This window comes from Podarcis filfolensis (assembly GCF_964270895.1).
Source record: "Podarcis filfolensis genome assembly, chromosome: Z".
NCBI classification, from domain to species: Eukaryota; Metazoa; Chordata; class Lepidosauria; order Squamata; family Lacertidae; genus Podarcis; species Podarcis filfolensis.
Window position 1 is genome coordinate 22,710,024 of NC_139617.1, and position 450,172 is coordinate 23,160,195.

Sequence of the window (450,172 nt, forward strand, 5' to 3'; positions counted from 1 at the left end):
CAGAGACCCTGAATGTACTTTTGTTACTTATGGAAAGTCTTTTAATAAAAAATGTCAAGTATTGACTGGCTGGATGAAGAGGAGTGGTGGGAGGCTGGGGAACCCCAAGGGAACCCCCAGAGAAGGAAGGCTCAGATCCAGGGGACTGGTAGAGGGATACCTAGGGGAGGTCAGAGCGAGTGGCCTGGGAGGAAGGGTTGAATGCTGAAGGGGCAACAGAGTTGAGTGAGCGGGAAGAGCAGGTGATGGGAGCAGTTCAGACTCTGAGGCTGAAGCAGGGGGTGGGGGGTGGGGGTGGCAGGCAAGAGCTGCAGAAGAATGCCAGGAGTTTGCCTCTCCTACAGCAACAAGCTTGGGATACATCTGGCAGGGAAGAAGCGGTAGTGGAGGTAGAAGAAGGGGGCCCGTCAGTCCTGGCAACTGCTCTACAGGGCAAGACCTGCCAATTGTATGCCATTTTCTTGAATAAAGAATTAACTACAATGACAGATTCTGCATCTTGTGCGCTGACCTGCATCTGAACTCAGCTTTGACAAGTATACATTCAAAGCAACGTAATTAACAGGAAACTAATACAGACATTTCGAACGAAGGTAGTACTAAAGGAAGTCAGATGTAAAATGCACATTTAAAACAACATAATTAGCAAGGGGATAAAATATTATCATAAGCATAGAACAGATCAGCTGCTGTTGCTGCCAGTCTTGCTGCCAGTGGTTCATGGTGGAAGCTCAGGCTGGATGACCCGGGTCTGCCATAAGAGACAGCCCAGATGGTCCCTGGCCTCTTCAGCAGCCTCAGATTTTGTATTATACTGCATTCCATTAAAAAAACAACACACCCCAAAGTTTTAATCGTATCTCATGTCCACCACATGTATGTTAAATGTATCGCTTCGACACCTACAACATGCAGTCATTGAAACATGAAACTGAATTTTCTTGAAGTAAAGTACCAACAATTAAGATTGCCATGTGTCCTCTTTTTCTAGGACACATCCTCTTTTTCAGGGGTAAAATTTGAGACAAATTGCATTTATGTTGTTGGGTCCCCTCCAAGCCTATAGTCTACTACAGTGGTACCTCGGTTTAAGAACTTAATTAATTCGTTCCGGAGGTCTGTTCTTAACCTGAAACTGTTTTTAACCTGAAGCACAACTTTAGCTAATGGGGCCTCCCGCTGCCGCAGCACTGCCGCGGCGCAATTTCTGTTCTCATCCTGAAGCAAAATTCTTAAGCCGAGGTACTATTTCTGGGTTAGCGGAGTCTGTAACCTGAAGTGTCTGTAACCTGAGGTACCACTATATCTGCCAGATTGGAGTCTATACGCTGCTGAAGTGGTCAAACCAATTCCTTGGTTAAATCCAAGGCTTAGCCAAGCCTGTAAAGCATTGTTTTTTACATGTCTAAAGAGTTGGTGAAGTATAGGTGTATTGTCCCTTCTGGGCTTGGCACATGTATACCCAGTCACAAGAATATTGAACATTTGTATATGGGGCGTTGCCAGTAGTATTCTCCTTATTTTTTGCCAATGCCAATTTGTTTCCATACATCTTCCCAATTATTATAACCTAAGAACTTCCCCATGATTATTTCAGCTCTGACAAATTATCTGTGCATGCTTTTTGCATAAGAGTCTGATGTAACACCTTTGACATGACTTTTGTATTGTGACATGTCACCCCAGCCTCCAGGTGGTGAGAGACTCCAGGGTTTGTGTGCTTACTCGGTATTCTGTTCTCTTGGATGGAAGGTGAACAGACACTGTTGCGTCTGTAACATATAATGTCGTATTTAAACATATATGCATCCTGAGCATAGGATAGAGGGGCTCACAGTGCATTGCTCCTCCATTAGCCACAGCTTTAGGTCCAGCACAAAGCAAGGCACATCTGTCCAGCTATCACAGCATCTCTCCTAAAAGGTTTCCCAAGGTCCTATCTTGCCCACTCCCCCTTGTTGCCCCTTTTGGTTCCTTCCCACCTGGATGCAGATAATTGCAACTCAGCTCCTCTCTTTCAAGTTCCCAGCAGGGCTTCAAAGGAACTAATTGGTTACTAATCTTCCCCCAAACTCATATCACTCCCACCTCCAGGTTCCTAACAAATGGCCAATCAGTCTGCATGTTTAGCAGTGGCCTTGTAGTGAAGGTTTTGGTGACTAGTATATAATTAATGCTCATCGCTTCTCGGCCTTTTGGCTATGATCAAGTGTATAATTAATGCTGAACTTCTTGTAGCTGACCAGTATTTAGTTGCAATCTTCCATGCAGATCTTTAATACAATATATATACAAACTAATTATGCTTGTCTGAGGGGTAAAGAAGTGTATGATAAATTATTGGCGTTAAGGGAGAATTATCTATAGCCCCAAGCTTTGCTCTGTTTAACCAAATAGTCAGTAAGTTCTTTTAAAAAAGGATTGTTTATCTTAGCCAAGTGCTGCACTCTAGTGGTTACAAAGGAATACGCTCAAACTCTACAATCAACTACTGTACAGTATAACTACACTAAATGGAATGACAGGAAACTGTCCCTGTTTCCTGTCTTTCCATTTAGTGTAGTTATACTGTAGTTGATTATAGAAATAATCTGCCTAGTTTAGAATGCTTCATAATATAATACGTTTGGAATACACAAGCCACCTTCATTTCCTTAAATAAAAACAAAAACCCAAATGCTTAGTGTTTAGTCTAGATTTTTCCCTTGCTGCATAAATAGGCTAAATAAATTCTGCTTAATTTGTCTTTGAGAATGTCTACAGGTAATTCTTGAAATAAAAAAAAATGGGGGGGGGGGTAGCATGAAATTTAATAACAGCTATTCTTCCCAAACAGGACAAATTTAATTTTTTCAAACTCAGCCTTAACTTTTCATAATGGCAAATTAAAGTTAAATTTTAAAGGTTGTTTAAATTCTTAGAGAACTTTATTTTCCAAATATGTTAACCAATGGTTCAATAGAAAACACACGCAGAAAAGGTGGTAGGGCTACATCATTTTGTGCCCGTCCCCACGTTGGAAAAACCATATTGTTTATTATTGACCCTAGCCCTAGTTTTGCTATTTGCATATAATTGTTTTAAAACCCCTCCTTCAAAATCTCACCTTCAATATTGTGATATTGTATAATTTCCACCAAGAATTTACTTGCAAGTTTATCAGATCTTTGGATGCATCCAATGAGAGGAGCAATAATGGAACTGCATATTTCTTAGCACAGTGTACCAGGCTAGGGGTTTTACAAACTGGGTCAGCAATGTGCCTGTACTTAATGAATCCTGTTTTGTCCAAATTAACATATTGGGGAGCTATATTGCTTAGACTATTAGTATGCTGGCAATAATGTAGTGTTCTGATATAGAAGGCTTATAAGAATAAACAGACTCAGCACTTTTCCCTGGCGTATTTTTTTAACAATTGCCATGTCTCAGGAATTTGATTATTGTCCAATATATTATTAAAAAAACATAAGGGGAGCGAACCTCTGCAGAAAGGGTTTTTTGGGGGGGCAGAGGAGATGGTGGGTTCTCTCCCCCACCCCTTTTGGATGTGTATAAAGGTAAAGGGACCCCTGACCATTAGGTCCAGTCGTGACCGACTCTGGGGTTGCGGCGCTCATCTCGCTTTATTGGCCGAGGGAGCCGGTGTACAGCTTCCAGGTCATGTGGCCAGCATGACTAAGCTGCTTCTGGTGAAACCAGAGCAGCACATGGAAATGCCGTTTCCCTTCCCGCCGGAGCTGTACCTATTTATCTACTTGCACTTTGACGTGCTTTCGAACTGCTAGGTTGGCAAGTTGGATGTGTATGCTACTGTTTTATTTCTGTGTTACATATTATTCTCTCTCCTGTGTAGTTTAATGCTGTCAAAATGATTTGTATTGTTTAATATATTGTATAACTTATTATTATTATTTACTTGTTGACATTGACCCTGTGTGGGAGAGGTGTGGCATCTAGAGAGATAATGGCATTGTAACCCTGCGAGATGTATGCTACAAGATAAATGTAAAGGCACTGACACTAGTGCATCCCTCCTGAGTAACACCAGGGCATTTTCCAGGTTGGCAGTTCTTGTCCATGTATAACTGCCTTATCCTAAACGTGTTATGTGGCTCCTCTGATGTGTGGTTAGGCCTAGTAACTTTCTGCTAGGCCTTTAATGCTTTGGTTAGTCCACTTACCTCTTGATGGGAAAAACAACTGTTGGGTTTTTTGACTACGTGCTATTCCGTGCAGCTTCACACAGAGTCAATTAAGAGTTGGCCAAAAGCCAAAGATGACTGAGCAGAGAGGCATTATCTGCCTGGAGATATGGGACCCTGGATACAGCTTTACCATTGGTTGAAGTCTCACACAGGCATAATGACTTTTGACCCTTACCGACTGGAGTGTGTGTTGATTAGTGTGGTGTTCTGAGAGTCGTTTGGAGTTTGTTAAGAGAGAGCTAGTTAAGATCTGTGTTTCTGTTCTTGTATATAGTAACTTGTAGAGTCATATAGTAACTGCTGTAAATAATAAACACATCCAAGTAACCAAGTTACTAGTAGCAGCGTTTTGTTCCTGCTTCGTCCATCCTGCCTGCAACTGATTGCTTTCTGGAACTCAGCGTATGCTATGCTAAGGTCTGGCTAAGGTCCTGCAACAGGTCAAAATTGCAAAACACCACCACCACCAACAGAAATTAAACATGAATTTATTGGGTGGGTGGGTGTACCACCTATGGCCGTGTTTTGTGACTAGCGCAGTCAGATCATCCATTTTGCAGCAGTTTCTTCAGATTCCCAAATGTGCTCACAGGCACCAGAAGGGTGGTTTCTTTCAAGTATAGAAGTTAGGTGAGAGGTCAAAGGAGCTGGGAATACTTTTTTTGTGACTAGCCAGGAAATTGCCTCTATTTCATTGAGATTAACTGAGTTATTGGTACCAATTTATTTCAAAAAGGTGTAAAGTGGCCCAGTCTGCTTATCACGTGTGAAGCATCCCAGTGCAGTTGTAATGTTGGGGTTGTAGCAAGCAGACTACTAAAACAAGAGTGTGGTAATTTGAGGGGCAGGCAAGGAAGTCAGGGAGAGTAGGGGTAGGTTTCAAGATGAGTGTGAAAGGAAAATGGGCGAAGGAAATATTACTGGATATCATGACAGAATGCCAGCATGCATGTTTGAGATTTATGTTTTGTGTGTTGCAGCCTTCTGCCAATTCAGTTTTGTGTAAGCTAGTATGAGAGGTTGCCCTGTTTATAACCTATTTAAGAGAGCAACCATTCTCCTGGCAGCTTTTGTGAGGCATGGTTAAGACACATACATAGGACTGTGTGAGTGGTAGATGGACATGGGACCCATTTAAGAATATTACGCAGTGCCACTGACATCCCTGCACAGTGGTTATGGCACAAATATAGTCTCTGGGGAATCTGGTGCTTCAGGGCAACACTGTCAACAACTGGAGAAAGTGGAAGCATGGGTTAAAAGTATTCAGCGTTGCTTGAGGTTCACATACAAAGGATGACATGCTCCAAAATGCCTGATTTCTGCACATGCCTAGAGAAAAGACTAGGGAGGTTTTCATATCCATTCACTTCACTGTTGAGGCTAATAAGCAAAAGGTATCAGCTGTTGCCAGCAAATTTGAGGCTTGCTGCACTCCAGAAGATAATGTGACTTATGAGAGACAAATTATTCACCAGAGCTCAGATGGAAAGGAAACACATTGATCCCTGTTGGTATCCGTGTGTCACGGGAGACAATGGGTGCACCTCCAGGATTTAAAGAAGCTTGCACAAACATGTACGTTTGGAGACTTGTGTGACTCTCACGTAACAGATCTTGTGTGTTTGTGGAGTAAATTCAGACTGGGAGAAGGTTAGGTTGCTAAGAGACACTGATTTTCATTTTCAGGTAAAAAAACTTATGTTTATTAAAGGAAGTACATTCTTGATAGGAAATAACTTCTGTAGTTCTAGCTATCTAGTTGGGGAAACAAAGAAGCCATGCTTGCCCCTTGGTTGTCAGAAGATAAATCCAAAATGACCTCTTGACCCAAGGTTCAGAGAAACTGTGTGAGGAGAAGCAGGAAGTTGTAAGCAGGATCCAACCCAAGACATAGCTGTCTGAACATCAAAGAGAGAGATGCCAGCATAGGGATAAAATTACAGGGGTAGTATGGGAAGCTGCAGGTCTCTCTATCTGCCTTAAACCCAGCTAAGAGGCCCCTGACGCATACTGTAGACATTTGCAGAGCTGAAGCAGCAGCAGCAGCAGTGCAGCACTTGCAACAGCTCACAACTGCAGAAGGGCAAGTGAAGCAATAGCAAAGCCCCAAGAGGACAGAGAAAAAACAGTGTCCTGTAAAACCCTCTGCACAATGTGTGTCTCCACCCCCCCCCCCTCATTTGCAGATTGGGTTGCAAGGATTTGTCAATACTGAATTCAGTCCTCCATATTTCTGTGGCAGTTTCTGCATTTTATTTTGTTTAAATCCTCATGAAAACACTTCAGCATTTTTGTGTGCATATCTCCTAATAAACACATTTTTGCAAACCAATTCCCCATATATAATTCATTCTTGCAGGCTATGTGCACTAATATGTTTATTTCTATGAACACTTTCCTCTAATATAGGCATTTTTGTAAGCATTGTATGGTTGGCTGGCATAGTAAATTTTGGATAAGTGTAGATTTTGAATAGTACACATGTTTTGGTTAGCATATTGTTTCAGAATGTGTGAATTTGCTAGATTCAGCTTTAAATGCACACTGAATCAAATTCCTCCCCCATCCTTAGGCTTGATCTACCTTACCAGGGCTGGCCCACCGATGAGGCAAGGCAAAGTGACCACCAGATCTGGCCTCCAAGGAATCAATTGCCCACTGTTGCCACCACCATGGTTGTTGTCAGGGACTGGGCAGAGGAGGAATGGTGGAGATTGCCTCCCCATCCTGACCCTTCCAGGGAGGAGGAAGAGGAAGACAGTATAGCTTTACAACAGGGGTTTGAGGGAGGTAGCAGCTCAGAGGCAGATGAGGGGGAAATCCAGGAAATCATGGGAGGGCCAGAACAAAACCCAGCTGACACATTGTCATTAGAAAGCCTTCCAGATCCTCCATCTCCCAGAACCCGGTAAGTCTTAAAAGTAGGAGAGCAAAGAGCTCAAAGACAGAGGGCATGTAGCTGCACCCACAGAAGTGCCGAATGAGAAAGTGGGAGAGACAAGGGGTAGAGATTCACTCGGGACAACGTCATTATCCAGGAGGCTGGGTTCTATAGCCTCTCTCTGTAAAGACTGAAATAAAAAAGGATGGTAAGAAACTTTCCCCTGTATTTATACTTCTCTGGGCAACCAGCCGGAAGCCGCTGACAGCATCCTGACAGTGGTAGTGACAGCTGCAGAGGTCAGCAGCCCCACCCCATGCTGCCTCTATAGTGACAAATAGGAGGTGCTGTTGGTCTTCTCCTACCTCTAGGGAGGAAATGGCAGGGGTTTCTCTCTGGGGTCTCCTGGTCTCTGCACGTGCCCAGGTGATTCAGAGCAAGCCCATTCCTGCACCCCCAGCAACAGCCTTTGATTCCCAAGTCATGTATTGGGTGAGGTTGGTTTGATTCCCCCTCTTGTTCCCAGTGTTGATCTTTATTCCCCCCTTGTTCCTGATGTAGATCTTCACTCACCCCTTCTTCCATGGCAGAGGTGCCATTTTGTGATTCACTTCAGGTGGCGAAATGTATTGGGCTGGTTCCGTCTCTCTCTCTCTCTCTCTCTCTCTCTCTCTCTCTCTCTCTCTCATATACACACCCACACCCACACCCACACTCACACTCCCACACCCATACCCACCCCACCCCAGAGGAGTATCCAGTATTTTCTACTTGCCTCTGCAATGCCCTTTGAGGGACCATAGGTTTACAGCATAAGGAGAAATAGAGAGGAATCTCTATGAAGGTCAACAAAGAAAACTTCTGCTAACCTATAAGCAGATAGACACAGGACTGTGATGTAAATCATTTGGCCAGTCAAGAACAAGAAAAGACATTCTGGTTAATTGTTTGCAATTTTATGTCTTAAAAATGAAATATTCAAAGTACTTTGTCTTTCAAATGTCAACACATTATATAGTAACTTTCACTATTTACAGCAGGGTTGTTGTAATGGTCTTGTAGAAAATACATGCTTCTGGTCTGAAAACCAGAGCAAAATGCAACAAACCATCTCACTGCAGCCATTGAACATAAAACCTGTACAGTTATCCAGCCAGTGTTCAGAGCAGGAATACAAAAAAAGGAAATCTATTGTTCCCTAGCAACAAAGTTCAAGCCGTTATACTACAATTTCAGTAAGTTTAGAAGTGTTGTTGTTAGATAGGAATGGAAAATCTTGGCATACATTGTAAACATCATTACAATTCATGAGAAAGCAAAAACAAAGGAAAAAGACTAGTAATTGACAAAACACTGTATGCTAGGCTTCTCTTTTTGTTTATAGACACCTTGTTTATGAAAGTTTCAATGTTCTGTCATGGTTCATCATCATACATGTGAAATATTGTCAAAGACCTACAGATATACTAATGTTTATTAAGAGGCTAAAGTTCACCACTAAATCTAAGAAAAGATTGTAACTGGCAAACACATTCTCTTGGACAGATAATGTAAAATGGCAAAGGCCAAGAAAATCCCACAACAAAATTGAACTTGAGGACACCCAGTTTTTGTTAAGGTCTCTATAAGCCAGCATTTGGAAGGGCAATGAGTAGGACTGCGGACCACAGAACACGTAAAATCTAACACATTTTGTCATTGTGTGCTAAAAATTGGCTCCAGCTCTTTTGTTTCTCTCTGATTCTGGTGATTTTGCTATTTCTCCATTACAATCTTCCTTCATACAGCAGCCAGCATTATACCTTGAGCATAACTGATGGAAAAAGTGGGATACATTTTTTCAAAAAAACCTACCCTTTTCAAATGTTGCCCTCTTTCGTTTGAAGGGCAGCAGATTACTGCCAGCATGATCATATTCTTCTTCTTTAAACAAAAAATAGCCTTGCTCACCAAAGCCCTAGGTTTCAGTCATATCTTAATATGATATGATGGGAAACACACTGCACTTTCTAGTAAGGTTGGAACCATCAACAGGAGATGAACACAAGGCTGTATGTTCTTTAGATTGTATTACCAATGTTTTGTGTTTGCATATAACTTTGCAGACTGACCAAAGTGTTCTAATTTGCCGAATGGTGACAGATTTACTGTACTAGTTTTCACTGTCATTAAGAGACAGAATATAGTTCTGCTGGTAGTGACATTGCTTTGGTGGAATGGTTTAGAAATGTCCAGAGGACCGTGTTCCAGATGAAATACAGTAGCATGAAAAGGAGGCAAGTCAAGGGTTTCAGCTAGATCACCAGGGTTCTTCCTTACATTGCTAGTCTCTTGTGATGTTGAGGTGACCCCTGTGTGTCTCAAAGGGCAGGGCTGCTGCTGACATAGGTGTGCAGAGAGGAAGATGATTCATGCTCAGCTCAATCTACTAGGGCATAGCTCAGCCTAGAGTTTTCTTGGCTTGCCTCCTGCAAGCCTGTGGAACACTGAACACACACCTAGAGGACACTCGCCCTGCAGCAGCACAGAGGTAACTAACCTGTGGCCCTTCAGCTTTTGCTAGGCTCCATCATCCCTTATCATTGGGCATGCTGCTGGCTTTGGCTGGCAGGCAACATCTGGAGGGCTGCAGGCTCTCTCTACTCCTCATCTACGTACTAAGAATAGCATGCCAGTTGTCTTAAATCCAGATCATTGGCCAGCTTGGCCAATGGTCAAGGATGCTGAGAACTGTAGTCCTAAAAGTTGTGTGGACCCGAGATTGAAGAACACTGATCTAGTCTACAACCTCCAGACTCTACCGCCTTATAACCATCCTCATTCTGCTGAAGGCATCAACCAGATCTGGGAGCCAACAGGCTGCAATGTAATAGAAGATGTTCTCTCTCTTTCTCCACCCACCCCAACTCCTTTATCATGGCTGTTTTATATTTCTATGCAAACTTTTAAAAGCACAGGCATCTTATCAGAAAAAGGGACAACGACAACGTATGAATTTGGTTGCTAGTTGAACTCCTCCCAACTAATCTTTGCTGCTTCCAATCTCATGTCTCCTCCACTGACCATTGTTTCCTCAAGGCTCTAATTCCACCCACTTCCCCCACTGCCTGCGCTCTCATGTCCTTCAGCTGCCCTGAAGGACTATGAATCACCGCTGAGCACTCTTGTTTCTCTGCCCTTACTGGCTTCAAGCCCATATCAACCTTCTGCTCTTTCAACCCAGTATGAGGTTTACATCCCACCCCTAGGGTTGGTGTGATTTCAGGTTCACTCTGCATTTGGGAGTGAGCTTTCTCATCTCATCATCTTAATAGTCATATATGGTGTTATGTTTTTAAATTATTTGTGTATATGGTTAATTAATACTTTGCAAATTAAAAAAGTAGATTAAGGTGAGGTAAGGGAGTGGAAAGGAGCAGGATCTAGCACTCTGTGCCCCCATTTCCCTGTTCTATAGTAACCCCATTATACTTTATATATGACCATTCATAAGTGCACATGGCTGCCGTCATCTTCTCTAATTAAACTTTAGACTTCATTCCATTGCTGATTTGCCACACTTTACACACTGGGGGTCTCAGGGGCCCACTCCTCATTCAGGGCTCGTCCATACATCCACTTGTTCCATGCTTTCTAGGCATGGATCAGAGATGTCTCCCATTTGCCCCTCTGCTTTCCCCAGGGGGGGAAATGCTCTTTAGTGCTGAACTGGAGCAAATATCAGTCTGCAGAAAACTCTCCCAGGCCCATGTCTAGAAAGCTCAGGACAAGTGGAAATGTGGACAAGACCTCTGTTTCATTCTCTTGCCGACTACTACCTGAGAGCTAGTGTTCCATTTCAGTGACGCCCTAGCTGCCCTCTCCAGGGTTTCAGATTGGAACGGGAGCTTCTGCATGCAAAGCATGCAGCTCTACCACTGAGCTACAGCTTTCCCTTAAAACAATTAAGTCTCAGTTACAACTACAGGAGTGCATTGTTAAGCTCTTGCTCTCCAAGTACCTGCCTCTGCAGCCACATACTGGGGTCAGTTCAAGATGATCTATTTATTGGGCGTTCATCCTCGTTTGCACAAAGTTTGCAAGGAGGTTATACAATGTCTGATGTTTACTGAGAGCTTGTGAGGTTATACGATGTTGCATCAAGCAAATGTCATCACACACATTTCAACTGCTCCCCCTCAGAAAGATAAAGATGATGATGATGATGATGATGATGATTTTGTAGGGAGCAGGTTTCTTGGGCCTGAGTGCTAAATCTACTTTAATTGTGCAACCTGAATTTGCTGGTTGATGCCACCTGCAAAACAGTGACTGCCTGGAAGCTGCCTCTGCTTTTCAGTGTGAGTTGCCTCCCCCTACTTTTATTTCACTTCCTTTTGTTATGATGTCAGGCAGCCTCCCTACAGCATTTCCAACTCTCTGCCCTACTTCCTATACATTCTGTTGCCCTGAGGCCCTTTGTAGTTTTCCCACAATTGTCACCCCTTTCCAGTTTCTTCTGCCCTCTTTGTTTCCCCTGTCCTCTGTTTCACACCCCAGTCCCTATTTCAGTGTATTCCCTCCCCTTCTCTGCAGCCATTCTTCTCTTCAAGATTCCAATTTCTGAGGTGGTGTTTCTTCAACTAGTTCTCATCTCACTCTCTTTTGTTCTGCCCACTATGCTTTTCCAGTCCTTAAGATGATGTGAGGACAGACAAAACTGGAGGGATGTGAATATTTCATACCTGAGAACTCCCTTCAGCAGACTGAATGTTTGCTAATATTCCAAGGCATCACAATAGTTCAGCCAATAGTAGTCAGAGGCTTTGCCACCACTGCAAGAACACAAAATCTCCTAGCACATCCCATTGTAGACTATTTATTTAATTGCTCATTAGAAAGTCATTTGTGAATTCTCCCCCCTACTTTGTAAAAAAATAATAATATGAGGGGTGGGAGTAGGGAGATAAAATTGGCCAAGTGACTGAATATCCTACTCTGATATCCAACTTGCCTTCACTGAAGCATGCCTAAAAGGGGCAGTAGGTCTGCTTTTAGCAAGGTTATGTGAGATGGCATAATAACAGAATGTGTTTGTAAGGAGAATGTGGTTTAAAGTAGAATGTAAGTCAGGAGAAGCAACACATTCTGTACATTTTATTCTATGTATATCCTCAACCCATTTCTCCCAGAAATGGCTTGTATGTGCTTTCTGGCAATTGCACTTTCTTTACAAAGGCTGCTCACCACTTGCAGAATGGCAAAATGTCAGTAACTCATCAACATTTCCTTTTGCGCCACATTTTTAGGCACAGGCACAGGCTTCCCAGGTCTGTATCTGAGCAGGTTGTCTTTTTTGTCCCACCACTTTCCCATGGAAAACCCATGTTTTACTGCTGAATCACAGCAAACGGCAATGGGATTTTCCACAGATTGCCATTTGCTCCGGTCCAGCAGTAAAGTGTGGGTTTTCTGGGGGGAAGCAGTGGGACAAAAACCAAAACAAAAAACCGCTGAGACACAGAGCTGGAAAGCCTAGTAAGTGTGGATGAGCCTTACGCCAGAATGATTCTTTGGATCAGGGTTTCCCAAACTTGGGTCTCCATCTGTTTTTGGAGTACAACTCCCATCATCCCTAGCTAATAGGACCAGTGGTCAGAGATGATGAGAATTGTAGTCCAAAATCAACAGCAGACCCAAGTTTGGCATTATCTAGGCCAGGGATGGGGACATTTTTCAGTGTAAGGACCTCACTTAATTCTGAGCAACCTTTCAGGGACCATATGTCAATGGTGGGTTAGGCCGGAGGCAAAAAAAATAAGTGGACAGGGAAATTAATACAAATTTGTATCTTTGTAGGGCAGTAGTTTCTGCACACTCCTCTCTATCCAGGTGAGCAAGAGATATTACCAGTTTTCAAGGCTACATCCCAGCCAGGCAAAAACACTCAAGGAGGGTGTGAAGTAAGGTTGGTGAGGATGATAATCTGGGGTTATAAGGGTTCAAGGGCTATAAGAGAGATGCTTGGAGGTCTGCATTTGGCCACTTGAGCCTGAGGTTCACCACTGCTGGTCTGCATTCTATACAACTACATCCTTCTTAAGATTTCAAAAAAGCTACAGTCTGGAAGCACCCAAAACATGTTGCTTTAAAGTGAAATCTATTCAGATGTTCTGCACAATCACCATTCATTCCTATGTACAGGATTTGCACAGAAGCTGAGCTTGGAGGGCTGCGTCCTTGACCTCAAAGTGGAAAAATAACAGGGTTTTTTTTCCTGAATTTCAGAAGCAAACATGATAAAAACATTTCTATATACCACCACCCTCTGGTGGCATGATTATTTAATTATTTTTTTTCTAATCCACATTTTATATCAAACAATACCTATAAACACACCTAGGAAATTCTGTTCATTCATTGGTAAACGCCAAAGAGGGAAAAGAAAAGTATTCCATTTCATTTTATGAGCTTTTGGCATAATAACAAAAATGACAACATTCAAGGCAGCATTAAAACCCATCCATGGTTGGTAATATAAAGTGCATTTCCTGCATATAATACAAATATATCTATATGGAACTCAAGGCACACACTAACGTCATACGTATTACATACTAGAAATGCACAATTTCAAGCTAATAACTATTTAAGAAGAGTTTCAAAACATTTTCTTCCCTTCTGGGTATTTTAAAGCATTTTGTTTTAAAAGGTACATCAATTCACGAGCCTCAAATGATAGAACTGCTTAAAACATTGCTAGTGTTGACATCTTAGATCAGTGCTAAAATATATCACCATGAGTGCACTTCTTACATAAAGCCCAGAAATTATTTCTGTGAATTGAAAAGTGCTTGTCCATTTTAGCCTGGTGTGTGGAGGTACTAAAATTCTCCACAATTTCATGGGGAATGTCCCCCAGGTCAGAGCTAGCAATACAAGAACAAGGTACAATACTAATTATTTTGTCTGATCTCATTAATTGGATCCAATGGTGTACAGTATTTTATACCATAAAAGAACCTAAAGGAGAGTGAATTTTCCTCTGAGGCACCCTCCCCCTCCCCCTTTCCCTCCCTCCCTCCCTCCCAGATTCCTACCTCCAGTGGTCAAAGATGAAGAACATCCAGAATCTGGACCACTGACGAGCAACAAGTAGGGAGAACTCAAATGTCAATGTTATTTGGTGGATTTATATCTGATGTTCATAATCAAGCCCATCCCTAACAGCTAGTTGTCATATATACCCAATATAAACCAGCTTGGGAATATAGGAGCAATGAATATTAGGATATCAACTCTCATGATCAGGCATTGTGATTAGTACTTGCTTAGTGAGGACAAATTATTAAGCACCTGCTTTTCCTTGCTAAAAAAATTACATCCACTCATCTGGGCCCATTTGTATGACCAAGTTGACATTCCTGCGGTTTATTGCTGATTTTTTTGCTTTTGATATTAACTGTGTATTTTACTTCTTGTGGTTACCTTATGTTTTCTAAACTGCTTTGGGTGGCAGTGAAAGTGGATTCTAAATGCCATCATAAAGAATTAAAGAAATAAAATGAATGAGAAGTTGAAAGAAAAATGGGCAAATATTGGTGAACTCAAAAAACTGGTTGAGTTGGACTGTACATCTGAGGGAGCAAGTGCATGGTCACTTCATCATGATGTGCCAGACTCTCCACAGTCAGGCTTTCCCATCTTTCAGCATTTCCATTTGTCATATGAAGAGGCCCTGAAGTCTACACTAAGACTGTCCTTCATTCTTTTATTTCAGAAGAGTGCCAGGGTGTTTGTATTCACTTTGATGAAACTTCTCACTTAAATTGAAAATCACTACCTTCTACCATTGATGCTGATGGGAATCGCTAATGGCCAAGCCTGCAATCCTAAGCATGTCTACTCAGAAGTAAACACCGCTGAATTTAGTGGCGCTTGCTCCCACCAGGTATGTGTGATTAGGATTGTAGACCAAATGTGCTTATAATGCATGGCCTAAATCTAAACTTGTGAAAGACACAAAAACATAAGGTCCAGGGTGATAAACCAGCCACCAGTAACCTGGATGTCACTCAACGGACTTCTTCATTCAGCTGGAAGGATCCTTTCCTCATCCTCCCCACCCTCAGCACAATTTTTAGCTGGAAAAAGCCTCCTATCGGAGCGAATAGGAAGCATTTTTTCTAGCCTAATTGTGGCCCAGGGAATTGCAAGTGAGAATGGATGCTATGAATGGTATCTCCCTTGCTAAAAGCACCCCTCCCACACTGCTTGAGAACTGGTGTCAGTGGTAGACTTTTCAAGTCCAATTGATGCATGGAGGACCAGGATTTTCATGAAAAATATAGCTACTAGGATGTTGCAGGAGAACAAAATCTCCTCCTCTCCAGCTGCAATCTCCATGAAGATCACCATCCCCACCTGGCAATTTATCTTGAGAAAAGATAAAATGCTTTATATTCAAGACGAATTGCTGGGGGTGGGGGCAGGAGAGAGAGAGTCTGCACGTGTGCGTGTGCGTGTGTGTGCTCTGTGTGTGAGAGAGTGAGCTCAGGGTGGCCACACACACTCTTCTTTTGGCCCCTACTTCATAGCTGGCAAATTTGCAATAGGAATGTTAGATGAAGTGGCATCTCTATCCGTGCTTCACCATTTAGTATCCTTTGAGTTGGCAAGCAAAAGGGCATCTTCCCTCAGGTCTGTGAACACGACTGTTATCACTGCTGAGATTCCTGAAATCTGGCTTGCCACTTTTTAACTGCCCACAGAGTGAAACAATTTGTCCTATAAGGCAATGACTAACAATGGTTTATCTGCAATTTATTAAGAAGGTCATGGCGTGACAACACCCTACCTATGAGGTGTGAAGTATAGAGGGCCGGTTTTCTACTTGGCTCAAAGTATTTTGGGGTGTTTCTTATACCCTGGAGTTATGCCTGAAGGCCCCTTAAAAGCATAGCTTGTGCAGACTACTTGGTGGATGAGTTGTCAGTTAGACCAAGGAACAAAGGGTGTTGGCCAGACCACAAACATATTGTATGCAAGTTATTAAAATTAACAAAACTGTGTCCTGAAGAGGGAAAGAGAGAACACACTCAATATTTTGCCCATGTGAACCATTTCCAAATGAAATTCAACACCAAGAACGCCGCTTCCAAATGTTGAAGGCAGCCACCCTAGAACTAACAATCATTGCCATCTCCCAAAGAGTTTTAAACAAACGATATTAAAATACCATCTTCTGTCACATTTAAAGGCAGTTGGATATGTTTTCCCCCTCTATATTTATATATACACAGAGTTCTGATCTAGAAAAACCAATACAATAAACCTTTACTTTAATGTTTTTTTAAAAACAGGCAGTCTTTGGTGATGCAAAGGCAGAGATCGATGTCTTTTGTTTGTTTGTTACCTCCTGCCTATTTCACTCTGTCTCATAAAGTGAATATTGTTGGCACTGTCAGAAAGTTCTAGATACTGCTCCACAGACAAAACAAAATATCCATCATAGCCCTGTACTTTCCCTGTGCTTAAAAGCTGCTGTTTCTCCCCCTCTGTCCAAGCCCGAATACCTTCTTCACCATCTTGGAGTCGCCTTTGTTCCTTAGTCCAAGCTTGAGCCACAGCTCTCTGCCTGGCTACCTCCAAGACATGGTTCTTCTCTTCTTCCACAGTAGTCCCGTACCGAACATTAAAGCACAGAGAGCCGTGCTGGAGCTGGATATCAGCAAACCGTCTAGTCCTGCCATTGATGATGGAAGTCATTTGTGATACTGTGACGTTGACACCGTTCTCCAAAATCCGACGTCCCCCAGTGTTGCCTATCACTGCAAGGTCTTCTTCCAGAGACCCAAGCTTGATGAAGTAGTGAGTGTCTCGCCCATCTATTGTAAAGTGCAGGTCCTCAAGATAGTGAGCATTGTTGAGGATGGCAGCGATGCGGCGGCTGTCTTCATTTGCCACCCCAATCACATCAGCTGTTACCACGCCATCCTTGATGGCAAATTTGATACCTTTCCCAAAAACTGAGGGAACTGCAGCAAATCTGGGCAGCTTTGCTTTCTCCACACATCTTCCATTGCTGTATTTGGGGGTCATGGGAAGCTGGTCCAAGGAAATGAAGTTTCTGAGCTGCTTCTGTAGTTCACACTGAATGCCAAGTATAGTCTGGAAAAGAGAAGATGCATAGCATATGAAGGTAAGGTTTTTGGAGTTGTTAGAGAAACATGCAATACGTTTCTATTGCAACAATGTAACCTGGTTCACACTTCACTTTAAACCATAGTTATCTAATGATTAAAGGTTAATTTGCAAGGTACTGGTGCACATGATGGGATGCGGGTGGCGCTGTGGTCTAAACCACAGAGCCTAGGGCTTGCCAATCAGAAGGTTAGCGGTTTGAATCCCTGTGACGGGGTGAGCTCCTGTTGCTTGGTCCCTGCTCCTGCCAACCTAGCAGTTCAAAAGCACATCAAAGTGCAAGTAGATAAATAGGTACCGCTCCGGCGGGAAGATAAACGGCGTCTCCGTGTGTTGCTCTGGTTCGCCAGAAGCGGCTTAGTCATGCTGGCCACATGACCCGGAAGCTGTACGCTGGCTCCCTCAGCCAATAAAGCGAGATGAGCGCTGCAACCCCAGAGTCATTCGCGACTGGACCTAATAGTCAGGGGCCCCTTTACCTTTACAGTGGTACCTCGGGTTAGGAACTTAATTTGTTCTGGAGGTCTGTTCTTAACCTGAAACTGTTCTTAACCTGAAGCACCACTTTAGGTAATGGGGGCCTCCTGCTGCCGCTGCGCCGCTGCTGCGTGATTTTTGTTCTCATCCTGAAGCGAAGTTCTTAACCCGAGGTAATATTTCTGGGTTAGCGGAGTCTGTAACCTGAAGCGTATGTAACCCAAGGTACCACTGTACTGGTGCACATGGCTAAAGTTGTGGGTCCTTCACAATCCTCCCTGCATGTGCTGCCACACTTCCAGGAAGTGTTGCAGAATTCCAGCAATACTCCAGGGTATGCACTTCATGAGAAAATAGCATAATGGGATAAATCAGGGTTTGAAGCTGCACTGTAAGAACAGACCTCTTCTTATGTGGCAGCTGAGGACTCATCCACACCATGTGTCCTGCACTTTCTAGGCGCAACTTTGTGTGTTCTAGGCACAACCGCTGTGTTCATGCGGTTTCTGTTTGCCCCAGTGCTTTCCTTGAGAAACCCACTCTTCAACACTGAACCAGAACAAACCACAATTCGGGTTTTCCGCTGATCACTGTTTGCTCAGATTCAGCGGCAAAGAGTGTGTTTTTGCAGGGAAAATGCCACAGGGCAAAACAAAAAAGTGCTCAGACATCACAAAACAAAAACATCACACTTTAAAGTGGGGACTTGTGCCTAGCAATGCAGCACAAAATGAAATCTGATTCTACTTCTCTTTACCTCTCAGGTACCCTCTTGTGCATGGAAAGGCTAAGGCCCGGGGGCCGGATCAAGACCAATCACCTTCTAAAACCGGCCCGCGGACAGTCTGGGAATCAGCGTGTTTTTACATGAGTAGAATGTGTCCTTTTATATAAAATGCATCTCTGGGTTTTTTGTGGGACCTGCATGGTTTTTTTACATGAGTAGAATGTTTGCTTTTATTTAAAATGCACCTCTGGGTTATTTGTGGGGCATAGGAATTTGTTCATCCCCCCCCCCAAAAAAATAGTCCAGCCCCCCACAAGGTCTGAGGGACAGTGGACCGGCCCCCTGCTGAAAAAGTTTGCTGACCCCTGCTCTAGTGGTTGTCTTACAAGATCATGATTCACATGTGGACATTTACAGATCTGTGCAGCAATACCTTATCTTACGTGCAATTGACGTGCACATTTTCAACTATACGTGGTTGAAGATGGGCTGGTTGAAATTGTGTAAGTCAAATGCCAAGCAAGGTGCTCTTTGTGCCAGGTCCACTTAGGGGGCACCTGGCATGAGAATAGCTTTGTTATTGTTGTTATTTGCATTTGTTAGCCGCTTTATCTTGCCCAGGGAAACCCAAAGCGACTTACAACCAAATAACCAAACAGGCACCCACCCACCCTGCTCACAAAGCAACATTGAAAACAAGAGAAAAAACAGAAGAAATGCATGAAAAAATACCCCACCCACTTCTAAAAGGCCACAGGGAGTTAAAGGCCAAAGGCCTGATTATGGAGTAAAGTTTTTGTCTGGCTCTCCACCTTGCTTGCCAGGCAAGACCCACTCAGTGCACCAGCTCTGAACGGTTCTCACGAGATCTTGTGAGGCAGCTGAGTTCCAGCAAGATCATCCCTAGTTTTCCAGAGCTGGTGTGCTGAGCACCATGCCTTGTGCCCCAAGCAAGGCAGAAAGCTCAAAAGTTCTTTTCACACTGGGTTTGCTTGGGTTACCCATCATGAAAAGAACTTTTAAGCTCTCTACCTTACTTGGGGGATGGGAGGGGAAGGGGCAGGCCCGCTCAGCATGCTGGCTTTGAGATGCTGCTGCAAGATTTCACAAGACAACCCAAGTCCCCCCCCCCACTCTGAGATCTCATGAGAGCATTCCAGGGCCTCCTGGAGCTCAAATCAGAATGAATGCTCAATAAACAGTGGAAATCAAATAACATCCATACTATTTTGTGCAAACAAATCAGGATGGATGCTTAATAGAAAAGGCTGTCAGCAGAGGTCCTTGTCTTCTCTTCCCCCTGTATGGAGAATAAAGTGGTCCCATAGGTTACAGAACTAGTATATCTCTGTTTTAGAGTAAGTGACATAATAAAGTCACTATGAGATTGTGGAGCTTAAGGGAGGAAAACGTTTTGCACCGATGGTTGGGGCATCTTGGACCATGGGGAGCCTGCACCCCTGCCCTCCAACATAAACACCAAGCGTGGGGTGAAGAAAGAGGAAAATAAATATGTATCCTGTTTTCCCCCTAGAAGTCACATAATGCAGGAATGTGTCTTTTTGCTAACCTTTCCAGGGTCCCACTCTTGGGTCTTTGTTTGAAGCTGTACAAGTTCATACGTTGTCTCCATAGCATCCACTTCTGGCTTTGGGAATCCCGGGAGTACATTGTGAAGCTGAAACCCAAACAACTCAAGCCAACTTCCAATGTCTACAAATAAAACCAAACAGAATACAATTAACATGCCGAAGACAAGAAGTACTGTATGACAATTATAGAAAAAACAAATAGGGCTGCCATACATCTGGGATTTCCTGGACACAGCTGGGATTTGGCCCTCGTAAACAGCACGTTACATGTCTGGGAAAATCCGGATGTATGACAACCCACGCTGGCAGTGTAAATTTGGGTGAATTTCCTTTAAAAAGGCTAAGTTGAGATTTTTGCAATTTTGCTAAACAATTTGGCTACAAAAAAGTTCAACCACTTTTGTGTCCGGATTTTCACTTTTTGAAACCCTACAACTATAGAAAAAAGAGATTCAAGTCTTAAAGAAAAATATTTCAAGCCTCTCCCTTCTTTGGCTGCTCAGATATGAATCAAAATGTGCTGTAGACAAGGTGACAGGGTGGAATATTCAGAATTGTTGCATTTCTCATAGCTGAGTGATATCTGGAATTATATTCCAACTTGTGGCCGTGTACCTATAAGGTCATATGTGTTTTAAATGCCTGCTGAAAACTTTTCTATTCCACTACGTCTATGTAGGCATATGTATATTTCCACAATGGTTAATTGACGTCTGTTTTTAACTTTTCTATATGTTTTTCTGTATGGTTTTATGCATTTATATTTTAAATTGTTTTGCTATATTTTCATGAAATAGCAGTCTATAAATATTTTTTTATAAACAAACAACCCAAAAGAGAGTAATTTTGAATGGAAAAATAACAGTGGAGAGAAGAGGTGCTTAACCCTTTTCTACATACATGGCTTGCAAGGATAAGCATGTATCTGGAAGCTTGGGGGAGAGGGAGGGAGGCAGCTTGTTAGCAGCAATCTGAAGTGGGAAAATTGGTGGCAAGGAATGGTCAGGCACACTCTTCCACTGCTGATTCTCCACGTCAAATCACCTGCTCCTGAAGTTGCTTTCATTTAATTCTTGAAAAGTGGCTGTTGAAAGATGTGTTACATTTTCATGTAACTTTCATGTTAGGTCACATAGAGCTGTATCATGGGAGAAGTGGAGTGACAGGTACAGGATAAAAAATGTAGGCAGCAACCTGCATTTGGCGGAAGCAATTCTGTTTCTATCGCACTGCCCAGCTCTGACCAAAACTACCTTATTCATCTCCCTGTCTGCTGTTCTGGAATTTTATGTAATATATTACACAATAATTCTGTTATTCCACACCATTCATTTCATTGCAAATGGGGGCCAGAAATGTAATCGATTACGTATCACTTGCAGATTGAAAGCAACAGCAGCAAACAAGGGTGAAACTTAAAAAAAAAAATTGTGGGGTCCAGGTAAGCACCACCCTGCATAATCAATTACATGATGCACTGCATACGCACCATTTGAAAGGGAATGTCCATTAATATTGTGGGGGCCCAGCCCCCTCAAATGTTTACTGTGGGGGGCTAAAACCCCCTGGCCCCTAGGAGCTGGAAAATACGAATTGTATTAACTGGATTGATTTTTCTGCCTGCTGTAGCAACTGTAATTCCATAAAATTCAAATTGCAATACAGTAAAACCTGATTTAAGAAAGAAAAGAAGCAATTTGATCAATATGAGTATTTAATGCACTGGATTTCCCATTTCCCATCCTGAACCACAAACCACCTGAATGAAGATTGTGGACCACAGTTTGGGAACCCCTAGTCTACCCCCAGGTAGGCAATAACATGGGGAAGAACATGCCTGCATACTGCCTTAAATACCTGGGATATTCAGTGAAATATGACATTTGTTTGGTATACTGGTTTGCTGTTGGTATTTCATTCTGCAACTCTGCATTGCTTTTTTCCATTTTTTGTTAATGATTTCTAGTTTTAAAACTTTTATGCAGCAGTTTTTTGTGCTGTAATCTTTTATAGTTTGTGGTGTGTGATTTCAGAGGACAGCCTTGCTCTTGCCCCCTGCTGTTCATTGTTAAAGGCCTCTGGCTATACAAAATAAATTGACTGATTTCTTAATTCATTTTGTTTCAAAATTAATCAGAGATTCAATGAAACTGTTTGCAGAAATTGTCTGAACATATTCACAAGATCCACTGTCATAAAAGCATTGGGGGAGCCTTTTCTAGCCTGAGGGAAGTGTTCCATTCCAGGGACCACATGTCAGGCCTGGACAGGGCCAGAGGCAAAAGTGGGCGGAGCAACAGAGGTAACATTTACATCTTTGTACACTGATGTTGGGAGACCCTGATGTTGGGAAAGATGGAGGGCACAAGGAGAAGGGGACGACAGAGGATGAGATGGTTGGATGGTGTTCTTGAAGCTACCAGCATGACTTTGATCAAACTGCGGGAGGCAGTGGAGGACAGAAGTGCTCTGGTCCATGGGGTTACGAAGAGTCGGACACGACTAAACGACTAAACAACAACAACAACACACTAAGATAGTTTTCACACTCTCTCTCTCTCTCACCCCTTTCTTAGCTATATCCAGGCAGACTAGAGACTTTGTAAGAGTTCAAGGACATAAGCATCTGGACAGGCTTGCAAGAATGTTTTTAGCAGGTGCCAAAAAGAGTAAAGTAAGGCAAAAAGACTTTCATTATTTATTATTTATTTCATAAAATTTAAAGAAAACCGTTTGATTGTAAGAAGCCGTTTACAAAAAAAGACAGCAAATAATAATAATAATAATAAATTACAGCCCTACTTTAAAACATGCAAAAGGAAAAACAAACAAACCTAAAACTAAAGCAGATTATAAAATGACCTCAACTTTCTAAGCATCTGGACAGGCTAGCAAGAATGTTTTTAGCAGGCACCGAAAAGAGTAAAGTGGAGGTGCCTGCTTGATTTCAAGAGGCAGGGAGTTCCAAAGTACAGGTGGCGCCGCACAAAACAACTGAGTTCTTACAAATGCGGAATGAGCATTAAGTGGCACTTGCAGCAGTGCCAATTCCACCGATCCAGGTGGTTGAGTGGATACATGTGGGGTATAGTGATTTTGCAGGTAAAGTGGTCCCAAGTTGTCATATACTAAAAGTAACACCTTGAACTTCTGTACATGAAACAGGCTCAGTGGTTTGCGTGTTCTGCAGAGAGTTCCAAAGGCCATACAGAGAGGTTAGGAGGATCCCCTTTAGCTCCTGGGCCTTAGGTTACGCACTTCTGTCATTAAAATTCAAACCAGAAACTACTCTCCCCCACAACCCAATTAAATAAATGCTTTACCTGTTGTGTATTTAGCCACATCTTGGATTCTGCCAGCTGGATAATTATTTTCAAATGCATACAGATTAAATGGCTTGGGGTTGTTCTTCAGTTCTTCCCAGATATGGTGGTTTGGTGTTGTCCAGCGCCCAGCGATGACGTCATAATCTCTTTGCCCCAAGTGCACCAGTTTAGTGAGTGAATCATACAGCCCTCCATGGAAACCTATAATGAGCTCAAAATCTGAATTTGTGTCCTGATAGATCTCTCCGTAAGGGGTGTAAAGAATTTCTTTTATCACTTGACCTCGACTGCTGAAGATAGCTAAAGGTGTGCCAGTGTTGTCACAGGCAACGTAATATTCTTCTCCACTGCTTAATTCCATGGCTATTAGGTGACCCTGAAGGTCGTAATACAAGGAAGTTATTTCTGAACTGCTGTGATTGTATAAGTGAGTAACTCTTACTGGATTGGAAAGGTCCGCGTAGAAGAATTGGAGGTGTTGTCCTGAACTTGATTTGCTGGCCACCCTTCGCCCCAGCCCATCGTAGCAATACTGGATTGTCCACCCAGAAACCCTGTTGTAGGCTCTGTTCAGAAAGCCATTAGAGGTGTACTCAAAGATGTCATTTCCTCTTTGTTTGAGGAAACCATCCTCGTCCATTTTGTACTGAATGTCCCCCAGCCTTGTGATACGATCTCTGAGATCGTACCTGAGAGGAGTAAGCCGAGCGCTGTTTCCGTGGCTAAGTAAATTGATATTTCCATTGAGGTCATAGCTGTAACGCCACTGGGTTTTGTCGTTCACAGACACAGTTTGAAGTTGGCTATCAGCATCATATTCATAAGAGTATCTTGTTATGTTTGCATCGACTCCAACTCGGATGTCGCAAATCACCATGCGGCCCATGTTATCATACTGAACGGTCATCCAGTAGGCAATGGATTTAAGGATTTCGTATTGCACTTCAATCACTTGGCCATTGGCACTAAAAAATTTGGTATGCTTCATAGCGGTGGTAGTTATAACTTGGTTTAAGTCATAATTGATTACGCTGAACTTTCCGAATTGTTCAGTTTTACCAGACACATCAACGTAGCGATACAGATCAATAGGGAGAGGGGTTTCATTTATCATGGCCTGCATGCTGGTTACTCTAAAGTTGTTGTAGCTGTAGTCAAATCTGGCGTTCACAAGACCTTCTTCACTAAATCTGAATATCTGGCGGCCAATAAGTGGACCTACATATAAAACATTGGACAAATGTTTAAGGAGAAGGAAAACAGCACAAAAGTAAATAATAGTAATAATAAAACAAGACTGCCTGAAGGACTAGCTATACAGGGGTCATCAGTATGATGTCCACAAGCCACAGTGTGGCTGCCAGGAGCTCCTATGGCACCTGTGAAATTACCTCAGTCAATATCCTGTCAAAAATCTACCACAGGTGAGAGGCCAGCTCTTTCTGCTCAGTTCTTATTTATGCTGGCTTGGCCTTTTCTACAATGAACAACCCCCTCGGTCTTAATATACCCACATTCCACTGGAATGCAGGGCTGGATATCCACCCTCCAATCTATTAACAGAGGCAAAAGCAGCTTCTCTCTGTCACTAAACATGGTGGTGACTACTGTAGGTTCCTTTTCCCCATGATGGAGTGGCTGCTACCATTTTGTGGTCCCATTTTTCTTCTTCTCTTTCAGTTGTGGCAGCCATTATGCCATACCAGATGGGCTAAAGGTAATCGTAATAGTATTATTTTTTTTTAAAAAAACTTATGGTATTGCATTTTTAACTGTGCAGTGAAATGACTAATAAATAACCACAAATATATGACACAAGCACAGCCCAAATAATAATATACAGTTTCAACCTACCTGTTTGCCTGTATCTGATGGTGCAAATAAATCCATCATGCATCAAGTGTATTGTTTTAATAACACCTGATGACTCTTCATAAGTAAAGGAGACTTGCGTGGTGTCATAAAGAATCTCTGACAGTCTGGACTGCTTGGTGTATTTGTAAAGAACCCTGCGCCCTGTACCCGGGTAGAGGGTCTGCAGAAGTCGTCCGTCTCTGGTGAAGTCCTGGATGAAAGATGCACTGCTGTCTGGTGGGGAATAGAGATTGCGGAAGTATCCAACGGACAGCATTGTCTGAAAGCTGTGGCGTACCATACTTGGCATGGTGACAGATAGTAGGTAGTCTGACTGGTCATACTCAAAGATGTAACGACGCTGACTATGCAGGAGAAGCATCACAGACTGAAAGAAAAAACACAGAAACAACAAGCACAATGACTTGCAAGCATTGGTGGCAAATCTGTTGATTTTGGTCACTCTCAGTTTCCCATTTTTCTGATACTGGGCTCAGTTCTCCAAAAAACCTCTCTCTCTCTCTCTCTCTCACACACACACACACACACACACACACACACAATCGTAATGAAAATTTATCAGTGTTTTAGTGCACACCTTTTTGAAGGGCTATTTCTCCCAATATTATGTATTTTTGTATGTCATTTTCAATAATATATATATATTTACCACAGTCTACACATTTTTGTATGCATTACTCGGCTGTAGAAGGTGCATTGCAAAATTCAGAGAAGTATGAACTTTGAAGGCTGGTTGTGCTTTGGCTTGTGAATGTGGAGAAGTGTGAATTAGGGAGATTCACCGTTAAATGTGAACGGAATTGAATTTCTCCCCTATCCCTACTTGCAAACGAGTTATAACTTTTTTCTTTTTTAAAAATCTAATTAGGGAATCCCATGATTAGTTATGTGTACCAATGAAAGCAACATAAAACCACTCAGGTTTCAGAAAGTCATCAAAAGGTGAGTTTGTATCATGAGCACAGAGCAGGAAAATAGGTATCGATCCTCCTCTTCATTTCATTTGAACAAGCTCTAGTGGCTTCTTGATCCTGTAAGACACTGAGCATTCCTAATTCATTCCCTTTCTAAGTAAAACTGGCTGGTTTAAGAGGCTTCAAAGTGACTCTTAGTACACCACAGCTGCAACATCTGTTAATGAATCGGGTGCAGCAGGAATGTACAAGCTTTGCATGTGCGGAAAGCTTTTGCAAACACTATCCATGGAGCTTCCTTTTCAGACATTGAGGCAGAAGGTGGTGTGTATCAAGGGTGTTGTATCCCCTATCTCTGAAATGCCTGAAGCTGCTCCCAGACACAGACTAAACTAGAGGCCTGTTTTCTGCTCCCAAATGTTTACATGTTTGCTCCTTTTGCTGCACAGACCAAACAAGCAACAAAAGATGACATTGGTTCCCAACCTGGGGCCCGTGAAGGCCTTCCCTGGTGCCTTCCCACCCCTTTCGTTTAAAGTAAGTCTCCAGCCCTTGTAGAAAGTTATGAAACAAAGAGCGCCATCAAAAGGCAACATTCACAGCATACATTTAAAGCATACATTTAAAACAGTACGGTACCACTCTATAAACAGCCACGGCTTCCCCCAAAGATTTCTGGGAGCTGTAGTTTGTTAAAGATGCTGATAATTCTTAGGGGGCCCCTATTGCCCTCCCAGAGCTACAATTCCTATATTCCCCGTGAAGGATTGGCTTTTAAACTGCTCTGGGAATTGTAAGACTGTGAAAGGAACTGGAGTCTCCTAATAACTCACAGCACCCTTAACAAAATATAACTTCCAGAATTATTTGAAATGGAGCGATGATTGCTTGAAGTGGTGCTCTCTCCAATCCAGACCAAAATATCTAGAGTTGAAGCTCTGCGGCTGGCTGAAAGCAAGGTGTTGCTGCTGCGCCACCCTACACGTCAGTTGTTGGGCTGGGAGGTTGAGCAGCCTAAATGAAGTCCCGCTGTGCCTTAGGTCTCTTTGGGGCTTCCTCAGCCATCATCGACATCCTCTTTGGGCTCTGGGGAGGATCTCCTCGCAAGCCACACGAACTCTCTAGTTCTTTCCTGCCATTTCCTGGTATGATTCTATTTATTTATTTCCCAGAGTCGCATATATATACATGGTCGCACATGAGTAGAACACACGTACTGTAAGCATGTGGGTGGGTGTGCCTGTAATTGAGAGGCCTCTGATGAGATGTCCTGACATATTGTGATTCTCTTCAAACAAGATAGGAGTAGTAGATAAGGGTGATGGCACTGGAGGTTTAGACAGTGTTTGCCCGTGTCGATTTTCCAGTGCAGATTACGCGCCTCCCTGGAGCTGCTATTGGCTGAGGAGAGGAAATATGTGGGTCCCTTTATAGTACCTGTATGCTTACCACTCTGCAACTAATAGCAGCTCCAGTCTGTGTGTCTAGACTTAACCCTCTTCTTTTGGCTCATCCAAACCTCATGTGGATGTTTATAGGGCGGCAGTGGTGGTGGGGAGATTACAGGAGATCATAGATCTCTCATTATAACAATTAGTTTGTCCCTGTTAAGTCCCTTCCAGGCACTGGAGGGAGTTGGGATGACTGAATTGAGCCTTCCTGTCCACATTCCTGAAACACACACAAATATATGAACAATTGTTAGAAATGTCTTTTCAGCTCAACAAAATGCACGCAAACGTACTGAGACAGAATACAGATAGAATACAAGTTGGCTCAAGTCAGACACCATCCCAAACCATAGTTTGTACCAACTATAGTTTGGAACCCAAACCATGGTTTGAGTTTTCAAACATACCACAGGCAGACCCTGGTTTAGGGCTGCTTGTCTGCCTTCTTTTTTCATCCTCTCAGCACTCAGCTTCATAAGTTTACTCCCGTCTCTGTTGTGCAGCAGTCTCTGGAGGTAGAGGTGACCATTAACTACAGTTAGTTAATTCAGACATCGTCTCATATCATAGTCAGCACAAACCATGGTATTTACCTATGTCAAACCATTGTTTCTAATTCTGTCTTTTCCAGCCAGTCACAAACCATGGTTCTCAATTTGGAAATCACACCAAACCATAGTTTTACTTTATCCACATTTAGATGTGATGTCCGAACTGAGCCTATATGTAGTTTTGGGTGTGGTGGGATCTCTTTATCAAGACTTATTTTTACCAGGAAAGGGAATACAGAATCTACTCAGGTGCTTACGTATTTTAAAAGGGGTTCTGGAAATCCATGTTTGAGAGAAGGATATGTTCACATATGCATTTTTTTTGTTTGATAATTATTAAATGCAAAGCAGACATTTGGAAATATTTTTTACAGGGAATGCTTTTTTAAAAAAATCTGTTTCAGGAAGGAAGATTGTTAAGAACCTTTTAAATAAGACTAGGTTTATTATCATTGTCCTTGTGTAAATATGAGAAGTTCATAACTGAAATGTGTATTAGGCTCAGGGATCCACAAATTCACACACCAGCTTACCATTAGGTAAGTGCCTCTACCCCTTAGTGACCAGGACCCCAGGCACCAACCAATTTTATAATTAGCAGTTTTTAAGAAGTGAGTAGTAGCAGGAATACCCTCTGAGTAGCACAAGAAAGGCTCTTATTTTGTACTTTCTACATGTCACTGCATTGTCCTGTCCCCTGCAGCCCTCTGTGTATGCCAGAGGACCCAAGTGAGGGGAGGTGATTGGTAGTGGCCACAAATAATGGATGGCCAATAAGCCAAACCAACACTTTTTGAACCATGATTAATTTTATAAGGATTCTATCTGCCTTGCCCTTAAAAACAGATTGTACAGCCTGAAATAAGTTGTCTAAGTAAATCTTTATTGCATCACTGCTTGATGCTATTTGTAATTTCGTTTTAGGTTGCTACAGCTATTTGCTTTCATGTACAGGCAGAGAAATTTTAGGTGTTTCCAGCTGATGTGCGACTGCCAACATGCGGGTCCTTTTGGACCTGGAAGAAGGAAGAACAGATACGTCACAGGACGGAGCAGGCTTATATATGCTCCACCAACATGTGAGGGGGCAGGCAGGAACAAAACCCCCGCGCAAAATGTTTGCCGCCTGTATTAACGTGTGTATTTTTTTAATTCTCGATGTGGAAATTGACAAGTCATTTGCACAGCAGTATTTGGTGGTATACCTGTGCATATTGCTCTGGGAAGGTGACCAGAAATCCCTTTCTCTTTCCTGCTTTTTAGCAAGCTAGTAGCCATGCCAGTGTTTGTCTCATAAATTTCATTATGCTCTTACTTCATGCATAAAGTGAGTACAAGCTTTCTCCAACACTGTGATTAAACCATTGGGTTGGGAGGGGGGAAACACCATGAAGCAACACTCAGGAGCTCAGAAGAACGTTGGGGTGGATCCCAAACCACCCTTTTGTATGCAGAACTTATTCTGCATTCGCAGAAAATTCTCGCTTTGTGCTAGAGCACCAAGTGAGGCAACAAGTTGTACTAAAAAAGGATCCCCCTTCCCTTGCACAAGGGAAGTGTGAAAACGATTGAGCTACCTGTTAAACCGCTTCACAAACTCTTGCAGAAAAATGCCAGCAGCTATTTTCTTTCTGCTATTTGGCTCTTTAGATCCAACCCCCAATGCATTGAAAAAGCCTAAAAATTAAGATGATGTGTATTGCGAAAAGAACTAAGGAGTTTGTAGCATCTTAAAGGCTAACTTATTATAGCATACACGTTCCTGGACTACAGCTTACTTCATCAGATACATAAAGTGTCATCTTGCCAGCAGGTGTATTGTGATTCTTTCCTTTGTAGAATACAGTACCACTCCAGCAAGGAAGATGCATAAATGGAAGTGAGGAATATATATTTTGCTGACGCTCCCTTTCTTCTGAAGCCTCTTGTGCCTGTGAAAGTTGGGTCCATGCAGTGCTTCCCCTCCCCCTTTTTAAAGAAAAAAAGTGCTGGTACTCACCATGATGTTGTTACAGTAAGCGCCACACTTTTAACATTTTTTGGGGGGGGGAAGTGCTGGTACTGTGTACCCTTGAGTACCTCCAGAAAAAAGCACTGTCTCCATGGGTTTGGGAGCCTTTTGGTGCTAGAGGTGGTATGGGGTTGCTGAAAATTCACACACCCCTGCTTTTCCTTTTGCAGAAATGTATTTTTTTGTTGAAATCTCACCATGTCAGTCTTCTGGGATGTGTTAACAAGCATGTCCCCCTCCCCCCGCCCCTTAAGAGGCAGCTTGCCATATTGAAAAGTTAATGCTCACAAAGCCACCTTAAGAATTGTAAAACTGAGCATTAACACTTGGAATGTGGAATGTAACCCCCCCCCCTCCGAGTTTAAAGTGCATGCTGTAGAGATGACTTGGATAACACAGATACGGAGATGAAATGCCACATTTCATCTTTGCATCACTCATAACTATGTCACCCAAGGCCCATTTAAATCCAATAGGCAACTCTTTCAGTGGCTCTCTGTCATTTAGCTGTTAGCAGACATTTAGGCCTTTCTGCTCATTAGTGGTTTCTGCAAAAGGAGGGGGATCCTGACCTTAGCAGGAAACCTCTCCATTTCACTTGTATTCCTAAGTTCAAACCATCTCTAAACCCGAGAGCTCCACGTTAATATAGAAAGGAACACAGAAAGCTGCCTTTTACCTGGGCAGACTGTTTCTCCATCTGGCCCAGTAATGCCTACTCTATAATGGACAGAGGCTTTCTGAGAGAGAAGAGTCTTTCCCATCCCTTGTCACCCAATCCTTTTAATTGGAGATCTCAGGGAATGAATCTGGGACCTTCTGCCTGCAAAAGCTCATGCTCCACCACTGTGTTACAACCTCTCCAAGACAGTATGGCATAGTGGTTAGTGTGTTGGAATAACACACAGAAGACTCTGGTTCTTGTCCTCACTTAGCTGCAAAGCTCACCGGGTGACCTTGGGATAGTCGCTGGCTCTCAGCCTACTGTACCTCTCTGGTTGTGAGGATAAAATAGAAAGGGGAAGAGAACCACATATGCCACCTTGTGCTCCTTCGAGGAAATGTAAACAAACAAACAAATGTAAGTAATAGTAATTCCTTGCTCCCAGAGGAGGCACTGATGACCACTAACGTAGACAGCTTTGATTTGAAAGAGAATTAAGACAAATTCATGGAGGAGAGGGTTGCTCGCCGTAATATACTCTGACAACACACTGTGAGAACAGGATGCTGGACTAGATGGGCCATTGGCCTGATCCAGCAGGGCCTTCTTATCTTCTTATGTCTAATAATGAGGATGATGAGGATGTTTGAGTTGTGTAAGAACCAATGACACCTCACAGGTTCAGCATATTCTGTTTGGGCCCCTCAGTTTGGGCTAGAGATGGACAGTTACATGCTAGTCTCACATGTGCTCATTCAAAGGTCCATCCCATCCAATCTATGCACCAATTTTTAGATTAAAAATTTCCCTGAAAAACTGCATGTACTGTAAAGCATTGTTTTATCTCAGTGCGTATGCATTTCTAAAGTATCTTACTCTAAAACACACACATTACTGTATTTGGGTAAGATTTATCAGTTGACAACTGTTTTGCAAGAACTAGAGAAATATGAAATCTCAAAGATATTTAATGTCGTGAGCAGCTCTATAAGTCTGAGAGATCAATTCCCACTGGATTTCATAGAAACTGAATTCCTCAATTATTGCTAATTTAGATCCTTCATCTAAAATAAAAATTATTTAGTCTAGAATAAGGATGGGGAAGCTGTGGCCCTCCAGGTGTTGCTGGACTACAACCTCCATCATCTCTGAGCATTGGCAATGCTGGCTGGGAGCTGGAGTCCAGCAACATCTGGAAGACACCAGATTCCCCATCTCTGGGTTGCATCAGTGTTCAATGCTCTCTCTGCTGAAATATGAGAGGCCCTATATTTGTACAGACATTCTGCTGGATATTGAAGACACGCCTGTTTAGATCTCCTGATCTGATAGTTTTAATTGCTGTTTTAATTGTTTTGCTGTTTTAATGGGCTTGTTTTATCATGCATTTTTATTTATGGATGTATTTATTGTTTTGATGAGATTGTTTTGGGTGTATTTTAACATGTGTGTATATATTTTTATATTTGGTTTTACACTTTAAAGCACTATTTCCCAAACTTGGGACTCCAGCTGTTTTTGGACTACAATTCTCATCATCCCTAGCTAGCAAGACCAGTGGTATGGGATGATGGGAACTGTAGTCTGAAATCAGCTGGAGACCCAAGTTTGGGAAACAGTGCTTTAAATAGTTCAGAAGCCATTTTTGCAAGTAATTATTATTAATAATAATCTAATTGAATACAATTATTTTCTCCCCAGTGGGGGCTTCTCTGAGTTTCTAAATGTGGATAATCAAATTTACACTGCAATCTTCACAAACCATTTACAAAAATAAATCACCTTTTCTAGGTATGTGTAGCTCCATATTTTTCCATCTGCCCATGTTCTGGAAATGATCTTCCCACCTGGATCGTACTCCATCTTTTCGGTCCATGTCCCTCTCTGGATAAAGGTCACTAATCCAGAATGTGAGTAAGTGATGTTGACTTCATTGTATTTGTTGAGGGGAGACCAAAGGATTGGGCGGCCTGCCTGGTCGTAAAGAATCCGAAGAGTGAACTTCCGATGGTCGTCATAGATCTTCCCTGTTCTTGTGATGTGGTCAAAATCAATTGAGAGCAGGTTTCTGTTGTGGGCCTAATTTATAAAGCAAGAACAGCATCACAAATTCAACTGAAGCAATTCTGTAGATGAAGATATGCATTTTATGTATTTTGCATTTTTTAAAACCATGCCTTCATTCAAAATAAGGACTCCAAGGAGGCAGACTTCAAGATCAAATATAACTTTATATATATTTATATATAAATATATAAATATATATATAAAATGAATAGTTAAACCACATAATAAAATATGATAAATGAATTATCTAACCACTTAAGATAGTACAATCACTTTGAAAACTCTGGGAAAAGAAAAACGTGTTACTCCAGAACCAAAAGCAATATAATAGTAGCACCGGTCTTACTCCCTCCAGGAGGGTGTATCAAAGCTGGACTGCCACCAAAAAGCCCCTCTTCCCTATCAACACACACATATTGGAAAGAACATTAAGTGGTGTAGAGCATTAAAACAATAAACAATATCATTAAAACAAAACTAAAACACAAAACTAGTAAAATGGTAATAGAAGAAATAGAGGAATTCTGGGAACTGAAGCCAATAAAATAGGGGCAAATCTTGAATCCTGTGCTAAAAGGTATGTCTTTACAATATGTCTGGAGTAACTGATGGCAGAGGAAAGGGCATTTCACAGTTTGGGGGCAATAGCAGAATTGTGTGTGTTTGTTTCTGGTCTATTAAATTCTATAGCAGGCACCCCCAAACTCGGCCCTCCAGATGTTTTGGGACTACAATTTCCATCACCTCTGTTAGCTAGGGATGGTGGGAGTTGTAGTCCCAAAACATCTGGAGGGCCGAGTTTGGGAATGCCTGTTCTATAGGGTGCAGCACGATGAGTAGAATTTTCCCAGTTGATCTAAGTGATCATTCAGGTCTGCTCAGGGGCAGGTCTTCTTTCTGGAATCTTGCCTCATTCTTACAGAAGAAACTCAGGTAAGGGCCTCAAATGAATATTTCAATTTACTGGCAGATTGGCAAACAGATACTTCTGGTTTCATTCTCATGGTAACAAGCCTGATTATTTAATGATTCCCAGTAGCCTCATCCCTCCCATCTCTGGCCACACCCTTCCTTTCATGAAGCAGGCCACTGAAGTCCACTGTAACATAACTTTAGTTTCTTAGAACCTGACACTGCCATATACTCTCATTTTCATTCTGATTCAGGATGATATAAGTTTTCTCAAGGCTGTTATGTGCCAAAGCTCACCAGAGGTCTGGTGTCTAGGAAAATATGAAGGCTTGAGGCATGTGCTTTCCCCTCACTGGATTACTGCTACTTCTACATCTTTGCAGCGAAAGAATGGTGTGATCCTGAGCATGAGTCACACCACTTTCAATATATTTTATTTATGCATCTGGCAGTTCACACTGCCAGAAGGTGTACCAAAGCGATTTACAGGGGCAATACCACACAAAATATACATTCACAATCCATTAAAAACATATACCCAAACCTATAAAAACCATCCAACCATGTAAAACAGCAGTGGGGAACCTGCTGAAGTGCTCCAGATGTTGGACTACAACTCCCATCAGCCCCAGCCAGCATGGCCAAAGCCAATGAAAGCTGCAGCCTACCAATATATGGAGGGCCACAGGTGCCCCAACCCAACATTAAATAACCACCCCACCTGCATAAAGGTGAACACTAAAAATATAAATGATCAAAAGCCAGACCTTTAGCCCTGTCCAAATTGCCTGGGAGAATAAATATATATTTGCCCAGTGCTGGAAGGGCAGCCCACAGAAAGCATGGGTCACTGCACAAGAGGAGGCTTGTTCTCTTGTTGCAATCTTCCAAACTTCTCCTGGTGTGGGGTGTATGCACAGAGCCTTAGATGCTGATCTCAGGTTCCAGGTAGGTTCATACAGGGCTCGTTGGTCCTTGAGGTATTGGAGACTTGAGCTATTAAAGCTTTATAGGTCGAAAACATAAACGCTCTCTTTTCTAATATACACACATCACTTAATCCCTATGCAGAGATCAGTTCCCCTCCCCACACATACAAGATCCACCCCAGTTCCTCCTTGCCTCTCTCTACTACCTAGTAATTTCCTCTAAGGCCAACCAGGACTCAGCCTAGCAAATTCTTTTTGTAAACAAGCATCCCCACCACAATCCATTTCTTTGCCATAGGCAAATGGACCATTCTTTCCTGTCTTACCCAGGCTTCAGGTTTTGGGTTTTTTTTGCCAAGACATACTGGTGCTCAACTGAGGGCTCATGCAGACTTCCTTTTGTGGTTTGTTTCTAGGCACAGTTCCATGTCTTAAAGCACTGTTTCTGAGCGCTTTCTTCTCTTGCCCTGGTGCTTTCCCCACTCTTTACCACTGAAATGGAGCAAATGGCAAAATGGCAATTCCCTGAAAACCCAAAGTGTTGTTTGTTCCAATTCAGCATTAAAGAGCAGAATTTCACAAAGAAAGCACCAGGGCAAAAACAAAAAGAAACCCCACTTTAAAGTGCAGACCTGTGCCTAGAAAACATGGGGCCAATAGTGTGGATGAGCCGTGAATGATTGTTTTCCGTAACAGTACTGAATCCTAGAATATATGATGAAGAGTTCCTCCATGCCTGTCTAGAGCTGTTTCCTCTCTCCACTATGCTACTGCAGCTTGTTTCCTTCCCACTCAGTATTAAGTAGGCGGGCACTTCTGAGCATGCACAAAGGGGTCTGCTCTCACTGCTAAGGAAATTTCCCCTGTCCCTTTCTTCACCAGCCTGCTGTGCACACAGAGAACACAATAGGCAACTGTCTCAACAAATACTGGGGGACAAAATAAATGCAACAAATGGAATAAACAAATATGTACTGTATTTTTCGCTCTATAAGACGCACATTTTCCCCTCCAGAAATTAAGGGGAAATGTGTGTGCGTCTTATGGAGTGAATGCAGGCTCCTTGGCTTCAGCGATAGCAACGCGAAGCCACCGAAGCGCAGTGGGAGCGCTCCCACCGTGCTCCAGAGGCTTCGCGTTGCTTTCGCTGAAGCCTGGAGAGTGAGACTCTCCTGGCTTCAGTGAAAGGAACCCTAAGCCTCCAGAGCACAGCAGGAACTCCCGCTGCACTCCGGAGGCTTCGGGTAGCCTTCTACTGAAGCCTGGAGAGTGAGAGGGGTCGGGGCGCCCCGACCCCTCTCGCTCTCCAGATAGCTGAGGCGCAGAGCCCCTTCAGCTAAGCGGGAGGAGAAATGGAAGGGGTTCCTTTTCTCCTGCCGCTTCGCTGAAGGGGTGCTGCGCAGAGAGGGGGAGATTTTTTTTCTTCTTGTTCTCCCCCTCTAAAACAAGGTGCATCCTATGGTCGGGTGCGTCCCGAGTGAAAAATACGGTATCTGGAATCCCTAGCTAGATGAGAAACCGCATGTGTAATCAGGAGACATAAGTGCAGTTGTTGTGGACTACAACTCCAGTCAGAGCTACTCTTAACACTTGCAGCTGCAATGGAATGACAATATGCTTTTCTTTACAGATCGCTGTACTTAATGCATTTTGCTCTTGCTGATCCTCAACTTGCCTTTGAAGAAGGCCACAGTAATCCTACGAGTTCTTGCAATATGCAAAGGGTAGTCAACATGCAGCTATTATGGACTCCAACTCCCATCAGCCCCAGCCAGCATAGCCAATAGTCAGGGATGATTGAAGCTGTAGTCTAACAACAACAAATGGAGGGCACAACATTTGACTAATCCTACATATGGCATCTCCTACCTGCAAGTTAAGGCCACAGTATGAGTTGTGTCAGAATGACATTCCACCAGGCACCAGCAGGAACAGGATAGGATGCACCATCCCTATCACCAACCTTGCAGTTAGCAAACCTTAAATTACTACCTACCACGTGGGACCTCTGAAAGCAGCTAAAATTGCTTGTTCCTACCAAATTTCATGTTTCAGCATGCTGGGACCAGTTTGATGGATAGCTCTGCATTCACAGGCAGCTGCGCAAGAGGGATTAATGACAGGAGCACACTGAATGATGTGAAGGGAAAGTGTAAGCTGAAAAATTCAGAAGGGAATGTCTGTGATGGGAGGAACAGAGATGGGAGGATCACAGCGCAATCCAAATCTGCCCTACCAAAGCTGGTATTTGTCCTTCCAGGAGAGGAGATAAAGCAGGGCTTGGGAACCTTTTCCAGGCAAAGGGCCACAATCCCTTCTGGGCAGCCTTCTAGGGGCCACATGGCAGTAATTGACAGAGCCAGAGACAAACGTTCATGGATAAATGGGATGTGAATTTCACTTATGAATAATAGGCTAATTTTTACACACAGTCACCCCCACCTGTCTATCCTCTCTCCAAGGAAGCAAGAAGCAATACTAGAGTTCAAGGACATATTCCAGCCAGGCAAATGCTATTGGAGCAGGAACCAGGAACCATGAGTATGCCAAGGGGCAGGGGGAGAGAGATCAAAAGGGCTGCATTTGGCCTCCAGGCCTCAGGTTCTCCACACTGAAAGTCTTCTTGGTCTAAAAATGCAGCTAAGAGAGGTGAAGGAAGAGCCCTTTATAACTAAACACAGCAAGGAAATTGTTCCACCTGAAATCACAGTTTGCATAGTAATGGCAAAGTTAAAAAGTTCTGGGCACAGATAATAAATTTAAGCTTGCTTAAAAGTCTCAGGATGTGGGTAGGAAAACCAGTGCGAGTTAACAACCTGTTAATCGAGTTAAAAGACCATCTGATAACAACGGGAGACAGGCTCATATACCTCTGGATTGCACTCATTTTGTGTGTTTAACAGTGCCATTAGTCAAAGTGAGTGTCTATCGTCAGGCAGTGGATTGGGATGAGTAGTCCCTTCAGATGTCTGCCAATGAACTGAAATGTGAACTGAAACTGGTTCATTCTGTGAAGGGATGGATAGCAAGCAGTGGGTGGCCTCCCATCATTTTCCTCATTCACCACCACCTATGATTCTGTGTGTATCACTGCCATTTTGCTGCTCCAGAAAAGTAGAGTTGAGACTCTTGCAGAGTATTTCAAGTAACCTGTGCCTCATTCTAAGGAAGTGTCCTTTTCAGAGCAAAGTACTGTTGGTGAGGCAGCCCCAGAGAGCAGCACTAATTTGGTTTGCGCTCAGTTCACAGCTCTAACTCAAGTTCATCCAAATGATTCTTGGCAATATTTTTCAGCCCTCAGAATATTACAAGCTGCTGTGCTGAAGTATTAAAAATACAGAGGTACCTCAGTTTTCGAACGTCTCTGTTGATGAATGTTTCGGAACTTGAATGCCGTAAACCCAGAAGTAAATCCTTCAGTTTTTGATTGCGCATTGGAAGTTGAACAGGAAACATGGCTTCCATATTGAGTTTTCCATTTTGAGGCTTCTGTTTTGAGTTTTCGGTTTTCGAACGTTTCAGAACTTGAATGGTCTTCCGGACCGGATTACGTTTGAAAACCGAGGTACCACTGTACTTAAGTAACACGAAAACACACTCAAAACTGGAATGTGAATTGTGTAGTCTATTTTACCCAAAAATTATGATCTTTAAGCTTAGAAGGCCAAAGAGTCTAAAGAGGAAAAAACACATGAACTTAAACTAGAAACGAGCAAATTTCTACACCAACACAATTTTAATCCATGTTTACTTTACTCAGCAATTATGGGAATTACGTTTAGGTATAATTCAGAGATATTGAACTAATTGAGTTAAATTCATTAAACTGAACTGGTTTATTCCAAGCACTGAGATAAGTATGTGTACACACACATGCATCTATTCGCTGGTACATTTTTCATAATCACTCTTTTCCCTTGCTGTAAGAAAAAATGGAATCCTGCTGGATTGGACCAAAGTTCTATCTAGTCCAATATACTGTTCCTCATAGTTGCCAATCAGATAGATAACTCTGAGATGCCTCAAACATGAACCTAGGTGGAATCTACGCACATGTGAAAAACGCTGTGAAAATGCTTTTTTAAAAAAAGGTTTTGAAAAATACATTGAATTTGGCATAGCTCACTGTTGCCATTTAGTGTCACATTTGTATATTACAGTTTACAACACATTTAAAACGTTTTATTTGCAGCTGTATAGCTGAGTCCCTAGATTTAGTTGGAAGGTGGAAGGAGAAAGACTGTGATGTCTTCTCTCTCACCAACATTCCAAACACAATTTCTGGTAGTGGAGAAGCAATGTTCCTTGCCTCCTCTTCAGAGCATGGAAGCTGTGTTCAATTTGGGGAATGAGAAAGAAGGCCTAGATTTGCAAAGAGGATGGTTAATGTTTCAAACCACCCTGTAATCTTCAGATGAAGAGTGGTGTATAAATTTAATAAATAATAAGGTGAGGAGTTGGGAAGAATAAATGAGTGAGACTGGGAAGGGGGAAGGACTGGAACATCCCATGCTTTCCTCCTCCCTTCGGATTTGACAGATCTATCATAATCACTATGTACGTGGATCGTTGTCATTAGACCATTAGCTTGAATGCTAACTATTCACTGTACTCATCAAGGCTTCCCAAAGGAGTAATTCTGTCAAATGGAAAACAGATTTCCTAAAGCATTTTTCCTGCACATTATTGATGTCTTTGGGTCTTAAACTTAAGTCCGTTAATTAAACAGAAAAATATTGACCACCTGCCATAGGGAACTGTTAATACTCTGGTTAAAATACAAGCCATAAAGGCAAACTGGGTGTGATGGCAGCAGCTCTGTGTAAACACAGAACAGGAGATGCCAACACAATTAATCAGAGATGGGCTTGGAAAAGAACTTCGGGGGTCTGTCATAAAAGGGCAGCTCAAATGTGAGGCAAGCTTTTTATGTCCCCTAATTCTTATCTAGTTCCAAAAATGGTTTCAAAAAATGACACTTCCCATTCCTTCCCTTTATTTCCAATGAATTATGTCCATTCTTCCCTGCCCTTACTCCTGGGCATACTGTTATGTCAGAGCTGAGGAACCCTTTTCAGTCTGAGGGCCGCATTCCCTTGATGTCAGTCTTCCAAGGGCCATATGTCATTAGTAAGCGAAGCGGGAGACAAAAGTGGGTAGCACAATGGATATACCTTTGTAAAGTAGGCTACCTTCCAGTCACACAGAGGCAGAGCTAGCTGCTCTGGCACCTAGAGAAGCGTACATGCTGTGCACCCGGGGGCAGGAGGAGCATCCCAGGGGGGCACGGCAGCGATGTCACCCCCCTCAGGGATGACACCTGGGGCAGACTGCACCCACCATACCCCCTTCCTCCGCCAGTGAGCAGAGGTTTCTACACACAGTCCTCCCAGTATCACAGTTCAAGAACACATTCCAGCCAGCGAAAACACTCATGGATCCTTAACAGTGAGGGGTGTGGCCTGCGAGGAGGGTGTAATCCAGGGAAGGGACATGGGCCTTAATTTCGGTCCACTTCCCCCAGGTCCACTTTTACTTCTGTAATTTACACATAAGTAGATCTACATGATAGTCATCCTAGGACATTTTCACACTGCCACCTGTACAATGTCTACAAATTTCAGTCAGCTGCCACTTGTCATTTTCCTTCTGGAAACAAACAAACAAACAAACAAACAAACAAACAAACAAAAACAAACACCTACCCTGGGACATAAAATATCTCTCGATGCATATAATTTTCTAATGAGGCATGCTTATTACCTCAGTCCATGTTAGCAGATCGGGGTGTTACAATACGGCATCATTCTTCAACATACAAACAGTCAGGGAAAGGTCATGAAATTGCATATGGCGTGTCAGTAGGTTGGAAGAAACCATATAATGTGCTTGGGGACCCAGGACAGTTGTATTGCATGTTTGTTAATGGGATGAGAAACATGCCCTGCCCCCAACTCACTGAGAGGAATAGGGATCTCCTAATAACTCTTAGCCTTCTTAACTAACAACGTGTCTCTGGAGCCTAAGGGGAAGCCATGATTGTTTAATGTGGTATGATGACACTGCTTTGAATTTATATTGCATATTGGCCTTAAATGAACCATATATACTTGAATCCCTCCCACAAAATAATGACAGACTGCACTAACCCCAGATGCACTAACACGTTCATATAAATACAGGGAATCCTTCATACTGTCTCAAACTATTTAGGGCTTGAAAGATCAGCACCGACACCATGTATTGGACACAAAAACAAATAGTCAGACAGCGCAGACAGGAGAGCACAGGCATATTTACAATAACAGCAGCTTAACGTGATTCTCAGATGCGATTGCCTTCCCAAAGAATGCTTCATTTGACACATGAGATGAAAACCTTACCCGTAACCTTCTCTCAAATGCAGAGATATTGCCTTTGGTCTGTTCCTTCCTTTGTCTCCACTCAATAAGGTTGGAGTTATGCTCTCCGGGTAAAGAGATATTGCATTTTCCTAAAGTAGGATTGACAACGCCAGCTAGGATGTGAGGTTCTGTGTTCAGAGTGATCTCCATTCCGCTGGCAAAAGTGACTCTCAGTGACCCATCTGGACTGACCCGATATATATTCTGAATGTTGTCTGTCAGCAACAAAACAAGGAAGGGGAAAGAGTTCAGTTTTTTCAGCTTCATGAAGCAACTGCTATGTGTGCAAATATTATATTTATACATAGTCAGATAGCAGCAGGCATTGCCAACATCTGTAAGTCTTTGTAATGGGGGGGTGATCTCCCAGACTTTTAAGGCATACAGCTTATTGTTACTACTTCCAGACCTTAGTAAATTTACATATTAGCAACACCCTTCATCTTGATTAAAGGTATTTTGCTTTCAGAGACCTTTCAACTTAAGATACCTTAAGTTAGCCTTTGGTGTACTTCATTATTTACTACCTTTGGGCTGCTACTGAAAAACCTGTTGCCTGGGGAATTTAATATGCAGCTAAAGTCAAAACTGGTGATTGTATAATTAAACAGCTAAAATGCAGCTGTGGAAATTGTACTAATGTTGTAACAACTGAGAGCATTGTAAGAAAGATGAAGATAATCTGAGTTAAAATGAAATGCCTGCATGTGCTATGAAATATTGCAAAATGTATGTATGTATGTATGCATGTATGTATGTATTGTGGCATTATTGTTATTTATTGAATTTATATATTGCCCTATACCCTGAGGTCTCAGGGCAGTTCACAGAACAAAATTGAAGTATAAAACCACGAAATATATAATCAAAATAAAAACAAGCCAATAACCCCCACCCCAAACCCACATTTTAAAAAGACACAGAATGTCAATCAAATCAACCGAAGGCCTGGTTAAAAAGGAACGTTTTTGCCTAGCACCTAAAGGTGTATAATATTATATTCCACCTTTCCTCCAAGGAACTCAAAGTGATTCTCTCTCTCTCCATTTTGGCCTAAAAAAACAACAACAAACAAAGGCCAAACCCTCAAAACTCCACATGGTATTTTGGCCTAACAACAACAACAACAACCCCACATGAAGTAGGTTGGCTGAGAGACTGTGATGGGGACAAAGGCCACACAGTGAGTTTCGTGGCTGAGGGGGGAGTGGAACCCTGGTCCCCCAGGTCCTTGTCTGACACTCAAACCCAGAGGTTGAGAACAGAGGGCCTGAGAGCCAAAGGTGTCCCCCCCCCCAGCCCTTTGGATTCTCCCCTACCACATCCTTTCTCCCCAGGCCACACTCCTCCTCACTGGTATTGCTTCACATTCTCTCTGATTGTTTTTGTCTGTCTGGGATGTGTCTTTGAATACTGACAATGTCCCTAGCTTGCCTAGATGGAGGACAGAGAGAGGTGTGCAAGTGTGTGTAGAAACCAGCCCATGAAACAAATGTAAAAATTCACATTCATTGCCTTAGCCACTTGTGCCACCAGCCCCACTCACCACTGGCACGTGGCCTCTGGAAAGCTGCCCAAATGGCAATGTGACCCTTGGGTCGAAAAAAATCAAAACCCTAGCTTCTGCTGTAGCTACTATACCACATTGGCTCCCCCCCCCTTTTTAGCATAAGAAAATGTCCACAATTTTTCATGCCCTCAAAAATAAAAACAAGATTTTCACGACCACATGAAATTGAACACAGGTCCTTTTGCATGCAAAGCAGGTTCTCTACACATGGACTTCCCTCTCTGATGGCAGCCTTCCTGCACATCAAGAGCTGAACTCCTAGGCATACAGAATGTCCCCTTGAGATTTAGGGCATGGAAAACCCAGTCTGATTTGTTATCACTGGATAAAGCAAGAACCTGCAGCCTTCCAGCTACTGCTGAACTACAATTCCCATTGTCCCTGCAAGTGGTCATGGTGACTAAAAAGCTACAGCAGGGGTAAGGAATCTTTTTTGGTCAGATGGCAAAAGCCCATTCACTACTCAGAAGAACTCTGCTAAATGGCTACTTGTGGACGCAATGGCGGCAGAGCAGTAGGCTTTCTTCATATGGCAATGCTACCTCACATGTGTTTCCACAGGTTCTGACTAAGATTTATGCCACCTGCACTCTAGCTATTGACTGTCCTGTTTCATCACATGCGGGTCACTAGAGTAACACAGTGACCTACGTGCTCCATAGCTACAATGAAGGCACCCAGGAGCATTGTGTCAATGGCTCTAGACATTTAAACATTCCACACTGTGACAGGAGCCTTGACAGGAGCACCAGCCATATCAGCTGGGAAATCCCCCAGAGCATCCAGGAACCCTTCTGACTCCATAAGTATCTTAGGGCAGACCATCTCAATAGTTCCTTCACCCCTGCAGCATGAAGTTGCTGTGAAATAAAGCTTGGATTTGTTCTTTAATAGAAAGAGTGATGGAGGGAGAGTCAACTTGGAAATGCCACCCCAATTCTTGAATATCCCAGCATCTAAAGTTTGGGCCGATGCTAGCAATTACCGTATTTTCTGCACCATAACACTCACTTTTTTCCTCCTAGAAAGTAAAGGGAAATGTCTGTGCGTGTTATGGGGGAAATGCCTGTGCGTGTTATAGAGCAAAAAATACGCTAAGTTATGGGTGGCATGGGGAAGCTGTGGCCCTCCAGAGGTTGTTGGACTCGCATCATCCCCATCCAGCATAGCTAATGGCTAGGGATGAAGGGAGTTGTAATCTAACACATCTGAAGGGCAGATTTGCAATGAAAGGAAGTGTAACGATAGCCCTACTGCAAGTGTCCCAAGATGTGGCATTCAGTAGCACTGTAAGTTGATCCTAGGGTGCTGAAGATGAAGATGCCACACTTTATCAAAATTTAACTGGGACATATGGTAGGCTGATGGGTCTGTAATTTCATTTATTTATTTATTTATTTATTTATTTGATGTGTTACACTGGTCACCTTCCAACCTTGTGGGGTAAAGAAGCCAAGATTAGTGACAAGCTGTGTGCTGACATCTCACTAAGATCAATGAGATGTATAAATGCTGCTCTGTCATTTTAAACGTGTTTATCAGTTTCTTTTTACTAACTTGTTACAATAATCTAGTAACCTGGTCTTCAACTGGTAGGTCAGGACCCACTAGCGGATCGTGGACTGATCCAAGGAGGATCACAACAGAAGCATGACCCCCATGCAAACACATGGTAAAAGATTAAGAAATGGGTTTGCAAATGCATGTTTGGGTTAAAAGTGGGTATTGGGTCTGAAAAGGTTGAAGATAACTTGATGTAGAAGGAACTAGAATATCAGGCCACAATAAACTAATGAGCAGAGTTTTCCTAAATGCATTCAGGAAGCAGAAACTGCCAGAGTTCACGCAAGTGTGGTGAGGGGGAACTAAATGTACCTTGTTTTAATGTGTAGATAGTTGAGGTAGCTGAAAAATTTGTAGCTGTGATCACATTCTCCCTGTTTGAAGTGTCGATTTCAACTCTCATCAGTTTTTCTACGTCACTATGGAAGCTGCTGACCTCACCCGTCGGAAATGTTGCATTGGTTAAATGTCCATCAGAATCATACCTGGGAAGAGAAAGAATTAAAGAAAGATAAATATAAATATAAAATGTACTGCACAGACTTCTGGAGGAGGAGCCATTGCACGTCGGCCGCATCTCTCAGGAGCTCCTGAAAGATGTAATTAAGTGGTGACTAATGGCAGAGATTATCTGCTGTTTTTGTCTCTGTTGAACAGAGATAATATTGGGATTAACTCCTAGATGCTCTAGATGAATTACTGATGTGGAATTAAGAAATCCTATCAGACAGGTGAGTGACCAGGAGTGGGAGTTACGATGTTGAAGGAGATGGAATTCATGGAAGGAGGACTTTGTGTACAGCAAGGAATCAACTCAGAAGAAAACGTGACCATGCCTCCTGCAATATTTTTTGGAAAAAAAGAATGGAAATACAGGAAATGGGGGGGGGGACCCTAAATGACAAGGATGGAAGACCATGGCAACAGGCAATGGAACTGGAAGATATGGATACTTTTTTGAGAATGTGAGTTAATGTCTACATAATTCATAATCATTTAGGAATATTGTCTTATTATATAACAGCAAAGAAACTCATGAGGAATGAAGAATAAGGACTGATTGTCTTTTTAAATTTGGAGGTAAAGTTGTGAGGTTGGACCGGAGGAAGATTAAGGCTGACTCTTACATATACCAATAATTGGAGAACCTCTTTTGGACTTCTTGGATGGGAAGGGAAAGGAATGAACCTGAGATGCCTGAATTTAACTTAACATCAGCTAGCAGAGGGAGGAATAACTGGATATTACTCTGGATTGAATATTGGATTATTATGAGGAACTTTTGCAGGCACAACTGACAGATGGATAGTTGCAAGTCACTTTTATTTCTCCCTCCCTCCCTCCCTCTTTCTCTCTTTCTGTTATTATTCTTATCTCTCTATCTGCTTGCTTTTATCTTATTTCTTGTTTTGTTTCTGTTTTTTATTGCATGTTGAAAAGTCTTAATAAAATTATATTATTTTTGTATATAAAGGCTTTTTTCAGACTTTTTAAAAGGCTTTTTTGTACACACACACACAAACACTTTTTTCTTAATTTTTTATCCTAACATATCAGAGATATGTATGTAATTTGCTTTATTTAATCCACATCTCCAACATTTATTCAATCTGATTATATATATATATATATATATATATATATATATATGGGACGCGGGTGGCGCTGTGGGTAAAACCTCAGCACCTAGGACTTGCCGATCGTCAGGTCGGCGGTTCGAATCCCCGCGGCGGGGTGCACTCCATTGCTCGGTCCCAGTGCCTGCCAACCTAGCAGTTTGAAAGCACCCCCGGGTGCAAGTAGATAAATAGGGACCGCTTACCAGTGGGAAGGTAAACGGCGTTCCGTGTGCTACGCTGGCTCGCCAGATGCAGCTTGTCACGCTGGCCACGTGACCCGGAAGTGTCTTCGGACAGCGCTGGCCCCCGGCCTCTTAAGCGAGAAGGGCGCGCAACCCCAGAGTCGGACACAACTGGCCCGTATGGGCAGGGGTACCTTTACCTATATATATATAATTTATAAAGTATTTACTATTGATAGAGGGTTTTAAAATAGTTCTCCTTGTGTTCTGCTGAAATTATATTAGAATGGACGTTGTCTCAAATCCAGTTCCAATATTTCCTGGTTATTTATTTTTTTAAATCCAAATGTTGCACCCACGAACAGGCTGTGGATCCTGCCCCAGGAGCAGCAGAGTCTTCATGTTCTCAGTTGAAGCTAGATATCCAGAGAGGTGATTGGGTGAGGTTTATGACGATTAAAAAGTCCCTGCTTTGTCACTCCCCATTCCTCAAAACATGCACACATGTTGAATGTTGGCTGGCTGACATTTCTGACAATCACAAGCCCTCTTCCTCATTGATTCCCCTTCCTGAAAAATATATGTGCAGAATGCTGATGGGCTGACCCTTGCGACAATCATGGAGCTACTCCAAAAGTTGGCTTTTTGAAATGGAATAGAACTTTTAAGCAGGTAAAAATGTAAAGTGCATTTTTTAAAAAAATAGTCCACGCGCACCTAAATGGGTGCTGAATATAGCATCTATGGGTCAGTATTGGAGCAAAGGTGGTAGGAAGGTTCTATACCACACCTTAGGCTTCTCCACACTTTCGTTTTTCTGGCTGTATTTCTGATGTTTTATTATGTTGTAGCATGTAATTACTATTCATTGTTTGTAAATTAATAAATAAAGCCGCTTTCCCCCCAGGAAAACTTGTTCTTTAGTGATGAATCAGAGCAAACAACAACTGGGTTTTCTGCAGATGGAAGTTCTGCTCTGCTTCAGCACAAAAGAGGGGATTTTCCTGGGGAAAGTGGCAGGGAAAGCACAGGACAAGCAGGTACCCACTTGAACCCGTGCTTTCTAGGCATGGGACAACTGGAAGTGCGGACAAGCCCTTCGCTGTGGTTTTTCAGCCCTTCTGGAATTGGTTATATGTTAAAGGTAATCTGAGTCTATCTCAATCTTAAATAAATTTACAGTCTTCCTTAAACTTTCCCTCTATTGTTAGTTAATCTGCAGCTGTCCCTTTTAAGTAAAAATTACTTAAAAGTGAAAACTCTGCGGGGGGCACAAGGAAAGTGTGAGAAGTTCTAGGACCACTATATCCTTTTAAGGCATCCTTTTAGGGAAGGAAGAGTTTTTTTCTGGGGAGGGGAAGACAGACTTCCTTGTTGGAAGTGCTTCATATGCATTTCAAATTTGCCATTTTGGGGGGCAAGGTGACTGAGTGGATAGCTGAGTAGGCCAAGAATTCTTGGGCACTTTGGCTTTCTGGATAAGTGTTATGTCCTCCCTGGTGACCAGGGATGGATATGACCTAGGACATTTCCCTTTTGGATAGCTGGTCTGTTGGAACAAGGGTTCTCTGCAGATACCCTGTTGTTGTAGAAGTTCCACCTTTGTGCCTTGCTGCCCACCATGATTTAGAGAAGACTTTTAGTTCACTAACAGCTCAATCCTACGTGTGCCTACTCAGAAAGAAGACCCACTGAGTTCAATGGACATTATTATGAGTAACTGTGTTTATCAGGATTGCAAGTCTAATGCTTTAAGCTGGTTTATTTCCCGATGGGCTGCTATTCCATTTTTTATTTATTTAGCAAGGTTTATGTATCTCTTTATAAAAATAAAAACAATAAAACCTTTCAAAAGTTTGGATAAAATAGTATACTCATTTTTTTAAAAAAAAAGATGACAAAAACAGTATCCAGATTTAATGGTTTTAAAATACTGATGCAGATGTTCAAATATGGATTTTGTATTTCTTATCCTTTGCTTTATATACGTCATCCTGGGCAACTTGTTGCAAAGACAGCATATAAATAATGCAATAATAATAATAAAATGAACAATTATCGTGCAAATTAATTGGACAAGGCTGCTCACTTATATTAAGTAAATATTATTATTATTTTTTGCTACGATCCTCAGTCTACTCAGAATTTTTGCAAGGTTTAGTGCAAAATGTAACATGATGCAGATGTACCACAAGAGGTCACTCTGCATCCAGGAAAAATAAAGTAAAACAAAGTTGAACTACCAAATAACATCCACTTTAGAATTTCCTTATCTTGAACATCTGCAAATGTTCAAAAGGCAACTGGGAATTCCCTTTTGGTCCAGTCCTCTCCACCTCCAGGGATGAAAATTTCCAGGCGTGCATCAAGAGCTGTGTACACAATTGCATCTGGCCCCAGGGGCTGCCATCTGCATGGATTATTTCTCCCAGCCAAGGTTGTGCAGAGGGAATGAAGCACAGCAGGTCAGTGGGAAATGATGGCAGCTCCTCTGTGCCTCCTAGCAGAAAATCCAGCTGCTGAGCACAAGCTGTGCAGGTTTTTCCCCTGTTCAGTCAGGGTGTGTGATGGCTCTGATTAGGGCCAAGTTGCCAAAGGTGAAGGCTTGCAGTCTTTTCTAGGGATCAGTCTTAGGTGCCAGTAGCTGATATTCAGCTGGGATAGTCTGGCTAGGCTGGAGGGCTGGAAACCATGCAATTCTGCGTGATTTCTTTCCAGACTCTTAGATGCTGCCTGAAATATGAGGTTATACCCAGGAAATGCTGTAACCTTTTGTCCTTTTGTATCCTGACTGGAATAAAGACACACCTATATTCCTACATTTCATCATGGGGAAGGGCTGGAAGATACAGGGGTACCTCGGGTTAAGTACTTAATTTGTTCTGGAGGTCCGTACTTAACCTGAAACTGTTCTTAACCTGAAGTACCACTTTAGCTAATGGGGCCTCCTGCTGCTGCCGCGCCGCCTGAGCACAATTTCTGTTCTCATCCTGAAGCAAAGTTCTTAACCTGAAGCACTATTTCTGGGTTAGCGGAGTCTGTAACCTGAAGCGTATGTAACCCAAGGTACCACTGTACCACATTACCATTTATGTTGGCTCCTGTTGTCTTTTCCCCTTTGATTTGACCTTGATCATCCCCTGCTTCACCAACTCTTTTGGGCATATTATAGTGGTACCTTGGGTTACATACGCTTCAGGTTACATACACTTCAGGTTACAGACTCTGCTAACCCAGAAATAGTACCTCGGGTTAAGAACTTTGCTTCAGGATGAGAACAGAAATTGTGCTCCAGCGGTGCGGCAGCAGCAGGAGGCCCCATTAGCTAAAGTGGTGCTTCAGGTTAAGAACAGTTTCAGGTTAAGAACAGACCTCCGGAACGAATTAAGTACTTAACCTGAGGTACCACTGTATTTGCAAACCAGAAAAACTGTAACAGGCAACACACACACACAGCAATCAAGCATGCACCACAGTCTAAATCTACTGTCTACAATAGAATGCTGCTTCCAAGCCTAGTTTCAGTGGAGCAGTCTCTCTAAGTAAGCCCAGAGCTGGTTTTCGGTTTTGCATGGCTCCTGAGCAAGATGTTATAGGCAGGCTCCCATCTTGGTCACCATGTCCCTCTGCAACAAGCATAAGAACATAAGAAGAACCTATTGGATCAGGCCAACGGCCCATCTAGTCCAGCATCCTGTTCTTATGGTCAACCAGATGCCTGTAGGAAGCCTGCAAGCATTACCTGAGCACAAGAGCATTCCTGCCGCTCCCCAAGGATTCCTGCAACCAGTATTCAGAAGCACTACTGCCTCCAGAGACAATGCCTTCTAGGCCAGTCTGCGCTGCTGCACAGGGGGAGACGGGATTGCAACTGGCAGTTTCATGGCCAGAGGTAGGGTCCTTGCTAGGTCATAGACTTACAGCAGGTGCCCAGTCCTGGTCCTGAATGGGCCCACCTCCTTGCACCATTGCCCTCTTGCACTCCCTCTGAACCAAAGGAAAGGCAAGTGGAGGCTGCTGACTCTTCTCCTTTCTTTTCTTGGTGAGGGCAGCTGAGCACATCTCAACAGAGAGGAAGAGTAGGAGGAGGAAGAGCTGTACTGGGAGCAGGGAGAGAGGTGTTGGCAGCGAACAGCCACTGCTGGGGTGTAGACCTTAGCAAGTCTCTAATGCTGCCAACCTCTGATAACCTTGAATACGGCAGATTTACAAACTGCTAAGGTACTCTGCTCTCTTCTACTCAGTACATCTTATAAGTTTGCAATAGGGCCCCATTTTATTTATTTACATTCATATCCAGCCCTTATTTCAAGGAGATCAAGGTGGTGTATGGACTTCATCCCCATCTCATTTAATGTTTACAACATCCCTGTGAGGTAGGCTAGGCTGAGGGTGACTAGCCTGAAGTCACCCAGTGAGCTCTGTGGCTGAGTGGGGATTTGAACCCTGGTCTCCCAGATTTGGGTCCTATGTACCACACATTGTCAGGAGATAACAGAGGGCAGGTTAAAATGACGTGTGTGTTGAGGGGGGCAGGGACGAACCAGGTACAGAGGCATCCTGGTGCTCCTTGAAGGGAGGGCAGTATACAAATGTAATAAATCCAAAATAAATGAGCAGTATTTCAGGAGTTACCACAGCTGTGTCTGCTCAAATATTGGCTCCTCTAAAAAAAGAAAGAAAAAAAAAAAGCATAAGGAAGAATGTTTGTCCTCTAATGCATCTGGTCACCTTATACATTGGGAATAACAGTAAAAAGCTGTGGACCACAAACCATAAATTGACCAGATGAAACCAACCTGACATCTCCCATTGATTTTGCTGCTTCAGCTCAATCCTACTTCTCATTGGAAGCTTAGAACAGGACAGGCTGTGAGCAATTGCAGAAATGGACAGGGCAGAAAAGGGAGATTTGCAAGCATGTGGAAGAGCAAGACAGGGAGTCAAAAGGTTGCTTGCCTCTCCCCCAGCCCTCCCAGAGGACTTCTGCACCTTTAAGGAACATAAACAATAATCTCATCCTCTATATACCTAGTGGATCACTGTACTCTTCAGGACAAGGCATCCTGCACATACCATCTCACCAGGAGGTCTGTTCCTTATGATGTAGGAACCAGGTCTTTAATGTGGCAGCACCTACTCTTCGGAACATCCCCTCCCCCATTACATATCAGGCAAACACTGTCTCAGTAAGCCTTTTTAATGCATATTGAAGAATTTCCTTTTTCAACAAGTCTTTTCAATGAATATTTCTATACCAGTCTGCAGCTGTATTGGATTTCAAATCTGTCTTTTTTAAAAAGAATAATGAAATTGTTGTATATATGTTTTTCTTTTCTTATTATTTAATCACTTGGAGATGTTTGCTAGGGAGCAATTCAAAAACCAAAGGAAATAGGCAAATAACACTGGTCAACAACAAATTTGTTGTCTGCATTTTTTCACTTGATTTAGGATGAATCTGATGCGCTGAATCCAAAAATCACATTGGTTTTGCTCAATCAGGTCAAATTTTTGAGCTATGGCCACATGTCATTTTTTTTTACGTTTTTGTTCACATGTACACTTGTGTGGAGCATTTTAGAAGAAGTTGGTGGGGCTAAAATGGCATGTCGAATAATTGTTTTGATTGTAAATTGTTATTTTAATGACAGTAAGTATTCAGGTCCAATAGTTCTGGGTGATTATGTCGAAAAGGGATCAGTTTGAAGTCATAAAACCTCAAAATCTTCCATAAATTGGTGCGGTAAAGCATAAAGTAGGGGGATCAAAACTAAGTTAATCTTGATCTTCAGTCAGCACATCGTCCTGTAGCTCATTGTGATGAAATTCCAGTGCCTATATTCGGAGAACTTCCTGACATTAGTGACAAAGATGCCTCCAGTGTTGAAGGACATGAAGAAGAAGTGGTTCTTGAAGATGATGCTCCACATCCATTTTCCCAAAAGGAGTTGAATGATCTAGTTCGCGACCTCAGCTTGTCAAAGGACTCTGCCAAACTGTTGGCATCCAGATTGAAGGAAAAAAAACCTCCTCTCTGACAGTGCTCGCATCAGCTTCTTCCGCAACAGGCATCAAGAGTACCTTCGTTTTTTCTCGGAAGAGAAGGACTTGGTGTATTGTGCAGATATTGCGCAGCTTCTGCTCAAGCTTGGAGTGCCACAGTACGAACCCAAAGATTGGAGACTGTTCATTGACAGCAGCAAGCGATCACTGAAATGTGTTCTGCTACACAACGGCAACCAGTTTGCCTCTATACCCCTGGCTCACTCAAGTACACTGAAGGAGAACTATGAAGCGGTGAAGTATGTGCTGGAGAAAATTGGTTATGATCAGCATAAGTGGTTTATTTGTGTTGACCTGAAGATGGTGAACTTTTTGTTGGGACAACAGTCTGGCTTCACCAAGTACCCATGTTTTCTGTGCATGTAGGATAGTAGGGACCGTGCTCCGCATTACACGAAGAAGGACTGGCCTGTGCAGGAGGAATTGGTGCCTTGCAAAGAAAGGAACGTCATCAACGACCCTCTGGTGGACGGAGACAGAATACTCTTCCCACCGCTGCACATCAAGCTCGGCTTAATCAAGCAGTTCACCAAGGCTCTGGAAAAGGATGGTGACTGCTTCACTTACTTGTGCCAGGCTTTTCCAAGATTGACCATGGAGAAGTTGAAAGCTGGCATCTTTGACGGTCCTCAGATCCATCAGCTCATCAGAGATCCAGAGTTCGGAAACTCAATGAACGAAGTGGAACTGGAAGCGTGGAAGGCATTTGTTCCGGTAGTGAAGAACTTTCTTGGCAACAATAAGGCCAGAAACTACGCAGAACTTGTCAACAACATGCTGACTGCTTTCAGAAACCTGGGCTGCAACATGAGCATCAAGATGCACTACCTATTTTCACATATGGACCGGTTTCCTGAGAACCTGGGTTCAATGAGTGATGAGCAGGGGGAGAGATTCCATCAGGACATGAAAGAGATGGAGACCAGGTATCAGGGTCGCTGGAATGCAGTCATGATGGCTGACTACTGTTGGACTCTGAAGAGAGACCTCCCTGCCACTGAGCATTCCAGGAGTTCCAAGAAATGGAAGTTCAAGCCCTGAAGTTTGAAAAATGGTGAAGCAACATGCAATTTACGTGTACTTACCTTTATCAATGCCCACCATTCAGTTTACAGTAAACCTGACCTGATGGAGAGAAACGGATGCCATTTCCTGATTCAGCAGTGCAAAAATACCCTAAATCAGTTGTAGAAATCTAGACAACATTCAAAAAGTAAAAAATTGTTGCCCAGTGTAATTAATGCCAGAGCAGACTATTCATCCAGTACTCTCAAGCGCCGTGGCAGTCCAAAGTTTTCCCCATCACCCTGCTACTCAAAAGGTAGCATCTGTCTCCCCCATTATTGACTTTCAGGAGAAATGTAAATACATTTCTCTTTTACCCTGCCTTGAAATTAGTAACTGGTTGGCTTTAAATGTTTTTAGATGGTTTAAAATTGTTTTTAAATCTTTTAAATATCTTTTTAGTTAATTTTAAATTGCATTAAAATGTTAAGAAGCATACCACCACACTTGCAGGCGGGATGCTTCTAAACACCAATTGTTGGAGATCACAAGTGGGGAGAGCGCTCTGGTGCTCATGTCCTGCTTAAGGGTTTTCCTGGGGCACCTAGTTGGTGACCATGAAAACAGGAAGCTGGAAAAGCTGAGCCACTGGACTAACCCAGCAGGGCTTTTCTTATGTTATTCACAAAGGGAATCCACATGATCTGATAACAGAATCCACGGCACGTCTAGTCAGAAATAAGATCTGCTGAGCTCTGTGGGACTTTGTTTTTTGTCAGGTGAAAAGGACAGGATCGCAGCCTCAGCTAATGGTTCTTAGATGCACAGTTCTATGCTAGCATACCCAGGCAAACAAAATTAGGTAACTTCCCCCGATCCCAACCCTGCAAATTCTCAACACTGTGAAACATTTAGGACTGCACCCAATGTTTCCCTATTTGCTACCTAGTGTGAAAGTTCTGCAGTGGAAGAGTTTAAAGGCAGCGAAACAAATTAGTCCAAAGCAACAGCTGCATTAGGGGAGGCTTGTAGTGCAATAGCTCATTTAGTTTGCGCAATTAGTTGTGCAACCATCTTTGGTAATGTGTTTGTGATTTCCCCTGTGCAATAATGTTCCACCAGTACAACATTTATACACCACTAAATGTCTTTAACTAAGCACTACATTGGATATAACCCTTATCTTGCAAATTTTACTATTTTGCGTAACATGTTTTCGTTTAGTTAGTCATGGGGGATGGGCATAAGCTACACTCGGCACAAAAGCTATGCCTTCGAACACTGGAAGTTTGGAAGTTATCTGTGGAAATTTGATTCTGCCTCCAGGCACAATTCAAAGTGTTGGTGCTGACCTGTAAAGCCCTAAACGGCTTAGGCCCTGCATACCTGAAGGAGCATCTCCACCCCCATCATTCAGCCTGGACACTGAGATCCAGCTGTGAAGGCCTTCTGGCAGTTCCCTCATTGCAAGAAGTGAAGTTACAGGGAACCAGGCAGAGGGCTTTCTCGGTCGTTGCGCCTGCCCTGTGGAATGCCCTCCTGTCAGATGGAGATAAACAACTATCTGACTTTTAGAAGGCAGCCCTGCATAGGGAAATTTTTACTGTGTTTTAAATTGTTGGAAACTGCCCAGAATGGCTGGGGTAACCCAGTCAGATGGGCAGCATATAAATAAAATAATAATAATAATAATAATAATAATAATAATAATAATAATAATGCTCTTCTGGTAGTTCAGCCACCATTTCCCATCTATATCCAAGAATAGCTTCCAAGAGATAAGGGCCCCAAACTCTGGCTTGGATCCAACACACTGTGATTGGAAAGAAAAAAAATGTGAATTCTTACTAAATGCTAAACGACTTATCATGGTGCAGTGCCACAACTAAGATGCTTGGGGAAAATGATCTCTGAAAATTCTAGTATAACCTATCCTGCACTACTCAATGTGTGAATCAGAACTTATTAATTCACTAGCTTCAGTCATTCCTGAATTTAATGCGTGACTGAAAAAAATTACATCGAAGTACATTTAGGAATGTATCTTTGAGAGAAAATATCATTCTAAATGTGTATGTTGAGAGAAAATGTGTTTAAGAATTTATATTTAAATGCAAATGTTTATGTGGATTTAGTTATAAACACAGATTAGTACAGAAGTGTGATGTTTATCATGGGTAAACACATGCAAAAGTGACATGGGATTATATTTCTTATGTATATTCTATGATAAAGCACCTATGTGAAAAGTACTGGACTTCAATTCCCATCAGCCTCAGTCAGCATGGCCAATCCCCAGGGATGATGGGAAATGTAGTTCAATAGCATATAGAGGGTAACAGCTTCCCCATTGCTAAGTTACATAGTTCTTATGTGTAGACTGATCTAATGCATGCAAGCAAGCCACACCCAATCTTTCCTCCAAGCAGTTCAAGGTGTTGTACATGGCTCTTCTCTCCCATTCTATCTTTGTGAGATTGGATAAGCTGAGATATAGTGACTGGCCCAAAGTCACCCAGCGGCTGGGTGGGGATTTGAACCAGGGACACTCTAATCAATAAACCATAATGCCTCTCCATATGCCAATCCCTGTGGACAATTTCCAGCCTTTATTAACTATAGACTGATTTGCCCAACCCTGGTCACAACAGGGATTGCATTATAGTATGAAAAAAGGTGGTGAGGAAGATACAGGCACATAGGCTCCAGAGGGCCACTGAAGTATCTTAATTACCTTGAACAGCTCAAGATCACAATACATCAAGGACTGCCTCTCCTCATACAAACAGACTCAGATCCTGTGATTATCGTCTGAGGCCCTTCTTTGAGTGTCTCCCCCACAAGAGCTCTGGAGAGTGACAATATGAGAATGGCCTTTTTTGTGGTGGCTCCCCATTTGTTGAATGCTCTCCCCAGGTAGGCACTCCTCGCACCCTTATTACAGATGTGGTGTTTTTGGGGGGCAGGTTTATTGGCAGGTTGTTTTTGTTTTGATTATGTATTTTGTGGCTTTATATTTTGATTTTATTCTGTGAACCACCCTGAGACCTCTGGGTAAAGGTGTCAAGCAAAAAAGTTTATCTTCAACTTATAGTTTGGCTGAATCTATGGCCTGTGGGAGGAGGGTTATTGGCTTGCTTTGCTTTTGTTTTATTATGTATTTTGTGCTTTCATTTTGAATTTTTATGTTATGTACCAGCCTGTGATCTTTGGAAGAAGGGTGTTATACAAACGTAATTTAAAAAATAAGTCTCTCAAAAAGAGCTTTTGCAAAGTTTCATAAAGTCGTGAGAGTTGTTAAGAGACCTATTCCCCACACAGAGCTATACTTCCCAATGTCAATCCTTTTTCCCAGGGATCTCTGGGAATTGTAGCTCTGTGATAGTACCCTAACAACTCTCAGCACCCTTCATGAATTAAAGCTCCTAGGATTCTGTTTTTAGGGGGAGACATCATCACAGGGGGTTAGATTCAGGGTCCCCTCCAACTTTACAATTCTACGATTCCATGACTGTTTAAAGTGGCATGATATGGCTTTAAATGTATTGTGCAGATGATGCATTAAAAATATTTGAAGGTCACTTACTCATAAACTGTTGTCCATCCATACTCATTGCTTTTGGTGGCTAGAAGACCTGTGGTGCCAGGATAAGTCATGAGAGCTAGATTGTAGCCCTGGGCATAAACTCTTTTGAGAATCCCATTGCTACTTATGGTCAGCCAGTATACTTGACCTCCAGGCATCACTAGCCAGAGAGGCAAACCACTGGCATCTCTACGAATATGAACTGAATTCCCATTGCTGTTGGTAATGGTGCCAAGATCGCCTTCCCCGTTGTATGTGAAATTGTACATGAAGTCCCTTGTAATCAGATTGAGTGTGTGCAAGTGAGTCCCGTTGCTGGTGAACTGATACAGTTCCTGGTCTGCTGGGGATGCAACCTCATAAATATTCATGTCATTGAGATGAGCCTTATTCCGACTGACTGCACGGATACGGATGTTGCCAAGGTCAGCTACATACAAGGTGCCATCAGGAGATACAGCCAGGGAAGAGGGAGCTTTCAGTTTTGCATCTTTGGCGAACCCACCATCACCTGCAAAACAACAGGGAGCAACTTTATTAAATCTGCACCTGATATGATTAACCAAACAAAAATAAGAACTCTCCAGACTTAATATTTTTAAAACTGTAAACCAATATTTTGCTCCAACAGATTTGTTTCTCATTATCTAAAGCAAGTACAATTCTTAATCGGCACAGTTGAAGAACGGACACAGGAGATATAGATGCTTCAGTTACCCTAATAGTTGTAAATCTACAGTGCTGTTGCCTGGGCAGAGCTACTACATTTCAAGTTCCCAGGGCACAAAGAAGGTCACAGACAAATATGCTCTCCTCTGCAAAATTCATGCCTTCTTGAATCAAAATCCATTCGTGAAGTAAGCAATGGGAATACAGTCAAAAGCTAAAAAACTGAGTTTGTTGCATTTCATAAAGTCCAGTAGAGTATATGTAAAATGGTTTTAAATACGAGCTCATGGAGATAGATACAGACTTATCAGAGCTTATAGCAGGCTCACTGAAATCAAAGGGACTTAAATTAGTCATCACTAACTGAAGTCCCATTGATTTCAATTGGTCTATTAAGTTTAGATCCGACCCATTGTGTTTAGGTTTGCTGTACCAGAACTGAATTATTTTGTCACTGATGAACATTTAAGACTTGCTTGGCCATTTAGCAGCTGCCTCCCAGGCAGTTTCTTCCATCAATGCAGGAATGTAATGAAAGAAAAGACCCAGAACTTTCCAATGCCATCAAGATTATAAAGGTGCAGTAACTTCTGTGTCAAGAATGGCTTGCCCTAGGTTCTGAACCACTGAGGAAGCTCATGGAAGATGAAAGTCTATGTCTTCAGGCAGACCTATCTTCCCATGAGTTCATAGGCTATTTTATGTGTTTATGATAGCCTGTCTTCTAGGGGTATGAACTGGGTTCAGCCACATCCTGAATCCTGAGCTGGAGGAATATGCCTTGGAGGTTGTTAGAGGTGAAGTGGGATTGATGTTTCTTCAACTTGCAGACAAATTGCCCACAAACTATAATGGGAGACTAGAATATTCCTTATTTACATACTCCAAAACTGTTCAAGATACTCGTGGGAAAATACTTCATTTATTCTTCTGAAATTTGGCAGTATTCATTTTACACCCCCACTCATGCAAGGAGGGGAAAGCTAGCCTGAAAATGGCATCTTATTCTGCCCCAAAATAAATAAGCCAGGGATATGTCATTAAAACAAAAAAAGGGAGAAAATATTTAAAGGTGCCCAGCACACACAAAAATACTGGACCTATCTGACTGAAACTTTGTGGACTTTATCCAACATGCAGGGGCCACCAAGTCTGCAGATTAACAAAGCGGACTCAGAAGGAAGTCAAGTCAAATTGGCCAGCCTATAAAGCATTTCAAACTGAGAGTTCTTTCCAAAGCACCAAGTCAAGGTTTGAATCTAATAATGTGGTTGTTGCCCACACCTGCTATCTTCTGCTAGCATAAGAGAAGAACGTTTTATTTCAAGTAGGAAGTAGAAGTTTTATTTCAGTGTTTGCAGTACTCTCAAGTCCAACCACCCATTACTACCGATTAGCAAGCACAAAGATCCCATACACATGCATGTTGAGATCTTCAGCTGAGGCCCTCCTGGCTAGCTGCAACCAGTTGAAATCCATTCTGTGACAACCTTTCTGTTGTGGCACCCAGTTTTATGGAATCACTCCCCTCCCCTGTAATAAGAAAAGCACTGAGTCTGAGAAGCTTTTAATGCTTGCTAAAGATCTGTTTGTTCACCCAGGCATTTGCTGACTGTTAATGCTAAGCATTTAGAGGAAATGAGCTAATGCACTGTTGTTGTTGTTGTTTTGGGCCCCCCCTTCATTTTAATCAGTTACATTTCTTAGAAACTTGTTCGCAATGTTATGAACTGTCCTGTAATCAGTCATGAAGGGCAGTGCAGAAATGTTTTAAATAAAATAAATAAAATAAAAGGTCCAGAAGAGGATAATCAGAAAAGGGGAGCCCTGTATCATCATGCTTCCTCAGGGTACAAGGTGTCTTATATATGCCTCCAAACATGCATGTTGTCAACTATTTTTTCTTTGTCCCACCCATCAGCCTCCTGTGGCATCATTTAGCAATTTGATTCTCTTACAATTCTCTGCATGCTTAACAAAAAGCATGTGAAAGTTGTTCTGAATCACTATGCATCCCACCCCATCTCCAGGCAGACCTTGTAAAACATACACGCTACAAATTATGGTGATGCTAGGCAAGATTAGTCACCCAATATCTTATGCTGGTTAATCTTCCTCATTTTGATATAAAGCCTAAAATGACATGAGATACATCATTTGCCATTCACCAGGTGATGCTCAAGGATGAACAGCTTCTGTTACATGAATGCTTATGTACTTCATCATTTGGAATAAGGAACTGGAAGAGGAAAAACCAGTTGGGGACCCAGGAAACATGAAGACTGGACACTTGTGCAGAAACACTAAAAAGGTAGAAATTTGCACGTGGAACAAGGATGGAGGAGAATTTTGTTTGACCTGAATTTTTAAGCAGATCAACTGGATTTACACTTCCTGCATTAATATGTAAACATTTGCACTGTGCACTTCTCTGAATTTTGCAATGCACTTTTGGTTCCAAAATATGTGTACAAATGATGTTTATTTTATGGGGTGAGAAGGGTACAAAGATTACTATTTTATGGGGGAATGTATATAAAAATATTCAGGAATCCATATTTTAGTGGAGGGGTTTGGTAAGTGAATTTTTCAAGTTTTTTTTTAAACAACCCAGGGAATAAGGGGTGGAATAGACTTGTGTTTACATGCATGTAAAACTGGCACAGTATGGGAGTAGATAGATCCATACATCCATTGTGTGTGTATGTGGGGATAGAAATCATACTTGCACTGATTTTGAATGGGTGCCCTTCCATTTTTGCAGGACAGATTGTGCATTCAGATCCTTACCAGTGTTGGAGTCTATGCATGTTAAGTGCAGAAGTAATGATCAATGCAGGGAGATCAAACAGGGATATGAATATCTGTCAATTTAATTTTCTCACAGTTCCTTATCTTTCCAATCTTAAAAGTGAGCACATTTCCATATCAGCTTGCAATTTATTTATTTAATTAATTCCTCAGGTAATCTGTCAGCATTTTAGTGTTAATATGCACATTTAATATGTGGCTTTGACTAAAATACACATTTTAGCAAAGCAGTTTTTCTTCATGCATTTTATATGTTATTCTCATCAATATATGCATTAGTTATGCATACTTTGCCCTAGTATAAGCATTTTATTCAAACATTACTTGGCTGAAGATCTGCAAAATTCAGAGAAGTGTAAATTTCAAAGGGTGGCTGTGTTTCAGTTCACACACTGTTTTAGAAAATGTGAATTAGGTATAATTCACATATAAATGTGAATTGAATCAATTTCCCCCTCATCCTTTGATGTAATGCCAAAAAGCATGATCCTAATCCCTCTCTGTACATTTCTATCCAGCATGACCATCAACATAGGACTCAGGATTTCTTGTGACGTTAATCTCACAGTCCTAATTTCATTACCACTTCCATTAGCAGACACATCATTTTGTAGATGACAAGGGATTTGTCATGGTCCTTTTTGCAGGTGATTTTGCAGTCCTGAAAAATGAGTAAAATCACAGAAACAAAGAACTGGAAGGGACCTTGTAGGTCACGTAATCTACACCACCTTACATGCATGATCTGAAAAGCAGGATGAAACTACAGCATCCTTAACAGACATTTATCCAGCTTCTGGTTAAATATCTCTGGCAAAGGAGAACCTATTACCTTCCAAGGTAGACAGTTTCACTGTCAAACAGTTTGCACTGATAGGGCCCCTCTCCTCACATTTACCCAAAATCTGCTTCCCCAAACTCTCTACCCATTGGTTTTAATTACAGAGAACAAGTTTAATTTATGTTATAAATAATGTTACAATAATGGAACTCCCTGTTTATTAATTCAACATGTAGGAAAGAAGCAGCACAACTAATTATTGAATCTTCATATCTCTGAATTTCTCTTAAGAATGACCAGTAGGATCTGAAATGTGTTGGATTAATACACATCTCTTTTGTCTACCCTGTTGCCTATTGCTCCTGCTTCCAGTTCTTTTATCTTCTATATGACAGGTTTTTAGATAGCACTAGCTGTCAATTGGGGACGCAGGTGGTGCTGTGGGTTAAACCACAGAGCCTAGGACTTGCTGATCAGAAGGTCGGCGGTTTGAATCCCCGTGACGGGGTGAGCTCCCGTTGCTCTGTCCCTGCTCCTGCCAAACTAGCAGTTACAGAACACCTCAAAGTGCAAGTAGATGCACTTTGGTACATAGGTACCGCTCTGGCGGGAAGGTAAACAGCGTTTCCGTGCGCTGCTCTGGTTTGCCAGAAGCGGCTTAGTCATGCTGGCCACATGATCCGGAATCTGTACGCCGGCTCTCTTGGCCAATAAAGCGAGATGAGTGCCGCAACCCCAGAGTCGGTCACGACTGGACCGAATGGTCAGGGGTCCTTTTACCTTTAGCTGTCAATTAGCTACTGGGCTAAGCTCAAGGCTCTGGTTTTGGTGGGACTAGACTGCCTATAAAATCATCTCACTAGCTACATAGACAAGTAATCACTGTGTTCTGCAGGAGAGAGCATTCTGCAAATGCTGTACTATCACGAGGTGCATTCTACATAGTATTTAGTGTGGCACCTTCTCTATCACCATTTGATTCTATAAAAGCATTTAAAAAAACTGTTTCTAGATATGCAACTGTTCTATATATGTTATATTGTAAATGCTTTGGGATGCCTAATGGGAAGCGATTACCGTATTTTTCCATCTATAACATGTCCCCATGTATCAGATGCCCCCTATTTTGGGGGAGTCAGATTTAACAAAATGGCCTTGGCACTATCCATGTATAAGACGCCCCCTAATTTTTGACATAATTTATTAGGGGAAAAACCTAGTCTTACACATGGAAAAATACAGTAATTAGTGAGCCAGTGTGGCATAATGGTTAGTGTTAGACTAGAACCTGGGAGAGCAGGAGGTTCACAATCCCCACTCAGCCATGAAGTTCACTGGGTGACCTTGGACTAGTCACCATCTCTTAGCCTCACCTACCTCACAGGGTTGTTGTGAGGATGAAATGGGGAGGAGGAGAACCATGTACACCACCCTGAGATCCTTGGAAGATAAAAGTGGTACATAAATTAAATAAATAAATAATATTAATACTACTACTACTACTACTACTATTACTAATAATTGAATGGTACTATGATGTCTCTTCTTAGTCTTCTTTAGGCTAAACACATCCAGATAATTAAACCATTTCCCACAGAAATTTGTTTACATGCCCTTTATTACTCTCTTTCCCCTCCTTCGGACACACAGTGGTTTGCAGCTCCCCATTCTAAACTATGTCCTCTCTCTCCTGCTGCTGTTGGATTAGTTCAGGGGTAAGCAAACTTACCACGCCTTGGGCTGGTGTCTCCAGCGCTGATCGCACGGTGGGCCGGAGGGCGGGGGAAGCGCGTGCCCATACGCTATTTCTGGTGCACTTCCAGGTTGGAGGAGCACTGGAAATAGCTTGTGTGAATGTGCATGGGCCTCCTTCGACCCAGATGTGCACCGGAAATAACACTTGCGAATGGGCAAATAACGCTTGTGCAGGCGCACAAGCTATTTCCGGTGCTGCTCTGATCTGGAAGTGGGCAGCTGTGCAGTGCAGCGCCGGTAAGAGCAGACAGCGGCAGCGGGCGTTGCCGCAGGCCGGATAAATGAGTCCCTCGGGCCTCACCCGGCCCGTGGGCCTTAGTTTGGGGACCCCTGGATTAGTTGACTAAACCACCATAAAATGAATAAACTGCCCTTTCTTCATCCCCATTTCCTAATGATGTTTTTTGAGCATGAACATTAGACTGACATACGGGAGGCATATTCGTTTCAGCATGAGGGTAATATCCACGCTGGCTAATTGTTTCATTTTGCACACAGCTCAATCCAATCCTATGGATATGATAATGTGGCTCATACTGACCTGAAACCTGTTTTGAGACACGTCAACAGTGCCCTGTGCAAGAAGTATTGCATTGCACAGCAGAGATTATGACTGCACTACTATTGCATGAATCTGTCCTCACAGTACCACAGGATCATGGTATCCAACCATCTGAATATTCAAACTGCGAACAGTGGATGCCAGAATGAAGATTGAAGGGAAAATGTGGAAATGTAAAATGCACAGACATGATAGCTTGAAATAGGATTTTTACATACTTTTATGAATTCTTTGGGATTTCCTCTGCTTCAGAAATTCAGATTTCAAAGCTTTTGAGGGCACTGTTTTCTTTGTGGAGATCAGAGGGACGAACTGTTACATCAAACTAAAAGTCTTCAGCTCAGTGGCAGAGCATAAGCTCTGCATGCAGAAGGTCCCAGGTTCAATCCCCAGCAACTCCAGGTTGCAATAGGAAAGACCCACGTGTTGTTTTTAAAAAAAAAACACATTTAAAAAAAACTTGAAATGTAGGTCCATTTCTACAGACAGTGTAGACAACAATGAGCTAGATAGACCAAGGGTCTGACTCTGTATTATAGAATTAGGTAATTTATATACCACTTCTTACTTCAAAGAAGTCTCTATGTCAAGGATGGTGACCTTTTTGGTTCTGTGGGCCACATCCATATCAGGATCTAGCCTTGTGGGCGACATCTGACATGTGGGAAGGCTGCCTACCTGCAATCACCTGATGTCCCAATGACATCAAGCAATTGGGTGCTTTGAGGTCCTGAAGTTGAGTACCTGAGTATTTTTGTCTGGCTGGACTATTATTATTATTAATTGAATTTATATACAGAACTATGTCATTGAACTATGATAATGCTTCATGTTTGCCTGGATGGAGGACAGAGAGGAGTTAGTATGTAGAATCTAGCGTATTGTACAAAGTTAACATTTACATTCCCTGCTCTATCAACTTTTGCCTCTGGCTCCATCTACCACTGATGTGTCTCTTGGAAGGCTGCCCAGAAGGGAAAACAGCCATTGTACCAAAAGATTCTGTACCCTCGTTTAATACGTACCAGAGAAACAGTCACAATTGGGGTCAATCTTACAGTCACAATCCGATGGAGCTCCAGCTATGATGGAGATTTCACCATTAGTTGTAACCTGTTGGATGCGGTTGATCTTCCTTTCATCAGTCTCGGCAATGTACAGCACTCCGCTGTGAGATACGCCTATGGCTCTTGCCGACTCAAGTGTGGAATGGATTGCCACTTTGCTGACCAAAACGTGATCTATGCCTGGCACCTGGCAGTGAATAGGTCGGCCTGCAATAATGCGCACTTGCTGATTTTGAGAAATTTGCAGCACAATGTTATTGTCCAGAACATATAACGAATTGTCAAGTGGGTTGACAGCAAGGTCTGTTGGCCATTCCAAGCGGACCTGCAAAAAAGAAGGAATAAAGCAAGAGTCAAAGAAGTAGTTTCTCCATGGTTTCCACTTTTGGCCAAGTAGGATGCTTGTGTGCCTGTGGGTGAAATCAGGTCAGTGAAGCACAAGCCAAAGTTGTGGACAGTCAGTATGGCGTACTGGTTAGAAAGCTGTACTAGGACGTGGGAGACCCAGGTTCAAATTCCCACTCAGCCATGGAAATTACCGAGAGGAAAAATTGTATGCCATCTGGACGAAAGATGAGGGGGAAATGTAATAATAACATAAATAAACTCTCTTCCAGTTGACACTCTTTTGACCCCTTGATCTTGACTCAAATTTGTCCAATGCCCAGGCCCAGACTTTGGGGATGAAGTCCAAGGTACCACTAAGCAGTGTGAGCTAGAGGGCCCTCAACACAGCAGGATGTTTTACAAAGCCAGCCCTCTCATTAGGATGAGTGAGGCAGTTGCCTCAGGCAGCAGTTGCTGAGGGACAGGGAGTGATGGTAAAGTGATGAAGGACAAAGCTGTGCATGCCCTGTCCCACCTAAGTGAGCTGAATACTCTCAGGTGTGGAAGAGGATGCTATCCCATTGCTGGTACTAAAGTAAGATTCACTTGCCAGCCTGGTTGGAGCCATCTCATCCTTTGCCTCAGGAAGAAAAATGTCTTGGGCTAACTCTGCTAACTTGCCATATTTTGAAATAAATGAAGACAGAATACATTACTCTTAGTTATGCCTTTTCTGGACTTATTTTCTGGGTTCTGAGGTACTGTACAAAAGGGGCAGATCTGCTTATTGCATGAGCCAAACTTTGATTTCAGGAACCAAGGGTGGTCGTTATGATTACAGAGATTATTCCTCCTCCCAAACTTTGATATAAACACCACAATGGGCCCCAATGGGCCCATGAAAATGGGCATCTGGATGGTTGACAGCTCTCTGACAGCAGGACCAAAGGAACCCTCTAGGCAAGAGAAATCTGGTTACTTCCTCTTCTCATTAAAAGCAGGAAAAAGAGAATTTATCCCCATGACCCACTGAAGCCTGTGCTGGAACAACACAGAAGTTTTGGTTAATTGGGAATGAAAGCTTATTATCTTGGTCCATTGATATCTTTGGGTAACTTCTGAATATACGTGTTCCCTGATCAGAGTTCAGAGCTACCTATGTTTCTCTTTGATTAAAATGAGGAGCAGCTGTTCATGGAAAAGTGTTCCAATTATAAACTAGGAAAGACTGAGTGAAAGTGTGTGTGGGGGGGGGATCTAAAATATGAACTGGGCACTTCAAGGTTGAGCATAATGATGTCTTTCCCTGATGTCCAGTACTCAAGTGTGTGCCTTTGCGTTAAAACTCAAATGTGAACATGAATCTCTTAGTGTGAAAGGACACCACTTTTAATCAACGTATAATTTCAGAGTTAAGCAAGTAGGTCCGGATATATTTTTGGCTGTTTTAAGTTAAAATACAACACTTCTCTCTATTTCCCCCCTTTTTATTCTCTTGTGAGTTTGTTGCTGAAAGGTTGACATTGCATGGTCCCACTGTGAGAGCTTTGACTTCAAGAGAGAGAGGGCTGGGTGGTCCATTTTTTTGAATGTCCCAAAAGTATGTTTGCGAAATTAGAATATAATGTTTCCTTTAAATAATATATTTTCCCCATTGTAGGATTTTACTTTGCAGCATTAGAGAAACTGAGAAAGGAGGAAAGTTAATTTGCAACCTATCTAAGCCAAAAACCAAATGGTTTCAAGGTGGCCCTTCCTGGCTTGGGTATAATTTTTGACCTAGTTTTGATAAGGGATGCAGAAGGATTCAATAAGAAAATTAAAGGAAAAGGAACAAAGAAGGCTCAGAATTGTTATGCAAGTCATAATTAATAAAGGCCTAATTTTTAATGAGGAGTAATGTGATTCAGCATAGATATCAGAGAAAACCAAGCAGTGTGGTTGGAGATTTGAAATGAGGAAGGTTTTATGTTAGGGAAACACACAAAGAAGTAGAATTGTGTTTTTTTGGGGGGGGGGTGAGGCTTCTGTCTGTCTGTCTGTCTTTCTCTGGATGCTTCCTTACAGCTTTCCTCCCCCTATACCAAAGCACGTTTCCTGAAAGCGTGCAGATCTAAGGAGACAGGAAGAGCTCCCTTTTTTATTTTTATTTTCCATAATCCACATGGATCATTTTTGCTTCATCATTAAGTGGGGATTTGAACCTTGGGCTCCTCAGCCCTAGGCCTTGTCTGCACTATGCATTTAAAGAAGTATCATACCTCAAAAAGCCCCAGGAACTGTAGTTTGTTAAGGGCCCTGGGAGGTGTTAAGAGATCCCTATTCGTCTCACAGAGCTACAATTCCCAGAGTTCCTTGGGAAGGGGGATCAACTCTTAAAGCACTCTGAAAAAGCTGTAGCTTTGTGACAGGAATATGGGGCTTCCTAATAACTCTAAGGATGCGGGTGGTGCTGTGGGTTAAACCACAGAGCCTAGGACTTGCCGATCAGAAGGTCGGCGGTTCGAATCCCTGCAACGGGGTGAGCTCCCGTTGCTGGGTCCCTGCTCCTGCCAACCTAGCAGTTCGAAAGCACGTCAAAGTGCAAGTAGATAAATAGGTACCGCTCCAGCGGGAAGGTATTGTATTGATCTTTATTACGGCCATTGGCCCATCACACGACAGTTTCCCATACCAACATAATGTACTTAAACCTCCAAATTTAAAACCGCCAAAACTTACAAACAACAGACAAAAACCAAGGCAAAACAAAAACAAAAAAACCAACATCATACATTACAATAAGTCTGTAACATAAACATCGCCCTCTGCTCATAAATTAGTAGAAGACATCAATGGTGATATCACCTAATTACAACCTAAAATATAGATCATAGTTTAAAGGGATTATCCGAGCCGCACAGGAGTCCGTTTCTCTTCTTTAGGGATAGGACGCTGATCAAGAATCTGGCAACCATGAGTGATCTTAGGGGGTCATCATCATTTAATAGATATCTCAGTTTGGCTTCATTCGTATCATCGGCAATTCCCTTTAGATATTGAGCAAGAAACTTGCTCCTGGCCGATGAGTGAAAAGCACAGTCAAGAATTATGTGATGCAACGATTCCGGTGCCCCACAATTACAATCACATAAGAGCGATATCTGTCCATTGGAGAATCTATTTCTCAGCACGTTCGATGGGAAGGTGTTGAATCTTGCCTTTACAAAGGCATATCTATGAGCCGAAGAAGTCAAGGAATTCAAATAGTTTGGGAGCCTTAAGAGGGGTAATAAACCAAGGTTTAGAGGTGAGCAGGTACCATTGCCCAAAACCATTTTCTGCTGCAAGTCCATCTCCTCTAGTTTACAGGTTACTGTTCTTTTAGCTGGGACTACATCCTGCTCTAGTAATTTGGATGGGGAGATTCCCATTGCCGTAATTTTCAGTTGTAAATTTTTTACCCATGGGCTCTGGAAATCGTCTCTCCACATACACTGTATCAAGTACAAGTTTGGGAGACTGTGCCATAGAGATAACCAGTGACAAAGTATGTGCTTCCACAGAGCGTTTTCCAGGGATACAATATTAAGTTCTATGCGTAGCGCTGAATTACTTACACAGTTGGGCAGTTTCAATATCCCTCTTAAAAACTGATTTTGAATAACCTCTAAGTGAGATAAGTTGACAAAAGTCCCCCAAATTGAGATGGCATAAGCAATTGTCGGGATCACCTTGGCCTTGAAGACTTTCAGCGCCGATGGGATATGAAGGGCCCCATCGGTGAAGAAAAATCGCAAGATCGCCAAGGAGATAGCTTTATTTTTTTTTTTTATTAAATATTTATTGGTATTTTCGAAAAACACACAACAAACAAAAACAAAAAATAAACAAAATAAAAACAACACAAAAAAGCATATTCGAAACTAAACAGAAAAATAGAAAAAACACATACAGTTTCTAATACTTATTTTCTTCAACCTTGTTTCTCAGACCTCCTCACACCTCCCCTTCTTGTATTCCAATTTAAATTGTCAATTCAGCAAGTCCTTAACTTATTTCTTCACCTTAACTTAAACATTTATTCTAACATACTGTTATTTTACTTTACTTCTTTTTTCCATTTCCTCCATTTATTTTTAACAGCCTTATTTTCACTTAATTTAAAAAAAAAGAGAAAAAAAACCAATTTCACCTTATTAAAATTACACATCAATACTTATACCTCATTAATTTATTCTTAAACCTTTTTCCTAAGGTCGACCAAAATTTCCCTTCCACGGTTTACCCAATTTCCTTACCACTAACAAAATATAAAACAAACAAAGCAATGCAAATTATCCTTATGTACCCTTTGGATTCCCAACCTCCACCCATCCTTCTCCCGGTTCCAGTCCCCAACCAATATCCATCAGTCTTTATATTATTTATTTAGCCTGGAGATCTCAGGTCCGAGGCCCTTATGTCTCTCTCAGTTCCTTTCTGCCGGTCTCTTTGATAGACCTTGATGTTAAGCCCCAGGTCTTGGAGGGGCTCCGGCCCAACAGAATCGGTGTTGCTTCTAGCCAGTCCTCCATACTTAAAAGCAAAAGCAAAGCCTATGGGGTATTCCAACTCTTGTTTCAAATTTCTTTCAAATCCAAATGTCCCCACAGCTCCAGCTTCCACCTTCAACAAATTTATAATCCTCAGGTCTTCAGATCTCCTCAAAAGAGGATCTCTCCATTTTCCAAACTCCCAATCAAACCAGGCTTTCCGCATCCAGTTTTTATTGTCCTTTTTTATCATCATGTCAGGCCTCATATTGTAGCTCTCCTTTGACTCCTGCAAACCTCCATCTCCTCCTTCGTTTTCTTCAAAAAGAACATATTGCTCCATCGTGTCTACGCTTTCGGTTTCATTTATTTGTTCAGTTGAATAAGCTTCCTGCTTCAAATCCTTATCAGACTCCAAGCTGTTGTTTACTGTCCAGTGTAATAGCGATACCTCTGTAGACAAAGCATCGTACTCATCTTGTAAGTTTCCCAAGAGAACAAGTGCTCTGTCCAATTCTGCTTGGAATTTAGACACTCCAGCCATTTTTGTAATGTAGTATCCTTGTTACCCCTCTAGGGGGATTTAATTCCTTGATCTTCCTTTCAGCTCAAAAACCAAAAGTCCAGTTATTTTGTATCAACCTTATTTTCAACAAGTTATCCCGAATAAACCAGCAAAAACAGCAGAAACAATGTTCTCTTTTTCCAGCTGACAACTAGCTGACTAGCAGCTCACTTGACAGCTGTCAAAATCTTCCATGCAACAGGCTTTCTCATCGGACGTTCCCGGGTCTAGGGGGGGGGGTGTAGTTTCAGCTCCCAAAATTCTTTTTATCCTCCAGAATATCTTCTTATAATGTCCAGACCGTGAGGTCAGGATCTTTTGTTAAAAAAGCAAGAAACAAATTCTCTCGACCTTAGCTGCCCAGTCCTTTGCTTTAAGTTGTTTACAAAGAGGGGGGGGGTGGACTTCCTTTTTAGCCCCTTCCCGCTCGTTCCAAATCCAAGATAAGAAATTTTTTAAAGTTCCAATCTCCGTATTACTCACGGGTTGATGTTTTAGAATCCAATCAATCTTAGAAGAAGTTGGCGCTCTCTGTCAATGGCTTGCGGCTTCACTCCGTAGACGAGGGAGTACTCTCAGCACCACGCCTTACCCTGCCTCCGTTCCGAAGCCTTTAAAAAGGCTCCGTCGCGGATTGGGGGGGCGCAAATGGTGCCCGCCGAGTCTCTATGTTCACAGGCATCCGCGCCTGTGATTTTAAGGGTCCCCGCTTCGCCGCAGCGGCCAGACCCAGACGCTACGGAGCCGATTCCCTCCGGAGCTCGGAGGGAATCCGCCATTAAACAATGGCACCAACCCGGAAGTCCGAGATAGCTTTAGCTCTGTTTGTAGCATAGGCTACATGGGCCTTCCATCTAAGGTTATGTTGTAACCAGACTCCCAAGTATTGGAATCTATAGACTTGTCCGATGACTCTCCCGTCAATTCTCCAATTGTGAAGTTTCCGGCTCTTTGAGAAAACTAGGACTTTAGATTTTCCATAATTAATTGTAAGGGAATTTGCGTTACAATATGATCCAAAATTTTTTAAGGCCCTCATAAGACCTACTCTAGAAAAAGAAAGGATGACTGCGTCATCCGCATATAGTAACAAAGGGCAGCGATAAAGTGCTAGGCGTGGTGCGTGAATCTTTTCTTGAGCCTCTATTAGGGGAGTCCTCATGTCGCTTATGAACAAATTAAACAGGAATGGAGCCAATATACATCCCTGTCGAACACCTCTGTTAATGGGAATTGAGTTGGTGAGATCACCCTCAGGGGTGAGTCTCACTCTAGCCGCTGAGTTCTCATGGAGTTTGATTATTAGCCAGAGAAGCCTTCTGTCGATGCCCCAGCGGGTGAGTTTTTCCCAGAGGATGCTCCTGGAGATACTATCGAATGCTGCCTTTAGGTCAATGAATGCCACACAGAGTTGGCCACCCTTTGGGGTGGAATATTTCCAGGCAAGATGCTGTAAAATTAGAATATGATTAATTGTTGACTGTTTTGGGCGGAATCCAGCTTGTTCGGGCCCAATTATTTTTTTCTCTTCGGCCCATTGAATAAGTCTGTTCAACAGGAAGCGGGCATACAGTTTCCCCACTATTGAGAGCAGACTGATATTTCTGTAATTCCCCGGGTCATCTGGTGAGCCCTTTTTGTGGATTGGAACGATAACAGCGTCCTTCCATACTTCCGGGATCATTCCAGAGTTGTTAACGGCATCGAAGATGGTTGCCAGGACTTTGGCCCACCAGTCCACGTGGTATTTTATAGCTTCTGCCGGGATTAGGTCTGGTCCAGGCGCTTTCCCTGTTTTGAGTTTAACGATCAAGTCATGGATGTCTTCCGGATCGGTGGGGGGCCAGAGGGGAAGCTGGTCTTGAGATTCATCTCTTGTGTTAGCAATACAGTCGGTTGTGGCAAAGTAGTTTTTTAAGTAAGATTCCCAAACCGGGGCAGGAATAATAGTTAAAGGGTATCTTTTAGTTCTTTTATTTACCAGGAGCCAAAATTGTCTGGAATTCCGTGATGATGAGGCTTCTATGATTGCCCGCCATTGATTCACTTGCCATTCCTGTCTGGCTCTCTTTTGAATTTGCTTGTAGGCCGATTTTGCTTGGAAATATTCTTTTGGCAGGACCGTTGCCCCGGAGGCTTTATACTCTTTGTAGATGTTACCAAGAAGTTGTCTAGCCTGTTTACAAGCACTATTGAACCACAATGCACCTATCTTCCTTTGTGTTCGATTTATTTTATGCATCGGGACAGAGAAAAAAGACGTTAAATCTTCCGACAGATTCGAGAATAGTCTTAGAGTTTGGTCATAGTCATAATGGTCCTCAATTAAGCCTGAGTATGCTTGTTTTAGTCCTTGTTGGAAATATGCTGAGTATTTTTGGGCCTGTTGTTTGGACCATTTCATACTTTTAATTTGCAATGCTGAGTTCGTAATCAAATGTGATGGGTGTCTGTCTCCATCTGGGGTCCAGTCTATAGTCATTGTGGCGACCAACGGTAGGTGATCGCTCAGTTGAATATTTTCAACTTTAAAGTGGGAAAATTTGGGGAATATGTCATGAGATACTAACATATACCGTATTTTTCGCTCGATAACACGCACCTGACCATAACACGCACATCGTTTTTAGAGGAGGAAAACAAGGGAAAAAACATTCTGAATGAAACAGTGGATGTATCATTTTTGTGCTTCATGCTGTGGCCACAGACATGTGATCTGATGGTGAATTTGGGGTGACCCAATGCAAAAATCCTGAGAATCCCTGTGGATCCATGCTTTGTAACCACATTTTTGCACCATTGCAGCCCCAGGCAACAGTGGGTGTGTGATTTTGGGGGGGGCAGGCTGTAGCCATGGACATGCTATGTGCTCTGATGGTGAATTTGGGGTGACCCAATGCAAAGATCCTGAGGATCCATGTTTTGTAACCACGTTTTTGCACCATTGCAGCCCCAGGCAACAGTGGGTGCGTGATTTGGGGGGGGGCAGGCTGTAGCCATGGACATGCTATGTGATCTGATGGTGAATTTGGGGTGACCCAATGCAAAGATCCTGAGGATCCATGTGGATCCATGCTTTTTAACCACATTTTAAGTGGGGAAGGAAGGAAAAATACAGAATGGACAAGGAGCACGAGAGGGGTGTGCAGAGAAGCAGCTGGCTAAGAATGCAGGAGAGGGGTATAACGGGAGGGAGGAAAGGAAGGCAAAAGTTTTCCCTCACCTACCCACCCAAGCCAGCCAGCGCTCTCGCTCTCTCTCTCTCTCTCTCTCTCTCTCTCTCTCTCTCTCTCTCTCCTGCTTGCCTGGAGGGGAGGGGCTTTCCCTGCTCTTTGTTCCGTTTGAGCAAACACAGCAAGGAAACAGAGGAGGGTGGGCAGTAAGACCCTGAGGCAGAATGCAGGAAAGCAGCCACTTCCTCTTTTCAGGTTTCCCTTCTCCGAGACGCGCGATTTGATTTTTGCCTGATTTTTTTTGCCATTTGGCTCCAGGGACCACACATTCGCTCAATAACACGCACAGACATTTCCCCTTCCTTTTTAGGAGAAAAAATCTGCGTGTTATAGAGGGAAAAATACGGTAATCCAGGACACTGTTTGCAGAGGAGCTTATGTGTGTAAACTCACCCGGTACATCAGGCGGGCAGTTCCCGTTTAGAATCACTAAGTTTAGATGTAGTACCAATTGGTAAAGAAGGGTTCCTGCTTCATTTACCCTTTTGTCTTTGGAAAGTCTTTGATTATGGAGGGAGAGGTCATCAATGAATTCCAGCGGGAAGGTAAACGGCGTTTCCGTGCGCTGTTCTGGTTCGCCAGAAGCGGCTTAGTCATGCTGGCCACATGACCCAGAAGCTGTACGCTGGCTCCCTTGGCCAATAAAGCGAGATGAGCGCCGCAACCCCAGAGTCGTCCACGACTGGACCTAATGGTCAGGGGTCCCTTTACCTTTAATAACTCTAAGCATCCTTAATAAACTAGAGTTCCCAGGATTCTTTGGGGAAGTCATGACTGTTTAAAGACGTGTGATACTGCTTTAAATATATAGAGCAGGTGAGGCCTAAGTATGAAGCTTTGAAAACTTAACACAATGGAATAACTGCTTGCTTATATCCATCAAGCAATTTAGCAGCTTCTTACTCATGCCTGTTGTGTGATCTGTGACAGCAAACAGGGTGGCTACAGAAATGAACCAAAGTGCTTAAGGGTCATTATTTTCCTGCTGTAATTAAGGCTTTTTTGAGGGGGAATAATTATTTGAGTGCAAAAAGAACACCATTAGTGCAACATGGATACATTTTCCCATTGTGTTCGTATGAAAACACTGATAGCAAACAGAATTTATTTTCCTCTGACATTCAAGCATGTTAGTTCCACAGCATCCCCTATTAAGGTGGGCAAATTATTATCCTTCAAGCAACTCAAGCAAATAAGCAAAAACAAATCCTGTCAGGCAGCATCAGTCACAATTTTTCCATAACATGCTTGCTGCTGTTCAAGTTGTCATAAGCAGTGTGGGCAAGCTGAAAATGCTGGTCAAGAGGCACCAGCAGTATAATATATTATTATTTCCACAAGAATAAAAATGTTTGGAACAGAATATATTCTGACATAAGACGAATGTTGCTGGTCCCATATGAAAACATCAAATATGGGTGATCCCTCCAGGGTGACATTTGGGTAATAATGAGCCCCCTCTCTGGGCATTTGGACAGAATCTTTCCCCTTGGACTTCTTTACCTTGATATTTTGATTGTGAATGGAGGGGTCGGGCTCCTTCCCACTCTCTCTTTGTTTAGACTAAGGATCCAGCCTAATAGAATTTTCCTCTGGCAACTTGTGACAGTAGCTGTGAGGTAGGCAGAACCTCCAAGCTGGTCCAATTTGTCTGCAGGCAAATTCTTCCATGGCTCCAAATACGGTGACAAAGTAACCCCACAGCAAGGTCATGTACATGCACTAAGGTAAAGGGACGCGGGTGGTGCTGTGGTCTAAACCACTGAGCCTCTTGGGCTTGCTGATTGGAAGGTTGGCAGTTCAAATCCGTGCAATGGGGTGAGCTCCCATTGCTCTGTCCCAGCTTCTGCCAACCTGGCAGTTTGAAAGCATACGAGTACAAGTAGATAAACAGGTACCACTGTGGCGGGAAGGTAAATGTGCGCTCTGGTTTCCGTCACAGTGTTCCATTGTGCCAGAAGTGGTTTAGTCATGCTGGCCACATGATCCAGAACGCTACCTGTGATCAAATGTTGGCTCCCTTGGCCTGAAAGCGAGATGAGTGCCACAACCCCATAGTCGCCTTTGACAGGACTTAACCATTCAGGGGTCTTTTACCTTTTACATGCACTGTCCACTTTCTGTTGGGCAGGGCCAAAACATGCAGGGTGAATGAGTGGGACATCTGTTGACAATTGCAAGCTGACCTGAGTCAGCTCAGACCTCAGTTAGGTCTGTCAAACACTACAGTCCCCCAGCTTGACTGTGACTGGCCAGTTCAAATTTTGAAGTCCTGATGTTCCCTGTGGCCAGCCAAGGCTGATGTTGCCACCAGCTGGTTGTGCGGGAAGTCTTTGCCCCACCCCTTGCCCCACCTACAGCCACACTGGGCTGCAACTGCTGCCATCTTTCCTGCAGAGAGACATTTGAAGAAACCTGCTATACTGTACTTAGATAATTGATGTTTTAACAAAGTGAGGTTAATGAGATTATTATGCCTTAACCTGCTTGGTTACAATGGGTGCACAACAAAATTTAGAGTACTCATTAAGTGATTAAATTTGTCCTTTTTATCCAGGGGATTTTCTTTAAAAATATTTCTATCTGGCATTAAGATGAATGTGGCTGAGCTCACCATTCTGGCAGGTGGTGGTGATATTTTGAGAGGAAGATGAATGGGGCGAGCCAGCTGGAAACAGATTCTAGTCCTTAAAGACACCTGTTTCATTTCCCCACACACACTATACATATTTTAAGGAAACTATGCAGGGCTAGTACATCACAAAATCCCAGGCTTTTCAAAACTGTTGAGAAGTGAGCAGCTCAGTGTTTTGAGAGCAAAAGGTTCCAGGTTTGATCTGTGGCTTTTCTTGATAGGGCAGGGAAATATTCTTGCCTGGAACCCCTGGAGAGCTGTTGCCAGTTAGTGAAGGCAATGCTGAGCTAAGTACCGTATTTTTCGCTCTATAGGATACACTGGAACATAGGACGCACCTTGTTTTAGAGGGGGAGAACAAGAAAAAAAAATTCTCTCCCTCTCTGCGCAGCGCCCCTTCAGTGAAGTGGCAAGAGAAATGGAGCCCCTTCCATTTCTCCTCCCGCTTCGCTGAAGGGGCGCTGCGCAGAGAGGGAAAGCTGCGCAGCGCCTCTCCAGCGAAGCAAAGCCAGGAGAGCAAGAGGGATCGGTGTGCACCGATCCCTCTGGCTCTCCTGGCTTCAGTGAAGGCAACCCGAAGCCTCCGGAGCGTGGCCGGAGCGCTCCCGCTGCGCTTCGGAGGCTTCGCGTTGCTATCGCTGAAGCCATGGAGCCTGCATTCACTCCATAAGACGCACACACATTTCCCCTTAATTTTTGGAGGGGGAAAAGTGTGTCTTATAGAGCAAAAAATATGGTAGTTCAATAGTCTGACTTGGTGTTAAGGCAGCTCCCTGTGTTCCTATGGCATACACAGTCTGAATGGACAAGGTCAAATGGATGAAATATGCTCTTCCTCTAATAGAAGACATTAACATATGCAAAAAAAATGTTCAGTATATATTCAGCAACCCCGGGCTAATTTTATTCATGATGTTCATATAACCAATGAAAAATATATGGTTAACTCATGGATGTGGCACCAATGGCCCTTTCTATGTTGCTGGATTCCAACTGCCATCATCATTGGCTATGCTAGCTGGGGCTGATAGGAGTTGGAGTCGAACAACACACAGAAGGCCTCAAATTCCCCATCCCTTGGTTATTTGCTCAATGAAGAAACAATAATCCTTACTCTAAATCCTTACTCTAGAAGCAAAACAAAATTAAAAAAGGCCAAATCTATGTTTAATTATAATGTCAGGAGGCAACAAACACAATGTATTTTCTTGGCATCACATTAACAACAAACAAGGATCTATTGCAGCACGCATTATGATAATTTATTCCATAAGATCAACTGGAGATAAGAGGAAGGGGGGAAACTGGCTGATGCACAGTCAATATTTTTTCCAGGCAAAATGTCAACTAAGCTAAGTACTTCTTCACCAAAGTAAACTTTCTTTTACATAGGATTAACTCATTTTTTAAAAAAAGCAATGGAGAAATATTATAAAGAAATGAATATGGTATCATAAAAGTGCTCATACTACCATTAAGACTCTCCAGGCAAATCAGGAAGGCGAAGGCAGGCAGAAGCACATGATATCAATTACTATTATGCAAATTGTTTGAACAAGATTCCCGATGTCTCCTTGGTGCTTAAATCTGTGAGACTACTGCTGTGCTGAAATCTGTCCTCCAATTTTTAAAGGCTCCCCCCCTTTTAACTCTGTAAAAAAGCTTCCATTTATCTGTCTCATCCTCACATCACTCGAGAAGTTCTTTAGAATTTCAGTGGGTGTGGGCTTTTGAGCTCACACCCCTGTTGAGAGGTGGTCAAAGGTGATATTTCCATTTTTCTTTCTGGCTAATATTTCTTCAGCACTCTGCAGCCTTCCCAGCTATCCACGCTTCCTGCTCTGAAGATAGCTCCATGGGAGAGGTCACCTCACGATGTCTCCCCCTGGCTTTTAGTTGAAGTGTGGGAATGCAGGAATTCTAAAGACTGCAGACCCACCGGTGAAATAATTTGTAGAATCAAGAAAGGACACTCACAAATATCCACAGCTACCTCAAAAGTAAATAACCATGGCATAAACTCTGCACTCCACCCACAATAATTTCACACATCTGTCTCTTTAGTAAGATTCAAATACAATATCTTTTATCATTAATTAATGCAGAATTGTAAAACAACAACAACCTGAGGTGAGTGGGTGGATTTTCAGTACAGTACTACATGAGACAGATCAATACGAGTGAAAAACAAAATCACAGTTTTTAATTACCTGAAGAGTTTAAGTAGTGAGTTTACCTAGGTCAGTTTCTTCTACTAATATAGCAATAAGTGGGAACAACTATTTCTTCCTAGGAGGTTCATAAGCCTGGCAACACAAAAGCTAATAACAAATTTCCCCAGGTAGCTGTCACCTACATATTTTACACAGATTAAATAAATTATGATAAAAAGCAAGTCTAGAGTGGCAGACTAGGGTGATGTCTGCTGTTTGCAGGAATTCTTCTTGTTGTGAGACTTTTGTGTGTGAACTGAGAGTGTGTTTGAACCCTGGGTGAGAACTCAGAGGCTGAAAGGGGGGATATATCAGAAGGAAAATGGACTGATATTTATTTATATATATTAGTAACACTGTGTCAATGCAACATTTTTTATATGTAACTGTGTATTTTTTGTAATATTTTGTTTAAGTTGTCTGCTGCTTCAGTTTCCTGCACACCACTTCACAATATTTTTTAATATATTAAGTGGTACAGAAATCAATCAATCAATCAATCAATCAATCACAAGCATCCATAATTCAGACCCATACATAAAAGCAAGGAATGTTTTCAGATGTAGAAATAATTAAGGATGGGAGCACTGAGTTCCCCCTCTTCCCCCTGAACAAAACAGCCTTTTGAAAGTTTTTAGCACTGTAAGTTTTGTTCTGGCAGCATATGGAGAGCTTAAAACCTCCCCTTGGCTTACCATAAAGCAATTGGAAGGCTTGAACAACAGTAGCATGTGTTTGTTTGTTTTTTGAAAATGGCTTTAGAGGAATCGATCAGCAACTGGTGTAGCATGTTCCCATTTTAGGAACCGTGTTCCAGCTTTATTTCCTGCTCTCTTACAACGGCGACCCTTTATTTAGACAACCATGAAAATGATTTCTGTTGATTATTACACTAATGGTCTGATAATAAAAGCTGTGCTGGCAAGTGAGCTTTTAGGTTGGGGCAAAGAACTAAGACTGCAAATTCAACGGAGCATTGGGAACTGTCATATACCAGGTCAGAACAATTGCTCTACATCTGTACTGACAACAGTGACTTACAGTAGCACTCCACGGTTGCAGGCAGGAGCCTTTCTGAAACCCTGCCTAGAGAGGCCTGGGATTGAACCTGGGATTTTTATTTATTTTTTTGTATACAGAGCATCCACTTTAGTGTAGAGCTGTGGCTCGTCTCCATTGCCACAGTGAAGTCTAGAAGGAAACATTACTCCAGATGTGTGGTTGTCACTAAAAATAACAGCCTCATGTACTGTCCTCCCCAATGCCATTTTTATAGAAAAAGAGGTGCCGCAACTCACCACAAATGCTTCCCTTGTTCTCTTAGAATGGTCCACCCGAGAGATGCTGGAACTGAGTTCCGGCAAGTTCTGGCTGGAAAAAGTCATCCTTTTCCTAACAACATTTAATGAAGAAGTAGGAAACCTCAACCTTCTGGGAACTCCAGAGGCTAGCCTGCCAGGCAGTTTGGGGCAAAACACACTTACTTTTCCTGCACCTGAGTTCATATTTAACATCACGTACAGGAACCTTCAAGCCTCGGCTAAAATGAAGAAGAATTGGGAATGTACTCCCAAATGCATTCCTGCTTCTTCCTTTGAGTAATAAACACACACAACATCTCTTGACTTTGGTTATTTCTTCTGTTGCACTGCATGGTAAAAAATCTGTAATTATAGCAAGACCTTGCAGACTAGATCCTTTGCAATGCTGACCCGAATTCAAGCTGGCAACACTTGAGCGACTCCTGCAAAGGAAAAATGTCTATGCACATCTTCCTTTGTAGGGGCTTGATGCAAGCAACAATTAGTAGTGCAGCTGATATCTACCAAAACTGGGGCTTGACACTCAAAGCACAGCTTGCCTTGCCACTTGACACCATAGTGAGATAAGTGATTGACAGCTGGGTGGCCCCACCCAGCTGTCAAAATATGTATATAACCTATGTACAACCTATGTACAACATGCTCTGAACACACTCGAGGCTTCCCTAATGTAGGGGTACCTCTATCAATGAACCCCCACCTTAGTATTAATGTAAATGTACCCAAATATACTGGTTGGGTAGAAGGAGAATGGGAAGGGGGCATTACTGGGTGTTATGTACTGAAGTTCTCACCCTGGGCCAGCAGGGGGATACTGTAGATAGTTATGCAAATGAAGGATCGAAAGTGACGTTCAGTGATTGGATAGTTTGTATGCAAATGAAGGATCGAAAGTGGCGTTCAGTGATTGGATAGTTTTAGAAAATGGCAACAGTTACATTGTTCTGGAGCTCTATATAAGCAGGCTGACTGAGCTCCTCAGTGAGTTCTGTTCCAGCTTACAAATAAAGAGCTGCTTTGGAAGAATCGCTGTGTCGTCTGATATGTTCGCCCACAACTTAACACTGGGAATGGTTTATCTGTGTGGAATCCAAATAACATTTGACCTGCCAGGCAGGTAGTGGCATTGGCTCACCTTTAGGTGGCTTTCATCTGCCTGCAAACTTATTTAAGAAACAGAAATTTTAGTTTATTTCTATTGCACCTTTCCCCCAGAACCAGGACCTAAGGCAGCGCACAAAAATTACAGCTAAAACACACCTAGCTAAAGCCATATAAAAATAACAATCAAACTATCTATGGAATTAGTGCAATATAAAAACATATCTATTAAAATGCAGATAGTTTTTAAAAACACAAAACACTATTAAGGGCCCTCTGCTTTTAAAAAAAGCCTGCTAGAATACAAAATTCTTCACCTGCTGGTGGAAGGACAGCAAGGAAATGCAACTTAGGAGGCTGAGCTCACTGCGCTTGTTGCTTGAGACGCAGAGGATACAGCTTTATCTTTTGCAATTGATTACACACTGTGTCACAGCTAGGGATACCTAAAGGATTGGGTGATAAGATCTGCTTCACTGTTCCATCAGGATAAATCCTCTACTAAGTTTTATTCTTTATTGACACAAATGTCATGTGTTAAATAATTTTCCTTCCAGGAGGAAAAAAATGTCAATAGATTTTGGGATGGTGGGTGGGCAAAATTGTTGCTGTGATTAAAAAAAAATTAATCCTGTTTTTTTAATCATTCTCTATCATGGAAACCTCTGCCATAGTAAAGCTATTAGACTTTATGGCGGCTCGAGCCTGCTCTCTGAAAAAAGACAATTTTATTTATAAATAAATAAATATCCTTGTCCTAAAACTGATTGTTTTGTAACAGCACCAGATAAAAAAACTGCAATAATTGTTTGCAAGTCAAATGTAAGAGCTTAAGGAGCATTTGAAATTGCCAGGGCTTTGTGGAAGGGAAGAGGGAGGTGGGACCCAGCTGGGGAAGCAAATGGAAATGAAAAATATTCTTCTGACAATTTGTTTAAAACCAATGTTCTTAGTTGAAGGGTACACACTAAACATTATAACATGAACATTAAAGATGGAGCAAGGCTAACAGTTTATCAGCAGCTCATTATTTAGTGCAGAAATGAATCAATTTATTTGACAGGCAGGTAAGAGTCTGGTTCTCTTGGGGAAAGTAACAGAGATCAGAACAATAAATCACAGATGGGAAAGCTGTGGTCCTCCAGATGTTGCTAGACTCCCATTTCCCATTTGCCCGAGCCAGCATGACCAGTGATCAGGGATGACGGCGTTGTTGTCCAGCAACCCTGGGAGAGCCACAGGTTCCCCATCCAAGCTATAAAAGAACAAAAATCTGTTGAATGTTACCATTTCCAAACAACCTGTAGCCTAGGCCACACACCTCTTTGATCAGAGCTTCCCACTGGGTGACAGAATAATTTGACTGGATTGCAAATTAACACTGATTAAACTTTTCTTCTCGTACATCAGCATGTCAGATATTTTTAAATCATACACAAGCAAAATGTGAGTCTGATTGCATGCATTCCATAGCAATTAAAGTTGCTTCAGTAAGTTTGAAAAGTTATGACAACAACTAGCACCTGCTGGACTAATGCCAAGGCAAAAGTCTCCATTAAAAACGCAGTTCATGTGGAAAAGGATATAGGTGTCCCAGAGGATAGAAAGCTGAACATGAATCAGTAGTGTGCTGTGACTATTTAAAAAGTGAACACATTCTTAAGCTATATTATCAGAAACATCATCTCCAAACAGTTCTATTTTTCAAGTTCCTGCTGAAAAAAGGCCCTGTTACCAGACCATATGAAGCAACAATTCAATTCTGTTCTGTGCTAGTAGGCCACAGTGGAAGCGCTTTGTCCAATACTGGGCATTCCATTTAAAGAAGGACGTTGACCCACTAGAGGCAACCAGGGCAGTGAATGGCTTGGAAACTGCACTATGGGGGTGGGGTCTGTCAGAAAAGAATCCCCCACCCCAGAACCTTTGTTATGTCTGCCAATGAAGCACAAAGCATCAAGATATGTTTCACACACAATAAAGAAAGTCATTACAGTAACTAGTATGGCCCATGTTCTCTTCTTTCACTAGTTGGTAGTTGCTGAATTGGTGTGTGTTGGAATTTGCAAATGCCCACTTTATAGGGCCATCTGAGTCATTGCTGGAAATAACAGAGCTTGAGCTCTATTGACAGGAGCAAGCCAGCAGTGAATCACATTGTGCATGTTGGAGTTAACTCTTTTTTTCAGCAAGAACAGGATCTGCACGAGCTTGGCAGTGTGTCAGGCCTAATAAGTACAGGGACCCTTGTCCCATGGATCAGTTGCTGAGACTGAAGGCCCTTGCCCCTCTACAGTTGTTTCCATGTCCCATATTTTGTCTAGCCATTCTTTCAGATTGTAATTCGTTTTATCTAATTTTAATATCTCATTTTTTAATTGTTGTACCTCTTCCTGGGATGAAATGCGGGTAAGAAATCTTAATCATCATAATCTCCAGGGACTATCCTGATGAGCTCCCTGCACTTCAAAATCTGGCACTACGCCATTGTGAACTGGTTTAAATTCAGCCCATGTCAATTTCACATGGAACGGATGGCAAATGAGATGGAACATTTTAACATTTCAAGCTGCTTATGATGTCAGTGATTCAACGTCAAAGGAAGAATCAGGAGCAAGCATTAAGTGTTGTATTCAAGCCATGACGGCAAATACCCCTGCCAAAAGATGGGCTTGCAGTCAGCGCTGAATTTAAATGAAAGCATTGCTTTCAACAGAGACCAGCTACTCAGCAGCTCAGCTCAGGAGCTCCTGAGTGGAACCAATACCAGGGGGACTTGCATCTGGTGCCAAATATAAAAGGTGCCAAATGTAAGTCTCGCTTGCACAACAATAACTGGGAGTGTGTTCTAAGGCTTCTGATTGTTCCTTTGCAGCTGTAGCTTTACTGCCACACACAAATTAAGCCCACTAGGAATCCTAATTTGGCCTACAAAAACGGTGTAGGCAGATTGTTTTGGCTGAGGAAAGAAGTCTTGTGGGCCCAATTAAGACTCCTGGTGGGCCTATTTTGGCCCAATGGTTGGAGGTGCCCCATCCTCGGTGTAACCATGCTAAAAATATAAGGTAAAGGTACTAGATGGACTAAGTCGAGGGGGCTGCACTGTCTGCCATGATGCTCCTGGGTGCTGTTCAATGTCTTATTTTTAGCATTTAAAGCCCATAGCAAGCTGGGACCAGATTACCTAAAGGACCACCTCACTCCACATGTCCTTGCCCAGCAACTGCACTCCTTATATGTGTCACTCCTGAAATAACTGCTTACCCTATTGATGTGCTTAATTTGTCCTAAAAACTGGGCTTTTAGTGTTGCAGCTGCAGCCATCTGGAATTAATTGCGAGTTGAAATAATTAATAAATAATGGCTTGACTTGCTTTAAGGCAGTTCCCTATACTCCTACCTCTTCTTTCTCTGCTTGGATCCCGCTCCCTTCCCTGCCAATTTATAGCTGCTGGGCGTAAACTGCGTTCCAAAGTGTGGGCTGCCGCTGTAACGTTTAGTTTGGCTTTTCGGCACAGTTAGCTGGGCTGCAAACCTGAGCTGACTATTTGTCTTAAAATAAAAAGGCCATTTTAATGCCACACGAGGGTCTCATTAACTTTGCTAGTTTAAATACTTCATAGCTACCATGCAATAGCATGGCTCTAGCCATTCCTTTTATTCAATGGCGCAACAGCTGACTGACCATTATGCTTTCTGTAATGTTTCTATAAAGTTTCATTTATTAAGAGGCTGTTTAGTGCGCCTGAGTTTATTTGGTTTTTAAACATAAACGGGGGGGGGGGCGGTGGATGCATTTTGGATCTCTCAAAGCCCAAGAGGAAATGAACAGCTCCAAAGGGCTACAACTCTTGAGATTTAAGAGTTATTTCCCTCCATCTAATAGCAAGGCAGTATCCTTCATTAAGAATATTATCTCTATGTGTGCATGCCAGATGTTCTGAGACAGCGGATAGCAGCATCACACTAGAGGCAATCTTGAAACAGATTTTTGCAAATACAGCATTTTTAACACAGCATTGTATTCTATGAGCCATAAGTAAATAAATACATAAACAATTGCAGACACATACAAAAGCAAAATCTTATTTGCTCAGCTTAGGTTTTGTCCACACTTGCCCCGCTTGCCCTGTGCCTAGAAAGCATGGGTCTAAGTAGTTTTCCATTTGCCCCACTGCTTTCCTTGGGGAAACAAACTCTTTAGCACTGAATCGGAACATATGTCAATCCATGGAAAACCCAATTGACGTTTGCTGCGATTCAGCAGTAAAGATTGAGTTTTCTCAGGGGAAAGCGGCAAGACAGGCAGAAGGTCGGATGAGCCCACAATTCCATTATACTGATGATCTCAAGGTAAGTTTTACAGGCTGCTGCTGCACAACCTAGAGAAAGTTGATTAAAACCACCATGCTTATTCAAATGCTGTCCTTAACACATGTAATTTCAGCAGACCAAAGGAAATTTGTTTCCATGTGGAACAGCTGCAACATATAAAAACGATTAGTGTCTACCTGAGTGATGTCCATTCCAGCATCACAGCTCAGTGGCTGGGTTGACGTGAGACCATTTGAGCCTATTAATGTTGTGATCACATCATTTCCATCAATCTTCCGAATCATGGTGCCATCAACAAAGTAGATGAAGCCGTGCTTATCTACAGTAATACCTATTGGGGAAGAGGAAAAGAGATTAAGCAGGAAAACTACCAGGGACCAGAACTATAAATCAGTGGTCAGGGAGCCAGTGGCTCTCCAGCTGCTGTTGGACTCTCATTAGCCCCAGCCAATATGGCCAATGGCCAGGGATTATGGGAGTTGTGGTTCAACAAAAAACACCTGGAGAGCATAGGTTTCCCCAGTTCTGCTATAAATGCTGACTTTGTTTCATTCTATTGGCTTTTTCTGGGTTGATTTGATAATATCCCCCCATTTTATTTGTCTTTTTATGTGTGTTCAAATTCATGAAACCATCTGGAAAAAACCCCTCTGAAAGCACAGTGATTATTCTGCGCTTTTGTGAACATGCTTTACTCTCATAAAGAATGAAGAAACCGTGGCTGAAAGCAATGAGGTTTATGAAAACACAAACTGCAGCCTGAAAATCAGTAGTTGGATTTAAACTGAATTTGCCAGATGATGATAATAAACAATATTTCATATATCAATCTAGCTATCTACTTAAATATTTCTATCTTGCCTCTCTTACAGCTTGAACTAGCTTACAAATACAGCTACAAACTATTTTAAGAACTGTAAAAACCTGTTTATTATTTGTATATGAAAAAAAAGATACAGTGGTGGTGAGCAGTATGTTTAAGACAGGGCAGAAAGATTAAGCCAGCAAACATCAAACTACCTTAGCCAGATGGGTAGGAACAGAGGAGCAAAGGAAACTGACTTATACTGAGTTAGACCATTAGCCCATCTCATTCAGTGCTGTATATACTGACCCATAACAGCTTTCCAGGATTTCTGATAAGAGGTTTTCCCCAGCTCTACCTGGTGTTGTCAGTGACTGAACATAGAACCTTCTGCATGCAGCAATGGCTCTTTTCACATGTAGAAGCATAATTATCACTATAGTTCCTTATAATCTCTATATTCTAAATTTTATTTAGTTCCTTTGATGCAGAAATCTACTACCAAAACCTGTAGTTATAGTAGAAGAATTCAGGTTCTACAAGCAGGTCCACCTTGATAGCATGTTTCTTCAGTGACTGCAATGTTTTTTATAGAATAAAATACATGCACACACACACACACACACACACACACAGCTTTTGGAATGTGACTTTAAGCTATATTCTGGAAATGGGGGAACCTGTGGCCCTCCAGATATTGTGAGACTACAGCTCCTATCATCCCTTGCCACCAACCATGTTCGCTAGGGCAGATGGGAGCTGAAGTCCAGCACCATCTAGATAGCCATTGGTTCCACATATTTGCTCTGCACACTTTCATTTAAGTTCCGAGCAAACATGCACAGGATTGCATTGCACAGATTGGGTTAACAATGCACAAACAGACAAAAAAATGTGGATGTGGACTTCACAGTGAAAAGTATATGGAAGACACTTCAAAACTGGAGGAAGCCCCCCTTCCATAATGCAAAAAAATGGAATGACAATTAATAGAGACTGCAGCAAGGGATGTAGTGGAAGGCCAAAGGAGGGCTAGAAAAGAAACAATAATGCACACAAGTTCTGCAGAAAAATGATAAGCCACTCAGGATGTGAAAAAGGATTCCTGCCTTCCTGAGAGCTGGTTTAAAGATTGATGTTTCAGTGGGTGCAATAAAAAGTGGTATATTCAAGGTGGTGTTAGTCGGTAAGAAATCAGAAAGGTCCAAACCTTGGCAAAGGACCTGTTGAACTCCATCTCGCATAATCTCTCACCATCGGCCATGTTAGCTAGGGTTTATAGGAACTGAAGTTCAACAATATCTGGAGTACCATGGGTTCCCTGTTCCTGACACAGATATTATACCATAGAAAGATAACTCCCAATGTTTGTTTCCTTGATGGATAGTAGTAATTCAGACCATAGAAACAGAGTAGGAATCCTAGAAATATGTATCAGGAGCAGAAACGAAATGGGCACTGGGCCTGCTTTGTCTGTCATCTCATGCATAGAGTACAAAGAAAATTTTTCATATATCAAAACAGAGGAAGTCATCACACAAAAAAATGTACATAGGAGAAAAGATAGTGGTGCCCGTGGGAGTGATTCAAGCAAATGTGGAGTATAACAAGCAACAACTGATGGATTGACATTTTATTGAGAAATGGGGAGTGGCATTATGGGGATGGCGAATGGATCAATAAACTTCTCATGGCTGGAAATCTATAAAAGATCTGGCAATCATTTTCTCCAAACTCCATTAAAATAGACAATGAAAGGATATTGAATCAGACATCAGAAGTGTTTAAAGAGGGCAGAGGAACTTTAAAACACATAAAGGCACAAATGACATTATGTTTATGACATTCTGTTTATGGCATGACGGTTTTAAAAAAAAGACTATGACAGCAAGGTAGGGAGACATGTAACTACCAAGCAACTTTCTCACAGACAAAGAAGTTGATAGCACCATATGATAGAATCCATTATTGCCCATCTAAGGTGACAATTGATAGGTGTATGAACAGAACTCTAGATTTGCCTTATATCTTTGTATTGTATTGTATTTTGAGTTGATGTTTTATTCTGAATCACTCTGTGCATGCTCTACTTTAATCTGTGTTTGTGGTGTTCTTTACACTCCTCTTTAAGAAACCCATGCTGGGTCTTAGTAAACACACACACACCCCTTTATTGTGGTCCAAAATTAGTAATCACAGCATCTTTTTCTAAGCACTCACAGATTGATTGTTTAACTATACTGAAAATACTATAAAATTGTATATAAAACTGTAAATGAAAGGCAGAATCAAAGATAAAGGTTAAACAATGGAACAAGGGGCAAGAAAAACAAGTGATAAAAATTGAATGATTAATAAAATTATAATGAAATCAGGGTATCGCCATGACAATTTATAGCTATCCTTGAAAGCACCTTTGCATGGATCTTTGCAACCGTGCAAAAGGAGACAACTTATAAGTCACACACACACCCGGCCACAAAAGGCACTATCTAACAATAGATAACAGTATCTCTTAGCTTATACCTTTTGGAGTATAACCACAATAAAAAGATATCCAGAAACTTAAAGTGGGGTTCCAAGTACAAAGAAAAAACAGTATGTAACCTATCTCAGCAGTTCCACAAAGGCATCTATACTGAGTCTGAGGATATTGGCAATCAATCATGCCAATAGCATAGTCTGAAAGGAGATAGCCATAAAGGCTTGTCTGAGCTTAGGTAAGGTAAGATTAACTCAATATGAAGATCTACACTGGCCATTTTTATATAGCCAAAAGTATATGAAAAGGATGATCTTAAAATTATTGCTCTATTAGATAGTACTCTTTGTTCAAAATCCTTTTCCTTGAGTATTAGAAGTACTCAATGCCCAAAGGTAGTAAAAACAAGTGAGATCTGCAGCAAAATGTTGGCAGTGTGGAGGATTTCTGTTCAGACTCTGGCCAGACAGTCATGCCCATTTACTAATTGATGGATCGATTTCACTTCCCATGAAACACCCCAAAGTGATTTAACAATATAAACTATCTTGTTCCGCAGTTGTGCCTTGCAAAAGCCCAATCTTATCCACAGAATTGAAGCTCAGTTAAGGAAAATCCGCATATCTGACAAGATCCAGTTCAGTGGGTAAGATCTGATCTTCACAAGGCACAGTCGCAGAACAACTAAACAAGGTATTGGACCCAGGGAAATTAATCAGTACATACTACAATCAAAATATGGGTCAAGTGAAACTGTGGCTGAGCCCTGGAAGCCTGATGCCTGCACTGTATGGAACAGACCTCCTGATGAGATGATATTTCCAGGAGGTCCTCTTCTGCAGAGCTCAGTAATCAGCCGAGTACAGAAAGGTTCAGGGGTCAGCAGACTTTTTCAGTAGGGGACCGGTCCACTGTCCCTCAGACCTTTTTTGGGGGTGGGGGAGGGGGAGGGAAATGGACGAATTCCTATGCCCCACAAATAACCCAGAGATGCATTTTAAATAAAAGGACACATTCCACTCATGTAAAAACACGCTGATTCCCAAACCGCGGGCCGGATTTAGAAGGCGATTGGGCTGGATCCGGCCCCCGGGCCTTAGTTTGCCAACCCATGGTTTAGATGATCTTTTAGGAATCCTGGTCCCAAGCCAAATAAGGCTTTTTACACCAGTATCTGTACCTTGAACGTAGCCTGGTAGCTAACTGGTAGGCAGTGTAATTCTTTCAGCAGCAGCATAGCATGATGACAATATTCTGCCCCAGTGAGCAATAAAGCTGCTACCTTTTGCACTAGCTGCAACTTCTGGACCAATGCCCACACAGAGGGCATTGCAGTCATTCAGTCTGTTGTAATTCAGGATACTATGTTCCACCCCCCCCCCATTAGTTTCCTGCCCTCTGGCAGTCAGTTAGCATTTCATTGGCACTAAGCATGCTCAAGTCATCATTTACCTACTTTGGGGGTTCCCCTGTAGTTTCCCCACCCTTAATTATGTTTTCTAGTTCTGTCTGTTGATTGAGCTTGGATTTGGCTACATAGTGTATGTTGACATTGGCAGCTTCATGACATGCTAGTGGTCTCAAGTTCAATCTTTAGCATCTCCAGGTAGAAGTGGGAAAGGCTCTTGCCAGAAACCATGGCTATCCAGTGCCTGTCAACAGGGCTTTTTTTCCAGCTGGAACTCACTCGAACTCAGTCCCATCACCTCTTAGGAGGGTGCCATTTCCATTATAAGAGAATGAGGGGGGTGTTCATGGTGAGTTCCAGCACCTCTTTGGGGAGCATATTCACCCAGTGCTTTTCCAGCAACACTGGCTCCCGGTGGAGTACAGGGTCGGATTTAAGGTGCTGGTTTTGACCTTTAAAGCCCTTCCTGGCCTAGGACCCTCGTACCTACGGGACCACCTCTCCTGGTATGCCCCACGGAGAGTCTCAAGGTCCATAAATAGCAACACCCTAGTGGTCCCGGGCCCTAAGGAAGTTAGATTGGCTTCAACCAGAGCCAGGGCCTTTTCAACTCTGGCTCTAGCCTGGTGGAATGCTCTGCCTCATGACACCAGGGCCCTGCAGGATCTGATTTCTTTCCGCAGGGCCTGTAAGACAGAGTTGTTCCACCTGGCCTTTGGCTTGGAGCCAATTTGATTGCCTCCCCTCTTTCTTTTTTCTTTTCCTTTCTCCTCCTGCGATGAGACTACATTTTAATATTTTAATGTTTCAATATTTTAATGTTGTATTTAATTTTGTTTTTAAGTTGTATTCATTCAACTTGTTTTTATTATTGCTTGTTAGCCGCCCTGAGCCCAGCCTTGGCTGGGGAGGGCGGGGTACAAATAAAAATAATTATTATTATTATTATTATTATTATTATTATTATTATTATTATTTAAAAGCAGCACTGCCTGTCACAGTAGATAGTCCAGAACCAGATGAACTAATGGTCTGACCCAACATAAGGCAGCTCTCTACGTTATCCTTTCAGACTCAGTTAATGCCTGCATGTGATGGGTTATAAACAAAAGTTTAAACTAGCTTTACTCATTTGCTTAGCAGATCTGGGACTCGTTCTCAACCAGAGGGCCTCAAAGTAGCTTGGAATAAGCAATTACAGTCAAGTGATTTAAAAAGAAGAAATTAATGGATCCATGAGAAGGAAACAAGCGATTAAACATATTTTTGAAATACTGAACTCTTAAACAAAAGTAAACACCTACCCACAGATGGAGAATGTTTCTCTGGACATATTGGTGTAGTGATTTTGGGGGGTTGGGGTAGGGGAAGAAGTCTGTCCACTTGAGATGCTATGTTGCTTTTGCTAACCTGGTGCCCTCCAAATGTTTTTGCACTTCAACCCCATCCAGTACTCAAAACATCCGGAGGAAGCTGTTTTATATTGAGTTAGCCTATATATTCAATGTGTTGTCTACACTGGTTGGCAATCGCTCAGCAGGGTTTCAGACAGAGGACATTTCCAGTTCTACCTCGAGATGCCAGGAATTTAATATAGAGACCTGCCACATGTATAACAGATGCTCTGTGACTGAGCTACAGCCTTTCCCTCTAGGGTTGGTGAAGGTTGTGCTATGGTGTCTTCCCTACCTCCCTCTCTACCCAAGCTTGCAAACTCTTCGCATCTGCCGTATGTAAGCATCTAATGGTTTACTTACGGCAAAACTGCTGCCAGCTTCATATTAACATAAGGAAAATGTGGAAGGAAAGCACATATTGGTGTTATGTCTGGTGGTATTTTAAGGTTTAGAAATGTGGCTACAATCTATAAGCTACTTAACGTAGCACGGTTGCCTAAAGCTAAAATTGCACCATTCGAGTCAATAGAACAGACCCAACTGTTCAATTGTTTTATAGATTGCAGCCTAAAGCTATCTACAGTGTTGTCCCCCCCCCTTTTGTGTTCTCATGCACTAGTGGAACTGTTACAATTTATACCATTGACATGGTAATCAATATTGCTCCTCCCCTATTATGAGGGTTAAACGAGGCAAGATGGTAATTGTGAGTAAGCCCACCCGGAAGTAAAACAGTGTGGTGTAGCAATTAGACTCTTGGGTCCAAATCACCATTCAGACATGAAGCTCAGTGGGTGAGTTTTCTGCATCACTATCTCTTAGCCTAACCTACCTCTCCAGGTTGTTGTGAAGATAAAGGGGGGGGGACAAACCATGTATGCTTCCTTGACCTCATTGGGGGAAAGGTGAAATATAAGTGTAATCATAATTAAATGAATGAATTTCAAGTTCCAGGTGTGAGCATCATTAGGGCCATGGTGGAAGAAGAGAAAGGATTAACCCGTATCCTGGCATGCCACAGTCTTAATCCTGTTTCCTCTTTTCCATGGTAGCTATTTTAATTAAAAACAAAAATCTTAAATCACTTAAAACCCCATCAATGTTACATCTAGTTTGGTTCTAATCCTTGGCATTTCCAGGCAGGGCTGGGAGAGACTCCTGTCTGAAACCCCAGAGAGCTGCAATCAGCGATCATAAACTAGGGGTACCCAAAATGGTGCCCTCTAGATTTATTTATTTTGTACTACAATTCCTATCAGTCCGACCAGTATGGTTAATGGCCAAGAATCATGGGAGTTGCAGTCCAACTATGGGTATATATGAAGAGCACTACATTTGCTACCCCTTGGAGCAGACAAGGCTAAGCTAGATGGACCAATGGTCTGATAAGTTATGAAGAACATAGAGCAAGAGCTGTTCTCAGTCTTCTTTTTCTTTTTGAACACATTCTTCTTAGAATGCGAAGAGGGATTTATTCTTAAATCATTGGGGGAATTGTAGTTCTGGGAGGGAAATAGGAGTATATAAATTATATGGAATAAATAAACAAATCACAATGTTATAGCTGTGCCCAGATCTGTACCTGGGATCTTCTTAGAGAAAAAAGCAACAACTCCATTAGCACTCCAAGCCTTCTTGAATCATACTGCCCTGTTGTTTGACCCCAACAACTGGTATTTATTTATTATTGTCTTTATATCCCTCCTTTTTCCCAAGGTGGCACACATGGTTCTCCACATTCTGTCTTCACAACAATCCTGTGAGGTAGGTTAGGCTGAGAAAGAGTGATTGGCACAAAGGTACCCAATAAACTTCACAGCTGAGTGGGGATTCCCAGCACTAACCACTACATCACACCAGTTTTTAGTGGAAGATCCTGTCCCTTATCACATATAGAAAAAGCCTCAGGGGGCATCTATGTGCCTCTTAGACAAAGACATCACATTTTCTGCATGAGAGAAACTAGCTTAGGTTTGTAATCCTGTACACACTTATGTGGGAGTAAGCCTCACTGAGCTTACCTCTGCAAAGACTATCTATAGAACTGTCAATCATGCAATAAGGAAGCCATAAACCTCCAATACATCTTGAAAACAGATATGTAAATGGAAGAATTCATACATATGCAGTTGATGGGCATAATCTGTAGCTAGAGAATTTGCATTCATTTTTTCCTGATGTCTTTTCCCTCTTGGAAAGTTCCCTTTCAGAAGGAGGGGGTTCTTTTGTACTATTTTAGTAATATGACATTTCTGATTCAACTGTAGCTGAATTAACTTTAGCTATTTTGCTTGAAATAACTTTAGTTATTTTACATTTCTAATTCAACTTGCAAAAAAATAAAATCCCCCAAGAAAACTTCATAAACTCCCAGAGACGTCTGATAAAAAGAAAACATGCCAATTGTATTCAGAAAGAATTTGCAGTTTCTCATAAAACTTTTAAATAGGAAAAAAGTGGATCCAATTGGTTAATTTTATGGTTCTAACACATAACAATTTCTAACAATTTGCATGTCACCCATTCTAAATATCTTTGACTCTTTCAATTAAAGCTACCATTGAGGAATTACTAAAGCAATTTTATGCAATTACTTATTTATAGGCCGCCATGGTACAGAATTAAAATAAGAGGTAACTGATTTAGAGTTTAAAGGTGTGCAATCTCTTACTTTTTTAAAAAATAAAAAGTTACTATTGCTCTAAGAACACAAGAAGCATAAGACCAAACAGAACTAATATGACTTTGCATGCACTTGAATTACCTAGGCAGAACATGAAAATATGCCATTTAAAACCTGTTTGGTGGAAATACATATGCTTAGTGAGAAACTGAAATTACAAGGTTCACAAACAATATGCAATTATGATGTCTGGCTTGATCCTCTAAATACTTTTGTAAATGTTAACCTTTGCCAATGTGTTCATGGATCACCTGGGTGGGGAAACCAATCGATAACAACATTCTATATAGTTTTGAGGAACCAGCACTTTGAATTCTGTCCCAAAATGAACTGGCAGCCAGTGCAACAACTAAGAATTGGATGATATACGCTAATGTTGGACTACTCCTGTTAAAAGGAGGGAGGCTGTCTCGTTCTGCACTAGTGGAATCTACCAGATTATTTTCAAAGACAGCCCCATGCACACTGCATTAAAATCATCTACGAAGCATGGATGACAGTGGCAAGGTATCTGTCCTCCATTAGCAGGCATTGACAGTGTTAGATGAAGTGGCTTGTTGTGTAGAGCAGGAACATAGCAGGACAGCTGAGTAATGCACCTGGTCCCTACAAGGGTGTGTATCTCTGTTGAGAACAGGGCAGTAATCCCACCTATTCCTTTGTGAACAACTCCATGTAGTCTGGATTTTATCAAGACCTTTTCTTAAGGGTTTTGTTTTTAGTAAAGGATTTTATTACACAGTCTACTTAGATGAGCAAAGGTTATTGGTTGTCACTGTTTCATGGAGAGTTTTTTGAACCGTATCCCATTCAAATAGTAAATAGGCCCACATATTTATTTTTCCATTACTGAAATATTGCAAATGTCCAAGGCTACTTGGGGGAAATCATTATAACTATCTGAATTGTTGCTCAGGGTTACAAGGTAACTTAGATGATGACAGTATTGTTTTTGGAAATTGCACAGGCAATTCTGAAACCTCCATGTTAGAAACTTCCACCAAGCAAGTAAATAAGTCGGAGCAGATAATTGTCTTTTAATTAGATATAATCAATTTCAGTCAGCAGTGATACATTGATTCTTATTTTCTTGAAAAAAGTATCTACATCCATATATTTTACCTTCCTTTAGAGTTGATTTCCTGCATTAATTGCTGGCCTGAATATTAACACTTATTTGTGCTTATTTCACACTTATTTTCCATCATTAGAAATGTATTAAAGTGACTATAATTGCAATCTCTTACTAGCTGGTTTTCAAATGAGGGTTCTTATGTGTCATGGACATTATACTGCCTCTCAGTTAATTTCAAATTTCTACTGATGTACAGTTTTCCTTTATTACTTCAGAGCTGGATGGCGGGACCAAACCTTCCCTCACAGCTATTAATTAGGCATTTGCTGTACACTAGAAGGCTAATAAGCCAGAAGCAAATACATTAGACCTCAGTCTTGCAAGGTTTTAAGGACCTTCCCATGAGTTGCTGGGTACTTTCTATTCCAAATTACCCACACTGTGCATTAATGAGCTCCACCATCCTATACAATTGAACACCTTTATAATGCCTGTTAAAATGATTGGCTAGGTTTTACTCATAAAAAATCCAGTATGTCTTTGATGCATCAAGCATATGGGTACATAATTGAATGACGGGCACCTGGGAAGACTGCAGAGTGCAGGCCATTGATGAGATTATTTGTAGAAACACTTACAAACACTTCCCAGAGACCTTATCAAAAACAAGATTAAGCACAACAACCTCCCAGCCAGAGGCGGAGCTAGCTGCCCATGGGGGCAGGGCGAGTGTCCCAGGGGGGCGGGGCGGCGATCTCACCCCACCTCAGGATGACACCCAGGGTGAGCTGCACCTACTGCACCCCCCTTCCTCTGCCAGTGCTCCTAACATGCCATCCACAGAAATTTCACAGAAAAAATTACATTCCTTTTGATTATTTTCAAATGCCATTTCTTTTCTCATTAATTGATGGAGAATAGTTGAAATTAATGTGGGACAAATCTGTGGCCCTCCAGATGTTGCTGGACTCTAACTCCTCTAACTCCTAGCCAGCACAACCAATGGTAATGGGAAATGGAAACTGGGGGAGGGATTCTTCAAGGACCACTTCTCCCCATATGAACCTACCCTGATATCAACTTCTGAGGCCCTTCTTCATGTGGCTCTTCCATGAGAGGACCGGAAGGTGGCAACATGAGAACGAGACTTTTCTGTAGTGGCTCCATCTTTATACACCTTTAGGCGCCAAGCAAAAACCAGGCCTTTGGCTGATTGACATCCACTGCCCTTTTAAAATGTGTTGGGGATTATTGGGGAGGGGATTATTGAGTTTTTCCTGTTTTTGTTTTTATGATGTGTTTTGTCTTTTTATATTGTGATTTTATGTTGTGAACCACCCCGAGACCTGCAGGTATAGGGCAGAATACAAATTTCATAAGTAATAATAATAAATTATAATTTCCCATCCTTGCTGCACACTTAGAAGTCTCACTATCTTTTGAGGGAATGTGCACAGAGCAAAACAAAACTCAGTAGTCTAACTTGGCAATGGTTGTAACAGACAAGTTGAAACACATGAAATATATTATTCTTTGCATTGAAGGTGCTGAGATATGAAAAAAAAGTTTAACGTAACTTCTTGCACTCAGCTGTCGAGGGCTCATTTCATTCAAGAGCTTCACATAATGAAATGAAGTTTCTCAGGGATGAGGAACCTACAGGTTGGCTGGGGCTTATGGGAGGTAGAGCCCAACAATAACCCTGTTTTAAATGCTGCAGTCAAGGACAACTCTTTCAGCTTCTGGCATTCACCTACCTCGGGGGCTGTGAAGTGATGCTTCGGAAGCCCGTCCTCCATCTCCACAGTGACTTTGGTCAAATGGAAGGCACTGGTCACCTTTTCCTGCCACTACCTCATAGTTTTTGGTCAAATCCTTGGTTTCACTGAGAGATTTCACCTTGTAAACTCTTCTGGTATTTGTATCTGACAAGTAAAGGGATTCTGACACTGGGTCCATGGCTAGGTAGTACTTGTGAGCTGGACTTGTGCTATTGAGAAAAGGAAGGAGAAACACAAAACAATAATTAGTTACTGTAAGAACAAACGCTCCACCTTCTGGGATGTCTTTTCACACCAAATCATCTCTCCTCCCCGCCCCCCTTTAAGTCATCATTTTTATATCAAGGGCTGCAATTCAAAATAAAACCCACATATTATATGGAAGTGAAAAGTTGCTACACTGTAGGGCACTGTATGGCAACTGGCGTGGAAGGATTCCTGCAGGAAGGATAGAAAGCATGTGGTACTCCTCTGTATATAACTGACATTGCTGGACTTCATATCCCATCAGTCCTACAAACTATGACCAGTGGTGAGGGATGATGCATGCTGCAGTTCAACAACATCTGGAAGGCTACAGATTGCCCATCCCTGCACCAAGATATGGTTATTCTTCAAGACATTCTCAATGATCTCAAACTCAATGCATTGCCAGCTGGAAAATAATAATAATAATAATAATAATAATAATAATAATAATAATAATAAACCCCAACCCACTTTCTAAAAATTCACCACAACTTCAGAAGAATTTCTGATACCTCAGTAACAGTCTTCAAAATATATTTTCCTTTCTGGCAAATCTAAATTAATAAATAAAAATATTATGTACTAAGCTTGGATCCTAGAACAATAGGCAAATAGGATCCTAGAATGCAACAACTGATTGGCCTGCAGGAAAAGACCAATCAGGCTCCAAGAGGGAAGCAGAATCAGCCAATCAGACGGGACTCATTGTGTAAATAATGTATATAAAAGCCTGAGGTTTGGGGGTCAATTCAAATCACTGTTTTACAAGCTGCAATAAAGAGCATGAAATCACTACAGGACTCCGGGTATATTTCAAAGAATGCCTGGGAGAAGGAAAAAATATCTTGACCAGGTGAACTTTCTTGCTGAGGGAACTCCACAGTTGTTGCACCAATAATGAAATAAAACCACATCCTTCTTATGAATTTATATCTCACCCTTTAATATAAATGTTTTCCAGGGCTGCTTGATGCATTATGATAAGGGAAACCATCAAATTATTGGCTGGTAGGCTATATTTTACCCATCCAAAAGTCAAAGGTTTTTGACACCCACCCATATTTCTGAAATCTCCACCCCCACAAGCAAGAGGCATTATGAAATATACTCAGAGTCGCAAAGTGATTTCATGCTCTTTATTCCGCTCATAGTGGTGAGGAGGAATGAATGAATGTCCCCTCAAAGTATCTGCTTTATATACATTATTTACACAATGGGCTGCACATGATTGGCTCATTCTGGAATTCTACTGTAAGCCAATCAGGTTGTGGATTCACTTATATCTGGAGCATGATTGGGTGGTTCCTGCCAACCAATCAAACTGCTGCATTGTTCTAGGACCAATCAGACTGCTGCATTCTGAATCCTATTGTTCTAGGACCAATCAGACTGCTGCAGTTTGGATCCTATTCAACTCAGTACATAACACATTATTATCACAGTTCAATGACATATTCCAGTCAGAACAAAGCACTCAATGAGGGCACAGAGCAGAAGCAGTAAGAGATACGGCCTGGTGAGGTGTGTGGTGCCTGAACAGAGTCCCAAGAGTCATACAGAGAGGTCTAGAAGCCCACATTTGGCCCTTTGGTCTGAAGTTCCCTACTCCTGACTTTAAGGGACACACTATTATAACTTCTCCAATATTTTGAATAAGAACCATTGCAGCTTCTTACTCCTGTTTATGTTTTTATTATATGCAAAATAAAAAATAATATTTATTTTTTAGAGCGCCAAGTTTCAGACTTAATCTGGGAATTCTACTAATACATTTCTTTGTTTATCCAGTTATCAGCTGCTATTGGGAATGGCCCCCTGTTTCTTTAATGCACTTGCAACAAGTAGAATTATGACCATTAACCACTTTATGAAGTTTATTTGGGGTTATGTACTGTCATGCAATGTTAGGGTCCTTTAGGCTGGCTGATGTAATCACTGGGCTCCCTCCTTGTGGATGGGCACACAAGCAAGCAAGCAAGCATAATGACAGTGATTTGTGGTGGTTCAGATAAAGCTGGATCGGCTTGATTCAAAAGTTTTCAATTGCAGGGGAATGAGAGTGTGAGAAATAAGCAATCAACTCAAAGAACAATCATTAACAAATAACAAATAAGAAATAAGAAGCATGTACTCAAGCATGGTGCTTGAATGATGCTTTCTGCTGATTAGCAGCTTTATATATTATCTCAGGAAGATAGTAGGATTGCTCTCAAGTCTTTGAATAGCTTGGGGGAGTGGAATCGTCCAGTTCCAGCTGTTTTTCCTCAAAAAAATATTTGATTAGTGCATGACCTAAGGAAAGCTTCTTGGCTTTTTTTCTTCTCAGCAAGAGCTTCCAACAAGAACAGCTGGAACAAGTTCTTTTGCAACAGTATTCCCAACTAAGAATGACGTCAATTATATAGAGAACATATTTATGTGTTCCTGCTAAATCCCAGTGTCAGCAGACTGTAATCCTTTCCATGCAGCCATGTGCAAGCACTCAAGTGAAGGTGTTGCAAAGGACTTAAATATCAAGTATAATACAAATTTTGCTAACGTAGTGCCTTCCAAGTGATCCCATCAGTGGTTCATGATCTAAGGGAGATTAGTTCATCTCAGGCAAACATGCTTACAAGTTCCATTCAGCCCTTGATACTCAATGTGGCAATGTCAGCTTACAACTTAACAACTTCTTAACATCTGAAGAGGACTCATGTTCCCACATTTATGAAATAATCAATATAAGTGTTTACCTATAGGTTTTGTGCCCAGTTCACCACTTAATTTGCTACTTGTTACACTCACATTCACACTTTAGTCATGTCTTGTACATTGGGGTTGCCACCCTTGGCCCTCCACATGTTGCTGGACTCCAACTCCCATCATCCCTGACCACCAGTCATGCTGGCTGGGGGTGACTGGAGCTTTCCAATAACATCTGGAGGTCCACAGGTTCCTTATCTTTGTTATAGATTTTGTTAATATATAATTTGCTTCATCTCATCTTGTCTGAATGGGATTTCATTTGTAAGAACTCAAAACTTGGTGGAATATGGTCTCTATAATTGAATGGTATAATGGGGTGGGGGTACTAAACAGACCTCCAGTTGGTCATGTTGCTACTGCTTACTGGGAGGCAGAAGGAAAGGGGCAAGGAACTGGTGAGGTTAGCATGGTGGAAACGCACAGGCAGAATCCATTTGGTGCTTCCACAGGTGCATTTGCATCATACTAACCTTGGCACCACCTTGTCTCTCCCCCTTTACCGCCTGGTAACAGCAGCAACACAACTTACCAGAGGTTAGGTTAGCACCACCACCTCATCCCACAATCTACTATTGCTGTTCTCCCATCTGCATTTTAAATTTCTCCATAATTCAAGGATTTGTTCTCCTGAAAAAAGTTACACCTGTACAAATACAATTTCCTCCACAATATCCATGTTTTGTGCTGTTGACTGGGGTGAGCATTTCAATTACTTGTATCTATAATCACCACAATCCAGATGTGGACCCAACACTCAGATGCAGGTGGAAGTTGATAGGTGGTGACTTTCACCAATATATGTTGGCAAAATATATTACAGATATGAGCTCTCTGATGCAATTCTGCACTACACACATTATCTCAATAATGAGACAACAATATTACACAGGAGCAGACAAATAAACTGCTCATGTTTTTAAAACACTTAAAGTAACCAGTCATATGAAATCAGCACAGTAAACGAGATCACACTGAGTATACACCTCTGGTTAAACATGAATCTGGTTAATATTGCCATCTCTATTGCTAGCTCCATTCTCACCACCTTTACACAATAGACTATATTCCAGCAACACAAAAGTCAGAGGTCATCCACCCCCTCATGTTTCTTCCTCCATTGAGGCAAGCAAGAGGCATAATCATAGTTCAGTGACTCAAAAGCACTAAAGGACGAAGGCATGGAGCTGGGTCAGTAAATGTTTCTGCCTTGAGCAAAGGCATGATACAGAGACAGGCCATAAGAGCAACCTTTGACCCTCGGGCTTGAGGTCCCCCATACCAGATCTAGTCTTTAATTTTATGCTTCTAATCACCAACATTCAGTATAAGGGTATAAGGAGACAGTGACTTCCATCCCAACCTGTTTCTGTTCTGCTGCAATTCAGCTTTGCTAAAACCTGTGTTATTCTTGCTATCCTCTATGGCTGAAATGAACCTCATTGCATTTCAATGAAAGGGAAAAATTACAAATGCAGAAAATTAAATGGCTCAATTACTTATGTAATATTGTCAGACTAAAAACAACAACATTGAATGATGGTGTATGTTCATAGTATTTCCATTTCTGACCTCAAACATGAGAATTCTGGAAATGTATTGTGGAACTGAGGTCGGAATTCCATTTCTGATCTTGAATATGTAAACTATGGCATCTTCCACACCCACTTCCATTTCTGATGGAATTCGCTTACACCCCCAATTCTATATCAGTTCTATTGTTATGCTTTTCAGCTTTCATTCCAGAGAGCAATGAAAGCAATTAAATTGCTTTTAATAAAATGAAGCCTGGTGTGGCAATTGCCACAGTGTGAAACCTTTGGCAATTTGCTGTTGTATATCAGTTTTTATGTCTCTCTGCCAAGTGGGCAACTCCAGTTCAATACCTGTATCAAATCTATGTAATACCTGTCTATATTACTGATTAATTCTAGAGCCAAAAAGGAAAGTTAAGAGTGATAACTTTTACGAGCTTAGATTGATGCTTAACTTCTTCAATGATATCACCTGCATTTTTGCCAATATGTAAGTTTATATTGTTGTCAAGAGAGTTCTAATAGAGGGTCAGGTAGAATATTGAACTTCCATAATGAAGAATTATTAGAAGAAGCATGTGGAATTAAGAATTTACTAATTAGAGATGGCTGCTACAATGTATCTATTATCATCCATTGACAACACAGTTTCCTCATAGTTGTTGACTACAAGTTAGTTTGGTTCAGGGCAGACATTGGTCACATTATTTGACCAAGAAGACAAAACTGAGCAATGCAATAAGAGAGTAATTCTGAAGGAAAAGGGGCAGAAATAAAATGAGGGATCAAGAGAAGTCACAGGATTCCACTCTGAATCATGCAAAAATAGGTAGCTGTTGTTGGTAGAGGAATTAGCTCCTCTCATTAGGGTGGTAGCCAAGAAGTATGATTAGGTCTTTTAAACGGAGAATTGTGTGCCCTATACGTGACATTAAATATTTTTTGGGGGGGAGGGAGAAAACTTATAAAACTAATTCATTGAAATGCACTCATTTAGATTCCATGTACTTGTAGCCCCTGCTCCCAGCATCACTAATGACCTTAGAAGTTACTAGCTTGATTCCATCAGATTAATCCTATCAGAAAGCCAATTAAGACAGCCAGGTATGGCTGCATTGGTTGTCCAAAAATTCTACACTCCTCCCACTCCGCCTGTGTGGTGGGGGAGTGTCAGATATAGGGATGTCATAGACTTTCAGTGGGAATTACCGATGTTCGCTTATTCATCCCATATCCAGAACAGAAATAAGATAATAAAGCATAATAATATAATTAATTACATACACTTCTGACACAATAGACAGCTAAGACGAATAACGTAGTTTTTGCCCAAAGCCGAACTGCAGCGGAACAGAAATAACACTGCATGTGATGTACTTGGGGTGGAACAGAGACTGATGCCTTCTTCTATCCCTAGTCAAAGAGCTGCCACACCTGAGACAGGTGTTGCTGCAGCTTACCTGGACGGGGCAGGAGTGAGGGCAGAATTTACCAGACTCCAAAATACATATGTAGCCTTCTAATTTAGGTATGAATTCAGAAGCTACAGTAACACTATGCATATAGCATTTTTTAATAGCTTTCCCTCATAATTACCTCAGAGAGGTTATCTCCAGTTCACCATGCATCTCTTTATTTAAGCCAGTTGTGACAAATCGGGTCCTCCCTTAAAGAGGCCACATATTGCGGTGAGACCTGGAAACTGACACCCTGTGTTGTGGGTGGGTATGATTGATCAGCCACAACATCCGATTGGTAGGTCCCTCGTAGCTGGGTATAATCTGGCCAATGGGACACAGTCCAAACGGTTCGAGGGACCTATTTATACCCATGCACGTGACCCAGAGCTTCCTCTTTCAGTGTGTGCATTCGGAACACCCGCCAACCTCTCCCTACTTTTAGGGTGTTGCACTTGCTATGCCGTCGTGTGTCGTCTGTCATTGGGACAGGGGCAAGGCAGGAATTTTCTCCACTTGGCTGATTGGCTGTTGCCATCTGGGTTTCGCCTGCTGCGTAGCAAATTGTCACAATTTGTTAGGTTGCGGATAGGCTCTGGTTCAGGTGATAGGGATGGGAGAACGCTCTCGCCATCCCTATGTGAAGGGTATTCTGTTAAAGGAATCCAGGGACTCAATGGTTTGGTCAACCCAAGAGGAGGTTATGCCCGTGCCTGAGTCCAGGGGGACATTTGGGTGGCGGAGGTAACCTGTTCCCGGCTTTCCGCTTATCCAGGTGTTCACCCTTGGCTGACCTATGCTGGAATCCTGGGTCAGCGCTACCTGCATGGCAGGGAGCTACTCACTTTCTGTAATCAATAAAGTTGTGGCCTAAATTCTGCCAAAAACCAAAACCAAAATTTGAGTCAAGTGTGAATTTATTTAAGGGGGAGGTTTCTGGGTCTGAACACACAATGCAGTTTGGCAAATAAGTACGGTAATTATTGCTTATACACAGCATCACTTTTGGGGGCAGCAATTTGACAAGCAACTTAACTGTGAATTGGACAGAAGCAATTTTTTAAAATAATGACCACACTTTGGAAATTCTGTTGCAGAAGAGAATTAAACATTTTGTTAACAAATAGCACAAGGGAAAAAAAATGTACTCTCCCCCTTTCAATTTCAGGCTTAATGCACTTTTGAAAACCAAAAAGGCAAATGGAAAATATTATTATAGCAAATTGTATGCATGCAGGACCTTTTAATGTTAAGCCTTGGTTGCAAAAGGCAACAAAGATAATTTGATACAAAAGAGTATTTACTTGTCTATTAAATTTCTACCTTGCCTCATCATTTACATAAGCCCCTAGAATGAGGTTCAATTAAAAATACGCACTTAAACCACAAACAAAAATAAGGCAATAGTAACCCTTTAGATTATTATCTTTTCCAAAAACAAAGCTGTAATCTTACCAACAAATTAGAGGGGTAGCCATGATCCTCTGGGCACCTTCCTACAATCCTATGCATGTCTACCCAGAAGTAGGTACATGTAAAAGGTAAAGGACAACTAGACTATTGGGTGCGGAGCTCATCTCGCTTCAGGCTGAGGGACCTGGTGTTTGTCCACAGACAGCTTTCCGGGTCATGTGGCCAGCATGACTAAATCACTTCTGGCATAATGGGACACTGTGACGAGTGTCAGTGTGCATGGAAACGCTGTTTACCTTCCCGCCACAGTGGGACCTATTTATCTACTCATGCTTGTATGCTTTTGAACTGCTAGGTTGGCAGGAGTAAGTCACACTTGATGGAGCTTACCCCCAAGTAAGTGTGACTGCTGTCCTAAACACACTTGGGAGCAAGTTTCATTGAACTCAGTGGAGCTTACTTCTGAGTAGTCATAGGACTGCGGTGAAACAGATTTTCTTTCCATACCACAAACTTTCAAGGCTGAGAAGCTTTGAGAACATATCTTCACATGGTGAACTATATAGAGACCTTTTCACATTTTTTCATATGTAGTTTATATCTGTGATGGCAGCAGAGTGGGGCCATGTTTTTAGCGTTACCTCCACTTTTGCATCTTCTTCCTGCAACAACCACATGTTGAAAAATTTTAATTTGCAAGCAGCTGCTGGTATTTGGGGGGGGGGGAGGGGATCCATGCAACTGAGGCACCCAGTTGCACAGCTGCCTCTATACACAGCCTCTATACACAGGCAGGTAGATACTTATGTGTTGAAATTTATCTGCAGCCAAACTGGTACAACAATTGAAAATGCCATTCCTCCCCAATTGCCTTCTGAAATAAAAAGTGTCTGGCCAGTTTCCAAACTCTGGAATGTTGAGCTTCCTTGAGAAGAGCTTCCTTTCTCACGCTCAGGAGAAGCCTGCCTTTGATGCTGCACAGAGCTGGGCCAGGCCACCTCCCGAAACCTGCGCTGCACCACTGGTCCCACACAATCTTTGGTCCAAGGCGGTGCTTCTGCTAGTAGCCTACACATGCACGTTCCTCTATTTCCTACCACGTGCTGCATAAAATGTATACAGGAATATAAACACCTTCCCCTTTCTTTGATAAAGTTGCCTCAAGTACTCCTGATGTCTGGATCACTTAAGAAAGGAAGACCTCAGGACATGTCAAAAATTCAACACAAGGATCATTTGTCCAGCTATTGTCCATGTAAAGTTAAAGGTAAAGGTACCCCTGCCCATACGGGCCAGTCGTGTCCGACTCTGGGGTTGCGTGCTCATCTTGCTGAAGAGGCCGGGAGCCAGCGCTGTCCGAAGACACTTCCGGGTCACGTGGCCAGTGTGACAAAGCTGCTCTGGCGAGCCAGCACCAGCGCAGCGCACGAAAACGCCGTTACCTTCCTGCTGTAAAGCGGTACCTATTTATCTACTTGCACTTTGACGTGCTTTCGAACTGCTAGGTGGGCAGGAGCTGGGACCGAACGATGGGAGCTCACCCCGCCGCGGGGATTCGAACCGCCGACCATGCGATCGGCAAGTCCTAGGCACTGAGGTTTTACCCACAACGCCACCCGCGTCCCTATTATTGTCCATGTAGATAACACATAATGTACATTTAGCTATTATTAACAGGCAGTGTCCTTCCTCAGGACCCCGCATGCTATGGCCTTAAGCCCCAGGCCACATCTCTCATGGGCCAAGCCCAAAGCCTTATTGAGTGCTAATGCCTGGCTGGAATGTCTTCTTGAATTGGAGTAATGTCTCTTGCTTGTTGGGATAGAGCGATGTGTGTGTGTGTATAGAGAACTGGCTTTTGTGTGATAATCATATTCCATTGCCCTGCCTACTTCTTGCCTCCAGCTCTGACCACTACTGGCATGCGGCTTCCACAAGTCTACCCCCAAGAAAATGTGGCTGTCAGCTTGAAAGGCTTCTCCACTTCTGCTGTAACATTTAGGTATTATTATAGTGTAGATCACTCATGTGGAGAAAGTGTCCAGGTAAAGTCTTGTGTATCAGGGGTGCCCCATTAAAAGCTGTATTTTTCATGCATTTATTTATATCCTATCTTTTGGCCATATAAGCCCCTGAACTGGAACCATTATGAAGGGGAATGCCCGGATACTAAACTTGCAACGTTTCTATAAATATTCTGTACAAAGCTAACCACATACAAAGAGCTATGTGTTAATTCAGAATCTGGAAACCAAATTCCTATCAAAGACCCTATCGCTCCTCCCCAGTTTTCTTACCTGTGTCTTGTGTCTCTGTTCCTTCAACGGCATATTCGTGCGGGTACCACACAAAAAAGAAAATAGAACAGAAATTATTAGTGTGGATTAGAAAAGTAAACAAATTTTTAGTAAGTAGCAAAAGGTGCTGATTAATGTTTATTTAGATCAAGTTGTATGCTAACTACCATACAGACCATAGAAGCCATATGACATATATGACATGATGAGACAATATGTGTTTGGGCAGTGGGAGATGGAGGGGAGGAAGTAAAGGATGCTGTTTTATGAGGGTGTAGATTTGGGGTGGGGGGTGAGTCTCAGGCCTGAGGGGCCAAATGTGGTCCTTTGTTTGCTCCTCAAAACTGGCTCCAGATCACATCCTCTTTCCTCACTAGTCCTGCTTCAAAGCCTGAGTGTTTTCATCTCGCTGCAGCATGTCCTGGAATTCGAATAATGCCCCATTCTGGATAGCAGAGAGGGGCTTGTGAATGTTTGTTTTAAAACCAGACTACTATACAAAAGGTAAAATTTACATTTGTTGTTCCACCCAGTTTTGCTTCTGGCCCTGCCCATCACAGGCATGTGGCCCTAAGAAAGGTTGTTGTTTAGTCATTTAGTCATGTCCGACTCTTCATGACCCCATGGACCAGAGCACGCCAGGCACTCCTATCTTCCACTGCCTCCCGCAGTTTGGTCAAACTCATGTTAGTAGCTTCGTGGGAATTATTTTTAGGGCATTTTAGGGCAATTATTATTAGGGCATGTCCACACTTCAGCTTGCCCCATTGCTTTCCTCCAGGAAAACCTGATCCTTACCACTGAATCAGAATGAACATAAATTGAGTTTTACATGGACTGACGTTTGCTCTGCTTCTAGTTGCAGGAAAAGCAAAGGGCAGACAAGCCCATATCTGATGCAACATGGTAACATAACATTGCAACACAGGTGCAAGCGTTTGCCTATGCTATAGTCTGGGGTAGCCTTTAGTATAGCTTTTGATGGATGATGATGATGATTGCTAATTCAGGGACTTGGGTCCAATTCTCAGCACGCTTTCCTGAACTATCCTATTATGTTTTCTCGGCAGATAAATTAGAATGCATTATTACAGCAGTTGGGCAACTATACTTTGCTAAACTGATTGCTCTCTAATAGTCAGGGATTATAGGGTTATGTTTCCTGAGTGGGAGCTAATGATTCAAACTCCCCCCCCCCCCCGAATGGGCATTTAGCCTACAAGGTAGGATCTGTGGTGGGTGGAAAAGGAGTTTTGAAGTTTGAACTGAGAAAGAACTGATGGTTTGAGTTTGTGGCATCTAAGGTTGGGCTGCAATAGCCTTTTTGGAGCTATTCAGAAATGTAAAATGTGGAAGGAATGAACTATGGGTACTCCATGTGCCTTTTTCTTTTCTTTAAATACAAAGGTAAAGGGACCCCTGACCATTAGGTCCAGTCGTGACTCACTCTGGGGTTGCGGTGCTCATCTCGCTTTATTGACCGAGGGAGCCGGCGTACAGCTTCCGGATCATGTGGCCAGCATGACTAAGCCACTTCTGGCGAACCAGAGCAGCGCACGGAAACACCGTTTACCTTCCCGCTGGAGCAGTACCTATTTATCTACTTGCACTTTGATGTGCTTTTGAACTGCTAGGTTGGCAGGAGCAGGGACCGAGCAACGGGAGCTCACCCCGTCACGGGGATTCGAACCTCCGACCTTCTGATAGGCAAGTCCTAAGCTCTGTGGTTTAACCCACAGCGCCACCTGCGTCCCTTCCTTTCTTTAAATATATGATTTATTTATTACACTCATTTTACACACATACATTAAGTTCCTGAATGGAACAAAAATTACTATAAGAACATAAGAAGAGCCTGCTGGATCAGGCCAATGGCCCATCTAGCCCAGCATTCTGTTTTCACAGGAGCCAACGAGACGCCTTTGGGAAGCCTGAACAGGACCAGAGCACTCTCCCTCCTGTGGTTTCAAATACCTGGTGTTCAGAAGTAAACTGACTCTGCCAACAGATACATTTGCATTGTAAGAGAAAGCTGTGCTAACGTTACATGACAGTCTATCCCCATTTCTTCATTCCCAAGTTATCTTTTAATATATTGCATTACTGGTCTCCAGCTTCCCACTCTTTTCTTTGTAATTTCTATATTTTTAAAACATTATTGTCAATTTCACAATTTGCCATCTGTTCCTATAAGCTTGCAACGCATTCTCTCTTCCTTGCCTTCTGGCTACTTTTCCATGTTTTTGAGAGCATGATTCTCACTAGTGTTAAATTATGCAGCATTTGAATACTATGATTTCTTGGCGTCGCTGAATTATCCACATTGATCAATGATTCACACTGTTTAAACAGTCGCAAATCATTTATTTCATTTGTGAGTGATATTACTGAATTCAAAAAAAAAACAAAACAAAAAAACCTCTGGGCTTCCACCATATATGTATAAAGTCCCTTTTTATTTTTTTGCAAAATGTACATTTACCGTTATCTGTCCCTCCTACCCACCCTACTTTTCTAAGGTGACCCATGTCATTTCCCTTGAAATTCCTGTTTGTTGAGAAATTAGAACCCAACCACTCCCTGTAAGGGAACACACACACACACACACACACCAAAATACATTCTCATACCTTCCTACGTTATTTCCATTTTATCATCCACTTATGTTTTATTTCTCCATGAGGCTTTTTGAAGTGTTAATATTGAACATTCAAACAAAAAGGCTTCAGCACTTTCAGGGCATGTAGGGAAAGGGGAAGTGCTCAGCGCTACCTGCATACACAGCATGCACACTAAGCAATGTCACCGTCTCATAAATGCGGGAGCTGCTAACATCTAACAGTATGTGTGATCTGAAAAACAGGAGGGGCAAAGCAAACCCCATCTATTCCTTAGTGGCACCCATGAAGCAAATATTGTACATATTACTAGCAGTAGTGGACAGTGTGGTGGGTCGGATGCACTTACCTGACCTCCTAGCTGGTGAGTTGCTGTCGCTTACTTGGAGGGGGAGAGGCTGTGGAGAGGTCAGTGTGGTGCAAACGCACCAGCAGTCAACCCATTTCATCTGTACCACATCCCCTCCCCCCCCCCCACAACCTCATTCTACCCGGCAGCAACTCACCAGCTAGGTCAGCTATGCACCTCTGCCCATCACACTGTCTGCCGCTGATTGATATTAGTCTAGCACATTTTTTGGGGTGGTGGTGGTGGTTTCTCTATAACTTTGCTTTCCAATATGAATTAATTCTTTTTAAGCACTCCGAAGTTTCCTACCTTAGTTCAAGGATGCTAATAGAGTTTCCTGAAGGAAGGAGCCGCCGAACAAAATTGAAGTCTCCAATGTATATGCTGCCATCAGTACCAGAGGCCAAGGCGACAGGTGCAAAGAGTTTACTGCTATGAGATGGACCATTGCAGTTGGCACAGGAAACACTCCTCTGGTGCCCATTGCCCATGACAGTTGAGATTACTGGGGGCTGCTGGGAGATGAATATATTCTCTCCATTTCCTTTATGGACAATACCTGGTTTAAAAACACAAGCATATAATAAGCACATGCCATTACACACAGTATTTTGTCCAGTTCTGTTCACATTGAACACAATGTAAGCTTTTTATTTGCAGTATATTAATATGATCCTACCTATAAAATTTGTTAAAATAGCTTTCACTGGTAAATATTTCTAAAATGAGACATATGCAAAATCTTGGGAGATCCTAATGATCTTGTTGCTCAAAATTCTTTAAACTTTGAATAGCTGTGCTTCACATTTCTCCATCTCATTATAATAACCTTTACAACAACATGAATCATGCCTTCTTAAGAACTGCACCATGATGTAATTAAACAATGTAAGGCCACATATATGTTTATTTTCACCCTTAGATACTACTTCTGAAAAATGTTCTAAAGTTCTCTAGAAGGTACAAGTGGCCCTGAATCAAAAGGATAAGAAACAACCCGCTTATTTTAGTGCTTGTTGAGCTTGATAAATAATGTGAAAAGATACTGTGATGGATTTCAGAAGGAGTGTATTAATTTTGTTTTTTCAAGGATGAGCAATGTGTCCCTCATAGAATAACATCATTCCAAGGAAGAGACCAATCTAGCCTCATCAGTCAACCAGAGAAGCGCCTGCTTCCACTCTCCCTGCCAGATTTTTTAAAACTAAGAAATGATTTTTGTAACTAATAGCCAGTGCCAAAGTTTCCTTTCTTCCTCCCCCCCATCCCCTTTCATTCTGTGTTTTTTCTTTCAAATTCTGAGGACAAGGACCATTTTATTATTGGTTGTTCTCTATTGGTCTGGGGAACCTTTTTTGCAATTAAAGAGAGGGTGCTCAAATATTGAACAGACTGCCTCCTTCCCTATAGAACCTCTTGGGTGCTGAGATTGGTGGAGGGGACCCTCTTGGTACTTCGTCGTCCCTTAGAGCTTTTGGGGGGGGGGGAAGGGGGCAGTGGCAGCCCCCAGAGGTGTGTCTTGCACCTTCATTACACAACTTCCAGAGAATGCTGAAGACACACTTCTGTTTTCTGGCTTTTGACATGTATATTTTTAAGGACCGACCTGCTTTTTATGATTGTGCTTTAATCTGTTTTTAATATTGTGTTTTATGCTGTTACCCACCCTAGGACATTAGGGTGAAGGGCAGGTTAATAATAATAATAATAATAATAATAATAATAATACCTCCTCATTTTGGCTAACATCTCTAAGAACACTAACCAGAAGCAAGCTAGGAAAGTAAACTCCTCACAGGAACAGATCTTGAGGGAGGAGGAAATGGAGAAGGAAATTTCCCCTGCAAACCCATGATGTCTTAACCCTCCTATATTAGAAACCAAGGGCTCACCAGGACCTCTTTGAAGGAAATATGAGGTTTGGGGGTCTCTGAGAGTACTCATAAATTGACTGCTCTGATCCGTGGGAGATTTGAGAACAAGGAGGATACTACAAATAAATGAAGAGCCTTAACTGAAAATGGTGAGAAGAGCTTCTAAAATTCTTTGTAAAGCACACTAGAGTTCTTTAGGATGTTCAACTCCACATTCTGGATGTTGTTTTATCAGTTTATAAATATATATGAAAATAAATGAAAAACAAGACACAAAAACCTCCCCCAGATTTCTCTTGAAGATAACTAGCTGTAGTTCTTAAACTTGAATCCAGAGATTTCAAGAAAGAAAGAAAGAAAGAAAGAAAGAAAGAAAGAAAGAAAGAAAGAAGCAATATTTTATGAACAACAAGGGACAAGCTTGCTTTATTTCTCTTTGGAATTTTGGGTGCATTTGGAAGAGCAAATTGGCAATGCGCCAGGATTCTTAATGCACACAAACGCCTTCTCCCTTGGCAGTTAAAATCCACTGAAATGACAGGAGCAGTTGGCCTCTGTCTATGGCTAAATATGTAAAGGCAATCCTTCATCTTTCTCCCACAAGTAACAATATATAATTAGGACCCCAGAGACCCTGCTTCTCTTGAAATAATGTCTACGTGCAAATATTTTGTTTATGGCTAACAATAAGAGAAAGGAGCTTTGGTTTAATAGTGTGTCATAAAGACAAGCAAGGTACAATAACCCCCCAAACACCTTTGTGCTTTAAAGCACAAATCAAAATAGTTATTTTTGACATGCTCAAATAATAGTCAATGCTTTCACTAAACAGGTTCCCTAGGATGAAGCCAGTGTTTTACTGTATTTGTAAATTCAAAAAATGACAACTTAGAAAGGATTGTACTTGTTCCATTAAGATTCATAGCCTAACCCATCTCAAAGGTCTCAGGCAGGTAATGAAGAGGTGGGCGGGTGCGCACGTGATCTAACACCATCAGAAAATGCAACAAAATCTCATTATATTAAAAATTATAGTTGAAAAATTCCCAGCCCTTGCCACCTTATCTGTGAAATCTGAATTCCAGCTCAAAAAGTAGGCTTTCCAGTGCTTTTTTCTGGAGGGACGTAGGGGTACGCATACCCCTAAACATTTTGTGAATCTTTGTACTTTTGTCCATTTACTGTATTTATTTTCCCCAATCTGAACTATAAAATGGTGATTTTCTTGAGTCAAAATGAGAGTATCTGTCAGGGAACTGTCATCGGAAGAACCGGTGGTGCAAGGGCTCCCAGAGGTTGAGAGAGACTTATCAGCGGAGGAGGGAACCAGCAGGGGGCGAGAAAGAGCTCCAAGGGAAAGCGAGTCAGAAGAATGGCTCAGAGACAATTCCAGCGAGAACAGCGAGGAGGTTTCAGGACCTCCTATAGGGACACCCACTCCTCGCCGGAAATTGTCACGTAGAGAGTCCAGAAGACGTGTTTCCGTTAAGGAGCTGTTATGCTGGAAGAAATTCCGTAAACACCCACTGTCGGATTCTGCCAGCGACTGACGGGGCCATGCTTATGGAGCTCCGTTACAGACAGTGGTTTGTGGACTTAGCCAAACACTGAGGGACTAGGAACTTTACACACAAGCAGCTCAACATCCCATAACAGTATCCTTAAACTTTTTTTTTATAGAAAAAAACACTGAGACCTCCCATTTCTAAAGGACTCAGCTACTAAACTCTTTCCATGAATAAAACTGGGGCCAGCCCTATCATTGGGAAGGGCAAGGTGTTTGTCTCAGGCAGTTGAGGTGTGGGTGCCACGATATGGCAACAAAGTGTTATTTATTTAATTTACTATTATTGCAGTTTTACTGACAGGAAAGGGGTCGAGGTACTTGGGAAATTTTCTGCCTCAGGTGCCAAAATAAGTTTTGCAGGCCATGGTTATTATTTTGCTCAACTGCACAGGAAGGGACGCCACCTGCTGATCCATCTCAGGCAGCAAAATGTCTGGTGTCTGCCTTGGAGATAATAGTCCAGTTCAGGCAATCATTACAGTTTTCTTTCTGAAGCTGTGAATCCAGGGTAGTTTGTGCTCACTGAGACTGGTAGGGTAGAAGGCAAGAAGCCCAACAGTAATGGGGATAGGTCATGATTTTATAAATGGTATTAAAGTGATGGTATTAAAGTATGGTATTAAAGCGCCAGATGAACTGCATCCAAGAGTATTAAAAGAACTGGCAGATGTGATCTCAGAACCACTGGCAGTCATCTTTGAGAATTCCTGGAGAACAGGCGAAGTCCTGGCAGACTGGAGGAGGGCAAATGTTGTCCCTATTTTCAAAAAGGGGAAAAGAGAGAACCCAAATAATTACCGCCCAGTCAGTCTGACATCAATACCAGGGAAGATTCTGGAGCAGATCATTGAGCAAACAGTCTGTGAGCACCTAGAAAGGAATGCTGTGATCACCAATAGTCAGCATGGATTTCTGAAAAATAAGTCATGTCAGACGAACCTGATCTCGTTTTTTGACAGAATTACAAGCCTGGTAGATGAAGGGAACGCAGTGGATGTAGCCTACCTTGATTTCAGCAAGGCATTTGACAAGGTGCCCCATTATATTCTTGTAAAGAAGCTGGTAAAATGCGGTCTTGACTATGCTACCACTCAGTGGATTTGTAACTGGCTGACTGACCGAACCCAAAGGGTGCTCATCAATGGTTCCTCTTCATCTTGGAGAAGAGTGACTAGTGGGGTGCCACAGGGTTCTGTCTTGGGCCCGGTCTTATTCAACATCTTTATCAACGACTTGGATGATGGACTCAAGGGCATCCTGATCAAATTTGCAGATGACACCAAACTGGGAGGGGTGGCTAACACCCCAGAGGACAGGATCACACTTCAAAACGACCTTGACAGATTAGAGAACTGGGCCAAAACAAACAAGATGAATTTTAACAGGGAGAAATGTAAAGTATTGCACTTGGGCAAAAAAAATGAGAGGCACAAATACAAGATGGGGGACACCTGGCTTGAGAGCAGTACATGTGAAAAGGATCTAGGAGTCTTGGTTGACCACAAACTTGACATGAGCCAACAGTGTGATGCGGCAGCTAAAAAAGCCAATGCAATTCTGGGCTGCATCAATAGGAGTATAGCATCTAGATCAAGGGAAGTAATAGTGCCACTGTATTCTGCTCTGGTCAGACCTCACCTGGAGTACTGTGTCCAGTTCTGGGCACCACAGTTCAAGAAGGACACTGACAAACTGGAACGTGTCCAGAGGAGGGCAACCAAAATGGTCAAAGGCCTGGAAACGATGCCTTATGAGGAACAGCTAAGGGAGCTGGGCATGTTTAGCCTGGAGAAGAGGAGGTTAAGGGGTGATATGATAGCCATGTTCAAATATATAAAAGGATGTCACATAGAGGAGGGAGAAAGGTTGTTTTCTGCTGCTCCAGAGAAGCGGACACGGAGCAATGGTTCCAAACTACAAGAAAGAAGATTCCACCTAAACATTAGGAAGAACTTCCTGACAGTAAGAGCTGTTCGACAGTGGAATTTGCTGCCAAGGAGTGTGGTGGAGTCTCCTTCTTTGGAGGTCTTTAAGCAGAGGCTTGACAACCATATGTCAGGAGTGCTCTGATGGTGTTTCCTGCTTGGCAGGGGGTTGGACTCGATGGCCCTTGTGGTCTCTTCCAACTCTATGATTCTATGATCTATCGAGAACAAAAAGCTAAAATTATTGTAAATAATGTGGTTTCAGAGGAAATTAGAATTGAGAAGGGAACCAGGCAAGGGGGTCCACTGTCTCCTCTGCTGTTTATCTCAGTTCTGGAGGTCTTGCTAAGTATGATTAGAAAAGATGAACAAGTTAAAGGTATTACAGTAGGTTCGAAACAATACAAATTAAAAGCCTTTGCTGATGATTTAGTTCTGACATTACAAGATCCAGACTCCAGTGCAGTTAAAGCACTGGAGCTAATACATGAGTTTGGTCAGGTAGCAGGATTTAAATTAAACAAGAGCAAGACCAAAGTAATAGAGAAAAATCTGGATAATGAAGAAAGGAAAATATTACAAGAAAAAACGGGCCTAGATTTTGTGAAAAAAGTTAAATATCTGGGGGTGAACCTGTCTGGGAAAAATTTGAATTTGTATAAGGATAACTATGAGAAAATATGGAATGAAATTAAAAGAGATTTAGAGGTGTGGTCTAACTTAAAATTGTCATTAATGGGCCGGATTTCTGTGATTAAGATGAATGTGCTGCCAAAGATGTTTTTTTTTGTTTCAAGCCCTCCCAATTATAGACAATGTGAAATGTTTTAAAGAATGGCAAAAAGCTCTTTCTAGATTTATCTGGCAGGGGAGGAAACCCAGAATTAAATACAAATTACGGATTCCAAAGAAAGAGGGGGATTCTCTCTGCCAGACTTAAAAATCTATTTTGAAGCTGCCGCACTTTGTTGGATTAAAGAATGGATGAAATTAGAAGATACAGATTTACTAGATTTGGAGGGATTTGATAATGTGTTTGGTTGGCATGCATATTTGTGGTATGATAAAGTAAAAGCCCATAAAGCATTTAAAAATCATATAATTAGGAAATCGTTGTATAATGGTTGGATAAAATACAAAGACCTTTTAGAAAGAAAGACGCCCAGATGGCTTTCACCAATGGAGGCAAAGGCCCAGAAAAAATTAAATATGGATACCAAATGGTTGAGATATTATGACTTATTAATAGAGGAAGAGGAAGGCTATAAATTAAGACCATTTGAGCAAATTAAAGTTAAGCTAAATTGGCTACAGTACCACCAGATTAACGAATTGTATAAACTGGATAAGAAAAATGGTTTTGCCTTGGAAAAATCTAAGTTGGAGATGGAGTTGTTAGATACTGAAGGTAAAAACTTATCTAAAATGTACAAGCTTTTGCTGGACTGGCATACGAAAGATGAACAAGTTAAATCGATGATGATAGATTGGGCAAGAGATTTAGGACATAACATAATGTTTGAGGACTGGGAAAGATTGTGGAAGAAAGGGGTGAAGTTCACCGAATGTACTTTGTTAAAGGAAAATATTATGAAAATTATGTATAGATGGTATTTGACACCTGTAAAATTAGCAAAGATGTATCATAACTGTGATAATACATGTTGGAAATGTAAAGAAAAGGAAGGAACATTCTTTCATATGTGGTGGACCTGCTCCAAGGTGAAAGACTTCTGGGAAAAGATATATAATGAATTGAAAAAAATGTTGAAATATACATTTATAAAGAAACCAGAGGCCTTTCTTCTTGGAATAACAGGTTCGGAATTGCCCAAGAAAGATGTTAATATATTTCTGTATGCCACAACTGCGGCTCGTATTTTGTTAGCTAAAAAGTGGAAAACTCAAGAATTACCAACAGTAGAAGAATGGCAGATGAAGATGATGGATTGTATGGAGCTAGCCGATCTAACCGGAAGAGTCCGCGACCAGAAGGAGGAGGAACATCACAAAGAATGGAAGAAATTTAATGATTATTTAGTTAAATTTGTTAAGCTAAAATAACTGGAAATAGCGTCCAGATACTTAAAGGGCTTAGGATTGTATCTATGTTAACTGATAAAATAATATGTTTAATACAAGAAGGAGAAGATTTAAAGATGTTAATGTTTAATTTAAAGGGTATTAAAAGTGGGATTTGGAAAACCGTTATAAGGATATGCAATGAAATTCAACTAAGGGGAAACGAGGAAGTCGTTTTACAAAGTAAATAACCTTATTTTCAATAAGGTTATGATTTATGTTTGTTATGTTTTGTTTGTTTTATGTTTTTGTTTGTCATTGATATTGTAAAAACTAATAAAATTTTTGCAAAAAAAAAGAAGAAGAAAAGAAGCCCAACAGTAGCTGAAGCCTGAGTCAGGGCAGGGTGGCACTTCCTGTTTCACCTCAAGTGGTGAAATAGGATGTGTTGCCCCTAGAAAGCAGACTGAGGTAGGTGCAGCAGTGCATCTTTCATAATAATGCCCCAGCCTCCACTGACGTGAATGCGTGCTCTTCCTCTAGTTCCTCCTCTCCCCACTCCTGCCACATGCTGACTTCACTGTTGAGACCCTGGCTAGTATTATCAGGATCCCCCATTACGTATAAGCCAGGGAACTTAATTGACCAGGACAGCAACCCAGAATGTGATCTATGAGACAATACAAATGTATCACAGAAGTTCCATTTTTGTATTCTACAATGGAAGGGGATTAAGCAGCTGATTTTAGTCAGAACAGCAGGACTAGGGAAGGGTGGTGTTTAACCTTGAACCTTTCCCTCCCTATTTAGTTCCCCCAATCAAAATCCCACTCCCCCAACCCTGAAGCTGATATTAGCCCTGCTAGGGAACCAAATACAGGGACAATAAAAGTAACACGTATTTTTCTCCCCAGCAGGGATAATAGGAGATTTACATTCTGAAAACAGTGCTGGGGAAAAGGTTTAAACATCTTGTCTCCCAGCACTGCTGCTTCAATCAAATATTGGTGCCCCCCACGCAGCGGCTTTCTGCTAAAAATAGATGTTTTGGGAGATCTGATCTTCTCTGTCTTGGTAGTTTGGTATTAAAGCCCTGCCTGGACAATGCTTTGCACAGAAAACCCTTAGATCCACTAGATTATCCTTAAAATGGTATTAATTCTTTTATCATGCCCACCAAAAGGGAGAATTTTGAACCTCTGCAGCCAGATCACGTTGAATTTCTTAGCTGAAAAGCTGCTTTTTGATCTGAGACTTAGCCCGAGTTGGGCACACAGAACATCACAGAAAATCCACATTGTTGCGTGAGGGTATTCATTTTACTTCTCAGCCCAAATTTAAGCTTTTACAAACTTGCTCCAACAATAGGGATGCGAGGAGCCTTCCTGTAATATATTGACAGATATGCTAGCCTTGCCAGAACACTTAACAGAAAAGTTAGCTATGTGATTATTGGAATGGTAAGATTTTCTGATTCACTAGCTACTCACAGTTCTTTAAAAGGTTTCTTCAACTATTATCTGATGACTTTGCAAAACTGTATTTTTGTCCTTGCATTTGGCCAATAAATTGTGATCTACTTCTAACCGTGATTTCCTACCTACGGTCTGCAAGCTGCCTTGAGTCCCCTCCCCCCCCCCCCCAGTCGTGAATATAAATACACAACCAACTTACTAATTCACTTGTCTTGTAGAATTTGTATTCTGACCTAGATGGATTTTTTAATTAAAAAATATATACAAATGCTTCTTGTAATAAGCAGATAACAACAGCTATTATAGATGCACACCAACCACAAGATTCACTTCAGATCTCAAATCTGTGCTTTGGAAAGTGGTCTGCCTCTGTCTGAGGTGTTTCACAGGCTGCTCAATTCAGTTCAGGGTCTGTTTAACCTACTTCATTTCCCTTTCCATCCACTATATGTAAGTATTTTAAGTGGCCTTATACCAGCTTTGGCTGGTAGCTCAACAGGATAGGGATAGCCTAGCTTCAGTTGTGCATGCTTGGGTAACCTCCAGGTCCAACTACTACAATTTAATTTACGTTGGACTGAGTTTGAAGATGATTCAGAAGCTACAGCTAGTATAGAATGCAGCTGATAGATTGTTAATTCACTCCAAGGAGTGAGTATAGACCATTGATTCTGGCCTGATTCGTTTCTCGGCATGATTCAAAGTGCTGGTTTTGACTTTTAAAAAACCTTTTGTGGCTCAGACCCTGGTTCTGAGACCCTGGGCATCTCATTCAGGGTCCTTCTTTGAGTGCAACCTTCAAGACAGGTCCAGAGGATGGTGATGAGAGAACAGGTCTTCCCTGTAGCAGCCTCGTGCTTTTGGATTGTTCTTCCCAAGGAGGCCTGCCTAGCACCAACTCTGTCATCGTTTTTGCACTGGGCAAAAATGTTTTTGGTTTCCCCAGAATTGGGCAGAATCAATAATATGATTGCACTGTGAAGTCTGTTTTTAACATGTTTATGTAGCTGCATTTTTTATTTGGCTGTATATTACTTGGAAACTTTTTTTATCAGGAAAAGATACATAAATTCAATAAACCTAGCTGAACCCACCCAACGCCTGCACATGAGAATCAACAGAATTTAAATTTGATTTTAATAAAAAGTGGTTTGCATGTGTGTGGACAGAGATGCATTAATAAATAAATGAATGATAATCATCATAGGGAATGTTGGGAAAGGATTGATGGGATCATAACTGCCAGGAATATGCAGCTAAGAAGCTGAGAGAACTGTGTTTGGATAGGGATGAAGGGAAAGGCTTGTGTCCCTGTTATAGTATTTCTGATGCTATTATTATTATCATCATTGCAGTGCAGAATGATATTTCTTACCATCTTGCCCTAGCAAATGCATCCCAGCAGAACAAATTCTCTAGTATAATTAATAGCTGCAAACTTTTGAAGAAGTTTATGAATGAAAAGTCACTCAAATCTGCATGCCTTTCAATTCCTCACACATCACATTGTGGCCTGAACTGCAGATGTTTTTTGGTTTTTTTTTAAAGGTTGAACACTCACCATATATATATATATGTATATATATATATATATATATGTGTATATATATATATATATATATATATATATATATATATATATATATATTCATATTCAGTGGCTCAAACTGATGAGAACCTGCTCTTGAGAGTTTAGCTGAGATCAAGTGGTACATTATTTTTTGACCTTTCAGCTAATGAAGTTTGAGAGTACACGCTTTGCTTCATCCTACTAGTGCTCAGATTATTGGAGGAAGGTGAGGAGAAGTCCCTTAATAAAATCCACTAGCCTTATCTCATGACAATTCTGAATTTCAAGCACGGCTCCCCCGTAGTCTATAAAATCAGTAGAGGCGGGTAGGCATGGGTGATGTTGCAAGAAAATAGGGAAAATCCGCTCCTTAATTACCCCTGTAATTAAAGTGATACTTTATTTGGAACAATTTATGACCATAGTAGATGCACATATTCTATTATCCTATAAAGGTCTTCCTCACTTCATCTGCTGTGACCTTGGAATAGTTGCTTACAGTGACTGGCTCAGCAAACTGCTAGTCACTTCCAGCAATGAGACATTCAGATAAATAGGGCTACTCTGTTGGTATTCCACATGTTACCTAGTTGTACTGCGTATTAGAAGGACGGTGAGAGCCTTAACTGTATCTAGAAGAACACAAGAATGTTAAGAACAGTCCAACAGTGCAACCCTCTGTATCAGGAAGAAGTGGTGTGCACTCCTTTGCTGGAGGTATTTAATCAGAGTCTGGATGGCCATCTATCAGTGATGCAGTAGTCAATGCCTGAACTAAATAGCATCTATTATGCAAAGGGCGGGAAAAGTTGGTTCCCTTCCAACTCTATACATCTATGATTCTGCAGGTGAGCTGGAAAACCACAGGATTCAGCAGACTTTTCTGACCAGACATAATACCCTCTGAAGTTAGGAATGTTATTATCATTAGTAATTTTCTATTTTGCAGGGAGGCGAGGTGGAATAACCTTTCCATGCTGCTTAATTCATAGCCAACTGACTTACCACTTTGTGTATTCAAAATGTGGTGTTTGTCCAAGGACCAGCCTCCAAGATTTGAAGCATCCAACTCAAATCCTTGCAGCGTTACAGTCCTTTTCTCCCACAGAATCAGATTTGGACAAGTTTCATACTCATAACCCACTGACACTGAAAAGAGATAAAGAACAATACATTATAGACTGGTTTTCTTCCCATTTTCCATGGTAACTGTTAAGATTAAATCATCAGTAATTAATCCTGCGCTGTTTAAGGGATGGGGCACCTGTGGCCCTCCAGATGTTGTTGGCCTACAATTCCCATCGTTCCCATTGTCTTGGAGCTGCTATTTTAATTTCCCATAATGTCGCAGAGCGAGGCTATGTTGGAAGCTGAATGGTGAAATGGCAGCTTCCAAGGCAGTCCCCTGGAGCTACCTGGGACTACTGCCACCTGATGCTACCACAAGGCAAGACAAAGGAGTTCCACTCATTCAGCAGGGGTTCCATCAAAATGCATTTTGCCAACCACCCCTGTCCCCACCCCCAAACCTGGACCAAGCCTGCCGGTGGGGACTGCTGCACTTCAGACAACAGGATGTTCCCATGTCACCAACAACCAGTCTTGCATTTGGATTACTAGCTGAACAGGGCCTTTTCCTGCCATCTACTTTTCCATGTGCAAGGGTTTATTTATTTTTTATGTAGAGAATTCCGTTATACAAAGCCTTGGCTGGCTTGGAACCATATTACTTAAGGGATTGCCCCATCCCACACATGCACATTCAGTCACTCTGATCTGTGGAACTTGTACTTTTACAAGTGCCACGCAATGTTCATCCTGCCTTTGAAAGTCATTCCTTTAATGTGGTGTTACCTGTGCTCTGGAACTCCTTGCCTATTGACATTACGCTGGCACCTTCACTATATTGTTTTAGCTGCCTACATAAACATTTCTGTTTCAGCAGCCCTATTCAGACACATTGTATAATTACATTTGTTTTAAATGAGCTATTGGTTTTATCTTTGCTTTTGCTTATGGTTTTATGTATTTATGTATTCAATTGCTTTTTGTATTTTTGTCAATATAATTTTTGATATATAACTGAATCTCTATACTGTGTGGAGATTCTTTTTTTTCTAAGCATTTTGGAACCTAAAAAAATAAAAATACATACATACATACATACATACATACATACATACATACACATGCCCCCCTGACCTACAGTTGAAAGCAGTGCAGTCCAGATACTGGAGAGTTCCATCTCATCTGCTATTTGTAAAAAACAGGACCTTAGGAGGGTCTTGATGACATGATTACCTGGACTAGATTTACTAATTTACTAGATTTACTAATTAATGAAACTGTGACAACTAGAGGCCTTTTGGCACCTCCAATCTTCAAAAATATAAGCAATGGTCACCCTTCCTTCTGTTTGAGAATGCCTGGCTGCAGCAGGAATGGAGGATAAGAGACTGACACTGAGACAAAGTTCAAGCACAGGTTTATTCTGCTGTTGACAGTGAACTAAAAGCAACAGCCATGAACCAGGCAGTCCTATTACACCTGTTAGCTTCCTTTTCCTTAGGTGACACTCACACTATACATTTAAAGAGCTATGATAGCACCTTAGACATCGATGGCTCTTCCTCCAAAGCATTCTGGGAGCTGTAGTTCGTTAAGGTTGCTGACTGTTATTAGGAAAGTCCCTATTCCACTTGCAGAGGGTAGTCTAAGAATTTGTGTGATGGTGGCCTGTGTCTCATTGCTGCCCTTGTAGAACTGAGCAAAACAAAACTAGAATGGATTGTCCGCTCATTGTCTGCTCTGGGTAACAGCCACCACTTCTGTTCTCCACAATGGAGCAACTCCCTCCTATCCCTCCCTCAAAGCAATCCCGAAATCTTAATCAAAGGTCGCCATGGGTGGGCAACTGCAATGCACCTGCTAAGATGAGTCCCCTTGACCCTGCTCCTCTTCATATTGCACCCTGCTTGTTCATCCACCTCTCACTCTGGCTCATGCCATGGTGGTGGTGGAGGAGGAGAAGGAGCAGCTGATGCCACCACCGCCTGCTTGCTGATGGGCTCTCTGCCTAGCAGGCATAAGTAGGCGGTAGCAATGATGTGGTAGAGGAGGAGGAGCAGATGTACAAATATTATGCATATACTGTACAAAAAAATTAGATCAGTTGACTTTTCTATAAGTACATTTATGCACAACATAAATTAGAAAACGACAGGCATGTGATTCAGGTTCAGTTGGGGTAACATTTATGCTGTGGTTCTTGAGCATAATATACAGTAATTTGCACATATAGTTAAGCTCTAATGGGAATAGGGAGGCAGACTGAGGATGGGGAATATTTTCTAGCCTATAGGCCACACTCACTTCCAGGGGCACATGCCAGCAGTGGGTGGGGACAGAGGCAAAAGCTAATGGGGCAACAAACATTAATTGTACAATAGGGTAGTTTCTACACACATTCACCCACTCCTCTCCTCCATCCAAATAAGCAAGAGGAAATAATCAGAGGTCAAGGTTATATTCTAGGCAGGCAAAAAACTTTCCAGGAAGATGTCACTGCGGGGTATGTGGTCTGGAGACAGTTCCAAGGGTCTGACAGACAGGCCTGAAGGACCTGAGGTAATTCATCCTTGAGGTAGACCGACAGAGGGAAGGGGCTCTGGGATGGGTGTGTGTGTCTTGATCAAGCACCCTTCAAAATCTACAGCCAATAGTGAACTTCCATCTCCATGGGTCATGCCCACCCACCAATGAAATACAGTGGTACCTCGGTTCTCAAACGCAATCCGTTCCAGAAGACCATTCAACTTCCAAGGCGTTTGAAAACCGAGACACAAAGGGCTGGCTGCAAGTTCAATGGAGAAAATGGAAAAACATGCAATGGAAGCCATTTGACTTCTGAGGTACATTCGAAAATGGAAGCATTTACTTCTGGGTTTTTGGTGTTCGGCTTCTGAGATGCTCGAAAACCGAGGTACCACTGTATAGGCTTTTCTGTAGACAAAGAGCAGAATTCTAAAGACCATTGCTATAAATTATATCCAGGTTTTCTAGAAGTACATCAGCAAATATGTATCAACAGCAAAGGTGCAGTGGGGGAAAGCATGTATTATGCTTATATTATTATTATTATTATTATTATTATTATTATTATTATTATTAGAATTTATATACCACCCTATACTTGGAGGTCTCAGGGCGGTTCACAGAATAAAATCAAAATATAAAACCACAAAATAAAAACAGCAACCCAATAACACCCCCTATATAAACAGCACAAGCAGTTTGTTTTACATCCACTGAGCTTAAAAAAGCTTAATAAGCATATCTCGTGTGTGACTATTTCTTAATGACCAGGAAAATCGAGGCTGCGGTAGTTAGCAGCTAATACAATGGCATCAGTATTTATAACATCCTTTGGAAGCAATGGGAAAATCCACTCCACCTTACGGGGGGGGGGGGGAGCGGGCAACTCTTCTGAAAACCTCATCAGTGAATAGGAGCAACAGAAACCACAAAACTTGTCTTAGTAACAGAAAGTCGCTTTCGGCTTGCCAGAATTCTTTCCTATGCCATTATCATGAAGAAATGCAGAGTAAATTGCTGCTGCTGGAGCCGAAATAATCGCAGATCCCAAGACTACCACTGCGTATCTGCTGTTAATGTGGCACCTGCAGAGATTCAGGAGCACATGTGCAAGGAAGAACACATTCCTGAAAATGAAAGGACATAATTGCTCTCTGCTCCTGGAGGGAACCACTCAGGTTGCAAATAAGCACTCTGCTTCTTTCAGGGGCATGTACGTGAAAGCTATAACTCATGAGATGGTGAAAAAGAAAAGAAAAATTGTATTGCATATCTAGGAAGGAATAAAAATGCTGAAATCAACTAGATTTATGAAAGATGAGAAAATGCCTTAATGGGTCAGTCTCCTCCTCCTCCTCCTCCTCCTTCTTCTTCTTCCTGTTATTACTATTATTAACCTGCTCTTTGCCCTAAGGTCTCAGGGTGGATTACAACTCTAAAACAAAATACTAAAAACAGCGTAAAACTATCACCAAAATTAAGGTGGGTTTGAAAAATATACAACTCAAGTGTCAAAAGTCAGGGTAAAATGGTGCATCTTCAGCATTCACCAAAGGTGATACAAGGTGCCACAACTTAGGAGCCGCCAAAGAGAAAGTTCCCTCTCCCAGACCAGCCCCCATAAGCTTCTGAGGATGATATAGCAATCGAGAGATCCCCCTCCGCTGATCTTAGCACCTGAGAGAGTCTGTATGGGAAGTTTTCAGGTACTTGAATATTGCATTTCTGCATAATGTCTTTTGGGCTATATTAAATGTTAGAAATTATGCTAATAGTCGACTCTGAGGCTTGCCTCTGAAAATGGTTGCTGGGGAGCAACTGGAGGAAAGGGCTATTGCCCCCATGCCCTTTTTGTGGGTTTCCCATAAGCATCTGGCCACTGTGGGGCAGAGGACACTGGACCAGACAGTATTTTGTCTGATGTTGCAGCAAAGCTCATTTCATTTCTTTTTAATGAAAGATGGTCTCCCTTGTAGATACCAGGTTATACCTATGCCACTAAAATTATTTTAGATATACTTGCTTTTAAAACAGGTATTTCTTATTTCACCTGTACTTTATCAATAATTAGATCACAGACACCACTTGAGACAGCAGGCTTGGAAAAGAATTGGCAAGTGTTGCAGCTGTTTTAAAACAGGGGTTATACGAGATCTAAAAGAAACTCCAGGCAGAAATCTGGTAGCTGCTGCATTTTGGACCAATTAAGGTTTCTGGGTCGTCTTCAAGGGCAGCACCACATAGTGTACATTGCAATAATCAATGAAAGCAGTGGCTTTCCAGGGTCTTAAACAGAAATCTGGAAGAAAACAAAATGAAAAACAGAAATCTTTTAAACTAGATATGCCAATGATAAAATCTGGGTCTTTTTGCATGCCAAACAGGTGCTGTATGCCACTGAGCTTGGCTCCCCCCCCCCACATTGATTTCTATCAGCCCTGAAATTGTCACAGCAGAGTGCTGTTTCCTAGGGACAATGTTCTTGTGACACTGCTCTGAGAGATGGCAGGAGGGTATGCCTGGTCTGAGCCCAGATGCTCACCCTGCTGTCCCTCCAGTGATTCATCAGTGCTGCAAAAATGCTGCTTCCACGGGCAGCACTGTCACAACTGCTGTCTGTTGGGCATAGGAATGGATGCACAGGCTCACTCCATCATACCTGGGGCAAGCAGACCTCTTGTTTCATTTATTTCAGGGAGCCACTATCCCCTCTGCCCTCTCACCTTGCTCTCTCTAATCCATCACTTTGAAAGAATATATCTTGCTGGAAGGCACAAAAAAAAAAGATGTCAAGATTTCTCCATTGCACTTGAGTGGGGGGGGGGTGTTTTGTATGAAATTTGCTATTTCAATCTGCTCCAATGCCATTTGCTATTATATTGGCATCATGGTATAATTATTGCACACAACTCATCAGTTTTACTGGAACTTAATGATGAATCTTTCTTTGAATAATAAAAAAGAGAATGATTAAGTATGATGAGGTGTCAATTATGGGGGTAGGGAAGATAATACCCTGGACTTTTTCAGAAGTGCTGTGAAAGGCAGATGGGTATACGATGGATATCCTATAGAACCTGACTTTTTGTCATGAAGCAGGGATTGTTATTGTTATTATTTATTAAATTTTTATACTGTCCTTCATCCGAAGATCACAGGGCAGTTTGCAACATCGAAGCACAAAAATCTGTACCATAATAACAAACAAAAACAATACCTTGCAAACTCATGATGCTTTTGGGAAACAAATACGCCTGACAAATATATGAATGAGGTACTTTAAAGAAAAGGTAGGAAAATGTACACAAATTTTACCATGCCACAGACATACATGACAGTCATCAAATGGAAGATGCTCCAATCTACTTTCCAAAATAAATGATGGTACCAGATTGAACCTTAGCAGGGTAAGAACTCTAAATATGTCGTACGGTGGAGAATATTTTTCAGCCCAAGGGCCACATTTTATTTATTTATAAAAATATGTACAGTGGTACCTCTGGTTACATACGCTTCAGGTTACATACGCTTCAGGTTACAGACTCCGCTAACCCAGAAATAGTACCTCGGGTTAAGAACTTTGCTTCAGGATGAGAACAGAAATTGTGCAGCGGCGGCGCAGTGGCAGCAGGAGGCCCCATTAGCTAAAGTGGTGCTTCAGGTTAAGAACAGTTTCAGGTTAAGAACAGACCTCCAGAACGAATTAAGTTCTTAACCCGAGGTACCACTGTATTATATACCACTGTACCATAAAGATATATCACAGCACTTTACAACAATATAAAAAACATAAAATCAAACAATAAAATAATAAAGACTTTAAAACAAGTTAAAAGTAAAAAGAAATTAAAAAGCATCAGTAAACTACTACTATGTCGGGTGTACTCTTTATTGCCTGACAGAATAGAAAAGTTTTCAGAAAGCATTTATAAGTTGTCACAGAAGGTGCCTGCTAAATCTCCACTGGCAGGGTGTTCCACAGGACTAGGCCCTTGGCACTAAAGGCTTAATTTATTGACATGCCCTTCTGGGCAACTTTCTGAGGGCCACATGACAGTGGTGGTTAGAGCCAGAGACAAAAAGTGTGGGGCAACTGATGTAATGTTTACTCATCCTTGCTCCTCTCTAGTCTCCATCCAGGCACTAGTATTGTACAAGGAATGCAAACTTTGCCAATGTACAATAGGTTGCTTTCTACTCACCTGTTCAACACACCCCTCTCTATCCTCTGTTCAGTCAAGCAAGAGGCCTTGTCAGACCTCGAGAACACATCCCAACCAGACAAAACCACACAGTGTGTGAAACAGGGTCAGCAGGGTGTGCAGTTTGGGAAGAATTCCAAGGGCCAGAACGAAAGGCAAGAAGGGCCAAAGGCGAGGAGGGCATGAGGTTCCACATCCCCGCTCTAAAGCAAGAGGGGATGGTCACTCAAGCCAGGACAGGATGAGGAATGACTCCTCTTGGCAGGAATTAAGATAGAATGGTGAAGTACAGGGCTTCCATCCTCCCTGGTGTCCTGTCTTCCCTTTATATTTAGGCAGCCAGAGATTTTTCCTCATAAACCAGAAAACAAACGGAACCAAGCTCCCCCCCCCTTTCCAAAGGTTTCCCAAAGGGCACAAACAGACATACTTGCAGTGCAGGAAAACAGGAAGCGTTGGCCAGGATGTGATTCATAATGTGCATACAAATAGATATATTTTCTATGCACATTATATCGTTCTCAATGGGAATCATGTAATGCGCACACCAGTGCACATTTTGGCAAAATTACAACTGTGTCAATGCTTAAGAGTGAGAGTAATTTGTGCTTCCTTTGTGCTCACTGATGGGCACCATGTAGCCAGTTCTAATAGGCTTTCATGACATCATCACATCCCATTAGACCCTATTTTCTCTAAGCTCAACTACTGTTAGCATTTTGTAAGGCTGGAAACTCAAAGATCTTTGCCAGGCCATTTAAAAAACCTTTAAAACAAAATTACAACCCTATAAATCTCTGCATAATTTGGAGGTCCTCAAGGATGCAGAAACCACTGCTTGTTTTGGATGGCTCTGTTTTCTTTCCCGATGGCTAGGTGCTTAATGCTCTTGAGTTTGCTATTAGAGAAAACAAGGACCTGCAACAAAATGTTGAGGTGTATCTAGCACAAGCGTCAGGGAATGGATGTGGCAGTGAAAGCTCCTTCCAACTCTACAATTCTCTGATTCCGCCTCCCACCTTGCAGTCTCAATTTGAGACTACCAGTGCCTACCAGTCAATTTCCTAATGTCACAATTGAGAACAGGTGACCTGCTGGTTTGACATCAAATCATGCAAGCAAAACAGTCTGTGAAGCACCAACAACTAACTGATCGTCAGTGCTCACAAAGTTCTGTCCTTAGCACTTCCCAACTACTTTTCATCCGCTGATTATCTACTCTCGAAAAGCCTTATGCAAGGGTCTTGCAGGCAGCGGTGGTGCCTGCAAAGCCCTTTCATCCAAGCCCCACCTTTCCCTCCTCTCACCAGACATCATATGTGTAAGGCAGGTGGGTGTAATTTGGATGGAACAACCTAATTATGACAGGCATAATTAAGGCTTGCAGACCAGAAGTCCCCTGTCCATGGTTCCTGCCAGACAACCATATTCTCCTTGAGGATTGTGTAACCTGCATTTTACTCCGCCCACACACTGAGCTTTCCGTTTTATTTTCAGAATGACATTGGGAACATAGGTTTTGTTCCATGTAGTATCAGAGAGGGGATATTCCCAGGCCTAGGTGGAGATGCCAAGGATTGTACCTGGGAGACACAAAGCAGATGCACTATGAATGAGTTACAGCCATTCCCTTGACGTTCCACATGGCCTGGCACTTGAACATGCTCAGTCCTTACAAGGTTGTTTGGAGGGGTCAGCTTGTCTTGTTAGTTATTTTCAACAACTATGTTTGTACGTCTGCAAACTTCAGGGTTCTCGTAATAATGCCAAGACCTCCCTCTCTCATGTTCAGTGGTCGTATTTTGGCTCCAATATTCAAGGCACTCACAAACCACCTGAATTTGCTTTTAGAAGGTGTGTTGCTGAAACTGACCAGGAAATATACATCTTTAATTGTGCATCTGCTCACAAGAACAGGAAAACAGACACACACCATTTGATTTGGATTAAGTAGCAACATTTTTAAATGACTACTGCTGAGACTTGAAGCACATTGGATGTCTATGAGCCAGTCATTATCTCTCAGCCTAACCCTACCGCACAGGATTGTTGTGAGGATAAAATGGATGGGCAAAAGAACCATATACACTGCCTTGAGTTCCTTAGAGGAATGCATTTTAAGGTTAATAATAATAATAATAATATCTAAAACATAAAAACTTAAGAACATTTCTGTTGCAGATGCAGCCAGGGAAAGATGATCATTTAAAAGGCTTCTTGGAATTCATACATAATAAATAAAATGGCTGATGCCCATGCAATAAATCAATAGTTAATTAATTGTCATTGTTGTTAAAAGGCATACCCATTGCTTCTGCCAAGCCAGAGACTTTTTGGCCGTAGATATCTGTCTTATTCCAAGCAAAGGTATAGACCAAGTTGGTGACAGCAGGGAACCATTTCTGAGCCAGCCGCCCTTCAATTGTAACAGTAAGATGCACTTTTGTCATTCCGGGAGGGATGGTAGAATGTGTCATCACAATGCGTAGCAAGGTTTTGTATCCTGAAGTTCGGCTGCTCAGGTAGCTGAGCTTTGTAAAGCTGGAAGGGATGGGGATTTCCTCCTGGACCACCTGAAAAACAGTTGGGTGTGTTAATGTCACAGAAAATCACATCAGAGAAAACTCTAAGAAACTTGAAATCATCCTTCTGTTGTTTCCCAATGTGTGGATCTGCAGTTCCTATGCTTCCATTCACAAATGAAACCATCAATTCTTTCTGTAGCTCCCTTCACTCCTTAATTAATTGCACTGCTGCAATAATCAGCTCCACAAGCTTTTCTCCTTAACCCTCATCATTTCCCTAAAAATCCAATACACAGGATAGCAAGACTGGACTACACACTCGAGGGTTGTCATACACTACTCTGGTTGCTCACCCTCAGGAAAATGGGTATAACAATACTGGGTTATGCTAGGCTGGCATAATCCACACTTACTCACCAGCAACAGGGGAATAATAATGGCATATTTTAATTTAATTTAGTGTTATGTTATTTTGTGACTGCCATTTAGGTCAGTTTCTCAGAACTGAAAAAGTTGGGAACCACTGACTTACATAAAAAAGCAAAATAATCAGTTCTTTATTTTAGCAAATAAAATCTAACATAGCTGAAGGGCAATTAAATTATCCATGCTTTAACACAAACAGGGGTCCCCATCCTAATAGATAACCAACTATTTATTGTCATTCCAGCAGTGATATTACACCATCAGCATTTGTTCTTACCTGTAGTTCTGGTATAATTGTCCCCCTTTCTGGACACGATCCTCCAAACGATGTGAGAGGAAAAGGGAGGACAATGGGATTGGGGCTCACAAAGTTACTGATGTCACAGGATGGTGGGTCCACTTCTGCTCTTTGCATGACTACTTTGTCTATCACAATAAACCGATTCCAGGACAACCAAAGTGTCCTTTTCACAGAAAGAAAAGGAGATCTCTCAAAGACCAAGGTGACTGAGATGCCCCCAACAGCCACTAGGTCAAAACTGAAAAGACAAAAGAAGCCTATTTTAAAAATCTGATTCTAGTCCAATATAGCTTCAACAATACCCTTTTGAAAATCCATCTTTCCAACATTTGGGTTAAGCACTTTCTGTGTTAACCACTCTTCATAGGGCAAAGTGGGCATATTAATATTACCAATCTTTTTAAATTTTGAACCATCAAGTGATACAGCTGCTGCTCTCATACTACTGCCTAAGTGTATGTATGCATTTAGTTATTTTATTATACTACATTAAAAAGCCACGTTATACTGAAGCTCTTAGTGCAGCTTACAAGAAATAAAAACAAATTAAAATTCATTAACGAAGCACAAATGCAATGTGAAAAAAACCTGAAGAGTCAAAACAGCATTGCAATGCGTCTGTTGTTCAAACCCTTACTATTGTTACAATCATACCTCAGGTTACAGATGCTTCGGGTTGCGTGATTTTGGGTTACACACTGCACTGAACCCAGAAGTACTGGAACGGTTACTTCCGAGTTTTGGCACTTGCGCATAAGTGCTAAATCGTGCTTTGCGCATGCGCAGAAGCACCAAATCGCGTGTGCAGATGCGTGGATCACGGGTTGCAAATGCTGCAGGTTGTGAACGTGCCTCCTGCACGAATCATGTTCGCAACCCGAGCATCCACTGTATTAAGCTTTTTGTGGGAGGTAGGTTGAATGCCTGGGCCCCCTTCAAATTCTTAGAACAGCCATGCTAGCTTCCTGATGAGGTGACAGCCTGGGTGATGGACCATAAAGTGGAACAAAGGAAGGGGCTCTGTGCAAGATGGCAGTTGGGTGGGGAACCCTCCATCAACATGCGGGCAGTTAGAAGGATGGAGGCTAGAGAGCTGAGTGATGTGATCTAGAAGCTAGATGAAGCAAACCTGCAGACAGGTAAGCTAGAGAGAGCCAGAGAGATATTTGATTTCAGTTTGAATCCAAGGCTGCAGCTATGGGGGAAACAAGGCCATCTTGGGGTGTTAATGCTGCGAGCCCCTCCGTTGTAGGCTCAAGTTGTATATATGTATAAATAAACCATATCTCATAAAGACACCACAGTCTCTGCTGAACTTCACTCCAAAGGAAACATGAATGCTGGTTAAGTGCCTAGAATCCATTTGGAGACTGAGTGTGTGTGCAACATTTTTGTTATGTTGGAAGCTGCCCAGAGTGGCTGGGGCAACCCAGTCAGATGGGAGGGAAAATGAATGAATAAATGAATGAATGAATGAATGATGAAACAGCTGACCTGCCACTTACGCTTCACTCTTTGCCAACATGGCTGTTTGAGTACTGATATCCTACAATGTCCTACAATACTGATATCCTACAATGGGACTCTTGAGAGTCCCATGGACTGCAAGAAGATCAAACGTATCCATTCTTAAGGAAATCAGCCCTGAGTGCTCACTGGAAGGACAGATCCTGAAGCTGAGGCTCCAATACTTTGGCCACCTCATGAGAAGAGAAGACTCCCTGGAAAAGACCCTGATGCTGGGAAAGATGGAGGGCACAAGGAGAAGGGGACGACAGAGGATGGGATGGTTGGACAGTATTCTCGAAGCTACAAACATGCGTCTGACCAAACTGCGGGAGGCAGTGGAAGACAGGAGTGCCTGGTGTGCTCTGGTCCATGGGGTCAAGAAGAGTCGGACACAACTAAACGACTAAACAACAACAACATCCTACAATGTGAAGAAGCAGGTAAACAGTCAGTTGCTTACCCACATCCTAAGCCAACCAGCTTTGGGAGTTACTAGGTTGACCTGGCTGCATTAATGGCTGAGTACCTCACCTTGCCAACAAAGGTCCGTATAGTTAAAGCCATGGTTTTCCCAGTAGTGATGTATGGAAGTGAGAGCTGGACCATCAAGAAGGCTGATCGCCGAAGAATTGATGCTTTTGAATTATGGTGCTGGAGGAGACTCTTGAGAGTCCCATGGACTGCAAGAAGATAAAACCTCTCCATTCTTAAGGAAATCAGCCCTGAGTGCTCACTGGAAGGACAGATCCTGAAGCTGAGACTCCAATACTTTGGCCACCTCATGAGAAGAGAAGACTCCCTGGAAAAGACCCTGATATTGGGAAAGATGGAGGGCACAAGGAGAAGGGGACGACAGAGGATGATGTGTTCTCGAAGCTACCAGCATGAGTTTGACTAAACTGCGGGACGCAGCGGAAGACAGGAGTGCCTGGCGTGCTCTGGTCCATGGGGTCACAAAGAGTCAGACATGACTAAACGACTAAACAACAACAACAACAACCTGTGCAAGATGGTTTGCTGGACACTGGTTGCAGAAGTTACTTGGAATGGTTATCCACTGACCTGCCTGCATCACATACCATGAAGAGTTTTCACATATTTATTATCACTGTGTGTTGAGCTGACAGACTGTGATAGAAAAGAGCTCTCTGTATCCCAGAAGAGGTATGGGGCATAAAATGGTATTAGACAGAGGAAATGATACAGTTTCTTATTATCATATGACTTTAACATCGATAGTCATGTAACGTAAGGCAGTGTAAATAGTTACTTCACTCTATTACTGGATGCATCTCTTATGGAAACCTTTGATGGTAACAAACTGTGATAGGAAGTCAGGCTTAATTATGCATATTCCATCACATTTCCCAAATGTTACACAGAAAGAAAGAAACAAAACTAGAGAGAGCACATTTGCATGCTACAGCTCTGTCAAGAGATAGGTAAATCAGAAATAATAATTAGGTGACTTGCTACCCTGGCATTTTAAAATCACAAAAAATATGGAATGGATATCAGCTCCGTTACTTACAAGGCTTGACACTGCAATAGATTATTTACTCACAGTTTTAAAGTATTTATGCTGCTGTTGCAGTAAAAGGAAATCATACCATGAAATTGTGAACATAAGCTTTTTCTGCATTTGCAAGCTTTAACTGGTTCAGTTGATTAATCCATAAGGCCCTATTTTAATCAGTACATCAAAATGTCAATCCACGAACTGTGTGTTAAGGGTGCACTTTTTTAAAAAAGCAGCAACTGATTTTTGCACAGATGTGCTATTGCATTAGGGAAGGGGAAATTAATTATTATTAAGTGAGTTTGTGGTGTTCGTGTGTCAGCGTGAATAATGCCCTGAGTCCCTTCTGATTCTTGGGTTTCTGTATCTGTGGGGGTAGAAGGTATGACAATCAGCTCGCCTAACCAGTTCCTCTGTCTAGGTGATTTCATTTCATTTCATTTCATTTATTTATTTATTTATGATTTTCAATTAAATACATTTCAATAGTTTTACAATCATTCTAACATTTCAAAACTCGACTGACTTCCTCCTCTTTCTGTGGTTCCTTAAATTTATTTTTTACATTTCCTGCATATTCTGAATTAACTTAACTTATTCTTTTATTCATCTACTTTAAATGTATGCTCTTAAGAAACTGTAGGTTATCACAATGATCCTGCCAATGTCCTTATCTGTTTACAGTTTGTTTGTCATCTTGATTTCTTATTTTTTCTGGTAAGTTTCTCCATTTCTGCATACAGTGGTACCTCAGTTTTCGAATGCCTGTGTAGTCGAACATTTCGGAACTCAAATACTGAAAACTCGGAAGTAAATGCCTCAGTTTTCGAATGCGCCTCAGAAGTCGAACAGGTGACATGGTTTCCATTTTGAGTTTTCCATACTAAGGCTTCCATTTTGAGGCTTCTGCTTTCAGTTTTCGAACGTTTCAGAACTTGAACGAATTTCCAGAATGGATTACATTTGAAAATCGAGGTACCACTGTATTCCGCAAGTTTTGTATCCATATTCTTTCATTAGGACTTCTTCTTTCCATTTCTGGGCAAATAACATTCTTGCCACTGTTGTCGCATACATGAATACATTTCTATACTGTTTAGGTAGTTCTTCCCCTATAATTCCCAAAAGTAAAGCTTTTGGGTGTGTATGTTTTTACAAATATTATTTTAAACATATTTTTCAATTTATAATAATCATTTCTCAGTAAGCTTTAATCTTACTACAAGACCACCACATATGATAAAAAATACCTTCTTTCTCTTTGTATTTCCAACACTTATTTGATTTTGTTTTATACATTTTTGACAATTTAGTCAATGTTTGATACCATCTATATAACAGTAGTTTTCTCTTAAACTATAGCATGCTGTAAATTTTATATCTGTATTCCACAAGCAATATAACCAATATCTACTGCCCAGTGTATCATTGAAGATTTTACTTGCTCATCCTTTGTCTCCCATGCCAATAATATCTTATAGATTTCAGACAGCACTTTAACATTACAACAGATCTCTCTCCAATTGTGATATTTGTTCCCCAAACCCTTGTATCCTATATTTCTTAAACACTTCATTTAAATGATGATATTGTATCCATGTTGTTAGCTTTCCTGATAAATCCTTAAATCCTTTTAATTTATACTCTCCTCCCCCTTGTTTTAATAAATTTCTATAAGTTGTCCAACCTTCTATTATATTCTTTTTCATTACCACTATGGCTTCCAAAGGTGAGAATCAAAGTGGTATTTTTGTCTCCAACCAACTTTTATATTTATCCCATTCTCTATTAAAAAATTCCCTAATTATGTGATTTGTAAATCCTTTATGTACTTTCACCTTTTCATACCACAAATAGGCGTGCCAACCAAAAATATTACCATGACCTTCTAAATCTAAGATATGTGGATTCTCCAATGTCATCCATTCCTTCAACCATCAAGGGCAAAATGCTTCATAATATAAATTCATACCCAGCAGGGAGAAACCTCCTCTGTCTTTTACATCTTTCAATAATTTATATTTTATTCTTGCCCCCCCCCCAGATATATTTAGAAATATCTTTTTGCCATACATTGAAACAATCGTTTTGTTGATCACCAGAATTGATTGAAACAAAAACAACATTACTGGCAACACATTCATTTTTATAGATTAACTATAGCCTGTCTAGGTGATTTTAAGACAATAGCCTTAGCTGGCCATTTAAGGACCATGAGTAGCATAACCAAAAAAGTTGCTGTGCGCCATATGGCAAATGGGTGGGCCTTTTTCCTTCCTGGCTGTCTGGTAGTTAGAAGGACAACAACCAAGGTAGTGGTGCGTGAACTCATCAGAAAAACAAGCCGAGAAGCTGGACTTGCTTGATTTGTGCTGGATCCAAAGCTGTGACTAATGGAGAAGCGATATATGTTGGGTTGTTAATGCTGTGAGCCCCTCCACCTTAGGTTCAGGTTGCATATTGGTGTCAATAAACCACATATCCCAAAGATACAACAGGCTCCACTGTCTCTCATTCCAACAAAGCCGAACACTGAGTAAGTGTCTGAAACTCCTAGAATCTCTTGTTGCTCAGATATTGGGGTGGCATATTACAATTACTGTTATTTCAATTTATTAGTTGCTTGCCACGTAAGAAATCTCCAAGTGACTTACAAAAATGTAAAAGTCCAAAGCATGATGTAAAATCAGAAAAAAGTAAAAGTGGTACAATGAATACAACAAAAGCCATACAGTCACCTATAAAACAATAGCAAAAATAAAGCATTGAAGGTATATTTTATTTTCTAACGAGGACTTTTGTTCATTTATGTTTGTTATAGTGCATGTAGTATGTCTCAGAATGGTATATTTTGTACTGGAGAAAATTATATGTAATTTGAAATTTAGATAAGGACTAGAACCTTGGGATTTTTTATTACTTATAGAGCAACATCAATATTTTCAAGAAAACTACCATCACAAGACTCGGTAATTTGGAATTATACAAAAACTACCAATGTGCCTTATTCAAATACGTACAAATTTCACCTTTCTACTCAACCCACAGACTGCATTTACCATGCATGTCTATATATTTATTTTGTTTTGTATTAATGTTCTCTATTTCTGATCTTTTGTTATAGCTGCTTTACTTGTCTTTTATCGACTGAAGAATGAACTAAAAATATTTACCAAAAATTGTATATTATGCTAATTTGCATTAAAGTAAAATCAAGTAACTTATCAGTTTAAAAGACAGATGAGTCTCCAGACTTAATTATTTAATTAGTTGACAGCCAAGTTATTTTCAACAACTGAATTAACCAATTGCTTCTCAAAAATGAAGTAAAATAATATCAGAAGACACAAACTATCTCACCTTCCATCCTGTCGACTGATGGTGTATCCATAATCATTGTGGTTTTGGAAACTCACATTCACGCCAACCAGGGGGGTTCCATCTATCGCTACCACCTGACCTCGAACAACACAAGCACGTCTGCATTAAGACAGGGTGAAATAAGCATAAATATAGGAAGATACAATGATAGTTGCACAGGTTGTACAGTGAAGTACAGCGTTATGACAAACCTCTGAGAACTGCTTCACCATCACAGCAGTGATGGACCCTGAGGGAAAGGGAAGCGGAGGAGGGAGATAAGAGACAAAAGCATAGATTGAGACAGAGGTGGGTGGTCCAGGCAAGCTGTGGAGGAATTGTTAGGAAAGGCCTAGACAGGTCCACAGCAACCATCCTGCTCTACCATTGTCCACCATTCCCTTGGCCACTGAGGCTGAAATGGCATTGCCAGCGTGAGCTAGAGAGGCAGGAGGAGGAACACACAGTGCACACAGTCAAAGTAAGGATAATTTACTGGTAACCCCCCACTCACCAGCTGATGAGCAAGGTTTAATCCTCCCCAGTTTTGCAGGATTCCATACAAACTCCACCCTGATTCAGGAAGGGGCTTGCATTGCAATCCCCTAACAAAATAGGGTCCCTTGCATGGATTTTGCAGAGGACTCCACCATAACCAGCAACCTTTCCATTGACACTGAACTGGATAAGCATATTGGCAAGGCAGTCATGGCAATGGCTTGCCTCTCCCTCTCGCAAAATGGTATGGGAGAATGCGAAGCTAACAACTGATCCTAAGATGAAGGTCTACAAGTCTTGCGTGTTGAGAATGCTGCTTTATGGAAGTGACTTACAACCACCAGGAGCGATGCCTCAACACCTTCCACATGTACTGTTGTCAGGAAGATTTGGGGCATCACATGACAGGGCAGAGTCTCAAAGAACGATGTGCTCACCTAATACCACAGTCCTACCACATTCACACTCCTGTCTCAGTGACATCTGCACTGGTTTGGGCATGTCCACAAAACAGCAGGATTCGCAGGGACATGTTCTACAGGGGAGCTGTCTTCAGGCACCAGGCCCCTTGGCAGATCAATATCTGTTACAAAGATGACTGCAAGTGAGACATGAAGGCTAGCAACATCAACCCTGCCATGTGGGAATCCCTTGCAGAAGACTGTAGTGCCTGGAGACAGACAGGTCATTCATCAACAAGAGTGAACAAAGGAGGGGTGGCCACTGGATAGAGCGCAGAGAGAACAAACACCATGATGCATCTGCATCACAAAACCAGATGCCTTCATCTCCCCGAGCTGCAACAAACTATGTCTCTCTCATATGGGTCTCTACAGCCGTAGCAGGCGCTACAACTCTCCAAATGTTTGACTTCACCCCTCAAAGTACACCCTCCATTGTCTCCCAAGACAGACAGATGCCAACAGCAACAACAATAAAAGCCTGCTGAATCTAGCCAATGGCCCATCTAGTCCAGCACCCTGTTGCTCTAGTAGCCAACCAGATGCCTATGTGAAGCCCACAAGCAGGACCTGAGTACTACTACAGCCTCTCCACTTATGCTTTATAGTAACTCATATTCACTGGCATACTGCCTCTGATAGTGGTGGTAGAACATAGCCATCATGGCTAGTAGTTATGGATAGCCTTAGGCTCAATGATTTCTTTCTCTAGCTGTATGTCTTGCATTTTCAATTGCTTGTACATTATCTTACATATAATGTTAGAAGTCTTTTCTGACCAACAGAAGAGGCATTTACTGCTGAAGTGTATGTCTGATAGACAAACTGACAAATGGCAATTTTACTCAAAGAAATTTATAATTTATTGCATCAAATGTTGCAGTGAAATGTATTAAGGAAAAAAGGTCTAGTAAGGTTTATTCATTTCCTTCCTACTGACAACACTGGTCTAAGCAGCCTCGGGAGGGCAATTAACTCAAGGCCTAGAATAATTTTAGTCACATGTATGAAGGCAAATCAAGCAAATTGCTAGCAATAGGTGGCTAAAAATGGGTAAACTATTTTAATATGCACTCCCTCAATCCATGGCCACAGTATGAACATCAGACTGTCAAGTCTTTTCACGCTTTAAGTAGGTCAATATATTTGGCTCATTTAGAAGTGCTAAGGGTTCCATCATGAAAGGTAAGTGACTGAAGGGCAATCTGAACACTGGTGTTATATTGTGACTATATTGTGACTAGTAAGCGCCAGTCAAAATTTTCTCTCAGCCATGAACTAAGCCATGTCAACTCCCCTAGCTCAGTGTTTGCAATACAGAGATAAAACAATGGTCACCTTTACAGGGTTGTATCAAGGATTACTGAGATAATGTATGTGATATGCTCTGAATACTTGATACATTGCACCAGTGCTTAGTATTGATATTGATTTTTGCCAAGTGTCACAGGAAATGTCCATGCAAAGGTAAGAAGAGACACATAGGGATCCTCTCCAGGGGTGAATGACATGAAATCCTTTGTTGTGACCTTGGGTGGTGGTGGTTGTTTCAACTGCAGCATCTCCTCCTCCTACCTTTGCTCCTCCTTCTTTTGATGGAGACACTCCATCAACATTGTGCTTCCTGCTGTTCCTGATTAAGTGCTAAAAGTGCTTAGCAACAGTATAGCCTGAAACTTATAATGCTGCTTCCACTTTTTGTTTTCTAACTTTAGAAATATCCACTTGACTTACTTTTTTTTAAAAAAAAAATAAAGCTAAGAGAGAAAGGGAGTGAACTTGAAGATGAATTAGGAATCATTCAAAGTTCTACCCCCCCCCCAATGAACTTAATTTGTCTTTAATTATGGAAACTACTTTCAGGTTTAGTTTAGAGATTTTTGAATTAATTCAGTGAACTTGGTTTAACTGAAAGAGATAATTCCTAGAACTGAAAGAGTTCACTACGCGTGTGAATAGCCATAGGTTTGTAAACATGGGTACACAAACTGTCCTGAAACCTGGCTTACATTGAGGTAAGTCCCAATAGTGCACACAGAAACCAGTGCAGTGTAAGCAGAAAGTGCTACTGACAACAGTCCCAAGGGCAACACTAGAGAGGAGTCAATGATCAAATACAGGTTCAAGTCCAATGCAAAGAGAAAGGTTCAATCTGTACAGACAGGCTCCTGTCTCTGAAGAAGATTCAGGGATGGAATCCTAGGGTCAGTCCTGATATCACAGTCCAGTACAGTTCCCAAAACAGTCAAGCCATGGTCTATCAATTATGAAAGTCTCTGCCTTGCTTCTCTTTTTATTCCTCTCAAACAAATCAGCCAAACCAACTCCGCCTTTTTAAAAAACGTCACTGCTGTCACTCTGTGGATATCTTTCCCCCGTCTCTGGCTGCTCACACCAAACAGCGCTTCTGAACTTAGAATCATAGAATTGTAGAGTTAAAAAGGACCCCAAGGGGCATCTAGTCCAACCCCTCTGCAATGCAGGAATCTCAACTAAAATCTCCCATGAAAGAGAGTCCACCACCTTCTGAGGAAGTCTGTTCCACTGTCAAACAGTTCTTACCTCTAGAAAATTATTTGTGGTGTTTAGTTGGAATCTCCTTTATTGTAACTTGAATATATTGGTTTGGGTCCTACTCTCTGAAGCAGGAGAAAACAAGCTTGCTCCATCTTCCATGTGACGGCCCTTTAGATATTTGAAGATGGGCATCATATCTCCTCTCAGTGTCTTCTTTTCTTCCAGTATTAGATAAAGTGGTACAGCATTCAGACACAGGGTGAATAATAATGTTTCAGACCATATTATGATTTTACTTAAGAATTTAGCAAAATGAAAAGTTAAGCAGGTTGAAGAAAAAAATTTCGGGGCAAAAGACTCTAATTTTAAAGTTTGCGTAGTTATCCATTAGAGTTTAAGAGATAAAAACATCCAGCTATACCTATTCTAGAATGTTGCCTGAATCAAGCCAATACTTAACAATTTTCACCCCACAGTTCAGCTCGTGGATCCCTTTGTGGTCCTCTCTTGGTTTCTTCCTCCTGCAGCATCCAACTGGAAACGCCAACACTTTCCAGTGTTCATGCAGTCTTAAAAACTGTTTATCCCTCTTATTCTCTTGCAGCTCTTAAACTCCAGCTCTTCACAACAAAGTCCTTATGTTTAGCTAACTTCCAGCACTTTAATTAATCAGTAGATGAGTAGTATCTTAGTTAAGTTTCTACTTCCCTTGAATTGCCATGTTCTTAGGAACAACTTTTGAATCTCCTGCGCAAAACATATCCTCTTAAACTTTTGACCCTCCTGTGAACAGCATTCTGAGCAAAACATTCCCTTGAACTTTTAACATTTGTGTGAGTTGTTTTTTTAACCTTCTTATGCATGAGAGCCTTTAGAGCAAAACCATTCTATAACCCATTACTTGCATACAAAAACACAAACACAAAATGCTGAAAGCCCCATTCCTTCACAGGGGCATTTTAATACCTGCCTCTTATTGTTTCCACATCATACAAGCCTCCCAGCTTCCTTTAAAAGCATGTTCGGCATCCAATTTTGACATTCAGCACAAAGAACAATTCAGATCCATATCCTGTGTTAATTGCAGCACATAGGAAATGAATCCAAATGTTGCCTTTTTTGTTTTCAAAGGTAGAATGGTTGTTTTTTCCTTCTTCCTATTAACCTTTGGTGCAACCTCGAATCTGTTTTGCACCTAGCATGGTCTAACCTAATATTTTTTATTTAATTACATTCATATCCTGCTTATCTTTCATGATGGATCTTAGAGCGGTGTGTGTGGAGTCCTCAGGTGGCTGCCAATCCAGGCACTGATCTAATAAAGATATTATCCTATCCTTATTTTGGGATTTCTCCCTCTCTAGTACATCAGCACAACTAGCTATATTTTCTCCTTCAGTACAACAATGTTTAAGAACCAAGAAATCTAATTTACAGGCCAAGGTACATGAGAAACTGTTAGGTATTATGGATGATCTGTGGCTGTCGACACCAGTACATAAATTATAGTTGCCTAGGGTGGGCTGCTGTATAAAACCTTATGAGCTGCATATTTCAAATGTTACTCCCTTTTCGGAGGAAAATATCAGTAACCTTGCCTTCAGAGCATTAAACTACTTCTCTATAGTCACACAGAAACACACATATGTATTATAGACTCAAAGGTATATCATTCACTCACACAACCACCATTATTTCCCAGCAAACTGAATCTAAGGCACATTGATGGTAATTCCCTGTTTGAATAAGAACTGATGAGAATTTCCTGGCAGAAACTCCTGGTTGGATGAGGAATTACATCATACTATTCCCTGACAGAGAAGGAGTGATCAGCTGGTTCAGGAGGACCAGTGGCGCAAGCCATGGAGGGAGTGAACCTAGGCCTTGCCACCAGGCCTGAGCCAGTCAGCCAGCAGCCCCTTTGACCAGAGAACCAAAACAGGCCCCCAAGAGGCAGCACCTCTTGAACCAGATTCACCCTGAGGAAATGTCCCTTCTGTACCCCAGAGGCCTCATGCTGACTGTGCTGGCATTTGGAGTTAAAACGCTAACCAGAAGTTGAACTTAATACTTTGCATTCCTACTGAAGAGGCACGCTTAACTTGGATAGAATCACCATGAGACTCTGAGTTTAGGAAAATAAGAAAGCTACATTCCTTCTGGAAAGTATATTCTGGCTAAGAAAGATCCTAGCTAAGGTGACGTTGCCTTGAGCCATGCTTGCTCTTGTACCTCAGTAAGCAGGACTGTAAAGATGTATCCTCTCCTAAGGTGAGGATGAAGAAGCAGGAAGCAGGTAATGAGGTCAAAAAGCCTATCAGTCTAGCACCTGAGGAAAGGTCACCACAGGTTAGGTCAGAAAGGACAGTTGAGGAAACTTGGGAGGTTCCTCCCTCTATCTACTTTTTCCTATGCAGGCACATCAGCCTCCAAGGAGAGTTGCACCCCAATGCTTCCAATAGACTGTGACAGAGTGCAAGGCTCAAAGATAAAGGGCTACTCTTTAAAGTCACTCTACTTTTTGTGAAAGAGGGAGAGATCAAGATGTATAGAAGGGCTCAGTTGAACTCCAGACCTTGTTTGGAGGATAAGACTAATAGCCATAATGGCAGTATGTTGCCTCCAGGATAAAAAAGCAGCATTGCTTCTCAATACAGTTACTTTGGAACTACAGGAGATGACTATTGCCCTCATGTCATGATGTTGAACCTTTCAAGAGACATCAGGGCTAGCCACTTTGGGAAACTGGATACTGGACTAGATCGGCCTTTGCTCTGATCCAGGAGAGTCTTTTCTGCTTAGACTTACCCAAGCTCATGCAACTGCAGCCTGATACTACTGCTTAAGCAAGCCACCTTCAGAGGTTTGTTGTGGCTCAAAGGATCCTGCTCATTTTTAGTTCAGCAACAGAACAAACTGGTTTAAATGTCTTTACTGACGTAAGGTACACAGAGCTATTTCTTAGATCAGGAAGATCTTTCTGTTCTTCTCTACTATGCTGGTTTCTGTCCACAGATTACCCCCTCCATGCCATTCTAAACAAACTGATACAGATCATGTACATCATTCAAGAGTCTCCCAACTGGCTCTTCCTTCACAAACTGCACCAGCTTAGCCCCACATATGAAGCGCCACTTTGCCGTTAGAAATTTCTCCCCAACTTAAGAACAACCAATGAAGAAGCCCAGATTTCAACTTTTTCACAGGAATATAAGTATTTGTACATCTAGCCCAGTGTTAAATATTGACTAGCTTTCCAGTGTCTCATCGGCCACCTGGATCTCCCCTCTCCCCAAATGGAGATGTCAAGGATTGAACTTGGGACCTTCTGCATCCAAACTATGAACTTACCATTGAGCTACAGTTCCTTCCACAGCAGTCAGAGCCTATTCTGTTATAGCCCCTGAATTCTTTGGGCAAGGGAATAGGAAGCTGCCTTTTACTGGGTCAGGCCATTAGTTCACCCAGCTTAGTATCATTGACATTGATTGCCAGAGGCTCTTCAGGGTTTCAGGCAAGACCTTCCTATCTGGAGATGCTGGAGACTGAAATGTTGTTCTACCACTAAGCTGCTATGGCTCTTCCATAAATTATGGTCCTATGCCTGAAAACACTCCAAAGACACACAGCCTTTCCTGCATGTAGCAAACTAGTGCATCAGCATACATCATCCTGTATGTGGTGTGCTCATTTACCACATGTGGGGAGTCCTTATGGCATGGTAAGTTTCATTTATATACAACTTTTTAGCCCAAAGGTTCCCAAAGCAGTGAACAAGATTAACACATATGAACTCAGAAGAAACATACAATAAAAGTACAAGATATACATCAATCAAAACAACATAAAATAGCATCAGAATTCAACCAAAAATACAGAAATATCATAGAATGTGACCATGGGCTCCTGAGATGATTCTACATGGGGCCATTTATCTTTCAAAAGGAAGTATCCTTCTTGGTCAGAGCTTCCCAAAAAAGCTTTAAAAGGACTGCAGCATTCTTCCTGTTGTTTTAAATGTAAACAAATGTAAACTATTTTTTATTAAGTTATTGGACATTTTTGCATGCCAGCGCTACTTCATGACTGAAAACAGTATATATGTGTAAAAGACCTATGCAGCAAAACTAAAATATCTGTTTATGGCCTTATTTTAAGCGTGGAGAAGAGCAGGCAATATTCCCCAAAGAAGTTATAAAGGATCATTTAATTCCACACACACACACACCAACCATTCCTACCCGTGTAGTGGTTGAGTACCTTCAATTTGGAAAGCAGCTTTCAGTAGTAAAGAAAACACACAAAACACTTACCTGCTCTCAAATGAGACATCTCCTCGGATTACATGAGTGCTTTCCTTGCCAATAAGAAACTTGATTCTATCATAAAAGAGCCTTGGAGGATGCTGAGAGAAAGGAGGCTGGCTCTGCTGAATGAGGTCAAGGGGATCAGGGGACCCTTGACAGAGCGGGCTTGAATAGCAATTGCTTTGCTGGCAGCAGTCAGGGTCTATACAGTCTGTCAAACCATCTGAAATGGATAATACAGGAAAAAATGTTGCAATACAGCAGCTAAAGGATCAACGGCTGGGAAGAATGCATTATTTATTTATTTACCTGCATTTACGATCTCTTCCTAGGAACATCTCAGAGAGACTTAACAATAGAAACACCATGGATATTATATATATATATATATATATATATATATATATATATATATATATGTATGTATGAGAGACAATTTCAGCATTCCTCGCTTACCATCCATACGTCTATGCCCTACTTTTTCTCCACACAGTGAAGTACCTGTGCAAGAAGGGGAAGGGTGAATCTCCAATGGGGGGTGATAAAAGGCTAGGTGACCCATAGTTGGAGATAAAACCCCATGGACTGGTGGTAAGTAAAGAGCTAGGCAGGTGGGAGCCAGCTGAGGGGAGAGTTTAGACTGAAGTTGGTGGTGCAACAGCCAACAGAAGAATGGAGAATGAGCACTCACACTTTACATTGTGGGTGCCCTTTGAGGGATCGCGCGTGGTGCTACGGTTCCCAGGGAGCTTACTGGCAAACAGGGGCTGGCTTGCCTCTCAGTGTTAATTTTTGGAGGTTCACACCCAGCCTCAGTAATCAAGTATTTTGCTGGGAGGTGGGGCCAGCCACATTTATAAATAGGGGTGGAGCCAACAATAGCCAGGCAGTCGGCTCTGGAGATTCACCCTCCCTATCCTCCCTTTGTTTAATGTTTCTTGTTTGCAGATTAACTTTTTCTTCCTGTTTGGAGGGCGCTGCTGCGGTCTTTGAGAGTTGCTGTTGAAGGAACGGGAAGAAATTTTCCTGCATTGGCAGGTTTTGTCTTCCCCATAGCAATTTGTCACAACTTGGGTGGTTTATGGACTTGGGTGGAATCCTTTAGTCTTTTCTTCCCTATATGGGGGGGGGGGAGAAGTGGTGACTCACCCCGCTGCAGCGGCGATTCCAGGGTCCCCCTCTTAAAGGGGTTATATATATATGGGTGTCACTGGGCATACACCAAAAGGTCGTCAGTGAACTACCCTGCGTGCAGGGATATGGGCTTGGCTGCCTGCTACACTTATGTCTCACAGAGCACCCCCATATCCCATTTACGCTGATGAGCCCCAGTTCTCCCCCGGCTGAGGGGCTGGGAGGTATACACGCCCAAGGCCTAAGCCAAGGTCTTCCTACATTCAGAAGTTTAATAAAATTTGGCCTAATTTTAATTCCATATCCCTGGGGGCTGGGGCTGTCGCCACCTGGTCACACAATGCAAGAAGGTAAATAAATTGAAAGCAGAGTAGCGATGTAAGGAAAGCAAGGTGCGGCACCTCCTATTCAATATGAAATGAGGAAGAGAGAAGAAAAAAGGAGATACATGTTGGACTGCTGTGCAAGATCAGTAAGCAGAAGAATTAAGGACAGAGATAAGCAGCTTACAATGTGAGATAGGAAGATCAGAAAATAATACTGTGCAATAATCTATATGTGAAAGAATGATAAGCTGAGTTAGTTTTATCTACATCAGTAAGGAAAAAAACAATGGGGAAGGAAGGAAGGAAGGAAAATAAAAGTAGGAAAGCTAGGTTCAAGTTTGGCTAGAGTATTTGCGATGGAATGACAGCAAGTTCCTATATATTTTTTGCTCTGTGTTGTAAAGGTAAAGGTAAGGTAAAGGACACCTGGACGGTTAAGTCCAGTCAAAGGCGACTATCGGGTGCAGTGCTCATCTTGCTTTTCAGGCCAAGGGAGCCGGTGCTTGTCCACAGACAGCTTTCCGTGGCCAGCATGACTAAACCACTTCTGGTGCAACAGGACACCTTGACGAGTGTCAGAGCACACAGAAATGCCATTTACCTTCCCGCCACAGCAGTACCTATTAATCTACTTGCACTGGTATGCTTTCAAACCACTTAGTTGGCAGAAGCTGGGACAGAGCAATGGGAGATCACGCCGTTGCATGGATTCGAACCACCAATCTTCCGACCGGCAAGCCCAAGTGGCTCAGTGGTTTAAACCACAGCGCCAACAGCGTCCTGTGTTGTATACATAATAAACAACTAATATACAACACAGTGCTATTTTTCTAATAAAAGAGGTGCCTGAACTCTCCATGAACACCTCTCTTGTTCTCTTATAATGGCAATGCACCCACCTGAGAGGTGCGGGAACTGAGTTCCAGCTGAAAAAAAGCCCTGCTGCCATCTTATAAAATACCAGGACAGTTTACAGCAACATATGATAAAACAATAAAATACAAAACAACATTAAAAAACCTTGCAAAACAATTGTTTAAAAATGGTTAAACAAAAGTTATTCAAAACTGCTGTGTAGGCCTGTTGGCATAAAAAAATCTTGAAGAGACACTTAAAAGTCAAAAGTGAAGATGTCTGATGTATCTCTGCTTAAAGAATATTCCCCAGCATGGAGATGGGCAACACTAAATACCTAACTTTTGGTTGAGGGAAGTTGGGCCTTTGTGGCATGATGGGCAACTAACATTGCTTCTCTGGATTATCTCAGCTAGAATATAAGGGCTCAGGCAGTCTGTAAAGGATCCAAGTGGTTCAGGGCTTTGTATGTTAACATAAGAGTGTTCTACCTGGACTGGTAGCAGATGAGCAGCCAATGGAGATGTTTTAGCAGAGGTGTCACATCAGCTGGAGTTTCAGGGCCAAGGGCAGCCTCACACTGCAGTAATCTAGTCTCAAGGTTACCAGTGCTTGGACTCTAGTAGTCAGATCCTCCTGATCCAGATATGGCTACAGCTGGTGTACAAAATGAAGTCACAGAGGGCACTTTGGCCTCTAACAGCATAGATGTGTCCACAAGCTACATACTTGCTAGGATTGTACCCTTTGTTAGTCCAACCCACTGACATTAACGGACACTGCTTTTAGGATGCTTCCTATAATATTTTATAGTACAGATATGTTTGCCAATCAGGGCTCCTCCAGAAGGAAAGGCAGGATATAAAAGCAATACATAACAACATTAAAATTGTTTCAACTTCTGCTGCTGGGATTGTTTTTTGATGCCTTGGTTTTGGAGATCTTATTTTGTATGCAAAAACACCAATAAAAACTACCATTGTCTGTTGCTCTTTTTAAAGGGGGGGACTTAGCAAGATGGGGGTCAAAGGAGGGCTGCAATTGTGGATTGTAGGACGGCAAGATTGGGGCCTGGATCAAATTTGGAACGCTTCCGCCTTTACTCAATACCAGCTGCACAGCCTAAGTAAGAATGTCTGGTAATCAGAGTGAATATCTGCTTGGAGGCTTGGACACATCTCTGTAGAGCCACAGCATGCTCTATGCTCTACAGAAAGCTTAGAAGTGATGTGATCCTCACCCAGACTGCTTGCAATCTGCAGTCTTGTTGGTTCTGGTTTTAGGTAGTGCCATTATTCTGGAGCCTGAGGCTCTAATGTGAGAATGTCACACTCAAAGATTTCAGCATAGGCTTTCCAGGCAGTTTATATGGAACCATCCCTGCTGCTTTTTGAACAATAGCTGGACATACAAAAGCATGTGTGCGTGTGTGTGTGTGAACCTTTTCAGCAAATCTGAAATATCATCTTAGATCATCCTTTGCCAGCCTGGTGCCCTCCAGATATTTTAGGCCACTCCCAGTCAGGAAACTTGTGGCTGCTGTGCCAAAGGAGCAAAGTGGGAGAGGCAAACAGGAATAAAATGAAAGAAGTAGTAAAATGTGGCAATTTCTCAGAAAAGTCAGAAATTTTTGCCACGGCGGGCATCAGCTGAACACGGCTGCTATCATTAAGTCTTGCCAGCATGGCACAGATGTACGCCACAAGCTCAAATCAGCACTCCACAGTTGTGCATCTGTTGCACTGTTTCAGATTGAGAGAGGTGCCTTTAATGTTATGTGCATATTTGAAGATGAAGAGTTTGGAGGTGGGGCAAAATGGTTGGGAGGACACATTATTATCCCACTTCAGAGAAACATGTCTGAATTGTGCACTCTGCAGTGTGGTCCTTCACTTTGTTTATTTGCCAGTTTAAATATTCATGTGATATACTTGCTTTTAGCCCCAAATAGGCTCACAAATAACAGAAAATTAAAAGAGTGAAATTAGTTTAAAAATGAGCAAGCAACAAGCTTGCTAGTCAAAACAGGATCAGTACTAAAAACTTAAATGGTAAGTTACTTTTGATAACAGATGGCCCTCGGCGGGGTGGGAAGGCAAATAAAAGGCAATAAAAGGTAAAGGTAAAGGGACCCCTGACCATTAGGTCCAGTCGTGGCCGACTCTGGGGTTGCAGCGCTCATCTTGCTTTATTGGCCGAGGGAGCCGGCGTACAGCTTCCGGGTCATGTGGCCAGCATGACTAAGCTGCTTCTGGCGAACCAGAGCAGCACACGGAAACGCCGTTTACCTTCCCACTGGAGCGGTACCTATTTATCTACTTGCACTTTGACATGCTTTTGAACTGCTAGGTTGGCAGGAGCAGGGACCCAGCAACGGGAGCTCACCCCGTCGCAGGGATTCAAACATCCGACCTTCTGATCGGCAGGTCCTAAGCTCTGTGTTTAACCCACAGCGCCACCTGTATCCCTCAAAAAGGCAATACATAGGATCTAACTGTACAATACTTGGGGGTCATAAAGCATGCCCATACCTCCATCATTATCGATGCTGTCTCCACACATCATTTCCATGACAACATTGCATCCCATTCCGCTCCAGCCCACCTGGCAGACACAGTGCCATCCATTCTGATCAAGGGTGCATCTTCCATTTCCATAACACAGACCTGGGCAACCATCTAGGAAGAGAACAATTAAACAAAACTTTATGTATTATCATTGTCCATGATAATTTTTATCAATCAATCAATTTTATTATCAATGTGACATATTACCACTCTCCTTGCTATACAACCATTCTGTCATAGCTGAATACTGTTTGTGCAAATGGTCAACAGAGATTATTTTCAGCTGAAGAAAAAGTTGTTTTAGAGCTTCTTGAATGGAAGCTTGAAACAAGCACTTAGTAAGGGTGGGTGAATCTCTATTTTAGACAGATTCTCCCAGTTTCTCATTTTCCCAATCTTAAGTTCAGTCCTTCACATTACCTCATCAGTTTCTGGCTATATATATATATATATATATATATACATATTTATGTATACGGTCCTCTTGAAAATTCATCTGCATTATGGAGCAAATTTCTCCTTTCAGTCTAGTATATACATTTTTTCACAAGCAGGTTTTCCCTATTACAACACATTTTGTATGTTATTTTCACTATATACAAAACTTTTTATATACATTTTTGTACACATTGCCTGGTTGGATAACTGCCCTGTAAAATTTGGAGAAGTCCGCATTTTAAAGGATGGTTGTGTTTCAAATCTTATACTGTTTTGAAAAATGTGAGTTAGGTAGGTTTAAATGTGAACTGCATCAAATTTCTCCTGTATCCCTAATAACATGCGGCCTGATTCTATGCAGCTTTATCCCATAGTGAGTCCCACTGTACTAAATGAAGCTTGCTCCCAAATAAGTGTGCTCTGACCAGCTTATGGATCACACCCTGGACCACATGTAGGGATGAAGAATAGTTTTGTCTGGTTTACATTTATAGGCAAACTAACTTGATTCTCACCTCCTGGACTAATGCATGGAAAGGAACATAATCTTTGGATTTCGCACTTCTCTGACTTTGCAATACAGCTCTCAGCATTATAGGATAAAAACATTTAGAAATGCATACACTGAACAAAAATATTATATAAATATGTATTTTCTTATGAAGTACATATATTAAAGTATTTAAATACAAATTCATGTACGAATTTTCATACAGATTTAAAAAACAAAACATGCAGATTAATATGGAAATAAGACTGAAAGGACTAATGAATAAACATTTGTGAAATTAACACAGACTGGAATAGACCGATCCATTATATTAAAAAAAATCTGCAGAGAATAACTGCTTTTACTCAACAGCTTATCAAAATTCAAACTTGGTTCAGTGAATTAGATATAACCCTGTGGTTTAGTACACTTAAGAACCCCAGTTCACTCATGATTGGCTTAACCCTCTCAGGTATCTTTTTATATTTATACCTATACCTATAATCTCCTTAGTATATTGATTGCACAAACTAACAAACTGAAACATCATATTCTACTTGCATTTTAGATGGTTTGTAACCCTTGTCTTTTGTAACATTCTTTTGGAATTCTCTATTTTTAAGCGGGGTGCAGAAACCTCAGGCCCAGGGGGTAAATGTGGCCAACCAGGTCTCTGTTTGGCCTGCAGGGCTCTCTCCACACCACACACCCTCCCCAGCCACAGCTGCACTCTCTCTCTTTCTCCACACACACACACACGTCATGCTGCACAAACTCCTATAGCATGTTGCCTTATTAATATGTCAGTGAACTCTGATAATGCCTTTTGCTTTCCTGGGTAGAAGAGAGGAGGGGATGTTCAGAAACTAGCATACTGTACAAAACTAAAATTTGCATTTGTTGCTCTGCCTTTTTTGTCTCTGGCTCTACCCACCATTGGCAGAAAGGAATCATAGAACTGTAGAGTTGGAAGGGACCACAAGAGTCATCATGTCCCAACCCAATGCTTTTTTTCTAGAAAAATAGGTGCTGGTCCTCACCATAAAGTTGTTACAGTAAGTGCCACACTTTTTAACAACAACAACAACAAGGTACCGGTACTACATACCCCTGAGTACCTCCTAAAAAACAGCATTGTCCCAACTCATGCAATGTATGAATATTTTGCTCAATGTTGGGTTCAAAACCACGTCCCTCAGAATAGGAGTCTCCTGCTCTGCTGAGTTATCCCAGCACATACGTATGCAGCCCTCACGCTGAAAAAGCTTCTCTGTCCCTGCTTTTAAGAATGCCAAAAGAACTGCAACCTTGCAGTCCAGTCCTTTGTGTGTTTACACTGAAGTAAGTCCCGCTATGTTCAATGAGGTGTGAGCATGTTTTAAGACTGCAGCCTTAATACCCATAAATGGTTTGGATTCACTCTCTTTCTATGACATGCTCATCACAGCTTGAGTTTCAGCCAGCAGATGTGTTCAACAGAGCTTGCCTGCAGCATTCTGAAGCTGCTTAATTATGTTCTATTGATTGGTGAGCCTGAGTATTGGCAATAAGCTCTGAGCCAGCAGCTGTGTCTGGGGGCGGGCGGGGGCACACCAAGTTCTCAGCATTCATACTGCACTCCTAACATCCCTTAGCAAGGCAGACAGAATTATCTGTAGCTGTAGAAATTCAAACAACTGGCTAAAGAAGAACTCTGTCAAATAAGAATCAATAGGTCCACCACAAGACTCCTGCCAGAAGACTATGAAACTATGAAATTAGAGACTAGCAATGGACTGGGTGTGGGGAAGGCAAATATCAAAAAGGCTGTCTTCATCCCTACCAAGCTTCTTGAATACTAAGATCAGCAGAAGGGGCTTTCTTGATACTTAGGTCACCCACATATGTGTGTGGGAATGTTCTTCAAGAGATAACTTTCTCTCTGACAGCTGGGGATGCAAGAAGACAGTGATTTCCATTCCAATGCTCACTTGTCACCATCAACACTGTTTCTATTCTGCTACGGTTCACTTTCCAACAAATACTCTCATTTGTCTTGCACTATTTAACTATTTATGTAACTTACATTCATTTCAGTGTAAACGTCAAAGCAATGTGGAAAAAAGACATTCACAACACACTGTAAAACAATGATATGAACAAATGCAAATTGCATTCACTTAACTGATTTCTGTTCCTGACCACAGACAAACATGTGAACTGCAGCAATTTCTGCCACCTTTTCTGTTTTGTTAGAAGTCACCAACATCCATAGAGGCAGCCCTTAAGCTGTATAAGTCCTTCTCCACTGATATGCCTGTTTCACCTTCATTGTACAGCACTTGCCGTAAACTGAATTTACTTCTTTATCCTGGCCTTTGTCAATTAAGATCTTTTGTTTTGTGGTACCCACCTTTTATTGGATCTATACTGCTGTGTTCCATTTGGAATGATTGACTTATTTTTATTATTGTTAACAGTTTTATGTTTTATAACTTTATACTCCTTTGCTGTAAGTCACCCTGGGACCTTATATGGTGAAGGGGGGGAAAGTAAGCTTATAAATAAAAAGAAATGAGTGGGGAATGGAGCCATTGACATTTTTTGAATCACATGCTTTTAACTATCCTAAACCTTGCCCCTTCAACAGAGCTATACCTCAGGCTTTGCAGACTTGAGTCACAGGGAGACCCAGGCAAAAGAAGGAGGCGGACTACAAACATATGTTTCCCTCAAATGGTTTGCATTTTCTCCTTTCCCCCCCCAAGCTCGCTCCTTAACAGCTTCCCTCCAACAAGTCACGAGCATAACATAGAAGAAAACAGAACCAGCATTTGTGTACCTAAATGAAAATACATAAACCTTTCAGTATTAATTTGCCATCTGTTGATTAAGATGAAGTGCCTCCACTTACTGAAAATAGGTCGTTTTGCTACCTTTGTGAATGGAAGATATCATTAATCTCATCTTGTTATCTCAATGACCATTAAAAAAAAGGTTTCCAGCGGTAACATCGTGTGAAATAAATACACTGCAGTTATTTTTAATAGTTATTGTTCTCTATCCAGGAGTGTTTCATCGTCTTTTGCAACATGGACTGTTCTAATGAACTGAATAGCAAAATATGATGGCTTTGATCCAACTATATATGTGGCATAGCAGCTGGCCGCTACGTGTGCAGTCCCATCTACTTGGAATCAGTACTGAGCTGCAGCATGGCCTTGGTGACATGCTGGAGTTAAATAAGGTTGATGCCTCCAACCCCTTAAGTATGAATGTCAGTTAGTTTTTTTTTGTGGATGTTTGGAAGCATCAAAGACACAGTGGATGCAAGTTGTAATAAAATGCGGGATGGAATTATCTGCAAATCCTGATGTCGATCTTAACCACATGAATTTTTCTAATCCCTGTCTTGCTTCTTAATCTCTGCAAGAAGCAGTACCCTTTTGCTTAATATATATATACAAAATTAAAGTATAGTATATGCATCAATATATGCATTATTGTACAAATGATTTTACATACATGCTATATGCTTATACATTCCGAGTTTCCTAAACTAGCATTTCAAACATGTACATGCAAACATGTATATAATTGTATAATGATATGTATGTTTTAATTCGTTTCTAAAATTGTGCCGTGGAAATATAGTACAGCATGGAGTTGGCCTCTTTTATACATATTCTGCATGTAACATACACATATAAGTTTACATGTAATTAGCTACGCCTGGGATAAGGTAGCCTCTCAATGCCCCCAACACAATGTCCCCACATTCTACTCATGAAATGACTGAGCGCATGAAGGTGGAGTGGGATCATGCCTCCTTGCTCGATCCATGAAGTTTCCATATCTACTGGCATCCAATTCCTACAGGCATCTCCTTATCTCTGTTCTGCATTCAATCCAGAGAAGTGAGATCCTTCTCTCCCTCATCAGTCAGGCTTTCTCTGGTTGTTGAAAAGTCCCCCCACCTCCAGCAACTGCTCAGTGCTTTGATTTAATATTTTGCTGCACTTTTTTTTCATTTCTTTAAATTTTAGCTTTGTGTTTTATAGTTGCATTCTTTCCTGCAAAGTGCTTAGAGATTTTTCTTGCAAGGCGTTTAAGATTTTTCAGTTACACAGTCTGTACACTGCATAAATGAATGATGAAATAAATTATTTAATCAATGCATGTGAACACAGGAGCCAGCTCCTAGGGGCTGAGTTCCCTTTGCCCCCCCCATAAAATATTTGAGGGGGCTTGTCCCCCCAAAACTGATGGGCATTGCCATTTAAATAGTGTGCATGTGCCACATCTTATGATCAGTTTATGTGGGGTGGGGCCAGTGGCGTAGTGTGGGGGGTGCAGGGGGGGCCGGCCACACCGGGCGCAACATCTGGGGGGGGCGCGCTCGCACTTGCAGCTCTCTGCCCCTACTGGATGAGGGGGCGCAAATTACTTGCCTTGCCCCGGGTGCTGACAACCCACGCTACGCCACTGGGTGGGGCTTACCTACCCACCCACCCCAATATTTTATTCAAGTTGGCACCCCTGCATGCGGACATAAAAAGAGCTCATACCAGAAAGAAGTCCTTTTAGTCCAGCATCCTGCTGTTGCCAACCAGATGCCTGGATTAATTATAACTGGATTTTTATTTAAAATGTAACCAAGAGCACAAGAAAGAGACGTTTAAGGTTTTGGTTTTTGCTGGTGTTCAAAGGAAATTCAGTAATCAAACAGAAAATATGCCTGCAAGTGAATTAAGAAGAAACCAGTGTATTTAAAAAGAGCTGGTATCTGGCCAACCTGTTTCTATAAATGCAGGCACCCAAGTCTCCTGCATGCAATTAAAACCTTTATGGATTTAAAACAACAACAACAACTTTGGGAACATCTAGATGACATTTTGCCAAGGCTACACTATTAAATGACTTGGAGAAAATGTATCATTTTTCATTAAAATTGAAAAGTTACATTTCCACAGCTGAGCAATGACTTCTGAACAGAGCTGTGAGTTCTAGATTCTTATTAGGAATATCATTAGAAATTAGCCTTGGGGTAGAGGGGAAGGAAAGAAAGGGACGTCTTTAATAACTAGCACAATATTTAAATCCTGTAAAGTGAAGGGACAGAATATAGGAATTATTTAAACTGTCTGATGGTTTTGGTCTCACAGAGCTTCTATTAAATGAAATCGAAATGGGATGTATGTTTTCTAATGGTTATGTCAGTATTATTTCACACAGAATCCGCGAAAAGGAACTCAATTTGGGCGAGCAGAAACAAAATAGAATAGTGCTCTTGTGTTTTTGGTAGTTTTGTAGAAGGGAAAATTCCAGTAGATGACTTTTCCAGCCCTATTAATTAGGGTGGCCACTTAGCAATGGAGTCTCCAATGTTTTTCGGTCAGTGGGCGCATTTGGAATTTGGAGAGAGTACCATGGGTGCCTGTCACAAAATGGCTGCCACTTTGAGAAGAGTAGAAAAAGAGACAAGTGCCAGCATCAGCCACCGAAGCACTTGCTCTCAAGAGCAAGTCCAGAATGGAAGGGAGGGGGGGACTCCAACCTTAGCAGCCAACAAAATGTGGGAATGTTTAAGGAAGAATAGGGAAAGCCCAAATTTAGCAAGGAGCAGTGTTTTTTCAACAAAGACTTACTGAAACATTTGTGGGCACCACACGATGTAGTGCTGGGCACCCTGGTTTCCATAGACACTATGTCCCTTGGCTTTGTATCATTAAAAAAGGGACTATGTGCCACTGAAAATGTAATTTGCTAAAAGAAAAAAATGTACCTCAATTTGCATAAATTTGCATATATTGATTTATCTGAATTGCATAGACTGATCTCTTTGTAGATACAAATTTAGAAATAATTAAATTTCACAGGAGGAAAGCTAATTAATTCCCCACTCAAAATACAGTAAGCCCACAATTTACATGCATTTAATTTGTGCGGATTTAGTTTTATGCGTTTGGCAGAAATAAAAAAAGAGGGCAAGGTTCTGGGAGAAATAACTTTGAGAATCCTACTCATCATTTAACCCAATGTGTCTGACTATATGTGATTTTGGCTTTAGGCACAATCCCTGGAACATAACCCCCGCATAAGCTGCAGGCTTACTGTACTGCTAATAAATAAACTATTCAATGAATTGGTAATTCATCCACAAATCAGCAGGTCCACTTCTGATTTCTCACCCAGATCTTGCATCAAAATCAATACCACTTAAATGAATTACACCCCATTCACTGGTTATCACCTCTCCTAATGAATTAAATAAATAATATGCATATTTCCTTCCAAGAAATATATTCAAGGCATAGAATCATAGAATTGTAGTTGGAAAGGACTCCAAGAGGCATCTAGTCCTTCTGCAACGCAGGAATCTCAACTAAAGCATCCACAGCCTATGGCCATCCAACCTTGACTTAAAAACTTCCAATGATGGAAAATCCGCCACCTTCCAAGGGAGTCTACTTCAAACAGCTCTTACCATCAAAAGGTTCTTCCTGATGTTTAGTCGGAATGTCATTTCTTGTAACTTGAAGCCACTGGTTCTGGTCCTACTCTCTGAAGCAGGAGAAAACAAGCTTGATCCTTCTTCCACGTGACAGCTTTTTAGATATTTGAAGATGTCTGTCATATCTCCTCTCTGTCTATCATATCTTTTCTAAACATACCCAATTCCCTCAACCATTCCTCATAAGGCTTGGTTTCCAGACTCTTATCATCTTGGTTGATCTCATCGGCACACATCCCCACTTGTCAATATCCTTCTTAAATTGTAGTGCCCAGAACTGGACACAGTATTCCAGGTGTGGTCTGACCAAGGCAGAATAGAGTGGTACTATTACTGCCCTTAATCTGCACACTATACTTCTGTTTATGCAGCCTAAGTAGTATTAGCTTTTTTTTTTGCTGCTTGCATCATGCTGTTGACTTACGTTAACCTTTTCACTTGTACTACTGGCAAGCTAGGTGCCCCCCCCCCCAATCTTATATTTGTGCGGTTGGTTCTTCCTGCCGAAGTGCATTCCTACCTTGCATTTGTCCCTATCAAAATTCATTTTGTTATAGTTTTGGCCCAGATCTCCAATCTGTTAAGGTCATCTAGAATCCCAATTCCATCTTCTGTGGCAGCTACCAATGCTTAAAATTCTTCATGCATCATAAAACTCAACAATATGTCATAAACTCAAAACCCTAAAAATCTATAGAAAAGGCAAAATGGCTGACCTAAACTAGGCAACTGTAGAAAATTAATTCTAATTCAATCTGGGTCAGGGTTCTTACTAGGAGATGAGGTGGCTTTACTTCATTAATTGGTAGGACAGCAAGTTAGAGTTGTCACTGCCACGAGTCATATATTGATTCCTGAAATGTCCTTGGAAAGTGGTTTATAATGATGTCCTGTTCTGTTCCCTTCAGGGAAGTTGTAGGGCGCCAGGGCAGTATGGATGCCCCATGAACCCACTGAGAGAGATGTTTCCTTTTCTTTCCCAGGGGCATTTGATGATTCAATTCACGGTGCACAGCAGTGATGACCGGTGAGCTTACTGATTTGTTATGAAAAAGGAAGTCTACCACCCACCACACAATTTACACTTCTGGACAAACAATGCAAGAGTACAACAGCTCAGACAGTGCTGGGAAAACTGGGCTGCCTGGTATGAAAAAGGGCACCTGGCCTACTTCCCATAATAAGCTTCATCTGGCCAAAACCCTCTTCTACACAATGCAGCTCAGTCTAAACTTCTTCCAGACACCTAACAAGTTTGACTTACTGACTTTCAAGGAAAGAGATTCCACAGGCTCCTCCCCCAAATTCTCCCATAGTTGACCTGGTGCTAGAGCTGAGTTCTAGTAATGTTTAATTTGGGCACCTCCCCTGGATTGTACTGGGGAAGGAAATACTACCCTACCTTGTATTCTGACACTCTCCTAAAAGGGAAAAGTAGCTCATTCTATCTTCAGGCAGTATTTCATCTATAATGCAGCTGCTGGAGTCACTGCAGAGCTGGCTGGATCTGCAAGGGAGTTTCCCTCCCCAAGGGGAATATATAAGGGGTGGGAGAGGCAAATAACATGTATTTCCAAGAGGAATTGATTTAGTAGGACATTGCTTGAGGGACTTTTGCCTCTTCCTAACACCATCTCCCTGTCAGGTGGATTACCAGCAACTGGACTAGGTTACAGCTCTGCAATTATCTTTCCTGGTCTCTTCTGTGGAGCAGAAAAACTCTTCCAAGGTTTAATTTCAACAAATATGTTGCCTTTATTGCTCCTGGCTATGATGTTTCATCCTCTTTGTGCCAGGCACAACCTAGACCTACTTGTAGCGTAACAAGGCTCTGTTCAGTCATGGCTCAGTAGTCAACTTCATCTGGTCTTTCATTTGCTTCCAATGACACAATTTTCAGACATTTTCTTTCACCAGTTCTAAAATGTTTGGACTAGTGACACTATCAACATGCAGAACACAATCTATCATTGTGTACATTCAGTATAAGCTACTGAACTTTATTTTGATTGGTTTTGTATATGTTCGTAGAATATTTTATTATACAACTGTACACCACCTTGAAATGCATGCATACAGACATAAATATCATAATAAAAAATAAACTAAAACCAGTATGAGCTAAAGGTATCATGTTTGCAGGGATGTGTGTTGTCTTATTGCTACCTGTCAAATGTTATTCTGAATTATCCAGTTGTCTGTTTAATCCCAACCTGAACTGGAATGTGTGTGTGTGTGTACCAAAAGTCCAAAAGCAGTTTCCAGCAATAAAAATATAGATGGAAACCAGATACAATTTAAAAATAAAAAAGCAAGCAGTACGAACAAAGGCAACCTAACACCCAAGAGTAGGCTGAGCAAGTCATCAAAAAGCCAGGGAGTTGACTAGGAGTTGACTAGGTGACAGAAGACCAACAACAGCATTGCTGTCCATGAATCTAGGGGGAGAGATTTCCAAAGTCAGTGTGCACAGCACAATTTCCCGCAGCCCAACATAGTGTGTCATACAAGGTGAGACAGTTTAAGCGTGCACATAATTGCCGTAACCTATTTATTTTTTTAATAAAAAAATATACTGCTTGATTGTAGAAAAAACCTCAGTGGTACGCACCCAACTCACCAATGGTGCAATGGTCCCCTTCCCATCCAGGGCTGCATTCACACTTTCCATCTTTGCACTGCCCATGTTCAGTGCAGTGAGAAGTACATGTGCGCTCCTCGCATGTCGGGCCTACCCAGCCTTCTTCACACTGGCAGGTTCCTCTTGCACAAATACCATGGCTGCCACAATCCAGTACACAGAGTTCTTTGAAAACAGAAAGTAGCAGACCCAGTTAATTTAAGAAAGTAATAACAATGAAAGATTAATATTCACATCTGCATTTTCCTGAACGCGAGGCCAAGTTTGTTCAATGGGGTGGGTGTCTTGGTTCCCGAACCACGGATACTCTTACAGGGGAGCAATAAAGTTTTATTTAAGGCCCGCAATGGCCAGGCTACAGGTTCAGAACACCAAAGGGTCAACTAGAGAACAACAACCAGGGGGTCTGAGACCAGACAAAAGCTACAAAGATGTCTTGACCTACAAAGATGTCTTCCACCTGCTGTCAAAAGAGAGGCATTTCATGCTCACTTGTGAGACCCTCCATTTGAGACAGGTGTGCTTGGAAGCAGACATTACTGCAAAAAGGAATGCAGTATGGGTCAGTTCCCAGTAGTGGAGGTGGTGCTCGTTCCTTGGTGACAGGATGGAGGTTGGCCCTTCTGGCTCTACCTTTTGCTATCCCGTCTCCCCTCCTGGCAGGTTGAAACCCCCCACTGCTAATGAATCCCCCTGCAACATGGATGGGGCACAATCGGGAGCCAGTGAGATATATCCCCTTCCTCCAGCCTTACCCTCCCTCTCAGGCCTCACCCTGCAGGGAGTGTCCTCCTCCTCCTGTTCCTCACCTGACAGCAATTGCCACTGCAGCCCCAAGCCAGTTAGGAGATCAGGGCTCATTAAATTGGGAAAGAGATTCTCAAACATACACACATACATGATTGCACAATATACCATATATAATTCCACAATCCTTTGGACCACACTTCTGATATAGCACCCAGCTCATTGGACCTAGGAAGCACATAGGGAAGGTTCGGGAGGGATTACTTTGAAGCAATAATAAATCCAAAGGATAAAAGCTTTATTGCCTGACAGTTTTGAATCCACTAGGAGGTTATTTTCAGAAGGGTTGCGAAGGTGAGCTTGTAAAGATCCCTGGGTCCCAGTGCAACTCTGGATTTCTCTTCGGAATCCCTAAATAGGTCTGAGCCTAGAAAATAATAACTCAAAACTAAAGCTACCAGCCAAATCCTCTTTATTCCGTCACTCAGAAAAGAAATGCATGACAATATGGGCTTCCACATTCTTGAATCTGAAAGGATGAGTACAAGGCAATTTGGTTATCAGGAAACTGGCTGTTCCGATTGTCATACCAGGGAGTGCAAACATCATTATCTTCCATGATGTGAATTATTGTTCTTATGGTCCTAGCATTTAGCTGTGTTCCAGAGATGAAAAGAAGTCTCTTTTTTTCTTGCACCTACCTAGGTTTTGGTTTTATAGTTATTATTAGTAGTAGTAGTATTGGGAGGTGTTTTTTTTAACTTAGTCACAAACGATCTCATTAGGAATGAGTAGTGAGGTAGCCAAGAGTGTTGGCAATGCTAAATTGTTCATGGACGTTAAAATAAAATAGGTTGTGAAGAGCTCCAGAAAGGATGTTTCCAAACTGAGTGAATGGGTGGTAAAATGGGAAATGCAGTTCAATGTAAACAAATGTAAACTGACAAAAACTATATTTTAATCTCACATATGCACTTAGCGGGTCTGAACTAGAGGTGATGGGCCAGGAATGAGACCTTGGGGCCATAGTAGATAGTTCAATGAAGATGTGTGGTAGTTGTGAAAAAGGCAAATTCTATTTCAGTGATCATTAGGGGGGTGAGGAACTGAAAATAAAACTGCTATCATAATTCTGTTATACAAATCTAAGGTGTGACTGCATTTGGAATACTGTGTGTAGTTTTGGACACTTCAACTCAAAAAGTATATTGTAGAGTTGGAAAAGGTTCATAAAAGGGCAACCAAGATGATCAAGGGGGTGGAGTGACTGCCCCATGAAGAATGGTTGCAATGCATGGGACTTTCTAGATTAGAAAAGGCGAGTAAAAGGTTAAATGACAGAATCTTTTAAAATTATGCATGGTCGGGATACAGAAAAGTTTTTCCTCCCACTTTCATAAAACTAGAATCAAATCAAGCTGAATGTTGAAAGATGCAGGACAGATAAAATGAAGTACTTCAATAATAATTAAATTTTATTATTTGCTTTTTTTTGCCAACCCAAAGCAATTTACAATATTTTAAGCAAACACACACACACAAACCAGCATAAAAAAATCTAAAAGACAATTCTATTTAAACATGCCACCCATGCAAATTAAAACATGCCACCCATGCAAAAATGCCCATGGGCTAACCAAAAAGTACTGTTTTTGCCTGGAATCTCAAGATATATAACAATGGTGCCAGGCGAGTCTCCCTGGGGAGGGCATTCCACAAGCAGGGAGCCACCACTGAAAAAGCCTGTTCTCATGTTGCCACCCTCATGACCACCCACAGTGGGAACATATGAAAATGGGCCTCCATTTACGATGGCAGGGTCCAGTTGGGTTCATATGGTGAGAGATGGTCATAAGGTAGTTTAATTGATTAACAGAACATAAATCAATGTATTAAATCCTATGCACTTGTTTGAGAGTAAGCCTGGTTGAACTCTATGGTACTTACTTTTCAGCAGGCATGCATAGGACCACACTATTATAAGTATTATTTATTAAAATTCTATACCACCCTTCATCCAAGGATCACAGGGCAATTTGCAATATAAAATCTATCTTACTGACTTAAAAGGCTGTTGCATAGTATTTCCTGTGGCAAAGTCTCACTGAGGATCCAGAGGGCAGTACACCAAGACAGAAGGAGCAATACAACTGCTGTCTCTAACCAAGGGCCAGAGGGAAAAGAGAAACCCTTGACAGCCTGTAACTTTGATTTCCCTGTTGTTGTTGAGCAGCTGCATCAGGGACAAATATAAAAATAGCTACCATCGACATCATCACACCCCACCTTTCACTTCTCACTGGAAGAAGTCTCTGACATACCACTATTATATGTGGATAATTTGCATTATTTCCCCTATATAAAAAAGGAGGTGAGAAGATCCAAGTAATTTTTGCTCAATTAATTTCTTGGATGTTGGATCTAATCATATTCCATAAATTTATTAAACAAATTAGAAAACTGAGTTATCAAAGGTCTCAGAAATTACGTATGCCATATTTTGTAGATTAAAAGGCAGCCTTAAATTCAAATTATGGCTGAACTGAGCCCCCATCTGCAATATACATTTAAAGCAACATCATACAATTTTAATAGTCCCAAATAATTATGGGAAGTGTAGTTAGTAAATGGTAATTGAGAGGTGTAAGGAGACCCCTATTCCTCTCACACAGTTACAATTTCCAGAGTTCCGCAGGAAGAGGGATTGACTGTTGAACTGCTCTGAGAACTGGAGTTTTGTGAGGGGCACAGGGGGCTCCTAACAACCCTCAGCACACTTAACAAACTACAGCTCCCAGGATTCTTTGGGGGATGCGATGGCTGTTTAATGTGGTATGATACTTATTTAAATGTGCAGTGCAGGTGGGTCTCACACTACAAAGCCTTCAGAAGTAATTCTGCAGTGGCCAGAAGATCAAGATCTCTGAGAATAATTTTAGACTGATATTTTGAAATTTATTTATTTGGAGGAAAATATAGACTTCTTAATCAAAAGCACCTGTCTCAAGTGGGATATACGATGCTCAATAAAATACAGATAAAATAAAGAAAAACTATTGTAAAAGTATGCCTAAAATAATCTTAGATATGCAGGTATAACATGGCATGGTATGAGGAAGATAATCTGACATAAAACAGAAGACATGTCTTGCTGCAGCATCAGGCCAAAGACTTATCTAGTCCAGCAATCTTTTTCGACAAATGCTGAAGATATAACTCTTTACCCTGGCTGTTGACACTTCTGGTGTATATTTTTAGGGCTCATCTTATTTTTGGTTATTCTAAGTTGTTTTAAACTATCTAATGTTGTGTTTTAATGGTTGTAGCCCACCCTAGAACCTTACGGTGAAGAGCAGGTAATAAATTGCAATAATACAAAGGAGGAGGGAGATTTGGTGTGAGCAAGCAAGCTTTGAGTTGAAGGGTGATTGACTGAAATGTGAAGATTGCTTTTACTCAATGGAGGATTCCCACACAATGTAGAATCTGATTTCCCAAGGTTCTGCATCATATAAGGAGATTCTATGAGTACAGAATCCCACTGCTTCAGAATGTTGCTCTTGAAATCATGGAGAGCAATGAGGATGCAGCTAGCAAGCTCATATTGCTTCTTCACAATGACTGTGCTGTATTTCTGAATTTGGACAATGCCTGCATAGGGGTTTTGTATGCAAATAATATTACAATGAAATTACAAGAAATTCATTGTTTCTGTCCTAGGCTGCAAATTATATGACTGCTGTAGTGTTACTCCATAAGTCATAGGATTACACGAAGCTGCCATATGCTGAGTCAGATTACTGTCTACACTGACTGGCAGCAACTCTCCAGGGTTTCAGACAGGAGTCTGTCCCTGCTGTCCCTGGAGATGCCGAGGATTGACCCAGTGACCTTATGCAGAACCAGGGAACCAGGCAGAGGGCCTTCTCGGTAGTGGCACCCACCCTGCGGAACACCCTCCCACCAGATGTCAAAGAGAAAAACAACTACAGTGGTACCTCAGGTTAAGTACTTAATTCATTCTGGAGGTCCGTTATTAACCTGGAACTGTTCTTAACCTGAAGCACCACTTTAGCTAATGGGGCCTCCTGCTGCCACCGCGCCGCTGGAGCCCGATTTCTGTTCTTATCCTGAAGCAAAGTTCTTAACCTGAAGCACTATTTCTGGGTTAGCGGAGTCTGTAACCTGAAGCATATGTAACCCGAGGTACCACTGTACCAGACTTTTAGAAGACATCTGAAGGCACCCTTGTTTAGGGAAGCTTTTAATGTTTAATAGGTTTTTGTATTTTAATATTCTGTTGGAAGCCGCCCAGAAACCCAGCCAGATGGGCGGGGTATGTATAAATAAATAAATAAATAAATAAATAAATAAATAATGCAAAGCATACGCTGTACCACTAAGCTATGGTAAAAAGGTAAAGGTACCCCTGCCCGTACGGGCCAGTCGTGTCCGACTCTAGGGTTGTGCACCCATCTCACTTAAGAGGCCGGGGGCCAGCGCTGTCCGCAGACACTTCCGGGTCACGTGGCCAGCGTGACGAAGCTGCTCTGGCGAGCTGGCACCAGAGCAGCACACGGAAATGCCGTTTACCTTCCCGCTATAAAGCGGTACCTATTTATCTACTTGCACTTAAGGGTGCTTTCGAACTGCTAGGTGGGCAGGAGCTGGGACCGAAAGATGGGAGCTCACCCCGCCGCGGGGATTCAAACCGCTGACCATGCGATCGGCAAGCTCTAGGCGCTGAGGTTTTACTAAGCTATGGCCCTTCCCCTAAAAAGGGATTGCGAAGTCCACCTATTAGCTCACCCTCAATCTTTGCAAACTTTGCATACTACCTGTGCACACAGGTAGTATGCAAATACTCCTGAGCATATGCATCCATGTGCTACATATATAGAAAGAATGGAGCACACATATAGGAAGTGTCATATATCCATGTATGTGGGCTTATTCCAACATAGGGACCTTGAGTACATGGAAGTCAAGGGCAGGACCAGCAGCAGGCATGACTCTAGCCCACCATTCAAACATTGATTTCTACATGGATGAAAGTGAGAAGATGGTGCAAACAGGAAAGTTATTGCCTTGCCTCAAAGGACCGATGCCTCGTGAATTATTGACTGTGAAAGCCTGTGAGAAACATTTTATATTTGCACACTATATTTTGGGGCTTCAGAGCAAGTGTAGCTGCAATAGACAGATATGGATAGAGAGAGTTATTTAGTTCTCAAGCTGCACCCCAGTCTCAAAGTCATGAGCCCAAGAAAGATAATGAAACTAAGACAGGAACATAGAGGGGGTGTGAAAAGCCACGTCTTTTTGCACCAGTCCTAATCTCCCAAGAGTGGCAAGAAACGATGAACCTGAAATAATGAAAGGAGTGGCTTCAAGCTTTTAAAATGCCCAAGACTGGCCTTTCCCAAGCTATGTTTCCTGCAAAAAGAGACTTAATTTGGAATGGAGATCACGGTTGCAATTTGAAAGATAAAAGGCAATATAAAAGGGGGCGGGGAAATAGCCTATGTCTGCAGAGAATCATCAGTCTGTTTCTTAGCTCCCTTAATGCTACAGGTCTAGTCAGTGATACTGGAACTGAAATTATTTTGCCTCTGGCAAGTCTAATGGGTCACTATATACAATTTCTGCCTGTGTCATTAGCATGACAGGAAGATTTAATTGATTGAATGATAGATTAATTCCTTAAAGCTTTAAATTGAGTAATTAATAGAGGCAATTTGAATTGATTAGGGCTCTGAGTAAAGGGCAAACTTGTTTATTTCTTGAGACTATTTTGGTCTTTGTGTTTCACTTAACAGTGAATAAGACAGGATATATTAAAGATAGCCTTTGCTTCTAAAAGTGGTACCTTTTGTTGATTAAACTGTCAGTGATAGTGACTGAAAGGTGCTATTGAAGTTTTGGTAATTCACATATTTATTTCAATTTAATTGATCAAACTGAAGATGGTGATTCAACTGAAGCTTTAGTTGAGGGGTCAGTGGGCACAGCTCATCTAATGATTAAAACTCAAACTCCTTAAATGCTATAAACACACTATGTAAATAAAATATGTCCAAGAAAGCTTTTTTGTGCAATTCAAGTTCATTTCCAATACTTCTTTTTTTAAAAAAGTTACACTGCACTTAACCTGACAGACAATTTTCATGACACTTCTGTAAGTGCAATCTAAAATAATGAAGTCTGTTTTGATTTAAAATGTCAGTTTTGAGGGCTGGTAGAAGAAAATTCCCTGCCTTGACAGCAACAGATGATTGTTTATTAACTGAAAAATAGTTGTACAGGCAAAATAGCAATTTCATGTACAAACAATATTATTTTTTAAATGTTTGAACAAACCCCGTTATCATAAGCAATTTTTTTTCAGCACAGACGACACAACTATAATAAATATATAAATGAAGGCATGATATAAAAGGCGCTGACAGCTATGTAATTTTATACCAGGATTCTTTCTGTTTTTAGGTGTCATAAATAGCAATACTTCTTTCCTTATTGCTCTCTATTTATCTCTGTGGAAAATGTATTAATGTAACAGACTGTAATCAAACAACAGAAGTGTGTCATAGCACAAACCACCACCCTTAGGGGTCTGGACTATACAAACGAAAAGCAGGTATACAGACAAGACTGACATTCTCAGTAAATTCTAAATAAATATATTCGTGACTCTATCAGCATGGCACACTGTTGTTGTAACATCAACATTTTTGAGATTTGGCACTTATATTTTGTTGCCTGGGAAAAATCACCTTTATTAAGAAGTAGATTTCTATGGTTGTTAGGGAGGCTGCCCAATGCATTTTGGCACCTGAGGTGGACTCCAAAATGGTTCCTCCCCCACCACTAGGGGAAAAGGGGTGAGGAAATATCTACATCACGAACAAGAAGGGAAGAAAGATTGACATCAGGATCTGCTGTCCTGGTGGCTCCTGCCACCTGAGGCAGCCACCTCACCTTGCCTCATGTGTGGGCTGGCCTGGGAACTGTGATGCTCAGTTTGTATGTTCTGCCATCTCCCTTGCTGTGCTGATATAATGTAGTGCTTTGACATGCTAATTATCGAGCAGTTCAGCCATTATTTAGAGATATTTAGGCCTGCCGCATTGAGGGTGAGGCCCAGGAGTGTAAGGCAGAAATGAAGATGGCAGAGGCACTTCTATCAGCCCCAGGTCCTATTTAAAAAAATGTAAAAGTTACAGGGATGCTAGAGTCAGCAGTGGGGCAGCCTCTGGGACCCTAGCATTTGCCTGACCATGACACTGGGCCTGTTTCAAAGAATAATGATCCTATCTCTTGCTGAATAATAATTGTACTCTTGTCTTTTCACAATATGTCTGTGCTGTATCCTTAGGGAAATTTACTTCATTTTATATCTTTAAAAATTCATTATAAATTATATTTTCAAAGAACGGGGGCGGAGGGGGGGGGAGAGAATCTTCTCAAAGTTGATTTCTGTTCCAACATGTTTGTACAAGAAGTACACATTTAAGTCATGCTGTTCCAGAATTCTTTCACAAACATTCTGAATGACAATAAATTCTATATCAATAGGACAAAAACTGACTTTGAATAATTTTTGGTTCGGTATCTCCCCGCCCCCCAGAAGTTAAATAAGTTGGTCATCCATACATTCATTTAAGGAGCCTTGAAATTCACTTTGGATTATTATTTTAAATACTTAAGTCACCAAAAGACCTAAGAAGCATTTTTCTCATTAAGCGTGTTCTCTTTCATGGAGAGCACGTGTTGCAGTGGGGTCTGACAGGCCACCCCTCTGTTGCTGGGCAGGATCGTTTAGATGGCCATTGGCAGTGATTGGGCTGTTTGGGTTACTGGGGAAATTTTGATGTTGCCAATTTGTGGGATGGACCAAGGGTTTTATATACTGAGCACGCAGCATTGAGCATTCTATTTTGCTGCGGGCACCGGATCACCCGCCTACCCGCCCTAATTTAGGGCTTTTGCTATGCCTGTCATGGGGTTGTATGCTTTGGGGGCAGGGGCCTGGTAAGAATTTTGTCCATTTGGCTGATTGGCTGGTGCCATTTGGTTTTTGCCTACTGCATAGCAAATCGTCACAACTTGTAATGCTGTGGTTAGGCATTGGTTAATTTTTGGTTGGTGGAGGGGATGTGGTTGGCAGTGCCTGCCCCTCCAATGCTGCTGCTGCAAGGGAATTCCGTTAAAGGAATCCAGGGGCTCTCCATGCTTTCGTCCGAATCCCTGGTGTGGGGCTTGGGCCATGCAAGCCCCTGGGAGCATTTGGGGAGAGGTGAAGGTCTGGTGCCCAGCTCCATTTCCCCCCCAATATTGTTTTCCCTTACTGGCTTTCGCTGGAATCCGGAAGTCAGTTCTGTCCCTGGGCGGGGACAGATTATCATAACCAATGCCTAAGCAACCACTCACATTTATGTATTTTAATAAAGTTGTGACCAAAATTATGCCAAAAACCTTAAACAAAAATTCTGTGTGAATTGTGATTTATTTGGGGGTGGCTTGGGTACCTCGACACGTTCACTAAGTTTTTACATTTATAATATATAAAACTAAAGCCAAAGCTAAACACTTCATCATTCTGATTGATATAATTCCCACACTGAAGGAGGATACATCAACCAGAATATGCGTTAAGTTACAGATCTTCATTTTATGTATGAAGAAAATCATAAAATTATCTTCACAGGCATTTTATAAATGTTTACGTTCAAATACAAAACCGTGGGCCATAACTCTACATTTTTAAACGGTATCTTCATAATTTTTTTGTATCTTTCGAACAGATTATTTTGAATGAAGATCGGCAATTTATAAAGCCCAATCTTCTCCAAACATCAGTCATTAGCAATTTTTCTAGCCAATGCCAATTATTGAACAAAGGCTACATAAACAGAATAATTCATCCAGGAGGCTTGCCTGGCACCATCATTATACACCTTCAGGCACCAGACAAAAACGTTCGAAACTAGGCCTTTGGCCTTTAATTATATGAGGCCTTTTAGAAGTGGGTGGGATTTTTTAATGTATTTCTCTTTCTTCCTGGTTTTAATGCATCTATGTAGGGTTACTGCCTGTTTGTTTGTAAATCACTTTGGGTTACCCTGTGCAAGCGGTTGACAAATTTAATAAATAAAAATAAAATGAAAAATTAAAATAAATTTTCAGAAATGAAAATTATCAAAACTTAAAATGTAAAGTTCCCTGTGTCATTTAAAGTTAACAGTCCCCTTGGCAGTCAACAAGGTTTTGCGTCAAAAAGCGTCAACTTTCTCAAAGCTACCGTGTATGTCGGTAACAAGCTTCATTGGCCAGCAGCTCTTCAATTTTAAAATTGTCTGACTGTACTTCTAGAATATTCTGAAAAGAGGAAAGGAATCCACCCCTAGGGGTGTTAATAAAGGACAATACAGAATATAGTGCATGATATCTTCAGCCCAGCTTGATCTGCATACAGACAGACAATCTGTAGAGGCAGGCCTTAAATTACTGGTCAGATACTCTGAGGGCATATTTGGAAATCTAATCTAGGTAAATATGGGGGTGGGAGAGAGAGTTAATTCTCCCAGTGTGCTTAAATGATGTAGCCTGGGGAAATCACACCGATCTAGGCATAATAATATCTCAATAAAATATATTTCCAAATTAATTGCATTTTCAGGGTGATTTAAATAACAGACTTTCCTGCTTGTCCCACAGGAAACCACTAGCAGTCTCCCATATAGCTACTTGTTACCCTACAAACATCTCAAGTAAAAGTTGAGTTTGTTTGGATTTAAATACGTTTTAGACCTTATTCCTACACTGTGCCTAATTGCCTTATCACTTCATTTGGTTTAGAAAGTTTGTTGAGACTGTCTTTTAAAAAAAATGTTCTGGAGGTTAAAGGACTGGATGATTGCTAGGGTGGGGCTGAAGAGATCCATTTGGTGGTAATGGTGAAGTTTAACTGGTTTTTAACTGGTTTGCTTGCCTTCCTCCCCTCTCATGGTGCAGGCCCTTACAATGCCATCACAGTGCACAATTGTGGAAAACAAAAATGCTGCCTTTCAGCTACGTGGTATTGATCAGAACACTGTTGCTACCTGCCCCAGCTGCCAGCTAAACTAGCCAAGGTTTCTCCTGCACAGGAGGGGCTACACTGATGTAGACAGGGTTGCCATATGTACACTTTTTCCAGGACATGTCCTCTTTTTCATGGGTATGTAAAATGAGAGTTGTCATAGCAATCCATAGTTAAAAGTAAAAGGTAAAGGGACCCTTGACCATTAGGTCCAGCCGTGACAGACTCTGGGGTTGTGTGCTCATCTTGCTCTATAGGCCGAGGGAGCCGGTGTTTGTCCGCAGACAGCTTCCGGGTCATGTGGCTAGCATGACTAAGCCACTTCACACGGAGCAGCACACAGAAACACCGTTTACCTTCCCGCCAGAGCGGTACCTATTTATCTACTTGCACTTTGATGTGCTTTCGAACTGCTAGGTTGGCAGGAGCAGGGACTGAGCAACGGGTGCTCACCCCGTCATGTAGAAATCGGCAAATGTGTCTTCTTTTTTGTTCTTTGAAATATGGCAACCCTAATGCTGTAGGAGGTGGTTCACTTGTGGATGGCCTCATCCAACCTTGCTATGTGCCAACATATGAATACCCTAGAGGAGGGAGATGAGACAATTTAGAGTGCCATAGGACTGGTCCAAGACATTTTGGCACCTGAGGCGAACCGCAAAATGGCATCTTGCCGCCAGGGAAGAAGGAGTGAGTGAAGATCTACATCGGGAGCAAGGGGAGGGGGGTCAAATCAACCTTATCTGATGGTTGAACTGGGAGTCAAAGGTCATCATGGGGTGAAAGTTGCCTGCTTTGAATCACAATGGGTGGGTGGGTGGAGAGCCCAGGATATCCCACCGGGCAATCCCCACCATTTCCTTCTGGTGGAAGGAGACCAGCAGTGTCTCCTATTCACCAAGAGGCCACTGTGGAGGTGACAATGGGGTGCAAGTGGGCTGCTGAGGAAGTAGCAGATCCAACCTCCCAGTAACATGCTGCCATTGCAGCAGGCAATGCAATCCTTGTAGGCCAGATCTACTGCCCCTGTGAATCCCGCTGCCCAAGGCAGTTCCCTCACTTTGCGTCATGGGTGGGCCGGCCCTGATGTGAATACTTTTGCATGCTGCTCTCCACATGCAGAGAGAAGAAGAACTGTGCCTTTGATTTTTTAGAAGTTTAGAAAGGGAAAAGCCATCAGTGGATAAACCACTGTAAGTTTGGCCACATATTTTCTTTGTATAGCTTGAGTAAAAATAATGCTGCATTTCAGGGTGAAAGGTAAGATGCATTACTTGGTTTTGGAACACTCAGTTTGCTATTACACTGTTCAGTCAATGTTGCCATTGTGGAACAACAACATCAAGTTCTCAAAAAAAAGGGGGGCATTGAATAAAGCCTATAATCCAGCATAGCAATCACAGACCGCCCCTCCGCCCCCCGCTTTAGAAATCAATATAAAGTGCAGACAAGTTGATTAGAGAGGTGCGGAAGTTTACAAGCAAAAGTACAACTCAAATCAGCAAGGAAACAGGCTTCAAAAACTTTTTTAAAATGCAGTTTGCTTGCATATAGGTAATTAGTTTTAGGTTTTACTCTCATGACTTCCTTAATGAAATCAAAAGCAGCAGAGAAGAGTCTTTTCTAATTAAAAGCAGTCAATATTATAATTATTTCCCATTCTTATTTCCTATTCTAGGGGAAGGGAACACTCTTCAAGCTAGCAGATGCTCTGTAAAATGGAGGACTCTCAGGGATTAACTAAATATTATGAAAGGTGTGGCATGCAATGGTGACAGCCGTTTCATAAGTTAAAATGGTAACACTCTGCCACTTTCATAGCAAACACATCTTCTGCAGAATGTCCAGCAGCCAATGTCTGACTGATCAAAGCACCAGGCGATTTTTTGAAAAAGAAGAAGCTCCTCTTTTTCAAAGGGAGTGTGGTATTCCAAAGAGCATTTGAAAATTGAATTTGGAAATAGTGCCCTATCCCTAGTTGTGAGGATAAAAAGCAGCTCTGGATTGCTTGGGAAACCATCTACATTATCCTCATTCTATCATGCTCTGCACCTTCTCTTGTCTTCTGTTTTTTCCTGGAAATATTTGCTTCCTCTAGCTTGAAGATACGGTTAAGTCTTTTCTCACAAAGCCCATTGACAAAACAAAAAAATTTTTTTCCTTCCAGTAGCACCTTAAAGACCAACTAAGTTAGTTCTTGGTATGAGCTTTCGTGTGCATGCACACTTCTTCAGATACACTGAAACAGAAGTTGCCAGATCCTTCTATATAGTGAGAAGGTGGGGAGGGGTATTACAACACGGCTACCTATCTGTAACTAAAGCCCATTGAGTTTTAGTTCATATCGTATTCTGCAGCACCCCAAACTTTAGTGGAGACAAAATTTGACATACACACACCCTCCACACACCAAGCCTTTATTCTTTTCTGAAACCAAATCAAATCATTAGAAGGATATTTTGTCTACCTACCTGTTGAGCAGTCAGAACCTGTCCACTTTGGGTCACAGTTGCATACTCCAGTATCCAAAAGAAAACTGCCATGGCCTGAACACTGTTCTTGGCAGATAGGGAGTGATGTTTCACAGCTGACTCCTCCCCAACCCATGGAACAGTGACATTCCCCTTGAACACAGACTCCATGGCCAGAACACATAGGATCTAAACAGTCCTCTGAGGAGTAAAGGAAGGAGATTAACAGCATTCAACACCGAAAGCAGAAAACTATTAAGAACATAAATCAGTGTAAACATTTTTTTAAACTGAGGGCTACATTTCCTACTGGGAAACCTTCCAGGGGCCACTCGACAGTGGTAGGTGGGGTCAGAGGAAAAGGTGGGTGGAGCAACAGAGGTAAATTTACCCCTGAAAAGCAGTAAAGTTTCTGCATACTCTCACATACCCCTCCTAGCCTCTATACAGTGAACCAAGAGGCATTATCAGAGTTTAAGGACACATTCCAGCCAGGCAAAAACTCAAGAGAGTGCAAAACAGGGCCAGTGAGGGATGAGGCCAGGGGAGAAGGAATGTGGCTAGGCAAAGGGTGTGTTGTGGGAAGATTCCCTAGGGCCAGATAGAGAATCTTAGAGGACCACATTTGGCCCCTGGGCCTGAGGCTCCTTGCTTCTAACATGTATAAACAAAAGGTATGTTTTAGTGCAGATTTCACATCTTATTTCTCTTAATGGGATTAGCTTTATTAGGTGAAGGGTCAATTCACACTTTACATCAACCCATGCTTATTGTGCTGTCTTGACTATGAGAAGTCCAAACAGCACAATGGATGCCTGCAGACAACTTAGTCAAGTAGCAAGTTAGCAGGCAGGGTTAGAGTGGAATTCCAGCATCAAGGATCGTTCCAAACAACTGGCACCCCAAAACCTAACTGGTGCCTTTTACCTTAAGGTCAGTTTACCCTTTCCCAATGCCTTTCTCCCTTCCTGAAGAGTGGAGAGCCTTAAGGGGATCATTTTCTGGCCTAGAGTCTACCAATGCACTGCTTAATCAGTCAGCTCTTGTCGTATGTACTGCCAAGATTGCAGAGCAGCCATTGGGAAGCTTGAGGCTTTAAGCATGGAGAGAGCCATGCCCCACAGGAAATGTTACTTGGGGCTCCTGGCACCTCTACTACTTGTGCTGCTAGTCCTATTGATCTAGTTGGGTCTTCAGGTTGGTGCCACAACAGACCTGCGGCAGCTATAGATCAGAACCCAAATTATGATGAGAGCTTCCAAATGCAGTTAAGAGCTGCTCATCTGCTTTCATTTCCTATCCATTGAGAATTCTTGTTTCTGTGGTGCACAGACCTCTGGAACAATGGTCATAATTATGTGTCAGGGCCATACAGGGTCAATTTGGAGGGCCAGGGGTCAGCTCAGGTAGAGGTCAAGGCCCAGAAAAGCATTTTGAGCCTAGAAGGATAAGAAGCTAATGTGTAGTCAGGGTCAGGAGCATTCCTATGGGGAAGGAAGTGAAGCAAGGTGTAGGTGGTTAGGGAAAGATCATAGCAGGGCTGTCTTAAGCATATCCGATGCCGTGGTGCAAAGATTCCCCCCTCCCATTTCCCAGAGTTGTCAACCTTTTTTAAGGGGGGGGGAACCCCCAAAGTTGTTGACCTTTTTTAGGAAAGGTTCCCCAGAGTTGTTGACCTTTTTAAAGTTTAGTTTAGTTGGTTTGCTGACCATTATTTACCATATAAATAAACTCTAGTGGAGAGTTCTAGAAGGAGAGAAAGAAGCAGAAGAGATAAATTCATTTCTACAAACTGAGGTTTGAATGGGAAATTTAAAGCAGAAGAACGCTCTTTTGCAGAGGTGAGGGGCTAGGAGGCAGAATCGGAAGAGGAAGAAGCTTCAGCCGCCAAACAAAATCTCCAGTGGATCTGTGTTGGGAGGCAAGCTTTGCCTCCCTCCTCCAGGTCATTTTCACCAAACACATTATCAAATTCACCTGCAAAAGAGCATTCTTCTGCTTTAAATGTCCCGTTCAAACCTCAGTTTGCAGAAATTTATCTCTTCTGCTTCTTTCTCTCCTAGATCTCTCTGCTAGCGGGAAGTTGGGGTGGGGTGGGGGAGAGAAGGCTGAAAGATTCTCCAGATCCAAAGGCGATCAGCTAGGATCACAAACTTTGTTCTGTCCCCCACCTCTTCCTCTCCAAGAGACAGTCGGTTCTATGCATTCATATTATTCATGATTTTTATTCTTTCTAAAAACCAGCCATCCAGCATAGCCACCCCAAATATTCCCAGTAAAAAAACAGAACATCGCCTTTGACGGACTTTGAGCTGGTGTAGAAAGGCGATGCTTGGGTAGGGGGCTGGGTGTTTGGTGGAGAAGAGGCGGATCCTCTGTGTGTCTTACTCGAAGGAAGCCCCCCGGGACTCCAGGGAGGCTCACTCTCAGGCAGGCATGCAGAGGCGTTGCAGCCCTGGACAGGCTCCCTAAATAAAGACCTACCATTAAAATGTGATTACCTCCTTGGCGGTGCCCCGTTATTTTATTTTTATTTCTGAGAAGGGAGGCAGCTCCTGGGCATACCCATCTTCACAAGCTCCCTCTTCCGCGTTCCCTTTGTGTGTGCCTGGGCCCGCCTGCCGGGGCTGCTGATTGGTGTAGCCGCGCCTGGGCCCGCCCACTGGCGTCGGCTCCACTAATGAAATGCAGCGCCTGGTGCCCTCCACAGCTTGGCACCCTGGCTCACCACGCCACTATGCCAAATGGTAAAGATGGCCCTGGATCATAGTTCAATAGCAGAACATGCCCCTAGACCTATCTGTCTGAACTTTGGCAGCTTTCTTACTCTGGGTGCCTCTGCCATTTCCTGGTTTTTAAATTGATTTCCTAGAAAAAGAAAACAGTGGAGGGGATATGATTTTTACTTTCCTAACCTCAGTTTGCCCTTGTGGGAGAATCGCTGAATCCATCTTCCTGAAATTCAGCAGGTGTTATCCACTCCAGAAGGGCAACTTTTCATGATAATTTAATCCACTTGTGTGAAAAGGGGGGGGGGGAGTTATAGCTTTTCAAAATAGATTCCCTATTGTGATCAATAGAGGCAAAAAAAGAGCTTCAGATTTAACAGATCAAATTTGGAACCAAATAATAAATTGAACTAGAATGACACACAGCAGATCTGAAACTTATCAGGCTGCTTCCAAATGCTAGATACACAACAAATCTTGTGATTGTGCACATCCTGGTATCTACCAACTTAAGGACATGACTGCCGTATGCACAAAATCAGTATCTATCAATTCACACTTCCAACAACTGAGTTTACTTTGTAGATTCCATTCAGCTTTTGAGGGGCCATATACCATCTGCACATCAGTTTATATTGAGCTTCCTTTAGGGTTAAGGCATAAAGAGAATTTATCAGCCATTTCTAATATCCTTCTCCAAGCTTCTGTTGTTAAGACATGTCCAATTGATCTATGTCAGTACCACTACTGTAATCTCTCTGTAACAGAAAAATAGGCTTTGACATTACAAATAAGGTTCTGCCATTCCTCTGAAAGATAAAGTATTATTGGTGGAGGTGGTAGAGGAAACAGGATTTTTTGTGGGCATTGGATTTGCAGAGTGATGTGTTCTTAACTTTAAGCTGTTGGCACTGCCTTTTGCTTAGTTGGACCAATGGACTACACAGTATTGCTTGCAATGGCTGGCAGTGGCTTTCCAGGATTCCAGATGAGGGTACTCACAACCCCACTTAGACATGCTTGGGATTGAACCTGGGACCATCTGCATGCCAAGCATGTGTGGTCTACCTCTCAGCTACAGCTCCATTGAAAAGAAAGCAAGTAAGAGAAAGAAGAGGCACAAACCTTCTTCACATATCTCTCCTTTATATCCTGGGTCACAAATGCAGATTCCCATGATACACTTTCCATGGCCAAAGCAAGTGGGGTCAATGCACTGCTCTTCTGGAACGTCACACTCAGGGCCTTTCCACCCATTGCGACACAAGCAGTGGCCCTTTTCGTATTCTCCATTTCCACTACATAATACTGGGCAGGAGTCTGTAGAGAAGAAACATATTTGAGTGTTAATGATCTATATAGGATTTGGTACCGCAGTAAAAGTGGTGGCACATTTACAAAGCTAAGCAGGGTCCAGTATGGTTTCAAATTGGATGAGTGTTGAGATTCCCGCACTGCAAGGGGTTTAGACTAGATAAACCCCTTCCAATTCTACAATTCTATTAGCCTATGATACTCCCCCCACCCCACACTTTGTGGTACCAACACTTGGTCTTCTTGAGCAGCAGCAGGAGCCCCAAGAGGGCTCACCTCAGTTGGTGTCCCTGCTCCTTACTCCTATGGCAGGCTGATAGGTCTGAGAGCCACCTGCCGCTGAAAATTGCCCTCAATGTTCCGGAACAACACTATTTGGAGCTGAGAGCCCATCTTGTTGAAGACCCCCTCAAACCTTTTATCATCTGTTTTTCCTCTCAAATTTACTATCCATTTAGTGTACCTGCTTCAGCTTTTCACATTCTATTTCCTACCCAATCTTTTCATTTTATTCTCATTTCTGTTATTCCATAAGCTGGAATAATTTTTCTCTCTGTTAACAGTCTGGTCATGATGCGTCTGTATCAGATACTTAGCTTGGCTTTGGGGAGTGCTCCTTATATTTATTATTTGGAGGTATCCTTTGCATGTGAAAGATCAGCCCACCATTTTTGGTATGCAGTCACTACTGTCTCAATGTCTGTTTGATAAAGATCTGATGCTGATGAGTGGAAGTTGAAGTGTCCGCTATTTGCTTCAAAATCATGAAGGGTATATTATGAAAGATTTCTGCCTCCATATCCCCTAGAGCCAGGGTCAGCAAACTTTTTCAGCAGGGGGCCAGTCCACTGCCCCTCAGACCTTGTGGGGGGGCGGACTATATTTTTTGGGGGGGAATGAACCCACAAATAACCCAGAGATGCATTTTAAATAAAAGGACACATTCCGCTCATGTAAAAACACACTGATTCCCAGACCGTCTGCGGGCTGAATTTAGAAGGTGATTGGGCCGGATCCGGCCCCTGGACCTTAATTTGCCTACCCACGCCCTAGAGCTACAGGAACAGAGGAAACAGCAAGTCAGGCAAGAAGTACAGAGCTGCTGCCAATGAGTCCAGCTAGTTGCATGTGACGCAACATGGGAGGAGGAGAAAATGCATAGAAACACCTGCATGGATCTAGGCTTGATTGAGAGTCAGGAAGAAGTGGAGCCTCCAGCACCTAAGCTTGAGCTGCTTCATTGCTGAAGCTCCAAGCTGAGAAAATTGATATTTATTTATTTATTTATTTATTTATTTATTTATTTGTCTTTTCTTCTACTTCAAATATATAAATGAGAAATCCCTACCTCTTGCACAATCTGGACCAAGGAATCCTGGAAAACAGTGGCAGTGCCCAGAAATGCATTCTCCATTCCCATTGCAGTTAGTGGAGCAGTCATCCATGACTTCTGTTCATACAAAGAGAAAAGAAAAGCATAACAGCAAAGTGAACAAACCACTTCTGAAACGAGAAGCAACCATGCAGCACAACCATTCAAGTGGTATTACTCAACCTTCAGATGAGTGGGGAACCAATTACATTCACTGTATTCATACACAACCTGAAATAAAACATCTGTTCAAACAACTTATTATGTATTAGGTTTGGCCTTGACAGTTTAGAACAACAGGTATTTCATTCTGCAATACAATGTGAAGTTTTTATACTGAGAATTCATATTTATTTCCCTACTGTGTAAAGCATCTGAAGATTCTAAGTATTTATTGAGTAACCCCCATTGCACTTCAAATCTGTCTCTTCTTTATTTCATGGTTTTGTTTAAAATAAGAGATTATTTTCGTTGAACATTCCAATGCCTGTCATTTGTATATTTCAGATAAACATCCTACTTCTGTAAGATTTAGCCCCTCCCCCCAAAAAACCTCATTTTGGGGCAATCACTGATGGAATTTGACCTGGAAAAGCAAATGTGTTCAAGATCATCAAACACACCACTCTGGTGCAATATTGTAAACATGAGTTAAATTTTTTAGGGGATTTACAGATTTGTGCTACAATGCAAACAGCTTTCTTCAAAAGTGCCAGTCACATAAATGAATCCTGTAAAGCAACCAATTGATTCTTGATGGAGAATATTCTTGAAGAATACCCCTGATTTATAACATTTAACAGAAGGAATATCGTTTTTAAGGATTTTATTTTCCTTTAAAAAAATTGAAACTAGAATGAGTTTTAGATGTTACTCTGTTTTAGTTTTATGCTGGTTTTAATCTATGTGTTATAGCTTGTAAATAAAAAAGCAATCAGTAAGTGTAATATATAATAATAATTAATAATTTTCACCATTCATTTCAACAAGAAAAATCAGAATGTGGCTTTTAATGAGAATCCCCTCACCACCAATTTAGTTCAGCTTGTATTGTTTATGCTTCAGAACTGAACCACCCCAAAACAGCCCATGCTTCCTAGAATCCAGGAACCTATTTAATAATTATCATCATATATGTCAGATACAAGAAATGGCTCAATAATCTATGAAAGCCTTCATTAGAAAGAGGAGGAAGACAAAACCAAGTGGTCTTACCAATTGCCGTTGTCAACACTTGCACCTGCTCCATTTTCTTGCCATCATTGTAAAATGCCAAGTGCCAAGTTCCCTGGTCCATATATTCTATGAAACCAGTTTCTTGAAAGGACATTAAGATCAGATTCCTAGGAGCATGCTGAGATTCCTCAGAATGTCTTGATTCTGGCTTAATTAACTGTTTCCCATCCATCAGTTTCACAAAATCAAACTGAAACAGCAACAATAAAAAACATGATTAGATAGAAGCCTGTCTTTATATGCATGGTTGTGTGTGTGTTTTAACTGCTTTCTAAAACCAACATAGTTTTTCTAAAACCAACATAGTTTTTTGTTCTGAATTTGGTTCCAAAACCATTATGTCCCCACTGCCCCTGATCAGTTTCCCCACAACTAGGTGCCTTCCAGACAGTGCTTTTTTTCTAGAAAAATAGGTGCTGGTACTCACCATGAAGTAGTTACAGTAAGTGTCACACTTTTTAACAACCAACAAAAGAGGTGTGGGTACTGCGTACCCTTGAGTGCCGCCTGGAAAAAGCACAGCTTCCAGGAATGGTTGGACTACAGCTCCCATCATTCCTGACCATTGGGCATGCTGGAAATGGCTGGTGAGAGTTGCAATCCAAAGTATTTTGTGGGCAACAGATTGGGGGAGTGTTCACTAGGTAATTAAAAAGCTATTTTAGTGTTCTCTGTAAATGCGACACCAATGATCTAACTGGAATCAAAGCATGGATGTAATTACAAGAACCTGAACAAGTGCTTTAACTGGCTGTCAGGTTTGTGCTCAAACTGTAGGTAATTGCACTTAGCAAATAAGCAACACTCTTTCGGGTGAGCTTCTCAGCTTGCCATCAAACACAGAGATCTGAGTAAAGTAACACATTCCCATCTTTAGGGGGCAGCTACAGCTCAGCAACAGAGCTCATGCTTTCCATGCAGAAGGTCCCAGGTTCAATCCCAGGCATCACCAATCTCAAACAACCACCATGGTAAGATTCTTACCTGAGATCTTGAAGAGTAGACAGTGCTAGGCTGGCAATTCCCCCTTCTCTCCCCCCACATACATAACACACCATGGCCAAGCAAAGATTCCAAGAAAAAGGCAAATAAGTGGAGGGACATATTAGAAGTTATGCATGCTGTGGAAAAGTATGTAGGGAGAGTATTTTCCCCTTTCCCATTAGACCGTCTCTCCTGATGTAAACCATCTTGGACGCTGCACTCACCAGCTGAGGTTGTTCTTCGTGTGCCTCCTCCACAAGAAGTCTGGAGGGTGGGAACACAAGAACAGGCTTTTTTTGCGGTGGCTCCCAGTTTGTGAGTGCTCTCGCCAGGGAGGCTCGCCTGGCACCCTCATTACATATATTTAGGTGCCAGGCAAAAACTTTCCTCTTTCCCCAGGCCTTTGTTTAATTAGCCTATCTATGGCCTCTTAAACTGGTGGTTATTGTTTTTGTTTGTTACAGCAATCTGTGTATGTATCACACCAATCTCAACATTAAAACTTTTGGAAAGAATTCTTCTGCAAGTTCCTGTTCTTCTGCAACCTGGGAACAAGGACTCTGTGTGGGACCAGAATGGTAGCATGCAGTGCCCAGTTTCCTTTCAGTCCCACAGTCCTATTATTATGTACAAATAATGCCATTATGCATGGAACAGAGTTTGCAAAGTGGGGTCCATGACCTCATTAAGGATGAAAGAACACGCTCAGTAGACTGGACAATTCATGCATGAGGTAATTTTTTCTACGAGCAACTGGAAAACTGAGTAAATGTTGCAATAAGAGGCAAAGCCAAATCTTGTTCTTTCTGGAAGGACTTCCTCTAGCTATCAAAATGTGGCTGTTCAGTGGTTAGAGCATGTACTTATGGCAGTACACCTCTGGGGAGAATATTCCATGTTCCTAAATGTAGAATCATAGAACTGTAGAGTTGGAAGGGACCATGAGAGTAATCTAGTCCAACACCCTGAAGTGCAGGATGTCTGTATTTCAGTGCTGTGCAGCTGGTGCACTACACGCAGCCCTCATAGGTCTTTACAGCTCGCTCCCCCCAAATTTACCCCACTGCTGCTGCTACCATTGGTTTTACTGCCACTGATTTTGCTTCTGTTGAATGTTTTCATTTCTATCACTCCTGCCTGTCAACAAACAGAGTAGTTCCTTTGTCACCTCTGTACCTTGTTTCTTGCAAGGGTTGGCAAATCAGGTTGCTGACATAAAAAACAAACAAACAAACATTGTGGGACATCATCTATATGCTTGGTGACCTTTTGTGCTTTGTACAAAAATAACAAAAAACTGAGAACTTTCTTCTCTTTGCCTAAATTGATAAAGGAATGTATTTGTCAAGGGAGGTTAAGAAGGAAAGTTAACAGCAGTCAACTTAATAGTGAACACCATATATTTCTGAAATAGCTAACTTTTAAAGTACGTAAGTAAGTAAGTAAGTAAGTAAGTAAATAAATACCTGTGTGTGAGTAGGGGGAATATTGCGTCTCCCATATATCCCGAAAAGTGAGTCCTTTGCCAGAGAAACATTAAATTTCAGGTACATTGGGTGATGGATCATAATCTGGAAACGCCAGAAGAGGCCTGGAAGAATGGCTTGAATCACTTGAACTCCAATTTCAATTTCCCCCGTGTCTATTGCCTGTCCTTTCTGAAACACTATTTCTCCAGAAACAAAGAAGAAGAAGAAAGAGTTTGCTGTCATTTAAAAAGAATGAGAAGAACAGTTTGAGGAACATGCTCAACTCTGTCCAAAAAAGTTTGAGGAACGTGCTCAACTATGCCCATCCCTTTAAGAATTTCTCAGAGGCATTCAGTGTATGCTGGGGAGAAGAGGACCAGAATCCCAAGTCCTCTCCAACTGCTTTTCCTATCACGCTTTCAACATTTGTCTGCGGACGGCCAAGCGAACCTAACAAAGTGGACAGTGTGGATCTAACAGAGAAGTCAAGAGTATGCTCTGTTGCTCCCAACCTCATTTTTTCATCAAATCTAAAATAACTCATATTCCTAAGCAGCTGAGCCTGTCAAGTGCCTGAAAGAGATGGATAAATATCTGGCTTAAATTAGCGTCAATTTGTGAACAGCTCCAAACAAGTCGTGGTTAAATTATTCCATCATCATCATTTATCATTAAAATGTCCAAGCCTTTAAATATACACTGCTCTGTTATTTTTATATCTTGAGTGGTACAGAAATTCTACGCCACTCCAATCTCTGAGCGCAGTGAAATTCCAGGGGTTCCAGGCTCTCACCAAGAATCCTTGTTTCCTTTTGGAAATGTGGCAAGCGGAGACTGTTGTGTCTTTAGGATATATGGTTTATTGACACATATATACAACCTGAGCCTACGAAGCTGAGCTTTGCAGAATTAACGCCCCAATAGGACCTTGCTTCTCCCATAGGTGCAGCCTTGGATTCAAACAGACATCAAACATTGTGCTCTGCCTGCTGCTTTGGTTCTCTGTCACATAACTCCTAAGTCTACTCTAAGCTTCTAACTCACATTGCTCTATCTGTTGAGGGAGGGGCCCTACCCATTTGCCATCTAGTACTGATCCTCCTTTGATCATTGCTTTCTTAATAGCCCATTGCCTTTGTTTTCTTAATACCTTATCACCCCAGGTAAATACCTCATCAGAAAACTAGCCTGGCTTATATTTTAAAACTAGCACTCATTTTAGCACACCAAGCCTTAATTAAATTCTAACACATGCTGAATCCAAGGATTATAGTGTTCTGGCACCCACAAACTCATAACACTATAATTAAGTAATGTCTATGGGCTGCCTACAGACTTGCAACCTAATAGACTTTGGACTGCAATTAAACCATAAGAAAAGCAGTAGCATTCATCATTTTTCAGCTTTAAAGACCTTTCAGATTTATTTCCTTGGTTTGTTTATTTTAGAGCATTTGTAACCCAGTGCTCAGCCAAGAAGGCTTGCAGAATGGCTGGGATAAAATCAGTTTAAACAGGACAGTCCCTACTTACAGAATCATAATCTAAAAGACATTACTCAAAGGGAGATACTGACTTGAAGCAAACTTTTTACAAGCCATTATCCATAACGTTAAGCAAAATGCAAAAACATATTTTCTTATGCTATTGCCATTAAGTATAAAGAGTCAATTGCATTGTTTTAGTACAATAACTCTAAGGTCAAGGACAAAACAATGTGTTTAACAGTAATGGAAATGTTGGTCAGTGTTGACGGCCTTTAAATGAGATTGTAACTACCTTACTTTCTAAAATGAAAGTTTAAAGATCTGCTGTTCTGATGGGAGATGAAGCAATATATTGTAGTATCAGGTGATATTATTCAGGCATGACATGATGCTGTTATGGAAATGGTTCCTTCTTAGCAGAACTGTCCATCATTCACCCACTTGCGGCAAGCCTTTCTACTCTATAATTTTAAAGTAAAATGCATAAATCTATGAGCTGGTTTACAGTATGTAATCAAAAGTCGCTTTATCCTCTTTACCATTTTACACACACTGCCCTATAGTAGGGCTAGCCCTGCTTGAGTTCAAAGAAGCCCCCATGAACCTCAGCATAAAGACACTCTGCACATCAGTTGCTACTGGTTGGGCTGATGGGTGCTCTTTACCACATGCTACCTACTTCTCCCTCCTCAGGTCAAGCTCCCCCCACCAAAGCTCAGAAAGTTCCAACTCATTTCAAAGCAAGCCGTCCCCCTGCTCTGTTCTTCTTTATTGATTTACATTGCTGAGGCCCAGAATGAGGAAAAACTAAGTAAAGAACTGACCACCCATTACTGCTATCTCAGAAAAGGAGTTGGTGCTGCTGTGGTCTAAACCACAGAGCTTCTTGGGCTTGCTGATCGGAAAGTCGGTGGTTCGAATCCCCATGACGGGGTGAGCTCCTGTTGCTCTGTCCTAGCTCTTGCCAAGCTAGCAGTTCGAAAGCATACTAGTGCAAGAAGATAAACAGGTACCGCTGTGGTGGGAAGGTAAACAGGGTTTCTGTGTGCTCTGGCTTTTGTCATTGTGTTTTGTTGCACCAGAAGCAGTTTAGTCATGCTGGCCACATGACGCGGAAAGCTGTCTGTGGACAAACGTCAGCTCCCTGAGCCTGAAAGCGGAGATGAGTGCCACACCCTGTAGTCAAGTTTGACTGGAATTAACTGTCCAGGGGTCCTTTACCTTTACCTGCTATCTCAGAGCTACTCAAATTTCAACCTCAAGCTGTTATTCACAGCTCACATTCATTCTCTCATTTGATAACCAGAGATTTTTATATTTTACAGCATCCAGAGGATGCCTATCAAGGAGAGCTGAGAAACCCGTGGCATTCCATATGTCACCAGACTCCAACTTCTATCAACCCCACCTAGCTTGGGCAATGGTCAGGTGTAGTAGGGGTGGAGTCCAGCAACCATCTGAGGTCTACAGGTTTCCCAGTCCTGCTGTAAATGGATGGATTTTGGAAGGCAACACAACACCTTGAATAATTTAGCTTTAACTTCCCAAAGGCAAAAGAGTGGGAAGCTCTTTTTTTATCACAATGGATAGAATTCAGGATGTTTACACACAATAAGCTTCTCAAGCCCCTGGTTTAATGCTTAGCATTAATTAGTTGTTTGTTTTTGTTTTGTTTTTTGCCATGGGTATTACTGTGGGAGATGGAACAGCATGGTTAGTAGGTTTATCAGACATGGATCCCAATCTTATGCAAGTTTATTTAGAAGGAAGCCCCACTGAGTTAAATTAGACATATTGTCAAATAGATGCTCATAGGATCGCAGCCATAGTATAAAACCATAACTACACTGACATGGGAGTAAGCCTCAATGAACTCAGTCGGATTTACTTCAAAGTAAACTTAGGTACGTAGAAAGTTGCCTTATGCCTTATGTCAGATTATTTCACTATCTAGCTCAGCATGGTCTACACTAGCCAATGTGGTATCCTCCACATATTGCTTGACTACAGTTCCCATCATTGCTAGCCGTTGGCTGTGCTGGTTAGGCCTGATGTGAGCTGTAGCCCAACAACATCTGGAAGGTGCCACAACATACTAAGGATTAAACCTGGGACCTTCTGTATGCAGAGCAGGTGGTCTTCCATGCTTGCATAAAATTGGGTTCTGTGTCTGGTATTTCAAGAAGCTTCTCTTTTGTCAAGTGATGAGCTTTCCAAAACAGCAATGCTTATTATTCTCTTGACATTTTCCTGTTCACTTCAATGCACCTTATATAAAATAAAGTTTTAAAATGTATTCCTACTATAAATGCGTTATCCTGCTTTTTACATCATTTTTGAGCATACTGACAGCAAAGACAGACTCCTAATCACTGATTGCTCATGGCTTCAAGAAATTGAAAATCTGAGCAGCAAAGCACCAATTATCCTCCCAGTGAAGTGCCTGTGTGCAGATCATCACTGATTCCTGAAACAATCAATCTCATTATGCTTCCCTGCTAAGCACCAGCCATCAATAGGATGTCTCGATTTTTTAATCATAGTGCAACCTATTAAAATACTAACATAACCACATGCCAGAGTGTTCAGAAATGCCACCTTAAAGGAACCAGCCTCTGTCAATGTGCAAAATTTGATTGCCATCATAATTTCTCATTAATGAGTACTTATTCCTCCCATGATGGGGGACCATTCAAACATGTCAATTCCCTTTCCACCATCACCAGTCTGATTTGATAGCATCCAGAAAAAAGCTTCTCTGCTCTATTCAGCTAAATGTGTAAACTAGCACATAATGATAAATGATGCTCAAGACTTGGTGCAAGATACAAGTACTACCAAGCTCCTTTGAAAGACCGATCAAATTGTCTGAGTCCCTGGGAAGAGAATTTGGCAACCACTGTGCTTTCCAGAAATAGAGTTAGAGTTCCACAACTATGATACCTCTCCAGTAACAGAGTTTGGGTTAATTAAGCAAAACAGCAAAAAATACTCTATGATCATTCCCCTCTGATACCCTTTCTGTGCTATGAAGGAACACAAGCTGTCAAGTTATTTCCTAGAAGAGTCAATGTCAAAACAGATGCCTCAGTTCGGTAATAGTATCATGTAGAACTGGAAAAGCAATGTCAACAGCTTAAACAAGGAGTCAACAAACTCTTTAGGCCAATGGGTATATTTGAATTTTTCATGTTGTGAGTGCCACTTCCCCTGGTTCTTTCTCTCTCCTTTTCCCCAATCAGGCCCTCTGCCACCCTGCCCAAAAGACAGAAAGCAACAAAGCGAGCAGACATGCAAGTAGCTTTTCCAAGGAATCTGGGTAAAAGTGGGATATAGTAGAATTAATCTGAGCTTTTAAAAGCTCATAGAGCTGAAATGGAAAATTGGAAAGTATCACTTTTCCAATTTCCTCCTTCAGCTCTATGCATTCAAGGGAGAAAGAAGTACGGTAACCATCCTCACCGCCTCATGACCAAGGGGGGCAGTGAAGGGAGAAGATGCAGAGGCTTCGTGGGGACGAGGGGAAGACTTCAATGTCATCATGTTTGTGACCTCTGACTTAAGCATTTGAAAGAGAAAGGGATGTACCTTTTCTTTCTGTTTTATCAGAACCTTTCCCTCCGATGGGTGAGTAGGTTGTGTCCAGGAACTCTGTGCCTTTGCTTCCTTTACTGACTCCATTTTCATAAAGGTGCCCTCCAACAGGCTGTAGCTGCCAAGTTAGGCCAAATAAATGTACTGCTGTTAAAGGAGAGGGTGAGAGGAGAAGAAGAAAAAAGACGCACGATTAATTTATGCCCACCTTTATTACATGAAGAAAAAAGGTAGTGGGGAAGCTACTGCAGAAGTCAATTATTGTGTTTGGAATAAATTGGAATTCTAAGTATGCTAATTTCACCTTAAACTAAATGTTTAATTAGTTTCCGCACTTTTCTTTTGGAGATCAGCCAATACTAGATGATGAATTTCCTCGGCAATTAACAAAAATGCTTGCAATTCAAGGGACAAAGGCTTTGTAAGTTATATATATTGCATGGAAAGTTGTAACGCTGAATGTGTGGGTGAAATTACACACTCTACTGCAACCTTTTCAAACCTGGAGGCTGTTTCGCCTATGCAAATTGAAGCTAGAAGGGCACAGTATGCAGTAAAATGGTTTGGGGAGGGAGTGCAAGAAGGCTGCTTAACCCTCCCATCACCCACTGCTTCTCTCCTCACTACCACTCCCTTGTACAAGTAACTCTCCTGCCAACATCTAAAACATAGGTTTGGAATCAGGGCTGGTAAGAGCCAAGAAAAGGATTAAGCAGTGTTCTCTTTTCTAAAGCTTCTGAGTTTCCAATCCCGGCCCTGGTTTAAACAGTAGTAGCAGAATCTGCGTTTTCATCCTGCGTTAAACTGATTAAAATGTTCAGAATTAGAGTGGGAAATGTAACCCCCTTTTAAAAAATGCATGCAGATAGGCTAATCGGTAAGGTAAAGGGACCCCTGACCATTAAGTTTTCCAGCCTGCGGTTCTCCATTTCCATGTCAGTTTGGCATTTATTAAAACAATAAATAAGTCCTCATGAGAATTCATCGCTATTTCAGTGCAAATTTCTCCTAATATGCACGTGTTTATATTAAATTCTGCCCAATACACATTTTTGCAAATCAGTTTATCCCTAAAACAATGTAAGTTATTTGTATGTTATTTTCACAAATATGTGCATTTTGGTACACACTACTTGGTTGGAAAATTGCATAACTCAGAAATGTTTGAATTTCAAAGGATGGCTGTGTTTCAGGTCTCTTATACTTTCAGAATGTGAATTAGGTAGGTTTACCTTTAAATGCAAACTGATGCAATTTATCCCTTATCCTTGGGTAAAGGTCGAAACAAACAAACAAACAAAAATTCCTTCCATTAGCACCTTAGAGACCAACTAAGCTTGTTATTGGTATGAGCTTTTGTGTGCATGCACACTTCTTCAGATACACCTTGGGTAAAGGTATTATTTTGGCTTCTTTTTGCAGAATACAGAACCCTGAAAGCTGTTTTCCTAAGGCTATTAATTTCAGATGATTCTGGGTATACTGGCACACAACAAACCCATTTATCCAAAGGCTGCCTGGTTCCAAGCTGAATGCTGCTGCTACTTCTCCATGTCAATATGTCTGGAAAATGTGAGATGGAGAGGAGTGTGTTTGTGTAATTCCCACAAGAAATCTCACCAAAATTAACAGTTCTTGAGTCCAAGAGGCTCTGAGAGAAAGCAGTGACTGAAATCTCCTGGCTTCAAGAATTGCAATTCTGGCAGTGTGTTTTTTTCCTGGGGGGGGGGGGTACGCAGGGGTACGCATACCCTTAAACATTTTGTGAATCTAAGTTTGGCCTCATTGAGGGGCAGTATTTTAATATGAGTAGGAAAATGAGGGTACCCATAAACGTTTTTAAAGAAAAAAGTAGATCATCCAGAATGATCCTCAAGTCCAGCCAGATGCAAAGTTGTTCATTATGATGAATTTATTTAGTTCCATTACTGACACAGAATCACAGTCCATGCTTCTCTGATTTGTCCTTGAAGAAGAAATATGACTAGCTGGTTGAAGCCAGCAAATGAAAAACAACAAAAGAATGAATGTTGCCATGGCAAGCTAACCCAGGAGACGACTTGTTCTGCAAACTATTTCATTTTACAATACAGACAGACTGATAGGTTTGTTTACTGCAATAAGCTGAGAGGGAATGGAATGGAGAATCCTGGAATAGGGCTGCAGGTGTTTAGAACACTGAACAGGAACTTCCACGGCAACTTTCTGTTGCATGTTCCACATCTAAAATAGTAGGCCACTCCCCTTCCCAGGGGGGCGGGGTTGCAGGCAGGCCATGTGCTCTCCCCGTGTGCAGCGGGGGGCGGGGCATGGTGATGCCACCTGCGTCACTGGGAGTCCTGGCCATGTCACGCCCCACGCCCAACAAATCCAATCAACCAGGGGTGTGGCTTACCCAATTTAAACCTAAGCACGACCAAGAGCTCCCTCTTCTTCAGAGGTGGCCAGAGTGAGGCAACCACCTCAGGCAGTAGGTTGTGTCATTTTAGGGGGTGAAACTAAAATGACACAACTTACTTGCCTGAGGTTTTTCGACATGAGAAATTAAAATCTGCTATTATTTTTCACGAAGAGTCGGACACGACTAAACGACTAAACGACAACAACATTATTTTTGTGTATTGGGCAACATTTAACATGGCAAGTCTACGTCTGATGAAGAAGCACATAAACTGTTCTCAGAAAACCAAATAATTTTAATTGCACCTTCTGAAAATGTCAGGTAATGCTTAATAATAATAGTAATAACAACAACTACAAATACTTGGCAATCATTTTAATTATTTCTTTGCAAAATTTAAGTAAAATGCACATTTTACTTACCAAGCAGAACTAAATTATACTAATTTAACCAAAGTATCTTTTAAATTCCCCTCATTTTTTGGATTTCGGAAGCTGAAAAATTCAGCACACCCTAATGAGGAAGAATCTTGTTTTAAAGGCACCCCATTCTTGAGAGCAATGGATGACAGTGCTAAGCTACCTAAGCTAATACTAGCAACATTCTCAGTGCCAAGTGGAAAATATACTAAATTGTCTCAGAAACTAAAGTCAATTCATAGGTAAATTTATGGCAAAGATGTTACCCAAACTTTATTGCTTTATTAAAAGTCATTATCTGAGACTGCAGAGGAAGGCACTGATACAATGCTAGCATCTGGCACAGGCTTAGCTACTGGAAGATAGGAAGATACCTTATAAAGCAGGAGGGCAAAACCTTTGGCCCTTCAGATGTTGCTGGAATACAGCTCCCATCACCCTTAGCTATTGGCCATGTTGGCTGAGGATGATGGGAGACATAGTTCATCTGGAAGACCACCCCCACCCCCACTACAAAGGATCAGATCACTGGCCCATCTAGATAAAACACTGCTCACACCAAGGACATGGTACTTCCTGTTGCACCTACAAAGGTCTCAGCATATATCTTCTCAATTACCCACAATATTCCTGCTCAGTTCCTGTTTAAACTGCCTTAGCCTCTCCGACATTGAACATGCCCCCTTAAACCTCTTCATATTTCATGGATGGCAGAACTGAGCTCCATCCCTCCATTTGGTTCAGAATAGATGAGTGGTACAAACAGCTTCTCTCTGTAAGTGAGGATGTTAGTGGCTGATGCGGGTACTGTTTTAGATGTTGCAGCTGTTTTATTTTGCCAGGCTCACACGACAGCAATTTTGTGTAATGCTATGCCCCCCACGACAGGGCCCTTTCCTTCTAACTAATAAGCTTCTTACCAATTCCTTTGAAGTTAAGTCCCTGCCTCCATCAATGAAATGTACTGAAGTGGAATGGGCAATGTGGAAGCGGTTTAAACCAAAGGGTAGGATAGTAAATATTTTAAATGAATGAATGAATGAATGAATACATTATCAGACACTGCTTCATTTTTATGGATTATTTTTCCAACCGCTCCCGCCCCCCGCATGAATGAAATTTGGATGGTGAATTGCAATGTTTGGTTTTGCACCCGAACCAATCCGTACTGGTGATAATCATTTTATTTGTGCATTGGCAAAGCACGCATAAGTGAGATGTGATGAGTCCCATTCTCTGTTCTGCCCCATTATTCCCTCTTCCAGGTCAAGAAGGACCGGTGTGTCAGCAATTGTGTGTCATTTTTACACACCTAAAATGGTCGCTGCTTGTAATTATAAATCTATCTGTAGGTGTCACTAGTTTGTGGGAGATTCAAACACATGCCAGACATCTAGGTTTGCACAATTAAAGTAGATTAAATTGCTCTGCCCCTCTAGTAAAACAAATATACCTACTTTTGTGGCTAGGAATGTGATAGGGAAATGCACTAAAAACTGCAAGATGAATGGATTGTTAATAGGAAAACATATAAACACCCTGGAAACAAATAAGGATGAATGCTCACTAAAAAGTAGACATTATCTGACCTCTGTGTAAGCTTTGTGCAAGCAAAGCAGGATGAATGCTCAAGAAACAGGTTACCTGGAAAAGCTCTGTTTCCATCCATATCTATTTTCTTCAATAAACTCACCCTTCCCTTCCCTGAAGTATGAGTGTATTGCCTACACATAGTTTTTTCACACCATAAGGACCAGGCCTTTACATAAATGAGAATGGGAAAAGGAAGTAGGCAAAGTCATTCTTCCCTTAACAGAAGAGCTCTCAGCTTCATAGGAGATGACAGAGGCCAATGCAACCCTGTGGATGAAGCTGTAGAATCTGCTTGGGGTGTCTCCATCTTCCATAATGCCTTCACTACTCATATAATTGAAGTGTTGCATAGGTAATGCCTTTATTAGTAACCCCTAAATTTGCCTATAATGGAAGCGATTTTTTAAAAAAGTAATACTTTAAGCCGTAGTTCAATTTCCCAGCAGCTCCCCTTGCCCCGGAGAACACTTCTAGCATTTAATCTCCTCTACCTGTGGCATTGTTCAGCAGTGGGGAAAGTGACCTCTTCACACCAGATGTCCATTTGGTATGGCCCTTTCCAGGTTTTTGCCTGCCCATTGTGTTTGTCTTTCATTTGTTCTCCTATGTGTGTTGCCAGTAGAAGCCACAATTCTGTGGGTACTCTAGGTGGTGCACAAAGCACCTAGAAGCTCCCTAGAGGTTGATGTGCCAATCAAACTTCAGTTTTGCGCTCTATAAATTTCAATTAGCAGTACTGGGGGTGGTTCAGATTCTGGGGCAGTGCTTTTGTCCAGCAGAGGGTGTCACAGGGCCGGCCTACTTTCCCTTTAAAGCAAACTTGGGTCTCCAGCTGTTTTTGGACTACAACTACTATCACCCCTAGCTAGCAGGACCAATGGGGAGGGATGATGGAAACAGTAGTCCGTGAGCAGCTGGGGACCCAACCCCTAAATTTTACCTGTCATCTTAAGATCTGAGTGGGTTGCTGTGCTGTTACTCTTAATGTGGTGATTAAGGTAGCCAGACACATAGAAACATAAGAAGCTGCCTAAAACTGAGTCAGACCACTGATTTAACTAGCTCAGCATCGCTTGGCAGGGGTGCTCTAGGATGTCAGGCAGGATTCTCTCCCAGCCCCACCAGGATTGAACCTGGAGCCTTCTGCATGCAAAGCAGATGCTCTACCACTGAGCTATGGCCCTTTCTCTACAAGGTACGAGAGCTCAGCAACTGAAGTATGTAACTGCATTATGCTGCTTTTTATTGTTTAATGAAAAGAAAACCTTGGCATGTGTAGATAACATATTATTTATCTTTCAAATGGTGTCATATATTTGGGAAAGAGACCTGCAGAACTGCACATGGGTTATGGTTCTCTCCGTAGTAGTAGTAGTGCATTTTTATTTTTTTATTTTTGCAGATTACATTTTGTAAACTGGATTAACCCACCATCTGCTACAAAGCCAATGATTAAATTGAATTTATTCTTATCTACCTTCTGTGTAAGCACAGCTTGTCAACTTGTGTTCTGCAAAGTTTGGCAGCGAACAAAATATGAAGCTTGGCTGAAACACAAGAGACTCCCTACAGTGGATCCATGAATTAAAAATAAAACATAAATCAGTGCAGTATGTATTTATCAAGCCAACGTGACTTATCTTCCAGGTGAGTGGAGGAGATGGAACTGGTAAGAAGAGTTTCCAGATGAACAGCCTGGGCCAAGTTGTCCAAATGAGTTCTCCTGGCAAACCATATTACATTTCCCTTAAACTAGGAATTATAATTGGGAAATATCATGGAAAGGCTGGATTCTTGCAAACTAAGTCTGCTTGTTATTGCATGAGACGAAACTTTACCCAGATCTCCTCAAACCTGGGAGCCAGCCCTGCATAAGATGAGCCCTGTCGCATCAGGCCAAAGACTATCTAGTTCACTACTGTAATCTTACCGTGGCCAACTAGATGACACTGGGAAGGCCAGAAGCAGGACCTGAGCACAACAGTACTCTCTTCCCTTGAAAATCCCTTGAAAATCCGAGCAACTGGTATTCAAAGGCAAATTGCTGCCTTCAACCGAGGTAAGAAGTTAAAGGTAAAGGGACCCCTGACCATTAGGTCCAGTCGTGACCAACTCTGGGGTTGTGGCGCTCATCTCGTTTTATCAGCCGAGGGAGCTGGCGTTCTGGGTCATGTGGCCAGCATGACAAAGCCGCTTCTGGCGAACCAGAGCAGCGCACGGAAACGCCGTTTACCTTCCCGCCGGAGCGGTACCACAGAGCCTAGGGCTTGCCGATCAGAAGGCCAGGAATTCGAATCCCCGTGACGGGGTGAGCTCCCGTTGCTTGGTCTCTGCTCCTGCCAACTAGCAGTTTGAAAGCACGTCAAAGTGCAAGTAGATAAATAGGTACTGCTCCGGCGTGAAGGAAAAATGGCGTTTCTGTGCACTGCTCTGGTTCGCCAGAAGCAGCTTAGTCATGCTGGCCACATGATGCCGGCTCCCTGGCCAATAAAGCGAGATGAGTGTCACAACCCCAGAGGCGGTCACAACTGGACCTAAGGGTCAGGGGTCCCTTTACCTCGGGTTAAGAACTTAATTCGTTTTGGAGGTCCATTCTTAACATGAAACTGTTCTTAACCTGAGGTACCACTTTAGCTAATGGAGCCTCCCGCTGTCGCTGCGCAATTTCTGTTTTCATCCTGAAGCAAAGTTCTTAACCTGAGGTACTATTTCTGGATTAGCAGAGTCTGTAACCTGAAGCGTCTGTAACCCAAGGTACCACTGTATTAGGAAATTTTTCAGATGTCCAGCTTGCAAGATTCCCACAGGCATCTGGTTGTCAAGTCTGAGAACAGGACACTAGACTATTTAAGATGAGAGGTGGAATGAGACAGGCTTGCGAAGAACCATGGATGTCTGCCTTTCCTGCTGTGACAAGCTCCTCTTCCCCCTGGTCTCCCAGGACAAGGAGAGGCATGAAGTAGGAGGAGCAAAGGCAGGCACACAGGCACACTCTCAGATTGCTTGGGGGAAACCCCAGAGAGGAGGGGACTCTACTAAAGAATTAACTTCACTTACTCCATGTGATTTACTGCTGGCTTGCTCCTGACAGTAGGACCTAAACCAATGACCTCAAGTTACAAGAAAGCAGATTCCAACTAAATATCAGGAAGAATTTTCTGAATGCAGGAGCTGATCAACAGTGGAACTAACTCCCACGAGAGATTGTGGACTGAAGGTATTTAAACAGAGGTTGGATGTTCATCTATCATGGAAGTTTTAGTCGAGGTTCTCATATTGTAGGGAGTTGGGCTAGATGACCCTCGGGGTCCCTTCCAATTCTGCAGTTCTTTGATTCTGTGACTAGATAGGTCATTGGCCAGATCTAGCAGACTCTTCCTATGTTGCCAGTTTTGCATTTTCCTTTCCTTCATTCCCTTTTTATTTTATTTGCCATCACTACAAGTTGTAACGAAGCTCCTCTTTGCCCCTGCCACCCTCCACTACAAATGCCCCCTCCAAATAATGCTAGGCCATGGTGTAGCAATTTCCCAAGGAGACATGGGGCGGGGGGAGGCACTAGCAGGAGTTCCACAGCAACCACTAGTGGAAACAGAAGAGGTAACAAAGGAAACACCACTGATTAATGCCCCTCCAATAATTATACATAATGCTCCCCCTTGATAAATCAGAAAAATGATTTTCCCCAAATTCATGGTATGCATTGGGGGTAGGCAATTTTCAGGAGAGGAGAATGATTTTTTCCTTAGTCTCTCAGATAACCTGCTGGAAAAGAGTACATGGCAGGATATATATTAGCTGTCATTTAGCCCATTATAAGTACAAAAGGCATTTTCTTGACCAAACTTTCTGAACCTCAGAAGCACATTAATATTTGTGTATTTTTATTCTACATTAACTTGAGGACTTTTTTGTGTGAAGAGAAGATTCATAAATACAATTAGTGGGCACTAGCTGTAGGATGTTGCTCTAGTTTGCAGAGCACATTTTCCCTTGCATAGCTCAGCTGCTATGGTCCCTTGTGATATTCCATTATTACAAGGTTATATTGCCGTTATTGACCTTTATTGAGATGAACTGGGAAGATGATCTTTCATCTAATTGTTGTGCAACTAATTGAATTAAAAACTGGCAGCCTATTCAACTCAGTGTGGTAGACTGGGTGCTGACGTTGGACAGGAAGAGCAACATTCATCGGAAGACCTTGGGCCAATAATTATCTTATTAGGCAAGTGTGGGCCAATAACAATCCCCCAATGTAAGCCATATCACAGGATGGTTATCAGACTAAAAAAGGAAAAGCTATGTATTTGTTTAAACATATATATTGCTCTCAGCTTTCGGGATAAATCAGATGTAGGAAACCTTTGGCCTTCCAGATATTGTTGAACTACAACTCTGGAGAGCCCCAGCACACATGACCAATGGTCAGGGATATTGAGAGTTGCACTGCAACATATGGTGTGCCAAAGATTCCCCATGTTTTGGATAAATGTGATCATGTATGTTCTAAACCAGATTTCCCCAATGTGATGGCCTTCAGATGTTTTGCAACTCCCTCCAAACCCAGCCAGCGTAGTAGCCAGCAGTCACAGATTGTGAGAATTGCAGTTCAAAACTTTAGGAGAGCATCAAGGTGAGGAAGACCCTTGCAAACATATGCACTGACCTTTTCTCCAAGTGTGCCATTCCTTCAATATCCCAACATAAAGATCACTTTTGTGGTGTACTCAGGTACATCAGCAAATGCAGCCGCCTCAGCACTTAACTGTCAATTGCACCTCCACCCACATACATTTCCCAGGAAGTAAACTCTGTGGATATATCCACAGGGCTTTCCTCCAAATTAAATGCAATGACGGCCTTGTAGCCTATGCTATTTGCTGTGATGATGGAATATTTGCTGTGGTGCTGGGCTTAAGGCTCAAAGGCCTAAGACCAGTCATGGATCAAGCACCAAGTGATGATTTGTTAGGAGCTGACAGATCTGTGTGGAGCTCCCTTGCGTGGTGTTACAAATGAAAGGCAACTGCCTTTCGTTTGTAGTTTAGGCAGCTTCTCAGTGGAGCACATTCATGCCCTGGACAGACTCTACCTACTGGTCACTGGATTCTCTATGGACGGGTAGGAGTATAAGAGTGCTTCCTGCCTCAGTTGTGTCTTGTCTGAACGACAAGGTCTTCCTGAACTCTGATGTGGTTGTATTATTTTTATGGTTATTTTTAGGCCCTGCCTCCTGGTTTCCATTCCAGACTTGCTCTTTGGTTCTCTTTGGCTTGTCCCATGGCTACTGGTTCTCAGCGCATGGTTCACCCATGATCCAGCCTTGAAGTGACTATCCACACTGCAGCAGTATCCAGGGACTCCTGGTGCAAAAGTTAAGTGCCAAACAACTAGGGATGAAGGAGAAATTCAATTCAGTTCACATTTAAGGGTGATCCTATCTAAGTTGCACTTCCCAAAACAATATGAGAACTGAAACAGCCATTGCTTGAAATCCACACTTCTCTGAATTCTGCGATGCACCTCTAGCCAAGTAACTAGCAGTTACTAATGCTTGCATAAAAACCACACATTTTAGTGAAAATAACCTACACAATTGCATTGTTTTAAGGGGGATAGCTTTGCAAATATGTGTTTAATGGGCTAAATTGCTTACAAACGTGTGTATTAGGAGAAATCAGCAATAAGATCCTGATGAATTTTCATGAGGACTTAATGGAAAAATATTGCAAGTTGATGTGGAAATGCGGAAAATTGAACTTTGGACTGGAAAGAATGAGTAACTGGGAGAAAATGAAATTGACAGATTTGCCTATCCCTACACCATCTTTGGCATTCCCTAACCCTATCCTGACAATGAGGCAATGAGGCACCACCATTTCAAAGGTCCTACAGTAGAATCCATAGAATGTTTGAGCTCTGTGATTCATTTCCAGCTCCACTTAAAAGTTATGTGGAGGATAAACACTGAGGTCTGGTGGTTATTTTGCCAAGCGTAGGATATGGTGTGTAAAGTACAATCCTTATGCAGGTGTACTCAGAAATAAGTTCCACCCTGTTCAATGAAGCATTTCCCCAAGGAAGGGTACACTGGATTGCAACTGCTTAGTGCAATCCTGTGCATGTTTATGTGTGTGGGGGGGGGAGTCCCACTGCAATCAATTAGGGTAACATCTCAGTAACTGTGTTTATGATTGCAGTTTTGGATGATTAAACCAGTCAGATTTATTGACTGAAAATCTTCTGATTGGTTAAAGCGTTACTGGTTGATTGGATAGCAGTGGATCATGTTGTTTTTTTAAAAAATGAATTATTTAAAATTACAAGTATTTACAAAAACAGAAGTTTTTAGGTGCCTTGCCATACAAGATGGAAAAACTGCTTCTTCTAAGGTAACCTTTGCTCTGAAATGGGTGTACAGCATCTAAATATTATGGGTTGGATCCAGACTTAGTCATACTTAAGGACATAGGAATCCCACTGGATCAGGCCAAAGGGAAACCTAGTCCAGCATCCTGTTCTCACAATAGCCAACTGCTTAGTAGAAATCAATGACTAATTCAGTGGGTTTACTCTAAGTAGAATTAAGTGTCAATCCAGCTCAAATAAAGCCTGTCTTTTAGTTTAGAATGATTGTTTTATTCTTATGAAAATTTATCCTGATACAATCAATCAAACAAAAGCCAGATGATCAATTGACTAAGATAAGGTGATGGCTTTAACAGAATGGCTTCTCCTTCCTTTTCTTTTTCGCTGTAGCAGGGCATACTCCTACTTGTGTTACCAGCCAAGGCAAATTTTTAAGATTGTGTTAGATCCACAGCATTAAAATGCTTAAAAGATTTCCACAGGAGAGATAAATTTCTTTCAGCCACAAGACAGACACATGAAAGGGATTTAAACCACAGGAAAGTAATTTGAGATCAGATAAAACATCTTAACCAAATGAGGAGTTAGCCAAATAGAGTAAGGTTGCCCAGGGAAGATGGAGAATTACTTTTCCTGGATCCTTTTCATGAAGAGCTTGGATAAAGATTTAGTTTAGGCACAGCAAATCCCGCCTCAGTTACGGGATTGGATTGAACTAGATTATCTTCAGGGTTCCTTTGCAGCTCTTCAATTCTATGTCCTGACTGACTCTTAAATATTTGACTCTGAGAAATTACACATACTTGTAGCTTCTTTCCCATCCTCCCTCACTCAGCAGCTCTTCTAACTAGTAAATGGAAAAGCTTATGCAAGTGAATGGTGGATTTCAAATACTACATCAGTGGTGGGGAACCTCTGACACATGGGTCAAATGTGGGTCTCCAGTGCCAACTGCTCCTTGCGACCATAGCTGTCAACTTTCAGATTTGAAAATAAGGGATCAGCAGCCTCAAAAATAAGGGATCAACAGCTTCCCCTGTCCCGGGGACAGTCTACGGGATATCTAACAATCCGGGATAGCAGCGGGAAACGGCGCTGGAATAAGGGAATTCCCCTCCAAAAAAGGGAAGGTTGACAGCTATGCTTGGGACTCTCTTCAGGCCATGCATCTATCCAGACAAGATATTTTACCAGAGTTGAAGGACACAACGCAGCCCACAAACATGCTCAGGGTGTGAAGCAGAGGAAAGTTCTGAGGGTCAGAAATTGGGTCCCTCAGGCTTTCCAACTCTGATGTAAAATATCAGCCACAGTGGAATGACAAGGACTCCAGGGGTAGAAAAATCTCCTCCCCCCCCCAAATGCAATTTGTACTGAGAGGGAAGAACAGCGTCCACCGATACAAATGGAGGCTTCCATCCTGGTGCAAAGAGAACTTTGGAGGAGGAGATTTTTGGTTGGACCACAGAAGGCTTAACCTCCCCCCTGCAAGGTAATAATTCTGCGAGCCCCATGAATTCTATTTAATTAGAAAATTCACTGCTTCATCAGGCATAATTTGAAAGATTACACCATCCGAAATACAAATGAGAGTTTGACCTTTCAGGACGAGCTGGTCAGTGTTAGGGACTAGATAACCATTAGGAAGCAACAGGGCGTTTTGCTTGCCCTTTCAGAGTGGCAAAGAGGCTTTGTTAAGCACCTGGTAGCATCTAGCATACAAAACAGCATCTTCTTCCCACACCTATCAATCAGTTCTGAGGACAAGAGAGGAAAAGAAGACCAAACATATACTGCCTAGGACAGTGGAGAAACGTGCTTGCAGACAGAAGTGTAAAGGTTAGGCAAATGGATCCCCATGGGTGTGAGTACAACAGAAGACATTTCACTCCACAAATACTGCTTTGCTTTCCGTAAGGCGTCTGCCCTTTTAATCCTCCTGGCATTATTCTATTTCTATGAGTTGAGTTAACATTTATTTATTCTCCTCTATTCTAGCATGAGGATTTCCGAAAGGTGTGAGCAAATGATTAATTACGGATCAATTCATAATGACCAACCATTTGATACTCTCCTTTGAAGCCTATGAACAAAGCAAAGATGATGAAGAACAGCAGTGCAATAACAATAATATAATCATCATCAACAACAATGGGAACCTAATTAATCGTGCATATTCAAACTTGTTTTTTCAGACTCTGTTGTGACCTACCATGGCTTGCTGTACGAGTGAACCCAACAAAAGCTGATTTCTGATCCAGCCGAAAAGTTTTCAGAAACTCCTTTGTTTTGTCTTAAAGCAGCCCTTGCTAACCCAGTGCCCTCCAGACCTTCTGGACTATGTTCAGGCCCAGCCAGCATTATGCTGTGGAGGTGGGGACAATCACAATTTTGGATTAAATGACTTTGGTTGATTACTACAAACAAGGTTCTTGCTTTAAACATCTGCAGAAAGAGGCAATGCAGTTCTGTCCTATAAAGCATGAAGGTGTATTTATGCATTACTGAAATAATGGTAACACTTACTGCAATAAAACATGCTACGTTTAGTCCAATATATAATTTACACTGCTGTTATGTTTAACACATAGTAAGTTAACGAAACACAGACAGCAGAAAGGACCCCTATGATTTGTTGCTGGAAAAACTATGCTTTTGCCTCCAGATGTTTAAAGGTAAAGGACCCCTGACAGTTAAGTCCAGTCGTGAATGACTCTGGGGTTGCGGCGCTCATCTCACTTTACTGGCCGAGGGAGCTGGCGTTTGTCCGCAGACAGTTTTTCCGGGTCATGTGGCTAGTATGACTAAGCCGCTTCTGGCGAAACCAGAGCAGCACATGGAAAGGCCGTTTACCTTCCTGCCGGAGCGATACCTATTTATCTACTTGCACTTTGATGTGCTTTCGAACTGCTAGGTTAGCAGGAGCAGGGACCGAGCAACGGGAGCTCACCCCATCATGGGGATTCAAACCACCAACCTTCCAATCGGCAAGCCCTAGGCTCAGTGGTTTAGACCACAGCGCCACCTGCGTCCCATCTCCAGATGTTTACATTTCTGCAAAAGTCCTGTTCATTTGCCTGAATAGTAGGGATGGCAGGGGCATGCACACAATGTTGCAATGAATGTGGTCTGTTCAGACCATCACATGTCAAGCATGAAAATCTGAAGGTTATAAGGTTGTTTGATTGAATGCATTTATAAGTGTCCCTTCGATTAGAAGCCTTGCCATATCTCTCCTGAAGAGGAAGCCCCACCTGCAGGTACACTGCAGGCAAATCTTCAGTGCACCCCTCCATCACGATTTTAAGCTCTGGAACCTGAAGCTAAGTGGCAACCAAAGTTAGGACCATTCCTGCAGCCAGTTCCTTATGCACAAATGTAACTTTAAAAAGGAGGAATGCAGACTGACTCTTGTTGTCAAATAAAAATCCAGTTGACAGAACTTAATATCAGCTCAAGCAACAGAAGAATGGTTCCCTTAACTAGGGAAGGTTGGTGAATTTGGCGGAAACTGGAGAACTGCAGCAATGAAAACCAGGGAAAGGGTTTGTCTAAAGCAGACATAGACTTTATCTACAATGATGAATGATTCTGCACTTGCTGTTTCCCCATGTTTCCTACATTGCATACTGCAGGCGGTGAAATTTCCTAAGTCCAAGGATCATATTCACAATACATTTATTATGGAAAACCCTGATACTGTTTTATGACCTCCATTGTTTTCCCCAATCCCATCCACGCATCACAATGCTACCCTCCCTGCGGCCAGGGAAAGGTGGCAAATATTGTTCATGATGCACACTGGAATTGCATCTTATGTGGATTTTAGGGTCCAAAACCAGAATATAAAGCAAAAATTGCATATAGCCTAAATTACCTTAAATTACCTCTCCAGTCTGGTTGCAAGGTGCTGCCACTTGTTGCAGAAATACTTCATTGCATTGAGCTTGATTCCTTTATATGCAATTTTTATGCATAATTTTGCATATAATTAGTTTTATTGGAAGAAACAATACCTATCCAACAGTGGACGAGAAGCTTCAATGTAACCAGGTGCTTGATGGATGAGGATGCCCAGTGTGGGCAAAGCTCTATCAGGTTGGAATTGTGAAATCTCATGTATAAATTCCTCCATCTCTAACCACCATGAAAACACCTGATTTGGTCCCAATTTCTTGTTTGTTTGTTTGTTTGTTTTGCTTCCTTTAACTCCCCACTCCCATTCCTCCTCTTGCCCCGTATCTGCCATTTTTATTTTGTGGGTCTACTCTAGTAACTGCTAGTCTGGACCATGGGCATAAATTCTCAGCCATGGAAAGTGAGAATAATGACAAAGTTTTGGGAGAAGATGAACTGCAGATAATAAAACAATGCTGCACATGACAAATACTGGGCAGAATGGAAAATGATGCTGTCTTACACTAGCTGTAATCTTACACAAACTTACTTGTGAGTAAACCTCACTGAACTCAATGGGACTAAATACAGATAGGATTGTGCTGTTAATTGCCCTGCATAATACTCATACAAGCAGATTAAGTGGAAAAAAATATAAGAACACCAAAATGAAACACAAAGCTTACCAATGACATATGCAAGCAGCAAAGCCAGTGTGACTGTAATAGCTGTTGCACTCAAGGCAGTACACTTCCAGTTGCAGCATCTGTAAGGTTTGTTAAAAGAGAAAGCTGGTCTAGAAAAAGTACTTCTAGGAAGTGGCCTGGGAGGCGGCGAATAAACAGTATTGGAAGTTAAAGGGTAATTCTGACTGGCGGCACTGAAGATAGCTGACGAGCCAGATCCATGCTTAAATAGGAAATGCCTAGGGAAAGAAGACAGAGAAGCATGTTGTAAAAGCAAAATTAATGTCTGCACAAGAAAGAACACACCCTGTGGTTTAAATACCTTTTGCCTACATGAAATACATGTGCACTAGAGCAGCTTTCACAAGCTTGGTGCCTTCTACATGTTGTTGAACTACAACTCCCATCAGCTCCAGTCAGCATGACCAATGGGCAGGGATGGTGGGTATTGTAGTCCTACAATATCTGAGGACACCAGATTGAAAAAGACTGATCTAGAGTAGGTGCCATTGTAAACAACACAATCCTAGACATGCATACTCAGAAGTAAGTCCTGCTGTGTTCCTAGGTAAATATGTTTAGGATAGCAGTATAAAATGTTCCTTTTGGCCTCAGCATGCAGTTTTCAATAAACATAAGCTGGAATCCATGCAATATTAGTGTGTCTTTTCCAGACTCTATCTGACCACAACACAGCACATGCATGATCTCAAGCTGTGCAGGATTCATCATTGTAGGAATTTTGAAAAGGCAGTATCAGAGTTCATTCCTAGATATACACAAACAGAAGGGACAAAATGTCACAAAGACCTTTGATGATAAGAATCTAAAGAGTGCTGTTTATTCTGCCCATGCCACCGTTTCTCAATGATGTGTTTTAAAACATAGGAATGAATTTTCACAAATAACAGATTTGGGGGCAAGTAGCATTTAAGAAGCAGATGCCCCCAGCCTTCCCAGGTATGAAAAGGGGCAAAACATTAAGTGTTCCAATTGCATATGAAATTTTGTTGTGTTTTCCTGCAAAATTCTATTCAACACAGTTACAGCCTGACCCTAATCCTCTGGATGGTAAATGAACACATTCTCAGAGTGGGTTTGGACTTTTCACCAAAGTTCCTCCAGCTGCTAGCTTGGCATCTTCCACAGTTGGCTGCCAGGTCACTTGTTTGCAATGTCTTAAAGCCCTCTTAGAATGAAACACAGAGACCACAGCACATATGGTAAACTAATTTAATTTTAGACGCATGTATTTCACAATATATTGTAAGGAGTTACACAACGATTGCTATATATGTGTGTATGCATCTATTTCTCTGACACATTACATGCACATACACATCCTACACATGCACACATACACAGGTACAGTTAACAGGATAATGGAATCTTGAATGTCTAACCATGTGGAGATGCACTGATTGAAACAATTCATTCTTCCTTGGCCCAGATAAAACTCTGCTGTGGGTAATTCTAGAAACATGTGGGCAGATCCACATGAGGTGAAGCAGAGCCACAGAGCAATGTTCCCAACACTGGTGTCAATGCTGCTTACTTGGACAGGATGGGGGCAAGGCTGGGGGCCATATGGATGCATCAACAGGGGTGCTAACACATATCCGGCACCTATATTCGCACACAACCTTGCCACCCCCTGCTGTGATGTGGGTGCCTCAGAGGGTGCCTCTGTGGCTCCACCACCCATTATCCATGCTGCTACTGACAGCCATTTGTCACTACTCATTTGCCTAGATTTTGGAGCATGCCAGAATAACCTGATGCAATCAATGTTCATTTATAAAACATGTATACTATTAGCGCTGCCGCCACCACCACTCCCCAACAACCCTGCCTTTGACTGAGGAATCCACAAATGCAGTCAACCAGACTAGCAATGGCAAACGTGTCTTTGGAGAATCTGGTGAATGGTTGTCCCAGAACAAATCAAGAGATGGGACCTTATCTCTGACCTTGTGCTGTGCACTAAAGGTATTAAGAAGCAGTAGGAAGTCTCAGGGCAACATCACAAATGAAATCTGCTCCCCTGCTCCCCTCATCTTCAAATTTGTGCTGAGCTTCAGAGATTCTTGGAAGCAGCAAGAGGCTTCAGTGGTTCCAAGTAAAACTGAAGCTGAGGCTTAATGTGACCTCAAGTTAGACTCTGTCCCAAGACCTCTGTACATGAGATGTGGAGGGTTGTTGGGAGACCACCAAAAAAAAATTTAAAAATGGCTCTCTCAAAAGTGTTGACAGAATTTATGGATTCATGCCAACGAGGGAAATACTTGAAGCTTCTCCCAGCACTTTATTTCTCTGCTAGGAAAAGCTTCACATATGCAATCTAATTGTGTCATGCTGCACTTAAAAGTCAAGAGCAGTGGGAGAAAAAGGTGTATAAAATTAAAAATATGTGTGTGTACACATAAACACACACATGTTTTATATACAAATAATATAACAAATTAATTTATCAGTATTTTTAAGCCCTAGGCAACAGCTATATATTATTTATGCTTATTGGTGTGTCCTTGGGATAATGGGATAATGGGGATAGCAATGGCAGGGGATCACACCCAAAAGTGCAACCTAGAGCATAATTTTCCCTTAGAATTTTAAAGGAGCAATAGTAAGAACCATAGCTCAGTGATAGAGCATCTGCTTTGCATCCAAAAGGTCCCAGGTTCAATCTTCGGCACCTCCATGTAAAGCTAGGTGAGACTCCCATCTGAAATCCAAGAGAGCCATTACCAGTCAGTGTAGACGAGGTGTGAGAAATCTCTGGCCCTCAGGATGCTGCTGAACCACAACTCCCCACAATCCCTGGTAATTGGCCATGCTTACTGTGGCAGATGGGGACTGCAGTTCAAAAACATCTGGAGGGCCAAGGGTTCCCCCTACCTAGTATATACTGGGCTAGACTGATCAAAGGTCTGGTTTGGCACAAGGCTACTTAATAGCTCTAGCCCTGGGTTTCTTATATCTGAAGAGACTAGCATGTTCAGTATGCTTAACAGTAATAATTATATTCTGCTAGAAGTATCTGACCTGATCTGTTCTGTTGCTTAGCCAAAAGGAGTCTGTCCATAAACTGTTATTTACAACAGTCTTGCTGTTAAAGTTTTCTTCAGCTTATCTGTTTATGATTTAGTGAAGCTTGCCAAAGCATTTGCTTTCTGGAGTTAGCCTGTTTATTCAGCTGCTTCGGCTACCAATAAAAATCAAAAAATCACTATACACATGTATATAGATAATCATAAGAGACTATATAGTGCTATCTCCTGGGGCTAAGAGCATTAACCAAATTATATTACTATTTGATGAGCAGCAGATTAAAATGAAAAACTGTAACCAAAACATTTGAATATGCAATGGTGCCCAAAGCTTCCTGGCATATTTGTGTGTATCTCCTGATTTGGACAACACATTACACATTTTAATAACTAATAAAATAACTAATTTTAATAACTCAGTAACTGGCTAAAAACAAGGCAGTGAACGGACTGGTTTTAGGCTGACTTGACAGCCCAAATGAGTTAATGATGACAAAGTACAATGCGCTTTCTAAGTAAGAAGGGTTGATCTTACCCTTCATTCTGCATATATTTATCTTTCTTTCATGTGGTGCCAAATTTGACATGTGGTGATGATGTGCCTATATTAATAAAGGAAATATTAAATGGGGGGCAGTGTGTGATGCATCTGTTGGAGGTCAGCAACCTTTCTAGGCCCATGAGCATTTGGAGTCTTAAGTGAGTCTTATGAGTATCACCAGTTCTAGGCACTTCAGAAGAATAAACATTGAAAGCCACAGAAAGCTGAAAGAGGAAGTGGGGAAGAGAGACACTTTTGCAGGTTCCTTCTTTAGCTCAATTTATTTTTCAAGGGGGGGGGGGGAGGAGAGAGAATGTATTTACCTACCTCATTGCCAAATGAGGTAGTGGTGGGAGGTTCAAAGGTTTCATGGGCACAGGACGATAGCCTCAAGGGTACCATTGCACCCATAGGTGCTACACTGGTGACCAGTGATCTAGGTGCATCCGTGTTTGGTTGGAGACCATGAGTTCATACTTCAGGTGTTTAGATTTGGGGGACAGGGGTGAATGGCGTTAATATTGCAAAAGATTCATTTATCCATATTTTTATCAATTGGTTCATAAGGCCAGGATAAGATAAAGATACGGCTGGGGCAGGAAAAAAACTGACATAGACATTGCATCAAATTTGTTTTCTGTTTCTCTTGAACATGGTAGCTAATCTGTGGGCCTCTAGTCTAGCCCCCTGCAGGAATCTCAGCTAAAGCATCCATCACAGATGACCATCCAACCTCTCCTTAAAAACTTTCAAAAGAGTCCATCACCTCTCAATGGAGCCCATTCCACTGTCCAACATGCCAAGCCAAACCATGGGAGTTCACATGCTCATGCTAAGTACTGGGGCTTATGGAAGTTGGGAGTCTAACAACATCTGGGGGCCACATGTTCCATGTTCCTGAGTTAATGTGACAAGTCATGTTTTTTAGAATGTGGCACCAAGACAGTGGCTGCAGTTCATCAGATCATCACATCTTACATTGGAGCTTCCCTTATTCCCTTATTACTCAGTGGAATAGGGGAAAGAACCATCATATAGCTTAGGGCCTCCGTAACAGTAAATGAGAAACATGTATTTGTAAGTTGCATTATTGTCCAATATTCCCAGATTGCACATCTAGATCTAGACCACCTTGCTGGTTTTTCAGAGCCCTTAGACTTCCAAAATCGGTCTATGTGTATTAGGCACATACAATCCAGAATTCTAGCCTAGAATAATCTTGAATATAGTTTGGGGTTCTTAACACAGTCCTATTGGTTTCTCCCTTTGTAAAAATAAATATCTAAGGGATACATAGATGTTGATGGAAAGATTTATGATGGCTTCAGGGTTGGATAAAGAAAATTCTTAAGCATTGTGGCTCATTTACCTAAGATTTCCATCCCTACTGTTCAGGAATGGATGGGAGTGTCAACTTTATTTTGTCATTTTTCCAATGTTCACTTCAATTTGTTGCATTTCCATATCAGTTTCAGATTATTATTAAAGTCCTCATGAAAATTCATCAGCATTTAAGTGTGTATTTTTATAAGCAATTGTTTCTAATAGCATGCATTTTTGTAAATTAATCTTTACTAATATATGCATTTTTACAGACACTTTTGCCTATTATATACATTTCTGTGTATCTTTTTTGGTTGGAGAACTGCTTCACAAAATTTGATCAAGTACAAATTTTGAAGGATAATTAAGGATATTTTTACAAACTACTGTTTCTGATATAATGCATTTTTGTAGGTTAATCTTTACTAATATATATATTTTGAAGGATAATTAAGCTTTAGTTTGCATGTTGTTTCAAGAAGTGCAAATTATGTAGTTTCCATTTTAAAATGCAAAGCAAACTTCTTTCCCCTCCCCTACAATAGTTGAAAGTTGATTACAAAATCACACAAAGTAGTCAGTGAGACCATGTGGTGAACTTTATCCCCAAACATGTTGCTAACAAACTGTAAATCTTTCCCCTCTGATTTGAATGCTCTTTCCTTTATCTTGTGGGCAGAAGTCCTAGGCACTTTATGTATAAAGTAGCAAAATGCTATAGAGGGAAGGCTTTTGCAAAAAGAGGGTCTTACATTTCACTTGGCACGAGGGAAGAGACATGGTCCTCCTGATTTCTGGTGGAAGGCAATTCCACAGCCGAGGGCCAGCAAATCCCCCACTGACTTCTGTGGGATCAGGATCAGGACCACAATGTGGAATAAGGAAAAAGGATATAATAAATTCTTGTTGGTCTTTTTTTCCCATTCACATTATTCTTTTTTATTAAAAAATGCTTTAACAGTTTCTGGATAGAAAATGGCAAAACTGTTTTAATTCCCCATTTTCCTTTTAAACAGAAAACCTATTGGATTGTTGAACATTAACATGAATGGCTTGACATGCACAACACAGATTACTTTCTGCGATGCACAGCTCAGAGAGATCATTAGAGTACAAAAGAGGCAACAAAATGGTAAACTCAAATCTGTTATTAAGGCTATCACAATAAATACCTTGCAATAATTATGTTGATTCATTGCTGAATGGTAGTTCAAACACAAAAAAGAATAGTACTAAAATGACTTGAGAAAGCATGTCGATCTAGAATTAATTTTGATGGGTATCTGTTAAAATATAGATTGTCAATGTGCAGTTAAGAAATTAAATATTTCTGATTTCATATGTATTCTTTTTTAAGGAACTCTAAGATGACTATGAAACTGCATCTCCTAATTAATGGAAATAACCTATTAGAGAGCTCCTGGTTTATTATAGTGCAGATATTCTATTGTAAAGAAAATGTAAGCTATTCTCAAAATTTCTTAAACATATTGGTGTTGTAAGTTCTTTTGCTAGACCAGCCATGGCAAATGAAAGATGTTAGGGCTTATCCACACTTCCTCTTGTCCTGCTGCTTTTCCCCGAGGAAAACCACTCTTTAGCACTCAATCGGAGCAAATGGCAAGAGCGGGTTTTCCCTGGGAAGGAGTGGGGCAAGGGGGAAACCGCTTGGACCTGTACCTAGAAAGCATGGGTCCAGCAAAAGAATTGCTCAGACCCATGTTTTCTAGGCACAGGACAAGTGGAAGTGTAGACAAGCCCTTGGAGCCCACCCATGGCAGGCAAAGATGACAACAGAATCCAGGAAAAGAGAAATAACACATTGTCACACATACAAACCTTTTAACAAAACATAATTGATATAAAAACTACATTAGGGAACAAGTACCATGTCAACATATTGGTCTGTCGGGTTCAGTATTGTCCACATGGACCAGCAGCAACTTTCCAGGACTTTCAGACAAGGGATATTCCCAACCCAACCTAGAGATTTCAGGGATTGAACCTCGGGTCTTCTGCATTCAAAGCAGAGGCTCTACCGCTGAGCTAAAGCCCTTCCCACAGATGTCTGCCAACAAAATCTCATGCAACTGATTAATTTCTAACAGCAGCCTAAAACATAGAACTGATCTGGTCCCATTGGTTCTCATGAATGTGCCTTTCTGACTAAACAGAAATTCTGAAATCTACGCATATAGCGACAAGCCTGTGGTTTAATAGCACAGTGAAATGGTGCTTCCATTTTTATTCCGTTTAAGCCTGATAACAGCCCTGTTTACTTGGAAGGTAGTGGTTTTGCTTCTAGACATGCCTTTGTGCTGGATTACAACAAGGCGGAAACACATCTAAAATCACCCAATGCATCTAAAAAAGTGTCAGAAAACTTTTTATAACTTCCCACCCAAAAAAGAAAGGAAAAGTGGATTATGGATGCATAAGAAACACACAAAGTTACAAATGGACTCTTACATAGTATTGGCTAGCAGCATTAAAACAATGACAGTGTGGTGCAATGAGCAAAGATGCAGTGTGGTGTAGCAGTTAGAGTGTCAGACTATGTTCTTAGAGACAAGGGTTCAAATACCCACTCTTCCATAAAGCTCAGTGTGTATACACACAACGAGCCAAACCTGGAAGTGACCTGGAAAGATCATAAGGACATCACTGAAACATCACTAAAAGGGTGGAACAGGGGGCAGAATGGGAGCGGAGTGGAGCAGGGTGTTTGCAGGTTTTTTCAATGGGTTTCAGTTATACGTGATTTCACCAAACTACATGGTGCCTCGGATTATAACCCCCACGTAAATGGGGCCTGCCTGTATATGTGATAAATAACTGAAGAAATAAATTTATGTGAAGTGACTGACAAATACATATAACTTTTACTTCATCCTGTTTTGTAGTCAAGACATTTGAATCTTTTTTTATATAAAAAAAACCCACCACCATTTGGCAGTGAAAAACCAGTAGAGGGGCTGTCAAACTGCGTTTCTATTCCTCAGTGTGCCTTTTCAAAATGTGATGTGCCACAAGTGAGGTTAGAATTACTATTTAATTAGACAGAAAATGGCATGTATAAGAGGCATGCCAGAAAAACAGATATCAAGCCAAAAGGATTTGAAAAATGAAACAGCATTTCATTATTATTTTTTGGGTTGTTGTTTCATTGTAATAAAGAAGATAAAAAAGAACACTGGAGAAACGACTCATTAACCAAGTGTCACGTTGGTCTGATAAGTGTCTTCAAATCTTCCGGTTCAGGAAATCTTTTCAAGTCTTCTGACTTATGCAGTTGTGTAGGTTGCCACATTTTCTACAGAGAGTAAGATGTACCCCCCCACTCCACTCCACAGGTGGGGAGCCTGTGGCCCTCCAAATTCCATTGGACTCCAGCTCCCATCGGTCAGCATAGCCACTGGCCCAGGACTTAGAGTCCAACAATATCAGGAACACTGCAAGTTCCCCATCACCAACCGGGGTATAATCTTTCAACAAGCTAAACACGCTTCAGGTGTTTTGAATTACAACTTTCAGAAGCCCCATCAAGCATAGACAAATATCAGGAATGATGGTAGTTGTAATCCACACGACCTGGAGGCACCAGGTTCACTCATATGAACTTGAATGCTCTTGAGTGCTTTTCGCATTATCAAAGACAATCCTGGGTACCAAGACAAACAACAAAACTCAAAACAAAAAATTTTTTTTTCTTCCAGTAGCACCTTAAAGACCAACTAAGTTAGTTCTTGGTATGAGCTTTCGTGTGCATGCACACTTCTTCAGATACACTTCTTCAGAAGAAGTGTGCATGCACACGAAAGCTCATACCAAGAACTAACTTAGTTGGTCTTTAAGGTGCTACTGGAAGAAAAAAAAATTTTTTGTTTTGACTATGGCAGACCAACACGGCTACCTATCTGTAAACAAAACTCAAAAGTTGCATTGATGAAGTTTTATTGTATGTTGGATTTGAATGCTGCTATTCTGCTCTGCTGTTTTCCTAAGTGTGATTGTACATAATTTTATATAATTATATTGATTCATGTTGGACGTCACCCTAATAGCTTTGCTGAAGGGCAGCCTATTGAAATAAGAAAACCTTTTTAAAAAAATCAACAGTCCAAAAAGGTACTGCTCAAGACACTAAACAATAAAAGGAGGTGCACACCCACAAAAAGTGATCTGTTGGGGTCAGACCACAACACTATAATGCTGTGTCCCTATGATTAAGCATGGAAGCAATATCACACACACAAAATCAACACACAAATGGAAACCACATAGACAGAAAACATATTCGCTTCCCCCCAAAATTCTATAAATACTGGAAGAATGCCAAACAAATCCAAGACACTTAAATCACATGATTCCACTCACACAGAAACAATGAGATGGTGTCTACATTGTGATGGTGGCTGAATACATACAAGATTACACCTTTGTACTTCATATTAATTAAATGCTCCCCCTCCCCTGTTCTGTAGTCACAGTCATTAATGCCAGTTAGCATCCCCACTTCACCAATAAAGCCTGAGGAAAATCCATAGTTTAACTGCTCTAATTATAGGTACAGCAGGTTAATTAAGAAAGAAGGAAGTTTACTCTGTGCATGTGAAAAAAATAATCAGAATCCCCCATTGGTAAGGATAGCAGCACCCTGGCAAAAATATGAGAAATCCACTCTACAGCAATTTGGAGCACGACTGTCCATGTGGCTGTCTCTGCTTTGTGGAACATCATCCATGTTGAGATACAGCAGGCACCCACAATTCATACTTTCAGAAACAAATGAAGCCATTTTGTTCATTTTGTTCTGAAAAGTGTTACCAACTGGATGGTTTTTTAAAGGTCTCGGCCTTGGATGTTTATTTGTAAAAAATACATTGAGTTGTTGGTGTTGTAGTTGTTGTTGTTCGTATTATTTTACAACCAATTTTAATTCATTTTATTGCATGATTCCTAATCACATGAAGACCTGTGCGAAAGGCATTCCAGTAACAAGAACAGCAGACGAAGGAATAACAAGGACTATAGCTGACAGATGTGATCCAGAATCCCCTTGGCCTACTATGCCAGATGGATCTCCATAAAGACATGGGCTTATTATAATTCTCAATGGAGAAAGCCTTGTTATGTGTTAGAATTTAGAGGAGCCTGTGGGAGGCAGGGGGAACCCAACCTAGCTAGGATGGGCCCAGCTTATCTAGCTATTATCTTGGGGGTCTCAGTACTCAGTCTTTTACTTATGATAGTTCCTTACTATTTAAGTTTTTTTAGTTGTGTTAGCATAACAGAAAACAATGGAAGTATTCCACTCCATGTGGAGAAAACTTCCTTCTCTGACTTTGCCTGTGGCAGCTCATCTGAAATGGCGTGGAAACAAAGTGATACAGCTGGCCACCTGAAACTGATAGTGTTGAACTGTTAGCCAACATCTAGCCAGTAGCTTGAGGCACTCCTCCCCAGGGGCATAGTCATGAAGAGTTTTAAGTATGGAGGAGGGACCTCAGGCCCAAACTCCCTCTGTGAGTCTCCTAGTCTCTCCATCTTGCTCATAGGCCTCTTCCTAGGCCGCAACTGATTTCCTGGTCATGCTTCTCACAGGCCTTGCTCTGCATCACATGCCTATCTGGAATGTATCCTTGAAATGGAATGTGCCTCTTGCTTGTGTAAAGGTGTACAGAAATGTCTGCCTTTCGTGTAGCCTGAAATGTAGCCTACTACATTAAGTTTAGAGCGGCATTAATTTTATCAACCATATTCTCTTGCCTCTGGCCCTGCCCACCATTAGCATGTCCTCCCGGAAGATTCCTCATGAGGCAATGTGGCTCAAAAGGTTTCCACACCCTTGGTTCAAAGTATCCTTGTTTTAAAGGCAGAACATTACTTTCTATGAACCTGGATGACTCCCAGGTTGAGCTGAGCTGGGTGGGAATCTGATCCAACAGATACAGTGGTACCTCGGGTTACAAACGCTTCAAGTTACAGATGCTTCGGGTTACAAACTCCACTAACCCAAAAATATTACCTCGGGTTAAGAACTTTGCTTCAGGATGAGAACAGAAATCATGCGCTGGTGGCGCGGCAGCAGCGGGAGGCCCCATTAGCTAAAGTGGTGTCTCGGGTTAAGAACAGTTTCAGGTTAAGAACGGACCTCAAAAACGAATTAAGTACGTAACCAGAGGTACCACTGTAATTGGTTGAATAGTTCCTGTTCGTTAAGTCTTGCTCATTTAGAGAACAATTATATGTATATCTACTCAGAAAAAAGGCCCATTCCGTTCAAAGGGCTTACTCCCTGCTAAGTGCATTTAAGACTGCAGCCTTAATCGTGACACAAATACAGTGTAGGAGACAATAAACTTGTAGACTTGAAAACTGCTGCCAAGCGTCTGTTGTGAGACAGTGAGGTAGCAAATATATCTTTGAGAGAAAGAAATGTTTATTTTGAGAGGCAGCAATATTAGAAGGCTTGCATTGGAGACCTCTGTCTGTTAGTAATAAAAAAATAAACAAAATTGTCACTGGGGTGTGGACAAAGTAGAATATCTCCCTTCCCCAAATCCCAGCACAAACAAAAATGAAAGCCTTCCCTGCACAAAGCACATGTCAGGTAGAAGAGTGCACTCTTTCTCCTGGGATACTAGTTTTCTGTGTGGATGGATATTTTTAGATGGAAGAACATTTAAATTGTTGAAGTCCAAGAAAAGGACTGCTGCTTGACAGTGCTGTAAAGCTGACCTTTGGTCGCTTTTGGGATGGGTTGCAGCCTGATTAGGATGGCAAGACGAAAAAGGGACTGGGCTCCTGTACCTTTAATAGCAAGCTATACCTGATGAAATTCCAGTTCTACAAAACTCTTAAAGGTGTAGAAGACCTGTTCTCTTTTCATCTGACCACCATAGGCTTGACCTGTCTGTTTACTCAGACTAAACTCCTACTGAGTTGTGAACAGGCTTAAACTGCCTGCCCCATTCCACTCCATTTATTTGTCTACTGAAACTTTTTGGTCTAATTTTGTAGTCAGAAGTAACTCTTGCCATCTTTACTAGGAATTGTGCCCTTGAAAAAATGTTTAGGACTGCAACCTTACATTGCAGCCTTAGTTACATAAAAGAAAGAATTTCATCAGGTGTTGTTTCCCATGCTACATCAGTAATTAAGTAATTAAGGCTGCAATCCTAACCTCATTTACCTAGGAATTAAATTCGACTGACTTCTGAATTGACACGGCTAGGATTCTGCTGTAATGCACCTATGGCTTATTCCCAAGTAAATTCACATAGGATTATAGCCTCAAATATTTTAACAAACTATTTGGGTGTAGGTTAATTGAACAGGAACTGATTTACAGTGATATGGATTTGTGGTGAAAATTAATTAAAACATTTTTATTTGAGGTGATTTGGAAATGGAATTAATTGGCTTGCCTTTTTGAAATTTACATGTTAGTAATTATTTCTAAATTTGAATATATACTTATAAATTAGCATGTGGCATTTTTAATGAAAATTGTGTTCTCGTTTATCTTCTTTTTCAGCGGTGCATGTCCCCTATTTCCGGGGATGCATAAGTGGCAACGCTGTTTCTTAAATAAACTTTTCTACTCCTGCGACTTTCTGGATCATGACTTGAAAGTACATTATTCTATAACATGTTATATAACCTGCTGTCGCCTCTCAGTCCTGGCTGAGCTGCAGAAATACTCTGTATTCAATAAACAAAGCAAAACAAAGATAACCAGTGTGTATTTAAGCGACTTAAACAAACTAGAAATGAACAGAGAACAGGAAAGCATGCTCTGTTGAGTCGTTGAAGTTTTAAGGATCCTATAAAAACAATAAGCACATAGAGCTATGGCTGTCAAAGATAATGACAGTACATGACCCTGCAAATCATCAGTCCTGAACAATTAGAGCAAAGTGTCCATAAAAGCTGAGAATCATAATTATTTTTAGTGAGAGAAAAGGGAACAAGCCATGGGTTGGCAACATGTGTGAGTGCTTTATCATGATGGAGAGGGAGACATAATAAATTCATCTAAGGTGAAAATAAGAAATTGCCTCTAAAAGGGGCCTCTTAACCTTTTTAATGTTATCCTAGCTCTGCTGTCCTTTCCCACAAATTGCTGCCTCTCTTTCACCACTCTGAAAGCACTAGTTTTTAATAATAGGGTGCTGTTAGATTGTGCATGTAAACTAGGAATTTACCCTACTTTAAACTAGAGGTTACAATCCTAGACCCATTTTGGCTGGAAGAGTGGTATGATACTGCTTTAAATGTATAGCGCAGATGGGGCCTGAGCGAAATTTTGTGTAACTAAAAAAGCTTTGTAATTTTCCTTTGTCCCCCCACACCATTATTCAGTTATTTTTCTGTATCTATTCTTAGATAGGGCACACAAATAAAACAGGATAGCCACTTTTACTCTGGCTGTTCCTGACTAAAAACATCTCTGTACAGAGTCAGATGCAGACTTTGGCTTCTCTGCTTGTCTTGGCCAGCAAAGGACTCTAAAAACTCTCTGGCAACTACAGTTCTCCTCTGCCGTTGAGCGCCTTCTTGCTCAGCAGTTCACCCCTAGTTCTGCTAAGTTCTTACAGTGGTGATTCACTGTTGGTTCCTTCTCAGTTTAGAAGAATATCACAGGACAAGCCCCAACTCTTTCTTCAGGGCCTACAGGTTCCTTCCCCTTCCTTCAGGTAAATGGTGAGAGTAGCACTCATCCAAGAAAGGAACACGAGCAAACCCCAAACTATTTCCATTGGGGAACAACTTTGTTGAGGCCTTACTTACTTACTTACTTACTTACTTACTTACTTACTTATTTTAGCATTTCTGCACTGCTGCAGAAGTAGTCTAAAAGGTTAGCAAAACCAAATTGCCAATACAACCTAACAACACAGAACATAATCAATACAATATTTACTGCATTTGCCTTAATATACATAAAGGCAGAATACCTTCTTTTGAATTCAACCTTGTGAAATTGGGTGCACCTCCAACATAATGAATTCAAAAGAAGATATTCTGCCTTTATGTGGTAATTTGAGTGCATGTTGCCCCTGACATTGCCTGCAAGTGAGTAATAAAAGTATACTCGTTGTAAGGCATCTAATCCCTCCACTCATTTTTCAAGCTGCACACTACCAGCTTTCCAACTACTTCCCCTCCCTTCAAAGCCACAAAAACAAAAATGTATTGGGCATGGTGGGAAATTAAGAAAGTGGCTAGACTCACTTTGCCTGTGGCCACTGCAGCCAAGTAAGGCCACTAACAGGGGAAATGACACATCAGAGGACACTTTGCCCAGCTCCACCCCCCAACCCCCACAATCCTGCAGCTGGTCCTGCTTAGATTGTAAGCACTTCAGAATAGGAACATGACCTTGGTCCAACCACTGTCCCTCAGCCTAACCTACCTAAGAGAGCTTTTTCCTGGACAAAAAACAAAGGGAGGGGGACTATACATGAGCTCCTTGCAAGATACATCTACAGTATATATTTACATATCATGTACAGATAGGGCTATTGATAATGATGACTGCGACAACGGTTTGATTTTCTTGTTAGGATCCTCAGAACTGAAGCATGAGGTAGAAATATAGGAAATAGGAATAAATATAACCATTTGTAGGAAGAATTGTCCAGTCCTGAAAGCTGTTACAAACCGCTGTGGTTTTAAGAATTAGAATGAGATTTTGAAGGATATAAGCACTCAACATGTGCATTCTGAATTATCTCTGGTTATTATAGGGGGAGATGAATTAATGCCTCTAAATCTACTTTGAGATTACAAATGTTCCAAATAAAATAAAATAAAAGAATCGGCTTAAACCTATTAGATAGATTTCAGTATTATTATACAAGAAAGATTTAGCACAGTGATACATCTGCCATCAAAATGCGTCTGGTTTGATTGTAAAAGAATTTTGTTCCCTTTCATGTAACTTTGAGAAAAGCGGGGGGGGGGGCGAGCAATGCACTGGTGTTTCCTCTTCTGCCATCAGATCATTTTCTGGAAATAAACTGAGAAATAAGGCTGTTTTCTCTACAGTGGCGAAGAAAAAATGCCATATATAAAGTAGCCCCAGGCTACAGTGCTGTTTAAGCAGAGTCTGCACTGCCGTTCTTTGGAATAATACGATAGGTCATTTAGGGTAACTGTTATGGACAAATAACTGGTATCCACCAATATACCACTTTCCTCTGTAGTGTTCATAGTTCATTGGCTGGCCCAGGACCAGTTACCCCACAGGATTGTGGTGGTGAAGACAAACAGGTGGGGGCAGAGACAGAGATACAACTCTGTATGCTTAATCTCCTGGAAGAAAAGGTGTTACAGGAAAGAATGATTTTCCAGTGTATGAATTTCCCTTCCCTCTTCTCTTTGTCATTGCCAGAAGATGAGATTAAACACTTCTCTCTGTGTTTTTAAGCATCCCTGTGACATCTTAACTCAAGTAACTGTGGTTGGTTTAAACTATGGTTTGATAACAAGCTAGGATCTAAAACCATGGTTTGATCCTGGATTCTTCTCAGTAACAACCTCAGTTCCCAGAGTTTGGAAACTATGGTTTGTCAAAAAGTGACACTGGAAGCTTTGACGTTTTTCCTCTGGCATGCAAAAAAAGCGGGAGGGGATGCAAGAGCCTAAGGCTTATGTGGGTTCATTCATGATGCATTTCCCATTAAACCCAAATTGGTTGATGACTAGATGACAAAAAATTACACGTCAGTATATAAGAAAACCTACATTTAATACCTGATCCCCAATATTAAGCTACTTTTTCTTTGCTTTATTTATTTAGTACATTTGAATTCTGTTCCACTACTTTTATTCAATAATGTTTGATTTATTTTTAGCATTTCTAACAAATATTTGATATTATTTTCTGCAAACTGCTTAGAGTTCTTTTCTGATTAAATGGCTTATCAATCCTGTTAAATGAATAGTTTCACATACACTTTATTTTTAGGTCATAGATATGTGCATTGTAGGTTTGTACCTACCTGGTTTCTAGTGGTATATTACTATTCAGGACCCAACTGTTATGGAGATGCACTGCGTCCTGCGTACTGGTTGGAGGGGGCGGAGCAGCTGGGCTAGGTTGGCTGCGGGTCGTCATTGACCTTCCCTGGAAAGAGTCAGCTGTTGAAAGCGGCTTCCTGCTGCAGGTACATGTGTGGGGTGGTGGTGGAGGTGGCGGCAGTGGTCTGAACGTGAACTGGTTTCGTGGGCTTCCTGGCATTTCTAAATGTGGAGAGACATCAAGGGGAGGGGGGAAGAGAGAGAAACAAGAGAGCCAGTTATTATTTTGAGCAACAACAGAAGAATAAAGAGTTTCCATGCCTAATAGGATTACAGCATTTATCATAGAGGACGTTGCGATCAATCTGTCTTGGAAATGCAATTTTAACTTATGAGTTCACGAAATGCATGCATACAACATGGAGAACATCCACTGATTTGAATCTGTATGAAATGTAGTCAATATAAAAGTTAGTGAAGTGACTTATGCAATTTCTCCTAGGCTTTCTATTTGGTTTTTTTGGGGGGAGGTGTTTTTTAATAAAGACAAAGAGTCGTAGGCTGAGAGTGTGTTACAGCTCGGATGCCACGTGATTTCATCAGCTACATTTCTGAACATAGCGATGAAAGGAACCGTAATGTTTTAGAAATAAACGTCTTTCATGCAAAATCGAAACCGGAGAAACCATCCAATTCATCTATCACATTCATATAATATAAACCATGGGTAGGCAAACTAAGGCCCGAGGGCCAGATCCAGCCCAATCGCCTTCTAAATCCAGCCTGCGGAACGGTCCGGGAATCAGCGTGTTTTTACAAGAGTAGTATGTGTCCTTTTATTTAAACTGCATCTCTGGGTTATTTGTGGGCCAAATAAATTCGTTCATTTCGCCCCCAAAAATATAGTCTAGATCTGAGGGACAGTGGACCAGCCCGTTGCTTAAAAAGTTTGCTGACCCCTGACTTATAAACTCTTTCAGTAACTAGTAGTCTGTTCCATGGAATAAGGTCATAAACAGTTCTGAAATTGTGTTAGTCCAACTGTGGTGTCTAGCAAACATGCCTGCAAAAGAATCAATGGCTAAGAGAATGGGATTGAGAAGGATCTTCACTGAAAAGGAAGTGAGTAACAAGGTAATAGTTTCTTGTGCTAAACTACTGTGAATGGATTTCTGTTAAATAAGCCGTGAATATTAATACATATATTTGGCCATGGGGTCACGAAGAGTCGGACATGACTAAACAACTAAACAACAACAACAAAATATTAGCAAAGCTCAGTAATTAGTTTAACTTGAAGCATCCACAGCTACCTCAAAAGAAGAAGTGTTGTTTTTATTTTTTATCATTATTCACTTCATTTCTATACCGCTTTATATTTTTAAGAAAAAAAAATCTCAAAATGGTTTACAACCTACATTAAAACATCAAAGCAAGCAAGAACAAAGCATCACAGAAGAAAGTCAAACTTAAAATATACATTCAAGGCAACTAACAGAAAATTTAAATCTTATCTCAAAGATTTCAAAACAAAACATTACAAAGGAGGTCAACTACAAAATCTATATAACATTTCAAAAGAAGACATTACTAAAGGAAGTCAAATATAAAATGCACATTTAAAACAGCATAATTAGCAAGAGACTAAAGTATTCACAAGCGCAGAACATATCAGCTGCTGTTGCTGCCAATCCTGCCAATGGTGGTTCATGGCAGGCAGCAGCTATGGAAGCTCAGGCTCAATGCCCTGGGTCTGCAATAAGGGACACCCAATATGGATCTCTGGCCTCTTCAACAACCCCAGCTTCTGTAGCTGGAGTCAATCATTGCCCCCACTCCCAGGCCAGCCAGGTGGGGAAAGGTCTGTGAAGTCTTCAAGGACTCACAGCCAAGAAAATAAAAAAAAAAATATTTAAGATACAAGTCTGAAAATCAAGGTGGGAGTTCACAAACTGATCTGTCTAAGAAGACTCCTAGAATGCTTCATGGGTCCACCACTTGCTACCAAGGTCCACCACTGAGCTTTCCTCAGTTTATCAGGTCTTTTCCATTTATATTTTGTGAGACCAAAAGCTAAATGAAATGGGGCAAGGGAAGGATAGTTAGTGCATAGCCCCAGGAAGTTGCTCAGAAGGAACGTGGTCCTCTGGTTGGGAAAGAGATGCTTTTCCTTAAATCTCTACATTAGCTTCCTGAATCAAGCACAAATTCTTTGCACTTACCCTCAAAGTCTTCTATGGCCACTTCTCCCTTATGTCTCTGTTGATACATCCTGATACACCACTACCTGTGATCTGTGCTTCTCCTTTTCCAACATCCATCCTTAATCATCCAAAGCTCTTCTGATCCCTGAAATTACTCCACCTTCTCTCACCTGCTGGTCAGCTTGCTTGGAACTGCCTCCCAGAAGACTTAAGTGATTCCACCACTTTATTTTCTCTAAATTCCCCCCTAAACAGAAATACCCTTTCAGTGAAGTTTTTGGCACAATACCTATGCCTCACTAAAACCGAGTCCCCATCTGCACTATACATTTAAAGCAGCACCATACCACTTTAATAATACTGGGAACTGTTATGGTGCTGAGAGTTGTTGAGATACCTGTATCCCCCACAAAGAGCAACATTTCCCAGAGTATCCTGGGAAGAGAGGTTAATTCTTAAACTAATCTGAGAACTGTAGCTCTCTGAGGGGAGTGACTAATTGTCATTGCAAGAATCACAGCCAAAATGTCATTGATGACTTGCAAGGCAAATATCAATACTATCAAATCCAATTATTTATTATCATCGATGTGCAACATAAATAGATGCAGCATGCTTTAATTCTGTTTTACTATCATGTATGGAGATGGTGTCAATACAAAATATGCAAGCAAGATCCATCCAACTTTCATGACCAATCTATGGCAGGATTAAAGCAATACATTATTGCCATATGACAATTAGGAAGTAACTCTTTTTCTTCTCAATTTGATGTTCAGTTTCACTTTCACCCATCTCAATTACGTATCAAAAGCATTAGGTGGAGAAACAGGGAATGGGTACAGCTCAGAAGAAAACTCTTTTGCCAAGTTAAAACCACTCATCCATCTAATTTGGATATAGGGGTTATGATATATTGGAGAGAAGGGTCATATTTTAGCTGTACAACATAGTAGGGTGAATCCCTGGTTCCTCCAGGTAGGGTTAGGAAACACGGCTATTTGAGACCCTGCTACACTATTGACATTTCAGCTACAATCCTGAGTCTGTGGTTTTAAACTCTGGTTATGTTTTGCTCCCTTACTCACCAGATTGCTAATTCAACTCTGATTAGAGGACCCAATTAACACTGGCACATTGACTAGAAACTGACTAAGAAAACATGACGGTTGATTGGATGCCCAAATTAAGAACATACAAAATCTTGAATACCAACAAACACTTTCTGCATGGGAAACGGGCCATTATATTCACTCTCCTATTACTCCCAAGCTCATCTATGTGAATCATCCAGAATGTGAAGTAAGGAATTTTACAGATGTCATTAAATATATATAGTTCTCTATAGTTAAAAAAAAAAGACAAAAAGAAGAGGCTCTAATTAAAACATGTCTTAAAGATAAAAAGCCCTCAAAAGAATCAAAGTGGATATACTGTGTGCATCTCTGTAAGTGCATTCACCACATTCAAATTTTCAAATAAAATCAAATAGCTAGATTTATCTCCAGTGATTATGCTGGATGCAGGCACACATTACAATATACTATGGTTTACTGTGACAAAAATAAGGCTAGACCCTCCCATTCCCATTCTTCCTCTGGTTTGAATGTGAGAAAATTAACCACATTTTAAAGTTACAGCTGACCCCTAAAAATGGTTAATCTTAACTATGTTTGGTTGACACCAAAGATGGAAGTAAAAGCTTCCAAATTCTTCCTTGAAGGATGTGATTGTGGGAGTAAAGAAGGAGTACATGAATCTTACAAATGTACTTAGAGGAAACTAGGCTTGTTGCCATCACAATAATCTATGGCTTAGTGCAATGTCCAAATACAGGCATGATTTAGAACAGAGATGGGAGACTTGCGGCCCTCCAGATATTGTTGGACTCCCAACGCCCATTAGCCTCAGACAGCACAGCCAAGGGTCAGAGATGATGGGAGTTGTAGCCCAATATCATCTGGAGCGCTAGAGGTTCCCCATCCCTTAAGCACATTACTTTCTCTCAGCTATAATTAACAAGGGTCCTTTTCCCACACATATATTCCTAACCATGTCAGTGAAAATAAAAATAGTAGTCTCAAGGTTAAATGCTGTTTTTGTTGGTTTTTACTGGCAAATGGATTCAGATTAATTCCATCTCAGATAAATTGGGAGGCGAGACATCTCAACATCTCACTCTAAATTAATTAGTATGGGCTTTCAAAACATAAGCAGATATTTGATGGGAGGGAAAGCAATATAAAAATAAAGTTTTCAATGCTACAGAAAGTTTTGTCTTTTCAATTATCTATTAAAGATGGGGTTTTTTGTTTTTGTTTTTTTAAAGACAACTACACAAGTGTGAAATGCAATTTGATTTTTGTTGTAAAAGCTTAATAAAATACTATGGCATTCCCTAGCCACTGCTAATTGCAATTACGTAACAATTTCAAATGCTGTCCATGAACTGATTCCTGCTTTGCCTTAACTGCTTTGAGTTTGCACAACCGAATTCTGGACTTGACCTTTGTTGACATTGCTTGACTGGATTACACTGGATTTGAGGCTGCTTGTGTTGACCTGCCCTGAATAGCCTAGGCCTAACTATGCTTACTCCTCTTGTTAGCCTTAGATGTTTGCTGAACATAATGAAGCCCAATGTTATGGCAATCTGCATACCCTCCAATATTTTCCAGGGATAATACTACAATACCCCTGTTTTCAACACCTCAGATCACTGCTTGGGCCTCCACCAACGCCATGCAAAAATTGAGTCTGGAGGAGCTTCTTACTAGAGCAGTTGGAGAAAGAAGCTCAATCAAGAACCACGTGTTTGAAAATACTACGCACTGCATCTAATTCAATATCATACAAAATTGTCGCAGTTACAAATACATAAAGGAATTTCCCAGGGAAACATACTTTTGTCATATAAAGCCAGCCAAGAAAATATTTCTAACGAGTGCACATCTATTAAAAAGAATTCTCAAGGTGCTGTAATTATTATTCATTTCTAGAATTGTTTCACCATGAAGCTTTACGATTCTATGGGGATTTAATGTTTATGTATTGCGATGGTTGCGTTGACTATTAAAAAGCAATTTGGCTGACATTTTAGGTCTTTTGTTGCCAGTTTTAATTGGATTGTTCATCAAGCGTCAACTCCCCCGTTAACTGCAAAAACTACAGGCCAACATCAGTTTATAGTAATGTCTGTTTAATGATTTTATCTTGTCGGAATGCCAACTTCAAAGGAATATATTTATGCTTTGTTTCATATGAAGATCTATAATTAGATAATTGAAGACCAAATGCAATCATATAGTCAGAAGGGACCAAAGAGGTCTTTAGGTCCAACTCCCCACCCACAACTAAGTGCAGGTTCTACAATGCAAGATGCATCTGCAGCATCTGTTACAGCACTCCAGCTTCACCCTAGGCCATGCACCAGGTTGGGAAGGTAGAGATATGGCCAAAACAAATTTTCCCATTTGCCTGCCCACCCTTCCTGTTAGATCTCTTACTGCCACCAGGTAAAAGTGTTTGTTTTTCTACCAACCAGCCTTTCACCAACCAGTCTAGATTAAAGGTTTACAGCAAAGAAATAGTTGTTTTTAGGGAAAGGGTTTAAGCATAAGAATAGCTGCATGCACACAGAGGCAATCCTCTGAATGGAGCAAAAGTACAGTAAAATAAAAGTAAGTTAAACACAAAGCTTTCCCTCTCTAGACACAATCCAAAAGGTAATGATTCCACATCAGACTTGCCATACCCTCTAACTCAGTACATGAGATCACGCCTTCATCTGCACATCTTCTGGTTCCCTAAAATACCCTCTGGTGTGTACAAGTCCACAAATGCAAGGAAGGTAGATGGCCTTACAGTGGTACCTCGGGTTACATACACTTCAGGTTACATACGCTTCAGGTTACAGACTCCGCTAACCCAGAAATAGTGCTTCAGGTTAAGAACTTTGTTTCAGGATGAAAACAGAAATCATGCTCCGGCGGCGCGGCAGCAGCAGGAGGCCCCATTAGCTAAAGTGGTGCTTCAGGTTAAGAACAGTTTCAGGTTAAGAACGGACCTCCAGAACAAATTAAGTACTTAACCCGAGGTACCACTGTATTTTTCTCCTCTTCAGTAGCAGACATTGTCTGCGTGCAACCTGAACTTTTCTCAATGAATTTTACTTTCTAATTTGATGTATGGACCTCTAATGTTTAACAAGTTAACCCCATAATCCCCAAATAAACCTATGAGCAAGATTTACTGATAACAGTCCCTGTCCCTCACAGCATCCCGGGCAGATAGCTACTACTTAAATACATCCAGTGAAGCAGCCTCTTCCACTGTCAAACCACAACTGAACTCACTTTTAATAGAATCTGCTTCCCTGGAATTTCTGCCCATTGGTTCTAGTCTTCCTCTTTAGAGCAACAGAGAACAAAGTTGCTTCATTTTCTGCATGGGAGCCATCTAGCTATTTGAAGACCGTTCCCATCAGGGCCCACGAGGAGCAGCCACCTCAGGCGGTGGGAGCAGAAGATGGTGCTCTGTGGGCATCCCAACACCTCCGGCACTGGCGGAGAAGTGGCACTGATTTCCAGTGCGCCTCTTCAGCTTTCTAGGTAAGGGCAGTACAGTGCAAATTCTCATTTCACCTCAGGTGGGACACTCCATGCCTGATTCCCATGCCTTTCCCTAACCTTTTATCCACACCCAGATCATCCAAATATTTCCCACAGGACTTGGCTTGCAGACCTCTCACCGTAGTGATTCCTCTTCTTGTCTTGTATTTGTCAGACTTCCAAAGCCATATATTCAGAGCTGCCTCAAGTTAATAATTATGTGTAGTGATAACTGCAACAGTGATGTTGCTTTTTAAATTTAGAAGCTGAAGCAGTACCTCTTAGGAGGTGTGGTACATTATTATAAAGATGGTGATACTTCTATCGAACAAGACCAGGCAGAAAGAACAAGAAGAGCTGTCTGGAAACCAAAGAACTCTCTTTCCATGGAGACCTATCAAAATCCTTACTTCTTTCAGACATGCTATAAAGATGACATTCAGATTGAAGTTTAGCAAGCTGGGTTACTGTAAAATATTATCAGGCTTTTAGTATGTTTTACTTTCTTTAAATCTATATTTTTTCTGTATTTCTTTTTTAAATGGTAATCCTTTGAATCTGTATTCTACTTTAAAAAAAAATCTATTTTTAATAATCCAAAATATGCACATAACTTTGTCTTGCCATTAACTTTATCCATAACTTTATCCATATATATGCATATATAAGGTGCTAACCATTTAAATTTGTATAACCTTTGTATGCTAATCTGGACTAGCACCTAAAGCAGAGCTAACACTCACAGTCAAACGCACAGTCTTATGGCACACTCAACAACCTGTTTGTTGAGCAGTAATCCTGATTTGGTTGCACAAAGCTTTTGTGGATGTTACAACAACACAGTCTTTATTGAGCATCCAATCTGATTTGCTTGTGTGGTGTTTATACATCTTCCTATTAAATATTCATTCACCCCACTTTTCAGAGTATTTCCCTGTTACATTCCTAACTGCAAAAAGTCAGGTGGTTTTTTTAAGTGGTTTTGTTGTGCTAGACTAACAGAGCACTTTAATAAAATTTAATTGTGAAAACCTAAAGTTCTGGTAAAATTCTGACAATCGAGAGGTGCCCTTAGACGTTGGAGAAGTGCCACAGCAGTGCAAATGAGGTCAGGATGCATCCATTTCTTTCCCTTAAGTGGAGAGCCAGAGTTCCAGCTGTCCCTTGTCACATATCTTGGCTTTTAGTCTCTTTAAAGATCCATTGAGCCAGTTATACTTTATGAATTATTTTTATGTGACATGCTGTTTCAGAATATAACGTGAAAGTGTCTTGAAAGAACTAAGTAATTGAAAATTGATAAAACTTCTAAGATGAAAGCTTTCCCTGTGTTATTCATCAGGAAATCAATTTTAATGACTTTCATCTCTCCCTATAAACCACATCTCCAAGATGTCCTGTTCTTCACCTGATGCTACAGTCTAGTCACTTAGGAAATTTCAACTGGGTAAGTATTTTGTTTTGTTCTATAGAAGATTTCTACTTAATAGATCACTATCACAGTGCAGCATAAATACAAACAGACATTGTCTTCACTAGTGATTTTTCTCCCGTTAGCAAAAAGACAAACAACTTGTTTTTACAGCACAGTGCATAGTTCTTTTTTAAAGCTTCAATTATATTATCTTTTCATATGAATTATAAATCTACAAAGCTGCTATACATGGAACACGCTTGGAAGGGAATACATGCAAACAGATTTTTTTTGTCCAATCAGTAAGAGGGTTGGGGCAAAGAGCTTCCATAGAGCTCCGTTGGTTAGAGCATGCTGCCGATAACACCAACGTAGCAGGTTCAATCCTCTTATGGGATGGTTACATATTCTTGCATTGCAGGGGGTTGGACTAAATGACCCTCAGGGACCCTTCCAGCTTTATGATTCTATAAAGTAGCATGGCTATTTTTATTTTTTAAAACCCAAATATATCTACATAATTATTTAAGCAGTTCCTTCTGTGGTATGCATCAACAAAATAAATGGAGTACAGTGTGTTTGCTAACAACCCAGACAGTTCCACAAGAATGGATTTGGCATGAATAACTGTCAGAGCCCAGCAGGGTCAGAGGCAATGAAATAGTCCACAAAAGCTGGTCGCCAGGTTCTGGAGAGGGCAAACAAGGACCTGAAAGGCCAGAGATGAGTGGCTCAAACTAATGACAGTTCTTAAATAAAACCATAAGGGCCACTATTAGTCCCAATGTGGCAGCTAGACTGGTGACTGGGAGCAGCTGCCGAGACCACATAACACCGGTCTTGAAAGACCTACACTGGTTCCCAGTACGTTTCCGAGCACAATTCAAAGTGTTGGTGCTTACCTTTAAAGCCCTAAACGGCCTCGGTCCAGTATACCTGAAGGAGCGTCTCCACCTCCATTGTTCTGCCCGGACACTGAGGTCCAGCACCGGGGCCTTCTGGCGGTTCCCTCGCTGTGAGAAGCCAAGTTACAGGGAACCAGGCAGAGGGCCTTCTCGGGTGTGGCACTCGCCCTGTGGAACGCCCTCCCACCAGATGTCAAAAAGATAACAACTACAGTGGTACCTCAGGTTAAGTACTTAATTCGTTCCGGAAGTCCGTTCTTAACCTGAAACTGTTGTTAACCTGAAGCACCACTTTAGCTAATGGGGCCTCCTGCTGCCACCGCGCCGCCGGAGCACGATTTCTGTTCTCATCCTGAAGCAAAGTTCTTAACCTGAAGCACTATTTCTGGGTTAGCGGAGTGTGTAACCTGAAGCGTATGTAACCTGAGGTACCACTGTACCAGACTTTTAGAAGACATATGAAGGGAAGCTTATAATGTTTAATAGGTTATTGTATTTTAATATTCCGTTGGAAGCCGCCCAGAGTGGCTGGAGAAACCCAGCCAGATGGGCGAGGTATAAATAATAAATTATTATTATTGTATTATTATTATTATTATTATTATTATTATTATTATTATTATCTGAATCCTTCTAGGCTTTCTGGCTACAAATATCCTGCCTGCCACTCAAGCCAACTAGTCCCTCTACCAATAAACCGGCTCAGTGGTAGAGGGTGGGGTGACAGAGTGAAGGGCATCAAGGCCCTGTGGCCAAGTTTCCTGTTTCAAGCCCCCCAGGACCTTACAGGAACAGGATCAGTTTTTCTGGGTGCAGAATCATGTATTTATTTATTTATTTAAAATGTGTTATTATTTTATTTATTGCATTTGTACCCCATCTTTTTCTCCAAGGAGCTCAAGGTGATGTAGCTGGTTCTACCATTTCTCATATAATCCTCACAACAATTTTGTGAGGTAGGTTCAGGGCTGGCACAAGACATTTTGGCACCTAAAGCAGACCTCAAAATGGCATTCCTCTCCCTGCCACGGAACAAGGGCTGAGAAATTGTATGCATCAGGAACAAGGGTGGTGGGTAGGAAGATTGACATCAGAATCTGCTGCCCCAGGGGATCCTCCCACCTAGGGAAGTTGCCTCATCTTGCCTCGTGGGTGGGCTGGCCCTGGGTAGGTTAGGTTGAGAGGCAGTGACTAGCCCATAGATTCATGACTGAGTAGGAATTTGAACCCTGGTCTCCTAGGTCCTAACTTGACATTCTAGTCATTACTAGTCATTAACTAGGTCCTAACTTGACATTCTAGTCATTACAGCATACAGAAGCTAAGCATCACATTGTACTGCCTTCCCAATACATAGGCATTTTTGGAGTGCCTCATTGGTCCTATTTTTAGTCCTTTTTATTTCTCTGATGTCACATCTAGCATTTACGTTAGAAAAGATGCTAAATTATGACCATTAAGAAATTATAGCAACTATTGTAAGGGGAAGTCATGCAAAACTGTTTGATTGGCAACATAATTTGGGTAATAATAATAATAATAATACATATTTATTTGTACCCCACTCTCCACGGCTGGAGCCAGGCTGAGGGCAGCTAACATCATAAAACGAACACAGTGTACAAAGAACATAAAAACAGGCAATATATATATCTATATATATAGATAGATATAGATATAGATATAGATATAGATATATACATACACACACACACCAGTTTTGCTCTGAGATCCTTCTGTACTGTATGCTTTTTATTTTTTGCCCATTGACTGTAATAAATTGAATGACTGATAATAAATCTGATAGTCTTTTAAATAAACAAATGATATTAAGAACAGATCCAAGAAACAGCAGATAAGCTGCTGTAGCAGATTATCACAGCTACCCATTTAGAAACTACCTGTGTATTGTTCATTTAAAGATCAACCTGGTTTTGGTTAGTTTTAATGATAATGATCACATGCCTACAGATGTCTATTTTAACCAGGTATTATTATTTTTTGCTATGTTGCACCTTAAATGAACAAGTTAAGATGGCCTTTGCAAATACTTTTTCAGCTGCACAAATATTCACCCTCCCACTCCCCTGGTACAACATACAGAAGCTGATTGAGGCTACAAATAAAGTTTTATGGGACATGAATCACACAGGGTTTGAATATCCTACATGGTGGTGTAGCTATATTTCTTATGGAAGGCTACAGTACTTAATCATATTTTTTCCTCTGGAAATTTACTGTTTGGGGTATATAAGTATGTTTTATCCCTCAGAGGAAATAACTTTATCTGGAAATATTTCAGTCTAAAATAATAAAAGTGGAAAATCCACAATTTAAACCACAATATACGTAGTAAAGTTTTGGGGTTTTTCCTCCTTAAACATTCAGGGAAAGGCTTTTTCAAGACCAAGTAAGAAAACTGAACAAATTTGTATTTCAGAAAATGGGGTCAAAGTCTTAGGCAGCCCTAATGTAGGGCAGATAGAAGCGCAAGCACGCAGCCAAAGGCATTTCAAAATGGTTTGTTGCAGATGCTCACACAATGGAACAGGGATGCTATCTGTAAGTCAGAAAAAACATGGCTCAGTGGTAGGGCATCTGCCTTGCATGCAGAAGGTCCCAGGTTTGATCCCAGCATCTTCAAGTAGAGGTGGGAGAGACCCCTGTCTGACATCTTGGAGAGATGCTGCCACTCAGTGTTGCCAATACTGAGCTAAATGGACCAATGCTATAAGGCAATTTTTTATGTGGCCTGGAGGAAATCCTGGAGCCAGACAAAGAGGCCTGAAGGACTCCTTTTGGCCCCTTATAAGATTAGCAATACACGTAATTATAACGTATTGCTTTATGTAGAACCTTATACCCATATCTGACAAATGGTTGAGGAAATACAGCAAAAACAAGATTTCAATACTGAAATGAGATAATAAGTGTCCTAGAGCCAAGTAAAAGGCCTTGTAAGAGTCTTGGAACAATGGACATTTTTGTGATCCAAGAATATTATTTGTTACCATGGCATGAAACATTTTGGCAGGCATCAAACATGAAATGTCATAAGCTGTCAATTTTCAAATACTAAATACCATTGAATATTATCTATCAGATGCTGTCAGAAACTAAACACTATTAAATGTCAGCTATCAGACACAGTTAGAAAGCCCTACATAACAAATATCAAATACCATTGGTCATATGTGGACTGAGAAGATTTTTTTTGGGGGGGAGGCAAATATTTGGACATACAGAAAATAGCTCAATAATTGTGGGCTGAAATTTGCAGAGGTGAATTGTAGATCTGGTGAAAATTAGCAAACTCTAAATCTGAAGTGGGGAGCTCTGGCCCACAGGCCAATATTGGACTGTGACATCATTATCTCCAAACCATGCCCAGCTGATGCCACTGGGTGATGTTCGATGAGGGGCAAGGTGTGGGGTTCAATTCTGCTAGTGGCTGCTTCACCAGAACATTCCCTACAGGAAACATGCTTGCAAAGCAGACCCAAGCAGAGAGCAAGAAGGAGCCTTCAGCTGGTGAGCAGAGAATTCAGTATTGCTGGGCACAGGCGCTGGGTTCTGCCCAACCTTGGGGGTGCCCAATGCAAACTTGTGATGTCATGCAGCAGGACGGGACTACAAGGCCCATTGAGGTGGCGGGAACACCTTTTACACCGCAGCCATAGGTAGGCCTGGTGAGGCCCCACACAGCAAGGTCCAATGAGGTCCAGCCCCTCAAGATTGCAGGGACTCAGCCCCATCCCAATATATTGAGTGGGGGAGCTAAGGGTGTCTTCAGCCCCATGTTGGTGCCTATGCTGCAGGGTGTTGCTTTGCTAGCACATTTCCTGTGGTGAACAAGCAGACTCTCCCCACACCCCCATAGGTAAAATTTGAAGAATTATAGTTGACAAAGAAGTGGGGCTTACCCTACACTCTTACTACCTGGTACTAAGTGCATTTAAACCCAATGGACCTTACTTCCAGCTGGACATGTCTAGATTGCACTGCCAGCAAAACTTTGGTAGGTTAGCAGCCTTGGATTGAGCAGTCCGGAAGCCTCCAGCTCCCATAAGCCCTATTCAACACAGCCAATAGTCAGGGATCATGGGAATTGCAGTTCAAAACATCTAGAGAGCACTTGGTCAAGGGAAGGCTTGGCTAGAGTATAAAGCATTAGAGCCTTTATGCTTGAAGGGCAAATTGGACATTGCCCTTGTAGTATGGTCTCATTCTGTCTCAGCCTTGAAGTTCTCCCTCATAAAGCTAGAATAGTTATAGCTTTCTGATCACTCAAGAGGAAGCATTTAAGATGGAGGAAATGTTCTAACATCCAAACTGAGCTAAATCATGACTAATAACCACCCATGAATATTATTCTCTTATTCTATGCTGTGATAAAGAAGGAGGATGGGGAAATCAAAAGGAAAAAGAGAGTACTTGGGGGAATAAAAACATTTGGTTTTGGTTTTTGAATATTTAAATGAGGCCTCCTAGAAAAAACTTATCTGGGTTTTGTTTTAATGATATATAGAGAATGTTTCTGCAGCCCTAGCACCAGCCCACAAAAGTAGAAGAGCATTCTTTGGTTAGTTCCCTGAGGACCACAACATCTCCTCACACCCTCCACAATGTGTCTGAAACAATAATATTTTTGACCACTACCCCAGTGTTTTGCTCACTATTCCAGCGGTTCCTGGTGCCTACTTAGGGTTCATGTTTCCTTTGGAATGAGGGCAGCGGAGATGGTGGTGTCTTTCTGACAGATGGTTAATTTACACATGTAAACAACCTGAGCCTACAGTGGAGGGGTTCGCCACATTAACACCCCAAGAGGGCCTTGTTTCCCCCCATAGTCGCAGCCTTGGATTCAAACAGAAAATCATACATCATTCTGTTTCTCTTGGTTCCCAGTTTGCTGCTTTCTGGCTTTCTGCTGCTTTCTAGCCCACATAATTCAACTCTCAACTCCAGCCTTTTGTCTTTCTAAGTATCCACAAGTTGAAGGAGGGAGCCCCACCCATTTGTGATTTCACAGAGCCACTTCCTTTGTCCTCCTTAATGGCTTACCACCTCACCAAGAAGCTAGCTTGGCTATTCCCAAATCAAAACAATATGTCATGGAGTAACAACATTCCAAATGTAGCATTTGGGAAGAACATGGTGGCCTGGTTGGCTGCCAGTGCTGGTGCAAATCGTGGTGCCACCTGAGCCAATTACCTAATTTTGTCCTGCGGGTGGGCTGGCCCTGGTAACTGCCAACTGTATCTATTCCCAGCTGCAATTTTTCTGTAAAAATTAAAAATGAATGCTGTCATACCCCACCTTTACTGGAAATTCCCTTGCCACTGTTTTTTAAACCTTTCTTTAGCAAACAAAACCAACAAGGGAACATTTTTCTGAATCCACTTTTTGGCCCCCTCCCCATACCTCCTGAAATCACTGCGGGGGCGGGGGGGGGGGACTGATAGAAAGCTTTGGAACAGCACTATTTAATTGAAAGCTAGCATAAAAAGAAAACGTCCTGCTGATTCTGGGCACAGTAATCTGCCTCATTTTGTTATATGATTCTACTTGTCAGGAAACTTTTAAAACAACAACAACCCTGAAACACTCTCTTCTTAAAACATAAATATAATATTGCCTACAAAAAGTGACTTAGCCTGGATTTTCTTAACATTTGTAGGCAAATATTGTTGCCCATTACTTTTCCCTAGCTGTTATTGTAAATCATATCCTCGGTTGCACTCATGCAGTTACTGGTACTGGGCCTCATTCAAAGATGACAAGAGCAAAACAGCAGATAATGCCTCCAATTATAAAACATTTTTAAAAATGGTAGATTAAAGTAAATTCCCTTTACTCCAATCTGCACTGTTATCTCCCAGCTTTATGGCTGTCCTCTGATGGCTTTGGCAGGATATATTTGTATCACTATCAGGGCAACTAGAACAGCAACCTTTGCCAACCAGGTGCCATCCATATGCTTTCGAACTGCAACTCCTGTCTTGGCTGGGATGATGGAAATTGTAGTCCAACACATCTGGAGGGCACTTGGTTAGTTGAAGCTGAATAAGAGTGACAAATCATGGCAAACACAAATGCTCTTTTATTTCCTCTGATTCAGCAAGGAAGATCTGTGTCTTGAATTCGCTATTTATGCATTCAGGTTTGCAGATTCTGGGAAAGGCTTCATGCATACAACCATAGGCACAGAGACAACCTTGCTACAGGCGTTCACACTGTATGTAAAGATATCGAGGAAGGTGCTCACAACATCTGGAGTGTAGCTACCTGGCATGGCCTGATACAGGACTTGGTCCTGTATTGTTGGACTTGGGAGCAAATAACTCTTGAATAGGGTTTTTCCCATTTTAAGACCATTTTGCACCCCTGCTAACATGTCTTCTATCTTTCCTGGTTTTAAAAATATGTGGTGTATTCAGAAAAGCAAGAGGTGTGCCCATTCCCACTGAATGCAATAATTAAGGGGAAATGCATTGCAACACGTGGTCAGTGCTAGAATGATGCTTCCTACATGAAGCATCTTCCAAAAATCAAGATGTCTGCCACTAACATGAGCAGGACGGCAAGTTATTAGGGAGGAAACAACATCATAATGAGTGTGAGTGTGTTGTGTTGGAGAGAAGGTTAGGAGACTGATTTTGTTGAGTGACTAAAGTTTATGAGTTTGTGTGAACTGCTTATGTGTTTGTGTGAAGCGATGGGAGGGGTACAGTTTAAGTGCTGTTCCGTCAACCTGCAAAGTTTGGGCTGATAAATGAAGGGAAAGTGTAGGTGAAGAGTGTCTATGTTGAAAGCCACAATACATACGACCGTGAAAAGTGTTTATGTGGGAAGCACTGTAACTTAAAATTGCCATCCTTTTGGTGCATGATTAAATTTGCAAGTGCTTTAACCTTTCTCTTCAGCTTTAGGTCTTTTGATCCTAAGACACATGTAACACATGCCACACTGAGAGACAGGAAGGAAGGAAGGAGCAATGAAACCAAAGGTTCATAGAGATACCCTGTGATATTCCTGTGCAAACCTCAAATGCTGTATACAGTGGTACCTTGGTTCTCAAATGTAATCCGTTCTGGAAGTCCATTCAACTTCCGAAACATTCGAAAACCAAGGTGTGGCTTCTGATTGGCGCAGGCGACCCGAGAACAATAGCCGACAGCTGCAATGGATGTTCGGCTTCTGAAAAACGTTCGAAAACTGGAACACTTACTTCCGGGATTTCTGTGTTCAGGAGCCGATTTCTTTGTCAACTAAGTCATTTAAGAACCAAGGTTCCACTGTACATTGACAGCAGTAGTAATTGCTGATCCCAACTTTGCTATGCTAACTTTAATACCTCCATTGGGGAATAAGACCTTGCTCTCAGTTGAGTCCCAAACAAATTGAACCAAACTTACTAACACATTTTAGTTCATTAATTACATACTCTTTTTTCGGGGGTGGGAATAGTTACTTTCAAATCCAAATCCAAACTCTTCTTTCAGGTGATCAGCAGCATGTCCTGAGAAACTGAATCCTCCCCACTGAATGTTGGGAGCTCAGGACAAGTTTGGCTTTATCTCAAGGTTCTCAAGGTTAATTGTCCACATAAAGGAGGAATGCTACTTAGGAATACAAAATCCAGGACTTCCGGGTTGGCGCCATCGCCGAATGGCGGACTCCCTCCGAGCTCCGGAGGGAGCCGGCTCGGCAGGGGCTGGGTTTTACCGCACCGGCGATGCGGGGACCCTTAGAAACCACGGCCACGGGGGCCGTGGACTTGGAGACTCGGCTAGCACCGCTAGCGCCCTCCCGACTCGTGAAGGAGCCTTTTTAAAGGCTACGGATCGGGTGCCGGGGAGAAGCGTGGTGCTTTGAGTCCTCTGCCATCCCTGCCGAGCGAAGCCGCATGCCATCCGGCGGAGAGCGCTGACTTCTTCCATTGAGAATTTGGACTTTTAACAACAACCCGTGAGTAAATTGGAAATCGGGTTTAAAAGAAGAAAAATTTTTGGGATTTGAGACGAGCGGGGGGGGATCTAAAAAGGAAGTCAGTCCCCCTCCCTATTGTAGACATTTTAAAACAAGGATTGGGAAGCCAAGGCCCAAAAAGAACGGTATCTTTGCTAAAATCAAGAATTCCATGATGGGAAAGTACAAGAATTGTGCTGGAGGAAGAATTGAAGGAGAAGGAAAATGCACCCCCCTCCCTGGGAACCGGGGCGATTGAGGAGTGAGCCTGGTGAAAAGAGCCGGTGATTTTGACAGCTGTCAAAGTAGCTGTCAAAGTCGGAATTTTAAAGAGGATTTTATTACAAGGACCTTGCTGGTCAAATTTGTTACAACTTGATATAATTTGTTAAGACTTGAATACAAAATGGCGAAAATACGGAGAACAATCGGATTTTTGGAAACAAAGTTACAACAACCCCCCTAGAGGAGCTTCGGGACATTACAAAGATGGGCGTAAGCCGGGAAAAATACAACACTTCGGAATTTCACAGAACTGGTTATCTCCTGGGAAAGCTGCAAAACTGAAACTGAATCTCGTCTACAGGGTGTTTAGACTAAAAGGAGACAACAGAATACCTTACTGAAGAAGGAAGGGACTGAACGCAAGTTTTTGTTCCTGAATAACAACAACCCATGTAGAGTTACTAAACTTCTGAATAAGAAAGTTTTAGCAGCGGAACAAGAGGAAGCTGGACTATAACCTTGAAAGAACAATGGGGGGAATTTTATAATTTGACATTTTTAAAGATTTAGGAATTAATTTTTAAAAAAAAGTAATCCTAAAAATGGGAAATAATTCTGCAAGGAGTTGGGGGAAAAATGGGATTGATGGACTTAAGATTTCCAGGCTGGAAACATAGATTGGAGGATAAGGGAAATTAAACCGGGGAAGGGGAGGGAGAATTAGAATCCAAAGGCTTGCAACTATTTTCTGAATTGGTTTTCTTTTTTCTAATATATTTTTTATTTTTTTATACTTTTATTCTGTGTGCTTTTACTTTAATGGGAAAAAAGGGGGACATTGTGGAAAGAAAAGGGGGTGGGCTATGGGGAGAGATCTTTTGCTTTTTTTTTTATCAAGGGTGTTGCATAAGGTTTGTATAAATTTAAATTTGAACAATGGGGTATATAAATTGTGCTTTAAATCAGAAATAGAACTTGTGGAAACAACAATATGAAAGGGGAATACGGTAGGGGTGGGGGAAGGGGGGAGTCCCAGAAAGTGGATGTTTGAAAATAAGGTTCTGAATGTATCTTCATAATTTCTTTTCTTCTCTTTCTGTATTTTGGAAACTTCAATAAATATTATTTAAAAAAAAAAAAAAAAAGGAATACAAAATCCACCCAAATTTTAGTTGCCACAGAAATAGTGCACAGGAAATATTATACAGCACTTCAAATCATGAAGGTCCTGTATAAATGATTGATGATAACAACTGGATTTCCCAGCAGAAGATAATTAAAACGTACAGGAAACAAAGCCCAATTCCCTTCAATAATCAATCTATCTTAACAGAATATGCAAACTTTAATCAACTTTACATGTTCTTACTGTAGTTTCCCTGTAGGCAAATGAATGCTTTCTGGAATGAGTTTATTTGAATAATTTGCTAAGGGTATCAAGCACACACTGGCAGAGCAACCCTATGCTTGTCTGCATGGAAGAAAGTGTCACCAAGTTCAATGGCTTGGATATGTGAATGAACCCTGTGCTCAGCTTAATGTGGGGAAAATGTGTGGATTCTGTCAGAAGCTGTGCTGTAGCATTCAACACTAACTGCAGTTTCTTATCAAGTGCAAGGGAAGCCCCACAGTGAGTGCATTGCAGTAATCCAATCTTGAAGTCACCAGTGCCTGAACTACTGTTGTCAAATTCTTCCGGTTTAAGAATGACTGAAGATGTTGCACCACTTGCAGTTGTTTAAAGGCACATCTTCCCTCTGAGGCTACCTGGGCCTTCAGTGGCAGAACTGGATCCAGAAGCAGCCTCAAATTGCATACCTGCTCCTTCTAGGGAAATACAACCCTATCTGGGGCAAGTAACCAACCAATTTCTCAGACGGGGAGCCACTTACTGACAGTGCTTCTGTATTGCCAGGATTCAAGCTCATCCTATAGATATTTACACTATGAATCAGTGCCAATGTGCAGGAAGGCACCTTACTCAAAACATCTGGGCATTGAGAGTGCTGGGGGAGGTATTGTGTTGCTTCTCTTAAATCTGGAGTTTGTATGCCACCTTGGAAAGCATTTATAACGTGAAAAGTAGCATAGAAGTATATTAAATTAATTAAATAAAAAAATAAATATTCCTGTTAAGAGCTATTTTCCCATATTGAGCTAGTCAGCAATCAAGTTGTGATACTCCCCAAGGCAATGAGTTCATGAAAGGGCCAACCAAAACGCACACCTCCCCTATTAGCAATGATTGCCATGTTCTGGTCTTTTCAGGTCAGAAAAAGGGTTAAGGAGGGGGCATGATACTAGTCTATAAAATTATACATGGTGTTGAGAAAGTAGATAGCTAATTGCTTTTCTCCCTCTTATATAACATTAGAACTCAAAGACATCCAATGAAGCTGGACAGACAAAATAAAGTATTTCTTCATACAGGATATACTTAAACTATGGAATTATCTTACACAGGAGGCAGTGATGGCCACTAACTTAGATGGCTTTAAAAGAGGACTTGACAAATTCATGAAGGACAAGGCTATCAATGGCTATTAGAATCATGCTACGTCTCAATGAAAGACCTCAGTAATATCCCCTCAACAGGCTTTGCTCTTCTTGCTCCATTAGTCTTTGCACAGGGTCAGTCTCTCCTACATCAAACCCTGAAATATGCCCACATCTCATTCTGGACAGAAGAGAGGTGTCGAGAGCATCTCTCTGTGAGTGAGCATGTCACTGTCTGATGTTGGGGTCTCCCCCCCCCCCAATTGACAGGGGGGCAGGTGGGGTGGTGCATATAATGGTAGATTGTTTCTTCTTCTGCCTGTGCATATGTGGCAGCCATTTTTGTATTATGCCATACCTCCAAAAGGTTGGCAACATGTGGGCATGAGCCCCTCCTGGTCCCCTAGGATCTTTTCTCCATTTGGGCCACTGTAATGTTTGTTTCCCTTAATTCTGTCCATTTTTAGGGCAGGATGAACCAACCTGGACACAAACAAAACTAATGTTCTGAAAATAATAGTTAGTTAGTTAGTTAGTTAGTTAGTTAGTTAGTTAGTTAGTATACGTCTCCTTGTCCGAAGATCACAGGATGGCTCACCTCATAAAAATAGAAATGAGAACACAAAATATATAATAAAAGCAAGAATAAGAACAAAAACAAACCAATAGCCCACCTCCCACACAACTCTGGGGTTGTCCCTTTCTCATTAGGTGGCATATTAGACACATGTAGAAACAGAAAAACGGTTGTGATCCTCTGGAGGACATAAATTCTCACAGTTCCATATTACACTCTGCAGCCGTGAGAGTGTGCTGTGGTGGAGAGTGAATCCATTATCTTAGGTTTAGGAAATGGTTAGTGAAGTTGTACACTAACCTCTAGCCTAGATCACAACCCATAATATGATGAGCTTAACAAGCTTCTATTTCTTGTTTCCATTTTAAATGCTTAAAGAACACAGGAGTATGTATGTTTTGCCCCTGGGCTTTGCCTTTGCTACCTAAACAATACAATGTTTAAGTCACTATGTATAATAAAAGATGCAACGAGTTAGCATGAATTTTTAAAACTGTTTTCTTTAGCAGAATAATTATGGTTTACAGATTAGCGGAATCAGTAGGTGATTTAAACCATGCAAACAATGTATTGTTGTTTGGTTTAATTACAAGGAAAGGGGAAAAAAAGGAAAGGTTTCAATGTCAACTTTATGAGGGCTATTGCCTGTTTCCATGATATATACCACTGCCATGCACTAGAAGGTGAGGGATTAACCACAGGGAAAAACACAACCACATGGTAACTTTGGAGTTAAAAAGCAAGAGAGGACACAGAGGACAGTCCAGTCCTCAACCAATGGAAGCCTCCTAAGCTTTCAAAGATAGTCACAACTAGGGATGGATGGACTCTTCAAAGTTGGACCTATGCCAGTTCTGAATGAAAGGGCCATAGCTCAGTGGTAGATGGGAGACTATGCCAATTCTGGTTGCTCTTAGTTTCTCATATTTTCTAGTCTTAAATTCAGTTCTCCACATTTCCACACATTCTTGAATCAGGAGATTTTCCTCTGGAATCCAAATTTGGCAGATTTAACACATGAAAAATGAAAATAATATTTGGTGTGCTTTGAACATTTTAATGAACTAGGGACTGTGACCCTGCTCGTGCGCTACTTGTCAACAATGCCAACCTGCCAGCTCCCCTTGTTAACCTCACTCCCTAGCCCAAACCCCTCCCTTTATGTTACCTAATCCCCACCACAAGTCCCCTTCTGTTTACAGCTTGCCCAGTTCCCACTTCCCCTCACAACTCACCAAAACCACACCTCATCTCACTTTACACAGCTCACCAAGCCCGCTCCATTTACACCAAGGGGGGAGGGAAATATTCTCCCCTTTGCACCCCACCTCACACCAGTGTGGGAGGCAGCTGCTGTGGGAAGGAGAGAGAAAAAACCTACACATCAAAACACAGGTTTCCTTCTCTCTCTCTTTCTTTTCAGTGATGGTGGGGAGATGAATGAATGAAAAAACTCATTCCTCTGCTTTGCCTCCTCCCCTAATGTTGGAAGCCATAGAGAAGAAGGGTTGTTGTTTTTTCCTTCCATCCTACAGGAGCACCAGCAACAAGGGAGTGCAGGAAGGCTTGAAAAACCACTCCACTGATCCTTTGCACCCCATGCACCTGCCTGCTTCCCTGCCTCCTCCTCCTAACTTGCCAGCCCACTCAGCCAAAATGCACCCACCATTCCCTTATAGCTCTGCCAGACCGCAGCCCAGGGAAGCCACAGAGGAGCAGGCTGGGGCAGCTCCCCAGCAGCCATCATACTCTGCTGCCACTTCCTTCCTCCTCCTCGACCTCCAACACTGCTGAAACTGAAATGGCATCATCAGTGTGAGGGCAAAGCAGGATGAAGACAGGAGGGCTCTCCTGCATGTTCCTCTGCACCTCACCTGTGCTGCTTACTACCCACCTTGGTCACCTGGGCCACCCACCCGCTTGCTCAAGTGACATCCCTCCAATCTTATTATATACCAAGAAATAGTGACATGTTCATAACACATCCTTCTCCCACCCCACCACTGAAAAGTTGCTAAAGGCTCTACTGTACACCGCTTGCTGAGACATTTGAGGCAACTGAGTTAGTAACCCCCTTTCCCAAGAAACTTTTATCAATACTTGGACTTATTAATTGCATAAGAATGCACACTGGGGGAGGAAGGCTCCACAAAGCTACTGCTCAACCATTTTCAGCCTGCCCTTGGTTCAGTAATTAGAATGATAGTGCAAGGCCAGCGAACCAATACATTTACAGCCAATTCTCCACATTCTTCACAGTCCGAAATCCTATTCCAAGGATTGCACATGCAAAATACAGCCTCAGTGAGAATAAGATTGGCTTTGGTGAGTGACAGAGGGCTCTTTCCATAAAAAACAGATAAAAGCAGTGGAAAATATGCTAAAAAATCCATTTTCAGCTGGAGGTATTAAATGTGCTGGACTGTTAGCCTGCTCTGCTTTAATGGTAAAAAAAAAACCCTTCTAAGATTCCTGCCGCCGGCTCACACTCTGCACAACAGGCCATTTCAAGCACTTATTTCAAGGGTTAGAGAGTCATTCTGGGATTATTGGTCATGCTTACTTACATAAATAATTCAAGCTAATGGCATGTATTAATGCAAAAGACATTATTAGCAAAGGGCCCACTCCTTATGTATGGAGAACAATCCACTGTGCAGAACTATCATCTCTCATAGGAAAACGACACTTCTACCCAATGCATTTCCACTCTTTCAAGGGAAAAAGGGAAGTCACATAAATCAAAGTATTTTTTATGCTTAAGCAATGAAAAATAATCCTGGATGAAAAAGACAGGCTGTTAATTCAGTGCACTTTTGTTTCAGTTAAGGCGACTGTACGTGTAATCCTATACACACTTACAAAGGAGTAAGTCCCCCTGAAAAGCAGAGAGCCTCACTTCCAAATAAATTCACCTGGTTTGGGACGTAGTTGCAGTTCCATGTCCCAAAAGTAATGCTTGTGTGGTCAGAGCTTTTGGAGAACTAGGTCTGGTGGGGGGGGGTGTCAATCACCCAAATAAGGTAGATGAGGCACAGAGGAAGATCATCCTTACAATTAAAACTTTTCTTTTGGGTATGCATACAGTTATATTAAGTTTGACATCACCAATGTCATATAGGGATGATGGTGTTCATCTGTCTGTAGAAGGTAACACTCTCTTTTGGAGGATCTGCAAAGAGCTCTTTTCGAGCTTTTGTGTGTTTGTGGGTGAAGGCAAACTAGCAGAAGCTGATCGCTTCCTGTGGCCTTTGGTCCAGGTGGATGAGTGGGATTTTGGGAAATATCAGACTAATATCGGTGCCAGAGTGGTGTTTAGGCCTGTCAGGTGCATCGGGGTGAATGTTGGAATGGAGCGCACCATGCGCATGTTAGGTTCATATACCCAAGGAGCACACAGTGAGGGGTTTCCTTGGACCCTGCTGCATGATCACAGTGTGTGGCTGCAGCTGGCTCAGGAGATTGGAAAGTTGAAATGCTCCCATAAATCCACCTCACTGCCTGGACCTCACTGATTTTGGTTAATTTGGTTGACGTATTCTGATTGGAGATTCTATAGTTATATTTTAATAAATATAACCTGTTACCTGCAAAGTCCTCTTTTTTTCAGGCAATTTGTTGCCTGAAAAATTAATCAACTTTAATTGCATAAACCTAATTTTTCAGGATGCAACTAAATCCTTCTTGCAAAGTGTGGGAGTATGTAGGTCATCATTAAATGGCTGGAAAGCATACTAGGGAAAGCCATCTTGCTTCATGGCTCCCTTGCAATATAGAGAACTCAAACTCGGTGAAATTGTGATGCAAAACAAGACCCTAAGCTGCAATGCTGAGTGGCTCAACATCCTTGCTGTATTGTGTCATGGACAACTTCGTTTTGATATCCTGGTTTGTTCTCATTGAACCTTGTTGTCGGTTGCCCCAGATGTCTCACCAAAGTTACAAGAAAGCAAACAGCAGACAGGTCAAAGAGATAAAAGAGCAGGAGCCTGATGATGTATTCTAGTCACTTGTGTAAACTCAGTTAAACATTAATATGCTGCAGCACAGTTAAAATGCCATTTTACTTTCACATTTCAGCTCCACTTCTTCAGTCTGCAGTGAACAAAGACTGCATCTGATTTGCTGTGCTGATTTCAAGGTGATTTAAATTTATCCACTGGCAGATCATAGAGATGACAGACTGGAACATGGACAAGAAAGATCAGCATTTGATTTTTCTTTCCTACCACAAGGTATTGGGAAAGTAAAGATAGCCCTTTTACATGAAATGTACGTCAAAAGGAACAGCTGAAGAATTATTGTCGAGGCAGATGGACAAAGGCAGAAATACATCATGCCAATGTGGCAGCTGAAAGAGGCTTTTGACAGTGGAGGATCTCCAAAGGCACCATCCCATTGCATTGGCTCCAACCTTGTAAATGAGATAGATTAGGAATATAGACTTAGATCAGGTCAGATCACTGATCCCTTTAGGTCACATTATTATCAATGACTGGCATTAGCTCTCAGAGGTTTCAGGCAAGAGTCTTTCCCAACTCTAACTGGAGATGCTGGGGATTGAACCTGAAATCTTCTGGATGTGAAGCAGCTGTTCTACCACTGAGCTACGGCTTTTGGTTTCTGTCATGAGTGACTGAAATATATAGTGATAGATTTGTCTGAATATTTGTACTGTTTGCCACAGTAAATGTTTAAAGCTCATGCCACAGTGTAGTTTTTTGCTCTATTAGAGGCAGAACTTTTTCTTCCTATGTAAATGAAAGTTGGAGAAATGTTTAGTATTTAGGAGTCTGAGGCTGTACGAACTGCCTTGTATTTGGCCTGCAAACAAATTAGAAGCAGCCCAGTCAATAAAATTCAGGGTGCAGGGGGACAATTTTCATCAGAATCGCAGCTGGGTAGAAAAGCATTAAACCTCACCTCCCTGCGTGTTGCTGTTCGGGTGAAAATTGACCACCTCTGTGCCTGAAATTGAAGGACAGAAGAAAAGTGCAAGGCCCCCTCAGACTGGTCATTTTCTAGTGGGCATATTCTGCAACATGTCTTTGACATAATAGTGCATTAGTAGTGGGTTTATAGTGGACAGTCCACACACTTTATTAGTTGTTCTGTGATGCTTCCCCAATGTTACTTCATTATTGCTGTCTCAAGGTGAACTCTTGCACTATAGCACAACAAAAGCAAGGCAAACCCTACGCCCTCCCCACAGCTCCAAAAAAAATGAGGTATAAAAAGTTACAGGATTTCAGTGGGAATTTACAGGGCATGCACTGACTGAAAATGAAACACTGCATCCACCCTGAAGTTTTTTGCAGGTGCCAACAGTATTGGAAGCAGGATCGCATATAACTACTGCAACACCATCATGAGCACAACTAATCACGAAAGCACAATAAAATTGACATGTGGAGGGGCCTATATCTGCATGCTGTGCATTTTGCATAATGTGTACTTTCACCATGAGAGGCAGTAAAAGAAAACAAGAGGTCTGTGTGAAACATTTCTGCTAGCAAGGAAAACCTGCACATTTGACAAATGCAAGGTAATTAATTCTCTATATGGAATTTTCCAACACAGAAACATATATGGGTGCAGATCACAGAAAATTTGGCTTTTTTAAAGCATAAATAGGGATAATGTGAGAGTGCGAGATAGCAGACTCTGAAGTGACAGCTATTGCTTCTTTTCGGCTCTCTTTTTTTTCCTTTTCCAGATGACTGCAAATTTCAACAACAGTTATCGGTTTTATCATTCTGGTGAAGGTGACCCAAGAGCACATTTGAAGCTAATCCCCAGAGGAATCCTCAGATTAGCAGAGATAAGGCATACTCTGGTATCAGAGATAAAAGTCAAGACATTAACTCAAGGGTGTAGATTTATCAAATGTCATCATATTTGGCATGCATTTAATATTAAATGTTAATCAAATTACCCTTAGTAAGCTATGGCTGCTGGTTATCTTTAACTTGTCAGGCACTACAATAGTGTGATATGAAATACAGACAGGAACATTAAAAACAAACTTTAAAAAAATGCTTTGCCGCCATCTGTCAACTTCTAACTACTGAAGGATATCCATCTATTAGTGTTGCAATTGATGCTTTAATGAAATGTCAGTGTTTTAAAAGCTTGCCCTCCCTGCTGCTAAACTGTTCACATTCATCTAGGTTGGCAACTATTTGACGCAGGGATTTTATGGAAGATTGTGCAATATTTACTGAATACCGCATAGCTCAGAGGTAGATGAGGGCCATAGCAGTGGGGTTGTAACTCAAATGTAGAGTATGGGCTTTGCATGCAGAAGGTCCCAAATTCAACCCCTGGCATCTCCAGGCAGGGCGTGGAGAGATCTTTGTATGAAGCCCTGGAGAGCTCCTGCCAGTCAGTGTAGACATTACTGAGGTAGATGGAACCAATGGTTTGACTTAGTATAAGGAGTCTACAGTGATGTTTGTGGTTTGCCTAGAGAAAGTTAAATAAGGAGTTTGGGTTAGGATGGCACAATAAGCCAGGAATAGCCAACATGGCGACTTCCTTCTTGGAGTCAAATGTCCATCAGCCCCTGCCAGTGTGGCCAAGGGTCAGGGATGATGGGAGTTGAAATCCAGCAACATCTGGAAGGCAACACATTGACAGCCATTGCACTAAGACAAACCACAGTTTATCCCAGCACAGCAGTGGGAGGAGAAAACCAGAAGAAATCTCATTGCAGGGAACCGGCTCATTTCCTAATTTGCAACAAGCCAATGTTTGGCAAAGCATTAAAAGTGAGCTGCTTCATGGAAAGATAGCTAAAACCTCTGTATTTCCCAAAGATGTTTGGTAAATGGCATTTTGTGCCTCCTTAGGCAGAAAGCTGAGATGAAATTTTAATTGTTTAGTGTTGTTTTCTTTTAATTGCTGCAGTCCCCCAATTAACTTGTTAAAAATTAAATTCCTGGTAGGATTGCAGAATTCAAAAAGAATGTTGCCCTCCAGAACTGAAGAGCAAAGTGGATAACTGGATCATCCTACCCACATCTTACTTTCCTTTCTGTGGGTGTACCTAGAGCTAGTCTAGATAGCCTGCAATGTTGGTCAAGCCCTGCTATCATTCCACTCTCCAGTGAGACCCCTTGAAGCTAATGGACAAAATTTTAATGTTCACAAACCTTAATGCAAATAGCTGATAGAGACAGGAAGAAGTGTGGCTACAAGTGGGAATTGCCGAATAGCCAAGAAATTGCCTTTCCAGATTGCTTCCAATCCATCAACTGTAATATTGACCATTCTCTGCAGCGACTTAGGAACCCCAGGAGCTGGTTTTGGTGGGACACCCTGCTAATGATCAGTTTTCTGTTTCCTCCCCTATAACTGAAGATTTTGCTGCTATTACTCCTAGGATATCAAGGTAGTGTACATGGTTCTCCTTCTCTCCAGTTAGGCTAAGAGATAGTGACTAACCCAAGGACTCCCTGAGAGCTTCCTGATTGTGTAGGATTTGAACTCAATTCCCAAAAGTCCTTGTCCAACACTCTAAGCACTATACAACACTAGCACCCAACACTGTGCTGAGCTGTGCCTCAAATGATTACCAAAGTGCAATCCTAAAGTGTGCCATTGAAATAACATTTTAGGGAGGACCAGCATATATTTTCTGTCCTAAATGGTTTTTTGGTTTTTTAAAGCAATAGAAATAATTATATAAAAGGAAGATTTTAAGGATGTACTGGAAAATGCAGTGGAAGGGAAAGTTCTGTTGCTCAATCAGAGGTTGTTGCATGACCAAAACTGCAGCCTTCAGTACAACTAGCAACAATGGGTTAAATTTAATGGTATACATTAAATAAAAATAATGTTTGTTTCTGAAAAAAATATAAAGAAAATGTGAATACGTTGCAGGAAACACACATTACCAGTAACAACAAACATTTAGCAGGAAACATGCAGTAAAGGAAGGTTATACGCAGCACCAACTCCCTCAAAATCTGAAGTGAAAAATAAAATGAATTAATGTTGTAGGTATCAGAGAAGAAGTTGTGGGTGGTGGGAGGAAGATGGAAGATAGAATCTATTGAAACAAGCATCGAGATCTGAGAAAATAACTTTAGACTGAATGTATGCTGTGAATACAGAACAAAGAATCTATATAGAAAAGGTTGATTGCATTTCCTGAAGGTGAAATTCTATTAGATGGAGATATGAGTGTAGTTATAGGAGGTGAATGGGATAGAACAGATTCACTGCAAATCCTTAGAATCTTTATTCAAAACATAGCTAGGACATTGTGAGTTAATAGATGCCTGGAGAGACAAGCACCTGGATGAAATATATTATACACATGCTGTTGTAAGATGACAAACACTACCCTAAAACGGATCCATTCTTTGTCTCTCCTTCATTTATCAATAAAGTACCCCCCCAAAAAAACAACTATTGATGAAGATCACAACCCAATTAGGTTGCAGTGGCAACTCCTCACCCCCACCCTCCTAAGAAGAAAAGACGGCAACGAAACAATCAGCAGTGATTTCCTTCTCGCAACAACATTGACCAACAACTGAAGGAAGCTTTTTCATTATTATTATTTTTAAAAACTTGGATTAATACTTGTATTTATAACTGTCAAAATATTAAAGAATCCCTGACTAAAATTGGTCAATAATCTACTGTATATTTTGGAAAGTTGTTTGTTCATTATGAATTTGGACACCTCTTAAGCTATTGTAACCAAATTTCCATGACACCTCTTGAGATAAAGGACCAGGATCTTGTCTGTGTTTGAACATAATTAAATGACACCTTGAATCAAGATGGCAGATTGAATCTTTGAAATCTGCACTGATTTGAATCACTGATTCAAATGCTGGTGATTTGGGGGGGGGGTTGGCTTTCCTATAATTTCTGAGCACCACCAGGCACAAGGTTGCTAGCCCATTATGTTTCTACAGAATAGCATCAATAAGCATTGATATCAATAAGCATTGGAGAAATGGCTGTCAACTTTTGACCATTTAATGCTTCTTTTACAAGTACTAAGAATGAAGGATCCATGTCAGCATGGGGAAGACTAGGTTTGGGGAATCTACTTTGGTATTTTATTTTTTAAATATATTAAAGCCCCTAGATCTAACAGCTGTCATTATGTTAAAGGCATACATACAGAATTGAAGAATTCCAAGCCCAGGAGTTTGTTGTGACTACCAGATCTGAATGTAACTCACAGCTGTTCCACACACAAATCCAGTGCTCGCATCCACACCAGTTTGCCACTCTTGGTCACCTACTTTCTTCACTTCAACAATATGTATCTTTATATTGTGAGGAAGTCATTTTTGCTGTTTCCATTAGAGAGTCGAAATCCTTGCTGATCTATTTCAGATTGCCCAGTAGTTCTACTAGTAGATCTAGATCTACTTTCCTGGCTGCAGTCATAAAACCATTTAGCTTTGTGTAGTAGATCAATAGTACAATCCCATCCATGTCTACTTAGACGTATCACCCAATGTGTTCAGTGGGGCTTGCCCCCACACTATTGCTCCCATTTAGAGTAACATGGGAGTAGGGATAGAGGCTATGCTCTCAGTGTTGCATGAACTTTTGGGATCCTCCCTGCAGTTGTTCTCAAGGTACAAGCCCAACTTCTTTCTCAACATGGAAGCTGGAATGACTGAACAGAGTTCCTGCTAAGTGTGCATAGATCAGAAGTTTGGATTGCTGTAATGTGTACACCATTTTTCTATATATCAGGGATAGGGACCATTTCCCCCTCCCAAAAAAACAACAAACCTTGTCAAACCTACAATTCAAATCTGCTGCAGCCAACACAGCCAGCAGTCAGAAATGATGGGAGCTGTAATTCAACAATATCTAGAGGGCCACAGGTTAACCACTCTTACAAATGGACTACCATACATAGCATATTCCTATAGCATATTCCTAAACATGCATAGCAGTATGATTTCCTACTAGGGTTGTGTGTAAAGATTTTTGTGGGATTCTCACTTTCCTCTGCATGGAAAGCTTTGTGTGTGAGCATGCAATGGCACGCCACGAATGGAGAAAATAAGAAGCAGCATTTTAAATCATGGATTCTGCTTGAAAATGCGGAGAAATAGGCTGAGAAAGCAGCATTCAACAGAGATTAGAAAAACAGAAAGATCAAAAAGGAAAACAATCCCTGAATGCGCTTCAAAGACTCGCAGAAGCCAAAAAGAGGTTAAATTTAATGGACACTCAGAGAAATGTGCAGCACATCAGATGATCCTTCTTTGAAATGGGGAGAAATTGTGGGGAGAGGGATGTCATTAGCTCACACCTTAGTAAAACAATAGAAGGAAACATTAATTTCCCATGTTTGAAAAAGTGATAGTTCTTCTCTTTATACAAACACAGAAGAAAGTATTCAAATACTCTCTTCATTTCATAAGCAATTATGTGACACAATATCCAGATAAGAAGTAATAGTAGCTTTTCTTCCCCACCTGAACACAACCTCTCGTGGCATATTTTAACAATATATTTATTGCAGCGTAAACTTTTATGGTCTAGAGATCCATAGAAGTGTATGTCACAAGAAAGGTAGCCTTAAAATGCCTGGAATATTCCCAGACTGGTTTAACAACGAACCCTTCTGCACACAGAACTCTGGTAATTGTAGCTCCGTGAGGGGAATAGGGGTTTCCTAACAACTCCCAGCACCCTTAATAAAGAAATGTCCATAGTTCTTTGGGGAAAACCATAACTGTTTAAAGTGATATCATAGTGTTTAAATGCATGGCATGAATGTGGCCTAACACAAGTAACCCTCCAAAAGTTTTTACCTATTAACTAAGTTATGGATGCACCAATATTGGTAGAGGTTGACTGAATGGGTCAGTTTAAGTGGTTTTAAATTGTTTTTAATGCTGTAACCTGCCCTGGGACCTTAGGGTGAAGGGTGGGTAATCAATAAATTGATAACTAATCACATTAATTTGGAGATGTTCAAATTTAAAATCAGATCCATTCTGAGATATTGTGATACCACAGCTTCATCACATGCTTGCATTCTGGATTACCGGCAGCTCTCCCCACAATCCTTCTCCCTTTGCAAATTAATTGAGGCAGGGAAAGCTCCTGGTGGGTATAAGATGCAAGCTTCAAGTAATAAGCAGCTAGCTGCTTTTGAGTCCTGAATTCCAAGATCTCGATGGGCATCCTGTGGAGCCTTCTGCAACAGAAAAACCTATTTCTCCTGCAAGCTTTCAAAGAGAAGGCTTGTGAGGAGGTGAGCCTGACAATGAGCCTATTTGGATCCACTTCAATTCAGAGAGGAGAATGGAGGGAATCTGGAATCAATCCTAAAATAGGTTTTAGGGATGTAGATCAAAGATCGGATTTCTGGCTTAGGAGACTTTCCTGTATCCAGCATTGCTTTCTGTTGCATCGGTTGCACCTGGCCAAAAATAATCAATCATTAATGGGCTGGGAAAGGATAGCAGTTAATTAGCAAGAAGACTTACAGTAATTGGTAATTGCAGATTTAAGTGTTGTCTCAAGTTATTAGAGCTGTGGTGGCCAAACTTTTTTTCAAAGAGGGCCAGATTTGATGAAGTGAAGGGCCATGAGGGCTGACCAAAGGGCCAACCAGAGTTGTTGAGCTTTCTTTAGGACTGAAATTGTTGAGCATTTTTTAGGGTTGAAGTTGTTGGACTTTTTTTAGGATTTTGCCCCAGGAAATAAACTGCCACAGGGACCTGATTAAACCAACCATCAGACTTTGTACATCCCTGTATTAGAGCTAAGACTCTAGTGTTTGGCTTGTTCATGTGGTCACTTTCATTTCTGTATTTTTTTCTGCTACCCTGCCCATCAAAAAAGGGCCTCCTGTTCTAGGCCTACAAAATGAGTAACAATACTTTATATTAAACAAATAAGAACTTAGCATGACGGATTTGCATGCCACAGGTGGCAGGTTCAAATTTCCTTACATCTCTAGGTAAGGACCCCCGCCTGAAACCCTAATATGGGTCAGTGTAGAGACAATGCCAAATTGGATGTGCCAAGGGCCTTATTCTGTACAACACGACTTCCTGTGTCCTCAGTGCATTCTCCACATTATTGCCCCTACAAGGCTGGATTCAGGACGAAGGAAAAACTAAATTAAAATAAAATAATAATAATAAAACCTGTTTGGGGCTACCACTGAAGAGAACTCAGAAATGCCAAATCCTGCACAGATTGGAGCATATAAGTCCAATATTATTTCAGTTGAACCACTTGGTTTCTGGGCTCAATCCAGCAGGGGTGTGCTTGTAGTTCTATGGTAGGGTCTGATGGGGAATCTCAGACCTGATGGACCTCCAGCCCTCTCTAAATGGCCCTTTGGACTGCCTGCAGGCCACACACCCTTACACTCCCCAACCCCCATGCTTAACAGTGTTTTTGCCTGGCTGGGATTTATCCTTTAACTCTGATACAGACCCTCCAAGTGTCCCTATTTTCAAGGGGCAGTCCTGGATTTACAGAAGCCGTCCTGGTTTCTGAGTTGATCCTGGAATGTCCTACTTTTCCTTAGGACGTCCCTATTTTCACCTGAGAAATGCCAGAGGGTATGGAGTTATGCGACCCCCTGAGCCAAGGGGATCAGTAACTATACAACCTTTAAAAGGCATCTGAAGGCAGCCCTGCGTAGGGAAGTTTCTTTAATGTCTAATGTTTTGTTATGCTTTTATATATTTTGGAAGCTGCGTGGCTAGGGCAACCCAGTCAGATGGGTGGGATACAAATAACAAAATTAATATTATCGTGGAATAAAGGTAAAGGTAAAGGGACCCCTGACCATTAGGTCCAGTCGTGGCCGACTCTGGGGTTGCGGCGCTCATCTTGCTTTATTGGCTGAGGGATCCGGAGTACAGCTTCCGGGTCATGTGGCCAGCATGACTAAACCGCTTCTGGCGAACCAGAGTAGCACATGGAAACGCCGTTTATCTTCCCGCTGGTGTGGTACCTATTTATCTACTTGCACTTTCACGTGCTTTCAAACTGCTAGGTTGGCAGGAGCAGGGACCGAGCAACAGGAGCTCACCCCGTTGTGGGAATTCGAACCGCCGCCCACAGCGCCACCCGCGTCGGACACTCCTATTTTCATCGGAGAAATGAATAGTGCTTCTTGCTTGTCTGTACAGAGAGAGATGTGTGGATGTGTAGAAACCTAGCCTACTGTAGAAAACTAAAATTCACATTCATTGCTCCGCCCACTCTTGCCTCTGTTCTCTGGAATGTGACCCTTAGGCTGTACAAGCTTCCCCACCCCTGCTCCATGGTATAACAACCCATGTCCTATCCTTGGCACCTCTGTTTAAAAAGAGAATCAGGCAGTAGGTGATCCAAAAGAGTCTGCCAGAGAGTCACAGCTGCTCTGATCAAATAACACTGAACAGATGTACAAATAGCCTTGACTTAAGGCAGCTTATTGTGTTTTGGCTATTGTGATGTTAGCTGCTTTTGGATATAGTGATGGCTTTTGTGCTGTGCAGGTTTTTGGTTTTTTTTACAAATGTAATTTGCTTATGCTATTTTAAACCTTTACAGTAATCCCAAGGCAGCTTATAAAGCGGCGTAAATAGAGTGGGTTAAAACCCTCAAAAATAAATAAGAACAAATAAGACCCAAACCTTTAGGACAAACTCTGAGCCCTAGGCTGACATCTGATCATAGCAATATGCCGGGTTCATAATGGCTGTTCTTGAAACAGATCCTCATGGGAGCAGAGCAAAGAAAGCATCTATTTGACTACAGAAGCAAGAAATCTCCTTTGCCCAGATAAGAAAAACTCTACATAAATGAGGCAGTAGCTCCTGTATCAATCCTCAAGGATTGCTAAGGGATATTTAGATTTATGTACTATACTTGAACTGTGCTTCTTAACACAGATTCAAAAGAGTCAGTATATTGCAGCGGGGGGGGGGGTAGGGGGTGGACAAATTCAAAATCCCCAGATAATTGGTATTATAAACAGCCCAGCCCACCATTGTTCATCAGCATCGTTTAGAAAACCAGCTTCATCCTTGATACGTTTACTGTTTCATCTTGATATGTTTACTGTCCACTGGATAGCAGTAAATTGGAATTTCACAGAACTGTATCTGTACTGTTTTGCTGACCATTGTATCATTTTAATACGTTCACTCAACAAATGCTAAAAAAAAGTTTTAAACAGAGCCACTGCAGTTAATTTTTACACCGTGATTAGGTTATGCATCCAAGAAGGGGATATGAATCAGGCATAGATAGTTAAAAGGCTGGAAATGATCCTTAATCCGTGTCGGTGTTAGGGAGAAATTGGATGTAAAAGATTTAACACAGATGCAAAGACACAAAGATACGGTGGGGGGGGGGGGCAGAGAGACCAATGGGAAAGGGAAGATGTAAACAAGAATGAACGACTGAATAATGCAGGCCACTTCAGACATGGATGAGAGGCACTAAAGATCTGAAATAAATTATACCTTAAAACGATTCAATAAAAATCAGAATTGTAGTGCAGTAATCAGGCGACATATTGGGAGGGAGGGGGGGAAATATAGCCTATAAAAAGCAGAAGGGATTTTCAACTGCTGCAGCATATTAGCTCCTGTGGAGAAATACGTGCAGCCAGGATGAGGTGATAACACACCAGCCAAAGGCAGCTGGATGTACGTTTTCCAAGGAAGAGAACTGCAGAAATTGTCATCCTCAAGCAGAGAACAAAGTGGAGATGAAAAATAAAAACCATGAATGCAATTGTCAATAGAAGTGAAGATAAACATAAAACTGAATGAAGTAATGGAAGTTGGGGGATGGGGGAGGCACAGCTTATCTTTCTCCCCCCCCCACAATAAAATGTGCGTGGGGTATGGAGACAGCACAGCACACCTCTCTCAAGTAAGCACATGCACCCATACAAAAATATACAGAAATGTTGTGGTTCCCCAAAAATCAATTTATGCTGGTTTAGTTGCACTGGGCAACTGGTATTGCAACAAAGTCACTGGTGTTGTAGGGCAGGGGGGAGGGGGCTGTGTTTCATAGCGGCTGTTTGTAGTATGAGCACTATGAGGCAATGTGCCTCCCAGCTAGCTTTATAAACAGCAGCACACCCACTGCACCCAGGGCTGGCCCAGGACATTTTACCACTAGAGGCAAGACAGAAAATGCTGTCTCTCACTTCCTATGGTGTGTCCATGATATTCAACCATGAGCACAGCGCCAAAGGTGCGCAGGGGAGAAGGCAGAGGCACACACAGTGGAGGAGGTGGGTTAAGAAGATCTGCCACCCCTCTCGGCTGCCCTGAGCCTGCTGCTCTGAGACCACAAGCTCAACTCGCCTAATGAGCAGGCCAGCCCTGGCTCCACATGTATACTAACTGGTGTTGTGTGTGTGGTTTTTTTTTTAACCTGAAGATTTGACAGCTGTAGTGCAATGTAGATGTGGCTGCCTTTGAATGCTGAATGAGATTTAGGGAAGTTGGCTCCAATGGAAGGTTCCCTCCCCCAATTATTTTGCAGGAGGGCTAGGGGGATCTTCCAGGAGAGTGCAGTCTGTAGGAAGGTCATCCCTGCAGCAAGTAGTCTACAACATGTAAAATGCATATCCCCTGAAACCTAATCACCAGAGGGGTAGTGTGTGTGTGTTGCATCTGTCTTGTTCCTGTTCAAGGTTCAAGGGCTGGTCAAGAAAACTGTGACCCCTGATTCAATGATTTCTCATCCCTAATGTGAAGTGAGGTAGGGAACATTATTTCCAATCATTTATCAACACCATTTCTCTGATAATTCATTAGGATCCTGTCCTGTTGCTCTTCCAAAAAAAAAAAAAAAAAAGTCCTAAGATGATGCACATTCCTTCTCAGCCTTCAATAGTGCAGCTTATTCTGAATTGTAATAGGTTGCTGTTTTAATGGTTGGCGCTTGTGTATTTATTTATTTATTTATTTATTTATTTATTTATTTATTTGTGATTCTTTTATACTTTGCTGCATTGTGAATACTGAAGAGGGCCTTCCTCCTTGTTGTCCTTCTGTCGGCAGGTGAAGACTTTGTTCTAGCAGGCTTTGGGGAACTGACTGCTTTTAATGAAAGAGGTGGTGTTGTGACTGTCTGTCTGTTTTTAATATACCATTTCTCTCATAGCTCTATCCCTATCTATTCTCTTCTATTAAGACTTAATTTTTTTTTTAAGTGATTGTTTCTTCTGTGGTTTTAGCTGTTTTATCTGTAAGCATCCTTGAATCCCTGTCAGGGAGAAGGACAGGATATAAATAAGTATCTAGCAATTATATATTATTACATATAAACTGAGGGGAAATAGAATATGTGTTGGTATAATGGCAGGTAATGGCACATTTTTCTAGTTTTCCACTATTTTGGGCAACTCTGCCCTGGAAGCGTATTACATTTCTATCCTTCCTCTTTCTACATGGGTAGTTGTAAAAAAGGGGCAAGCAGAGCCCAGCTTACACCAGCATAGCTCCAATGGAGAAAATAACAATTTCACAAAAACTGTATCGTTTTGATGATTCCGTTTTCTTTACACCCTACGGCAAAGCTATATTGGGAAGGCCTGTGCCTACATTTTGCAGTACTGAACTAGTTGCTTTCAGGTACTGTATGTAAGCAAGTGTTCGTTCCAGAACACTCAAAAGAATACACAGAATCCATGTGACCACTGTACGCATGAAAAGAAAGTAGGCTTGGCATAGCACTTGTAATTATTCTTCAATTACTTTGTAGACAAATGAACGAGGATATTGGGAGAAAAGTCTAATAAGAAAGACACTGAAAAAATGATTATATGTAATTACATGAAAGTATGATGAGGGCTGATCTGAAGAGCTAAATTATGTTGATTGGTTCAGGATTGTGGCGTTGGGTTGCAACTGATAAGACCGCTGTGATCCTTTGGTGAAGAGAAATCATGTATGGAATTTAGAAGTGTATAAGAAACATTGCTTTGAAGCCTCCTTATTTTTGAGGCTGTCCCTATCCACATTTGTATAAAGGCCTATTATTTTCAATTGGAATCTGCATCCCTGTCTTTTGGGTTGCTGTGAGGGATACCTCCAGCCTAGGAACCCCTTTTAAATTTCTCCAACAGCTCCAACGCTTATTCATACAGCAGGCTGCCAAGAAGACCGCCACGTACAATTCAGTGGTTTGGCACACTGGGTGGATGTATACATATTATCCAACCATCCTGTCCTATATTAGCTATTTTTGAAAAGGAAGTCTAGACTTAGATGGCTTTGAAATAGGATTAGAGAAATGTAAGGATGGCAGACCTATTAATGGATGATAACAGTTTGTAACTCGCTTATTTCCTTATCCATCCCAATCCATGCCTTTCTAGATCAGGGTGGTCCAACACGTGGCCTGAGGGCTGTACACAGCCCTTGAGGACTTTATTTTTGGTCCTCAGCAATATTTGATGCCCTTCTCAAAGCTGCGTAAGCGAGGTGCTGGGCTTTGAGGAGGCATTGTAAGGGTTCTGACAGGGTCCTAGAGTCCCCCTTCCTCCTTCTGAAAGCCGAGATAGCACTTGCCCAGTTTTGGGAAGAAGATGGGAGGGCTCTAGGACCCTCCCAGAGCCTCAAATCTCATTCCCAAAGTCCAGCACCTTGCTTGGCTGGCTCTGAGAAGGCAGCATGATGGCTAGATGTGTGTGTCAAATTTTGGGCCTGCCCCCCACCCTACCCTGCATGACAAAAAGTGCACAGCTCACAGGTTCCATGTTGAAGTACTCTTGCGGCCCACTTGGTATAAAAAGTTGGACCATCCTGTTCTAGATTGTAAGACTGAGGGCATGCCTTTTAATGGAGTGATAAACAATTTTATTCTGTAGGAAACAGAAATGCTGAACTACATTAGCTCCGTTATGTAAGATTTATCAAGCTCTCATGTTTTGCATTATTGCACAAAATAATACAAAAGCAGTTTCTGTGAATGGTAATGCTTTTTTTTTTTAAAAAAAAAAGGTATACCCATCCTGTTTTAAGATGAGTTGTCCAGATATGTAGAGCAATTTTTCCAAGTACCTGAAAATAAATCCTATTTATATGCCAATAAAGGTTTGAGATTGAGACTGAATTGAATAGATCCTATTATTTCTGCCTCTTCATATACAATTAAGTATTTACAGTTACATTTGGGGTGGGGGGGATGAGTCAAGCGTATAGAGTATAGGGTCAGTGCTTCCAGCTGTTAACCAGAAGGTTGGTAGTTCGAGCCCAACTAGGGACAGTTAGAGGAAGGATTCCTTCATTGCCAGGGACTGAACTAGAAGACCCTCAAGGTCCCTTCCAATTCTATGATTCTGTGATGAAATGATTTTGCCATGGACTGCAAACATTTTAGAAGACCCCATGAGGTGCAACATGTGCTTCTCAGAGAGGATATACTTTGACATAAATCCTAATTCCTACCATCACACCCTTTTCTTACTAAATTTGTGCATAACAGTACTTGGATTCCTTTCTACAACAATATATTACACCTCTGTCTAGGCTTTGTTATCTGGATTAGGTATATTGAGGATGTAATGTTTTTTGTTTTGTTTTTAACTGACTTCAAGTTTTATGTTTTCATAACTTTCAGAGCCAGAAAAAATAATGATTCGGACTTCCGGTTCAGCGCGACTCTGAGTCAGGCGGGGATTTTTCTTCAGAGGAAATCCCGAGCTTTTCGGAGAAAATAGGGGTTCCACAGGGCGCCGTGGTCCCCTGAAAAGTATCTGGAGGGGTATTCAGATACACTGGTTCCCGCGGAGCCGAAAAGCGGACCTCCCGGCCGTCAGGTAACTCCGCTCCGGAGCGAAGAGTACGGCGGGGGGAGAAGCGGGCTGAGGGAAGCCATAGCTGTCTCCGAAAAAGCGAAGCCCCGAGCCTGCAGGAGAAGCGCTGGATTCTCAAAAAAAAGAAATTCGAGCTTAAAAAGAGATAAAATTTAAATGGATAACAACTAAGGAAAGACTCGAAGAAGAGGAAGTCAAAAAGAGCTCGACTCTTTCCTGAAATCAGCGTAGACGCAGAGAACTAAACAAAGCGGAGGAAAATGTAAGTGACGCTAGCGGCTAAAGTTCTTCTCCCCGCTCTACTTTTTTTTCTCTTTTCCTTTTCTTTTATGACTATATGCGAGGATACAAAATAATTGGCAAGAGAGGGAAGTAGAGGGGGAGCAAAGAGACAATATTTGGATAATGAGTGATACAAACTAGTCTTCTTTGAGATGGTGGAAAGAAGAGGAATTTAATCTCACTTCTGAAAGCTTTGCATAACGGAAGACTCTACTGCGTTACGGCGTGGACGCCATTACCCACTGTTTTTGAATATCTCAGAAGAAGAAGAGAAAGGAAGGCACGGAAGTTAAGCTTTCCTCTGCCCATTAAAACTTTGAAACTTTGAATCCTTAACAAATAAATGTAAGTAATTCATATAGACTACCTACAGTTACCATATCTTTTCTTTTTTCCTCTTTTGGAGGAGGGGAATTGGATAATACCTTCCCTTTTTTTTTTCCCCCTCCCTTCTTCTCCCTGTGTTTTTTCCCTTTTTTTTTTTTGGCGGCTGGCCCCCTGGTGGAAGGGAGAAAAATTGCAACTGACTTTGTTGGCACCTGTTAGCCTCCCTGGGCTGGTTCAACGTTGCTGAAAGCTGGACTTATACACTTGGTCTGCTTGAATTTATTTTGGAACTTTTTGTTGATTTGACTTTCTTTGGGATTTAGCCCAATTGAGGGCAAGAAGACATAGAAGATAAAGAGGGGCTTTATCAAAAATACATCTTCTTTTTGCAAACGATATTACAAGGATTAGCCTATTTGGAGGCAGGAAGAATTGACTTAAGTATCTGATCTGAACTCATTGCAAATTTTGGACATTTATGATCGGAGCACAAATTCGAATTTGGATTTGATTTTTGAATTTTGAATTTGATCTTTCTTTATGCAGGATGTGGGATTACTTCAATTAATGGATTAGCCTAATTGGTGGCACTAAGAAGAACTATTGGAAGGTTATTTTAAATGATCTATTAGAACCGGTTTTGAACTATGTAAATACTGATAGAACTGAATTACTACTATTACTGCTATCTTCCCATATTTGAAAATGTCTCATTTACCAAAGAAAGGTGGGGATGGGGGGACTCCAGCAGAGAGAAAGGGGTCTAAGCAAGAATTAGATTTCAGATCAGAAATCTTAAGAATGTTTGCAGAAATTAGACAAAGTGAGAAGAATTTAGAAACAAAAATAGAACAGGTAAATTTAAAGATAGGGAAAATGGATAAGAAAATAGAGGAGACTGTAAATGAATTGAAAGGCCAAATCAAAGAAGTATCCAAAAGAACTCATGTGTTAGAGGAGGGAATGAAAAAGACGAAATTGGAAGTGAAAGAATTAAAACGTGAAGATGATAAAATTAGGGTAGGCCTTTTGGAAACTAACAGAGTACAAGAAGAAATGTGGGATGCGATTTCTATGAACGAACTCAGACAACGGGAAGTTAACCTAAGGCTGAGGGGGGTCCCAGAAAACCAAGGTGAAAATATTAGACAAAAATTAATAATAGAACTGGCACAATGGTTGGAGCTTCAAGCAGAGGAGGTAGCAGGTATGATACAGAATGCTTTTAGAATGAAAGTGAAAACGGTTAAAGCAAGGAGACTCCCAGGGGATTGTCTAATAACCTTCAAGGATAGAGACATGAGAAATTTGGTACTCCAAAAAAACAGAGAAAAAAGATTATCGATAGATGGATATTATATAATTATTTTTAAAGACATCCCAATCAGATTGCTAAAACGAAGAGACCCTTACAAGCCACAGGTGCAGATCCTCAAAAAGAATAATATAGAATTTAAATGGGAGTTCCCAGAGGGGATCTCCTTTACTTACAAAAATAAGAGACACAGACTGACCAGCCCAGAAGAGATAGGTAAATTCCAGAGGAAATATAAAGAACTGCTAGCAGAGGAAGAAGAAGAATTGAAAGGAGCAACAGGAGGAGTGGAGGTTAAAGGAGTGAAGGATTTGGGGGAGAGGAAGGAAACAGGAGAGGAGTTAGAGGGAGAAGAGGGGGGAGAGGGGGAGGAAGAGGAAGAAGAGGAAGAAGAAGAAAGATTATAAAATATATATATAAAAAAAAATAAATAAAAAAGAAAAAAGAAAAAATACGTTAGAGGGAATTTTTTTATTTTTTTATTTTTTGTTTTTTGAATATTTGGAAATAAAATGGCGTTAAAACTATGGAATTGGAATGTTAATGGATTGAATGATAAAAAAAAAAGGAATAAGGTGGAACAATTCTTAAAGAAGAAAAACTTAGATATAATCTGTCTACAGGAGACACACGTGGCGAAAAGACATAGGAAAATTTTGGTTAATAAAAGACTTGGAAATGAATTCATATCATCAGACAAAGAAAAGAAAAGAGGAGTGATTTTGTATATAAAAAGTAAAATCGAAGCTCAGCAAGTTTTTAAGGATGAAGAGGGAAGAATTATAGCTGTCCAAATCAACTGGCAAGGTGAAAAACTAATAATTGTCGGGATCTATGCACCTAATGGAAATAAAACTGATTTTTATAAAAATTTGGAAGAAAAACTGCTGGAATATGTAGATCAAAAGATAATCCTGATGGGTGATATGAACGGGGTAGTGTCAACAGAAATGGATAGACTGAGAGACAGTGGGACAAAAGAAGGTAAATTACCTAAAACATTTTTCGAAATGGTTAAAGACTGTAATCTAATTGATATTTGGAGGTTAAGGTACCCACTGGAAAAACAATTTACGTATTACTCAGAACCAAATCAGTCGATGTCTAGAATTGATCAAGTTTGGATTTCTAATGAATTAACTCCAAGAATTATTCAAGTGGAAATCGAACCAAGAGTAATTTCAGATCATAGTCCAATTAAATTAGAACTCAAAGGCTTCGAAGAAAGATCATTCAGGTGGAGAGTGAATGAAGGCCTATTTGATGACCAAAATTTTGTCCAAGAGGCACAAAAGAAGGTGAATGACTACTTTGAGGATAATTGTAATAAAGGAACGAAGATGAGTATAGTATGGGATGCAGGCAAGGCAGTGATGAGAGGGTTCTGCATACAACAAAACTCATTTAGGAAGAAGAATAGAGAGAAAGTAAAGACAGAGATATTAAAACAAATTATGGAAAACGAGAAAAAACTAATTAAAAAACCAAACAATATAAGAATCAGACAAAGTATTAAGGCCCTGCAAACTCAATTTGCAATGATAATAAATAAAGAGGTGGAATGGAATATCAAAAGACTAAGACAGAAGAACTTTGAATTTGCAAATAAATCAGGAAAATGGCTTGCCTGGCAGATTAAGAAAAGGAAAGAACAAAGCACAATAAATAAAATCAATGTGGAAGGAGAAGAGATAGTCAGCCCTAAAGGTATCAGAAAAGGATTTTTGGACTTCTACAGACAATTGTACAGGAGTAAAGAAAAGAATAATATGAGGAAAATAGAAAGATATTTAAAAGAAAAAGAGGTGCAAAAGATCCCGACAGATGCAACAGAAAGGCTGAATACTCCGATTAATATAGAGGAGATTAAGGAGGTAATAACAGAATTGAAAAACGGGAAATCCCCAGGACCAGACGGGTTTACAGCAAGGTATTATAAAGAGTTGAGAACAGCTTTAACAACACCATTAAAAGAAGTAATGAATAACATTTTAAAGGAGAGAGAAATTCCGGAGACATGGAAAGATGCATTTATAACCTTTATTCCAAAAGAAGATGCGGACAAAACACAAGTAAAGAATTATAGACCGATTTCCCTATTAAATACAGATTATAAAATCTTTGCAGGAATAATGGCGAAGAGATTAAAAAAGGTTTTACAAGAAATCATTCATGAGGATCAAGCGGGTTTCCTTCCTGGCAGACAGATGAGAGATAACGTGAGGAACATAATAAATACCTTGGAATATCTAACAGCTAGGAATGAGAGACGGGCAATGTTAATGTTTGTAGATGCCGAAAAGGCATTTGACAATGTCTCATGGGACTTTATGTTGAAAAATATGGAATATATGGAACTGGGGAATGATTTCTTTAATGGAATTAAGGCAATATATACTGAACAAAAGGCGAAATTGATAGTGAATAATGTGATAACAGAAGAAATCAAAATATCAAAAGGCACTAGACAGGGCTGTCCGCTCTCACCTTTGCTGTTCATAATGGTCTTGGAGGTTTTCCTGAGTTCAATTAGGAAAAATGAAAGAATAAAGGGGGTGACAGTAGGCCAAAATGAATATAAAGTTAAGGCCTTTGCCGACGATTTGGTAATAATGGTGGAAGACCCGATGAATAGTGCATTTGAAGTGCTAGAGGAGATCGAAAAGCTTGGTGACGTGGCAGGCTTTAGATTAAATAGGAAAAAAACTAAAATTATAATCAAGAATATGGATCAAATAATGATTGAAGTGCTGCAGCAACAAATGGGTATTGAAATCGTCAAAAAGGTCAAATATTTGGGAATATGGCTAACCCCAAAAAATATTGATTTGTTCCAAAATAATTATGTCCCGGTGTGGAATCAAATTAAGAAAGACCTGGAGGGATGGGGAAGGCTAAAATTATCCTTTTGGGGCAGGATATCAATGATCAAGATGAACGTGCTCCCAAAGATGCTATTCTTATTTCAAATGATCCCAATATTAAAAGGAGTAAGGATATTTGAGGAATGGCAAAGAATGATCTCAAGATATATCTGGCAGGGCAAAAAGCCGAGAATCAAATATAAATTACTAACAGATGCAAAAGAAAGAGGAGGCTTTGCCCTGCCAGATTTAAAACTGTACTATGAGGCATCATGTCTTTGCTGGATAAAAGAATGGATAAAACTAAAAAACACTAAACTATTGGATTTAGAGGGCTTTGATGTTAGATTTGGGTGGCATGCTCACTTATGGCAAGGGAAGAAAATGGGTTATAAATCGTTTGAAAATCACATCTTCAGGAAACCGCTAATGGAAGTGTGGGACAGATATAAGAATATATTAGAAATGGGGGTTCCACATTGGTTATCCCCATTAGAGGTTATGGGAGTCAAAAAAATCAACATGAGAAGTAATTGGATTACTTACGGAGACTTAGTGATAAAAGAAGATGGGAAATGGAGACTGAAACCATATGAGCAAGTAAAAGAACATGTATTTGATTGGTTACACTATTATCAGATAAGTGATATGTTTAAAAAGGAGGTGAAAGAAAGAGGGTATAAAGAAAAGGATTCGAAATTTCAAACAGAAATTATTAATAATGATCATAAGATAATCTCCAAAATGTATAAAATCTTACTGGAATGGCATACGTTGGACGAGGAAGTCAAAGCAGTAATGATTCACTGGGCCAGAGATTTAGGGTATAGTATAGATTTGGAAGATTGGCAAAAAATATGGAATGAAAACTTGAAGTTTACAGCATGTACTACGTTGAAAGAGAATACTATGAAGATGGTATATAGATGGCATATGACCCCAACTAAATTGGCAAAAATGTATAAAATCTGTAACAAATGCTGGAAATGTGGGGAAAAGGAAGGTACATTTATACATATGTGGCGGGAGTGCAAAAAAGTGAAGAGATTCTGGGAAATGATTTACAATGAGTTAAAGAAAATACTGAAATATAGCTTTGTAAAGAAACCAGAATCCTTCCTTTTGGGAATAACTAAAAATGACATAAATAAGAGGGACTGTAAACTCTTCCAATACGCAATAACAGCTGCGAGAACATTGATGGCCCAAAAGTGGAAGCAGGAAGAACTTCCAACCTTGGAAGAATGGAGAGTAAAACTAACAAATTTTGCAGAACTTGATAAACTAACTGGGAAAGTTAGATTTCAGAGAGATAATAAGTTCTTAGAGGACTGGGGAAAATTTAGAGAATATTTGAAAACTGTATGTGAAGAAAATATAACGCTAGTGTGTTTCAAAGAAGCTTTGTGAAAAAATAAGGAATATCGTAAAAATGTAAAAGAGGATGGAAAAATGTATTAAAAGGCGATACTATACTAAGGAATGTGTGGATAGGATGTAAGCATGAATGATTGTCAGAGGAGTCGAGGGAGGTCTACTAAGCTAAAATATGTGATGTTAAAAAATTGTATGATTGGAGATATTACGGAAAAACCTAATAAAATATCATTAAAAAAAAAAGAAAAAATAATGATTCAGGTTTAATTTCTTTCCCATTTTGCATCATTTCCCCCCTCAAACTAGAGACACCTTTCTTTCTTTCTTTCTTTCTTTCTTTCTTTCTTTCTTTCTTTCTTTTAAAAAGAGGAAGGGAAAATATGTGTGGAAGGGGGAAGAGAATATGTTTGCACTCCCGTTGCTGAAGGCAAAGATTAGTTGGCTGATGGAAAAGAAAAATTCCTTCATTTCCTTTAGCTCAAGACATTGTTGTGGCGAGATCTTCTGTAAAATATTTAACACTGCCAACACTTTGTTCTATAAAGAGTTGCTTCTGTAGCTGTAGAACAAAATGCCCAGAAGAGTTGTGGCTGTTTGCAAAGACCTGAGATAAATAAATATATAAATAAAGGGCTGTAGCCTGGCGATGAAAATGTTCCATAATTCATTGGTGATATTCAGCGTTAGCATTTCCACAGGAGGAGAATCTTTTCTCTTCCTAAATTCTGTCCATGAAATGGAGCAGAATGTATTCTAAAAGCAGGATTTGAAACAAGGACATCCCCACCAACCCCCGGCTCCATCTCCCACTGGTGACCCTGCTGAAAGAAGGCAGCTTGTTGGTCCACCACATATTTCTGTATAGCTAGAGTCAGCGGCAGTCGGGCTGTTCCTCCAAGCTGCTCTGCTGGCAAAGGCTGCAGCCCTAGTTATGCAAACAGAAGCCCCGCTGATACAAATTCAACTTAAGGACATGCAACATGGCACGCAACGGCAGCCTAGACTCCTGAATCAAGGCTCCAATTACCCCCTGATGTGCACCAGAGGCTCCCGATGATCACTGTTTTCTCCACCACTGCAATTTTTGGGGGGCAAGGGGGAGGGAGGGAGACTCTGCATGCTCAGGAAGAATGCCAAGGCATCACAGAACACCAAATGCTGACTCGCCTCTAATCTCTCATGCAGCTGCTCTCTCTCTCTCTCTTGCTCTTTCTGTGCTGTCACTAAAAATACTGTCTCTAGATGAACTGTCCACTATAGCTGCAAAAATTAATGCTGTGAGGGAGAGAAAAAGAGCATGTTTATATGAGCTCTTATTTGCTCTCACAGTTTTCCATATTCCATACTGTCGTTCTGATCATTTTGGTCCTCCTACCTCCCATCTTCCAACTAAGGATGTTGGACAATTCTGATGAAAATAGGAAAGGGAGCAGAAATTGCTGGTGTTCACTCACTCATTCCACATCCAGAAAAGAAATCAATCCAGATCGGTATTCGCTTTTGTGTTTGTTGTTGCTTTCAGTCCACAAACAATATGTTTACTTTCCTTCCATGTGCGTTGCGTTCCCTCCATTATGTCCCTGCCCCACATTTGAAGTGCATTTCCTTGGGATGAAACAATGTAATGACAATTTAACTTATGTAATATACATAATTAATTAAACAAGTCACCTAATTTTGCCACAATGGACAACAAGATGAATAATGCAGTTTTTGATGGAAGGTAAACTGCAGTGGAACAGAACCAGTGCTGCAGGCGACATATATAAGCTGTTATAGAAAAACAATGCTTTTATACCTCCATACTTCCTACAACCAGTTCTGCTCTCTGCCTCATCAGTTCCATGCACTGCTTCAACCACAACTAAAACCTCCCTTGTTCAGAACTTCATTTCCTTCCTTCCTTCCTTCCTTCCTTCCTTCCTTCCTTCCTTCCTTTCTTTCTTCCTTTCTTTTGTGTAGTCCAGGGAAAAAACAGATGAACAGGCAGCAAAGAGTGCTTGAAGAAGGGAAACTTCAGTGACATTCTGGCTCTCCATTGCTCACTTAGAATCACACAGTTATAGAGTTGAGACACCTAGTCTAACAAAATACAGCCTCCTTGGCAGATGGCTGGCTGTCCAGCTTCTCCTTAAATACCTCCAGTGAAAAGCAGCCCATCAACTCCTGAGGCATCCTCCTCCACTGTCAAACTACCTCTACAAACTTTCTCCTATTCTTTAGGGCTCCTCACAACAACTTGTTTATTCAGCATTCATCCTGATTTGCTTACACAAAGCTTATGTGGTGGTTAGACTATGGACACATCTGGAACATACACTTTAAGTATGTTAGAATAGCACTTTAAATGTACGGTCTGGATGTGACTATAGTCACATAAGTTTTGTGCAAACAAATTTAGTAGTATAGGGCTGTAGCATACTGCCCTATAGCTGCAGGTTTCAGGGCAGTTCACAACATAAAATCACAATATTATCAGTGCTGAAAGTAGGAGTTGTTTGACAGTAGAACAGGCTGTCTAGCATCTCTCTCTCTCTCTCTCTCTCTCTCTCTCTCTCTGTGTGTGTGTGTGTGTGTGTAAGACCCTATTCATAGACACTATTGCTAAAATGCAAGGGGCAAAGCACGGATGTGCCTACTGACACAGCCACATCCCTACATCTCCATTACTGTTCCTGTGGCCACCCACTGCTATGTTGGGGGCTGACGGTCATGCAAGAGAAACCCTGCTCTTTCTGAGCAAGCTAAAGATCCTAGAAGGTCAAAGTTTTGCTTTGTGTAGGGAGCATACTCAAATAGAGCAAGCATCCTGCTGCAGACATTCAGCCCCCAACATTGCAGGGGGTGCGGGAAACAGCAGTAACAGCGACAGAGATGTGTTGGGCACATCCCCACCCTCTCCTTCAAATGAAGGTAATCCCATCTGAGAGAGGGGAAGAGCAAACGAATAGGGCATGTGTGTGCTTCAAATGCATTTCTTTACACTGGAACATTTGCCAAATACACTTAGAAACTGTGTTATGCATAAGGGAAGAAATAGTTTAGGAATTAAAACCATGTAAGCATGTGTTGCAAAAACAGATATGCTTTCCTTCCTATTGTTGAGTGCTGGCACTAACTCAATCTTGCCTCCTTGCAACACTACTCTCTCTCACATCCCCACCCCCGATTTCTATAATTCAGCTAGCATTGGCATCCTGGAGCTTTACTGCTGAAGGGGTTTTTGCTCACACATTATATAGCAACTGTTTATGTCTCAGAACAGAGCTATTTATAGTAAAGCTGGATTGGGCAACTATTTCCAGAGAAACTGGTCATTATTAGCAGGGTGGGGGTTGTTTTGTTTTTTTAACCCACATACTTTGTTCTGCCTTGGGACCAACTGGAGGCAACTTGTGCACAAATATGACATGGTTCAGTTCACACACTGCTAAATCCTCCCCATGTACAGCAGTCCCCTGGCCACAACCATATGGAGGTAGTAGTGCATGAGCAAAGGGAGACCCACAACTTCCCAGAGGTGAATGTGCATGAGAACAGGACACAAAGAAGTACCAAACCAAGTTTGAGGTGCTTTTACTGATGTACAAAGCCCTGTTCAGCTTGGGACGAGGATACCTAAAAGATCCTCTCACCCCTTTGCATGCATAACTGATTACTCAGCTCTGCAGGAGAGGGCCTCCTGCAATCAGCATCTCATCAGGTGGTCTGTTTCATACACTGTAGATATTTGCCCTTTTGTGCAGTGGTACTTAACCTATGAAACTCTCTCCTGTTACTTATCAGACGGGTGCTGACTTTATTTGGGTTCTGCTGAATATTTCCCTTTATCAGAGAGCCTTTCATATGGGAACTTCAATTCAGTTTGCTTATGTTTACTTAACACACAATCTATTATGTTTACTTAATAGATTGTGTTTATTGTTTATGGTTGTTGCTTTCTAATTGTTACAGTTGTCATATGTTAAATTACATACCTGCTTTTATTGCTGATGGTTGGTTTTTTATTTTATTGTGAAACTGTTTTGAGTGGTTTTATAGGAGGTAACCCATACATTCTCGAAGCTACCAACATGAGTTTGACCAAACTGCGGGAGGCAGTGGAAGACAGAAGTGCCTGGCGTGCTCTGGTCCATGGGGTCACAAAGAGTCGGACACGACTAAATGACTAAACAACAACAACAACCCATACATGGGGAGAAATGGATTAATTTAAAAGTACACACCTCTCCACATTCCAGCAAATCACTGCCAGGAATCTGCTTGGTCATAGGAACATAGTTCCTTGGGCCATCTAGCTCAGCAATGCATACACTGACTGACAACAGCCTTCAGGGGCTTCAGGCAGGGGTCATTCCCAGACGTACCCGGAGACGCCAGAAATTGAATATTGCACCTTCTGCATACAAAGCAGATGCTCTTTTGCTGAGCTACTGACCTTCCCCTTGTTCATTCCTACTTGTCAGCTCATTCTTTTCTTCATTTTCTCCATGCAGCTCTAACCATGGAATTACTCCACGTGGAAGATTTTAGCTAGAACTGCAGGCACGTGACACCTAACAATGATCCACCCTATTTGTGGTTAGAGATGTTTGGAGGGACCATCTCATCAAATGATTCGAGGGGTAGGAGAAATTATCCCCAAGGGTTTGGAGGCTTGACACTATCAGTAGCACAGCTTCCATCTCTCTCTCCGCCCCTCCCATCCCTTCCCTGCCTTAGTTCCTGCTTTGCTGCAGGTGCTGCAAAGGTCAAGATTAGCATCTGTTTTGGCAGCTTGGCCACCATTCTGCATCTTCCACAATTCCCCAGACTCAGATTTGTTCCAGGGCATAATGGAGGGGAAATGGCAGCTACCATACACATGTATACGTATATACACAAACACAGGGGGGGGGGGGATCAGGATAGTGGACTTTTTTTTCTAGAGGGGCGGAGGAAAAGTATTACTTTCACCAGAAAAAAGTATCACCTGATAAATTTTTGCTCAGTTCTAATTCTAGAATGTACCATGAGTTGTCATTAATAATGAAAACAGGAATTTTAAACAGGTGTCTTGGACTATGTGACAATTGCCCTCAATCCAGACTACAGCCCTGAAACAAGGGAATATCTGCATCATGATGCACCTCCAGAAATGAGATGGAATAGGAACAAAGAAGAAAGCTGTCTTATTACAGGTTTGAGTGTTTCTCCATCTTGTGCAAACTCATGCAGTCGGTGTCCAAGGTCTTAAGCAGATATCAGCTGGTACCTGACCGTTCTCCACATTTCCGTATCAGCTTGAGATTTTTTTTTAAAAAAAGCATTCTCAAGAAAATTAGCAAGCATTTCTCCTAGTACACACATCTTTGTAAGAATTTTCCCCGATATAATGTATCTGTAGATGCTATATTAACCAATATATGTATTTTATGCATACTTTACCCTGTTATTTGCTTTTTTTTTGCACAGAAAACTGGGCTGAGTAAAATTCAGAGAAGTGTGACATTTCAAAGGATAGCTGAGTTTTGGTTTGCTTTTCAGGAAGTATGATTTAGCTTGATTTACCTATAAATGCAAACTGAACTGAATTTCTTCTCCATCTGTGACACCCTCCCAATCCATGGCAACAGCCTTAGACCTTGAACACAGACTTTGACAAATCAGCACCAGACGTCCCTTGACTGTCTTAGTAAGGAGCCATTGGGGAACCTTCTTCTGTACAGAACTGCAGGTATGACAAAAGGATGCAAACTGCACAAAGATGAGTTGGAATGTCATAGAATGTATAAACTGCCATCCAGGAGTTATTCTACAACCCTGCAATTATCTGGGATGTCTACATAAACTGTTCCTTGCATCCCCCAGTACCTGCATTTGAAGATCTGAGGTACATGCAACTCTTATGAGCTTCCATAGAAAGGGGTGGGTCATTCTTTTGTTGCTGTTGCTTATTAAATTTATATCCCACCCTTTTCCCCCAAAGGAGCCCAGGGCAGCAAACAACAAGCATAAATAAAATAAAAACAATTCCAGTATATATGCACACAGGGAAACATCTCAACGTGCCGAAAGAGGAAGATTTTCAGTAGGTGCTGAGACGATATAAGAGATGACACCTGTCTAATATTCAAGGGGAGGGAATTCCAAGGAGTAGGTGTTAGTTGCTAATAACGGACAAGACATCTTGTCTGAAGAATGTTGATGATGCAGGCACAAAAACATGGGATATCACTCAAAATGCCCTGTCATGAATTGTGAATATGATGTGAGCATTGAAGATGGGTTGGGTGCTTGCCCCATGATAAAAGGAGTACCAAGGGTGAGTGATTTGTGATTTTTCCAATCATATAGACTTCAAAATGCACTAGTGAGCTGGGGTGCCTGTGGGACATTGACACGAAAAACATACAAGGACAACTGTGGGACAGATTTAAAATTATGCTACTGACTTCACATCTGACCCGAGTTCTCCAACTGTCAAAATGTATAAGTAGAACTGTGGAAAGCAAAGACATCACAAGGGCTGATTACATTTAGCTGTACCATCTCCTGTGCTCAGATGTTATTTGTGTCAACACTCCAAAGTTAGTTAGTATGTTGAGTTTTCCCTTTAGATATTTTATTCATCAGTGTGTGAGTGTGCGATTTCTATCTATCCCTCTATCTTAATGGGTAAGCTGAACAGATGCAAATGATATTATGCCAATACAATCATATTAACTGACTACTTCAGAAATACGTTACAGTTATTTTCCCAAGCTTAGTTCAAAGAAAATAAAACAATTCAATAAAAGTGCTTGATATTACAATTAGAGCCCTGAATAACTTAGGCCCAGGATATTTAGAAGACCATCTGTTGGATATATTATCATTATTTTTCAGCTTCTACAGCATAGGTAGGCAAACTAAGGCCCGGGGGGTGGGGGCAAATCCAGCCCAATTGCCTTCTCAATCCGGCCCACAGACGGTCCGGGAATCAGCGTGTTTTTACATGAGTAGAACTTATCCTTTTATTTAAAATGCATCTCTGGGATATTTGTGGGGCCTGTCTGGTGTTTTTACATGAGTAGAATGCGTGCTTTTATTTAAGATGCATCTCTGGTTTATTTGTGGGGCATAGGAATTCGTTCATTATTATTTTTCAAAATATAGTCCGGCCCCCCACAAGGTCTGAGGAACAGTGGACCGGCCCCCTGCTGAAAAAGTTTGATGACCCCTGCTCTACAGCCACAGCAAGTGCTGCAACATTCCAACAGTTTTACTTTACCCCCAAAGGCACACTCCTCCATTGTTTCCGAGGATCACAGGGTGGTTAACAACATAAAACTACAAGATGAGAACACGAAATACAAAATAATCACAACAACAACAAACCAATAACCCCCTTCCCACAAAGACTCTTTTTAAAATTATTTTTCGTTTATTATTATGGAGGATGCTCATGTATAGCGAGTCAGATCATTGGTCTATTGAGCTCAGTATAGTCTACACCGACAGGCAGCAGCTCTCCAGGATTTCAGAAAGGAAATCTTTTCAAATCCCTCCTGGAGAGTCTGTGGATTGAATCTTGGACCTTCTGTGTGCAAGGCAGATGCTCTAGCTTTTAGGTACTGAGTGAGGCAAGTAAAAGTCTGTCCTGGAAAAAGACACCTTTCTCCAATGTCTTTGTTTGAATTTGTTGCTATTGTTTTATATTTAACGCTGCTTTTCCCCTTTCAGTCTTTTTAAAACAAACATTGTTGACGGCTCTTACTATGGTGTTCCTCAGCCTGCCCTTTGGATTTCTTTTTAATGAGAGTAGAAATTATCTGATAAATAATGAAGTAAATTTCCACAGTGTATGAAAATTTGATTATTATTATTTTACAAAACCACCATGGATGCTCACGAAAGCATACATACCCAAGTGTATACATTTTCTACATTTTGTTTACCCAACTGCTGTCTCATTGATAGTTCTGTTTAAGTACAAATTGGCATGGCTGAACCTCTTTCTCTCTCATACACGCACACCCACATTGAAATAAATCTATGCCTGTTTTTAATGGGTTGCTTCATTACCGTTCTCCCCATCAGACTTCCTTTCGTGGTCAGTATCGGTGAGGGATAGCGCTGAGTTTGCGCGGCTCGATAAACACGAACTGTGCTCCGATTTCATTCCGGACATCCACATCCTCAAGGCCTGATCTGGTGAGGCTCCTCCTTCTGTCTCGGTATCGACATCAGAACCCATCTCTATCGGATAGCCACACTGGGAGACAGCATGCATGTCTGGCTGGTAGCCAGTGCATAAGATATGTGGAGTATCATGAAATTCCATCTCTGCAAAAACAAACACACACCAAAGAAACAGATTTAATAATACATTTACAGACACACACACACAAAGAGAGAGAGGGATCATTCAGCCTTTGCCTATTTTCCAAAAGATTCACGCGTAGCATCTTCTATGGCTCCAGCTTTTTTTTCTTTTTTAAAGTGTTATGGCCTGCCATTCCCTTGTCCCTTCCATCTTCCAGCCTCAGAACTTCCTCCAGAGCTAATTGTGCATATTCTGCCAGCTGGGTCCAAGGAACAAGGGCTGCAGGCAGCTCACTCAAGCTCACCCACTTCCAGGCATGTTCCTGTTGACAGCAGCCTGCTGGCAGGATCAAATCTATTTGTTGTAGCAGGAGCTATAGGGTGACTTGAGCCCAGGAAGTCTGATGAATGCTAATTTGACGACACATTTCAAAAATAGGCAGAATGTGGCCATCTATTGATATTTTAATTTTGCAGGTGGCATATGTGACACTGTAAATATATTTGGAGACAAGGCTTTTGCTGGTACAGAGCAAAACTGTTGTGGGAGAGCTGAAAAAAAGGATACTTCCTTTCCCTTCAAACACTTTGCATTGCCTTCACAGAGTATTTCCTTAAATATGCATGCTTTTGTAGTGCTCCAATTCCCACAGGATGTATTTTCTTTGAAGCTCTTATAGTGCCATAAATGGTGGTTTTTAGCTTTGCACATCTAACCTTGTTACCTACAATACTGCATATTCCCTGGAGGAGATAAAACTCAAAGTGGATTTATGATATTCTTAGGCTCTCTTCAAAACACACATAAAGCCAGCAGGTTGGGAACCATTTTCATGTGATGGAAAGCCACAGTGCAGATGCGTGCAGATGAACAGCATGGCTACATAAGCTGGGACATCTGAACATGCATTGCAAGGATAGGGAACCTTAGGCTCCAGGGATGAATGCAGCCTTACAGGCCTCTAGATCTTTCTCCAGGCTCTCCCAAGTCTTTTGCCAGCCACACACCTCACCAGCTCTGCTCCACAATGTCTATGTCTAGCTGGAAAGAGTCTTTAAACTGTGACAATGCTCCTTTGTGGTCTGGGTGAAGGGGTATGTGCGTGCCTAAATATGCATGTGAGTACCCTCCAACATTCCTCAGATGAAAATAGGGACGTTCTATTCTACATCAGTGTGCCCTCTGTGCCCCTTATATACGCACACTGCCAATGGAATACCAGGCCGAGCAGCCCCGATGGCTGTTACTAAGAGGAGTATGTAACAATACCATACCAGCAAACATCTTGGTTATACGTGGGAGCCTTATCTGGTTAAAAATCCATCAGACCGCCTCGGGCATCAGAGGAGGCACACGTGCTGAATGTTTACGGGGAACACTTCCATGCCAACAATGTAGTCTCTATGGTCGGCAGTTGTGACCACATAAGCGGGGGGCCCTTAGGCCATTCCTGCCACCACCAGTACCGTAGTTGGATGCATTAAAAGGTACTGTCTGGCAGAGCCGAGGAGTGCAGCAGCAACAGATGGTGCACAACCTCTTCCCATGAGTCCTGCTATGCCACCATGAGAGGTGGAGCCTCCTCCTCCTCCTTCCTTGTCTCCGCTCTCTATGCTCCCTTTCCCCGCTCACAGAATTTGGAACTCTGCATGACACAATGAAAAGCCATGGCAGCTTAAAGGTTTTCATGATGCTCATAGCATTTTGGGGGCAGTTGGAGACCATGCAAGTGTGTAGAAACATCTGCATTTTCAGTGGCTGTAATGTCTACTATACAATGGTAAGAGTTGCATCTATTGTGCCACCTATTTTTTTTTTTAATCTGGCCCTACCTACAATTTAGGGTTGGTAAAGGTAAAGGTACCCCCTGACCATTAGGTCCAGTTGCGGACAACTCTGGGGTTGCAGCGCTCATCTCGTTTTACTGGCTGAGGGAGTCGGCGTTTGTCCGCAAACAGCTTCCGGGTCATGTGGCCAGCATGACTAAGCCACTTCTGGCGAACCAGAGCAGCGCATGGAAACGCTGTTTACTTTCCTGCCGGAGTGATACCTATTTATCTACTTGCACTTGACGTGCTTTCGAACTGCTAGGTGGGCAGGAGCAGGGACCGAACAACAGTTGGTAGCATGTCTCAGTTCCAGTCTTCTCAATTTCTCATTTTTCCTATTTTAAATTCAGTTCTCAATGTTTCCACATCAACTTGTGAATTTATTATTATTATTAATTATTATTATTATTACAGTCGTAACTTGGTTCTCAAATCTAAACCGTTCCGGGAGTTGGACTCCCGAAACAGTTCGAAAACCAAGGCATGGCTTCCGATTGGCTGCAAGAGCTTCCTGCAAGCCAATTGGAAGTCACAGAAGCCACGTCGGACGTTCAGCTTCCAAAAAACGTTTGCAAACCAGAACACTCACTTCTGGGTTTGCAATGTTCAGGAGCCGATTTGTTTGACAACTAAGGCATTCAACTACCAAGGTTCGACCGTACTATTATTATTATTATTATTATATCATTCATCATCATAAAAACTCATTAGCATTTTAATGCGAATTGCAATTTTGTTTCTTTCAGCTTTGGTTACTATGAACATTATTGTAAATGTATGCCCCTGTATGAGCACCTTCCCCTAACATATGCATTTTTATTGATGATGATGATACCCCACCCATCTGACTCAGCTGCCCCAGCCACTATAGGCAATTTCCAACAAAATATAAAAACACAATGAAATGTCAGACATTAAAAGCTGCCTTCAGATTTCTTTGGAAACTCATATACCGTATTTTTTGCTCTATAAGTCTCACTTTTTCCCTCCTAAAAAGTAAGGGGAAATGTGTGTGTTTCTTATGGAGTGAATGCAGGCTGCGCAGCTATCCCAGAAGCCAGAACAGCAAAAGGGATTGCTGCTTTCACTGCGCAGCGATCCCTCTTGCTGTTCTGGCTTCTGAGATTCAGAATATTTTTTTCTTGTTTTCCTCCTCCAAAAATTAGGTGTGTCTTGTGGTCTGGTGCATCTTATAGAGCAAAAAATACGGTAGTTGTTTATCTCTTTGTTTACCTTCGTAAACATTCTTTTAATAGAGAACTGCATCACAAAATCTGGAGATGTGTGAATTTTGAAGGGTGACTATGTATCGGTTCTCAAACTGTTTCAGAAAGTGCAAGTTTCACAGATTCAGCTTTAAATGCTAACTGAATTGAATCTTTCCCTCATCCCTATCTACCACTCACAGGTGGCCCCTGGAAGACTGCCCACAAGGGAATGTGGAGTTTAGATGGAAGGAGGTTCCCTACCCCCAGGGGAATGTAGTAACTAATTAAGTGTGTGTGTGTGATTCTGAGAGAGAGAGAGAGAGAGAGAGAGAGAGAGAGAGAGAGAGAGAGAGAGAGACTTCCCTTGACAACAAAATGGTGCAATGACTACCCACTTCTAGCAATGGAGGCTGGTCCACCAGGGTGAAGCTCCCACCTGTCCACCTGCCTTACCAACCAACCCAGCAGGCCGAACTGCCTGTTATCTTCCTTGTCCTTCACCTTGGTGTTGCCTTAGCAGGTAGGAGGATGGGGACAAAGCTGGAATTATTTGGCTCTGCTTGCCATTGGTTCCGGCTCCACCTATGGCTGACCTCTCTGCCTCAGCCCTACTAGTCTCAGTGAGCACCAGCTGCCACTGCTTCCTCATAGTAGTGCTCCTCTCCAAAGGTCCGGGTGCCCATCCTCGCCCTCTTCTAACAAACCATTCCACTCCCTCTCCCCAAGTTCTCAATCTTTTTTCTTTTCTTTTCCAACAGATGCTCAGCATTTCATATCCACTGAGCATGCCAACACCTCCTTTCTGATTTCTCAGTGGCCCTCATGGGTTTTATTGCTATTTTTGTAGGGATTGGAACCCTGGTCTCCCAGTTCCTAACCCAAGGCTCTAACCACTACACCAGAGTGGCTCCCAATCCCTGGCCCTGAAGGGAGAGAAAAGCAGTAGTGCTCCTAGATTGTAGTAACTAGAGTGGTAGGATTTAAAAGCTCCCCCTTAATCAACAACTTTCCTGATTACTAAATGAATAAATTTGGGGCTGAGTGGGATGAAATCCTCTAATATGAAGCAAAACTAACCAATGAAGACACACACACACACACCGAGCCCCACAAAAAAGCGCCACCGCAGAGCAACAAGAAGGTCTCCTTTAATCCCAGCAATTGGCTGATGGCAGCTAGAAATGTTTGCACTCAAATTCCACAGCTGCATCCCTGGAGATGAGCGCAGGGCTTCCAGCCATGTGGCCCCACCTTTAGAATTCATGCCTTGGGGCAACACATCGAAGTCAAGCTCAAGCAACCTCAAAGACAGGGAAGGGAAACCACATTTATTTTGTTTAGTATTTTGCTTCCTTTGCGTCTTCCACCCACCCACCCGTATTAATCTTAAGGCCCTAGGGGAGAACTTGTCTATGGAGTGGCAGATCTAATTTGTGTTTTAGTCTATGTAATTGCTGCTTCAAGCTGCTTCTGCAATAGCTGCCACAGGACGAATGGAGCAGACGCAAGGGAGACATTTCCCCCGCCTCTTTTTGACACTTCAAATGGAAGTGGGGAATGGGCCTGATTTAGAGTACAGGGAAGCAAGTACAGAGCGGAATCCTGTGGCAAAACTTATCGCTACCATGGCTACTTCTATTGGACGTTTGCTTGGCGTCAGAGCGAAATATTGCATGTGGCAGTTGAGACCAGGAAAGGGGCTTGTTTTAACTTTTGAGACTTCGGAACACACACACACACCATCCATTGCAGACAGTTCCAAGCAGACAGTCTAATACTGTGATTAAAATCAAGAGAGTCTGTAGGGAAGGAGCCAGTCTTTGAGGCTTATGCCATTTAGGGCTCTAAACACTGGTGTGTTTACAAACCAACCCAGATGCTTGGGAAGTTGATGTGAATCTTAATCTGCTTTAGTTTTTTTAACATTTAACATTTTGACATTTATTTTGTATTGAATTTTTCTTGGTGTTATTGTTTTGTAAACTGCTTTGGGGTTTTCTTTTTTTTACATTCTAGTGGCAAATAAATTTTATGAAATGAAATAAATGAATCGGTCACTAATGCAGCTGTTCTAAAACAGGGGTTATATGTGGTGTAAAGGGAGCCCAAGGCAGTAATCTGGGGTCCACTGCATTTTGGACCAACTGAAGTTTCGGAGTCGTCTTCAAAGGCATCCCCAGGCAGAGTGCATTGCAATAATCACATCTGGAAGTAGGAGTGGCCAAGTAATTTCTGTCCGAAAGTGGCCATAGCTGGCAAACCAACTGCAACTAGAAAAGGGCACTCCTAGTCACCAAGGCCACCAGAGCCTCGAGAGATAGTGCTGAATCTGGGACCACCACCCCAAGCTATGGACCTGCTAGAAGTACAACCTCATCCAGGACTTTAAAATTTCAAAATCAGCACAGCAGTTAAAAACAATACAGAGCTCAGACAAAGACAGAAAACACTGAACTGAGTCTGCTCCAGTGTGGAGAAAATATATATAACCACACTGAGATAAAAGTTTGTGTGTGTGTGTGTGTGTGTGTGTGTGTGTGTGTGTTGTAGGAAAGCAAATTGCAAAATATTGTATTCAATCTTGCATCTGTCCAGTTGGGACAGAAGAGCATTACATGTTCCATAGTCTCCAGGGCCGAGTCATTACAGTTGCATGTTCTGTTTGCGATGGGGACTCTGGAATAACGACCCGACAGAACTGCTGTAGGAAAACAGTTGAGACGGGCACAGGTAAAGGCCCTTCGCTTAGCCTCCGAAGAAATTGTGAAGCAGTATAGAGGGATTCCTTCAGGGGGAGGAATAGCTAGGGCTAGGCCTGAACACGGCCCTCTTGCATCGGCAGCTGTGTTAGAGAAGTCAAGTAGCTGTAACTTCTTTTTAATTGAAGGTAGGGCCGCCGGACTGATACACTCTAATTTAAGAACAGTTTTGCAATTCAGATTAGAAAGAGAGCAGAGTTTGAGGTTGATTGTAGTTTTCCAAGGGGAATTATGAATATCTCTTAGGATCAGGTTGGAAAAACCACCTCTAATTCGAGCATCCGATGCTAGTAGGTGGGAGCTATAGGAAATGGCTCGACACCATGCTCGTTTTACAATTGAGGGCTGGGCGAACTCAAGTCGTAGGGCTGCACCTGAGACGCATCTCGGGACACCGGAAAGAGATCTCAGAAACATATGAAGTGGGCGATCCAAATTACCTGATATTGCTGTAGTCCATACTTCACAGCCATATAATAGTTTAGGAACAACTTTGGCATTAAATATTTGAATTGCTGCTGGAAGGTGTTTGCCGCCCTTCTGGTGGTAAAATCGGACAATGGCATTGGAGGTCGTGGTTGCGGCGAAAAAGGCAGATTGTAGATGGGTAGTCCAGGAGAGATTATAAGTGAATATTAAGCCTAGATATTTAAAGGCTTTTACCTTTTCTAAGTAGCCACCTGTGATCTTAAGCGGCTCCAGCTTGAGTTTGCGAGAACGAGTGAAGTGAAGGACTTTTGATTTTTTATAATTAATATTAAGAGCTTCCGCCTTACAATAGGCGATAAATGCATTAACTGCATTTGCTAGGTCCGCAGCTGTTCTGGATAAGATGACAGCATCATCTGCATAGAAAAGGGAAGCAACGGGGTGACCTGCTAAGTGAGGTGGATACTTAGTTGCTAGCTTCAAAGGGGAAATTGCATCATGAAGATAGAGATTAAACAGTAAAGGGGCCAAGAGACAACCTTGTCGGACGCCCTTGGCCGTTGGGAATGGGGTGGTAAGGGAGCCGTTGGGACCACTTCGGACACAAGCTGTGGTGTTTGAATAAAGGGAAATAATTAGGGAGAGGAGGTGTGGATCAATTCCCAGACGGGCAAGTTTGGACCATAATCTCTGCCTAGGACTGGAATCAAAGGTGGCCTCCAGGTCCATGAAAGCGGCAAATAAGTGGCCTTGCCTTGGTGCAGTGTATTTACTGGCAAGGTGATAAAGAGTTAGACAGTGGTCCATGGTTGATGCTGACTTTCGGAAGCCAATCTGTTCTAGCGGTAGAATATTCCTCTCCTGGACCCATGAAAGAAGTTCTTCCAGTAAAACAGCGGCAAATATTTTTCCCGGAATAGATAATAAACTAATGGGGCGATAGTTCCTAGGGATGTTTGGCTGGCCGCCTTTGAAGATCTCGGTTTTTAACTCCTCTCATGAACAAGCTTCATCTCCCAATCCAGCCCTGGATAGTGTCCCTCTTTTTGCAAGATTCTGATTGTTGGATCACCGAGATGACAGCTAACTTCCTGCTCAGTGTGATGAGGAGGAAGGCTGCACTGGCTTCTTTTTCGGCACCACAGCTGTAGTCGATACTCTGCACAGTCGGATGAGGTTCCAGGTAGCTTTGTAGTGCAAGGACGGTGGAGCTGGGACGGATCCGGGGAGCTGAAGGACCCCTTTGATGATCCTCCTCCAGCCTCGGCAGTTTTTTGTCTTTTTGTTCTTGAACTATCGGTCATTCGGTGTTTTGGATCCCCTGTTGTTTCTGTTATCTCCTTTCCCCCCCCTTTGGGTATTTGCCCAGGACGATGTCTGCCTTTGCCTCCCCACCCCCATTTTATGTTATGCTGTTATTTCTATGTATGTTGTGCTATGGCCACACGGCTAATGCAATAAAATCTATATATATATATATATTGTATTCAATCCTTTCTGAATCTAAAATGTGGTGCCCAATTAATGAATGGTGAAATGAGTTGCCTACAGAAACGATACTTCTTTTTCCCCCTTTTACTATCCGATTTTGCAGCAGCAAACCCTCTGTTTTGCATTTCTATACTCCTGGGCATTTAATTTATTCTAACATTTAACTCCGCACATAATGGAGTTTTTGCCATTTAAAAGAAGAAAAGGTAGCATGTTTAACAAAGGAAGGGGGTGAGAGTAGAGTGTTGAAGAGTGTTGGAGGAAACTTTGCAAAAGAAACATCCACAACTAGTGATGAAGAAATGCAGTCTGCTGATCTGAGCAACAAAATCATAGGGTCTGATTTCTGATATTGGGTGGGTGGGATTTTTCTGGGTGGTGTTTGTATGTATTGTTCTTCAGAATTTGCTACATACCAGGGATGATGGAGTCTCAGAAGTCCCTTACACAGAACTTCCAAAGTACTTGGCAGCCAGTTGGTTGTTGGGTGCTGCTTGGATATCACAGTAGAAGGAGCTTCGCCACAGACCTATCCTCAATTAGGGTCGCCATATGTCCGGATTTTCATGGATATGTCCTCTTTTTCAGGGGTAAAATTTCTGTCCAGGGGGATTTTTAGAATCTGCAAAAATGTCTGGGTTTTCCCCCTTTGGTTCCAAGGGAGAAAATGAGTGCAGTAACATCCCTCCCCAGTGCCTTCAAACTGGCTGCAAAGCTGCCCACATCGTGAGGAAAGTGCAGGCTGAATTTCTCCGGAGGAGGAGGCACTGGCAAAAGCAGCATCAGCGGTGGCTCTGCTATGCCCCAATGCTGCTGCCCACTGGCGGAGGAAGAGGAGTGGGGAGGAAGTGCGACCCCCAGGGTGCCATCACAGCTGCCCCGCCCACACTGGGCGCCACGCCCCTGCAGGCAGCGCACCACGCCCCCGGGATGCACGCCAGCCCCGCTCCCGCCTGCTCTCTGCCCCTGGTGCCAGAGCAGGAAGCTCTGCCACTGCCACTGCTGTGAGGGCTGCAGCAGTGGTGGGGACTTCCCAAGTGGGGAAGGCAGAGGGCAGCCCCACCTCCAAGTTGATGTTCCTGAGTGCTGCTACCTTGGATGCTGCTGGCGATCTTCATGTTGGGCATGGCCTCCTCGCAGCAGCCCCTGTCCTAGCAGCAGCCTCCAGGGTTGCAGTGCTGCCACGAGGCCAAGCTCCCCATCATCTGCACTATCATCACACCGACCTACAGGCTCCTCTAACTCCCCATTCCTCCCGTATGTTCTCCCTTCAAGTTTCCACACCTGACAGCCTTGCCTAAGAAAAGGAGTGCAGCCCAGAGAGCCTCCTTGCAGCTCCCCAACTCCTGCTGCCCTTTCACGTAACTTGGTTCGAGGGCTTTCTTCACCGTTGACGCTTTTCTAAGTTTGCCAGCCAGCCAGCCACCTCTCTCCCCCTCGCTCTTTTTAAGTTGTTGGGTAGTGTTTACAAAAGTACTGAAAGATAATAGAGGCAGGTTAGCTGGTTCCGCCCTTTGATACTCCAGTGGGCAAGGAGAAGCGTTTTTAAGGGGAAGACCTCGGGGAGTGCAAGTAAGATAGCAATAAATAGTTTGGCTACATATAAAGACCTCCATCCACATAGCTAATGTTTATGTACTGTGAAATAATAATAGCCTTCTCAAAGCATCCCGCTGCTGTTTTTGTGGTGTTTAAATAGGGCATCATCTGGATGTGGAAGTTTTTACATGTACCTAGACAAGCTTGGGAAGAGCAGTTTACTAGGTATCCTGGACAAAAGTTGTCCTGAGCTTGGCTTGGTAGCTATGCCACAGGGTTCTTGGGAGGACAAATTGTGGTGTGGCAGAACCTTGTATACCAAATTGTATGTCTCCCATCCGCCCCATCTCTCCCTCCCTCCCTTCCTTCCTCCTTCTCTCTCAGTGCGGGGTGGGGCCAGCAGTGCGTCTGCATGGCATCTGTGTGTGTAACTGAGTGTGTTGAGTGTGCATGTGCAAGAGTGTGAAGGTGATGTGGTGGTGGTGGTGGCGGCACATGAGCTGCTGCAAATGTGTCCTCTTTTTTGCTCTTCAAAAATACGGCAACCCTATCCAATCAAAGGCCGGCAAGCCTGCTTTCTGCAGGGATCAGCTCAGCAATCAAGTTCCTGTATTTTTAATATTTATATCCCACTTTCCTTCCAAGGATCTCAAAGTGGTTTGCTCCCTCCACATTTTATCCTCACAACAACCCTGTGAGGTAGGGAACTGTGACTAGCCCAAGATTGTCCGTCTTCATAGCTGAGCATTGATTTGAACCCAGATCTCCTAGGTCCCACTCCAACACTCTAACCACTACAGGTCCGCTAGTTGTGAATCGTCTGAGCTTCTGTGAAAATTTGCTCTAACATGCCCCTTTCTTGGATTTAAATGCAAGCAACAAAACAAAACATACACATGCACGCACGAAAGCACTATAGCATTCTGTTTTTCCATTCACATCAAATTACATCTTGTTGCAAATTTAACATCAATGGAATGATATGAAAGACATCTAGACACATCTGCTACCTCTGATTAGGCAGCCAAGAACAAGGTTTGTCACTCAAAGTTTCCCCCTCAGTCTGGTTTTAAGGGATCTTTCATCAGAAAGTTCAAGTATGGGAAGGGCTCGTGACATTAAAACGTCCTTCACAGAAGAAAAGGAAGAAAATATGCTATTCCAATATTGCAGGGGGGGGGGAGAGAAAGAGAGATTGAAACATCTTAAAATCTGAAATCAACCCAAATGTGTCCAGGATGACACTTTCAGTGAAGCTTTCACTGCAGGGTTTTTACCAACATGAGTTCATTTCTGAAGGACAATTAGACTGTGGCTTATTAAGGAATATTTAATTCAGCCTCTCTGCGGTGCCTGTTCCGTCTTTCTCTTATTTGTAATAAACACAATCAAATAAAGAAAATGCTCAGGGAAATTAGAGGAATCAGAGGTAGGATGTAACAAGGGAAGAAGCAAAGACTCAGAGGGAGGGGGAAAACAAAACAAAACAATTTGTGGCCCATGGAAAGGTCCAGATTGAACAGAAAGTCTTTGTATCTCTTCACGGAGAGGAAAGCCAATGACCAGCCTGGATAAGCCAAGTCACTCCAGTACCCAGAAACCCTTAATTGCTGGAGGAGATGCCCACCAGATGGGGCATCGGCCCATCACAAGATGATGGTCCTCCACACCTAATCCCAGAACATTCCAACAAACCCCCAACACTGGTTTCACTGGCCACCGGTTAGCCACCAAGCTAAGGTTGCATTCATTCCCACGGCAGTTTATTCTGTTTTCGCAATTTTTTTGGGTAACCCTTAAGTTTCACCTCACATTTGAGCTTTCCCATGCTGGAAAAGGCATTTCTGGAACTATAGTGGAACATAGTGCAAATTTAGTACTCATTTTCATGTTACTTGCTTCCAGGAGAGAAAAAAAAAGTTTTCAAATTATCTGAAAATGAATGCTGAACTTGCACTATATTCCACCATAGTTCTGAGCCTTTATATCGTGTGAAAGCTCAGACAGAAAGTGGAAATTAACTGTAAAGGGAAAGTTGTAAGAATGGAATGAACTGCCACATAGATGTGGCCTGAATCAAAGGTTCTGGCTGTGGTGCACAAACTCCTACACGGCTTTGGCTACAAAACCTTAAAAAATAACCTCACCCCTTATATACCCAACCAATCACTATGTCCTGCAGGAGGTCTATTCAGTATGAAATGTAGGAACCAGGCACCTATCCTTTGCAACCCCTTCTCATTGCACATCAGTCAGGCTCTGTCTCTCTTATCTTCTTGGATCCTATAAAAGACCTTTGTTTGTGATGCAGTCTTTTTAACTGAAGGTGTTTACCCCAGTCTGTGTCTGTACAATCATACCTCGGGTTGAAATAGCTTCGGGATAAGTATGTTCGGGTTGCGCGCTGCGGCGACCCGGAAGTAACGGAGCACATTACTTCCGGGTTTTGCCGCTCGCACATGCGCAGATGGTCAAAATGACATCTTGCGCATGCACAGAAGCGGCGAATCACGACCCGCGCGCATGCAGATGCACGGACACGGGTTGCGTTCGCTTCTGGATGCGAATGGGGCTCCGGAATGGATCCCGTTCGCATCCAGAGGTACCATTGTATTGGACTTGACATAGTGAATCACTTTGGGATGGTTCACGGGAAGCAATTCATAAGTGAAAGAAAGAAACATATCTCTCACGCTGTATGACATGCCTGCACTGGGGGACAGAAAGCCCCAGGAACAGAGAGAGTCTTTTGCTTTTTTCCAAGCAGCTGGAGGTTTAGCATTACAGTCTGCTCTGCTAACCTACTGTTTAAAGGTAAAATTTGCATCAATTGCTCCACCCACTTTTGCTTCAGGCTCCGCCCACTACTGGCATGCAGCCCCTGGAAGGCTTCCCTCAGAGTTGAAAAGGTTCTGCATCGCTACCATGGGTAGACCTTGTCCGGAACTCTCTGAGGTTGCTGTACAGGAAAGAGGCTTGTTTGTCATTATTATTTTCTTAATGCTTTGTTCTCAGAACCCCATGCCTGACCAGGGCTTGCAAATGTTTAAAAGCCCCCTTCCCCCACCCCACTCTGCAGTAGTGATTGCTGATCAATGGAGCCTGCAGCCATCAAGCAAGGGAAAGTGGGGGAAGCTTCCTTTCCTTTAGCAGCAGAGACAGCAAGCTGCACTCTCAAAAAAATAAATCAGACCAAAAAGGGCAAGAGAGCTCACTAACAAATTAGACTACACCAGTCCTGTAAACTCTTCCTTGCCCTGCTGCGAGGAGATAAGCTAAAAAAACACACCCAGAGTTCGTTATAACTAGCAGTATTTTGTCCCACCTCATAAAAATTTGACACAGTTGGAGGTGAACTAATTGAGACAGTGTGGAGATAACGGCATCGAAGGGATTTCAAATGTAATTAAAGAGTGATCAGGAAAAGGGGCCCGGCATGGAAGGAAGAATGCTGAGAGCTAGGAGAGCACATAAAGGTTCAAAGCCCATTCCAAAAGTGACCTTTAATAAGAACGAACAAGTGCACATTAAACTGAAGCAAAAAGGCCCTTAAACGCTTTGATGGGGAAAGTCCACACAATCATCAGCTCAGGAAGAATGAAAATGTGAAAACTCTTAATATGGGTTCTTAATGCTTCAACCTTTTATGGGATATTGAACTGACTCAAGGGTTGCTGAACCTGTTGCAGAATCTAGGGTTGGGGGAAGAAATTCTATTAAGTCTGCATTTAAAGGTGAAATTACTTAATTTGCACTTTCTGGAACAGAATGCAAACACAGCGGCACTTTGACATTTCTCCAAATTTTGCAATGCTGTTTTCCGGCCAAGTAATGCGTACAAAAATAATGGTACCTCCAGTTGCGAACGGGATCCATTCCAGAGGTCCGGTCGGATCCCGAGGAATTCACAACTGGAGGTGCCTGTTCTGCGCATGCACGTGGCACAGTAGAGTGCTTCTGTGCATGCGTGTGGTCGCAGAAGCGTGCTACCATGCCATGTGCATGCACACAGTGTGTAGAGCACTTCTGCGCATGCACACACAGCGAAACCCAGAAAAATACTTCCGGGTTTGCCGCGTGCGTAACCCGAAGGATACGCAACCAGAGGTGTGCGTATCCAGAGGTACCACTGTACAAGGGTAAAGTGTGCATAAAACACAGCTATTAGTGAAAATAGAAGAAAAAATATTACAGAAAAGTGTTCTGCAGAAATGTTTGTATTTGCAAGATTGCATACAAAAATGTGCATATTGGGAGAAATTTATGCTAAAATGCTGGATTTTTGTGAGGACTTTATTGCAAACTAATATGGAAATGTAGATAATTGTTTTATGGAACCAAAGGCAACATGCCTCTGAATACGAGCTGTTGGAGAGTAACTGTGGAACAGGGAGCTTGCACTTTGTGTCTTGCACTTGGCTGGCCACTGTAGGGGGAAAGGAAGATGAATTAGGTACCCCTTCAGCCTGATCCAGCGAGTCTCCACTTGCATTAAGAACCTAGGAAGCTGCCTTACACCATATAGAACCATTGATTCATCTAGTACTGTCTACCTTAATGGATGACAGCTTTCCAGGATTTCTATCAGAATTCTCTCTGCTACTGCTACCTAGAGATTCTGGGGGACTGAACCTGGGACCTTCTGCACGCAAAGCAGATACTCTGCCAGTGAGCTAAAGCCCTTTCTTGAGCATCACTGGAGGCTGACACCATTTCAACTTCACCCGCCGCTTTTGTGAGGCACAACACAATCATTTGCAGTGGATTTGAGAGAGGCAAAATGAAGCACGGCACTTTCTCACAATGCATAACTGAGCTGCGGAAGCCACTGCTATGAAACAAGGTGATAGCCAATGGCTTCTACTGCTTTAAAGGGGGAGATGACAAATTAATGGAAAAGAACTATTAATAGCAACCAGCTATCATAGCTAAGTGGAGCCTTTAATTGGAAAAGCAGTATGCCACCAAAATGCCTGTTGCTGGGAACAAGCACTGTAGGAAAGACAGGTGTCCTCGTTTTGTGAGCTTCCCACAGGCATCTGATTGGCTTCTGTAGGAAACATGGTGTCGGGGTTGAGGCTAATTGGTCTGATCCAGCAGCCCAGCTATTATATATTTATACAAAGTCACAAGAAGCTCAGAATTTCAGCCTCATTCTTTTCCACAGATCACATTCAGCCCTTGGTCTAATTTCATGTGGCCAACAGACCATCACCCTATTTTCAAAAGTGTTTTGCAAGCTATCAGTTCAGATCTCTGGCAAGAATGAGCTGTTCCCTGCCCAGCAGTTCTCAGGGCAAGAAGAGGAAGACAGGAAGGAAGTTGGGAAAATGGAGTTATAGAGAGAAGTCCTTTTGGAACAAAGGAATATACCTTAAGTCAGATCATTGGTCCATCTACTTCAGTACTGTCTGCACCAACTGGCAGCAGCTCTCCAGGGTTTCAGACAGGAGACCCTCCCAGTCCCACCTGCAGAACTCAGGGATTGAGCATGGGACCTTCTGCATGCAAAGCACATTCCCCACCACTGAGCTATGGCCTTTTCCATACTTGGCACCACCCATCACTAGTTTCAGTCCCATCAACACCTGGTTAGCAGCTCCCAACAGATTACCACCCCCACGGTGGGAAAAAAATGGTTGCCCTTCCCTGCTTTTAGGGAAAGATGACACTGATTTGTGGATACAAGTTTTCATTTGTATCTCAAACAATTCCTGCAATTATGTGCTTTTGGTAGCTTTGACCAAACATCAATTCTCTTCTTTACCTTTATTTATTTATTTATATATATATATCTCTGTGAATAAAAGATTCTTCGCAATCTTAGCTAACAAATTTGCAATAAAAGTTGTTTGTGGAACACAGTAAGAAAATACAAAACATTGTGATTATTATATGAATTTCAGCAAACGTACAAAGCAACTACCCCAATTGGAAAGATTATATTTATATTGAACTGTTATCTCTTTCTCTCCACCCCCCCCCATATTGTGATTGATCTGCATTTATCAGTGCCACTGCATTTACTGTTTCTCTTTTTTTTTCCTTTATAGCTTCTATTTATCTAGATAATGTAGTATTTGCGTAAAGGAACTATATTATTTACTCTTCTTCTTTCCTGTTCAAAAATTTATTGTGCATTAAAAATGAAAGACATTTTATGCCCTGAAATTCCTCTGAAGCTGCCATAAAATTATATTGAGATATGCATATTTGTTTGTTAGCAATATTACTCCATTCAATCAAGAAGTCTAAACAAATCTGTTTTCCCATCACCACAATTGATGTGGCACAAGAGATTAACAGAGATTTCTTCTAATCCATACAAAGCTCTGAAAAACGTTAATAAACTACAAGGCTGAAGACTAAGAATTCAATGTACCTAAATGTAGTACAGTAGCGTTGAAAATGTGAGAGCTACTTGCTTAAGACCACCATGTTTAGTTGAAGGCACAAACCGTATCACCTGCCTGGCAAGTGGAAGTACATAGGCTTCCATCCAGTGTAGTGCTAAGTAGCTGTCCCAACAGTGCAAAAATTTCAGTGTGCAGAATGGGTCTTTCCTCCCTCTTCTCTCTCTGTGCCCTCTTTAAATCCCCTGCAACCCTCCAAAACAGAACTGAGGAGGGTGCAGGGCATGCATGGGGGGAGGGGGGGAAGAGAGGGTGAAAGTCCCATTGCACAAGCATAAATCCCTGCACTGACAGGACAAGGGAGTTGGATACCACCCATATTTCATATGTAGACATTTGTAGAGCATAACTAGAAACATCAGACAACTGGGAACCACATGGAATTGGGTGCCCCAATCCCTTTCAGACAACTGTGCTCAATATGAAATCATAGGGTGGCATTAGAATGGTGATGTGATATTTAGGGTGGGGGAGGGAAAGCATTTTCCTGCACCTGCTTTGAACACATGAGTAAGCCTTGAAGAGTGCTCAAGTTGCTGTGGAATGTGAATGGGGATGCACATACTGGCAAACCAGTGTGGAGAAATGGCACCCACACTAGGATGTTCATTAGGAACCATATTTACATATTGTTTAAAAATAAAGGACATAAAAATAGGGGGAAACTGAGCAGTAGATAATAAAAATAATCTCAAACTCCCAAACCAATCTAAAAGTCTTTTTTTGGAAAAAAAATTATTTTAAAAAGTTTTAAAGGCCTGGGAAAATTCCTAGCATCTCTAGTGAAAAATGGATTTTGAAGCAGATGACTGGAAAGGCCTGAGACCCCAGAAGGCCAATAAACAAGTGAACTGCAAGGACGAATAGTCTGATCTAGCACAAGGCAGTTTCCTTTGCTCCCAGTTTCTTGACTCTTCAGTTTAAAATGATCAGGTATCAGTAGGTGATGGGGAAAATGACTACCTTCAATCACAGAAGGCCAGACACTCCAGAGAAGACAACACTGGTCTGACCCCAACGACACTATACATTTAAAGCAGCATCATATCCCTTAAACAGGCATGTCTTCTCCAAAAGAATCCTAGGAACTGTACTTTGTTAGGAAGCTACTATTCCCTTCACAGAGCTGCAATTCCCAGAGTTCTGGTGCTAGGCTGTTTGGTGCTTCAAACAGCAAAGTAAGCACCTTTAATTGATCCTGGAAAACAACTGGGAGCCAGTACAGCTGACAGATCTATGACTACTGTCTATACCAGGAATCAGAGACCTGTATCTCTCAAAATCTTTTTTTGGACTCCCATTGGCCATGCTGGTGAGGGCTTGTAAGAGTTGGAGTCCAATAATGTCTTAAAGAATACTGGTTCCTTACCAGTGTTCCTTACTGCATGATGGGCTTAGCTTCTGCTGTTGAGAATCTAATTCTAATTTTGGATTTCCAGAGGTGTTTAACAACCAATCCTTCTTCTCAGGGAACTCTGGGAATCGTGGCTCTAGGAGGGGAATAGGGAGTCTCCTAACAACTCACAGCACCCTTAACCAACTATGGATTTCAGGATTCTTTGGGGGAAGCCATAGCTGTTTAAAGTGGTACAATATAGCTTTAAATGTATAGTCTGGATGGGGCCTCAGACTTGGTAAAAGGAAATTTTGATACACTCCTAAGCAAGCAAAAAAGCTCTGAATGGTCATAAATAAACCAGCAGTCACTGCTGTTCTGCTAAATGTTAGGATTTTATACAAAATAGATTACAAGGTTGCCTTTTTGGAAATATCACAAGGAACTAAATTTTTTAAAAGGGAACTCGCTAATCAGATCTGTTAACAAAATGTTAGTCTTTGAAGGGGAAAAAGCCTTACATACGTTGCCTCTAATTCACTTTAAATGTTTAAAGAACTCTTCAGCATTCACTTTGATCAGCAAGCAACCTCACCTCCCCCATCCCTCAGGGTGGGGAAAAACAAAACAAACCTCAAAGCATGACCTCACTGAATATGTACATGTTGGTCCTACCTATATAGGGATATAGGAAGCTGCTTTATACCGTGTTAGACTGGATGGTCCATCTAGCTCAGTATTGTCTACACTGTCTGGCAGCACCTGTCCAGGATTTCAGGCAGGGTTCAGTCCCGGCCCCACCTGGAGATACCAGGGACTGAACCTGGGATCTTCTGCCTGCAAAGCAGATACTCTACCACTGAGCTATGTCCTATACCTAACAGAATGATGCCACATTAATCAACACTTTATTGTTTTGTGGGGCACATCTCTTTTGCTAAATTTGTACCTGCCTGGGTGCTAAGATCCTCAGGTGAGCACCTTCCCATCAACATCAGAAGCACGATTGATGGTGACACAATTCTCTCCCAAGAGAGGTCAGACTGGCTCCCTCCTTGTTATCCTTCTGCCAGCAGGCTAAGACCTTCCTGTCCCAACAGGCCTTTGAAAACTAAGGTATAAATGATGACAACGACGATGATTTCCCCACCCATCTGACTGGGTCGCCCCAGCCACTCTTGGCAGCTTCCAACATATACAGAAACATACTAAAACATCAAACATTAAAAACTTCCCCATACAGGGCTGCCTTCAGATGTCTTCTAAAGGTTGTCATAATGCTTACTATCTGTCAGGGCAAACTGTACTTTAATGCTGGTTCTAAATGTGTTCAGCTCTATTTTAATTATTGTTTTTAACTCACTTGGTTTCATTGCTTTCTGTTTTATAATGTTCTTTTTAGATGCTGTATCAGTGTAAAAGGTGGAGTATAAATAAATATGTGATGATGATATTGTAAGTTGCCTTGAATCCCAACTTGTGAGAAAGACAGGATATAAATATATCTAATAATCATAATCTGTTCCATTTGGGATGGTTTTTATGTGTTTTATTTATTTATTTTTAAATTATATTCTATTGTTGTAACCTTCCTTGAAACCTTATAGTGAAGGTTGGGTGACCTAAATAAATATTTGTGTACCACTTTCGCCACAAGATTGTGCACAAAATTACTCACAATGTAACAAATGAATGAAAAGTATAATAATTCTTAACAATTCTAAATAATCAACAGATCCATAAGAATATACCCCCCTATCACATCTGATGTTGTGCTGTGTTAACAACAAATTATCAAATAAATTGTGGTGGTTGATCTTAAAGAACTAATGGTTCAATATAGTGCTCTCTGGAAATACCTTTCCTTTCTCTAAAAAGACTTCCAAAACATATGGGAAAGCAGAAACAACATTTTTTGTTTATCAAAATGGATGCTATCAAAATGAGACTGACTTCTTATCAGTAGTTGTTTGCTTATATTTATCTATGTCTTGGGTATTACTGAAAGAAGCCATGTAATGTAATTTTCTACAATTCATCTGTGAAAATACAATCAGGCTTCTCAACCTTATAATTAGAGAAAAACCTGCTGAGGATAAATTGAATGCATTAAGAAATTAACATACCAGTAAATGACTGATCATTACAATTTACAGAATTTGCATTACTAGGAATTCTATAAAAAGAGAAAGCGTATCTTGTTATCTGAGGTTCTCCATCTGGAAGAGTCAGTAGTCTAAGATCTTCCTAGTAAAACCCTTACAGCATTTCAACAAACTGCCTCATTCAGGTGCGCTAAAAATTGTGACTATTATCTGCAATGATCTAACTATATGTTGCCTCTATTGAAGCACATAGAATGTGGAATATCTCCACCATTTGTTCCAATTACTGTATTGTATCATTATTTATTAAAATCTTAGGGACAGATGGTTTTGAATACACCATGCTCAAATCTAACAATGCATATTGCATTGTGTTGTATTTGTGAAGACTTCCCCACTGATCGATCAAGTGAACGAGATAGCATAGAATGTTCACAAACAATTCAAATGCTAAGAAGGCTGAAAGATTTGTATATTAATCAGTCTATTTTGCATATGATTATAATTGTAACCTAGCATGTTTCTACCAATACTGATTTCTTCTCTGACTTTAATATTTTTAAACAAATATAAAAGGGCCATAATCAACTGTTAAAAATTAACCCATACACAGTGTTCACAAAGGCCTTGAGAAACAGCTTAACCTCTGTTCTTTCAGTGCCCTCAGCATTGGTCCTCAATCCCTATCAATAGTGAGAAAAAAAGAAAGTATTGCAAAACATCCAAATGAATCAGTTGTGTGATGTGAGTCCCTACCGTATTACACCTATGCAGCTTGAGGTTGAGGCTGCAGTATTAGGTTCTCCCAGGACATTCACTGGGCCTGTTTTGACCCAGTAGAAAGTAGGAAGTTCATGAGAAGAGTTCAGGTTCCCACAAACATAATAAGATGAAGTAAAGTGGGGTCAAGCAAGGCAAGCTAGAACAGGTCACACAGTAAGACAAGTTCCATGGCGCAAGGCAAGATAAGGATTCAGAATGGACAACTCAACATGGAGCATCAGATAAAGCAAGTTTTGAATGTTGCAAGAGGTAAGGCAGACTAGTCTTAATCAGAGCTGCAGGTCAGTCTGAATGGTTAGTTTTTTCCTGAGTGAGAGGAGTATCTTTAGTTGAAGGGGCCTTGCCTGTTTCAACACCAGGGCTTTTTTTTAGCCAGAACTCACTGGAACTCAGTTCCGGCATGTTATGTTGTGGGCGAACATATTAGACAACACAGCGATTCTTCCAAAGCAGCTCTTTATTTGTAAGCTGGAACAGAACTGAACTGAGGAGCTCAGTCAGCCTGCTTATATAGAGCTCCAGAACAATTGTAACTGTTGCAACTTTCTAAAACTATCCAATCACAGAACGTCACTTTTCAATCCTTCATTTGCATACAAACTATCCAATCACTGAACGTCACTTTCGATCCTTCATTTGCATAACTATCTACAGTATCCCCCTGCTGGCCCAGGGTGAGAACATCAGTACATAACACAGCACCTCTCAGGTGGGCGCCATTGCCATTCTAAAATAAGGTTAGCAGATTTTTTTCATTGAATCCGGGGACACTTTTCAACTTCCTACTAAATAGATGGAGACGTCTGGTAACCTTATTCCAAGAGAACAAAAAAAATGAGTTCCCCACCTCTCTTCCTAGAAAAATAGCACTGTTCAACACCAAATGATCCGCAAACAGGAAAAAAATGGTAGCTCTGCTGGACCTTCTAGACTGGTGTCATAAGAGGTTGAGAGTAGCGATGTGACCTCACCAAGCTGTAGAGGTACTAGCAAAATGACCTTTTCCTGTGCCAGAACTTCTGTTTCAGCAGGGACTACTGTGGCAATGTCATGGACTGGCTGAATGCAGAGGAATGGTGGGAGGCACCAGCTGGGAAGCCCCCCAAAGGAACCCCAAAGGGAAGAAGACTCAGAGCCAGGAGACTGGTGGTAGGATGACAATCAGTGGTCAGAGGGAGAAGAGGGAGCAGACTGCAGGGAGGAAGTGTCAGAAGCTGAAGAGGTAAAGTGAGCAGGAAGAAGCTGTGGCAGAGCACAGTCCAGAATCAGAGGCAGAAGAGGAGGTGTCCAGAAGGCAGAGATGAGGTAGGCTACTGAAGAAGTAATGGGGGTCTCCCTTTCCTGTCATGACCAGCTCCCCCTCCCAGTCTCATAGAACTAGAAGAGGTGTGAGGAGGGAGGAGCAAAGACAGAGCCTTAAATTGCTTGGGGAGGATCCAAGGGAAGAGGAGACTTAGGGAACTGTTGGAAAGTGAGGACCTTCAATCCCCACAACTGCCTCATAGGAGAAAGATCTACTGGATAAGTTGCTGTGCTCCACTAGGCCTGGCCTAGTGAGCCAGCCTTGTTTCTTTCAATAAAGAGTTAACATTGACACCGTGTGATTTATTGCTGACCTGCTCATGACAGGTTGGCTCTGAGGACAAGTACTCTCTTGAGTCTTCCTCCAAATCATGTCCTCATCTGTTGAGGAAGGAGACTCGGAACTTCAATATCATGAGAGCTCCTTATTATTTTATTATTCATTGCTTTGTACAAAAAGAGAGGAAAGTGCCTCAAGCTACCTTAAAATGAAATCCAAACAGAACTGACTGCTAAGAACAGACAAGTTTACCTATTTTGATTTCACTCAATTTCTCGTTTTCCCAGTCTCAAGTTCAGTTCATTGCATTTTCACATCAATTAGCACTTGCCAAGCTAATCAGCCAGAGTGAAGCTGATAACACTTTAATAAGTGAAGAACAAGGATACCTATACTTGTCTAAATTATTTTAAGGTAAGAAATAGCAGGAGACAAACCTGCCGCTCCCCCCTTTCCCTTGACACCAAAGTGGATTTTTGAGCTTTGGTTTGCCTATAAAAATGTATTTCCCTAATATAGATTGTGGAGGGAAGTGAATCCTTTATACTTCCCCCATAAAAGTCGTCCCCCCATCCACAAATATTCAGGCTTAATTCACTGTGGAGGAACTCACATACCTGAAATGTTTACCTGCATGTGTCGAAAGGGGGCAACATTACAGCTGCTTTTAAATTCTGCATAGGAGTGAATGGGGAACTCAGAACTTCATTTTATAGAGTGGCTCAGGAACACCATCAAAGGCTGAGCTTGACAGAGAACAAAACCACTCAGAAACAGGAATTTTTAAAAAAGGAAAAAAGAAAAAGCAAAGACACAAGGGGTATTTAGGGGCGTTTTTGCACAAATTTGTGGGGGGGGGTGTTGAAGAACTACATCAAAATTAAGAGAAGGGTGAATTTCTTAGGATATCTGCATTTCAGTCTGTGTATTATTTCAGGAAATGTGAATTAGGTAGTTTTGCACTGAAACATGAACCTACTTTCTCCTCCACCCATATCCATTGCAAGCTACTTTTGAATGTTCCCTTAGTTTCAAAAGTGGCTTGTGATATGGTCATGGTGGGGGGGGGGAGGCTGCTGTTCAAGAAACATAAGACCAAACACCCACTCAGGTAGACAGAACTAGATGTACTTTCTTTTGGATCCCAGACGAAAAATGGCACAATAGCAAAGGAATTAAATTCACCTTGGAATTAATTTTGGTTTAGGTTTGAGGTGCAAATCCCTACATACCAGTGTGACTTGACTAGGAAATTTTCTCAGTTGCAAAGGTTCATAGCAGCATGAATTGATTTAGAAGTTTAGCAAGGGGCGAAGGTTGATTTTTATTATTATTATTACTGTTCTTATTTTCCTTTCAACATAACATACTTGCAGCTGGGGGGGGGGGAGTCAATGCTCAGGGAGCTGAAGAAAGCGTGTTCTCACTAAAGGAGAGCATGTGTTGCGGATGGGGCCAGGCAAAGCACCCCATAGTTGCCAGGCAGGATAGATTGAAGGGGCTCGCTTGGATTGGTGGTTGGTGTTGCTGAGGTAAATTTGATGTTGCCAATTTGGGGGTGGGAACAGAGGTTATTTAAAGAAGGTTCACAGCAAGCTGCTTTCTCTTTCGCTGTGGGCACCGGATCACCCTCCCTCCCTCCCTTTTGGGCTTGTGCTTTGACCTTGCTATGCCTGTCATGGGGTCGTCCGCCTTGGTGCGGGGGCCTGGTAGGAATTTTTCCATTTGGCTGATTAGTGTGTGCCATTTGGTTTTTGCCTACTGCGTAGCAAATCGTCACAACTTGTAAGGTTGGTGGTTAGGCATTGGTTTAAATTGGTTGGTGGAGGGGTATGGATTGGCTGTGCCTGCCCCTCCAATGCTGCTGCTGCACGGGAATTCCGTTAAAGGAATTCAGGGGCTTACCATCCTTTCGTCCAAACCCCTGGAATTGGGTTTGGGCCGCGTAAGCCCCTGGGAGCATGCGGGGAGAAGCTGAGGGTCTGTGCCGCAGCTCCAGTTATCCCTGATCTTGTTCCTCCACACTGGCTTTCGCTGGAATCCGGGAGTTAATGCTGTCCCCCAAGGAGGGGGGGACAGAGAGTCATAACCAATGCCTAGGCAACCACTCACAATTTGTATGTTTAATAAAGTTGTGGCTAAAATTATGCCAAAAACCTTAAACAAAAATTTATGAGTGATGTGTGAGTTATTGGGGTAGGGGTGTTTTGGGGGACCTCAGCACGCAATAAGCAAACACTCTTCAATATTTCTTCTATCAGGTGATCTGTGGGCCACCTCTCACACTGCATGATTTGGCGCTGTGGCCTAAACCACAGAGCCTAGGGCTTGCCAATCAGAAGGTTGGTGGTTCGAATCCCCGCGATGGGGTGAGCTCCCGTTGCTCGGTCCCAGCTCCTGCCAACCTAGCAATTCAAAAGCACGTCAAAGTGCAAGTAGATAAATAGGGACCGCTCCGGCAGCAAGGCAAATGGCATTTCCATGCACTGCTCTGTTTCTCCAGAAGCGGCTTAGTCATGCTGGCCACATGACCCGGAAACTGTACGCCGGCTCCCTTGGCCAGTAAAGCAACATAAGCACCGCAACCCCAGAGTCGTCTGTGACTGGACCTAATGGTCAGGGGGCCCTTTACCCCTTTACCTTACTAGAAAGATATTTTAGGTAGATATCTAAACATGTGAAGCGCAAATGTGTACAGCTGTTGGCTATAGCTTCCTGCACTGTGTGAAACTGAACACTCTTTAATTGGATTAAGCCCACAGGAAACATTGGACTGGTCACGATATGAAGGTTCCATCATGAAACAATCCTATGGGTGCGAATGTGCCTGGATGTGAATTGTACTTTGTCTGAGATATGTATTCCTCCTACACTGAGCAGAAGATTGGGTTAGATTCTCTTTAAACCTTTCTGAATCCTGCCCCCCCCCACCAATGGGTCACATAGGTGATGAGGGCCCAACTGTTCACATATCCAATAACTTTATGTGGCGTTTTACACTTCAGCCAAGGACTTCTTAGGGTTGCCATATAACCTATTTTTCCAGGACACATCATCTTTTCCAATGGGCATGTAAAATGAGATTCGTCATAGCGATTCGTAGTTAAAAGCAGAAGTTGGCAAATGTGTCCTCTTTTTTTTGCTCTTCAAAATATGGCAACCCTGAACTAGAATTTAAGTCTGTAAAGAATCATGATTTTGCATTACCAGGCAGGGGCGGCACACCCCGTTTCACCACCTACCATTGGCTCCTGCACTGGCAGGGAAGTGGGGCCGGCATTAGTGACCATTTCAGGTGAAATCGTGGTGAGTTATTGGCCAAAATGGGCACCAATGCTGTCGCCACTTCTCTACCACTGCCGGAGGTGGCAGGGCAGGTGGGACACGCATGGGGGTGCTACCTCAGAGGCTTCCACTACCTGAGATGGAAGCCTCATCCCCACCTAATGGCTGGGCCACTGTTCCTAGCCATGTCTACTCAGAAGTAAATCCTGTCTGAAAGACCACCTGCCCACATTCAAATGTGCAAGATCACTACAACATCTGGGGAAATTTCTCAGTCTACAAATTATGACAGGGTGGTAAGCCTGTCATACACACTTGCCTCATACCATAGAATGCCATTCCCTCTGCCATACATGAAGCAGCAACTGTCAGTTGCTTCAGGAGTCTTGTAAATGTACTGCCTTTCAGCTCAGGCTTTTCCTGACTCATAAGATTGGATCCTGTTTTATGTGTATGAACTGAATTCCCTGGATTCCTGTTTTTATATGCTTTTATACTACTGTTTCACATTGTTTTATGTCACACACTGCTTGGAGGGTGTGTGTGTGTGTTTTAAATTAAGCTGTGCATAAAGGCTTTTAAATATATTGAATTAAATATTGAATTAGGGCTAGCTCCCATAAATTAGGATGGTAGGCTTAGTCTCTCTCTCTCTTTCTCTAACCACTTAAAATCTCACCTTGACATTTTCTATCTCTCTTCCTTCAGAAACCAACAATAACAACAGAAAATGCAGCATATATCACAAGTAACATCTTACTTACTATTACAAGTAATATCTTAACATCTTACTCAAGTAAGAGGGACATTTACAGATGGAAATACAAGCATTTGTGTGTTTTTTAATTACAGGTTTCATAAGAGCATCTAATGCTGTTTTGTCTTTAGACTACTGACAGAACACACAAACACACAGAGAGAAGTATGGAAGCCTACAATGATATCTCCCCGCACACACACACTACTTTTCTTCCTTCTACAGCCTGGACATTGTGTACTAAGTTAGCTCTTTGCCACTCTCCCTTTACATAACTCCAGGCTCCTACCTCCAGCTCTTGACATCTCTTCCCAAAGCACTTAGACGTGTCAAAATGTCTGTGCACTTTTTGGTTAAGTAATGGCATGTTATAGATTTTCTGAGATCATTGACATACTCAGAGATAGCTTTCTAAACCAAAATGTACAGCTTGGCTCCTAGCCCATCGGCTCATAAGATTAGGATTATTGGAGAGACTCATTTGGAACAGGGTGAAGGTTGCTGAAAGAATTTTAAACCAGGATGGCCTCGTAAGGCTTGTCAGGTTGGCCTTCAACTTTTATAAGATTAAGCCTCCTGTGCTGGAGATGCTTTAAAAAAAAAAATGGATGAAGATTTTCTGGAACGTTTCTGCCTGCCGAAGCGAGGAGAATGCTCGGCTGCCACATATACTGACAATGCCAGTTCAAGTGGTTACCATCTGTTGCATCTGTATGGCTGCAGACCCTTCTCAGTTTGTTTTTCAGATATCTGCCCCCTCAGGGCTTCAACAGAAAGGAGGGAGGAGGAAGAGGAGAGAAAGGAGGAGGGGGAAACAGCAGCAAGAAAGTGAAGGAGGCAGAATCTGTAAGAAACAAAAGGTGAGCAGGCTTGCTTGTTTCATTGCCCTACAGAGGTAGGGAACAGGATCTGGCCGGTGAGATCTCCCACCTGTCAATCACCTGAAGTCACCATGATGTCAGATGACCTTTCCCCCCCTTCATTTGCACTGTGGCTTGAAATCACTTCCAATCAGCAGTGACTTCAACCCTTGCTTGTATCGGCTACAGTCTACTCCAAAGTCCTGATCTTCGCAGGAATCAGCTATCCTCTGTAGCTCAGATAGGGAGCTCTGGAGCTGAATCAATCCCAGCAGGGCTTGTATTTGGTTTATATTTAAAAGGGGCTAAATACAACAAAGGGACGCAGGTGGCACTGTGGCTTAAACCACAGAGCCTAGGATTTGCCAATCAGAAGGTCGGCGGTTTGAATTCCTGCGACGGGGTGAGCTCCCGTTGCTTGGTCCCTGCTCTTGCCAACCTAGCAGTTCGAAAGCACATCAAAAGTGCAAGTAGATAAATAGGTACCGCTCTGGCGGGAAGGTAAACGGTTTCCGTGCGCTGCTCTGGTTCGCCAGAAGCGGCTTAGTCATGCTGGCCACATGACCTGGAAGCTGTACGCCAGCTCCCTCGGCCAGTAAAGCAAGATGAGCGCCACAACCCCAGAGTCGGTCACGACTGGACCTAATGGTCAGGGGTCCCTTTACCTTTACCTAAATACAACAAACAAATGCCGAAGACATGTTTTCAGGTCCCGGATGTTTCTTTGCAGCCATGCCTTTATGTGCCCTAAAATCTGATGCCATATATAGGAAACTTGGCTGAAGAAACTCAAGTTTGCATTCAAGCCTCTTTTGCTGTGCCCTCCATACTAGAAAATATACAAAGCAATACATACTTTTGAAAATTAGACTGCAAAAATAACTGATAATTTCATGGTATCTTAACTAGGGTTGAGTGATATAGCAATATATATCGATATATTGCCCAAAAGCAGTTTGAAGTCCATATCGTGATATCAGTTTCATAATTTTTGACCTGGCAATATGTCGCAAATCATGGTGTGTTTTAGGGCTGGGCGATATATCGTCTAAAATCGGTTTGAAGTTCATATCATGTTATTGATTTCATAATATTTTTTAAGAATCATTTTTATTGGTTTTACAAATATAAAGTACAAATAAACACAAACTAGTAAAAACATGTCTATATGAGGCAATTCTCTGAATTTCAAGACTTCCCCTATGCCCTCCATGGAGTCTTATTTTAAGCATCTACAACTGCATATTCATCCGTACTCCAATTTTTATATCAAATCATATTGTCCATAGTGGGGGAGGGTGTTTCTCTACAAGTGAGTCAAAATCCTGCTCTTGTTTCAATCTCAATTTCATAGTTTTTGACCTGGCAATATATTGTGAATCATGATGTGTGTGCAATGCAAAAATCACGGGGGGGGGGAATCATGGGGAAAACTGCAAAATCAGCCAGTGCCACATAGCTCTATCCTTATTTCAGACATCATGCTATATCAACATATCACAATGTTTGGCTGGTGATATATTGTGTCCTCCCTCAAAGAGGGAACGTGTTGCAGTGCGACCTGACAACCAAACCCTGTGTTATGGATGGGTACGATTGGATAGCCACAACAATCTATTGGTAGGTACCTTGATGCTGGGTTTAATCAGGCCAATGGGACGCTAGCCAAATGGATCGAGGGACCTATATATGCGCATGTACTTGACCCTGAGTTTCCTCTTTGGGCCAGTGCATTAGAAAACCTGCCCACCTCTCCCTACTTTTAGGGCTTTGCGCTTGCCTGCTATGCCGCCGTGTGTCATCTGTCGTTGGGACAGGGGCACAGCAGGAATTTCCCCCACTTAGCTGATTGGCTGTTGCCATTTGGGTTTCGCCTACCGCATAGCAAATCATCACAACTTGTAAGGTTGCAAATAGGCTCTGGTTCAGGTGATAGGGATGGGGGAACGCTCTTGCCATCCCTATGAGAAGGGTATTCCGTTAAAGGAATCCAGGGACTCAGTGGTTTGGCCAACCCTGAGAAGGGTTATGCCCATGCCTGGGTCCAGGGGGACATTTGGGTGGCGGAGATAGCCCGTTCCCAGCTTTCCACTTATCCAGGTGTTCACCCTTGGTTGACCTATGCTGGTGCCCTGGGTCAGTGCCACCTGCATGACAGGGAGCTAGTTGAACCAGAGCCTATGCAACCACTCACTTTCTGTAATCAATAAAGTTGTGGCCTAAATTCTGCCAAAAACCAAACCAAAATTTGTGTCATGTCTGAATATATTTAGGTAAAGGTAAAGGGACCCCTGACCGTTAGGTACAGTCGTGGCCGACTCTGGGGTTGTGGCGCTCATCTCGCTTTATTGGCCGAGGGAGCCGGCGTACAGCTTCCGGGTCATGTGGCCAGCATGACTAAGCCGCTTCTGGCAAACCAGAGCAGCGCACGGAAACGCCGTCTACCTTCCCGCCAGAGCGGTACCTATTTATCTACTTGCACTTTGATGTGCTTTAGAACTGTTAGGTTGGCAGGAGCAGGGACCGAGCAACGGGAGCTCACCCCGTCGTGGGGATTCGAATCACCGACCTTCTGATCGGCAAGTCCTAGGCTCTGTGGTTTAACCCACAGCGCCACCCGCGTCCCGAATATATTTAAGGGGGAGGTTAAAAGGTCTAAACACTCAAATCACAATGCTGAAACCCAGATATTGCCCAGCCCTAATATTAGCATGATGCATCCTCTGCCCAAATAATTTAGATGAAGTAGAGACAAAATATACATTTTTCTGTTTCTATTAGACAATGGTGCTGCATTGTTAAGTCGAACTACATATTGCAGTTCCTGTCGATTTTTCTTCACCTCAGTACGTATTGCCTTTATCTATTTTCCCCCTGGAATGCAAAGCAGTTTAGATCAGACTGATAAGAGTGACTGAAAAAAAGGCTATTGCCACCAGAACCTTCCATTTTGTACACATTACATGGCTGGAGAACTGGATTACAAAATACAGAGAAGTGTGGATTTCAAAGGATGACTGTGTTTCAGTTCACATCTTAATTTGAGAAGTGTGAATTAGTTACATTTGCCTTTGTCCTTCACCCCTACACAGAGATACAGCACTGGCTTAAGCAACCACTTCAAGTTCTGACCTTGGAACAACACTTTTCAGAGGGTGATTTCTTCAAGTAATATTTGAAAGTTCATTATGGACATTTAGAATCAGCTCAGCCTCAAGGGTATTTATTAAACTTTCAACACTGACTCAATCCAACTAGAAATCTAATGTTATTCTTTAAAGGATGTCAAAGTGGAAAGGGGTAAAAAAAATGCAAGATTACAAGGTTCTTGTAACCTGAAAATGAAAAATGTCATATTTTTTCTTCTATGCAAGTTCAACATCCATTTCTTCCACCAAAGAATCCCACTCCCACCTGAAAAGATTAAGATTCTGCAAAGACTTAATATATAGCTGGCTTCCACTCCAGGCTCCAAGATAATTTACTACCCTTAGAGAAACCATAAGCATTTGTCTAACCATAATCTATTCCTATATGCCTCCCTTTCTAAGAATTAATAAATATGGCCATGGCACAGAGTCAAACACATGTCCTGTCAGAAAGCATTCCTTTCAACTTGTTTTTAAACAACAATATGAATTGACCCAGAAGAAACTCTGTATTGCTGAACATTTTAATCTGGACACTCAGATCCTCAAAACAGGAATAAGTCCCAGAGAGGTAATATAGATCTAGTTTCATATGTGAAACTTGGTCTTCAAGGCAAGGCTTCATTCGCTTGCCAGTTTACTCCATTTTCATGACACTTCCTTAACTGTTAACTTCCACATTATACTTGAACTTTCACATGGTGTAAAAGTCATTTCTGGAACTGCAGTGGAATATAGTGCTCATCTGATGTTATTTGCTTCCAGAAAATGAGTGCCAAACCCATGTTATATTCCACTATAGTTCTGGAAGTGACTTTAATATCCGGGAAAGGAATGATTAAACTTTAAAAAACATTTTTATTATATTCGTTAAACATTACAAACAACAAAAACGACGACACAAAATTATTTCAGTCACAAGCTTATCCATAGCAAAGCACAGTACAGAAGCAAGGAAAGTATCCACTAATGTAATTTTATGAGCACTCTACTCTTGTGCCTTCAGAGATTCATCTTATCACAAGGATCCTGTGTTTTATACATTACCTCACTTTCAATGAGCCCTAATATGGCCTCTTCACATAGACTGGGGGGCATAGATTATGCTGCCCCTGGTTTATTAAAGGGAAGAATAGAAACCAAACCTCAAACCTATCTCTTTTTGACACACCCCTCACAACCCTCCTTCTCTGCATAAGTTGATCTGAGAGGGCTATGTGCCACAATCAATCCAGGTCTCTACAGGCAACAACCATTTTTGGCTTCTCTAACTGATGCACACAGCCACACTCACAAGCAAACCTCCAAACACATTAGACTAGCAACCAACCTTAATCCAAAAGACACAAACTCACTCTCTTCAGTCTCTTCCACCAATCCCTCACAAACACTCCTGTTTACAATTCTTGGTCACAAGCTCCCAGGGACTGCCAACAGCTAAGTAGGACAATGCAACAGAGGAGAAATCTACCCGTTATGTAAATGTATATTTGTGTATGTGTGTTAAATAACAGTTGCACAGAGGGGCCAACCTGGACTGAGTTCACAGCTTGTGCAGAGTGGGCTTTATGCTCTCTCCCTCATACCTGAGTGCCAGTAAAAATTACATAGTCCACTACAAAGCTGTCATTGGCATCAAGAGCAGCATTTCTGGATCAGTGACCCATATCTGCAGTTTTTAACCTAAGAATGTTTTTTTTAAAACAAAACAAAACAAAACAAAAAACAACAAACTACTGCTCATTCACTATTTTTTCTTTAAAAAATGAAATAAAAAACACTTTAGAAAAATAGAACACATCAGAAAATCAAGCACGCGCGCACACACACACACACACACACACATGCACTTAAAGGCATGTAACATAAAAGTAGAAGACTTTAAAACAAGATGCCGAATGAACAACCTATTCCACAGGAAACAAATTTAGTATGTTTCCTTAAAAAACAGAACAACAAACTCAGTTTGTCCTGCCAATAAACAATTGCAAAAGCCAGACTTGCCAAGAGCTAATTTTCTATATTTGCCAAAACCATGGATTACAATAGGCCATGCCTGCCAATAACCATATAGCTTCGGGCTGCTGGGAATTCATTTTTGTTTGTTTGTTTTTCCTTGCAAGACTGACACAGTATTGGCATTATACTCCCTCAGGTAAACAAAAGCTATACAAACAACAGAGAAGAGGAGATTTAAAGGAACTGCTCACAAATTAGGAACTGGCATGGGTTTCTCTCAGGTCTAGTTATCACAAACAGTAGAGGATTGTTCAGAAATTACTGCAAAAGCACACACAGGGTCCATGTAGCATGTATGACTTGTCTCTTTAAGAGCAGGGCTGCAATAACAGCTCTCCTCCTTCCTTTGCTTTCTAAATTAGAACTGGTTGGAGCCCACTTTGCCAACCTTGTGCCCTCTAGTAGTTTTGTACTACAGCCTCTACGAGGTTAGCCATGTGCAATACAAACTGTAGTCCAAACATCTGGAGGGCACAAGCTTGGAGAAGGCTGGGTTAAACTTTTTGCATAGCCCATGCCTGGATGTTTACTGTATGTGTGTTGTCTGTTGTTCCTGAGTAAAAGTTCTACAAATTACCTTGTCTGTTTTTGCTTCCTGGTTGTAGGTCAGAGTACACACAGTGAGTATTCTCCTCCATACTCACATAAATAGAGGAGACATTACAGGAGAAAAACAGGATAACATGGAGGGGTTTTTTACAGGATGCAAATGGAAAACAAGATATGGCGCCAGTTGTTACCTCTAGTCAGACTTAAATACAAATTTTGGAAGCTCATGAGTGATAAGTGGGAGATTATTTTCTGTCTTGGAACAAAAATGATCTAGAGACGAATCCCAGGCTCTTCTCTAATCCCCATCCGCCACCCCAGCTGTCTGTGCTGCTCAGGCCTAAACAAATAAACTCATGTTTATTTCATAAAAAAAAAAAAGCCCAATATGAAACTCCAGTGTAGTTGAATTAGAACTTACTAGGGTTTTCCTCTACTGCTACAGGTATCATGGACTGTCTCTTGAATTTTACAATGTCCTTCTGGCCCTAATGTTTGCCTTTCTATCTCCATGTATACCAAAGAGGGTATATCAAACTTTGTGCAACCCCTGAAGAAGTAGCCTACTTGACAAAACTTGTACTGTAACAACTATGCTGTAATTCTCAAAGATGCCCAAAAGTATAGGTTTTCTCACTGTCAACACGCTTCTCTCTTTCCTATCAACTGCTGGGAAAGCTTTGGATGACAACCTGCTCTAAGATGTACTAAGAGTTAAACAAAGCCATCTGATTATTATTAGTGATTCAGTTCACATACAATGCATCCATGAATTCAACGCTGACAATCCTCCTACCCCTCCAAATTTCTTTTAAGGTGTGCAAAAGCTAACTCTCAGTCCTTTTCTGCAAATATAAAACTCTTAATTATCCTTCGTCAGGTTCTCAGGTTTTTTTTTTCCTGATTCTGGCAAACTAAGTACAACAAATAAAACAGAACATCTAGGTAGGATGACATGCTAATTGCAGAGATTCTTGAAAAATAATGAAAGCTTTAAATTATTGCATTTAACAAAATCTTTTTTGACTCCTTCCACCAAAAGGCTGTAATTATGTTTATACAACTGAGTCAGATCAGTTACCTGTTTTTATCCCCACGTTAAAAAGTTTTGTAGCTCTTTTTCAGTCCAGTCTACAGCTTTATACTGCAGACCCAGGAACAATGAGAGGCAGAAGCCAAAGCAGAGAAATAAGCCGACATGAGACTCCAGGTGGGTAAAAACAAGGCCATAACATTATTGATTACGGCAGTTCAGGCGTTTGGCTTTGGGCAGGGTAAGGATCTGATCATTGCACTGGCTTCCTAGTGTGAGATTTGGGGCTGCCCCCCCAAAAAAATCCTGTATATATTATTATTTTCAGTACAGTGGTACCTCAGGTTACATACGCTTTAGGCAGGTTACAGACTCTGCCAACCCAGAAATAGTGCTTCAGGTTTGCTTCAGGATGAGAACAGAAATCGTGCTCTGGCAGCGCGGCGGCAGCAGGAGGCCCTATTAGCTAAAGTGGTGCTTCAGGTTAAGAACGGACCTCTGGAACGAATTAAGTACTTATCCCGAGGTACCACTGTACTGATATCCAATATTGTAAACTCTCACAAGGCAGAGAGAATGTCTAATAAAGGTAAAATAAAGCAGACATAGGTTATGTTGTTATCAAACCAGTGACCAGAAATGCTTAGGAATCACATCTAACCGCAAGGGTCTTTGAAAAATCAGAGGACGTAAAAATCATCTTGTTTATTAATGTAAATAACAAAGGGGTACAAATATTGGAGAAAGATGAGCTCCTCTAGGCAGTCCGTTGTGCTCTATTTCTCTGGCGTAGCTAATCCCCAGATTCTACTTCACCAACCCACAGAGTAAGATGTTTGTGGTACCTCTAATGCTGAGCAACTTCCACAAGTACAGCTGCTATTAAGAACATGATTAGATCTTTATGTAACCCATTTTGCATTGTATCAGGGAAATACTGACAATGAAGCCAATCCAGGTTCCATAGGAATAAATCTAAAAGTCTATGAAACATTAAGCAAAAAAAGCCATTCTATAATATCAAATGCCATAGAGGCATCTGAAAACAAACAAGTAATAACTACAGGTAACTCACAACATATGTGCATTTAAGTTGTGCACATTCAGCTTTACATGCTTGGAAAAAATATATAAAAAGTGGGGTGGAAAGAGGGCAGGCTCTGTCCAGGGAAAAAGACTTTGGCATTGAACCCAATGTGTTTTGATGATACATGGTTTTGGCTCTATGTGCTATTCCTGGAACTTAACGCCAGCACGGGTTGAGAGTCACCTGTACTGCGCAACTGAACTTGTTAATTGCACTTCAACTCTTATAATAAACTTTTCTTTTGTAGATAAAGCCTGCTAGCTCTATGAAAATATTTCTCTATGACCCCACATATAATTTCTGTTGCTAGTTTATGATCATTGTTTAGTAGCAACAGAGGGTTTATAGGAGTCAAATTATGCTGGATCATCTTCCACTTTACAGATTAATATTATTCTTACTTCTGTCAAAGATTTATAAATCTCCCTATACCAAAAGAGTTTAATTTTAAAATGATAAAGAGAGTGAGGCAGAAAAATACTTTGCAATGAAGTCATATGTAGCTGTATTTCATTGCACTTTATTGGAATGTCCAGTTCATTATGTTGGGTTATTTTGGGTATATCAAGATTAATCAGAAAGTGTGAAAATCTACTTATTCCTGAATTCCTCGTTTATATTCTCTCCATAAAATTCATGAATATTTGTTCCATTTCTCCCGGTGCTTTTAAAAGTCTTTATTATTCACCAGTGAGGGCTCTCTCTTTCCCGCTCTCTCCATAAAAGCTAATGATCCCATGATCCCCCTCACTGCGTGGTCTGTATCTTTCAGATGCAATTTATTCTGGTGATCTCCAGTCATCTAAATGGCATCCTTGAGGAACATATCTTCTATTTTCTAGACTCATTCCCTTGTTCTGTTCCTACATTGACCCATAACCTTTCCCCCCTCTTCTTTTTGAAATAAAGGACTTTCTTAATAATGCTTCTCAGGCCTTCCCAAATATAACTGAATTACAATAAGGATTACAATAATATCAAAATTATTATACATTTAGTTTATTGATTCTGTCCACTTGTCTAGGGTACGAGTCCATGGCATAAGTACTGGTGGTAGTTTCTTACCCTCAAATGCTGAACAGCTTGATTAGGCTATAAATGAATGGGTGGGGGAACTGAAAGGGAAACTTCAACAGGTGTCCTACCACAGTAAATACAACCAAAGTATAATGTGCCCTGTAAGCTGCTGGAGTTCTCACAAATAAACACACACACACACACACACACACACACACACACACAACACAAACCTTTGCCTCATTACATATACAATGCAATTATAATAAGTCCCCCCACACACACACACAGAAAAATAAGTCACCTACACAGTGAGCTGGCCAAAATATGAGGCTGATTGGAGTGTTTCACTCAACCCAGCAACCATTTTTCACTAATTCTAGTGACTTTCCCCTTCTTGCTATATTTGCAAACCCGCATGCTTGGTGGTTCTTCAACTCACATACTCTGAAATAATTATCAGAGAAGTGACAGGTGCAATTCAGACACCATAACCTCAGTCATGGGATTTCTTTGAGACTAAGAACAAGCCATATGTCTACCTACATCCTCCCCTTGCATCTTCTCCAAGCCCTCTGAGGGAGATATGGTGGTTTGTCAAGCCACAGTTTGTCAGGCACTGCCTACAAACCAGGGTAGCGAAACGAGCTCATGGGTCCCATCTGTGAGCCTGCACAGACTATTAGGAAAAATGTAAGAAGAACCCGACTACATAGGAGCAAAGCAGACATGGGAAATATCAATATTGAGTTTATCTGCATCCCCCACCCCCTCATTTCATTCACAGAATCATAGAATTGTAGAGTCAGTCTTGCTCCTTTATCTCGAAAAGAAGTGAGATTTTACTCTCTCCTCAAGTCCACAAAAAATTATGGTCAAATATTGTATATTATGTGCATTACATTGTGTGCAGTTTTGCATGACCTAAGTCCTATTTCGTCTAACATAACAAACTTGTGCACTTGGGGGGGGGACTGCAGAAAGGCACTTGAAAAGCTGTTTCTCTCTCTCTTAGTTTTGCTGCTAAGGCTTTATTTTGGCGCAAGGAAGATGGGCTGCTCTCTTTTCGTTTCCGTTCATCATGGTGATGAGGTTTCCTAAAGTGACCAGCACATAAGCAGATGATACAACAGTCATATAATAGTATAAAAATGCTTATGTGTTAGTATACTTAATGAATGATGCTGCAGAATCACAGAACAGCATGGAGTATGATTCTTTTATATGCCTTATATGTACAATATACATATTTTTGCAAATAATTGGTCAGCCTTTTTAAAAAAAACCAACAACCCCACAACATTACACAAGCAGCTCAGATATAAGTGGTGGCTTGATACAAGATACAATGTGGGAAAAGCTCAATCAGGTTGGAACTGCAAAATTCTCTGTACAGTGCTTCTCATATAAGCAATGGCAAATAAACAGCAGTTTGAGCAGTGAACGTACTGTTTTATTATGCTCTGCCATTGCTTCTGATTGGCTTTATGAAATATCAGAAAATCTAGAAACCCATATAAATATCCATATGCAGAAAAACACATCTGTATAACCACCCTCCATCATGATCTAAATGTAGCCTCAATGCTTTTTATGGTGGCAATGAGATTGCATCCTGGGTTTTGGTTAAGTATCTGATTATTTATTAAATTTGTATACTGCCCTTCTTCCGGGCAGCATAAAAAGATAAAAACATAAAACGCATAATAAAAACAAGAACAAAACAAATTAGCCCTCTTCCACAAACATGTTTAAAAGGATGTATGATGTTAATCAGCTTGGCGGAAGAGGAACATTCTCACCTGGCACCTAAAGATGTATAATGAAGGTGTCAGGTGAGCCTCCCAGGGGAGAGCATTCCACAAATGGGGAGCCACAGAAGGAAAGGCCTATTGCCACCCTCCAGACTTCTCATAGAGGAGGCATATGAACAAGGGCTACAATGATGATCCCAGGGTCTGGATAGGTTTACATAGAGAGAGGCATTTCTTGAGGTATTGTGGTCCTGAGCCATTTAAGGCTTTAAAGGTCAAAACCAGCACTTTGAATTGGGCTCGGAAACTCATTAGCAGCCAGTGCTGTCAGACCAGGATCAGTATAATATGCTCAAGCAATCTTGCCTGAGCAACCTGGCTGCTGAATTCAGCACCAGCTGAAGTTTCTAACCTGCCTTCAGAGGCAACCCTACATATAACATGTTGCAGTGATCTAAGCTAGAGGTTACTAGAACATAGACAACAGAAGCTAGACTATTATTGTCCAGAGTGCAGCCAGGCCACCAGCTGAAGGCAATGGAAGGCACTCTGCACCACTGAGGCCACCTGAGCCTCAAGCGACAGCAACACAACAGGAAAGGATCCAGTAGTACCCCCAAGCTAGGTACCTACCATCAAGAGCAGGCAACCTTCCAACCATCCAGTCTAGGGAACCATCCACTATCAGTGCCTCAATCTTATCTGGATTGAGCTTCAGTGTGTTGGCTCTCATCCCGTCCATTACCAAGGCAAGACAACAGTCCAGCACATCCATTACCTCTCCTGCAGATGTAGAAGAGAAGTAGAGCTGTGTGTCATCAGCATATTGCTGACAACGTACTCCAAAATTCCCGATGACCCCACTCAGTGGTTTCATGTAGATGTTAAACAACATAGGGGATAAAATTGAATCCCGAGGAACTCCACATTGAAGGCTCCATGGAACTGAATAACACTCACAAGCACCACCCTTTTGAGACAACCATCCAATTAAGACTGGAACCACCACAAAGTGGTGCCATTCACCCCTAACTTGGACGGACGCTACAAAAGGATACCATGGTCAATGGTTTCTAAAGCGGCTGAGGGTTCTAGAAGAATTAACAGGGACACATTTTCTCTGTCCCAGTGCAATTCCTATGCTAGAACTGGGCCTAAACCCTGACTGAAATGGATCTAGAAAATTAGTTGAGTTGGGCCCTCCACAACCCTAGTGAAGTATACTCATTTCCCCTCTCATATGTTGGCCCTGTATCTATGCTCTCCCTCTCTCTGAACAAATTGACCTCCTTTTTAATTACAGTTACTCCCCCAAACATTGTAATTCATTAGCTTGATTACTGAATTGCATGGCCCAAGTTGTTTTAACATATTGCCACTTAATCACTGTTCAATTTAGTAATTCATTAAATGCACACTAATGTGTTATTCTTTTGTTATAATATGTCAATTAATAAGTCCAGTAACTCAATAATTCACCCATTCATTAATCCTTTAATACAAAAAGACAGATTATAAAATTAATTTCATCAAGATAGCATGCTACTAGTATATAATTGATAATGCTATCAGAATTCATTATATACTATAGCCTACCCCAATTTATTCAGCTACTAATTCATTCATTAATGCTAGATCAATGTATCAGTTCATAAATTAGTCAAATTAGAGTTTCATTGGGAAAACAAGATCACAAGCAAGTCTCTCTGTTTTATTTGATTAGGTTCTATATTATGATCTTGAAAATAAAGGTTTGCAATTCCATTTTAACCTTCATTTCTTTCATAACCCAGATCTGTAAAGTTTATTTTGCATTGTTACAGGGAAATAATTAAACCAGTAAAAGAAAGTGCCAACTAAATTTGTAATTTGCTTACAGTTTTACCAAGTCCCATTTCTTCTTTGTTCTCCTCCACTACAACCAGCTTACAAAAATGAAATCCACTACAGCACCCAATTGGAAAGTGTCATTAGATATAATTCAGTCTATACTAGTTTCACCCTCAAACTGTGTGTGCATTAGATTAGGGGGGCCTTGCAATGATTTGAGCCATCCTGCCACATCTTCTCTATCCACTTCTAGAACCAAGAGGTCTTGTTTTTTTATCTGATTGTGCACCTGAAAGCAAGGTTTCAATTGGAGGGTTGCAGACATCACATCGTGAAATGAATACGTTCCCCTAGTTCAAGACATGTATTCTGTGTACATGATTGAAGCTAGGGAGAGGGCAGGAGATGGTACCTATTAATACTGAGACCCTTTCACAACCAAATAATATATAGAGATGTGTGTTAGAAGCAGCATCTTCTTTATTCTCAAGGGAGTATCTTCTCAACAAAGACAAAGGCTTAACAGAAACTGAAAAATCATGACAGATTCATCTTGGCATTGATAGCCAAAGGTCCAACATGCAAGTCTATCATCCTGAATGACCCTGTAAGTCTTGAACCAGGGAGTCAGGGCCCAGGCACCTTTCTCCCTGCATAGTTCTCAGACTGGGGAATTATTGGCCAGGATCTCTGGCTGCAGGAGAGTGCGACTCAAGTAGGTGGGCAGATCTAGAACTACAGCTCTTTATTTCAGCCCAAGGCCACAAGACAAGAGGAACCACAATAGAGGATTATGAGTGTCTATATAATTCTTGCCCCCAAATGTGTTCTTCAATGAGGACCAGTGCTGGATCTACACATTTTCCTGTAGAGGGCAAAAGCCTGCACTGCTGCCTCCCTATCACCACCACGGTTGAGAGAAGGAAGCATGTGCAGGTTGACTTGTCTCAGTGGTGGCCACAGTAGCAATACAAGGAAAGGCTGACCAAGGAGCAAAGGGGAGCCCATCCTGCTTCCCTTTGGGAGGGGCACTGAAAAACAAGGGACAATTTACATAAGTCCTGGTCCTAGCAGCTCTCACAAGACCCCTGCTCCAGGCTGGCGCTTACGTTGCCAGTTCACCTGCCTGCTGTGCTCCTTCTTTCCTGCTCGCTTGTGGTGGCAGTGGGACCTCTTTTGCACCTCCTCACCTTCCTCTTCCTGGTGTGGCCAAGCAGACCAGCCTTTCTATAGCCACTCACCTCTTCCTGTAAGGTGTGTGGGGGCTGTAGCCAGCCACACCATGTGATCATCAAGGCCTGGCTCCTTTACATTCCTGCTGGCCCAAAGAGAAAACAGAGGTGCACAGCAGCCACGGCACAGGATTGGTGACTCCTTACATGTTCCAACCAGATTCATCTTATTAGAATAGGTGGGTGGCTGTTCACCCACCTCTTCTAATAAATGGGACCTGGCTGGAATGTAGTCAGTGAATGTGTGCTATGGCAGTGACACTTCTTTCTTTTCTCTCACCTACACAGGATGCTGTTTTGCCACCCCCTCACCTGCCACCTACTGCACATGCCCCCTTTTGCACCCACTATGATCCAGTGAAATACTTTTCAGATGGAAAGGCCCTCTAGACTTTCTTGGTCTATGTCCCTGTCTTTGGTTCTCATCTGCCCAACCTAGCTTGTTTTGATGATATATCTGGCTCTAGTTCTTGTTTATAGGATTCAGTGCCTGATCTTCAGCCCATACATGTCCACATATTTTTGCTCTGTGGCTCATATGACTCTCGGTTGCAGCCTGTCAAGTAGACTGCCAGGCCCCAAGCTAACAGACCCTGAAGCTTAGCTTTTACCTTTCATATTCATGCAATGAATATGATACTTCTGAACATAATGTCACCTCAGATTTCCATTCAGCACACCCTGCAGGACTTTAGCTTTCATTAGTGTTAGAACTGTGAAAATATTTCAAAAATATTGGGATGCATTCAGAAGCAATTGAGAAAATCAGACATGCACACCGTGGCAAAAAATACCATGGCAAAAATAGGCATGAAAATTCAGCCTCCGAAGCAAATGGATACACACACTTTTTCTTTTCTTTTTTTTAAGGAATCACTCTCCTTTCAAATCTGTCTGTGTTAGGTAAGCTTTGCTTCACCAAATGCCCCTCACTTTAAAACATAGCTTCTTATCTTAAATATTTTGTTATTCCCAATAGCACAAAACAGACTTTGGGAGATTCAGTTCATATACAAATATATTTATTTTCTGATCCTTGGAACCAAGATAGGCTGGAGAAATTCAGGACTGAATCTCTGCAGATGTTTATTCAGACTTCTGAAAAGCTTAATGCAACATAAAATGGCCTGCAGCCTTCTAAGAAGGGTTACAAGACTTCATTTGCTCACTGTGCTTTCTGGACTTAACCATATCTGGTTAATCCTAACCATATCTACTCAGAACTAAGTCCTGCCATGGGGCTTAATCCCACGTAACTGGGGTAAGGATTACAGCTTACACCTTGGTACATTCTTACCCAAATATTTACAATTCTGTCTCCTTTTCTATCTTTTCCCACTCAGTTCTGGCTTGTTCGACACTGATAGCTCTCTAGTACAACTTCCTTCAGAGCTACAATCTATCATGAAATGAATGTTCCAGCATTTGATTTTCTGCAACACTCATGCAGAATGTTAACTTAAATAACGTCCTCCCCATAGATCGATTCTGTATTTGGCATTGATTTTTTTATTTTATTTTTTAGGCTTCTGACAAGCAAGGAAGGTAAAAGTGAGCCAAGCAAAAGAAAACAACAACAACAATCCTCCCTAAAGGAGAGTGTTTCAAAAAGTTTCTTTTTGAAAACAATAGATGAAAAAATCTTATCCAAGAAAAAGACAAAATTCCTGAAGCAATTTGTTTTAGTGAAGAAAAACATATCACAAGTATACAAATATTAAATGCTTGGAGGACTGCAGATTTATGTGTGTATGCGTGTGTGTATCTGTATCTATATATCTATATGCATACATCTATATGTATGCATATATATCTATACGTATCTGTATCTATATATCTATATGCATACAAAGTCTTTTGTATTGGCAAACACATACTTTGATGTGTAGAGGAGGCTTATTTTTTTATGTGTCCTGCTTTTAAGTTTCCTCCTCATACCTTTCCCTGGATGTGACATTTGAGGAGCAATAAATACAGAGAGCTTCTCACTTCTGTAGCTCCACTTCTTTAGATCAAAAGAAATGCCTGCTGGATCAGGCCAGTGGCCCATCTGGTCCACTCCTCTGTTCATAGCTGTCAACTTACAGATTTGAAAATAAGGGACCAGCAGCCTTGAAAATAAGGGACCAGCAGCCAAAATAAGGGACCTGCAGCATCACCTGTTCCAGGCACTCCAGTCTTCCTGTCCTCCTGCAGTCTGGTCAAACTCATGCTGGTAGCTTCGAAAACACTGTCCAACCAACTTTGTAACCAGAAGTTCAACTGAATAGAATCTGAATCACATGCACCACAAGGCCTATGCAGCCTCAACTTAAGATGGCTCCCCGGCCCGGCTTTGCACTGCAAAGTTTGCAGCAGCACATGCAACAAAATGGCGTCCAGCATTCAAAACCCCTCTCAGCTTGCATTAACTAGCCACACACAAGGCATGCAAGCTCCACCCCCCAGTCATTCTTAGACTTCTTATTGGGTGAGCAACACAGCCAAGCAACACAGTTGGAGCTTCCCTCCACCCTGGCCAGCAGGGAGGGAGGGAGAGGAGCTGCTTCCTTTGAAATTTAAGGGACATCATTTAAGGGACATTTAAGGGACATCCATCAATAAGGGACAGCAGCGGGACATGGCGCTGGAATAAGGGACTGTCCCTTCAAATAAGGGACACTTGACAGCCATGCCTCTGTTACCAACCAGAGATACCCATGGAATTCCCACACGAAGGACAACAGAACTCTCCTCACTTCTCAGCTTCATGAAATAAGAGTCCCTATATCCTTCCCACCCCTCCTGCCTGAAAGCATCAACAAAGTGAGATGGATTGATATAGACAACCCCTTCCCCACACCCTTTTTTTGAAGACCATGCACCAAGAGTTACATGCTTATAGATGTTTTGGCATTCCAATCTGGTTGCAGAAGTTTCATTTTAAATGTGTTTTTTGTTAGTTTCCTGGAACTGTTTGCTCAGTATCGAAGACCCAATTCTATGGAACTCTCTCCTGACTGACATCAGACCACTTCCCCAGGCCCACCCCAGCAACACTTGGTAAAGACTTCTTAAAATTTCAGTAGTCATTAAAGAATGGTCTTCCACAATGTTGTATTCGGTACACCCCTTTTGCGCCCTGCTTTGAAATGACTGTCATGTGGTATAGAAATGTTTATATCAATGAAATTTTAGAGTTGGCTTGGCATGTGTAGCGAATTCACCTATCAAATGGAAAATGTTTTGACGTTATTAACAGATGTAAAGAAGTAGTTTGTTAGCAGCTCATTTCCAGACTTCCACTTTGTCTCAGTCTCTCATCTTCTCAGCAGCTGCCACAAAGTCTGGCAATTAAGGGCAGGCTGCAATCGGTAGATAAACCACCGCTCTCTACAGCAAGAGTGGGGAACCTGTGGCACTCTGGAAGTTGTTGGGCTCCAGTGGTAAAGCTGGCTAGAGCTGATAGGAGCTGGAGGTGGTACATGACCCCAGTCAAGCTTGCAAAAATCTACCATTTGCCCGAGAATAAATGTTGGAAATGTAATGAAATTGAAGGTACATTCTTTCACCTTTGGTGGACATGTCCGAAGATTAAGGCTTTCTGGGAAATGATTTATAATGAAATGAAAAAGGTGCTTAAATGCACATTTGTGAAGAAACCAGAGGCCTTTCTCCTTGGCATAGTTGGCCAATTGGTGTCAAAGAAGGACAGAACTTTCTTTATGTATGCAACAACAGCAGCAAGAATGCTTATTGCGAAGCATTGGAAGACGCAAGATCTACCCACCTTGGAAGAATGGCAGATGCAAGTAATTGACTATATGGAAATGGCCGAGATGACTGGCAGAATCCGAGACCAGGGAGAAGAGTTGGTGGAAGAAGACTGGAGGAAATTTAAAACTTATTTACAGAAGTACTGTAAAATGTATGAATGTGGATGATATTGAAATAAAAAGAAGTTCTAGTAACAAGGGATAAAAATTGGAAATTATAAATTTGGGAGGTAAACATTTAAGGACAAAGTAGTACGATATGAATTTGCTGAGCTAATTGTTAAAGAGGGATACAAAAAAGGGAGGTGTGAGGAAGTCAGGAAAATAAGTTAACTAAAGATGAATAATTAGAAAAGAGTGATTTGTGTTTGTTTTAGGTTATTTATGTTATTTGTGGTGTTTTTGATTGTTTTTTTTTCTTTTTTTGTGAAAGATTGTATTGTTGTTTATTATTTTTTTGTGTGTTTTATGTATCTTTCTATTGTTAAACTTAATAAAAATATTATTATAAAAAAAAAAGAGCTGATAGGAGCGGGAATCCAACAACATTTTGAGGACAACAGTCTGCCCAGTGCTGCTCTGCTGACACAAAAGGACTCTTGGACCCCTGAAAAGTCAATCTGTTCTTCATTGTAAAGCCAGCAGGGCAAGACTCATTAATGGACAATACCAAGAACTCTGTGTTCTTGTTTGACCTTCTACCTAACACAACACACCAAACCAAGGGCTCGCCCACACTTCCACTTGTCCTGTCACTTTTCCCTGGGAAAATGTGCACCAAGCACCACTGTCTTACAGCTACAACATCCAATTATTATTATTTTTTTAATTCCACCATCACCTCCACTACAGCTCTGCCTTGTGTAACAAGCTTTTATTTTTGTGACAGGTTGGTTGGTCCTAAGAAAGGCATAGCCCAACCATAAACAAAAGAGTAATTGTATAAGTCAGAAGTTGCTGGCAATTGCTGTAATGATAGCTCACAGCTATCCAGATCTTCCTCCACAAAAAAAAAAGATATGGAACAGAAGACTACACAGGAAAATGACTTAATCTGCTCCATATGATGTAGGGATAGCAAGCAATTTAAGTGGGTGATTACCATATGATTAAAAAGTTATTAAGAGTATTCCTTTTAATAAAAACTGGTTTTTTAATAAAAAAAATACCTTGAGTGGGTTCATCAACAGCTTTTCTTTTTCTGCTGTGGCTGTTGTAATTCATTCTGAGTTCTTGGCCATATTCGTTAAGCGTTTCTCTGGACTCATAAGACTGTCTTGCCTTTCTTCCATCCTCACTTTCATCAGATGAGCTTGTGTAAGCTAGATCCATTTCATGCTTCGCTTTCGACAGTGGCTGGTAGGGTTTACAATCCATTTGCTCCATCTCTGATTAAGTAGGCCAAAATCGTGAAAACAGTGTATTGAGGCTCCTTACCGAAACAGTCCTGGAAGAGACAAAAATGTTCAATGTAACTCTCTTCATTCAAGCATGGTAGTTGTTCAACCCCCCCCCCCCAAAGCAATTGATTTGTCTAGTAGATTTAGTTAAGGGAAACTTAAAATGTTCTCAAAGGGAGCATAAACATTCTCCTAATGATCCCTTGTTTTGAAAGGTTTTAGCCAGTTAATTGTTGCAAGGAATTAAACAACAAGTTGTAAGAAATTGTAGGCAGAATAAACCTTGAGATGGAACCACTGAATTATACTGGGTGGGTAGATACAAGCATTTTATCTCACTATTTTTTAAAATATAGATAAACTTATTTTTTAAAAAAATATATAATAATTACAGTAGTGGAATATAAAACTAAGTTTCACATAGTACATAGGATATTCAGGAAAAGTGTTCATCAAGAAAACTAGCTTCCTCTCATCACTGCAGGTAGTGAATTTTGTACACCAATTCCAAAACTATAAGAAATAAAGTCCCCATATAGCAAAACACACACATTCTGACATTCATTAATTTTACAATGTTTCTGTAGATAATCTTTAAATTTCTTCCAGTCTTCTTCCACCGACTCTTCTCCCTGGTCTCGGATTCTGCCAGTCATTTCTGCCAATTCCATATAGTCCATCACCTTCATCTGCCACTCTTCCAGAGTGGGTAGATCTTGTGTCTTCCAATACTTTGCAATGAGTATTCTTGCTGCTGTTGTAGTGTACATAAAGAAAGTTCTATCCTTCTTTGGCACCAATTGGCCGACTATGCCCAGGAGAAAGGCCTCTGGTTTCTTCAAGAAGGTATATTTAAATACCTTTTACATTTCATTATATATCATCTCCCAGAAAGCCTTAATCCTTGGGCATGTCCACCAAAGGTGAAAGAATGTACCTTCACTATCTTTACATTTCCAACATTTATTATCGGGCAGATGATAGATTTTTGCAAGCTTGACTGGTGTCATGTACCACCTGTATATCATTTTCATAATATTCTCTCTTAAGGCATTACATGCCATGAATTTCATACCTGTGGTCCACAACTGTTCCCAGTCAGCAAACATAATGTTATGTCCAACGTCTTGTGCCCATTTAATCATAGCAGATTTAACCGTTTCATCCTGAGTATTCCATTTCAACAGCAAGTTATACATTCTTGATAGTATCTTAGTTTTGGGGTCTAATAGTTCTGTTTCCAATTTTGATTTTTCCACCTGGAAGCCAGTTTTTTTGTCCAAATTGTAAGCCTCCCTTATTTGATAATAATGAAGCCAGTCTCGCACTTTATCTTTTAGTTTCTCAAAACTCTGCAATTTCAATTTGTCTCCTTCTTGTTCCAGAATTTCCCAATATTTCAGCCATTTGGCCTCCATATTGAGCTTTTTCTGAGCCTTCGCTTCCATCGGTGACAACCACCTTGGGGTTTTATTTTCAAGTAGATCCTTATATCTTATCCAGACATTAAACAATGCTTTCCTGACAATATGATTTTTAAATGCTTTGTGTGCTTTAACCTTGTCATACCACAAATATGCATGCCACCCAAAAACATTATTAAAACCTTCTAAATCCAAGATGTCTGTGTTCTCAAGAAGCAGCCATTCTTTCAGCCAGCAGAATGCTGCTGCTTCATAATATAGTTTAAGGTCTGGCATTGCAAATCCACCTCTTTCCTTTACATCAGTTAGTATTTTAAATTTTATTCTGGGCTTCTTGCCCTGCCAAACAAATCTAGAAATGTCTCTCTGCCACTTCTTGAAACAGTCCATTTTGTCCAAAATTTGCAATGATTGAAACAAAAATAACATTCTTGGCAATACATTCATCTTTATAACAGCAATTCGACCTAACAAGGAAAGCTTCAAATTTGACCATATTTCTAGATCCTTTTTCACTTCTGACCAACATTTCTCATAATTATCTTTAAATAAATTTAAGTTCTTAGCGGTCATATTAACCCCCAGGTATTTTACTTTCTTAACCAATGTTAAACCTGTCTCCTTCTGAAACCTCTCTTTCTCATTCGGTGTTAAGTTTTTCTCAAGAACCTTAGTTTTTAACTTGTTCAACTTAAATCCTGCCACATGACCAAATTCTTGAATAAGTTCTAATACTCTTTTAGTACTAGATTCTGGCTCCTGTAACGTCAGTACTAAGTCATCTGCAAAAGCTTTCAATTTGTACTGTTTGGCTCCGACCTGTATACCTTTAATCAAACGGTCCCTTCTGATCATATTTAGGAAAACCTCCAGGACCGAAATAAAGAGCAATGGGGAAATTGGGCAGCCTTGTCGTGTCCGTTTCTCTATCTTAAATTCCTCTGTCACCACATTGTTAACAATTAGTTTGGCCTTTTGTTCTGAGTAAATTGCACCTATACCATTTTCAAAACCTTGACCAACCCCCATCCCCTGAAGATTTTTCTTCATAAAACTCCAAAAGATATTGTCTCATTCTGGGTCTTCTGACCTACTTGAGACATTTAAATTGTGGGTAATCTTCTCTGATATTGCTAGTGCACACATATTTTTGTACCAAAGTGTTAATTGTAGTTGCAAGTTAATTGCAATGTTTTCCACCCATGCTATAATGTTATTAGGCCTTTCAAGTCTGAATTACACCCATAGCCATCCCAGATATTTGACAAAGAAAGTTTGAGGTGAGGTCATTACAATATCACTTTTACATCTATCAGAGTTCTCCCTATAAATGTCAGTCCAACATTTAGAAAACAGTGGGTCATTACTACCATAGATGAAAACAAACAAACAAACAAACAAACAAACAAACAAAAACTCTGCCCACACAGTAAGAGTCTAGAAGTTATTCTAGAAATTTGTACCAGTATATGGTGCCATCTATGAATATGTGGATACTGATTTATATGGTGTAGGTAGCCATAAATTATTCCACTTACTTTCAGGAAGGAAAAGGGTGGTCCTGCCACCACCAAAATGTGGCACCCAACAGATCAAACCACCCCCCTCAAAAGAATGCAGCCCTTGAAAGAAAAAAATAGCTTCAAATATCTACAGAGTTTATCAGCTCCAGCCAAACATTCTTCAGAGGTAAGGTTCCATTGTAAATTGACCTAATAAGCTCTTCTACCGTCGAAACTGTGCCTCAGGAGAAATCCATAGTATAGGAACCAGCAGCTCCTTACAAATAGGAGTTATTAGCATGTCTGAAGATATATTGATGAAGCAATTGAATTCTAATCTTGAACCTTGTGGGAAGTCAAAGCGAAATGCACCAGTTGCTTCTTTATTTGTGATGTACCATTTAATTCCTACATGACACACATGGAAAATCAAATGCACATGTTTCATTTCTCAGAGGGGAGGAGTGGATCAGAACTGAACGCATTCTCACTTCCAGTGCATTTATGAACAGGGAACTCTCCGACATAAACTTCTGTACAGTGACAAATGGCTGTATTTCTGTTGGTTCCAGATTACTTTTCTTCTAGAAAACACACATAGAAAAACTATTGAGCTGCACACCCACCCACTCCTCAAACTTCTGAAATGAAACATAAGATATGTTGCACCTTAGAGCAGGGGTCCCAAACTGTTTTGGGCCCAAGGGCACATTTGGAAACCGCCATGAGGACTACCAAGTAACCATTTCACAGAAGAAAAACTGACAATACTCAGGCAATACACCTTCACAAGCACCTATATGTTCTTGATTTGGGAGTCTAGCCATACAAGAATGGAGGAAGTAAAATACAATATGTGGTTGAAGTAGGTCACCCACTTTAAAATAAGAGATACAACTTTCTGAACTCAACCCACAATATTTCAATTTCTACTAACTGAAAAGACAACCCTTAAAGCTCTCCTGCTCTTTTCTAAAGAATAATGTATTCCTGTCGTGAGGTACATTAATGAATGCACAATAAGGGGAGGAGATCTATAGCTAAAAAGACATGCTAGGAATCCTTTGACTACACCACTTATACAAAAGACAAAATCTAACACTTGGGGATGTAATATAGATCTAACAGTGTCCAAGGAGGCTGTTTGGGTTCACAAAGCAATGGACGGAAAACACACCCATATCTGCAGAAGTTTCCTCTTGAAAGAAGGTGAGACTTCTTTATTTTAAAATAAAGTTTTCTATTTTAATGTAAAACAATCATCTAAAATTAAGATCGTGTTTAATTTTAGCTGCTGGGTCATTTAAAATATTGTTCATTCTCCCCTGCCCCTCCAAAACAAAGTCTCTAGAAAGCAAAATGAACAGAATGAAAATGATTCACACGAAATAAATTAGTCTGGTGAAGTGCTACCCTTTTTGATCCATATGGTAGCATATGGCAAGGCAGGCAGAAAAAAAAGATGTGTTACAGTATTTACTTTTCAGTTGTGGAACTCTGTATTGACTGTGGTGTGGCTTTCACTTTTCTATAATTAATTTCATCCTCATAAATGATATTCAATCAACAATGCATTGCATTTGCACCTTTAGATTTTAAACTTAATCATGTCCCCCACCCCATTTCTATTCACAACATACAGAACGCAATTAAAATCATCACCATCACCATCAACAACAAAATAGTTAAAACAGCATCTAGTATTAGTATAGGAGAGTCATATAACATTAGTAACCACAACAGCCACAACCAAACACCAAAACAAAATCTCAATAGAAACAGTCAGGAAATTCCAGGAGAAACAGAAAGGTATTTTAAAGCTGCAATCCTAATCCCATTTACACAAGAGTAAGACCCACTGAATTCAATAGGACTAACATCTCAGTAGACATGGGTAAGATTACAATGTAGCTGTCTGCAAAAGCCCTTCTATAATTGGTGCTTGCCTCACTGCCATAGGGCTCCATTGAGAAGAAGGGCAGGATATAAACTGAATAAATAAATAAAATAACAAGATGGGCACCATAATGGAAGAGGCCCTCTGTTGAGCCTTGGCAGCCAGACTTCAAGTAGATAGTAGAAGAGTCCAGAGGGTCCCTCCTGTAGACCTGGGCAGACCATACAGGGAAATGCAACCCTGAGCACAGGAAAACAACATATCTGAGCTACTTCCAGCTCCACCTTGAGGGTGAAGGAAGGGAAGGGAAGAAAGAATCACTGAACTTCTCTGGCCATGATTTTCCAATCCATGAAATGAGAATAATAATAATGCTTGCCTATCTCACAGAGGAACCAGTGGTTTTAAATCACTCACCTTTTCCAGTGAGCGTCAGGGCTCTACAAAAGGCAAGGTACATCTTGCACTAAGCATGTGTTAGTAGTGTCTCTCTAGAAACCTTAAGAAAAACTGAGGATAAATTGCTGTAAGTGTATGTATGAACATTAACCTGAAATCTTAATTTTATGGAACAATGGCTCTGAATAACAGAAAGGATAGAAGCCTGCCAAAAGCAAGATTATAAACTTGCATCTCCAAATGCGCCATGAGCCATTCAGGACTGAAGATGGTGGATTTTAATTAATCACTTCTTAGAGGTGCAGCGCTGTGATTCAGTAGTCGGGAATTAGACAGCTACAGTCCCCTGGTTTTGCTGCTGGGTGTGACTGGGTATAGCTGAGATGGAAACACAATTTCCAAAAGGCAGGGAAAGCTATAACCCCCCCACACCTCATACCTGCAAGAATAACAGAGGGAGTCTGCAAGTTTTCAGGAGGAATTCCGGTGGCCAGTCAGGGCAGAATAATTGACAGAAAACGAAAAGATCCTTCAACCCCCTCCCCCTCTCTCCCTTTAACAGTCACTAACAGTCTACATGCTTCAAGGAGGAATGGGGCGGGGGGTGGCCTATCAGATATTTTTTTTTGGACTTCAGCTCCCATCATTTCTAATCTTTGGCTATGCCGCTTGGGGCTGATGGGAGTTGAATGGAATCTAGAAGACCACAAATTCTCCACCCCAGTTATAATGGATGAACCACAGCTCAGTGACTGAGCACATTCTTTCCATGCAGAGGGTGCAAGGTTCAGTCTCCAGAATCTCCAGAGAGCACTGGGAAAGTCTGGAAGCCTAGCAAGCTGCTTTTAACTGGAGTGGACTACACTGAGCAGAATAGACCAACAGTATAATTCTGTATAAATTAGCTTCCTGTGTGTCTGAATTCTCCACGTAAAAAGCTGTGGCAATACCTGAAGGTCTGCCAACATCACCCCCCCCCCCCACAGAACCATAAGACTCTAAAAACTACAAAGGAATAGAGAGGAGTAATGAATCAGGGGCAGCGATATTGCAAGGCTTACTGCATGCATCACGCTCCCCATTTCCCACATTTCCCAAGTTAAATAGGCAGAAACAGCTTAACCTGATTAAATTCTCATGCCCTGGACAACTGCAGAGTTTCACCATTGCTCGGCAAGCTTAATCCATAAACGCACAAAATGACATAAAACATTTCTATTAATATTCCTTTGCAAGACACCAAACTTATAATTTTGCAGGAAAGGAGCATATCTATGAAAGGAATTAGCAAGGACCTCCAAGCAGCTTTTCAAGGGTTAGTTAAAATATTAAGATTTCCCCCTCACAATAAACCTCCCCACCCTTCAATGCCTGCAGCGGGTGTGTATGAATGTTTGACAGGCAGTATAATTAAACATCTGCAGCAAGAAAAAGAACATTTCAACATTCTTTTTTCTCCAAGATTATGCTCATTTCAGTGTGTTAAAAGAATCGACGTAGCAGATGAAGGACTTTCTGCCTGACCTTCATGTATTACTTTCCCTTTTTAGGGAGTGCATTAGGTAACACAAGTGGGAGCCATTGGTGGCTGGTGCTTGTTGGGACTGGGAGGGTGGGAGGTAGGGAGACCAACAGTAGATGGGACCAGAATGAATGAGAGGCAAAAGCAACTCTATCTTCTTCCCTGCTGAGCAACACCATGACTAAGAAGGAGGTAGCTGACAAAGATTGCCATCCCCTGTAAAGAGGCAGGCAAGTGGGGGCCAAGGAAAGACAGGAAGACAACCAAAATGATCACGGGTCTGGAAACCAAGCCTTATGAGGAACAGATGAAGGAGCTGGGTATTTTTAGCCTGGAGAAAAGGAGACTGGGAGGAGATATGATAGCCATTTTCAAATATCCATGGAAGATGGAGGAAGCTTGTTTGCTTCTGCCTAGGAGGGTAATACCCAAACCAACGGCTTCAAGTTACAAGAAAGAAGATTTTGACTAAACACCAATAATAACTTTTTGATGGTAGGAGTTGTTGATGGTAACACCCTCAGAAGGTGGTGGACTCTCCTTCCTTGGAGGTTTTTAAGCAGAGGTTGGATGGCCATCTGTCATGGATGCTTTAGTTGAGATTCCTGCATTGCAGGGTTTTGTTTGTTTTTCTGAGCCTGCTGATACTTCCAAGTGCTTGGATGTTGCTATTTTGACTACTATTTATGAATCCACACTTAATAAGCTCACAATTTTTATATAGGAAGAATAGGTTCATCAGCATCTTTAACTTATGTCAGTCTACCTGTTGTATTTATGTACATCCTGCCTAGTTCTTGCCTGGTGCCCAGTGCTGAGTCATCAGAGGATGAACCAGACACTTCATAGGTCAAGGACCTGCTGAAGAACCCTTGGTGCTGTCAGAGGAGGTAAAGGTAGAAAGGTAAAGGACCCCTGGATGTATGAATGTTTGACAGGCAGTATAATTAAACATGGTCCAGTCAAATTTGACTAGGGGCTGTGGTGCTCATCTCTGCTGAAGGAGCCTGAAAGCTTTCCGGGTCATGTGGCCAGCATGACTAAAATACTACCAACGAGTGCTAGAGTGCACTGAAACACTGTTTACCTTTCCGCTGCAGTGGTACCTGAAGGGATGCGGGTGGCGCTGTGGTCTAAACCACTGAGCCTCTTGGGCTTGCTGATCAGAAGGTCAGCGGTTTGAATCCCCACAATGGAATGAGCTCCTGTTGCTCTGTCCCAGCTCCTGCCAACGTAGCAGTTCAAAAGCACACCAGTGCAAGTAGATAAATAGGTACCACTGCAGCGGGAAGCTAAACAGTGTTTCCATGCACTCTGGTTTCTGTCATGGTGTTCTGTCATGGTGTTTCCAGAAGCAGTTTAGTCATGCTGGCCACATGACCCAGAAGGCTGTCTGTGGACAAACGCCGGCTCCCTTGGCCTGAAAACGAGATGAGCGCTGCAACCCCATAGTCACCTTTGACTGGACTTAACTGTCCAGGAGTCCTTTACCTTTTTACCTTGTCAGAGGAGGAGCCACCTCAGTCCTTGAAAATCCCCACACCCAAAAGGCCCAGGTGAAAAAAAGTAAAAAACGTAACATGCGTATGAACCCAGAGCTGGTGTGTGGCTCATGAGTAAGCAGTATCTGGAACTCAATTACCACCAGCAGCTGGGGTTAGGGTATGTTCTAGGACACCAAGGTGAACAAGGTCTCCCACGAGAGCCTTATAGTTGCTGGAAACAACACAGGTCTCTGGCTCCTTCATCCCAATTGCTGTGCTGTACCTTGTATGAACACTCTGTGCTATTGACCTTGCTTCTGCATTGTTTTTTGGACCTAGAATGATTCTCCAGGCTTGACATTTATTGAGACTATGCTATGCCTTGAACCCTGCTTGTTGGGGGAAGCATTTTGCTAAAAAGTTTTTACTTCCTGGGACTGAGACCTAGTTTTATAACTGTAATTGTTTTATATGTTTTTACAGTTGTGTATTGTATTACTGAGGAGCACAACAGTTTATAAGTTGTTGTTTTTACCCACTCTTCACCATAACGATGATGCAATATACAGTTATAAAAACAAATAAAGTTGTTACAATTATAAAGCAAGAATGAAATTATAAAGGAGGCTAAAGGGGGTGACATGTGGGGGGGGGGAGTCCCAAGGGTAAGAGAAAGAGGGTTTGACAGCTGCATTTGGTCCCTGGACTAGAGAAGCTCAGGGGGGGAGAACCAGGGAGCACCACTACCTCACAGCATATTCTGGCTGAGGCAATCGCCCCACTCTGCCTAATGGTAGAACTGGCCCTGAAGATTGCTTTAAAAGAAGTTATTTGATTAGAGCCATGTGTAGTCCAGTACAGATAATGTATTCTGTATAGGAAAGTTTCTTCTTGGTTAACACCATCCTAGACTAAATATTAGTAAAAGCATTTTGCCTCATCAGTTCTGCTTCAGTGCAAACATACGATTAACAGAATGAACAAGCAGTGTGGATGCTTTGCCATCAAACCCTGACAAATGACAGGCAAGCATAGTCATGGGGGTACCATAAACTGCTGACGCTGTTACACCAGAGTTTATATTACAGTGGAACCACATTACAACTAGGAGTAGAAAATTAAATCCCATCAAGCATAGCTAAATGTTGTTTGCACTTAAGAATATGTGAGTAAAACCAATCCAAACCAACACATGAATTTGGTGCAAAGGTTTTCTAATATGTAGGATAATCCTGTGCAACCTCAGGAGATCTTCCAACAAAGCATTTTGGATGCCTATGTGTTTACTCTCTGACTGCCTTATAATACAAAGAAGATGCTTACCTATTGGCCACCTGACATCATCACCATCCAGCAATGGAAAAATTACATCTGCAACCACAAAGGAAGCCAGCTTTTCTGCAAAGGAAGGAAAGACCTAGGATTTCTTGGGGGGAGGCAATTTAAATTGATTTAACTGAGGCTCCTAAAGAAAATGTATCTGGAGGGAAGGTTTTCTCTTGAAAAAGCCATCTCTATTCACAGAAAACACGTCAAGGCACTTTGGTTACACGAATAGCACATGGGACAACTCTACAGCACAGAGCTTTATAGGACAATGGGTCTAACCACTGAAATGAGTCTGCCCATTGTGGAGACAGTGTGTGGATTGAAAGCTTAAGAATGGTGGCCATTCCTTCAGCATGGTAAGGGAGTTAAGCCCTCTTCAGGCATTCCATAATGGGAAAGTAAACATGTGGGGTTGGTGGAGAGGGCAGCAAAGATGGATATGCTAGCTCTGGCTCTGCTCCTTCACTTTCAAACTCATGGAAAGCAAAAGTCTGCAGCGATGAGCCTTTTTTTAATCCATGGAGTCTCCACACAAGCTTATAAATTCTGCACAGGGACACAGGAAACCGCATTATCCTCAGTCATATACTACTAGTCTATCCAGCTCAGTACTGAACCAGATCTGGACCTGGTGTCCCTTCAGACAGAGGACTATCCTCTGTAATTTAATCCTTTGAGACTACTTTCTTTTGTATTAAGAAGCTAACAAGCTAACAAACAAACAAATGGTGAAAAAGTTGTATAATAATAATAATAATAGTAATAATAGTAATAGTAATAGTAATATCATCTGAAGCTCCAACTGTTCCCTTACAAACCCATGCAAATATAAGTTCCTCTGAGCATCTGCTTTACATGCTAATATCATCTAAAACAGGATGTGTGGCAACCCACAGCAGGGACTTCTCCATGGTGGTACCAAACCTATGGATTTCCCTCCCTAGGGAAGTTTGTTTGTCTCCCTCCTTATTGACTTTTAAACACCAGACCAAAGAGGCCCTCTTGCGTAAGGCTTTCAGGTTTTCCTAATTACCCATTTCCTTCTTGTTTCTAGATTCAGGTTGGTAGCCGTGTTGGTCTGATGCAGTCGAAATAAATAAAAAAATTGTCCAGTAGCATCTTAGAGACCAACAAAGTTTGTTCTGGGTATAAGCTTTCATGTATCTGAAGAAGTGTGCATGCACACGAAAGCTTATACCCAGAACAAACTTAGTTGGTCTCGAAGGTGCTACTGGACAATTTTTTTATTTTTTATTTATTTATTCCTTCTTGTTTCTGTTACTCTAAATCATGTTGCTAATTACTAATTCATTTACTGAATTTTTTGAAAATGTTATTTTTATAGTATTGTAATTTTTGTATGTGTTTATTAGTGTACAGTGGTACCTCAGGTTACAGATGCTTCAGGTTACAGATGCTTCAGGTTACAGACTACACTAACCCAGAAATAGTACCTCGGGTTACAAACGTTGCTTCAGGATGAGAACAGAAATTGTGCAGCGGCAGTGCAGTGGCAGCGGGAGGTCCCATTAGCTAAAGTGGTGCTTCAGGTTAAGAACAGTTTCAGGTTAAGAACGGACCTCTGAAACGAATTAAGTTCTTAACCTGAGGTACCACTGTATTTGTGAAACTTTCAAATCAAGGGCAGCTTAGAGATATTTTATCAAAACGTGGAAATCAGTAGCATCTGCCAATGCCATAGAAGTAGGTGCAGTTGAGGATTGATGTGCAAACCTATGTTTTTCTACACTGCATTTCATTTATGAAGGACAGCTATGCATCTTCAGAGACTGCATAGTACAATGAGAAAGGGTTTCAAACGCACATCTCTCCTTTTAGTTAGTCATCAGACTGCATTCATCTTCCCTTTGGACTTTTCCTGCCAGCAATTCAAAGGGAAATACCAACTGCACATTCTGATCCGATAAGAAAAAAAAACAGCAACAGAAAGACAGAAACTGAAAATGATCTAGCATAAAATGATATCAAGTAGTAGCGTCAAATATTGTTCCTGGCTATGCTGGATATCACCCATCAGAAAACACATGCATAGGATTTGCCAGGCTGCATGATACCTTCTCATGGAGAACTGATTAATCTTTTGACAGGTTCGCCCATGTAATTCGAGGGAGTAGGTTTCTGTAACACAGCTGAACAGTGGTGAAAAGGGACCGAAGAAACTATGGGAGCATTCAGACACAAGGGAAATTGTGTTAGTTTTCCTGGTTACAATCCTAACACTTCTGTCCCATTTTCTAACATTCTCTTTATACAGCAGTATCTGTTGTGCTGTGGAACTGAGGCTTTTTGATTGACAGAATGGCTATGTTATACTAAATTTTATTCATGCCTGTGGCCATGGTGTGGAACAATAGTGAACATCACTGGACAACAACACCGTTCCTCTATCCTTCTTGCACATGTGTGCTCCTGGTCCTCCATGATTCACCCATGAAAATGGCAAGAAATAACTGTATGCTGGGATACGGCCCCAAATTTCATCACTTTATTCCTATGGTTTTCTGGGTTAATAGGGTTTCAAAGAGATTATTTCTGGAGCCAATTAACATGGAAATGAGAACCGAATGTCCACTATATTCCACTTCATATGTTATATGAAAGTCTCGGATACAATATGGAAATTAACAGCCAGAGAAAAATGGGGGAAACAGAATAAACTGCTGTGTGGATGCAGCTTATATTTAAGAGAGAAGCTTTCCTTTATGGGGCACTACAGAGCAGTTTATTAATTTCAGTTTCATAGGGTTGGATTCCGATGCTTAGAATAGACCCTTCTGAATGCACTGCTGTCACTCAAGGCTCAGCTGGCCTCAGCGGCACAGAGTGCCTTCTATCAGCTTCGGCTGTTGCAGACTCTCCAAGTGTCCCTATTTTCAAGGGACAGTCCATCCCAGTTTCTGATTTTATCCTGGAATGTCCCGCTTTTCCTTAGGATGTCCCTATTTTCACAGGAGAAATTTTGGAGTGTATGGAGTTATGTGACCCCGAGCCAAGGAAATAAGTAATAACAACAATAGAAGAGGACATCCCTATTTTCATTGGAGAAATGTTGGAGGGTATGCTGGTGCCCCAGTTGCACCCTTAGCTGGATAGGCATAGCCTATCTTCTGCAGTCTATGCTCCAGTAACCTAGGTTGTTGTTGTTTAGTCATTTAGTCGTGACCGACTTTTCCTGACCCCATGGACCAGAGCATGCCAGGCACTCCTGTCTTCCACTGCCTCCCACAGTTTGGTCAAACTGTTGGTTAACTTAGGTTAGATTACTGCAATGCATTATACATAGGGGCTGCCTATGAAGATTGTTCAGAAACTTCAGCTGCTGCCAAATTCAGCGGCCAGGCTACTCACTTGGACAAGACAATTTGACCATATAATGCCAATCCTGGCCCAACTGCACCAGCTGCCAATTGGTTTCAGGGGCCAATTCAAAGTGCTGGTTTTGACCTACAAATCCTTAAACAGCTCTGGACTGTAATACCTCAAGGACTGCCTCTCTCCATAGGAATTGACCAGGACCCTGCAATCACCATATGAGGCCCTTCTTCACGTGCCTTCTCTGTGAGAGGTTCGGAGGGCAGCAACACAACAACAGGCCTATTTTGTGGTAGCTCCCCATTTGTGGAAGGCTCTCCCCAGGGAGGATCTCCTGGAGGCTTTGTTACATATCTTTAGGCGCCAGGCAAAAACATTCCTCTTCTCCTGGCCCTTTGAGTAATTAAACAATTAACGGCCTTTTAAAACTGTGGGTGTTTTTTGTGTTTGTTTGTTTTTGCTACTACGTTATGGATATTTGCGTTTTTATTTTGTAAATCACCCTGTGATCATCAGATGAAGGATGGTCCATAAATTTAATTAATTAAGTAAGTAATGAGTAATAATAATAATTACTACAAGTCTCTTTTCAGTGTGATTCCATCTGCCATCTACATTTAAACAGTCATAGCTTCCACCAAATAACCCTGGGAATTGTTGTTTGTTAAGGGTCCCGAGAGTTGTTATGCAACCCCTATTCCCTTCACAGAGTTACAATTCTCAGTCCCTTTTTCCAGAGTACTCAGAGAATTGTAGCTCTCTGAGAGAAAAATAAGGGCCTCCTACCCTAACAACAAATTGCAGTTCTCAGAGTACTTTGAGAGAAGCCATGGCTGTTCAAAGTAGTATAATATGTAGTATAATAAGCTTTAAATGTAAACTGCTGATGGGACCTATGACTAAGTTTGTATCCAATTCAAGGAAGCAGACCTTCAACCATTTAGCTCTGTGACCATGACTTGAGCAGCTGTTTAAAAGCATATACATCTCCATCCACACAATATGTAAATGATATGCAGTTTCTACACTGTAGAAACAGACTAAAAATGGTGTCAGATCCTGACTTTCCCCAAAGTTAAATATAGAGCACAAGGCTTTTTTCCCCCCATTGATGCAAAAGGTCAAGATTTCAGATGTTCAGGTCCTAGAAGACCTTCATATCCAGAAAGATAATCATTTGCCTTCACATCATGGCAGTAAAAAGAGATGACTGCCAGTGGAGGCGAAGGATTCCAAATACATAATGTGCATTTGTTCATTTTGTCCACACATTGGTCTGCACATCCCCACCCCCCACCCTGTATGGGTTATAAGTTATCCCATACATACGTTGCAGGAGATATGCAATCCTAGTGCATGGAATTTTCAACTGAGAATTTTGACTTAAAAGGCACTCTGGTACCAACTCTCACACTCCACCATGTGTTGTGGTGCTTCTGGACAAAGGAGAAACTCATCCAGCCGCAAAACCAGTGACTTGACCACAGAGCATTTTCCACCTCATATACCGTATTTTTCGTCCCATAGGACGCTCGGTCCCATAGGACGCACCTAGTTTTTTGGGGGGGGAATAAAGGAAAAAAAATTCCCTTTATTTCCCCCCCAAAACCAGGTTGGGGAACAGCGGTATGGCAGCGCTCCGCCTCACCGCTGTCCCCCGAGCTTGTGGGGCTGGCCGATGTCTGCCCGGCGCGCGGGGCGCTCTGCTTCAGGGTGCCCCGCGCACCGGGCTGCTATCCGCAGCGTGAGGAGCCCTGCGGGAACTCCCGTGGGCTCCCCAGGCTTGCGGATAGCTTCCTGAAGCCCGGAGAGCAAGAGGGGTCGGTGCACACCGACCCCTCTCGCTCTCCAAGCTTCAGCGAAAGCCTGTATTCACCCCATAGGACGCACACAGATTTCCCCTTCATTTTTGGAGGGGGAAAAGTGCGTCCTATAGGGCAAAAAATAAGGTATGTACAACTTGGTCTCTGCAGCACTGAAGATAGTAAGATGACTCTGGCATATTTTTCATCAGAAAAACTAAATCCAGGTCTCAGCCATGAGGCAAAATACTAGACACAGACATTTGCACAATGGATAAAGCCATTTCAGGGAAGGGCTATAGGCTGATGGTAGGATGCGTGCACTGAATGCAGAAGGTCCTAGTTTCAACCCTCATCGCCTCCAGGTAGAGCTGGGAAAGACCTGTCTGAAATCCTAGAGAACCACTGTCAATCATTGCAGGCCATACTGTGCCAAATGAACCAATGGTCTGAGTTGGTAAAAGGTAGCACCCTACAATTCTATGTATGAACTGCCCACAATGGTGCTACAAAAGGGATTCTGTTTAAGACCCTGGGGCATCCTTTATTCTCATTAACTCTTGACAGCATTTTAAGTTAACGAAACTCAGAACGCCAATCTGCATTTAAAAATACCACTAATGAATGCTCCGTGCATTGAAGTTCCACTTCAGGCAAACCACCAGATGAAAGGTTTACTTTCATGAACACCCAAAACAATGATTTTAGTGTAATGGCCACAGCGATCATTATTTTCCAGTGTCATGTCAATGTCATCCTTTGCAAACACACATCACTGTGTTGCAAGGGTTGTTAAACAGTAGACTCAAGTCTTAGCCGAAGTCTTAATTAAAACTTCAACTTTAAACAAACTTAAAACAAACTCTTAAAAGCTACCTTTTAAAAAGTTAACTTTTAAAAAATAATAAAACTAAAATAAAATTAAAGCTACCCTGAAAAAAAATTATAGATTAAACATTAAAAGAATGAGAGAGAGCCGGTGCGGTGTAGTAGTTAGATCATTAGACTAAGATCTAGGAGATCAAAGTTCAACTCCCCACATGACCATGAACCTCCATGGGTGACTTTGCTTTATTGTCCCATTCCCTATAGATTATTTTATGTATGCTGCTTCAAAATGCAAATAATAAAATATCTGTTTATAAATATCTCCAATAATTATTATTTTTAGCTGTTTTGGCAGGTCAATTCCAATGAATGTTAAAGTTTCCCCAGCAGTACAGATCATGGGAAAAGGTTTTCCTTCTGATTTTGATTCTTTCTCTCTGCCTCTCTCTTTGTGCCCTCCATACTTCTTCTCTTTGCTGCAATTGATACATGAGTGGCGAAAGCAGCCTATTCTAACATAAGCAGGTGAACACCTATAGCTGCTGTTGTTAATTACTCGCCCTTCACCCTGAAGTAATGGGGTGGATTGCAAAATTAAAATACAATATTACATTACAACATCATTGCCACAATGCACAATAACATACTGAGCACAATGCAGAGATACCCTTTGTGCAATTCTCCCCTCCGCGAAGAGGAGAAAGAGCAAAAGTGTATCCTCCGCACAAGCAGCTGTCATTGCCAAGGAGTGGCAGGTTCACACATTATTGAAGGGGAACGCGGAAGACAGCATAATCAAATTTGGGCAACAGAGTGAGAGAAATAGGAGACTGCATGCCCAAATTTCTACTTCTCCCCTCTGATACATGTGCTATTTGTGGTGAAGCTTCAAATTCAGTACAATGCAAGCTTGAATGTTTGGTTTTTTGGGGGAAATTTTAATTACCAAGCCTGAAACTGGATGAGATTTCTGAACTTAAGCTGTTACATGAGCTGCCTAGTTAATTTTGACACCCCTGAGGTATGAAACATGCTGAGTCATCCTGCACGACTGAAGAGCTCTTCATGTTGCAAAGTTTCCATGCACTTCTTTTTGAAAAATAAGCTAGGCCTAATTAATCCAGTTAGGTATAACAGGAGGTTTGATGGGGGATCAAGAGCCTTTGTTGCAACAACAGCTGCTCCAACATCTGCTTTGATCTGCTTTTCAATCACTCTCGCCTTTCTGTGACCACATTCTTGGTTTGGATCATTGCAAGATCATTGCCCATAGCTCAGTGGTAATGCCTATGCTTTGGATGAAAGTAGTTCTAACTTCAATCCTTTCCATCTCTAGGTAGGAGTGGGAAAGACTCCTGCCTTAAACCCTGGGGAATCACTGGCATTCAGTGTAGACAATACCAACATAGATGGGCCAGTGGCATGACAGGTTCCTATAATCTTACTCTTGTGAAAGAACCATAGCTTCAATATCCCTGGACTAGAGTCCTGTTCCTCATGCCTGCAATGAAATGCACTCTAGTCCATGAAGACACCATAACTATTTGGTTAGTCTCTCAAGCCTGTTAGTTGTCACTGCAACAGTAGAAATACAGATACCCCTACGGAATTTATTAGATTTGTAGAGATTGTAGCTTCTCCACACTGCTCCATCCTAGCAACCCAATCTGAGAGGAAGGAAACTGAGGGAAAGCTGCTCATTTCTGTTGAGTGCACCTTAGGAAGAAGGAGGTTGACTAAGGATGGGATTCAATTAAGTTGCTGCATGCGTGGAATGAGGTCCAAATGTGCAACAGGACTTTGCCCCCTCTCCACCCCAACATGCCCACGCCAGAACATTATATTGTTCCCTATGTTCTAACATTGGGAAGGGGGGGAAACTCAGCAGGGTTATTTGAAGCAGATAGCAAAAGGTTTAAGCACCCCACCCTGCTCATTCCCTGCTCAAACCCCTACTTTCCTGACTCCTCTTTCCATTTTTCTAAACAAGATAGGCTCTCTGTCACAAGAATTTGTATGTAATTTGCAGCATGTCTTTCAATATGTTAACATAATAACTAGAAAAACAACTGCAGCTCATTGATGAACACAGTGTTCATTGGCAGAAGCAGCCCAACAAACAACAAGTCCATTAAGCAAATCCCCAAGTTTATTTTGGGCTCTGGACAGAAACAGGTAGATCCATTTATCAAGCTTAATTTATTGGGTGTAAATGACTGTCAGCTCTTTGATAAAACAGTTCTCCTGAGCCACTTCAAATGCACAGCCAATAAAGAGCTGTCTAGCAACAAGACGCTTTATACATTTCTCCCCTTCAAAAAACGAGATAATAATAATTAAAAAGCGAACAAACAAGAGCTATTATCCTGGCAGATGTCACACCTCCAAGAATCATCATCCGTACTCTAAAGAAAGGATGGATACATCAGTTTGTTTCTGCTGTCTGTCTGACATGGGCTCATTCATGTCTCCATTTTTGCACTAATCTGTGAAGTCGTTAGGTGTTTATTTAAATATGAATTTTCACTTACATATTTTATCACAACATATTTAAATTACATATTGTATCTCAGTGAACTCATTTCCATAACTATTTTATCCTAAGGTGCATACTTTTTAATGCATTTGGGTACAGAAGTTTTAAAGGAGAATTCTATCTCAAAATTCAGATTAATCCAAAGGACAACTCCTGCCACATCCACACTGCAATTAAAGCACTATTTTAACAGTCATGGCTTTCCCATTAAGGAATTCTGGGAACTGTCATTTCTTAAGGGTGCTGGAAGGGATAAAATAAAGTTTGCAGTATTCCTTGGGAGAAGCCATGACTGTGAAAGTAGTATAGATGCACCCTCTTATTGCTACTTCAAAGGTTGGCTACAAACTTCTTTTCATATGTGGCATGAAACACTTTTCTTTTTTTTTGAAATTAGATTTACAGCCCAATCTCACTGTTCATGATCCACATATAGAAGCTAGATTCCACAGAGGGATCTCCTCATCTCAGCATCGCAAAGCATGTCACGAGGGCCAGGGGGAGTCTATTGTACTTGGTGTACAGATCTGGGGCATGACAAACAAGCCCACTTCCTCTGAACTTTGCATATAATTAGGTGTGTGTGAGGGTGTATGCTGTAGTGGCTAGAGTGTTGGGCAAGAACCTGGGTGTTCAAATCCCAACTCAGCCATGAAGGTCACTGGATGACCTTTGGCCAGTCACTGCCTCCCCACCTAACCTACCTTACAGGGTAGTTCTGGGGATTAAATGAGGAGTGGACGAATCATGTATGCTACCTTGAACTCTTTGGAGAATAAAAGTAGATAAAATAAAGACCTGTCATATTTTGATTTATCCCCTTTATGAGCAAAGAAATTTGTATTACATCTTTGGAATATAAATTAGGCAACACTCCCACATTTATTAAATTGAGAATACTTTTAATTTTTGTACGTGGTCTTTTTCATCCTTTGGAAAGTGGGGGGTCAGGACAAATACTCCTGTTAAAGTTAAAAGAAAATGACAGGTGTCTTCCCCCAATTTCATGTTTCATTTTAAAAGATGATCCTGTAACCCCACAATAGCTGTAGAAAGAGAGAAAGTGTTGTGTGTGTGTGTGTTTTAAAGTAGTGTAGGGAGGGGTTCAAGCTGGCTGGTAAATCTTTTTGTGACTTACTAACTGCTGTAGACTTATTTTTAAGGCTAGCTTTTCCAACTGGCCCTTTGGTGATGACAACCATTTAAAGTGCACGTGCAGATCCAAAACCTGTGGGTGCCTGTTTGGGCAGGAAGATTTTTTGGACCAGCCCACAACACAAACTGACCGACAAGTTTAAAAAGTCTGTACTGCTAGAGAGGCTACCGCATTTTGCCTCCAGATTATAGGTTCCACTAGGCATTAACACAGAGGCAAGGAACCTGTGGACCACCAGGTATTTTTAGACTGCAACTTCTATTGCTTATTGTTATGCTGGGCTGGACTGATGGGGATTGTAATGCAACAATATCTGGAAGGCCACTGGTCAGCCACTCCTGTATGGATGGTCTAGCAGCACAGAGTGTCGGGAGTGCTACAACTTCAGTCATATCTGGGGTTCCTGAGAGATAACCCTCATGGAACCAAGGCAAGCATCACCAAATGATCCTTTTTGGACAACATGTTTAGCTAAATTTGCAGCTTTTTGACCACCGTCTTTCCATATTGCAAATGTGTTGCATTTTTCCTACTCACTCTGTATATTCACCACAGAAATATATTAAGCCATCAGACTGACTATATTGGCTTTCCAGGTTCTAAACCTCACCAATGGGGAAGGTTTGTTCATTTCCCCCCCCCCTTCCTTGGTTTTGTACTCTCTGAACTGTAGCATGTTTTGTTAATATTCCATTCCATAGCTATGAGGCCCTCACTTTCTAGCAATCACAGCAGGGTTTAAGCCAATGGCTGCTTGTGCACTCCTATGCCAGATTGCATGAGCACTGAAAGTTTAATTGGTAATAAAGATACTGTCACTTTGCTTATATCCAGCAGAGGAGCCTGAAATGTATCTTATTAGGTAATAAAGAACTGGAAAGGATCACTTTCTTTCCTATCAACATGTGGGATTCTCTAGGGAGGCTGGCGCTTTTCGTTTGATGTGCCACAGCACATCAGATAAGCATTGGAGGGGGGAATGCAGAACTATGTCAATAGAACAGGGCAAAACATATCTAACCGATTGATCGACTGCTAATCTGATGCAGTTTGCCAAAATAAAATAAAAGTCTGTGCATAAGGTATTCAAAGGAAATCTAAAGGAAGCAGCCATCATTAACTTTCTCCTTGCAGAGCTGCAGGATAGAATCTGAAATTCAGTTCAGGACTGATAAGCTCTGACATAAAAATTCATGGCTCTTAAACTTCCATTATTGAAGTTTTGGACTTTCCAGAGCTTTAAAATATCAAGTTAAATATTCCAGATGTGCCCATATTTATGCACTTGAGAGCTCAGTCAAGCCAAAATAATATTCCTGAATGATTTACAGGCAACTACCCCATTTGCATTGGGGTTACATTCTGAGGCACTGTGTCCCATCCTGTCCCACCCATTTTGTGCCGTTTTAAGGTCACTTCCTGTTTCAATGCAGTGCTCGTATGCACAGTCACACACATATTGAACACATGTAAATGGGTGGGTTGCCTGTATTAATTCGCAAAAAATTATACGCCACCCTTCAATGGAAAGAGATTCCAGGGTCACAGGTCACAACGATAAAAGAATACAGTATAAAGTTGATCAATAATGGTCTGAAGGAAGAGGAAGATTTGTTTTCCTTCACCTCAAATGATAGATTGACAATTTATTTCCATTTCCTTTTGGGGAGATGTTTGTTATCCTGGATATTTTTTTAATAATGAGCATTCACACTTTACACTGTGAGATCGAGCAAGGTGCTTCGGACCTCGGGGAACTTACCAGTTTGTGTGGGCTGCCTGCCTCTTAGTACTATTCTTTGGAGGCTCACGCCCAGCCTCAGTAGTCAAGTTACACTGCTGGGAGGTGGGACCAGTTGCATAAATAGGGGGAGGAGCAGGCAGTAGCCAGGCAATCAACTCAGGAGCTTCACCCACCCAACCAACCCTCCCTTTGTTTAATGTTTCTTGTTTACGGGTTAACCTTTTTCTTCCTGTTTAGTGGGTGCTGCTACGGTCTTTTGACTTGGTTGCTGTTGAAGAGCCGGGAAGAAATTTTCCTGCATTGCCAGGTTTTGTCTTCCCCATAGCATTTTGTCACAACTTTGGCCGTTTAAAGCCTTGGGTGGAATCCTTTAGTCTTTTCTTCCCTAAAATTGGGGTGTGTGTGTGTGAAGTGGTGACTCACCCCCTCCCCTGTGGCAGCGATTCCAGGGTCCCCTCTTAAAGAGGTTGTAATATGGGTGCCACTGGCCATACACTGAAAGGTTGTCAGTGAACTACCCTGCGTGCGGGGATATGGGGTAAGCTGCTTGTGTACACATATGTCTCACAGAGCACCCCCATATCCCATTTACCCTAATGAGCCCCAGTTCCCTCTGCTGGGGGGCTGGGAGGTATACACGCCCAAGGCCTAAGCCAAGGTCTTCCAACATTTGAGAGTTTAAAAAAGTTGTGGCCAAATTTTAATTCTGTAACACGTCATGAGTCATTTCTGGTGTTCCCTGGGGGCTGGGGCGGTCACCGCCTGGTGACGCAATTCATATTTATTCCTCCTTAAGAGAATGTGCATTTGATTATCACCAGCATTCACTGTTCTTTGTTATTGATTTTCATTTCTTGTCTATTGTGCATGCATTTTTCAATGTGTGAAGTGGATATATAAGACTTGTTCATGTTTTTGTGTTCTTTTGGAGGGCGGAGAGAATATCCTTTGGTCCTTTTAGTTCTTTTTTTCTCTCATATGATCTTCCTTTCTTTTTCTTTCCTTCCTTTTTTTCATCTGGATGTGATATTTTGTATGGCTTGTAATACAATATAATTATTTTGTTTGTTCTATTTGTATTATTACGTAGTTTCAATTTTTTTTTTTGTATCACTAGATTAAAGATTAAATGTTTGCAAATGCAAAACTGAGAACTAGCTCAAATACATACAGTACATATAAACAAAAGCCCCTATCAGGTCCTCAGAGAGGGCACGAGGAGGGGGGGGGGTGTTCATGCCATGAGCCCTCGATCCACCGCCAAACTTTCAGGACTGAAACAGGTAAAGGGTTTCTAAGCCAGACACCTCCAGAAGCCCCCTTCAGACCTTCCTGTGGAATGTGGGAAAGTCAGGGGTTCCAAGGGTGAACCCAGCATGCCCAAAGACATTGGAAAAAGAGGTTGGTGCATGCAACATTATCTTGGCAACGGAATAATGCGTAAGTGGTGGATTTATTCTGCTTTAGTCTGTTCTGCAATGGTATCACATCATTGCTATTTGAAGGGGCTAAAGGTAAAGGTACCCCTGCCCATACGGGCCAGTCGTGACCTACTCTGGGGTTGCACGCCCATTCGCTTAAGAGGCCGGGGGCCAGCGCTGTCCGAAGACACTTCCGGGTCACGTGGCCAGCGTGACGAAGCTGCTCTGGCGAGCCAGCACCAGCACAGCACACGGAAACGCCGTTTACCTTCCCGTTATAAAGCGGTACCTATTTATCTACTTGCACTTAGGGGTGCTTTCGAACTGCTAGGTGGGCAGGAGCTGGGACCGAACGATGGGAGCTCACCCTGCCGTGGGGATTCGAACCACCAACCATATGATCGGCAAGTCCTAGGCGCTGAGGTTTTACCCACAGTGCCAACCCCTTTGAAGGGGCTATAGCTCAACAAAAACAGGACAAAAACGAATCAGAACTTTTGTGGTATAAAAATTTATGGGAGATCTGTGGGAAGTTATGGGATATGCACTGAGTGGAAGTGAAGAAGTGTAACCATTGTTGGAATAAGCAACAGTACTGCACCTGGTTTAGACAAGGGAGAACCATTCTGCTATGACAACCCCATAACTTTTGCAAGTGTAAACTGTATTAAAAGTGTGATAATCTGTGACTGGCCCAATGAAATCATGAGCACAAATGATCATGACTGCACAATAGAAAGGACATCTGGAGGCGGTTCTGAATCTCTCTCCCTCTCCCTCCCTATCCCCAGTGTGCTCATTTGTGAACACGTGAATAGGGCAACACTCTTGGAATTCCTGTTCAGAACTTGAGCACTACTCACTGGGAAAAGGCCACCTTGGCTCTACTACCCAGCAGGTGCTGTCATGTACCAGGTCTCATTTCTACAAAGAAATTGCACATTACCTTTTCTGCTTCTCATCAGAAATACAAGGTCAAAAGGGAGGGAGCAAATAATATCCTGTGTTTAAAGTCTGACAAATCACCCACATAGGGCTGGCGGACAGGATACACATATCTCCTTGACCATGCTAGTAAATTGATTTTGGCAAAGGGGTGGAGGAGAAAGAGGGAGAGAGAGTAAAGATGCACTATGCAATGAGAGACAATAGCAAACTGTACACTTACCAAAGAATCACCATTTAAAAATCCCCTGCAATTTAAGACAGATGTAAATATTCATTAAGATTTATGTCCTAAATTACAATGTAGATGCATTAAGCATTCCTTAAATCCATGTTTATGGAACTGCCTCCCTAGGTAGATATTGCCCCTGTGCTGATGATTTTTAAAAGGGCCCAGAAGACTGGCTTAATTGATAGTTTAGTGCTCTTCATTTGACTGCTCCTGCTTGAATTCTTTATGCCTCCTATTCCTGGTGATATTGCTCAGACTGCTGCTGCTACAATACGCAGACAACTCCCACCATCCCTGATTATTGGAGTCCAACAACATCCAGAGGACCAATGGCCACCCCATTTTTGTGCTTTATAGATTTATATTTTATTGTTTGATAATATGCATTACATATGTAATATGAAAGTGTTGAGAGCCAAATGGGGAGGGTTAACCCTCCAAGGCAGCCTATGGATAATAGGAAATAAACAAATGCCCATTATTCAGCTAAGGGCTCATCCACACTTCTACTTGTCCTGTGCCAAGGAAGCACATGTCTGAGCAGTTTCCCACTTGACCCATGCTTTCCCAAGGACAAACCCCGCTTTACTACTAAATTGGAGCAAACATCAATCAGGAGAAAACCTGAATTGCTGTTTGCTCCAACTGAGCTCTAAAGAGTGGTTTTGATAGGGGAAAGCAGCGGGACAAAAGGAAGTATGGATAAGCTCTAAGATTTACAAATCTTTTGCCAGAGGTAGGATATATTTTGGATAAGTGCAGAGAAAGAGCGTAACAAAAAGCTGCTGAACCAGGCCAATAGCCCACCTAGTCCAGCATCCTATTCTTACAATGGGCAACCAGATGCCCACAGGAAGTCAGCAAACAAGACCTGAGTGCTGCAGCACTCTCCCAACTTTTGATCCCCAGCAACTGCTATTCAGAAGCATATTGCCTCCAACAGTGGAAGTAGAACATAGGCTTATCCTCTGTGAATTGGTCTAATTCCCCTTTAAAGTTATCCAGGTTGGTGGTAATCATGACCACTTGTAGAAGTAAATACTTTTTTTTCATTATTATTAGGTAGGTCTGTATTTGAGCCAAGGTCAAATGATAATAGAATACAAAATGACAAGTCTTAAACAGATCAGTGCAAACCCCTAACACCCTGTGGGTGGTAGAGGCAGATTAGGCAGAGATCTCCCTCTGCCCAAATATCCTCGCTAAGCCAGCCTCCTGGCATCAGCGTACCCTTCCACCCACTAAATGTGTAGGCAAGGTTTTGGAGGGGGGGGCAGGGGATATTAATTGGAATTTATTCCTGTGCAAATCATGGTTGTTGTAAGATTGTGGATAGATGAAAGAAAGTATTTCTTCACACAGCATATAGTTAAACTATGGAACTGGCTCCACAGGAAGCAGTGATGGCTAGCAGCTTGAATGGCTTTAAAAGAGGATTAGACAAATTCATGGAAGATAAGTCTGTCAATGGCTGCTAGCGACAATGGCTGCTTTCCCCCTTCAGAGTTGGAAGCCATAGGCCTCTGAATACCAAGTGGTAGGAACTGCAGGTGTGCAGAGCGCTGTTGTGCACATGTTCTGCTTGTAGGTTTCCCACAGGCATCTGGTTGCCCACAGGGAGAACAGGATGCTGGGCTGTTGGCCTGATTCAACAGCCCCTTCTTACGTTCTTATGGTAATTTGCACTGGAGTTTTTTTCTGATGCCCTTGAGCAGGGATGGGGGGAATCTATGGCCCTCTGCATCAAACACAGCCAGCATGGTTGGCCACATCCAGAGGGCCACAGGTTTCTTGCTGCCCTGGAAAGTAATATAATTTGGCATGTTTGTTTTACTTTTTTTTAGTAAACAAAGGTAAACGCTTTGAACCTGCCAAGCTTGCCTGATTTGCTATCAGCAGCCAGTCATTGTGAACCTATGAAATGGAAGTTATCTCCACCAAATAAATAAAGTGTCCCTTATCACTGCTTGGGGGGCAATGAATAGATCTCTAAATGTCTCCAGCAGCTTCCTTTTAGTGGGGAATGATGATAGATCATTAGTTTCTATGTTGAAGTAAGAGCAGATCAATTGCAGTCCAGCCTTTTCAAATTAGAAAACTGGGATGACGACCCAAGGACAATAATAAGGGTGGGTGTTCTTTTCTTTAATGGCAATGTAAGGTCCAGCCTTCCCTTCCCCTGACACTTGTTTTATCCTGTCACTGTTGTAAAAATCAATCTGCTGACGGCCTTGAGATCAATATGAACTGGGAAATATGGCACACAATTCCTTTTATTTGTTCTACGAGTATTGCAATTGCAGTTTACTGTTGGTAAATCATAAGGTCACCTGCAGAGAGCCAGGCCTATGAAGATAAATGCTTTAAATTAATGATATGCCATTTGTTTATAAACAGTAAAAAAAAAAAAGCAGTCCTAAGAACCAAGCTGTTCAGTCAGGACTTAAATGAGAATTGGGGTAGAAAAATTGAGGTAGAAAAATCAAAAGCACCATGATGCTGGCGATACGTGGGATATTTTGGCATGAATTTGTCTTTCCTACACACAATGCCTGAAGTAACAGAATGCTGGCTGATGGCTTTGGTTTTCTTGGACAGCTGCCTGAAGTACAGTTGCTAGAAGCTACACATTGATCCTTGGGTATAGTTGGAGAAAACCCTAGGCTAAAAGAATGGGTATGGGGAGCTTTGTACAAAATGCAAGAGGGATATCAGAAGAGGATGAGAAATTGGAACAGGGATCGATCTCTCTCTCTCTCTCTCTCTCTTTCTCTCTCTCAGATCTTTTTTCTTTTAATTGCAAATATACTGCAAGAAAAAGAGAGGGGGGAAAACCAAACACACATACTCTGAGTTCCCATTAAGAATAACCCACCAAACCCACAAAGAAAAGCGGATAATAATTTAACAAACTCAATTTAGACACTTATATTAATATTACATTGATATAAGTCACCCCATGTCCAAACAGGTATTCCGATGACATTGTTGTGTTCTGTATTTATGCTCAAATGTGCAAATGGTGGGAAGGTCTTCAGACCAGTGAGTAGTAGATGGTGGGCATTTATCCTTCCACTCATGGAGTATGAGGCTATGTACACACCACACAATTACAGAACATGGCTTCCCCCAAAGAATCCTGGGAAATGTGTTTTATTAAGGGTGCTAGGAATTGCAGCTCTGTGAGGGGTAAATTACTGTTCCCAGGATTCTTTGGGGGAAGCCAAATGATATAGATGTATGATCTGTGTGCAGCCTAAGTTTCTTTGAACCGGAAGGGCCCCTGGGAGCCACTTTCATTGGACAACAGAAGGTACAGGAATTTCTAAAAATCAATTCTCTCTTAAAAGCATGTTTGCAGGAAAAGTACAATAACAAAATGGGGTGACAATGAGGGATTATAACCCTGGTCAACCCAGCAGAACAGTGGGCTTTAATATTCACCTCTGTCCTATCAAAGCTGACAATGAAATCCATTATTTAACATTTTTACTTATCGTTTAATAATATGTAATATTTCCCTTTCAGATTCCTTCAGAGCAGAAAGTTAATGGATTTTTTAAGGAAAGTGAAAAAGAAAGGCATTATAGAAAATAATGGGCATGAATGGAGTTTAATAATTGGCATTCATTTATACAAAACAAGAACTTTAAAATCAAGATAGTAACACTTTACCTATTTCAACTCAAGAATACTCTAAAGCACAATGCTGTGCTTGAAAAGATGGGGAAGCCAGGGTTATTTAATTTAAAACATTTTTGCATTGCTCCTACAGCCATTCAAGGCAGCTTAGAAACTCAGTTCTATCAGCTCAGTTCCATCAGCTCAGTTCCATAAGTTTTTAAGTCCACTGTTACCAGTGTTAAGAAAATGGGAAGGAGAATAACAATTAACACACATTAACGTAGTTCATACTGCTATATATTCCTGGAGGGGCTATAGCTTAGTGGTAAAGCATATGGGAGCTGCAGTCAAAAACATCTGGAAAGCACCAGGTTTTCAAAGGCTGGCACATTATTTGCATGAAGAAAGCTGTAGGTTCAGTCCTCAGCATCTCAAGCAGGAGAGGAAGCAAGTGATGGGAAAGACTTCACTCTGTTTGAAATATTGGACATCCACTGCCAGTCAGAGTCGAGTCACGTTACTGGGCACTCATCCGCACTAAACATTTAAAGCAGTATCATAGCACTGTAAACAGTCATGGCTTCCCCCTGAATAATCTTGGAAACTATAGTTTGTTACAGGGTGCTGAAATTTGTTAGGAGACATTCATTTATTCGTTCATTTGCTGGTGGACATTTTAAAGGACAAGCAAGCCCCCCCCCAACCCATGCTACTTTATTCTTTAAAAAAAATACTTATGCTACTTTGGGTGCAAGAGAGAGAGAGAGAGGGAGGGAGGGAAGGAGGAAGGAAGGAGGAGGAGGAGGAGGAGGAGAAGACCACTTAATGGCCAATTTCCAGCAAAGGTGGCTATCCTGTGACACAGTGTCATAGGGTTTAATGAATTCAGCAACACCCCATCATCAATTTCATGGTTGAGGGTCAGGTTGCTTTTGCAAAGACATTAGCTTTCAACAGAAACACACACAAAAACAGTTTATGAGATTACTGCATTTGTGCAAGGGAGGGGGGGGAGGTGAGATTTTCCAAACACAAAATCCCTAACAACTGCCACAGAATAATTCAGAAGAAAAAGTCTCCACCTCTTAAAGTTTTTCAATTCCTTTCCTGCTTGTCTGGAAAGGATGAAACAATCCAATCTACCTGGATGGCATAAAAGGATAACAATTCCTGGATAGAAGTGACCAAGCCTGATCATAGACAATCTGAAAGACTTCTGCACTACCACAGACTTCATAGTGCAATCCTATGCATATTCATGCAGAAGCAAGTGCCTCCCTCAAACTCCTTCTCATGAACCCCTATGCAGCTGCAAGAAGGAGACTGAAAGCTTTTGGATCTATTTTTCATTAAACTGTGTCGTCATGCTGTCCAGACTCCGAATTGTGATCCATCTTATCTACAGTTAGTTGAAGCAAGTCACTTCATAAACCATGGTTTGACATACAGTTTGTTTTTTTGTTTTTGTTTGTTTTTTAACTTAGTTAAGATTAACCAAAACTTGTTGGGTCTGATTGACACAACAAACCATATTTAATCAGAAAATGGAATCAGATTGGATTTTATTTTTATTGAGAAAGATTTATAAACCACTTAATAAAATAGCTCTCTCAGTGGTGTACATGATAAAATTGTAGATAAACACGACTAAACTCTTTTAAGAAAACATTAAAAAAGAATGATCATTAAAACTCAGTGGGAGGAAAATCAGTAAAATTCTTCAAACAAATGTAGGTAACTAAACTATGTGTCTGGATAGGCTTACTGATTTTTATTTTAAGTTTTTATTCATGTTTAAAATCGTATAGTGAGAGTGCCTGCCTAATGTCAATAGGCAGGGAGTTCCAAAGCACAACAAGAGATAGACTCCTTCACAAATGCAGAATGAAAATTATCTGGCACTTGTAAAGGTACATGTTCCACAGATCAAAGCAGTCAAATAGGCATGCCTGGGGCAAGTAAACTTTCTATAGTCATTGCTTTTTTTTCTGAGGTATGCATACCCCTAAACATTTTGTGAATCTAACGGGAGAAATATATAAATATATATAAAGAGAGAGAGAGTTTATTCTCTAGCACAGTGAATTGTCAGTTCTGTTGCTACCCCCAATAGCAGCCTCATTTCCTGTCACGGTGTTTCCTGAGTCTCAGACAGAAGCGAGCATTTAATGTGTGAAGTAGCAGTTGGAATATAGCACGGTGATTGGTCAGTTTTGTTGTATTTACTGTATTTATTTTTCCTGATTTGAACTATAAAATGGTCGTTTTCTTGAGTCAAAATGAGAGTACCCCTAAACATTTTTTAAAAGAAAAAAAGCACTGTTAATAGTAAAACCTTGAACAAAATGTTTCCACTCTGCCCACACTAGAGAATGTGGAAGCATGCAAGTCCAGTGGGAGGGTTGGCTTCTCTGCAGAACCATAACTTGTGAATTCTTAGGACACTTCTTTCATCACCTTAAAAAGATAATGATAATTCCTCTCCTCTCTCATATTTTTCCCTTCGTTCCCTCCCTCCCACTTTCCCCTCTTCTTTTTAAAGACAAAATTATGGCGAGGGGATGCTTATGGATTTTGGGGAAGGAATTGGCACCTGCTTGTGCAGTAGAACAGGGGTGGGGGGGTGGGATGGGGAAGCTGAGCATAGCTTGATCCAGTGCACATATGCTCTAAGTACCATATACTCCTTTTAGGAAGGAGACACTCATTGTGTCTGCAAAACTCAAGCTGACAAAGCAACCTTATCACTATATCATCTCAGAAATACATCCCCCTCTCCGGAAAGGTTAATGAATTCTGGTATTAAATATGACCACAGTTCTGAATAAACTATCAATTCTGATTCTCATTGAACCCAGGAACACCCTCGTAACACTGGGAGGAATGGTGAGGAACTTTAATGATATGAGTCACTGCTGCCATTAAAAGAAAGGCCCATTAATGGGGTTGCTGAAATAGTAGGACCTTATAACAATATTTATGGAAACAAATAATGATAGGTTAACAATACAGAACGCAGAAACGCATTCTGCTCCATTTCCACGTGGCTCGGCTTCAGTAATTACATGCAGGGGCGAAACAGGTATTTGTTATCCTTGGAGCATGATGAAATTTGTTTTCAAGCTCATAAATTAGCTTGCAAATTACTTTCCTCCCCCCCCCCATACCTCTCTCTTCATTGCAGATGCATTGCTATAGTTGGTTTTATAGCATAAGCCTCCTTGTTTGCATTACAGCCGGCATGAATTTGCAAGTTTCAGCTCTCAGATATTTCACAGTTGAGAAAATAAATAAATATATAAAAACCCACCCACTTTGAACACTCTATAAATTACTTCCATTGTTCAGTGATGCTAGCATTGCTCAGCTGTGAAAAAGCAGGATCCAAAAAAACTGAGAGAGCTTATAATTCCCAAACTAGAGCCGAGCCAAAATCTCCTATTTATTCACCACCTTATTCACAGTACAACAGGATGCGTGGTTTCTTTGGGGGGGGGGTGAGGTGGGATTTGAAAATTTTGTGGGGCAACCCGTGAATGTGCTAAAATGCTTTCTCCAGTTACTGGTTTTGATAATGCTTCCAAAAAGAGATGGACTTTTAAAATTACTAAAATCACATATAATTAGAGAGAACTGGTTATGTAATGTTGGTTGAGGCCAAACCAGAATAAGGGCAATGCTTCCTGCCATCTTGTAGGTAAAGAAAATTATACCTGACACAAAACATGTTCAGCATTAGGACCATCTCTTTTTCTGCACTTTTAGATACAACAGCTATTATGCCACACATGAACTATTGGGACAAGGGAACATAAGAACATAAGAAGAGCTTGCTGGATCAGGCCAATGGCCCATCTAGTCTAGCATCCTGTTCTCACAGTGGCCAACCAGATACCTGTAGGAAACTCTCTCCTCGTGAAGCTTCCAGCAGGAGGAATTATGAAGGATACTGCCTCTGACAGTGGAGGTAGAATATAGCCATTGTGACTAGTAGGCAACAGTAAGTCTCTTCCTCCATACATTTGTCTAATCCTCTTTTAAAGCCATCCAGGTTGGTGCCCATCACTGACTCCAGTGGGAGTGAGTTCCAGAGTTTAATTATGTGCCACGTGAACAAGTATTTGATATTATCTGTCCTGAATATTCCGACATTCAGCTTCAGGAGCAAAGAAGCTAACAGCTAACAGTCACTGATAGAAGCAGTAGTGGTGGTAGGCTCTTGCTTTTCTGGCTGAAATCATTAAGTTTAAAAAATACACTGCATATTTGTTCTGCATTCTGACAGAACCAGGTGAAAAACAGGCTACTAGAGATTAAATCTGAGCCATTGCTCCACCCTGGAAGGTGTTTACAATGACATGGGTTGCTAACTACTAGCAAGGAAAGCCTTTCAGATTAGACAGGGCAAGTTCCAGATATGCTGTTGGTAATGTTGTGCTCTAGAGGTAATCCCACGTGCCTGTGAAGCCTCTGAGTGCCCCACACCCAGCCAGCCCATTAGGCATGTGGTAGTGGTGGTGGCTCCCATTTTCCCCTTGAAAAACACATTGAGCTAAAAGGAAGCTGGAAGAGTGACACTCTCTCCCAACTGCCTCTTTCATCTCTATGGACTTTTCAAAGCTTATGTTAGATCTGACTATTACCCAGATACAGTGGTACCTCGGGTTACAGATGCTTCAGGTTAGAGACACTTCAGGTTACAGACTCCGCTAACCCAGAAATAGTACCTCAGGTTAAGTACTTTGCTTCAGGATGAGAACAGAAATCGCGCAGCGGCGCGGCGGCAGCGAGAGGCCCCATTAGCTAAAGTGGCGCTTCAGGTTAAGAACAGTTTCAGGTTAAGAACAGACCTCCGGAACAAATTAAGCTCTTAACCCAAGGTACCACTGTACCTTGGGGAATTTATATTTTACCCAGATGCCGTGGTCTGTCTAGTTCAGTAATGTGTGCATGGACTAGCAGCTACTGTCCAGGATTTCAAACACTGTTTTGCCAGTAAGGATTGGAAATTGCAGTATACTGGCAGATTGTTCGTCTGTTTAGTTATTGTCTAATTAACTGGCAGCAGCTCCCCACCTGGATAAGCTAAATGTTGAAGAGGGGACCTTCTGCGAACAAAGCAAATATTCTACCAATAAATTACATTCCTTCTTCCACCAGCTGTCTTAAATTGTAAAATTTTTGTGTGTTTTTTAAAGATTGTTTTTATATGTACAATTGTTTCAGCTGTTTTTATCCATGCAACAGTTTTATATATGTTATTATATTGTAAATAGCTTTGGAGTGCTTCATGGGAAGTGATTCATAATGAAATAAACTCAGAGTAGTCCATTGAAATTAACAGACAAAAGTTAAATGTGCTTTAATTTCAACAGGTTTACTCTGAGTATGAGAATGGATATAACAATTTGGCATAGAAACCACACAGGAAAAACTTCTAAGAGGTCATTCCTCACATCAGAATTTTGCCCTGTGCAGCTCTGCTTAGCTCAGCCTCCAGCAAGATTTTAGTGAAGCTCATCTGCACTTTGCCACATATCATGCCTAAGAATGGCAAGTCCCACTAATTGAGAGAGAGAGAGAGAGAGAGAGAGAGAGAAATGCAAGAGCGCCTCAACCTTCGTGGTTCACATTTTAATTGACTTGGCAGAGTGCCTTCCAGTGTAGTGGATAAGATCACAATAGCAAATATTGCAAAGTGGGGTTATTTAACTTTTGGATTGAGTGAACTCCAAGAGTTCCAAAATGCTTGAACTCTATTCCGCCCTCAGAATGTTTTGAATGCTTATTGACTTCCATAGAATTATACAGAGGAAACCTGCTGCCTGATCCTACAGATGTTTACTCAGAAGAATGCCCCACTAAGTCCACTGGGGTTAACTTGGGAGTAGAATGTGCAAAGTACTGGAGCTTTCATCTTTCAGTATTTTAGGACAGATTGCTCTGAAGTACACCTCAGGGGATCCAGCTTACAGCATGGGATCTGCTGCAGCTGTCAACATGCATTATTCCCTCTGTTTTCAGGTTGCGGGTACCACTGCCAAAGCAGCAGCACCTGCACACAAGAGGGAGAGATCAGCAGGCTTGGGGGAAATGTGAAGTTTGCAAAAATATAAATAATTTCTGCATGTTTGTTTTCCCCAAGTAGATTTCATTTACTGGCGCCTTACTAAAAAGGCAAAATGCAACAGCCAATAACGGAGCCGTTATATAAATTCCTTAATGTATGCTAGAATAAAAGTTCAGTGCAAAGAGCCAAACATCTGAGTAGATTAAGCCCGACTTTGAAACTAATTGTCCAACAGACTTGTTTGGGTGGCTTGACTTTAAGGCTAGAAGATGCTGAACCCCATCCAAGTTTCTTAATTAATAATCTCTCCAGATAAGTTCCTTCTTACTGTTGTAGTTGATTACTAAATCTCTGTGCTTCAAAAACAACAGATGGCTTAGGTTCTACCAAAATTAAAAGAGGCCAGAACTTGTGTTTCAGACTTCAGTTAATCACGCAGTCTCTCACCCTCATAAACTGTATATTAAAAGAATGGTCACAAAACGGTAGTAGATGGGAGAGTTTATCATTGCTTCCTTGAGGGAGTTGGATAGGTTTAGCCTGGATGACAGGAGATATGATAGCCATTTTCAAATATCTAAAGGACTGTCACATGGAAGATGGAACAAGCTTGTTTTCTTCTGCTCCAGACTTGAACCAGTAGATTCAAGTTACAAGAAAGGAGATTCTGACTAAACATCAGGAAGAACTTTCTAACAATAAGAGCTGTTTGGACAGTAGGTGGCAGACTCTTCTTCACTGGAGGTTGCTGAGCAGAGGTTGGATGACCATCTGTCATGGATACTTTAGTTGAGATTCCTGCATTGGAGGAGTTGGACAAGATGCCTCCCAGGGGCCCTTTCAACTCTACAATTCTATGATTCTGTGATTCAGGAACTTTGGATTATATCCACAAAGTCATTGGATCACATACATGAAGCTCAGAATCTTGAGGCAAATATTGAACTATTCCTTTATCTCTGCAGAGCCAACAAATCCATGGAGTGTTGAATTAAACTGTGGAGTCCTGAACTCAAATCCCACCTCAAGCAGTTAATCTCATTGGTTGAATTCTGGCCCATCACATTTTCTCAGCTCAAGACCTCACAGGGATGTTATGACCATGAAGAGCCTAGAAGGAGTCCTGCTGGGTCAGACCAAAGGCCCATCTAGTCCAGCATCCTGTTCTCACAGTGACCATTCAGACACCTATTGGAAGCCTGAAAGCAGAACTTGAGCACAACAGCACTCTCTGAATCCAAAGGCATGTTGCCTCCAGCTCAGGAAGTAATGTCAGCAAACTGTACACGTTGGATTATGAAGTTCAAGCAAAACAGCATGGCCTTGTGAGCTGCCTTTTATGATCCCTGGTTGTTGTTGGAGGGGAATTTCAGAACAGATGCAGAAGACTAATTTTTAATCAGAGTTGAAGTATTTTGCAAGATAAATAAACATAATAAAGAAGCAAACATGCAGCATGTATCGGGGCAGGTCCACATCAAGGGGAGTCAAATGGGAGTATGTGTCCTGGCAGCAGACTGGGGGGAGCAGGGCTGGAAGACTCACTATGCTCTAGCTGGGGCATAACCTCTTCAAAAATCAGTAGGACCTGGCCAGAACATCAATAGCCACTGTGAATGCTGTGGTCTCAGCACCTCTTTCTCTCCCATGCTGCAACCTCACGAGGGCTCGATTCCTCCTTTGTATTCCTACTGGACCAGCAGGAACATAAGGCAGGAGTCAGGCCCTGACAGTGACTCACGAGTATTATTTACACTGTAGTTCAGAGGTGGGGAAGTGGATCTGGTGTAGCCAAATCCTCCGAGGGGCCATTTTGACAAGTACCTGAGGCCATGTGGCATCAGGTGATTGAATGTGGAAGGAATGGCTGAAAATATCCTTCCTCTGAAGCCCATTTTTACTGTGCCTGATGTCACACATCATCAGGAGAGAGAAAGGTCAACACAAATCAGTAAAGGAAAAACCCAGGAGCACACTCTGTGTTCATGATTCTTCCTTCCCCATTATTGCTATGAATCAGAGGACAGTTTGTATAGGCTTTTAGATAACTTGATTTATAGTAATAATAGAATATCTTAATGAATATCTTTTGTAGGTACTTGCATTACAATCAGATTAGTTCATAACCAAATCGTGGATATTTGCAGTTCCTGGATATTTGCAGTTTAAAATAAATACAATCTGAGTGAAAAATGATTTTAAAATACATCATTTAATTTTTTAAAATCCACTTTGAATGGGGCCCTGCCTTGCAGGGACTGGAGATTATGGGTTATATCCATTGCTCGTCATATTCAGAGTACACACACTGAAGTTAATGGGCATGATTAATTTAGGTTTATCAATTTCAATGGGTCTGCTCTGAAGTAGAACTTAGTTTGCTATAAGTCAATAGAAATTGTCATCTACCAATCACAATGCTATGAAAGAAAGGACAGCTTCCCTAAATTAAGCACTCTCAATAACTGGGAGTCAAATTCTCAGTTTAATAACAGTTACATGTACCTCATACAGTCTTGAGACATGTAATAAGCAATAAAGCTGATATATAAGATGAGCTCCATGGTTATTCTAAACACAGTATATTTTAATAATTAATCCTATATAAAGTTATGTGCAATTCTGGCGAGGGTGTGTTTTTGGTAAAAAGTTATTTCATTCTAAGTTAAACTTAAATTACAGCTAGCAATATTTGGGGGGGGGGGCGGTTAAGAAAAAAGATTCCACACGCATTATATTTTAATTAAAGATAGTTCTTCACAAGAATAGTCAGATCGTGCAGTCAATTCCCCAATTTCATCTGCAAAATCCACTATACTTTTATTGGCTCATTTTTCATGTTATATGAATGAATGTCGTATGAATGAAGGAATGGGGTGGGTGGAGGTGGAGGTGGAACCAGACCTTCTGCCTCAAAAATGTGTACACAAGGGGTGAGAAGCCCAGGCATGAATGGGACAGTGGAAGGCTCAATGCAGAAATTCTGGGTAGGAAGAGGAGAGGAAGGGAGAAAAACAGAAGGAAAGCGAGTTGTTTTTAATGTGAGACCCTGTAGCTTTTTTTAACTTCTGAAGTCAGCAAAATAGTTTAAAACTTAAAAAGGTCCTCAGGAAGGATGAAAGAGGCTAATCCTGCAGACCTTATGAGGATGGAAGGAGAAAGATGGACAGTAGATTTGGTCAGGCTGTCTCCTGCATTCCTCTCCACAACCTCTGAGCATTCCCTCCCCATGGCCCTCAGAGAGATCTGTCAAGATCAGCCTCAGGAAGGAAATGAATCAGGATTCTGTGTTCAGTTGTCTGGGATGTGTCAGGAAGATGTTACAGAACACAGAGGAAGGAGAAAATGGAATAGAGCAGATGATGGATACGAAGGTCAGAATTGCAGAGAGCCATCTGCACTTTCATCTGGAATAACAAAGAAACAATTTAAATGCATGGAACGCAGAATGCACTTTAGTCATAGTAGAAGACTTAGAATAGATCAACAAACTCACACAAAGGGTAAGCCATTTAAATGTATGGCGTATGGAAAGTGCTTCCTTCATAATGGAAACTTTAAAAATCATCAACCAACCTACACGGGGCATGGGGGGGAACCATCTATATGTATGGATTGTGGGAAGTATTTCAAGTCAGGATTTCAAATTTATTTCACATAAATGACCTCAATAGAGGACAAGCCATTTGAACTTAGAATACAACAAGGGACTCACCTAAGGGAGAAACTATTTCAATGTATAGAGTGTAGAAAAATGGAGACCTTACAGAACATTCACAGACTCACAAAGGGGAGAAACCATATTTAGGATAGTCATCTTCAAATACCAAAAGGGCTGTCACATGGAAGATGGAGCAAACTTGTTTTCTTCTGCCCTGGAGGGTAGGAGCTGAACCAATAGCTTTGAGTTACAAGAAAGGAGTTTCCAGCTAAACATCAGGAAGAACTTTCTAACAGTAAGAGCTTTTCGACAGTGGAACAGACTCCCTTGGAAGGTGGCGGACTCTTCTTCCTTGGAGGTTTTTAAGCAGAGGTTGGATGGCCACCTGTCATTTAGGATCTAGTTGAGATTCCTGCATTGCAGGGGGTTGGACCAGATGACCCTGAGGGTCCCTTCCAACTCTACAATTCTATGATTCTAACTTCAGGCTTAGGGGCTGATCACATTCCTCCATTCCACTCAATCTAGGCTTACGACTCTCCCTATTTGCTCTGCTTCACACCCTTCTTGGTTGTTGTTGTTTTGCTTAGCTAGCATGTGTCCTTGAATTCTGGTAATACCTCTTGCTTTTTGGTTGAGGATTGAGATGGGTTTGTAACTCTTGCTCTGCCTACTTTGGGCCTTGGCCTTGCTGAACAAGAGCATATGCCCCCTCTCCTGAAGGTTGCTCATGAGGTAAAATGGCCCTTGGGGCTGAAAAAGATTTTCCCTCCTGGGCTACACTTTCTGGCAGCAGCTGTCCAGTGTTTCATGGTGGTGCTCTCCCCAGTCCTACCTGAAGATGCCAAGGATTGGGGCCTTCATCACATTCAACGCATGTGCTCCATCTCTGACCCTCATCCCTTTCCGTTATGGAGCATAATGTGGCACAATGTGCTGCACAGTGATTAAACATCTTCTTGTCTGATTCCAGTCTCATTTTAAGAAAATGTGGGCTTTGCTAGAGAACAGTTGCAACATCAGACACATATGGCATGAGCTGTAACTCTTGACAGAAAACCCTGAAGACATTTAAATTATTTATATGCTACTTCAAACTGGCATACTTATAGCAGTGTACAATAAAAATGAATACATAAAAGCACAAATAACACAGAGTAAGTTTAAAGTACAGATCACTAATCAGAACATATATAGGTGCATAACACCAGAAACAATAAGCAGTATCCAAGTCCTACTCCAGGTAGACCCACTAAAATTAATTAGCCTAAGTTATTCGTGCCCATTCATTTTAATGGGGCTACACTGCATAGGACTAGCATTGGATATAGCTCCATATGTGAAGAGGTAGAGATACAGGTAAGACTTAATCAGGAAAGGTTTGCATAAATAAGATAAAGTTTTTAGTAGGCACTGAAGTGTACGCAGATTTGATGCCAGCTTCGTATACGTGGGGATGGAGGATAAAAGAGAGGACTACCTAGCTGAAGATTTGGTGCCATGTCTTAGCCAACTGGTTTGCTGATGTACTTGCAGTCCCCAGCCGAGTTTTCTCTGCTGGATGCAGGGATTAGACAGGGTTGCAAGGCAATAGCATGCCTCTCAGATAAATGACCAACCTGGTCAAACTCCAAGCTTGCCATAGTTTTCATCCTATAACATAAGCCTGGACATCAAGTGTTGCTCTAAATCAGATGTGGGGAACCTCTCTCTTACCAGATGTTATTGAACCACAACTCCCATCATCCCGGGCCATTGGTCATGCTTGCTGGGGCTGATGGGAGTTGTAGCAACACCACCACCACTTTATTACGGTCATAGACCAGCATATATGAGAGTTGCAGTTCAGTCATATCTGGAGAGCCAAAGTCTATCCACACTTGCATTAAGTACAGCCCAATAAAGCAGTGTCAGAGAAGGACCACAGCTCCATGCTAAGGAGCATTCACTGCATGCAAAAGAGGTCCCTGGCTCAATCCCTTCCATCTCCAGGGTAGGGCTAGGACAGACCACTGCTTAAACCCTGTTGAGCCACTGAAAGTCAATGTAGGCAATACTGAGCTAGGTGGACCAATAGTCTGACCTGGTTATAAAGGTTGACCATACTTAAGTGGTAGAGCTTTCCATGCAGAAAGTCCCAGGTTCAATCACTAACATCTCCTGAAGCTCTGGAAAGTCCTTGCTGGTCAGCATAAACCAGCATCCCCCCCCCACCCTGATACCTTGGCCGTATAGGCTGGGATTAGTGGAAATTTTAGTTCAAAATGGCTGGAGGGCACAGATGTCTGTCTGATATGGATGATTCTACTCTAGATGGACCCATGGTCTGACTTGCTATAAAACAGTTTATTGTGTTCCTGTTTCCACTTTCCTCCACAGTTAACTGCTTTTCACTTAACCGATTTCCCTCTTAGTTACCAAAGATTATTACTGCACACAAACGTTAATTAAGAGTAATAAAAAGTAAGGTAGATTATACTTTATTTGAAAATATATATATATTATATTTCATTCATGCCAGCCTCCTTCAGTGTCACACTTAATTGCCTTTGAATATCCCCTCTACTGGAACGTGCATTTTATCATTATTTCTCAGCCTTGTTACATCAATCACCTCAACTGCTACACAAAATTTCTGGGCTGTGAAGTGATAATTTGTTCCAGTGGTGTTAATGAGGCAAGCAGTGGTCTTGAGGGAGCCGACAGCCCATCACTTTAAAGTCAGCGGTAGATTAAGGTAGAGCATAGCATGGAGTCAAACTAAGAGGCATACAATGACAGCCATCAATGTGTTAGAGAAATTTCTATAAACCAAAGCAGGGATGAGGATGTTGTGTCCACCACCACCAGCAGCCATACGTTGGTGGACCACTGGCCATGCTGCCTGCAATTGATGGAAGGTAGGGTCCGAAACTGAGCAATTATCACAGTGTCTCTCCTACAGTTGCTGTATCCCAGACAGTTTAAAACACAGTGTGCAAGCCAACAAATGGAAAAATAGAATAAAATCCCGATCCTAATTTTGCCTCGGCCACAAACTCACTAAGAGGTGTTAGGCAAGCCATTATTTCTCAGCTTAATTTGTTTGATATACAGATTCCTGAGAGGGGAACTAGATTAAAGCAGGAATTCATGGGGCTAAGAAACAAAGCTGGGCACAATCAGTGTGTAAAAAGAGGGAGAGAGGCGTTTAGCCTCTCACATCTCTGCTAATTCTCTACTACAAATGCCCTAATAGCTATCAAATATTTCCCTTGCTAGACTTCAGAACTATTAATGTATTCAGCTGGGAGAAATTGTGGTGTGTGTGTGTGTGTCAGGAGAAACTGCACACAGGGAAAAGTTTAACCACACACCTCCCATCTACCAAATCTGTTCTGCCAGCATGCCCTAAAGGTAAAGGGACCCCTGATCATTAGGTCCAGTCGTGACTGACTCTGAGGTTGCGGCACTCATCTCACTTTACAGGCAGAGGGAGCCGCCGTACAGCTTCCGGGTCATGTGGCCAGCATGACTAAGCCGCTTCTGGCGAAACCAGAGCAGCACACGAAAACGCCGTTTACCTTCCCGCCAGAGCGGTACCTATTTATCTACTTGCACTTTGACGTGCTTTCAAACTGCAGGTTGGCAGGAGCAGGGACCGAGCAACGGGAGCTCACCCCATCGTGGGGATTTGAACCGCCAATCTTCTGATTGGCAAGTCCTAGGCTCTGTGGCTTATCCCACACACCACATGCATCCCTGCCAGCCAGCATGCCCTACTAGCCTCTAAATAGCCCACTGAGCATGCTTGGTGATGATGATGAAGGTATGTAGTTGTCTCAGCTACCTGTCATTGGTATTTGTGTACCAAGTACAGTGTACACACAGATATAAACACAACCAAGCAAATAAAAATTGCCAAAATGCATTTAATATTTTTTTGATGATATAAATTAAAACTCAATAATATTGTAAATGACAGCCACCAGAAATGTTGCAGTATTTTTGCTGCCCTCGGCTTAATTTGGTCCACAAGCAGAAAGGTTGCATAATAATAAGCCAAACTCCCTGGATGAATGATAATGATAACAGGGAGATTAATTCTTTACTCAAAGCTTCATAAAGATAGCAAAATAGCAATATATGAGCTGCAGTATTGGCATCTCTCGATGAGCATCCACTTTTTGGAATGGCGGGTTTTGGTGGTGGTGGGGACATTATACGGGGATTGTGTGCTGTAAGTATTTTCAGAAACTGAAAAATAAAGGGTATATATATAAATAAAAGAGGGAGAGAGAATCCTCAGAATATTACCACTGGAAGTGGTACATCTGTAAACAGCAGATGGTTTGTGTTTAAATGAGAGTGGCTAGAGTATGTTAAAAGCCACACATTCCTAATTCAATTCAGCAAGTTTGATTCTGATGTTCTCTCAGATTTCAGACTGTTAACGCATCTGTCAAAGCAGACTTTATCTATGTTGGCAGCCAATCCCACATTGAAATCTATGGGACATATGTTTTGAGCAATATACTCTCTAACATTCATCAGATGCAGCTCAACTGTTATAAGCAAAGTGATGCAAAAAGCAAAACTGCTTCCATGAGAATTCTGACAATGTGAACATGCATTTATTTTCCCTCCATTAAAAACAAAAACAACAATAATAACACAACTTTATAGCTTTTCAATGAGATGGCAAGAATATGGAGTCATGTGCTGTCTTTCTGTCCCCAGGCCCCCAAGCATAAGAACCTAGTTTCCCAATAGTCTGGGATTGGACACAGATATTTTGCAAAATTTTGCAATATGGTTCTCCCACCAAGAAATGTGTAAAAATAATAACAATGCATAAACTAAGGTAAAGTGTATATTACAATGCATATGTTTGTGGAAATAATGTGAAATTAATTAGACAAAATGGCACACATACTGGGAGAAATTCGCCCTAAAATGCAGGTGAATTTTTATGGGGTATTTTTTTTTAAAGCAAACCAAATATTGGGAAATATGGAGAACTGAACAGAACTTAGGAGAAATGAGAAACTGAGAAAAACTGAAACTGGGGGGGAAAAAATCACCCCTACCAACAGCATGTCAGGAAATATTCCTGTAACTCTGCACAATTAAGCTTGTACAGTCTTGTTCCACTACAGAGGAGTTTAGAATCCTCTAGCAGTCATAGAAGCACAAGTGTGCAATCTGTAAAGAGTTATTGGGAGAAATGTCTTCCCCCTCTCTACTGTCCATGTCAGAAGATGACACAAATTCCTTCCTTTCTCTCAGCTAAGCAGTTATCCTTTTGTCCCACTGCTTTCCCCCAGTGAAAACAGCTCTTTAACATTTAATCGGAGCAAATGGCGATTCCGGTTTCCCACAGATCACTGGTTTCCCACCACCACCACCCCAATCTAAAGCTAAAGAGTGGTTTGACCCTGAGTAAGGAGCCAGGCAAGTGGGAAACTGCTTGGACCCATGCCTCGAAAATATGGATTAAGTGGGAAACTGTTTGGAGCTGGGCATTCTAGGCACAGGAGAAGCCTTACACACACACACCCCGCCCCACCTTAAGAAACTGTACAAGTCACAAATGTGAGCTTGGTTCCCTCTGTCCATACAGTTAAAAAGCATAGACACTGCCCTCTGGTGGGGGGATTCTTCAATAGCAGGGTGCCTGTATGCTTGCATCTTCCCATGCTGGAACGTTTAGCTGGGTCGACCAATGATGCCATTTTGGAAGATAGGGCCTTACGACAAGCTTTGTTAAAAGTCTCTGTGGCTACACTTAGGAATCAGCCCTGTCCCGACGGGTTTAGAGGGTCTGTGACTGTATAATAATTGACTGATTGCTCTAATAAACTAGGATGAGCAAAGGGACCACAGCAATCTTCCCCCACTGGGTGCTCTGCAGATGTTGTTGGACTCCAAATCCTATTAACCCAAGCAAGCACAGACAGGAATGATGGGAGCCCCCCAAAAGTTCTTATATCACTTTAAGTGTCATGGCTTCCCCCAAAGAACTGTGAGAAGTATAGTCTGCCCAGGGTGCCAACCTCACAGACCTACAGCACCTAAGATTCTCCATGACATTAAAGTGGTGTAAGAGTGCTTTGTATTCATGGTGTGGATGTGACGATAAGCAGGAAAGTGTCTTGAAAAGTAGTCAAGGCAGTTCCCAGTTTCTCCAACGCATTTCAGGAATGTGATTAGTTTGGTGATTCTCATCTGGGTGAATCAATGGTAAGGCTTTTTTTAATACAACCCAGAGATCTTTGTTATTCTTAAAGGCAGGGCTAAAGAAAGCACCAGTGAATTTGATTTTATACAGTGGAAGAGAGTCCAAAGGAGATTGGCTTAGCTGGCACTAACTTACAGGAGAGACTGTGAGTAGGATGGGAGGAAGCAAAACAAGGTTCTTTGATAGCCAAAAGCATCCTGTTCAACACAAGCATTTTAGCAGAGCGGATGAGTATGTTTCACCAGGGGGCATTAATCTATTCTTGTAGAGCTACTGCAATTTAGCAGTAGTTTAGATCCACAGCAAAGCTGCAGGCATGACCACATAACACACAACTTTAATCTCCTTAATTCTAACAATTTGCTAGCATAGATTTGCTTCCAAATAGAGGAATCAACACAGGCTTATGAACAGCCACTGACCCAGAATTCTCTCATATATCTATATATATATATATGCACATTTTTCCACCCCACACTTCCATTATCATTTCCTATTAATACTACAGACACTGAATTTCAGCTTGAGTACTTCCACAACATAATCCACTGCACCAAACGCACACAAGCCCAGCAGAAAGACATATGAGCACCCTCACTTTCTGAATCCTCTTTAGATTTCCATGAAGAATCAGAATAAATCAGTGGAATAGCACACCAAATACTAATAAGAATTGCCTCCCTCTATTTGGATCAGTCACCCTCAGGCTTATTATTATTACCATTAGTTCACCACAGCAGTTGCAACTCAGTATGAAGACAGCATTGTGGGATGAAGGAGAGAAACATGTCAGGAAAATGGATTATAAACTGGGGGAGTGGAGCAGAGACCTTTTCAATGCAAGCCATTCTCAAGCTTCTGGCCCCCAGGGCCAACTTAAAGGCAGTTTTACATTGCAAAAGCCCATGTAATGGTGGCAGATGGAGGAAGGGTTTGGTATAATGATCAGATGGAAGTTACTGACATCGCTTTAGTGAAACATCTAATCCATCTTTGGAATTTGCTGAATTCTTTGACACAGTATTTTCCTTGCAGCAGGGAGTTCCATAGCTCAGCTTTCCTCAAGCTAAGTACATGTATCTACTCTGGCAATATTGTGACTCTGCCTCCCCATTTTACGCAGAGTTTGTGGATGCAGAGAATCTTAAGTGAAGAAGGCTTTTTTTTTTTACATTTTCCCCTTCCCACTCAAAAAAAATCCTTCCCCCCCTTTTAAAAATAATTTCATGTCCTTTCTTCTCTCATTCTCCTTTCACTCTCTCCTCTAAACTACCTGTTTCTTTCATCCCTCCTCCCTTGCCCTTTTACATACACTTATTCCTCCTATAACAACTTTCCTCTCACATCCACTTCCTTTCTATTCCCAGTTTGTTTAAAATACTATTTATTTATTTATTCATTTATTTATTTATTTATAATACACCTTCTGTCTCACTTTCTAATGTTCTTCAACACCTGCTCTTGTCCTTTATGCTCATAGGAGACAAACCTCCCTCCCCCTGTCAAAACCTCTGGGTCTGTATGGAAGGACTAGCTGGGGGGTGGCATGTTCAACCCAAAAGGCTATGGGGCAGGTAAGGGGTGGGTTGGCCAGCTGGGGAAGCCCTGGGCAGACTGTGGCCCTCCTGAAAGGGCACAGCAGTGGGTGCCAGCCCACAGTTTGAGAAATACAGTTGCAGGTCCTTCTGGAACTGAATAAACAAATGTTATTCAATGCAAGCAATGAATGTGCAATGTTACTGGTAACTGCAAGAAAATGTTGCAGTGTGGAATGCTCCTGTTGGGATGCCAGTCATGCCATCTTCGAGGGCACTCAATTTCATTTCCCCTTCACATATTATGTTTATATTTGCCTTTTACACACACCTGTTTAGGACCCATCCTATTCCGACTGTAAATTGTCTTAATCGACTGCAATATTGCGCTATCATTTGCGGAACTGGTTTTACTGCCGATGTTGAATAATATTAGTTTGCTACTTAAAAGAAATAAGTCTTTTGTGTGGTAGCACCTACACTTTGGAACTCCCTGCCCAATGATCCCAGGAAATGCCTTCACTGCTCTCTTTTTAGTGCCTGCTTAAAACATTTCTGTTTAGGCAAGCCTATCCTGAAATGTAGAAATTACCTATGTTTTGTTTTCCTTTTAGATATTGTTGATTTTAATAATCTTTTCAATATTTTTAAATACTTGTTTTTAACCAATTTAATGTTCCATTTTATATGTTTGTAAGAAGTTTAGTGGTTCTCTTGAAATCAAGTGGTAAAAAAACCCAAATGCATTAAGTCATTCATCAGTTTTGGTCATACAGTTTACAACTTAAAAATATAACTGGTGACTGCAATCCTAAATACCTTGTGCACACTATGAAACTCAAATGGGATGTACACCTAAGTAGACATTCACTGCAACGCACAGTAAATTTCCTCCTTCTGCAGCTCAGGTCATATCAAAAACTCAAGGACATTGCCTTCTGCTTGATGAAAATCCATTCGGCAGTCCTAAATTCCTATTTTAACCAGTCATTTAACTAACAGCAAGTATTACAGCACATGTCTGTTTGGCAGATTGAAGCTTCCCTGGTGGAGCCTGCTTCCCAAAAGAAAAATGGCTGTCATTAGTATCGGCAAGCAGCAGCAGGGAATGAAAGTAAATTGGGGGTGGGAGAGATGAGCTAGTATACACAGCAAGCACCTACAACAGTCGAAGGAATTTTGCATGATATGTGGCATTGTATAGGTTACCACCTTATGTCTATTGTGCAAAACACACAATTACAGATGTCTGCACAAATCTGCAATGAATGCACTCTTTCTACTTTCACATGCATGCATGAATTGGCATACATCTAAACTGTTCTCTTACCCAAGGTAGGGAAAGGTTTTCCACTTGGCAGCGACATTCCTTAGTGGCCCATTTGGCCCTTGGCCCTGAGGTTCTTTGTCTCTTTTATATGTGTATACATCCATACCCTCCAACATTTATCCAATGAAAATAGGGACGTCCTTTTCCATCATCATCATCATTTTACTATTTTTACACCGCCCATCTGACTGGGTTGCCCCAGCCACTCTGGGCAGCTTCCAACATTCATAAAAACATAATTACACATCAAAAAGCTTCCCTGTACAGGACTGCCTTGGAGGGTATGGATTGGATAATTCCATACCCTCCAACGTTTCTCCGATGAAAATAGAGATGTCCTAAGGGACGCAGGTGGCGCGGTGGGTTAAACCACAGATCCTAGGACTTGCCGATCAGAAGGTCGGCGATTCAAATCCCCATGACAGGGTGAGCTCCCGTTGCTCGGTCCCTGCTCCTGCCAATCTAGCAGTTCGAAAGCACGTCAAAGTGCAAGTAGATAAATAGGTACCGCTCCGGCGGGAAGGTAAACGGCGTTTCCATGTGCTGCTCTGGTTTGCCAGAAGCAGCTTAGTCATGCTCGCCACATGACCTGGAAGCTGTACCCCGGCTCCCTCAGCCAATAAAGCGAGATGAACGCTGCAACCCCAGAGTCAGTCACAACTGGACCTAATGGTCAGGGGTCCCTTTATCTTTACCTTAAGGAAAAGCAGGAAATTCTGTGATCAAATCAGAAACTGGGACAGCTTTTGTAAATCCAAAACTCTCCCTGGAAAAATACTTGGATGGTTTGTACTGTATATCTATACACACAAAGAGAGAAATATAAACACAGACATAACCAGATCTAAAAAACATGCAGGAGGCAGGAAATGTTTGCTGCATGGTGCTGCTGTCTTGGGATCTTGGGATCATCACTGTCCCACACAGCTGCAGAGCAATGCCTGGCGCTTCCCATATCTCCCCATAGTTGCCTGACAGGGAGGGGGCCTGCTGTCTGGGTCAGTCAGGATGCAGAGGAAGGAGCTGACCAGGCCCACCCTTTAAGTACTTAAGAGGATGACCTCATACAGTTCACCCTTTTTGAAGTATAGTGTGGAATGTACCACCCACTAACCCCAGGTAGAAATGGCCTGTGCAAAAGTGTTAATGCCTAGGCTAGTGTGAATACTTTGTTATGGTTATTTGGTGGCCATATTCAGGGCCAAAGAGACCTTCCCCTCCCCCCACAGACAAATTGGCCAGTCTGCAGAATGTAATCAGGCTCACTCCCAGGTAAGTGGATAAAAACACCCTGAGATGTCTACACTTGCCTTATGTATTCTATAAAATCCCCCATTTTTAAAAAATAAATACTTTCTTATGTTTTCCAAACATTAATTACACTAATTGTCTTGCCAAAACAAAATATACAAAACATATCTATACTGCTGACATTTAGAAAAAAATATGGCGATGAACAGCATAAAATCAACAATTAAATTGCGTTGATTAAAAAAAGGTGTAAAAGGCATCATGAATCAATTCATAAAGGTATGGTTGAGGCTGATTTCTATGTTAATTCCAAAGTCCCATTGATTTCCATGGACTCACTCCCAAGAGTGCAGAAGATTTCAGCCTTCATGAACTCCCAACTCAGGTCATGACAACAAACAGCCATTCATCAATTCTCCAACACTTCCTTAATTTGCTTCAAGTTGCACACAGAGGAATTAATTGAAGGTCAAAGGAGTGTTTGACCCTCTGAGTGATCAGTAGATCTTGCTCTGCCTTGCTTAACAAGTAGAACAAAGCAAATGCATGAATTCACTCCTGCATTCAGTTGTGGCACCTAAGCAGAAGAAAAAAAAGTCTCTTCAGGCATAAGGACAAACCAAATGCACAAGTGACTAGGATTTTTTGGGTAACATGTGGAATGTAGCAGTGTGTTGTAGTGGTTAGACTGTTGGCCAAGGGCCTGGGAGACCAGGGTCCAAATCCCCACATGGCCCTGAAGTTCATTGGGTAACCTGGGGCCAGTCACTGCCTGTCAGCCTAACTCAACTCACAGGGTTCTTGTGGGGATTAAATGAGGAGGGGGGGGGAGAACCATGTACACCATCTCATTCTCCTTGGGATAAAGGTGGGATAGAAATGGAATAAATAAATGTAGCAAATATTACTGCCAGTTTAGTAAAAAGTATGTCTGTTAAACATTCCTTCTTTGTGCATGTCTACACTGCCTATTCTAGGTCTCTTCTCAATACCAACCATGCTATACCCCATTCCAAACAAACAACAACAACCCAGCTTCCTAGTCTAAAAAGTCCCCATGAACATTCAGTTCCAACAGTTAAAAATTATGTCACCGGTGAGAAGGACTAAGCTTTAATCTGCTTTTATTGTTTGTTCTGGAAAAGATGGGCGGGAGGACCAAAAAACACCACCCTTCCAGCACAGGTCAAAAACTTAATAAGCACAGCGGCATTAATCTCTCGGTTTACAAACAAAACCCTCTGAATAAAAAAATTACAATATTTCTTTCTCACACCTATATTCAAGCCACTTTTCCAATGCACATAATAATAATAATAATAATAATAATAATAATAATAATAATAATAATAATTTATTTATATCCCACCCATCAGGCTGGGTTTCCCCAGCCACTCTGGGTGGCTTCCAACCAAAAGGGTGTGCCAATGGTTTTCTCCCTTTCCATTTTTATCCTTGTTAAAACCAATGCCTTCTTTTCAGGGGGTACTCAAGGGTATGCATTACCAACACCTCTTTTGTTGTTGTTGTTAAAAAGTGTGGCACTTACTGTAACAACTTCATGGTGAGTACCGGCACCTATTTTTCTGGGGGGGGGGGGAAATACTGTTGAAAACCCAGCGAGGAGGTTAGAAAGAAAGACAGTGACTGCACTGCATGTAGGATCATTTACCTGGCAGCAAATTTCACTACTTTCAGTGGAATTTACTTGAAAACAAGTGACTCCATATTAGAGTTGTAGGACCCATCTGCACTACACATTTAAAGAACTATCCTGTCCTACCACCTGAAACAATCATAGGATCACCCAAATAATCCTGCGAACTGCAGGAGAGTTGTAAGGGGAGTGAGCTACAATTTCCACTGTATTTGTAATTCCCAGAGTTCCCCAGGAAGGGGAATTGTCACTCTCTGAGGGGAAATAGGGATCTCCTAACAACTCTCATCACCTTTAGCAAATACAGTCTCAAGGATTCTCTGGGAAAAGCCATGACTGATACTGATATGATACTGCTTTAGATGCATAGTGCAGGTGCGAACTTAATGGGTAGTACAATGGTACCTCTGGTTACGTACTTAATTCGTTCTGGAGGTCTGTTCTTAACCTGAAACTGTTCTTAACCTGAAGCACCACTTTAGCTGATGGGGCCTCCTGCTGCGGCGCGATTTCTGTTCTCATCCTGAAGAAAAATTCTTAACCCAAGGTACTATTTCTGGGTTAGTGGAGTCTGTAACCTGAAGCTTTGTGACCCGAGGTACCACTGTATTCAACTAAGTATTACTCATAACACCGAATGAAATGAATGGACTTAACATACTGATTATCTTCAGCAGATCTAGTCTGGGTAAAATTGAATACCACCCACAATGTCCAGTTTGGGCTAGAATTATCGCAAACAACATTTGGTGTATCAACACCGATGAAACTAAGCAGGATAGTTAGAAATGTGGATAGGAGGAATAACTCAGTAGAACTGGATGGAAGACAGCAGCAGCAGCAGCAGCAACCAGTAGGTGACACAAATTGCAAAGTAGGCTTGTTTAAATTAAACATGTTGTTTATATAACTGGTACTAATTAAGAGTCAGTCAGGAAACACTTCTTGCAACACTTTGTATAGCAATGAATCACCCATTTGCAAAAGAGTTCAGTGATGTCATCTTAATCCCTTCAATAACATTTAAGTGCGTCATTGATCAATGAAGATTTACAAGGACTATTGGATAAATGCATGGCTTACTCAGAATTACTGCTGAGCTGACCATGCTAATTATCGATCTTGCTGTCAAATCCAATTCCAGCATTAAAGTTGCACTACAAAGTTTTACTGGTGTCCTATCATGAGATATGCTAAGTGGAAACTTAATATGTAGGATAGGGGTACAGATTGATCTCAGCGATATGAAAAATTAAAGCAGACAAATATACAGAACTATGAAAGACTCATGTTCCAAAATGGATGCGCACTGCACCTCAACCAAGGTTAAAGTTACGTTCATGCATATAAAGAACCAAGATACGGTCAGCACATGGGCAACAGCTTGGAAATCAGCTCAGCATAAGCTTGCCTGTGGCACTGAATTCTGAATCTTTTACACGGTGCTTTTAAAACAAAATGTTAACCTCTTTTTATCATTCCATCTAATGGCAAATGCAGGTGGTCAGTGCTGACTGAAACACAAGAAAATGTAGGACCATTAAGAAGCAAGAGGGAAGTTTTAGCATGTCCAGAGCAGTCCTGAGGTTTGCAGAAGTACAACAAATAAAAACGTGAGGGACAAACCTCCCTACCAAGAAAAAAACAAATGAGGATCAAGTGTCTCAGTAACCACAGTTGAATGTCAATTGCAAAAGAAACTATCAAAATTGGCTAGGGGAAGTGGCATTGCCTATTGGAGGAAGGTATGGCCTGAACAGAAACACACTGATTAGGTTGTGAAAATACCCTGCAACATTTTTTGCAGCCCCTTCTGTGGATTGATAATAAAGGGGTCTTGGGGAGTGGATTTTGAAAGGGAAATGCCATACACACACCCTTAATAGATCAGCATTTTAGTGGAAGTAACACCACAAGAGGGATGCGGGTAGCACTGTGGTCTAAACCAGTGTTTCCCAACCTTGGGCCTCCAGCTGTTTTTGGACTACAACTCCCATCATCCCTAGCTAGCAAGACCAGTGGTCAGGGATGATGGGAATTGTATTTCAAAACAGCTGGAGGCCCAAGGTTGGGAAACACTGGTCTAAACCACTGAGCCTTGGGCTTGCCAATCAAAAGGTTGGCGGTTCGAATCCCCGCAATGGGGTGAGCTCCCATTGCTCAGTCCCTGCTCCTGCCAACCTAGCAGTTTGAAAGCACTCCAGAAACTGCAAGTAGACAAATAGGTACCACTCCGCCGGGAAGGTAAACGGTGTTTCTGTGTGCTGCTCTGGTTTCACCAGAAGCGGCTTAGTCATGCTGGCCACATGACCTGGAAAAACTGTCTGCGGAGTGGACAAACGCAGGCTCCCTCGGCCTGTAAAGTAAGATGAGCGCCGCAGCCCCAGAGTCGTTCGCGACTGGACTTAACTGTCAGATGTCCCTTTACCTTTACCTAACACCACTAGAGGAACAGCTTCCTCCAAGTGGCACATGCTTCACATTTCAGTTAGCTACCTTGACCTTTAGAGGAGCCAACCATTCCTTCTTATTCCCCAAATTTGCAGAAAAATGACAAGTTATGTAAACAAAGCAACTACACCCCAGAAGAGGGCTGTCTCTGTATGCTTGGAAGATCCCAATGGTATGCTGAAGTGTGTTTGAGTGTGGGTGTGAACTTCAAGGGGAAAAAACCCTAAGAGATAATTTGTGCCTCAAAATGGCTGAAACTTGGATGGGGAAGAAATTTGATTCAGTATGCACTTAAAGCTGAGACTATCAAATTTGCACTTCATGAAACAATATGCAAACTGAAACACAGCCAGACTTCAAAATTCACACTTAACTGATTTTATTTTTTACAAAAATGCATACATAGGGAGGAAGCATGTATAAAATGAATATATTGGTAAAGAAAAACATTAAAATGCATTGTATTAAGAAACACTGCTTAAAAAATGCATACACAAAACTGCAGAAAAATGTGTGTTTCTTGGGTCAAATTTGCACAAAAAAAAAATATTTGAGGAAATCAAATTGCTGCAGAAATGTGAATTTAAGGCACTATTTGCAATATTCATTTAAAGCAGTATCATACCGCTTCATACAGTCATGGCTTCCCTCCTAAGAATCCTGAGAGCTGGAGTTCATTCAAGGTACTGAGAGTAGCTATTCCCATCATAGAGTCATGATTCCCAGATGGGTTTAACTAGGGCTTTTCTCTAGCTGGAACTCACTGGAACTACCACTGACACCAGCAAGGGGAAAAGGTGATGCCATCAAGCCCCATCCTGTGTTAATCCTAACTGCCATCAAGTCAGCTGTATGAGTGGCAGGAGCTGCCCTGTCCTACTTGCCTGGACACTGTCAAAACAGCCACTAGAATCTGCTGCAATTTGAATAACTTGTCCTTGAGCTTACTTTTCCTCCCTCCCTCCCCATTCCTTTTTCTTGTGTCTCTTCATATTGTGAGCTTGTGGACAGGGCCGCTGATTTCTGTAAACTGTTCTGAGAGCCTTCTTGGTTAAAGGGCAGGCAATAAATGCTGTAAATAAAAATAAATCAATAAATGTAACTCCACGTTAAAACAAAAGCAAGTTATAACTTAACCGAGAGCCTAATGTGCTATGCAAAGACATCCAGCAGTCTGAAGAGGGGTACAGTACAGTATTTTAAGCAGGTAGTCATTTATATGAAGAAACAGTTAATGTGATTAGGCTAGCAATAAGGGCACAGATGAAAATTAAAGCAGCGTGAGTGATAGATATGAGAATAGTATTTCCAAAAGAAAGAAACTATTCAGTGTGTTCCAATTTTCAGTTCCATGCTACAAGTTTTTAAGTGGCGATGAAGTATAATGGTGACTATTATAGTGTTGTCATAGCGGCATATGAATAATTTCCTAGTAAATATATAAGGCTGTTGATTTGCTGTGGATTTGCATTTCGGTATTAATGCTATCCTAGCTAATCCTGTTTGGGGTCTTTTTTTAATAGAAGATGGGGTGGGGGAAAGAAACAGACACCCAAAGAGCAGCACTTCATGGTTACAGAGTTGACTGATAAAGTGGTAGTGTATCTAATATGCATCTGATCTAGCTTACAATAATGCTATCAGATGGTATCTGGTGTGTCCACCTCTTCTGCTTCTTCCACTCTCAGAAGACAGAGCAAAGGGGTAAGCCGTTCTCTACAACCTTCTCCAGCCCTCCCTACTCACTACTTCTGTAGTGAGGGAGGGAGAGATAGAAACAATCTGCAACCCCCTTTCCTATGGAAAATCAAAGGAATAATGTGATGTGTTGTTACTTTTTTGGGGGGGGGGTTACCAGCATACAGTCCTATCCTGCTCTTTTCATGGGTGGATGAATTAGGCATATGCAGAAAGAGTGAGGGAGTAATGATGCTGTCCAATGCTGTTCGCTGATGTGTCACATCACACCCACTGGCCTGACATGACATAATTTAGCATGACATGCCAGTATTATTGGTCAATAAGCCACAATTCCATAACACAACAGGTACTGCAGTGTAAAAGGCGTATTAGAAAATGGTGCAGAAGAACTAGCATTATAATCAGGAAAGCTAACACAATATTCCCCATGTCTGAATTCACCCAGAGAGCTAGAATACCTAAGTCTAAACTGAGGCATGGTGTATTCAACTCCAGAATAAAGCTTATAAGCACTTAAGAAGTCAGAAAGAGGTCACACATCTTTGATCCAATGCTGAACTATCATTATAGGCTGCACTGCCTATGGGCTGCACTGCCTATGCATCATAACACAGGTGGGGAACTGGGGAAGATTTTCTTCATGTTCTACTAAAGAGGAAATTTCCAAGACCAAACATGAATTTTATTCTTGGTTGGCCTATTCTGTCATCCTGAAGCAATGAGTAATCCACAGGTGTGGAACTGGGTTGGGCATTTTGTGTATTAAAGGACTAAACTCTGCTTCATAGCCTTTCTATCATAGCAGCATAAGAGCCCTGCTGGATGAAACTAAAGGTCTATGAAACCAAAGGTCAACCTGATACCTCTGGGAAGCCTGTGAGCATGTCCTGGGTGCAGCAGCACATTGCCCATTTGCAGTTCTTGACAACCAGTGTACAGAAGTATACCGACTCATTCAGTGGAAGTAGTACATAGGCATATGACTAGTGAACATTTATGGCCCCATCCTCCATGAATGTGCTTATTTCCCCCTTGAAAGCCATCTATGCTCTGCCCAGGTAGGTCGAATGTTCAGGCCACGTAATTGAGAAGAAAAATAAGCAAAGAAAGATACCAAATACAGTGTTTTAAAACAATACCACAACTAGGGAATCAGCAGACTTACTATGCCCCATACACACTATCACGACTGTGTCCTCAGTGATAGCAGCAACCCCAGATTAAGGTATAATACCAGACAACACTGGGCAACCAGACTTAATTAAACCCTCAGTAATTGATGCAGATAGATTCACAAACTGCTCCTAAAAATTGTCTGGACAGCTCCCCTTCTTCCCATCATTGGACCGTCTGACTGCTGATGCTGCTGGACAGCTCCACTACCAAGCTATGAAAGCCAGAACTGGAGGACAGCTTCATACTTATTTTTCCTAAGGAGAAATGCTAAAGGGGACTGTTCTTCACTCTCCTGAACTTAAATAGCGTTTGGCTTCAAAAGATGAAGGAGAACGTAAAATTTATAAGCAGTGTCTGTAGCACTGCGATCAGAGCCCCTGCACAGCGTTTGCAGTGCTGCTTTGATGACTGCTCTTTAGTAGGGGTGGAAAGGAAGATGTAGAGAAGCTTTGCTGTATTTCTTGGTCAGGCACACACAGCAGGGCTGCTGGGTCTTGTGGTTGCTTCTCTATTTCTCCTTTTAATGGGAATTTGGTAAGTGGGGCACAGCTGGCAACCTTGGGTAAGGCACGAGTGGGGAACTGGATCCAATCAATGGATCTGAGCCCTGATTCCCCCACATCACTGGCCGATTTGTTGTCCACCTGTCAATAAAATGATGCCATATAATTGACATCTGTCAAAGATCGAAGCAGGTTGCTGTAAGCACCTATCAGCTGATCCATGGTTACAGCAACCTTTGAAGATGCTCCTTCATTGCAACAGCAGTAGTTAGGCTCCATCTGCACTACAACTTTAAAACAGTATTATATCACATTAAACATTGATCCTCCCAAAACAACCCAGGAAACTATAGTTTGTTAAGGGTGCTTAAAGTTGTTAGGAGGCCCCTATTCCCCTGACAGAGGTACAATTCCTGGAGTTCATTGGGAAGAGGGATTGACTGTTAAACCACTCTGAATATTGTAGCTCTGTGTCCCCACACAGAGGGGCGTCCTAAAAACTCACAGTATTCTTAGCAAACTGCAGTCTCCAGGTTTCCTAGTGGAGGGGAGGAGTCATGACTGTTTAAAATAACATGGTACTGCTTTAAATGCATAGGGCGGATGCAACCTGGGAGTACACCTTCAAAGGGGCTCACAATAACTTACTACTGCTCAGTGGTTACAGGGAGTCACTTTGAAGGAAATGCATTGGATCCAAAATTCTTCCTTCAAATGGAAAAAGTGAGCCTCCTCTGATCAGTAATGACAGGGACACCTGCTAGCAAAAGGAACAATCAGGGACTCGTTTAAAACTCCTCAATGTTTTGTGTGGCTGTTGCTGCACTTGCACCTGCCCCATGCTGGGTGGCAGCATTCTGATGGCAGAACTGATGTCACATGCTCTGAATACCCAGAGCCCTCAAGAAACCAGGTAGCAATGTCCTGAACCTGTTGAAGTTTCTGAACTGCCTTGAAGGCAGCCCCACATAAAGCACACCAAAGTAGTTTGTGCTAGATGTGCCAATGCAAAGATTTTCTGAGGCAAGGTCTGGTCTATCTAGTTAGGCTGGTATGCCAGCTGCAACCCTAAGGTGGCAGGCAACATTTTTAACCAAACATCATCCGTGCTTCCTGAGACATACATATATCGGGGGCATCAAATACTTCCAACAGCACTACTGCAGATCTCTTATTGCTGTTGCAGGGCTATTTGCCACATGCATCACATGCTGTCTGCCAAGCTTACAGGCAGGGGAACACCACTGACAACATCACCTAAACACACACAGGCACACAAAAGGCACCTTGCCCTGGACTCCCTCAAACCTAGAGGTGGGCCTGAGGTGTCAAAGGAGTGTAAAAATACTTGCTTACCAGAGGTGGTCAAGACCTAAGAAAAAAAGAATGAAATCAACATAACGGAAGGAAGTAGAAAAACAGGGGCTGCAGATTTGCAAACCAGAACAATTGTTTGGGGCACCACACACATGCCACAACTCTCCCTTCCCCAGACCTGCCTGAAATTGCCCCCATGCAGTGATCAGGCTTGAAGAAAGTCATCTTTTGGTTAAAGAATGCTTCTTTCAAGCTGAATTTCAGTGGGGAGATTGGACCCTGTGGGCCACTGGCGGAGGTGGTGTGAGGAGTGGGGGGGGGGAGCGCACCGCCCCTGGCAACGCGACCTCATGGGGTGCCATCGCGGCTGCCTCCCCGCCCACGCTGGGCACTACGCCTCCGCAGGTGGCGTGCCACGCCCCTGGGATGCGCACCAGCCCCACCCCGCCTGCTCTCCACCCCCTGGTGCCGGAGCATGAAGCTCCACCACTGCTGTGGGCATTAGGAAATGCCTCTGTAGGCACATGTGTTTTCCATGGGCTCCACATTGGAAGCCTATGGCATAGACTTAGATGGCTCAGAGTACAAAAGTGGATTAATGCCCTGTGGTTTGTAAAAAACAAAAACAAATAAGGTGAGGCAGCAGATGTTCTGCTCTGAACGATACAAGAGTGCATCCTGCAGCACCTGCTGAGTGAATCCTTCTGCAAGGGAAGCAGATAAATAGTATCATGAGCTTATGTTTTAGCACATGGGGAGATGTTTTCAGCATGGCATACAAAAGAATAAAAAAATTAGGCTCATAAAAACAGAACTGATGCCTCTGAAGTTGCAATTCACAAAGCTGTATGCCTCCTGCATATTGATAAAGATAATCTAACGTGTTGCATGCACTAAAAGCAAAAGAAATCCAATTAACTGTGAATTTAAATTTTGATACACATTGCAGGCAAGAAAAACAAATATGGTAAAGAGGGCTGCATAAAATGTTGGGGGCTTTTATTACTTAATACACCTCAAAGTAATGTGGTTGTTTTCTTATTTAAGATTTCAGTACCAAGAATCATCTCCCATCTTGGCTGTGAGTTTCAAAACACCTGCTCCCTGTCCTGCGGGCCTTATTCCACCTGGCCTGGGAAGGTGGGGCCTTGACTGACTCCAGCTACAAAAGGTGAGGCTGCTCAACAGACCCTTTGGCTTGGGGTCTTGTTGTTGTTGTTTTATTGTAACTTTGTATTAAATCCTGCCGTGATTTATGTGAAAATTGTTCAGTTTGGTTGTATATTTTTAACGTTGATTTATTGCTTATGACTACTTTTGTTATGTTGTATTTATGTATTTTTTATGTTGCCTTGAGCATGGTTTGAATGGTGGAAAGGTGACATACAAATAAAATTATATATGTATGCATGCATGTATGTATCTGCCCGTCATAACTAGATGTCTAGGTAGCTTAATACACAACAAATCTACCTACTAATGGGTTGTTATCTATTTAAGTGCCATGCAAGTCTATTGAAAATGGAAGCACTTACATCCTAGTCATTATGCAATATATTTTCAATTTTGACAGGCAAATTGAGGACAAACCTAACAACCAGGTTTGCAGTATCTTGTTTAATATTAAGAATCATATACAAACACATGAAACTCTCTTACACCGTCATCATCTGGGTAAATCAATAGCGGCCATGTTCGCACACAATGCTAAGCCAAACAATGGCTTAGTAAGAAATGTTCTCATTCCGAGGATGGAGATTGCAATGGCCTTGGCTCCTCCCCAGTCTTTTTATTTTGGCACAGCAGTTAAGCCAGGGTTTCTCTTAGCACATCATCCAGACCTGGGGTTGTGGTTAAGGTCTTCTCCTTAGCCATGATCTGTAGCCAATAACAATCTTTGGCTACAACTCATGGTTATGGAGGAGAACAACACATCATCCAAACCTGGGATTGTGGTTAAGACAAACCTTGGCTTAGCTGCTGTGCCAGAATCTCAGACCTAGACCTTCGATGATCATCTAAGGCCCTTCTTCATGAGTACCCTCCATGAGAGGCTGGGAGGGCGGGAACACAAGAATGGGCCTTTTCTGCTGTGCCCCCCCACCCCCCACTTGTGGAATGCTCTCCCTAGGGAGGCTTGCCTGGTGCATTTATTACATATCTTTAGGCACCAGGCAAAAATGTTTCTCTATAACCAGGCTATTCTATGGACTTTTAAATGTGTTTATGGAAGGGAGAGCTTTATTTGGAATTATTTTTATTATGTATTTGGTGTTCTTGTTTTGTATTTTTATGTTGTGAATCACCCTGCAATCTTCAGATAAAGGGTGGTATAATAAATAAATAAATAAATAAATAAATAAATAAATAAATAAATAAATAAAAATACAGCTATACATGTACAGTTGTTTCATGCAAGTCGGACCCCTGATTGCATAGGAAAGCTGATCATATGGAGTATCTGCACCTGTATGAATCTATGAGTCCCTTTGCAGACATCACACTGAATGCAAATGAGGAGGCAGAGTCATAAGCCTCCATGCATTTTAATGTATTATCCAGGTAAGTGTGAGGAATTCACCCCCTGATCCACATCTTGTAGCATATTTCTCCTTGGATTTCAAAATACTCAGTGATTTGCAATACAGTTCTTGCCTTAAAAGGCATACCAAAATGTGCCATAAAACACATACGTATTTACACACTGATATTGAGAAAATATGTATGCAAATAATACACACTTTGTGATAGAGTCTTCACTGATACTTTTTATTAAGATACCCGCAGAAATGAATGCAGAAACAAGACAGAACCTAGGAAATTACATGTGCAAAATCGTGAATGGAGTGATCCATCCATCCCTAGCACAAAGAAGATCTGAATGGGGCTCAGAAGTCCAATAATTTTAGTTTTGTGGTGAAAGTATAACCTACCTGACTTACCTTGATCACTGGGTTTCATTTTCTGACTTGCTGCACCACCGTTCGAAAAGTAAATCAAAACCTGACGGTCATCTTAGTGGATAGCGATCCCAGACAATAATGAACATGGTGACTTACCAAGACTGCATAGGTAATCTGATTGGCTACACAACAACTGAACATGGGCAATATGACGCAACAATTGTGAGAGAGAGCAGTATTTCACAGATCAACAAATCTGCATTTTCCATTCTTAGCATTCAGAATCATATGTGCACACAATTGCCCTCACTTTAAGGACCACACACCTTTGGGAGCAAATACTGAGAAATAGTCAAATGCACCTTTTTGCCACAGAATTTTTTTTCCTCATAAGAAAGCCTCATGCACTTTTTCAGCTTGGCCCTACCACAAATACCTTTGGGAGACCAATAATTTACTGCATTATCCAAAGCATCCTTTAAATCATCTAGCACACTGACCTTAAGTGTCTTACTTAGAAGCAATTTCCAGTGATTTTAGCAGAGCCAAATAAGACTATTAGATGAAGGTGAGAGCTGCTCTTGTGGTCTTCTGTGTCATAAAATCAGAAATCAATCTGCCTGAGAGCTATCCAAACCAACTAGGAAAGGATTCTAGGACATCAAATCTCTAAAGCTACTTTTTGAAGTGGTGCTAAGAATGCCTTTTAGTCACTAATGAGCCAAAATACATTAAAAAAAATATATTAAAATGATCACACATGCTGATCAACCTATCCCTTTCTTTTCATTTACTGGCCCATGAAGGGCCACTTTGGTACAGGGGTGGGAGGCTCACTGACCAATCACAGGGCTTGCTGAATGACCTTAAAAAGTCTCAATCTCCCTGGAATATCCTACCTCAACAGATTTGCTGAGAGGACAAAATTTGATGCTTCCATATAGGTTGCAAGTTCTCCATGGATACAATGGAGTAGTATAGTGGGCCACAGCTCTGTGGTAGAGCATCTGCCTTGCAAGCTGAAGGTCCCAGGTTCAATCCCTGGCATCTCCAGTTAGAACTGGGAGATGCCCCAGCCTAAAATCCAGGAAACTGATTGTTTAGAATATGCTGAGGTAGATGGTCTGACTCTGTATAAGGCAGCTTCCTATATTCCTACTATTTTGGACCAGTGAAGTTGAAATAGTGGCTGTAAGGAACAAGGTATTTTCATAAATTGCCCCTTCATTGTAGGACTACCTAAATACCCACTTTGTAGTGGTTCCAGTCCTATTGGGATGGTGAGACATGGGGAGCCTTCAGTGTGGAATTCCTCTGGTTTCAATTTTATGCAGCTATTTAACATCTACATTAAACTGCTAAGTTGGGTTGTCCGGAGTGGGGTTTTTGGAGTACATTGTCAGCAATACACTGATAACACACAGCTCTACTTCTCCTTTACATCTGCATGCATGGCAGTGGATGTGCCACTGCTCAAGAAACCCTCCCTCCCATCAGCTTCAGTTGGTGGTCAGCTGCACCCCTTTCTGGACAGGGATAGCCTGACTTCTGTTGTCTATGCTCTGGTAACCTCTAGGTTAGATTACTGGAACATGTTATATGTAGGACTGCCTCTGTAAGACCGTTCGGAAACTGGTGAAGAATTCAGCAGTCAAGTTGCTCACTGGGGCAAGATGGTATGATCGTACAACACCAATCCTGGTTTGACTGCACTGGCTGCCAATTAGTTTCCAGGCCGAATTCAAAGTGCTGTTTTTGACCTATAAAGTCTTAAATAGCTCATAACCACAATACTTCAAGGACTGCTTCTCCCCATAGGAACTAACTTGGACCCTGCACTCGTCATCTGAGGCCCTTTTTTGTGTTCCTCCTGCATGAGAGGTCTGGAGGGTGGCAACATGAGAATGGGCCTTTTCTGCAGCTGCTCCCCATTTGTGGAATGCTCTCTCCAGAGAGGCTTGCCTGATGCCTTCATTACATATCTTTATGCACCAGGTGAAAAAGTTTCTTTTCAACCAGGTGTTTGGCTGACTAACATTCAATGGATTTTTAAATGTTCTTGTGGGAGTGGAGGTTATTGGTTTGTTTTCTTATGTGCATTGTATTATCATTTTTTATTGTTCTGGGCTGAACTGCCCTGGGATCTTTGAATAAAAGCTAAGAATAATAATTTCCCAAATGCTTTAGGAGTTGGATAAAAATTATTGGGTCTCCCTAAGGCAATGATGATAGAAAGGAGGAGGAGGAGGAGGAGGAGGAGGAGAAGCAGGAGGAGTTCTTACCAACCCTTCACCATGTTCCCAGGGTGAGTTACAACAATGTAATAATTCAATATTAAAATCTGTTAACATAATTTAATCTTAAGGGTATAATTCAATGCTGCTCTTAAATTTTAGCACTTCCTCTACAACTCCATTTTGGGATTCAGGAAGGGTAACTTCAGATATAGTTAGGAGACAGTTTGCTAAGATCCTTGCAAGAATTTTGCCGGCCACAGCTAATAAAGAGATGTGTCAATAGTTTCTGCAGTCCGCTCTATCACCTTTTTAAAAAAGGTTGATAATTTTGGCATCCCTAAAGTCTGTTGGGATCTCCTCTCTCTCCTAGATTTTTTCGATGAGCTTGTTAAGATGTTGTGTAAATTCAAACCCACGAGTGATTGCCAAAGAAGACAACTCCATTATTTTTCTTTTACATAGTTTTAAAAAATGTTCAAAGCTCTTGTAATTTATTTATTTTAGAATATTGTGAGCCATGTGTGGGAAATTTTGAATTAGTTAAGGTACTTAAAATGTTTTCTAAAATCTCCTTAGTTATTGGCACAAGATAATTTTAGTGCTTGTTCATACTATCCATGCACCATCAAACACACGAGCTCTCAACAGACAAGAGCGCTTTGAGTAATTATTTTAATAATGACCCGATCCTTGGAGATGCTACAGCTTAACATTTCTACAACACTAAAATTTACAGTGCTCCACAATCTTCGTAATGTTTACTTCCAAAGAATACACAACATCCCATTTACTGCTTTCTTTGGGGGAGGGGCAGCTAAGGATGAGAACATACAGCTTCCTCGAGACCACACAGTGAGTCCGGATCAAGATTTCAGATTTTGGGATCTGACCCACTTATTGAAAGAGAATGAGGCAGCATAACAGACTAAACCACTTCAGTGCCAGATGCCATTGTGGAAAGCTCCCCTAGGCAATCAGCTCCCTGCAAGGAGAAGACTAGTGCATCAATGAGAATTGATCTAGCCCATCCCACACACTGTGTGCTGCCTGACTCAGAGCTCAGGGTCTCATAAACTAATACAAAAACCTTGAACCTAATCTTTGTAGGAAGCTAATCAAATAGTGTTAACCAGTCTATTAGACCGCAAGAGGTGCACAAGAGAGAGAAAATTAAAACCACTAAGCCACTGATGTTTGCTGATGGCAGGGGGCAAGACACCCCCCTGCAGAAAAATATGGATCTCACTTTGGCAGCATGAGAACAAGGGAGGGTGTGTGTGGAAACCGCATTCACTTTTCGTCTCATCCCTCCAGCCACAGACACCATAAAGTGACACTGTGAAACTAACTGTGCTGATGAGATCATTTACACTTGTGATGACAAGCGGCAGCACAATCCTTCCAGTAGACAATGCGAAAGATCAATCCATTTGAACAAGCTATTTTGTTGCAACTGTACTTAGCCAGTCTGCCTACAAAGCCGTACCAGTGTTTTATTTTATACATTCTGCTCATTACCAGGTTTTCTCCCCCTCGTCGCAGACGCCTCATCTGCTACAGAGAATGAAGGAGCAGCAAGAAATGATTAAAACAGCCAGCTACATTTTCAGCAGTGAGGATGGAGAGCGGGGAGACTTGTCTTTTCATAAAGGTGGTATTTAATGGGGAGCTGAAAGAGTTTGGGTTTCCCATTAATTAACAAGCCGTGTATTTCAGCTCAAGCTGTAGAATGGGATCTCAGCTTCCAGGATAATGATTAGAAGAACATCTCTGCTTCAAACTGCAGACAAAGCAGTAATAGTACTTCCTAGTTTCAGCTTCTCGGAAAGAGGGGAGGGGAGAGAGAGAAATTGAAGCCACCCTTAAATGGAGGTCACATTTTTTATGGAAATAACCTTTATAAATGTGCATAGAGCAAAAGCTTCTAACTTAGAAGTGATTTGGGTTTGTACTTCCTTCCCCTGGATCTTGCCTGTGAGGTCTGTTTGTGACCTTGTAATGGTCTCTTAATTCCTCAGTTCATCAGTGCTGAAACTAAGAAAATCCTAGCTATGAACAAGTGGAGATGGGAAATAGCACAAATAGAAAACTGGACATTTAGCATAAAGGGTTGAGACAAGCCTATTTTTCTTAACACCCACAGGAAATGTACCCATGTCCCTCACCACACCTGCTGTTCTACAGGGTTAAGGTGGGTCTATCCATCAGTGTGTGGGAAGCAGTATCCTATAAAAACAAACAACCCTGAATCTCCTACTACAAAATCAAATCTTCAACAGCAACAGGTGAAGGGTCCACCACCACCACCACCTAAATTTGTCATCCAAAGATAACAGCACATTTCACAACATAAAAATACAAAATGAGAACACAAAACACACAATGCCCCAGGGTGCAATTTAACTGCCTTCAGAGGCAGCCCTACAAGAAGAAGAAGAAGAAGAAGAAGAAGAAGAAGAAGAAGAAGAAGAAGAAGAGGAGGAGGAGGAGGAGTAGTAGTTTGGATTTGATATCCTGCTTTATCACTACCCAACGGAGTCTCAAAGCAGCTAACATTTTCCTTTCCCTTCCTCCCCCACAACAAACACTCTGTAAGGTGAGTAAGGCTGGGAGACTTCAGAGAAGTGTGACTAGCCCAAGGTCACCCAGCAGCTGCATGTGGAGGAGTGGAGACGCGAACCCAGTTCCCCAGATTACAAGTCTACCGCTCTTAACCACTACACCACACTGGCCATGGAGGACCAAGGACCACAACATACCATGGAGGATCAAGCACCATGACTTATATAAAATATGCAGTGAAAATTGAAATGCTTTACAATTTTTTAAGGGTTGCAAAGAGTAATGAGGAAAGAAAGTGTTGCCCCGCTCCCAGAAGTAGACCCCACCACCTATGAGTGAAAGCTAGGGTAGGGAAGCCTGATATATTCCATTAAACAGCCAACACTCAATAATTTCTAATTAAAGCTTTCAATATGGTGAGCCTCAAGAAGTGAGTTATCACACCTTCAAAGAACAATGGTCGTAATTAGGGATGGGGAGAAATTGGATTTGGTTTGCATTTAAAAGCAAACCTATGTAATTTGCACTTTTGAAACAACATGAGAAACAAAATACAGCCATCTTTTGAAATTCACACTTTCCCAGCTAAGCAGTATGTACAAAAATGTATATACTAATGTAAAAAATGTGTAGATATGCATATTAGTGAAAAAAGATATTTAAAATATATTAAATTAGGGGAAAATGAATCTTAGGCGAAATGGTTTTGCAAAAATGTGTATATTGGGCAAAATTGTGTACAAATCCATGTACAGTGGACCCTCGGGTTACGTTACCTTCAGGTAACGTAACTTTCAGGTTACGAACACGGCAACCTTGGAAGTGTATACTTCCGGGTTTCGCTTTGCGCATGCGCAGAAGTGCTCTGCACACTGCATGCATGCACAGAAGCACTTTATCATGCCACATGTGTGCACAGAAGCGGCGCCTCTAGATGCGGACTTTTTGGGGTACGTACAGACCCCCAGAACTAATTAAGTTCATATTTGGAGGGTCTACTGTATTAGGAAGAATTTGCAAAAACACTGATGAATTTTCACAAATATGCTTCTGCTGCATAAACACGAAGAACTAAACTTCAGTGTGAAAATGAGGGAAATCATCCTATCCCTGTCTGCAGTCCATCTATCCTGCAGTGCTCCCCTTAGTTGTTCATAGTCTTTGCATTCTTAAATCTAGAAAACAACAAAAAGCCCGAATCAAACATTGCTGGAGTTCTCACCTATAAAATGCTCACGTTAACACCACTGGCACGTTTGCCCCAATCAGCTACTAAAATGACAAGAGAATTTGTTTTGCTCAGCTGGACTGTTAGCTAATGAGAAGCAAATGTTTAACTGTGGCTTTCCAGGGAGAGAGGTGGGGGGAAGCTACACATTACAGCTTATCACACTGCGAAGCATACGGTAAGGACGGTTGCCTATGGATGCTGTGACCCTGCTCATATGCTTCTTGACTGTCCCCAGCACAACAGCTGTGAGTGAACCCACTACTGCTGGCACAGGCATAACTTCATTGGGATCATGCAGAGCAAGTCAGTAGAATAAATCCTTGCATTGGCAAATCAGTGGCCGTCACAGCTCTTGCTATCTAACATAGGAACATAAGAAGAGCCTGCTGGATCAGGCCAATGGCCCATCTAGTTCCTCATCCTATTTTCACAGTGGCCAAGCAGATGACTATGGGAAGCCCAAAAGCAGAACCTGAGCACAAGAGCACTCTCCCCCCTGTGGTTCCCAGCAACTGGTATTCAGAAGCATTGCTGCCATCATGGCTAGTAGCCATTGGCAGACTTATCCTCCATCAATGTGTCTATTTCTCTTTTAAAGTCTTCCAAGTTGAGACCCGTCATTGAAATGTCTCCTTAAAGCTTTTTAAGCAGAGAGTTGGATGGCCATCTGTCATGGATGCATTAGCAGAGATTCCTGCATTGCAGGGGGTTGGACTAGATGAACCTTGGGTCCCTTCCAACTCTACAATTCTATGGTTTTATGATTTCTGCGAGAGCGAGTGTCATAATTCAACTATGTGCTGCATGAAGAAGTTGTTTCGTTTATCCGTCCATAATTCTCCCAGGTCTAGTGTTTTGAAAGGAGAAAAACTGTTCCCTGTGCACTTTTTCCTTGCCACTCATAATTTTATAAACTCCTATCTCACATTTTCTCTAAACTAAAAAGTCCCAAATGCTGCAATCTTTCTTCATACTGCACAAGCAAAGCAGCTTTGGGTTTTTTCTGTGTATTCTGGAAACTCAGCAACCAAATCAAGCTACCATATTAAGCCCCATATCAAGCTCTGAAGAGTCCACATACCTGGAGGAAGTTGCATGTGGGGATTTGCATGCTTTAATCCTTGTGCCTCCAGGTGAACACCTGAACATATATACATATACAACAAGGACTGTTGTCTTCTAATAAATTGTGTTTAAGCTTTGCTTCCCCACCCCCCACCCTTTCCCTCATATGCCATGCCTTTTTAGACTGAGGACAGGGACAATCGTAGTATTGATTTTTGTAAGCCACCCTTGGCCACCTTGGAATTGTAAGCTCAAAACCTGTCACTGAACAATAATCTAAAGTGCCTTGAGAATGAGGCAGAAAAATGGAAGAAACACTGGAAAAAAAACAGAGGAAAGATTTCAGCAAAGCACTAATTCACATACATTATACCCACAATCCTCACATACATTATTTCTGTAATCCTCAGCATTCTTGTGAAACCTGTATTTTTTAGTATCACCCCTACGTTGCAGACCCAAATATAATGGTCTGCTGATGCTCAACTCAGTGGGTGGGCTGAGATTTGAATCGGGGCCTCCAAGTTCCTGCACTCAAGCTGCAATTCTCTGCACTAGTTACCTGAGAGTAAGTGTCAGTGGCCCACAGAGCAATCTTAAGTAAAGTGTGTGAACTTATTATCTGGTATTAAATAGATTGGTGTTTTTTCCCCAAAAAACAAAAGTCACCTAGCTAGTGAACCTACACAAGCTGGCCTCCTGCTGCTTCCCTTGACTGGGGCTGAAGCTAGCTATTCTTATACTGCAGCTTTTAATCAACTGGCTTGTCACTGTAACATGTCAACATTCCATTACTTATGCATTAACACTCATTCTATATTCCAAGAGGAAAAGGAACAAATATTCCGGCATTAAAAAACTGTAATGCGACCCAATTGTAATTGTAATATAATTATCCAAGATTTCAAGCTGGCTAGGAAAAGGGGGTGCATGGGGGGGGGAGAGAAGTGCTTCAAGTCATTAACCCTCAGAAGGAATAATGCCCGCAGGTTTTGCTGTGTCACAAAATGTATGTTCTGTACAGCAAGGCTCAAAGAGAAGAAGAAAGAAACTGAGATAAATGTACTGGATTTATTGGAAACTCATTTATTTCCAGTAAGAAATTTTCAATTTCAATTTATTAGAAACTTATCTCTCTCATCCTAAACTAGGCCTTTGGCTGGTAAACATCCCACATCCTTTTAAAGGTGTTTGTGGGAGATGGCATTGTTTTATTTTGCTCTTGTTTTAATTATGTATTTTGTGTTGTTAACTTGTATTTTTATGCTGTGAACTAGTATAATAATAATAGTAATAGTAATAATAGTAATAATAACAACTGTTACTGCAATAACAAAAGCATGTTTCTCCTGTATTGGTCTCTACAGCCACAACAGGTGCTGTAACTCTCAAATGGTTTGACTTTACCCCCGATGGCGCACTCATCCGCTGTCTCTCAAGACAGGATGCCAACAAAGGACAGGAAACATGCATTTCTCCTGACAGAAAGACCCAAGACTAGGAGAAAAAGAATTAATTAATGTTAAGCCAATATCAGCCATTAACTATACCACAATTTGCAGTGAACACCTAAGCAAAGCCACTTTTCCACTTTTCATAGTAGTACCCAAAAAAGGTAATAAGAAAAGGTCTTGCTCAAAGGGCACTTTAAGCCAAAACACTGTTAGCTGCAAGTAACTGTGGAGTAGCAAACAAACACATCTTAACACCATCTTTCACCAGAAGTTGAATTTTGTTCAAAAGTAGCAATACATAATAATAAAACAGTAATGGAAGAGAGCACGTGGCAAATTGACTTTCTTCAGAGGTCTCTCTTTCTCAGAGCCAGCCTTTTCAGTAGACTGATACCTCAAGCAGTAGATTCAGAGTGTCGCAGAAGGACAGCAAGTTTTTCCTTACTTAATTTCCTTACTGTATATTTACAGTTGGCTCAAGGAGGCGCACTTGAGGAATCTGCTGCTTCGGGTACCAAAATGCTAGGGTAGTATGTACTTTGACTTGGAGTGGAACATGATTTGCTGTTCCACCAAAGGCAGCAAAATATGTACAGGCACATTTTCCACACCCAGACACTTATATAGAGACAGATTTGTCTGCCTCTTTTTAGTCTGCTACTTTCAATGGTAAGATTATTAGGAAAAGCCAGCAATGACTTGGAAAACCTGTTGGTTACATTTTTCCTTGTTGTTTTTTGTGTGAAAATTGCATCCTCCTCCTCCTCTTGTACCCTGCTCTCTCTCATAAAGAATCCAGAACAGCTAACAGTATTTATAAAACAGAATGAAGTTAAAAAAGAGCCAACGTGCTGTAGTGGTTAAGAGCAGTGGTGAACCTGATTCGCGTCCCCACTCCTCCACATGCAGCTGCTGGGTGACCTTGGGCCAGTCACACTTCTTTGAAGTCTCTCAGCCCCACTCACCTCACAGAGTGTTTGTTGTGGGGGATGAAGGGAAAGGAGATTGTTAGCTGCTTTGAGACTCCTTAGGTAGTGATAATGCGGGATATCAAATCCAAACTCTTCTAAAAACAAAATATAACTTTGAAATGCCTCAGTATTTTTATTTTTTCTAAAGAAACAATCAAACAGAAAACCAAGTGTGTGTGTGTGACAACTGTTTTGACTTCTTTTTAGCTGAAGACTGTTTCAACATTACACTTTTTCAAATGAGGTAGCAAGTAAACATTCAGTTCAGGCAATCAACCAAAGCACAGGAGGATTGCAAATTCAGCACTGGACTCAAGCATTCTCTATTCCATCTCAGCTTCCCACCCCATCTGTGCTTAGTACCAACCATAATTTGATGCTGTGCTCAGGTTGGACCACTATGGTTAACACCTGCCCTCCAGAACAGAATCGGAAAATATGGTTTGAAGTGGTGTTTCCAATTCACATGCTAACCATGATGTTTCGATTTGAACACCATGGCAAGTTATGGTTTGTGTAAACAGTAAACAAAATGGGATGCTGCACTCAAGAGGGGAAGAGGGAGTGTGAACAAAAATGTGATTAGTTTCTCATGTTCCAGCGATTGCCCGAATATCTCGTAGCGCTTTGCAGGGGAGAGGTTAACATCAACATACAGACTGCAATTTCTCACGGCTAGCACTCCAGAAAAGCCTGACAGAAACTGGTAAGAGCTCTTCAGTACAACTTATATCTGCTCTGTGGTTCCAAAATTCAATTCGCTAAGTCAGGTGCTCTCATATATCTGTCAAGTCAAATATAAGACATATTAAAAGGCTATTCCTTCCTTCTGTTTGCTACTTAAGAGACACTTTATCTCACTGAAATGGTAACCAATCACTATAAAATAATTCGCAAAATTGCTTCCCACCCCGAAGAGTTAAACAGAACAGGATTCTTTCAACAAAAGGAGCACATTCTTCAGCAACTGAAAAGAGGGGCACACTTGCAGCACTGCCTGAATAATTTGAGAACACCATAGTGGTGCAATGATGTCCAACTATGGGGCACAGGTCTGGGTCCCAACAGAGCCCAGGGGGACAAATGACAGCAAATTTGCCCCATAGGTACCAGTGGCATAGCGTGGGGGTGCAGGGGGGCCGGCCGCACCGGGCGCAACATCTGGGGGGCGCTCGCACTCGCAGCTTTCTGCCCCCTGCTAAAATCCATGGGTTAGGGGGCGCAAATTACTTGCCTTTCCCCGGGTGCTGACAACCCACGCTACGCCACTGATAGGTACCACAGCAATAGGTGGAGATGCATGTGGAAAGACACACCTGCATTGGCAGCCCAGCCTGCCATTTTAAATTCAAACATTTCTGGCCTAAGGGTGAGAGTGCCAGTGTACCCCTTTGGGGTTATGGGGCTGTGTCCTGACACTCTTGCAACTTAAAGATCTACCCTTAGCATGCATGAGGGAAGGAACTTTCCACTTCCTTCTGCTCTCAAGCAGTCTAAATAAGGGATAAGGGAGTGGGGCTGCTGTCCTTTGAAAAGAAGTGGGAAAGTTTAAGGTCTGCTTGAGAAGAAATGGTATCCCTCTGCTTTCCTACCCATCCCAAGTACTGATCTAACTCCAGCGCCAGGCCAAGTACTTGTATTAATTTGCAAGATCCTCAACAAGTTGTGTCCAGGATTCTTTATAGGGCCACCTGATGCCTTATACTCCTGCCTGATCACAAGGTCTTTGGAGGAGTTTCCCTTGGCTCAGACATGTGGCTTATATCCACTAGGAATTGTGTGCTCAGTGTTGTGGGTTCAATTCAGTGGAACTCCCTTTTGGCTGAGATCAGACAGGCCCCATCCCCCACTGAGCAGAGGGCTAGTCAATGTGGCACCTTCCAAATGTTGTTGGACTCCAACACCCATCAAACTCAGACAACATGGTCAATGGTGAGAGATGATGGGAGTTGTAGCCCACGTAGTATGTTCCAAGTGTTCCAGAACTTGGTAAAGCTTACTCTTAATTCAACAGGCATTTTGTGACATCCCCCACCCTGTTTTATGGTTAATTTTAACAACTATTATGCTGTACCCCTATTGCACACAGATTAAAAACAATTGTAGCAAATGATATATACATTATTAAAATAAAGGATGGGGGATAACCCATGACCCTGCAGATCAGGGTTTCCCAAACTTGGGTCTCTGCCTGTTTTGGGACTACAACTCCCATCATCCCTAGCTAACAGGACCAGTGGTCAGGGATGATGTGAATTGTAGTCCAAAAACAGGTAGAGACTCAAGTTTGGGACACCCTGATCCAGAGGTTTTCCCTGGACATCTTCTACCATCCCATCCCACCATCACTGGTTATGCTGGCAGGGGGAGATGAGAGTTATATTTCAATGTCATTTGAGCCAGCAAACCCTATAGACAGGTTACCACCAAACCACATATTTTATGTTGTTTTGTAATAAGGTGTATTTTTAATACCAAAAACAAGGCAAAACAAGGAGCTATCCAAACCCAAACAGAATAAGGTAGCAGGGCATGCATTAATAACAGGAATTTGTCTGTTGGCCACAGATGGAAAGAAATAATGAGCACCAGAAACTTTCTGACATTTTAGTTATTGATATTATATGCCAAAAAGAAAAATGGTAGAAGCGGGGCAAAATTGTTTTTTTTCCCCTTGAGGAGGAGAAGCCATCTATCACTAAATCACACACACACCCCCACACACATACACACACACTCACAATCATATTCTGAGGTGTTTGTCAGAATACAAGGCTTTCACTATTGTCAATAATAGTGTGAAAATGTTCGCACTGGGGTTATCTGATTAATAGAATCTTACAGTGAGACTCTATGCATTTTAAATCAGTACGTTCCACTATGTTTAGATCAGTATGCACAGGGCACTATTCGGGAAGAGCCTTTTCTCACCGTGGTCAACCTATGGAAAGCTCACAAGCAGGTTTTCCGAAGCAAATGGCCTCTGACAGTGGAGGGAGAACATTGGGTCATGCTCCACCTCAAGTTCCCAGGTGCTCATGGGAAGCCCCTAAGCAGGACTTGTGTTCCTCAGTGACTGGAATTCAGAGACAAACCACAGCCATCTAAGCCTATGCATCCTGGCTAGTAGCTATCAACAGCCTTATTCTCCATGAGAATTTGTCCAGCCCCCTTTTATAGTCATTCAGGTTCATGGCCATTGCAGCATCCTGTGGGAATGAATGCCAGCTATGCACTGTGGAATGTACTACATCATTTTTTCTTTCCCGTATCTTCCAATATCCATCTGGCTGGATGACCATGAGTCTCATGAGACAGGCTTCTCCACACCATAATTAACTGCCTCTGATCCTGTTGGAAACATTTAGCTATCACGCCTAGTAGCTACTGCTAGCCTTATCCCCCCATGAAGTTATCTAATAATCCTTTAAAGCTATACAAGCTAGTGGCCCCCAACTGTATCTTGTGGCAGCAAATTAATTATGCATTGCGTGAAGTGAATTATTAATTGCATTTATTTATTACTTTTTACAAAATACTTTCCACACAGACATATAATTTAGTTACTTATATTTGTTTCAAAGTTTTACTCATTTTATCAGCACTGATAGTTGTATGTATTGTTTGCTTCTTAAATTGTTTTGTGTATTTTCATGGTGTATAATCTACAATTTTCTTTATACACTACTTAATATAACTCTTTAAGAAGTTTATACATAGTCATATATATAAAAGCAAGCAACACACAAATATGTACAATACAAAGCAGCTTGTGAATCATTTCAAACCAAGTACATAGAATAAAAAGTGTGTTCTTATTAAGTTTCCCAAATGTCTTGCCAGTCATATCATTGGATGACTCCTACCCCACCCACATTAGGAGAGGGGAAGGAAACATCTTCCCCCAAATTCTAAGCCACAGTTCAAGTTGCAAATGCCAGAAAGAAAGAAAGCATTACCTACCTTTTCTTTTTGCAAGTTGTTGTTGATATTGATTCACTTGTGAAATTAGAAGCTTGCCTCAACTCCTCAATTTCATTAGCAATTGCCACCAATTGTCAGGAAGGCAAAACCAAGCCTGGTGCCAGGCTATGTAGGTCTCTCATGCCATTCAATGGGTGACTGAATGGGGCAGGCCAGGTGTTGACTGCCTGCATGTTCACCACATCTTTCCTCCTCCTGCTCACTGGTCCTTGGTAAATCAATGCCCTCTTTTGCTCCTACTGTTGTGACAAGGAAGGGAAGGGACAGCCAGCGTGACATTCACCAGATGTTGGGCGATGAGTGCATTATGTGCTATGCACAATATTTCCTGTAATGTTTATGACTACGTTGTAATTGCATGGCACTATGATTCACCCAGGCCACTGGACCTTAATTTTCTGCTTATCTTTACTGGGGTGAGGTTGAGTTGGATCTGGTCAAGTCCACACACTACAGCTGCTGTTTTGAACTGTCAGTAACACAGTAGGGTAGTTTTGCCATTTCTGATATATCTCTAACCAAACAAACAAGGAACAAACAAACAAACAGAAACACAGTTGGTTTTCAGATCAGTGGAGGACTGGCTAGGCTGTTGCAGAGCAAATGAATACAAGTACACAGAGTGGGTGGCAGTGAGCTTACCACAAAATGATTGTCAGGAGTTCCCAAAGAAATACTTGGTACAAGGATAGGAGTGGTACAATTGCATCCCCAGTTCATCTGTGAAATACTGAAGGGAGACATTAATGCCTAAGAATTTGTATGCAGCTCTGCTTGATCAGGCCATTTTAGTGCAAAATTTTCCTAATATAGACATGTCTGTATGCCGTTTTACCCATGATACACATCTTTACAAATTGATTTTCCTATTATAATGCCTTCTGTATGTTATTTTCACTTAGTATGTTCATTTTTATGCATACTTTGCCCAAACATGTGTGTTTTTATATTAGGCTGAAGAATCTTAGAATTGTAGAGTTGGAAGGGACCCTGAGGATCATCTATTCCAACCCCCTGGAATGCAGGAATCTCAGCTAATGCATCCATGGCAGATGGCCACCCAACTCTCTGCTTAAAAAGCTTTAAGGAGGCATTTCAGTGATGGCTCTCAACTTGGATGACTTTTAAAAAAGAAATAGACACATTCATGGAAGATAAGTCAGTCAATGGCTACTAGCCATGACGGAGGCTATGCTCTCCCTTCATGGTCAGAGGCAGCAATACTTATGAATACCAGTTGCTGGAAATCACAGGGGGAAGAGTGCAATGCAAAAAGCTTTAAAAAGAACTGCATTGTAGAATTTGGAGAAGTGCAAATTTTGAAGGGTGGCGATGTTTAGGTTACATACTGTTTCACGCTCCAATTGAAGAATGAAACAACTGGAACGAGCCTTTACCAAAGGTGTCATGGACTTTGAAGACACTCAAACTCAGGACGAAAGGGAGAAACGTGCTAAGAGGAAGGCATGCTTGGTAAACCCTCACCATGATCAACTCCCGCCCAGAAACTGATGTCCCCACTGTGGAAGGACATGTGGAGCCAGAATTGGCCTTCACAGTCACTTACAGACTTACTGTTATAACTGTGCTTATGGAAGACAATCTTACTCGGCTACGAGTGATCGCCAAAGAAGAAGACATGTTGTTTCAAAAGTGTTAATTGGGTAGGTGGGGAACCTTTGGCTGAGGTAAAGGTAAAGGGACCCCTGACCATTAGGTCCAGTCATGACCGACTCTGGGGTTGCGGCACTCATCTTGCTTTACTGGCCGATGTGGCCAGCATGACTAAGCCACTTCTGGTGAACCAGAGCAGCACACAGAAATGCCGTTTACCTTCCCGCTGGAGCGGTACCTATTTATCTACTTGCACTGTGATGTGCTTTCAAACTGCTAGGTTGGCAGGAGCAGGGACCAAGCAATGGGAGCTCACCTTGTTGTGGGGATTCGAACCGCCAACTTTCTGATCGGCAAATCCTAGGCTCTGTGGTTTAACCCACAGCGCCACCCGTGTCCCAGACTCTATTGAGGTAGGTTCCTACTTAAATGCAAACTGAATCAAGTTCAAACTCAGCCATCAAATTCACTGGATGACCTGATGCTTGTCACTAACTCATAACCTAGTCTATTTAGTAGGGTTGTGAAGAAAAGATATATGTGGGGTGGGGATGGGGACTACTATGCCTGTCACTGATGAGCTCCCTGGGTGAGTATAATTGCAACAAACTAAGCGTATAGCATTTTTCCAGTTAAGAAGAGCTTTTCCCCTTTAATTTCTGAATATCAAACTGCTATTCGTGGTCCAAGGGAAAAGCTAGGGAGGACACAATCTTATCTGAGCAGGACCTCATATAGCAGAATCTGATGCTTTAAAAATATCATTGCATTAGAGGCATGAGTTTGGTCACAGCTTTCCCCTGAGCATAGAGATGCAACAATTAAAAAAAAAAGCTGCACCACTTACCTCTCTGTCAGTCATGAAGAAACTGTAGTCTTCAGAGAAAAAGGAGAAAAAGGAGATCTCCGGCTCTGTAGGTTAGTCCCCAGCCTTACCTGTGCAGTCCTTCGTCCTGTGCTTCCAACCATGTCCTATTTTGCACAATGAATTGGGTTCTCAGTGAACATGTAAATTGTGCAAGGTCCTGGGAATTTCCTTCCACAGCACTGGGATCCCAGTTGAGGCCATCAGGGCCTCTGACTGTATGCTACATTATGCCTTAAGTTGTATAAATAAAAATCAGGACCCATCAGTTGGCATAATCTATCCATCATATTTACCTCTCATTTCCTTAGGCTTCTATTTGCTCTGACTCCTGTATCTCAGTCTGCCACTGATCCCAGCGCCTTCTTTTTCCTGTTGTGGCAGATTTAGACTGGGGAGACACAAATGCTCACTTGGGCTCATCACCAACCTACCTCACTTGGCTGTTTGAGGAAGGTTTACCATCCTGAGCTTTTTAGCTCAGTTCCTGGGTTCTTTTCTCTCTCTCAGCAATCCTATCTTGCCAGCACAGATTCTCCTAGCATGGTGCTGTTTTCAGTTCCAACTCAACTGCTCTATCACTTCACTCAGAGGAGAGAATGTCCTTGAACATTCCATGTAGCCTTCTTTAATTCTCTATCACTAAAGAATATTCATGGAACATTCTAAGGCATCACACCATTCTCAGCCAATGGGTGCACTCAAGGTTTCATTGCTTCTATGAACTTCACAAAACACAAAGCACATTGCAATATGGAGTGAAAGTGCTGCAATTTTAACATTTGCAGATGGGGCACACAGCAGGCATAGCTTAACAGACACTTCAGCCTTGATTTTCCAGGGTGGAAGGCTGGGTGAAGAGGGGGCAGTTCTCAGGTGAGAGCTGGGAGGATTTACTCTTCTATGTGTGGAATAACGGTTAATATATAATTTCGACAGAGGGATTTGCAATCTCCTTTTTGTTGTTTTCTTTCTCTTCTTCCTTATTTCCTTCATTTCCTTATTTTTCCTTCTTTCTCTTTTTTTCTTTTCTAGGTTAGTGGGATTTTTATTGAATTTTATGTTGCAAATTTTTCATAAGAAATGATTAAAAAATAAGTTTCACCCTTGCAGGTGCCAGGTTATTCTTATTTAATAATAATAAATATTATTATTATCTACTCTGCACCTATTGCTATATTACATACCACATACAAATTAAAACAGATGCCATTCAGAGAGAAATCAGGACAGTCATGAAGAGAAAACAAGAGAGAAGAATGCTTTGGCAATAGGTTTCACCTATTATCCATCTACTCCCAACATGTGTGGAGGGAAGGGAGGAAGGAGCGTCCAGGTCCAAAGCTTATGGCTGTTCAGGAGTGTAACCATTTGGCATTATGTTTGGACACAGGAAAATGAGCAACCTGGTAAGCTTCTTTCCATAAAGATTTATTTTTAGTGCTTAAGATACAGAGGTAGGCTTGAATATATGTAGTCAATGCCCTGTGAATTCTCAGAAAGCACCCAAACCAGCCTTTTGCACAGGTCATAGGGTGGGGCAACTCAGTCTGGATTTTGTGAGTGTTTGAGAAGAGGTCCCCAATAAAGGATCAGAGTGAGCTTCTATAGCATTTGCCACTATTGCAAGGCTTTTAATTTGCACACACCCACATCCTGGTTTTATTGTATTGTATTGTATTGTATTGTATTGTATTGTATTGTATTGTTTTACACAGAAATTGTTGTAACCCAACCTGAGATTATCAAGGAAAGGTGGCGTATACTTTAATAAATAAATAAAACAGCACCAACCCCTTTCAGATGACACAAGGCATCCTAAGTCCTGCCCAGTTCAAGATTAGTGGACTGAAATTGTTGCAAGGATATAGAGAGCATGAAGATTTGCTTAATTCACACACTTCTCAGCGAAGGATTCAGATTTTCTTTGGCATGGAATGTGGGTAGCCCAACTAGAGGGGTCCTCTCTGCCTTTAAAAAGACTTCATCTTTTTTTCTTTTTTTTATCTCATAGGCTGTGCTTTTCGGTAAGCTTGAAATCTTGCTCAACAGGCAGCTAGAATCCAAGTGTAGCGGGTAACACTTCTCACTCAACCGCTGACTACCCGCTGCCTTTCTGAACCAGTTCCCATGGTAACAGGGGCCTGACAAGAAAGAAATAGGGTAAAAAAGATTTTTAAGTCATCCCTAATTTGAAATTTCTATCCAGTTTGCCACATTCCACTCACCGTTCACATGGAAACAAGGAGTAAGACAGCAGTAGACAGAGACAAAGATGGCTTTGCGCCTTCATTTTTGTATTTTTGGTAAGGTTCTAGTCTAAAATCAATGCGTTGGGAGGTTTCTGACACCCCGACCTAAAGTCTGTTTACTTAAACAGGCAGAGGAAGAAAGGGAACGTATGCCTGAAATAGAATTTCACATATACTAATAGCAAACTCAATTCTCCAAGTGCCAGTCCTTCCGAAGTCAAAACGCCACCATTCATACACAAGAAGGAGGTATTAGCAGGCTTGGAAGAAACACAATACTGCACAAGTATGAATGTGTATACACACAGACACACACACACACACACACACACACATATATACATACATATATATTGGGGGGTAGAACTATAAGGAGGAATGACTCAAAGCAACTTGTTGAGGACCATGCATGCTCAGTAGTTGTAGAATGCCAAGTGCCTGTTTGGGCAGGAAGAAACTGGGAAGGAATTGAGGTAGATAGGAAATGGAATGGGGTAGCCTGGAAAAGAGTATGACTAACATTCTGAGCAGGAGCATGTGATTATGCTGCGACAATCTATTGCCCAAGGTCCCACTTGGGTTTTTAATTTTAACTATTGAATTTAAGCATTCTGTGCTGTATCCAACTCAGAGTAGACCCACTGAAGGGACAAGACCAACTTAGGTCCATTAACTTTACAGAGTAGGACTTTGTTGGCTACAGCCTACTTTAAAGAAGAAGGAGTAATATTATCTCAACTAATATTATATTTATATCCAAGATTCCAGCCAGGAGCCAAAGTAGCTTACAATTAAATTACAAAACGAGTTATTTAGCACATTTCATAGAATCATAGAATAGAATCATGGAGTTGGAAGAGACCACAAGGGCCATCGAGTCCAACCCCCTGCCAAGCAGGAAACACCATCAGAGCACTCCTGACATATGGTTGTCAAGCCTCTGCTTAAAGACCTCCAAAGAAGGAGACTCCACCACACTCCTTGGCAGCAAATTCCACCGTCGAACAGCTCTTACTGTCAGGAAGTTCTTCCTAATGTTTAGGTGGAATCTTCTTTCTTGTAGTTTGGATCCATTGCTCCGTGTCCGCTTCTCTGGAGCAGCAGAAAACAACCTTTCTCCCTCCTCTATGTGACATCCTTTTATATAATTGAACATGGCTATCATATCACCCCTTAACCTCCTCTTCTCCAGGCTAAACATGCCCAGCTCCCTTAGCCGTTCCTCATAAGGCATCGTTTCCAGGCCTTTGACCATTTTGGTTGCCCTCCTCTGGACACATTCCAGTTTGTCAGTGTCCTTCTTGAACTGTGGTGCCCAGAACTGGACACAGTACTCCAGGTGAGGTCTGACCAGAGCAGAATACAGTGGCACTATTACTTCCCTTGATCTAGATGCTATACTCCTATTGATGCAGCCCAGAATTGCATTGGCTTTTTTAGCTGCCGCGTCACACTGTTGGCTCATGTCAAGTTTGTGGTCAACCAACACTCCTAGATCCTTTTCACATGTACTGCTCTCAAGCATTTATGGTCTGCCTTTACCCATAAGGAACAAAAACCAGAGTGCATGGTTCTCCTCCCCACAAATCCTGCAAGGTAGCTGAAGATGAGAGTAAGAAACTGACCCAATGACCTTTATGGCTGAGTGGGTACATGAGACAAGCACAGTTGACACTAAGCACTACACAACATGGGCACACAAGATCCAATAATGCCATGATCCACTTAATACTGTTAGAATAACTAGTGTCTTGGGCAGCTGTATAAAAGGCTCCTTACAGAGGGCCAGTTAATACTCAGCTACTAGCTTCCTCTAGCCCCTACCCTTACTAGAGTGTATAGCCATCTAAAAACCCCACTATGATAGTTGTGAATATAAAAATGATGGTCACGCCCTTGTCCCACCTCTGAAGGGCAGCTCTGCTTCTGCTACCCCAGAAGGGTAACCCAAGGACATTTGCCCTTCAGAGGTGGGGCAAGGGCGTGACCATCATTTTTATATTCACAACTCTCAGAGAACAAATGGAGAAGGTGTCCTTTGGGGTCATCCTTCTGGGGTAGCCAGCTGCCCAAAGATGGCACAGTTTATAGGACCCCCTGGAAATAGGTAATATAAGCAGGCATATTGAGCTTACTCTGGTACCTCACACAAATGCTGGTGAGCATGAGAATCAGGTGACCTAGCAAAGCCAATAGTCTTTGATAGTGCAAATTAACTGCACTGGTTATTAGTTCAAGAGGCAACTGCTCACCAGACATGGATTCCCTTTATGTAGGCTTTAAACCAGAAAACAAAAGTGCACACAACAGCCAGCTTCCATGCAAGGATCAATCTTGCGGGATGAGGACCTTGGGCCTGACATATTTTCTTCCTCCTCCTCAGACTTTGATGATAAGGTTAACAGTTTCAAAAATGTATTATTCAAAAGATACTTTATGAAAATTTATAGACAAACAACCCTGCGGTGTATGTACTGTTTGCAAAGAAGCATTAGAAAGGTTGACATTTTGTAATTCACTATTTAAATTGGAGGAGAGCAAGCATACAAATCACTCAGCACTGCTTGATCTGCCTTAACACTGAAATGCTTCCATGAGAAATACGTTCTAATTAGAGAGTCTGAAACAAATATTTCCCCTCTCCCCACCACCTATGTTAGATATAATCCACAAAGAGTAAAGCACACGGAAGCCTCATTGATTTCAGTGGGAAGCTTTTAAGCAGGTGCTTACCACTCCTGCTTAAACCGATAAGAGCTCAACTGAAGAACATAGGAACATACCCTGCAACATTTCTCTGATGAAAATAGGGATGTTCCATTCCATAATAATGCTATTTATACCTTACTGGGTATTTATATCTTACTGGGTTGCTCCAGCCACTCTGGGTGGCTCGGGGTCAGATAACTCCATACTCTCCAACATTTCTCCAATGAAAATAGGGACATCCTAAGGAAAAGCAGAGACCTTGCCAACAAAGGTCCGTATAGTTAAAGCTATGGTTTTCCCAGTAGTGATGTATGGAAGTGAGAGCTGGACCATAAAGAAGGCTGATCGCCGAAGAATTGACGCTTTTGAATTATGGTGCTGGAGGAGACTCTTGAGAGTCCCATGGACTGCAAGAAGATCAAACCTCTCCATTCTGAAGGAAATCAGCCCTGAGTGCTCACTGGAAGGACAGATTGTGAAGCTGAGGCTCCAGTACTTTGGCCACCTCATGAGAAGAGAAGACTCCCTGGAGAAGACCCTGATGTTGGGAAAGATGGAGGGCACAAGGAGAAGGGGGCGACAGAGGACGAGATGGTTCGAGAGTGTTTTCGAGGTTACCAGCATGAGTTTGACCAAACTGCGGGAGGCAGTGGAGGACAGAGGTGCCTGGCGTTCACTGGTTCATGGGGTCACGAAGAGTCGGACACGACTAAATGACTAAACAGCAACAACAAAAAGGAAAAGTGGGACATTTTGGGATCAAAGAGAGCCATTCTGAGAGCCAGCATGGTGTAGTGGTTAAGAGCAGTGGACTTGTAATCTGGTGAACCGGGTTCGCTTCCCCGCTCCTCCACATGCAGCCGCTGGGTGACCTTGGGCTAGTCACACTTCTCTGAAGTCTCTCAGCCTCACTCACCTCACAGAGTGTTTGTTGTGGGGGAGGAAGGGAAAGGAGAATGTTAGCCACTTTGAGACTCCTTAGAGTAGTGATAAAGCAGGATATCAAATCCAAACTCCTCCTCCTCCTCCTCCTCCTCCTCTTCTTCAAATCAGAAACCGGGATGGCTTCTCTAAATCAGGGATGTCCCTGGAAAATAGGGACACTTGGAGGGTCAGTAGGAACACAAGAGCAGCCATGCTGGGCCAGACCAAAGACTATTGAATCAAATCTTGCTTCCCACGATCGCCACCAGACACTTAGAAGAAGCCCAAAGCAGGAACATAAAAATCTGGACTAACAGTCTGACTATTCCCTCTAGTTCAGTATAATTTGCACTGACTGGCAGCAGCTCTCCAGGATTTCAGTCAGGGGTCTCTCCCAGCCTTACTTGAAGATGCCAGGGATTTGACCTGGAACCTTCTGTAAGCAAGGAAGGTGGCTCCACCATTGAGCAACAGCGCGTCTCCACAGCCTTCCCCCATTGATGCTCCCCAGTTTTCTTCTTCTGCTGCTGCTGCCTGGCACTGCTAAAAATTCTAAGGCTGCTTCCTGGAAGTATTTTCTATGTAGCGTGGTGTGTATGGGCATGCATGTGCACAGACAATAAAAATAAGTTTTCTGCATACATGCTCTGAGTGCTATTGCATTATCCTACTCTCATAAAAGGGACGCGGGTGGTGCTGTGGGTAAAACCTCAGTGCCTAGGACTTGCTGATCGCATGGTCGGCGGTTCGAATCCCCGCGGCGGGGTGCGCTCCCGTCGTTCAGTCCCAGCACCTGCCAACCTAGCAGTTCGAAAGTACCCCCAGGTGCAAGTAGATAAATAGGGACCGCTTACCAGCGGGAAGGTAAACGGTGTTCCGTGTGCTGCGCTGGCTCGCCAGATGCAGCTTGTCACGCTGGCCACGTGACCCGGAAGTGTCTGTGGACAGCGCTGGCTCCTGGCCTATAGAGTGAGATGAGCGCACAACCCTAGAGTCTGGCAAGACTGGCCCGTACGGGCAGGGGTACCTTTACCTTTACTCTCATAATCCTACACCTGAGTAGGTAACACACCATCTCCACAGTCCAGCATTGCAACCTATGAATAGCTTTCATAGGTTGCAGAGGCTAATCAGGTGGGTGGAAACAGGGCAGAGTGTCTTTTTAGTGGTGGTGCTTCATTTACGGAACTCCCTCCACCTTCTTTGCTATCTTTTCAGGGCTAGCAGGTACTGTAGTTGTTGATGATGATGTTGTTGACGTTATCATACTGTTCAGGCTTTTTAAATTCTGGGGCTTAAACTCCCCCTCTCCTGCTTTTCACTACAATTTCATTTTCTTGTTTCTTTTTATGGCACCCATTTTTATTGTTGTATTCTGTTTTTGTAAACTGCCCCAGGAACTGCTTTTGGCTGAAGGGCACAACAGAGATACATTGAAACAAACTGAAAGATTTTGTGACTGCTCTTGGAATCACAGTGGAACCCTGGAACCTTGATTTTCCAGGATTTTCTCAACAGGAGCCTCCAAGGGTACAAAGGTCTTACCTGCTGCGGAGAGTTATCATTGAACAAACAGAGAGGGGTGCAAGTAGAAAGAGCACATCCAGGTTTTCACCATTTTCAGCAGAAATTCAATCACATACTCACAAGTGAAAGTTTCCCAAAGTTGCTTTGACGCTCTTGCACAGTAACTCTGCCCCCTCCCCATGAAACTTTTAGCAATACGGAAAATGATGTGAAACTACAACTGCTCTATGTAACATCAGATAACCTCCCAGCAAACAAATTCGAGCGAACACTTAATAGCCATTTCCATCTAACTTCCTAGCAAACTTTGTGCAAACTTACTCAATGAACGGGTTGTCTGAAAACAACCAGAACACGGTCTCCTCTCCTCACAAATGCCTGAACTGGACTACATGTATGCTGAATTCTAGCTAGTTCTAGTTTTGCCTAGCCGTTTAGAGGTAAATTCCACAACCCACATTTTGGAGAGAGAGAGAGAGAGAGAGAGATACATGCACCTGCCGCTTCAGACTAATGCTGTGTGAAAAATGCCCTACAGTTTATCAAAAGGTTTCTTTCCCCACAAAAGAAGCTTCTGTTTTTTTCCACCGCAGGGTGCTTTATAATTATTGTGCAAGCTTGAGCGACCTTATCACTTGGCCAAATCTGCACCATGCATTTAAAACTCATGTACCACTTTAAACAGTCATTGCTTCCCTCAATGAACCCTGGGGGTTCTAGTTGGTTAAGGATGCTGAGGGCTGTTATGGAGACCTCTTTTCCCCTCAAAGAGCTACAATTCTTCTCAGAGAATTCTGGGAATGGTAGCTCTGCAAGGGGAATAGGGTATCTCCTAACAACTCTCAGCACCCTTAAGTTCCCAGAATTCTTTGAGGGTAGCCATGACTATCAAAGTAGTATAATACTGTATTATAGTGCAGATGGGGTGATGGTGAGGTAAATGCGTTGGGTTCATTGGGTTGGGTGTTTTCCTTCCCAATGATCGTTTCTCTAGCACTCAGCAGTCTCCCCAATTGCCCACAATTCCTGATCTGAAAAAGTTCCATGGGAGGAGTTACTTCATGACATTTCCCCATGGGCTTTAACTGAAGCGCAGGAAGCTGGAAATGGGAGTATATGTTGTTAGATAACCTAGTGAACTCCACAGCCTGAGTAGATGTTGAACCCAGTTCTCTCTGGCATTCTAATAAACACCGAACATTCTAATAACATCACCTAATATATCAGCAGGGTCCTCCTTACCTGCTCAGATTCACATAGATGACACCTAGTGTGCTGCATTGCTTCAAGTTTCAGACCAGGTTTGAGTTCAAATGTTTGTATGCTGCCTGCCTTTCAGCATCAAACCCTCCCAATGTGGCTTTCAACTTATATATTCACAAATGAGGTTTAAATCCCCATTCCACCATGAAGCTCAAGGGGTGACCTTGGACCAGCTGTTATCTCAGCCCAAGATTTATTCACATTGTGAATGGATCTCACTTCCACAGGATGAAGTAATGGCTTAGATGGCTATAATAGCAGACTAGACAAACTCATGGTAGAGAAGGCTGTGGATGGCCGCTAGCAATGTTGGCTCTGCTTTGTTTCTGTGATTGGAGGCAGTAAAACTTCTGAATATAAGTTGCTGGAATACACAGGAGGGAAGAGTGCTCTTGTGCTTGGATTCTGCAGGCATCTGGTGGACCACTGTGAAAACAGGATGCTGGACTAGATGGGCCTAGACCTGATCCAGCAGGCTGTTCTTATGTACTAACCTACCTCACAAGGTTGTTGTTTGGTTACTCTTTCCTGTAGACAGAACTTTCCATGGTAGACTGAAGTTCCTTTACAAATACTTGGTTTGCCTTCAATTCTGTGATGAGTGCATAGGTAAAGGTAAAGGGATCCCTGACCATTAGGTCCAGTAGCGGACGACTCTGGGGTTGTGGCGCTCATCTCGCTTTATTGGCCGAGGGAGCCGGCATACAGCTTCTGGGTCATGTGGCCAGCATGACTAAGCTGCTTCTGGCGAACCAGAGCAGCGCACGGAAATGCCGTTTACCTTTGCGCCGAAGCGGTACCTATTTATCTACTTGCACTTTGACGTGCTTTCGAACTGCTAGGTGGGCAGGAGCAGGGACTGAGCAACGGGAGCTCACTCCGTCTTTAGCCCCTGCATGTTTTTTCCCCCCAAACAAACACAACAACAACAACAACAGATTGCAGGTTGGGAAAAGACACCAGATTGGAACAGTGACGAGTTGAGGCAGCTCTTTGCCTGTACCATGGTTCTGATCCAAACCCTCTATGTCTGCTCTTTGCGATCAGAGAAATGCTCTCATTGGCAGAAGTGGGAGCTTTCATCCTATTCTAATAGCAGGCAGGGGGTGGGGATGATACAGACCAGAACCATGGGGTGGGGTGGGGTGGGGGGAAAGTCACACACTGCCATGCCATGCTCCCAATATGCTTCTACTTTCCCCTTCCATATTTGTTTAACAATCACACACAACAGCACACAAAGACTAAAGAAAACAATAACATCACATCTATATGGCCCGCTGACACTCCTGTCTAAAGCAGGGGTGGGAAACCTGAGACCCAGGGAGATTAATGTGGCCCTCGAAACCTTTCTAATTGGCCCCTGGAACTCTCCTGTGGCCACAACACCTCCTCCAGGCAATACTCTACGAACTTCTTTTTCCTGGCTAGGAAGTGTCCCGTGAACTGTGGTCATATTTACCTGGATGGAGGAGTGTGGGTGTGGGTGGGTAGGTGTGGGTGTGTGGGTGTAAAAGAGAGTGAATGTGGTGTAGCGGTTAGAGCATCAGACTAGGACCTGGGAGACCAGGGTTCAAATCCTGACTCAGTCATGAAGCTCACTGAGTGACGTTGGGCTGCCTGTCGGCTTAACTTACCTCACAGGGTTGTTGTGAGGATTAAAGGATGTTGGGGAGAACCATGTGTGCCATCTTCAGCTTCTTGGAGAAGAATCAGGGATATAAATGCAGTAAATAAAAGCAGATTTTTAAAAGACCTCTTACTTTTGCATGGTTGGAATGCAGCTTTGCATAAAAGGTAAGAGTTGTGACAACAACCGCCCCACCCATTTTTGCCTCTGGCCCCGCCCATCATTTGCATGAGCTCCGCCCCACCCAAGTAAGGTTGCCCATGAAAAAAATGCAATCCTCAGGCTGAAAAAATGCTCCCGACCCCTGTAGCAAAATGACAGACCACAAAAAGGTGGCGACAAACAGGATGTATGCAAGAATGCACCAATAACATTTTACAGGCATGCACAGGAGCAGGCAGGCAGGAAGAAGTATGAAGCATAAGCAGAGAATCCTTCTACAGCACTAACCCTGAAACCAGATTGCAGATGTATTACGAGACGGAAATTCATCTTCATTATGCACCTCCTTGCTGGCAACAACAACCGGGGTGGGGTGGGGGGATATCATCAACTCTCAAAACATTTTGTCCTCATTTTCCACTTCAGAGGGACAGTCAAGTCATTTCCCCTCAATTAAAATCCATTTCCAAAAAAGATTCCCCCCCTTCGGATGTGCTAGAAGGCTTTATAGTACCGCTTCACAGCTAACTGTATCACTATTATACCAAACACTGCCTCAACACAAGAACACAATATCTTTTATCATCTGCATATCTAAGCCATCTATTCTACTAATTACTAGCTGGATTGCAAGAGAATGATAATTGCAGGTGGGTTTGGAGGAAGCAAAGTATCTGTGCAGAATGGGTGGGGGGGAGAAATTAATAATGTGATATAAAAGCAAACAGGCTGCATACTGGCAACGGATGATGCTGGAAAATATTTACGCTTGCGAAGATCTGTGTGTCTTTGGGAGAGAATTTCCCTCAGAAATGTTCAGGTAGTGTTTGTTTGCTTTTAACCTTATTATCCAGTGCATTGAGACAACTCATCAAAGAATGTGGGCAAGGGCTGGAATTTTGCTTCCTGTCCCAATGAAAATTAATGCTACTTTTAAAATTTCCAGGTAAGTGTCCTTATCTGTAGAGTGTGGAATCCTGAGTTTTACACTCATTACACTGATTGCTCTAAGCAATACAAAATAATGCCATAAACACTGCTAAAAGTATTACAATGAAGTTCAAGGCTACTGTTTTTTTCTAAGCTTACCAATTTTAATACACTGCAGGCAGGTATGAAATAAAAAGGCTGCAATCCTCTTCCCATTTTTCCGAGAGTAACTCCACTGAACAATGGGACATGCTGCATAATCCTAAGAATGTGTACTCAGAATTCATTCCTACTGAACTCAATGAAGCTTACTCCCAGGTAAGTGAAGTGAGGACTGCAACCTTCTTAATGCAGTGCAAGTCATTAACTGCACAATCCTATGCAGGTCTACCCAGAAATAAGTCCCACTGTATTAAGTGAAGCTTACTCTCAGGAAAGTGGGGAGAGGACTGCAAAGGGTTGTATGCAATGCTAGTCCTACTCAGAGTAAACCCATTTAAATTAATGAATGTGGTTAACTTAGGTACATTAATTTCAATAGGTGTAAAAATTATTTGAGTGCAACCCAAAACTTCTACTACCAGTTACAATTTAATACCTATCAGGGGAAGGAGCAAGACCATCAAATATGTTTTTAAATCCATGTATCATAAGAACATGTAGGAGAAACCTACTGTTTAATGCTTCTGTCATGTGCTTTATATACACATCCTGTACATCTTAATAAATATCTGGGACCTTCTTCTACAAAGCTGAAGACACTCCTTTAATTTAGTATATTTTATTTAGAAGATGGGCATATAAAACATCACATAGTTCACATGGCAAGATACTTTCCCTTCACTCGAAAACAATCAGAGCATAGAATTGCATCTCAGAAAGGATGCACAGCATGTGGGAGAAAGATGGAAAAATAAATTCCAATAATAAAAAATATTTATTTTTCCTCCTCATTCAGTAGCTAGCTCGCTCACTGTTAATATTCCTCAGTACTTCATATTCCTACGCTGTTCTGTTAGCCACAGCTAGGGATGTGGGTGCACATATGAAATCAATTCTGTGCTGTGTTGTTTAGTTCAAGTAATTAATAAACAGAGAAATGCAAACACATAAGCACACTTGCCGTTATTTCCGCAAATGCACCCAGAGTCAAAACAGGCATATTTGATGCGTCTTCAGGGCAATGTCAGCAGCTGGATTTATTTTTGACACTATAACAAAGAGTCTCGTGGCACCTTGAAGACTTAACAAATTTACACTACAGCTCATCCATCTCAACAATTAAGCTGCAGAGAAGGGCTCCATACAACCAAGATAGATTTCTGAGTATTTGTAAACTGCAACCATAGGATATAAAATGATCATTTAGTGCAGTCCTATATTGATCTGCCCAGAAGTAAGCCCCCTTCCTCTGGGGGTGGGGAAGGGAAAGTCTGATTAAAAAGACTCCACCATCAAAACCACATGCTTCTACTGGTGCTGATTAGAGCCGCTGAAGCTTGCTTGAGCTCCACTCCACCGTAGACAAAATACAACTGCAAGCTCTCCCTCCTACACACACAACGGCTACTATCATCATTCATTTCCAAATAATGAACCCAACGGTTTTTTTCCAATGCCCAGCAGAAGCAATTGCAGGAAGCTAAGAGTGTGTGAGAGCACCTGCGTTGATTGATGGATTGCAAGTGTTAAGTGAAAATGACCAGAGGTGCCAGGAGTGAGGAAACTGCTAAGCATATCACCAGGAAGACTGGAAAGTAGCTGGGAAAAGGTGAAGGAGAAAGCGAAGGCAAGGAGAGGTCACTAGGAGCTGCCTTCTCATTCACCCTAACCTGGATTTCACAAAGACCCTGGAACTTGAAGAGAAATACATTGCCACACCTTGAAGCAACACTCTTTTCCCCCCTTAAAGACTGTCTTCACTTAACTGTTAGTAAAGCACATCCATAAAGCACATCCACAAATTCCTTCCCCCCAGCTAAGTGAAAATTTCAAGTCAGTAAATAATTGAATTTCTGCTGACTTTAAAGATGTTAAAAGCTCATGGTTGTGTTGTGACACACTTTTAATAAAGACAAATAAAGCCAGTATGTCTGCTTTAGAGCCAACACTGTGTTGGCAGTTATGAGAGTGCAAAGCCAGAAGCCCAGAGTTCAAATCTCAACCCATGAACTCATTAGGCAACCCACCATCCCATCATTTCATCCACGACAAGGAGATGAAAGCAAAGAACTGCCTTACAAGGTTGTTGTAAGCAATACAGATAATTTAAATTGATATTTTTTTTGCGGGGGGGGGGGGGAATGCAAAGTGCTGAATATCATTATACTCATATAACATGAAAAAGCTGAACTCCTATCTGGGCCTGAGAGGGAATATCTTTCTGACGTGAGAGTATCCCAGAGAAAAACACATTAATTAAAAGGAACACACATAGCACCTACAGTTACAGTAATAAAAGGACAATAATACAACAACTGTGAGCAAAGGGGACCCCCTATAGGCAAAATAAATGTTAGGAGATAGCTAAAACACATACTACATAATTTCTGGTTGTATATACAGTATATAGCCTACCGATCTGTTTAAAGAGCTGTACATCTCTCAAACACTGCAATTTACAGTGTACAAATTCAATTATAAACATGACAATCAAATACACTTCAGTCTATTACCGCATCTTTCCAGTGTATATGTGTGCAATTGGACACATTTAGAATCTGCAGCACATAAAAAACCCACAATGTGAAGTGCAAATGTTAGAACATAGACAATACCAAAGTTGCACACCAGTCTACAGGCAAAAGTTGCTGTTCCTGCACACAAAGGTGGACACATGGGTCTAAAAAAATGCAGCACATCACGCTAAGCATATGTTCATGAATGTGAGATTCTCTTACATGGACTGTTTGATGGATTATTATCACTCCCCCACCACCACCCCAATACACACTGTTGCACCTTGACTTGACCCACAGCACCCGTCAATCCACATGCGCCAGGTCCGAGTAAAGGGACTGTGCATCCAGTCTACACCACCTGGTGTACAACATTCGGTTATTTATTTCAAGCGGGGATTCTACCGACAATTCAAGGGTGGTTGGAAGATGTGTGTAAGGTTCCTGCGGGTTTGCACTACGGTTGTGTGCATGGGGTGCGCGCGTGCGTGTCGCGATCCCAGCAGCAGAAGTGTCGGAGTGTCCTTAAGAGATCTCGGCTGACTTACACAGAGCATATCCTGCGCATAATTCATGCCGAAAGCAAGCCCCACCGCGTCCTATTGAGCATGTTATACTACCTAGTAAGTGAGCTCAGGATTGCAGCCTTATTGATTGTGACTTCCCGTTGTTCTCCTCCTGCAACATCAGACCCACGCGCGCACACACAGACACTCACGCACGGACGTGTCAAGTCCAGTTAGAGCGGAGTCGAGGTAGAGGAGAGGGAAAGGGACTATCGCATCTCCAAGGGCGCGCGCACAAGCTCTTCCATCGCGCCAGCCAGCCAGCCAGCCAACCCTCCTCCTCCTCTTCTTTTTCTTCCTCCTCCTCCCCCTCGAGCCAAACTTACCTGCTTGCCCAGTGGAAGTTTCAGTTGCTGCTGCTGCTCCTGCAGCAGCGACGCCTCCACCCCGCGCGGCTCCAGTGGCCAGCCATCGCGCCCGGCTGCCGACGCTGCTGCCCTCGTCGTGCCTCTCCCCGGCGCGGCAGCTACGCTGAAGGCGAATATAAATCCACATAGCCGAGGATGCAGCTGCTGCTGATTGCCCGCATCATCATCCCTCCTCCCCTTCCCAGTCCTCCTCGCAGGGGCGACTCAGCGCCAAAAGCAGAGAGAGGAGACCCCGGCTTGTCCGCAAAGGCAGACAGGCTGCTTCGGAAACGCGAAGCTTCCCCAACCGCGTCTGCTGCCTTGTCACTGCTCTCGCTCTCTCGCCTTTGCACACCCAGCCGCTCTGCGCCGGGCAGACTGGCAGCAGAGAACCCGATCCCTTCTGAGCGGTTTGCCTCCTCTGCCGCTAATGAGCATGCCCGGGAGAGGAGGAAGGACATGCGCGCTGCCGATGCCGAAGCCTCTGCCTTCACCTGCTGCCAGACTCTTGTGCAGGTGCACTGGGAGGAAAGCAGAGAAAGAAGGCGGGAGGGAGGGATTTAGGGAAGTGGGCAGAGGAGCCCAATTCTAACCGGGAAGTGAAGGGGAGGCTTTCCCCAGAGACAATCCTTACTTCGGATGGGGAACAGAGCGCAAAATGGGAGAAAGGGGATTCGACGAGAAGCGGCGAAAAGGGAGGTGGAAGTGGGAATATTTTCCAGTCTCTCTCTGTCACACACACACTGCTCAGATCCGTCTTCACCGTCTTCTTGCTTCTCCCCAGAAAACACCCATATTCATGGGTTGCGAAAGACTGGGAGATGGGTGGATGGGGGCCACAGAATGCGCAAAGGGGGAGAAATGCCGCTAAGCTGGGAATCCGGGGAGAAAGAGGCAAGCGACGCTCAGCGGCGGCGGCGGGGGCTAGGGAGAAGGGAGGGGAGGAGGCGGGCGGTGTCAGCCAAGAGGGTGCAGCGAAACACACGCCGATTATTGGGGAGAAAAGCAACAGGTGAAGACTGCCGCCGGCAGACCCCGAGGATCCTTGAGAACAACCGCAGGAAGAGAAGGATGGGCGAGGAAATCTGAGCCTCGCATTCAATTGGCTTGGGGAGATGCGGCTGCCGTATCAGAGCCACAACCCGGACCATGCACCGGGTCCAGGCTGCTGAATCTGACTCTCCAGGTGCCACTCATGCAGAAAAGCGACCTTCCCACTACCTCCTTACCCGATCCATTTAACTGGGGATTAGAACCTGACAGCTGCTCCCTGCAAAGATCAGCCATTGGAAATGGGGCGGGGGAAGAAGGAATAAATGGAGAGACCTATGGGTGGAGTGCAAGGCAACAGTGCCCTTGGCCCCTTTCCTACACGTGCAGAAATCTTTTGTGAGCAAACGAGCGGAAAGATGGGAAGCTGCCAAACTGTGGAGGCTGATCCGTTAGGGCAAATGGGGCACTGCCTGCCTCAGTCTGTTGTCAGCCAATTCTCACCTGCCTGCTCTCTTACTTACAACAGGTTCAGAGGGTGGCCCTGGTCTTGTTTGGTAGTCTCTGTTCTGGCCTTGTAGAACTTGTATGGGGACAAAACTAGAGTAAGTTGGCTCCAGCTGTCACTGGTTCTAGCTCCACCTACAATTGGCCTTCTGCCTTGCACCCCATCAGCCAAGGGCACCAATCACCACTGGAGCCAAAGATCTAAGGATGAGTATACCAGGAGGAGTTCACATTAGGGTCCACCTGCAGCTGCTAGGAATCACATTTCTCTGGTTCCAGCCAACACAGTATGAGGAAAAGGTGGAAGTATGGAAGTAAACCTGGTTAGGCCTTTCACAATAAAATCTTATTTCACTTTCTCCTTTTATCACTTGTTGCTTTCCTTTTAGATTTCTTGAGCCTGCATCATTGTTCCAATTGAACAATCATTTTATTTATAAAGAACATTATCATTAGGTCATTCATGGGGGTTTTTAGCAAATGAGTATACAAGGAGAGACATTCAATATCTGTCATTCCAAACATCCAAGTTTTTAGTGTTGCTTCCTTCCTTTGCCTTCCCACCCCTCATATCAGTTTTAACAAAAGTCTGGAAAATCTGGTTTCCCTAATATTATTTTTATTGTCGTTCTGCCCTCTATCTAGCATCTGCCAAAGAGGAAGGGATGCAGCAACAGCTGAAATTATAATCATACTAGCAGCCTAAGAAAGAACAACAAAAATCAGCAGTTTTGAAATTAGTGGTTAAAATCAGTTTAGTTTTAAAAGATTCCATTCACCATCTTGGTTCAATATGTCCAGCTGTATCCAAACATAAATGAAAACCTGCTTCTTGATCTCAGGATCAACCATTCAAAATCTGGCTACATTATATTAAGGGATGTCCAAATGCACAATGCTCTTTTCAAAGTTTCACTCCACCATCTTGATTCAAAATGGCAACCAAGTATAATAACACAAAAGATGAAAATCTGCTTCTTTATCACTGGATCCATCTTGCAAAATTTGGTTATGATACATGTGAGAGAAAAACGAATACATTTCCTTCTTCTCAACTTCTAGTTTATGCGTGCTTTACTTTAAACCACATGAGGGCACTATTTGTCTAGCAATCTAGTCAGCACTTGTGTCTTTGCTTTGTCTAAGTTAACTCCGCCCCTAAAAGCTGAGCCATTTTAGTGTTATCTCCCAACTCTTGAGACAAGATACCTGCTATTCTCTCTTTCATCGCCACATAACCTGTAAATAGTTCCTGCATGAATAAAGCCTTTGAACTCCAGAAACATTAAGTGATTATTCCAAACTAATTCACCCAAGCGGCAAAGTCTGCCAGCAATCTATTCATGCACAGAGAACAGAGAATTTCCCAAAATATGTAGTAGATAATATAATATACTTTAGTAGGTGGCACTGACTCCCAAACTTGTGTTTTACCTACATCTCCTCCTGATCCTATTCTTCCTAGTCCTCTGAAAAACTGAGCATTTTTCAAAACCTAAGTGGAGGAAGTAATGGTTATGATAAAACATGTGGCCAGCACAATTTATTGTAGTTGCAAAATGCATGCATTTTGTTTTGTGTAGACTCATATGCTTGTCTCTAAAAACAAAAACAAAAAGATAGGAGTGTTATATAGTGTATGATGAAGCTGTTTTTGTTTTTCACAGAAGGAATCAGGCAGCAACACAAGAGTCCTCCCTCAACTGTTAGTCACTGCAGTGGTATAGTGCCGTTCTGCTACTTTCCCCCAGCAACAGCATTGTTGTCATATGTTCTTACATTCCTGTGTCATCAGCTGGAGTGGTATTTGCCAGTATTGTAGGTTTTGTGAGACTTGAGAAGAGATCTGGCCTGGCACATGATCCTTTTGCAAGGTAGGGTAAGCTCAGTGAACTTCTTAGCTGATCAGGGATATAAACCCTGGTCTCCCCAACCAAGGTACGACATGATAACCACTACCCCATCATTTGCCAGTTCATGCATTGGTCAAATCTCATTGGGAAATTGTGGTCAAGAAAAAGAAAGTAAAACCACAGATTTAAGTTTGCATAGATGATTAATTATGAACTGTGTTCTAAGTTCCTATACATAGATACCTGAGAGAAAGTAGTGTTGGGTTCAAAAAGCGTTGCTTCTGAGTAGACATGTATAGTATAGGATTGCACAGTCAGGGATGCAACTGGGCTGAGGATTAAATCAGACTTGGATATTCTCGGTGTCTGGAATGAAAAGCATGGCTCAAGAGTGTCCCAAATTCCTGCCCACTGGCCTTTTCCCTTTGAACACAGTGAGATCTACTGGGAATGAAGCCAAAAATAATCTGTATGGTTTTACTGCAAATTCTGTTTCTAGGTCCTAATAAATCTTGAGGGAATATTACAAACTAGCTTAGATAGATGGTATTATCTGCTGAGTCTGTGGATGGGATACAAATATGTTAAAATAAATAAATCTAAATATACACCAAGAGCTCCCTATTTGGTGTTGCTCGCCAACCCTACCAAGCTGCCACCACTCTGTACCAACCTCTGCCACCCAACCCCTTCATCTGCTCACAGCTCTTTCAAGCCCCTCATATCATCACAGTTCCTCTGAATCCCTCTATCCCTGGTTTATTCAAACTTCTGCTGTTGTTTTAGACCACAATTTCAAAACATGCCTTCTCTTTTGCTCCCCGAAATGGCTTTGATATTTTACAAATCCAAGACTGTGATGCGGCACTGCAAATTCTCCCAAGGGTGCTGCGTGACAACGGCCTTACATTTTTATGTATATAGGAAGATGCATGCACACACAAGCACTCTAACAGCATAGAATGTGGGGGCTTTTTTAAAAAAACAAAAGACTGATGTAACTAAAGAAACTATGGCTTATAGGGAGGGATAGGATGGGAAATTCCATTCAATTTGCATTTAAAGGCAAACCTAGTTAATATATGCTTTTAAAAACATACGCAATCTGAAATACAGCCATTCTTTGAAATTTGCACCTCCATATTTTGCAGCACAGTTCTCCAGACAAGTAATGTGTACAAAAATGCACATAATAGGGTAAAGTATGTATTGCAATATGTATAGTGTGGCATAATGGTTAGAGCATTGGACTAGGACCTGGGAGACCAGGGTTTGAATCTGCACTCAGCCATGAAGCTCACTGAGTGACCTTGGGCTAGTCACCATCTCTTAGCCTAACCTACCTCACAGGGTTGTTGTGAGGATGAATTGGGGAAGAGAAGAACTGTGTACACCACCCTAAGATCCTTGGAGATATAGGTGGGATATGAATGTAATAAATAAATAGTGTACAAACAAATGTATATATTAGGGGAAATTGTTTTGCAAAAAATGTGTGCATTGTGGAACATGGCACACAAAAATGTGCATATTACGAGAAAGGCACACTAAAATGCTGATGATGCCTCTCTCTCTCTCTCTCTCTCTCTCTCTCTCTGTGTGTGTGTGTGTGTGTGAGAGAGAGAGAGAGAGAGAGAGAGAGAGAGAGAGAATGTCAGACTTTAAACATTTATACCCTGTCTTTTGACCTACAAGGCCTTCAAGGCAGTTTATAATCCAAAGCAACAGCAAAATCCATATTAAAACAGTCTGAAGTTAATTAGCCGAAAATACACACAACACAATAAAGAAACTAGCAGCAACATTAACATTGCTTATTTGTAGTGCAGGTATTTTGTTGTATTTTACGTAACCTTGAGTGATGAAGGATGGCACAGAAATAAATAAATAAATCATTGCAACCCTACAAATTCATACTCAGAAGTAAGTCCTATTGAGTTCAATGGGACTTACTCCCAGATAGGTAGGTATATATCCACTGGAAGGAACCAATGGCCCTCCTGTTGTTGTTGAATTCTAAGGCATTCAGCCCCAGCCAGCATGGCCAATGGTCGGGGATTATAGAATTGTAGAATTGGCAGGGACCCCAAGGGTCATCTAGTCCAACCTCCTACAATGGAGGAATCTCAACTAAAGCACCCATGACAAATGGCCATCTAACCTCTACACAAAAGCCTCCAAGGAGGGACAGTCCACAGCCTTCTCAGGGAGTCCATTCTACTGTTGAACAACTCTTGCTGTCCGAAACGTCTTCCTAATGTTTAGTCGGAATCTCCTTTCTTGTAACTTGAGTCCATTGGTTAGAGTCCTACCTTCTGGAGCAGGAGAAAACAAGTTTTCTCCTTCTTCTACGAAGCTGAGCAATGGGAGGTGCAGCCAATCAACATCTGGTGGGCATTCTCTTCCCCCATCCCTGATCTAGAGGATGTCAACTTTCGGGCATATTTTTTTTAAAAAAACTTTCACGTTTCACAATTCGTGTTGACAATTATGTGTGACCAGCTGCATTCATGTTGTCTTACTGAACTCAGTAGAGCTTACTTCTAAGTAAGGTAAAGGTAAAGGACACCTGGACGGTTAAGTCCAGTCAAAGGTGACTATGGGGTTGCGGCGCTCATCTCACTTTCAGGCCAAGGCAGCCGGTGTTTGTCCACAGACAGCTTCTGGGTCATGTGGCCAGCATGACTAAACCACTTCTGGTGCACTGGAACTGAAATGACAGAAACCAGAATGCACAGAAATGCCATTTAACTTCCTGCCACAGCGGTACCTATTTATCTACTTGCCTGGGCATGCTTTTGAACTGCTAGGTTGGCAGGAGCTGGGACAGAGCAACAGGAACTCACTCCATCCAACCTTCTGATCGGGAAGCCCAAGAGGCTCCATGGTTTAGACCACAGCGCCACCTGCCTGCCCTCTTATATCCATTCCACTCCTGGTTGACAGCTTCCTCCTCCTCTTTCATCTCAGTATTGCCCCTCAGTCAACAGCAAGAAGAGTGGGAGCAAAACTAGAATTAGTTGGCTCTGCTTGCCATTGGCTTTACTGTTGGCCTTTCTACCTTCCTAATGGGCACCAGCCACCACTATGTATGTTGTTGTTTAGTCGTGTCCAACTCTTCGTGACCCCATGGACCAGAGCACGCCAGGCACTCCTGTCTTCCACTGCCTCCCACAGTTTGGTCAAACTCATGTTGGTAGCTTTGAGAACACTGTCCAACTATCTCGTCCTCTGTCGTCCCCTTCTCCTTGTGCCCTCCATCTTCCCCAACATCAGGGTCTTTTCCAGGGAGTCTTCTCTATGTATAGGATCACACAAACAATAACAGTGAAGTGTATTTCTCTGCTAGGAAGTGAAAAAGCATTTCAAATCTAGAACACTCGATCAGCAAAGAACCTTTTGCTCTCTGCAGTGCTTAAACATTCTCTGTGGTTTTGCTATGTCAAACAATGCCTCTCAGCGGCATTAGCTTCTAGGAAACAGAACATTAAATAGAATCTGTTCTACAGAATAACACAGAGAGAAAAATCTTTCTTTTATAATCAGCTTTTTTGCGCCCTTGGCATCGTTTAGATTTGAGGACTACAGAAAAGTCCCGTTTTCATATTGCCACCCTCCAGACCACACCTGGAGGAGGCACACGAAGAAGGGTCTCAGGTGATGAACGCAATGTCCAGGACAATTTATATGAGGAAAGGCAAGTTATAGCAGGTGGTTAAATACCTGTGCTCTGTCAAGTCTTGGGGCAGTCAAGGCCACAAAATTCCTCATCTGTAGGAAAGCACATCTCCCTATTTCAGTTCATCTGAGGCAATTAGCAGGTCATTAGTGAGAATGCAGAAAATGTCTCCCTTCTGCCTGTCCTGTCTCCCAACATATTGAATACAACTAAAGATGGACAAGTCTGCCAATTTTGGTTTCCTTCAGTTTCTCATTTTTCCATTTCTAAGTTCAGTTCCCCACATTTCCTCATCAATCATCTTTTTTTAACTCATTGTGAAAATTCACCAGCATTTTAGTATGAACTTCTAATACAACACATTTTTGTGTGCACTTCTCAAAAATATATACATTTTAGGAAAGCAGTTTCCCCTAATATATAATGCTCATGTGTGCTATTTTCACTAATAGATGCATTTTATGCACACTTTACCCTAATATATACATTTTTGTACAGATTACTTGACTGGAGAAAGGCATTGCAAAATTCAGAGCTGTACAAATTTTGAAGGATGGCTATGTTTTCGGTTTGCATACTGTTTCAAAAGATATGAATTGGGGAAGTTTGCATTAAAACACAAATGGAATCAAATCTCTCCTCCATCCTTACTAAGGGTATGTCTTTTTGTTGGACCCCCTTTTCTCAAATCAATATGCCTGACCACTGAGGCAGTCATCTGAGGCCTTTCCCTGGGCACTCCTGCTGTCTGAAATGGGATGAGAGATGAATGGGGACAGAGAGAACTTGTTCTGTGGTGACTCTTCACCCTGGGAATGCCCTCCCACGAAGGCCTTGCTTAAAGATCACAGACAGGGTCCAAAGGGCAGCTTAGCAGCATATCCCACCAGTGTGATGATTTGTGCCACAGGACTTGCCCCACTCTCCCTCCACACATTATCTAATTCTGTTCCAGAGGTTCTTCCAACCTTCCAGCAGCAGATCTGGGGAGGGCACAGGGTGAAGAGAAGGGAAAGTCCCATTGTGCGAAGTGGAAATCCTCATGCCAATGGGATGTGTTAGTTGGATACCAACCTTCATTCCTATAACTTAGGTGCCAGGGAAAAGCATTTCTGATTCCGAGGCCTTTTTTTATTATTAAAAAAGGTCTAATGTAGGTGTTCTTTGTTTAACTTAAAGCACTTTCACCATCTATTTAAATCGGCTGTCCCCGTTTTACATTGTTATTTTCATTTCTTGCATTAGTTTGCATGCTTTATCAATTTTAATAATGGGTGGTATCCAGTGCTAGTCATGCTCATGAGTAGATCCATTGATTTCAGTTGGTCTACTTTGCATATGAGTTCAGGCAACTTATTTTTTGAGAATTCTTCCAGATTTCCTTGCACAAAGCTTACATGTTACCAGTTTTAATTGAGCATTCATTCTTTATGGGACGGTTATATGGCAACAAACCTTCGTCCTTATTTGGTTGTAGCATGTTTACACACCTTCCCATTAAACATTTGTTTACTCCACACATTTCAATGCATTTCTTCATTTCATTCCTAACTGCAAGAAGTCAGTTTATTTATTTATTTAAAACGGATTTGCTTTGCTAGGGTGACAGGGCACTCAGATCCACTCTAATTGTGCTAACCTTAATTTCCAAGTATGTGTTTGAACCCCTCTCACAAAATACTGACAGTCAGGATGTGCCTTATGAGTAACACTGGATATCAGCCCCTTATTTTAAATTGGACCTTTTGTTTCGTACTGCTGTATTAGCTGTCCTGGGTATATTAATTTGTTGAAGCTGTGGTATATAAATGATGCTTGTCTGCCTGAAAGGAAATAAGTAAAGAACAGCACAGAGATATGTATGAAATTGCGTATACTAAGTTAATCCACTTAGCCAAGTGGATTCCATTCTGAATACCAGCACATCTCTCGTCCAAATAATAATAATAATAAAAAAATCATCCCCAACTCTGGGAATTGTATAGCTGGGTATTGTCAGGGATGGAACCTATGACCCTCTGCATGCAAGGCATGTACTCTCTCGCTGCACTGAGCTATAGCTCCTCTTCTCAAGGCAATAAATAGAAGTAGGCAGAGGAACATATCACATTTGCCCTCAGCCATCAAAGAGGTCACAGCTAAAAAAAAAGGGGGGGGGGAGAGAGCACGCAGTCACTGAATGCTCAAGCCCTGCAAGATGTGATATGGTACTTCAGGTCATCTTGTACAGTGAATGTCTCAATAGGAGTTTGCAACTTGTTCAGTTTTAATTCAACACCAAAGCCCTTTTCTGAGCCATTTCAGTCACCACCCTTCAGTTCTAGGGAAGAAGGAATCTTAAAGGTACATTCACTGGAAACAATTTGACAAGGCACTTTTCATTTTCCTGGGGACAGGTTAACTGCAGAGGCAATATTTGGGTAGTGTGACCGGTTTGGAGGCACCAGGCAGCATGCTGCAGGGGGCAGCACAACAATGCTGTAGAACAGAACGTGAGAGGCGGGAGGCACCAAATTTTAGTGTCACACAAGGCTCCATATAAATCTGAGGGCCCAAAGTCCGCCACTGATAACTGTCTTGGCACCAGCGTCCCTGGGTCCTGGAAGACAAGGAGAAGGAAGACTTGGACTACACAGGATGTCCTTCTCTTGTTTGCCTTCCCTTCTAGTTAGCTGCCATCAGGTGAAAGGTTTTATTTTCTGCCTTTCACCAAACAGCCTTAAACTTCCATTAGGTTCTCTCTAGATGATTAAAGGTAGTGTGGAAATTGGCTCTTAGACATGGTATGGTTTTAATTAATATTGTTTTGTGAATTAAGATTAGAGGTTTACTAAAAGGCTTTAAAAGATTGTTCCTTTAGTTACATGCACAAAAAGCAGTTGCTCAAAGAGCAGAAGTATGGAAAAGCAACCTGGTTTAACTGCAGACAGCTTTTCCTAACTAGACAACCCCTAAGATACAGACATATTAGATTTGCAGCCCTCCTTTCGTCATTCTCCAGATGAGCATATCATACTTTCCCAGTGGCGTAGCGTGGGTTGTCAGCACCTGGGGCAAGGCAAGTAATTTGCGCACCCTAACCCGTGGATTTGCGCCCCCTAACCCTAAGCCCCAGATGTTGCGCCCGGTGCGGCCGGCCCCCCCTGCACCCCCCACGCTATGCCACTGCACTTTCCTGAGATCCATCCTGATCTGCCTTTCTTTCATCTGGTTCTCTATCTGCACCTTTCTCAATACTTTTTCTTTCTCCCACTTTGACCCACAAAGCAGCAGGGTTTAACAAGTTAACTCCATAATCTCCAACCAAACCACATTCAGAATTCTGATTCTTTAAAAAAATAACAGTCCACTTCTTTCATAACAATGCTACATGTTTCTGGTTTGGGAGCTCAGGTTTGGTATTGGAGTCCCTGACCAATATCCCCTGTAGTCTCCACCCCTGGCCTTCTGGATTAAGCTGGATCCTCCCTGTCCTTTGCTTAGAGATAATGGCACCAAGTTTCACACAGGACAAAAGCTACCTATTGCTTTGAGTCATGATTGCTCTATGCTATCTCTGGAATCAAAGGCACCATGGTTCTGCATTACCAGCTGCCATGGAAGAACAGATAGGTTCTGGTAGGACAACAGGTCGTGGTTGAATAATAGATGTATACCATTTTACAGATCTATAGTCCCAGTGGTTTTATGCAACTGCAGACCAGAGCACGGCAGTTTGGGCAGCAGGAGTTGAACTCTGCTTCCTTTCAGAAGTGGGAAAGCCGCCTGCTGAGAGTTGAGATGTTTCCATGGCCCCAATAAGGAGGGTGGTGAGTGGCAGCATGGCAAAGGTTGTGGGGGCCCTTTTGATATGATGGGAGCCTCACCCAGTGCTTGACCTGGCCAACCACATGTGTGTCTGAGAGCGGGATGGGTGGGTGCTAATCCTCACTTAAATTGATCTCAATTTGCTGCTTTGAAGGAATTGGGGGGGGGGGGCGGATGTAACAGAATCCAGTTATGGATTTTCTGTGTCACACAGTGGAGATTCTTGTCAGTTGAGGGAATGAAGGTACCTAAGATCCAGGTAGCATAACGATTCTATAAAAAAAAAATTAAGGAAAATCCTAGAAACAAAGAAGAGAGAACATCTACAAGGCACAGAGTGTAGTTTGAGCATGCAACAGATAGCCCAAACCAAAGCATTTTAGGATGCTGAACACATCTAGGTTATTATGAGGAGCAAGGGTGTTCAAACAGGCTCAAAGACATGAAAGTAGCAGCAGTGTCTTGATCTTACTCGTCCCCAGCTTAGCTTGGGGGCAAGGGGAGGTGGTGGAGGTTAGTTTTTTGTTTTGAATGATTGAATCAAAGGCTTAGAAAGAATATTGAGGTTTTCCAGTGAACATTTCTCTGTAGCCTCCCTGGCTGCCCAGATCTCCTGATCTGAAACAAAGCACAGTGGGAGGAGTTACCTCATGATGTCTTTGTTTCATTGAAGCAAGGTCCCTAGGAAGGCTGCAACTGACTGTTAAGCCATTCTGTGAATTGTAGCCCTGTGAGGTGAATCGTGGGGTGGGCAAGGTCACCTAACAATTATCAGCATGGTAGTGAATATGACTCTTAGGTCAGAAATGATCCCAGACCCGAACACTGACAAATCTGCTTCTTTTGTACACTGCTTTGAGGTTTTGTTCTTTTACAGTCAAGTGGTGCATACATTTTATTAAATAAGTAAGTAAGTAAATACGTATGTACGAAAGTAAGTAAGTAAATGAATGAATACCAAGTCCCCCCCTTCAAGAACAAATCAAAATAAAATATACCACTTATCCTAAACATAGCTGCCAACTTATAGATTTGAAAATAAGGGACCAGCAGCCTCAAAAATAAGGGATCAGCAGCCAAAATAAGGGATTTTAGTCAACCAGCTGAAATATGATGATGATGATGATGATGATGAAGAAGAAGAAGAAGAAGAAGAAGAGGAGGAGGAGGAGTTTGGATTTGATATCCCGCTTTATCACTACCTGAAGGAGTCTCAAAGTGGCTCACAATCTCCTTTCCCTTCCTCCCCCACAACAAACACTCTGTGAGGTGAGTGGGGCTGAGAGACTTCAAAGAAGTGTGACTGGCCCAAGGTCACCCAGCAGCTGCATGTGGAGGAGTGGAGATGCGAACCCGGTTCCTCAGATTACGAAACTACCACTCTTAACCACTACACCACACTGGCTCTCAGTGTGGGTCTCAATATGAAGTTAAAAGGGACCAGATAATTTTGGAGAGCAGCGCCGGTTTTTAGCCCTTCGTTTTCAGAGGTGGCTGCTCAAGACACCAGCTGATGAAAACACTTTTCACGCAAAACAAAGTCCAGTCTACGAAGATGCTGTTCTGTATCTTTTCTCTCGTGCTCCATCTGCAGCTCTCAGTTCCATCAGGTGGGGCAGGAAGAAGGGGGGGGAATGGCGCCCGAAGTAAACCTGTAGTTCAGACCATCTATGCTAGTCTACCACTACAAATCTATTGGAGAAGCACTTGCGGTCCTTCCTCCGCTTTTCCCCTCTATGGTTAGCCCTTGGAACACCTGCCTGCGCCTCCGCCTCCTCTCTCTGAACTGCTTTCTCTATGGTTGCCCTCACTCTCCTCTCAAGGCTCCTCAGCAATTCATAGGCCTTGCCAGGCTGCCCATCTCATCCGGGTCCTAGTGGGAGCAGCGGCGTCGGGCAGAGGGGAGGCCCCAGGCAGAGACGCTCAGTTTGGCGGCTGCGAGGAGGATGGCGGCAGAAGGGCCCGAGGCTCCCGCCAGTCTCAGCGGGGAGGGGCTCCCAGGGGCCGAGGCTGGTGAGAGGAAGCCGGAGGGGGGGCGGGCCAGGCAGCCAAGCAACACAGTTGGAGCCTCCCTCCTCCCTGGCCAGCAGGGAGGGAGAGGAGCTGCTTCCTTTGAAACCTGGAAAATTTAAGGGACATCATCAATAAGGGACAGCAGCGGGACATGGCGCTGGGATAAGGGAGTTTCCCGCCAAATAAGGGACGGTTGGCAGCTATGATCCTAAATATCCTCATAGTCTTTACAACCCCAAAGTATTTACACTCCCCTTTTCTTATCAATCAAATATTAGGAGTGGTGACAACAGCAAGTAAGGAGAGAACTGGTGAAAGAGTTTCCCTTTCCCTTCATCCATATATATAGGGCACCTAATCCAGTATCCTATTAGCACATTGGCCAACCAGGAAACTTGCAAACAGCATTTGACGACAAGAGCACTTTCTCCTCCTATGCTTTTCAGCAACTGGCACTCAGAGGCATTATTGCCTCTAGCTGTGGAGGCAGAGCATTGCCATCACGGCTAGTAGCCATCAACAGCTCTTTCCTCCTCTAATCAATCTTCTTTTAAAGCCATCTAGACTGGTGAACATCATTGCCTCCTTTGGGAGTGAATTCCATAGTTTAACTGTGTGCTGCATTACGATACGATACAATAATCTTTATTGTCATTGTCCCATACAGAACAACGAAATTGAAAAAATCTACATAAGACATTCAAAACCCAACAAGCCTGCTATTCCAGCTATCCCAACCTGGTTAGCCCCCTAAAAACTCTGATACCCCATAATTAAATACAATATACTCCCATAGAGACTACCTTACCCTGTGTTTAAAACCAAAATCGCATTTGAATAGAAACTGTTTCTCAGGCGGCTAGTCCTAGTCTTTATAACCCTGTACCTTCTTCCAGAAGGCAGAAGCTGAAAGAGATCATTTCCGGGGTGTGCACTATCCTGCACTATCTCTGTAGCTTTCTTATGGCACCTTGAAGTATTAAGACGAGAACATACTCAATGTGCTGATTAGGCCCAGGAAGTCCTAAATGGCTTGGCTGCCAGAGAGACAACTTTCTTCTTTACTATCTTTCCCACACCCTAAGATCTGGTGGACAAGACTTTTCTATGTCCCAACACAGGCTGATACAAGATTGGTTGCAGTATATGACAGGGCCTTTTCTGTGGCTGCTCTCTAGTTGCAGAAATCTCTTGCGTTAGAAAATAAGTTTTGTTTAAGGTCATTTTTTTGGCAGGCAGTATCAGAAGCGGGCACCATATCGGCTACCCTTGTTGTAGAGGATGCACGGAGGGTAAAGCATTGGCATTTGAGTATTGCATAAACCCTCCTTGGCAGAGCTGCTAGTGCAAGTTACAAAGCAATTAAACATATTTTTTTGGTGGGGGGGGGGAGAGCAAGAGAAAGAAACTGTGTAAGAAACTTAATAAATAAATAGGAGCAATACTAATGCCACACTTTCAAGGGCTATTCCTCATTCAATTTTGGAACGCTGTATTCCAAAGATAAATTTTAAAAATTTGACGGTTGGACTAATTGTATACCCAGAAATGTATAATTCAGTCTCCTCAGCATCAAGACGCCCTTGTGGTTCGGGTAAAAACTCATAAGGGAAGTGTTCTTTTGCAATCTATTGCTCTTTTCTGCAATATTTATGAGCACACCAATATTTAATTCATTATTTATAGGTTTCTGACATATATCTAATTTGTTTTTACACACACACACACACACACACACACACACTATATATATATATATATATATATATATATATATATATATCCACAGCACTTTGTATACAAGCAATTACTGTAGGAGGCATAACACCACCTTAAACTGTAAGAGCCTCTAGGGAAATGAATTAAGTGCACCAAACATAGAAGATGAAATCCTGCTGGGGTGCTGCATTTCCTTTATGTGGTTGGGTAGTGAGGACTTAATTAATTTTATAATTGTCTCTGGCAGCCTAATCCTCAATATGCTCACTCAAAAAATAGAAGAGGAAGTGTGTTGCTGTGGACTCTACTTTTGTGTACTTGCTACATTCCCCCAGAGATAGTCGCAGGTTGACATAGTTTCAGCAGGATGGATAAGGGAGAAGACTTATTCATACAGGGCATTACTGATTTATGGAACCTGCTACTACAGGACATTATTAACACATTTCTGTAGAATAGATTTACTAGCTATTGGCCATGACCAGCAGGTCTGCAGCGTGCCAGCCAGCCAGCTATGTCCCTTTCCAAGGTACTCCATTGCATATGCTGTCCCTTGCTTCCACACACTCCAACCTTTAACCAGCATCCTGTGCCCACTGAGAATACCCAGTTCTTACTAGGCTGTTTAAGTGTTTCCCACTCTTAGGGCTTTTCCCCTTAAGTGTGTTGTTGTTGTTGCTGCTGCTGCTGTTGTTACTTCTGCACACTTTGCAGTTCATCCAAGCTAGCCTGGTACCTTCTGCTTGTGCCTGGATGGTGACCCCAATGCAGCACAGCATGCATTTGCTAGATCAAGAATTGTGGGTATTAAGCAGACACAAATCCAATGATAGATTGTAATGTGCATTTGAAAGTATGCTCCATATGTCCACCGCATTGCTTGCCATAAGGCATGCATTTGAAGATCTGCACGAATGCACAGTATACTGCAACTAGTCACACTTAAATAATTTTGTTTTAAAGAAGCAGAGCGAAACATGGATCGGGAATCCAGCGCCCCCCGCCCCACATATATCCTCCTGTCTTTTCCAGGCCTGCCTGGTCATTTTCTGCATTAGCATAATAATGCTATGATATTTCTCTACCTGGGCCTTTAACTGAACCTCTGAAGCATCCTTCTTCAACCTGGTGAAGAAGGCTGCTACTATTGCTAGCACAAGATTACTTTATTTCTAAATAAATATTTATCTCATAAAGTTTACACACCTATTTGATAAAACAAAACAAAACAAAACAAAACAACAAACACCTCAAAGCCAGGGTGATCCACACAGAGCCTGCATCAGAAGTGTCCTTAATGAAGACACCAATTAATGCTCACAGAGAAACAGTTCACCACTTGGAAAAAAATCCCAATCCCAAATGTTACCTTTGACACACACAAAGAGAGTTTAAATGTCCTCTACACAAAATATCCACAGGACAATTCTGATTAAAATAAAATTCTATAATCCGCAATCAGCTGATGTTTTCCAAATTACCGTAGTACTGTATTTAAAATTATTTGCAAAAAGTCTTGCTTCTGAAAAGGACACACATTATTCTATTTCTTGTTAGAGGCTAAATGCATGTAATAACTATCCTCTTTCTATTGTTAGAGGATTGAAAGGGATACAGCTAATGAGTTGCTGAACCTTGTTGTTGAAATTAAGCTTTATTACACTGCCATTCTCCAGTGTTTCTGTGTGTTTTTATTTATTTATTTACAGGAAAAGAGCAGGAAAAGAGGATTTCTTTCCCCAATGGGAAAAGCAAGAAATGTATAGTTAACTAAGCTTGTCACGCAACACAGAAAAACATTATAGGCTTGTTCACATGTTACAGTAAACACAGGAAAGTTGCCTTCTTCCGAGTTGGACCATTGGTCCAGCTCGCTCAGTACTGTCTGCAATAACTGGCAGTAGGCATCCATGTTTTATATGGAGTCTCTCCTAGCTGAAGATGTAAGAGATTGAACATGTGATCTTCTGCATGCAAAGCAGATGCTATACTACTGAGCTAACCTACAGACCTTTCCTAAAGTGCAAGCCATCTCTTCATGTGTTTATGTGAAAGGGTATACACTTATTGATTTGTATTGCTCGGCTATCGTGCACATAAATTATGCCTTTGTTGAACACATAATCATAGACTTGGAAGGGACCCCAAGGATAATCTAGTCAACATGTGAATAACTTTATGACAGTATAGCTCAGTTGTTTGTGTACACAGATTGTACACCTATTGAATGTAGTAAGTGAACATCACTTACCGTAATTTTCGCTCCAAAACACGCACTTTTTTGCTCCTAGAAAGTAAGGGAAAATGCCTGTGCGTGTTACAGAGCGAATGCACTTGACCGGAGCCATGGCTGCCGTCAGTCAAGCAAAGCGGGAGCCACTTGCAGGGCTTTGCACGGCTCTAGCTTTGCTTGCTTTACAGCCAGGAGGAGGGGGGGAGCCAAGGAGGAGAGAGGGAAGGAGAGCCATGGCAGCAAAGCGGGCAGCAGCCGCTTACACGCGAGGAGGGACAGACGGGAGCCATAGCGAGCTGGAAAAAGCGCCCCGTAGCCAGCAACAGCTGCTGCAGCCTCAGCTAGCAAAGGTCCGTGTGCTCTCTAAACGGAGCAATGAGGCTGCAGAGGGACGGCAGGGCACAGGAGGGCTCTGAGCCACGAGCGCAGTGAAAACCAGTAAAAAACTTTTTTAAAAGGCTGCTGGGGACAGGAGGGCACGGGATGAGGGAGAGGGGGAAATTACGATTCTCCCAGCGTCTCAGCTGATCTGCTGAGCAGGACTTGGGTTGCAGGGGATTCACCATTAGCTGCGTAAAGCAGCAAAGAGGGAGAGAAGGAGCAAAGCGGAAGAGAAAAGGAGCTGCTTACACTGCTGTAAGTGGCTGCTGTCCGGTTGGCTCCTTTAAAGCAACAGTGCTCTTTCCCTCGCCCCTCCCCGCTCAGCTCACCGAAAAGCTCCTTTTCCACACACCCCACTCGAGCTCTTTCTCCCCTTAAACCCCTCTCCTGCATCATTAGCAGCATCCTTCTCCACCCACCCCACGCGTGTTCCTTCTCCCCTTAAACCCCTCTCCTGCATCATTAGCAGCATCCTTCTCCACCCACCCCACGCGTGTTCCTTCTCCCCTTAAACCCCTCTCCTGCATCATTAGCAGCATCCTTCTCTACACACCCCATGCGTGTTCCTTCTCCCCTTAAACCCCTCTCCTGCATTATTAGCAGCATCGTTCTCTACACACCCCATTCGTGTTCCTTCTCCCCTTAGACCCCTCTCCTGCATCATTAGCCGCATCCTTCTCCACACACCCCACGCGTGTTCCTTCTCCCCTTAAACCCCTCTCCTGCATCATTAGCAGCATCCTTCTCTACACACCCCATGCGTGTTCCTTCTCCCCTTAAACCCCTCTCCTGCATTATTAGCAGCATCGTTCTCTACACACCCCATTCGTGTTCCTTCTCCCCTTAGACCCCTCGCCTGCATTATTAGCCGCATCCTTCTCCACACACCCCACGCGTGTTCCTTCTCCCCTTAAACCCCTCTTCTGCATTATTAGCAGCATCCTTCTCCACACATCCCACACGTGCTCCTTGTCCCTTGAATGCTTTTCCTTCCCTCCCCACTTAAAGTGTGGTTACAAAGCACGGATCCAGATGGATCCTCAGGATTTTTGCACTGGGTCACCCCAAGTTCACCATCAGATCACATAGCATATCCATGGCTACAGCCTGCACCAAAAAACACACACGCACCCACTGTTTCATGGGGCTGCAATGGCGCAAAAACGTGGTTACAAAGCATGGATCCACATGGATCCTCAGGATTTTTGCATTGGGCTACCCCAAACTCACCGTCAGATCACGTCTGTGGCCACAGCATGAACCACAAAAATCATACATCCACTGTTTTGTTTAGAATATTTTTTTCTTGTTTTCTTCCTCTAAAAACTACGTGCGTGTTATGGTCAGGTGCGTGTTATAGAGCGAAAAATACGGTATATTGCACACATTTCACACAAATCTGGGTCTACTAGCAAAGATGCATGCATCTAGTCATAGTTCTCTGGTAAGGGTACCTCAATACCCTTATTTGAGTCCAGTGGTAGCTTGGTTTAAGAACAGCTTAGTTTACAGACAACTTGGATTAAGAACGCTGCAAACCCGGAAGTAGGTGTTTTGGTTTGTGAACTTTGCCTTGGAATAAGAAGATGTTTCGCTTCCTGTTGAGTGTGTTCCATTTGTAAATTGAGTCCTCCGCTGCTATGGGGAAGCATGCCTTGGTTTAAGAATGCTTTGGTTTAAGAACGGACTTCCGGAACGGATTAAGTTCGTAAACCAAAGTACCACTGTACTCTGATTATTCACATGCAAACAGTCATAGAAGAAGAAAAGGTGGCTGGTGTCCATTGGGACCGATGGGCTGAAAGGCAAGAGGCCAGCAAGAGGTGGAGTCAGAGGTAACGACAGGCACAACCACAGACACTGACAGGCAGAGCTGGTCCTCCTGCTCCTGCTCCTCCTTGCTGAGTTCTACAAAGGCAAGACTGAGACTATAGTGGAGGAAGCTTACAGCCAGTGCAACCCAATTGACCGGATGCAAGTAAGAAGGCAGGCAGATGGGGGCTGGCTGAAAGCAGAGAGAAGCTGATGAGGCAGTTCCCCATTCACTGCAGTGGACCAGCCTCCAGTGCACAGAAGAGAGAGCTGCCAAGCACCACCATCTCTGGTGCGCCACCATTGTTCCATTTCCAGGTCTCTGTGAGTTGGATGGTGAAGGTATGAAGTGGGCAACTAAGTGTATTCTTCAGAAAGTTGAGGCAGTGAATGTTCAGTGAGGGTGTTGAGGCAGAGCCAGTGCACATGCCTTCATGTGTTCCTTGAGTGTCCAAGTAAGTCTATGGAAGGGATGGGGGGTGCAAAGATGATCCTCCTAGTTTCTCTATTTCCCAGGACCTCCCCAGGACAGACCACCTCCTGGCTGTACTATGCACATTCCTTGTGTGTTTATGCTTGGCTGAAATGTGTCATTTATTCTGATGCCTCTTGCTCCCCTGGATGGAGGATAGAGACGGGTCTGTGAGTGTGTGAAGAATCTAGCCTACAGTACAAAGGTAAATTTTTCTTGTTTCTTCCACCCAGTTTTGTCTCTGGCACTGCCCAGCACTGGCACGGGCCCCGCTCCCCCTTGTTGTCAATAAGGCAATGTGGCCTTCAGGCTGAAAATGTTTTCTCACAGTTGTAATTAAAAAATAAAGTTTGGAAAAAATCACTTTGAAAACAGGAAGCAAAGGTGGCTTTGCAGTGCTTTAGTAAACTAAAGAACTGGCAAATCTTCCAGTTTATCCTGCCTCCCACCTCCACCATGAACAATATCTAATGCTCATTTTACATTTCTGTAAACATCTCAGCATCAGAAGCTATAAGCAGAGTGTCCTAAAATGTTTGACTATAGTTTTGTTGTGTTGACTCATAGCACATTGTAGATGAAATAAAATGTGTGCACATTTTAAAATACTATCTGTTTCTGTTTATATTGACTCTGCATGATTTAGATTAGAGACATTAAAAACAAATAAATGTTCCATTATTGGGGGGGGCGGTTTGAGTTATTTTATACTTCCCCCTCTTTCAACGTATTTCAAAATCTTTCCCTCTGTACATCATCAATTGTTTTTCCTTTTGCCACAAAGTCTTTCATCTTCTGAGAAAAGTGGCAGCCACAATTTTTAATGAGACTCAAAGATCTGGCATTGAATCACTCAAAAGATTTAAAAAAATTAACTAGATTGAAGTCAGTGGCAAAATTTCCTTTGGAGTTACTAGGCAATTGTTTAAAAGGGGTATTGGCGACTGACATTCTGGAGATGTTTTAAAAATCATTAGCAGGAAATGGTGTTGGTAAGGGTCATTTGTTTGCTTCTTAATAATTAACATAAGCATTCAAATCCCCTTTGCGCTCAGTGGCGAATTAAGCAGAGGCATCCCTGCCTCCAAACCCATTGGTCTCCAACCCTGTGGTGTGGAGCTTGGCCATCCAAATGTAGGGAAGGAGGAATTATCACTGATGGGTAGTCGCCAGTGAAAAACCCTAAAAAGAGGCATTCCAGGGAAAGAGAGGGAGCTGACCTGACCTGTGATCTATTGTCACGTGGCAGCATTGGACCTCATTCGGGTCCAATCGCCATGCAGGTTCCAGGCTGGTGCAGCAACCTGCCAGTCCTCCCCCTACCTTCCCCTTTGTGGATATGACATTGGTCTCATCACTCGTTAAGCCCCACCAAACAGTGGCTTGGTTTAGGATTTTAATCTGAGTGAATTTGCAGCTTGTTTTGACATCTTTTCTACGAAGTAGAGCCTTGTTCATAGATTCTCCTCCACATTTTGGTCTAAACACATGGATGGAGTGGGATCCGTACTATCTGGCCTCTGCTGCAATGTCACATGAACCACCAGTCCTGCCTGCCCGGATTCAACCCTTGAATTTGCCAGCAACCCAGACACAGAGTCGGAGGCTGCAGGAGCACCAGCTAAGAAGACAGATCAAATGGAGCCAAATGCTGGAGAATAGGATACTACATGAGGCTGGAACCTCCTGGACCACAATGGCCTGTAAGTAAGGCCAAAGCTCAGACCCTTAATGGGACCTTCCCTTGAACCTGGGAAACCAGATGCCTCCAACCACATGCCACTGGTACAATCGCACAAGCAGTAGCACCCAGCAGGACGGCAGAGGCAGGGTGCTGCTGCTCTTCCAGCTTCCAAATGCAGCCTGTTGTTGGTGCTTACCAGACACCAGGGGTACAGGGCCCAGGGTGAGGTGGAGGGAGCTCAACATTATACAGTATGGCATGGTGGAGCTAATCTGCTGCTCTTGCCATTGTGTGCCTACACAGCACTGAGCTCCCCATGCCTTGCCCTTCCCTGATCTTTCCAGAAAGCACCAATGACACGCTGTGTTTGGAAGGTGAGAGAGCTGTGGTGCCCTGCCTCCACCACTCCACGGACCGCTACTGGGCACAGGGAATGCACCAGAAGAGATGTTATGGAATGGATGAGTGCTTGACTCATGGGTTGGCCCTTTATGGCTTTGAATATCTCTGCAGTGGGTGGAGCCTAGACAAGTAGTGTGGAGTCAGAAGCTTAAGAGGCATCACTTTTCTACCATCTTTTGCTGGAGCAAGTTGCTCACTCAGAGCTGTCTTTACCACAACCCTTGATCAGCTTCTTGCCATGCTGCTTTCTCTAGGGGATCTAGTATCAGAGCAGCCCGCAACACGGCCCCAGATATCTGCCATGCTCAGCAAATATGTCTGAAAAGGAGAGACTTTGTGTACAGGCCCCTATGAGCTGGGAGTCATGTTAGGTTCCTGATTGCATGGAAGCCTATAAAACTACAGTTGTGAGTACAAGGCCTCTCTGTGTCAGACATCCATGCTGAATGTACAGGTGTTGGCTGGGACAGGAGTCACAGTACACCACTTGTGGGTGGTGCTCATTGGGACTGGTTAGGTGGAAGGCAGGTAGGCAAACAGTAGGTCGAGCCAGAGTTAATGACAGGCATTGTCAGCTAATTTTATTTTCCTACTGCTGAGTCCTACAAGAGCAACACTCAGACTTAGGGGGAGGAAATTGAAAGCCTGTGCACCCGCTCCCCTGGACTGGTTGAGTGTAAGAAAGCAGGCAGATGGGGGCTGGTTGAGGAGGGCAGACTTAAGGTTGGTGGTGCAGTGTCCCATTCATCCTAATGGACCAACCTCTACTGCAGTCCACCATGCATTTAGCCAGCCTATGTGTGAAAGGGATTCTGGGAACCTGACTCCAATTTGCTTGGTACATAGGCAGGAAGGAGACTGAGGGTGGGGTGGGGAGTGTAAAATTACGTGTCTTGCAACTTTTTTTAAAAAAAAAAACAACCCTACAAACTCTGTTGCCTTCAGGGAAAATACAAGGACATATTGGCAAGCAATTGGCATATGAATTGCCACTCTGCAGTGTGCCTTTGTCAGTGAAGTGCAAATGCATGCAATGGGGAAATGGGCAAAGCACTTTGATAAGTGACAAGCACACTTAGTTTGTGAATTAGGGCCTTTGTTCAGTTACTTGATTCTTGTTTGTTCCTTTATTGTGATTCTTGATTTTTGGAGAGTTTTCTTCTTTGAGGAGCATGTGCTTTCCAGTGGACAACTTTATTGTTCTGCCTGGGGTATTGTGTTTCTTCTTATTCAAGACCTTCATCAGTGGTGGGGGAGAGGGAGAAGTAATCAGGGATGTAATGGCGTTTCATCAAGATACTTGGTTTGCGAGAGAGAGGTTTTCCTTTCCCTCTCAATCGCTTGTCTCTTTCTTTCTTTGTTCTTTCCTCTTATTCCTTTCTTTGGTTATGAGACAGTGCAGAAAACTGTTATCGGATGCAACCCTACTTCCTGCTTGTAGCCTATAAAATTTTAGTAGACTAGTAACGCTGTAGAAATTTTTTTATATGTAATGAAACAGAATGTATATTTTTATTATGCTTATCTTAACGTTCACACAAAAATTCTTAAACAACTCAAATGTGAAACTGTTGCTCTTTCAAATAAAAATGCATAGACTTCTAACACCTGCACCCACCTTCTAATCAGAGAACAGGAAGGAAGTCAATGTAAAAATAAGTTTTTTAAAAGGGACCCAGAGGGGGAAATTCAGGAAATTTCAGATCTGCCAGCCTAACTGCCACCTCAGGTATATTGGAAAGCTTTATTGAGATCAGAATAATTAAATATAAAGACTGCCTGTGGGGGACTCCTCTACCATCACCACACCTTCTGCAATGCAGAGGCAACTCTTGCTTCATTAACCTTTGAAAATTCTTTGGAAGTGCCAACCAACATTTAGATAAGGGCAATCCAATACATATAATAGGCTTCAAAAATTCAAAAAAGTTTTTTGGGTTTTTTTACAAAATCCCTTTCCAAAGGATGAACAGGGAACTAGTGAAGGTAACGAAAAAGAAAAAGAAAACATAAACCTAAATTATCCAGGACAATGACATCTCGGAGTATGAAATGTGCCAAGAAAAACTCTGAAAATATCATTAAGATTTTGCAAGGAAGATGGTTTCAGGTTTCTCTCCCCCTCCCCATCCATGGGCAGGGGGCTTTTTAAAGCTTCTTTAGCAATGGATCACATGAGTTTCAGTAACAGTACGTGTAAAGTAGGCTCATCCCAGCTTATATAGGGAAGCTGCCTTATGCTGAGTTGGACCATTCCTTTGTCTTGCTCAGTTTTGTCCCTGCTGACTGACTGCAGATCTCCAGGATTTCAGAAAGGAGTAAGAATTCTGGGAGATGACAGGGATTGAACCTGAGATTTTCTGCTTTGCCTACACTGATTTACTGTGCTCTCCCAGGTGTCAGATGGGATATTCCCAGCCCTACCAGTAGATACCGGGGATTGAATTGAGAACTTTCCGCCTGCAAGACATATGTTCTACCATTGAGCTACAGCTCCTCCCTGTAAGTTGGCTGTGAAAGAGATCTCAGGTTTGTGGTGATCAGCCAGAGCTTGCCCAAGACATTTTGCTGCCTTAGTAAGATGATGCCAGCCCATCACAATTCCACATACAGAAGCCGACCAGAGTGGCAGCATATAGCTAAAAAACCTTGTTACTGTTCCCTGCTTCTTTGCCCTTAGGAAGTTGCTTCACCATGCCTAATATTTTTATATTAATATTTATTTATTAAATTTCTATGCCGCCCTTCATCGGAGGATCACAGGGTGGTTTACAATATAACATGCACGATGTAGTAACAAACAAAAACAATACCCCCCACAGTTTTAAAGGTTGCAGATTGTTTAATTAGCCAAAGGCCTGGGAAAGGAAACATGTTTTTTGTTGGGCGTCAAAAGATATGTAATGAGGGTGCCAGGTGAGCCTCTCTGGGGAAAGCATTCCACAAATGGGGAAGTACCACAGAAAATGCTTGCTGCCCCCCCCCCCAGACCTCTCATAGAGAAGGCAGGCAAAGAAGGGCCTCAAATAATGATAGCAGGGTCTGGGTTGGTTCATATAGGGAGAGGCAGTTATTGAGGTATTGCAGTCCTGAGACATTTAAGGGTTTATAGGTAAAAACCAGCACTTTGAGTTGGGTATGGGAACTACTGTAATTGGCAGCCAGTGCTGTCAGACCAGGATTGGTGTAATATGCTTAAACAATCTTGCCCCGGTGAGTAACCTGGTTGCTGAATTTGGCATGAATTTGGCTGAGTTTGGTATCTGAACTATCTTCAGAGGCAATCCTACGTATAATACATTGACCTAACCTAGAGGTTACCAGAGCATAGACAACAGAAACTAGGCTATCCCTGTCCAGATAGGGACACAGCTGGGCCACCAGCCAAAGCAGATGGAAGGCAATCTGTGTCATCAAGGCCACCTGAGCCTCAAGCGACAACAAAGGACCCCCATGCTGCATACCCACTCCTTCAGAGAGAGTGTAGTCTCATCAAGAGCAGGCAACCTCCCATCCATCTAGTCTACAGAAACACCCACTAACAAAATAATGGCCTATAACATACATTGCAACACACACAGATGTAAAGAAGAAGTTGAGCCGTGTGTCATCACCATAGTGCTGACAATGTACTCCAAACCTCTAGATAGCCCCACTCAGCGGTTTCATAGTTGGGCTGGCCCTGTGGACAGCTCAGTGAAAACTGAAAACATCAACTCATGAGAATAAACAGTAAACAGTAAATTCAGTGTTAGATTCTATTAGGGATGAGATATCAATAACTCTGTGAGTTATCATAATGACTTTGTAATGACCTATGGTTAAATTCAATAAAAGTGAGTTATTGCAATGCCATTTTATAAATCTAATGTAGTTACATTGTGAATACTATGCACAGTTCAAGTTAGTTCCAATTCTATGATCATCATTTTTTTAATAGATGGGCTAACAGGTAAGATGGATAGGGGTGCAAACCCAGTATTCCATGGACAGAGTAAGATGTTGTTCTCAAATATGTTTGGCATTTGCAAGTTTCAGCATGACTGGAACTGGACTCAACTTTCTGTAAATGTTTCAGTAAATGTTGTGAGACCTCTGCTAGGCATTTTGAGGATAAATGGTTTACTTCCACTACAACTTGGATTCTGTCATTGAACCAGATGAATTAAATAAGGTGTCTGGAGTGCAGTCTTGCCCGGCTTTATTGGATAGGTATCAGTTGATGCAACTCAAAGATGTTTGGCCAGGTTTGTACAACCACCTATGCATGGTAGCTGTGCCCCTGTTGGCTCATAAAGGCTGGTAGGGAGGAGATAGCTGGTTGGGCCAGGGAAGTGATGAATGCTACTTTGTAAGAGGTTGAGGCAGTATTAAGACTACTGAAAGAACTTACCCTGAACCTAGAATATCTTGACAAGCCTAGACGAATAGCAAATATCCCTTTTCTAGGTAAGGTCTTCAGGCAGGTGGTGGCTGAAAAGATCCAAACACTCTTGAATAAAACTGATTTTCTTGATCTGTTTCAGTCAGGAGTCAGGTGTGGATTTGCCACAGAAACCACCTTGGTCACCCTGAATGACATCTAGTGCTGGGAGAGGCAGGGAGAATGTGACGATATTCTCTTTGATTGCTTGGTGTCATTGTATCATTGGCCATGGTATGGTATCCTTCTAGTATAACTGTTGGAGTTGGGGATTGGAAGCATTGCATTCAACTCAGCATTTCTGAAGAAGTTTTGATTTTAAGTCATGCTCTTCCTGTCTTTCAGCCCCAGCTCATGAACTAGCTGGATTTTTTTAACAACATGTTTTAACTAAGCCAATTAACTACGGAGAGGGGGCACAATGCTAATGGATAAAGGAGTTTCACTTGGCCATATCTTTTAGAGATTCAGTTCCTGGGATTTCTTTAGTTTGTTATTCAGATATAATGCTCATTTTATTTACCAGAGAGATTGGAAGTTCAAGTTATATAATCCAATTTCTTTCACAAGAAATAAACACAACTATCAATCTTGCTGAAATTAAACTGGAGAACTGTTCAAGCAACTGTTGAGCAAACACATTACCTGAATCTCTCCCGATATGTTTCTTAATGAGATCCCTAATTAGGCAAGGTTTTTAATTTAAAGTATAAAAAGTCATGCAGCTTAGTCTTTGAATTAGCGTAGAGTCTACAGCTAGTCACAGTAATTACCAACCAAGCGTAATCCAAAGGAAAGTGTTCTACAATCTTCCCATCATGGAAAACATTGTGTGGGGTGGGGGAGGGAGGGGGGGAGATATGGAGAAATGAAGTTAAACCAACTTTGAGAATGTTTTGCAAAATATAACTGAAACAGGATATGCTGCAATGATTTACTGGTTGGAATGGAAGTCAGCAAGGAATCTCTTGCCTTAATACTTGCCTCTGATTGGGTTATTTCTCCAATATATTTGGTGGTCAGTCTGGGCAATTACACATTACAGCAGTGTGTAAGGATTTTTCAAAGCTACCTGGATAGCAGCCAGTGTCCAATAATGAGATAAAGGCCCTTATTTCCAGGTTGAAATCAAATAAAGATCCTTGAGAATATATACTTCCATCTGAGCTCTGTAAGGAATACATAGAATGGGGGCTGCCTATCCTGGATGGCTTATTTACCACCATAAACAACACAGGCAAAATGCTCTCCTAATGGAAAATGAGTATCATTTTCCGGATTTATAAGAAAGGGAATAGGAATGATCCACAAAACTATCGGTCAATTAGCTTGTTCAACATCTCCTCAAATGGTATCTCCTTAAAAAAAATATTAAACAGGTTGCAAAGTTAACAATAAGTGGAATTCAGAGGATGATACAGTATCACTGATCAATGTTTTACTTTGAACCAAAATTTGAAGAAATATACTAAGAACATTAAGAATAATCTTTATGTAGCCTTTATTGATCTTCCTGCTGCATTCGGCTCTATTAATTGAAACAGGCTGTGGGAGAAATTTCACATTGGCAACATCGACTGCAGATTTCTGCTATTGATTCAAGAACTATACAGCTATACAGAAATGAGGATCAGAGTAGGTTTAAATGGTGGTAATGACTGATGCTTTTAAAATGTCGTGAGGAGTGAAGCAAGGTTGCATTCTGTCTCCCACTCTTTTTAACTTTTATATCAATAATTTGGTGCCATATTTAGCCAATGCAAACTCCCCCTCTCCAGTAATTTGGAACAGAAAGATCTGAAATTTGATATATACAGGTGCTCCTCTCTCTTTTCTGATTGGGCCTCAAAAATCTCTTGGAGATGTTCAGCGCATATGGAAACAGGAAATCCTAACTGTAATTTACTATAAAACCAATATTATGATTTTTGAAAAACACAGTCCTAGGTATAGCAATAGAGGCACTGATAAAGTTCTGTTACAATAAGGCAGATCAGCTGATTGAACCTGCCCTAAATATATTTGATAGCAAAATGCTTACTCGAATGCTCTATTGCATTGAAATCTGGAGCGCTGATTTGAACTCCTTTAAAGTTTTGGAAACTGCAGAATATTTTCTTCGGAAGCTATTCTCTCTGCCACCAGGAATTTCAGCAATGCTTCTTTGTACAGAATCCAGGTGGCCAACAATTAAGGCAAGAACAAACTGTGCTCCATTTAAGTGTATTTTAAAAATTACTACTATGCCTATTGAGTGTTTTCCTGAGCTGTGCTATATGGAATTGGGTGATAACCAACTCTGGAAAGCAGCTTGTCAAGATGTTTTTGACTATTACTGTTTTCCAAAATGAGCTCTGCTTTGACCTTGAATATGTGTCAACTCAGGCTCTCCTAGACAGAATCCAGAAGGGACCTGCAAATAATTAGAAACACCATATTTCCCCCTTGGTATCCACTCTTGAGAACAGATCATTTTAGAGCTAGTTATCTGAACAAACTTTCAGAGGGCCTTTTCGGTAGTGGCACCCGCCCTGTGGAACGCCCTCCCATCAGATGTCAAATAGATAAACAACTATCTGACATTTAGAAGACATCTGAAGGCAGCCGTATTCAGGGAAGTTTTTAATGTGTGACATTTTAATGTATTTTTAAACTTTGTTGGAAGCCGCCCAGAGTGGCTGGGGAAGCCCAGCCAGATGGGCGGGGTCCAAATAATAAATTATTATTATTTATTGAGCTGCATTTCTAAGTGATGACCACTGCACTCTTCAATGACTGCTACAAAAAACCCTGTACAGTGGACGCTCAGGTTGCAAACGTGATCTGTGTGGGATGCAAGTTTGCAACCCACAGCATTTGCAACCCGCAGCGGCACGTCTGTGCACGTGCAGGTTGCGATTCGGCACTTCTGCACATGCACAAAGCGCGATTTAGTGCTTCTGCACATGCGCGACCGCTGAAACCCAGAAGTAACCCGGAAGTTACGGGTTTCGGCGGTCCATAGCCCCAAAAAACGCAACCTGAAGCGTCTGTAACCCAAGGTCTTTGTATTTGTGGTCAACCTCAGGTGGAAGACCCATTATCTATCAGCCTGCCCCTTATATAGGGACCCAAGATATCACTTTTTGAAACCTTTGTTCACACACGCGATCAGCCACACCTTGGTAGAAATGACTTCGTTTCTTTTTAGTGACAATAACAGCTTCATAACACACAGAGTGACCTATGCACTGCCCCCTCCTCCCTCCCCAAAAAATCAGGAAAAGGTAGTTAGATAAAATGAATATAAATTGTTATGGTGATTTGGAGTTTTAACCAGAAATCAAGCTGGATTGGAGTTTGTTGTATTTTATTAATACTATTGCTTAATATAAGTTTGTCATGGCCTTTGGCTAGAACAAGAATCTTATGAGCTAAACTATACTTGGAAATCTCAACTGTGCTCAATGGAGCTTTTTCATGGTATGCATACAAATGTATTAAGTTGCACTGATTTCAGTGGACTTTCTCTCAGAGAAGGCTGGACAGGGTTGCAGTCTTAATAGCCTACGGTGTTCAATAAAGAATTAAAGCTGAAATCCTATGCATATTTAGCTTGGAGTAAGGACATTGAACTTAATAGGACTTGCTTCTAATATGCACTATTGACCTCTTACCTCTGCTAAAGGTGGGACTTAGGGCAAAATACTACAGGTTTACACAGCAGACATGAATTTTAAAAAGCCCTAACAGCCCCTTATCTGGAAAGTATACTAACTTATGTCTGTGCTTGTTTTCCAAGGCAGAATGGAAAAGCTGGATAACTCTGTTGGTTAGAACATGGTGCTAATAACACCAAGGTTGCAGATTCAATCTCTGTATGGGACAGCTGCATATTCCTGCATTGCAATTCTATGAATGAGTAAGTAGAAATTAGATGAACTGTCACCCCTTCCACTTTCATGTTGCTGAGCTTCTTTGCCACCATACTAGGAATGTTGGAGAATTGCAATAAAAACAGAAACAGGAGTGGTAATCTCTCATGTTCACTTATTAATCCCAGGTCTAGCTCAGAAACCGTTCCAGCAAATACAATTGGTATTCAGTGTTGTTGCTGCAAATTATATGTAATTGATCACATTCTTCCCCCCACTTGCCTAATTTGCAATGAGTTTCCTTTGCACTGAAATGAACAGGATGACATAACATAATGACTGTAGTTTATGCAATGAATTAAGTTGCATCAGTTACATAACTTTGTCACAAGGGGTAATGAGACGAATAAACATAGCTTTTAGTGGAAGATGAACTGCTGCAGAATGGAAACGCAGGGCTAGAATGGAAAACAATGCCATCTTACATTCTTACACCACATACACTCTCCCTTACAACAACCAAAGAAGGAGCAGGTGTAGGGAGCTGAAGAACAGAAAAGATGCCCTCCTGGATCAGGCCAATGGCCCATCTAGTCCAGCAACCTCCCTATGGGAAGCCTGCAAGCACAAACTGAGTATAACAGCTTCTCCCCTCTCTGTCAGAAATAAACACTTATAAGAATGGTATAGCTATGAACCAGGGATCATAGCTTTCCCCCCTCCTTCTTCCTTATCCTTTTCCCTTTGTGTCATGTCGTTTAGGTTGTAAACCTAATGGCAGAGACATGCTCAACTTGCAGCATTCCTAGAGATTGCTAATAAAACTGTATCCTTTATCCAGACACTATTGTCCCATGTTGTTTGAGTGATTGCCACAGTTGACCTGACTGGATAGCAATCTGTGACAAGATAGAATTGCATGTGCAGACACCATGAGGCATTTGAGCTTTGCTTACGGGGTGTGTGTGTGCGCATGTGCATTTTAACAGGAGGCCTAGAGGGGGGAGTGTGCATACAGGATATGCACAGAAAAGATGTGTGGCAAAAGCTCCTGAAAAAGGCAGAACCATAAACTCTTTCCCTCTCAGTGGTGGCTGGTGCCTCAGCCAATAGCAGGAAGAGCCACCTCCTGATTGGTTGTAAATAGAGAAGGAGGGAGACAGGAATTGGTTGATGGCAGAAACAGATTGGTGGGGCAGAGCATCATTTGCCCCAGTGGAACAACCACAACTGCCATCTCCCCACCCCTTGCTCACCCAACAAATACTGTTGAGCCAAAGTTTCTCAGAAGAAATTTCTTTGCTCTTTGCTCTCGCCAAGAGAAAGAAAGTTTTGCTAAATGTTCTCAGGATATTCTCTGCCATTGGGTTCTCTCCCCGCACTTCACAATGCACCCAAAGTCTAGGGTATAGTTAGGGGGTGGCTAGATGCAAAATGGCAGCCAGGTTGCCATCACAGGTGTTCCTATTTTTTTGCAGCAGCAGTAGTAAAACGATAAATGAAAAACTTTTAGGTTGGTTGGTTGGGGGAGTAGAAAATGTATCACTGCTTAACAGCATTCCTGCCCCCAAATCAAATGTTGGAATATTTCTCTTTTCACTCAAGAATATTCAACAAAATGGTACCCCAAATATTGCTGACTGCGAATAAGGTAGAAAATTTCAGGTCACTGCTCTCTCTCTCCCTCTCTCCCCCTTGCATATGAAATAATAAACTCACCCTATTTGATGATACTTGGATGCAGAATTGCAGAACTTCAGTTATACCCTACCCCTTTATGTTCATTTATTAAAATTGGCAAGAGACTTGCCTTTTCTTTTTGCGGTGGTTATAGTAGTAGTAGTAGTAGTAGCATCAGCAATAATAATAAAAAATTATTTATACCCCACCCATCTGGCTGGGTTTCCCCAACCACTCTGGGTGGCTTCCAACTGAATATTAAAAACAATATAATATTTCCTTTATCCCAGAAGGACTGTGATGGGAATACGTAATCCAGTGACCATTTAAATACATGTCCTGTCTGGCATTTTTGTTCATGGCAACTTAACCTTATGGGAGTTTGAACACATACCTTATAATGCTGCTAGGGGAAAACAGGAATGCTGTTTTTTATTTTTATTTTAAATCATGCTTTTAAGGAGATCCAGAAGTATTCTGTTTATCTGCCTAAGTATTTATCTGCACAATATCTGAATCCCAACAGACTTGCATAATCTCTGCCTCTCTCATTATTGGTCACAACTCCTTGACTCCTGAGGCAGTTATTACTGATGCCCTCACCATTCATTATTCCATAAAGCCTTAGTCCCATGCTGCATTTTAGAATGTTCTGGGGCTCTTGGGAATTTTGACTGACAGGCTGGCTACTTCACTTTACAGTGTGATGTACTCTTATCATTTCCATGGTTGGGATTAGATCTGCCTTTTCCCCCCATGCCAGTAATCAAATCATTAGAAACACTGTCCTTTAAAAAAAAAAGAAGAAAAAGAAGGGGAGGCTTTGACTCACTATAACAGGGGTGGGGAATTCTCAGAATGAAATGAAGCAAATGAATACTTCTCTAAAACCACTGAAATCAGAAACAATATTTTAACTATATAGAGTCAGATTTTTCACACTTGGATAAAGTACATCAAATCACCAAGAATTGATTGTATTTACACTTTCTTGTGTGGCATATTTTGCATCTGCACAGGTTATGCAAGTGTGAAAAGTGTCATAATTCTTAGAAAAGGATAAGGCAATTAAATGGCAGCAAACTACCCTTCCAGCTGCAGTCTAGCAGGTCGAAAATTGTGCAGTCATAATCCAAGAATATGAGTAAATATCTGATAGCAAGACATGCTTTTTGGATGTGTCCTATCACTGTGATGGAGCTGGAGGTTGGTGACAGATCAGCAACTGACATGTTCATCTTTCTAAAAAAAAGTTCACTGCTGTGCATTGTGCATATTCCTACTAAATCCCTTTCAGTGCAGTCAATGTCTTTTTCTGATAGGGCATTGGTCTCTTCAAATAGCGCCAGGCAGCTTTCAAACTGTGTATTTACTGCTACACGCTTGATTCCAATCTTGCTCAAAGTATCATTTCCAGTTGTGAGTTTTCACCAAAATTCTACACTTTTCAGCTTGATCAAGAGATGATGAAAAGGAATAAAGCATCTTTTTATCCCTGTTTTAAGCTAAGCCCATTGGTCTGTTAGGACTTTGATGTTAAACACCACCATGCACCTTAGCTGCAGCGTTGCTATATCTGTATTACAACATGTTGGGCCCTGTCATGATAAGCCATCTTCATCAGATGTGGAAAAACGTGTTGTTCAGCCTCCTCAATTTTGCTACTGTGTTCTTGCTTATCACCATTTTTCTACATTTCTGCAGCTACAACCTTCTTATTAATGACCATATTGGTTGCAATGATTTGGAAATCAAACAAAACTGTATCAGTATATAGTGGCGCTTAAAAGCTAGTTGTTGCAAAATGACAATGTCCAGGACTTGTTTACTTGTGGAAGTTGCAATAGTGTTAACCAACATGCACCCACAGGTGCAAATGTCCCTGCCAGTATCTCCTATTGTGCTCGTGAAAGGTCTTAGCAAATATCCCCTCAGAAAACCCCATACACAATCTTCCAGCTCTGTCCTTGTTTGCACTGGCTCAGCCTCTCCTACTTAGAAGCCATTATGTCATGCCCCATGTCAGCCACTTGTGTCTGGCACCTACAGCACTTCTTTAAAATCTCAAATGTGCCCACCGGCCCAAAAAGGTTGGTGACCTCTGTTATAGTAGACCACAATCAAAAGTAGAGGTTCCTGCTTCTAGCCCTTGCAGCTCCTGGTCTCTCTATAAGAATATAGGTTTGTGCTGAGGAGAATGAGGAAGAAGGTAGGACAGCTCCTCCCTCCCCAACTTCAGACCCTTCTAATGTTGCTGGGCTCCATCAGCTCCAGCATCCCTGATGGTGAGAAGTGTAGTCCAACAATATCCATAGGGCACAAGGTTGTGGAAGGTTCAAGTAGGGCAAGGGTAGAATTTTCTTATTTGAGCACAGATGTGCTCAGCAAAATTGTGCTTATACTTCTCATTGCATTAGCTTCTATAATATGCTGAAGATGCACTTCTTTATTCTGGCCTTTGTCACGTGTGATATATATTTTCCAGGGCCACCCTATTATTTTGGTTTTAGTATTGTATTTTAAAATTGCTGTACCGTGCAAGAAATCGAATTCAGCATCACCACCTTGCACCAACAACTCAGCTGTGAATTCAAAGAATTCTTAGGTAGCAAGTAACCAATCAAGCTAGACAAGTTTACTGGGTTTGGAAGAATGCTATCAGCTCTTAAATGCCAAAATACTGGTACCTTGGCAAGGCCTAGGATAGAGTTGGTGTCAACATGTGACTGTACTTACTAGAATGTAATGTGCACTTTTTTGTTTTTTTTAAATTTCATTTTTGTATTTTTTAGTTACACACATTCATTTCTTTCTGTATGTTTTTCCAATTGATCTTATCATCTCTTCTAAACATCTAATACAACATCTAATACAAGAGTAAGCATCTAATACAACAATAAAACATCTCTAATCACATCCTGTCAGTGATTCACATCCTGTCAGAGAGCCAGTGTGGTGTAGTGGTTAAGAGCGATTGCAACCCTTATAAAATTGCAAAGCATTTCATTTTCACTGCATATTTTATATAAGTCATGGTGCTTGATCCTCCATGGTCTGTTGTGGTCCTTGGTCCTCCATGGCCAGTGTGGTGTAGTGGTTAAGAGCAATAGACTCGTAATCTGGGGAACCGGGTTCGCGTCCCGCTCCTCCACATGCAGCTGTTGGGTGACCTTGGGATAGTCACACTGCTTTGAAGTCTCTCAGCCCCCCTCACTTCACAGAGTGTTTGTTGTGGGGGAGGAAGGGAAAGGAGAATGTTAGCTGCTTTGAGACTCCTTAGGGTAGTGATAATCATCCACAAGGATTTTATATTTGATTCTGGGCTTTCCCCCCTGCCATATGAAGTTAGTCAAGTCCTTCTTCCATTGTTTGAAGTGATTCATGTTTCCTAATACAGGTAGGTAATGCACACTTTTTTTGGCTAGATTACGTCACAAAAATTAGGGTGTGCATTAGATTTGATGGTGCCAGCAAAGACTTTTTTTTGTTTCAAGGTTCTGAAAATTGAGGTGCACGTTAGATTTGATGGCACATTAGATTCACGTAAATATGGTACATCATTAGGCAGCTTCATCCTAACAGAGTCTAGAGGAGATTCCGTCTCTCCTTCTGCAATGGATCACTAGACCTGTAATTCACCTGCCACTAATGCCCCCAACTTAACATGGGTGTAATAGGGGTACTGTCTTAATTTCCCACAATGCTCCAGACAGCAAGGGAATTGTAATTAAAATGATGGCTGGGATGCTGCTGCTCAACATCTCCAGCAGGAAAGACTCCTTGATATGGGAAGGAGCCCGACAGAGGATACTTTGCCAAGAGCCATTAAAACTGGCAGAGACCTTGAATCAGGAGATTTTTTTGGGGGGAGGGGGAGTCCAAGGATGGCACCCAGTGGTAGCAGAGCACAGTCAAAAGAAAATATGTTGCTTATCTAATTATTATTATTATTATTATTATTATTATTATTATTATTATTAGTTATTGTCATTATTGTCATTATTATTTTTACTATAAAGTCTTAGGGCAAGTCACACCCATTTAAAATACAAAACGTGTTAAGGGTGCTGGGAATTGTAGCTCTCTGAGGGGTGAACTATGGTTCCCAGGATTCTTTGTGGGGAAACCCATGTGCTTTAAATAGATGGCTGTGTACACAGCCAGAGAAAAAGAACAAAAATCTTGTTGGCACCCTGCCAGGAAGGAGAAAAGCAATTATGTGGAAAAGACCCACACATCCTGCCTCATTTATGCATAATTCACATGCAGCCCTTAGTTGTGTGAGTGTGTGTGTGCTTGCGTGCACATCACACTATATAAAAGGCTCCCACACAGATGAAGCTGCACGTGAAGGATATTGCAGAGAATTGTCACACAGAGAAGCAAATTAAGCAACTTGTTAAGCATCTTATAAGAAGGGGGGGGGACCACCCTGTAGGAGAATTCTTCTTAAGACGATCCCAGTGGGATAAATAATAGTAATCAGCTGCAAATAATGTGCCTGAAAACAGCTCTCAAATAACCCCTTGTTGCTGCTGCTGTAAAGATCTAGTCCTATGCATGTTTACTCAAAACAATGGAAGGTACCTTATATCAAATCAGACTACTTATCCATCTAACTCAGTATTGTCTATTCCTGTCCTATTTTCTCTCAGATTGAGGTCTAGGGGGTGGGGTGAAATGTTGCAGCTGTAGGGACTCACTTTTAGGATGGAGGTGTCACATCTCAAAGAGCAAGGGCATGTTGTGCAACAGATCAGTCAAGGCTATTAGTAACATCCAATCCAGTAGTTCTTTACAGACAGGTACTGATAGGTCAGGATCCTCGAGAGCTTCTGGTGGCCATTGTTAGTGAGAACAGGGACTGCTGTTACCTTAACAGCATGCTTAGGTGTTCTAAAGGCTGGCTATCCCATTAGTCCTTCCCCCCCCCCCTCTAGGAGTGGTCTGCTCATTTAAAGATCTATTAATCTGTTCCGTAACTCATGGCTTCTGCTGCCTGGAGGCAGCAAGCACTGCCTTGTCCTATGAACTGGAGGAGTTAAGCAAGGCCACATCTCTGGTCTAGATGGTCTGAGAGAGTAGGAGTGATGGCTCTGCACCTGATGCCCCCTTTTCCTTCATTTCTGCCCCAATGGAGGATCTGGCCCTGAGAACAAAATAATTCCAACTGACATTGGATCTCCAGGGTCTCAGATAGAGTGCTTGCCAATCACCTGGTACTTGATCCATATTTTAACTGATGATGCTTTACAATTTAGCTCTAGCACTTATCCTCCCCACTGAGTCACTTAATTCAGTGGTGCTTACTCTCAAGTAAATTTATGCAAGATTTCAGCATTAGCTGCATTTGACTGTCCTTTCAATCAGCAGCTGGGAAAATGACATTAGCAGGGAAAATATACTAGTAGCATATATACTTATTCGGGAGCAAACCCCACTGAATGTTGTGCAACTTACTTCTGAGTAGACATGCACAGGAATATGTGGTTTTGTTATTGGATGGAGCAGTTGGATGGAGCACTGGAGATGTTAAAATGTATATACATGTATGTGGTGCAGGATTTTCTGTTCAGCTGAGCAATTATTGTTTTGTTTGCCATTTGCCATTTGTTGTGGCTGGTGTGTGTGTGAATTTACAAAACAGCATTGAGGTCATTTCAGATGACACAATTAAAATGATAAGGGGATTCCTAAGGGAAATTTTGCTTTACATGTTTATCTTCCCTCACTTAAAAAAAATTTTTTTAAATACCTGCCACAAATTTCTTTATACTAATTGGGCTGTTTGCCAGCAGCAAGCTGAAAAGAGCATCTGGACATCTGCAGCAAACCTCTTTCAGTCAGTCTGCCAGGGCTGAGTCTTACATTGCTTCTGGCTATTTTCATTTTGACATGTGGTCACTCATTACTATCCTCAAAAACACATACACAAAACCAACCAGCAAAACAAAACATATACTTTCAAGTGTGTCCAAGTCTTGAGGCACATACAACTTGTGCTTATCCAAAATGTATTATTATAGCTGGAATGATAGCAAGGGGCAAACCCTTCTCCCAATTAGAATTTATTCTAATGACGCAAGGCGGACTGGCAACAAAGTGTTGCATCATAGAGTTCTCCAGTTGACAGTTCAGGCCAGCCAGCCATGTCTCCTTTAAGGCTCCTCCTTTCTCCATTTACCTGCCTCCCTGGGATGTTTTTGAGGCTCCTTTTTAGGTCCCCCCAAGGTAAAGGTAAAGGGACCCCTGACTGTTAAGTCCAGTCACAGACGACTCTGGGGTTGCGGCGCTCATCTCGCTTTACTGGCCATGGGAGCCAGCGTTTGTCAGCAGACAGCTTCCGGGTCATGTGACCAGCATGACTAAGCCGCTTCTGGCAAAACCAGAGCAGCGCACGGAAATGCCATTTACCTTCCCGCCGGAACGGAACCTATCCATCTACTTGCACTTTGACATGCTTTTGAACTGCTAAGTGGGCAGGAGCTCACCCCGTTGCGGGGATTCTAACCGCGAACCTTCTGATCAGCAAGCCCTAGGCTCTGTGATTTAGACCACAGCGCCACCCGCGTCCCCCCAAGTTATTCTGCAAACCTTTACTTCTGAAGGTGGTTTTTTTTTGTGTGTATGGAGTTTCTGGGCAAAGGGAGGAGTGCTTGTGATTGCTCTACTTGATCACAAGTGTTTGTTTTGCTCCATAGTTAATGTTGGCTATAACTGGGATACTTTAATTTAAATGATTCTGATGGTTAATAAAACTAAAACAAGTGATACTATTTCTCCATTCCAATATGCTCTGTAATGAAATAAACCGTGAAGCTTTGGCACATCCATCTTTTACTTGCACACAGACACCAAGTGAGCCTTCAGGTATGATAATAAAACTTGCCCCTCTGTCCCCCCAGTGATCCAAGAAAAGCGGCACCTTATAGGCATGCAGTCTTGGGCAAATCTTATTAAAATAATGAAATGGCAATAAAGTTCATTTTCTTTCATAAAAGCTATATTCATTGGCAAACAACGGAGCTGCCTTTGTCATTTAAAAGTCAAATTTCCCCTGCTTCTTGACAGTTTAAAATAGATCAGAGCAGTTACTCTTCAAACCTGGAGATTATTCAAGGTAAATATTAAGTCTGTAACAGAATAAGACTCAAGGCATGATTCATTGCCTCTGGCTGTGGCACTGCAGGGCACAATAGGAGCCCCTTCCTAACTATGTTTGCACAGAAGTGAGCCTCATTTATTTCAGCAGGATGTACATCAAAGGAAGGCTGCAATCCTATCGGCACTCACTAAGTAGTAAGTCCCACCAAATCCAGTTACTTTGCTAAGGATCAGGCTTCGTGTGCCTAAGATTGCAGCCTATGCTTGCAGAAACCTCTGAAGCAGGTGTGTGGGTAAGTGAGGAGGATGTCACAGTGGATGCCAAGGGACCTCCTGAGTGCAATAGGCCCACACTGGTCCAAAGGCCAGAACAGTGCCAGCTCCAGATTTTGGACCACCCTTGGGCAAGAAAGACACCCTCTGTGGTGCCCTTCACGAACCTCTCCTCATTGCAGCAGATACATATGGCTTCTGTCAGCCCCCTTGCTGGGTTAGGGTTGGGATCGGGAAGAAATTTGGATCGGTTCATGTTTAAAGGCACGTTTGCCTCCGAATTTTGCAATACGGTTATCCAGCCATGTACATAAATGCATATACTAGGGTAAAGTGTGCATTAAAATGTACACTTTTTTAATAAAAAAAATGATTACTTTAAGAAAAACATTAAACTGATGCAGAAATGTGGAGAAATGAACATAAGACTAGGAGAAACAAGAACTGACATATTCAACACCCTGCGTGTGCACCATCAGAAGATGCCCAACCAAGATGCTCCTTGATGTTAGCTCTGGACCAAAAGCTGGCTTAGCAAAAAAGAAAAGAAAAGAAAAAAAAGATACCCAAGAAGAGGTAAGACCCTTACCATAAGGTGTAGTAGAACAGTGCAAAATATCTCCCTACCCTACATGGAATCTAGGTCAGCTGCACTAGGTTAGCGGCACTCGAAGTGCACAAAAATGGATTCAGGTATCTATACAGAGCTGATTCCCAGTCCTTTCAGTGTTAGACTGCAAGATATATAAAGTTGCTATAGAAAAAGATAGTGAAACGTGAAAAAAACTACTGGTACTTCAGGAGAGTCCAGTGCAATAGGCAAAACATTTTAGCACACCAATTAGGCTTTGCGAAAACTCTTATTCTGCTTTAGACAAAAAAAAAATAAAAAAAATCCTTCTAGTAGCACCTTAGAGACCAACTAAGTTTGTTATTGGTATGAGCTTTCATATGCATGCACACTTCTTCAGATCTGCTTTAGACATTTAGGTAAGTGAGGTGTTAGGGTGAAGACTCAGGTCAAAGATGCTGCGATTGGGAAATGAATAGAAGAAGAATGGAATGGAATGGAATGGAAGCTGGCCCAAGCAAAGGAAGTTGCCTTATTCTGAGTCGTACCATTGACCCATCTAATGGATGGCAACAGTTCATCAGTGTTTCAGATAGGGGATTTCGCCAATCCAACTGGAAGATGCAAAGGATTGAGCCAGGGATCATCTTAATGCAACACATGCACTCTACTACTAAGCTATAGCCCTTCCCCTATGGGGATTTTAAGGTGTAAAAGTTTCATTTAAGAGGCAGGATAATTACTAATTCACTTAAGTATCAAAAAGCAGGGAAGTTAAAACACCTGGGCTTAGCTTGCTAGGGCTTGTCCTAGTTTGGTCCTAGTTAAATAATTTTTTTCCAGAGGATCTGACCTTTAGCTCACCTTAATAGGGGTTTTGTACATCCACTCTGCCCTAAAGATTCCACCATCATCTGTGCCTTTTTCCTGCTGTTAGCAAGCACCCACACAATGGTCTCTGGAAGTCTTGACTGTGCATATGATTTGTGGTTTGCTGATGAGATCATTAAGCTCATGGTCAAACAATTATGGTGCTTTGGGGTGGCAGGGGGAGGAGAGAGAAGAAGCAAAAATGATGCAATGCTGCATCAAAAACACAATTTAAAAAACCCCAACATCCCAGTGCACTGTATGTTGTAAATTCTAAATTTGTTAAAAGCAGGATGTGTTGTTTACAGCTGTTCAGTTCTACTAAATATTTGGATTTGCTTCCTCAGCGAGAGCAGGAACTGACTGGCTATAACTCCCTGCCTTGTTCAATAACTTCCAGTAATTATCAGGAAGAAAATGTAATAAATTTGTGTAATGGACTGCCCCTTTGCTATAATATACAATCAGAGACGATCAATGCTTCTTACAATAAGGAGAAGAATTACTACTGTGTTTTATTTTATAGCATTGGCAATACAGCTTTGGAAACCACAAGAGGGAGTAAAGGTAAACTCAAGTGGTCAAATTCCAGAACCATAAAGCACAGCCCAGGGCTGACAGTTTACAAAGTAGCTACACAACCAGACATTAATGTACTACCTTTACTTGTTCACCCATCCAGCACATGCAAAATCCCTTGGTGACTGCTCTTTCACTTTCCCGTGCTTGGAAATCGGTATATAATTAATAACAATCAAGATCAACCTTTTGCCAGAAGCATTACAGGAAATATGTGGAAAGCTGAAGACAGATCAGAAAGAGTTCTCCAAAGGGGTTTGGAAACCAGATATTCTTCCATGGCCTTAATATATAGTTTTATACTTACTTAAATCAAAGGACATCTTTGAGCCTTGCCTACTTATGCTTAAAGTATAATTACACGCCATATATATTGGTACATAAATGAAAGCTGTTTCTTGGTTACTTGCTATCCTTTTTTTTTTTTTTGCCTGTGGCCAAGAGAAGGCCAAGCCTCTGAAGTGTTTCAAGGATAGTGCACTGTGAACATAAAACAGTCAATTAATTGGGATAATAGGTCCCACCATGTAATTGCATTGCTAAGGTATTATAGTTCCTGAGCTGAGCTGAAATAGTATTTATTCAAGGCTGTTAGTCACCCATAGATAACTTTACTTGCCCACTGATGCTTAAATAAGTGCATCATCCATCAGTTATATTATATATGGAGGAATTTATAACAAAAAAAATCATTATCGTGTCTCAACATTATGACAGAAAACAGTATATAAAAATTACTGAAGAGTCATACCTGCAAAACACCACTCAAGAGCATAATTCAGTGAGAAGTTTGCCCAGCTGCAGTACTTAGCCATGAGTTGCATAAATCCCAGGTTGTGCTAAAACAGATCATAAGGTTGGGTGTTCACTTGTTACATTTTGTGTTGGATGTCTCTGCTGGAATCTAATGTGTTGGGTCCAGAGAGCTCATGAGTGAAGTTCTGCTCATGGCATGTTCTAATTCACAGAAGGGTGAGGGGACTATTTTCCAAAATTCCCCCTGCACCACCAGCAAATTACTCTGGATGTTTGGAAGACCCTGTAGAACAGCTTGGGACAAGAGCGAAATTGACAAAAGCCAACTCTCTTCTCCTCCTTCTGCGACTGGAATATCACAGTTCCTTCAAGGCAAGAGCCTTTTCTGAAGTTTAATTCTGAGCTTGAGTTGGTTGGTGCATGGTCAATACATGCTACATGATGTAGTCATGGCCGCCAGCTTAGATGACTCTAAAAGGAGATTAGACAAAATGCAGGATATGGCTATCCATGGCTACTAGATGGCTATATTGCCACCACTGTCAGCAGCCTCCAAATACTAATTTTGGGGGAACATGAGTAGGACAGTTCCCCATAGGTTCTGACCATGGACTTCCATGGGCATCTGGCTGGCCAATGTAACAAACTTAATGCCTCCATCATAACCATCTAGGAGACTTTGGTTTAAATTCCCTCTTATCTACAAAATGCTGCTCTGAGCTCATTGGATTAAGTATAAGCAAACAAACAATGGAAATGAAAGTTATGCATTTGAATCCACTTTAGTACAGCATAGAGGCAACCCATCACCATTAGACATAATGACTATTAGACACTGAGGGCCACTGTGGTATAGCAGCTGGAATGTTCAAGTTGGATTTGGGTGACCAGGGTTCAAATTTCCACTTAGCCATGAAATTCACTGTGGGAGTTTGGGTCAGTTACTATCCTTCAACCTAGCCTTCCTTGCAAGGTTGCTGTGAGGATGAAATGGACAGCGGGTAAGAAAACATGGCATCTTCAGCTCCTTGGAGGAAAGGTGAGATCTAATGCCTACACTACTACTATGACTTCTACTACTGCTACTAGAAATCATCTAGAAAGTGTAAGTCAATAAGATCAATAAGTGAATGTGTCTAATGTATGATTTCAGCCTTAGTTTGATCCTATGAACTACAGTGGTACCTTGGGTTAAGTACTTAATTCGTTCCGGAGGTCCATTCTTAACCTGAAACTGTTCTTAACCTGAAACACCACTTTAGCTAATGGGGCCTCCTGCTGCCGCCGCACCGCCGGAGCACAATTTCTGTTCTCATCCTGAAGCAAAGTTCTTAACCTGAAGCACTATTTCTAGGTTAGCGGAATATGTAACCTGAAGCGTATGTAACCTGAGGTA

At 41.9% G+C, this 450,172-nt stretch overlaps 1 protein-coding gene and 1 long non-coding RNA gene across 13 annotated transcripts; one reads left to right on the forward strand and one right to left on the reverse strand.

Annotated features, from left to right (window-relative positions):
• Positions 1-14,512: 14,512 nt before the first annotated feature.
• Positions 14,513-407,588, reverse strand: TENM1 (teneurin transmembrane protein 1). Of its 12 annotated transcripts, none has more exons than XM_083595778.1 (33): positions 407,094-407,588; positions 316,960-317,237; positions 271,749-272,009; positions 218,324-218,564; positions 208,064-208,153; positions 202,398-202,636; positions 187,024-187,176; positions 181,946-182,151; positions 179,475-179,685; positions 178,236-178,337; positions 176,699-176,893; positions 172,845-173,045; positions 159,516-159,710; positions 149,448-149,594; positions 144,608-144,824; positions 136,819-136,938; positions 130,407-130,668; positions 129,484-129,751; positions 120,388-120,531; positions 109,259-109,508; positions 105,983-106,003; positions 96,263-96,495; positions 84,832-84,986; positions 64,369-64,735; positions 56,766-57,276; positions 44,620-44,792; positions 41,154-41,389; positions 32,645-32,941; positions 28,044-28,145; positions 25,251-25,638; positions 23,394-24,614; positions 20,049-20,191; positions 14,513-17,241 (listed from the first exon to the last, which is right to left on the reverse strand). In XM_083595778.1, the coding sequence occupies exons 2-33, from the start codon at positions 317,174-317,176 to the stop codon at positions 16,483-16,485; spliced, it is 8,325 nt and encodes a 2,774-aa protein (XP_083451904.1). In that variant the 5' UTR covers positions 317,177-317,237; positions 407,094-407,588; the 3' UTR covers positions 14,513-16,482. The 12 variants fall into 12 exon arrangements, with proteins under 12 accessions (XP_083451904.1, XP_083451905.1, XP_083451906.1 ...); XM_083595779.1 differs by having other exon boundaries at positions 181,946-182,145; positions 208,064-208,156; XM_083595780.1 differs by having other exon boundaries at positions 159,525-159,710; positions 208,064-208,156.
• Positions 194,230-200,707, forward strand: LOC310754384. The gene is made up of 2 exons (XR_014543785.1): positions 194,230-194,659; positions 196,695-200,707. It is a non-coding gene; the product is annotated as an uncharacterized lncRNA (long non-coding RNA).
• Positions 407,589-450,172: the final 42,584 nt, after the last annotated feature.

Excerpts from the sequence above, each read along its gene's own strand:
- TENM1 (XM_083595773.1), bottom strand. The coding sequence starts at position 317,176 with ATGGAGCAAATGGATTGTAAACCCTACCAGCCACTGTCGAAAGCGAAG. Across the intron at positions 208,157-218,323 it reads AATATACCACTAGAAACCAG|AAGTCAGTGGGGGATTTGCT; the intron begins GTAGGTACAAAC and ends CTGATCCCACAG. Across the intron at positions 109,509-120,387 it reads CATTTTGAATACACAAAGTG|GTATTGTCCATAAAGGAAAT; the intron begins GTAAGTCAGTTG and ends TTTTTAAACCAG.